At 46.8% G+C, this 570,243-nt stretch overlaps 10 protein-coding genes and 1 long non-coding RNA gene across 12 annotated transcripts in view; 2 read left to right on the top strand and 9 right to left on the bottom strand.

The window, feature by feature from the left end:
• Positions 1–30,292, bottom strand: part of PDE4B (phosphodiesterase 4B) — a 225,156-nt gene extending 194,864 nt beyond the window's left edge. Inside the window, exons 1-3 of the mRNA XM_036387461.2 lie at positions 30,046–30,292; positions 9,610–9,718; positions 7,748–7,998 (exon numbers count right to left, since the gene is read on the bottom strand). Of these exons, the coding sequence (XP_036243354.1) occupies positions 7,748–7,998; positions 9,610–9,651 (293 nt within the window). The 5' untranslated portion in view covers positions 9,652–9,718; positions 30,046–30,292. The remainder of the gene's footprint in view (positions 1–7,747; positions 7,999–9,609; positions 9,719–30,045) is intronic.
• An 11,252-nt stretch (positions 30,293–41,544) lies between these two features.
• Positions 41,545–72,115, bottom strand: LEPR (leptin receptor). Its single transcript, XM_036388340.1, is given in 20 exon segments — positions 41,545–43,080; positions 43,082–43,213; positions 44,258–44,333; positions 45,027–45,129; positions 45,505–45,600; positions 46,120–46,302; positions 47,025–47,241; positions 47,769–47,851; positions 47,933–48,092; positions 48,709–48,860; positions 50,416–50,615; positions 52,742–52,856; positions 54,593–54,889; positions 56,800–56,944; positions 57,797–57,942; positions 60,605–60,810; positions 65,127–65,244; positions 66,227–66,520; positions 68,567–68,625; positions 72,024–72,115. Coding segments are annotated over 19 exon segments (3,381 nt in total). The 5' UTR covers positions 68,607–68,625; positions 72,024–72,115; the 3' UTR covers positions 41,545–42,462.
• A 12,954-nt stretch (positions 72,116–85,069) lies between these two features.
• Positions 85,070–89,961, bottom strand: LEPROT (leptin receptor overlapping transcript). The gene is made up of 4 exons (XM_036388163.1): positions 89,919–89,961; positions 89,623–89,698; positions 88,656–88,842; positions 85,070–87,465 (listed from the first exon to the last, which is right to left on the bottom strand). Exons 1-4 carry the CDS (start codon positions 89,932–89,934, stop codon positions 87,349–87,351), a joined length of 396 nt encoding a protein of 131 aa, XP_036244056.1. The 5' UTR covers positions 89,935–89,961; the 3' UTR covers positions 85,070–87,348.
• Positions 89,962–91,074: 1,113 nt separating this feature from the next.
• On the bottom strand, positions 91,075–133,366 carry DNAJC6 (DnaJ heat shock protein family (Hsp40) member C6). The gene is given in 21 exon segments (XM_036387508.2): positions 91,075–93,302; positions 94,178–94,354; positions 95,383–95,528; positions 95,985–96,242; positions 97,955–98,089; positions 98,696–98,764; positions 99,529–99,681; positions 101,514–101,552; positions 101,555–101,992; positions 102,620–102,700; positions 102,798–102,991; positions 103,163–103,242; positions 103,788–103,905; positions 104,579–104,773; positions 105,900–106,033; positions 108,010–108,132; positions 111,557–111,705; positions 111,799–111,848; positions 112,594–112,744; positions 124,286–124,412; positions 133,257–133,366. Coding segments are annotated over 20 exon segments (2,805 nt in total). The 5' UTR covers positions 124,299–124,412; positions 133,257–133,366; the 3' UTR covers positions 91,075–93,200.
• A 1,862-nt stretch (positions 133,367–135,228) lies between these two features.
• Positions 135,229–149,637, bottom strand: AK4 (adenylate kinase 4). The gene is made up of 5 exons (XM_036387815.2): positions 148,383–149,637; positions 140,779–140,898; positions 139,428–139,600; positions 138,380–138,498; positions 135,229–137,659 (listed from the first exon to the last, which is right to left on the bottom strand). The coding sequence occupies exons 1-5, from the start codon at positions 148,525–148,527 to the stop codon at positions 137,545–137,547; spliced, it is 672 nt and encodes a 223-aa protein (XP_036243708.1). The 5' UTR covers positions 148,528–149,637; the 3' UTR covers positions 135,229–137,544.
• A 127-nt stretch (positions 149,638–149,764) lies between these two features.
• On the top strand, positions 149,765–153,050 carry LOC118689268 (uncharacterized). Its single transcript, XR_004980588.1, has 2 exons — positions 149,765–149,857; positions 150,306–153,050. It is a non-coding gene; the product is annotated as an uncharacterized LOC118689268 (long non-coding RNA).
• Positions 153,051–163,853: 10,803 nt separating this feature from the next.
• JAK1 (Janus kinase 1) lies at positions 163,854–217,731 on the top strand. The gene is made up of 25 exons (XM_036387674.2): positions 163,854–163,949; positions 189,324–189,400; positions 190,176–190,374; positions 191,573–191,696; positions 195,155–195,305; positions 196,325–196,488; positions 196,604–196,937; positions 197,666–197,839; positions 200,356–200,513; positions 202,089–202,212; positions 203,356–203,542; positions 205,016–205,122; positions 207,210–207,356; positions 209,115–209,202; positions 210,088–210,215; positions 210,613–210,748; positions 211,114–211,265; positions 211,885–212,035; positions 212,330–212,424; positions 212,557–212,749; positions 212,954–213,078; positions 213,466–213,638; positions 213,986–214,103; positions 214,409–214,519; positions 216,297–217,731. The coding sequence occupies exons 2-25, from the start codon at positions 189,395–189,397 to the stop codon at positions 216,396–216,398; spliced, it is 3,447 nt and encodes a 1,148-aa protein (XP_036243567.1). The 5' UTR covers positions 163,854–163,949; positions 189,324–189,394; the 3' UTR covers positions 216,399–217,731.
• Positions 217,732–217,879: 148 nt separating this feature from the next.
• On the bottom strand, positions 217,880–255,475 carry RAVER2 (ribonucleoprotein, PTB binding 2). Its single transcript, XM_036387675.2, has 12 exons — positions 254,042–255,475; positions 237,692–237,758; positions 236,063–236,532; positions 231,408–231,599; positions 230,182–230,308; positions 229,232–229,314; positions 226,588–226,692; positions 226,249–226,360; positions 224,857–225,068; positions 222,935–223,046; positions 222,459–222,607; positions 217,880–219,248 (listed from the first exon to the last, which is right to left on the bottom strand). The coding sequence occupies exons 1-12, from the start codon at positions 254,093–254,095 to the stop codon at positions 219,132–219,134; spliced, it is 1,800 nt and encodes a 599-aa protein (XP_036243568.1). The 5' UTR covers positions 254,096–255,475; the 3' UTR covers positions 217,880–219,131.
• Positions 255,476–255,760: 285 nt separating this feature from the next.
• Positions 255,761–347,988, bottom strand: CACHD1 (cache domain containing 1). The gene is given in 28 exon segments (XM_036387673.2): positions 255,761–258,226; positions 260,523–260,624; positions 261,405–261,482; positions 262,390–262,551; positions 263,162–263,313; positions 263,910–264,026; positions 264,182–264,268; positions 264,855–265,015; positions 266,209–266,325; positions 266,416–266,445; positions 266,447–266,516; positions 268,354–268,476; positions 271,059–271,169; positions 272,410–272,591; positions 273,664–273,806; positions 276,377–276,545; positions 277,338–277,455; positions 277,941–278,064; positions 278,560–278,709; positions 280,372–280,605; positions 281,613–281,762; positions 286,492–286,708; positions 289,127–289,271; positions 291,365–291,491; positions 297,814–297,920; positions 309,196–309,344; positions 317,563–317,625; positions 347,753–347,988. Coding segments are annotated over 28 exon segments (3,837 nt in total). The 5' UTR covers positions 347,963–347,988; the 3' UTR covers positions 255,761–257,987.
• Positions 347,989–395,737: 47,749 nt separating this feature from the next.
• ROR1 (receptor tyrosine kinase like orphan receptor 1) lies at positions 395,738–554,467 on the bottom strand. Its single transcript, XM_036388300.2, has 9 exons — positions 554,365–554,467; positions 447,992–448,063; positions 434,257–434,544; positions 432,801–432,831; positions 409,065–409,192; positions 407,723–408,040; positions 406,417–406,662; positions 401,626–401,837; positions 395,738–398,700 (listed from the first exon to the last, which is right to left on the bottom strand). The coding sequence occupies exons 1-9, from the start codon at positions 554,465–554,467 to the stop codon at positions 397,276–397,278; spliced, it is 2,823 nt and encodes a 940-aa protein (XP_036244193.1). The 3' UTR covers positions 395,738–397,275.
• A 15,001-nt stretch (positions 554,468–569,468) lies between these two features.
• PGM1 (phosphoglucomutase 1) overlaps positions 569,469–570,243 on the bottom strand; it is a 24,372-nt gene continuing 23,597 nt past the window's right edge. For both annotated transcript variants that reach the window (XM_036387830.2, XM_036387828.2), the window contains exon 11: positions 569,469–569,696. In XM_036387830.2, the coding sequence (XP_036243723.1) occupies positions 569,607–569,696 (90 nt within the window). In that variant the 3' untranslated portion in view covers positions 569,469–569,606. The remainder of the gene's footprint in view (positions 569,697–570,243) is intronic.

The raw sequence follows: 570,243 nt of genomic DNA, 5'->3' as shown, positions 1-570,243 counted from the left end.
TGTGCCTGATTTATTCCCAGAGAACCTGAAATGCCTTCTCTATATCCAGAGTGAGTAATCCCATATGTCAAGCAATCTGTATTAATTGTGATATATTTCCTCATTTCACAGCTATAGATTACAGAAGGTATTTGTAATATATTACCACCAAAATTCAACATATTCCTCACAGGCAGAGACCCTAGGGTGACTCCAGAGAAAGGAGAAGCTGATGGAAAAAATCTGAAAATGTTGTGTATCTTGATGAGAAAGGCGTTGTGTTACATACAGAGATGGAGCAGGGAAAATTCCTTCCTGGAAAGGCTTTTCCAGCCCAGCCAGGAGTGGAATTCCTGGCAGGATTTAAAAGCTGTGTGGATGTGGCACTTGGAGCATGGATGGATCTGATGACCTCAGAAGCTTTTCCAACCCAAACAATTCCCTGATTTTTTAATAAAACGACAAATACAAAAAAAAATCCCAAAATATTGCTCTGTCACTTCTTGGTGCTCCCAAATAATCCCCTGGATCTAGTCCAGACACCCACTTTGCCTGGCCATTTTTGCATCCTGCCATGGATTCCCATGGAAAAGAGCCCAAAAAAGGGACAAAAAAGGAAATTTTGCAGCACCCTCCTCTTCCTTGCCACAAAAGGACTGAAATCATCTTCACCAGCCCACAAATTTCTCTGCTATTGGTCCCACAATAGCTGAGGAACAGAAAATTCCACCTTCTATCCAAAGTTTTGTATTTCCCTCCTGCTTTCCCAGACTTTCAGCTGATTTACAGAAATAATCCCAGTTTCATTCCAGTTCTTCTATTTCTTTGTGTCTCCGATCATCTCCCCCTTCTCAGCTCCCTCAGATTAACCAGAATCGGGTTCATAAAGAGGATTTTTTTACAGCTATTTTTCCCCTAATTCCAGGGGAAATTCCCAACATTCCCTGCTCAACAGCTTCCAGCTTTGCCAGTGCCTCCCGTTCTGGAGCTGGGAAGGAGCAGGCTTTGCTGTGCAGTCAGAATTCCCAAGAAGCTCTGTCCATTATGGCTCAATTAAAGGAACCAATCCACAGCCAAAGCTCCTCGAGAGCAGCTCGGTGCCGCTGCCAGCAGAAACAGGGTCAGAGAGGGGCTGGCTGGGCCTGTCCCAGGAAAACAAAAATTCCATGATTTTTTCAGGGATAAAAGGTCTCCAGTGCTGGGTAAAAAGGCTCTGGAGCTGGGCTGAGGCAGCAGCACAGGACAATCCTTCATTCCCAATCCTCTGCTTCCTCCCAGGGACATTCCCAGGGTCTCCAGGCCCTCTGCTCCAAATATTCCAGCAGGGAATTGCCACAAAAAGGGAAATCTGGAAATATTCCAGGTGGAGGTACTGAAAACACATCAGGAAAGGTCCAAAGGCATTGCAGCCTCCCAGGGCCAGGTGGGCCAAGAGGAATTCGGGAAACTCAGGGAGCAACTTGGCCACAAGTGCTTAAAAATGGGATTTATTGGTGGATTTTGGGGAGTTTTGCTGGAAAACACAAAATCATGGAATCACAGAATCACTAAGTTTGGAAAAGACCTTTAGGATCAGCAAGTCCAACCCTCAGCCAGCACCACCCCCATGTCCTCAGGTGTTACAAACCAAAAACTGAACTAAACCAACCAAAAACTGACGGAAAATAACCAAAACTGACCTAAACCAACCAAAACTGACAGAAAATAACCAAAACTGAACTAAACCAACCAAAAACTGACAGAAAATAACCAAAACTGAATTAAACCAACCAAAAACTGAACTAAACCAACCAAAAACTGAACTAAACCAACCAAAAACTGAACTAAACCAGCCAAATCCTGAACTAAATTAACCAGTTTTTCAGTTAAAAAACTGAAGTAACCAGGGTTTTTTCAGTTAAAAAGCTGAAGAAAACCAACCAAACCTAAACAAAACCAATCAAAAACTGAACAGAACCAACCAAAAACTGAACTAAACCAATCCAAAACTGAATAAAGCAACCAAAAACTGAACTAAACCAACCAAAAAAATGGAACAAAACCAACCAAAAACTGAACTAAACCAACCAAAAACTGAACTAAACCAATCAAAAACTGAACTAAACCAATCAAAAACTGAACTAAACCAACCAAAAAAACGGAACAAAACCAACCAAATAAACAGAACAAAACCAACCAAAAACTGAGCTAAACCAATCCAAAACTGAATAAAGCAACCAAAAACTGAACTAAACCAACCAAAAAAATGGAGCAAAACCAACCAAAAACTGAACTAAACCATGAAAAACTGCACAGAAGGAACCAAATCCTGAAGAACGCCGATCTGATGATGGAACCATGGGAGGGTCTGGGTTGTCAGGGCCTGTAAAGCTCAGCTCAGGCAAAGCCCAGCCCAGGACCCTCCGGGATGGATGTCCTGGAGCAGCTGAGCCCAGCCGGCTGTGCAGGTGAAAACAAAGGGGGTTTGCTCTTTCCCTGGAGATGAGTTATCATTAGTCAGAAAATCCTGTCAACCTCCTGTCTGATTCAGCTTTTCCATCAACTCTATTTCCATAATTTTCATTTATTTTCTCTGCTAGCGAGGGTGAAGTTTGAAGAAAATATTTCAGAAGCTTCGTTGTCTTCTGCTGATTAACAGTGACTCATTCTTCCCCTTCCACACACACCCCAAGCTGTCTTTTTGCACTCAGGATTGAGGTGTATAATTAAAATTGAATCATTAAAAGCCTTTTTTTTGTGCGCTTCTGTTTTCAACCACTTTTATCTCCAGGCAAAACCCTGCAGCTCTGAACTTAGAGGCTCATCTTTGATAAAATTACTGGGATCACCTTGCAATTCACACAAAAAGGGATGGTATGTGGAGTATTTGGAGTAAAATTCAATGAATTCAATAAATGGAAAGGAATTAAAAGATTAGCTGGCAACAACAAAATAAAAGTTGTGGACAACAAGTGATTTTGAAATAACCATAATTTTAATTCCTGACCTATGATTAATTCATCTTAAAATTCCTCTGGGTATCTACACCTCATATTAATCATAGCTCTTTTATTTAGGCCTCCAAGAAAACATAAAAATACAGGTTTTTGAAGCTGCAAGAGCTTCAGAAACTGATGGCACCAGCCAAAATCTAAATATAGGCAGACAAAACACTTCTCTGGGTATTTTTAGCTGAGAAATAACAGCAGATTCAAGTCAGAGAGAGCAAAATCACCTTTTTTTTCCCAGGTTTTTTTTGGGATAGGTTGGCATTTGGAATGACACAGCAGCAGCGACCTTGGGATATTTGGCCTGCCCACGTTTTTTTTTGGCAGGAAGGATTTTTGGGGTTTGTATTTTGATAGAAGGTCTGCAGGATTTGGGGTGGGATGTCAGATGTGACCCCTCAAAGCCCTGAGTGCCACACGCGGCCATGGCTCGGGGTTGTGCCTCTGACTGAGCCTCAATCCCACATGGGAATAACAACCCCATCCCAACCACAGCAGGAATGTGGATATTCCCTGTGGGAACACCTCAGAACATGGGAATAACCCCATCCCAACCACAGCAGGAATGTGGGATATTCCCTATGGGAGCACCTCAGAACATTGGGATTAACTCCATCCCAACCAAGGATATATTCCCTAGAGAAACACTACAAAATATTGGGAATAACTCCATCCCAACCATGGATATTCCCTGTGGGAACACCTCAGAACATTGGGAATAACCCCATCCCAACCACACCAAGAATGTGGGATATTCCCTATGGGAACACCTCAGAACATTGGGAATAACCCCATCCCAACCATGGATATTCCCTGTGGGAACACCTCAGAACATTGGGATTTTTTCCCTCAGATTTTTTATTTTTCACCCCACATGGGAAGCCAGCTCATCTTTTTTTGTTTGTTTGTTTTTCCCTATTCCAAGTTTACAGCACATTCCCTCAGTTCTCATCTCCTGGAGTTTGAAATCCTCTAAGAAATAAAACTCCAGTTTCTCAGGGTATTATCACAAAGTCAGAAAAAGCATTGAAAAACCAAAGAAAATTTAAAAAAAAACCCCAAAACCACATTTCTTCAAAACATCATCTCCTTCTGAATTTCTGGGATTCATCCTATGGTTCCTGTTAAAGCTTCCCAAATATTTCATTTTATCCATGGGATATGGAAGGAGCATCAGCTTGCTTTCCCAGCCTGATTCCAGCTTTGTTATCCTTAATTCTCCATGCAAATCCCATCCCCTTTATCATCCTAACTTTCCTTATCTACCCCTCAATTAATCCCCATTTATCTGTCCCTCAATTAATTCCCATTTTATCAATCCCCCAATTAACTCCCATTTTATCAATCTCTCAGTTAATTCCCATTTTGTCAACCCCCCAAGTAACTCTCATGTTATCAATCCATCAATTAATTCCCATTTTATCAATCCATCAATTAATTCTCGTTTTATCAATCCAACAATTAATTCTCGTTTTATCAATCCATCAATTAATTCCCATTATATCAATCCAACAATTAATTCCCATTTTACCAATCCATCAATTAATCCCCATCTATCTATCCCCCAATTAATTCCCATTTAATCAATATCTCAGTTCATTCCCATTTTATCAATCTCCCACTAATTCTCAGCAGCCTCCCAGGGAGGACGAGCTGGCTCTGGCTGGAGCCAGAATTCCAAGGAAGGTTTGGAGTAATTCAGTGCCCAAAATTTATCCCGAATTTCGGGCTGATTTAGCTCTTGGCGCTGTTTTTAATTTGCTGCCCACCACCACCATCTGGAGAACAACGGGAGTACTACAGGAGTAGAGACTGAGTAAATTTATCTCAATTCCAGGCGGATGTGGGGAATAGGATCAATCCCTTCATATTTTCCTTACAGATTCTCATCTCTAGGCTCTACAATAAAATTATTCTTGAAGAAAAAGGCCATAAATGAGCGATAATAAGGCAGCAAATCTATATTTTAATGAAGTGTTTATTGCCATATCCCAAATATTTATCAGCCTCTCCAATCACTAAAAAAATGCATTCCAACATTAATACTAAACCAGATCAACTCCTCATGGAATTCTTAAAGCCTTGATTTCCTCACGCTTTGGGATTCACCATAAATCCCATTTTTGTTTCAACATCAAAATTTGCTGCACACCCCTTCAAAATATCCAAATATCCCCCGCACACCTGAGGGAAACGTGGAGAAATGGTGGGAATGAGCAGGCCAAATCTAGCCCAGGAGATGCTAAGGAGCAAAAAAAATTGGGAAAAGAACTCTTCTGGATGCTCCAAGTGTAGCTACAAATTTATTCTTCACACCCTCACCCTTCCCTCCTGCCTGGATTTCCTAACACAAAGCTGGAGTCAGAAAATATGGAGCAGGACTGGGGAAACATTTGAACAACTTGGATGAAAACAGAGGCAACAATTGTGGAGAAGAAGCTTGGAAGACTTCTCCACTCAGACTGTCACCTGAAGATCTCTATCCCACGTGTCTCCTGCCTTGCAGGACACAGAAAAGCTGTTTTATGGGAATATTTCCTTCCTTTTCCACAGAAAATGCTATTACACCACACCTGGTTTGGAATTACTGCTTGGGATCAGTCTCCCTTATTTTTGGCTGCCTCCAGAAACATCTCCCATGTTTTATCCACTGTTTTTTTCCTTCAAATCTTTGATTAATTTGGGGTTTGGATCACTAATAAGCATTGAGCTTGCAGCTCCGTTGGATTTCTATCCCAAATCCACAATATTCTCCAGCCTTAACATTCCGTGATCCCATGGCTGTGCTCCTGAGAAGGTGGCAGGCCCTGAGTCACTGGGAATTCTGTAGGAAGAACTGCCTGGAATGGGGTAGAGCTCAGGGCTAACCTGGTCCAGAACCCCTCAATGCCCAAAACTTCAATAAAAAATGGGAATGTTCAGCCCAGTTTTTACAGGATCAGCTAATGTAAGTGGATAGGGAGGTGAGGATTAGGACTGAAATAAAAAATGGGCATTTGAAACCCAGTTTTTATAGGCTCAGCGAGGTGAGGAAGATGCAGGAAGAGGAGCTGGGACCCAGCGCTGCATCCCAGTCACACCAGCAACTCCCAGTTCCTGTGTAGAACCGGGAATTTGCAGCGCTACAGAAACAGCATCAACCCGAGCAGGGCTGTCCGGGTTCCAGGGAAACCCATCCGCACGGATCCTGCTGAAGCGGGAGAGAGGAGCAGCGACGCCCTCTTGTGTTCCAAGCGATAAATCCAAAATTGTGTTCCATGACAAATCCCGGCAACTCCTCCCAAACCATGGACAGAGGCACATTCCAAGCTCAGAGCGAGTCCATCCTTCCGAGCCCACCCCATGTCAGGAATGCAAATCCCTGCCCCACAAAAGGAACATTCACACAATGCCCACTACAAAGGTGAGCCAACCCTTTTATTGCCAAAATTCCCAACCCATCTGAAATTAGGGAACTCGTTTGGTTGCATTTATCCCAGCAATTAATCACAAAACCTGGACAAAAGCTCTTGCAATTCCTCTATCTCAGCTATTCCAGGGCAGTTTAGAAATCCTATTTTCAGCAGGAAAACTCTTTCCAAAGGACTTTAACAAATGGATTTGGGATGTCCTCTAGAGCTGTTCAAATGGAAAGTGCTGAGCTTGACAGAAACCCAGACTCCAACTTGGAATAATGATGGGAGCATGGACCAGCAAACGGAGCCAAGAGAGGAAAGTTTAGAATCTAAAACAAATCCTAAACCCAGGTGCGAGCACAGAATTTCAGGTGCAGTTGCTGTAACCTCAATATTCCCATGAAAAGCACAACACACATCTTATCTTGCCATAAAATCCAGTTCCAGCACCGAACATCCAAGGCTTTGCCTTCCTCCTCTCCCTCTGGATTAATTCCCTTCTTTTGGCACTTCACCCCAGTTCCAGTTCTGGATCTCACCTCGGAGCAGCCCCCTTGTGATCAGCTCTCTGATGCTTTCTTGGGACTTACCTCGAGCCTATGGGATCCTCTCCAGCTGTACAAATGCAGAGAGTACTGAGCTTAGCAGAAACCCAGACTCCAGCTTAGGAACATGAACCAGCAAATGGAGCTGCGAATAGAGCATTTATAAACTAGAACCTAAAGCTGACTCTAAACCCAAAGTTGAGAGCACACAATTGAAGGTCACTCTGATGTCACCTCAATGTTCCTATGACAAGCAGGACACACATCCTTATTTTGCCATAAAATCCAGTTCCAGCATAGGAAAACTCTCCTCTCTCTCTGGACTGATTCCCTTGTTTTGGCACTTCACCCCAGTTCCAATTTTGGATCTCACCTCAGAGCAACCCCCTTGTAAGCAGCTCTCTGATGCTTTCTTGGGGATTTATCTCCAGCTTAACTTTAGATCCCAGTGGGGTTTTTCCAAGCCTTTTTCCTCACACAGGGATGGGAAACATCCAGAGAGTCAGAGCCTTTTCCTCAACCCTTTGTGGGAGAGTTTAGCACCATCCTGAACTCGTGTGGGTGCCAAGTTAGGAACACAAATCCTCTGGTTGAGACCAGAATCAGAGGTTTCAAGAGAGGTTTTTAACCAAGTGGAATTTTAAAAAACTATAAAAATAATCTGTTGTATAAACTTATATCTGTGATACAACAACTCATAGAGACTGATTAATCAGATTAATAGAAATAAGATAATTAGATGTGTGTTTATAACAAAAAAGAAGGGAAAAAGCCAATTTGGAACCAGAAAACAAACAAACATATCCATTAATTACCGCAAGCAGAATGAGATGAGCCTTACCAGTCGTGGTAGGTGGTGATGGCGATGCTGGGAGGCGGCAGCAGGGGCAGGGTGGTGGGCCTGCACACCATGTCGGGGCTCCTGATGTCCCTGTCGGGGGTCCTGGCCCGCTCCGTCTGCCGCTGGGCCAGCGGGGGCAGCTGCAGGTTCCCCGAGCAGCACCGGCGGCCCCGCCACAGGTCAATGCCCAGGGCATGGCTGGAAGTGCTGTAGGATTTGCTGAGCCCACATTCCAGGTAATCCAGGGAGCTCTGCAACAGAGAGGCCTCTGAAATCCCTCCATTCTGAGTTGCAGTGTGATTTCCTGTCTCACCTATCCCAACCCCTCAGGTGTGCCAACCTTTCCTTTCCCCTTTGCCCTCCTGCTAAGAGCTGCCCATCAATCTTAACATTCCAGCAGGCTCGTGGTGTGGTTGGCAGAAGTTCCAAAGATGCCCTCAGCTCCGGGCTCATTGGCCTGTCCCAGTGTCTTTATCCCTTGAGCCTTCCCCTCCTCACACCTGGTTGGTCCCCACCTGTCCCTTTGTCCCTTCCCCTGTCCCCAGGCTTAAAAGGACACGGGACCATGAGGCCGGGATTCTGTTGGGAGCTGTTACCACATTCAGAGTCTGTCATCCTGGAATAAACTCTGGATTAAAACTCTACCATAGAATCCTCTCCTTTCTCTTCACCGTTGCCTGAACCTTTTCCACCAGAGGTAAACTGAGTTCCTGCTGTGCCTGGATTTGTTCCCAGTGCCCAGCTGCAGCACCCAGCCGGCCAAAGGTGTCTCTGAGGTGAAACACCACAGCTGCTGCCTTTGGTCCAGCAGCAAGGGCCAGACAGGGCCAGGCACGTCCCACCTGAAATATTGGGATTAATATTCTATAATTCTGGAAACAGAGCATTTCCTCCACGAGGGTGAAGCGCATTTGATTCTCCAGCCAGAACTAGCCCACCACTCCAGAACTAAATTCTACAAACAAATTGTTTTCTCCATGAGGATAAACCACACTCAATTCTCCAACCAGAACTACCCCAGAACTCCAGAACTGAATTCTACAAAGGATTTCCTCCACGAGGGTAAAACACATTCAATTCTCCAGCCAGAACTATCCCAGGACATGAGAACTCCACAAGTCCAGAACTGAATTCTGCAAATGATTTCCTCCATGAGGGTAAACCACACTCAGTTCTCCAACCAGAACTATCCCACGACTCCAGAACTGAATTCTACAAAGGATTTCCTCCACAGGGATAAAACTCAATTCTCCAGCCAGAATTATCCCAGGAGATGGGAACTCCACAACTCCAGAACTGAATTCTACAAAGGATTTCCTCCACAGGGATAAAACTCAATTCCTCAGCCAGAACTATCCCAGGACATGATAACTCCACAGGTGCAGAACTAAATTCTGCAAATTATTTCCTCCACAAGGATAAACCACACTCAATTCTCCAGCCAGAACTATCCCACAACTCCACAACGAAATTTACAAACAAAGAATTTATTCCACGAGATATTTACACATTAAAAGGTGGGATCCAGAGCAAATATTCCATAAATCTCAGCAGCATTCCCTGCTCCCTGCCCACCCCACACTGCCCAAAGACCACCAGAGCAAAACCACCTGGATAAAACAACTCCAAATCTTTCCAGGGCTTGAGTTGTTCATTTTTAATGTGCAGCTTTTATTTTCTTCTTCCTATCTAAAAATCCTCCAATATTACCCATCAGCAATCAAAGTCAAACCAGTTTACATTTACCAAAGAAGACAAAATCAACTTTTTTAGCTCATTTTCACAATGAAAAAAAAAAAAAAGGAAAAGGAAAAGGAAAAGGAAAGAAAAATAAGGAAAAAAAACCTTCAGCAGGAGCTCACCTCATCTGCAGTCACTGTCATGACACTTCTGCTTTTCTTCATTATCAAGTTTCAAGTGCAGCCCAGGATAAAAAACTTCAGGCAAACAGAATTTCTTCAGAGGGGCAACCTGAAAGACAAAAATTGTTCTATTATTTTATTTATAAACACATGGAAATTATATATTTATATAATTAAATTTAAATATATGTATACAATTATATACATATAGTAATTATATATAATTATATATCGCTTATATATTTTAAAATTAATATCTATGAATATGTATGAGTTAATTAGAGGTAATCATATATAAAATATCTAATTATGTACACAGATTTATATATTATACAATTATGCCTATAAATTCTATACAGTTATATATAAATGGTAATATATGTATTAATTATATATTATACAATATATATTTATATCAATACACTATTATATATTAATTATTTAATTATATAATAAATTTCTATTAATTATATTAATTAACTATATGACAATCACTATATATATATATATATATATATATATATATATATATTTGTATATAAATTTTTACATATTTTTGAATACTAAACTGGGTTTGATAACAAATAAGCCACTAAATTCCCAGCTGGTTTATTCCTGACTGCCCATTTGGATAAAATTCTGGAATTTTTAAGGTTGGAGAAGATTTTTAGGCTCACCAAGTGCATTCCTGAAGCAGCCTCACTGCATCCCCAGTGATCCGTGTCCCCAGGTGCCACCCCCCTGTCAGCACTGCCTCCCTGCAGCTGTTTCCCACTCTTATCCCAAATTTTGCCCAGCTCCAGGGGCCCTTTTCCTGAGCACGAGGCTGCATCTCCTCAATCCTCGCTGATTTTCATGGAAAACCATCTCCAATCTGCTGAAAACCCTGCTGGGCACATTAAAAAACGAACAATTCAAGCCCTGGAAAGGTTTGGAGTTGTTTTATCCAGGTTTTTTTTGCTCTGGCAGTCTTTGGGCAGTGTGGGGTGGGCAGGGAGCAGGGAATGCTGCTGGGATTTATGGAGTATTTGCTCTGGATCCCACCTTTCTTATGTGTAAAAATCTCAGTGTTTCAGCAGCTCAGCACCTGCTGTGGTGATGCATTTTTTATTTCATCATTACCCTAAGCACCATCAGAATTCCCTAAGAATTCAACTCCAGTTCTCATTCTCTGGTGGGGTTAGGTTTAGGACTGGGATTAAGGTAGGATTTGCACAGCCCCCAGGGTGGGTTTAGGGTTAGGATTAGGGTTAGGGTTAAGGCAGGACCTGCACAGCCTCCAGGGTGCATTTAGGGTTACAGTTAGAACAGTTTGCACAGCCTTAGGATGGGTTTAGGATTAGGGTTAGGGTAAAGATTAAGGTTAGGGCATGACCTAACCTTGACTCCAGAGGGGGTTTAAAGTTAGGACTGGGGTAGGTTTGGTGTTAGTGTAAGGGCAGGACCTGCAGAACCCTCAGGGTGGGTGTAGGGTTAGGACTGGGGTTAGGGTAAAGATTAAGTTTAGGGCATGGCCTGTACAGCACCCAGGTTGGGGTTATACCCCAGAGAACTGGAAGGATTGTTAAAAACCCAAAATGTGGAGAAATCCCATCTCCACAAAGCTCAGCTGGCTCCTCATGCACAGTATGTCCAGGAGTGAGGGAACTCTGGGAATTGTGGAATGCCAGCTTGGAAGGGTCCCCCAGGATCTGCTGCTCCTGCTCCAGCCCTCGCTGGCTGCAGCCCTGGCTGCACAGGAGACCCAGCTCCCTCTGCTCCTGAACCTCTCCATGTTGGGAACCCTCTGCTTCCCAGGCCAAATTATCCCAAATGTCCCTTTTATCCACTGGGAAAAATTCCCTCCTTTGCACTTCGAGCAGCACAAAAGTTGTGCTCAAGCAGCAGAACCCAGTTTGAGATTAAGTGCAACGATTTTATCCATCTTCAACAATGAAGAGAATTTTAAAGCCCTGTTATTAAAAGGATTAAATGATAAATCCCCAGATATCAATGTTAAATATGGCCACAACATGCACCGATAGGGATAACATGGAATGACTGCTCACTGCCAGAAAAAAAAAAAATTCCCTTTGTATGTGGACAAAATTCATGGAAAAACCAAAAGGAAGCAGCAGAATGAAGCAGATTTGTGTTTACTCAACTCCAATTTGGGCTTAATAAAGTCCAGTTTGGGATGTTTGTCACTGCCCTGATCTGCAGGGACTGGAATCCCAGAATAAACTGGAGCTGCTTCCTGAAAATGTGGAATTTCACAAGGAAATAAATACAGAAACATCCACATAACAAAATAAAGAAACATCCACATAAATAAATATCCAGAGCAACTCCTGAGAATCAAGGAATCCTCAAGGCCAGAAAGGACCTTTAAGATCATCAATTCCAACCAGCACCACCTCCATATTCTCCACTAATCCTCAATCCACACATTCTTTGGGGAAAAAAAAAATCCAAAGCAATTGGAATTTATGAATATTTCTCAAACTTTGCTGAACTCCAGGACCAGGCTGGAGAGCAGGAAGTGGATGTGGAGGGATGGACCAGGCTGACTGGAAGATCATTTCTGTGAAAATCTGACCCCTCTCACACCACAACTTTTTAAATATTTATGGATTTGTCGAAGTTAATTTAAGCAGAGTATGGATAATGATAAAATCCAGCTTTTGCTCTGCGGGAATTGCAGTTCTGAGGCCCGAAGAAAACCCAACACTTCCTTTAGTCATGACTAAATTCCCATTAAAATCTGACTCATTCTTTCCTGTGCCTTCCCAGAAAAATCTGACACCTGGGATGAACATTTAAGGGGAGAATAAACCAGAGCAAAACACTCCAAAGAGGCTTCCTGGGAATTCTTTCCTCATGAACATTTTCTCATTGATGCAGACTTTTATTACAGTTCCAGTACCCAAATCCCCCAAAAAAGCTCTGTATCCTAGAACATCAATTGGGTCTGGGATCTGGGAATGCTGAACAGCAGCAAAGCTTTGCATTTGTTAATAAATGGTGAAGAAGAATCAGTGCTGCAGTTGGGTCTGATCCATTTTCCTGGAATATATCCCATGTGGAATATGAATTTTTCTTTTACATCAAGCTTCCACCTAAAGATTTTTGTGTTCTCTGTGGTTCAAAACTGGTGGGAAAACACTCCAGCAATTCCAGAGGGATCCAGCCAGGGGATGAATTAAAGGGTTCCCAAGAAGCAGCTGACAGTGAGGATAAAATCCCATGGATTTTCCTGATTTTCCTACACACTGGTTACAAAAGAGCTGCCCAGCTCATCCAGTGTGAAATCCACTATTTACAGCAATTCCTAAACACATCCTCACGTGCAGCTTTGGCAGGGTTTGGAATATGAGACCCACGTTCCATCCTGTGCTTCCCCACAGGTTTGGGCTTCTCCATGGGCAGGGTTAGAGCTCCAGGGGGATGTGAGGAGCAGAGGGACCCCCTCAGCCCCAAAGATCCCCCAGTCCCACAAACACAGCCAAGGCTGGCTCCCATTTATCCCATTTTCCCACTCCTTGCATGAACAGCAGTTTTGGGAAGCAGAGCTGTTAATCCAGCTCCTCTCAGCTTCCAAATCCAGCTCCTCCCACTCTTCATGGTGGCAGGACACAAACACAGAGTGAAACCCAAAGCAAATCCCAGTGAAATCCCAATAACAGCACATCCCACTGTCCCACACCTGCTTCTTCCTCACTTCCACCACAGCACCAGAGCAGGATTTTTCCTCCCAACAAAATGGGGATCCTGAAAACGCTCAGAGATAAACGCCAGGCACCTGAACTGTGAACTACTGCAGAAGCTTTTCTAAGGAGAGGGATGAAGGAGATCATCTGATCCCACAGGGAATTACATCAGTTGTGGTATGGGATTCAAACTGGATTCTCCTTCAAATCCATGAGCACTTCACAGGGAGAGGCACCAACTCAGACAGGGTGACAGCCACCAAAAAAAAGTGACAATCTCAGGTCTGGCTCTCCCAGGAGGAACAGATGGGCTCCTGCTTCACATAAAACCATGGAGTGCTGTAGGTTGGAAGGGAAATTTAAATTCATCCCATTCCACCCCATCACAGGCAGGGACATCTCCCACTGTCCCAGGCTGCTCCAACTTCCAGGGATCCAGGGGCAGCCACAGCTTCTGTGGGCAATGAGAAAGGAGGGAAAGGCTGGAACACTTCCAGATGGAGTCACTCCAACACCTCCCTGGGCAACTTATTCCAATGCCTCTGCACCCTTCCAGGCAAAATTCGTTCTCCAATTCCAAGCTGAACCTCCTGTGGGGGCCGTTCCCCCTCCTCCTGTCCCTGTCCCTGCTCCCTGGGAGCAGATCCCAAACCCCTCCTGGCAGGAGCTGTGCAGAGCCACAAGGGCCCCCTGAGCCTCCTTTGCTCCAGGCTCAGCCCCTGCCCGGCTCCCTCAGCCTCTGCTGGGGCTCCAGAACCTTCCCAGCTCCTCAGGTGCTCCAGCCCTCCTTGGACACATCCCTAAGAATCTCCCCTTTTTATTATTTATTTGCTGAGGAAAATGTTGTTCTTTTCTGTGACCTTTTCCCGTTTCTTATGAGCAGCAACAGCTCAAGTGCTCTGTGGAGCTTCTGGCAGCTCTGAGAAATTCCCTCCTCCTCAGCAAACCCAAGCTGTTCTCATTTCCAGCAAAAGCTGGGAAGATTTCACAGAGCTCTGCAAAACATAAGCAAGGGCATCTATTAGCACTAATGGCTGGAACTTGGGCAAAGTGATTCAGAAAAGAGGGATTTCATGGAATCATGGAATGGTTTGGGTTGGGAGGAACTTTAAACCTCATTCCAACTGCTGCCATGGGACACCTTCCTCTCTCCCAGGTGGCTCCAAGCCTGGCCTTGGACTCTGCCAGGGATCCAGGAGTAGCCCCAGCTGCTCTGGGAATTCCATGCCAGCCTCTCCCCACCCTCCCAGCCAGGAATTCCTTCTCAACATCCCACCTGCCCCTACCCCCTGGCAGCCATTCCCTGGGTCCTGTCCCTCCATCCCTGTCCAAAGTCCCTCTGCATCTCTCCTGCAGCCCCTCCAGGCCACACTGAGCTCACCCCAAAGCTTCTCCTCTCCAGGAGAACATTCCCAGCCTTTCCTCCCAGCTTCCAGAGCTGCTCCATCCCTGGGACCATCCTGGAGATGGAGGATACAATCCCATGGATCCGTGGCATGGAGCCTTATTTTCATACCCAGAGGTTAAAGAACAGCTGCCAGCTGATCCAGTGTGAAATCCACTATTTACAGAAATCCCTAAAACACATCCTCACGTGCAGGTTTGGGATTCCCAGCCTCTGGATTCCTTCCAACAGCTCCACATTCCTCCTCTGCTGGATTCCATGGGCTGGATTTTCCCTTAGAGCTGCCACAGCCTTCCTCATCTTCTGCCTTTACCATCCTCATCTTCAACACCTTTGCTACCTGAGACCACCAGCACCACCCAGCTCTGGAGAAGTGATTCCTCCACTTTGGCCTCTCCCAAGGCTCTGGAGAAGGGATTCTCCCAATTTGGCCTCTCCCAAGGCTCTGGAGAAGGGATTCTCCCACTTTGGCCTCTCCCAAGGCTCTGGAGAAGGGATTCTCCCACTTTGGCCTCTCCCAAGGCTCTGGAGAAGGGATTCTCCCACTTTGGCCTCTCCCAAGGCTCTGGAGAAGGGATTCTCCCACTTTGGCCTCTCCCAAGGTTCTGGAGAAGGAATTCCCCCACTTTGGCCTCTCCCAAGGTTCTGGAGAAGGGATTCCTCCACTTTGGCCTCTCCCAAGGTTCTAGAGAAGGGATTCCTCCACTTTGGCCTCTCCCAAGGCTCTGGAGAAGGAATTTTCCCACTTTGGCCTCTCCCAAGGCTCTGGAGAAGGAATTTTCCCACTCTGGCCTCTCCAAGGTTCTGGAGAAAGGATTTTCCCACTTTGGCCTCTCCCAAGGTTCTGGAGAAAGGATTTTCCCACTCTGGCCTCTCCCAAGGCTCTGGAGAAGGAATTTTCCCACTTTGGCCTCTCCCAAGGCTCTGGAGAAGGAATTTTCCCACTTTGGCCTCTCCCAAGGTTCTGGAGAAGGAATTTTCCCACTTTGGCCTCTCCCAAGGTTCTGGAGAAAGGATTTTCCCACTCTGGTCTCTCCCAAGGCTGCCCTCAGCTTTGTCCTAATTGCCAGGCTGACTTTAAAACCTGAATTTGTTGGTTTAAGCCATCAGGCATCAGAATAAAGTCACAAATTTATCCCCCGGAATAAATCCAATCAATTTTCTTACTATAAAAATGTTAAAGGCAGGAAGATCTTTGTAGGGGCTTGAGAAAATTCCAAGCAAGTTGGGCATGGCCAAAAAACCATCTTGAAATAATTTATTATTAAAACTGTGCCTCAGCTTTAATTAGGAGGCTTCTTCCAGGATATCAGCAAGATTGCAAGGACTCCTCTTCCTCTGGAGTCAGTCCAAGCATTAAAGCTGGGAATGCCCCTGTCAGTCTGTCCCAGAAATTCCAGGAATTCCTGGATTTCCTGCAGAGGGCACAACCAGGTTGTCATTTCTCTTCATTTCTTTCAGTTCCAATTTAAAAAAAAAATCCAGATTTTGCTGTCCTTAGGCCTGACATGCTCTGTGGAATTCCCATGAAATGCAATTTTCAAATTTTACCCTTTTTTTTTTGGTGACATTTTCCTGAATTTTCACAGATTTGTTTTCCTTGAATTTTCACCAGCCCATTTTTTAGAGGAAACTTCCAGACAAATATTCACAGCTTGAACAGAAAAAAAAATGTCTACTTTCCTGATTATGTCAGGGATTTTTAATCTTATCTTTCTAAAAAGCTCATCTCCTATTGTGCAAAAATGAAATGAAATTAACAATCAGCTCTGACAGCTCCAAAGGATTCAGTTCAAGTGTTCCCCACATCAGGACTTCCAAGGTAATTAAGGGAAAAATGAGGCAGACTATTAAAAGATGCAATTTCTCTCCTTCTTGTTCCTTGAGCAAATTATTTGCAGAGCCTCCCACTCCTCAGGGCAGCTCTCAGAGACCAGAACTATTGTTGTTATTATTATTATTATTATTATTATTATTATTATTATTATTATTATTATTATTATTATTATTATTATTATTATCCTTACCATTATCATAGTCACCATGATTATAATTTTTGTCCTTATCATGATTTTTTTTACTTTATCATTATCATTTATTTCTTTTATTATTATCACAATTATTATAATTTTGATCACTATCACTATTTATTAATATATTTATTATTATTTAACGTTATTATTGTTATTGTCTCAATTTTAAAATGCACCAAACTCCAGAAAATTCAGCCAGGCAGATTTCCCCCCTGCAGATTTTTAGGCTGATTTTTTTCTAGATTACACTTAATGTTCCCCCTGTGTTTTTATTGTCATCCCTAAGCTTTGCTGGGCCCCCCAGAAAATGGGAATGCTGTGGATCCATGGGGATTATTATGGGATAAACTCAGCAGAAATAAAGCAGCCCTTGCCTCCTCCTGTCCCTCATTTACTCCTTCCCTTCCTAAACTCTCCCACAGGTTGAGTTTTAGAACCTTTTCTCCAAAAGAAAAGATTTCAAATCCTCAGATCTCCTTCCCCAGGAGTTTTTCTGGGAAAAGCCAAATTGCCTGAAAAGAAGGAAATTTTCCCCTTATTTCTTTTGAATTTTATTTCAGAGCCAAGCAGCAAAGCCACACAATACCCCAAGAACACCAAAACAGAACCAAGGCTACAAAGAGAGCACCTCATCCTCCAGAAGTCTTGGAAAATAGAGAATATTCCAAACCTTGCCCCTTTTTCCTGTTAGAAAAACCACTAAGAACAATGGGGAAAGATGAAATCCAAAATTAGAGCAGCAACTTCATTTTTAGGCTTTTAAATCCATTTTTTCAGGGTTTTCCAAGCTCAAAGTCCCTTGGGAACTCCACAAGAACACCAGAATTCCACGAAGGAATTCCTGGCTGAATCTCCAGACAGCTCAACTCCAAAATTCCATGTCCACAAGGCCAAAAATTGCCCTAAAATTCACTTTTTTAGGCTTTTAAACTCCCTTTTTATGGGCTTTCCAGGCTCCCCCGTGGGAACACTGCAAGAACATCAGAATTCCATCACGGAATTCCAGGCTGAAACCTCAAAGTGCTTCAACCAAAACTCCATCTTTGCAGAGCCAAAAATTGCCCCAAACCCCCACTTTTTTTGGCTTTTAAATCCACTTTTTTTTTTTTTTTTTTTTAGGAGAACCCTGGAGAACCAAGGGAAAGCTGAGAGCTGTAAGGAAGGGGCTTGGAGTAAGCTGGAAAAATGAGCTTTAAGGTCTCTTCCAACCCAAACCATTCCAGGATTCCCACCCAGAAAATGGGAGGTGAGGATCTGGGCTCTCCAGGATGGAGCATCCTGGTTTTCTGTCCAAAAGGATCCAGCTTTCCTCACATCCCAGAGTGCCAAACACAGCCATGGAACAGCAGCTAAAGCCACTCCCAGGGCCTGAGGAGAAACACCTTGCACGGCCAATCAGAACAAACGCTTCCAATCAATTATCCAGCGTTCCTGACCACAGGCACACGCAGAACCCAAACAAAAAGGGAAAATGGGGATTTGTGCCACGGGAAATTCCTGCTGCTGTACTCTGGGTCCTTCCCAGGAAGAGGATTCTGGAGCAGAGAAATTGCGTTTTCCTCAATATTCATCCAAAACTGCCAAGCCTGGCACTGGGAATATTAAACAGGACATGACAGCACCGTGGTCAACTCCAAATCTGATTTATCCCAGGGTTTTTTCCATGTTAGCAATTTCCAGACTGAAATTTCTGTCTGCCCATCCAATAAAAAAAAAGGAAATTAAGGTTACAGAAAAAGCATTTGGCATTCTGGAAATGCTCCCATGTTTTCCACCAGCCACTTCCATATTTTATTTGAGATATTTGAAGTGGCATCTTGGACAGCACTAATTTATAACAGGAGATGAAAGGGGGAAAACCTGATTTAGAAGGACATTTCAGCTTTCTTACTCCAGGATTTTTTCCTCAGAGCCAAAGCAGATGTTCCTGTTTTTCCTTAGACTGTGGTTGTTTTCTTTCCTTCTGGATCTGATATTTTGCTTCTTGGGCAAATATTTGCATTATTTTTGATGCCAGGCAGAATGATCAGCATTTTTTTTAATGAAAAAGTGATTTAGCTCATTCTGCAATTTTCTCCCAAATGAAGAGCTCTGAAGTGAGGTGAAAGTGGCAATTCCAGCATTTTCACCCAACTTCTCCTGGTAATTTCTTTTCCAGTTATCAAAAACTCCTCTAATTACAAGGAGTGATCCTCTTGCTGAACATTTTGGGAAGTTTTTATCCAATTCCATCACTTCAAAGGCTGCAATTAACCCTGTTCCCTTTCCCTAACCCCTGCTCCCAAAATCCCAGCACTTCCCCCAAGAAATTCTCATTTCCCAGGGATCAGCTCCATGCCAGGGTCCTTGTGTGACACCATAAAAAAAAACAAACCAATCTGCCTCTCCTGGTTAAATAATTCCATGCTGAGGTTGCAGAGGGAATTGAAAAAGTGGAAATATTGGGATGTAGGAGGGTGCCAGGCTGTTCCAAGAGGAATCCCAACCTGGATCCATCCAGCCTCACCAGGAAAATCCCAGTTCTGGAGAGTGACTGTGACTGAAAATGGAAAAAGCTGCCAGAGGATGGAATTCCCTGGAATATTGGGAAGGAATTCCTGGCTGGGAGGGTGGGGAGGGGCAGGGATGGAATTCCCAGAGCAGCTGTGGCTGCCCCTGGATCCAAAACCAGCTTGGAGCAGTTTGGGGTAGTGGAGATTTGAGGATTTGAAATTTCCCTTCCAACCCAAACCAGTCCTGAATTCTGGGATTTTGGAGGCTGAGGCCTTGAGGCATAAAAGAACCATTTCCAGCTAATAGAGGAGATTTTTCCACCCAAACTTGAGGCTACTTGGGAAGAACAGTGTCCCAACACCCAAACACTTTCTCTTTGGGCAAGCAGTGCTGCAAATATAAAAATACAACACAAAAATTCTCCAAGTCACAGGAACGACCCAACTTCTCCACGGGGTTTTCCCATTTTTTTCTTAGGATGTGTTTGCCTGGGACAAAAAATGCAGATTAAGAGGATTCACAGCTCCCAAATCCTGAAATCCCCACCCAGCTCCCTGAATTCCCAAAGCAGCATCAGGAGAGGAGTTTTACAGCTCTCATTTTCAGGATTGCTGGAAAGCTAAAGGGCATTCTTGTATTCCTGGGGGAATAAACATTAGGGTTTAGCTGCTACATGGATTACTTGGGGAGAGTTTTCCCAAGGTTTCCAGGATCAGCAGACATGCAGAGAGACAAAAGGATGGGCTGAGCTGGTTTTCCTGCTCAGGGTTTGGAAGATCCTTGTCCATGGCCATTCCAGAGTTCCCTGGGAAGGGTGAGCAGGGAAAGGGAAGCTCCAGCTCTCCCTCCGTGGGCTCCCACATCCCTTCCCCCAGAGCTGAGTCACTCGGATCATAAATTCCAACCTCACTTCCCAGTTACTATAACAACTTCATGGATTTCTTCTCGTTATTAATTACACTCAGCCCTAATCTGCTGCTCCAGGATCAGGCACTCCAGGAGAGCTTCCCCTCTCCCTTCTCCCTTCCAAAGGTTTTTCATTCCCAGCTCGCTCCCACATTCAGGTGCTCTCCTCATGAATCTGCTTCCACTGAGATAAGGAAATGCTGATATTCCTCCCTTTGAAAACTCAGAATAGAAGGAAATGGGTTTCTTCCTCAAAACAAACAAGATGCCCAAAATAAAACTGCAAAATCTGGTCCCTCAGCTGTTTTCCTGCAGCAAATGTGGAGCAGGGAACAGCTTGGAATATAATCCAGCCAGCACGGAGGGAATGAGCCCTCTGGAAGCAAAGCTGGGAGCCAGAGCACAGGAGCAGCTGCAATCTGATTAACTGGGGCTGAATTCACATCCTCAGGGGCTGAACAGGAAACCTCTGCTGCTGGAAAAGGCAGGAGAAGGCAACAAACTCCAATCCCAAGGTCCTGAGGTGCTGGAGTGAGCACAACGAGCCCTTTGTATTCTCCTCTGGATCAGCTTTGGAGCTGAGGGGACGTCTCTACCCAAGAGAACTGAGATTCCCTTTCCCCTTCCCTTTCCCTTTCCCTGTCCCTTTCCCTTTCCCTTTCCCCTTCCCTTCCCTTCCCTTCCCTTCCCTTCCCTTCCCTTCCCTTCCCTTCCCTTCCCTTCCCTTTCCCTTTCCCCTTTCCCCTTTCCCCTTTCCCTTTCCCTCCTTCATGGGATGGGATGGGGAAAATGGAAATGTTTCCTCAGCCTGGAGAGCTGGGAGGGGAGCTGGGAAGGGGAGCAAGCAAAGAGGGCATTTCCTACTCCATTCCCACAGGGATCCAACAGCGCTGACCCCACAGAATCACAGAATTCCAGACTGGTTTGGCTTGGGAAGGACCCTAAATCCCATCCCATCCCAGCCCTGCCATGGCAGGGACACTTTCCACTGTCCCAGGCTGCTCCAAGCCCTGTCCAACCCAGCCTGGGACATTTCCAGGGTTCCAGAGGCAAAGATTCTCTGGAAAATCTCCTCTTTACCCTCAGTAAGGAATTTCTTCCCCCTCACCACATCCCTCCCACCTGAATTCCCTCGGCTTGGGAACAGCCTGTGCCTCCTCCCAAATGACTGCAGGTCTCTGATGGAAGTTTTGGCAGATCCCCTGAGAATTTGTAAATGAAAATTCCAATATCACTTGATCTGTTTATTTTTAGGAATGTGTCTCCTGCTGGCTGAAAGAAGAGTCCCACTTCAAATCCCAGCCCAAAGGCATGGAAACCCCTGGGTGCAGTGGAGAAGAGCACTCCCTGCAGCTGGAGTGGCTCAGGGATGAAGTGTGAGGGGCTCAGGGATGAAGCGTGAGGGGCTCAGGGATGAAGCGTGAGGGGCTCAGGGATGAAGCGTGAGGGGCTCAGGGATGAAGCATGAGGGGCTCAGGGATGAAGCGTGAGGGGCTCAGGGATGAAGCATTCCTGCTCTTTTCCCCACTGAATTCCCAGGTTCAGGCGTGGAACGCAGAACTGAACCCATCTGCAGAAGCATCAAAACACGGGAGCATTTCAAGCCCCCAGCCAGATGGAGAACACTCCTTTCCCTCCTCTGCAGGAAAAGGGAAGAGCATCCGAGCCCACAGAATTCCAACAGGGAAAGAAGCCCTCTCCAGATATTTTCTGCCTGAACAAATCCTGGAAATGATGGTTTGGTTCTATTTCCAGTGTGAAAACCCGCGCTGCTTTAGTCACCAAGTCACAGATAAACACAGGGGGAACATTTTTGTGCTGCCTTCAATTTTTTCCATCTCAAATGACAAATTTCCATTAATTCCATCCCTCTGATTAAAGGGCAGTTGTTACACACCTACAGATACCCTTTAAAAACCCACCAGTGCAACCACAATTCCCCAAAAAAATTAATGGAAGTGTGGGTCTGAAATCCAAACCAAAGCAGCTGCAGAGTTCCCAGCATCAATCCAGGCTTGCTCCCAAGGGCACAATATCAATAATAAAAACCAAAATAGCTTTGGTTTGCTGCAAAGTTAAAGAAAATCTGGTTTATCCAACTAAAATTGTAGGAATTGCTGTACTGGGAAGCAAATGGCCAGCACCAAACTGGTGTTGGATCCATGAGACAAAAAAAAGGAATAATTCAACAACTCTGATGAGTAAAATGGGAAAAGGAACAACCAGGAACAGCCAGGAATATTCCAACTTGATCACACAGTGAATTATGGGAAGGGAAAAGGGAATTTTGGGGGATTGGCTGCCATTCCATAAAGGGATTTGGGGAGATTTCTCCTGCTTGCTCCTGTTTATGAGCAAACACCCCAAAAATGCTGCCTCAATTTCTCCAGCAAAATCCACACCAAGAACACCTCAGGTCATGGAAAAAATCCAATATTTCATTCAGGAAAACTCACTGAAACTTCTTAAAAGTCAGGAAGAGTCTGCTCAGAGCTAAATCATTATTTTTTAATCACAAAGCTTCTCTGGTTTTCCACAAGTGTAAATAAATCCCTTATCCTGTGCTTAGGAAATTCTTCCTGAATTTTCCAACACAGTCCTGACTGGAGGAATTAATTGCAATTATTTCACATGACAGGAGTCTTGCACTAAATATTTTTATGCTGAGAGCAGGTGATTAAAAAAACAAGGAAAGATGACAAAAATGTGGTTTTCTACTTCCTTTCAGTGCCTGTGACTGGATTCTTTTTCCCTTTTTTAAATCTAACTAGATTTCTGGGAATACAGCTCCAGAAGGAAATGAAGAATGAGGTGAAATAAATGTTTATTTTTATAGTTCTTCTGCCTGACTTCATTTGAACACTGCCTTGTTCTTGCTTTTCTGGGAAAAAGGCATGGAAAACTTTCCATTTTTAATGGAATTGATTCATCAGTGACCCACAAGCTGGGAAAAACCCCACAATGTTCCTGTGGCTCCTGCAGGAATAAGGAAAATGGGAAAACCACGGCCCCAGTTCTCCCCCAGAACTGGACCCACACAAACAACACCTCAAACAATGGAAGCACAGGCAGAGATTTCATGGATTCCTCAGCAAAGTGCAGGGAAAGGGGCTTGGAATTGGAATTTTGGGATGAATTCCAGAAAGGAAATACAAAATTAAGAACTGAATGTAGAGGAAAGAAAGAAGGCAAAGAAAAAGCCACAGGAAACCAAGAGAGGAATATTGCCTTGTCCCAGCCTGGAAGGAACCAGTGGGAAAGGGCATCCCAACAATTCTTCTGGATGAACAGTACCAGTTATGGCAGGGGGAGACACTTCTCCTGCAATTCCAACTGGGAAAGAAGCCCTCTCCAGATATTTTCTGCTTTAAAATATCATGGAAATGACGGTTTGATTCTATTTCCAGTGTGAAAACCCACGGTGCTTTAGTCACCAAGTCACTGATAAACACAGGGAGCATCTTTTGCCGTGAGGAGCCTCTTTTGGAATTGTGTCCATGAATCCCATGGGATCCCTGGGATCAGCAGGATGCAGGAACCCCAGAGCTGCTGCTCCTGGAGAGGCCTCTCTCCAAGGATCATCTGGGACAGGCTCCCTGCTTTCCTCTGAGGATCCCAAAAGATCCACACAGAGCTCTCCAGGGGTCAGAGCAGCGCCTCTGGAAGGAGCAGGGCTGTGATTCCAAGCTCTCCAAGTGACATCCCACATTCCAAGCTCTCCAAGTGACATTCCATCCCTGCTCTGCTCTCCCTGCCCCGTCCCTCATCCCTGAGATCCTGGAGAAGGGGATGACAGCCTGGGACAGGCTCCCTGCTTTCCCCTCTGAGGATCCCAAAAGATCCACACAGAGCTTTTCCCAGCAGGAAGGAAGAGCAGCACGTCTGGAAGGAGCAGTGCTAGGAATCCAAGGTCTCCAAGTGACGTCCCACATTCCAAGCTCTCCACAGAACATTGCACACCCTGCTCTGCATTCCCTGCCCTGTGCCTCATCACCAAGATCCTGGAGCAGCCTCTCTCCAAGGATAACCTGGGACAAACCTCCTGCTCTTCCTGGGATCCCAAGAGATCCAGCAGGAAGTTTTCCAGCAGGAAGAGCAGCACCCCTGGAAGGAGCAGTGCTGGGAACCCAAGCCCTCCAAAGAACATGTCACATCTTGCTCTGTCCTGCCCGAGCTCACTTCTCCTGCAGCCCACAGGACAATGGGAACGCTGCGATGCTCCTTGGCTAACCAACAGGGAAAGCTGAGGGGAAAATCCCAACGGGGAATGCCAGAAGCACAGCAGGTTTTATAGGAAATCTGGTCTGAACTCCACTCATCTGCAATCCAAAGGGGTTTTGCCCACTTGGCTCCAGCCCCCAGAGCCCCCAGCAGCCATTCCCAGCTGTGACATGGAGAATGCTGTGCTGTTCCAGTGCCACTTTTCCAGTGTTCAATGGGATGTTTTTCCTTCCAGGCAGGAGCGGGTTTAGCCCCAGCCCCACAGGCCCTGGGAGGCTCCTGATCCGCATTCCTGAGCACGCTGGGCATCCGAGGATCTGCTGCTCCTTGAGCAGAGTCCCATCAGACAGAGCAGCCTGGCCCTGCAGGTTCCCCATGTCTCACACTGATTTTCTCCTCCAGAGCTCCTGTGCTGCTGGATCATTTTCTGCTCTCATTTGAGCTGCTGCTTTCAGAAACGGTGACTCCCGAGGGTTCCTCCTTTTGGATTCCTCTCCTCCCCAAGTTCCTGCTCCCACTATTTATAAGCACCCTTGCAAGTGTCCCTGCTGCAAGGAGCTCCTCTCCCGATTTATCCCCCACATTTCCCAGGAGCTCTGGCAATCCCAGATTTTCCGTGCTGTTTATTCCAGTGGGATCCTGGCTGTGCCTTCCTCGAGCGATTGCTGAATTACAAAAGCGTGAATGGGACAAAAATCAATGGCAAGAATTTATTTTTCCATCTGAGCACAGTCCTAATCCTTCCCCAAAGCTCAGGAGGGATTTATCCCTCGGTGCCCATCCTGCAGGCAGCAAATATTCAACCCAGATCCATGGGAGTGACTCAGAAGCTGAGCTTTGTTTAGCAGCAACAAGGTTAGAGAAGGTTCTCCTCCATCAGGGAAAATTTTTCCCTTTTTTTTCTTTACATTTCAGATTTTAGACACCAAAGCTGATTCCAGCACATCAGTGAGAAAACTCCAAGTCTCAGGTTCCTTCTAAGCTCCAGGCTGAGCCTTTCTTTCCCTTAGTTCCCAGAAGAAACACAATTCCTTGGATGTGCCAGAGGCACCTGAGCTCACAGAGGAGCCCAGGCAGAAACAAAACTGAAAACCTGGTGCTTATTTACTCAAGCAAAGGGGCAACTTCTTGTTTCCAGGTTCAGAACCACTGACATGAAAGCACAGCATCCAAAAGAATCCTGAGGAGCAAATCCTCTGGCAGCTCCACTCAGCTTCCCTGTGCCAAAAACACCCAGGGACTGTTGTCCCTACAGCAGGCAGAGATTCCCTGTGCATTTAGGAGAGCTCAGGGGAATTCTCTGGCTTACAAACCCCCCTGGCATCAGTTTATTCACTGTCCCCTCTGTGCTGTGCTTCCCTGCCTCTCTGGAGTCCCCAAGGCTGGATTGTTCCCTTGGATTTATTTTAGCTGACCTCTCTTTCCCCTCTTGTCTCTTCCCACACCTTCGCGTGCAGCACAGCGAGCTCTGCCCGTTGTTCCACAAGATCTGCCCTCAACAGTGAAAATGAAATCCTTTTATTGCCAACACTCCTTGTCCCACTTCCTGCAGGCTGGGAGGGCTGGGGTGAGGAAGGGAGCAGCACCTGGAGCAGAGTTTTGTGTGTTCACTGCGTCCCCTGGTCCTGAGCTGCTCCCCAACACCTCCTGCACGGGAGGCAAAGCCTGTGCCAGCCTCAGCAGCTGCTCCCACCAAATCTGCTGCCAAAATCAGGTCAGACGTGGGGTATTATCCCCCAGCAAATTAATTAGAGAGCAAACGAGGCTGAGTTAACTCTCCAACAGCTCAGTGGAACGTTCTCAGCAGCTGGCTGCAAAGGAATATTCCAAATATTCCTCAGAAATGCCACCTCAGTGTGCACCCATGGGAGCAGAGCCCACCTCTCCCACAGAACACGGAGCCACTGGGGAGGTTTCCACCCTGAGACAGGGCAGAGACACCTTACACCAGTTATAGAGGCCTTTTCCACAAATCAATTCCCTTCCAGGACACTCTGAAAAATGAGGGGACATCAGTGCCCTCAACTGCTCTGACATGGAGGATCCTGGGGTTTTTTGCTGCTTTTCTGTCACTAGAAATTCACCTCATTCATCCACTGAAGTACTGGCATCTCCTCACTTCTCCTGCAGCCCACAGGACAATGGCAATGCTGTGATATCCCCTGGGTAACCAACAGGGAAAGCTGGGGGGAAAATCTCAGTGGGGAATGCCAGAAGCACATCGGGTTTTAATGGGAAACTGGGTCTGAACTCCAGCTCATCTCCAATCCAAAGGGGTTTTGCCCACTTGGCTCCAGCCCCCGCAGTTACAAGACCATAATTCAGCATTTTTCCAGTGTTCAGGCCTGAAGTTTTATAATTTTGTTCTATAAAATATCTCACTCTATGCAATATCTTTGCTCCACATTGTCCCAGTTCCCAGCCTGTATTTTCAGCCGCACCAAGATTGTCCTTAATTTCTCCCAGGCCCTGGATCTGCCTCGGTTCCACTTCATTCCCATTGGTAAAAATATCCACAACCCTCTTTACTTCCAGAGAGGAGAGAAATTCAGGAAAGAAAATGGATGGAGGAAAGGAAAGAATCCCACAATCCACACACAAAACCCCACATGGTCAGACAGAAAAGGGAAAAACAAAGACCAAAAAAAAGGGAATTTTCTGGATTTTCCTCCCCTGAGTTCTTTATAAACAAAGTGTATCCTTAAGTGGCCAAACACGAGGAAAAGCCGAACTCAGGGTGCACAAAATGACATTTTTTAAGCACCTGAATAAGCACGGATTTAACCCAGCCTCATCCTCTAATCTATTTTCTCATCACTGCCAGCAGTGCCAGATGCTGCAGCAGAAAGTGCAGGAATTCCACTGGAGGCAGGCAGGGAATAATATGCTCTCCCAGGAAGTTCCCTCTTATCTCTCAGCTTGGTTTAAAATACAAAGGATAAACCGTTTTATCTTTTTCTTTATTGTTCTCAGAAATTGTCTTTTTCCATTTGCGAAGTTTCTCAGCCTCCTGGAGACCTCTGTGATGGGCAGGAATTATTTTGCCCTGTTTCGTGCTCCAAGAACACTCTGGCAAATGGACCCTTGGTCCAATTAGACATCTAATGAAAAATTAAGTTAAAAATTAAATTCAAAGGCTTGGATTCTTCAATTTTCCTGCATAACCAAGAGCAAAGTTCTTCATTTACTCTCTCTCTGGACCATTCATCAATCTCTTTCTAAGATTTTAACCTGAATAATGGATATATCCTTGAATTATTTGGGATGTGAAGGGCTCACAGATGGATGGAACACTCAGAGATGTAACGGGAAGCACAGCCAGGCTTTCCCTGCAGGTTTTAGCACAACAGGATGGTATCAATTTGTTCATTTTTTGTAAAAACAAGCTTGAAGCTGAGAGCTGGTTTCAGAATTAGAGAAATTCAGCTGGAATTCACCTACCCCAGCTCAAGCAGCCCCCTGCACCGCCTGAAACCAAAACACTGCAGCAGCAAGGAGCCCAGAGTGAAACGGACACATTCTTTTCATTCTCTAAACTGAGGGAAAAGGGGAAAGAAGACCCCACAGCCTGAGTAATAACATCAGGCTAAAATCCTTCTCCTTCAAAGCAGTAGTTCATATAAATACCCACTCACCTGTCCGCAACAGGCATCAAGTTTAAGGGAGTTTTTTCACCTCATTATTTGTCCTACACCTTCCCAGTGTTTTCTTTTTTGGGTTTTTTTTTTTTTTTCCCATCTGCCAAGGCTGTATTTATCCCACTGCTGTAATTATCCAATTTTATTTGCTGAGGGAACCACATAAAGACTGAAAATCTGAAAGACAGGCACTTAATTTAAAGGAATAAAGGTGTTCCCAAGCACTGTTTTGTCATTATTTTTCCCAAATGTTTAAAACTTCCCCCATTTCTCCAGGACAGCTCCACGTGGATCATTCCAAGGAAAGGATTTTTGGATAAAACAAACCATTCCAATTAAAAGCTGCCATTTTAGGCAGGATTTTCCAGCTCTACCCGTGGCTATCCATTTCAAATATGGAAATTCCAGGGATTTGGTTGGAATGACTCTTTAAAGGAGCCCTGTGTTCCCAGAGACGATTACTCAGCTAATCTGGGTTAAGCTTCCTGATGGATAAATCAGGATTTGAATGCTGAATAAGGAGAGGTTTCCATGTGACGTGGGAAGAGCTGGAAAGTAAATACACAAGTGGTGGAGAAAAAACCTGAATATGTTTTTTGGAAAAAAACAGCCAAATAGGCTCAGTACCGTCCTTTATTTCAGCTTCACATTAAGCCATTGCACTAAAACTTATTTCCTGGAATCTAAAATGTCCAAAAGCAAGAATAAAGTAGGATACAGCTGTACCTAGAGCACCTGAGCAGGCACAAGGAAACACTAAAATAGATGAGATGACAAGAGAAACAGAGAATTCCGATGAATAATCTGCTGGGAAAAGCACTTGTTGTGCTAACAAGATTTTACTCCAGATGATTTATAGATCACAGATTTGTTCAGAACCTTTTTAACCATCAGCTCCCTCTCTGGAGCTGATAATGAGGGACACTACAATTGAGCATCTCTCTCATAGTGGCCTAAAAAAGTTCCCTGTTCCACTGGATTTATGACCTGCAAATGCAATTATTCAACTTATTCACTGCTGCTTCTTATGGACATCAGGAGTCCAGAGGAAAAAAACAAAAGGCATTGCATGGATTCTGCTGGAAAGAGTCTCGCACAAGAGAGATCTACCGGGAATTCTCTCTTCAGTGGAGAATCTCTTGGGATGTTTCCTGTAGCAACAAATACTGAGCATCACACAAAACAACTCGGTGCCCTCGTGGCTCCATCCTAGCCCCAGAGATAACAGCAAACACCTTGCTCCTCAGCAGAATTGATTTATAACTCACCAACCTCCACCCGAGGAGGGCAAAAAGCTCCTCTTTGTGGAGCCACACCGAGGGAACAACTCCCAGATCCTCTCTGAACTCACAACTCCCACCAGGCTCCGAACTGGGAAAAGGAGGCTCAGGAAAAACAAACTGACTCAAAGCACATGGCAGGGAAATGATGCAGAGGAAATGTCTCCGGCAGAGGAGCATCGGCAGGGCTCATCCCACCCGGAGCGCCGAGGATCCAGGCTGCAGAGCGCTCTGGGATGGGGCTGGGCTGGGTGGGAAGGGGAGCCCGGCAGGGCAGCCCCAGCCCACGGCGCTTCCTGGGAAGGCGCAAATGCCGGGAATGCAGGGATTTGCTCTAGGGAACACCATGGCCAGCATCAAATGAGCGACTCCAACCGAAATTCGAGGCGGAAAGGACACAGGGAGAAATAGAAGGGAAATTAACATACACACAGAATGCCTAGAAGGTGCAGAGGGCGCAGAAATAAAGTAATTTAAAAAACCGATTAAAGTGTACATCCGCTCTCTGGCAAACCGCAACCCTCGTTTGTTAAGGGTTTTTTTCCTCTTAATGCCATGTGATTCCCCACCACAAAACTTAACCGGGGCCACGCGAACACCCCACAAGCGGCTCGGTCCCTGGGCTCCATCGGGCACGGAGCGGGACCCGCCGGGACCCCCTCACGGCAGGGCCGGGCCGGGCCGGGCCGGGCAGGGTCCCCTCACAGCCTGGGGCCGCCTCAGCCCCGGCCCCGGGCGGCGGCCGCGGCCCCACGGGCGGGCAGCGCTTACCTTCGGCGGCGGCTCCGGCGGCGGCTCCCCGCAGGTTCTCCTCCGGTTTCTCCTCCGGTTCTCCTCACGCTCTCCTCAGGCTCCCCTCACGCTCCCCTCAGGTTTCCGCCCTCAGCGCTCCATGGCCCCGGCGCTGGCGGCGGAGCGGCGGCCGCGCTTCCCCAGCGCTGCGGAGCGAGCGGGGCCGGCCCCGCGGGGAGCGCCGGCGGCTCGGCTCGGCTCGGCTCCTCGCCTGCCTTCCCTTCGCTCCCTGCTTCTCTCCTTCCCTTCCTTTCCCTCTCCTTCCCTTCCTTTCCCTCTCCTTCCCTTCCTTTCCCTCTCCTTCCCTTCCTTTGCCTTTCCGCCCCTTCCTTTCGCTCTCCCTCCCCGCCTGCTCCTCTCCGCTCTGCTCCTTCCTTCCCGTTCCCTCAGCGCTCGGCTCCGCTCTCCCCTCCCGGTTCCGTCCGTCCCGCCCCGCTCCGTCCGTCCCTCCCCCGCCGCAGCCCCGGCCCCGGGTCCTCCCCGGCCGGGTCTGGGCCAAGGCGAGCTCCGGGAGCGGCTCTGCAGCAAATCCAGCACAATTCCAGCCTGGAAAGGGCTGGGAACAACCTGGGCTAGTGCGTGGCGGCATCGCTCGCCCATGGCAGGGTGGGATGAGGGGAGCGCTGCGGTCCCTCCCAACCCAAACCAGTCTGGGATTCCGAGGAATCAAACACAAATTTATCGATATCATTGCATCCACAGGGGCAGAGCAGGAGAGAGGAAGCAGCTGGTGGTGGTTCGAGCAGTCTCCCTAGGGAATGCTGCCTGGAGCAGAGGATGCTCCACAGCCGGGGTAAGCAGCAGGTACAAACCCCGGGCACAGCCAGGCCGGGCTGGGCTGGGATTTTGGGCAGGAATTCTCCCCTGCCAGGGAGGTGAGGCCGTGGCAAACAAGAGCTGCTCACCTCGAAGGTTTAATGTCACATGTCACACCTGTGGGAGCTGCTGCCTGGTCACACCACCCCAGACACCCAGCAGATAAAGGGTAATTCTCTCTATATGGTTGTTCACTTCTGTTTCATCCCAAACATGAGATCTTGGGGTGTTTGGTGTTCTCATCAAAGGCCAAGTTTCTGGAGTAATAACATGAAGACTTGGCTCACGTGGTAAAAGAGGAATTTTCTGGTCTTCAAGGCCGAGGAGCAGCATTTAAAAGGCTTATAGAACCCACCCCAATTCCCCAAAACCTCAGAATCCAGCAGGGAAAAATAAAATCTATTCATTATAAAACCTTTTAAATGAAGAGCTAAACTGGTTATTTGTGGATAACACACAGCCCCTTGATTTCTTCCAGGGATTCGTGACTGCAGCCTCTGAAAAGTGAACAGAGGGCTGCTGTGTTGGGATTCCTGCCCAAGTCCCATCCCATGGCCCAATATCCCACAGGCCCACAGGCCAGACCACAGCAGATCTTGATAAACCACTCTTTATGCAATAAAAGAACAATATTGAATGAAAGTTTTGTGCCACGTAATCCTACAGAGGAGAAAAGATTGTCTGTCCAGCTCAGTAAAATTTAGAGTTATTAATTAATGGAGAGATTTCTGTAACATACAGGAGTTGCTTTTAAAATACAAAAGTAATTACCAATCAAATTTCAACATGCCAATACCTTTTACAGAAGTTGGGCTGCAGTGAGGAGAACCGAGGTGAATTTTTGTTCCTCTCTGCTGCCTTGGACACAGATCAAGGAATCTGGTCCAGAGTTTGGTGTGCAAAGGTGTTAAACTTGTTAAACTCCGTGAAACTCCACAGAGAAGTCACTTCTGCAATCCTCCCCTGGATTCTAGGTGTAAACCTTGGGGCTTAGGCTCAGGCAAATCTTTGGAATATTTAGGAGTTGTCTGTAAGGACTGAACAACACAAATTAGGGAAGAATTCCCAAATGGCTGAGAGAAACTCTGCTCTTCCAGACTACAAGGCCAGGGAAATTCAAACCCTGCTCTTGGTCATTCCCAGCCTCCAGGCAGCACATCCAAGCTTTTCAGCTCCCTGGCAACAGGAGAGAGCAGCAATCCTGATCCAGGCAGCGATTCAGAGGCACAGATGCAATTCCAGAGGCTGGGAACAGCAGCAGTGCTTCACCCCGCTGGGAAGGACGGGGCTGTTCCTGTCTGCAGCTGGCAGCAGCAGCTCCCAGGGCTCCTCCTCTCCCCCCTGGCATCCTGCTGGAAGCCTGGCTGCTGGGAGGGAGTGCTGAGAGCAGGAGGATGGAATGAAGGCGCTCCTCGGAGCTCCTGCTGGGATCCCATCGTGGGCTCGTGTTCCTCACATCTGCCTCTGCTGAGCCTGCCAAGCCAGCTCCAAGAAGTCATTCCTGAGATATTCCAGCGGCCCTGAGCACTCCTGATCCACACCAAAGTGAGTCCTGAGAGCTGCAGCACTCCCTGCCCTGCTGCAGTCACCAAGTGCCACTCACAGACACCAATTTTTCACTACTGAGAAGCTCTGACCATCCCAAAGGACTCCATATCCATAAATCCAGCTGAGATCCTGGCAGCCTTGGGAAAAGGTCACTTCCCAGTGACCAGCCCTGTGCATCACTGCCTCTGTCCTTCCCACAGCCTGAGCTCTCAGACACACAGCAGCTCTGAGATCAGGTTTGAGGCCATCTGTAAGGTCCTTTTCAACACAAACCCTTCTGTCATTCTGTGAAGTCCTGGAGATTTTGGGTTATCCAGCTTCTCTTCCAGACCAAACCTCCCGTTCCTGGCAGAGTCCTCAGGGAAGCTGCCCAAAGGCTCCTCCAGGAGCATCTCTGTGACAGCACCCAGGGCAGGAAGGAATTCTGCGGGCAGTCAGGAACTGGACAGCTCCCTCCGCAGGAGCAGCTGGGAGGGAGGCACCTCCTCTCTTCCCCATTTTAGCTGGGATCCCGCTGCCTTCCAGGCAGGAACTCCCAGGATCGTGCACAACGAGGCTGAGGCTGCTCCCTGAAGGGAAACATCCCTTTCTCCGTCTTCCTCCCCTGGCAAGGTCCCAAAACCAGGCAGGGGATGAACGTTTGTGGGTGAACTCTCGTGTTCCAGAGTTCTGCAGTGCCAGGACACAGGGAATGGCTTCCAGAGGGCAGGGCTGGATGGGACACTGGGAATTAGGAATTGTTCCTGGCAGGGTGGGCAGGCCCTGGCACAGGTGCCCAGAGCAGCTGGGGCTGCCCCTGGATCCCTGGCAGTGCCCAAGGCCAGGCTGGACAGGGCTTGGAGCACCTGGGACAGTGGAAAGTGTCCCTGCCCATGGCAGAGTTTGGAATTAAATGGGTTTAATGACCCTCCCAATCCAAACCATTCAATGGGTTTTTTTTAAATGCCAACACCACAGAGATTATGCACAGGGATCACTTTGGGCAGTAGCTCAGGAGGGTTTTTGGGACTCATTGTTGACACAGAGCTCTCACCAGTCCAGGTGATGCTTTTCCTCATTTCCCTGTGACCATTTCTGTCCCACTGTGGTGCAAGATTCTCACATTCCCAATCCTCCAGCCAAAAAGCTGCCTGGTGAGAGGAAGAGTATTCCTGATATTCCTGACCCCTTCCCTAGAGCTGGGCAGTGGAGGGATGGGCCAGCTTTGTTTCTGGAAACTAAAACTGTCTCAGGATCAAAGCTGAGGATGTGGATCCTGTGGGGATTTGTTTTCTCTACTAGAAAAAAAACCCTAAAGCAATGTTTGTGGGAGAGAGGCTGGGGGAAAAGTCCAACTTCCTAAAATAGGAAAACTGTTGCACTCATTTCATTTTTTCTCCTGAGGAGACTGAGAGGGGAAAAAAAATAAGCTGGCAGATGTCTGTGGTTGTGTTGAATGCACTCAGATCCTTGGGTGATAAATGTGGCAGGAGAGCTGGAACAGGGCAGGATAAATGGATTCGGTGAGGTCCTGTCAAAGGGAACATTTCCCATTAAAACAGGAAGGGAGCAGCAGGAAATGAGTTTGGAATGAGAGTGGCTGATATAAACAGAAGGGGGTCCTGGTTCCTGTGCCCTCCAGCACCCCCAAGGCAGCCTCAGAACCCCCACTGAGACCATTTTGGGGTATTTTATACAATTTTCTGGGTTTGTTCTGGACTTGGTGCCCTCCCCCCTCCAAATTCCCTCTTTTCAGGGAGGATCAGGAGATTCTTGGCACTGCCCACACCAAGCAAAGCCAGCCAGGGACTCCCCACAGGATTTTTTTCCCCTCTGTGCCCTCAGCTCATCAAACCCAAATGTCTTTGTCATCTTCCCTCCTCTTCCATAAAGACCTTGGTGCCAGGAAAAAGGATTCAGGTGAAATCTGAGGGAGGCTGTGGATTGTTGGACAATGGACAGGATGGAAACAGGGAAAGGAAACAAACACCCCAGATACTGCAAGAGATCCATGAATTAATTAATTAGCTGGGCAGAATTAATGAATGTTTGTGCTTTCTTCTCTGTCCTTCCAGCTGAAGGAGCTCATGGATATCAAATAAATGGGAATTAAATGGGATATAACAGATGCTGGGATCAGGCAATGGAATTTCCCCTCCCCATTTCACACCAGGAGTAGGAGAATTGTTGATTTTGATACAAGAGGGAGAGAGAAGCTGAGCAAGGAGGGAAGAAGTGCAGGGCAGACATTCCATCCCTCCTTTGCTTCCTGCAGCTTTACTGGGGATTTATTTGGGAGAAGTGTGTGGAGCAGAAGCTGTGCAGTGCAGGATGTGTTTCCTACCCTCCAATAAGCCCTTTGGGAGGTGTTGATGAGGTTTTTCACTCTCAGGAGTGGCTGAGGAGGCTGCTGTGGATTCCCAAATCCTGCATGGAAATGGATAAAGCAGCAATCCAGGCAGCTCCCTTCAGCAGGATGGCTTCCCTGAAAAAGACCAACCAGCTTTCCTAGGAAAAGGGCAGGAGCTTATGGAGCCACTGAAGCTTTTTATTACTTTGAAAATGCTGGGCAGTTTTTAAAGGCAGACACTTCTCTGGAGCAAGGCCAGGACTGGAATGGAACCACTGGAATTTCTCATCCATGAAGCAGCAGGCAGGTGAAGGAGATGGGAAGTGGGAAGGATTTGTCATAGTCCCAAAACAATGAGGGTAATTCCATGGATGATTTCTCCTGAAACAAACCTGGAAACTCAAATATTTTGGTTAAAGACAGCAGCAAGGAACATTGCAGCACTTCCTGGGATGTGAGGCTGAGATCTCACATTCCCAATTTTCTCTGTACCCTGGGCTTCAGGAGGGAGGATGGGCTTGAGTCCTTAGCCATGGGCATCATCCCTGACAGAGCTGGGAAGTTCTGGATGCTCTGGAAAAAAACCATGGAACAGAGCAGAAAAACCACCAGCAGGAAGCTGGATTAGGATTATGTTATGCCTGCTTTGGAAAAGCTGGATGATCCCACTGCCTCAGCTCTCCTGGCAGCCCCAAAGGTGCCACCAAGGGCTCAGGTGTTGGTGTAGCAGGAAGCACAGGAAAAGGTGGATTTTCCAAGCAAGGAACTGAGAAATGGAGAAGATTCTGTCACTTTTCTCCTGTGCTGCAGCTTCCCTGGATCAGCACAAGCTCCTCACTCCTCTTCCTCCCCCTCAGCACCAGGCTGGCAGACAGGGAGCTGACTCATCCCACCGAGTTCTTTGGGAGCATCCCAATCCCTGAGAGGGGCCAGGAGGAGCTGTGGGTTAGGGCTGAGAGGTGCTGGGGAATGTTCTCCTCTCTGCTGCCAGCCCTGAGCCCACAGCTTGTCCCCAGCCCAGTTTATCCAGCTGGAGGAGGATTTGTGTCTGGGTGTTGATGTATTCTGGGAAAAAATAGCCTCTGACAAGATTATTCATCCTGCAAAACAGCCAAGGCTGGAAGGTCCTTGGGTTTGAGGAAGGAAGGAGCTAACATTTGGTCTAAATAACCACAAGTTTATATGAACAGATATAAGAAATCCTGACTTTAAATTTCTCATGGAATAGGATCCTGGAATGGTTTGGGTTGGGAGGGAGCTCAGGGATTATCCAGTCCCCCTCCATGGGCAGGGACACTTCCACTATCCCAGGTTGCTCCAACCTGGCCTGGGATACTGCCAGGGACAGGAAATCTGTGCCAGGGCCTGCCCACCCTCCCAGGGACAGTCTGGGAAGTGCCCAGGGAAGGGATTTTCCTCACTGCAAAGAGCTCAGCTGATTCACATCAGCTGCCTAAAACCACACCAAAGCAGTGGCCATAAAGATTTTAGCCCCTAATCCTAGGACTGGATTGTTTTTTTTTTTTTGAGTGGGAGAAGGGACCTCAAATTGGCAGGAAAGGTTCCACTGTCTTTTTGCCTACCAAAAAAAAAAAAAAAAAAAAAAAACAACAAAAAAAAAAACCAAACCCCAAAAAACCCCAAAACCACACACAAAAAAACCCCAAACCCCAAAAAACCAAACAAAACAAACAAAACCAACCAAACAAACAAACAAACAGAGCAGATTTTTAAACCAACAAGAAACCTTTCTGTGTTTTAGCCTGGCAACCCTGGCTTGTGTTTCTGGGTGCTGTCACCACTGAAAGGGTCTGGGCAGGTGACACAAAGCAGGACTTGCAGGGAAATATCTTCAGATCTCCTGGATTTCCATCTGTGCAGATTTACCCTCCCTATTTCAGCCAGAGAGGCCACGGAGCTCTGAGGGGCTCAGGGCAATCTGTCCCAGCTCCAGACAGGGAATTGGGGAATTGGATTGGAGTCCTCACAGGGCTCCTGCTTCAACATCTATTTCACATCCAGCTGATGGGAAAAAGAGAAAAAGGCTCCCAGAGTCATAAAATCATAGAATCCTGGAACCATTAATCTTGGAAAAGTCCTCTGAGACCATCAAGTCCAATTGTTTCCCAGCACTGCCAAGGCCAGCACTGCCCCGTGTCCCCAAGTGCCACATCCACAGGGATTTTAAATCCCTCCAGGGATGGGACTCCACCCCTGCCCTGGGCAGCTGTGCCAGGGCTCAGGAACCTTTCCATGAAGAAATTTTCCATCATCTCCCAGCTGGACCTTCCCTGGGGTAACTTGAAGCCCTTTCCTCCTCCTGTCCCTGTTCCCTGGAGCAGAGCCCGACCCCCCCAGCTGTGCCCTCCTGGCAGGAGCTGTGCAGAGCCACAAGGGCCCCTGAGCCTCCTTTGCTCCAGGCTGAGCCCCTGCCCAGCTCCCTCAGCCTCTCCTGGGGCTCCAGACCCTCCCCAGCTCCATCCTCTGCTCCAGATCCTTCCCAGCCCCAAGACAAGCAGCAACCTAAACAATCTTTTCAAAATGCTCTCACCTGAAAACAAAAAGGAGCCCAACACCTTTCACTTCAGCTGGAGCTGTTGGAAGAAGTCTCTGTGGAACCATCCCTGCTCCAGCCAGAATTTGTCTCCAGGGAGTGTGGGATGGTTCAGGGGGCAGAAATGGGGAGCAGGGCTGAGCCCATCACTATCCCTGCTTCTCCCTGTGCTGAGGAGGGAGGTGGTCCTCTCCCAGCTGGGGTTCTCCTGATGATCCAGCTGGGGTTCTCCTGATGATCCAGCTGGAGTTCTCCTGATGATCCAGTTGAGTTCTGACCACCCAGCTGAGTTCTCCTGATGATCCAGCTGAGTTCTCCTGACCACCCAGCTGAGTTTTCCTGATGATCCATCTGGAGTTCTCCTGACCACCCAGCTGAGTTTTCCTGATGATCCAGCTGGAGTTTTCCTGATGATCCAGCTGGGGTTCTCCTGACCACCCAGCTGAGTTTTCCTGATGATCCAGCTGGAGTTCTCCTGGCCACCCAGCTGAGTTTTCCTGGCCACCCAGCTGAGTTTTCCTGATGATCCAGCTGGAGTTCTCCTGATGATCCAGCTGGAGTCTCCTGACCACCCAGCTGAGTTTTCCTGATGATCCATCTGGAGTTCTCCTGATGATCCATCTGGAGTTCTCCTGATGATCCAGCTGGAGTTCTCCTGATGATCCAGCTGGAGTTCTCCTGATGATCCAGCTGGGGTTCTCCTGATGATCCAGCTGGAGTTTTCCTGATGATCCAGCTGGAGTTCTCCTGACCACCCAGCTGAGTTTTCCTGATGATCCAACTGGAGTTCTCCTGGCCACCCAGCTGAGTTTTCCTGATGATCCAGCTGGAGTTCTCCTGATGATCCAGCTGGGGTTCTCCTGGCCACCCAGCTGAGTTTTCCTGATGATCCAGCTGGAGTTTTCCTGATGATCCAGCTGGAGTTCTCCTGACCACCCAGCTGAGTTTTCCTGATGATCCAGCTGGAGTTTTCCTGGCCACCCAGCTGGAGCAGAGGGATTCCAAGCTGTTCCTGCAAACAGCAGCTGGTCTCTGACAAGCTTCTGACATTAGGCAGGCACAAGATTAAATATTTCTTTCCCTGCCAGATCTTTAATCATCGTTGGAAGCTCGAGATGAGGCTCTGAGTGCTCCTTTGCAGCCTGAGCTGGGTCTCCTGCCCACCTGTGTGTCCTGGATGGATTTGGGGGGTCTGACAGAGCTGTTCCTTGCCTTTGCCATCCCATCCATTCACAGAATTATAAAATCCCCTTCACAGAATTCTAGAATCCCACAGTGGTTTGGATTTGGATGGAGATTAAAGCCTGTTCATTCCACCCAAGGCTTGGGACACCTTCCAGCAGCCCAGGTTGCTCCTTCTCCTTTGCCAAGTGCCAGATCCATATGGAAATTGCTTCCTTTGCTGGGAAAGCAGCAGCGGGCAGGTTTGTGTTTGTCACCAGTCCCTAACTCTCCTCTCGGATCTGAAGGTAGAAATGGCTGCTTCTGAACGAATTTTCAGGGATAGGAAATGAGCTTCATTTGCATCCCAAAAGGGCCCACCCAGGACGATGGGGAAAAGGGGGGCTGGGTGTAAAAAAGGTGATAAAAAAGGCCGGAGAGAGTCTTTAATTAGCTCAGAACTGCAGAGGTGGCACTGCCGTGACCTTCATCTCTCACAGAGCCCAGAGCTCGCTGCCCACGGCTTTTCCCCAGCATCCAACCCCCCGGAATGTCGCTCCCTCCATCCCCCTGCATCCCTCGGCTTTCCCTTCATCCCCTCCCAGCAGGACCCTGGGTTATTCCGGAGCCACCGGGGCTGTTCTGCAGCTTCCCGGCCCTGCTCTGCTGCTGACAGCTCTGGCACCAGCAGCTCCTGACGAGGAGTCATTCATTAACGAGACGCCCCACCGACAATTCCCGGTTTTTGTTTGGGATCATTAGCGAGCACAACGGCACCTGCCAAACCTCCCGCTTTTCCGGCCACAAGGATGCTGGGGCTTCCCAGTTTGGCTCTCCCTGAAAGGAATTTGGGGGGTTTTGGGTCCTTTTGGGGTGGCTGGGGCTGTGTGCCAGCGCTGCAGTGTCCTTGCCAACAGCAGGATCTGGGCACTGGGGCAGGTGCTGAAATCCTGGTGTTTTATTAGGAAAAACCTGGATGCACACCCCTTGCAGAAATTCCCACCAGGAACCTGCATTTTAATTCCCTTTTCTCCACCAAGGAACACAAAATCTGGAACATCCACGACAAAACCTTGGCCTGGGTAAGGATTTGAAGGATGTATTGATCCCTTCTGTGTTTTAAAATCAGGGAATCATGGAATGGCCTGGGTTGGAAAGGACCTTAAAGATCATGGAGCTCCAAATCCCTGGCACTGGAAGGTTTTGCTGCTTCGAACATCAATCCCAGATTAAAAAAAAAAAAAAAAGAGAGAGAGAGAAAAAGAAAGGGGAACTTAACTGTAGCTGCAAGTGACATAGAAAAGGGAAAACGACACATTTGATTCATTTTCTTACATAAAAGAGCTGCAGTCCTGAATGTTCTTCAAAATGAATCTGCAGGATCTTAATTTGTACTTCAGAAGCTGCACATGGCTCCTGTAATTGCTTGGTTCAAACTGAAAAGGCCTTTCCTGTTGAGTGTGAGGCCACGGCCAAAAAATCCCATTTCTCTGCAAAATGCCCAGATTCCCTGGGAATTGGCTGGGGTTGTTTGTGGCACAGGAACATTTCTGGAGAAGGAGCAACATTTTCCCTGGGAAGGAAACAGGAACTATACTGGGTCACTCCTGTGGCTGCTCTTGGGATGCTCCCAAATGCAACTCCAAAGGTTTTTCCTCCTGCCCCATGCCCAGGGGCAGGTGAATCCCTTTGGATCTGCCAGGCACTGAGCCAGGAGCGGAGGAGACCCCTCAGAGCAGAGCTGGAGGTGAAGATCACCCCTCGAAACCCATTTTTTCTGCAGCACAGCTCCTGGTGTGACCCTGTTCCCTACTTTCCCCCTGCTCCTGGTTCCTTTCCCAGCTGTCCTGCCAAGAACCAGAGCCTGGGAGGGGCAGCGAGCACAGATTCGCTGCTCCAGACATTTTCACATGGAACACAGCCCCTTCCAGCCCTCCCCAGGGTGACACCTGTGTCCCTTGCAGGGATGGCTCTGGAACGAGTGGGCAGCTTCTTGTGGCTCCAACAGAAACTGCCTTAACCTTCCAAAATCCCCAGGCACTGCACATTCCCATCTCCAGCTCAGCCAGGAATGAGCCAAGGAAATTTTTCTCCCGTGGCTGCAAACACAGCAATCCCCAGGGCCTGGGAAAGGCTCAGCTGTGAGAAACAACCTGACCTGAAGGTGAGGGGAAAAATAATGATGGAAAAGAACCCAGCTCCCAATCTTGCCCAGCTCCCAGCTTTCCCTCCCCGAGGCAGCTGCTGCCCGAGGGAGCGGCCGGAGCTGTAACCCGAGCCAGAGGCAGCAGATGGAGCATTCAGGATATGCAGATTTTGGCTTTCTGTGGGAGCACGGAGAGGTGAGGAGCAGGATCGAATGTCCCTTCCATCAGGGTGGAAATGCCACTTGCAGGAATTATTTATGGAGCTGTGGGGCAGGACCTGGATCTGCAGCATCCTCAGGAGCACTGGGATTGCAGGAACAGGACAGGAACAGCCCAGGAAGGATCCAACCCCTTGGTTCTACACTCAACACACCCCAAATCTTCTGTTTTTGCTGAAGCAGCTCAGATTTGCTGTATTTCCTGCAGGGTTTTTGCAGAGGAGATCCTTTGGTTTCCCTGAGGAGCACCAGCTGCTCTGACCATTAGGAAAATCATGGGGTGGCAGTGGGAGGATGGGCTGAGCTCCCAAAGGAGGGGAAACCTGGGAATCTGCCATTGAGGAGAGACCTCCTGCACATCTCCTAACTCCTGAATTTTCCATGTTCCCAGGAAAGCCTTCCCTGGTCCCTCAGCTGATCATTCCCATGGGTAAGCTCCCCCTGTTCATATGGAGTTACTGGGAAAGGTCTGGGCAGGCTCAAATCAACATCAGCTTTTGATTTCTGGAGAAAGATGACCTTCGAAACACAACCAAATAATTTTTCTGGACACTTCCATGAAAGGATCATTCCATTCTCCAGAGAAATGGGCTTTCCTGTCCCTTCCCACCAGCAGGAAGTGCATCCTAAATCCAGCATCCATCACAGCTTTAGCTGGAATGCCACAGGAGCCTGCAGGTTTATCTCCAACCACAGTGACAAGTCTTGGTTCCTAACACAAAACAGGTTTTAATTCCTCACCCCACACAAGAACATCAGATCTGTGTCACCTCCAGCATCAGAGTCCCACAAGAGCCAGGTCAACAGCTCAGACTGGGTTTAAATTCACCCTTGCTCTGGTTTTTAACATCGGTTTTGCCCTTTGGTTTTGTCTCTCTGAAGTTTGACAGAAATATATTCTTTGGAATACACAATAAATTCATCCTCCTTCACTCCTAAAAATAGTTCTCTGAAAAGGCAGGTGTAGAAAAATATTTATGAACTATGCAATAAAACAAGAAAAAAAATAGCTTTGGCTTGCAAATTGGTGTGGGTTTGTTTTCCTGCTTCTCCCAGAAAATGCAGACCTGATTTACTCCCACCCAAGGCTTCCTGGCAGGGCTGCAGAGGCAAAGTGACTTCTCCAAGGCCATACAGACAGGCTGGATCTCCCAAAATCAAAAATGCAGGGTCCTTGGATCCAATTCTTGTCTTTTCTCCCATGGAATCTTAGGAAAGAGCTTGGGAAGAGATGTCAGTGTAAAACTCAGCATTTGGAATCTTGTGTTCCACAATAAAATGTGGATACTTTACTTTAAATACATCATTTTATCCAATTAATGGAGACACAGGAATTTGGATTCTCTTCCTCTTCCTGCAGCACCCTGAGCCTTTCACTCCTTGATCCATTCCTTGCAACCACATCCAGGCTGACTCAATGTTACAGATCATCCCCAGGGAAATGGCAAATTCCAGCTTTTCTCTCTCAAAAGTATCCCAGGCCCTGGATCAGCTCTCTCACACTTGAGGGCTCCAGGTGAAGCCTAAAACCAGAACAAGCTGGATGAAGCAAGAGAGGGAACACAGAGGAGTGCATCAACACCTGGAAAAACTTTAGGAATATGGAATTTTGGGGTGATTCTGTCACTTTTTCTCCGTGGCCTCCTGCCCTTTGGCTGCAGCCATCCGGAACTGTGGAACATAGGGAACGGTGCCTTTAGGCTTGAGGCTGCTTTGGATAAACTCCTTGACACTGGCTGGGATGTGCTGGAGAAGCTCCTGCTCCGTGAGCAGGCCCGTGCTCTGGGGCTGCCACGTGCCCCTGGAGCTGTCTGTCAGGATGTCCCTGTGTCCTGTGTCCAGGGCTGGTATCCCAAGGTAGCACAGGCTGCGCTCGGGGAAAGCCTCGTCCAAAGGCTCCGAGAGCCCCTCGGAGGACAGCAGGGACAGGGCCCTGCTGGGCTGGCAGCCAGGCAGCACCAGCACTGCCCCGCTGCCAACCTCCCAGGCAGCCCTGCAGAAGGCCCCCAGCACTATGGAATGCTGCCCTAGCAAGCAGCTCCCCGGGCAGGATTTTGGCCGGCAGGGCCCGCCGGAGGGACAGCTGCTGATGACTGTGGCGTATCTGAGGTCCCCCTGGGCCAGGCCTTCTCCATCCTGGCAGCTCCTGCAGAAGCTGCTGCTCTGGAAGTGGCTGCTGGAGCATGCAGAGTCACGTTCCGAGTCCTGGGGGCTTGGAAACGTGGGGTCAATTCCTAGAAAAATCCCCTGGCTCTTCTTTTCCCAGGGTTTTGGTGAGGCTGATGTCCTCCAGCACCATCTCTGCCTCCAGGAGAAGTGGCTCACATGACATTGGCTCAGGGTGCTTGGCAAAGAGATGCTCCAGAGTCTCAGGCTGGAAGAAAAGAGGGATTTTAATGCTCATTTATTATGGAACAGCTTTATTTCACTCTCCAGGTTTTATGGATCACAGCATCCAACACCAAAGGTCGTTCCCAGGAGCCTGGAATTTTGCCACATTGAGTTCACACATTGTTTTTTTTAAGAATTCATAGCTGAAAATCCCCTATGACAAAATTTCCTTGACAGATTTACCATTGATACATCTGCTGAAGGAACTTTCCCTGCTAGGATTGATCAAATTCAGCCTTTCCATAGGATTTTTGGAGCATTCCCACCTGAGTAGCAGCTGCATGCTTGAACTGAGTGAAACTCCTCTATTTGGGAGAAATGCAGGATTTACTACTCCTAATAAATGCAGATGTAAATTATCCACCAGGATGAACTGACAGCAGCAAGAGAGCTCCAAAGGAAAATTCCCTTGTATTTCCTAATGAATTCAGGACAAAACAGATAAATCCAGTTTTTTGTGGATTAACAAATCATGTTTTACAGCAGGGAAGCTGCCAAAATAATGAGGAAAATGTCAAAATATTCAGAGTAGTGGGAAATCAGAGCAGAGAGTGAAACTCCTGGGCTCTACTCAGTCCAGACTCACTGTTGGCAACACCTGGGCCTTGAACTTGGGATTTTCCCACACAAATCCATCACCTTCCCACAGCAAAATGAACAGGGAGCTTTTAAACAATGAAAATAACATTTTATTCCTCATGCATGTGGTTTATCCCTACAGGAGATGTTTGTGTCCCTTCCCCTCTCCATGGACACCACAGCAAACACAGATTAAAGCCCTCCCAGCCAAGGCCAGGGCTGTTTTGGCAAAGGCCACCATCTGTCACCTATTAAAAAATCAGTTTATTATTTAACAGTTTATCATTAAAAGCAGATATTTCTCATGTCCAATGCATAATCCAGAGGCCTGGGGAATGGGAACCTCTGGATGGAGCCAGAGGGGTGAACAGGGCTGGATTTCCAGTGGAGACAGAGCTGGAGCAACAGCCCTGGGTGGAGGGAGCAGCAGCCCCAGGGAAATACAAACCTGCTGGAAATTAACTCCTTGTGCCCATGAGCAGTTCTTGGGGTTGGGAACATCCTCCCAGAGCAGCTTCTTCATCCTGAAATGCCAGGGAAATACTGGAGTTGGTGCTGTTCCCACTGTGCTGGGAAGGAATCTCTGCCATTTCACTTATCCACAGCACTGTGGCCATGAAATAACCATTGGAGAGATGAGAAATGCCCCAAATTTAACCTAAACCATCAAGAAGGGACATTCCAGGTGGCAGTTTGGGAAAATATAAAGGGTGCAGTCTGTGCTGAATGACCACAAGCCACGGGGCCTACAGGGGTACAGAAGAGCTGGGGACAAGGGGAGGGACAGGACTGGGGACAAGGGATGGAGGGACAGGACACAGGGAATGGCTGGAAGCTGGAAAAGGGGGATGTAGATGGATATTGGGAAGGAATTGCTCCCTGGGAGGGTGGGCAGGCCCTGGGATGGAATTGCCAGAGCAGCTGTGGCTGCCCCTGGATCCCTGGCAGTCTCCCAGGTTGGACACTGGGGCTTGGAGCACCCTGGGACAGTAGGAAGTGGCCCTGGGGTGGCCCTGGATGGGATTTAAGGTCCCTCCCAGCCCAAACCAGTTTGGGATTCTGTGACACCAGTTCAGCAGAGTGGCATCAGTGCAGCTGCAGCAGCTGGATTTTGGATAATAGGAACAAGCAGCTGGATTTTGGATAACAGGAACAAGCATCTGGATTTTGGATAACAGGAACAAGCAGCTGGATTTTGGATAACAGGAACAAGGTACCTCTGGTGTGAAACCAGCAATGCTCCCAGCAGCAGAACTGAGGTGGAGAAAACAATGGGCAGAACCACGTGGAGGGTGCCAGCATTCCCAGCTTCAAATCCCCCTGGAAATAAAGGAGTTCAGCTATTAATGCAGCAAAGTGATTTGTCTGGGAGCAAATAGTTGGCAACAGGGAAATAACAAACAGTAGAAACAACAGCTTAGATGGGGAAATAACCTTGAGCAACAGTTTTATTGCCCATGGACAAACCTTTCCCTTGGGAATAAACAGACAAAAAGGAATTATTTAAAGAGGAGTTTAATCCCTCACTCAGCTCAGCCCACAGAGGGTTTTCAGATTAAAGCTGTTCACTGTTTGTAGGTACACAACAGTGATTTTATTACTAGTTTGGGGGTTTTTTTCAGATAAGACAGAGATTTTACACTTAAAGTTCACTTTTACTTCATAAAAAACAGGGGGAAAGCCCCTGATGGTCACCTTGGGCAAACTGATCCGTGGCTCTGGCTTTGCCAACTCCTCCAGCAAACACAGGGTAGAGGCTGAACTGGTACTTCTCAATCAGGATAAAGTGATCTGCAAAGAGAAATCAGCCTTTGGAACCCACTGTCATCCAGTTTTTAAACAATTCCCCCCACAGAGGCTCTGGGCACAGATCAGAGCTCAGATCAGCCCAGAGAGGGCAATAATGGATCCATCTTTTACAGATCCCTACTTCAAAATCCCAAGATTCCAGCTATCATTCCAGCATTATTCTGCCATGGAATGAACACCTTATGGAGCTCCTGGGATAATTTCCAGGAGTAAAGTCAAAATGCAAAGGAAAATGCAGATATTCATTTGAATAATTAACTGGTGTGTTCAGTATTCCAGAACTAATTTTATTGTAGTGCCACAAAATGAACTCACTCCAGAGCTTAAGCTGATTATTAATGCAACAGGCAATCCTCTAATGAGCATCACAATTTGGTTTATTGCTCAATAAAAGTGATTAGAAACACAGAAGGGGAAAAAGGGCTCACAGCTCAGAAATTCCACATTTTTCTGTTCCACACCAATTAACAGCACAAATTGTATTTTCAAGCACACACTCACCATAAATGAAACATTTCCTGAGGTTTGGAGGAACTCGCAGCCATTTCACCTGCTCCTCTTTGTTCAGGTTCCTCCACTCAATCACAAAGGATTTTATCCCAGGGATTTGTGGGGAGAGACTCCAAACCACAACCACACAGGTGCTGTTCACCAGGTAAGCACTCAGGGACTGCACAGCATCCACTGGGGAAACAGGGAAAGCACCTGGGATCCACATCCCATAAACTGCTCAAGTGTCACTACTTTATCACTTTAATTGTCTTTTGTATAGTAAAGCCACATCAGCAGAGAGATTTTTTCTTCAAGCCACCAAAAATTTGTGTTACACTAAAGCAGTCCCAAGCACAAACAGATCAAGTTTCTTACGGACACCAAATATCCCAATTCTCACCTGCAATTCCCTAATTATCCTTAACCAAAAATTTAAAAATTCCCGAATTCTTGAGAATAGATTAAGCAGAGTGCAGCCAAATCCAGGAATTTCTGCTCAGGAAGTGGAGCAGGAATTGCTGCTCAGGAAGTCTGAGGGCTCTGTACCCTGGCAGCCCAAAACACGACCACGTTCCATTTTGGAGACAACAAAACATTCCCTAGCAGGAACATTGGGTGTTCCCAAAACAAAGGAGATGAAAGATCAGTTCTCCAGCAGGATTTTCTTTTTCTTTGATTAATTGCTTTATATTTTATTAGTGAAGACAGCCCAGTGACAACTTTTTTCCCAACCCAAAAATCACAGGATTTTCATGAAGGAAATCTGAGTTTCCAATAGCTCCGTCGGTGCTGAATTTATCCCCATAAAACATTCCTTATTCCAATAGAGGGAATTTTATCCCAAAGAAAGCTTTCCCCATGAGCATCACCAGGATTCCTGGCATTTCCCACATCCCCCTCACTGCTGCTCTTACCTGTGCTCATTTGCTGGGATAGAGTTAAATTAGAATTAATTGCAGAAATTCCAACTGAATTCATGGCTAAGATGGTGACGGTGTGGGTTGGCTCCATCCAAGGGAAAGTCCAGCTGGTGCCATGATCCACAAACTCCTCCCAGGGCGGGTTCCCTGGGGTCTGGTGCCTTATGATGTACCTGCTCACGCTGCACAACGAGTCATTCTGCATCAGGGGCTGCAGCAATTAATTCATGGGCATTAATTCCTGAATTCCATCCTGATTCCCAGAGCAAAGGTTGTTTGGGCAGCTCCAATTGTAACAAAAACAGGACCCAATAAAGATATTCTGGCTCCTGTCTTTTTATCCAAGGACTGGAGTCCTTTTAAAGGCTTCATTTCCCTCTCTTCCCAGCAAAGGGAAGTGAAGGACAAGGAGAGCCAAACTTTCAGATTCCCACAGCAATTCCCTGTTTTACACATTTTTCAGGGTTCAAACCCCAGAGCAGCACATGAGCAAACAGGAATGGGCACTGAGGAACTTTTTCCTGTCCTGCATTAACATTTTAAGGCAAAGAAGGCAAAACCATCTCCCATTGTACCCCAGAATTCCCACTAGGATTCACCTCTTGCCTCTAGGATGAGCCATTGTTGGGAGTCCAGAAAAAGGCAAATCCCAATTCCCACAAGCCTCATGTGCCTGTCAGACTCCCCTCCTGGCAATCCCACCTGGTTTTAGAATCACAGGGAAGCCAAAGCTCCCACCTTCCACAGGAGTGTAACATTCCTCTGCTTCCTCGCTGGATCCTCAGAAACCACCCTCCAGAATTCCGGGCCTTGCAAGGGAGCTGCAAAACAACAATTTGGGAGGGACGGTCACAGCTGAGTGTGGCAAGTGCCAGCCCTGAGGATGTCCCTGGAGCACAGACCTCTGATGTCCTGGACGAGGCTTTGGGCTGCTCTGCTCCAGTCGCTCCAGTAGCCGGATCCTTGCAGCTCCCTGCAGCGCACCTGCACCACGTACTGCACACAGAGCTGCTCCACCGGGACCACTGCCCAGCTGCCTGCAGGCTCTGGGACCTCATACAGCTGGGAGAGAGGGCAAAAGAGCCACAGTGAGCACAAAGGAGGTTTAGGCAGCTCTGTGATAGTGCTCACTGGGGTCCCAGGATGAGGGAAGAGACGAGGATCTGACTCCATGTTTCAGAAGGTTTGATTTATTATTTTATTATATGTATTATATTAAAACTATACTAAAAGAATAGAAGAAAGGATTTCATCAGAAGGCTAAGAATAGAAAAAGAAAGAATGATAACAAAGGCTTGTGGCTTGGACAGAGAGTCCGAGTCAGCTGGGCTGTGATTGGCCATTAATCAGAAACAACCACATGAGCCCAATCCCAGATCCACCTGTTGCATTCCACAGCAGCAGATAACCATTGCTTGCATTTTGTTCCTGAGGCCTCTCAGCTTCTCAGGAGGAAAAATCCTAAGGAAAGGATTTTTCATAAAAGATGCCTGTGACACAGCTCTAGGAGTCAAAATTCCTGAAAATGAATCCCGTGAGGAAGCGGGATTGTGAGGAAAATTCCTTTGTGGACACTGCAACTGCTTTTGCATTTTGTGATTTCCCCCATGGATAAAAAGCAGCTCCACACTCCAGCAGGGCAGTGAGCCCTGCTCCAGGCCAGAGGGAACAGACATACCTGCCATGGAATGTCCTCCCTGCTCTCTGGATTCCAGCGGATCTGGAATGCCAGATCCCTGCTGGCAAAGACAGGCTGGGCCCAGCTCACGTTCAGCAGCCCCGTGTTCCTGGTCACTTCTGCTCCCACGTTGGAAGGGGGCAGAGGCTTCACTGGAAAATGGAAAAATGAAACAATTACTGCAAAGTCTGCACTGGCACTTCCCAATAAATCAAACCATGGATGGCTTCTCCTTGTCCTGAGGGTGGTGGGTAACACAAAGCCTCTGCTGTTCCAGGGAAAGCAGCACTGGAAACACAGAATCCACGGGAATGTTTCCAGGTGTTTCATTTTCACCTAAAGCACAACAGATTCTCTTGTGCTGGCACTTGCCACCTGCCCTGGGATAAAGAGCAGAAGACAGAGCCTGGCAATAAAGGTTGAGGTTTGGGTTGGATATTTGGGAAAGTTTCTCCATGGGAAGGGTGGTCAGGCATGGGAGCAGCTGCCCAGGGCAGTGCTGGGCCCCCATCCCTGCAGGGATTTCAAAGCCCTGTGCATGTGGCACTTGGGGACAGGGGCAGAGGTGGCCTTGGCACCTGGGAATGGTTGGATTCCGTGCTCTCCAGGGGCTTTCCAACAATTCCATTATTCCATTATTTCAATGGGGTCACCCCTGCAGAAAACAGCAGCTCCTGTACAGGCGGGGGATAGACATTGTGCAGTGACTGATGGAAACATTTTTATTTTATTAATTGGAAATTCCCCCCAAATCCAGTTGCTCCAGAACAGGAATCTTCCAAAACCCTTGTTTGTTTATCAAGCCAAATTGAAATAAATTTACTTTGGATAATCAGATGTGAATGAGGAGAAAACAACAACAGAAAATAAATAATTTTTTCATTTTGGATGGTGCTGGAATGGGTTTGCTTTGCTTTACCACAATACAGAGCACCCTGCATCCAGGATGAAACATTCCATCCATTGTCAACACATAACAAATGTATTTTATAATTCTATAACTCGAATTTCTTTCATAACTATAAAACTCTTAATTAATTTCATAATTATATAAATGGAATTTATTTCATGTAGCACCTCTGGGGTCCAGCTGCCTTGTTTGCTCTCACCTACGTTCAAATTTGGTTCCAAAAAATACCCAGTGAATTCTCTGTCACAGAGCAGATAAGAAAAGGTGATTTGCACATTTTGGAGTTTTTAAAACATCCAAACACTGCTCCTGCCTCTTGTTTTTATCCAAATTTCAGTGCTCTGTGTGTCACAAAATGTTGCAGCAGCATGGAAGAGCAGGGACAGTCCCCATGATTTGAAATGGATTTATAACTGTGTAAATAATACACTGCACAAATAATAATAATAAATAAATACATAAATAAAGATAATAATAATAATAAACAACTGTGCAAACAATACTGGAGTATAAACTAATTAATTGAAGACAAATCAATCTGAGAAATTAAATAACCAAGACCTTAAAAATGAGCTTCATTTTGCAATATAACACTTGCATTTTCTGTAGAGGGAATAACAGGCAGAAGTGGATGTTTCATTAAAATCCTGGATGGAAATAACATTTAAACCAATTTTTCTTCAAGGTAATATCAAAACTCTCATGTTTTTATTGAAAACCTATGGAAAAATCCTTGCCCTACACCATTTAAAAATCCAGGGGCACAAGGGAAGAGAGATTCAAGGATCCTGACCTACCCACATCTGCTGGGATGACACAAACTGGGGAGGATTGCAGGGTTCCTAGGGAGTGTTTAAACTCTATCCACAGGGTATATCCAGATAACAGGAAAATGGGCTGGAACGTGCACTCGTAGGAATGGTTCCTCTGCAAAAGGCATTCCTTCACCTCTGAGTCTGGAGATGGGCTTGGAGAGTCAGAGCAATAAATCTGGCTCCTTAAAAGAGGGAAAAAAAACCACATTCAGTTGGTGCATTGCAAGTGTAAATCTGGAGGGAATTAAAAGGAATGGAGGCACTGCAAACTCCTGGGATTTTGAGGATTATTTGGATCTTGAACCTGAGTCCGCACTGAAGGGGATAAAAAAACATTTCAGTGTCACTTCTCAAAGCTTTGGCTCTGGAAAAAGCAGGACAAACAACAAAAGCAGCAGGTACAACAAGAGAGGGCAGCTCCAAATCCTCATCAATTGTGGGATTTGAGGGATTGGCAATGAACACAGCAAGGCAAATCTGCCAAGAACTGACTGCAGTCAGGAATGGCTTCCAAAATCCCAACTGGCAACCAGGGGGAAGCTGCCACAGAGACCCAGTGAGGTCTCCAGGACATGCAAATTCCACCAAAACATCAACTCTGGATTAAAAACCCCATGTCCAGTTATCACACCTGGCAACAGAAGAGAGGAGCCTTGGCTTTTGGACAAAATGGAACTGGATAAATTCTTGGAGTGGGAATTTTTCAGCTTTCTCCTCAGACTTGTGAGGAGAGGGGCTGGAGGGGGTGTGAGTTACTCAGAGGAACCACCAGAGTTACACTGGGTACAAGTTCCCTCTTTGTGTCCTCAGGATTAAAGCAGTGCCTGGTGCTTTGGAGGTTGGCATTGGAGCATTCCCTGCTCCCACAGGATCATCCCTCTGGAGCTGTTTCTCCTGGCAGCACTGCCTGCAGAGGAAGATGTAGGAACAACCCAAGCAAAACAAAACCCCACAGGCAGAGCATCACACACAGCACAGCAGTGCTGCACTCCAGCTCCTAAAGGGAGTAGCAGCAGGAATTTTATTGCATTTTCCTCTTTCAGGTCTCACTCTGAACAAATAACCACAAAAACTAGAACAAAAAGAAGGATCAGCAGCATCTGGGAAGGATTTGCAGGCAGTGGTAATGTCACTGTTTGATCTTGCAGGAACACGAACAAATCTCCACATTATCACCTCCTACTAGAAAATCTCATTTTTAGCTAAACCTGAGCAGTGAGGAAGTGGGAATAAAAGGCACCATGAGCAGCATGGGGTTTATTCCCAGCTCCCTGCCCAGCAGTGCACTCATTAGATCCATATTTGTCAAGGCAGAGTAAACAAAAGCTACCTCAGCACTCAGGCAGGCATTAATCCTGCCCCAAAAGCCTCCACTTGAACTTTCCAGCATTCCAGTTATTCCTGCAGTCCACAAACCCCTGGGAAATATTCACCTGGGCACCAGGATCATTCAGAGCTCCACCAGAGAAGACAGGCTGCCTTTCCAAAGGATTAGGCAGGGCTGATGGAAGCTGTTTGCCAAAATTCCTGCATCTCCAGCCCGGCAGAGTGGTAAAATTATGGGTTTTTTGCCTCAGGAAGAGCTGTCTGTCTGTCTGTCTGTCTGAGCGGTTCTAGGAAACCCTCAAGCTCAACACATCAGGGATGTAATAGGATGAGCTTTGAGGTCCCTCCCAACACAAACCAGTCTGGGATTCTGGGAATTGCTGCAGTCCCAGCTGCTGCCTTCACAAAGCACCATTCCCTTCACCAGCTAAGGTTTGGTTCTCCAAGCAAGACCTTTTCCCACCTTGGAATGAGTTTGTTTCATCCTCTATTTTTACCTGTGTGTACATAGAAAAAAAAACATTTAAAAAATTACAGAAGAATCAAAGACTGAGTGGAGACCTCAGGAGGTCTCAAGTCCCATCTCAGACTCAGAGCAGAGTTAAATCCAGATCAGATGGAGCTGTCAGGATCTGAGAGGCTCCAAGGACAGGGATTCTACAGCTCCACCAGGCCAGACATTCCCACTGGGAATGGGCTCTTCCCTTATTTCCTTACAACTTGTAGGTAGAAGCAACTGGAATAATTTTTTAACTGATCCAAGAAATCTTCTTGAAGAGAACTGGCTCCCAAACAGGTTGAAAAATGCTGAAAAACCCTAGAAATAAAATCTGTTCCATACTCAGCTATCTCTGGTTCCCTTCCTGCACACAGATAAAGAATCTGTTAATTCTATAATTACATTCCTCCAGAATTCTTTGACACTAAAATATTTTGAGCAATGCTTTCCAAACATAAAAAGAGAATTAAACTCCATCCATACCTGTGATATCTTAGCTGCAGACTCCCCAGGAGCAAGGTGGTTGGGTTTGCAGACCACCTGCAAGTCATTTTAGTCAGGTATCCATCAGTCTCACAGGAGATATTAAAATCCATGTCTAATTAAAAGACATAAAAGCTTAATTAATAAGACACAATGGTTGCTACAAAACAAAACTGTGAGGAATTTTTGATGTAATTTGAGATGGGACTTTTGAATTGGTTTTGATCATGTGGTTTATTTTTTTATCTTCCACATAAGTAAGAAAAGTGAGTTCAGCTCACATCTTTACAGCATAGTTTAAAAAGTCACAAAACTTTTAGTTACAAGACTTTTTAAGGAGTTGTTGACTAATAAAACACTACCAACAAAAATGTTTATGTTTTTGACTCAATCTTTAAATATTTTGTCTTATAGAGTCATGCTACAGTGTAAGCCTTCTTAGTCAATCATGTTATAACACACAAACTTACAGTACTGCACTCCAAATTTCTTGTTTACCTTTATAACTACTTTTATTTTTTCTATCTCTTAAACTCTAAAACTCTAAACTTTCCTGTACTTAGCATGTCTTTAAACTATAAATCCACATCCTCGCTTCTAACACTTCTGTTTCCAAAGCCTTAAATCAAATCTTGTGTTTCATTCTAAGCTTTAACCTTTTAACCTTTGTAACTACTTTTATTTTTTCTACATCTTAAACTCTAAAACTCTAAACTTTCCTTTATTCAACATGTCTTTACTTCACACTATAAATCCACAATCTTGCTTCTAACACTTAAGTTTAGAAGCTTTTTCCAAAGCCTCAAATCAAATCTTGTGTTTAATTCTGAGCTTTAACCTATAAAACTGAATTCTGAGAATTCCCTACATTTCAAATTCCAACACAAAACGAAACAAAAAAACCAAACCAAACCAAACAAAAAAACCCCAAAAAACAAAAACAAACCCAACCAAAAGACCTCAACAAAAAACCCCAAAAACAAAACAAAGCAAAAAAAAAAAAAAAAACCAAAACAAAACAAACACCAAAAAACAAACAGTCATTGTGATATTTTCTGAAAAATCCCTTGTACCAGGATTTCTTCTCCTGGGAAGCTGAGAAGCCTCAGCTTCTCCTGTGTTTGCTGCTCTGGAATGTGGTCTGGAGATTGTTTATCCAAACATGTGAATTGTTTTTACTTCATGACCAATCACCATCAGCTGTGTCAGACTCTGAGGAGTCAGTCATGAGTTTTTATTATTCATTCTTGTTAAGCTTTCTGTCTGTATCCTTCTCTTTCTTTAGTATAGTTTTAGTATAGCAGAATGGAATGGAATGGAGTGGAATGGGATGGGATGGGATGGGATGGGATGGGATGGGATGGGATGGAATGGGATGGGATGGAATGGAATGGAATGGGATGGGATGGAATGGAATGGAATGGGATGGAATGGGATGGGATGGAATGGAATGGAATGGAGTGGAGTGGAATGGAGTGGAGTGGAATGGAGTGGAATGGGATGGAATGGAATGGAATGGAGTGGAGTGGAATGGAGTGGAGTGGAATGGAGTGGAATAGAATAGAATAGAATAGAATAGAATAGAATAGAATAGAATAGAATAGAATAGAATAGAATAATAACTCAGCCTTCTGAGAACATGCAGTCAGATTCTCATCTCTCACCTCGTCCTGGGGACCCTCACAAACACCACAACAAAGAAACAAAAAACCCACAAAAACAAAACCACAAACAAACAAAAACAAACAAACAAAACACCCCCAAGGGCAAGAAAGGATTTTAAATGGAAATACTCCATCCTCACCACGACAACGGCCCAAGAGCAGAACGGGCAGTGCCCCCGAGCCTCACCTACGACATAGAGCTCGGCGTAGGCGCGGTGGCACTGGCGGCTCTGGTGGCAGCAGTACAGGGCGCTGTAGAGGAAGCTGCCCCGGGGCTGCGTGGCTCTCACGTTGGGCAGGGTCACTCGGCTGACGCGGCTGCTCAGCTCGGAGGTCTGGCTGGCCGGGACCGGCTCGGCCAGGTTCAGCCACCACACCAGCTCCCGGGCCGGCACGGGCTGAGAGCGGTTCCTGAACGCGCACAGAAAGGACAGGCTGGAGCCAGCGCGGGTCAGGGTCCTGGCAGGGAAGTACAGCACTGGAGCTGCGTGGAAAGGGGGAAAAAGGGGGAAAATCCATTGAGGGTCGAAACTGAACCAGAAAATGTAAAAGCATTTGTTGTTAGTAATAATAATAATAATAATAATAATAATAATAATAATAATAATAATAATAATAATAATAATAATAATAATAATAATAATAATAATAATAGTTATTGTTAATAACAATAATAATATAGTGTATATATTACGTACCATATAATAATATTATACCGTATTATATCATTGTTATATTATCTATTGTATTATATATTATGTATTCTTTTATTATTATTATTACTATTGACAATATGATATTATATATTTTGAGAAATAGTATATAATAATATATAATAATTATATCTTATTAATATATATAATAATATATAATAAAATATGTTATATTATTGTATAATAATATATAATATTATTACACTATTAAACATTATAACATTAAAATTATATTATAATAATCATAAAAGTAATATTAATATTAATATTAATATAAATAATAATTTTTATATTGTTATGATTGCTACAGATGCAGAAATGAGCCTTGGACTGCCTCCCTCCATACCTAAAGTTTCTAAATTCTGATTAAAATAATCTTAATATCCCCAGGTTACACAAAAGGAAAAAGGAGGGGGGGGAGGATCCATTGAAACTGAAAATGGAAAAAAATATTTCCAACAGAAAATATTATTATTATTATTGCTATTACTATTATTAATAATAATAATCATGGTTTTATTATTTTCATCATCATCAGGCTGTATTTCTAACTTTCCTACTTCTTAATCACTATGAACAGGAACAGAAATGGGCCTTGGTTTGTCTCCCTCCACACCTGATGTTTCTAAACTCTGATTTAAATAATCTTTAATATCCCAGGCTCATCTGAATGAAAAGAGCAGAAAATCCCCGGAGGGTGCAGTGCAAGCAACACACAGTAGCACAAGGGGAACAAAATAAAATTAATCCATCTTTCCAGGAGCTGCTGTTCCTCTTCCTCCTGAAGTCAGCAGGAGATTGAAGTCCTCAAAGCTGGTTTTACACTGCAATTAACAGCAAATTGTAGCAGTGGTCCAATGCAGGCTCAAATACACTGAATTTTCCAAGGATTGAAAGAAGTTTAAACTCAGTCTCCACCAGTCAGGGATTCAGGGAAGATACAGGTGGAGCTGGAATGGAGCTGTTTGCAAAGAACACCCCCAAACCAGCATTAAATCCTTTAAAGATCAGGTTTGCTTCCCCCACTGAGGAACCAGGCAGGGATTTTTAGGATTTCCCCCAAATTTCCCTTTTGCAGGCAGTAAAGCAACTTTAGGATCTGTTGTTTCAGGTTTTATTAGGAAAAAAGCTCTTTTTCCAAGGTTTAGTTCTTTCTTTGGTGCAGGTGCCAATATAAAGAGTTCAGAGAATTCCTGTGGCAGCACAGACCAAAATGTTCCCAGGGAATTCTGAGCAGAGCATGGAAAAATACAACAAAATAAGCAGAAAGTCAGTTTTGCACAGGGCTCAGCATTACAAACCAGGCTGGACTGTATAAAAAGCACATTTGATTGTGCTCCGGGCCTTCAGTTCAGCTACAAAACCAAAACCAGAAGTGAGAGAAAGCACCAGGAGAAAAATCCTGAACTGAGGGGAGGTTCAGGGCTGCCAGCTGGAACTGGAAATGGAAAAGCTCTGAGGAAAAGAGCTTAGTGTGGGTGTGGGCAGGTGCTGCTGAGGGAGTGCCAGCCCCACAGGTGCTGCTCTCCAGAATTCCTTGTGCCAGCCTGGCCCAGGGAGGGAGCTGAGCCTCAGGCAGGAAAGGCTCCCACAGGATTTCTCATCCCAACTCCATTTCCAACACAAAACCCGCAAAACCAGCAGGAAAATCAGCTTTATCCCAAGCCTGCAGGTGTCCTACCTCCCAAAGAGAGGTTGTAGGGTGAGCTCCAGTCACTCCAGAAGCCTGGAGCACGGAGATTCCTGCTCCTCACTTGCACTGAGGATGGAGAGTCCAGCAGGGCATTGTCCATGGCCATGGAGCTTTCCAGGACTACCTGAAGCATCTGTTGGATTGCCCAAATCCATTATTGTTGTAAAATGAAACAGGAAAACACAGAAGGAACATAAATAAATTGTATGGAGTCAGAATTCCCTGAATTCCCTTTCATGCCTTCTCTTTCAACTCAGTTTTTAAGAAGGATGGGAGCACTGAGCAAATCAATTTGCTCCTTAAAAGACAGGAGATAACATCCTCATATTCCACACAAGGATTTTCTATGTTTTTAGGTAGAAAGCTGGGTTAAAAATCTTTCTTCTTTAAATTTACTGTCAATTTGAGACTGCTGGAAGTTGTCTAACTGTGGAAAATGAGTTGTTTCATTATGGGTTGCTAATTTACAGCTGCTTGTTATTCCAGAGCCACTTGCATGATAGGAAGAGAAAAAAAAACTATTTATAATAAAATTTATAAATATTAAACACAGATGAGTTACAGAACATATAGAATGCTGACAGAAAATGGGCTTAGACTTCACAGAATCCAGGATTTCACCCAAGAAGAAAAATGGGAGTTTGCTTGTGAGAGCCAGCAGGAGATGGGGCTTCTCTCAGTGGGGAGAGATGTAAAATCCAGCTTCTCCAGGAACCAGCAGCCCAGCTTTTCCAGGAAACAGCAGCCAGCTAAGCCCAGCTTTTACAGGAAAAAGCAGCAAGTTAAGCCCAGCTTTTCCAGGAAAAAGCAGCCCCCCAGCTTCTCCAGGGAAAAGCAGTGAGCTAAGCCCAGCTTCAACAGGAAACAGCAGCGAGCTAAGCCCAGCTGCACCAGAACAGCCCCACTCCCAATCCAAGGCCCCGGGGAGCGGTGGGAATGCCGGGATTTGGGAATGCCCAGCCCCGAAGAGGGCACAGTGCCTCACCTGGCTGTCCCCCTGGCCCGGAGGAGCAGAGACCCTCACTTGGTGCTGCAGAGGGAAGGGCAGCGGGGCAGGGCTGGACCAGCAGAGCTTCACCTGGCCCCTCTCAGCCAGCTCCAGGTGCAGCTGCACGGGGGCCTCGGGCTTCACTGCACACAAATTCACCCACAAGTTAGCCCCAGCTTCACCCAGGGCTGCTGGGTTTTACTGAGTCACAATTCGGGCCTTAAACTCAGTTCTCTTAAACTCAGTTTCCAAGAGCTGCCCTACTGCTTGGCATTGTTGTGTAATATCCCTGGAAAAGTCACCCTGGTGCTGTTGCAGTCATCAAGAAATGCTGCTTGACCTCCCATTTCCCTTAAACCTGCAGGAATTCCTTCCCTCTGGCCACAACTTTTCCCAGTAGCCAAGCCCTGGCTGACCTGCCTTGCAGGGAAGAGGGAATGAGCAGGAGAGGGATGGGAATGCTGAGAAAATCAATTTGTTCCTTATAGTGCACACAGGGTTTTCCTAAACATTCCTATCCTTCCACAGGGATGATGGCTGTGAAAGGAGGAGTCCAGGAGAGTGAAAATGGAGAGTCTGGATATTCCCATGGGGATGAAGGGAGCTCTGGATGGGAAATCCCCAGGATTCCATTCCTTGGACACAGCCAAGGAGCCAAGGCCCTGCTTTTCCCTGGTACTGAGACCTTGGCTGGCCCTGTCCTCATTCCCAGCCAAGTTTTGCCCATGGAAGGGTAAAACCCTGCAGAAGCTGAAGGGAAAATATTCCCAAAAATCCTGGGCAGTGGGCAAATGCTCCCCTCAAATCCCATCTGCTCTGGAGCCCAGCTCTCCAAGGGTCCCATTTAACTGCATTACTGGGATGTCACTCAGGAATATCAAATATCTCCAATTATTTTCAGTATAAACCCACCAACCAGGTCAGATTTTATTTAGTTATTTATAACAAAATTCTCTTATTATTTTCAGTATAGATCTACCACACCAAGTCAGATTTTATTTAATTTCTACTTCTAGACCATCTCAAAGCAATTAACTTCAGGAAGGCCAGCAGGGAGTGACTGGGGAGAAAGCAAATAAAAGTCAGTGGCTATGCCATCACATTTCCCTCAGTCAGATCCCACAGATAATGATGGTTGTGATGCCACCTGCTCCACTATCAGCAAATAAAATCCACGTGGCACAAGCACTCGAGAGTTTTACATTCAAAATAGTTTTAATTAAGCTAAATCTTGGCAGAACATGTATTAATATTATGCATTTTAAAAACATGCTTCACTAAGCAGAGCTAACTCATTGTGTCATTTTTAAATACTGGCAGACTCCAGCCTGAATTTTTAATTTTTTCCTGCAGCATCATTTCAAACCAGCAGGATGAAAAATGCCACCTCTCATCTTCCAAACCAGCCCACCCAGAGATTTTAACTGGTTCTGTCTGCAGAGCACATCAGTTAGGAGGGAGTTCATAAAGTTCCTAAGTTTTTAAGTTAATAAGATGTTCATAAAACTTTAATTTTTTTCCCCTGCAGCTGACAGCTCCTGCCTTTATGAAATCTGCCCAAATCTGCAATAACTGGGCACGTTGGATAGCAACACATCTCAAATTCATCATGTCAGGAGAGTTTGAGCTTGATCAAACACACAGGAATGTTTTCCAGCTTGGGGTTGCATGGGTGAACAAAAAAACATCAGGATCAGAGAGCTGCTTGGGAAAATGGGTGGGATTTCTTGCTAAGCAACTTTGGGAACAGCTTTTTAAATTTAATTGAAGCCCTCAGCAACAAGCTCCACCACTGGGCCAGTGTTGTGCAGAGAGGTTCTGATTGGAAAGGAAAAAATGAGAAATAACCAATTTTTGAGTGCTTGGGCTGTGCTCAGTGTGGTTTGCACAGCAGCCCAGACAGGGATTAGGGAGCTTTTCCTGCCCTGTCTGTGCCCCTTTCCCAGCAGAGCCATCCTGCTGCTGTTGTGAAGCATGGACAGATGACTCTTCAACTAATTAAAGTTGAAAAGAGGGTACATTTATTACAGTGCTGAAAAGAGGGTGTATTTATTACAGTGCTGAAAAGAGGGTACATTTATTACAGCACTGGACACCTGGGGAGTAACCTCCCAAAGACATGTGTAAAAAGCCCCAAACTCCTACTCTCTATTTATCCAAAAAGGTTTTCCATATTCAGATGGTTTCCAGCATGGTTTCCAGGACGCCTGTTACATAAGCATTAACCTGCTCACTTTGTATTTTAATTAGCTGGATGTCCATTAGGGCTGTGCAATTGTCCTCCTTAATTGGCTTGGTGGGCTCTGAGATGGGTCAGAAGGGCCCACCATGGGTGGTGGGCTCTGAAATGGGTCAGAACCCAAAGAAATGGGTTCTGACCCAAAGAAATGGGTTCTGACCCATTTCAGAACAGTAAGTTCTGACTTACTTCCTTTGAAGAGGAAGTAAGGCCTCTTCCTCATGGCAAACTCTTCACCCATGTCAAGCTGGCAGGGCTCCTTGTCCTGCTGGTCCCAGTCCAAGCCTCCTCTCATTCTTAGTTGGATTTATGGCTCCTGCACTCTTTCAATACCTCATACATCACCTGTCATTCCCAAGCTTGTTTCAGTTATCCCACCCGGTATCAATTCATTTCCTTGTTAAGCTCCAATCCCAATGTATGCCCTTGGCTAACTACACTTGTAACCTGACCCTTGATTCATTTAAGCTCTCAGTTACAATCCATCATTGTCCCTCTCCCAGCCGCATTCCCAGCTTGACCCCTTGGCTCAGTGTTCCATGGCCAGGGGTTTCAGCCACGCTCACCGATGTCCATGGGCTGCAGGGCCATCAGGGGTGACCCCAGGGCGGTGCCACCTGCCACCATCTCCAGCCACAGCAGGTAGGTGTGGTTGAGGCTCGGGGTGGCCACCAGGCACTGGCAGCTGGCCTGGTCCCTGCAGTCACACGGAGCCACCCTCACTGTGCCCTGCAGAGAGCTCGTGGATGCAGCCCCCAGAGACAGCTCTGACCTGCAGGGGGAGAAAACAAACCAGGAAACAAAACCATTTTCTGTATCTCAATAAGTGTGGCCATCTGGATATAGTTTATTGATCAAAAAATTAAATTAATTAATGAAAAAAACTAACTTTGCTGCTTCTCCCTTTTTAAATGGTTTTCAAGTAATGAACACAGTTCCATTCAAGAATTCCTACATTTTCTTTAGGCACACCTGTTGTTTTACCTTGCCATGGCAGCTCCTTCCCATCCCAAAAGAGATGAATTTCTAATTCCCATTCACAGGGCACTGAAATAATGTCAAAACAATTTCATGTTCCCTCCAGCTCCTGCTACAATTGAGCATTACAGGGAATATTATACTCATGGAATGGTTTGGGTTGGGAGGGACCTTAAATCCCATCCCAGCCCCTGCCATGGACAGGGACCTTTTCCACAGCTGCTGCAAGCCCCATCCTTGGACATTTCCAGGGATCCAGGGGCAGCCACAGCTCCTCTGGGCAATCCATTCCAGGGCCTTCCCACCCTCCCAGGGAACAATTCCTTCCCAATATCCCATCTGAATCTTCAGAACCAGCAGTTCCCAAAGCATTCTTCATTCTCATCTTTACTCTTCATTCTCTTCCAGAAACCCACATTTATGGAATTCTGCAGGTATCCAGTGACTAAAGCCTCCCCAAGGTTGGGAATTCAATAGTGCAAATCATTTGTGGCCAAATTTCTCCCAGCAGCAAAGCCAAGACAAACCCTGACAGCTCAATCACCTTGGATTCTTTCCTGCTTTTCACGTTTCATCCTTACCCAAAAAAAAAAATAAAAAGCTCCTGTTTGGAGTTGTTCTGAAGTGATTTTGGAATTATTTCTGTCCAGTAAGGGTTTTGTTTTACTAATTCAGAGAAAGAAATGGAAATTCATGGAATAAGAGCCTTTCAGTACATTTTTCCAATGGTTTTATAGCTGGCATGAGTCACTGGAACACTTGGATTCAGGCAGGGCAGAGATCTCTGCATTGGAGGACAGGGAAGGACGAGATCTGCTGCTTTATTTTTTGGGTTTAGTCCATTTGTTATCTGCTCCATTTATCTGAGAACAGAGCACAGGGAACTGGCCATGATTCACCAATTCCATTTCCATATCCTGCCCTGCTTAGAGAGGAAAAGATCAAAAAACTGAGAAGAATTATGGAGGATGGGAAGAGCTCAGGCTGGGACTGCAGGGAGCCACTCCTGGATCACCCTGGCCCCACTCCCCCCATCCCTCACTGATCTTTCTGCATCTTGGGATCCTCTGAGGCTGGAAAACCATGGAATTTGGGCAGCCCTGCCCTCCCAGCTCCTGTGCTCTGCAGGAACAGCCCCAAGCAGGTCCATGTCAGGGTATGCTTTACATTTATTAATGCTCCAGACAGTCCATCCTGACATTCCTGCAAGAATTCTCACCAGGACCCTGCAGACTTCAGGACACAGGAATTATGCTGATGGTATCTGGCAGACATGGAGCTCTGAAATTACTTGGAATAATTCGGTTTTTCTAGATGTGGCTCCACTGTTTTCTCCTGAATTTCCTTTCAAAAACTTTGCAGAATTTGCTTTGAAGCTTCCCTGCCTTCTCCTGTAGCTCACAGATTTTATTGATCTCCAAAAGCCACAATCAATCCATGAAAACATTTTTTTTTTCCTTCAAACCACGTCTTTGATCTGATCTATCTGGAAAGTGGTTACCACCACACCAGCCCTTCATCATTCCTAATAATTATTTCAATTTTTAACCTTCCAAATGGACTTGTTTGCACCCCAAAAAAGCAGTTTAAAGGGAGAAAAATGCCAAAGACCTCCTCTCCTGACTTATTAACCCTCACAAGCTGAGGAGATTTGGGCTCCTCCACCTAAATCCTGTCACAGAGAGTTCTTTCAGCCAACACCTTGGAAAAGAAACATGCAGGAAGGTCTAAATGTTTTATATTTATATTCAACCCCCTTCAGAAGGTGATGCTTCTCCTGCTAAATTCACCTGTGGCCTCGTGGGGAACTTGGAGACTTTCAATGAGATGCTGCAAAATGTCCTGGCTGAATTTCAATCCTGTTCTTGCAATTGCAAAGAAAAAGTAAAACTCCTTCTAGGGCAAATTACCTGAATTTTCAGGAAAGGTCCATCCCAACCAGGTGGTTGTGAAATAGGGTCACCATTGTAACTCTGCTGTCACAATATTCCCATATCCTTTCCAAGCACTGCCTTGGCTGGGAAAGGATGGAGCAAAGCTGTCTGGGGCTTCCAGGATTTTCTCCATAAATTTTTCCCAATGTTTTTGAACAATGGTAGCTCTAGAAAAATCCTTATTTGAAGAAGCTGCCCCATTAAACTGCAGCAGATCTGAGGGCTGCTGAGCTCATCAGTCTCTAATGAGAGGTTGATTTTCTCTGGCTGGAGAGGCTCAATGCACAACTGATTGAATGATTTATCCTTAAAAAACATGGGGATTTAGGCCCAGAGCTGGAGGAGAGCCTCCCAGGTACTTCAAATAAGTCCAAATATGAATGCAGCCTCATGAGCTCAAAGGGCAAATGATAATCAGTGCTCAAAATTAAACCAAGGGGATCCCTGAGGCTGAAGATTCCAGCTCATGGAATTAACCCTGGGCTTTACAGCATTCCTGGCATCAGACAGCTGGAAAGATGTTTGGTAGACAATTAACCCATTAGTCTAATGAAGCTTTGGAATAACTTTTTCTCTTCTTTTCTGTTCTTTTGGAATAACCTTTTCAATGCCCCATCCTCTCCCTCACTTGAGCCTCTCACAGGGCACTGCCATGGGCACAACAGAACATTCCCATTCCTGCTATTTCCAAGCAGGAAAACTGTGGATGTGGTAAATAAGAGGAGACTTCTCTAATGCTGGGAAAAAAATAAAAAAAAAGAAGAAAAAAAAGAGAAAAAGCTGTGAGAGACCAAAGCTTTTCTGTTGTAGATTCTCCTGTATCATTATTTTTGTGCATTGCCCTGCGTGTGAGAATCCTGGCTGGATCTCCAGACTCCCAGGGAGAAACACATGCCAGGAATGCATATTTTTAAAACTGGGAATGTTTTCAAGGTATTTTGGCTCAGGAATAAAATGCTAAGGTATCAGAGAGCCAACAGGGAAAGCTGTCACCTTCCCAAAGGTTGAAATGCTTGTGCTTGCTGCTCCCCCAGAACACAGGGACCCTAAAAGGAAAATATTAATACGGAATGTGGGGAGGGAAATGAGTTCTCCAAGGCTTTGCTTTGCTTCTCATCTTTGCAGCAAAGAGGAATCAAACAGAGATCCTGCTGAGTCCACAGGGCCTGCTCTCCTAAATTGCATGGAGCTCACTGAATTCCCTTCCTAACACAAGGAACCTCTTCAGCCCAGCTGGGGCTCCAGGCTGGTGGCATCCCAAAACAATTCAATGTAGAGATTTCTGCACTGGGATCATTGCAAAGCTTCTCCTGTGCAGCTGAGCCTGGATGGAGCAGAGCAAAGGCAGAGCTGCTTCCCCCACAAACACCCATGGAATGGTATTTCAGGAGTCACAGTCATGAGGAGCACTGGAAATGGGAACCCACTTCAGCAAAAGGGGATTAAAATATTGTGTCAGCTGAACAACCATATTTATTCCTAAATAATACATTTGGGTTCTGCTCTGACTACAGTGATGATTTGTGCCAAATGAGATCTGGCTCTTCAGGAAGTCCTCCTCAATAAATTCAGCTAATTCAACTATTTCAGTTTATCCCATTTCATCAGGAAATGAAGTCGCTGTGTGTCTCTTCAAAGCTATCAATAATCCAGAAAAAAACAGGGTGGTTTCATGGTATCAAACAGATCTTTTTGCAACCAATGTGTACCAGACCTGCCCATCCTACAGGCAGGAGGATTCCATCTCTCAGCATTCCAGGGAATATTCACCACAGTGCCAATGAGATGACAGCAGCATTTGCCATTGGATCACATGTAAAGTACCACAGTTACCTCAAGAGAGATAATGTTATGGTTAAAAAAAACAACAAATAAATGCAGAACCAAGACATTGAAATTAAGAAATTCTAACAACAAAGATACTTTAAGAAGTCAATGCTGATTTCATTAACAGATTTTAAGAAACATGGGAAGGACAGGGAGAGGGGATTCTCCATCCCAACCGTTTTTCATTCAAATAATCACAAACTTTCCATCTTATCCAGGATTACTTTTAGACAGGACAAAGTAAAATCTGCAGAGCTAAAGCTCCCACCATGCTGGAAGCTGGAATGTTGATGTTTTAGGAGATGCTTTCAGTTTTCCAGAGGGATTTAACAGTAAATCCTGTACTTACCCAGAGTATAAAAGATTCACCTTCAGGTCAGCTCTCAGGTCCAGCTTCAAAAGCTGCAGGTTACAAACCAACAGGTCCAGCCTGCCTCTAATCCAACACTCCATGTTCCAGCTCCAGTCTGGACAAAAGAAAGGGACCACACATTTCTGAACTGCATTAAAACAAAATAAAAGACTTGGATGGAAGTCACTCACAAAGATATTCCTGAAAGTGAGGCTGCACCACAGATGGGAAAATATTAATGAATAATCTGAGTTGGGCACCTTAAACACTTCCAAGGCCCACAGTCCACGTGGTTCTGCACTGTCATGATTAAAGAAGGAATATTTTTTACCTAGATTTAGGGACAAGGCTGCAGGGTGAAGGAAATGAAGCTGATGGTGGTTGCTGTGTCCTGGGAAGTGGCACAGCCCCAGCTGGGGATCTGTGGAATGAAATTCTACCCAGTGAGGTCAAGGAGATTCCTGGCAGCAGGATGCCAGCTCCGTGTTCCTCAGAGACAGGAGGAGAAAAAATTCCTTGGGAAAAAAAATCCTAATCCATGTACAGACATTTACTGCACATTTATTATTTAAAGCCTCATAATTCATGTAGAAATGATGCCATTTGCTCTCCATCTCCCCTGCCTGCTGATGGAGTTTAAAGCCCACATCCACCAAAAATATTTAAAATATTCCTCACAGTGACTAAACTCCTTTGAAGATCTGGGTTTATGTCCTCTTATGCAGTGCTCCATATTTTATTCACAATTCCCCTGGAAAGACAGCCAACTTTTTTCTTCCCTTTTGAAACTGTGCTGTACAATTCCTCCATCTTCCACTACATTCTGAGGAAGGATTTTAGCCCCCTGAGAAAGAGTTTTATCCCCCTGAGGGAGGATTTCACCTCTCTGAGGAAGGATTTTACCACAGTGAGAAGGATTTTACCACCCTGAGTAAGGATTTTGCCACCCTCAGTAAGGATTTTATCACACTGTGTTGCCTGGCAAGGATAAAAGTGAATCCCCATTAATCCAACCCACCCCTCTCCTCCCAAATAACAAAAAACCCTAAATATTTTTAGAATAATTAACTCCTTATGCCCTTGAGTGCTAAACCCACCTATTTTCTGAGGAGCAGAGAGATTTAATTCTGAAGGAATAAACTTCCTTGCCTGCATGCTTGCTCTGTACAAAGAACAATCAATGCTGCTGGCACTCCAAAGGCAACACAGAAAATTTTCTTCGTTCATTAAATGCTTGATTTTGGGTGCTCCAAGCTCTCTCCTCAAACCAGACCAGGTCCCAGCTGAGAAAGGGCTCAAAAAGGTCTCGTTCAGCAGCACACAGGGCAGGGTGAAATTCCTGGCAGGAACTGGATGGACCATGCAATGGGCAGCTGCCATCTGAAGGAAGTCTGCAAATATAAAGGGGAAAGCATTGGAAATAAAAGGAAAAGTTCATATTTTTGAACAAGTAAAAGGGAGTGGTGGATGTGAAACAGAAATAGGTAAAAATCAGGTTGTTTCTGGGGGTTGTTCCCTGAGGTAAAGACAAAATGAATAAAAATATCCCTTCTAGGTAAAGACAAAACCACTAAAAACATCCTCTCTGAATGGTGTCACAGGTGACAGATTCCAGATTTTACCCTACCCTCACTGCACCTAAACTTCTGTTTTCTCAATCTCTTGAAAAAAGGCAAGGGCAAGATTGCAGGCAAAGCATCTCTTTGGGATAAATTGGCTTTTATTAACCAAAACTGCAGTGAATCCTGAACTGGGTGTGAGTCTCATCTCCCCATGCAGGGCTGGAACAGATCCCCTCCAGCTCTTTTACAACAGCTCCATTTCAATACAAATATAATCCTGTTGTAAATATGAAACATAGTCCCACTGTAACTGTGAAATAAAAAAGGACAATATTACTGTGGGTGCAACTGCACAACCCCAGGGCATTATCTGGGAAGTGAGAGGCAGGAAAATGATAATTTTTTTTCCCATAAGACTTAAAAAAAACCCACTCAGAGCACATTTGTTGATGTCATAGCTTGAATTGTGCTCACAATGGCTGAGAGAAGGATGGGCAGGGAAAACACTGTAAAACACTCTGAATTTAAAGATTAAAGCTCTGCTTGCAGCAGGGCATGGGTGCACTTTGCATTCTGGTCAGGAAGGGCAGAAATTTTAAGCAGTTCATTAAATAGAAATTAATTGATGCTCTATGCCTTGCCACAGCCAAAATAAGAAATGCCAGAATATCTCTGGCCCTGTTTGATTAATAGAAGTTCATAATTCTCTAGCACAGAGCACGAGTTAAATAATACCAAAATATTAAATGAGAGCTGTAAAAAAGCTGTTAAAGGCAGAAGATGCAGAGTGTTATTCTGCAGAGGGTTTTGCTTTCCCTCCATACAGATTTTGTGCTGCCAGGCTCCTGCAGGGCTCTGCTCTTCCCTGCTCCCCCACTGAACAGAGTTTGTGCCTCTGTAAACCCCAGCTTCATTAGCCTCCAGCAGGAGGAGTGGAGCAAACAAACTCTCAGGCCATAATCCATGATTCAAAAAGGACAAAAAAGTGACACGGAGCAGGACAGAGAAGCAGCACTGTCCCCAGCTCATCTCTTTTTCTGAGGAACTTCCCCCTCGTGTATCACAGATTGTCTCCAGGGATTAATTAAATCTTATAAAGTCAAAAATGCGCTCAGCCCCTTTCTCCAGAACCAGAAAAAATGAGGTTAAAATGACCCAGAGGAAGGCCTGACTTGCAGTGCTGTCCCCAGAGCAGCAGGGCCATCAGATGGTGACAAACTGCCCTGAAATTGCCAGGAAATCTCCCTGGAGCATCCAAGTTTTCCAGTTAAAGCTCCTCAATATGTTCAGATCACAAAAGGTGCTTAAAAGAATTTCAGCAATGCAATATTTGATACTGAGTGGATAATAGTACATAGAGAACAAGATAAAAAGGTGTTTATGTATATAAAAGGTACCTAAATCTAATGATTTTATTCATCTTTTTGATTCATATTTTGTAAAGATGACACAAATTTTCCAAGTAACTCCACTGGATTACAGGGTCTGCTTTCTCCAGCAGAAACCCTTTAAATAGTCCTTATTTTAATAAAAAAAATTAAAAAGGAAGGCAAATACCAGCTGTCCTTGCAGAGCAGATGCCAATATTGTCAGAGGCATTTCCCAGTTTATTAGTGCAGCATTTGGAGTGAGCTGAGCACCCTTTGGCAGCCCTGGGGTGCCCCTGGGAGCAGGGATGGCAGCATCCCCCAGGGGCAGAGGAGCTCTCCTTGCACTTCTGGGCAACAAAACAAACTCCCCACAAGCTGTTATCTCATCAACTCTGTCCAGGGCATTTATTTGGATGTGTCCTGACTCAACATGTATTTTTTAACAATGTTCCCTGATCTGAAAAGTTGTCCTCATCAGGGTTTTGGGATATTTTTAGTGACTCACCCATCAGCACAAACATGGTTGGGATGATTTGCCAACACATCTTGTTTTGTAGAGCTGACCTGAAAAACACACAGAAAATTAATGAAGGACTTATAATTATCAGTCTATTATTTAACTTCAGTGCATTTCAGTTCATTTGGTGCTCACACCTTTGTAAGCAGAATCATGGAAAACCACAATGGTTTGGAAAGGAACTTAAAAATCATCTCATTCCAACACTCTGGGATGGGGAGAGACACTTCTGTCTACACCAGGAAAGGAAGAACAGGCCAGAAAGGGAGAAAAAAATCAGAATTTTTCAAGTGCAGCAGACACCGAAGCACTCACTCATTCCAACAGTGAAGACTTCACTAAACCTCACAGCAACATTTCGTTATTGTTCCTTCACTTCAGATACTTTGTTCTTTTGTATTTTCATCCAACAGTTACATAAATTCTGCTAAAATCGAAATTTATTTTTATAGTTAAAGCTCCACAGAGGAGAGTTTGGCTGCTCTTGTAGTCAGGAGCTGAGTGCTGAGTAAAACCCACAGCTCAAGTCAGGCAGCAAATGGCAGGGTGAGAAATTCGAGTCAGGGAATCCCTCCAAAAGGTTCCATTCCTGGAATATTTCTCAGGACAGTTTCCTTGAGAACATCCCTGGAGCCAAAAGAGGCAGTGCCAAGGTTATGTAATGCACTTTGGGGCTGCATGTCCTGGAAAATAGATTTATTCCTACTTTCCATATCTACCTGAAGCACAGCCAGCTGCCCAGGGGTGTCACAATTCCCAGTCCCTGTCTCCTGCCTGCTCTCCCACAACTCCAGCGGAGCTGAATTTCTCCAGCACTGTGCTCTGCAGGATCAGCCACCCCCACCCACCTTCCTCCCCATCCACTGTGCTTTTTCAGCTCCATTTTCAGCTATGAAAGAGGGAATCTCAGACTTTTCCAGTTTCAGGGCACAGTTTGGCTCTCAGCACAGCTGGTAGGTGCCCACCCCACCTCTTCCTTTTCCATCAGTTTATTTCTGCTAGAGAGCCATGAGGGCCAGAGGAATTATGGAGCTATCAGGCCATTTCACAAAGATGCAGACAGGAATTATTTCCAAAGAACTGAAATTAGTTAGATTTTCCCTCATTTCAGAAGCAAAAAGTACCTTTTAAAAGAGTTTATTTGACATAAATATACATTATAAAAAGTACCTTTTAAAAGAGTTTATTTGACATAAATATACATTCTTCACACTATTAAATGATTTAATAAGAAACACGTTTCTTATTAATAATGATTAATAAGCCTGTGTTCCTCTTTCACAGATGCAACAAAAAATCCCTGCCCATCCTTCAACCACTTCCCAGCAGGAAACTGGCAGAGATCACTTCCAAGAAAACTGGACATCCATTTCCAAACGTACAAAGTTATCCAGAGGCCCTGGGTGTTAAGTTTCCCCCATGAAATACCCATTTACACTGAGAAGAAAATAAACACAGAGCCCCAGAACCCCATACGGAAGGAAAATTATAATTTCTATGTAGTTTAGTGAAGATAAAGGTTTTTTAATTTCCTGATGGAAGGGGGGAAAAAAATTAAGGGATAATTTCTTCGTGGAAAGGGTGGTCAGGATTGGAAGGGGCTGCCCAGGGAGGTTTGGAGTCGCCATCCCTGGAAGTGTCCAAGGAACTCCTGGAAGTGGCACTCGGGGCTGGGGACAAGGTTGGACTTGATGGTCTTGGAGGGCTTTTCCAGCCTTAATGATTTTGGGATTCTGACATAAACATGGCCAGACAGAGCAATCAGAGATTAAAAAATCTTCTGATGTCATCACCTATAATTGAATACTTGGAGGAGAAGGCAAAAGCACTTTTCAGGCCAGCCTGGGATCTCCTGTCACATCCACCTAGGCTGGCTTTACAGAGGTGCATTTCCAACAACATTCCTGACCAAAGCCAGGGCTGAACGTGATCAAAAAGCCCTGAAAGCTTCATGGCCACAGCACCAGCCCCTTCTCTGTTCAAAGTTCAGCCTTCCTTGTGTAAACTTTGGGTAAAAAGAGATAAATCCCAGGGCAGGATAAATGCATTGCTGGAGCAGACAGGATTCCCCAAAATCGTTTCCAGTGAGAACAGTGAACTTGCCAGAATTCCTAATTCCACTGTAAGAAAGAGTACAAGTTTTACAGGAACATTTACAGGGAACAGGAAGCTAAATAAAGAGAATTATTACAACTTGTAAGCTCTGTCCTGGAGAGAATAAATGAACACAGCCAGGACAAATTGGTTTATTTGAGGCTGGGGAAGTGTCCATACAAAAGGAAGGAATTTGGGTCCTTTTGAACAAATACATCTTGAATTATTCTGGAACCACTGAGTTTGCTGCTACTGGGTACAAGAAATTTTCTGATTTCTTATGTAAATGCTATATTCCTCTCCATATCAACCACAGAACAGCTCAGCACCAGGAATTGGGATTAAAACCAAAACACAACAGATAGGACAGGCAAGGAAGAGAGCAATGAAATAAGATCATTTTTATTTACAGGACAGGAGAGAAATCCTAGAATTCCCTGGCTTATCAGCATGGGAAACAGGTTCAGCACAACCTGAAATGAGCAGGACCCACAAACACCTGCACTGGGCATGGAAAACCATAGAAAACATCCCTGATTTTTGCAAGCTGGTTTTAAATTTTAAAAATCTCCAGAAAGCATAAAAATGTTTTAGCAATAATGTCTATGCACAGCATCTTCTCACCTGTTCTTTAAGGTGCCAAGGGCTTTCCAGTCCTGTCAGTCTGAGCATGGAATTCCATTTGCCATTGAGTACATTAAAAACCATTCTTAAAAGAGTTCTGAGAAAGCAGTGCACACAAAACAGAAATGAGTAGGACCCACACTGAATAATTTTGCTAATCTTAAAGCTTTAATAAAGGCAGCCCAAGCTGGGCAGAAGCTACAAATCCAACTCTGAACCTGCTGGTGGAGCCTCTCCCCCAAGACTGGACAGCAAAACGTCCCGAACTCCTCAGAGTTCCTCCAGACCGTGGAATTTCTCTTGTTTGTAGTGAAACCGCTCCTCATTCATGCTGTGGATCTGTCCTTCCTTACGAGCAGAGCTCCTGGGATTCCTTGGCACTTAAAGGTTATATTCCCTTACAGGCATGCTTGGAAGTTAAGGGCTCTCAGTGTGTTCATTATAAAATACATTTAGAAATGCTGTACCACTCATTAACTTTCCGAAGTTCTCCTCTATCACAGCTCCCGCAGCATCGGGGACTCACAGCTCACATTCACCCGGATTTATTTTTGATTTGTTTCCGACACTGAATCTCAGGGAATAGGAGGGAAAGGGCTGAAACCGCCTGGATCTGCGAGCGGGATGTGGAACCGGCTGCGGGCTGTGTTCAGGGGGATGGCTCAGGAAATTAGAGGGGGGGGGGCAAAAGCGGATAAAGAAGAGGATAAAAAGTAAATTCACCAACCTGTTTCTCCTTGCTCTCGGGGTTCCGACTGGCGGCTGAAGCGACGCTGGCACGGCGCTGCTCCGACGGCGAGCCCCGGACGGGCGCTTCCCTCAGCCCGGCTCCCCTCAGCCCGGCTCCCCTCAGCCCGGCTCCCCTCAGCCCGGCTCCCCTCAGCCCGGCTGCCCTCAGCCTCCCTCGGCTCCCCTCAGCTCCGGCCCCTCAGCCCGCCTCCCCTCAGCCTCCCCCGGCTCCCTTCAGACCCGATCCCTCCGTCCCCAGCCCGGTTCTCCTCAGCTTCCCCAGGTTCCCCTCAGCCCCGACCCTTCCGCCGCCCCGCCCCGGCCCAGCGCCCCGCCCGCCCCGGCCCCTCACACGGGATAGCGGGGAAGGAGCTGGGGAGGGTTTGAAACACCGGGACCCTCACACGGGATAGCGGGGAAGGAGCTGGGGAGGGTTTGAAACACCGGGACCCTCACACGGGATAGCGGGGAAGGAGCTGGGGAGGGTTTGAAACACCGGGACCCTCACACGGGATAACCGGGAAGGGTTTGGAGCACCGGCACCCTCACACGGGATAGCGGGGAAGGAGCTGGGAAGGGTTTGAAACACCGGGGCCCTCACACGGGATAGCGGGGAAGGAGCAGGGAAGGGTTGGAAACACCGGGACCCTCACACGGGATAACCGGGAAGGCGCAGGGAAGGGTCTGGATCCCCAGAAGATGCTGAGGGAGCTGGGCAGGGGCTGCAGAATCCCTGAGGGAGCTGGGCAGGGGCTGCAGAATCCCTGAGGAGCTGGGCAGGGGCTGCAGAATCCCTGAGGGAGCTGGGCAGGGGCTGCAGAATCCCTGAGGGAGCCGGGCAGGGGCTGCAGAATCCCTGAGGGAGCTGGGCAGGGGCTGCAGAATCCCTGAGGGAGCCGGGCAGGGGCTGCAGAATCCCTGAGGGAGCTGGGCAGGGGCTGCAGAATCCCTGAGGGAGCCGGGCAGGGGCTGCAGAATCCCTGAGGGAGCCGGGCAGGGGCTGCAGAATCCCTGAGGGAGCTGGGCAGGGGCTGCAGAATCCCTGAGGAGCCGGGCAGGGGCTCAGCCTGGAGCAAAGGAGGCTCAGGGGCCCTTGTGGCTCTGCACAGCCCCTGCCAGGAGGGCACAGCCGGGGGCGGTCGGGCTCTGCTCCCAGGTCGGATCAGAATCTCCTCTTTGGTGTAAAACCACCGATGCTGAGGAGGAGCAGGAAGGATAACAAGGCAGCAGGAAATAAAATTCCTACAGACACAGCAGGAGGGAGAACCTTGGAAGAGTTAAAGCCCATCTCGTTCCACCCTTGCCACTTTCCACTAGACCGGGTTGCCCCAGGCTCATCCAACCTGGTCTGGCACCTCTTAATGATGTTAATTAATTCAAATATCTCAAGACCTGGTTGTGCTATAATGCACATATCCATTATCTGCTGGCTCTAATTGGAGAGCAGTTGATATAAATTACCGTTAACTCCACAAGTAATGGACTAAATCACATTTTTGACCCTTTCACACTTCAGCGTTGGAGGAGTTGACAGATGTAAAGCAATACCACGTATTCAACAGGAGCTTGCAATTAAAAAAACAACACCCAAAAATTATTTCAAGCAAGGACTGAGCCCTGCTAGGAAAGATGGACCTTTAATTTTGCTTGTGCTCATCTTTTTGTAAAAGGCAGCAATAATTTAGAACCAGTGAACTAGAGACTGAAAACTCCCAGCCAGGCCCAGCTGAGGGTTTTACACAATGGTTTTTCTTCTCAGCAATATTATTTTAAAAGAAATGCAAACCCACTATCTCCGCTTCATGAGGTATAAAGAAAAATATTTTTGTTTCCCTTTTGCAAGCTCTTCTCAAGTAACCAGACTCAACTATCTTTTGGGTGGTGTAAACACTTCTCCCATGAGCAAACCCACTGATTGGCTTTAATTTATTTATTGACTTTCTGTAATTCACAACCCATTTCCTCAAAGCAGCATCAGCCAATTTCGCTCCTTATTAAAAGAAGCATCTCTAAATTGATAAATTCTATTTTTAAAATATTTCCTGATTCTAGTATGGCAGTTTGGGAAATCTGACTCAATACAACTCATGTCTGAGGTTAGGAAGCCACTGAAGCTTTCATATCCCAGACTTTCACAGCATAAGCAAAAGCTGTCAAAAGCTGCCACTAGAAAATCCTTTTATTTAGAATATCTTGAGACAAACATTTGACAGAGTTTTCTTTCACTTCCCCATGTGCCACTGCTGTTCAGCCAGCCAGGAAAAAAAAAAATCCCCTACAAAGCCTCCACTAGTGCAAATTTATGTATTTTTGAAGGTTTTTTCCCCCCTGTAACACCTAAACTAAAACTTGAGCTTAATCCTCTTGAGGAAGACGGAAGAGAGGTAATTCCTCCTTTCAGAGGTCTTTGACGCGTGTTCCATTGTGCTTTCACCCTGATCATCCTTTGTGTAAACTGCAATTCCAGTTTATTCTGTCTTTCTTTACAGACCAGCTTTCCTGGAGGCCCCTGAGGCTGAGCCCTGACACGAACTGGGAACCCAGTGGGATGGGGGAACAGGGACAGGACAGGAGGCTCAGGTTGGACCAGCAGGAATTTCCTCGTGGAAAGGAGATTTGTTTAGATAAATATCCATTTCAGAGGTTATGACATTTTAGAGGAGAAAGTATTTGGTTATAGTTTAAGAGTAGTTATAAGTTTTTTTGTTATAAGGTAATATATAATTTTTTAAAACTAACAGATAGTTGTTATAGAATTTCTTTTGGCTTTTTAATTCATTATTTTTATTTACTTTTATTGTATAGTGATATTTTTATTTAATAAAATATTTTAATATTATTTTAATAAATATGTTCTTTTAATATTATTTTAATAAACTAAAACTATTATTATTATTCATATATAAATATATATTATATATAATACATATATTTGTATGTTTTTATAATTTTAATGTTTAATATTAAACATTATCTTTATATAAATATACATTTTACATATAAATACATATATTTGTACATATGTTTTTACAATTCTTTATGTTTTTATAATTTAAAAATTTGTAGTTATTTTAAACAACTATATTATATTATAATTTTTATTATTTTATTTATATCGTTTTTATTTGTTTAAGGTATATTTTTATTTATAACTATAGAAATATAAGTGTATGATTTTTTTGTTGAATGTTTGTGTATTGTATTTTTAGATAAGGTCAGGCCTTGGCAGGGGCTGCCCAGGAAGGTTTGGAGTCCCCATCCCTGGGGGTGTCCCAGGAATTCCTGGGGACAAGGTGGGGATCAGGTCCTGCTGGCCTTGGAGGGCTTTTCCAACTTAAATGATTCCAGAATTCTACTACTTTATTTTATTATTATTATAAATTAATATTCTATTATTATTTGACATCTTGCTGCTCAAATGTTTTCATCCCTGTTGTTTCTCTTCATGTTTGAATTAGCTCAGCGAGTTTCCATTTTGCCAGTGCCATTTTGCCTCCAGGATTTTCAGTTTCTCTGTGCTTTATTCACCAGGATATGGAAATCCAGGATGTTCTCCAGCCTCAGCACAGCATCCCCTCTGCTCAGGGCCTCCTCTGTGGAACCAGAGCAACTTTTGGAGAGGCTTTTATTATAAATATAAACAAGGAAATGTTGGTTTTTTTCTCTCAGCCTCCACGTTTCACCTCAGATTTTCTCCCTCAAAGCATTATAAAAATACCAACGGGCCAGAAGCCTTTCAACGAGTTTCATGTTGAAAAACAACAAAACACCATAAAATACCAAGCCCCGAGTGGTTTTGCAAAGCACATGAGAAGATTTCAGTGACCTATGTGCATGTTTTGAATCTAAGTGTGAGCAAGACACACAGAACTGTTCTCCAACAGAACAAAACTTCAGCCTTGAGGGTTTATTTATTTTAAGAATGTGACATTAAAGCAATTCCTTCCACCAATTATGCTGGACACAGTCACAGAGCCTCTGTGTGGCAGATCATAATAATTCCCTGATCTCCTACAAATCAAAACCCCTAATCCCCTGCTCAGCTCTCCTGAGTCCATAACCTCCTGCCTGGTTTTCCATGCACATCGATCCTCTGAGGAGCAGCAGAGATGCCAGGCTGGGTTTGGGTTGGAAGGGACCTTAAATCCCATCCCATGGGCAGGGACACCTCCCCCTGTCCCAGGGTGTCCAGCCTGGCCTGGGACACTGCCAGGGATTGCCAACTTCTCTGGAAACTCTGTTCCAGGGCCTGCCCCCCTCACAGCCAGGAATTCCTTTGCAATATCCAATCCAAACCTACTTTCCTTTTGTGAAAAATGCGTATTTTATGATTGGCTTCTCGCAAATATTAAAATGAATGTTAAATGTGTTATGTCAGAAAGTAATGCTGTATTAATTTTTTTAAGTAGTGTGTTAAACATAGTTTTAGGTTATAACACAATGTTAAAATAGAAACTATGCTGTGTAGGATCCTTTTTTTAAAGAGAGGACTCACAGTGAGAGAGCAGCCACAGGACACCTGAATCCTTCACAGAAACAGAATTTATTGCCCCATGATCAGAAGAAATGAACTTCTTCCTGCCTCAAAGGCAATGTTAGGATTTGGAGGAAGCAGCTGACACTGCCCAGCCAGAATCCTGTGTTTGAATGGAATTTATGCATCATGGATGAGATGTATGAATATGCAACAGGCTGTTGTTTTTAAGGGTCAATCCTCTGTTAACATGGGTCCCTTTTCGGGCTTATTTTGCCCAGAAAAAGGTACCCAGACTGTCCATAACTCTTTGTTTTTATTGCCTCATATTGTCCTAATCCAAATTGTCCAAATTATTATTACTCTAATTATATTACTATCTTTTTAACCATTTTATTACTATTAAACTTTTAAAACTTTAAAAACAAGGGATTGGCGTTTTTCACACTTTCAAGGTGAAGCCATTCCCTCTTTTCCTGTCCCTCCATCCCTTGTCCAAACTTTTCATCGTTTAGGCAAAGAGCACCAGGAGTTTGCACAACAGCAAGCACAGGGAAGTTTCCAAAATGAAAAATACGAGCGCAGAACCTATATATTCACAAGACATGACTCTTCATTTATGCAAATCTGTAATTACTTTTTAATCAAAGCATGGTTTGAGAGGCAGAACTGACACTGGGCCAGGAGGGGCAGAGCCACAGCAGCTGCTCATGGAGAGGGAAGAAGGGAAAAAGGGAGGAAAACCAAGTGGCACCAAACACCCTTGGCTTCCCAAGGGAAGTTCAGCTGAACCTGTGGAACAGCTGATGAACAGATAATATTTCATAATATATTCTTTATTTTTCAATAGTTAAGCTCTGTTAGGAATAAGCTTTTGAGGGAGGCAGAAGGGAATGATCTACAAATCAAATTTCCATCCCTTTTTAAGCCTTCACATGGCTGCACAAGAGGTCCCAGGTAATTAGTGCTGTCACCATTAGTGCAGCTTATTTCCCAAGAGCCACGGTGTCATTTGGTAAAAAGAGGATCCTGAGTGCATTCAAGGGGGAAATTTGCAGCAAAATATACAAGTTTGGCCAAAAAAAGTGGTCCTTGAAGCAGCAGGCTGTGCAGTTTAACTTGCATTTTGACAGGCTGGATGTGTTTGATATGTCTATTTAATGGGCTTTTAAATAAAACCACTGTTACTATAGTAACATTTACATCAGAGGTTGTGCTCATGCTGCCTCTGAGGTACAGAAAACCAATCTGCTCTGCTCACCTTTGTGCTTCACGCCGATATTTTACATGGCAAAGCTGTTTGCTAATAAATAATTTCCTTTTTTCAGAGTATTTTCCTTCTCAGCTTGGAAATGAGGATACATTTGAGCTGGTTGGCTCTGCAGTGACTAAGCCCTGTGTGTGGGAACAGCACTGCTGGTGCCAGGGAGAACAAGGATTGCAGAAAAAGGGATCTGCAGCCTGGGGAAATCCATGCTGCATCCCTGGAAGGGTCCCAGGCCAGGCTGGACTCTTGGAACAACCTGGGGTAGTGGGAGGTGTCCCTGCCATGGGAATGAGATGGGCTTTAGGGTCCTTTCCAAGCCAAACCCTTCCAGGACTCTACAATTCCATCAAATAGGACAAATTTTGCTTTTCTTCTCCTCCTTGAGGTTTCCCTGGTCCAACTCTGCTTTCACTCAACAGCACCAGAACATTTACACAGCAAAACGTGACCCTCTTTAGGTGAGGAAATGAAAGCACCCAGGGTTCTCAATTCCCCTAAAAAGACTTTTCAGTCATGCATGTCCTTGACAGGAATTAGCAGCTGGAAAATAAAAAGGACAAGGGAAGAGTGAAGGACACCTCTCCAAGAGCTTGACTTGATTTTCCTTCTATTTTTCTTCCTGATGAGCATCATTTGCAATCAGCTTTTAGTGCAAACGTGCATGGATGGGACTGTGGAAGAACCCAAACAGTGCTGGCCATGTAAAGCCAGCTTGGCTGATGTCACAACCATGAAAAAACCAGGACTGGCTTTGACTCCAAAGCATTGTTTGGTCTGTTATCCCCAGAGCCCCTGCCAGGGTGACACACTCAGCTCCATCTCAGGCAGGAGAAAGCCAACACCACGACTTTCTCCCTCAGGGGGTGGTGCTGGGGATCTATTTCCAGCAGCACTTCAGAAAAGCTGGCACCAATCTGGGCTCTCAAGTGGGAGCTCACACAGAGACCAGGAATTCACAGCACAGAGCTGGCACAGAGAGAAATGCTGCAGAAAAGGGGAAGGTATTTTAAATAAATGCTTTCATTAAAAAAAAAATAAAATCTAGGCTTTTTATCAATTTAAGCATTTCTAAATCTGTCAAAAATTCAGTTTGTGATAGTCACAGGCTCAGAAAAAATATCAAATGGGTGGTTTAATCCAAATTGAGGCCACTTTTGTGGTTTTGGCTATGGAGAGAGGATTTTACTTAAATGTTTATATCTCAGTGATGAGTTTCATCCAACATGAAATAGAAACCCCATCTACTCATGCCCACAATATAAATGAATCATGGAAGGGTTGGAAGGGGCTATAAAGTTTTTTTTAAATGCCACTACTTTTTCATTAGAGCAGGAGAAGTTTGAAAATGGGTACAAGGATCCTCCCCCACCTTGTCCCACCATCCCAAAAGAGAAAAAAATATTCCTAAATAAGAGACAACCTCACACTTATTTCATCCCCAAAGGGAAAGAAAACATTGCTAAATAAGAGACAACCTCACACATCCTTCATCCCAAAAGGGAAAAAAACATTCCTAAATAAGAGACAACCTCACACAGCTTTCATGGCTCTTTTTTGCTGCATTATCCTCAAAAATCAGATTATTTCACCTAAACATCAAGGGAAGTGCTGGAATAGCGTCCAATTTTAGCTCCTACTAAGCACAAGTTTGGGCACTAATTTTTGGATAAATCCTTGGAAGATTTGGGTTTCAGTGTCCAAAATCTGGCAGCATTTCATCCCTGTTGAGCTGGAGTGCAGAATGGCTGGATCCATCTGCTGAGATGTTGATTTTCTGCTTATTTCTAGATAATAATAGGTGAGAAGGAATTGCATGAGGGGAAAAAAACACAGGGATATTGAGTGTGTGGTGGGAAAACAGGAAAAAACTGGGCTAGGAAGGGAAGATATGGGAAGAGGCAAGAACGAGAAGCAGATGGATCCTTCTGGGGTGGGAATGATGTCTCCAGATAGTGCTGGCACAGAGCAAGTGTGAGTGAAGGGATGATCCTAGAATTGTGACAGCAGAGAAAGGGTCAGGGACACAGAGTCCCACCAAAAAGGGGTGAAACCTCTGTGAGAGGCACTGGGAGGCTGTGCCCTCAGATTTATGGGATAGTGGGAACACTTGGATGCTGGATTCTGAGATTGTTCCCTCTTTATTTGGGAGAAAAATGGGAGCAGCACTGCCTGGGACAGCCATTGGCAGTTTTTGCTGCCTCTGGAGCAGGCTGGGAGCAGCTGGCCCAGGGAGAGGGGTGCTCTGTGTGCCTTTCCTCCCAGGAATTCCACATGGGAATGTTCCCTCAGGCAGCAGCACTGATGCCTTGTGCAGGCTGCCCTGGAGCAGAGGCTGGGCAGAGCTCCAGAGTAAAGCAGGGATTTATTCAAAGCATCTCCTCCATGGATGCACCTTGGGCAGCACCAGAGCCCAGCCAGGGCTGCACCCAAGATGAACCAAAATGGCCCCAAAATGCACGGCCGGGCACGGGCTCTGTCCCTGGGATCAGTTCTGCTCCATTTGCACCTTGCAGTTCATTGTCCCATCCCAGCTTTAGCCCCTGCAGTCCCACCCTGCTTGTTTTTCTCTCTCCAGCCCACGGGGTTTGTGCTCTGGGGCTGAGATTTGGATCATTTGTCCTTGGTGCCCAGCTGGAGCAGGAATTGTTTTGTCTCCCTGCTCTGTGCACAGAGCTCAGCATCCCCTGATGTGAAGCCCAGCCCCACACACTAAAGCAGCACAGAATGGGAAAATAGAAAAGCCAAACCTGAGGCATCAGCAGCAGCCTTTGCCAGGTGCTCCTGCAGGGGGAGGGAGAGGCCAAGGCACTGCTGGGGCTGGAGGAGTGGGGATGAGCAGGGCAGGGATCAGCTCCCCAAAAGGCAGAATTCCCAGGGAATCAGACAGGAATTCCACACCCACAGTGGTTCACACCACACCAGGCAAGAGCAGAACATTCAAATCCACAACCCACTCCAGCCTCCCCTCACACCCCAGGCCCTGTGCATTTAAAATGTCATTTTTGGACTTTGAGACACTCTACATCTCCAAACTTTCCCTTATTGATCAGGTATTTGTGGCAAAAGGCCTCCCTTGAAGGCTGCCAAACACAAATCTGATTTGATTATTCAGTGCAGACAGGTTTTCCCTTCAGAAAGGTCACATTTATTTAATTTATTTATTTAATTCCATCCTGGAGCTGGCTGCAGGATATCTGAGCACCCCTGAATCATCCCAGTTCAACATCAGCTCTTTCCCTCCACATCACCACTGCTATTTCTTTGTACATGGGTTAATAAGAGATAAAAATGACTATTAAACTTGATTAATAACGCTAATTTCAAAAGGTTTCATTTTGGGGCAGGAGTTTTGAGGTTTAAATGGGATCAAATCCTGCTGCCACACTCAGTCTCCAAATAAAAATACAGCCCTAAGGAATGACCTATTACTGCCATTTAAAAGTTAGCTACTATTCATTTAATGAGATTACTAAAAGTGCTACAGGAAATCAGGTGTTGACTGACCCTCAAAATGAGTTTATCTCATTACCTGCTCATTACAGAGCACAAAATATAATTACTGCAGGAACTTGGAGCACCTCACACAAAAATGAAGAGTTGTGGGCAATAAAAGCACTTCAATGCCAGACAGGTGGCAGAAACTTGGCTTTGCCCTTTGATTTACTTAAAATTCTGCAAAGAATCCAAAAGTTTGGGATCTATTTGGAAATGAGCTCCCCAAACTGACTTTATTTCTGTTTTAATTCTTCCCATCACTAAAGGAAAAGAGAGCAGTGCTGTCATTCACAGTGACTTCCATCACTTGTCAGAAGCATCACTGCCTCAACATGAAGATGAGACTAAAATTAAGTTAATTGGGCAATTTTTCACACCAAACCAAAGGCCACACTTTAAAAATATCTCACAGCCCACAAAGCTTGAGCAGCCATCTCAAACCATCACACAGTAAAACAAACACATTTCTTTTCCAAGATAGTAGCAGCGATGAAAGGTTTGTATTTCATAACAATTGTTCTGACATTAAAAACCTTCCAAAGATGACAAATCAACCCCTGTGAAAAGGCAGAGATACCTGTGATCATCCTCAGGTGTCCAAAGGGAGGTGAATAATCCCAATCCTAATTGAGGAGATTGGCTGCATCCTAATTAACTTTCCACATTCTCACTTCTGGGACTTCCAGATAAAGGCTGGGCATTTGCAAATTGTGTCTAAGGACTGGCTGGCTCTTAAGAGATCCATGAAAACTGATTTATTTTCTGCTGTAGATTTTAATTAAACAGCAAAATATTTGTTAGGAATGCAGTCTTTAAAGGAATGGAAAGGAAACCCAGCATACTCTGAACTGGTTAAATTAGTTTGTATAATCTGACTTCAAAGATAAAATTTATTTCTGTATGCAGGGGAAATATTCTGCATTTCTTAATCTGTTAAAATTGAACAGAGCAGAGTTTGCTTTTGGGATTTTTATACAGGAAATGGTTTTATCATCCTGGAGCTGCTCAAGACATCATTTATGTGGTGATAAAAACCTGCCACCCAGGGTGACACTCAGCTGTGTTCTAGGAACAAGGACAAGCTGGTAAATCCTCTCGCCGTGTTTGAGGCAGGGATTTGTGGATCCAACTCCCCATTCCTGCGAGGCACAGGCAGAAATGCCAGTCCCTCAGCCAAGGGACAGTGACTGCCCTGACCCAGCTGGGTCAGGCTTTCATCCCCCGATCCCAAATTCCCAGCAACTTCCCCAGGGACAGCTTGAGCAGCAGCCAGAAAGTGACAACTACTGCAGCCTTTGTTTCTGGGTGGTGGAAAGGGCTTTTTTCCCCTTTAAAGATGGAGAACTGGGAACAAAGGCTCCTGTTATACTGGAAATAGCAGAGCAGCAAAATCCCAACCCCAGATTAAACAGTCCCAACAGAGGGTAAGCAAAACATACAAATGTCACCCTCAATCCTCTTATTCCAAGTGCAGCTTTCAAAGGCACTTTAAACACCCTTCAACTCGTCCCCAAATGCCCAAAAAAACCAAAAACACCCAGGCAGCATCTGCCATTTATTGCCATGGACCAAGAAAAGGAAAGCAGCACAGTTAGGGCACTGGAAAATGAAGCTCCAAGCAGGGATAAATCAAAATTCAAATGTATTGATAACCTGAAATGCCCCCCTGGACCTACCAGAGACACCAACATTGCTGCTTGTACCTCAGAATTATTCTCCTTGTAAGGGTTTCAAGTAATACAAAACTCCAGCCTGAATATGATTTCTGCTTTGGTTTTTTAACTCCACAACAGTGAGCAATTCATTTTCTCAGCACTCCCAAGAAAATGTGCAACTGGAAATATGTAACACAGGCAGCTTCCACCAGGGAATTTCCACCAGTTTGGCTGGGGGCAAGCAAAGAGCTAAAAAATATTGGGGGTTCAGATCCCAACACCTGGGCTGAGTTGAAATTCCTCTTATAATCATTTCACAGAAGTCTTCCCTGAATGCAAAACTGCAGCAGGAAGGGCAATTATCATATATAATGTGTATTTATCATTAACATTATGTGCATTTATTATTAACATTATGTGCCATTTTGCACAGTTATGCTGACTACATCTAAATTGCTGTATTAAAGAAAGTCATGGGTTGAGTCTCATTTGGAAAACAAATCTTCCATCTGTTCCCCAGCAATTTCCTGAGGGAAAAGAGGGGTGTTTTTATAAAATAAGAAATTATTTTATAATTTTATATTTTAAAAAATATAAATTGTGTCCCCAGCAGAGGTGGGCAGGAGGAACTCCAAGTGTGGAATCTCCTGCACAGGCAGACCAGGGGTGGGAGAGGAAGCAGGCACCAAGCAGTCCACTGGAAAGATAAATATCCAGAATATTTGTTACAATCTAGAACTATTCTATAAAAAAATAATAATTCCATTAAAAAATAAATACTGGTCATGGGGAATAAACACCTGTAACCCATTTTTAATATAACTGAGAAACAGCTGAACCAAACCTCAAAATAAAGGGCAAAAGCAAAGCAATAAAACAAGATAAATACAGAACAGCCTTTTGAGAAAATGTCTCCAGCTGATCTTTAACATTTGATCCCAATTCAGCAGCCAATGCTTCCTCACCCATTTTATCAGATTCTCCCTGGAAAGCCCTGCAGTAGGAACTGGTCCTGTGTTTGCAGGGGCCACTTAAACAAATCAATGGCTCATTAGTACCTGGTGAGCATCCAGCTTAATGAGAGAGTCTGTCCATCCTTTACCAGAGCCCAAAACAATCCCTGCAGAGCAAACAGACAGGATCTGAAAAGTCCTGCTGTGTCAAGAATTGAGATCAGGGTTATAAAACTCATTTTCGAGCTTTCCACCATTTGCAGTTTGTCACCACAATTTGAAATGTGTTTTACCAGGACACTTTGTTTGGTATCACCCCGGTGTAACAAGTTTACACTCATTTTGTGGGATTAAAGGTTTTAGGAAGTTACCCAAGGTGTTAACAACTGCTCAGGAAGGTTACCAGCTTCTGAGAGGACTGAAGAACCCACAAAACCAGAGCCAGACTGGGACCAGCCCCCCTGTTCTGTTTTATTTTAACCCAACCCAGTGGATGTGACAGGGAGCAACTGAAGAAAAACAGCAGAACGGGGTGGGAGGGATAGGAAATCCACGTTACCCCACACAGACAACAGCCCAAATCCAGCAGCAGGTTCAAAAAGGGAGTCAGGACCAAGCCTGAAGCTGAAGGGACTCTGCCAAGGTGAGCAGCATTCCCAGCCCCCCCCTGTGCACAGAACCTGACCCACACTCACCTTCTCCAGAGCCTGCCCTCAGGGCACTGCTGGGAGCAGAAAGCTCCAGCTCTCCCAAACAGACCCCACAAACTCCTCCTCATGGTGGGGATTCAGCAACTCCATTTTCCCAGGCTCTGGGGAGATCAGAATTCCCCACTATAATATTTTCATCACTTTAATACCAGGAATTCCCTGGAAGACAAGGAGAGCTCTGATGCCCCCTGCATCCCCGCCCTGCTGGCAGAGAATGGATTTCATCCAGACTCCCTGGAAGAAAGGGAAAAGCTCAAGCCCTCCTTACATCCCATCTTTTTTATGGAATGCTTTAAAAACCTCCCAAATTCACCACATACACAAGAAAGAAATGATGATCCTTTACCTTCCCAACACATCCTACATTAATTCCACTTCCATGGCTCCTGGAATTGCCCATCCCACACCAGGAAAGCAGCACTGGACATGTTTTACCTTCCCCCTCACACCTGCCTGTTGTCACCTCTTGAAATCCAAAGACAGACAAATCTTTTAAGCATCAGATATGTTTATTAGACAATTCCAAAAGTCAGTTTTTAGTAGGCAACTTGGAAAGAAAAGTAGAATATATTTGAATGTCCGTGTTTTAATACTTGATGATGTTAGGAATATGGCAATCATAAAAAAGTGTTTACAAAAGGTACAAAAGCTGCATTCCCAGTGACAGAAACAGGATGAGCTGGAAAGGAAGCTTTGGGAAATGCAGCCACAGATTTCCAGCTGATCATGGAACACTGATCTTGCCATGGAGGTGCAGCCACAAAAATCAGGCTTGTGAGGAAATTAAGGCACTTTGGATACACAGTATTCACTTCCACACAGGAAAACCATTCCAGAGAAAGCACAATAAGTTCCCATGGGAGGGATGGGACAGGATTCCCAGTACAGACCATCAGAGCTCAGTGGGAGTGAAGCTCTGGAGAAAAAGCCCCACTGAAATATTATTTTTTACCATGTTTGATAACAAAGTAAATTTACTTTACAGAGATCCATGATTTCAGCACAATTTTAAACATTTCATGTAAAGTCCATGTGAAAACTGCATGAAATTCACATTAGGGATTAGTGCACGTAGCTACTTCCAAATAATAATACAAATAATAAAAACAATAATAAAAAAAGCATTGACCTTCTCCACTCACCACCCATGAGGTCCCCACCAACCACAGCCCAAAGGGGATACAGTACAATGGAGAAATTTGGCAAAAAGCAATTTAAAACAGCATTTTCTGGCCCTCCTGGTCCCTTTAGATTGTCCTTGTTCACTGCTCCTGTCACACACTACAGAACGATTTATTCTCAGGAAAAATTCAATCTCAGCTGCTTTTCTTCCCCAAAACTCCATCAGCAATTGAGTAGCTTTGTAGATTTCCATCTCAGCCTTTGGTACATAAATGGAGTAAAAGCTTTCCTGAACCCAGCCCCAGTCCAAGAGGAGTTCAATGGAATTGTTAGCAATGGCATTAGGAATTTACCATCAGGCACTGACTGGGTTTTATTTCACTGTTTCACTCCATTACTGAGTGAAAAATGCCACTGTACAGGGATAAAAGGCATCTTCTTTAAAATCACAGCAGGATTTAAACATGGAAATGATGTTTCATCTGAAGAATTTTGGTTTCTCACTAAAAGAAGTCATTTTCCCAGTTCCAACAGATCTCATCAAAAGCAGGAAGAAGACGCTCAGATAATTTGTTATTCCCAGGATTTTGGTAAAGTTTATCCTGCTATGTCTTGGATGGAGCATTAACATCCAGAAATAAACTGTCCTTTAATGTTAATTCCTCTTGCAGCAGTAATTAATTACTGACCATTCCCTCTACGCTTACACAACTAAAGTAATAAAACTAGATTTTCTTAAGTGTGATTATGTGAATGTTTACTAGGATAATGCTATTAAAAATATAGTGTTTTAATGCAATAAAAACCTTCTTCCAGACAAAAAAACAGGAGTTGAAGAAGGGTGTTTGAAAAGCAAGGAGGAAATAAGAAATTCTACCCAGCAGAACATTCCATTGCTTGCAATTCACACCCATAAAGACAGAGTTGAACACTAAACTGTGATTTTAAGTGTCCTGAGGGGAGTTTCTCCTTTTGTGAACCTTCACAGAAGTCATGTCAGCTTTAAGATGCATTAAAATATGTTATTCCTCAAATTTTTCAACTAAATAGGGACAGAAAATATCTTTATGGGGAGAAAATTATCTTTAAACAAACATAAGTGGAAGGGTTTTGATTTAACCAGGGTTATTTTCTTTTGCTTTCCTCAGGCAGTAAGAGTTGGCATCACTTATGTTTGGCTTTATTGTCATTAAGAAAAATTACAGTTTTTCTCAAATTGCAGTTAATGAGATGTAAATTAAATAATAACTGATGCTAATTAAAGCAGAAAGATCGATCAAGTTGAACAATCCCAATTAGGATAATCTTCATATTATTCTTTGATTATATGGTTAAAAACCCAACAGGAGTAGTGACCAATGGCTCAATGACACTTCAATAAACCAAAAATCAAGGCAAATACAGTAAAAAATTGGTAAAACTGCTTGTTTTTTGTAAACTTCTTCAATGATAAATTCATAATAATTCCCCATTTCAGTGACTACTTCAAGCCAACTGTCAGCACTGTCCCTTTGGCTGAAGTGCATTTAAAAAAGCAAATTATTACATGATAATGTAAAGCCACACACATTAGAATATCTATACATACACACAGAACAGGGGAAAAAGCTGTGAAATATTGAAAATTACCAGCACCACAGCGAGCTCCTACCACTGCTCCCAGCTGAAGTCATCTCCTCTGCCAAAGACAAGGAAAAAGCCTAAAATGGTCAGGAAAATGACTGCATTGCCAGCCAGCACCAGGCCACAGGCTCCCCATTTGATCTGAAATGCAAGAAATGGAACAGTCAAAGCAGTTCTTGGAAAAGATGCTCAGGACAGTTATTTCTAGGCATTAGATCAGCTAAAACACTAAAAAAATCAGAATACTACAGAAAGGTGCTAAAAGCAGAACAGGCAAACAATAAAGAACTCAATTTGTGTGACTAATTGTTCAATTAGCAGCCACTTGTATCACTAATAAACACTTCAGCCAAGCTACTGCTAGGATTTAGAAGAAAATGATGACTTGCCTTCCAAATCATTAAAACACACCTAAATCAGAGAGAAAGCTGGTGAAATTAGTGCTCTCCTTTCATTGCCAAGCAACAAAATCAAAATATCTCCTTTTAAAGAAGTCACAGGCAGGGAAAATGTGGATTTAAAAGTAAACAGCTTTTTTTTTTTTTATTCATGAGCTGCAGAAGTAATTTCCTTAAATAAGGAACATTTACTCTCAAAACACACGACTCAGAGTTCCCTCTCGTGGTTGTGCTGCTGCTGCCAGGTTCCCCTTCCAAAATAAAAATATCAGGGGAACTGGGCATTGCAAATCAATTCAGAGCAAGTACACAACATCTATAAATGTATTTATAAATGTATTTATTGTGTAAATAAATAAATTCAGAGCAAGTACACGTTTAAAGGAGTGAAAGGGAAACCAACAGGACTGGGAAAATCACTGGGACTGGGGGGATTCTTTGCCTTTCAGACAAATGTGACCAAAATCTCAGCACTGGAGAGCAGAAAGCAAAGAAAGAATTTAGGCAGAGTTTCCTCAGGTTTTGAGAGGCCAAACTTGGGAAATGCTCTGAGAGCCACAAGGGCAGCTCTGGAAGTTTGGCCTTTTGACTCCCAACACTCCCCAGGTTTGCAGCATCCTAAATGGAGAAAGCAGAAATTCCAAGAGAGAAATAAGGAAGTTGGAGCTAGAAGTGATGCAAAGGGTCATGAGACAGAGAGGCATGAGGTGCAGCAGGAGATGTTATCTTGTGCTGGGCCAAAACAAGGCTGGAGAGGCAAAAAACACCAGCTAAAACCTTCTCAGTCATGGGAGTTCTTTTTTCCAGATCAAAAAGGCAAATTTCAGTGGATTATTTTCACCTGGAGACAGCACAGTAATGAAATAAAAGCAGGATTGAAGATGATGCCCCCCAACAAGTGGGGTCTGAGAAGAAAAATTAGCAAGGACTTACTGCTTCCACCCGTGCAAGGATGATGGGAAATCCAAAGGCAGAGACAACAATTCCCGTGGTGAAGAAATAGGCCAGCTCCCTGCAGGCACTGCTGGCTGCATCGCTGTCATCACCCACCCTCTTGGCAATGAAGTGGGGAATGGGGCAGATGAAGTAAAAGATCAACACAAACAGGGGCCAGTACACTCTGGGGAGGGGGAGAAAACAAACGGGCCATCAGTTAAAAGAGATCCTTCAGTCAGAAAGCTGGTGCAAAACTCCTGATGCTGCTTTTTGGCTTGAAAAGTGGATTGATCAGAAGATTGCACCCCAAATGGGGCAATTCCACCTGGTTTTCCCTGCACTGATAGGGCAGCATGCAGCAAGGGTTAATTTATTTTACTTTTGCATTCAGTTTTGAAACATTGTGGTGATTCAGCTCTGACCACAGAGGGAGCAGGAAATGCACTGGAGCAGGACAGGAGCAGCATTCCCAAATTACAGGGATGAAGCAGGCACACCCTCACATCTCCTCTCCGTATCAGAGCTCTCAGGAGCCTCCTGCGAGTTTCTAAAGTGTTTTACAGACAGAGAATCACAGATTTACAGAACAGTCTGGGCTGGAAGGGAACCCAAAGCTCACCCAGCTCCAGCCCCTGCCATGGGTGGGGACATCCCAAATGGAAACCTGTGGGAGGAGGATTGTTCAAAGAAACAGGAAAATTAAGGCAAACGTTCGTGTGAGATTACAAAGCAGGGTGGTACCGCATTCCCTGAGGCAGCGAGGAGCTGTTTGCAGTGGTTTTATTTTAATGCAAATGCAAATACCGCCTTAGGAAGTGATGCTTAAACACAACAAAGCGCCACGTGCCAAGAGCCTGGGATCGGGGGGCTGCAGGAGGAGCCAAAGAGCCCCATTAAATAATAAACGCTTTAATTAATGGATTTTAACCAGGAGAAGCTTTGCGAAGGGCGCGGGCCCGCTCACCCGTAGTACTCCAGGGCGCAGCCCAGCATGAGGAACGTCAGCCCGATGGCTCCGCTGAAGGACAGGGCCACGAGAGCTGCAATGGCACAGGGCGGCCGGTGAGGCACCGGGCCGTGGGGCACCGGGCACCCCTCCTGGGACACCCGCAACCGCCTCACCGCGGGCCGGGCATCCCTCGGCGGGGCCCGGCTACCACCTCCCCCGGTGCCGGGCATCCCTCCCCGCCTCTCCCGGCCGCCCGCCCCCGCGTGAGGCGCTGCCCGGGGCGCGCTCCCTCATGAGGGAGCCCCCGGTACCTTTCACGCCCGCCATGTCCGGGCTCCGTTGGCACAGCGCGACTTCCGCCTTCTGGCCACGCCCCTTTACCGCGCGTCACGTGACCGAGCCTTTAAAAGGGCGGGCGGCAGGTGGGAGGGCCTTTCCCCGCCACGCCCGCGCTCGGGACAGGGGGCGGGGCGTCCTGAGGGGACGGCGGCCGGGTGGGGTTTAACGCACGTAAACCTCTCAAAAATGTGGGTTTGTTTTCATATGTAACCCCTGTATGAGGGTAAGAAATGTGTATGTGCGTGCGTTAAATTCGTATCTGTGCGTAAGAAAAGAATATTTGTGCGCAAATGTATATTTGTGTGGATTTGAATCCGTAAACACCGCTTTAAAGAGCCCCCCGCCCCTCAGGCGCTGCCGTTTTGTGGGTACTCCTGTAAACCTCTGTTTTCACCCCACAAAAACAGAGCCGACCCGTTTGCCTCAAACAGGGCCACCTCAGGACCTACATCATACACCCTTCTGCTAATCCACATGTAGAAAGGCACAGCTTTTTTTAAAGCTGTGGTTTTTAAGCCTTGGAATTTTTGAGACGACACTTTGGAGCTGCCATTTTTGACCCAAGAGAAGCCTTTTTACCCCAAAACAGCCTTATTGATTCAGCAATGGCCTTTTTGCCCCAAGAATGATCTTTTTGGCCCAAGAAGACCATTTTTTGCCCCAAAACCAACCTTTTTGACCCATTAACAGGGTTTTTGTCCCAAGAAAAGCCTTTTAGAGGGAGATTTTGCACAACCTTTTCAATAACCCTCCCCAGGGAGTTTTTTTTCAGACACCTCCCTCCTCAGCTCTTCTCTTTTTATGTACCTTGCTCCATATTTTCCCCCATTTTTCATTATTTTAGATTATTTTGAGCCAGAAGGCTTATTAAAACAGGCTTAATCCACCAAATGCTTCCAAAAAACTTGAAAAATTTGGCTTTGCTGGCTTGTTTGGCTGTGGGTCTCTGAAGGCAGGAGCCTGAGAACAGCAATGCCAAGTTGTTCCCAAATAATTTGGGAAAAGCACCTGGAATGCCCACCTGTGGATAATGACAGTGACAAAACCGACCCTGCCAGGGCTCACCACCCCTCACACAGGAGATGTAGGACTGGAACCTCATGGTCACAAGCACAAAAGATAGCTGAATTTGTTAATTTGAGCTTTTTAATGTATATACAAATGTTTTAGACCAGTCACAATTTCATCGAGTATATACCGTATTTACAAAAATTACAGTAATTTAGTCAAACAGTAAACCTGAACATTGATAACCTCTGTCACTACCAGATATGACAAGAATGGATTTTTTTCAGTTAACTATTTGGATATACATACGTCCTAATACTTTCATGCATCCATAAAAACATTAGGGATGGAAGTAATCAAAGCTTAAGTGGGGTAGAGGGTTGGATTTTTTTTTTTTTTTTGGTAAAGTTTAATGGTGGATTTGTATTTTTGTGAATGGATGACTATCCAGAGTTATGTGCCGTGACAAACTCGATACAAAGCTAATGAGGTTTTCATCATTAAAAAAAGTACGTTATAGTAATGAGATCCTTTTTATTATATAGGCATAGGTCACAATATCTACAAATGTGAATGAGAAACAATAAACCAACAAATCACAGGAACATGATTCACATTCCAGTTATCTCTTTAAATAAGACAAGCACATACTGGATCAAAACATTAATAAATAACATCCAGTTTGTTACTATTATCTTAAGGTCTTTTATATAAAAGGAGACCTATGTGTTGGTTTCACATTTTCAGTTAATGGCAGTAAATAATGGACCAGTACAACAAAAGGATGAGTTTTATACAGAAAGCCATGTACTTTGACACGCTGTCTTTGCAGTAATAGCTTTGCCACTTGAAAATGTAAGTGCAACAAGTAGTGGATTGTCTAGAAAAACCACCAGCCTTAAAGACTCACATCCGATGGCAACCTTTTCCTGAGGCAGTAAATACAGATTATTTCCTGCCCATCTACTGAGTATCCCTCAAACACGGATAGGTGTTGGTAAATAAACTGCTAGCTTTAGTTACTCTACAAAAGAACGCCAGAATTTGGGGTGAAGTTTGAATTTCAACTCGCTTTGGAACTAGGAAAGCTGCTTCAGCTTCAGCAACAGAGAGATTCCCTTGTGATGTCACTGCTTTGGTCCAATATAAACTTTTGAGCTAATCAATTTGCACTGGAGTGACCCCAGAGGTCAGACCCGGTCTGTGGATGTCTGTGCGACAGCTCGTACACCATGATCTGAAAAATGAAGTTGCAACAGGTTTCAGCCTGCCAAGAGCCTTGGCCAAGTGCTCTGGAGCTGATAAAGGCATAAAGGTGATACAAGTGGGCTGGGAAAAGTTCTGAATCCTCAGGAGGGGAAGTGCTACCTAGGAACCGGGAAGCTTCTAAACCTTTCCAGCAGGATTTTGAGTTGTTGGCATTTCTGTGATGGCTTCGAGCTGCTGATGAGAACCATGGGAAATGCAGCACGTGCTCATTCCTCACTTGGACCGGGTGGATTCACCCTCCCTTCCCCCCAAAACTGCTGCTTAACAAACCAGCAAGGGGCTGCTGAGCCAAGGACTCGTTGCTCGCTTTCCAAAGCATTTGGAGGAACTCTGCCTGCACATTTCACTGCAGGGCTGGGAGGTGAAGCACAGCATTCATTAATGCAAAAGCAGCTGCCACACTGACCCAGCCCAGGATTCAGCTTTGGCTCTCTTCAGCCACACTACACTAGATGAGCAATTAAGCAGCAAATGGTGACTGTTAGGAGTGTGCCTAAACCACAGCTGAGCACTTCAAGTGGATAATTCGATCCAAACCCAGGAAAAAAAATAACATACATCCAAGTTTGGGCCTCACCAGCAGTTGTTGAACTCAACTGAAGTGTTGCCATATCACACCTCACAAAAACAAGGTAGGAAATTCACCAGCTACACTTTGTTGGAAACAAACGAGTTCCACCTTTTCCCAGTACGTGTTCTCTCTTGTCCCACTGGAACCCAAAACAAAATAGAAAAGTTACCAGAAACTGTAACCCTGTGGCTCTGGTGGGGCGAGCCAGGTGGCCAGAGTTCCTCTGAGCTCAGGATTCTGGAGACAAGTGTTAGGAAACCTTTCTCATGTTCTTCATGATAAGTATTAGGCTCTTAGTTTTCTGAAACTTGTGAATTTCCAGCCAGAGTTTGGTTGATCTGTGACATTTGTGACAAGAGACTAAACAAGCACTAGCACGGGTCTGGAGTGGAGGCTGAGAAAGTACCTAATACAAAGGTTTTTGTCCTTGGTTTTCAAATTCTGACCAGGCATCGTTCAGCTCCATAAATATCATCTTTGCATATTGTTCATATGGCTGCCCAGTAGCCTGGAATAAAAACAGAGACAAAAGAGGGGTATCAGAGCTCCCAAACAAGCTGGCACGTGAGCAGATTCCAGGCAGTTCCAGGAATTTTCACTTTTTCCTTGACAAAAATCAGCTACTCTGGAGGGCTGCTTTCCTTAAGAATTTCTCAGCTTTGCTGCTCCTCAGAGCTGACAACCCCCAGAGCAATTCCCATGGGCATAGTAAATGTGACCTTCTAAATAATAAATATAACCTTGGCACTGGGAGAGGATTTTACCTGCATGGAAGGGGAAGAGCTCCACCCGACACGGTTCCTGGATGAAATCAGAATTCCTGCACATCCTCCCAAGCCTTGGGACTCCCATTCCCTGCCAAGGGGAAGCTTCCTCCTCCCCACGGGGTGTCCCAGGTGGAATTGTTGCTCCCTGGTCAGCAAGTGGCAGCAGCCAGGGCACGAGCCACGAGCTGGGCAGCCAAACATCCTGGTGGCTCCATTGCAGGAGTTTGATTTGGAACTGCTGCCCAGCAGCAGAATGGCTGAGAGTCCAAGTGAGGGTGACAAAAGCTCTGAATTTCTGCTGCTTGAAGCAGCAGGTTCCAGGCACAGCCTCGGGGCTGGCAGTGGTTTCACAAAACCCCTGACTGCTTTGGGCTGGGAGGGACCTTAAAGCCTAAATGGTTCCACAGGCAGGGACACCTTCTGCTATCCCAGGTTGCTCCAGCCTGGCCTTGAACCCTTCCAGGCATGAGTTTAGAGTTCTCAGATTCCAGAAACCAGCAGAAATCTTGGGCTCCCACTTTCCACGGAGCTGTTTGCAGCAATAAATCAGCGATCCCATCCAACCCTTAATGCTCAATTTTGGTTTCCCCCCGAGGTGGAAGCAGCCCAGCCTTACCTTGTCGGGGTGAACGACGAGCACAGCCCGCCTGTACACCTTCTTCACCTGCTCTGGGGTCACCAGGTCTGCCATACTCACAGGCTTCCACTTGGTCTCCCCTGCCCACAGCACCGTGTGCATGGTGGACAGCAGAGCCCTGATGTTCCTCTCCTTGCCTTCGATCCACTCCAGGACCTGCAGGAAGGAGTGTAAGTCTCTATTTATGCCTCACTTTAGATATTCCACCAGGACTAAGTTTCTTCATTTGAATAGCCGTGACCCTGAGGAGCATCTTAAATTTCTTTCCATGCTTTAGAAAACCTACAGAAAACCTTTCTCTAATTGTCATTAATTTTTATATCACTGTTTTAAAATGATCATTGATTTTATATCACTTGAAAGTTAAGACAGGCTTTGAGCAACATCCCTGCTAAAAACACTGACTTATTAATGCTTGATGGAATAGCCAAAATGAAGTGTTTAACTGTCTGGTTCTTTAGCAAGGTTAATTGCACACCTCAACTAAGCTCAGCTAAGCTAAAATGTAAATGTGAAAACCAAAGCATAAATAGATTTTACAGTTCCAGGCTGAGCTGCTCCAATGAAATAAAAAGGCATCAGAGCAAAGAGAATTATATTGGGAAGGCCAAATCAGCTGGGAGCTTCAGTGACTCGACAGCTTTTGTGGGGATAAAAATGGGAGCTGGGAAAACTCCTGCCCACTCCATGGCCTGACCTCTGTCCAGCTGTTGTGGCTGATGGTGGTGTTCAGTGTGGTTGCTGTCACTTCCCAAAGGTTAAAACCTTTCCACAAGGCTAAAACCAGGACATTTTGAGAAGATCATTCTGTTTTTCAGAACTTTGCTTGGCTTTTGCTGCAGCTTTTCCTCTCCTTCTGTAATTCCAATTTGTGGTCTTATATTTCACATAGAGAGCAGGACAGACTGAATTCCCTTCCCTTCCAAAAGAGACCTGCAGTTTGGCAATTTATCGAGGAGAGATGAGAGAATTCCAAAGCAGGCAGGATTAATGAGGCAGAGGATTAGTTCAATTAGCTGCGCCTGCTAATCAGGGCTGGAGCGCTGTGGAAGAGCAGCAGCCCAGTGACACTGAGCGAGCCATTGTTGGTGTGGTCTGGCTGAGGACAGAAATGTAACCTTGGAGTTTTAAATCTGTTGAGGACATTGAATGACTGGGAGGACATCACCAAGAATTTTGCTTACTTTTAGTTTTTCGGGGTCCATCTCCTTTGCCATTTCTTCTTTTCTCATCTCAGCTATTGTTTTGGGACCCTTCTTGTCCTTGTGAGCATTAAAGCCTTGACCGGATAATAAATCTTCAAAATCTGCAGACACTTTTGGCTTGGAATCTTGAAAATGGAGAAGATTTGAAGTTATTATCATAACATGGGTGCATTTAACCCTGGCTTTCTACAGAAGATACATCCTTTGGTTAATCACATTAACGATCTCCCAGTGCTAATGAACATGAAAGCTGTTATTTCATGTTACTTTTAAGTTGTTGCTATTATTATTATAGAATCCCAGAATTGTTTATGTTGGAAGGGACCTTGAAGTTTATCTAGTTCCAACCCCCTCCCATGGCAAGGACACCTTCCACTGTCCCAGGTTGCTCCAACCCCCATCCAGCCTGGCTTTGGACACTTCCAGGATTATTTTGGAAGCTCATTTGAATACAGGACTTCCCAAATAGCCCAGTTCAGCGTCCAGGACAGGATAAAGCACCAAATAATCCCTGTGACTGACTTGCTTAGCCCTAACCTGCAAACCAAGGGACACCCAAAGGTGAATCCCAAGGCTCTTACCAACATTAGCAGCTCCCTTTCCGCGCTCGCCCTGCGCGCCCGTGGCCGAGAAGCTCACGTTGTAGTTGGGTTTGTTCTGCGGGGAGGCGTGGGGCACGCTGGGCTGGCCCTTGGGCTGTGTCCCCTGCCAGCTGTACCCCGTGCCCTGCTGCCACCCGCTGCCCCCCATGGGCTGCGGCGGCGGCTTCTGCGGGGACGGTGGGAAGCCCCCGGCCATGCCCGTCGGCGTGGTCGGCTTGCTGGCGAACGAGGGCCCACCTGCAGACAGCAGCACAGGGACAGAGTCACGCTGGGAACCAAACCACAGCTGCCTTCTCTGGAATCGACGGGTCTGCTGGGGTCATGCATAAAACAAGGGGGGTTCATGCCATAAAACAAGGGGGAAAGGCTTTTCTAAGCAGTCAAGTTTTGTAGCCACGTGCAAATGCCCCAGATCGATTCCACAGCTTTTTCTCACAAAGCAGAATTGATCCACGCAAAGCCCCCCAGGCTTTCGCTTTCAGCTGTGCCACAAACGTTTGCAGCATGGCTTTAGCCCCGAGATTGCTCTGTGAGCTCTTCCTAGGACAGCACCTGGCTTTGAGGGGTTGAGGAATAGGAGGTGGCTTGGGGAAACAGGGAAAGCTGGAGGTAGCTGACAAGGAGCCGCAGCTCCGTGGGGATAGATGGTGGCAACACAGAGTGACAGAATGATTAAAGTTGGGAGGGACCTTAAAGCTCATCCAGTTCCATCCCACTTTGCATCAGGCCAGGCTGCTCAGAGCCCCATCCAGCCTGGCCTTGAGCACCTGCAGGGATGAGGGAGCTCTCTGGGCAGCCTGTGCCAGTGCCAGCACCAAGCTGGTGCTGTTGGAATGGTGTCTCCTCACGCTGTGCTGATTAAAACCATCCACAGAGATGTGTCCCAGCACCTCATTGCTTTAGGGGATGCTCCTCTGGCCCTGGTTGTGTTTGTGGGAGGAACCCAGTGTCAGTGTTTTATTATTTCACACTGACATCCACACTCTGCTCCCAGCTCAGAAATGTGTCATGGAAACTGGATGAAGTGCTTTCGATTTACTCACGACCAACAAAAATGTGCTCAAATATCCTGGGGATGCCAAGGCATTTGTTTTTAAACCCCACCACTCTCCTACAGAATGTGTGTTTTAAAAGGACCTCGGTGGCTCTGACATGGGGCTTGGCACGGTTTTTATTTTGCTCCTGCAGAGCAGCCTGAAATCCAGCAGAGGGAACTGGGAAACCGAATTCCAGAGCCGTGCTGGGACTGACGCAAAGGGGAAAACAAACATCACACCAAACCACAAGGGCTCCCAAAGAGCTGAGGGCAGCAACAAAGGCAAGGAAAATGTATTTACCACACTCAGACAATGCGGGCTTTAAGGGAAGCTTCAATAATTTATCAGAACTGCCTGTTAAACATTGGAATTGAGGGTTTGCTGATTTTCTTATTACATAAAACAAGGGGGAAAGGCTTTTCTAAGCAGTCAAGCTTTGTAGCCAGGTGCAAATACCCTATCTTTTTTATAATACTACAAATTAGAGGCAGATCAATCCCACAGCTTTTCTCACAAAGCAGGAAAACAAGTCAAGTCTAGAAGGAAGCAATTCCTCAAGAAGCCCAGCAGCTTTGCAGAGCCAAATTCTCCTCCCAGGCCTGTAGCAGCACTTGAACACAGAGCATCCTCAGCCAGAGCATGTTTGGACTTATCAGAGGCTGTGCTTTGCAATCCATGGAGCCTGCTGAGCTCCCTGCACGTTGCCAGCACATTTTTTGACCTAGGGATCAGGAAAAGCAGGGATTTGTGAGAGTTTACAGAGAGTCAGGCAGAAGGAAAGCCTGGCAGCAGCACTGGCATGCAGGTGGTTGTGGGGCTGAGAGGCCCCACACATACCAGGCTGCTCAGCTTATTTCTCTAAAAGAATGCTGGTAATTTATTATTTTCCTTTTTTTGATAGGGGATGCAAACCTGCTAAACTTGCTCCAAGACTTCCCAGATCAGCAAATGGATCCAGTGTTTGGGGTTTAGCCTGATGAGTGGGAGTGCTGTGGAGGGATCCTGTAGGACTGGTGGCAGCAGACTTACTTCCCATTCCTAAACCACCTTAAAAAGAAAAGAAAAAAAAAACACATAGAAAAAAGAACATTTTTCCTTCTGTTTGACATTTTTCCTCCTGTTTGATATGAGTGCAGCTCTTCCCCAGTGCTCAGCCACATATTAGAAGTCTGCTATTAAACTGAGTGTACCATTGTCGTGTTCCTCAGCAGCCTCAGACTTGTTGCACTCCCACTCCCAATTAGGAACAGCAGCAGGAATGTTCCCAGACTGTCTGTACTGCCAGAGGAATTGTGACATGTGCATATATTTTAAGATCTGGAAGCCTTCAGGAAGCAACTTTGGGAGACCATGCACACTCTCCCAAGATCAGAAAGAACCATGCAATCATTTAGTGGCATCCTGGGAATGCACAGCACTCCCCAGATTTTTCCCATGGCTCTTCATGGGATGAAACAACCTCTGGACACCATCACCTCACCAGTCCTGCTCTGGGCTCTTGAGGAAACAAACCCAGATTTTTTTTAATATGGAAATCTTTAGGGGGAACCTGTTCTTTGCAGTCACTGGCAGCATTTCCCCTCTGCCTCTCCCCTCTCAGAGCTCCCTAAAGGTATTTTTTTTGCTAACCACCATGAATTTTATGGCACATACCTGCTTTGTTGGGCCAGTCCCAACCACTGGAAACATCTGGCTGGATGGAAACCGTTGGAGTGCTTGAAGCTAAAGGGAATGACTGATATCAGTATCTCAAAGCAGTCCAGCAAAACCAGCACAGCCCAGTGCCCCCCAGGAGCCACTGGGAACCCACAAAGTCCTAGAACCTCACGTGGGAGGTTCTCCCCATGGCAGGGAGCAGGAACTGGATGGTCTTTAAGATCCCTTCCAGCCTTCCAGGGAGATACTCCCAAGGAGCATTTGTTAGATGATCAGGCACAAACAAATCCATGAGTGAACGTGTTTCAGACAGGCTAACACCTTACATTTTGGGGTGAGAAGGAGAAAATTAGGGAACTTTTAAATAAATAGAAGAAAATTCCTTCTCTTCAGTCAAATTCAGCTGTGAATTTGGTCAGGGTTACTATTGGAGCTGAAGAAAGCTGGTAAAAGCCTGCAACTAAAATCACCAAAGGATGTGTGTTTTCTCTAAATATGGCTGTGTTCAGTGCAATTAATGGTAGTTTGCTTCAAAGTCGACCTCATAATCACAGGAATATGAGGGCAGACATTCTTCATGGCCTCTTTTTTATTTATATAAATAGCCTATTAATTAAGTCTCAGACCTGATCAAAACTCATCCTACCACACTTCAGATGCTGAATATACTTTAAGTCCAGAGACAAAAAGCTCTTTCCTGTTTCGTGGGGTTTCTGTGGTTTGGAGTCATTTTATGGGAATCATCACTTTGTACTTAATGGTTCCATTTCTATTTCAAAGCAACATTTTGCATTCCTTTAAACACCCTGGAAGAGGCTCCCCTTTCTTACCCATGTGAAAGGGATCACTGTGCACAGTTGGTGAAGGGCTTCTTGTGGCTTGAAGGAAAGGATCCCCAGGGACAGCTGATGAGCCAAGGAAGGAGCCCAGGAGGTCTGGACCAGTTTGCTTGGGGCTGCTTCCAAAAGGATCAAAGGCAGTGGCTGTGAAAACATATTTGAGGAAACGAAATCATGAACTTGCAGCAAGAATGTGCTTGAGGGTAAGGGAATGCTGTTGGGAGAGGAAATCTGATACCTGCAGGTAACAAAGAGGAGACAGACTGGGACTGTGGGGGAGCAACTGGAGAGCATCAATATCCCAAATTCTGGGCACCTAAAGAGCCCCACAGCTTGGCCATGGCAACAAACTGAGCCCATCTCTCATTTCCTAAGAGAGGCTGAATTTAGAGCCAGCAAAGTGAGTGTTGAAGTACTCAGACACTTCAGGTGGAGTTTTAACTGCCAGGAGAGGGTGGCAGACAGTCTGGAGCTTGGCATTACTGCCCTGGTGCAATTCCTGCCATTCCTGCTTCCTCTTATGATAATTCCAGGCTGGCAGAGGTTATCCATGTGGGGGAAAAGGCACTTTTAGAAACAGCTTCAGAACATAATGGATATCTTTCCTACATCACTTATTACAAAACTCCAGTTCTTCCCAAACTCTGTTTTTGATCAGTTTGTTCAGTCATCTCTCTTCCTTGTAAAACCCCAACAAACTCAACCAAAAGGAAGTTGAGTTTGTTGGGGTTTTACATGGAAGACTTACCAAAAGACTCCTATGAAATTGCTCAGATTCTTGTCAACAAATTTAAGGTTAAAAGCATCCTGAAAGGTACAATCCCTAGAAGCTCTGCACTGTAGTAATGATGCTACTCATTACTTATGTTACTCAGTCACTACTCTTCACTCATTTCCCAAGCTCTTATCCTTGTTTTCTGACTTGGCACAATTGAGCTGTGTGATTCTGGCTCTGCAGAGCTCCTAAATCCCTAAATCTTTTCCTGATCTGTTGCTGCGCCTCTGTTGTGATGTGTCTGCAAAACCTGCCCCGAGTGAGAGCTCTCAGACCGAGCCTACAGCAAGAGAAACCTTCTACAGGTACAAGTGACCAATTTCTTCCACTGAAGCTTGGATTCTTCTCTCTCTCTGCACTTGCCCTGCTTCATCCTTCAAAAGATCCCTCTCCCTAATATCCATCCAACCACTCCTGCAGCCTGGTCTTGGAACAGACAGAAATTAATTCTCTATTTCCTAGTCCAGATCCCTCTCACAGCTCCAAACCCCCTAAGTAATAAGAGGAATTCAATTCATGGTGCTGTAGGTCCACCCAAACCCCCAGAGGAGTTTTTGTAAAACTCATGTGCACTACTGGACTCATAATGAGAGCAAAACTGAGGCTCTGCAGTGGTTGTTGGTGTGAGGAGCCTCCAAACCACTGGGCGTGCTCCAGTAGGGACTGGTTTGGTGAGGACCAGCCTGGAGCAGAGGAGCTGCTTAGGGCCTCTTGGGATCCCCTACATGAAAGGGAGGTAGCCAAGATCCCCCAGAGGGATCCTCCAAGCCCAAGTCCCCCCCTTTGGGGGGATGCAGTTCATTATATCATCAATTTCACCAAAACTTCTGCTCTTCATTACAGTCAATGCTGCTTTAATCTTCTGAAGGTAATGCCAACAAATAACGATTGTCATTAATATCAAACTGTTGGAAGTTTTTGCTCTGTTTCCTTGATACATGGATGTTTCAAGATGTTATCTTAACTTCCTCAAACACTTATTGCTGATATATTGGTGGTATAATGTGAATTTACTGATTTTTATGATAAGCATTTGTCTTGGTTTGAAAAGACAGGTATCTGCTAAGGAAAGCAGGAGCCTCCCCTAAAGTGGAAAATGCAAACACCCTCCCTTCGAATTGTTATAATTTTGATTTTCAAACCAAGACAGCATTATTTATGGAGTATTGCTATTATATTTTTCTAATAAAGCCACCATTACCTTCTCCTACCCTCGGGGATGGGGACGGGGATGCCGAGCTGCCGAGCGCCGCGGGGTCGACTGCACAGATCCAGGTGCCCCCACGTGGAAAACCTCCTCAGCAGCAGCAGCAGCAGCAGCAGCAGCTCCAGCAGCTCCAGCAGCTCCAGCAGGGCTCGGGGAGCTCGGCCCTCCGACCCCAAACAAATCATTCAGCAGGTCAGAGTTAGAGGGGGCAGCGCTGGGCTGCGAGGGAAAGCTCTTGCTCATGGGGCTGCCATCCAGGCCCAGCAGGTCCACGTCTTCAGGGGGAGGTGCTGCTGGAGGCTCCTGCTGCTTTTTGCTGTGTTTGGGTGTCCCGTGGGGCTTGTCACCGCTGGCATTACTGTGCTGACTGGAAAGGGACAAGAGTTCGTCATCTGACTGTTCGCTTTCCTCATGCACCAACGCTGCTCGATCCTCTGAGGTGGGGTGAGAGCTACTTTTGTCAGATTTCTGATCTAAATGATGATTGAAAATAAAATTAGGCAGCTGTTAGTTTGGTCATCACAAAGGTCCCGTAAAAATCAGCTTACAAGCAGAACAGAAGGCTGAGAATAGCACAGCAGCATTTGGCTAAAATAATTTTGCTTTTTAAAGTAAAAACTGGTGAATTTCTTCCCCTAAAGGGTTTTGCAGCCCTGGCACAGCTGGGGTCCCCATCCATGGGGGATGTGGCAGTTGGGGACGTGGTCAGTGGTGGCCTTGGCAGTGCTGAGGGATGGTTGGACTTGATGACCCTAAAGGCCTTTTCCAACATAAATGATCCCGTGATTCCTTTGCCAAAATGAACCTAAATTTTCTCATCAAGGCTTATTTATTTCAAGTTTTAGCATGAAGGAGGCCTTGGGTGAAGGTTCACCCTAGAAGTGTGTCAATAATGGTCCCACAGAGCACAATTTGAAGAGGAAGGAAAGGAATTGAGTAGGAAAGGAATTCCCACTCCATGGCAACACCAGGGTGTGCCCAGCTCTGTGATCTAATGCTACAGTGGGGTCCCTCAGCCTCACTCCAGCTCCAGCCAGGGGAACAGGAGTTGTTTGTGTTCTTTGGAGCAGATTTGACTCTGAAGACCAAGCCTTGCCTACCTTGCCAGCTGAGAGAGGAGAAGAATGCACTCTGCCCAACGTTCCTGATGTTATCCTGGGGGGAATCCGTGGCACCTCTGCCTGCAGCACAGAGCACCAGAGAGGTGGAATGAAACAAAACCCAGCTCAGCATGAAGAAATCAGTCATGGGAAGGCAATAAATCCATGCAGCCCTTACCTGCCAAAGCAAGAGTGTCCTGGTGCTCCTGGTGGGAGGAGAAGAGAATTGAGGGATTGATGTCTTTTGTTGTGAAGTTCTCCCATGGGGGAGTTAATTCAGTTTGTCTGTCTGCAGACTGTATTTCTATGTCCAGTATAACATGAAAGAGCTGAGGATATTTGTCTGGAGAGTCACAGGCATCCAGCTCAGGCCTAAAGGGGACAAGAGTGGTCCAGTTGAAAAGGGGAGAATATTTCTGGAAAGCTATAAAAAGGCTTTCAGTACATTCAGGCTTTTCATATTTCATCTGTGACTGTTCTCCCTCAGCCTTCATCAGGCTTTTATGCATCAGGTTTGATTAATGTTCAGCTTCAAACACTCACTTGGTGAATTTGAGAGTGGTTGTTCCCAGGGCTATGAATCCAGTGTGAAATTGAATTTGGAATATTTGTGTGTTGGTCATCTAAAAAAGAAAAAAAAAAACCAGAGAGAACCAGACTGAACAAGGGCTTAAATACAGGAGTTAGTTAATTCTACCCTAATCTTAACTGCTGCATAACTGAATTCATTCTGCTTGCTCTGCAGGCAATATTCCTTTCTCAATATTCCCAAATATTCCAAATATTTCTATCTGCCTTCAACGCTGCTGCTGCAGCCTCTGTACAGCAGAAAACCTTCAGGAACTGGCCTTCTTTCCCTGCTTCTCTTTATTTCTGGGATCTACTCATCAGTTTTGCAGTGAAATTAAGCTGTTCCTACTGAATACATTGGAGCAACAGGTTTGTGTCCAAAAAATATAAAACCATTTCACTTGGAGTAGAGGCCTCAGGGAAATGTCATCTACACAGCAGAGGGCACAAGAATGACTGGAGAGGAGGAAAATATTCACTGCCCACTCTGCAACTTGAATATTTAAGTCCATCCTCAAGGAAATAGTAAATGGGGAATAGATTCCATGTTTAGGCAGCTCTTAGCTCCCCACACAAGAGAAGAGAAAGCAGCTCCTACTTTGGCTTGGAGGCGTCCCCCGATGGTGGATCTCATGTGGTAGACAGAGACAACAACATCTCCATGGACAGTGGCTCCCAGTGGGATCAGCACCTTCCCTTCCTGCACGCGGTATTCTCTTGGAGGGGAACAGCAGGAAAGCCAGGGTCAGGCTCCCTCCCACCACATCAAAGGTCTCACCTCCCTCAGGCCAAGCAAGGAGGAGCATTCAATGCTCTGCTTGGTTAGAACAGAAATATTCCACAGGGGGAAGCAACAGAGCACTGGATGATCTCTAGGAAGGTATCCACTTCTTGCCAACCTCAGATCCTGATGTCTGAGCAGTTATCCCAATCCTGCAAACCCCAGATCCTGATGTCTGGGGTTATCCCATTCCTGCCAACCTTAGATCCTGATGTCTGTGATTATCCCATTCCTGCAAACCCCAGATCCTGACATCTGGGGTTATCCCACCCCTGCCAGGCTCAGATCCCAATGTCTGAGCAGTTATCCCATTCCTGCAAACCTCAGATCCTGATGTCTGTGCAGTTGTCCCACCCCTGCCAGGCTCAGATCCCAATGTCTGAGCAGTTATCCCACTCCTGCCAGGCTCAGATCCCGATGTCTGAGCAGTTATCCCATTCATGCCAACCTCAGACTCCCTCTGGCCATTTATTTCAACCCCAGGCACTAACTCTCAGTGAATATCTCCATTGATCAGCAGCCAGGCCATGACTGCAGCTCAGCTATCCCCAGCAAAGTGGAAGTGGCTGCATGCAGCTGCTGAGGGAGGCAGGGGCCCCAGGACTCACTTCATCCTCTCGTACTCCTGGGAGGTGGTGAGGATCCTGGTCTCTCCGCTCAGGATGTCGCAGAAGGGCCGGCAGCCGTTGCGCTGCTTGTTGAAGCAGGGGACGGGGCTGAGGGTGACTGACTTGATCGTGAGTGGTTTGCAGTGGGGGATGACAGGTTTGTCTGCTATTAGGTCACAAATGTACCCTATGTACCTGCAGGCAGAGAAAACCAGGGCTGAAACCTCCATTTCTTTCATTTCATGCTCAAAATCTGCCTCGAAATCCAGCAGCAGTGCCGTTCTTTTGGAGACTCAGGACTGGAGTTTCCATCCAGTGCTCCAACATCCCTGCAGCTGGCACAGAGCCTGCACTGGCAGTGCTGTTTCTGTGAGGGTGCAGCTGGCACAGAGCAGGATGCAGCTGGCACAGAGCCTGCACTGGCAGTGCTGTTTAGAGCCTGCACTGGCAGTGCTGTTTCTGCAGGGATGCAGCTGGCACAGAGCCTGCACTGGGCAGTGCTGTTTCTGTGAGATGCAGCTGGCACAGAGCCTGCACTGGCAGTGCTGTTCCTGTGAGGATGCAGCTGGGCACAGAGCCTGCACTGGCAGTGCTGTTTCTGCAGGATGCAGCTGGCACAGAGCCTGCACTGGCAGTGCTGTTCCTGTGAGGATGCAGCTGGCACAGAGCTGCACTGGCAGTGCGTTTTCTGCAGGGTGCAGCTGGCACAGAGCCTGCACTGGCAGTGCTGTTCCTGTGAGGATGCAGCTGGCACAGAGCCTGCACTGGCAGTGCTGTTTCTGTGAGGTGCAGCTGGCACAGAGCCTGCACTGGCAGTGCTGTTCCTGTGAGGTGCAGCTGGCACAGAGCCTGCACTGGCAGTGCTGTTTCTGCAGGTTGCAGCTGGCACAGGAGAGAGATTCCCTTGGGCCCTGTTAACCACAGGGTTCAGCATGGGGTGGTTGGGTTGGAAGGACCTTTAGCAGTGATTTAATCCCACACTCTCAGTGAGCAGAGACACCTCAAATAAAGGGATAATTCAGGCTGGGAGATCTGAAGGTCACCTGCTCTCTGCTCAGAGCAGGAGCAGCTTCACAGCTCCATCTCAGAACTTGGTTTTGTGCTGGGGGTGAGACCCCACTGGGGATCTCCAAGGAAAGAAATCCCAAATCCCAGAGCTGCTCTGGGCAAGCTCTTCCAGCACCTGCTCCCTGCTCATCTCTGAGGAACACTGGGATCTGGACACCTGGCTGAGCCTAGGGGCCAAAGCACACCTGCCAGGGCTTTGGGCAGCTTTGAGCAGCAGGGATGAAGCTCACAGTGCTGAGCCAGGGTACTGTACCTCCTGTGAGATGGCCACAGTACAATTCCAGGTCTCTTTGTGTTCAGCAGCTGCACAGCAGGGCCAGGATGAGAGAAGAGGTGACAGAAACAGAACATTGCACTGACCAGAACTGCTGAGGCTGCACGGCCGTCCTGGCAAGGAAAGGGGCAGAGAAGAAAAACTGTGAGTACCAGAAAGATCCTTTAAATTCCAGCTCTCCACTCCTCCTGAAACCACAACATATGATTTATCCAGAAAAACTAGGATTGAGACCACAAGATGATGAGCAATTTTGAGTTCTGTGTCATTTGTTCAACACCCAGGACTTCAGTGAACAAAGCTAAGATAAAATCCAGGCAGCAGCCAAAGCTGAGGGTGGTTTGCACTTGTTTGGAAAGCCCACAAGAACATTCTGGCTGCAAATGTTGGTGTTTCATGGCTGCTCCCCAGATGTAATTCTGTAATTATTTCAAACATAGGCCTGGAAGTGACCACAGGGGTCAGAGTGCACTCATCCTACAGTTGCAGGCAGTCCTCCAATAGAAATTTATCCTGGAAAAAGATAAACAAACAAAAAATCCAGCCCCAGGCTCCTTCACCCCAACACCTCCACAGCTCTGATTGCTCCTGATGGGGTTTTTTAAGGTGATTATGGGGGAAAGTTTGCTGAGTCACATTGATAGATCAAAAATGTAGGAAGAGCAGGAGAAAACCAATGCATTCTCAGTGCCCTGGGCTCCTGATATACACCCTGCACTATCCCTAATTGCTCCAAATCCCTTTAAACACTTCCAGGGATGAGGAATCCACAGCTCCTCAAGGTCTCACCACTCTCCCTCCTTGCAATTGGTTTTTCAGGCCCCCTTTAGGCATTCCAGCCATTTTCTGTAGGATTTTCTGTACTGGAGCTGATCCAGGCCCCAAGAACCTGCTGACATGAACAGGCTGTTTGCGTCTTTCCAAGTTTAGCCCCTGCCAGTTGTTTCTGGCAAGATCTCTCAGGTTCATATAAACCAAGTGGGTTTCTGCAGCCTTGTTAGAAAGTGTTGGAAAGGACTCCCTGTCCTTTATCACATTATCCTGATATCCATTGCTCAAAGGACAGGAAAGGAATTGGATTTTTGAGTTGGATTTCTAGGATTGGAGGCATCAAGTGCATCCTTCTCTGTTTGAAGGGAATTGACATCTCTGGCTGTGCTGTGAGAGGCAGAAATGCCAGGCTCACATGGGAGCTCTGTGCAGTTTGGGATCAGTCATTTCCTCCACTCCTCCCAGTTTGTGCTGATCAGGGCTGACAGCCTCCTGGTTTAATTTAGGCTCCAGGAGCAAAGCAGAACTCTGCTTTGGGGCATTGCTGTCAACGGGAAAGGTTGCATGGAGTAAATTAGGAGTGATCCAGGATCACACCACCCTCACACAGTGCAGCATTGCCCAGTGCTGAGTAATCCCTCTGGGGGCTTCCTTCAGCCAGGCCTGACCTCTCCTGATGGCAGGAGACTTCAACAGTCTCCATTTCACAGCTCCACAGAATCCCAGCTCTGTGGTTTCTGCCCAGTTTCCAGCCCCATTCAGTCCAAAGGCTGCATTTTCTCCTGTGACTACTTAGATTAAAGTGCAAATCACAGAATCACAGAATGGTCTGTGTTGGGAGGAACCTTAAAGCCCATCCAGTGCCACCCCTGCTATGGACAGGGACACCTTCCACTGCTCCAGGCTGCTCCAAGACCTGCCCAGCCTGGCCTTGGGCACTGCCAGGGATCCAGGGGCAGCCACAGCTGCTCTGGGCACCCTGGCCAAGTCACAGCAAGCTGGCAGCTCTTGGGTGAAACTCAAGCCTTTCTCCTCGAGAATGATTTTGACCTCTCTTGCTTTGCATTCCTGCTTCTCATTCAGTGATTCTCTTCCAGCTGAGCTTTGGGTGATGATGTCCTTTACTCTGGGTCATTCCCATCCCCTCCCATCCCATCCCATCCCATCCCATCCCATCCCATCCCATCCCCTCCCATCCCATCCCCTCCATCCCTCCTCTTCCAGGAGCTGTCCCCATGCTGTCCCCAGCCTGCAGGCACTCCAGGAGCAGTGGGAGCTGGCAGTGCCTGCTGTGGCTGGCTGCTGTGGGTGCACTCACCATGCAGTGGATGACACAGACGTTTTTGGGGTTCTGCTGCAGCCAGTTGTGCATGTTCTTGCAGACAGCGTAGAGGTTGTGCAGGCTGGGCGCCTGCCGCACGGGCCAGCTGCACTCAGACACCTGCAGGGATGGCAGCAGCACACAAACAGCTTTGTGGGAGCACTAAACCAGCCCTGCTCTGCTAATTCTCCCTGCCAAGACACCTACTTGTCCTTTACAACCCAGAGTTATGTGCTGGAATCCTACTCCACCTCTCCTGGCGCGTGACTCCGCCGTGCCTCCCATGGGTTATGAGGAGGCAGACAAAAAAGCTTTCTCCATGCAATGACATTGGGCTGATGTGTTGTTCCTGAGTGCACATTTTTCAAAATTTACATTTCACATCAGATTATCTGGAGGGGCTCTTTTAGAACGCTCCAGTCTCGCCTCAATTTCTAAAGCCTTTGTACAACGTGTCCCTAAAAACTGCTCTGATTTGCACAGGGCACTGAGCATCTGTTGTTCTGAGTCCTTCTCTGGCACAGGATCTCCAAGCCCTGTGTGACAGATATTAAACTGATGAAAGGGAAAGTTCTGTTCAAAAAAATAAATCCTATCTAAGTATGTTAATGTATGAGCCAGAAAAATGAATGGCTCCTTAGAGCTGAAACCCCACAAATCTTAAAGTGTGTCTGGTTCCTATTCCTCAGTGTGCTGCTTCTGGGTCAGTCCTTGCAGTGCCAAGCAGCACATCAACGTCAAATAGCCCTCAACAGACAACTCCCTTTCATCTGGTTCTAATTGAAATATCTCTTTTTTAAAAGGCATTTCTGGCCAGAAGAAATTTAAAGGAGGAATGTCCTAAGGCTTGTCCTCAGCTGAAGAATTGGTTCTCTCTCTCTCTCTCTCAGCTGACATTTGGCTGCTGCTCAATGGGAATGGGGAAGGAAGGAGATGATTTGCCCAGATGTTCTTAAACAGCCACATGATCCCCAGAACTGTTTCATCTCTCAGAGGAAGGAAATGCTCCAGGTTTTATAAAACTTGCACTGCAGGTTCTGTCTGACACCTGCACAACATCTTGGAGCAGAAACAGGCACCCAGATTCCAGCCAGAGCCCTGCCAGGCTGTGCTGTGTCCAGCAAGGATCCCAAAGGCTCCCATGGGATGCAGGGCCAGGCCAAGCTGGCAAATTCCATTTTTGTCTCACAGCAAGTAGGATATTTATCTGATTGCTTCTTAGATCTCTGAAAGTTTTGGCCTCCAGAATATCCAGATGTGGCTTTGTGTTGCAGAAGCCACTGAACAGATCAAGCAGTGCTCAAAGTCTGGAGAGCAGGGAGTGACCATTCCCTATTTACCCTCTCCACCTTCTCCTGTCTCCAGAGTTTCTTTCATTCCTTCTGTTGTACATCCTTGGTTTCCCCTGTTACAATTCCTGCAGTGACCCCTCCACTGACAGTCCTCAGAGCAGACCTCCCTGCCACGCATCTGGAAAAGCCATTATCACTTCTCTAGTAAATAATATACATTTCCCACCAGTCCATAATTACATATTTCCATTGCCTCTAATTACACATCTGCCTGATGGTTCACAATTAGGAAATTAAATGTGTGCTTGGTGTTTCTGTCAAACAGAACCTCACCAGCACTCAGCACAGACAACCCTGGGGAAAAGCCACTGGAATTCTCCAGCTCTGGGAATAAGCACTCAGCACTTGTTTGATTTTAGCAGCAGGGACCCACAAGGGCCTTTGAGGTTTGGGTTTGTTTCGTGCCAGATTTGAGTTCTGTGGTGTGAAACTGCTCTCCTCTCCTGCTGGGGACACAGAGGGGACAAGGGAGCACGGCCAGGTCTCTGCTCAGAGTCACACTCTGAGTGGGGCTGGAAGGGACCCTGAAGATCATCTTGTTCACACCCCGCTGCCTTCCACTATCCCAGGGTGCTCCCAGCTCTATCCTTGGACACTTCCAACTTTGGGCAAAGCCTTTCCCAGTGGCTCAGCACCCTCCCAGTGCCCTCTGCTCCTCGTCAGGCTGGGCAGCTGGGGCTTGCTGACCCACTCAGCCACAGCAAGGCAGGGAAATGGCCCAGCAGGACACGAATTCACCTCCCTCCTGTGCCACCACGCAGCACAGTGACCCACTTGGATCCTAGGAGCAGAAAGTTTTAAAGAAAGCAGGGACTGAAAAGCTTTTCCTGTCAAAGAACCAGTGTGTATCTCAGTGCAGCTCAGCTGACATCCTCATACCAGCAGAAATCTCACTGGGGTTTCACCTCCTTGAGAGCCCTTTAGTATTTCTGCAAGACGTACAAAGCTCAGCCTGGTAATTATTTCATGTTTTGTGTTGTTCACACTTCTTTCTAACAAAAAATACTTGGAATCAGAACTTCCCAGCCCATAAACTGAAACCACAATATTTTAATAAAAGATCATTTTATTTTCTTCCTGTGTGAGTCAAGGCAATGGTTCCAAAGCACCGAGCTGTCCTTTGAGAGTGGCATTAAAGTCACTTGTTAAAGTGTTGGGCAGGGTGGGAGAAAATTCCAGGGATTCAGGAATTATGGCCAGCTCACACAGCAATAGATCTTTAATGCTGGGCTTTCAGAAGTAGGTAAATTTTTCTCCACCCACAAACAGCATCAGTGGTGCACCAAAATCAATCAAGACTGAAGATTCTGAGCTCTTAATATCTCTTAATTAGTCTTCCCTGTTCATTTACTCATTTTTGAAGTCTGGTTACTGATGGTCACAGAGAAATTTGCTTTAAGTGTCAGTGAGTGGTTTCTGGTGATCAGAATTACTGAAGATAAATTTCAGCTACACCTCAAATTAAAACTAAATTAGCCTTAGGTTAGATTCATTTACCCTGACTGAGAGTTAAGCCTGACAAGTGCTGCTGCCTTTTGGGCTGAAGGCACCAAAAAGTTAGAAACTAAAAAAAAAACCAGAACACAACACCAAAACACAGCACTCCCTTGTGGGAGAGGGAAAGAACAGGAAGTTTTCAGAAAGATTAAATCTAATCTTGCATTTCAGCAGCAGCATTTCATAGAGATTTCCTCTAAAAGCCATAAATGAAGCAGAGCCTCGCAGTGCTCCCTGATGCTGCTCTGGTTTTAGAGAGGGAAACTGGGCCAGGCAGTGCAGGTGGCTTTTTAAAGTCACAAGAGCCAAAATGCCCCTCAGATCCCCTTTCCATCCTGACCTTTGCCTGCTTGATTAAAGCCCAACTGCAAGAAAATCATCTCCCTCCTTCTATTGGTAATTTCTTCCAAAAGCTTTTCATTTTATTCTTTCCCTGCAGCAGCTCCAACACTCTGTAGGAGTGGTTTATTCTCTGATTTATTCTTTATTTCTCTGCAGCCACTCCATGCAATGCCTTTCACTCTCCCAGCCTCCTCACATGAACATTATCCCTGAACTTTCCAGCTCCTTCATCCCTGTGCTCCCAGCTAAAACTCCCGAACCCACCTCTAACTCCTAAATCCCCTTCAATTGTGGGTCCAAGAGGAGCTGCTGCCCCTTTCCCTGGGGAATTTGCTCCCATGGAAGGCACTCACCCTGTTGTGGAACTTGGCACTGCGATAATATTTGGGTGACAAGTTGAACACCGTGTAGTGGTCGGGGTGCCTGGAGTCCAGGAACGTCCTGACATCCTCAATGTGGTTCCTGAACCCCAGCTCCACGCCCTCAGCAGGAAAAGACATCACTGCCAAAGCAAGGAGAGGCCAGCATCAGTGGGCTGGGTGGAATTCTGGGCTTTGGGATTCCGCTACAGGTTGTGTTTCTCCACAGTGCTTACCTATGATCCTTGAGGTAATGTAGGAAATATCCAGCTCTCCCTTGGTGTAACTAAGAGACAAAGCAGGGGACGGAATTTAGGCACTTCAGCAGCACGTTAGGAGTGTTTGCCCAGAAAAAAATCTACTTATCACACAAGGAAAAATCATCTTAAAATTAATTCTTGAGATGCAGACAGTGACCCAGCCTCCCCCTCTCCACAAGCAATTAACTGGATACAAAACCGGTAAGAAAGGTCCCTTTTCCCTTTTGTCATTAATTTTTAGTGCCAGTTTCCAAGAGAAATCTCCAGCAGTTTGCACTTTGCAGATCCCTCATACCCTCCGGGGTCTTGCATTAAATTTCCTTAATTTCCTGTAGCCCCCAATTCCATGGAGGGGGACAACACCAGGAGAGTCCTCAAAGCAAAGTCACCTCAGCCTCTCTTCCATGCCAAGGTGGATTTAGGGATGGGAACATCAGCAAGCACAGCAGAGAGAGGCATCAACACCAGTGACAAAATAAATATTCAAGTGGTGGTTCACTGGAAAGATCCCACAGGGAATCCTCCAGGAACCGGAGACCAGGGGCTCCACTTTCACTGGCATTTCCCAGATTTCAGGGTGCTGATGCTCACTATGAGCTCACATTGTTTTACTTGGGTTTTCCCCACTTCCTTGAGGCCAAACCCCAATTATGAGACAGAACCAAAGAAATTATTTGGGATTTTCCCCTTTCCTCACTCCCTGCGAGCTGTGCTGTGCTCACTCAGTGGGACCAGCAGCTCCTGGTTTTTCCTGCTTCAGGTGCACTGTACCTGGCCACAGACTGCATGACCTTGGAGGAGGTGTCCTTCAGGGTGTCCTTCAGGTTGTCCTTCAGGTTGCTGAAGAGCCTCCCTGCTCCTCCCTTCACCATGTCCAGCAGGCCTCCCCCGTAGCTGGACTCCATGTCTGGTGACGAGGCACCTTCAACACAGCAAAACCAAAAATTACAACACAAGAAAGCCAAAAGTTACAACATAACAAAGCCAAAAATTACAACAAAACCAAAGCCATCATCACTGGTTTGGAACAAGCCCCAACAACCCCTCTGCTCTGTCCACACCAAGCAGGTGCCCATGAGGTGCTGTGTGTCAGGCATGAGCAAAAGTGGTTTTCCTCCTCCAAGGGGTGAGGGATGGCTCCTTCTGCCAGCTGGGCTCAGATCTCCCAGCACTGCGTGCAGGCTGAGTGTTCAGTCTCAGCACAGGGAGGACAACAGGGTAAAAGATCTAAACTGGGGCTTGAACTGCGTGATCTGAGCACCAGCCAGGGGTGCCCAGGTGGCCAAGAGGCCATTGGCACCTGGGCTGTGGCAGAGTTGGGTGGCAGCAGGAGCAGGGAAGGGATTGTGCCCCTGTGCTGGGCTCTGGGGAGGGCACACCTCCAGGGCTGTGGCCAGTTTGGGGTCCCTCAGGACAAAACTGACCCTGAGGGGCTGGAGCGTGTCCAGGGAAGGGAAAAGGGCTGGGAGAGGGTCTGGAGCCCCAGGAGAGGCTGAGGGAGCTGGGCAGGGGCTGCAGAATCCCTGAGGGAGCCGGGCAGGGGCTGCAGAATCCCTGAGGGAGCCGGGCAGGGGCTGCAGAATCCCTGAGGGAGCCGGGCAGGGGCTCAGCCTGGAGCAGAGGAGGCTCAGGGGGCCCTTGTGGCTCTGCACAGCTCCTGCCAGGAGGGCACAGCCGGGGGGGTTGGGCTCTGCTCCAGGGAACAGGGACAGGAGCAGAGGGAACGGCCCCAGGCTGGGCCAGGGCAGCTCAGGGTGGGCACAGCAGGAATTCCCCCATGGAAAGGGGGCTCAGGCACTGGAACTGCCCAGGGAGGGTTGGAGTGCCCATCCCTGGAGGTGTCCAGGCCTTCCTGAGTGCCAGGGTGGGCATCAGGCACAGCTTGGACTCTGCTCTGGGAGGGCTTTTCCAACCTAATTCATTCTGGGATTCTGTGATCTTCAAATTTCCTTCCAACCAAAGCCATCCTATGGTTTGAAACTCCCTCACCTCCAACTCAACCCAACCCAGCTGATTTTCTTCTCACAAGCAAGAACCACCTCCTCAGGAGTGAGAAAAAGACTCTTCCCATCCCCTGGGACATCCCTCACAGGGGCCCCTTCAGGGCCACCCTCCCAGCTGACTGAAGGCTGTCCAACCCAAATTGTTCTATAATTCCATGATAAAATGATAATTTAACTGCAAAAGCACTCCCCACTGTCAGGCAGCCTCACCCATGGTGAGCCACCCATAAATCCTGAAACTGGAGATTCCGTTGGGAAGGTGATGCTGCTCTGATCCACAGCACCTGACCCAGGTCCTAGACTGGTAAAATTAGAGGCCACCTCTCCTCTACCCTCTGTTTTAGAACACAAGATGGCTCCTCGAGGCACAGGAACATTTCTTTTGCCAAACTTTCTGTGAGCATGATTTAAAAAAAAAAAAAAAAAAAAAAAAGGAAAAAAGGAAAAAATCAAAGAAGCTTGTTGGCTTCCAAGCATGGAATCTGTGTTTGATCTCCCCTCAAAAAGTTTGTTTTCATGTTATTCTGTGCTGGGAGAGCCAGGGCTGGAAGGAGGAGATGTTCAAAAGGGGCTTTTAGTTCTGCAGGTCAGCTTTTAAAGAAAAGCAAGGCAGAGAAGTGGTAGCTTGGAACAGGGAAAAGGGGACAAAGGATCAGAGGTTCAACAGCACTGGGCAAATTCTTACAGCTGGAAATGCTGTAGGAGAGCAACAGAAGGCTCTGAGAATGTGGAAAACTTAAAATCTTTAGAAATCAATCTGAAGAGAGAGATTGAGAGAAGAGAGAGAGGAGAAACAGAGAGAAGGAGACCTTCACTGTATTTCTAAGAGAAGCAGCAGGAATCGATTCCAGGTTTCCTGTGTCCCCTAAAGCAGAGAATCAGAAAAGATGGCTGAGGAAGAAATGGCTCCCACTGCCACAGGGCAGGGATGGATGGGATATTGGGGAGGAATTGTTCCCTGGGAGGGTGGGGAGAGCCTGGAATAGAATTCCCAGAGCAGCTGTGGCTGCCCCTAGATCCCTGCAGTGCCCAAGGCCAGGTTGGACCATCCTGTGTTCAGAATAAACCTCCAGCAGTCACCAATGCCAGAATCCCAGAATCCCAAAATCCCAGAATCCCAGAATCACTGAGTTGGAAGAGACCTTCAAGATCATTGAGTCCAACCCAGCCCCAACACCTCAACTAAACCCTGGCACCCAGTGCCACATCCAGGCTTTTTTTAAACACCATTCCAGAACTTTATCACCTTTCTGGAAAAAACTTTTTCCTAACATCCAACCTAAATTTCTCTTGGTGCAGCTCGAGGCTGTGTGCTCTGGCTGTGTCAGTGCTGCTGGAGAAAGAGCCCAGCCCCAGCTGAGCACAGGCACCTTTCAGGAGCTGTGCAGAGTGAGGAGGGCAGAGCAACAACCTCCTTCCAAAACTGAAACATGTCAGGTGGGAGCCTTCCTGCCATGGGCCACCCTCAGCAGTGAGAGTTCAGCTGAGGGAGCCCCTGCTGACAGCACCAGCCTGGTGTTGGACAGGATGGGAGCTGGAGGATGTGGAAATCTTAATTAAAGCACTTAAGTGCTGCTTTTACAGAGGATCAGGAGATGGATGTGCAGGAGAACTTCTCCTCCCAAGGCAGAGAGAGCTTTGGAAGAGAGCAGTGATCCAGGGGAGCTCAGAGGGATGTACTCACTACTGGAGCAGCTGAGGGTGGCAAAACCACCAATGTCTGGATTAGCCAGGCCAGAAAACTCAATCCTACCCAGGGAAAGGGAAAGAAACCACAAATCCAGAGGGGAAATACCCCCTCCTGCTGTCCCCTGCAGTGCCACGAGCAGTGTTCGTGCTTATTCTCAGCAACCAAACACTTTCAGACCAACCCTGCTTTCAGTGTGGGGGTTTGGAGGCAGAAATGGGAGAGTGGAACAGGTGTGGCCTGGAGTGATGGGGACATTTTGGCCCCTGCAGCCAGAGGTGCCCCAGAGTGACCAGCAGCAGAGGCTCACACCCTGCCACCAGCTGAGGGAGGTGCTCGCTGCTGGAATCCAGATTTGGAATCTTTCCCTGCAAAATCTGCACTGCTGGAGATCCTGTCTGCCTGGGGAGGTCCCTGAGCATCCCCCCCCCCAAGCACAGGGCCTGGATTCCAGCTCTCCTGAGAGCCCAGGGGGAGCCAGCCGACATTTAGCAGGCATTTCAGACTCTGTCAGTCTGGGGATTTGTGCTGATGAAGCAACTCTGAGCCTCGGAGAGGGGAGGTGCAAGGAAGATGCCTGGAAATTGAGGCTCAGCAGAGAAGTGCTGCCTTTCCCAGGTCACTTAGCAGGAGTGAACAGACCCTTTCTGCCTGGAAAGGGCAGACAAAAAGCAGACATGAAACCATAGGAAAGGAAGCAGGTTTCCTTCAGGCTGCCCAGATTTTGTGTAATAATATCTTCAGTGTCAAATGAGGGGGTTTATTTTTGCTCAGGGAGCTGCTGCCTGTGCTTTTGTTAGAGGTGGAGTGAGGAAGGATCTAAATATTCCCTGTTCCTCATAATGGAATCACAGAATGCTTTGGGATCTGAAAGACCATCTCATTCCACATAGAAAAGCATTAAAGCTTCATCTCCCACCTTCCCCCAAAAAATAGGTTTGGGAGTTTTAAATCCCCTCTGACTTCTCTTCCAGTGGTACCACAAGAGCCTGGCACTACAATGGGAAAAAATGTGTTTGTTCCTGTGTTTGTGTCCCAAATTCCCCAACTCTAGATGTTTTTTTCTGCTTGTTGCAGCCTTCTCCCTCCCCACAAGGTATTTTCTGGGGGAAAGAAAGGGGTTTTTGCTTGTTTTATCCCCTAAGATAAAGGTGGAGGCTGCCCTGTGCCTGGGCAGAAATGGCCCTTTTAAAGTTCCCTGCACTGAAAGGAGTCAAGCCACTGTTGTTGTGGCTTCAGCAACAAAGCCTGGATTGTTTTTAAGGAACACTCAGCAAAAAAAAAGCTGCTTTTTGTGCCTCTCCCCCCCAGCAGGCAGCAGAGCTCACGTTCCTCCCCCAGGCAGCTCTCCCAGCAAAGGCTGCCTCGTGTGGGACGTGCTTTCCCACCAGCCTGCAGGGAGCAAAGCCAGGCTGCTACAACTCCAGCATCACTCTGACATGGTTCCCACTCCTGGGAGGGTCTGCAGGGCAGGAGGAGCAGCCCTGGAGCAGAAATTCCTGCTACAGCTGGGTTGGAGCATCCCTTAAAGGGTTTCCCATGGCTGGAGGGGTGTTGGGTGCAGAGCAGAGACTCCACATCCCTGGGTACCCTCAGCATCCCAGCTCCTGCTGTTCCCCACAGTCCATCTTGCAGAGGATTGCAAAGAGGAATTTCACCTTCCCTGCCCAGGGAAGGGTGGCAGGAGCTCCTAAAAGCAAATCCCTGGGCAGTGGCTCCTCTGCACCCAGTGATAATCAATATCTGAGATATTATCAAAATCAATATCAGAGACCTGAGGGCTTCACCTGCCAGCTGGGCTTGGAACAACCTGGGGTGGTGGAATGTGGGCTTGGATTGAGATGGGCTTCGCAATCCCTCCCAACCCAAACCATCTGTGATTCTCTGGTTCTAACGGTGTTTTAAGGGCACAAAATCACATCTTGAAACCCAAACCTTCCCTCCAGCACATATCCTTCATCTGGACAGCTGAGCTTTACCACATTTCAGCCAAGACTAAACCATCAATGCTGTTATAGGCACTTGCATCCTGTCTTGGATCAGACACAGCCCAAGTGTCAGAATCACTGGCTGATGGTTTGGGACAGAAATCACCAGCAGCAGAGGCAACTAAAACAGTGATAAAGGGGCATTCACAGAGAAAACCTGAAGAAATTACTTGGGGAGTTCCTAAGACTCACACACACCCCAAACACTGATTATTTTTTACCTAATTTTTTGCTACCAGTCCCATCTGTCTCCTCCTCCACTGTCCCAGATTCCTGGTAGAGTTAGGTTCCCTATGAGGCTGAGCACACTTAAAGTGTTATTCCATAAAAATAAGCAGAAAAGCACGTGCAGAGCAGAAGAGGCTCTGCTCATTTGATAAAATGAGTGCTGAGACCCCCAAGCCCAGGTTTCACTCATCCTGACACTTCCACTGTCCCAGGCTGCTCCAAGCCCCATCCTGGGACACTGCCAGGGATCCAGGGGCAGCCACAGCTTCTCTGGGAACCCCTGTGCCAGGGCCTGCCCACCCTCCCAGCCAGGAATTCCTTCCCAATATCCATCCAACCCTTCCCTCTGGGATTTTCCAGATACTCCCTCTTCTCCTGTCACTCCAGGCCCTCATCTAAAGGGTAAAACCATGATTCTCTCCTAAGCAGACAATCATGAGGCACAGAAGCATCCCCAGCACTAAGATATCTTCAATAATTTATTCAGCTGAGCAGGGAGTTGTTGCTTATGAGGTTGTTTTTGGGGTTTTTTTACTGCAGATTTCCAGCAGTTCACTGGTACTGCCCCATCCAGGCCTTTGCCTGGAGGAGATGGCAAATGCCTCAGAACAGGGGAGGTTTAGGTTGGATATTGGGAAAATTTCTTCCCCAAAAGTCTTGTCCAGCCCTGGCAGGAGACATCCCTGGAAAGAGTTAAAAGACCATTTAAAAGTTGGTCTGAGAGGGCTTTTCCAACCTGAGCAGTTCCATAATTCTGTGTTTCTGTTGGACAACAAAGAGTCCCAACAAAGGACCTCCTGTGGGAAGCACTCGGAGCCTCTGGCAGCAAACTTTGGGGTAGGGAACTCAAGAACCTCTTTTTGTGCTTTGCTGGGATAAAACTCCAGAACTAACATTGCATGAGCCCAAGGCTTTTTATCCAAAGGTTTGTTTGAGGCTGCTTAAATGCAAACTTAGTGGAAAGAATTAAGGTTCTTCATGGAAAGAATTAAGCTTTGCTCTTTCTGCTTTTGCTTGAGAAATGGAAACTGAGGAGTGCAGCTTGCACCAAAAACATGGAGGATTTCCACAAAGAGGGGGCTTTACTCCGTGTTTTTTAGCAGAATAGTAATATTGAGAGAGGAGGGGGGGATTACCACCCAGTGCTTGCCAGATTTGTTTAATTTGTTAAAAATTTCCCCTCATGAAACTCATCTTCAGCAAGGCCCGACAGCGAGCCACCAGGCCGGAGCGTAAAATCTGTCTTTGGAATTGATGGACATTCTCTGTGCTTCTCCCCCCTGTCAAAACAACTGAGAAAAGACAAAACTCCTGCCAACACCCAATCGTTCAAGTGTCCAAAACACACCAAGCAAACAAAGGAGCCATTAAACAGAACCTCCCTGTTTGAAAAGTCAGCGAGGGGGGAACACAGGCCAACATTGTCAGGCCAGGCCTTTGTCCCCGTGCCAGTGACATGGAGATGTCTCTCTTCTGACTCAGAGACAAGGAATCACCAGAGCACAAGACATTATGTTTGCAAGTGTAAAACAGCTCAAGAAATCTCAAGTTCACCGCTTGCAGCTTCTTTCAGAGGCTTTTTCTTGGTGGTTACTCTGCCTGAGGAAGCACAGAGCACAAGCAAGTCCATGCCCCAACTCTTTAGAAGCTCTTTTCTATCTTATCTAGATCATAAACACCACAGAACAGCATAGAAAGGGTTTTTTTTCCTTTCATAACAACTATCCTTGCTGTTACTTTTGCATCTTATTTCCTAGAACCTCTTTTTTCAATGCTCAGCCAGCTGCTAAGAAAGCAGAATTGAATGCCACAGCAAAAACCCAAATAAATTGGCTTCTTCAAAATTCTGCCTGGTTCTCATCTTGAGAGCACTTGCAGCAACTTAAAAAGGAAGAGACAGAAGCAGCTCTGGGTAGATGCCTTTCTTGGAATCTGGTTTTATAACTCGTGGTGTTTTGTGCCCTGTGAGGTTCAGCCCAGGTCTCTCTTGGAACCTCCCCTTATCCATTTCCAAACCTCCATCTCAAGTTGGGGCATTTTCAGGAGGAATAACAGGAGCACAGAGGCCCCACTGGAGTTATGTGCTGTGATACTGCAGCATTCCACAGAATTTCCCAGCACACAGATCTCCCATCCCTGTGCTTGGGATGGTCCAGAGGAGCCCCAGAGCTGCTGCAGGGCTGGAGCCAGGCTGAGAGAGCTGGGGGTGCTCCCCTGGAGAGGAGAAGGATCCAGGGAGAGCTCAGAGCCCCTGGCAGGGCCTGAGGGGCTCCAGGAGAGCTGCAGAGGGACTGGGGACAAGGGATGGAGGGACAGGACACAGGGAACGGCTCCCACTGCCAGAGGGCAGGGATGGACGGGAGATTGGGAATGAATTCCTTCCTGGGAGGGTGGGCAGGCCCTGGCACAGGGTGCCCAGAGAAATTGGAAGTGTCCAAGGCCAGGTTGGATGGGGTTTGGAGCAGCCTGGGACAGTGGGAGGTGTCCCTGCCCATGGCAGGGGTGACACTGAATGAGCTTTAAGGTCCTTTCCATCCCAAACCATTTCAGGATTCTGTTCAGGACTCAGCTGACCCCTCTGTGCCAGCTCCCTGCCATCCATGAGGAGCTCCTGCCTTCCAGCAGCAACTCTGGGCTTCTGCTTCCTGGCTTTTGATTCTTTTCTCTTTTCACTCTGAGCAACACCAGTCCAAAAAAAAATATTAAGCCAATAATCAGAAGCACTTGGGAGCTGGAGCAAAGCTGCAGCCACTGATTATTTTCCTTGCAGAAGGTGTTTATGAGGCTGCAAATCTGCATTAGGAGAGGATGCTTGAAGATCTAATACTTTGCATTAGTCTAAGGAAATTAATAGAAAAACCAAACAGGAGCCCAGTTCCTCAGCTCATGGGAGCTGGTGACAGCAAACACAGCCCTGTTAGTGAAGCCAGCAGCAATTGCCCCAGAGCTGCCAGTGCTTTGCCTTCAGCACAAACCCTCAGCCATCCAACATGTGGAATTGCTCACTGGTGACCCACACACAAATATTCCACAGAGCAAAGGGCATTTCCCTGTGCCCAGGTGCAGAAGAAATCCAATATGAGGGGAAAGAAGAGAAAGCTTTGATTGTTCAGCTTTTTAACTTCACTGGAAATGGTCTTCAGCTGCAGCAGAGCTGGGGCAGCAGGAGCAGGGCAGTGCCTGTCCCAGTCCCCCTGTCCTGGGGCACTTTTGGGCCCCTCAGGACAAGGACATGGAGGGGCTGGAGCATGTCCAGGGAAGGGAATGGAGCTGGGGAAGGGTCTGGAGCCCCAGGAGAGGCTGAGGGAGCTGGGCAGGGGCTGCAGAATCCCTGAGGGAGCTGGGCAGGGGCTCAGCCTGGAGCAAAGGAGGCTCAGGGGGCCCTTGTGGCTCTGCACAGCTCCTGCCAGGAGGGCACAGCCAGGGGGGTCGGGCTCTGCTCCAGGGCACAGGGACAGGAGCAGAGGGAACGGCCCCAGGCTGGGCCAGGGAGGCTTGGATTGGATATTTAGGGGAAAATTTCTTCCCAGAATGGGTTTTTCCATCCCTGCAGGGATTTAAAAGCCCTGTGGATGTGGCACTTGGGGACATGGGCAGTGCTGGCCTCAGCATGGTTGGACTGGATGACCTGAGAGAAATTTTCCAGACCTGATGATCCCATGGTTGTCTGTTCAGCTCCCCACAAGACAGACAGACAAAACAGTGTCCCAGTGTCCCCCACCACTGGTGGCACTGGGCTCTCCCCCCAGACTGCTCCCTCCTCCACTGCAAACAGCAGCTGCTCTGCCCCACAGGAAACCATCACTGAAAATCAGGGGAAAAAAAAGAAAAAAGGACATAAGGAGCTTGGATGTGGCCAGGGCACCTCAAGGGTTTCACCTTCAGGGTCTGACACTGAATTCCACAGACCACAGGTCCCCCTGTCCCAGCAAAACCCAGCAGCACAGTCTTTTCCCTGAGATGGATTTTACCCCACCCTTCTCCTTCTGAGGAAGTCAGATCTCTTTTCCCACCTGAACTATTCTCAACCACTGCCCACCTTGGGAGTTTCAACTTTGGCATCATTGGGAGGAATCTGAAATATTTATAATACCAACATTTTCTCTACTAAAAAAAAAAAATGCACAGAAGTTGGTGGTGTTTTTCCCTTGTTCCTTTAAGCCAAAATCCCAAGCACCTCATTTTCCTGTCTGTGTCTTACACTGCTCCCTAATCCTTGTCCCCAATTATCCATCTGCAGCCTGTGTGAAAGATAAATCATGTCCCCCAGTTCAGGAGCAACTTCAATCACCAAATCACTCGGAATCACAAGCACACCTGAGGGGTGGATTTGGTTCTTTAAGCTGCTGTAATTTCATAGTTGGCAAAGAAAAATGGCTTTGCAGTGAGCTGGGAGAAATTAGGAATTTATCAGCCTGAAGTGCTCAGATGAACAAGAGAGATACAAGTGTGGAGTTTCGATTTGGAACAGAGCATCGCAAGCAACACAGAAAATTTTAAAGTTTTGTTTTGAAACAACCACCAAACAGCCCTTCTTAAATAAAGAGGTTATTGAAAAAATAACCTATAAATAGAATTCAAGGGCCACATTAAGACCTGAGGTTTTTTGCTGCTCAAGTGCCAGGTGTGTTGCTCAGAGCACCTGTAAAATTGAGGCAGGGAGAGGGAACTGAAAGGAGAAAACTCTGGCTGAGACAGATCCCTTAAAAATCAGCTCCCAAATCCCAGAGCCAGCCCTTGATCCAGCCCATGTGTTTGGGAAGAACATCCTGGAAACTGGTAGAGGCCATTAATACAATTTAATGCTCTGGGCTAGAATCAGAGGAGCTGCAGAGTGGAAATGGCTGAATATTGCAGAAAACCTGTAAATAAAGGCATTGTCTGGCTGCCCATGAGCAGGGCCTTTTTTGGTTTTTTGTTTGTTTGTTTGTTTGTTTGTTTTTGCTCAGCAAAACCAGAGAACCAAATTGAGCTGCACTCAAATGATAGCCCAGGATGAGGCTGGATAGGAGCCCCACACCTGCCTGGGAGCCACCACCACCTCCCACTGCCCCTCTGCTCCCTGGCCTGGCAGGAAATTCATCCAGGCAATGGCCTTGATGATAGACATTAACCTGCCTGCAGCATCTCACCATCCCAGCAGCTGCCAGGACCCAAATCACTGTAGCACAGCAGCCCACTGTGAGGAAGGAGCTGCTGGCACAGCCTGTGATTATGAGCAATTGCAGCAGAGATGTTGTAGCAGCAAATTCAGAGATGTTTCTGAAGTTTGGGAGCAAAGTAAGTTAGAGAAAAACAAACACCAGCCTTAAAGAAGACTTGGAAGCAAATTCAGATGGCAAAAGGGAAGAGGAAAACGTGACTGAAAGTGTTCAAGGAGGAGGGACAGGGCTGGAGCAACCTGGGACAGTGGGAGGTGTCCCTGCCCATGGCAGGGGTGGCGTTTTAAGGTCCCTTTAACCCAAACCATTCTGGGATTCTATGACTCTTGTTACATCAGAAAAAATGGGGGGAAAAAAGCCAAGGATAAGTCTCTCCCTGCCCAAGCCCAGCCATGGCGCATTAGGGGTTTTTTTTCCCTCAAAAAGAGGTTACCAGGTTAAAAAAAGAGGCTGTATCTGAAGTGCTTGTGGGGTGCCTCTGGCCCAACCCTGTCCTTCCTGGAACATGCAAGTGTTTTCCTTGGGAATTACAGTGATGGGCCAAGGAGTAAAGGGTTCAAACTGAAATAGGGGAAATTTGGGTCAGATTTACAGACAGAATTGCTCCCTGGGAGGGTGGGCAGGCCCTGGCACAGGGTTCCCAGAGCAGCTGTGGCTGTCCCTGGATCCCTGGCAGTGCCCAGGGCTGGGTTGGAGCACCCATGGCAGGGTTGGAATGGGATGAGATTTCAGGTCCTTCCGACCCAAACCATTCCATGACTCTGTGATTCCGTGCTGTAAGACTACCCTGGCATGGGTGGCCATGAACGTGGTCCCTCCCAAACACCCAGGGTGTTTCCCTGGCACCACTCTGAGCTCCACAAGTTCCTGCAAAGGCTGTGCCTGCTCCTGGAGGTGGGCACAGGTGAGGAACCAGAACCAGAGGGGTCCCTTCAAAGCATGGCCACTCTCCCCACTCCTGGTTAGCCAGGCAAATTTGAACCTTTCGAGGTGAAGAGCTCTCTATCCCATTACCGGCCATAAAGACCATCTGCTCCCTTACTCCCTGATTAAAAAAAATGGTGCACGCTGCACATCATCCATCAGAATTAATCCAACTCACTTTGATGAGTGCCTTTTAGCGGGGTGGGGGAGACGGGAAAAAAAACCAAAAAAACCTCAGGACAATTCTGGGCATCCAACCCGTGGTGGGGAGGGGGAAACATCCCGGAGCGCTCCATCCATTTTGCCTCCTGCTTCGCACGCTTCATCTCCGGGAGCGGGGGGCTCCGGAGCCCGCCCCGAGCAGCCCGCGGCGCTGCCGCCTCCATCCCGGCGCGCCCGGACAAAGGGCCGCTATTGTCCCCGCGGCCCCGGAGCCCTGCCGGGAGCGGCCCGGCGCCCGCCCCGCCGTACCTGAGCTGTCCATGGTGCTGCTGCCGTCGGCGCGGGGCTGCGGCTGCTGCTGCTGCTGCTGCTGCCGCCCGGGGCTCCGGCCGGGCCCCGCGCCGGCCCCGCCGCGCTCAGCGCCGCTGTCCACGAGCTGCAAGGATTCATAGCCGTCACTGCCGGGCTTTTTCCGGTAGCTCCCGAGCAGGCTCATGGGCGAGCCGGGCGGGCGAGCGGCTCCGGCGCCGCGGCCGGGAGGGAGGGAGGGAGGGAGGGAGGCAGGGAGGAGGGATGGAGGAGGGATGGAGGGACGGAGGGAGGGCACGGCGAGCGCTCCGGCCGCCCCGAGGGGAGGGGAAGGGCGGGCCCGCAGCGCGGCCGCCCCCCCGCAGCCGCCGGAAGCGGGCGGGGAGGACGCGGCAGCGGGAGCATCCCGGGGCTGCCAGCCCGGAGCGCTGCCTCCGCACCCATTCCTTCTGCCGGCCCTGCCTTCCGGCACGGAGCCCTCTCCTCCCGCCGCCCCAGGGCTGCCTGCGCGGCCGGGAGAGGCTGAGCGACACCGAGATGTCGGTGGCACGGCACGGGAAGGCGCGGTCCTGCCAAGGTCACCGCCTCGGGGGCTGGCACTGCCCGCTCTGCAGCCTGCGGGAGGACGGCTGGCGCAGCACTCCTGCACCGAGCCCCCAAAACCCTGAGGAGCATCCCTGGGCCGCTGGAACGCCCCGCTGGGCGTGGGCGGGCACCCAGCAGCTGATCCCGGTGGGAGGATGGAGCAGCATCCCAAACCTGGCTTGTGCCACCGCTGCTCTGGCTCCCGGCAGTGCCACCGACTGCTAAAGCCGTTTTTGTTGTTGTCACCCGTCTATTTTTAGCTGTTCCCATGAAAACAGACTCGGGACCAAGCAGAGCGTGGCCCTGAGCGAGTGATGAGCTGTGCCTTGCTCAGATGCAGTTCTCAGCCAGGCCTTGAACATCCTAATTTCATTTTGCATGGAACAGAGGAACCCAGGGATGCTCCAAAGGAAATGAGCACTATTAAACTCTTCTAAGTTGATTTCTTTGTAATTTAAGGAACACTAAAGGCAAAAGGAAGCCCTAACAAAGAGGCATGAGCATGCCTTTGATCTCTGGCTGAAAGGAAAGTTCTCTGCTCAAAAAATAGCCCAGCTTTGTTTCTAAAGCAAAGACGTCAATAAGCAAGGCCAGGCTGGACAGGGCTTGGAGCCACCTGGGGTGGAGGAAGGTGTCCCTGCCATGGCAAGGGGTGGGCCTGGATGAACTCTAGCTTCCTTCCCAGCCCAAATAATTCTGGGATTCTCTGATTCCAATCGTTTGTGTAGCAACACCCAAACCTTGAGGTATCACTGGCACCTGGCTGAAATTTCCCGGCTGAAATTTCCTCTGGGGCAGCAGACATCTGCTCCAGCCCTACCTTGTCATGTGCTGTTGTTTATGTAACCCCTGAGATTTCAAGGCACGGAGCAGACAAGGTACATCTGTGACCCAGAACTTCCCCAGAAAAACCCCGGCAGATTTACGAGCAGCAAACCAAAAATGAGCTGACCTGACATGAGCAGCTCCCTGCCAGCAGCAGGAACAGCTTGAACTCAAGGCTGGGGTTGTGGTTTCTACCCCCTCCATGCTTTGGTCTGTGTGGAGCAATTCGTGGATTGCAACACGGACCAGCAGGGATGGGCCCCTCCCTCTTGGCACCCACAAGCAGCAGGTTAATAAAATTAAAAATAAACACATTTTCTGAGCCATTTTGTGTATTCTGAGCAACCTGGGCTAGTGGGAGGTGTCCCTGCCCATGGCAGAGAGTTGGAACGAGGTGGTTTTGAAGGTTCTTTCCAACCCAAGCCATTCCAGGATTCCATGATCTTTGCTAGGAATCACATCTGTCAGCCTCTCCTGGTCAGTCTAGGATAAAACAATTCCTGTGCTCTGGGATAAAAATGAGAAATTTGTGGGGGTGGAAGTGAATTTTCATTTGGTTTACTCGTCCAGGTAAAGCCCAAACACATCAAAACAGGTGGAGGAGAAACCTGTCAAGACACAAACCCTGCAGAGCCTAAAACCCATCACTGTGGTGTCCACCTGCACCCATCAGCTCCAGAGGCTCAGCTTGGACAAAATTCCATATTCTCAATAATCCAGCAGCCACTCCCTCACTGCTGAGCAGCCAAAGTCTGTCTGCCTCAGCTTTTTGGTTTTTGGGAAAAAAAAAAAAAAATTCTCCTTCTTGTTGAATCTGTTGTTAATTCCTTTCCTTGTCACTGTATTGTCACTGTGTCACCTGTAATTCCTTGGTGGAGGAATTACCACCACAGCCTGGAAAAAGGGGGGTTCTGCAAAGCACAAAGGGACAGAGCAGCCACTCCAGGGGACCTTGGGGAAAGGGGGAGGAGGAAATGACCTCGAAGTCCCACCCTTGCTTGTGCAAACTCAAGGATTAGGGAATCCCGTGGGTTCAGGTGAAGCTGCACTCTCCCAGCAGGAAGTTTAGCTGGGAAGAACATATAAAATAATATTTTCCTCTCTCTCCCTTCTCCCTGTAAGTTGGACTAAAGCAGGTCCACGTGGTTTCTCTGGTTTTTGGAGAACTACAGCATAAAAACGCTATAACAACCAAAAAAACCCCAACCAAAATCAAATAACTTTGAATTGCATGTGACTTTCACAGCTGAAAAGGAAGGGAAGGAGCCCCTCAGAAATATTCATTTATTGAGCAGTGGCTGGTGACAGATCTGAGGGGCAAGGCTGGCAGGGGCCACGAGGGCTGGGGAGGTGCTAAGGAGGATTTTGTGTCGCTCAAGCCTCAAGGGATACAAACCCTCCCCGTTCCTGACCTTGGAAAAATTGATTTGCCAACCTCTGGCTGTTTTTCTCTGTCTGGGTTGCAGCCTCTCCTGGGTAAAGTCTCTCTTTGTAGCTGTAACCAAGCCCCCACTGTCCTGAGGTGCAATTCCATTTTCTGCCCCTCTCCTCCCATCTGCTGAGCAGCTCAGGTGAAATATTACACCCTGAATTCTCCAGGAGCACAATTCATCTGGGGAGTGCTGTTAGAATTGCAAATAGAGCTTGAAAATTAATTGAATACCTGGAGCAATACCTTTAAAACTCCCCGTACCAGACATTTGTTCTGGAGTTTCTCCCCTGGGAATGCTGAACTCCCCCTGCACAAAGGGGAGTTGTGGCCATGCCCAGGTGTGGAGCCACAAAATCACAGGATCATGGAATGGTTTGGGCTGGGAGGGCCCTCAGAGTTCACCTGCCAGAGCAGGGACATTCCCAGCAGTGAGTGCAGAACAGGGATCACCTTTCCTGCCCTCTCACCTGGGCTCATCCATGCCTTGGGCAGAGCCAGCAGCATCCATCCCTGTCTCAGGCTAGAACTGGGGCTGTGTATTCTCTCTGTCAGAGCTGGGGCAGTTATCTCTGTTCATGGGGCAGCTTTCTTTATCTCTCCCACAGCCAATCCTCCCTCCAGGAGATCTCTGCTGTTCATGGGCCATTCATTATTAATTATCTTCTGTCCATGGCCACTGAGTGTCCCTGCATGGCTGATCCAATTCCATCATCCCATGGGGAGATGCTCCGCCCAGGGGAGGAGCCAAGCATTCCTACCTGGGTACAATCTGAGCTTTGGGACAGCACAGCAGCCTCTGCCCCCTGCATTGCCAGAGGAGCAGCTTCTGCTGCCCTGCATTGCCAGAGGAGCAGCTTCCTGCTGCCCTGCATTCCCAGAGGAGCAGCTTTCCTCTCCCCTGCATTGCCAGAGGAGCAGCTTTCCTCTCCCCTGCATTGCCAGAGGGAGCCCAGGCCCATCTCCAGCAGCCCTGGAGCTGCAGAGGAAAACTCCCCCCTTGTGCAGGATCCCTGCTCCAGCAGAGCCACAGCTGGCACTGCAGGAGGGCTGAGCCCCCATGGGATGAGGCTGTGCCACCCCCTGACACACAGGGGACAGGGACTGCTCTCACTCTGGCAGTGGTTTGTTTTCTTTTTTTGTACTATTGTATTTGTATTTTTAATTTTCCTGGTAAAGAACTGTCATTCCTATTCCCATATCTTTGCCTGAGAGCCCCTTAATTTCAAAATTGTAATAACTCAGAGGGAAGGGGGTTTCCATTCTCCATTCCACAGGAGGCTCTTGCCCTCCTTAGCAAACACCTGTCTGCTCAAACCACGACATTCCCCCTGTGCTGCTCTGGGAAAGTGGCAGCAGAACAGCCCCAGGATGTGGCTCCAGAGCCAGGAATTCCATCTCCAAGCAGTTTCCAGACTTGTGCAGGGATAAACCAGTGGGGTTTGGCCTGGAGTTGGGGATGGCCACGTGGTTCCTCCCTGTGGATCAGGGAATGGTGTCCCTGCCTGCACAAGGAGCTGTCCCAGCCTGCCCTGCAGCGGTGGCTCCTCAGGCAGCAGAGCACATTCCCAGGGTGGGATGTGGTGCTCCAGGGAAAATCTGGGATGGTTTGTGGGGATCCAGGTGGAGAAAGGGGCATCAAAGGATCCAACCCCTTCTTAACCCCCTGGACGTTCAGGAATTCCAAAGTGGCTCTGCCTGTCTCGTTCATCTCTAACAAGAAGCAAAGGAGGTTCTGAGATGGTCTGGGCTGGGTTTAAATGTTAAACTCGATTTAACCTTCAGCAGAGGAAGCCTTGAGCCTTTGCTGCAGTGAAAGCCAGCCCAGTTCTCAGGGCCTGGCTGCAGCTGGAGTGCTCCTTCTGAGGATGGATGCTCTGGATGACACAGGATGTGACAAATTTTCAACTCTCAATATCTTTTTCCATCCTTTCCTCCCTGTGAGAGCACACCCATTAACTCCCCTGCTGTGTCAGCACATCTTTCATTCCTTGCCTTTCAGTCTCGTTAAAAAGCTGTCAGGGATGATCCACAATTTACTCATCCCAGCCCAGGACTTGGTTTTGGAGTGTTCAAGGCTTTGCCTGGCTCCTCAGGCACGCTGAGCTGCAGAGCTGCCTGCCAAGGGCTGCTGTAGCTGCTAAAAACATCCATGGTTCACAAAGGAAGAGGAGAAAGGGATGGGAAGTGGATCTATAAGAGGCCATTAAATAGGAAATGCTGGCTCAGAAAGTCTCCAGCCTGCAAAATGTTGGAAAATCAGAGGCTGCACAGCCATTCACCATCAGGTATTTTGGTAAAAATCAGATATTTTGCGGCCTAACTGCTGTTTGTTCATCATTTCCCATTCACTGTGAGGAAAGTGGTTAAATCCTGAGGAAAATCTGGGCACTGGGTGCTGTCTGTACTGGAAAATGGCTGGTGGGGAAAACAGGGAGGAAAATTATACAACCAAGTGTCGTGGTGGGGTTGCATCAGCTGCAGCTGCTGAGCTCAGGGTCAGGCCCCAGCAGCAGAGAACTCCATGGGAATGGTCAGGTTGTGGTCTCAGGTAGCTCTGAGCCCTCAGGGAAATCAGATTTTCCATGAAAACTGAGGGAAATGGCAGCTGGGGCTGTCATCCCTTCCCCAGGATGGACAGGGTGAGGGTTTCTGGGGGGGAATGAGGTGTTCTCACTCCAGGCCTCACTGGGATGGATTTTCCTGGGTGGATATTTAAGAGAGGCCCAGGGCAGGAAGGTACAGAAGGGTCTGGTAGCACAGGAAAGTTGGCCAGAAACAACACAGCCTCATTAATGTGGTTCTACCTTCTGCCAGAATTTTGGTTTTTACCTAAAACTAACAGGAAAAAATGATATTATTAAAGATTTGCTACTCTGACTGATATAAAATATTCCAAAATTGTATTTGCCTCAGCTTGTGGTGACTTACAGGTCCTGGCTGAGGCAGTTTGGGTTCAGGTTTACAAATGAGAATCATTTCCAAAGGGTTCCTCCAGCAGACCCCACAGGGCTGCTCGTGCTCTCTCCCACATCCTGGTTTTAATCCCTGTGTGCTCTGAGCTTTGGGATGTTGTTCAAGGCACAGACGCCCAGTTTGGTGTGGGAATGGATTTCAGCTGGCACAGGGTGCCCAGAGCAGCTGGGGCTGCCCCTGCATCCCTGGCAGTGCCCAAGGCCAGGCTGGAGCAGCCTGGGACAGGGGGAGGTGTCCCTGCCATGGCAGGGGTGGCACTGGGTGGACTTTGAGCCCTTCCAACCCAAACCATTCCAGAATTCCTTGGCTTTGGATGAAAATTCAGCCTGGGGACATCCTTGGGGACATCCCAGCCAGGGATCAGGCTGGGATTGTCCCTCTCCCTTCTCCTGGGGTCCATCTCCACCAGGACAGGTGACAAACCCCCCTTGAGCACTGGGTGGGTTCCTCAGGGTCGCCCTGCTGGGAATGCTCTCCTGGGGTGTCCCCAGGACCCAAATCCATGGAAACCCCCATGGGCACAGAGCTGGAGAGTGCTGACTCAGCTCTGAGCCATGTGGCTCTGAATAGTGCCCTGGGAGCCCTGTGGGGATCCAAAACCTTCCCAAAGCTGGCAGCGGGGAAGGGATGCAGGGAGGGAATGGGAGGAGAGCCTGGTGCACCCCACCCCTCACAGACATCAGGGAATCCTCTGCTGGATGACAGCAACCTGCTCTTCCTGCAAAGTTTTCCATGAAAACTCTCACTTGGAAAAGGAATTCAAATGGTTTTTAGGTTCATTTATTTTTTGCTTCCAGTCATGATCTGGGGAAGTGAATAAATTCAAATTTTCCTCCATGGCAAAAGTCCCATTTCAGAGGATTTGGAGCAAATCCTGCCCTGGTCTCAGTCTCCCTGCCTGATTTTGCCCTGCACCCCCAATTTCTCCATCTCTCCCTTTCCCAGCCTTAATTCAGGGATCTAAATTCCCATCCTTATTATTTCTGGCCGCTGAGGACAAGGAGTTATTCAAGAGAAAGAAATCCATATGTTGTTTGTGTCCATCACACAGGGCCTCATCCACTTTTGGGACTGTAAGAGCTCATAAAATACTGTTTGTATCTTGGTATAATAATATTTAAAATTGTAATAAAATACTAAACCCCTTGTAAAAACATTAACATCATAGAATTATTAGTGGGAACCATTAATTATTTATCATTTCATATAAATTATAAATTTATATTTTATATATAAATATATAACATAAGTATAATTTTATTTCCCTATTTATGGCACTTTAATTGGAGAGTTTCCCACGGCTGCTTTATGCACTCCTGAAGAAGCATCTATAATCCTATTTTTATGGGATTTACAGCATCTCTGCCTGCTACATCCACAGAATTCTGGGATTTCCAGGCCATGTTCCCAAAAATCTGGGAGCTGTGGGCAGCTCCAGTGGTTTTTAGTGGTTTCCTGGTCCCTGGAGCTCGGGCAGGGCTGGATCAATGGTTGGACTCGATGATCTCAGAGGGCTTTTCCCACCTGGATGATTTTGGGATTTTGGGAGAGGAGCAGCCATTCCTCTGAGTCAGGATGTTTGCCATGGATGAGTTGCATCCTTTGCCACATCCCTGTAGTGGTGCCAATCCCAATTCCCTTCCCAAGGGGAATTCCAGCCCCTGAGCAGAGCCGGGCGTGTGCCCGGGGGGGGTTGAGCCCCAAAATCCCAACTCCCACCCCAAAACCTGTCTGGCACCTCCCAGGCTCTGCCTGCCACAATCCATCACCTCCCTTCTCCCAGCAGCTTTTCCCAGCCACCTTTTCCCAGCGGAGCCGGAGGGATTGGAGCAAATCCTGCCCCAAACCTGCGGCCCCGGGCCGGGATTAGGCTGCGCCGGGGATTAGTTGGGTCAGCAATTCAGCGCTGCCGCCAAGAGCCGGGCTCAAGGACAAACCCGGTGCCTCCGTAAGGGCTGCAGCCTCTCCAAAATGCTGCATCCCTGGGCCGGGAGCGTTCCCGGGATGCAAACAAGGCGGCTGTGCCACGGCTGGCTAAATTTAGAGGCACCGGTGTTGCCGTCGCGCCGCCTGTGCCGCCGGAATCGCTCCGTACGCTGCCTTTAGGGGATTTATTTTATTTTTTTCTCTCTTCTCAGGGAAGGCTATGACTAAGAGAAATCCACGTTTGGAGGGATAGCAGAAGATGGAGGCCCTGGTCCAGCTGCGGAGGGAGAATAAAGTCGGGAGTTTGCAGACCTCAGGGTTCGCCCAAAACATTCCTCACCCTCCTCCTCCTCCTCCTCCTCCTCCTCTTTCTCCCTCTCCTCCTTCCTCCTCCTCTCCCTGGCAGTATCCAAAACAAGACTACGATAATGACAGGCACAAGCACAGCAGCCAGACGGGAACGATGGGCTGTTTTCCAGCCGTGGGGGGATAAACACCTACCTGGAGCCGTGGGGAGCCCCGGCACCGCCGTCCCCTCCCGGAGCGCCCGCCCGGGGCTGCCTCAGCAGCGCTGAAGCCGAGGCAGCGATGTCCGCATTTACTTACGGATTTCGGCTATTTTTTGGCCCGAAATAGGGATTTTTTTTTAAAGGCAATGCAGCCCTGTGTTTGCCTCGGCATAGCAGAGGGGGGGTTGAAGGTCAGCTTCCCTCTGGATTGGCAGGGAAAGGCCGGGATCAGCATTGGATGGCAGCGTTCGTGCGCTGCCATCGCCGCCGATGCCCCTCCTGCAGCAGGTCCGGCTCCGGCCGCAGAGAAGCCACACTTATTATTTTGAGCCGGAAAATCCCTTTCCCTCCATTCCGTACGCCCGCAGAGCTCCCAGGCAACCCTGAAAGCGCCAGCCCCGATTCTGGGGTGCCAGAGGAGGTGTCCGAGCTCCTGCGGGCACCGCGGGGCCGGCGCAGCCCGGGGGTGTCCGACACCCCATTCCCAGGTGCCCATCCCCAAATCCCAGCTCCTCGCCTTCCCTGCCCGGCCGGGCAGTTTCGGGCGCGATCCCTTCCCTGTGCCCTGTTACATAACCGGCCGCAAAGCGGGGAACCCTGCCCATCCCGGGGCGCCAGCTGCCTTCCCAATTACTCAGCACAAACGGGCCCTACACAGCACCCCCGATTTTCTGGCGCTCCCTCTCTCCGCTTTCCCCAGCCCCGGGGAGCTTTTCCTTACCTGGCTGCTCGGGCCCGTGCATGCTGCGGCCGCGGCGCTGCGGGAGCGGTGCCGAGCGTGTCCCGCACGCCGCTCCTGGCCCGGCTCCGGCGGCGGGGCCGCTCCCGGCCCGCCCGGGGCGCTGCTGCCGCCGCTGCTGCGAGCTGCGTGCCGCTCCCGGGTTATTTTTGGGATTACAGAGACTCAGGGAAGGATGGGGATGGAGGCAGACATATCACACCGTCTAAAATGTGGCCTGGAGTGGGATCTGGAGTCTGCGGCGCAAACCTCACCAGGGTTTTTTTTTGTTTGTTTTCACTGCGTGTTTTTTTATTTTTCTTTTTTTCCCGTTTTCATTGCTCTTTTTTCTTTCCTCTTTTCCCGTTTCTTTTTTTCTTCTTTTCCTCGTTTTTTTTTTCTTTTTTTTTTCTTTTTTTTTTCTTTTCCTGTGTGTTTTTTGGTGGTGTTTTTTTTTTGGTTTTTTGTGGTTTTTTTCCTTTTCCTTGCTTTTTTCCCTTGATTTTTTTTTTCTCTGGAGAATGTCAAATGCTGCTGGATGGGCTCAGCAGGGATGTCACTTGTCCAAGCTCTACAGCCCCGGGAACGGGGCTGATCCAGGCACACCTGGGGCAATGCCCCGGGCACCAGGCAGACAAACACTTCAGTGATGCTGTAAACAAATATTTGGAATCACGGAATCATTTGGGCAGGAAAAATCCTCTCAGATCATCAACCCCAGCCATGCCCAGCACTGCCAAGGCCACCACTGCCCCATGTCACATCCACAGGGATTTTAAGTCCCTCCAGGGATTGGGACTCATCCACCCGGGGCTGGACAACCCTTTCCGTGAAGAAATTTTCCCAAATGTCCAACCTGAGCCTCCCCTGGTGCAATCTGAGGCCGTTTCCTTTTGCTTTCCGTTCCAGCCGGGGCTGAGGTCAGGCCGTGGGGTGGGGACGTGTCCCCTGTGCCCTCCCGGCTCCCCGGTGGCACTCGGGGGAAGCCAAGCCTTTGATCCCAGCTGGATTCTGGCTCACATTCCTCTGCTTTTTGACCTCCCAGCTTTTGTTTTCAGACTGAGTTCATATTCCAGCTCACGTTGATATTTTTCCTCCTCGGATTTCTCTGCCCGCACGTCCCCGCTCCGCCTGCGGATTGTCACGACCCTGAATCGCGACATTCCCCCCACCTCCCCGGCAGCACATTCCCGGTTTATCACCTTGTTTTCCCACTCTCCGATCATTCCCGAGGCTCTGCTCACTCCAAACTGGGAGTGCCCCGAGCTGTTACTCGGGAATGACAGCAACAGGAGAACTGGTGGCACTGGGAGGAGGCTCTGCAGCTCCGGGAGCTCAATTCCCCATTCCCAGTTCCCAGTTCCCAATTCCCAGTTCCCAGTTTCCAATTCCCAATTCCCAGTTCCCAATTCCCCATTCCCAATTCCCAGTTCCCAGTTCCCAGTTCCCAGTTCCCAATTCCCAGTTCCCAATTCCCAATTCCCAGCACTCGTGATGGATTACCCGGGACACAGGACACAGCCAGAGCCTCCCTGTCCTAATGCTCCCCGGGATTTTCATTGGGGAGAAGTTTAAAAGGGAATTAAAACCACTTTATGTGCAAGGGGGTGGATTGAGATGGGCTTTGAGGACCCTCCCAAGCCAAACCAGGCTGGGATTCCGGAATTCTCGGATTCAGCGATTCTGGGATTGTGGGATTCTGGGATAAGAATGGGAGGGCTGGAGCAAACGGCTGCATCCAAACTGGATTTTTAACCAGTATTTTGGATTATATCAGATAAAGGACCCAAAGAGCTGTGTTGTGTCCAAACCCAAATCCTGAGGGAAATCAAATCCCACCTTCCTGCAGGGATGCTCTGATTCCTCTTCTTCCCCTCCCCTCCTCCCCCTCAGCTCCTACGGAGGAACTCCAGACCAACACTGCCCTGCTGCCTTGGCAAGGCATTGCCCACACCGACCGTGCCAGCACAGGGACCAGCAGGAGAAAATCTTTATTTACATCTCGAGAGAGAGCAGTAACACAGCTGCAGCGATTCACCGGGAAGAAACTCCGGGAAGAAAACTCCGGGAAGAAAACTCGGCGTGACATTCCAGGGGGGAGAGAGGCTCCTCCCTCCACACAGTATCGCGGGTCGGTACAAAATTGCTGTGGCTTTACAAAAGGCTTGGGGTTCACAGTAAAATACCCGAGGGGAGCACGGCAGGGGCACAGCCAGGGACGAATTCCCTGCTGGAATTTGGTCTCGGAAAATGCAACAGGTCCGGTAGAAAATTCCAGCCCAAGGGCCGGATGCATGCACAGCCACGGGATTTCCACACCAGTTATAGGGGCTGAAAGCCTGGAAAAGGCATCTGCAGACCTGTCCTGTGCTGGGCTGCATGGAATTCTCTCTTCAGGAGGAATTCTGCAGGAGGGAAGGACAGGACACAAGGACAGGACAAGGCAAAGCAGGGATCAGCCCCTCTGCCTGGCACTCAGCTGCTTTTATAAAAAAAACCAAACTAAAACCTCCCCCTCTCCTGCCCAAAGCTGTTCCAAAGAAAGCAGCAGACAGGTTTTGGCTGTGTCGGGATTTGTGTCTAAAACCAGCCCAGACCTTCATCCCAGGCTTGTGGGAAAATCCCAAATCTTTCTGAAACAGGTTTTCACTGCCAGCTGGAAGATTTGCAGCCTCCCAGCACCAGGGCATGGAAAGGCCTCCTGGGACAGCAGTGAGACCTGACAATCTCTTTGTTCCCACCTGGAAAATTCCCACCTGGAGCAGGGTGGGAGCCCTTTGGCCTCTCCCCAGGCAGGGGTGAGCAGGGGGGATGTGGGCAGGGATCCCACTCTGGCCCCACTGGGGAGAGCACCAGGATGAAGCAGATTTTAGGGGATCCTTGGTCAGCACGAGGATGCTCAGCAAATCTGGTCATTCCCCTTTCCCTGCTGTGGGCCACAGGGAAAGTAAAGGAAAAATAATCCCAGGGACATCCAGCAGCATAAAGGTGCTCTGATTAACCCCAGAGGTGCCAGGCTCCTGCCCTCCTGTGAGCCCCCCTGGCAGAAGCAGAATTCCCTGCAGATCCAGCAGCTCCGTGCACAATTCCCAAAAGGTGATGCTAAAATTCAGCACTGTTTGTTTGTTTGTTTGTTTGTTTTAAACTTTTACAAATACACATCTTGCTTTGATTTTCCTTTTTCCTTAAATATATAGTTTATAAAATAAGGCAACTCGAGGAGACCAGAACTGTCCCCACTGCTCGGGTACTGCCTCCTACAAAAAGAGGGTGACAGTACTTCCAGTTGAGAAAAGCCCAGCCCCACCACAACCCAAGGATGCTGGAAATCGTGGGAAAACACCTGGGCATGGCCCTGGCTGCATCCCAAGGAAGGAAAGATCTCTGGGGTTTCATGGGGAGGGAGTCACTTTGCTGGGGGACGCAGCAAGAGCAGCTGAAGGGACCCCCTGGCCAGGGGACCTCGGGGACAAAGGCAGCACAGAAGATGGAATGAGCTGATTCCTCCCCAGAACTGAAGCACACGTGGAGATAAATCTTTGGGAGAAACTCTTAGGACTTTGCTATCTTGGAGGATTGAAAGCTATAAACCAGGAAAGCACAAAGGAGTGCAACTCATCCCCAGCCCAGGTCCTGCTGAGTGTCACAGCATTCCATAAAAACCTGCACAGCAGCTTTTCCAGCAGGGAATTCCACTCTCCCCGTGGAAGGGGTACAAGGGAGAGTTTCACCTCCAAGCTTTTCCTCTTTCACATGTATTCATGCTGGAAATGTGAGCCCCACATCTCTCAGCTTTGTGGTACACACGTTTGCCATGGTGCTCCCAAAATTCCCACTGGGCTGAGTGTTGCTTTCTAGAGCTTTATTTCTCTGAGAAATACATTTAATAGAAAATAATTTATAGAAAACTACCACCCCAGCCAGAGAGTCCTCAGCAGTAAATGGTCCCGTGGAGCAGCAGGATGGCACGTGTGGGCTCAGCCAGGGATTGGGGCTGGAAAGGGATGGCAAGGACACCATGGCAAAGCTGTGTAAACCTGGAATGACCAATGCCCCTGTCAGCACCACCAAGCCAGGATGGACCACGGGCAGGAAAGCTCCATAGCCCCAAAAGAGGGAAAAACCTCTTATTCCAGCAGACTTGACCTTCCAAACAAAGATCTGATCCTGGCTGTAACTGGTACCCACCAAAGTCACCCAGCCATGAGCACCCAAGCCCAGCACAGCCCTGGCACTGCCCTGGGAACCAAATCCAGGATGGAATGAGATCCTGGTGCTTGGCACGGGCTGGTTAGTGCTCCTTCTCTGAGAGGATGGGTGGGATCCTGCTGGACAGCAGGCTGTACACGTAGGGCCAGATCTTGTTGGTCTCTGTGCCAGAGAAGGAGTGAAGGATGCCCCTGCTCCTGAAAAAAAGGTGAGAGAAGTCAGGAGAAGCCCATCCCAACCAAGGCAGCTTGGACAGGGCTTGGAGCACCCTGAGGCGTCCCTGCCCATGGCAGGGGATGGAATGGGATGGGCTTTAAGGTCCCTTCCAACCCAAACCATTTTGGGATTCTGCTTGGGATTCTGAAACTTTGCCCCCCCCTCCATGTACTTAAAAACACTCCTGGGCTTCTACTCCCTTTGAGCAGCAGATTTACCACCCTGCAGCAATCCATCATTCCCAAACTGGCCAGGGAACAGCAGCCCCACAATTCCAGGGAACAGCAGCCCCACAATTCCAGGGAACAGCAGTTCCACAGGGAACAGCAGCCCCACAAGGGGAACAAGCCCTGGAACGCCCCTGTTGTCCCAGCAGATCCATCTGAGCCAGTGCTGGGGTCTCTCCCTTCTCCTGCCCTCCTGCCAACCTCCCTGTGCTTCACCCAAACCCCTCAGTGCCCTGGATGGATTTTTCACGGCATGTCCCACCTGGACCTAGGCCAAAATCCCCCTCCCATGTGATGAGCCCAGCAGGACCAACCGGAGCTGGGAATTTCTCTGGATCACCCTCCTTCCTCCAAGGGAGGCTCAGGGCTTGGCCCAGAAATCTGCCAGGGCTCTTTGGGATGTGGGCAGGGCACAAAGAGCCTGGTGGGGGGTTCTGAGAGCCCTGCTGGGAGTTCTGCTCCTGCCCAACTCACTTGTAGAGCTCTATCACGGGCTTGGCAGCATCTTTGTACTTCCTGAGGCGAGCGGCCACGGCCTCGGGCCTGTCCTCATCGCGCTGCACCAGCGGCTCTCCCGTCAGGTCATCCACACCCTGAGGGACACAGAGCACACAGGGACATCACCCACCCATCGCTGAGGGGACACAGAGCAACAGGGACATCACCCACCCACCACTGAGGGGACACAGAGCAACAGGGACATCACCCACCCATCGCTGAGGGGACACAGAGCACACAGGGACATCACCCACCCATCACCCACCCTGCAGCTGCCCCAGGCCTCATCCTGGTCATGCCTCAGGTTTTGGCTTTTCTCTTTTTCAGACTCTGTGCTGCTTTAGTGTGCAGTTCTGAGCTTCACATCAGGGGATGCTGAGCTCTGTGCACAGAGCAGGGAGACAAAACAATTCCTGCTCCAGCTGGGCACCAAGGACAAATGATCCAAATCTCAGCCCCAGAGCACAAACCCCGTGGGCTGCAGAGAGAAAAACAAGCAGGGTGGGACTGCAGGGGCTAAAGCTGGAATGGGACAATGAACTGCAAGATGCAAATGGAGCAGAACTGATCCCAGGGACAGAGCCCGTGCCCGGCCGTGCATTTTGGGGCCATTTTGGTTCATCTTGGGTGCAGCCCTGGCTGGGCTCTGGTGCTGCCCAAGGTGGATCCATGGAGGAGATGCTTTGAATAAATCCCTGCTTTATTCTGGAGCTCTGCCCAGCCTCTGCTCCAGGGCAGCCTGCACTGTCTGCATAAATCCCGCTTTCCTCAGGAAAGTGGCAGAATTCCTCAGAACAATTCCTCAGAATGTTTAGCACAATCCCCCAGGAAAGTTTAGCACAATTTCTCAGAAGGTTTAGCACAATCCCTCAGAACATTTAGCGCAGTTCCTCACGGCTCTCAGCCCTTCTACCCAGGATCTCACCCCCAGAGCTCCTTCACACCCAGCTCCTGCAGAGAGAGGGCTCCTCTCACAGGTTTGCCCGCTGTGGGTGGCTGCAGGTGGCTCTCCTGGGGCTCTCACCTGGCTGTGGGGAGGGTTGAAGTCCATGTTGTAGACGCGGCCGCTGGCGGGGTGCACCCAGCGGGCGCTCAGCCGATCCTTCAGCGTCTCGAAGGGGATGTTCAGGCTGATCACCAGGTCCAGCTGGCAGATCCCATCCAGAGCCTGGGCCTGCCCCAGCGTCCGAGGGAAACCTGGGCGGGCACAGGGGCGGGAATGAGCGGCTGGAAAGCAGCGGGATGGAGCCAAAGCCATCCCTGAGGCAGCTCCGGAGCCGCGGGCCCGGCCCCGCTGCGGCACAGGCGGGGGAAAGGCAGACACCACCAGATGGCTCCGAGAAAAAATAGCTCCTGCAGCAGCCACAGCTCCCGAAATGTGACACCCGGGGCTCAGCTGGTGCCTGCACGGGGCTGGGGCAGGCAGGGGGACACAGGCAATGGCAGAACAGGGATTGGTGCTGCAATGAGAAGGGAAAATGTGAGAGTGCTGTGCACAGACTGGGGACAAACTGCTGGCTGATGTGGGGGACATCAAGGAGACTGCAGTGAAAGGCTCCTGTCCTCCTTGGGGCAGCCACTGAGCAGCTGGAGCAGAGAATTCCAGAATGCCAGATGGTTTGGATAGGAAGGGACTTTAAAGACCTGAAGAGAGCCCACAAGAAAGATGGAGAGAGATATTTTACAAAGGGCTGGAGGGACAGGACACAAGGAATGGTTCCCATTGCCAGAGGGCAGGGATGGATGGGATATTGGGAATTAGGAATTGTTCCCTGGTGAGCAGACCCTGGCACAGGTGCCCAGTGCAGCTGTGGCTGTCACATCTGTGGAGGTGTCCAAGGCCAGGTGGGAGCAGCCTGGGATAGTGGGAGGTGTTCCTGCCTGTGGAAGGTGCCCCTGCCCATGGCAAGGATGAACCTGGATGAGCTTTAAGGTCTCACCCAATCCAAACCACTCTGGGATTCTTTGATTCTCCTTCCAGCCATGGCCAGGGACCCCAGGCTGTGCCTGTTTGCCCTCAGCACCTCCCATCCCTTCACCTCAGGTGGCTTTTGGGCTGGGATTGCGGAGCTGCTGCACACACACACACACACGCACACGTGAAGGAGGGAAGAAGTTTTTCCTGGCCTGTCTCCAGCCCTGCCCTGCTCTGTGGAACACCCAGCTCCTCTCCCTGCCCTTCCCTTTCCCGGCCACGTGCCAAGGGCTCAGCTGGACACGCACGTGCCGAGGCCAGCGGGACACGTCCCTGCCAGCAGCTCAGCTCCTGCCTCTCCTCCCACCTCCCCCTCCTGGTTTTCCTCTCTCCTGGGGCTGCCAAACCATGGGGAACAAAGGAATGTCCCAAAGGGGCTGGGATTCCCCTCTGGACTCACCATCGAGCAGCCAGTGCTGCTCCCGCCGCTTCTCCAGCTCGGCCATCATCACACGGGTGATGACGTGGTCAGGCACCAGCAGCCCTCGCTCCAGGTACTGCTGGGCCAGGGCTCCAGCTTCTGCTCGAGACAAGAAAGGAAAAGAGATGAGAGAAAAAAAAAAAATCACGACATTTCCACTTCAAAAATATGACACCCCCTCAAATTCTGCCTGGGAGATTGTTGGCAGCATCGCTGTGCTGGTGGTGGAAAGGCCACACGGTCCTTTTGGGGTGGAGGAGTGGGAATTCCTGAGGTACCTGGGAGCAGGAGTGTGCTGGGCTCAGCCAAGCCAAGCTGGTGGAGAGAGAAGCCCTGGGTGTGCTCCTTTGGTTCGGGACATGGCTCCCATGTGGGCACACGTAAGGACTGCCCCAAACACCTGAGCCGCTTCCCATCCCCAGGGCTGAAAGATTTCACAGCCTCCACTTAGGACAAGCTCAGGTAAGAAAATTATTGCCAAGATCACATCCTTGAGAACATAATTGTGGTAACTGCAGGGTAAGTGCACATGCTCCTGCCTGGCTCTCCCTCAGCCTCAGCCTCAGCTGCTTCTGGAAGCTGGAGAGGGACTGGGGACGAGGGATGGAGGGACAGGACACAGGGAATGGCTCCCAGTGCCAGAGGGCAGGGATGGATGGGAGATTGGGAAAGAATTCCTGGATGGGAGGGTGGGCAGGCCCTGGGATAGAATTCCCAGATTTACTGTGGCTGCCCCTGGATCCCTAGCAGTGCCCAAGGCCAGGCTGGAGCACCTGGGACAGTGGGAGGTGTCCCTGTCCATGGCAGGGAGTTGAACTGGATGAACTTTAAGGTCCTTTCCAACTCAAACAATTCCATGATAGATGTTTGCCATTATTTTCTTTCATCCCCTCAGAAACACAAAGAAAACATTTGGAAAATGGAAATATTCTTTGTCCCTGTTTGTGACAAGCCCTGCACCTGCCCCAGGAGAGCTCCAGCCCCTTTCCCTTGGACCAGGACCCCACGGGCATCTCTTCTGTCTTCCCACAGCAGCTGAAATAGCATTTGTCACCAGAAATGAACAATCCCCTGATCTATTTTTTTCACCCTTTCTGGTGAGGACAGCACATTTCAGCCCTCTCCAAGTGTGAGTCCTCTCTAAAAATAACCCCAGGATCCTGCACTGGAGGCAGCTCCGGCTCTCCAGGCTGCAGCGAGGTGTCCACGTGGGCAGCACCTGCCCCTGCCTGGGGGTGAACTCAGCTGCAGGAGGGGTTTCTGCAAGATAAACAATTCTTGGAGAGAATTCATCTGTTCTAAGGGAAGAACCAGCCTGAGCAGGGGTCCAGTTTTGGGGCCATCAGTTTGGGAAGGACGTTGAGACACTGGAGCTCATCCAGAGGGGACAATGAGGCTGGAGAGGGGCTGGGAACACAAACCCTGTGAGGAGCCCCTGAGGGAGCTGGGGGTGCTCAGCCTGGAGAAAAGGAGACTCAGGGCTGCCCCCATCACTCTGCACAGCTCCTGAAAGGTGCCTGTGCTCAGCTGGGGCTGGGCTCTTTCTGCAGCAGCACTGACACAACCAGAGCACACAGCCTCGAGCTGCACCAAGGGAAATACAGGCTGGATAGCAGGAAAAAGCTTTTTCCAGAAAGGTGATAAAGTTCTGGAATGGCTGCCCAGGGAGGTGGTGGAGTTCCCATGCCTGGGTGTGTTTAACAAAGCCTGGATGTGGCACTGGGTGCCAGGGTTGAGTTGGGGTGTTGGGCTGGGCTCAATGGTCTTGAAGGTCTCTTCCAACCCAGTGATTCTGTGAATTCTATGAATCCTGTGAATTCTGTGACACACTCCCAGGTTTAACCCAGAATCCAAAGAATCTGCCTGGAAAACGCTCAGATTTTTCCCTGCTGTGTGTGTCCTTCTCCCAGCACCAGAAGGAAGGTCCAGCCTCCTTCTCCTTGGAGCAGGGCCAGAAGCGCAGGGTGCTGGAATCCAGCATCCCACCTGCCCGGGAGCAGGGCAGCGCTGACTCACGGGCTGAGTCACCGGGACCATCCCACTGCCTCCATGCCGGCAGGAATTCCAGCTGGCCCCGGGCAGAAAACACCTTTTCCCAATGACAGCTTCTTTGTCACCTCCCAGACGTCACCACGCTCCCGCCTGGGAAAGCCAAGGACGCGGGGATGGAAAAAGCAGCCTGCGGATTGTGCAAACAGCACGGAGCCCTGAGGGCAGCAGCAGCACTACAAAAACAGGATTTGGGGATTTTTTTATATTTATTGGCGTGGTCTGTGCAGCGCCAGAGGCTCAGAGGGAATGAGCTCGCTCCAGGAGGAGCCGGGAGCTGCTGGGCAGGGTGTGGCTGTCACCCGAGGGGGGATGGACAGCCAGGGGACCAGGGGGTGTCACACAAGGTCTGGCTGTCACCTGTCACAGACATCTTTTATGAAAAACCCTTTCCTTAGGATTTTTTTTCTCCTGAGAAGCTGAGAGGCCTCAGGAACAAAATGCAAACAATGTTTATCTGCTGCTGTGGAATGCAACAGGTGGGTCTGGGATTGGGCTCATGTGGTTGTTTCTGATTAATGGCCAATCACAGCCCAGCTGGCTCGGACTGTCTCAGTCAGTCACAAGCCTTTGTTATCATTCTTTCTTTTTCTATTCTTAGCCAGCCTTCTGATGAAATCCTTTCTTCCATTCTTTTAGTCTAGTTTTAGTATAATACATATCATAAAATAATAAATCAGGGCTTCTGAAACATGGAGTCAACATTCTCATCTCTTCCCTCATCCTGGGACCCCTGCGAACACCCCCACAGTCACCCAAGGAGGGATGGACACCCAGGGCACCAGGAGCTGCCGCCCCAGGTCTGGCTGTCACCCGAGGGGGGCTGGCCATGCCAGGAGCCTGGAGAGGCCACACCAGGTCTGGCTGTCACCTGAGGCCAGATGGCCACCCCAGGGAGCAGCTGTGGCTCAGCAGGGCTGCTGGAGCCAGGCCTGGAGCTGCAGGCCAGGAACAGCCCAGCAGGGCTGGGAAGGGAGTGTGGGAACACAGCAGAGCCCCACAGCCCCGGGGCTGCAGCTTTCCCACGGCCCAGGACAGATGGACAGCTCTCCACGGCTCCACCACGGACAATCCCTGCTGCTCCCCTGTCCCCTCCATGGGTGAAGCTCCAGGGGCTTCTCCCTCCTCCAGAGCACTGCCCCATCTCCTCTCTCCAAGCAGGAACAGCCCTGGATTTGCAGAAGGACCTGCAGGGCTCTCCAGACCCCCAGGACGTGCTGAGAGCATCACCCCGACCTCCCAGCCCTTGGCGTTCCTTCCAGGCAGTTTAGAGTCCAAACTGACCGTTTGCCATCCCCTTCCCAGCCCCCAGCCCATGGAAAAGCTCCATTCCAAAGGGGAGCAGGGTCTGGGGGTCCTTCCTGAGCAGGGAGGGAGCTCCTGGCCCCCCATGAGGAGCTGGGGCTCACCCTATAGCACCGAACCCCATTGCTGGGCTGGTCACAGGGGGTGCAGGCTTTACTCTGCACTTACTCCAGGGAGCAAAGGGCTTTTTAGTGTGCTGTGCTCAGAGCCAGCCTTCCAACTCCTGCTTTAATCCCATTAATCTGACGACTGTGGGTTTAAGCTGCCCTGAAACTCACGGGACTCCCAGCTCTCTGTGGCTCCCCCCGTGTGACCTTGATCTGTCCCCAGGGGACGTGTCCCAGCCCCAAGGGACAATTGATGATAATCACAGGTTATTTCTTTGGGATCTTTGAAAGAGAAGGGAGTTTAGGTTGTAGTGGTTTCAAATTTTTTTTTATTATTTTATTAATTATTTTTGAGATTTTGAAGTAATTTTTAAGAATTGGGGTTTTTTTAATGAATTATAAATATTGGAGAATTTTAGGAATTGATTTTTGGTTTAGTGTGGCTTTTTTGTAATTTTTAATTAATTTTTTGGGGCTATTTAGGTTTTTTTTAGGGGTTATTGGTTTATTTAGATGGGATTGTTTGTTTTTTAAGTTAGCTTTAGAGTAGTGAGTGTATTTGTGGTTTTTATTAAAACTTTATTTTTAGTTTTATTTTTTATTGAGATAATAAGGTCGGGTTTTTTTTAATTGTAATGGGATTTTTTATAATAAAGGATGCATAATCCCTGGGGGTTTTTTTTAGGTTTTTTAAATTGTAATTATAGATTTATTTTGTAGGTATAGAGCGGTATTTTTTATATTTGTAAGTTGTAAGGTATTTGTAAGGGATCTAGTATTTGTAAGGGACATGTTCCAGCCCCAGGGGATGTGTCCCAGCCCCAAGGCCACCCTGCAGCCACCCAGGGCCAGGCAGGACAGGCTGGAGGAGAAGCTGTTCCCAAACACAGCCCTGGGCAGCCTCCAGAGCCTGCAGCACAACCCTGGACTTTCTCCCTGTCCAAAACCTTTCCCAGGATTCTTTTCCCCAATATTTAGGCTACAGCACCCCAGCCTGGAGCTAACAGAGAGGAGGAGCCCTGGGGGTGAATGGGGCACCAATGCACCAGCACAGTCAAACCACAGCAGGTGTCACCCCAGTTTTGGGACCCTTTTCCTGACTCAGATGCTGCACCCACCCTGCCCTCAGCATCAGGAGGTGATTTTAGGGAGCAGGAGCTTTATCTGGCCCCAAATTCAGGCTTACAGGATGGACAGTGGGGTCTGAAAGGTGCCTGTGCTCAGCTGGGGCTGGGCTCCTTCTCCAGCAGCACTGACACAGCCAGAGCACACAGCCTCGAACTGCACCAAGGGAAATACAGGTTGGATATCAGGAAAAAGCTTTTTCCAGAAAGGTGATAAAGTTCTGGAATGGCTGCCCAGGGAGGTGGTGGAGTCCCCATGCCTGGGTGTGTTTAACAAAGCCTGGATGTGGCACTGGGTGCCAGGGTTGAGTTGGGGTGCTGGGGCTGGGCTGGACTCAATGATCTTTCAGGTCTCTCCCAACCCAGTCATTCTGTGAATTCTGTGTGAATTCTGTCTGGAGGGCAGCAGCCAGGACTGGGAGAGATCCCTGTGGTCAGAGCACTGCTCCCACACACAGGGATTCAGCAGGGACCTATGGAAAAGCAGAGCTGGCTGCATCCCTGGGCTCAGCTTTGGCCACCACCCAGGCCAGTGTGGCCAGCAAAGGCCACAATCTGTGGGCAAGGTGTGCAGAAGGGCTGTGGGGCCATGCACAGCCCACATCCCCCAGGGAATTTTGTTTTGTTCGTGCTTTGGTGGATGCTCACAGAGGAAATCTGTCACGAGGAGGGGACAGGAGCCACTTCTGGCTCCAAGAGAGCACCTGACAGGGAGCAGTGGGACAGACAGAAGACCCCACAAAGCCAGGACAAGCAATTCAGTTGTTTGGCAAATGAGCTGCAGAGTCCTGCTAAGACCCGGGGATGCTGCCAGCACCAGAGACAACCACCAGGGTTCCGGGGCAAATGATGGCCAGAAAAATGGCTCACCACCCTCCAGCACCCCTGCCTGGCACCAAAACACAGCCTGTCAGTTTTCCAAGGTGTTTCAAAGGCCTTTCCCTGGAGCAGAGCAGCCACTTGCTGACAGGCACTAATTAGGGGACACACGGCTGGGGGCGGATGTGCCTGGGGGCTGCTGGAGCAAAACTCAAAACCCTCCAGCAGCAGCCGTGCACTCAGCTGCTTCACCTGCCCCAAAAGTGAGTCTTTGTCCCCTGAGACCACCACCAGCAGCTCCAGCAGCAGCCTGGAATGCTCTCCATGCTGGGAACTCAGCCTTCCTCCAGCAGCAGGAGCCTCCTGTGCCCCCAAACCCTCAGCCGTGGCCACTTCATGCCTGGCAGTGGCCAGCAGGAAAATCCCTGGAGCACTGACACAGCAGGCCAAGATCCCTGTAAAAACACAGGATTCACAGTTGCCTTTGGGATGATGAGCCTGTAATGGGTCTGTTGGTTCTGCAGAGCCCCAGCTCCCCACAGCACAAAGCCGGTGACGCAGCTGATAAACTTGGGAAGAGGAGCTGCTTCCACCTCGTTTCCCCCGGAGCACAGTCATGTAACAGCTTGTCCAAAGCAAATAGCAGGAAAAAAAAACAAAAACAAAAACTAAAAAAAAAACTCACCAAATAACTGGAGCTCAGTGAGAGCTGTTACAGAGGCTGAGTCAAAGGTGGGACCCAAATGTCATGCCAGATGAACCAAACCACGGCTGGTTTCCTTCTGAGTAATTTTCCCTGCATTTCTCTGTGTTGTTTCCTTCTGAATGTACCCAAGACACCTTCAGCTAACTCTTAGTGCTTCTCAGTGTCCCCAGAGGAGCTCTGTGGCAAGAGCATGGGTTGAAAAGCGAATTTTGGGACAGTTGATGGTTCAGAGCTTGGCTGTGGCAGCTCCTGGGTAGGCACCGGCTGCCCCTCTCCACTTGCTGCACCTCTCCTTGCTTTCCAGCCCAGATTTCTGTCCTTCAGCCAAAGCCCTCATCGAAAATTTCCAAATTTTGAGCCTCCCTCTAAAGAAAACATTATTGTCCTATTTATTTACAAAAGGAAATCTGGGTATTTTTACATGAGTGACCAGCACAGAGCTGTGTGCAACGCCCTTGCCGGACCACGCACCTCTCCAAAACTTTATCCTACCTAATTTTCCTCTCTGTTTTTGCCATCCTTCTAAAATAGAAATCACTTCTAAATCCTCTCGGCTTGTTTTGCACCGAGGCCGTTTCACCGCTCCCCTGCCCGGTGAGTCAGCTTCCCCCCGGGCCGGTGTTTCACGCGTTAGCAGAGGACAGAAGGAAGTGTTGGGAAAAGAACCGCGCCGGGATTGCCCAATCCCGCCGAGATGGGGCTCGGCACGGCCGCTCCCGAGCCGAGCCTGGACCGGGAGCCGTTCACCGCCCGAGGGACACGGGCACAGCACATCCCGGCTCCCAGGGGTTTGGGTTGGGGTGTCTGACACGGGGTAGGCAGCACTGCCCAGGCGGAAAGCCGGGTGTGCGGGGGTGCCTGTGCGAGGTGGGTGCTGACACCATCTGCTGCCGCTCGCCGCTCCTGGGACCCGGCCAGGGCAGCCGGTGATATTCCCGGCAGGTTTTCCCTCCGGACAAACGCTCCTTCCCAATCCATCCGTGCCGCCGTGGGAATGCCGCAGCATCCCAGCCATCTGCCGCGCATCCCCGGGGCGGGATGGAGTTATTGATAACCACAGCACACGCCCCGAGCCCCGCACGGCGCCGGCCCATCGCCCTGGGTGCGCGGCCAGCTGGGGTCTCCACCGGCCTCTCCGGAGCCGCGACCACCCCGCACGGCGATGAGAGAACCACGGCACACCCACGGCAGCCGCGGCTTCCGATCCCGCTGTTCCCGAGCGGCTCCGTGAGCTCCGGCAGGAGGGAACGGGCGATGAATGAGCTCTGCCAAACGCACGGGAAGAAAACAACCTGTGGTGCACCCGCCGCGGACGCGGATCCCATCCATCCCCGTCTCCATCCCGCCCCCATCTCCATCCGCATCCCCACCCCGTCCCAGCGCTGCCCCGCCGGAGATGCGCGGGCAGGGACCCCTCGCTCCCGCTGCCGCTCCCGGTGCCGGTGCCGACGGGGCGGCCCCGCGGGCACTCACCGCCGCCGCCGCCGAGGCTCTCCCGCAGGAACTGCCCGCTGGAGAGGTGCTGGAGCCCGAAGCTGCGGGCGATCCTCTCGCACACCGTGCCCTTGCCCGAGCCGGGGGGGCCGAGCACCACGGCCCGCAGCAGCTTGGAGGCCATGGCCGGCTGCGGGCGCCGGAGCGCTGCGGGGCAGGACACGCGTCAGCCGCCCCGGCCGCGCTCCCCCCGCGCCGCCCGGACACATCAGCAGGGCGGGGGGACCCCGCGGCCGCTCCCCCCGCCCGCCCCCTCGGGCCGCGGCACCCTGGGATTTGTAGTCCCGGAGCCGCCCGCGCATCCCCCGGCCCGACGGGGCCCCCGCGGTTCCGCACGGCCCGGCCCGGCGCGTCCCGGTTCGGCGCGTCCCGGCCCGGTGTGCCCCGCTCCGGCACATCCCGGCTCGCCGCGTCCCGGCTCGCCCGAGCCGCGCCGCCCATGGAAGCGGCTCCCGGGGCACGTCCCGCACGCCCGGCACGGCCGAGCCCGCTGGGAGCCGAGGGGGAACCACGGGGGACCGCGACCACCGGGGCGGGCGCGGCGGCGGCGGGCGCAGCCTGCGGACGGGCGGAACACGGGGCCGTGGGCGTGCGGGATGGGGATGCACGGCTGGAAAGCACAGCCGGGGAGCAGGTACAACCTGTGGATGTACAGCTAAAAAACCACAGCCCGGGGAGGTACAACCTGTGGATGGCACACACGCACACACACAGAGCCTGGAGGTGGTGCACAGCCTGCCAGCAGCCTGGCAGCGCACAGCCCGCCGTGCCCAGGGGCTGCTCGGCGCTGGTGACACCGCGGGGAGTGTCTGTGTCACCCCCAGTGCGTGCGTCTGTGTCACTGTGGGTGTTCGTGTCACTCGCTCTGTGTGTGTGTGTGTGTGTGTGTGTGTGCGTGACTCCCTCTGCGTGTGTGGCTCCGCGGATGCCATTCCTTGTGCGCGCGTGTGTCACCCCGTCTGTGTGTGTGTGTCCCTTCCTCGGTGCAGAATGTCACTCCCTCTGTGTCTGTGTGTGTGTCACTGTGTGTGTGTCACTGTCTGTGTCACTTTGTGTGAGTGTGTCGTTGTCTGTGTCACTTTGTGTGTCTGCCACTATGCGTGTGTCACTCCGTGTGTGTCACTGTGTGTGTGTGTCACTACCCGCGGTGTCCCGGCGGGCGCAGCCCGGTGCCCACACCGTGTCCAGGCCGTGCCCACACCGTGCCCACACCGTGTCCATGCCCGGTGCGCGCCCCCGCAGGTGCCGCCGTGCCCGCGCTCGGGGGCGCGCGCGCCGCTCCCCGGCTCTTCCCCCCCCCCCCCCGCCCGCGCGCGCCCCCGCGCCGCCCCCGGAAGCGGGCGCGGGTCACGTGGGCGCGCGGCGCTGCCATAAACACGGCAAGATGGCGGCGCTCACGCCGCCCGCCCGCCCGTGCTGCGTCATGTCGCGCCCCGGCCCCGCCGCGCCCGCAGGTGGGTCCGGCCCGGCGCGGCCCCGGGCACCGCGGGGTGGGCGGCCGGCGGCGGGGGGCGCGGGGCCGGCGGCGCCGGGCGCGGCGCTGCCCCGTGGCGCACTCGCATTTTCGGGGGCTGCGCGGGCGGGGCCGCCGCCCCCCCCTGCCCCGGGCGGGTCCCGGCGCCGCTGAGGGGCGAGCGGGGCGGGGGGCGCTCCGCGGCATGGGGGCTCCCCGTCCTCTCCCGTCCCGTCCCATCCCGTCCCGTCCCGCGGCTGCTGCCCGGCTTTCTCCCTCCCCGCTCCAGGTAAGCTCGGGCAGCGCCCTGGCAGCGAAGTTGGGAGGGAGCGGCGGTGGCGGCCCGGGCCCCGCCGCCCCTCAGCGCCCCCGTGCCCGCCGCCGGCCGTGTCACCGCCCGCACGCCGCTGGATCCCCGTCACCAGGTGTTTGTTTTCTTCCCTCCTCAGGCTCGCCGGGATTCGTGCTCAAAGCGCGCCGGGGAAGATGGAGATGCGGTTTGTTCCCCTCAGGCACCTCACGAGCCCGCGCAGGGTGAGAGCAGCTCGCAGCGCTCGGAGATCCTCGGCCCGTGCGTAGGGGTGGGGAGGGACCAGCCCCGGGGCTGTGGGCAGGGAATGTCCCCAGCCCCATCGCTGGGATGCCGAAGGAATTTTGGTTCCTATGAAACAATTGCAAAAATATTACCAGCCCCAAAGGGGCAGGAGGTGGAACTGGAGTTTAAAAACCAACCAGGCCGACTTAAACGGGTTTCAAAGGTGAGAACTGGCAGCAAACACTGGAAACTGGAGGGTTTTTTTTAAAAAGTGTATGGAAATTTGCCTTAGCAATAATAAGAACAAAAATGTGTGCCGGACTCCAAAACTAATGTGGGGTTTGTTATAAAAAAGGTGATTTTTTCCAGATAAATGGAGAACCTGCTTGAGCTTTCTGCATCAGGTCTGTGTAGCTTTAGTCTGGCTGAAGCAAAGCAAAAATCTGTGTGTGTGTGTGAGATGTAAGACAGCAAGATGTATTTGAACTGGGAGAAGAGCTGGGTCCTCCAGAGAAAATGGCATCAGCCCTTGGAATATGGGTGTGACTCCAGGAGTTGCTGTTGCAGAGGGTGCTGGGGAGGAATTGTTCCCCCTCTCCCTTTAAAACCCCTGATAAGGAACTGCTGGAGCAGTAAAATCCTGATAGAGTGATCAAAGCATGCTTGAATTGCAAAGCAGCGATTCTTCTCTCATCACCTCAGCCTGTGAGATGTAGAATTCCCAATCCCACACTTAAGCCATGCTGAAATTAGTAGAATTCCTCGCCTGGAATACCAATGGTGGTGTGAGAACACCTGGGAGTGAGAGCCAAGGGCTCGTTGCTCATGCAGCTCCTTTCCTTTTCAAAACCCACCTTTGCACGGACAGAATCCATTAATATTTTTAGCAAGTTTTTGTTGTGCTTTCCTAGCAACAGCCAATTCCTTAATGATTAATCCCTAAACTGTGGCAAATCTGCAAATTTGGGGATGCATGCTGAAGTCATCTGTGCTGCCTGACGTCAGCATTGCATAATCTGTTGACTGTCCCCCTTTTATGTAATGTATGTTTGGAGTTTGTTTTAAAATGTGCAAATGTTTTTTTTTTCTTCCCTGCGTGCTGCTGCTCCGATATTCCACGTTTGCCTCTCCGTTGCCCTCTGGAGTTGCAAACTTGTAAGGCAGCGTTTTCATGGCTGGATCCAGCCCAGTGTTTTGTGTTTCTCTCTTAAAAACAGCCTCTGGGACATCTCAGCACCCTCTCTTTGCCAGGTGAGTTATTTAGAGTGTTAAAAAAAAAAAAAAAAACCAAACAATTTTTGGAGTTTCTGCTTCCTGCTGGTGGAAACATGGAAGCTTCTTGTGCTGCTCCATCAACATCATAAATGGACTTTTATTGGAAACTTAGTAACACATTAACTCTGGCAGCATGAAACCCTTGTGTTTTTTTAAACTCATTTCAGAACTGGATGTATCCAATTCCCTCAGGCAACGTGGGGGTGGTAGAAATAATTTTGTGATGTTTTCAGGAATGCCTGGTTTTAGGAAAGAAAAAAAAAAAGCCAAGAGAGGGTAAAGTTGTAGAAATACACAACAAAGTGGTGGGTGGAGGAATAGTTCCATGATCTTTTCAGCAGTACCTGTTTTTAAGGAAGTGAAAAAAAACAACGGGGGGGGGAGTAAATATAGGTTGATGGAAGCTTGCAATTTAACCAATTAGTGGGATTGTGCATTCCAAATGTTTTTATGTGGATTTGATGACCTGAAAATGCCAGCTCAGGCACCTGGAGGCTGCTCCCTGCAGTCCCTGTGGGCACAGCCGGCCCTGGGAGCTGCTCCTCTGGGAGGGCACGGCAGGATCAGCCGTGCTGCCTGTGCACACACACACACACACACACGTGCCAGGCTCCAGAGGAGCCCAGTGAGGCTGTGGGCTGGGCTGGGCAATCCAGGAATGGCTGGAAGAGCAGGCAGCAGGAGCCTGGCGGGCTCAGGGCACGGTGCCGGTGCCACCCTTGGGGCTGGTGCCGCCGTGGGGGCCGTGCCCGCCGTGATGCCGCTGTCCCAGAGTGGCTCCAGCAGCTCTCCTGGCTGCCTGCCACTGTCCCCACTGCTCCCTGACACCCAGCACTCGGCAGCATGAGCCAAGTGCTGCTGGCTGCCTGGATTTAAGGGGGAGGAAGGGCTGTCCCTTGGAGCAGGGGGGTTACTCTCTCTCCATTAAAGCCAGCGTGGGTGGATTTGCCCACAAGGAGCTGCTGCTTAAAACCACTCGGAAGCCGCCGTGGTCATTAAGATTTAACACTAATTATGTGGATGATTTCCTGGAGTGAACCTCAGCTGCAAAGCCACTTGTGTTAAGGCTCCTGAGGCTTTCACCTGTGGGGTGACCCGGGGTTTTTGGGACACTGAGGGAGGAGGACACCGAGGACTCGGCAGTGCCACGGAGGGGCCAATGACTGCCAGGCTGCCCTGGCTCAGTTATCACAGTGCTGATGCTGTCTCTTGTAAAGGTACAGTACTGTGATAACTGAAGGATGGCAGCCATCTGAGCTTCACGGCACCCTGGGGCCACCAAAGCCCCCACGCACGGCGTCCTGCTCCACTGGAGTGTGCTCGTTTCACCTGGAGCCCTTGGCATAAAGGTCTCGTTTGTTTCAATAAAATATTACACACTCTGCCTCGGTATTGGCTGGTTCCTCTGGGGAGGGCTTCCAGAAACGCTGTGCTGCTTTGGAAGTGGTCAGGAGTGGTTCCCAAAGCAGGGTCCTGTGCGGCCTGGTGGATATTAAATAACAGAGAGGCCCCTCGGTGGGGTTACTTGGTAACAGAACAAGTTATTCTGTAGCAATAGAGAAAATGAAGCCCTTTTAAGATACTTTTTAATATTTTTTGTTAGGATACAGCAGTCTTGCTGGTTACTGTAACTCAGAGGTCTCTAGGTGGAAATTGGTGGTGGGAATTGGGTTCTTCCCAGCCGTGAGTTACTGGTGGATCGGGGACAGCCCCTTGCAGGGTTTCCTCGGGGCTTCTCTGCTCTGTGAGTGGGAGACTGAATTTCCTGGGTCATTTTTGCAGCGGTGTCATCAAAATCCCTGGAAATGAGGTGTTTTTCAGGGAGCCAGTGCTGATCTTTGTGCCGTGTGAGTTAACTCTGCAGTGCTGGGACACGACAGCAGAGGGGCCCCGCGGGCCGGCTTGTGGTGGGACTGTGAAATCCCAAGATTTTTGCATAAAGTAACTGGAGAGCTGCAGAAATGTCCGTGCAGTGCCCGTTTCCCAGATTGCTGCCCTTCCCCGAGGAGCTGGTGGCATTCAGGATGCCGAGGCTGATGCAGCACTTTCCAGAGGTCACTGTTTGCTCTCCATCCTGACATTCGGCGTGGTCATTGACCCAGTGGTGTTTAGAAATTCTTCTTTCTGAGCTGGATCATTCTTGTCCAGCAGGGCTTTGCCCTGTGCTTCCCTGCTGCTCGGGGGAGAAGACAGGGATTAACCCCAAGATGATAAAAAGATGGTTTTTCATTTCCCTGCTGCTCACTGGAAGTTTTTGGGGCCAGCCTGGCGGGGTCAGGGCTGTGCAGCCACAATGGAACATTTTGCCAGCCTGTGTCACTTAAAGGGGGGAAATTCTTACTGGTGCTGGGACAGAGGCTCGAGGCTGCTTCTGGAGGAGGCCTCTGTCTCACCAGAAACTGCAAACAATAAAAAAGACATCCTGCTACCAAGAGTTTAAATTCTGAATTAAAATCTGAGCAGAGTCAACCCCCAGCTTCCACTTTCCAAAGGTTTCAGGCACCTCTTGATCAGGAATGTGCTTATCCCAAAAAGGAGCAGTGCTCATCATCTCTGTACTGGCTGTCCCACAGCAGCGCTGCTGTGCTGCTCCTTCCTGTGCCACCATCATTCCAGGAGGGACAGGAGAGAGGAGCACCTGGGGGATCCTGGCCATGGGAGCATCTGAAAGCTGCCCAGGGCTCTGTTTTTCCCCATTTCAGGATCCAGCAGGTGCTCAGGCAATGTGCAATCCCTCTCCTGGCAGAAAGGCAGGTGCATCCAGCCAGGTGCTCATGGTGCTGCCCCAGGGACAGCTCCAGGTGCTCCCTGATAGGAGCAGTCAGCCTGGTGACTCCCTGTAGAAACCATCAAGTTCTTTCCTGCCCACAGAAAGCAAGATGAGTGCTCAGAGGCAGATCCAAGGTTTGTTTTGGATCAGATCCAAGGAGTGCAGTTGCTCACCTGCCTAGCCATGGCTCAGGTTTGAGGTTAAAGACCAACCTGTGCCGTTTTTAGGGATGTGCAGCAGAGCTGTGTGTGGGACACTCCTGTGGGGCTGCTGAACAGGCACAGAGCCCGCCCCAGTGACTGGTGCCTCTCATTTCCTGTCACAACAAGCACAGCCTCAGCTCTGCCGTGGCACAGGAACTGAAGCACTGCCTGTGCCTCAGAGCAGCACCTCTCCAGCCACATTTACTGGAATTTATCTCCCTCTCTAGCACAGTGGGCAGAGAGCCCATCTCTTTTTCCTGTAGCTTCCTCCTGATATGGGAATGGCACAGGCTGGTGGGTTTGCTGCCCAGACATTGCTGCACATGAACAATGCAACTCTCAGGGTCTCTTTTGCCACTGGAGCACTTCCTCCTACCAACGTGTTGAAGCAAGACATAAACAACCTGCATCCAGTGGTGCAGAAACAAGGTCCATGCTCTCTCTCTCTGTGATTCCTGGGACTGATCCCAAGGCAGGGCAGTTCCTGGTGCTATGCCTCAGCTGCCATTCCAGATGGGTCTGTTCTCACCCAGCAGTTCTCAGGCTCTTGCATCAGGAATGTCCCTTTGCCTGTCTGGACTCTGCTGCCTTCCCACCCACGCTCCACGTGGGGAGAGGAGCACTTCTGCTCCTGGGATGTCTCCTCGGGGCTGTGAGGCTGCAGACTGGAATGGCTGCTCTGCTCCTGGCTCCCAGCCTCAGCTCAGCCTTTTAAGGGTGGGAGCTGCTACTCGGAGCAGTCTGGCCCTTCTGTCAGCAGCAGGATTAAAGGCATCCACTGTCTGCAGCCCTTGAAACCAGGTGAAGATGTTACCTTTCCCCAAAATGCCTTTTTTTTCCCCCCAAATGTACCTTCTGTTGCTGTTGGACTGAAATAAGAAGAATCCTTCCCAACAGAGCTTTAAGCACTCAGCCATTTCAAAGTCCAGCAGTGCCCTGTATGAGTCAGACTGTTTCAATTGCTGCTTATTTAGATCTTCTCCAGCTTAGTGCAGACACTTGAACTTGAACTCCAACCCAGACCTTCGTGATTAAACATCTTTACAAACCAAGCTGCCTACTTGCAATGTCCCCATGCAAATATTAGATGTACCAGAAAGCAACTTGAGTTTATGTCTGATTAAGGAAATCCTCAGTGTGAGCCTGGAGATGCTGGACAATGAGGAATGAACTCTGCTGAAGTCTCTCTGTACTGTCCTGTGTTCCCCTGGAACTGGGAAAAGCAGTGCCCAGGAGCAGTGTGTGAACAGAGGGTGACACAATCCCTTCTCCTTTCTCCAGAGGGTATTTCTGCCTGTATCTCACATTTTGGAAACAGCTGCTTGCTGAGTTGTTGGATTATATGTAAACCCTGCATTTTGTCATTAGCTTGATTCACCAATGGAAACTGTGACTTTATGTGATGGCTGATCAGGGACAAAAGTACTCAGCAGGAGCTGAGTGTTCCAGTGTGGTGCAGAGTCAGTTACTGCTGTAATTGCTGCATTTGGGCAGATGAGCAAGCCAAGATTGCAGAGTTTGGTACATAATTTGCTCTTCATAACATTTCACAGGAGCAGGAGAGGTGCACAGACCCACATGTGGATTAATATACTCTTTTACAAGGTCTTTAATTGATGCTGGGCAGATGTTCTAATTTTTCTGGGAATGGTGGAACCAGAGGAAAGACCCCTCTACTCTAAAGGGCTCTGGCTCCCAGCTGTGCTTCAGTTTATAGGTGAAATTAGAATTTAAATCTCCAGTTCCCCTTTGACTGCAAGAGGCTGAGAGCTGCACTTTGGGGTTTGTGATGGACAGGGATGTGCATCTGCCCCTGGAAAAAGCCTCTTTCAACCAGAGCAGAAAATGGAGAAAAATACGAGGCTGCTCAGGTTTTACCTTGGACCTCCTTAAGTCAGACACTGCAGCCTCACTCACAGCTCAGGACACAGCAGTCCCCAGCTCTGTGCCACACAGGGCCACCTTCAATTAAGGCAGATTTGCTCAGATTAGGTGCTGGACAGCGGTGCTAGGGGAGCCCAGAGCTGGGGCAGGAGGGCTGGAGAGGGCAGGGGGGCAGGGAGTTGTTGGTGCTCCCTCTGGCACCCCCTCTCCACGGTGAATGTCAGAGCCCTGTTGACTGCCCTCCCTTTGAATGAACTCCAGCAGCAGGCAGAGCACACTGAATAATTCAGCAGAGACGTGTGTTTAAACATTTGCACAAGCCTCAGATTCCTCCTGCCTAAAAATAAGACTGGCAGAGAGCAAATGATTCCTGCTGGAAGTGTTGGTGGATGGACAGTGGAGCTGTGGACCCCATGCCAGCAGCCAGGACCCATCCATGGGTCTCACCCCTGCTGCCTGCACCAGCCTGGGGCTGAGGATGGTGGGAAGTCCAAGGCCATGAGTCGAGGGCTGCACACACAAGGGCAGCACCAGCACAGGCAGGTTTGGTCTGGTGGTGGCAAAGAGCCCTGGAGAAAGGGCTGGTAGAGGAGCAGGGGGGGTCAGTGGGAATCAGTGGTTTAATTGGAACAGGGAGAGCTGTTTTACATGATGGGAGTCTCACCTCCTGCTTATTTTAAATACAGCATGATTTTATGATAACACACAAAAAGGTGTCAGTGTTGGAGCAGAATCTTCCAGAGGGAAGTGGATGAGGAGGAGTCAATCCCTCTCCCACGGAAGCACAGGCTGTGCTGGATGAGATGGACACAAATCACAACTTGAGAAGCTCCACGAGGATGTGCCTGGTTTGGTGTGTTCTGTGTGCTCACATTCCCAGAGTGATAAAAACGTCACATGGTTGGGCAAAATCTCCTCCCTGTGCAGAACATCCACATCTCCTGCATCCTGGTTTGAAATGGATCCAGGGCACTCTGGAAATGAAAATTTCCACAGGCTTATTGCTAATGAAGCCTAATTAATTTTGGATGTAAATGTGCCAAGCTTCTGCAGTTGTGTGCAACCCCATTAAAGGAAAACTCACGGCAGTTTTATCTGAAAATTATCAGAGGTACAGGGTTTGTTGAATTCCTTCTTAGACTGTGGACTTCTCCCTTCTTCACCTCTTGAACTCAGCTAAGTTAAAGTCACAGTCTTTTAAAACAGCTGCCTGAAATACAAGAGGAAATGAGGAAAACAGAGAGAGATGGGAGAAAATTCCTGCACTGCTCCTCACCTCCATAGCTTTCATAGACTGGAATGGTAACTTCAGCCATTTCCACCAGATTTTGTGTTGCAATCTGGATGTTCTCAGTAGGTTAGAAACCCATATTCACGTTCACTGTGACAACTCTCTTAGTGTGGACTGTGCCATTTAAAGGCCACCCAGGGTGACAGAGACCAGCCAGAACATCACATTTCTCTAAGATCCCTGACACTCTCTTTTTCCCCTTCCCACAGCAGCCACTTGGTCTTGCTGTCTCCATTCAACGAGCACAGCTGGACTGGGGCACTCAGCTCATCCTTAATGGGAAAATACTCCACTTTCCTCCAGATCTGGAGTTTGTTTGCTGTCCTGCCTAGATTTCTGAACTCTCTGGGCCATTATGAACAACACCCTTCCTAGAAACACAACCTTAATTCCCAATCTCTTTATGACAGAGGAAGGGGGAATATGGTAAACCCCACCTCAAAATGCTGCTTTTTAACCCAGAGTGAGGAATTGTCATTTCCAAAAGTGCACATGAGGAAAACAACAGTAACAGAGTGAGCTTTGGAATTTGTCCAGGCACTAAAGATTTTAGAAATACTACGTGTTCTGTGTCATGTGTGTCCCCCTGAATGGGACAGGGAACCTGGACAGTGCTGGGCACGACCTGAGAAATGCCTCAACCAGGTACACAAATTCTGAGGTGTGTGGACAGAGAGGGACATGATCAATATTGGATCATTTTGGTGACAAACGTGACATTTCCCATCTGAAAATATTTAATTATTGCTCAGGTTGAGGTCACTGCTGTGCTTTGTGCCTCCCCACCAGCACATTCCACTTCCAAACTTGCCCTTATAAAACCCAGCTGTTGCACACACAACTTTTTCTGGGATATATATATCTCTCCCAGAAAAAAAAAAAAAAAATATCCATATATATCCATAAATATCCCTGTGGATGTGGAGCCAGTCTATGAGAGCAGCACTGTCTAGCTCCAGTGGTGTGGCTGGCAGGCAGCCAGGCAGCAAGTGGGTACCTGTGAGCTGTGCCAGCAGCAAGCTCATCCTTCTGGAAAGGGCTGTGCTGGGAAGTGGATGAGATCAAGAAAATGCATTTGAGCTTCTGGGCACTATTGATTTGTCTTGATGTATTTTATTCATCTGCTTGAAGCACAATAGAAACGTGCTGGTGGAATGAGTTCAGGGGAGGGGGAGCCAGAAGCAGGGTTTGGAGCTGGCCACCATCACCATCTTCCTCCTCTGCAGCTGCTCCGAGCTCTACACAAACCCAGTTTCTGCTTCCCAGCAAGGCAGCAGAAGGGATATTTTTCAGCAGAGAAATCTGGGGGGGGAAATGAAAATAAAACTGTTGGTTTGGTTTGGTATAAGAACAATGAAGAACCAGAGAGATGGCAACGGGGAAAAACAGACAGTGAAGGCAAGCAGCGACACGAACACGCCTGCTGCAGGGCTGGGACACGGCAGCAGCACCTTCACACTCCCCAGCTGGGAGCAAAGCGAGTGAACCCATCCCCCCGGGCAGGAAAGTCGGGAATTGAGCTCCTGTTGCACCTCCCGCCCACGGCTCTGGCACTGGCTGCAGCCTGCCCAGGAAATCCCCCTGCAGCCCGGCCGGGGCACCGGGGAACCAGGGCACAACATCTCATCTCTGTTCTGCCGAGTGCCCCTGGACCACAGACGTGAAGTAGCTCTCCTTCCCCAAAATGAGATTATAGCTGTAAAAAGAAGGGTGGCACGCCATGTTTAGGAGTAGTTAATTACTCGGAAGCAATTCACACCTTCCCCGCGTCTCAAAATAAATGCTCTGGCTTGCTTTTCCAAGCAGAGCTCTCTGAAAACCGTGTCAGCAGCGGGGTTTCACGCATGTTCCGTGAGCACAGGAAGCTGAAGATAAATTCAGCAACAGATCAGATGTAAAGAACTTGTGCCCTTGGCTGTCTATTTATACACCCCACGGGCAGGCAGGGGCCCCCACGGGCTCTGAGGTGTTCTGTGGGGATGGGGTGCAGGGGTACCCACAAACCCAGCTGAAGGGGTGCTTTGGATTTTGGAGCATCCAGGGTTTGGTTGGGTGACCCCCTCCTCCCGCTCCTCCTGGCCCTGCATCCTGCCATGGGGAAAACCAAAAATATAATTCATAAAATGATTTTTAATTTCCACAGCGCTCTGCAGAAGCCTGTGAGGACACAGAGTTGTTCTCAGAACGCTTTCAAATCCTACTACAGGTTGGGGAATTTTACATCTCCTTTTACTCATCTCTGACTTCATTGCATCCTCCTGAATTTTGCTGATCCGAGTGAGGAGAACCAGGCCCCAGAGTTACTGCCAGGAACAAATCAATGACAATCTGGAACACTTAGAGATGTTAAATCACCTTTATATAAAAGTCCTGTCAATCCCAAACTGATGCCATCAGTGATTTAAAGCACTTTACCGTATGCCCCATAGTGTAGTTTGAAATACATTTTTAAAAAAAAGCTTTTAAAACATTTAAACTCTTTAAGGTGAAGTGGAAATATCCCATTTCAGAGGGAAAGGTGAAGCTTGAAATCAAACTGCAGAGTGGACAAGGAGGGGATAATCCATGCATCCATCCCTATCCCTCTTTAAAGAAGGATACAAGAGGAAATTTGTTGGCATTTAGCTTGATTTTTAAATCACAAATACCAAGACAGTCAGATCTCATCTTCTGTATTTTGCCTCTTATTTTTTTGGTGGAGAATATCAGTGCATCCTGGAATTTGCAAAATAAAGAAGGATGAAAGATCCAAGAGAATTCTTCAGATGTGTCACTGCACCCCAGTACATAGAGGGGAAAAAAAGGTTTGTTTTTCTTTATTTACTTTTCTGCAGCTCTTCGCCAGCCTATTCTCTTTCTAAGCAAGAAACAAAGCCACAATTACAGATGATTAATTCCTTAGAGAAAACTACTTTAAGAGTTTTAATACAAAATTGCATCCTTCCTATAGGCTGGAATGTTGTGGTAAACACAGACAATTTTGGGTATAGGCTGGAAATGCCCCCCCGTTATTAACATAGTTCTTGGAGGAATTTTTAAAAGTACATTGATTTCATCCCAGTTTCATGTCACAGAACAACCAGCAGTGTCCCAAAATCAAGGAAAAGAAGGAAAAGCTGACGTAGCAGACAGGACTGGGAGACTGAACACACAATTTCAGTGAAATCCAAGTGCCAGAGCAGCTCAGCCCCTGTTTTTTTTTTTTTTAAGTGAGGTGTCTGTGATTTTAATTCTGGCTGAAGGACGTGGCCTTTGGCAGCCTGGGTCATTCCTGGACATGATCCCGGGCTGTGGGCACGGATTTAGGTGGAGCAGAGGTAAAGCTGCTCTCCTCCACGAGCAGCCCCAGGCTAAGCCCCTTATGCAATCCTGGGTCACAGCCTTGGCTGGGCTGGGCAGCTCAGGGTTTAAGGACCTTTGCAGCATCAGTTGCTGTGCTGAGAAACAAGTCCTGCCTGTAAGGCATAAATAATGCAGATCTGGGGTGGTTTTCAGCATGAAAACCCACCAGGAAAAATGATTTTATCCTTATCGAGGCAAAGCCATGGGAAGGGCTGGTGAGAAGGAAAGAGAATTGGTGGAAGCAGCTCCTGCAGGTAAAATGTAGGGAAAAGGGAACAAGAAGAGGTCAGGCCTGGAACCATGGTACATCCATACATATCTTAGATGTTAGGTGTTGGAGCCCTGGATACTGAGAATTTCAGACTTTCTGTGCTGCCAGGCACTGACCCCCAAAAGAACACTGAGGCAGTGGAGAAAGCTTCCAAAATTAAATGACAGAACTGGGATTGTGGGGGTGGAGTTTGAACAGAAGTGTGTAACATCACATGGTGGCAAACTTAGAGTTTAAAGTTTTAGAATATAGTAATATATATAAGGCAAGAGGGGAGTTTTAGGGTGGTGGCTGGTCCTTCTTCTTCACCTTCTCCTTCATGAGTGTAGGTGGTATTTTCTCATTAGATAGAAAAATCCACATTGCAGAACATGAGTGGTTAGTTATTAGGTTAAAAGTAAAAATAATTTAAGTGTCATTTCTTTATTAGATAGTTTTTCCTTAAAAGACCTTATAAAGATAAATATGAGGCCATTTTGTAGCTTGACAGTGAATTGCTGTAGAATTCACAACTTATAAGACTACAATATAGAATTAATAAACATCTGAGCCTGAACATGAAACACCATCTCTATGCATTTCATCCAACCCTGACGAAAGCAGAAAAAGAAGATAAAAGTGCAATAGTTAAGGGAAAATCCTTCCCTAGGAGGGAGGTGAGGCTCTGGCACTGGTGCCCAGAGCAGCTGTGGCTGCCCCTGGATACCTGGCAGTGCCCAAAGCCAGGTTGGATGGGGCTTGGAGCAGCCTGGGACAGTGGGAAGTGGCAGGGTGTGAAATCAGATGATTTTTAATGTCCCTTCCAATCCAGACCCTTCCATGATTCCATGATTTGCACTGTTTAACCTCTCTTCTTCCAGCCTCAGGCTCTTTTCTAACCTTGAGATTACCAAAGTGATGGAAACAGGGTGAGGCTCCAGTGCTTTCCCACAGTGCATGGTTAATCCAGACCCAGTGGCCATGTGGCTGAGGAAAAAGGTTTACGTGGTGTAAAATCATCCAAATTCCACCCTGCTGGTTCCCTGATGGCTGTGGAAACAGGGCTGGCTGGATTCCTCTCGGCAGAGGGGAAGAATGGAATCAGTGATTATTTGTCCGGTTTGTAAGTTACAACCACCTGGACATGTGCACTCCCAGGCCAGCAGCACCTGCCTCCTGGCTGCTCCCAGGGCCATTTGCTGGAGAGAAGGGACAAAACTCGGGATTGCTGAGGCACAAGGCGGATGAGCTGGGACAGAGCAGCTGCAGAGGTGTATAAACACCTCAGAACAGCCAGGGGCCTTTCACACCTGGTGCTGCCACACGCCAGAAAGCCTTGATAAAATGGTGTCAGTGTGCTCAGTCTGAGTTACACGAGGGGAAATATTTATCAGAATGGGTTTTTTAATGACCTATTCATCTTTTAGGACAATTCCCCCAAAAGGCAGCAGCAGATTTACTCTTCTGTCAAGAAAATGCCAGATACGTGTGGTGTGTGGGAAGCAGGGGCGAGTGATTTCATTGAACTGAATCATTTTCTTACGCGTTTTACTTCCACTTGTGCCGTTTCCTGTGACTTTGACAAGAGTTTGAAACCGCAGTGAGAAAAACAGTTTCTTTTCTGTGCAGACGGGAGGATTGTGAGCATCTCCTCATTTCAGTGACTTGTTTACACTGCCTCGCTCACATCGGCGTGAGAATGGAAACGAGGTTGTGGGTTTGTAAAAGATGATCCAGACACACCTGACAGGAGCTTGTAGCCAGGTGAGGGTCGGGCTTTTCTGACACCAGCAATAGGACAAGAAGATGTGGTCTTAAACTGTGCCAGGGCTGGTTCAGGTTGGACACCAGGAGGAATTCCTCCATGGAAAGGGTGCTCAGGCCTCGGAAGGGGCTGCGCAAGGAGGTTCGGAGGTGTCCAGGGAAGGGCTGGAGGCGGCACTCAGCGCTCTGGGCTGGGTGACTGATTGGACTCGGTGACTTTGGAGGGCTTTTCCCAGCTCAATGATTCTGTGATTCCGTAATTCTCCAGCTCAAACAGCCCCTTGACAAACTCTGGGCATCTGCAGAGGTGACAGCCGCAGCCTCGGCGCTGGGGTGGGGAAGAACCCGCAGCTCCGGCGCTGTCCGAGCGGTAACCACAGAACGCTGGCACGGCTCGGGCTGGAAGGGGCCGTTCCCACACGGGCCGTACCCACACAGGGACCGCTCCCTCACAAAGGCTCTTCCCACACAGGGGCCGCTCCCACACACGGAGCGTTCCCGCCCCGGCCCGCTCCGCTCCGTCCCGCGGCGCCTCAGCCGGGCCCAGGCACCTCCCCGGGGCGGGCCCGGCCCGCGCATGCTCCGTGCGCCTCCGCCGTGCCGGGACCGCCGCCCTCCGCTCTCCGTCGCCGAGCGCCGCGGGCCGTCCCCGGGCTGAGCCGCTCCCGGCCCGGGCTGCCCGCACCGCACCGCACCGCACCGCCCGCCCGGCTCGGCTCGGCCCGCCTGCGCCGAGCACCCTGGGCCGCCCCGCAGGGCGCCGCCCCGCCACGGCAGCGGTGAGTGGGGCCGGCCGGGGCTGCCGCGGCCCCGGGCCGGCCTGGGGGGGACCGGGGAGGGCGAAGCGGGCGGCGGGCGCCTTTCCCGGGGAGCGGAGCGGGGGCGGCGTGGGCTTCTCCCGGCGGCCGCGTCACGGACTCAGCGCGGCGGGCGCGCCCGGGGTGCGGAGCGGCTGCGGGCCCTGAGCCCAGAGGGGCCGGTGCCCGTGAGGAACCGCCGCGTTCCCCCGGTCCCAGAGCGAGCGGAGCCTCCGCGTTCCCCCGGTCCCAGAGCGAGCCGATGGAGGTGCCCCCCGTGCCCCTCAGGCAGGGGTGCGGGGCTGTGCGGGCAGGGCTGTCAGAGCCGCATTTCGGGCCCGGGGGAACAGCAGTGAAACGGCTCCGGTTGTGGCCGCCGGTGGGTTTGGGGGAGTTAGAAGCCCCCGGAGCCCCGGGTGAACGCGGACCGTGAGCTCTCTGTGCCGGGGACATCCCTGCCTTCCACTGCCGGGCAGCTGATGGTGTCGGCTGTCGGTCTGGCAGCTGTTCTGTACACAGGGACACTTGGGGACATCTTCCACCCCTCTGTGCCCCTTCCCTCACGGGAGGTAGGTGCCAGCCGTGGCTGGGTATCCATCACCCCAAAGGACACGCAGGAATGAGGAGCAGGGACCCTGGCGAGTTGTGCCGATTGTGCACCTTCTGCAGATGCCTAAACCATAATTCTGCTCTGTGTGTGTGTGACAAAGTAATTGCTGTGCGGGATAATGGCTGCGAGTCGGAACTAAATCGATCTTTAAGGTCTCTTTAACCCAAGCCAATCTATGGTTCTATAACCGTGTTGAATTGGGGTTTTAAAAACCCATGTATGAGGAGAACCAGGACAAATCTGAAGCACATCAAGGCTGCTGCTAATAATGCAGATTGAGGGTAGAAAGACAGCTCAGCAGTGGCTCCGTGAGGCAGGAGAGGATGGATCCAGCTCTGTTTAAACAGACACTGTGCTGAGGAGGATGCACTGTCTGTTCCAAGGGATTAGCAATGGGAAGTAATAATTTGAGGCATGTCTAAAATGCTAAAGGCAAGAAAACTTCGGGATTTTTTTTTTTGTGATTCATTTATTTGGGAAGGCAGATAGAAATAACTCCAAGTCGTGTCAGTGTTTAAACTGAACTCCCATGAACCCAACTTTGCTTGGGGAAGATTCCTGCACTTTTATTCCCGAGCAGAGTGGATGTACTTGGGTGCTGCTTTATTCGGGTGCTGCAGCTCGCTATTAAGTTCAGTTTTGCCCTTATAAGGGGACTGGGAGGCATTTCCTCCTGGCACTTGTTTTTAAAACACACAGGAAATTGCACCTTGATCTGGGTCTGTGTTAGGTGATAGCAAGACAGGTGCTTGAAATGCGGGGCCAGCTCTGGCTGAGCCGACAAACCTGCCAGGCTTGCGATGTTCACGTTTGTCATCGCAGGCAGATGCTACAAACGTTTTTGTCAGTGCATTGTTGGTGATTCAGTTGTTAAATATGTTACTGATCTAAGTGTCACAGTGTCTGCAAGCTGTCCCAAGGCCTGGTGGCACAGTGTGTCTCTGCCCTTTGGGAAGGGTGATGTGAAAAGCTTGGAAAAAGCCACGGGGAGTGGGTTTAAACTTAGAATATATTACAGAATATAAACACAAAACAGCAACGATTTTTAAGCTTGTGAATTCCTGGAGGGCAGTGCACTGCACAGTTAGTTCAGATTTAATTGCAAAGTGGCCTTTTTTTTGAGAGGTAGCTTCTGTAAATGTTGAGCTGTTTCTGTCTGTTCAATTATTTTAGTTTAAAAAAAAATCAGGAATATTTAATGGAAAAACTTTGAAAAGCCAGCATGTATCAGCTGCAAAGCAAAAAGCTGAAGTGCACCCGAGCAGTCATTCAGGAGGTAAAATCAATATTCCCTTAAAACTCATTTTTCCCTCAGTCAAACAGAGTCTGCAATTTCAAGTTAGTTTTATTCTTTTGCCTGACCTCTTCGGGGCTGGAAGTAAGGCAGTGTTCTTATAAGTGGTATAAATTCAAGAAGTTTAGATGGACATTTCTGTCGTGGTGTAGTCTTGCAAATAAAGACAGAATTCAGAGAAATCAGCTTCCCTTTTTTTGTGTGGAGTGGAAAAAAAATCTATTTTCACAGGTAGCATCCTGCCAGCTTCACCCTTTTCCCCCTGCTCCCTGGATTTGGAGGTGAAACACCTTTTTCTTCAAGTGAACTTTCCTTGGCGCCTTCTGGTGCCTGATCTGGCTTGAGGAAGAGGCTCCAAATGAGGAAGGGAGCTCCAAAATCCAGCAGCCAGATGGGTAATCCTTGTGTTGGGTGTCCATTGCAGCCGACCGAGCTGCTCTGATTCCTTACAGACGAAGGTGTTTGCATTGTTTGGAGGGGCCAAAGCTTTCACACATAAAAGCAAACCCTCAGGACTGCTTTTAGCGAGGTGTGAAAAGGGTTGTTGGGAGGATTTCTGACCCGGGAAGGAGCTTGAGAAGCCAGATGGTGGAGAGAACACCGAGTTGGGGCTCGGTTCCTGGTTTGTCTGGTGTCCAACAGCAATTAAAAATGATCAAGTGTTTTCTTCTGGGTGAAAAACTGGCAATATTCACGTTGTTCTCTTTCAGCCTGGCTAACAGTTTGCAATTCAGGCATTATTCCTGTAAACACACTCAGAGTTGCTCCAGACCTTTGAAGCACTTAATATGCAATTAGATTTCAGGTATTGGTGATGGCAAACACTTGCTAAATTGATAGAAAATGGCTTTTACAGTTCAAGCACGTAATTCAGGCAGTTAATGCTGAGAGCCTGCTTATTTTTCATGGCCTGATGCAGCTCAGTTTTGCTGGCAGGGTGAGACAGAAATGCTTCAGCCTCATCAAGAAGGAAAGTGGAGCTTTAAAAAATCAGCATTTTGGGCTTTTGGCAGCTCAGTTGCCACTTCCATCTCTTGCTGTAGCTTCTGTGCAGGACTTGAAGTGACAGATGAAGGGGGGTTTTCTCTCATTTGATTTCTTTAGCAGCACTTGGAGGCTCCCATCCAGGATTCATTTCACATAGATCCTTCCAAAAAACTGAAACAGTGCAGAAAACTGCTGGAAGAAGTTGCTGATGGTTTACTTGGGCAAAATGGCTGCAAGTTTCTCGTGACTGAAAGCGGAGAGGAGGAAGTATAATTTAGTGGTTTTAATGTCCTGGCCTGTTGCAGACAGGTGGATTTTTAAGGAACATGCCCTGACCATTTTCTTCACGCTGAAGGGCTTTATAAAACTGCCAACAGTTTTGCTGGCTGGAATAATTATTGGTTGTTGGTTTTTTTTTTTTCTTTGAGCTAGTTATATAAATGTAACGTAAGTTGCATAACTGACAGAAAAACTGAGCTACAGGAAACTGGGAGAGCAGCCTCGACATGGAAAAGTAAAGTCTGGAGCAGTTACTCTGCAAATCAATAATGCCTTTTGCACAGTGGGGGAGGTTTGAGAGCAGTGATATTAACGTGGCTCTCTGCATGTGATGTGATCGTGATTATGCCTTGAAACTGCTGGCACATGAAATTATTCTGTTTAACTTAGTTTAGGTTTCCGTCTCCTCCCTCTGGGTTGTAAAAGGTAATTTAGGAAATAAAGGAAAAGAGCTGGAAGTTGAGGGAAAAGCAGAGGGTTTATGCATTATCCTGAACTGTGGAGAAAGGTAGTGGTGAAAGCCTGGTGGAAGGAAAAAAAAAGGAGGTTTTATATGAGGAGGAATCAAGCTGCAGAGTAAGGTGGAAATAAGCAGAGTAGGGAAACTGTGAAATTAAAATGGTTTGGTGTTGCTGTTGGTCCTGTTTGGATCTGGCTGCAGTTTTCTGGAAATAGCAAGAAGGAGCCTTTACAAGGGGATTGGCTTTGGGAAACTCAGCTGTCATAAATCCGTTTATCTGGTAGTTTTGCTTTTTGATAGATTTTACTGCTACTCCTTTGAAGCAGGTCTGCTGCATAAGGGAGGCTGTGCTAATAAAGGGAATTAATCCAGTGTTTAATGCAATATTCTCTGGATTTTGAAGCGTGTGGGATTTACTGTGAGTCAAGAGTTTGGCCCCAGTTCCCAAAAGCATAATTCTCATTGAACACAAAATCTGACAACTGCTCTTCCTCCTTCCACGAGAAAACTCCTAAAGGGAATTTGCACCTTCCTCCCATGTTTATAGATTGGATCTGAGAGGGGCTTTGGCTTGTTGAAGCCCCAGAATATGAATATAGTTCAAACTTGTAGCAGTTTTGGACTCCAAGTGCTGTTTAGGTTGTTCCTTGAGTGTTTCCTGTCTCTTCCAGCTATTCCAAGACTGAATGGAATTTGTCTTGCTCATCAGGGGGCCCAGCTGGAGTTTAGCAGGATATTGAATATTAAATTGTATTAGTGATACTCTTAATAATAACCCTTTAATGTGGTGCATATTCTCTCAAAGTGAGTTTGTTGGTCTTCAGATCTTGGAGACCACTTCATTTTCCTGGCTGGGAGCTGGCACTGAGCTCATATTGACTGATACCATTTGGAACAGGGAAAAATTGTTGTTCAGCTTAGGAAATCTGGGAAAAACCCTTGACACCTTGTTTGTCAGGAAAAGGACAGATCTAAACCTTCCACTTTTTTTTTAGATAAGGAAAATGGAGCAGACAGTGCTCATTCCATGAGTGGGACAGGAGGGAGGAGGGGACACACGATTTGTTTGTGCATGGACCTGGATTTTCAGGAAATCAATTTGGCAGAGGTGACTTTTATGTTCATTTTGAGCCACCAGCAGCACGGAGAGATACAATAAACAAAACAAGCCTCAAAACCCTTGGCACTTGGACAGTCTAAACGACTTCCTGGTGCTTGCCATCCATAAATACCTGGCTCTGCTCTCCTCTGGATTTCACTGAAGTGTGATAACAAATGCAAAGCGTGTTTTTATATTTGTGTGAGTTGTTCTGTTTGATTTTTATCTTTTCATGGAGATAAATTAGTTGTAAAGCATGGAGATAAATTAGTTGTAAAGCATCACATGTTTAAGGGAAAAAAAAAGTATTAAAGGTACCACCTTAAGTACTGCATTAGGCTCAGTCTTTTGTATTTAAATCTGTTTTGCATGGGTTGTTTTTTTTCTCCCCAGGATCTCAAACTCTCACCTCTTGCCTCAAGCTGGTGGCCTCCTGCACTGAAAAAAGGGGTGGCCACCCTTGGTGCTGAGGTTTTGAATTCAAAATCCAAGATCCAGCTGCAAGGTGGCATTTGCAGGTCACTTTGTGTGATGTTTTCTTGTGCACTCAGTGTTTCATGTTTACTGAGGATGCACAAGAAATAACCTTTCACTTCCTGGACACTTCTGTATTTCACTTTTCCTCAAAGTACAGCAAAGCAGGCACCAATAATTTTGAAATTGCTGAGGCTGAGAGTTTAAAAGTTCATAAAGCACCAGAGGTCAGGGAGCCTGAGCTGTGTGTATCTCACCTTTGTGTCAGCCTGTGTTGTCACCTTCCACAGCTCTGTCACTCTGTGCTACAGGAATTACCCTCCCTCTGAAAAAAAAAAAAAGGATTACAAATTCACTTTGCCTCTTGCCCTTTCCTGCTCTTGATTTGTATTGCATTTATATTAAATTATATATTTTTTCTTCTACCTTTCTTTCTCGTCCTTAATGCTGAAGGAAGAGAAAGGTGCATTTGACTTTAGAAATGAAGTAACAGCTGCAATTTCCAGACTCAGCCCTTGCTGCCTTCCAGTGTTGCTGGTGGAAAAGTCTCTTTGGGCTCTGCAGGTTGTAACGGGCACCAGGTGCTTCTGAAATGGAGTTTTAACCTTGGAACTTCTCTGTTAGAAACCTCAGGGCTTGGCTTAAGTGTCTTTTATTTGACTTAGGTGTTGATTTGTAGGAGTCTCTTAATAACTGCAGGCCCTAAAGACAAGGAATAGTCCAGAGCTCATTTGGACTCTGGTCAGAGACAAGGAACCTGTGTGATCCCCGATTTTTGGTGGGATCATAGCAATTCCTCGCCAGTTGTGCTCACTGTCCTGAGGGGAACTTCGGGGTTGTTTCTTGGTGATACAGAACAAACCCTGATGGATGCATCCCATGGAGATGCAAATCGCTGGCAGAGCTTTGTAGCTGGAATTCTCCCCTGGAGACCTTTGTTTTACCAAGTGGAAAAAATCAACTTGCCTTGTTCTATACCAACATGTGTTATGGGAGGAATTCATGGCCTTGAACAACTCTCTTGTAGTTGTGGGCTTGGTTAACAGAGGAGGGCCTGGGTTTGATTTGGATGTCAAATGAAAGGACAAGTAGGGATGGCTGGCTTAGAGCTGCATTTTAACCAGAGAACAGCTATCTTCTGCCAAGTTAAAAAAACCAACACCCCTGTGGGCTTTACAGCGCTTTCAGCTTCCTGCACATGTGACTGACAGCTCAGCCAGGCTCCAGATATACGACCAAGATACATCAGCAAACAGGCTTGGCTTAAAAAGGCACCGTTTAAATCCTGTTCAGCCCGTGCCAGCACAGCCTTAAACACCTCAAAGCTGAGGTGCTGATCAGATTAACTGGGCTGTGTGATCAGCTCTTCACCCGTGCTGGGGATTGACTGCGTGTTTACCTTGCACTTCAAGGGTGTGCTGCTGATGCCTCAGGTTTGGCTTTTCTATTTTCCCATTCTGTGCTGCTTTAGTGTGTGGGGCTGGGCTCACATCAGGGGATGCTGAGCTCTGTGCACAGAGCAGGGAGACAAAACAATTCCTGCTCCAGCTGGGCACCAAGGACAAATGATCCAAATCTCAGCCCCAGAGCACAAACCCCGTGGGCTGGAGAGAGAAAAACAAGCAGGGTGGGACTGCAGGGGCTAAAGCTGGAATGGGACAATGAACTGCAAGGTGCAAATGGAGCAGAACTGATCCCAGGGACAGAGCCCGTGCCCGGCCGTGCATTTTGGGGCCATTTTGGTTCATCTTGGGTGCAGCCCTGGCTGGGCTCTGGTGCTGCCCAAGGTGGATCCATGGAGAGATGCTTTGAATGAATCCCTGCTTTATTCTGGAGCTCTGCCCAGCCTCTGCTCCAGGGCAGCCTGCACAAGGCATCAGCAGCACCTCCAGGTTTAATCACTTTTAGGAGTTTGCTCTTGAATTAAGTGAGCACAAAACCCCAACATTTTCCTTGGCTCATGGTGTGTGTGGAGGCAGCAGAGCTGCTCTGAGGCATCCTTGGAGTTTCAGGAGGTTTCTCCTCAGTTCTGTGGAACTTGGGAAAATCCTGTGTGAGGAACAGCAAGCTGAGCTGAGGTGGAGCAGTTTAGCTCCATCAGGCACTGAATTGTTCACGGAATTGTTCTCCCCACACCTGCACCACAGCCTGGGCCTGCTACTGTGTCTGTGCCTCATTTAGCTTTCCTATAGAACCACCAACTCTCTCTCTATACATTAATTTTATGTGATTTTAAATTGTATATTTTAATTATATGTTTTAAATATAAAATTGTCGCTGTCGAGGCGGTCACGACATAAAGCAGAGACCACAAGCAGTCTCAGTTGGCAACACTTTGTTATTGAACATGGCTGATTTTTATACACTTCCTAATTGTTTATGCTTCTTCTATCTTTACTATTGGCCACAATAATTCAACATAATACTATTGGTGAGAAGTTATAGTGACTTAATTAACTTTCTAAAAATGCTTCATCCAGCTGCAAAGTTCTTCTATCTTTCTTCTCTCGGTCTCCTTGGTTGCAGCCTTGGAGAGAGCTCCTTATCAGTTTCTTCTGCTTCTCAGCTTCTTCTCGCTCCTTTAGCTAACAGGCCTGCTGTTAGCCCCTTCCACCTAAAATATTTTATATATTTATATTTTTTATATTTTAAATCTGAATTGTATATTAATTTTAGATAAATTCATCTAAATTAATATAAAATTCACATTAATTTCATATTTTATGTGACGTTAATTTTACGTAAATATTAATTTTATGTGATCAAGACAGAACCTGCCAGCCTATAAATCTGTATCCTGCCTCACCTTTACTCTTGACATGAGCCCTCCTTGATTTTATTTCATGCTTTGCTGAACAAACTTCTCAGGACTTGTTCAGGCCGCTGAATCCTTGTTACTCAGCAGCTTGATGAAGTTTAATTAGCAGTGAAATTGCTGTGCTTGTTTGTGTGCCCACTCTGCTGCTCCCCTCTGGCCCCTGGGCTCTGGAAAAGCTCAGCTTTGCACTCACAGTGCCTATCACTGCAATTACTGCATAAAAACTGGATTCCTCCAAGTTTTGTGGCCAGTTCAGCCTTGGAAGTACAGCTGAGATGCAAACCACTCTTCCTGGTAGTTCTGCTGATATTGCAAAGGTTTTTGTTCAAAGCACAACTTTTCCCAGAGAGAGATTTCCTGCCTGTTTCAGCTGAGCTTTTGGGAGCTCTTTAATGAGCAGCAGTTCTGCATTTAGGGCAGGCCAGCTGGCAGAAGTGCACATCATCACTCAGAAGGTCCCATCCCTGCTCTGCTGCCTGGCACAATTCCTTTCTCACCAATAAACGCTGATAACCACCACTGATAAAGCACTGACACCTTCACCAGGCTCTTTGTGCATCTGCTCACAGCCACAGCAATTTTAGAAATGCTTTAGGGGATGTTCTAATCACGAAGTTATCCTTTAATTTAAAAAAGATCTCTTCAGTATGGTTTAGAAGTTTTCTAAATTCGTGGAATTGAGCAGCTTTCCCAGGCTGTTTCAGGATATTTCTTTATTAAAACCTGCTGTTGCTCAGTTCCAGAGACAGGGAAAGTTGGGAGTGGGTAATTAGCAGGGAAAACTGACATCATGATCCCAATCTTCTGAACAAATACACACTTATGGTCCTGTAAAACTTCTCTGCGTGTCTGTACTCACTGGGAGGGCCCAGCCTGAAACAGAAATGTTTCATTTGTTAAGCCCCAGCCAAGGGCCTAAGGAGCAGCTCTGTGTGTTATATCTCTGTGGTAGCAGAGGTTAATATTTTAGGATTTAGTTTAGACTCTGACTCTTCAGGATGGGGTTTAGGCCAGGACTCTGCTCCATGAGCATCCCATTATAAAATGGGCCAAAATTGGGTAATTCCCTTTTCCCCCCGTCAGTCTCAGCCTCATCCAGAGTAATGGTGAGCTAGAAAATGGGGATAGGAGGGAAAAGTTCCTTTTTGGGTGGCTCAGAACTGTGCTGTGGAGTTGGCTCTGGTTGGAGTTTTCCTGCTGAGCCTCACAGCATTTTCTGCTTCCAGCTCAGGTTTCTTTTCCTGCTTTGATTTGCATTTGGTCCTGATTGTTTCCTGGAGCTGGGACCTAAAAATATAAACCAGGGTGGGTTTTTATCTGTGAACATGAGTAAGGGGGGGGTCAGAACAATTAATTATGCAATAGTGGTGTTATTTCCTCTTTCATTTTGTAGCTTGGTCTTGTTCTCAGTCAAAGGCTTGGTTTTAGGAAGAGAAAAATGGTGATGTGATCAGGATGTGCTTTTAATAAGAAAGAATGTCATCTTATGCTTAAGAAAAGAAATTCTTTGTACACCAGTCCTCTCTTTAAGAGGCTGGAACATCTTTCATGCAGCACTGTAGTAATAAAAGATTTTTAATACAATTGAGACCTCAGACATCCATTTTAAACTTAAAATTGGATTTATTGCCAGATGAAATGTGTGTGTTTCAGTCCTATTGATAACCAGCAAGGAATGGCTGTTGCTGGAATATCTGTAATTCTTCCCTTGCCCCATCTGTTTGTTACAGTAAACAGCAAAGAATTTGCAAGATTTTAAAACTGTGGCTTTGGCTTCTGTAATTCTCAATTAAGCTGCCATTGCTCCCAGCTGAAATGGCAGGGTGCCTTTTCCAGAGCTTTTATCAAAGGCATTTTTCACTTGGGGAAAGTGCCCCTGGAATGAGATGGGTCCTTCCCAACCCAAACCATTCCATGGTTCCAGGCCAAGCATGTGATGAGGACTGGCAGAGAGCAGAGCTTAAAGCAGCCTAAACGAAGCCCTTTGCCCTGATTTCACTGACTTCTGGTCACCATCCATTAGCTCTGGACTTCTTGAGACAAAAATAAGAAGTGGGATGGTATTTCTGGAGGGTTTAGCACTTAATAAATCAAGGCTTTGAATATAATGAAAATAAAAATGTACAGAGCGAGTGTTCTGCGTGGAATTAGTTTTCCTTGCTCTGATTGATGAGGAAATAGTGCCATGCAAATTTCTCTCTCTTGGCAATGGAATTCCCCTCATGCTATTTTGTAGAACAAGATTATGGTTTTTTCCTTTAAATACAGGTGAATTTGCCCCTGAGAATGTTTTCTGCATGTCTTGTTCCACTAAAATGTCAGATATTAATTGTACAGTGAGCACTGAAGGGGGACAAAAATAGACTGTGCACTGATGGATTTATTGAGTATTTTTCCTATAAGAATGAGGAAAATTACTCCTTTTTTTTTTCTATTTACATGGAAAGATGTGTCTGGAGTTGTGTGCAGAGATGCAGCAGGCAGTTTTTAATTGCAAATAATCTTTTATATAAAGATAACTACTGTGTCTGCACAAAAGTCACCTACATAAAAATAAACATTGGCTTTTTATTGCTGGTTAAATTCAATTTATGTGCATTCCCACTTGAGAAATGAACCAATTTGACTTTGTGACATAAATACCAAGGCAGAAATGGTTGCAGCCAGGTTGTGGCCCTGGTTGTGACACCCAGGGCAATATTTTGATTTGAAATTCAGGTATTTGCCCTCTGGGAGGTGCATATGGAAATTCTCAGATTGCTTAAGAAAAGCGCTGGGGGGTTGATACATCCAAGTTACTGCAGAAATTACAGATATTTTATTCTAAACTTAATTTCTGTGAGTTTTGTCTTAGTTTTTGTCTTAAGTCTGTGATTAACTTTTCAACACAGAGATCTGCTTCATGTCCCTAATATTTATTTAATGTGTACTAAAATATTCTCTTAGGTCTTTGAATTCTGAAGCTATTCAAGCATTTGGATTTTGATTTTTTTTTTCATGTGCTGATGCATTTTGAGCCAGCTTTCATGGGATAACAACGCTCTGGGAATTACAGTGGTTTTTGAACCTCCCAAAATCCAGAGGTTTCTGTCAATTATGGAAATGCCTGATGTGAGGTTGCTCATTTTTGTAAGGGACGAACCAAGAGCAAGAAGAAATTGAAGGTTTTGTTGTTCAGATTCCTTACATTTCAATTTCTGCGTTGTTTTTAAGGCCAGAAAAAGGAAGTTCTTTATGGAGAAGAGAATTTAGAGCTGAAAGCTTGGGCTGTGGTGTCCTCAGTTTGGTGCATGCACAGGGCACCTTCTGCTTTTATTTCTCCAGGATTTTTATTATTATAAATACTTTTCTAGATATATTTTTATTTTATTTTCTCCAGGATTCCACGTGCTTTGCAGGGGGATTTGCTTCCCACAGTGGAATTTGGAGGAAGTGCTGCCCACTGCAGTTAAATATTCATTGCCAGAATAGCTGCACTGTACTTGCAGCTTTGGGGCCAAGCAGGAAATGTCCAGATGCTTCACAAAAGTTCTTTTTCCATAGATTTTGGGTTGGAAATCCCAGCTTTGGGATTGTGACTGTAAACCAGCCAGTTTCACCACAGTGGATAAGAAAGGGGAGAGAAGTGGTTTGTGATTTAAAGTTCCTCAGACTTGTCTCTCTCATCTTTTTTTTTTTTTATTTCCCTTTTCCTCCATCTCTCCAAATTTCCTGGCTGAGGGATTCACAAATTTCCCTTGGAACTCTTCTTTTCCAGCTGTGTTCACTCCTCTCTTTTCTCATTTGTAGGAATATTAAAAAAAAAAATAAATCCAGAGGGGGTGTGAAGCTACACTCACAGCTCAGTTAAAATTAACCCCAAGTTTTTGCAGCAAATAATGAATTCTAAATTTACCCTTCCCCCTCCAAAAAAAGAAAAAAAAAAATTCAGAAAATTTCGTGTCTCATGGTGTGTGAGGCACAAAATGTTTTGTTAGTTCTGGTATCAAGTTCAAAAGGGGAAACACAAAACCCCAGTTCCTGTTTTTGTGACTTGACAGTTTGAGCTGGGACTTTGTTGCTGCTGGGTTTTGTTAGTTTGGACAAAGGCAAATGGCTTTTAAGAGTTTATAAGTGAATTAGTCTGGGCTTAACGTTTATCTATCCTCTCTTTTGTCTGAGTTAAGGTGACAGCTTCACCCAAATTAGTGATGTTCTGCTTTTTCTGGAAAAAAAAGAGCAGAAAATGCTATTTTTTAATGGCTGGTACAGAGAATGGGGAGAATGGGAGAAAAGATTAATAATTCATTCATAGGTACCTGATAGAGGAGTGCAAGTCTAATACTCAGCAGCTTCCAGAAGATAGGAAGATTTTTTCCTAAAGGTTTTAGGATTTTGCCTCTTGTATTTTTTTCCCTTGATGTCCAAAAAAGGCCACTCAGCCTCAAAACAAACTTGTTATTTTGGCATTGAGGGGAAGATGCAATGAAATCTTGAGGTAAATTCTGAGGGGTTTATGTGAGGATTAATTCCATGATTACAGCATTACCTCTCTGCTTTGCTGCCCCTGCCCCCTCTTCTTCCCTTTGCCACTTCTTTGTGATCTCTTTTAAGGCATGACTCATTTAATTTATTAAATTAAATTTAATTATTGGCTCAATATCACTGCAATTCTGGCAAAGACTTTGGTTCATACAATTCTTAAGCACATAAATAATTCTGGAGACCTACTTGTGTACATAAAATATACATGATCACATATTGCCACTTCTAGTGTCTGTATGTCACTGATAGCTGATTAGCTTAATTAATCTTGATTAAACTTTACATCTGTCATGAAGATTTTAAAAGGCTTTTCTGTTCTCTGTTTTCATGGTAAATGTACAGTCAAAGTATAAAAATTACCAACTTGGCTGTGTGGAAATTCCCTGTATGTGACCATCAGTTCCTGTAAATAAGACAGAGAGGGGTTTTTCTGATTTTTGTGGGGTTCAAACAATAAAGGGCAGAGATCCTGCATTCAAAAAGTCTGTGATGACAGCTTTGGGATTTCTGGGCATGGTCTGGAGGGCAGCTCAGTGTTTTAGAGAGCAACTCAGTAATTCAGTGTTCTAGAGAGCAACTCAGGAATTCAGTGTTCTAGAGAGCAACTCAGGAATTCAGTGTTCTAGAGAGCAACTCAGGAATTCAGTGTTTTAGAGAGCAACTCAGGAATTCAGTGTTTTAGAGAGCAACTCAGTAATTCAGTGTTCTAGAGGGCAACTCAGTAATTCAGTGTTTTAGAGGCAACTCAGGAATTCAGTGTTTTAGAGAGCAACTCAGTAATTCAGTGTTTTAGAGGCAACTCAGGAATTCAGTGTTTTAGAGGGCAACTCAGGAATTCAGTGTTTTAGAGGGCAACTCAGTAATTCAGTGTCTTATAGGGCAACTCAGTAATTCAGTGTTTTGGAGGGCAACTCAGGAATTCAGTGTTTTAGGGCAACTCAGTAATTCAGTGTTTTAGAGGGCAACTCAGGAATTCAGTGTTTTAGAGGGCAACTCAGGAATTCAGTGTTTTAGAGAGCAACTCAGGAATTCAATGTGTTAGAGAGCAACTCAGGAATTCAATGTGTTAGAGAGCAACTCAGGAATTCAGTGTTTTATAGTGCAACTCAGGAATTCAGTGTTTTATAGTGCAACTCAGGAATTCAATGTTTTAAAGAGCAACTCAGTAGCTCAGGGTGGCTGCAGTTAAGGGGGAGAGGGTCAGAAATTATTTTCTGAAGCCAAATGTTTGGGAGTTGCTGTTAAACTTCTGGAGATCGATTTTAGCGTGACAACCCCTAATTCTAGTCCTCTTTAATACTGGATTTCAGAAGCAGAAGCCCATGAATGATCTTTTCCAAAGTGATCCCTGAAGGCTGAAAGAAGGAGCAGCACATCCTGGTGAATTTTTCGTGGTGTTTCCATGGCCCCTTCTGTCCTGGAGCTCCTCAGAGTGGCCAGTGGAGTCCAGGGTGTGGAGCAGGAGCTGCTGGAGCCAGACTGGGACAGAGATAGGGCAGGAGGGATTTGGGGTCAGCCTTGGGATGAGTCACCCCTGTCTGAGTCGCTGCTAAAAGCCATTGAGCAAGAGTGGCACAGCTTAGCTATTTTTAATATTTGCTTACTCACATTTACTGTACTAAGCTCTTTACAGGAAAGGTAGTTAAGAGTTGTAGTAAGCTCTTAAAGCCACTTTCCATGGCAGCAGCTCCTTTAATTAATTAGGAGTGATGTCTTCAGTCCTGTTCTTTTCTGAGCTTTTAAGGTCTGGGCACAATTCTCATGCTTGATGTTTCCAGAAGTGCTGCAGTGTGGTGCTCACAGGATTGCCTCTGGACCTACAGGGGTTAATTGGACTTTAACACCAGCAGGAGCAGCTTGGTAGTACCTAGAGGTGTTTATTGACCTCACCAGGTGGGATTTTGTCTCCAGAGGGCCATGGTTGAATATGTGAATAAAACATTGCAAGGTTTTAGCCATGATGGAATAAACAAGTCCCAGCTTTGCTGTTGCACAGCCCCGTTGGCAATGCCCACCATCCTTGGGGTGCTGCTGGTGCCTTGTGCAGGCTGCCCCGGAGCAGAGGCTGGGCAGAGCTCCAGAATAAAGCAGGGATTTATTCAAAGCATCTCCTCCATGGATCCACCTTGGGCAGCACCAGAGCCCAGCCAGGGCTGCACCCAAGATGAACCAAAATGGCCCCAAAATGCACGGCCGGGCACGGGCTCTGTCCCTGGGATCAGTTCTGCTCCATTTGCACCTTGCAGTTCATTGTCCCATTCCAGCTTCAGCCCCTGCAGTCCCACCCTGCTTGTTTTTCTCTCTGCAGCCCACGGGGTTTGTGCTCTGGGGCTGAGATTTGGATCATTTGTCCTTGGTGCCCAGCTGGAGCAGGAATTGTTTTGTGTCCCTGCTCTGTGCACAGAGCTCAGCATCCCCTGATGTGAGCCCAGCCCCACACACTAAAGCAGCACAGAATGTGAAAACGGAAAAGCCAAACCTGAGGCATCACCACGGCCAGGCTCTTGCACTGCCCAAGGTGTGAGGCCTTTTAATAAATCCCTATTTTATCCTTCAGCCCTGCCCAGCCCCTGTTCCAGGCAGCCTCTCTGGGCATTGGTTGGATGGGGATGAACTGGGGCAGCTGGGATCACTCCTGTTATATCCCAATGCTTGTGTGGCTGAGATCCTGGGAGAGCAAAGCCCAAAGATCCCTCCAGCAGCAGGGAAATGCTCCTGCATCCAATGCTGCTTGTGGGAGAGGGAGGCAGAGCTGCAGCTGGGCAATGTCTGCTGCTTTGGGCTTCTGCAGAGCTGGAATAAAATCATAGCTGGATTGAAAAATTAACTGGCCCTTAACTTTCCTATGGAACTGCTCTTGGCCAAAGCAAGAAGTTGAGCTACCATCAGTTTTCATAATACTCAGACAGTGCTGGGAATGCAGATAGAGTTCACATTCTTCTCATAATTTTGGCTTTGAATTCTGAAACATAGAATATATGTTCAAAGTTGGGGTTTTTTTTTCAGTTTTTCTGCATGGTTTGAGACTCACAGGACAACGAATCTGGAGTTAGACCACCTGGAGTTATCAGGCAGCCACTGCAGCAATGGCACAAGCAAATGTTTTCTAAAAAGAGAGAAATGAGTGAATTGTAAATAAAAATGGGATGATTTAGCCCTTCCAGAAGTGTATAGAAGAGTTTGTTTGGATTGTTAACCTGGAACAGGTGTGAGGCTTTCTAGGGCAGGAAAGTTGTTGGTGCCAGGCTGGAATTGCTGTTGGGGTGAGATCTTTGCCAGATCTGTGCCAGGTGTGAAGTGTGGCAGAGTCTCTGATGTGTGTAAAGGCAAATTTGGGCATTCTGGGACCAAACCCTCAGTGACAGGAGGAGTGTGCAAGCTGCAGGACAAGGTTTCCAATCCATAACAGCAGAGGAAAGAGGAGAGGAAAGGAAAAAGGGAAGGAAAGGAAAAAGGGAAGGAAAGGAAAGGAAAAAGGGAAAGGAAAGGAAAAAGGGAAGGGAAAGGAAAAAGGGAAGGGAAAGGAAAGGAAAAAGGGAAGGGAAAGGAAAAAGGGAAGGGAAAGGAAAAAGGGAAGGGAAAGGAAAAAGGGAAGGGAAAGGAAAAAGGGAAGGGAAAGGAAAGGAAAAAGGGAAGGGAAAGGAAAGGAAAAAGGGAAGGGAAAGGAAAAAGGGAAGGGAAAGGAAAGGAAAAAGGGAAGGGAAAGGAAAAAGGGAAGGGAAGGGAAAGGAAAAAGGGAAGGGAAAGGAAAAAGGGAAGGGAAAGGAAAGGAAAAAGGGAAAGGAAAGGAAAGGAAAAAGGGGTTCCACTGCTCATCATTGTACTCTGAAGCCACACATATCTCACCACCTTTGAACTGCTGTTGACACAATTCTCAGGTGCAAACATGTAAAGTTGACTCCTATTTAGGCACTTGGTTAAAAACAGTGGGTGTGTTTGTGCAAGGGGTTGAATGAATGGAGGGTAAATATTTGGGTTGCTTGCCAGGGTGATGCTGGGCTGCAGCTCGTGGCTGGCAGGAGACTCACACCAGCCAGCTCTGAATTGTGGCAGAGCACTCTCAGCTCAATTGGCAGTGAAAGTTCATGGCTGAAAACCATTGGTAGGACTTTGGGTGGTTGCAAAAAGAGCCTGTAATGATGTGCAGGGTGTCTGGAAGCACTGAGGTTTGTTTGGGGTGGTGCTGGAGGACAGGACTGGATTTACAGGTTCCTTCCTGCTGCTGGTGGCAGAGCTGCTCTGCTCAAACACGGGATTGTCTTGGAGATAAAACTGATCCCAGACAAACAACAGGGTGTTCCTCTGGCTGAGGCAGAAAGCAGCTGTTAGATAAGACTTTAACTGCAGCAGCTGGCAGCTGGCTGTTCATATTCTGCAGGAGAATCCTTAGAAAACCTTGGGAAAAGTGTCCTTAGTGTCTCAGAGGAGCCAGAGTTCTGCTTTTGGCCGCTGAAGGGAGAACAAGCATCCTGGCCTTTGGCAGGGCTCAAGTTGTTTACTGAGACAACTTTCTAAAGGCTTTGTTTGGCTCTCACTGATTGGCTTCTTCTGTTTCAAGGGTTTTCTTCCAGTTTCCTTGTGTTTGATTTTTGGAGAAGAAAAGAGCCTTCAGCTGGGAGAAATTAAAGGTGGTTTTTTTCCCAATCTTTGGTGCAATTGGGATCACAGAAAATCAATTTAAGGGGAGATCTGAACCACATCATTTCTTTGTCATCTTTCCAGGTGGTATTTAGGGCTTAGCTCCTCTTTTTGAAGGTGGCAATATGAGAATTCAGAGTAGGCAACACGAGGATTCATTAAAGCCTGAAAATACAAAAGTAATTGCAGGCAGACCAAAGCATGTCCTGGGGGGGGGGTTCACTCACCCACATTTGAACCTGCAGTTTAAAGGGATGAGCTGAGATGCAGATGTAGGATCCCTTCTCAGTCCCAGGACTTGCAAACCTCATTTGGGTCCAGACAAGTCCATTAACTGTCCCACTTCCTTCCCCTGACCAAGGGGGAAAAATGTCTTTACAGCCAGCCGTGAGTACAGGTGTTCTCTGCTGATTAGTTTATCATAAAAAGAAATTGCTGTGTGTGTTTATGCCAACAGATGGGCAATAAATAACTGTATTTCCCACTTATATTAAAATCATGTCTCAGGGGCATTTGGCTTTTCCTTGGGTTGTCCATTTTTTAGCATGAAGTGTTTGAGCTGCTCACTCAGCACCCACTTTTCTAAACTGAAAACATTTTTTTCTATGTACACCAAGCCAGTGCAGCCCAATAACTCCACTTGGGAAGTTTTTGTGTTGGAAAAGTTGATATTGTCCACTTTCCATTGAGCCTGAGAAGATCTTGTGCACCTTTGTGACTAAATACAGATGGGGGCTACCAGCATTAGAGCAGGATTTTAACCTAATAAAAGAGGAGCACAGAGAGGGGTTTGGAAGAGGAAATTTCTCTTGATGTCAGTAGTAAATCCCAAGTTTATTATGGAATTTCATGGTTTTCAACTCTGTTATAGCAGGAATGTTTATTGGTTAGGGGATATTTTCGGTGGTTGGTGGTTTGCTCTTAACAGGTAAACAAAACTGGTGAAGTTCTGTTTGCTTTTGTTTGGGCCTCGTTTTAAATTGTGATCCCCTCGGAGTGAACTTTACAATATCTTCTCACCACATTTAAAAAAGAAAAAAAAAAACCAACCAAACAAAAAAAAATAAAAAGGCAAACCATCAAAAAAGTCTTACCAAGGTGCAAAGCCACCACAGGAAGCACATGACTGCCAGATCTGGGGGGTTCAGGGGCCCTGCCCTTCTCACAGGAGGTGTTGACCATGTAGTCAGAACCTCTTTAGGGCCTTTGGGAGGGACCTAAATGGCAGCAGGTGGGTGACATTTATTTTGAGATGCTGAGTGTAAAAGGTGCCACTGTTTCAGTTTGTTCTTCTGAGGGGAAAGCTGGGGCTGGTCCTTGCCCTCAGGAATTCCTGCTCCATGGGAGGAGCTGCGGTGCCCTCACAGCTTTGGGCAGCTCAGCTCCAGTGCAGGATGTGCTATCCTAAAGGAATTTTGTTCCTCGTCTGTCCTAAAGGAATTTTCTTCTCTGCTCAAAAGGAATTTTGCTGCCGAGAGCCCTCCCCTGTGGCTCGTTCCTTCTCTGAGGCCAGGTGACCTCATGAGTGGTGGCAGGGGTGGCAATGGGATGATCTGTAAGGTCCCTCCAACCCCAAATCGGTGTTTGTGTGGTGGGGCTGTTGCAGGGGGTGAGAGCTGAGCAGTTAGTGCTGCCCAGCGAAGAGAGAACCGGGCCGAGAGTCTCCATTTCGTGCTAAGACATGAAAGTGAAAAAGGTCAGGAAGAGCATCTGGAGCCGCTCTCCAGGAAGCGGCCGGGCAGGAGGGAAGTGACCCTGCGTGGTTTGTGAGCTGGGGTGGCCACGAGCCAGCAGGAGGGACCTGTGCAAGCTCTGTGGTCACCCAGTCCAGCCCCTTTGCACATTTCACACGCTCAGAAAGCAAAGCCTCAGAGAAACCTGTGGGGTTTGGAGGAACTGCTTCCACCTCTGTTAGGGTGGGATGGGGCAGAGCTGGGCTGGCACTGATATCCTGGGTCAGTCAGCAGCTCCTCTCATTGCTCCTCATGTGCAGAAAGGACGCCTTGAGAACGTTTCTCACCAGTCTTGGCTTTGCTGGACCTCAGCTGGTTGCTCGTTCTGGTTTGTTTCTTACAAGATCTGAGGCACCATTGGAAATCCGGGTGCTGTTGTAATAAATCTGTAATAAAATCTGTTGTAATAAATCTTTCTTTTTCCTTAAAAACTGGTGAAACGTGGGATTCCCTTGTTGAGGAGTACCTGTGGGTCATGGAGGTTGTTTTGCAGCAGTGGGCTACAAACAGTTCCTTTGGGATTGTGGGAAATGCACTAAGTAAAGAATTTCTAAAATTTAACAGAAAGTTGATACAGCTTTGGACATTTGTATATGAACACTGAGAGTTTTACATCTCTTGTGTCTCACTATCCCTCGAGACTGATAATGGAATAAAATCTTTTAAAACTCCTCTCCGTTACCCCATCTCTGTAAAAACTAAGAAAACCAACATGGAATTGTCTAAAGAATTACCCAGTGGACCAGGTGCCCGCATGGCACAGCTGGGACCTGGGGACCGTCCCTTCTCCACCTGCACACCTGTGGAATAAATGAATTCTGTTCAATGAATAAGGTGAGGTGGGATGGGCTCTGGCTTATTAAAACCTGGCTTTTAGGAGAACTTGGAGCTCTGAGAGCCTGGTGGTGCATAACGAGTCCCCAGAGGTTTCTTCATCCATCATTTCAGCTCGGTGGGGTCTCTGTGATCTTAAGGCTCAGGAGAACAGGATAAAGTGACCTCTCTGGCTCCTGCCTGGGTAAAGAGGGGAGGAATTTCCAGTTACAGACCTTCATGTGGAAGGTGTGAACAATGAAACTGCTTCACCTCCTTCCTGGTGGCTTTTGCTGCTTAGGAAAGCTGCTCCAGCCTGCCCTGGCCATGTCCTCACAGAGTTAGTTCACAAAATTCACAGAATGACCAGGTTGGAAGAGACCTCCAAGATCATCGAGTCCCGCCCAGCCCCAGCACCCCAACTCGACCCTGGCACCCAGTGCCACATCCAGGCTTTGTTAAACACACCCAGGGATGGGGACTCCACCACCTCCCTGGGCAGCCATTCCAGAACTTTATCACCTTTCTGGAAAAAACTTTTTTCTAATTTCTAGCTTGTATTTCCCTTGGTGCAGCTTGAGACTGTGTGCTCTGGCTGTGTCAGTGCTGCTGCAGAAAGAGCCCAGCCCCAGCTGAGCACAGGCACCTTTCAGGAGCTGTGAGAGTGATGGGGGCAGCCCTGAGCCTCCTTTTCTCCAGGCTGAGCACCCCCAGCTCCCTCAGGGATTCCTCACAGGGTTTGTGTTCCCAGCCCCTCTCCAGCCTCATTGTCCCGTCTGGATGAGCTCCAGTGCCTCAACATCCAGCTGTGTGATGATGTTGGCCTGCTCTGGTCTCCCAGTCAGCACAGACATGGCTCCTGTTGGGGTGGGTTTTCTTCCATTCCTCATTCTTTTCCATTCTTCCCATTCCATGGATCTGTACCCTGACTGCAGCGTGTTCTCCTCTCTTGGAGAAGGCAGAGCCATTCCCTGGATGCAGCTCTTGCTGAGTGTGTGCTGCTCTGGAGCTACTGCAGTGTGTGAGCAGGGCTGGTGTGCTGAGCCCTCCTCTCTGTGTGTGAGCAGGGCTGGTGTGTGTGACCCTCCCTGGTGTGTGTGAGCAGGGCTGGTGTGTGTGACCCTCCCTGCAGTGTGTGACCCTCCCTGCAGTGTCTGAGCAGGGCTGGTGTGCTGAGCCCTCCTCTCTGTGTGTGAGCAGGGCTGCTGTGTGTGACCCTCCTCGCTCTCAGTGCCTCATTCCCATTAAATTCAGCCCAGGGAAGTTTTAACTTTATCCGGAGCGCTGCCACATCCTGCTCCAGTGACCTGCTGGGGTCACTGGCACGTCAGCCCTCAGGAAGAAGCCCTGCAGAACCCTTTACACTTTCTCCTGTGAGAAGCCCCGGGGTGTTTGCCAGGCTGGTTCCTCTGGAAGCTTTTGCACGGGTCTGACTGAGGTGCCCCTCAGGAAAGGGCTGGAATCACGGGAAGAGGCCGCGCTTCCCGGAGCTCTGCTCTGCTGTGCTGGGAAGGGACCGTGGCTCTTCTCCAGAGAATTCCCATCCCATCTTCAGCCCCAAGCTGCCTGGGCACGGGGATCAGAGAGGAGAACATCAAGGAAGGAAAAGGATCATTAATGCCGTGTCCTAGGCAGGAATAAAAACAAATTGTCCGTGTAAATCGCTTTAACACTGGAATGCCCCTTCAGCCCCGTCAGCATCAGCCTGAGCAATAAAGCTGGTTTTACATAGTTGCGAGGAAAAACATATTAAAATTAAGTTAATTCTGTAATTAAAACTTAATTACAGAAAAATCAGGTTGCTGTTGGAAGGTTTCTGTGAAGGTTTCTTGAGGCTTTTTTTGCCTTCAAGGAAATTGATTCTGTTTTAGCAGGGAAGTGCTTGGGGTTGACTATACAAGGGTAGAATAATTGGTTGTAAACCCCAAGAATTGTATCATTGAAAGGTATTATACCAGAAATTGGGGATGAAAGAGAATTAGGCACGCATTTTTAAGCTGTAAAAACGTAGTTGAAGATGCCTCTGCTCATTGCAGACAGGTTGTGACCTTTAAAGATCACTTCCAACCCAACCAACCATGAAGAATTGGTGATTATAGCAGCCCAGTCTGTATCCAAAGGAAAACCAGGCTGGAAAGAGCAGGTAATACAGAAAAAAATAGGACTTGATGCTTGTGTGCTCCTGCATCTGTCGCAGGCACTGCAGGCAGAACAATAAAGGTGGGAAATGAACACCCAGCTCTCTGGGAGGGCTGAGAATCCTCTTCCCACACTGGTGACATGTTGTGAAGTTCAGAGAAGTGGCTGAAAATGCCTTGGAAAGGCACAGGAAAGGAGCAGGGTGAGTCCTCAGGGTGCAGCAGGGCATGGCTGGGTTTGGGCAGCACTCAGAACACACCAGGAGTTGCCCTCCTCTGCTTTTCAGAGCTGGAGAGCTGAAAATGGAAATATTTAATAGCTGTTAATCATAGGGTGATGCTAATGAAGCTGGCTGGTTTTCAGTTCTTGAGGACTCTGCTGCACATGGACCACTCCTGGTGAAAATTTCCATTCTGTGCCCTCCTGGCCCTGTTCTAAAACACAATTTTACAGTGTGGGTCAGTCATAGCACAGCATGGATTGCGCAGAAAAACCCAAGGGGAATTGTTAATTCTGCTTTGGAGTAAACAGCCTGGGATGAGATCACTCTGAATAAAAGCATAGAATAAACACAGTAATAAATAATTCAAACAAATAAAATGTACATTTGGTGAGAGAATCCTGTGGAAAACAAATGGCATGTGCTCATATATCTAAATTTTCAGTCTCTAAGATGTTAGGAAATGTGAAACTAGATTGGCTGAGATGGCAAAAAAGAGGAAGAACTTGCAAATGATGCCTCAAAGTGAGTTTTGGTTTGGTCACATTTTAGCTGGGATTTTCCTGTATTTGTATTTTAGGGACTTTTGCCCCTGCAATGGACCTTCCATCTTTGCATTTGGCTTCCAGGATCCTGGGTTATGGTGAAGTGTGGGCTTGGTGGAGCAGCATCCTTCTGGCTCAAGGAAGATTTGCAGAGTTTCAATTTAATTTCTGCATCTGCCTTTTCTTAGTCTAAAGGTGTTGTTTAACAGATACTGTTGTACATCTGGTTTTTTTTCCTTAAAAATGCTGGAGCTGCTGGGTTTCAAATGTAGCAAATCATAGCCAAAAACTCGAGTTTTTACCAAATATTATTCTCTCCCAAATGTCCTGATATTAATGGCCAAACTGATTAACAGCCCACCTTTAGACTTCCCTCCCCCTATTTCATAATTCTTTGTGATATCAGAGGTTTTTGAGGGCTCTGTTGTGTGTGAGGAAAAGAATTCCTCACCTGGCTTCCCTTGGCCAGCCATGGGTGGGTCAGGATTCTAAATAAGCAGGAAAAGCCTTTGCTGGGGGAGTGGGAGCTCAAGAAAAGCCATCCTGCATTCCCAAAAATATATTTTGGAGGGTGCATCAGAAAGAGCTGCTTCCACTGGGAGAAACAGGAATGAAGTGAAATTAAAATATGCCTGAAAAAAAGCAAATGCAGCAGGGACTGAGCACATCCCTTGGGGTAGAAAAGAGACAAAAAAATTACACAAATAACAATTTGTGGGGCTCTGAGGCAGTGGCAAAGGATAAAAATCACTTTTCAGAGAGGAAGCATTTGACTGTGTAGGTGTGGAGAAGGATGCTCAGACAGAGCAGGAATTTGTCTGGCTCTTAAGGAGCCTTTTTGGAAGGTGAAAATGCATTTTTGAAAGGTGAATCCCTGACAATGAGCAGGGAATGTCTGGGAAAGCCATTAGGAAATAATAAATCATGGGTTGGATGGTGGTTTGTTTGGTTCAAACCCAGAAGGTTTTGTAAATGAAGCAGCACTTTAAGGTTTTAGCATTCTGGGAATTGCTGTGACTAAAACCAAGAGTAGGAGCTTTTAACCAAAGCAAAGCTGCTCTGTTGAAAAACAAGAAGTTTGATTTATGAATCTGTAAAAGGCAGTGGTTTTAAATTCCCCCTCACATTTTAAAACATCTGGACAATCTTTTTAACATTAGGCCCACACAGACATTAAAATCTATTGAGCTTCAGTTCTATGTAATTTAAAAGGGAGTTTTAATGAGATTCAAGTTAATGTATTTCACCTTTTTCATTTCAATTTTATGGTGCTGTGTGGAAATAATATTAATGTAAAAATTATTTTATAAATATTATTTATTTTATAATAATATATTGATTCATATTAATATATTTCACCTTTTTCATTTCAATTTTATGGTGCTTTGCAGAAATAATATTAAATAATATTAATATTATTTATTTATAAATATTAATTATTTATAAATATTCTTTATTATATAAAGACTATTAATATAATATTAATTCCTATTAATAATATTAATATATTTTAACTTTTGCATTTCTATTTTATGGTGCTGTGTAGAAATAATATTAATATAAAATTATTTTTAGATCTTATTTATTATATAAAGAATATTAATATAATATTAATTCCTATTAATAATATTAATATATTTCAGCTTTTGCATTTCTATTTTATGGTGCTGTGCAGAAATAATTCCTGGCTTGTGTGCATATTGCATTCTCAATTTCTTGTTCCCCATATTATTGCCAAAGGAATGTGTCTGGAACCTTAAATTCAGCATTCAAGTGGCAGAGATGGCAGAAAAATGCAATTTAATGGGGAATGTGTGCCAGGCTCTTCAATATTTTTATTTTTTGATTCTGGGATGGGATCAGGTTTGCTGGGCTCTTCCCAAGCACCAGGGAAGTTGTGTGGCTCTGTCTGACTTCTCCCAGACTGAGCCTCAGGCTTTTAAAGCAATATTTGCTGAAGTCTGCTAGGTCAGATTAACTCACCCTGCTGGAGCAAAAATAATCAACACACATTTATTTGGAACACATTTTGGCAGGGATGGGGTGGAGGGAGAAAGGAGGGATGGAGGCTGGAAGAGGAGGAATCTTCAGCCTCAGGTGAGTGATGGGTGAGGGTTCCCAAAGCAGCAGCACTGTCAGGTTTAGTTTGGACACATTTGAAATGATAATCTGGGAGGGCGAGGAAAAACAGAGAGCAGGAGAGAATTGGAATTAATATCTGGTGAAATTGGAATTAATATCTAATGAAAAATGTGAGGAACGAAGGCATGGAGGAGGTGAAGCACAGAGGAAAATGTCCCTGTGGTGTCACAGCTGAGGCTTGTGAGGAGAACAATTCCAGACTGCAAACAGGGGGAAATCCAAGGAATAACCAAGGTTTTCCTGCTTGTTTGGTTGCATCTCAGGCAGTGCCCCCAAAGTGTCATAAGGGATCAGTGGATGTGCCCAAACTCCTGGGTGGTTCCTGGGGCTGGCTTGGCTGAGGCCAGATCCAGGTCTCAGTTATTATTATTATTATTATTATTATTATTATTATTATTATTATTATTATTATTATTATTATTATTATTATTATTATTATTATTATTATTATTATTATTATTATTATTATTATCTGTTCCCTAGGATTGCAGGTGGAATTTTTTCAGCCTGACCATTTCATTTGTGCCTCCAGCTGTACAAAGCCATCCCTGATAATGTTTATTTTTCCCTTTTTTTTTCAGTCAGAGAGAAGCTTCCCCTGGGGAGAGTGAAGACCCATTTCAGTTGTGTAGAGGATCCCACAGGCACATAAATGCAGGTGTGTTGGCTTTGGGGGTTCATTTTTTATTGGTTTTTTGGTGGGAGGATTAATTTCATAAACTATCAAGTTGGTGGTTTGGGCTTTCTAAAGCTTAGAAAAACATGGAACAAAGAAACCAAATAACTCAAATAACTTTCTGCTCTTTCTATTTAAGCACTGGGTGTAAAATGCAATTTTCTTTTGAGTCAGAGCTAACCTGTTGTGCATCCTTGGCAATCTAAAAGCTCTTGCATTAAATGTACTAGGTGCTACCCTTTCCTCCTGGAGAGACAGAGAAGTAGTAATACAAAATAAATGCCAATAAATCTTATAAAATACACCGTGACTCATAAACCATCAGCAGTTTCAAACACAAAGGGTGAGAGGGGAGAAAACAATGAGAAATCTTTTGCTGTTAAGGGGCTGTAAAAATAGAAGCTGACTTTTTAAAGAAGGAAACATCAAATGAGCTGTTTAAATCACTCGGGCTCAAGTGTTGTTTCCCAGCCAAGGAGGTGCTGAAGGATGTGAAAGTTATTTCTGCTTTGAGAAGAGAAACCTTGCAGGAAAGCTGTGGCACCACCAGAAGAGAAGGGAATGATAATGGAGCAGAGTTCCCAGAACCAGAATAATCACTGACATTTCTTTTTTCCCCTTTTCACCTGGCTGGTTTTGGATAAACCCCACCTGAGGGTTTGGAGGATGCTGGTGCCCAGCCAGCAGTGATGGGTTTGTGTCCTGATAATCCCAACTCCCCTCACGTTTCCCTTTGCTCTTTCCCCTGCACTCCCAGTATCTCAACGTAAAAGAAGATTGCAAAGCCATGGCTTTCTGTGCAAAAATGAGGAGCACCAAGAAAAATGAGCTCAACCTGGAAGCTCAGCACCAGGGGCTGGAAATCCTCTTCTACCTGCAGGACAAAGCCCCCCTCTGTTACTCCAGCGGCGAGTTCACCTCGGAGGAGCTGTGCATTGAGGCTGCCCAGAAGTGCTGTGAGTATTTGGGTTTATTTCAGCTCCCAGGGGCATGGCAGCAGCCAGAGTCAGGCATCCTCTGTGTGTCAGTCAGAGGAAGAGCCTCCCTATCCCAATAAATCCCCACAAAGCTGCTCTGACCTCGTGTGCATCCCTCACGTGTCAGGAGCTGTGCTGTGCTCTTCCCTCTGGGCTGGGGCTCAGCAGAACACCTGCAATTCCACAGGAAAAGTGGATTTCATCTCTGCTTGATCTCACAGCCCACTGGGCTTTTGTATTTACAGTTCTGAGGTTCTTTCCCCATGGAGCACCAAAGCTCACCCAGCTGCTGTGAGGTGTGAACAGGGGAACTGGGCAGGAATTTTCCTGCAGCTCTCAAATGTTTTCTTTGATTCTTGTAATCCCCTTCAGCTCATTTGCCTAATTGCTCCTCTTCCATGGGGATGGGTGAAATTATGGAAATCTGCAGGACAAACCTCACCAAATGAGTGCTGCTGTTGTTTTTTGAGAGGTTTGAGCACAGTGAGGGATGTTTAACAGTCACCTGTTTATGTTGGTGTGCAGGAGCTGCTCTCTGGGTGAACCCACAGATGGTGCAGCTGCTCCCAGAGCTGGGACAAGGAATTCCAACAGATCTGGGATGGAGGAAACATCCATCCCAAAGAGATCTGGGATGGAGGAAACATCCATCCCAAAGAGATCTGGGATGGAGGAAGTGCCAGAGTTAAAGCAGATCAGCCCATTGGTGTCACAGCCTGTTCGTAGCTGCAGCAGACCAAAGCTTTCTCTGGCTTCTTTCTCTGTGGAGCCACCAAAGCTTTCTGCTTGTTTGCCAAAACCTCCTTTCACCTCTGGGGGTTGAATTTATTAACAAAATAAAGCTGAGAACAAAGTTGGGGGTTTGGTAAAACTCCCTTTTCTGTGATCTGGACAAAATGAAGGTTTTAAGTGATTTCTTTGGAGCTCAGACCTTGGGCTTTGAGGAGATTTGAGGATCACTTTAAGAGCAGAAATATCTGTTTAATCCACCCCAAACCACGTAGGTTGAACCCAGGTGACAGCTCCACCTCAACCTTTCCTCCCCAATATTTGTTTCAGGCTGATCCCAGTATCAGTTTCTTTTCATGATCCAATATTTGCTTTATGCTCTTGTGTTTTGGGGCGTGGATATGCCCTGGAGCTTTGTGATTCATCCATTTGTGTATTTTTGTGCCAGCTGTGTCCCCTCTGTGCCACAACCTCTTTGCTCTGTATGATGAGAACAAAAAGCTCTGGTATGCACCAAACCAGGTCTTCAAGGTGGAGGAAAAATCATCCTTCAGGCTCCATTATCGCATGAGGTAAGGGGAACACCTGGAAAATGAGATTTATTCATTCCTGAGCTCCCTGAAGAAGCAGGGAGGCAACACCAAAAGCAGCAGCTGGGTTTGCACAGCTTAGAGGAGAGATGAGCAGCAGGAGCTTCAAGCATCTCCTGATTTCTTTGCATCTTTGGGGTTTGATCTTGAAAAAAAAAAGTTGGAAAAGCACGAGAAGTTGTTTTCACAAAACTGGGAGTGAGCAAGGTCAAAGTTAATTGGAAAATTGGCTCCAAACCACTGGGGTTTGTGTCAGTGCTTTTATGGATGAATTTCCATTTGAAGTGTTCCAGAGCACTGGATTAACTGTACATGATCATTCAGAAATGAATTTTTAAAAAAATTAATTTAAAAAATTAATTAACTAATTTTTGAATACAGCAGTGGATTAATGGTACGTGATCATTCAGAAATGAATTTTTAAAAAATTCATTTAAAAATTATTTTATGTTTTTAATACAGTGGTAGATTAACCGTACATGATCATTCAGAAATTAATTTTTTAAAAAAATTAATTTAAAAAATTAATTAATTTTTAAAATACAGTGGTGGATTAACTGTACATGATCATTCAGAAATGAATTTTTTAATTTTAAAATTTTTAATTAAAAAAATTTAGTTTAAAAAAAAATCTAATAGAGCAGTGGGTTAACTCTACATGATAATTCAGAAATGAATTTGTAAAAAAAAATTAATTTAAAACTTTAAATTTTTTTAAATTTATTTTTTAATAGACCAGTGGATTAACTGTACCTGACAATTCAGAAGTGGAATAATTTGTATTTTTGCTTCCATTGATAGGTTTTTGTCATGTCTTTTTAATGATATCTCTAAAATGAGCGACGTGACTGGGCTCAGATGTTTGTGGGGCTTTGGCTTTTCTTCCTCTGCTGAGAACTTTTTGTTTTCTGTGTGAATTTCTCCTCCTCTGCCCTAAATCAGTGCCAGATGCTGCTGCACTTTTGGTGATGTTTAAAAGGACTTCTCACAGAAACTCTCTGAGTTCCCTGTGGTTTTCTCACTTGCCTCAAGTTCTATTTATTGAATTTTTTTTAAAAATGAGAAACCCCAGGATTTTGTAATATCCTGGAGTCATTACTCAGAGAGGAGGAGAATTTAACTCTTCCATAGCTGGGTTTGGGTTTTGCTGTGGAAAAGGGATCCACTTCCTTTCTGGAGGGATTTTGGAAGCAGATTGTAGGATTCTGTGGGTTTGTGTAGGATTTTTGTGGATTTCTGTAGTATTTGTGTAGTGTTTATGTAGTATTTGTGTAATATTTTGTGGATCTCTGTAGTATTTTTGTAGTATTTTGTGGATTTCCATAGTATTTTTCTAGTATCTGTGTAGTATTTCTGTAGGATTTTGTGGGCCTCTGTAGTATTTTTTGGTAGTTTGTGGGTTCCTGTAGTATTTTTGTAGTATTTTGTGGATTTGTGTTTTCTTAGTAAAGAAAGTTTAAAATTTTTAATACCTAGGCTTTTAACATCTCCCCCTCTTGTTTGAATTATGAATACTGCATTGATAACATTTTAAATTATTTGTTGGATATATATTGGATTGAATTTTATGTTTTATTTACTTATTATTTTGTAAAAAAATTTATAATACTACCGATTTTTATCCGTATAAAGGAACTTCAACTTTATAACTTTTTATAAAATTATGTAAATTTTATATAACTATATATAGGTGGGTGAATTACAAGGGTTGCAATTTTTGTGTAATTTATATTTGTGTGGGTGGTTTTTTTTGTTTGTGGAGTGGTTAGTGGTTTTTTGTACTTGACAGAATTTTGTATTTTTTATTGAAATTTACTTAGATTTTGTATTTGTTAAAATACAAGTAAACTTCTGGTTTTTTGTAGGGATTGGAGGATTTTTTTTTTTAAGTTTCGGAAATGAAGAATGGATTTAGAGAATAAAATATTTATGATATTATAATAAATAATATAATATGTAATAAAATAATATGTAATATTATAATAAATAATGTAATATATACTAAAATATCATATAATATTATCATAATTCATACAATATATGATATGATATAATGTAGTATAATATAATGTAGTGTAATATAATGTAATATATAGAATATTATATACAATAATAAAATATTGATTAAATTTATTTTGTAAAATTGCATAGAGATATGTGAGATAATGGTGAATGATGATGGAAGATGCCCTGAGGGAGGGCTGGGTCCTGCTCCTGGAGCTCAGGGGCACAATTCCCTCCCCAGCTCATTGGGAATGGGGAAATTCGTGTCCTGTTCCTGTTGTGGAAGTGAAATCCCCAAAATCTCTCCCAGGAAGCCCTGGAGCTTTCCAAGGAAAAGATTCTCCTTGATTTACCCATCCCTCAAACAATGGGGCCCCAATTGTTTTTGTGGTGTTAATCAGAGCAGTTAATTAGGGAAAGGAGCAAAGTCTCCTCTCGGTCCCAAACAATGCACAAGACCTTGCCCATGATTATTTTCAGGAAATAACAGAAGAATTGCAGTTATTAGTTCTGACTCCTCTTCTGCAGGAGAACAGGGAAGCAAAGTCATTTCCTCTGGGTTTCAGAAGGGTTTGCTTTGCTCTGCTCTCCAGGCCTCAGCCCAGGGAGTCCTGGAGGCTCCTCTGGTTCTTGTCAGGAGTTTCTGGCTCAGTTTTGGGTTGGAGTTCCTGCCTAAGAAGAGCTCAACTAAAAACATTCATTTTATTTTGCTGAAGACTCTGCACTGAGGCTGGGCCACTCCAGCCTTGACCACTGCAGGTTTGGGGCTTTATAAATGTCAGTCCCCAAACTGGTTTGGACTGGGAGGGACCTTAAATCCCATCCCATCCCATCCCATCCCATCCCATCCCATCCCATCCCATCCCATCCCATTCCAGGGACACCTCCCACTGTCCCAGGCTGCTCCAGCCTGGCCTTGGGCACTGCCAGGCATCCAGGGGCAGCCACAGCTGCTCTGGGAATTCCATCCCAGCCAGGAATTCCCAATTCCCAATATCCCACCCATCCCTGCCCTCTGGCACTGGGAGCCATTCCCTGTGTCCTGTCCCTCCATCCCTGTCCCCAGTCCCTCTGCAGCTCTCCTGGAGCCCCTCCAGGCCCTGCCAGGGGCTCTGAGCTCTCCCTGGATCCTTCTCCTCTCCAGGTGAACATTCCTAAATCTGTCTTTCCTCACAGGAGAGGTGCTACATCTCTCTAAAAAAAAAAAAGAAAAAAAAAAAAAGGAAAAACCCCTAATAATCCATAATAATTGTAATTGTATATTTTCCTCCAGTTCCTCAGGCCAGGAATGTGCTGGAATGTTGGACTACTTAACCTTCAGGCAGAAGTTTGACCAGTTCTTACTTTGAACTGCTTTATTTTCCAAAACCCAGATTATCTTGTAGAAATGGAGGCTTTTCCCAATAGATTTTTCAAGTTTCTGGCTTTTCTGGCAGATATTATTTCACCAACTGGCACGGGACGAGCGAGAGCGAGCCCTCGGTGTGGAGACACTCCCCCAGGAGGGCCAAGGCCTATGACAAGAAGCTGGCCCCAGAGGGGACCCCCATCCTGGATGCCAATTCCCTGGAATACATGTTTGCACAGGTTGGAATTCTCTCTGATGCTGTATTCCCATAGATAAAATTTTGATGGGATTTTTGTCCCGTAAAAATGATGGGGTTCTGCTTTAAAAGCCTCTTTTTAAGCTCCTAAAATGCACATTATGTATCTTGTTAGTACAGGAAAGGGTTTGCTTTTTGCTGCTGCCTGGTGGAGAGGAGAGGATTTGCTGCAGGGAGGAGCAAATCCTCTCTCCCAGCCCAAAAAGGGGTTTCTTTTAATAGATATTTTCTTCTAAAGTGAGTTATTTGTGTTTCTAAACGCTCTCAGTCACCTTTAGTGGGACATTTGCCCAGAGCTGGGGCTGGAGAGGAGCAGCAGCAGAGGGAATCTGGCAGGGCTGGGTGCTTTTAATGAGGTTTTTTTTACTGGGTGGTGTTAAGGATTGATATACATTTACTGATAACCCCGTGGTGATAAAGATTGATAACCTCACTGCAGTTTTGCTCTCCTCTTGTGCCTTCCAAAGGATCTTTCAAACCAGGAGCTGTCAGATTTCACCAAAACAATGGGAAAATTCAGGTTGATGAAAGAGCAAATTGAATGCATGGAGGAAATCTGATTTACTGTTGATTCTGAGTAGAATTCCTGCAGGATTTTCACACTGGGAACCACAAGGAAAGAGAATTCCAGGGAAACATTAAAGCAACAAGACACAGAAATGTGCTCTTTGATAACCAAACACTTTCCAGGCTGTCCCAGAGCAAGGCTTGGCTTGGAGATGAATCCAGGAGAGGCTTTGGATGGGAAGGGCAGGGATAAAGCAGAGACACAAAGTTGGTTTTGTGGAGCAGAAAATAAATATTGAAGGTACTAAAAGGGGCCAGAGATGGTGATTTCTGTAGTTAATTTTTAAAAAGTGAATTTTTGATGGACTGGTGTATAAAAGAAGGGGAGGAGGTTCCAGCTTTTCCTTGCCCAAGGATCCTGGGATGAATTCCTGGCTCAGGGACAAACTCTGGGAAAGACCAACTGGGTAATTTGGGGTTTTTTGTTCTGTTAAGGGCCAGTATGACCTAGTGAAGGGCCTGGCACCCATCCGAGACCCCAAAAACGACCAGGAGGTCCATGAGATAGAGAATGAGTGTCTGGGCATGGCTGTCCTGGCCATCTCCCACGATGCCATCAAGAAAAACGTGAAGCTGCCAGAGCTTCCCAAGGACATCAGGTGAGCTGGGATCCATCCTCTGTCCCTGCTGGCTCTGCTGCTCTCCCAGGAGGAATTTCATTCAATTTAATTTAATTTAATTTAATTTGATTTAATCCCTTGCTTCTCCTCCCAGTTACAAGCATTATATCCCTGAGACTCTGAACAGGACCATCAGGCAGAGGAATTTCTTGACCAGGATTCGGATCAATAACGTTTTCAAGCATTTCCTCAAGGAGTTCAACAACAAAACCATCTGCAACAACAGCGTCTCCCCTCGGGACCTGAAGGTGAAATATTTATCCACCATGGAGGTCCTGACCAAATATTATGGGGCAGAGATCTTTGAGACCTCATTCCTGCTGATTTCTGCTGAGAATGAGGTGAATAAATTCAATTGTGGAGACAACGAGAAGTACGAAGTGATGGTGACAGGGAACAACGGCATCCAGTGGAGGCTCAAGCCAAGTGTGAGTAGCCTTGAGAAATGGGAATTCAAGGGGATTTTGGGACAGAGCAGCTGCTGAAAGGTGGCTGTGGGCTTCAGACACAGCTTTGTGTTGGAGGGGCTTTTATAGGATTACAGGATTATCCAGGTTGGAAGGAGCTCAGGGAGTTCCAGCCAAATCCCCTTTTGAGGCTTGGTTTGAAGAGCAGACCAGGCTCAGGACTTTCATCCAAGACTGGACACTGGACAGCCTCTGTGGGCAGCCCTTTTACCAGGAAAATGAAAGACCCTGGGAAAAACATCCCAGAATTAAATGGATTTATTCTATGTATTAGAATACATTGTATTCTATATACTATATTATTAATATAGAGTCTACATTAATATTATAATTAAAATTATAATTATAGTCTAATTAATAATTAATTTATATTATGCTATTCATTCATTTTTTAATTTATATAATACTTATATTCTATAATTCTAACTAATAAATAATGAATTGATGTTACTATCTAGAATGAATTTTTGGTTTAGAGTAACTGTATTGCAATACATTATCTTATGTATTTTACATTATTATTCTATAATTTAGATTAATTTTGTTAAGTATATATTAATTATTGTCTATAATTCTAACTAATAAATAATTAACTTATATTGCTATTCTAGGATGAATTCTTGGTTTAGAGCAAAACCACAGTGCTAAACATGTTTTAACCACAGCTTTTATCCCAAATACATTTGCAGCCTGTCCAGACAGAGAAAGAGAAGAAGAAAAAATCCGATGGCAAAACCAAAAAGGAGGAGGAGAAGCACAAACTCCGGGAGACGTGGAACAGCTTCTCCTACTTCCCTGAGATCACCCACATCGTCATCAAGGAGGCCACAGTCAGCATCAACAAGCAGGACAACAAGAGGATGGTGAGCATGGGCAGGAGGGGCTGAGAGGAGCATTTCAAACCCTCACTCGGGGTTTGTCCCTTCACCTCAGCTTGGGCTTCCCTGGAGCCTGGGCTTGAGTCCCTGCTGGGTCACTTCATTCCCTGCTGGGTCATTGAATTCCCCAGGAGATCATTTAATTAATTCCCTGCTGGATCATTTAATTCCCTGCTGGGTCACTTCATTCCCTGCTGGGTCACTTCATTCCCTGCTGGGTCATTGAATTCCCCAGTAGATCATTTAATTAATTCCATGCTGGATCATTTAATTAATTCCCTGCTGGATCATTTCATTCCCTGGTGGATCACTTAATTCCCTCGTGGATTTAATTCCCCAGTAGATCATTTAATTAATTCCCTGCTGGATCATTTAATTCCCTGCTGGGTCATTTAATTCCCTGGTGGATCATTGAATTCCCCAGTAGATCATTTAATTAATTCCCTGCTGGATCATTTAATTAATTCCCTGCTGGATCATTTCATTCCCTGGTGGATCACTTAATTCCCTCGTGGATTTAATTCCCCAGTAGATCATTTAATTAATTCCCTGCTGGATCATTTAATTCCCTGCTGGGTCATTTAATTCCCTGGTGGATCATTGAATTCCCCAGTAGATCATTTAATTAATTCCCTGCTGGATCATTTAATTAATTCCCTGCTGGATCATTTAATTCCCTGCTGGGTCATTTAATTCCCTGGTGGATCATTGAATTCCCCAGTAGATCATTTAATTAATTCCCTGCTGGATCATGTAATTAATTCCCTGCTGGATCGTTTAATTCCCTGCTGGATCATTTAGTTCCCCAGTAGATCATTTAATTAATTCCCTACTGGATCATTTAATTCCCTGGTGGATCACTTAATTCCCTGCTGGAACCTTTCCCTTCCATGGGGAGCCAGGCTGGGGTTGGGCACAAGGTGACAATTAAGGGACATATTGAGTGTAAATAACACCAAATATGCTGGCTTTGACACTGGGCACAGCAAAAAACCCATAAAGTGCAGCTGTGTCCACACTGGCACAGAATTTTCCTCACAAATCCCATGAGGAATTCCAGAATTTGTGACAGGGAGGGCAGGGAATGGCCACTAAATCCCAACATCCTGTAGCCAGAAGTGGCTGAAGGATATTCCTCATTAATCCCTGCATTTCAGGGGTGTTCCAGCATTCCAACACCAATATTTTATAATATAGTGCATTACTAATATACTGTATCAGTAATAGTGCCTTGTGCACTTCACTGTGTGCAGCCAATGATAAATGAGACCATCCAAGAAGTTTTTACAGACCAAAAAAAGAGGGGGAGATGTGGAAAATGAATTTTAAAGGATTTCAAAACCTGACAGAAAGCTCCCACAGTTTTGTACATCTGTGTGCAAACTATGAGATAAAGTGAGCTGATTAGGAATGCCATGGAATAAAGATGACATTGTTGAGAGAGATTGAACTAGAAACAAATTTCAACAAGTTTCAAAAGATGGCCTTGCAAAAAAACCCAGATATTTTAGAGAATTAGAGCTGTGAAAGATGCATTGTAGCAGGACAATGTGGGGAAAAAATATAGATCATTGGTATTAAATATAGGTAAAATATAGGTGATTTCTGTTCAATATAGGTAAAATATAGGTAAAAATATAGGTGATTGGTGTGAAATATAGATAAAAGTATAGGTAAAATGTTGGCAAAAATATAGGTGATTGGTGTTAAATACAGGTAAAAATACAGGTGATTGGTGTGAAATATAGATAAAAGTATAGGTAAAATGTGGGTAAAAATATATGTGATTGGTGTTAAAAATAGGTTAAAATATAGGTTAAAATATAGGTGATTGGTGTTAAATATAGGTAAATATTGGTAAAAATATACGTGATTGGTGTTAAATACAGGTAAAAATATAGGCAAAATATAGGTGATTGCTGTGAAATATAGGTAAAATATAGGTAAAAATATAGGTAAAAATATAGGTGATTGGTGTTAAATGTAGGTAAAAATATAGGTAAAAATGTAGGTGATTTGTGTGAAATATAGGTAAAAGTACAGGTAAAATATAGGTAATAATATTGGTGATTGGTGTTAGAAGTATTAGCAGCATTATGTGGCAAAAGTTAATTTAAAAGAACATTTATAAGGTGGCGTAACCAGGAAATGGATTCTGATAGAATGTTGTAGAGTTTTACATCTCTTATGTCTCACCCTTCAACGAGACTGATAATAAAATAAAATCTTTTAACATTTTTTTTTTAAATCCTTTTTTTATTGGGTGATTGCATCTTTATGTTGGTCTTATTGCATCTCATGTATGCTCTTCTCTTTGAGCCTTCCCGGCAGTGAAAATTCCAGGAATTTTAGGCTCTTTTCTGCTTTGCTGCCATTCGATTAGAGAACCTTCACTTCAGAGCAGGGGATGAGCTGGTCCTACCCGTCCCCAAGGTTTAGGGAGAAATCTTTGAGATGTTTTTGAGCCTCACAAGCTGTGCTGTGCTGTGCTGTGCTGGCAGGAGCTGCGGCTGGGCTCGCACGCCGAGGCGCTGTCCTTCACCTCGCTGGTCGACGGCTACTTCAGGCTGACCGCGGACGCCCACCACTACCTGTGCACGGACGTGGCTCCTCCCCTCATCCAGCACAACATCAGCAACGGCTGCCACGGCCCCATCTGGTCAGTCCCTCTGCATTTGGGGTTATGGGCCCACCTGGTCAGTCCCTCCTGCATTTTGGGGTTATGGGCCCACCTGGTCAGTCCCTGCTGCATTTTGGGTTATGGGCCCATCTGGACAGTCCCTCTGCATTTTGGGGTTATGGGCCCATCTGGTCAGTCCCTCTGCATTTGGGGTTATGGGCCCATCTGCTCAGTCCCTCTGCATTTGGGGTTATGGGCCCACCTGGTCAGTTCCTCTGCGTTTTGGGGTTTATGGGCCCATCTGCTCAGTCCTTCTGCATTTTGGGTTATGGGCCCATCTGGACAGTCCCTCTGCATTTTGGGGTTATGGGCCCATCTGCTCAGTCCTTCTGCATTTTGGGTTATGGGCCCATCTGCTCAGTCCCTCCTGCATTTTGGGCCCATCTCCTCAGTTCCTCCTTCATTTTGGGGTTATGGGCCCACCTGGTCAGTCCTTCTGCATTTGGGGTTATGGGCCCATCTGGTCAGTCCCTTGTGCATTTTGGGGTTATGGGCCCATCTGCTCAGTCCCTGCTGCATTTTGGGTTATGGACCCATCTGCTCAGTCCCTTGTGCATTTTGGGGTTATGGGCCCATCTGGTCAGTCCCTGCTGCATTTTGGGCCCATCTCCTCAGTTCCTCCTGCATTTTGGGGTTTATGGGCCCATCTGGTCAGTCCCTTGTGCATTTTGGGGTTTATGGGTCCATCTGCTCAGTTCCTCCTGCATTTTGGGCCCATCTGGTCAGTCCCTCCTGCATTTTGGGGTTTATGGACCCATCTGCTCAGTCCCTTGTGCATTTTGGGGTTTTTGGGCCCATCTGCTCAGTCCCTGCTGCATTTTCAGGGGTTTAATTTTGATAATTCCTCTCACAGTGAATGTGGGGTTTGGGTGGGTGGTGGTTACCAAAACTTCATTTTGTTAAAGGAAAAAAATCAGTGTTTTTCTCCTTACTCGTCTATAAACTCAGTATTTCTGCACTAAAGGAGTGTTCCAAGAGTTTTTTCCATGGACACATGGGAATATTTTAGGTAGAGAGTGGAAGTGTCTCTTCACAAAGAGACACTTGGATGAACAAAGCCTGGGGTTTTTAAGCACCTAAAGGAATTCCCTTCCCTCCACCCACCTTTGTGGCTTTCCCCTTTATTGAGAAAATTTTGATTCTTATTAATTATTTTATTTATTTTAATTTATTATTTTTATTTTGTTATAATTCCATTTATTGTTATTTATTTATTATTCCCTTTATTCCCTTTATTCCCTTTATTCCCTTTATTCCCTTTATTCCCTTTATGCACTTTATTCCCTTTATTCCCTTTATTTAAGCTGCAAACTGAGAAATCCAGGAGTTCATCTGCACAGTGCTGGATGCACAATTCACTTTATTAAATCCTTCCTCCCTTGCTCTGTGCAGCCCAGTGTGAGCCATGCACCCTTAAATCCCACTTTCACAACAATATAAATATTTCTAAGCTGCTGTTACCCCCCAAGCAGAGGTTTGCTCTCCTGTCCCACCCCAAAAGCAGATTTTTGGCTGCTGCCCTGCTGCTTTTCCTCACTCTCCAATCCCTTCCAGCACGGAATATGCCATCAACAAGCTGAGGCAGGAGGGCAACGAGGTGGGCATGTACGTGCTGAGGTGGAGCTGCACCAACTTCAACCACATCCTGATGACTGTCACCTGTCTGGAAGGCTCAGAGGTACAGGCAGCTGCCATCTGCTCCCTGCAGCCCCTGGGGATGGGCTTTGTCCTCAGGGCACTCGCCCTCAGCTCTGCGAAGGGAATTGGCTTTTTCTCCCCCAGCCCTTTGTGCTGTCTCTCCAAATGGGATTAATTAAATCCACAACAGCTCCATTCCTCCCAATCACACTGTGCAGGGATGTGATAAAAATGAAGCATTTCAAGCTCATCACACGGGGAATTTGTCACTTCACCTTGCCTTGAGCATGGTTCAGCTTCCCTGGAGCCTTTCTGGGCATGGCTTTAATTCCCTTGATGGATTTCATTCCCACAGCAGCCTCAGCTGGATGCCTGCAGCTGGCTTGGTGGTTTGGGAGGGTATTTATTGTGTTCACACAAGAATAATAATAAATAATGAATTAAATAATACGTAATAAACAAAGTAGTAAATAATGGATAACAAATAATAAATAATAACAAAATAAATCCTTCTCTTAGGAAAAAATGGTCATGGAATCAGTGGTGAGTCAGGAAGGGATATTTGATACTGGGTGTATCTCCTGTAGATATTTAAAAAAGAAAGATGATCAGCTCTCTCTTTTAACAGTAAAACAAGAAAGGAATTTTGTCTTGGAAAAGAGGAAAGGGGGAGGTGACCCAAAGCTGCAGAGGGGAGACCCTGAGAGCTCTTGGGATGGGGAAGTTCAGGAGTTCAGCCCTTGCCCAGTGGAACCTGGAGGATCTCAACACCAGCCTGGGATTGAGCAGTCTGGGGTGGGAGAGGGAGTTCTGCTATTTTTAAATTGGGATTTTGAAACCCTGCTCCAGATTCTGCAATTCTTGACCAAACAAAGAGAAAATTCCTCCAGAAGAGGCAGCACTTCTGCATAACCTCAGACTCTGCAAACAAACAACAAAAAGCCATAATTTGTGCTTTGATTGCATCTTTATGTTGTTGCTCTTTTCTTTGAGCCTTCCTGGGAGTGAAAATTGCAGGAATTTTGGGTTTTTTTCTGCTCTGTTAAAGTTTGATTAGAGGACCTTGACATAGGAGCAGGGGATGAGCTGCAGTGATGCCAAGGTTTTGGGAAGCTTTGATGGCTTTACAAACAATTCCTTCACTCCAGTGATCCCATTTCCTTTCTTTTCCCTCCACCCCCAGGTGGTGAATAACTCAGGCCCCTACAAGAACTTCCAGATCGAGGTGAAGAAAGGGGGGTACTTCCTCCATGGCTCCAACAAATCCTTTGCATCCCTGAAAGACCTCATGGATCACCTGAAGGGACAAATCCTGCGGACAGACAACATCAGCTTCACCCTCAAGAGGTGCTGCCAGCCCAGACCCAGAGGTAGCCTGGCCTGGCAGGGTTTTCTTGTTGCAAGGGAACAAACTCCAGACTCTTTTAATGTATTTTTAGTGCTGTATCCTGGTGTAAAGCTCTTAAAAAAAAAAAAAAAAAAGAGGTTTAAAGATTTTTCCTTCTCTGGGGAGGAGTTTTGTCAGATGCCATGGGCAAGTTTGAGGAGAGGAAAAGAGGGTTGGGATCTCCTGCTTTGCTCTCACTGTGAGCTGCTGTTTAATAACTCATCTGCACCAGGCAGCAGGGCAGGGTTTTGGTCCCAAAACTGATGTCCTGAAGAGCCTGGTGGCAGGAAATCATCTGTGAGGTGCCATCTGAGGGACAATGGGCTCGTTGTTGGGTGCTGCCAGCACTCTCTGGAGCTGTCTGCTATGAACTCTGAGGGCCTTGCAGCTGGGCTTGGTGTGAGAGGAAGCACAGTGGGGTGATTGTGCTGAGCTGATAATGGTTTCCTGTTAGAGCAGGGCAATAACTGAGCCACATCAATCACCTGCTGCTCTGAGCCTTTGGGAGAGCCCCTGAGCTGCTCTCACTGCACCAAGAGCGTGGGGCATGCTCTGGAGCAGGGGCACCTTGCACTTCTGATATTTTGGTTTCATTTTGATGGCTGGATTTGGGATAAAACGAAATAAAAAGGAGCAGGGAGTTGATTGCCCACTTCAGCTTCTCCCTGGCTTTAGTTGCAGCAGGATTCAGTGCGTGCTCCCTGCTCTGTCCCTTCCCTGGTGGGTTTTTCCTTCTTTTGGAATATTTCATCAGATATTCACAAAGAAGTGCAGGGGATGCAGGGCTGAAACAGGATGTGGTGATTCCTGGTGACTCCAGAATTCCAGAAGATGATTTAGCCCCAGTGCCAGGTTCTGCTCCCAGCAGGAGGAAGCCCAGATGCCCCCACACATCCCAATCCCAGTAAATAATACCAGGAGGGCAGAATTCATGTGAAGAGCCTGGATCTGCCCTGCAGCAGTGGGAAGTGGATTTTTGAGTCTGCTCCTTCTGCTCATTCCCCATTCCCCAGCTGAATTCCAGTGCCCTGGGAGCACTGCTGGTGCTTCCCAGAGTAGAGGGAGTTTGGAAGGAGGTGAAGAGGAAATGAGGCTCCCCCTTGCACACTGGAGAGGGGCTGGCCCTGCTGCAGGAGGGGATAGGGGATGTTTTGTTCCATTTTATCCCATGTACAGCACAGCTATTTTCTCTTTCAGTCTTTGTGCAGAAAAGTCTGTTCAGTTGTTCAAAATCACCCTGATCTGGCTGATAATAACTCTGTATTTAAAATACAAACATGAAACTGTGCTTTAATGATTTCTCTGTTGAATGAGGAGCAGAAATCAAGCCCAAGTTTATTTTTCCTTCCCCTTTTTTTGGGGGATTTTAATGCATTTCCATCCGTGCTGGTACTGGGAATGGGTAATGCAGTTTCTCTGGAAAGCTTTAAGGATATTTTCTGCCCCTGCCTTGCAGAAATCTCCAACCTGCTGGTGGCCACCAAGAAGGCCCAGGAGTGGCAGCCAGTGTATCCCATGGGGCAGCTGAGCTTCCACCGCATCCGCAAGGAGGAGATCGTGCAGGTGGGAGCCTGGGGGGACATGAGGGAGCCCCCAGAGCCTGGGGCTGTCATCTAAAGCTTGGAATTCAACCCAGGGTTTGATCTGAGACCTTGGGAAAGACTCCCAAACTGAGGGGCCAGGAGTGAGAATGTGGATTTATGAAATAAATGTGTATTTTTAAAGAAGGGACACGTTAAGCTAAGTGGAGGAAAGTTTAGAGTTTTAGAGTTTAAGAGATAGAAAAAATAAAAGCAGTTACAAAGGTGAACAAGGAGTTTAGAATGTAGGTTTGTGTGCCAGAACATGATTGGCTAAAAGAGCTTACACTGTAGCATGAGTCCATCAAACCAAATATGTAAGGATTGGGTCAAAAGCATAAATAAATATCCTTGTTGGCAGTGTTTTATTGGTTAATAAACCCTTAAAAGGATTGTGACTGGAGGCCTTGTGACCCTCTGAGCCGTGCAGTGAAGATGTGAGCCCAGCTCACCCTTCCTGCCTGTGCAGAAGATAAGAAAGATAAATCCCATCACCTGAAGGAGCTCAGAGGTGCCATCTCTAATTCATTCAAAACCCCCCAGGTGCTGAGGTGCCCTGGCAGCCAGGAGTGTGGCTGTCCCTGAGCCCTGCAGGGGACACCAAACCAGCCCTGCCACTCTGCCACTCCCAGCTCCCCCCAGCAAACTGCAGCTGGAGCTTTATTTATTGGCATTGATTTATTTGGGTTTAAGCCTCTGCTGGCAGAATCCTGCTGCTTGTATGGCTTTGTGTGGACAAAGAAGAGCTCAGGAGTGGTGCCTTTCACTGGAAATGAAATTGATATTTAGGTTTTCTAATGGAAAACAGGGGTTTTAAGGTCATTTCTTGGGAGTCTTAAGAGCTGGTTTGTTGTGGGTGTATTTTTTAAAGCCTGACTTATCAGAGAAACAGAGGTTTGAGACAATATTCTACAGTAAAAAAGGTGAAGTATTCAAAAGCTCTGAGCAGTCAGAATTCTGTGTCTAATCCTCCCCAAATTTTCAAATTTCCCCTTGCTTGTAGTTATTTATTCAGGTCACCTGAATGAACCTCAACAAACACACAGGGCCTTGAATACACTTAAATCAGATTTAACATTGCCAAAAGAGCTCTTAATTCATGCCCTTGGACTCTTCTGTGGAATAAAAAGGTATTGGGTGTTTTTTATTTGCATCATTGCAGACAGAGATTGGGTTTGGGCTGGTGTTTGCAGTCAGCATCCTGCAAAAATATCCCGAGGCAGGATGTTATTTTGGAGGAAATTGCTTCCCCAAACAAAGCCTTGCAGTGAAATATTACTTCCTCTGACTTTTGGAAACACATTAAAGATCACCTCAGCAGCACTTTGTGAATAAGAGCCCCAGCTGTTGTTTATTCTTCTGTTTAGTCTGGGAATGCTCAATCCCAGGGAACCTGTTGGGTGATGTGGAGGTCTAATATCCAAGGAATTCACATGGGGAGGATGCTCAGAGCCTGATGCCTCAGGTCTTGGCTTTTCTATTTTCCCATTCTGTGCTGCTTTAGTGTGTGGGGCTGGGCTCACATCAGGGGATGCTGAGCTCTGTGCACAGAGCAGGGACACAAAACAATTCCTGCTCCAGCTGGGCACCAAGGACAAATGATCCAAACCTCAGCCCCAGAGCACAAACCCCGTGGGCTGGAGAGAGAAAAACAAGCAGGGTGGGACTGCAGGGGCTAAAGCTGGAATGGGACAATGAACTGCAAGGTGCAAATGGAGCAGAACTGATCCCAGGGACAGAGCCCGTGCCCAGCCGTGCATTTTGGGGCCATTTTGGTTCATCTTGGGTGCAGCCCTGGCTGGGCTCTGGTGCTGCCCAAGGTGGATCCATGGAGGAGATGCTTTGAATAAATCCCTGCTTTATTCTGGAGCTCTGCCCAGCCTCTGCTCCAGCTCAGCCTGCACACGGCACTGAGCTCACTGAAGCAAAAGCAGCTCCCTGGCTTTGGGTTCTCCCAGGAGCAATTTCAGTCTGTAACCAGATCAGACAGAAAGAAGTGCAGATTCCAGTAAATATTTGTGTAAATCTTGTTTGCTCCCTGCCTGACAAACCCCTGCTGCTGTGTCTCAGGGAGAGCACCTGGGAAGAGGCACCAGGACCCAGATTTACTCAGGGATGCTCAGCCTCAAGGATGATGAGAACGAGGGGTATCAGAACGAGAGGGAGATCAGAGTCCTGCTCAAAGTCCTGGACCCCAGCCACAGAGACATCTCCTTGGCAAGTTTTTTCTTTTATCTATCTTTTCTTTAATATAAGAAATAAAATACTGATTAATTTTGTTTTATAAAATTATATAGAGATATGTAAGATAATGACATAAATGTTATTACTAGCATAAATGTTGTAAATATTATTAACATAACATATTACTAACATATAAATGTTACTACTAACATTTTAGTTACAAGTATAAAGAAATATCAGAGTAAAATAATATATGTTATTATATTAATAACATAATTATTAATAAAGAAGAATATAATAGTAATTAGGAATTAATTAGATAATACACATAATCGATAACACATGTGAAATTAGATAATTATCAAGTATTAAAGCACTGTATGTTATCTTAGAGTCTGCAATAGTTGATAAATTATAAATTTTAAATTAGTAGAGAATTGGAAAATTATATCTAAATAACAATTCTCTAAGTTCTTTTTAAAAACAAATTCAGTTATTATATTAATACAGTTAAATTATTAAGCTAAAGTGACATAAAGATTATTTTGATATAGAAAACACCTAGGTTTGTTGTCAGACACCTTGTCTAGATAGAACTAAAGCTCAGCTGCATGGATGACTTTTGGGAAAGTGCAGGGAATGGGGAAGGGCTGAAGGTGCAGCTCAGCCCTGGGCACATCCCTGCCCTGCTGCCCTGTGTGTGCCTGACCCCACAGGTGTTTGTGCTGCTGTTCCTGTGTGTGCCTGACCCCACAGGTGTTTGTGCTGCTGTTCCTGTGTGTGCCTGACCCCAAGGGTGTTTGTGCTGCTGTTCCTGTGTGTGCCTGACCCCAAGGGTGTTTGTGCTGCTGTTCCTGTGTGTGCCTGACCCCACAGGTGTTTGTGCTGCTGTTCCTGAGCCCAAGGGTGTTTGTGCTGCTGTTCCTGTGTTCCTGACCCCACAGGTGTTTGTGCTGCTGTTCCTGTGTGTGCCTGACCCCACAGGTGTTTGTGCTGCTGTTCCTGTGTGTGCCTGACCCCAAGGGTGTTTGTGCTGCTGTTCCTGAGCCCAGGGCTGTTTGTGCTGCTGTTCCTGTGTGTGCCTGAGCCCACAGGTGTTTGTGCTGCTGTTCCTGTGTGTGCCTGACCCCAGGGCTTTTTGTGCTGCTGTTCCTGTGTGTGCCTGACCCAGGGTGTTTGTGCTGCTGTTCCTGAGCCCAAGGGTGTTGGTGCTGCTGTTCCTGTGTGTGCCTGACCCAGGGTGTTTGTGCTGCTGTTCCTGAGCCAGGGCTATTTGTGCTGCTGTTCCTGTGTGTGCCTGACCCCAAGGGTGTTGGTGCTGCTGTTCCTGTGTGTGCCTGAGCCCAGGGCTGTTGGTGCTGCTGTTCCTGTGTGTGCCTGAGCCCACAGGTGTTTGTGCTGCTGTTCCTGTGTGTGCCTGAGCCCAGGGCTGTTGGTGCTGCTGTTCCTGTGTGTGCCTGAGCCCACAGGTGTTTGTGCTGCTGTTCCTGTGTGTGCCTGAGCCCAGGGTGTTTGTGCTGCTGTTCCTGAGCCCAGGGGTATTTGTGCTGCTGTTCCTGTGTGTGCCTGACCCCAAGGGTGTTTGTGCTGCTGTTCCTGTGTGTGCCTGACCCCAAGGGTGTTTGTGCTGCTGTTCTGTGTGTGCCTGACCCAGGGCTGTTTGTGCTGCTGTTCCTGTGTGTGCCTGAGCCCAGGGCTGTTTGTGCTGCTGTTCCCTGGTGTTCAGGGTGGGTTGGGCTCCAGGAGGCTGCTCAGGAGCAGCAGCTGGAGCTGTTTCTGCCCTTTCCCCAGGCGTTCTTTGAGACAGCCAGCATGATGAGACAGGTGTCCCACAAACACATCGTGCTCCTGCACGGCGTCTGCGTCCGCGACCTGGAGAGTGAGTGACAGACCTGCCAGGGACATGGGGACAGGGATGGCACCTGGGAGGGACACAGGGACAGGGACATGGCTGGCAGCTGCTGCCTCTGGAGCTTCCCAGAGTGGAGCTGGGACAGCAAAGCAGCTGGAAAGGCCTTTCTTTCTCCCAGGAAATTTCCCTTTCCAGCTCTGTGTTTGAGCCTTCCCTAAGGCTGGAGTGCCAGAGGCAGGGGCAGTGTGGATACACACCACCCCGTGAAATTTGCACAATTAAATTTATTACATTTATTACAAAAATACATTCATTTGTATGAAATAAATGTATATTTGTAATATTGATACATATAAAGCATGTACACATTTATATGTATACGTTTCTATGTGTACATTTTTATGTTTTTGCATGTAAAATATAAATATGCATATAAAAAACCTAAGTGCATACAATACACCTTTATGTGACTTCTTAAGCCAAGACAGTCTTAATGTTGTGGGGTGGGCACCAGAAGGAGAGCAAAGCTTTAGAAAATTAAAAGACAAACAGGTTAATGCCCCAGCCTGAGCTCTTCCAGACTCAGGAAAGGAATTTGAGTTACATGTGGGTGTTAAACAGGGCCATGCTGAAGGAATTTTGGTACCAGAGCACGGGGCAGCCTGGTGTTGATTTTTCAGAGCTGTTCTGTGCATTAAAATTCCACCTTTGGAATGCCTGGTTCCAGGTTTAATGTTCATTTGCCACACAAAACCCCTCAGCCTTTTAATCTGGACTCTGAGCATTGAAATAAACCTTAGGCAAGGCGAAATAAAAACATTTTCCAACCATCTGGGCTGGGAGGTGGGAACACAAATTCAGTGACTCCAAAAAATTCATTGCTGCACTGACTTTCTGCACCTGCCTCTGTAGATATCATGGTGGAAGAGTTTGTTGAATGTGGGCCTCTGGATCTGTTCATGCATAAGAAAAGTGAAGTTCTCACAACCCCATGGAAATTCAAAGTGGCCAAACAACTTGCAAGTGCCCTGAGCTACCTGGTAAGAGACACTGGGGCCTAGCTGGGAATACATTTCTCCATCAGGAAAAGTGCTGGAGTGGGAACACTCCCTGCTCCTCCTTTCCTTCTCTTCCTCCAGTTTCTTCCCAGGTGTAATTTTGGATTTCAGCTTGGAGCACTTTAGAGATCCCCTGTGGTGTGGATATCCTGGAGCACTTGCAGAGCTCCAATTTCTTCCCTGTTATAATTTTGGATTTCAGCTTGGAGCACTTTAGAGATCCCCTGTGGTGTGGATACCCTGGAGCACTTGCAGAGCTCCAATTTCTTCCCTGTTATAATTTTGGATTTCAGCTTGGAGCACTTTAGGGATCCCCTGTGGTGTGGATATCCTGGAGCACTCACATCTCTCTCACTGTTCTTTCCCTGCCTTTGTGTAGGAGGACAAGGATTTGGTGCATGGCAATGTGTGCACCAAGAACATCCTGCTGGCCAGAGAGGGCATTGATACCGAGTATGGGCCCTTCATAAAGCTGAGTGACCCAGGAATCCCCATCACGGTGCTCTCCAGGCAAGGTATGGCCAGAAATGCATTTATAGCAGCCAGAGCTGGCTCTGCAGTGGTGATCAGCTGCAATGAGTGATCAGCTTTCATACAAACACACTGCATTTGTGTGTAGCAGGAGTCATCTTCCATGGATCTGCACATACTCAGTGGCTGTTCAGAGCATTCATTTCTCTTACAAAATGTTGTGTCCAGTGAGATGAGACAGAAGGAATCTGTTTGTGGATGGCTCCAGGCACAAGCCTGTGAAATCCTTCTGAAAACAGGAATTTAAAAATCAAGAAACAGGACAAATTCTGCAGCTCCAGTTTATTTCAGACAAGAATAATTCCGTTTTCCACCCTGTGATATTCACCCCTGATGTGTTTCGCCCCAGAGCGCGTCGAGCGGATCCCCTGGATTGCACCTGAGTGTGTTGAAGATTCCAAGAACCTCAGCATTGCTGCAGACAAGTGGAGCTTTGGTACAACCCTGTGGGAAATCTGCTACAATGGAGAAACTCCACTGAAAGACAAGACCTTAGCAGAGGTAAAGCTGTTACACAAACTTGGCTCCATCCTCTTGGGCCCTTCAGTTTTCCCCCTTGTCCTGTCCCTCCAGGCCTTGTCCCCAGGTGCTCTCAGCTCTTCTGGAGCCCTTTAAGCCCTGGAAAGGGCTCTGAGTTCTCCCTGGAGCCTTCTCCTCTCCTGACTGGACAATCCCAGTTCTCCCAGGCTTTTCTAACCCCTGGAATGCTCATCCCAGCCTTGTCTCACCTGGCCTGGAGCTGGGACCTCCCAGGGCTGAGGAGCACCCAGGGTGTCCTTGGCAAACATTTCCTGGTGCATAAATAACTGGGAAAACCTGGCAGGAAATGATTCTTGAAAGTGAATTCAGCACCTTTTGAACACTTCATGGGTGTTAAGTGGTAGCTCCAGACTCAGCACAAGAGGAATTCCCTAAAGATCCAAGTTCCAGCTGAACAGGGGGATTTCCTTGGCAAAGCTCACACTGAAATAAGGATTTCATGGTCACATCCTCTGATGTAGAATCACAGAACTGCTCAGGTTAGAAAAGACCTCAGAGATCCTCGAGCCCAGGCAGTGCCCAGCTCAGAACTGGGGGCTGTGGAAGTTGAAATTGCTGGAATGTCTGTTTGCTCCCACAGAAGGAGAGGTTCTACGAGGGCCACTTTGTGCTGGCCACGCCGTCCTGCAAGGAGCTGGCAGACCTGATGAAGCAGTGCATGAACTACGACCCCCACCAGAGACCCTTCTTCAGGGCCATCATGAGGGACATCAACAAACTGGAGGAGCAGAGTAAGGCCTGGGACACTGAGGGAGGGATCATGGAATCCTGGGCTGGGAGGGACCTGGAGAGCATCTCCTTCCAACCTCCTGGGAGCTGAGCAGCTGCTCCAGGGTTGGAAACTCACCCAGAGAAATCCGGGTGTGGGTGTGGAAGCAGATCCAGACTGGCACAAAGGGATGGAGAACTCCCTGTCAGAAAGCAGCTGGGATCTAAGGAGGGAAAGATGGGAGAGGGAATACAGCAAGAATGCCTTGGAGTGTCAGACCAGGCAGGAGCCTGACCTGGGGTGTTTTCCCCCCCAGATCCTGATATTGTCTCAGAGAAGAAACCTGTCACCGAGGTGGATCCCACCCTCTTTGAGAAGAGGTTCCTGAAAAGGATCCGGGATTTGGGGGAGGTAAGAGCAATGTCACCCCCAGAACACAGCCAGTGCTCCTGGCTGTCCCCACAGCCACATGAACCCAAATCAGTGCCTGGCTGTCACTGTCTGAGCATTGTCCTCAAGGATGCTCCTTTCTCTCCCTCCCAGGGCCACTTTGGCAAGGTGGAGCTGTGCAGATATGACCCAGAAGGTGACAACACCGGGGAGCAGGTGGCAGTGAAATCCCTGAAGCCAGAGAGTGGAGGGAATCACATTGCTGACCTCAAGAAGGAAATTGAAATCCTGAGGAATCTTTATCACGACAACATTGTCAAATACAAGGGGATTTGCACAGAAGATGGTAAATCTTGCAGAAAATGAAAAAGTGTATGGGTTTTCCTTTAGAATTTATAAATGTCCTGCCTGGAGCAGGTTTTCCTGTGCATTGGCTCAGGGATGGATGATGGGAATGAGCCATGGGATGTTTAAAATGCTGCTGGTGCTCTGGGCTTGTACCAAAGCTGTTGAGAAGGGTCTGCAAACCAAACATGGCTCTGTTTTTTAGGAGGAAGTGGGATTAAACTCATCATGGAATTCCTTCCCTCTGGGAGCCTGAAGGAGTATCTCCCACGGAACAAGAACAAGATCAATCTCAAGCAGCTGCTCAGATATGCAGTTCAGATCTGCAAGGTGAGCTGGGCCCCGAGCCTGCAGCTCCATCAGCTGGGTGAGGGGGATGGAGAACATCACCAACAAACCCATTCTCCTTCTCTGTCCCCATGGATCAGAATCCGTGCTTTGGGTGCCAGTGGCACAAGGATCAGCTGGGGAATAATGAGGAGGTTCCAAGTTCCAAAGTTTGCTCTGAAAAGTTGTTCCTGTGGGAGAATTGGGAGGATCAGGAGGGAGGGCAGCACTTGGAATGTGCTGGCAAGAGGAAAGGTGCGAGGTGAAGTCTAAAGGGATGGAGATGAGAGTGCAGAGCACAGTCAGGAAGCAGTCGCTGGAGAAAAAGGGATTAAAGTATTGGAGGAATAAAGGAAAAGGAAATGAAAGGTTTCTTTTCTCCTCCCTCAGGGCATGGACTACCTGGGCTCCTGTCAGTATGTGCACCGTGACCTGGCAGCAAGGAATGTCCTCGTGGAGAGTGAGAACAGGGTGAAGATTGGGGACTTTGGGCTCACCAAGGCCATCGAGACAGACAAGGAATATTACACTGTCAAGGACGACCGCGACAGCCCCGTCTTCTGGTACGGCCTGGGGGACAGGGACCCCTCTGCTCCTGCACTCCCCAGGATTTTCCTGTTTTTATAAGAGGCTTTAGTAAAGATACACCATGAGAGCAAGGAAAAGGCACCTGGTGAACTGTTGTACTCACCTCTTGTGCTGCACTTCCTGCACTTAATATCCATTTCCCCACTATTTTGGGTTGGGTCTCCTTGGTTTCACTGTGCCTCACTGTGGAACACGCCTTATTTATTGCTTTTTAATTTATGTACAAGGGCTCCACAAATACAGCTGTGGCTTTTGAGCTGCTCAGGCTGTGTGTGGGCAGGGCTGGGTCCCCGGGTGTGACGCTGTCCCCTCGTGTCCCCAGGTACGCCCCGGAGTGTTTGCTGCAGAGCAAGTTCTACATCGCCTCCGACGTGTGGTCCTTTGGGGTGACACTCTACGAGCTCCTCACCTACTGCGACTCCGAGTGCAGCCCCATGGCCGTGAGTGGCTGGGACACAAATGCCTGCCAGAGCTGCTTCAGTCCCATCACTTCCAATAATTATTACTGGTTTGGGCAACAAGAGCTGCTTCAATCCCATAATTTAAAATAATTATTACTGGTTTGGGCAACAAGAGCAGCAATCAGAGAATCGCGGGCTCATTTGGGGCGGGAGGGACCTTAACGCTCATCTCGTTCCACCCCTTCCCTGGGGAGCACCTTGCTCCAGGATTATCCTGGGAAACACCTGGGGCTTGTCCTGGCACTGGGGTCAGGGACTCCCAGCTGACCTTGCTGTACCCACAGGAATTCCTGAAGATGATCGGCCCCACGCAGGGACAGATGACGGTGGCACGGCTCGTGAAGGTCCTGCAGGATGACAAGAGACTGCCACGGCCAGCCAGCTGTCCTGAGGAGGTGAGCGAGGGATGGGGATGGATGGGAGGGATGATGGATGGATGGATGGATGGATGGATGGATGGATGGATGGATGGATGGATGGATGATGGATGGATGGATGGATGATGGATGGATGGATGGATGATGGATGATGGATGGATGGATGGATGGATGATGGATGGATGGATGGATGGATGGATGATGGATGGATGGATGGATGGATGGATGGATGGATGGATGGATGATGGATGGATGATGGATGGATGGATGATGGATGGATGGATGGATGGATGATGGATGGATGGATGGATGGATGGATGGATGGATGGATGGATGACGGATGGATGGATGGATGGATGGATGGATGGATGGATGGATGATGGATGGATGATGGATGGATGATGGATGGATGGATGGATGGATGGATGGATGGATGGATGGATGGATGGATGGATGATGGATGGATGGATGGATGATGGATGGATGGATGATGGATGGATGGATGGATGGATGGATGGATGGATGGATGGATGGATGGATGGATGGATGGATGATGGATGGATAGATGGATGGATGATGGATGGATGGATGATGGATGGATGATGGATGGATGATGGATGATGGATGGATGATGGATGGATGATGGATGATGGATGGATGATGGATGGATGGATGGATGGATGATGGATGGATGGATGGATGGATGGATGGATGGATGATGGATGGATGATGGATGATGGATGGATGATGGATGGATGGATGGATGGATGATGGATGGATGGATGGATGGATGGATGGATGGATGGATGGATGGATGATGGATGGATGGATGATGGATGGATGATGGATGGATGGATGGATGGATGGATGGATGATGGATGGATGGATGATGGATGGATTGATGGATGGATGGATGGATGGATGGATGATGGATGGATGGATGATGGATGGATGGATGGATGGATGGATGATGGATGGATGGATGGATGGATGGATGGATGGATGGATGGATGGATGGATGATGGATGGATGGATGGATGGATGGATGGATGGATGGATGTTGGATGGATGGATGATGGATGGATGGATGGATGGATGGATGATGGATGGATGGATGGATGGATGGATGGATGGATGGATGATGGATGGATGGATGGATGATGGATGATGGATGGATGGATGGATGGATGATGGATGGATGGATGGATGGATGGATGGATGATGGATGGATGATGGATGGATGGATGATGGATGGATGGATGGATGATGGATGGATGGATGGATGGATGGATGGATGGATGGATGGATGGATGGATGGATGGATGGTGGATGGATGGAAGGAGGGATGGAGGAAGGAAGGTCTGTCCATCTGCCCCTGCTGGACACAGGTTCAGCCTCAGAGGGGTCACACTTCCCTGACCACTCAGGCAGGAAAACCTTCAGGAGTGCTGGGAAAAGGCACTGCCAAGGTTTCAAGCATTGTTTTAAGATGTTTTCTGATATTAACATTCCCAAGCCCATGGTGTCCCTTCAGAGGGGGCAGGGACTTGCTGTAGTACCGGCATCCATGAAAATTCCTTGGGAATCCTTCTGGTTTTGGCAATTCCTGGGGTGCAGCTCCCCAGGTGCAACTGCTGTGTTGGTTTAAACCTGAACTGCCCAAAGCCCCTGCTCAGGTCCCTGCTGGCCCTGCCCAGCAGCTGAGGTGTATCTGTTCATTCTGCTCCATTGTTTTTACTGGAAAACCCCAAGAAATGTTTCATGCCTTTAAAAATGTCCCTGGTTCTGTTGCCAGGTGGATCAGCTGATGAGGAAGTGCTGGATCTTCAAACACGACGAACGTACCACCTTCCACAACCTGATCCAAGGGTTTGAAACAATTATTAGTAAAATGTAAATAATTTTTTTAATCCTGTCAGGACTTTAAATGCCCAGCAACCTATCTATGCCCAAGGCTCTTACTTTTTGTTTTTTTCTTTACTCCTGTAATTTGTACTCTGGCTGGGCTGACGTGGTTATAAAGGATTCTTTTGCCAACGGATTGAAGAGTTGGATTAAAAGAATTTTAAAAGTTTGGGCAAAATGAGCTCCAGCTCCCTTTGCTGCTGTTGTTGCAGGGCAGTTTGATCCTGCTCTGATTCTGGCTGTGCCACAATTGGAATTGCCCTGCTGGATGATGTGAGCTGGGAAAGCCCACTGCATTTCTCAGCTCAAACCTCAGCCAGTGGCTCTAAAAGGGCTCAATTAATAATTATAAAATCAGCTGACAAAATATCCTTCACATGCACTTAAATCCTAATAACAAACAAAACATAAAAATTATATATTTTGGCATAAAAATATTTGGGGAAAGCGAAATTTTCAGCTCTTTATAAACCCACCAGGCCCCAGTCCTGAGCTCTTACAGGTATTTTAAAAAAAGTGTTCAAAAATACCACCCCAGCAGTGTGGAGGGGTGGGCAGGCACAGTTGTGCATTTCAGTGAGAAGCCCAATTTTGGGATAAATAATTTGCTTTTCCTAACTCCACTCCCACATTCTTCCCCCTGGAGCTCCCAGCCCAGGTGCACCCCTGGAGGGGGTGAATGTGCATCCCTGGAGCTGAGGGATGTGCAGGGAAGGAATTCCTGGAGCTGGGAAGGAACCCAGCCCATGCCCAGAACCTGGAGGGGATTATCCAGAAGGAAAAAGCCCTGGGCACCCAGGACTATCCAAAAGGAAAAAGCCCTGGGCACCCAGGATTATCCAAAAGGAAAAAGCCCTGGGCACCCAGGATTATCCAAAAGGAAAAAGCCCTGGGCACCCAGGATTATCCAAAAGGAAAAAGGCCTGGGCACCCAGGATTATCCAGAAGGAAAAAGGCCTGGGCACCCTGGGCTGTCCCAGGGACTGGGAACCCCTCCAACCATTTTTTAAAGAACATTTTGACTCAGCCCTTGAGTGGTTTAACTGGAACCTTCTGCTGCCATCTTGTTTCCTACCACACCTGGAGTTGGAAAATGCTCTGAAGAGATCCTCCAGTTTTGGCAATAACAGAAAGAGGTCTATATATATATATATATATATATATATATAAAAATATATATAAAAAATGGTAATTATGAGCTCCAAGGAGGTCAGATTTATTTTTACAGTGTTATTGTTTCTGTATTTCACTTAGGAAGCTGAATTTAATCTGTAAGCACTTTGTTACTCTTTATACAAACAAGTCTAATAAATTTTTTTTCTCCACGTGCCTCCCTTTTTAATCATAAGTTAAACAGAGGAAAGTTTTTAAAATTGAATTTCCATGGGAATGGTGTTCTTTTAAAACCTTTTCCTACCTTACCTGATTAAAGGAGTCCAGGGCTGTTTCCTCCCACAAAAAACCCACTTGAAGTAAGTACCAACAATTTATTTTCATTGAAAAGTGTAACAAGTTGAGAAAGTTGCATATACAAACAGTTGAAACAAAATATTACAAGTGAATTTATCAATACATACAGGCAGAATCCCAGAAAAGCTCCTGGCTCCTGTTTGTGGAGCAGTTCCAGCAGCTGAGGGAAGAGGGAAATTTGCTTGGGATTTTTTTAAGCTTTGAAAATGTGGATCCTGGTCACATCCCAAAGCTTGAAAGGCAAAAGTTTAAGACTTTTAATTTAAAAAAATCAGTATTGAAAAATGGCTTCAGTGTTCTCTAGCAAAGAAAAGGGAGAAGGAGGTGGCTCCTGGCCTCAGTGAACTCAATCCAGATGGATTTGCAGCAGGATTCCAAGGGACACAGCCTTGGAAGGAGGGCTGGCTCCTCATCTACTGTCACTGAGGGCAAAAGGAAGGATTGCTGATCTCCAGCTCCAAGGGCAGAAGAGAACAGCTCGAGGCAGAGCTGATAAGAAGCTAAAAATACAAAAAGTCTTTGAAAAAAAAAAAAAAAGGAAAATACACCCAAGTGGGAAACAATGTGGGGTGGCCCAGGAAGAGCTGTCCCATGCCTGTGGAAGGAGGATGCTGCCTCACACTGGGAATTAATTTCTCCATGGGAAAGCTGTAAAAACAAAGTTATTCCACTGTCCAAGGAGCAGCTCTCCAAATCCCAGGGAATATTCCCAGGACAGCATCTCCCTATGGACAGGCATTTATTGGGAACGTCACTGAGGCTCTGGGAATCCATTTGGTATCGCTCCATTCCAGGATTAAGAAGAAATATTAAAAATTGAAAGGCTGTAAATGCAGAGCTCTTAATCCTGGAAAAAGGAAAGTTGGAAAAAAAAACAACCCCACATTCTGAGTTAAAAAAATACAAAATAATTACTATCAAGACTTCCTCTTTGAACTTCCTCAGGCTGAGGACTGGAGAAAGGATCAGCTTTCTTTCCTCTGGGTTTTTATTGCTTTCAGCTGGAGCTGCCCCAGCTCCCCAAGTCCCCGTGCTCTGTCCCACAGGTGACAAAGCCAACGCTGTCCCCTCCTCTCCAAGCGAGAGCAGCCACCACCTCTGTCACCTTTGTCCTCGCGGTGCCGGGACAGAGCCGGCTGCTCTGGGGACACGGAGCCCGCCGAGCAGGAGCTCCCGGTGGGAAGTTAAGGCAGCAGTAACTGCAGGGGGTTCCCAGCTGCCTGCCCCGGCTGGGAGCCCTGGAGCCCGCCCCGTGTCAATACACGCGCTTCTTCTTCAGCGAGGACTCCGCCAAGCGCGCGGGGCCCGGCAGCTCCGCGGGGCCGGGCTCGGGGCAGGACACGAGGTACGAGGAGCTGCGCTTCGGGGCCACCTGAGGGCACAACACGGACAGCGGTCACGCCTGGCCTGCCGGCGGGTCAAGGGGCTCAGCTCCCATGGTTATTAGGGTCAGAGCCCAGGACATCCCTCGGGCTGCCCTGTCAGGGCGCTCAGAGACCTCAGCACAGAGCCCCAGGACCCTGTGCCCTTGATTGAGCCCTTGGAAAAAACAATTACCAACCTTGTATGAAGGATTGCAAGTCAAGAAAGACTTGTTAAGAGTAGAATGATAAAGTTAAGTAGAATGATAGTGAATTTATCACAGGGTGAAAAATAGATTTTTTTGGGGCTTTTAGAATGAGGGTTCAGGGGGAAGATGGAGGAATCTGGGCATGTCCAGCCTTTCTCCTTCTTCTTCCTGGCCTCCATCTCCTGCTGTGATGGTGGCACTTTTGGATTGGTTTAGAGCAGAAGCTCAGTGTCTAACACAGGTGATGGGTATTGGAAAGTAATTATAAATATTGTACAGGTAGTTTTTAGTATAAAAAGATAACAGCACCCCAGGGAAGGCAGAGTGCCTCTGTCTGTCCTGCTGGACAGACCTCAGCAGGGCAGGAGAAAGAAACAATCATTTTATAGATAAGAAACAATAAACAACCTTGAGACTGAGAACTGAAGAGCTTTGACTCCTTCTTCAACCACTGGGGTGGGAAAAGAAACTTTCTAATGCATCTCAGGGTCCCTCTGAGCAGCAGAGATCCCGAGATATCAGTTTTTAGTGATGTTCTAGTTTTACATTATAGTTTATGTTATAGTTTTTATGTTATAGTTGTGAGTTTTGTAGTATTTGATTTTAATAAACTAAAAATGGAGCTGTATTTTTTTCTTTATAAGATTTTTTTAAGGATTAACTAAGAAATGATACTTAAATTATTTTTAACCTAATAACTAACTACTTGTGGCTTGTAATGTGGACTTTTTTATCTAGTTACACAATACTATTTAAACTTATGAAGAAGGACTAGTTTCCATCCTAAAACTTTAGATTTATCCTGTGGTTTTTTTTTGATTTGCTTTCCAGGAAATTTTGAGCTGCTCTCTCAACTTCAGAGATCCTATCCCAGTACAAACCATCTGCAAGTCAGGCAAACACCCATTTAAATCCAGTGCCAACCTTCTCCTCCTCTCTTCCTACTTTATTTGCCTGCAAAACCCCAGCCTGGCTCTGCCCGTGGCTTTTGGGGCCCTGAGAGGAGCTGATCCGCAGGGCCTGGAGGGCTCTGCAGGCTCTGGAGCTGGCCCAGCCTCCTCTCACGGTCCCAGGAATTGTGTGGAGCGGGGATGCAGAGGGAAAGCTCCACCCGGGGGCAGCAGCAGCCAGGGAGAAGCGTCTGCAGGCGCTGCTGCTGCTCCTCCTCCTCCTCCTCCTCTCACCTGCTTTAGGGGATTTGCTGGAGGAGGCTGCAAGCCCGGCTGCGATCCCGGGGCTCCACTCAAAAAGGGAGGCACCACCTGCAGGCAGGTGCTGTAGTTTGGGAAAGATCCACCTGCAGATTCCTGAATCCAGAAGGGGATCCATGAAGCAGAAGGAAAAAAGGTTTAATAATTTTTTTTTTTCTGCTGTTGTGATGAGCTCTCAGCAGGTGAGGAAATACCTGAGTCACAAGAGGTGCAGTTCACAGCAGCTCGGGGGTGCAGCAATTCCTGGAGCAAAATGTGGGGTTTGGATGATGCTTTAATTTGTGTCATTCCTTTCAAAAGTGTCTTTCTCCTTGCTCACAAAAACCTCAGCTTGGGCAAGAAACAGCCCTTCAATGCTGGGAGATTCAGCCCTGGGAAATGCCATTAATGGTGTGCTGTTCCTGGTGGGAGCATTGTAATCCACTGCTGAGCATTCCAGGTGCTTTTGGGTGGTGGGATTTTAGAGAGGGGGATTTTGGGTGTGACTCTGGGGGTGCTGCCCTGCAGCAGTGCCCATGCAGTGCCTTCTGCAGCCCCTCATTCCTGTGCCAACACACAAAGCACGTGTCCAAAAGCTGATGGGAGCAACAGCCAGTGGAGACAGCAAGAAAATGAAATTATTTCTCACCTCAGAGGCTTCATTTTCCAAGCCATCCACTCTGGCCTGGGTAGAGTGATGTGCCTGAGCATAATGCTGGTACCACTGCTGGACAGCCTCCTACAGAGGAGCAGAAATCCTCTCCCATGCCTGCCTACAATTCCTACAGCCCAGAGCTCTCCAAGAAGCACCAAAACACCTTCAGCACCAGTGGTGAAGCTCAAATCAAACAGTTAAAATTATGGAAAGTGCTTAAAACACACAGGGGGCACCTCTGGCCCGGCAGAGAGGCAGGGACAACAATTCCTGTTATGGGAACACCTCCAGGGATGGGGCAGCCACAGCTTCTCTGTGCACCCCCACCCTGCCAGGAACAATTCCCAATTCCCAGTGTCCCATCCATCCCTGCCCTCTGGCACTGGGAGCCATTCCCTGGGTGCTGTCCCTCCAGGCCTTGTCCCAGGTTCCCTGCAGCTCTCCTGGAGCCCCTGCAGCAGCAGATCTGATCCAAGGGCTGTGTGGCCCCTGGCAAAGCTCTGTGCACTGACCCTGTCCCCCTCCCCTGTGGCCAGGCTGCCCTCTCTACTTCAGAGATCTCCCTTCCCGAGCCAAACCCCGAGTGCCAGGAGTTTGGGGCTCACAGCTGGGCCTGCCAGCAGCCCAGGGAGAGGCAGCTCTCAGCTCTGTCCTGTGCACTTACAGTTCTACAGACACTCAGGCTGCTTAATGCAAATATGGAGATGTTCCCTGCCAGTGTCCCATGGAACTGGCTCTGAGCACTGAACACTCTGCAGGGCCTGCAGCTCCTGGCCAGGCTCTGATCTCCACATCCCGTGCATGAGAGCAGCTGGCAAACATCCCCAGGCTGTGCAGCAACTGCAGCTCTCTGCCCTGGGCTCCAGCCAAAGTTCAGGGCTCAAAAACTTCTGGGGAAGGCAAAGAGAAAAACCCCCTGGTTTTGAAGGCAGACAAAAGCCAAGGCAGAGGTGCTGAGAAGTCATTTTTAGTGAGTGCCCACAGCTCAGGCTCTCAAGAAACAATTTTTTCAAGGGTTGTGGTTTCAGCAGGGAATGTTCTTTGTGCTAAATCTGCTCTGAACACTGAGATGATCAGATAAAGTGTCAGTGCAGAGGCTCAGGAAGAACACCCAGAGAAAACAAGGAGCAGCTCTGGGAGAAGCCCAGGCTGTGGGATTATTCCTACCTGTGGGTACTCCCCAGGCTGCTGGGAATAACTGAAATAATTTTCCATTGCATGTTGTGATGCAGTTCCCTGAGACACAGCAGCATCCACCACACTGTTTGGAAGGCTGCTCTGCTGTGGAGGACTGGAGGCTTTGCTGGCAATTGCTGCTGGGAACACAAAGAACAGAGCTGGGATCAACACCTGGCTTGTAAAAAACACACTCATTAGGTTCTATTCTAGGGTTAAAATTGAGATTTGTGCCCCAAATTCATCAGTGCTGCTAACAGTTGGAAGGCTTCTACAAGTCTGTGGGCCTCTGAAAACGCAGCCCTGTTTAAGCATCAGGGTGAATTACTCTGCACTTTTGAGACACACTACAAGATTCCCTTGAGGATAAATGCTGTGGGCACTGGATTTACCAGGCCAACAGGGTAAGTATCTGCCATGCTCTGGCTGTGGAAATCTGCAATGAAATCCGTGGAATGTGGGCTTACCTGGCAGACAGATACCAGGCAAAACACTTGCCAAGTTCAAGTAGGGGTTGGTGCTCAGCCGGATTTCTTTTGGGGGCTCCCCAAGCAGAGAAGTCTGTTTTTTCAAGGGAGTCTGAAAAATGGACAGGGCAGTTTGCATTAAATTCATATAAAATTGGTCAGAAAGAAGGTTCAGTGGCCTAGCAGGGTCTTGGGAAAAGCTTAGTCCTATGAAAGAAAAACAAAAACTTTTGAAATAAAATGAAACTTTTGAAGTCAATCCTTCACAAGTTCCATTTTGTTTCAGCAATCTGGACACATTGCCTCCACTTTTTTCTTCCCAATGGTTTTTGTAGGAATGTTTCTCTTCAGACTGCAAGTTCCTAAAGGATATTACAAAACAAACAAACAAAAGAAAAACTTTTATATGCAAGTGAAGGAATAATAATCACTCGAGCAATTCCAGATGCAGGGAGTGAACATGAAGTACATGGCCAAGACAAAATCAACTCTTTTCATTTGGAGACACAAGGAAATAAAGGCCAAATGTTAGGAAAAATCATTAATTAAGCCCATGTTTCCCCAAAACGTTGGAGTATTGATGTATATTAAAATTATTATTTATTATTTTTATAATGTAAATAATATATATTAAATATAATAATTATTATAAATTATATTTATATGTAAAAAAGGTAAGTTTTCTTAAGGGCAGAAAAAGAATTCTGGAAGAATGAGACCACTTACATCCCATTCCATCATCCTCTCACACCTCACCTCCAAGGGAATAAATAATATTTTTTAAAACTGTTAATTAAAAGTGGAAAATTTATACACACACACACAAGCACCTGGAAACCCACAGCCCCCCCAACCATCAGAACTGCTCCTGATGAATCACAAAATTCAACCCCAAGTTCAATGTTTGCCCTTTAGAAGAGACACTGCCCTGAGATAAATGTTAAATTCCATGATCCAGCCCTGTGAGGCAAACACATGGAGAGGAGCCCTGCAGCACTGAGGAGCTGCCTTTGTTCCTTCAGCTGGACCACCAGGGAGAGCATTGTTCTCTCCCCATCAGCACCACTGCTGAGACCTCCACGTGTGCCCAGGATGATCCTGGGATCAAGGGAATTGGACAGGGGGGACACAGGAGGGGTTAAAATAGAGGGAATTGTATGGGGGGGACACAGGAAGGGTTAAAATAGAGGGAATTGGACAGGGGGACACAGGAGGGGTTAAGAAAGAGGGAATTGTATAGGGGGGACACAGGAGGGGTTAAAATAGAGGGAATTGGACAGGGGGACACAGGAGGGGTTAAAATAGAGGGAATTGGACAGGGGGACACAGGAAGGGTTAAAATGAAGGGAATTGGACAGGGCAGACACAGGAGGGGTTAAAATAGAGGGAATTGGACAGGGGGGACACAGGAGGGGTTAAAATAGAGGGAATTGTACAGGGGGACACAGGAGGGGTTGAAATAAAGGAGGAGGAAAGGAAAGGAGGAGGAAAGGAAAGGAAAGGAAAGGAAAGGAAAGGAAAGGAAAGGAAAGGAAAGGAAAGGAAAGGAAAGGAAAGGAAAGGAAAGGAAAGGAAAGGAAAGGAAAGGAAAGGAAAGGAAAGGAAAGGAAAGGAAAGGAAAGGAAAGGAAAGGAAAGGAAAGGAAAGGAAAGGAAAGGAAAGGAAAGGAAAGGGGAAGAGAAGAAGGAAGAGGAGAGAGAGAGGAGAGAGAGAAGAGGAAGAGAAGAAGAAAGAGGAAGAGGAAGAGGAAGAGGAAGAGGAAGAGGAAGAGGAAGAGGAGAGGAGAGGAGAGGAGAGGAGAGGAGAGGAGAGGAGAGGAGAGGAGAGGAGAGGAGAGGAGAGGAGAGGAGAGGAGAGGAGAGGAGAGGAGAGCAGCAGTGTGTGTGTGTGTGTGTGTGTGTGTGCGTGCAGCGCGCCCTTACCCCCAGGCCGGAGTCGCAGCCCTTGCCGTGCCCCGCAGCTTTGGAGGGCGCGGCCCGCAGCGCCCCGGGCAGGGCCGGAGCGAAGGGCGGCGCTGGCGGCAGCGCCTCGGCTTTGTCTGCAGCGGCGCTGGGCCCGGGCAGAGCCTGTCCGACCATGGGCTGGCTTGGGAAGAACGGCAGCACGCCCATCCCTGCCGCCGCCGCTGCTGCTGCTGGAATGGGAGCTGCGTTAGATGCTGCAGCCAGCCAGAAATGGAGAAACTCTGCTGTTAGATGGGATTTATTACAGAGGGTTTGTTGGGGGGTTAATGAGGGTGGAGGAGAACAATTCCAGATCTCCTGCACTGCTTTTTGTTCCTTCCCCATCCCACAGGCAAACAACTCAATTTCAAGCTGATTCAATAAAACTCTGACTTTTCTAAACATTCCCTGTGATAACTTTCTCAGTGCTTCCTGGCATTTTCAAAGAAAACCTGGGAACAACATCCTGGAGGATGCTGGATGGGAGCACAGGGGGAAACCCCACCTCAGCTGGCAGTGGGAAGAATTCTTTTCACTGAAAAGCTGGAAAATGTTCTCCAAAATGAAAACCTGGGTATTTGGAGGAGCTTTCTGCCCTGCCCTGGATGCCTTTTCCTTGCTCCTGGTCACTGCCATGGCTCAGGGCAGGGCCAGGATTGCAGAACACAGGGAGCAGTGGGGGAAACAAGAGCAGAAAATCCTGCAATGGTTTGGGTTGGGAGGGACCTTAAGGATCATCCATTCCCATGGCAGGGACACCTCCCACTGTCCCAGGGTGTCCAGCCTGGCCTTGGGCACTGCAGGGATCCAGGGGCAGCCACAGCAAATCTGGGAATTCCATCCCAGCCCCTGCCCACCCTCCCAGCCAGGAATTCCTTGCCAACACCCATCTAAATCTACCCATTTTCAGCTTAAATCCATCCCCTGTCCCCAGTCCCTCTGCAGCTCTCCTGGAGCCCCTTCAGGCCCTGCCAGGGGCTCTGAGCTCTGCCTGGATCCTTCTCCTCTCCAGGGGAGCACCCCCAGTATCCAACTGATCCTTCCTCATAAATACTGAGGGCATCAGTGGCACAGAAATTTGCATTCCAAATTGACACCTGTCACAGACTGGCTGTTAAAACTCATTTCTTAATAAAATGAAGGCAAAGAGCAAATTTGTGGTGCCTCTTCAGCAACTCCCATTTACCTGCTTTGAAAAACCCCACAAAATGTCACCTCTAAATAAAAGCATATTCCAAGTGTACCAAAGAAGGAATAACTGAGCTAGCAGAGGGTTGAACAAGCTGCTTTTGTTACACAGGGAGAAGGTCAGGTGCACAATGTGAAGCTGGGCATTTCTAGTGATCTGGGATGAAATGAAATGTCATTTACACTTGAGAGCTTCTCCTCGTGCTGCCAGGCCTGAGCTCACTGCTGGCATCACCCCTATGCCCAGCACTGTCTGCAGCAGCATTGTTGGAGGCTCTCCCAGCAAACCTGGTTTCTAAAAGGAAGAAGAGAAAACTGTGTAAATCATTAAAATAATCTGCTCAGAGCTACTTTTTACAACTTCCACACTCTCAACCTCTTCAGCTCCGCTGAACTGTTCAAGGATCACAGAACCAAGAATGGGTTGGGTTGGAAGGGAACTTAAAGATCACCTGATGCTAGAAATGATTTCTTTTAGGAATTATGGGATGCTCAGAGGGAGGCAGAGCTCTGATGCCTTACACTGTTTGCCTGCATGTTCTCCATCTTCAGCAGCTGCTGCTGGGGCAGGGGCAGGTGAGCAGGGCTCTGCAGCAGCAGGCTGGACGTGCTCCCCAGGAGTGAGCTCTGAGAAAGGATCAAAACAAGGGTTAGCTGGCAGCCAGGCAGAAATGCTTGAAGAAATTAAAGATTTTGAGTTAAGGCAGCAAATGGAAATAATTTCCTCCACAGAACTGATTTTGCTTCAGAGAAATACCCAGCTATGTTTCCCCCCACAACACAACAATCCACATGAAATCCTACTCCAGAGGCATTAAAACCTGACAAATCACAGTGCCTGCACATTGGCAGGTCTATCAAATATTCACATTGCTCATTCAGAATATTCTGGATCAGTTTGCCACCACAACTGAGCCACTGAATTAACAACTTTGGGGCACCCTCTCCAGACTCTGCCACTGGCATAGTCAACATTATGAGCTCTGGCCAGCTCTGAGGCTTAAAATAAACTTTAAAAGACATCATGATTTATGCTACAGGCCTGGAAGTGCCTGGCAGCATCATCTGCCAGTGAAATGCAGGTTGTTCTATAGGGTGTTGTACAAAAATAAGCAGACAGGACACTGTGATCATGCCAAGTTCACCCTTTATTGTTTTTTATCACCAAACCCAGGGAATGAAGAGTGCAAAACATCTCCCAGATATTTCCAAGCCTTGGCTGTGTCTGGGTGGCAGGCTTAAATTCCTTAAAGAAAAAACCCTTTATGACTGAAATATGATCTTCTGGGCTCAGAAATGTGCTTTTCCAAACAAAGATGGGCCATATCTACATTAGTTATGCATCTATTTGAACTGTCTCAGTGATTTCCAGGAGAAATGATGCAGGGCTGGTTATTGTCACCAGTGCCAGGGGCTGCTCCTTCTGAACTTGGCTCCAGCAACAAAGCAAAGTGGTTCAATTGCAAAACTTTCAGAAATGAAAGAGTGGAAAAATCAGTTTGGTCAGAATCCTCAGGGGAAAGGCTCTGGGTTAATCAAGATTTAACAAATTGCTGGATGACTGAGGAAAACATCCCTGAGAAAGCTGAAAATGCATCATTTTGGAGCAGGACAATTTATAACTAAGAGAAATTAAGAGAAACAAGTTGAAAAGTAGGCTACCTCAAGCTGAAAAATTACCTTCAAATTCTCTCTGTTGAACCCTTTTTAAATAACTATTTTAAAATATTTATTCTCATTCTGTTACTTCACAAAGCCCTGAATATAAAAGAGAAACCTAAGACTTGCAGGGAGCTAAACCAGCGTGACTGGGGAGGGCTTTCAGTGACAACACTGAATTTCAAAATAAAGAAATAAACAGATCAACAAAACAGTGACCTGCTTCTCTGGCTTTAGAGGACACCCCAAAACAAAGCACCCAAGAAGAAAAAAATGTGCCTTAGAGAAGAAATTGGGATCATCAAATCCTTCTAAAATTCAGGTTTGGAGCTCATCGAATGACAGGAAGCTCCCAGGAAGAGGAGATGAGATTTTAAACCTCTGGGCAGAGAAAACACAAGAGTTGTTTGGCTGCAGCTCTCCCAAGCCAAAAACCACTGGAAAAGCCTTTGGATCATCATCAATCCCACTGTTAATTGTGGAAAACATCCCTGGCTCCAGCTGGGAGCACCAAACACTCCCAGTGCCTTCCAAAGGCTGAAGAGAGAGCAGCAGGAACTTAAACAGACCAATTGAAAAATGTCATTTCAGTTAAAAAAACCCCTAATAATTATGTATATTTTATATGGGGCAAAATTAAGCAGAATTTATTCAAAATTAATATATTCACCTACCAGTTTTTAGAGAAAAAATACAAGAGCTCAATATACATAACACAGGGAATATTCCTGCATTTTAGTTGGGTCATTTTAAAGATCTCTGTGTTTGTCAAAAGAACTGCAGAAATAATTGATGCTGAAGGGGATTTTATTTTTAAAATGGAAATTTCTGAAATATCAGAAATAATAAGGCCAAGGGTTGGACTCCAGTCCCTCGTAGGTATTTGTGTGAATCCCTACCATGAATATTAAATTCAATTTTTGGCTCCTGGCAGAGCTGGAGAAACCCCTGAGAGCAGCACAGCTCAAGGCAGAAATTCTGGCTGTGGGTGCATTTTCCCTCTCTCCATTTCTAGCACAAACCCATCCCAAAGATCCTTCCCATTTTCTCTCAGGAATTCTGGTGCCCATCTGGAATTCCAGGAGAACTTGGGGGGGTTTATCAGTAAGAAATAACACCTGCAAATCTCTGGTTTTTATGGCACATGCAGCACATTTGGAAGCTTGAAAATGAAGCTGAGGCTGCTGAACTCGTGGGTTTGAATCAGATAAATCATAAAGTGTGGATGAGCTGCTCCAAGAGAAAGGGATGTGCCAGGCTCCTTGAGACCTCATTCCAAGAGGGGTTTTTCTGCCGGTAATGACAAGTTTTGTCTACATTGGCAGGTTTGAAGTCCAAAATTTAGATAAAATAACTCAATTTTGGACAGTTAGCACTGCCTGCTCCCCCATCTCATAGCTTTCCTTAGAGCTCCAACAAGAACACTTGATTTTAGCTTTAATTCCTTAAAACTTTAGGATCTCTCCCCAAACACCTCTTTTGATGACAGTGGTTTTTTGTCACATACCTGATGAACTTTATTCAACTGCAAAAATGGTGGCCCAACTGCTGAATTTATGAGGTGAGGTAAACCTGCAGATGCTCCAAGAACTGTTTAAGAAACACAGCAAAAAATCGAGTATTTTACAAATTAGGCAAGTAAAAGTCTTTAGAATTATCCTGTATTTTTAATTTGCTTTCCAGAAAATGTTCAGGTGTACAAGGGTCACTGCAAGGCAACAAGGAACTCGTTTAGGTTGGGAAAGGTTATGAAACCTTTTGATGTAAAATTACCAGAATGTGAGAGCTCCTCCACACCTGAGAGTTTCACTCCTGAGCTGATTGCAGGCTCAGCTTTATCTGAAGTGCTTTAAATTCAGGTTTAGCTCAAGTGTTTCTGCCCTGAAGTGGTCACCTCACACCCCATTTCTGGGTTTCTTTGTAGCCACACTCTCAGCTCTCCCCCACTCGATGTCCCCATCACCTGTTCCTGTTCTGAGCACTTTCACCCTTTGAAATGTGATTAATTAGGGTTTATGTTTATTCACTTCCTAATTAGAGCACATAAATGTTTCTGGCTGATGCTGTAATAAATACTCTGCACAGCTGTGGCAGCAGCCAAAAGAATAAAGATTTACATTGGCAACAGGAGAAAGACTCAGGCTGCAAAACTCAGATCTTAAATCAGATTTAAGTTTAGCCAAGCCTTGCAGAAGACATTTCTTTCTAAACCCATTTCTAATATGAATATTCAGAGCCCACAGAGTTCACACAAGGGTATTTGCAGGAGCACTGAATTTTACCCACACACAAGAGCACCTCTTGCTTTTGCTTTCATAAAAGCTGAAATTACCTGCACAAACACACTGCAACAGTGTCTGCACAGAATTTTAAATATTATTTCTACTTAATTACTCTGCAAAAGCCTTGCAGCACTAAGAACAGGCTTTGATTCTGCATTATTTCAGAGCAGCTTACCAGGTTTAACAGCGTGGCCACGCAGCTGGGGCTGCAGCAGCATCTGCAGCATTGCTGGATTATTGAAACTTTTCATGATCTGCACTGGATTTGGCTCTGGAAGCAAGCCTTTCCTATTGTTCCTCATCTCCAATGAAGAGAGAAAAAGTGTTAGAAGCAACAAAACACAATGAATACATTTCAATCCCTCAAACTCCAATGGCAATGTACACATTTCATCTGACACAGAAAAAACCCCATTTCCTTCCCCGTTTCCTGCTTTTTTCCCCTCAAATGAAACACCTAACAAATGATTCCAACAAAATTTCAAGCACATTTCTTTTTTTCCTTTAACCCCAGAGTTATCAGTACAGGAGAATAAGAAATGTTGCCATGAGCACCATATCCTGTAGCAGACTTCTCCTGTCTCTTACAGAGAAGTGCCTGAGCAGGCTGGAGAGAGGGAACTCTGCTGCCTCTCCATGTAACACTGATCACATCCAATTCTCTAGGAAATAATGTGATAAGACATGTGGGTGTAAAGAGCTTTCTTCTACCTCGAGCATGAAATGAACCTATTTCTCCTGCCTTGAAATTTATCTTAAAGCTGACAAATTCTTGCCTCTCTGTTTGAAACCGAGTTTTAGCTCGTCCAATGACTCATTCCCAGTCACTTTTGTTTTGAGCTGGAATGATTTCTCTTACAGGAGATTACATTTAATAAATCCCAGAGCTATGTGGGTGCAACTTTGTGGGATTTTTATGGATATTTATTAATCTTTTTCCTGGCCATCTTTGCCTAGGAAGGAGCCTGAACTGGGCTGTTTATACAGAGCTCCAGAATGGTTTGGGTTGGTTAAAGCTCTTTACCATGGGCAGGGATCCAACAGCACTGACCCCACGGAATCACAGAATTCCAGAATGGTTTGGGTTGGTTAAAGCTCTTTACCATGGGCAGGGATCCAACAGTGCTGACCCCATTGAATTCCAGAATGGTTTGGGTTGGTTAAAGCTCTTTAACATGGGCAGGGATCCAACAGTGCTGACCCCATAGAATTCCAGACTGGTTTGGCTTGGGAAGGACCTTAAATCCCACCCCATCCCACCCCTGCCATGGCAGGGACACCTTCCACTGTCCCAGGTGCTCCAACCTGGCTCTAAAAAAGCCAAAACGCTCCCCAAGCCTGGCTCCTTCTCCCAGCTCAGGCGTGAGGAACTCATCCCACAGAGCTTTCCAGGGATCTCACCATCCTCTGGGCTGCTATCAGAGCTGCCAAGGTGCTCCTGCCCGGGGCCCCAGGGGCACAGAAGGACACCTGGAGCCTCCTGCCGTGGATGGTGGCCCCGTCCATGGCCCCCCGCACGCTCTCCGCCTGCTCCGCGCTCTCGTACTCCAGCACGGCAAAGTCCCCGCTGCCGCCGTCCTCGTCCTGGGCAAACTGCAAGGGAACAGCTCCAGAGCCAGGGAAAGGGGAAGAGCAGGAGGAAAGCAGCTCCAGAGCCAGGGAAAGGGGAATTCCAGCAAGGGAACAGCTCCAGAGCCAGGGAAAGGGGAATAACAGCAAGGGAACAGCTCCAGAGCCAGGGAAAGGGGAAGAGCAGGAGGAAAACAGCTCCAGAGCCAGGGAAAGGGGAATAACAGCAAGGGAACAGCTCCAGAGTCCATGGAAATGGGAATTCCAGCAAAGGAACAGCTCCAGAGCCCATGGAAATGGGAATAACAGGAGTAAACACAGCTCCAGAGCCAGGGAAAGGGGAATAACAGCAATAAAACAGCTCCAGAGCCAGGGAAAGGGGAATAACAGCAAGGGAACAGCTCCAGAGCCCAGGGAAATGGCAATTCCAGCAATAACAGCTCCCAGAGCCCATGGAAATGGGAATAACAGGAGGAAAACAGCTCCAGAGCCCATGGAAATGGGAATTCCAGGAGTAAAACAGCTCCAGAGCCAGGGAAAGGGGAATAACAGCAAGGGAACAGCTCCAGAGCCCAGGGAAATGGCAATTCCAGCAATAACAGCTCCCAGAGCCCATGGAAATGGGAATAACAGGAGTAAAAACAGCTCCAGGGCCAGGGAAATGGGAATTCCAGCAATGGAAAAGCTCCAGATCCCATGGAAATGGGAATTTGAGCAACAACAGCTCCCAGAGCCCATGGAAATGGGAATTCCAGCAGGAACAGCTCCCAGAGCCCATGGAAAATGGGAATTCCTGCAGTAACAGCTCCCAGAGCCCATGGAAAATGGGAATTCCCGCAGTAACAGCTCCCAGAGCCCATGGAAAATGGGAATTCCAGCAGTAACAGCTCCCAGAGCCCATGGAAAATGGGAATTCCAGCAGTAACAGCTCCCAGAGCCCATGGAAAATGGGAATTCCAGCAGTAACAGCTCCCAGAGCCCATGGAAAATGGGAATTCCAGCAGTAACAGCTCCCAGAGCCCATGGAAAATGGGAATTCCAGCAGGAACAGCTCCCAGCCCCCCATGGAAAATGGGAATTCCAGCAACAACAGCTCCCAGATCCCATGGAAAATGGGAATTCCAGCAGGAACAGCTCCCAGAGCCCATGGAAAATGGGAATTCCAGCAGCTGCCCTGCAGGACTGTACCTGTCCCTTGCAAGACCCTGCACAGCTGACAGAACCAAGGTCAGTATTTCCCCCCAAATCACGAGGTTCTTTCTATAAACACTGGAAATAAGTTGCATATCACATCTTCATCTCTTTGGCATTCCTGTTTAGAGACTCGTGGTTATCTCTTCACGTTATCTGCTCATCCCTTTCCTTATCTCTTCCATTCCCACCTCCACTTCCATCCCACCTCAGGCAGACCCTCAGCCATGGAATGCATCCATCACACATTTAAACAACAAAGCAGGAATGAGAAGCAAACTGTAAATACAGCTGGATGCTACAGCCAGTTTTGTTTTGCAGGATCATCATAAACTCGTTCTTCTTCATTTTTTTCAGCCTGCCATATTCAAAGTGCTGCTCATCAGGGTGCATGACAGCTGCTGAAACATGCAACAATGCAAATTCCAGCAGGATCTGGTGCCCTTTGGGAGCAGGGGAAGGCTGTGGTTGTGGGGAATGCCAAGAGAAGATGCCAGACTGATCAATCAAGCAGACTGGAAAAGGGCTTACGTGGCAAACACTGCCCTGGCCTTTGTGTGCAGACTTTGGGAGAGAATGAGCAGATTTAAATCAAACAAAAAAACAGGCTGAGAAGGGAGGGATGAAGCTTAGGCAAAAATATCCAGTCCCAGATGAATGGGAATGATAAACTGATACCAGCTCTGGTGTGGAAGTAACAAAACCTCCTCCAGATTGCACTGGATAAAAACAACCCCAGCCCCACAAACCCCCCTGACAACTGAAATATGAATGTCAAAAGAGGGTGGTCAGATCTTTACTGGCACTGTTACTGCCTGGCCTCTGGGCAGAGCTCTGGAGAACAGATATTTCACATATAAACACGTTTTATATTGATATTTTATTTTGATACCAGTTTAGGTGCACTGGCAAAGACCTGAGGTGCTGCTGATAAGAAGGGATTGAAGCTATGGAACAGTTGTATTTTAGTTTCAGCTACAATGAAACACAGTTCAAATCTCCCTTAACATGTCCCAAGTGCAGCCACCAACATTCCTGCAAAGGATTCAGGAACTTTCCAACTTCCCAAGTAAACAGGTACTGAAAAAAGCTCTTTATTCCTATCCAGATCAGGGTGGAGACCTTTCAGTGACAATTTAAAGTTGACAGAAGAAAAGAATGAGGTTTTCTGATCCATTCTGTTGAAAGAAAGGACAAAACACATTTTTCCTAATATCCACATGCAAGTATCTAGCTTCAGCTCCTCCTGACAGAACATTTCTGTTGTCAATAGAGGAGAAATCAAAATGATTTTTTTAAAAAAAGGTAACTTTGGAATAAGATGAAAAAACCTAAAGTTTATTTCATGAGTTCAGGTGACAATTTTGGGCAAAGGATTGTGATGAAATACTGCTTGAGCTCCCAGCAGAACTAAGGCATGGCAGCACCACAAGAGCTGCATTAAAGTTTTCCAGAAAAAAACCAACTTTTCTCAGTCATTCTCTACAGAAATTCCCCCCAAACTGAGGTTTCTGCTTCCCCATCCTCTCCCATTTTTTCTGTCTCTACCCACCCCATCACATCCCACCTCTTTGCTTTTTCCACCTTTTCTTGGGTCTTCCTCCTCCTCCTCCTTTCTTTATCCTCAATTTTCAGGCTGTCTCACTGATAAACCCCTAATTAATTAGCATCCATTCTCTTCCCTTTTTCACCTATTTAATCTGAACTGTTTGTTTTCCTACCTCCACCCTCCTGTATTTTATAGGAACTGACCTAATGCAGACACTCTCCTCACCCACACCAAGTATTACCCAAGATTTATTATGATTTAAAAAGGCCAAAAGTCAATTTTTGAGTGTTTCTAACTGCCCAGCAGAGCTCTGTCAGTGAATCCCATCTTTCCCCAAGAAGTCTGTTGTTCTTTGAAGCTCAGAATTTTTAAAGGATGGTGAAAATTTGTTGGGGGAGCTGATAACAGCCCCCAGATTATTTGACAGCTGGGAAAAAAAAAAAAAAAGCCTGAAGGAAAAGACTTAAAAGGATCAATCTGTTCAGCTAATTAAACAAAGATTGAGCAGGAGACTTGAGTCCAGCATTTAATACCTTCTTACAGGAGGAAAATAATGGGGGGCAGAAGCTCCTTAATTCAGGCATCAGCGAGGTGAGGCTGAAGCCAGACACATTGCCAGGCTCCAGACCAAAACAGGCAGGAATGGGCATTTCCTGGGAAGAGTTCATTCCACTTTATTCACCTCCTGCTGGGTCTGGATCAAGCCTAAGGACCTCCTCTGGCCAGGCAGAGCTTGCTGGGGCAGGGAAAGAGCCCTGAGGAGGGGAGGGCCCGCAGGTGTCAGGCTGCAGATCCTGAGGGACCTTCTGCTCCACCTGCTGGGAGCCTCCGGGTGCTCATCCCTCAGCATGACCCCTGAGCAGCCTTCCAAGAGACTAAAGGGACAAAACCAACACAAAACCAGCCCTGCCACTGCAGTCTGTGCGACTGCAAGGAAAGGTTTCCTTCCACTGCTTGTTCATGATGCTCTATCTGTGCAACTTTGATTTGTGGCCTCATCTCACAAGCCCCGGGGATGAGAAAGAAACCTCTGCACTAAAAAGGCAAGGATCCACCACTCCTGTGCTTCCCAGCTTTCCAAAAGATGTGGCACTTCTATCCCTGACAACAGCCAAGAACCCAAGCCTCCCTCAGTTAGGGAAAAACATGTTAAACACTGATATATTAATTATATGATGTATTTTGCAGCATCTGAACTGTTGCACTTGTGGTATTCATACACTCTGGCCTTCTTTGAGCAATAAAACCTTCAGCAATATTAACTTCAAAAGCTCTCAAAAACCAAACTATTTTCAGTAAATGATATAAAGGGGATGTCCTCCAAACATTTTGCTGGCATTTCACTGGAGTGCTATCCTGCAGAATTCCCAGAGAACATGGATCACATTGCACACCCAGAGCAGTTCAGCAGCACTGCTGGAGTGCTATCCTGCAGAATTCCCAGAATTCCCAGAGAACATGGATCACACTGCTCACCCAGAGCAGTTCAGCAGCACTGCTGGAGTGCTATCCTGCAGAATTCCCAGAGAACATGGATCACATTGCACACCCAGAGCAGTTCAGCAGCACTGCTCACACCACTGTGCAGATGGCACAACAGTTGATGGGAAAAATAATAGGAAAATAAAAATAAATAAGAAAAATAGGGAAAGAAATAGGAGAAACAAAAGTGGAAGACAGCAAGAGCCAAGTGAGGCAATGCTGCAGCCCCAGCCTTGGTTTTCCATAGGACAGAAAGCCACCCTACCTGGCAGAAGACAGGTTTGTACTTCAGGGAGAAAGCCTGGAGCAGCTCCTTGGAATCAGCGCAGTCTTTTTGCAGTTTATCCACACAAAGGCACTTGGAGTGAATGAGGTTTGTGGTCAGCTGGTTCACATCCATCCACTGTGCAAACAGAGTGCTCTCCTCCAGCTGCTTGCCCAGGAGCTCCAGCCTGGCCTTGGCAGCCGAGTCCTTCTTCATGTACTCCACGAAGCCGTAGCCCTTGGAGCGGCCGGTGAGCTCGCTGTACACCAGGAAACACCTCTCCACATTGCCATAGGCACGCACCAGCTCCTCAAACTCCTCGATGCCCAGGGAAAGGGGCAGGTTGGTGATGCACAGCAGAGCATCCGTGGGCTGCAGCTGCACTGAGATCTCCTTGCCACGCAGGGAGTGCTGGTGGAACCTCCTGATGGCGCTCTGGGCCTGCTCCCCGTTCAACAGCGTGACAAAGGCTGCAAGAGACGGCATGGGGACATCAGCCACCCCAGCTGCTCTGCAGCCACACCTCTCCCTCCCCTGAGCCACAGATTCACCCCAAAGGTCCAACAGATAAATGTATCTGTTACAGATAATACTGAAAATCTCAACTGAACATCAGGAGCAATTAACTCGGTGACTGCGCTGCGATGCTCACAACTTCATTAACTTGGAACCCGACCAATTCTGTATCTGGGGAACAAAATTAAATATTCTACCAGCAGACTTTCTTAACTAAATTAAATAGTCTACTAGCTGACCTCTCCCTCCCCTGAAAGCACAGATTCACCCCAAAGATCCAACAAATAAATGTATCTATTATAGATAATACCGAAAATCTCAATTGAACATCAGGAGCATTTTACTCAGAAAGTGACTGTGTTGTGATGCACACAACTTCACTACTTGGAACCCAACCAATTCTGTATCTGGGGAACAAAATTAAATATTCTACTAGCAGACTGTTCTTCACTAAATTAAATATTCTACTAGCAGACTGTTCTTCACTAAATTAAATATTCCACTGAAGTGGAATGCACACATCACAGATTCTATGGAATTTCTTTGATGACAACATCCACAAGCTCTCACTTTGGGGTTAACAGGTCTTTTTTTGGGCTTTGCAGTCCATAGGCATTTCACACAGTCCCAGGCTGGATGAGGGTGACAGGGACCCCCTGTTCCTCAAGCAGGGTCACCCAGATGGGTTCCCAGGATCCCAGGGGATGGAGACCTCTCTGGACAAGCTACAACAGTGCTGGGTGACCCTGACAGGGCAGAAGTGTCTCCTGATGTCAGCAAACCACAAATGCAGCTGGAGCTGGGCAGGTTTTCCTCTCAGGCACGTGTGGTTTGTCCCAAGAGAGGCCTCAGGGGCAGTTTCCCAAAGGAATTCAGCCAGCTGGGGTCAGCTTTGTCCCAAAGGGACATTCACTGAGGAATGCTCTTGAGAGAGACCAGAGGGGACCAAAAATCACATCAACACCAGAAAGTTTCCAGCTTTCACTGGCTTCACTAGAAGGTGACAAAAAAGGCACTGAGGGATGCCAGACAAGCTGTGACAGTCCATGACTTCACATACAGCACATGATGTTCCTCACAGAATTGAAATATATGCAAGTTTTAAGTTCTCACCTGTTCTTTTATTCCTGTCCACATAACAATACTTGATTTCATAATCTTTAAACAAGTCATGGATTTCCTGCAAGGGAAAAGTACAAATAACATCACATAAATAAGTCCCCAAACCAAGCAAGTGGATAAATTCATCCTCATTTCAAACAAAACCAAAAACTTTCCCAACAAACAGAAAATTTCACCATGGAAACACTATCAAATATTTGTTTTTGAAGGAGTTGGTTGCACATTGCTGCAGCAATGTTTTAATCTCCCATAAAAAACTGGCTTGCTGAATTTGATTAATTTGCTTTTCATTCTCTGGGGTGACATAAACACAAAAGAGCGTCCTGTAACTGTCTTTTGATAAAGACAAATAACATCACAGCTCATTAAATAGCAAAACCCTCTCCATTTCTCTGAAGTACAACTGGCATAGCTAAAATACCACATGGACAAGGAACACTGGCAGCATCACATCACCAAATTTACTGAGGGCACAGTGCTGCCCCAAAACCCAACAGTTGCTTTAGTTTCCTGCTCAAGTTCACTTTAATAGATTTTCACCCTTAATAATGGATATTCTTTCACCCAGCAGATAATTGTGGCCAGAGTACCCCCTGGAAAGTATCCTCTATCAATTACTGCACAGCTGCTCAACAGAGAATCAATCCCAAGAGTGCTATTTGCTCCCACTAATTAATGGGAAGAGAGGAGGGGTGGCTAAGAGCAAGTCTAAGAGGAGTTTGCTGCAGCTATTCCCAAAAAACCAAGGTGCACATCCCCCAAAATCCCCCAAAATTACTGTCAGTTCAGGGATGAGAAAGCAGAGTTGAGCACTCACCATCCCAAGGAAAAAGCAGGAGTAATAACCTGGACATTTACATGATTTTAGCTGGATAAATCCCATACACAGGAGTGCAAGATGATTTCTGCAAGCAAAATAATCAACCAGCTTTGTCTGAAAGTTTAATTGCAGCTGATTTCCAGCAGCTGAGTGTAGCTGCCAGTTTGGTAATACAATATATGGAGCCCAAAGGTTAATTGGGTTCTCTGGGAGGGGTATCAGGTGCACACCTTTTAGTCAGGAGAGCACCAATCTCTGGTTTCACTATTTAACAGCTGTCAAATACTGCATTAATAAAATATGGCAGCATTTCTGCAGCCAGCACACGTCCACGAATAAGGTGTGATAAGGATGGGGTTTCTGAAATGCAAGATACGCCCAAAATTCAAGCCAGGCAGGGGATTTGAGTGTGAGCACATCTCAAACAAGAATTACATGGTTCTTCCTCAGACATAAGAGACTGAGAAGAGACTTTCTGTACACTTTTGGCAGCTCTGTTGTGCTGTGCCACCGAAGACTCCAAAAAATTGTTTCTGTCCCACTCAGAAAAAGAGGGACATATTTGCCCTTTTGATTTCCTGTATTATTTTACAAGAGTACCACTGCAAGTTTTATATGATGATTGGGTAGCAGCAGGAAGTAGGATTTCAAACAGCTCTGAAACACTCTTTTGAAAGTCATCTGTGTATCAGATGATTCCACATGATTCCCCAGGAACTGCCTGAAACTTTGAGAGGAAAACAGCCCCTACTGCACAAGTCTTTGGGGCTAATTATGAGATCTCATATAAAAACTGATGAGAATGTAAGGGAGATTTAAAATAAAGCCTGATTTAAGCACAGAAATCCGGTAAAGGTTTTAACACCGACTCCCACAGGGGGCTGCAAACACCGCCAGGTTTGTGCAGAGGGTTCTTCCAGGAAGGTTCTGGTTCTTGTGCTCTCGTGGGCTCCTGGCAGGGCTGAGACCTTCACCTGTGGAGCTGGGCTTGGGCAGCGTTTCAGTGAAAGCATTCCTCACATAAACACCATTCGTGAGGATTTACAAAGATAAAACACACCCTGCCAACTGCAGGGAAATGTGTACTCCTTTCCATGAAACAGCTGTAAATATCTGTGTGCTACACTGAGATTTCTCTGCTTGCTAAGCCAGGCACTTCTCTAAACTTCACCTCCAACATCTCCCAGCACTCAGGTCTGGTGGAAAAGAAGGAACAGAGCTCCCATTGTGCTGCTGCTCCCAGTTTCACTCCCCACAGCTCAGGGCAGACGTGTCAGCAAAGCAATGGGAGCGACAGCTCTGACCCCAGTGCTCCAAGCAGCTCTGCAGGCCTGGCCAGGAGGGAATGTTTGCCCTGCAGGAGAAGGGATCAGCCAGGCCAGGAGGGAATGTTTGCCCTGCAGGAGAAGGGATCAGCCAGGCCAGGAGGGAATGTTTGCCCTGGAGGAGAAGGGATCAGCCAAGCCAGGTAGATCCTCTGCAGCTCTGCAGGCCTGGCCAGGAGGGAATGTTTGCCCTGCAGGAGAAGGGATCAGCCAGGCCAGGAGGGAATGTTTGCCCTGCAGGAGAAGGGATCAGCCAGGCCAGGTAGATCCTCTGCTGTGACCCCGTTCACTTGTGAGGAATGTAAGCACGGGGATGTTTCCCTGAGAACAGCAGTAACAAACAGCAGCTGCCTGCTCCCACTGCTGCTGCTCCTTCCTGCTGGGGTGTGTGGTTCTGATTGTAATTTGCTCCTAGCAGCCAGTTTTGTAGCCCCTCCTATTTTGTATTGTTATGGCATATTTTATTCTCAATGGGTTGCTCCTTCCCTCCTGTGTTGTTGGTTTTGTCCATCTCCCCAAACCTTTCCCTGTTCCTCCTGCCATTGAATGTCAATCCCTCCCCAAGCCTGCCCCTTTCTCTAGAAACTTCCCCATCAATTTTGTATCCTTCGAGGCCCCAGTGGTTTGCTGAAGTTGTTCTCCTGCCCTGTGATGCCCTCTTGGTTTAAACATTGTATTCCCCAGCTCCTGTTGTACCCCCAGTTTCTCCCAGTTGGTTACAGATTGAACCCACCCCTGACCTCCCTCGTTTATAAATTGATGTTTGCCTAGATTATGACAACAAAAATGTTAAGCAGTTCTATCTGGTCCCTTCCAACCCAAACCATTCCAGGACTTTGTGCTCCTGGAACAGAAATATAACGAATATATAGAAATAACAGAATATATATATAGATATATAGAAATATAACAAATATATAGAAAATAACAGAAATATAACGAATATATAGAAATAACAATATATAGATATAGATATATAGAAATATAACAAATATATAGAAAATAACAGAAATATAACGAATATATAGAAATAACAGAATATATATATAGATATATAAAAATATATAGAATATATAGAAAATAACAGAAATATAACGAATATATAGAAACAACAGAATATATATAGATATATAGAAATATAACGAATATATAGAAAATAACAGAAATATAACCAATATATAGAAATAACAGAATATATATAGATATAGATACATAGAAATATATAGAATATATAGAAAATAACAGAAATATAACCAATATATAGAAATAACAGAATATATATGTAGATATAGATATATAAAAATATATAGAATATATAGAAAATAACAGAAATATAAGCAATAAAGCATAGCCACTCCACAGCCCCTTAAAGCTTTAAGAGCAGATAATCTTGTCATCAATACAAATTAAAATTGTAATTAGGAAATAATTGGTCATACGATTATTTCTGCAAATTATTTTGATTATTTTCTGCAAATTAGCAGAAAAAGCAAAATCAAATCAAATAAAGGGAGTTTAAGAGAAATCACCCTTTATCCCTTCAAGAAGTGTATTATTTACTATTGTAAATGTGGTCATGAAATACTTCAGTTCTTGCCCTGTCCTCTCTTGGGTAGAAAAATTGGCAACCTGAGTTTTCAGCTCTTATCATCAATTTGAGATTTGTACCTTGAACTTTGTGTTTAGTACCTACATTGTTTGAAACACAAATTAGAAAGGGACTCACTCACAGGCACATTTATCAAATTAGGAAAGCTCAGTGGTTTATTTCTAATAAAAGCAGCTTGTCCTACCCAGAGTGTCACAGTGTAAGGGAAAAAAAATACCCAAGAAATTCTCAGTACTCACCTGGAACAATACATAAGATATATATAATAATGTATATAAAGCCTACAGTGCACCAAACTCGAGCACTGTTCTCTCTCTGGAAGTAAAACTCGATATGAAATGTAATAATTGTGCTTTTCTGGCACCAGAATATTCAACAATTCTAAGGGTGCCTGGCCAGATGTCTGCAGTGAGCTTCAGGGAAGTCTCCAATGTAAACACTCTCCAAGCCTGGTCTATAACTTGGCTCTCACCGAGCACCTGAAGGCCTGAACTTCACATGAATATCCTTGAAATGAGAATCAATTAAGGTTAAAGTAGTTACTTGGCTAAGCAAGAAGTTTTAAATCATCTCACAGCTGAAAAAGGCTTTGTTCCATTTGTGCAGGCAGGGTAGGGAAAAGAGAGCTTCTCAGAAAAAAGGCTTTCCATTTACAAAAGGATATAAAAGGCTGTTCATTTGATTCGGATTTTAGACTGCTAAATATCTGAGCTCATGACATGACACACGGATTTCACTGCAGATATTAAATAAATAATAAAAAGTAGTAAAAAAGAGAATATTGACACAGTTTAAATAATATGTTACTAAAGGGAAAACCCAGAGCTCTGCTGGAGAACAAGTGCAGCACTCAGCACCAACAAGAGGGTTAATAAAAAAACAAAAGGACTGATGCAAAGCGCAATTTTAACCATCTCCTGATCAGAAAGGCAGGAGGGCCTCATAACGTCATTAAATTGCTGGATAAATCCCCCTCAGAAGTCACATTTCAGGCAGACTGGGCTCACCACAGCTCTTCCTTCCCTCCCAGTTTCCAGGTGGTTTTCAGAGCTGAGGGCAGGAGGTTCTCAGAGCAGCAAGGCTGGAGGCTCAGGGCTGGGATGTGGCAGATGCTGAGCTGCCAGGAACAGCGAGCACTGAGGAGCGTCCCAAAGCTCCTGCCCTGCTCGTTCCCTCTTCGTTCCCACAATCCCAGACTAGGAAACCTGAAATGGATCATTCCAGGCCATAAACTGCTCTTGGGGCAAACCTTTGTGCTTGGGAATTGATTCTCACTTTTGTAAGATCAGTGAAGTAATGTAAGGAAATGTGAAGACAGGAAAACAACAATTTCTCAGTGGAATGAAAGACTTTTTCCTCTGATCTTCCAGAGATTTTTGGGAGTGTTGCTAAGAGGATCTTTATGGGCCTGGAAATGAATTCCATCATCCTGGGTATACTGGATGGTGTGAGAGCTAAATGAAAGAGGGAAAAAGACATAGAAAGAGGTAACTTGAGAGAGCAAGAGCTCCAAGCAAAAGAAAAGTAATAAAGAAAATTTTAAAATTCCATCTTAAGGCACGAGAGCTGCTCCCTCTCCACAATGTGCCTTTCATGTTCAGGCAGTGTGACAGAGGAGGAATGGGAACACAAAGGCCCTTCTGCTTAAAGCTCTGGCATCCAACAGATTGGAGAGAGCACTTCCTCAAATCATCACACCTCATTAGAGGCTTTCCATCCAACAGGGAAAATTATGGCTAATCCAGGGAGAAAGGGGGAAAATGGCACAGCCCCACCAGAAACAGCACCATGCTAAGTAGGGATTTGGCTTTTGATCAGCAACAGACAGCAGAGAAAAAACTGAATGGGTCCATGAGGTTCCAAAATACCAAATAAATCCCTGTCCCAGGTGGACTGTAGCAGGTTTGGATCAACACCTCAGTGTTTCGTTGTTCTCTGGATTCTGTCCCTCCCCAGGAGAACCACAGGGTGTTAAAATAAATTAACCAGCCCTACTTGCTGCATGTTCTACATTAAAGCAGAGCATCCCCTCCACCAGGTTTATTTTGTAGAGCTGCAACATGCTTGCAATTAGGGATAATCAACACAATCAACCCAAAAATGGTCGGGAGCAGTTGCATCTTCCATAGCATCTTCTCTTATCTGCAAAAATGGGAAGCAAAACTCCAACAGCCCTTGCTGGGCAGCTGATCCTGGCACAGAACACTGGAGATCTGGCTACAAATTAATTATTAATTATTACAATTAATATTAGTTTTATTAGTCTTATGTTAATTTTAGATATGTTTTATTTTTCTTCAAGAGTTAACTGTTCTTAACTCCCCAGCTTTACTTTTCCCCTGATTCTCCCCAGCACCAGAGCAGCAAAGAAGTGAAAAATTGGCTGTGTGGTGCTTCTTTGCTGGCTGGGGTAAAACCAATACAAACTCAAAACTTCCTGTTCAGTGAGGTACAACTTCACTTCCATTCTGGTCATCCTGAAGTTCCTGGCATCTCTTTAGCAGAAAAGGAGAGAGGGAGGTGGTGTTTCCTTCCCTCCCTCTGCTCAGAGCAGTCCTCCTCCTCCAGAGCACTGGGAACAGCTTTAGGATTGTTCCAAGGACCTTCTGGTTGCAATTCTTGCTCTTACAACATCCCAGGGGGCCGTGTTCCTTGCTGCTGGAGTGGATGATGGATCAGGGATGTGGCTCAGGGAGATGCACACACAACAAGGCAAGCCAAGGGACCCCTGATGCAGTGCCAAGCAGATCACGATGAAAGCCAGCGCTACAACCACGCTCACTTTAAAGCCTCCTGGCAAAGACTGCTCTGCAAGCATCAGCCTGGCCACAGCACCACATCAGAGGCTGCTGATGCCACAAGGACAGACCCACTGTGTGCTGCTCTTCAGAAGGGCTGGCACCGAGGGGCTGATCTCAGTGCAGGACATCCCACAGCACTGCCCTGCCCTAATGAAGCCATTAAGCGCCTGCTCCAAGAGCACAGGACACGCCCCAATATTTATATGACATGAAACATGAAATATCTCCTCTGGCACCAAGAACTGGAGCTGCAGGAGTGGGACCTGCCCAGGCTGCAGGGGGGAGCAGAGTGGATCCCTGCTCCAAGCAGGTATCCCAGTGAAGCTCCATGGAGACACAGGGAAGCCTCTCCTGATCCCCCAGTACGAATTCTGCCTCTAAGGCACAGTCACTGCTATGGGTATCAAAGACCTGAAGAGTTCCAGGGGTCAGCAACAGCCTGTGGCCATTTCTGGGTCATCATCACACCACACGTTGGTATTGTGCGGGAGGAACCCCATGAGGGTGAATTTGGGCACTACCTGGCAACTCTGAGGAGTTCAGCATTCACTGACTGCCAGCTGAACAGCAAATGGAGACTCTGCCTTCACGAGCGGGGAAGATGTAAATCCTTTCTCCATGGCTGTAGTGAGAGAACTGCCTGAAGAAACACTGATCCTGCAGGCATCTACTTGCAGGGTGAGCTCTGCTTGGTTTCTAAACCTGTTTCTGGTTCAGAAACCTCATGGCCAAGAGACATTTCTGCTGTGGCCCCGAGGGTAATTTATTTTTTTAAATTTAGTTTAACACAGGTGGGGCTCCAAAGGTAATTGAAGATTACAAGTACAGTAATAAAGTTAATATGTAGCTACAACTGGCAGAGGAATTATATTCGTTATGTAACTTCATATTAATAAAATTAGTTTTTTCCTACTTTTCTGACAATACTGAGTATCTCCACCAATCTCTCTCTCTATCAGCAAAACAGTAATTTTTCATTTCAAAACTATTTTGGTAAATCTTGGCCTCACTCTTCACTTAACAACAAATGGCAGCAAAGCCAACACCCCAACACTCAGAGATGAATAGTTACATTTATGAAAACCTATTTTGGGAGACTTGGCTGCATTTCAGTGATGTTCATCTCCCTCTTGACAGTGAATAAAACTGGCCAGGTCAGAAACAGTTTATCTGATTTTACTTGGCTCACCAATTAGTGCAAGGAGAAAACAGAAGACAAACCCGTGTTTACTACGGGTGTTAACTGGCAACAAGAAATGTGAAATTTCATAGTAATTTTGGAAGCATATCACAGCCAAATACACAGGTAGACTTAACATGCCTGACCACAAACACCCTTCTTTCCAAAACTGCTCCAGGACAGAAACTTCCTCTCTATAGCACAATTCTTCTGCCTTTGTTACCACCACCAGCAGCTCGTCAACGTTAAAAATAAAAATGACAGTTTGTAAAGTGCATTTTAGGATCTGTACACGGTGTTCAGGGCAACATTAGAACCTGACACATAGGAGAAAAAGGCATCTAAGCGCTGCTTTGAAGCCATCAAAACAAAAGGGCAAACTTCCAGAAGACTCCGTGGCTGCCAAAGTTGACCTTAATGTTGGTATTTCCCTGTAGCACACACCGGCTGAGCAAGCACCGCCAACCCTGAGAGGCGAATCCCCACACGGGAGCTCGTGCAGGGGGAGCAGGGGACACACCCGGAGTGTCACAGAGTGCTCCTGTCGGGCCATGCAGGGCGAGCATCTGGTGACACACCGGCAAAGCCTCTCTGTCAACACCGCCGCTTCGTGAAGAGACGAAGATTAGCAGCGCTGGCCAAGCCGCGAGTTTGCTACAGATCAGCTCATCGGGCTGCCATCAGCAGAGGTGCCTAAAGCACCCTAACAAAGCTGTCAGCTCTTAAACTTTTAACCTGCTAGAGCCGGGCCAGACACACCGAGAGAGAACAAAACAGCCAGAAGTGCAGCGGCCAGCTGGGCGCTGCGGCTCGGATTACTGCGAGCGCCCGGAGAGCCTCTCCGAAATGAATAGTCCCTTTTTGTGCCGGAGTTATGCAGAAATGGAGAGGCTGCACGTGCTGCTCTCAGCCGCAGGTAGTAAAACCACCTGTGCTTCAGAGAGGGGGGAGGCACACCGGGAGCAGAGCAGAACAAAAGGAGCTGTTACTTTCTTCTTTTTTTTTTTTTTTTTTTTTTTTTTTTTTAATACTCGTGCATCAAGTTGAGCGCTTGGAGCTGGTGAAGTGACTGTGCAGCTAAATCACCTCAGCATCTGACTCACAGCACTCGGTTGAAGAGTTCAGCGATCATCTCCTACCAACAGCAGCAATTTGAGCGGAATTTTCCTAAACCACCGTCAGACTGCGGAAAACCGCTTTCCCTCTCTACGTCTGGCTCACCTCACAATAATAATGAAAAAAAAAAAAGCCAGTCTGGAAGCTTTTTCGCCCAGATTTCGCACCGCAAGCGGCTGTGTGCTGCAGTGCCCTACCTGTGCGCACACAGGTGCCGCCTCTCCGGCGGCGCTCCCGTTACCCGCTCACCCCACACCGAGCCCCGCTCGCTCCCTCACACCCCGGCGCTCCCCGGGGAGTACTGCCCGGCAAGCCCGGCGTGGCCCCCGGTGAGGGCGTGGACGGGCGAGCCGGAGCCGCTCTCCGCAGGTAACAAAGCCGCCCCACGCAGCCGGCGCCGTGAGGGGCAGCTCCGGGGGGAGGCAGCGCCCCGCGACCGCCGAGCCCCGCGGGGGACCCGGGGCTGCCCCGCGCCTCCCTCCCGCTGCCGGCCCCCGCCTGAGGCGCGGGCGGGAGCGCGCCACGCCGCCGGGCGGCTGCGGGCAGCGCTGGCGGCCGTACCTGGCTGCTGCTCTCGGCCGGCAGGTTCCGCAGCAGGATCTTGCGGCGGTTGCCCAGCTCGCGGCGGGTGCTCGCCAGCCGCCTCGCCACCTCCTCGGCGCTCAGCGGCGGCGGCTCCGCGGGCAGCGCCGCGCCGCGCTCGGCTCCCGCCGCCATCTTGCAGCGCGCCGGGGACCGCGGGGGGAGCGCGGCGCTGGGGCCGCCCCCGCCCTGCCCCGCCCGGGGCAGCCTGAGGGAGCCCCCGGGCCCGGCCCCTCACGGCGGCCCGACCCCGGCCCGCCGAGCCCCGCAGCGACGCGGGGCAGCCCAGCGGGCTCGGGGCGGGCTCGGCGCTGCCCGTAACGGAGCTCCGGGGTGTGTGCGGGATGAACGGGACGCAGCGGCAATTTCACAGAACGGGTCCAAGAGCCCTGCTCAGACAGGGTCATCCCAGAGCACATGGCACAGGATTGTGTCCAGACGGGTCTGGAGTAGCCCCGCTGAGGAGACTCCTGAGCCTCTCTGGACAATCTGGCACCGTTCTTTCAGTGAAGAAATTCTGCCTCCTGTCCAGGGGAACTCCCTGATACCGGTTCCTGCCCGCTCCTCTGGTGCCATCGCTGGGCCCCGGGGCAGAAGCTGGGGGCTCTCTGACCCTCCCTGCACACAGGGACAGGCACAGGGACACCCAGGGACACCCAGGGACACCCAGGGCTGAGGCCCCTCTCAGCTGGGGCTCCTCTCCAGGCTGAGCAGCCCCAGCTCCCTCAGCCTTTCCTGGGCACCGAGATGCTCCAGGCCCTTGCTCAGCTCCAGGAGCTCCTGGCCCTGCTGTGCTGAGGAGCCAGAGCTGGACACAGCACCCAGAGGTGCCCCCAGGGCTGGGCACAGCACCCAGAGGTGCCCCCAGGGCTGGGCACAGGGGCAGGATCCCCCCTGACCTGCTGGATCTGTACCCAGGGAAGGTGGCAGTGATGGAGATTTGGGGAATGATTGCTGCTGGGTGAAGAAGAGGGACGGTGCTCTGGCCTTGGCTCCCATCAGGATGGATCCTGGGGCAATTCCCCTCACAAGAGAGCCCAGCTGTTCTCCAGGATCACCCCTGACCTGCTGGGAATGCTCCTCCTGAAGATCCTCCTGAAGGTCTCCTCAGGACACTCTGCTGGCTCAGGGACTGCTCATTGTCCACCAGCACCCTCAGGCCCTCCTCACCTCATCCCCACAGTATCCAATCTCCAGACAGATTTTTGGGAAGGATTTGAGTGCTCTGGAGAACAGCTGGGGCTCTCTGTGAGGGGAATTGCCCCAGGATCCATCCTGATGGAAGCCAAGGCCAGCAGCAATCATTCCCCAAGTCCCCATCACTGCCACCTTCCCTGGATCCAGATCCACTGGAGAGGCTGAAATACAGAACAGCAACAAAACAAGGCTGATCCCATGGAATCAGTTAGCCTGGGAAAGTGGAAAAGTTCGTTTAGTGGGAAATTCTGAAAAACAGAACAGCAACAAAATAAATCCCACAGAATCAGTTAGGCTGGGAAAGACCTCTGAGATCACTGAGTCCAACCTGTAATCCCAAGTGAACCCGAGAACTCCACTGGAGATGAGCAGGCACAGTGGGCCAGAGTGATCTTGTCCCAGTTTTATTCCTCACCAGGAATGTGACGTACTAATTAAAATCCATGCAAATGAGGAAAACAGCACCTGGCTGCTGTGCTGGTGACACCGGGGACAGGCACAGGGCTGTGACCTGCCATAAAAAGGAGCCCAGCATCACAACAGAAGGACAATATTTCATGGAATCACTGTAAAGTAAATGTCCCCTTCCATGAGTTCTCAGTCAGCACCCATTTAAAAAATAAAATAGGTTGTTCTTTTGGAAAATCCATGTTTCCTCTAGCATAATTCCTTGCAATGTCATTTACAGTAAATGACATTGTAAATTTAGCTCTTAACGTTGTCATCATTGCTATAAATGAGTGAGGAATAATTTAAATTTTTGTAGCCATTTTTAGACACGAGGCCAACCATAAAGAACAGGCAAAAGAGAATCCAGACCTGAAACATAATGAGTCTTAAAAAGGAAATTGGAAGAACACTTGAAGTTGAATTGGCTGTTTGTAACAATTCTTATCAAGAAAATCTAATTCTGATGGATAATTCTTGACTAGGTTCAAGGTGCCATTTTAATTATCAGTTACAGATTAAAAAATTCCACCAAATAAATTGGTTTAGAAATTGCCTTAGCCCAAACCAAAACAAGTTAAGAACACAAAAAGTATCTTGGACTTTCATTACTTCTAAAATGAATTTTAAAATGACAGTAATCAAAGGGAAATTTGGTTTATTATTTAAAAATTGACAGCTGACAAGCTTCTGTTCAAGGGCTTCCTTTTCCCTAATTTTTTCTTGAACAGGTAATGTTCCTCCTTTTTCAATATTTGCATTATTTTTAATAAAATCGTTGGAAATGAGAGGTGTGAAGGGTTCATAGATTATGGGATGTAAATAATTCTGGGATCATGAAAAAGGAACACTTTTCTCCTAGAAATACTGAAACATGAAATATCTCCTCAAAAATTATCACCAGATCAAGCAATTACAGCAGAAATTATGGATCTGCTCAAACATCATAAAATTTAGTTATGCTAATGAAGGAATTCAAGCAGAGTAATTAATTTTACCATTAATTTTCCACTTTGAAGGTGGACACTGCTTCACCTGCAACCAGTGCTCATTAATTCTACCTACAGCAATTGCCTCCTCAAAATTTGCCTTTTTTTTGGTCATTTTTGATGGGCTGCAGGTGTCCCTGAATTTAAGTCATTCAAATTTAAAGTGCATTGCTGAAAGAATTCAGAAATGAATAGTTTGGTATTAATGGCACAAACAAAATTCCTACAGTAAATAGTTCCAGAGAAACTTGAGAAAATAGGAATATATTCAGAGAATATATAAAATATCAGATAAAAAGACCTTTTTTTTTCTCTTGGTTATGGATAGATATTTAAAATCTTGTATTTTGTAGGTTAAAGTATTCATCTTCTCCCCCCAGTGTTCATGTCCAGGTGATACCAGCCTCCCACAAAAAGAGCTGTTCCAGGAGGAAGAGGATGCTGAGCCAAGGCATGCAGGTATTTCCTTAAGGAATTTCCTCCTGTTGATTAGAGGCTTCCATGAAATATTTCCATGAATTTGACTCCTTTTCTGGAGCTTCCAAACCAAACCTCTCCATGTTTATGCTTTGATCTAAACAGTTTCCCATTTTCTAAAATACTTTCATTAGGTTTTAATACTGCTGCAGAGGCAGAAAACATTGTTAAATTAAATCTATTATTAAAAAATAGAACAGTAACTTCAGTTGTGCTGCTGCACAACTGATAAATCACCTTGTAATAATTTAATTTAGTTCACTAAATTCCCTGCTAATTAAGAGTAATGTACTCAACCCCAGCGGTTCCATTTGTAGCTCTCCTAAAAAGATAAATTTCCCTGTGCTTCTGCAGCTCTGGATCATACCAGTCATATATATTTTGTATTTTTTATGGAATGAGTATTAATTAAAGTTGTAATTGTAAATTTAAACATTCTTTTGGAATTACAGGTGCAGTCAGGCAAAATCGTCCAGGCTGGGCTGGTGGAAGGAGTCCCTGCCCATGGCAGGGCTGGAATGAAATGGGATTTAAGGTCCCTCCCAGCCCAAACCAGTCCAGGATTCTGGGATTCTCTGGGATTCCACATCCAAAAGTACAAACAAACTCAGATCTGTGCACACCAAGTGACAGCCAAGACTGAGAACATCTCTTGGACACAAGCCCCTCTGATATTCCCAGGTATTTGAGCTCCTTAGGTAAGGGATGGCTGAATGCAAGAGAAATGAAACAATTCAGTGTTTCCTGCAGGGGGATGTGGGACCCTCCAGCTGCTGCACATTCCATCAGAAGAATGGATTTTACCATCACACCTCATGTCAACCACACAATCCGTGGCACTCCCTTTTGTCCCTGCTCTTCCTGCTCCAGCTGCTCCTTTTGTTTCATTCAGACACCGAGATTTTGGATCCAGAAGCTGCAGATTTCATTTCAACACCAATGATTCGTTTGGTGATGATCACCCAGATCACTCACAATGCACACTGCATCCAAAATACACCAGAGGTGCCAAAGGAGTTCCTGTATCCTACAAATTCCAGCTCTTCTGGCATTCTCAGTGCACCATTCCATGACATGCCCAAACTTGGGATGTTTCTTACTCCTGCTCTTCCACCCAGGCACAAAAACTCTCTGCTAAACATTTGCAGTGGGAGCTCTTGGATGTGGATTTGCTGCTCCTGAGTTGGGGAATGATGGATTCTCTCAGGATCAGCCTGCTGAGCAGCTTCTCCTTGCTTCCACTCTTTAACTCAGAGTCCTGCAAACAAACAGTGCAAAGGTGGGAGAGTTCAGAGCTGGAACTTCCAGAGTGAGTAACTCCTGCAAGGAAATCATCACTGGGCTCTGCTGTCATGGGCTATTTTGGGACCTGTGGTCTCTGCAGCAGAATTTCAAACCTTTGTTGCCCCGTGCATCATTAGCAGATCTGTGTGGTTGTGTTTACAGGCAGCAAAAAAAAAAGAGTAAATATTAAAATAAACACCAGAAAGCAAAGCCAAGTTCTTGAATAATAACTGAGAACAAAGGAAAATGAGATCAAACAAATAAAATTCTCAATAAATGGCCCAGATATTCACAGGGGAACCTCTGCAACACTTTCTCCTGAATCAATGTCCTGCTTTCAATCACCACTCTTCCCACACAGGCAGGCTTTATTTTTCCTCATTCAGCTTCAAATTTAGTCATTAGTTATTGGAACCAAGAGCATTTTGGCAATTTTAGTATTAAAAACCATCCAAATGTTGCTTGGATTCCTAGCAAAAGCAGGTCCAGCCCCACATTCTTACCAGGAGTATTTTTATTGGCCAGCCCATCAATGTGCCTCAAATGGGAATTCCAAATAAATCAGCCTCAGATTCCCTAAAAGCACCAATTTTCTAGGAACTGGAAACTGACAGTGACAATTCACAGGGAATTACAAAATCATTTACCACCACAAAACGGGGCAATCCTCATGCTGGGGGTGAAAGCATTCCATAGGGTGAATCCATACATCTCCATTCCTGCTCCTTGGATCTGGCTAATTATAAACCTGGAGGAAATTTGCTGAGATTAGCTGAGGAGCTGGGATGGACTGGGAGGGAGCAGGCATGGGACCAGCAATTTGTTTGGAGAAGATAAACCAGCCCATGATTTCTCTCTGCCAGCAGAGCCTGCAATTTCCAGCACCCCCACAATATTTTGTCCTTAAAAACCAGTTACACATGGAAAAAAATGTGTTCAATATGGAAAACTGGCCTGAAGGAGGTAACACAAGAGAAACATTCCCAAAAAATTTATGAGGCTTTCAAATGTTCTGCTGTTCAGTTATAAAAGGTTTCCATAGGAACTGTCACCCAACGTGCTGTGCCTGATTTCTCCATGTTCAGAGTGAAAAAATCCATCCCCTTCCTGTTTTCCAGGTTCCCTGGCTGAGGTTTTTTTGTCTTGTTTATGGAGATTTTCTTGGCTCAGCTGCAATAGAAATAAATGATTAAGGAGGTTTTTATTATTATTTTGCAGCAATTAGATCATGTTAATTACTCAACCTTTAATCCTGCATGCGATTTGCATGAATTATGCCAAGAGAATGGATATTGAGAGCAATTTTGTGGAAGTGTCAGAATGTTGGAGGAGTGAAAAGAAGGATATTAAACTCTCTGACTGCATTCCCAGTTTCCTGCTCCTGTGCCAGCCCATCTCGGGGTGTCTGCCCAATTTCATTACCTCGGTGCAGTGCAAGAGTTTTAAAATTGGAAAAATCCATCAGTGTTGGCCCAGCTGGGAATCCTTGGCAGTCTGATGGTTCAACTGGATTTAAGGAAAGACCACCAGTTTTGCCAGGACCTTGCCAACACCTCCCTGCACATTTTTTCCTGCAAAGTGCATTTTTTTCCTGTGCAAAGTGCTGACTTGTGGGGCTGTTCCCTTTCTCCATGGAGTTGTGCCAGAGCCAGGTGAAGCTGGGGTGGAGGGATTCCTCTGCCCCGTGCCCTTGGCCAGCAGGGTCCCTTCCCTGCTGCCACTGCTGCTGTCCCAGCAGAGGGCACTTGCTAGGGCACTGCTGACCTGGTGGATTTGCCAGTGCCAGCTCCAAAAACCTCCAACAAACCAGAGCAAACCAGGATTGCTCCTTCCTAAGGCACAAACAAGCCCAGGGATCATTTTTTCCACAGGATTTAGAAGAAGCCACTCTGAGCTGAAGAAAAGCTCCAGATCCAAGGTGTGTTCTGCCTCTGCCATCACATTCTCACCCCTCTGCTCACAGCAGGGCTGTTCCACAGGGGTGTCAGTGATCCCATGGGATCTTCTCCCGAGGAGGACCCAGCAGTGCTTCTGAGCAAGGGCTGGCACTCACCCCAGCTGTGCCTGGCACCTCACTAACGAGGCAGGGCTTGGAGAACTTCACTCTTGGACTGCAGTGTCCAAATTCCACTGCAGCCTTGGCTCCAGGAACGCCAGTCCTTCTGGGCCAAGGTCCTTCCGTGCTCAGCTCAGAGCACAAAGCACAAAATCATCACCTCTCATCAGCCCAAGGGCTGTCAGGCAGGAATATGAAATATTCCATGGCACTGATGTTCCTTTCTCCCTCTTAGGCTCCCTGGCAAAGAGGGGTTTGTACAGCAAAACAATCCAATGGTTCCCAAGTTAACTGCTGCAGGAATTAATATTCCAAACATCACTGACAGCCCAGAGCAGGCTCCTTTGAAAACCCCAGCCATAGCTGGGAATCTCTTTTACAAACAACTGAAATGGGCAGCCAAGAGCTGGGAACGCTGCAAATTCATCTTGGAACTCACCAACAGCCTTTTGGATTACCTGCACTCTCTTGGATCCAGGACTTTTGCATCCTAGTTTTTTCTCCTTTTCCATATTTGCTGCCAGCTTACTCCCATAGTTTTTCCTCTGACAAATCCACTTTCTGTGCTCTTGCCCATTTCTGGGTCACTTGACAGAAAAAAGCCTTTGAGAGATCTCCCTTTGCCCAGTTATAGTCACAAGTCCTGCTGCATGTGAACGTCTCCTGAATTCCCATCCATCCTCCCCTCCCTGCCCTTGCCAAGGGCAAGGATAAAGATAATATTTCATGGCTTAAGTGGCCTTATAAAATGTTCACGGGTAAACTGTACCAGGCTTTGCAAATCCCACTTTTTAGCCAGGGAATAGCATAGATAAATTAAAAAAAAAAAATCTTAATGCATTTTCAATCAATCAATATATTCTGCCCAAAGAAATGCTTCTCCATGATTCATTCCTTGGATATAGGAAAATCCATACACTTGGCAGATCTCAAACACTGCAAGCATCAAGTCAATTTAAAATTCATGAACACAAATTAAAGGCAATGCTCATTTTCACTTTAAAAGAACCTTTTTTTTGTGGTTGGGAGAATGAAAGAAAACCTACAGGAAATTACCACAACTAAGTTGGGAAAATTAAATAAGTGGAAAATGAATGGCCATAAAGTCTTATCAGGAAGGAGGATCCAGGGTTTAATTGCTGCTTTTATGATCTTGCTCCTCAGTCAATACAGTCAAACAATGCTGGGGAGGCAAGGCCATGGCAGAACTCAGGCAATAAAAGTGAAGAGCGCTCATGCAGCTCCTTGTAAAGCCCAATCCCATCCATTATTAGCAGTGCATCCCATTTATTCCTGCTGGGACAAGGTCAGTGCCAGCACTGCAAGCTGGCATTTGGCACACCTGGAAATCAGAGTTGTCCCTGTAATTATTTTTACCAGCAAGAGCTCAGGCTCTCCCCATCACTTCAAGTGAAGCAGGGCTGTGCAGACCCCTCAGATCAAGAACCATTCAAAAGGGGTTTGATTGTTGGACTTCCAAGAGCTGTTCCAAGAGGTTCTGGAAGCTCCTGTGTCCCTGGCAGAGCTGCAAGAGAACCCTGCAAGCACCTTCTGCTGGCAGGGAAGGTGAGGAACCACCAAAAAACATCTCCCCTCAAGTAATATTGTCGTTCAACCTGATGACTTTTTCCAATTATTGGCTGCTATTGATATTTCTGATACATTTTATCAAAAGTGATTTGTCCCACAGTATCCAAGCACCAACACGACTTTGGATTCCAAAATGGAAATGAATCCCAGCCTGGTTGATACCCAGGGCATCAGCTGAGAGCTCTGAGAGCACAAAGCAGAGGCTCAGTGGATTCCTGCACTGCCTGCTCAGCAAAACCCTCCACCAAATCCTGCACAAACACAGCACAACAGCAAATCCAGAGCCACTGAGGTTTCAGGAGAGGATCAGGAAATAAAACCCTTAAATTATTTGCTTTGGTGACTCTAAGCAGTGGCTGACCAGTTCCAGAAATGGTCATTTCCCAAATAATGACCAACCAGCTAAAAAAAGGCTTTACAACTTCCCTCAGTACTGTCATTTATATTTAAAGTTTAGATTTCTCAAGGCTGTTGGTAAAACTGGAGGAACTGGAGTGAATTTTCAGTCCTGTTCAGCCAGAGAAGGAAACTGAGGCAGAATCATTTCAGAATCTTCACAGCAGATCATTTCAGAATCTTCACAGATCTATACTTATATACAGTTTATTTCACTAGAGATTTTAATTTTATACATAGTATAAAGGGATATCCTGGTATCACACATAGAGTTATTTTACTGTACTGTTTAAGAACCAATTTTTTACATAATACAGTATTAAGTACCATATTAATTAAAACAAGTGATTTTTTTTAAAAAACCTACATATAAATGGATGTTTACCATATGCACAGTGCAAGAACGGCTTGATATCATTGTAATCACAAAATGTGAATCTAAAATACAACACTGTGATTGAAAACATATTGATAATTATGATGCCCTTTGTTGTAGACATTGATTAATCTTTCTTTGAATTACCAAGCAAGGTTAAAATTCCAGACAAACAGCAGCAGCTTCTCATTATGGTTTCAAGGTTTCTTCCACAGTAACCCAAGTTTTACAAAACACTGGTTTATCCCTACTTGTGGTCCAAGGAAACAGAAGAATGGCACAGATTCCGTTTGGGATTATCTGGTAACTAATGCTAAAGAAATTCTTTATTACTTCCACACAGGAATCCTTTAAGGATGAGCAAAGAGATAAAGATGGAGAAGTTTCTGGGCAGAATTCTCTGAATTTTAGTAACGGAGTACAGGATTTCTCCTCTGCAGATAGGAAGACAATACTGGAATAGAAATCAGGCTGTAATATTTACAGGAAACAAGTGTGGAAAAGAAAGCAATCCTAATGTAAACAGCGAGGCAGAGAGGGCTTCTTCATTTTCCCTTTGCAGAGTGGGGCACTGGCTGAAGGTCAGCTCCCAGGGAACAGCTGTTTTCCTGGGAAGAGCCCCTTCCCCAGCACAGAATGCACGTGGTACTTGTTGAGAATCCCTAACAGGTTTTCTCCCCTCCCTCCCCCCAAAGTTTCAAGTTCAATAAATAGTAGAAAAATAATCCTTTACTTAAAAATCTTGAGATGCATTGTCCTGGGTCCCGCAGAGCAACGTGGGCACGGGGAGGTCTCCACCTGCAGAGAAGCCAGCAGCCTTCCTGCTCTGCCTGGCACTTCTGGGCTCTCCAGCTGCACATTCCTGCTCTTCCAGTTAAGGAAACCAAATCATCTCTGGCTCTTTATGCTCTCTGTCTGCTCTTGGCTCAGCAAACAAACTCCAGCTGCTGGATAAACTCCCATCCCTGTTCCTGGAGGTCTAACACGCCTCCTGCTCCACTTTTCTCCGTGTTTTGGCAGGTCCATTCATCAAGCACGTTTGCAGGCCAGAGCCAACCTTCCATATGTAAAAATGCAAAGCTCTGATTCCCCATCAGTTTGGTGGGGAAGCCTGTGAGGTTGTCCTTGGGGAGCAGCACAGTCCCCATGGCCCTGGAGTGGCATCTGTGGTGTCCTCAGTGCACGGTGCCACAGCCTGCAGGGGGTGGCTGTGGTGTCCTCAGTGCCACAGCCTGCAGGTGGCAGCTCTGATGTCCTCAGTGCCACAGCCTGCAGGTGGTGGCTATGATGTCCCCAGTGGCACAGCCTGCAGGTGGTGGCTGTGGCAGCCTGCAGGTGGCAGCTGTGATGTCCTCAGTGCCACAGCCTGCAGGTGGCAGCTCTGATGTCCTCAGTGCCACAGCCTGCAGGTGGTGGCTGTGGCAGCCTGCAGGTGGCAGCTGTGATGTCCCCAGTGCCACAGCCTGCAGGTGGTGGCTATGATGTCCCCAGTGGCACAGCCTGCAGGTGGCAGCTGTGATGTCCTCAGTGGCACAGCCTGCAGGTGGCAGCTATGGTGTCCCCAGTGCCACAGCCTGCAGGTGGCAGCTGTGATGTCCTCAGTGGCACAGCCTGCAGGTGGCAGCTATGGTGTCCTCAGTGGCACAGCCTGCAGGTGGTGACTGTGATGTCCCCAGTGGCACAGCCTGCAGGTGGCAGCTGTGATGTCCTCAGTGGCACAGCCTGCAGGTGGCAGCTATGGTGTCCCCAGTGGCACAGCCTGCAGGTGGCAGCTGTGATGTCCCCAGTGGCACAGCCTGCAGGTGGCAGCTGTGATGTCCCCAGTGCCACAGCCTGCAGGTGGTGGCTGTGATGTCCCCAGTGGCACAGCCTGCAGGTGGTGACTGTGGTGTCCCCAGTGGCACAGCCTGCAGGTGGTGACTGTGGTGTCCCCAGTGGCACAGCCTGCAGGTGGTGACTGTGGTGTCCCCAGTGGCACAGCCTGCAGGTGGCAGCTATGGTGTCCCCAGTGGCACAGCCTGCAGGGGGTGGCCGTGCTGGCCTCAGCACTCGGCATCCACGGTGTGCACGGTGACAGCGGCCTGCAGGTGGTGGCTGTGGTGCAGGGTGGGGTGGTGCAGCCGGTAGTGGTGGAATTTGTGGCTCAGCAGCGCTGCTGTCTGCGGGGGCGTGTCCAGCTCCAGGTCCTCGTCGTGGGTCCCCACGTCCACGCCGGCAGAGAGGGGGTCGTTATTGCAGGGGGGGTTCTCGCTGTCCTCCTGGGGGCTCATGGTGCTGTAGCCTGGGAATGAACAGCAGCAGTGAGCACAGTTCTGGATGCTCACAACTCCCAGGGCTGGCTGGGCACCCTTCATGGAATCAACACGGGGTGCTTAGAGAGGGCACAAAACCGTTCTCTTACTAGAACAAACCCAACAGACTCATCCTCTCCCTGAACCCTCTAACAGATCCCTTTCCCTGCCACTCAGAATTCCCAGGGCTGGCTGGGCACCTTCATGGAATCACACAAAGGGTGCTTAGAGAGCGTGTAAAACAATTTTCTTAACACAACAAACCCCAACAAACTCATCCTCCCCTGTAAGTCCATACTGGATCCCTTTGCCTGAACCTTTGGTTCAAAGCTTTGGGGATTTGTGGTTTGTGCCACTCCAAACAGTAACAGCACCCACGTGTTCAACAGTTTGTAACAACAGAATTGCTGGCACTGATTTCAAACCAAAACATCAAAGATACCACCCCCAAAAAATCTGTTAAGGTATAACCTGGATTTATCCTAATCAGCTGTTACTACCCAGACCAGGCTGCAGGGCAAACAACTCCCCCTCAGCACCTCTAAATGCAAAACCAAATGAAATTTAAAAAGATCTTGCTTGAGTTGAAAATAAATCCTTCTCAAAAAAAAAAGGACTAAAGGCTGAGGAAGCTCTGGTGCTCCTGAGCATCTCACTCAGGTTTTCAGCTGGAGACACCTAAAAGGAGGGTGGTAAAAATAGCAGCTGAGCCCCTAAAGCTGCCTCCCATTTGCCACGCTCTGAGTCATGGCTTGGAGCTGGCACAGAGGAATTGGGGAAGAAGCCTGGGCAGCCCTTTGAAGAAGATGGAATTACAGAAACTAAAAATAGCAGTGCACATTCCAGATGGAGGTAGACAGCTCCCCTGCTAACCCAGGATGACTAAAAGATGGGAAGGATTTGCTGGGACTGCAAGAAAAGGAGCAAAGGGAGCATTAATCTGGCAAATCTGCCTCAGCACAGGTAATCTCATCCCAAATCCAGGGTAAGTCCTCCTAGAGCAAGATTGTCTAGGACACATCTGTTCATCCACCTTCCAAGGCTTTGGCCTTTGGGTTTCCTGTCCCAATTCCATTAGTGCAACCAGAGTCTTAGAGCTGGGCCAGGTCTGCTGGAAGGTCCCCAGCCTTGCAGAGCTGACAGCTTGCAGACTGCCTTGTCTCGCCCTCCTCCTCCTCATTTCCTAATAAATTAAGCCTCCTCATGGGTCAACAGCATTACACCCTCTAGCAGCTTTCCAGATTTAAGGAGATTTAGTCTCAGGGCAGGGGAGACACATCCCAACCCCCTGAGCCTAATGGTGCCCAGCTTAAAGGTGATGGAAGATCAGAGAATCCCAGAATGGTTTGGGTTGGAAGGGCCCTTAAAGATGAGCCCATTCCACCCCTGCCACGGCAGGGACACCTTCCACTATCCCAGGGTGCTCCAAACCCCATCCAGCCTGGCCTTGGACACTGCCAGGGATCCAGGGGCAGCCACAGCTGCTCTGGGCAGGACAATTCCTTCCTAACCTCTGATCTACTCCCACTCCCTTTCAGTGTGAAGCCATTTCCTTTGTCCTGTGCCTCCAGTTCCCTCAGGGGGAAGAACCTTCTCCTGATCTCCAGCCAACCCTCCCCTGGCACAGCTCCAGCCATTCCCTGGTCCTGTCCCTGTCACAGGGAGCAGGGCTGCCCCTCAGGAGGATGTTGAGGACCCCAGTGAGATCTCCCCCAGAACAAATCCAATCAGAACTGTCCAACAGCAAAGCCAGAAGGAGCAAAGCATTTACTCTGGCTTTCCTTCTGCAGGGAGCCAGCCTGCTGAGGGAGAAGAGCCCCCAATTATGCCAGAGCCAGTGTCCTGAGGGAAAAGAGCCCCCAGCCCTGCCAGAGCCAGTGTCCTGAGGGAAAAGAGCCCCCAATTATGCCAGAGCCAGTGTCCTGAGGGAAAAGAGCCCCCAGCCCTGCCAGAGCCAGTGTCTTGAGGGAGAGGAGCCCCCAATTATGCCAGAGCCAGTGTCCTGAGGGAGAGGAGCCCCCAATTATGCCAGAGCCAGTGTCCTGAGGGAGAAGAGCCCACATCCCTGCCAGAGACAGTGTCCTGAGGGAGAAGAGACCCCAGCCCTGCCAGAGCCACTGTCCTGAGGGAAAAGAGACCCCAGCCCTGCCAGAGCCGGTGTCCTGAGGGAGAAGAGACCCCAGCCCTGCAGAGCCAGTGTCCTGAGGGAGAGGAGCCCCCATTTATGCCAGAGCCAGTGTCCTGAGGGAGAGGAGCCCCCAGCCCTGCTGAGGGCCCAGCACTCACCGTGGTCGCTCTCGGTGCCCGAGCGGCCCCAGTAGCGGCGGCGGCGCTCGGGGCTGTGCGCGTGGCGCTCGATGACGGCGGCGATGAAGCGAGTGTTGCTGACTGCGACAGACACAAACAGCTCAGAGCACAGCAGCCTGCAGCCCTCTGCTGCACAGGGCACTGCCCAGCCACACAGCAGCAGAGAGCTGGGCTTCACAAGGGTCAACATCCAGCCAGGAGCCTTCAGCTGGGCTGTGCCAGGGCTGAGGGTCCCGTGGCCATAGTGTAAGGGCTCCAAAGGGAACAAAAAGGGACGTGGAGAGGCAGTACATGCAAGATATGCTTCAAATCTCGAGTATTGTTTTAGTGAGGGCCCAGTGCCAGGGATCCAGTTTGACCTGGAGCTTCCCTGGAGTTTGGGTGCACCAGCTCAACTTAGAGCACACCAGGATCATGCAAAGTGCCATTTTTATTGGATGGCAGAGAACTGCAGGCACCCCAAATCAATGCAAAAAGGATTTACTGTCATGTTTGCTGGCCATGCTTGCCAGACTTGGCTTCTGCTTTCTAAGGCCAAAAATGAGGAAGGGTTTTCCACACCCTGTGCTGTCACAGTGGCAATTTTTAAGGTGATCAGAGCTATTTCTGGAAGTGTTCATGACAGGGGGTTGTAAGGGGCAAAACTCCTCCACACTCAATGGAGAATTATCTGTTAAAAGTGAAAAATGTCATTTTTCAGCATGAGACTAAAGGTGCACTATATGTCTGAATTCAAAGATTGCTCTTTCATTTCCTACTGCTGATCAGCACAGGGCATCCTCACATATTCAAATCCAGGGTGTTAAAAAACAAATGGCTGATTGAATCTCACAGTTTTTCCCCAGTTTTTTTGGTACTTACTGATTCCTCTGTCTTCATGGCTGTCGTCATCCCTCTCATCCCTGTCGTTTTCCAGGTTGGACATACGCACTGACATTTCTACACAGAGTTACAAACAGAAAATACAGCTGGTGAGAGAAAGGTTCTGCACCATCTTACTGCCAACTGCCACCCCAGGAACAAGAGTGGAAACACTTTGTGTTACTGGTCTGAGCTGGGGGTGCTCTTCTTCCAATGTGGATGGGGCTGGGATAGCAGGAAATGCCTCATCCCACCTCCCCTGCAAGGGACTCCTTAAAGTTCTGATTTACAACAGAGCTGGGGGATGATCAAATATAGAGGTTATTAGCTCTGATCACACTTAAATTCCCAAAATGGTTTGGCTTGGAAAGGGCCTTAGAAGCCCATCTTTTTCCAGCCTCCCACTATCCCAGGCTGCTCCAAGCTCTGTCCAGCCTGGCCTGGAACACTTCCAGGGAGGTGTTCTCACCTCTGGATCTTTATCTTTATACCAGTATCCCTGCTCCCAGCACAATTTTGCCTCTCAGACTTCAGTCCTTTCATCTCTCTGTGCACAGACATTCCATGAACATCACATGGACCAGAACAAGGAAACACAAGTGAAAGAAGACACATGCCAAACCCAAGGCAAAAGGGGGTGAGAAGTGTGTCACTCCCAGCAGCTGCACAAAATAAACACATGATGGATCTGCTGGGCCGAGCTGCAGAAAGCTGGGATTAGTGTCTGAGCTCTGGCAAAGCTTAGCTTATCTCCCTTTGGGTCTGGGCAGGCTCCCTGGGCAGCAGCAGCAGCTCTGGCTGTACCCAGGAGAGGGCAGCAAGACACAGCCCCTGCGCCAGGCTCGCTCCCTGCAGCTCCAACCAGACTAAAACCAGGGAAACACTGCAACAACACCGGGGGGGGGCAGCTCTGGGACTGCTTTTCCTTTGAGTTTAGTCGTGCTGCTGGGTTTGTTTCCATCCCCAGCCCCTGAGTGGAGCTCACCCTGTGCTGCCAGCGGGGACATGTGCTGGTGGCTGCGGCGGTGGATCTGGTGCCGGTACGCGTACACGGCCAGCACCAGCACCATGATGCAGCCCATGATGCCTCCAGCCACGGGGCCCACGGGGGCACTCTTGATCATGTTCAGGGTGATCACCTCATCTCCTAAAGCAAAAGGGACAAAGCAGAGGGAGAACAACACCATGAATGCTTTGCAGGAAGGGTTAAACCAACATGGAACATGGAGAAGCTCTGCAAGGATTTCTGGGTGCCTGACTGTGCTCACTTGGAATAGGAAAAGGAACTCAGAGAGGTGCAGGAAGGGTTAAATCAACAATATGGAACATGGAGAAGAGAACAAACTCAGGTGCAGGAAGGGTTAAATCAACAATATAGAATATAGAGAAGCTCTGCAAGGATTTCTGGGTGCTTGACTGTGCTCACTTGGAATAGGAAAAGGAACTCAGAGAGGTGCAGGAAGGGTTAAATCAACAATATGGAACATGGAGAAGCTCTGCAAAGGTTTCTGGATACCTGACTGTGCTCATTTGGAATAGGAGAAGGAACTCAGAGAGAAGACAGGAATGCACAGTTACACTCAGCTCCACATCAGGATTTTCCAGAAGGGGATATTCACCATGTCTTTGCTGCCTGGTGCACTCTTTATGCTGATTTAGCACTGGCTTAGAGGTAAATGATATGTGCAGAACCTGCTGCATGTTCTGGGACACAAAGAGCTGAAGGCAGCAGCAGCAGCTCAGAAAGGCAGAGTTACCTATTGCTCCCAGGTCGTCCACATAGGGACTCTTGGCTCCCACGATGCCACCAAAGCATTCCTTCTGAGGGGCACAGTAGGACTTGTCCAGGTGGGTCTTCCCATCGCTGTCCACCATGCACCACTCGCAGTCCAGCACTCCAAAGCAATCCCTGCATGCCAACAACCAAGTAGGACGTGGTTACTTTCCAGCTTAACACCTCTCCTCTGCAAAGCTCAGTCTGGGTTAGAGCCACGAGACAGGGAGAGGCCAAGAGCATCTGTAGACCCTCAAGTATGTGAGTTTAGCCAGGAAAAATCCCATGGGAGTGCTCGAGTACCACAAGGGAAGTTACACAGGGAAGCTGCATTTCCAGCATCCCTTTTCCAACTCTGTCTGCTTTGGTATTTTCCTCCACCACTCAGCCTGAGCAAAGGGAGAATCCTACTTGTGACTCCTCCAATAAGACATTTCTCAGTGTGGTGAAGTCTGGCTGCAGTTCCAGCCTTTCTCTGCAGCATTTGGAAGAAAGAAGAAAAGATTTGGGCAGCCTGGTCAGAGCTTGGTGTGTTTTACCAATCTCAGGTCCCTGGAGGCTGCCCATAACGAGCAAAAATGAGCCCTCAGTGCCAGGAGTAGAACCTCATTCTGGCATCATGCTTTTTTCCCCCTCTATTTTTTTTTTCTTTGAAACATTTAAAGCAGAGCTATTGCCATTGGATTATTTCCACAAGAGAGTATTCCAAGGGGTGGGGAAGGCCACCTTACCCACTCTCTGTCCTCTGGTTGCACTGGGTGTTGATGCACTGGGGGAGTGCATCCTGCAGGCTGGGATCGATGGCTGTGAAAGTCATTGGCTCCTGGTGCACCTCACAGCTGGGATTCCTGCATGGCAGCAAAGAACAGAGCACTCAGAGCACAGTCCATTCAAATCATCTTCACCTCCTGCATGTCATCTGCTTCACTGTACTGAAAATCCTGCCTGTGGCATCTCAGCAGGACCAACAGGGAGTTCATTCCTGCAGTGTCCTGGCTCTCACCTGCTCTCAGCGTTGGTCAGGTTCCCAGTGCACTCGTTCACCTCCAGTGGGCACTCACAGGGACACTCACACTCGTTCTGTTCCATCCTGCAGGGCACAAAGCACAGGGAAAACCCATCAGACACCTCTGGGATTTCAACTCCATGGTGCTGCAGCTCTGGAGCAGCAGTTCCCATGGAAAAGGCTGTGCAGCGACTCTGCTCCTTCCCCAGGAACAGGGATTGCTCTGCCCTGCACCAGGACTGAGGGTGATCCACCCCTGGAACCCCAAAAGCAGGGAGTCCCTCACGTTTGGATGTAGGGATCCTTCCTGGCAGTGCCACAAACACCTCAGGATGGTGTGGGCAGAACCTCCTGGATCCCCTCAATGAAAACCCCCCAATCCGTGGAAAATCATGGCAATTTCTACACCATAGGAATTTCTATACCTCACTCACAGTAACTGCTCTTGAGCCACAGGATCTCAGTGTCTTTCAGCATTGCCCACCCAAACTCCCCTGGGTTAAACTCTCAGACAGCCTGGCAGAGATACCCTGCACCTCTCACAGGGGCACAGGCAGAGCACTCTTACTCTCCCTGATTTCACCCCGAATGAAGTGATGAACCGGCTGTGCTGTCTGAGCCTCAGAGCAGGGCTGAGGACAGCAGTGTCCCAGGCCAGGCAGCGTGTCACCTGTGGCAGTTGAGGCACAGCCTGTCCACCATGCTGCAGGCACAGAAGGCCAGCGAGTCGCACGTCTCGTTGACGATGCCCACGAAGGCGTTGGTGCCCGGGATCCTCGTCAGCCTGTACTTGGAGCAGTGACTGCCGTGCACCAGGTTGGTCAGGTCACCCTGGGCAAAAAACAAGGTGTCAGTGGTGTCAGATGTTCTTTTAGGGAGCTGAGGACTCTTCCCTTCCCCAGGGATCCTACAGAGCTGAGGGGACACGGATTCTGCCACAGCTTCCAGAACTGGCGGCTCCCCTCAGGAGCTTTGTGAGGGAGTGCCACCCTCACAACACAGAGGCTGATTAAGGAGTGGGTAAGTTTTGCCACCCCGATACTTCTGGGTGAAAAGGCTTTGCTGAAGGTAGAAGGGAATTGCCTTAGTTGTGAAAATGAGATGTGGCAGCAGAGGTGACATTTCACTCCTTCCCAGCACTCCTGACCCATCCCCACGGTGCAAGCTCTCAGTGACCTCCCCAAGGCTCTGATGGGAGCCACCACCACGTGCTGGAAACTTCCTGAGCCTTAGGAAAAGCCACCACAGCACTGCCCAGCTCCTGCAGATTCCTTCCTGATCCTTTCTACAAGTTTCTGCTCCGTCCTACACAATTTCCTTCCCAACATCACACTTCCCACTTGGCATTTCAAGTGTGGGGAAAATGTTTAAGCCAACCTGACATAAATCAATGTATTCTGACATGACTTGCAAATATTTTCCAATCTTCTCCCACAGTGTAGCAGCTTTGGAATCACTGTGGAGGGACTTTGGCAGGGTGGATCTGTGGCTCTGTGAGGGATGACAGCCCCTGGTTTAGACTCCTCATGAGGGGAAGCTCACACAGGATCCATGGAGAGCACAGAGTGTGCAGGACCCCAGAGATTTCGATCTCACAAATGACAGGCTGGGAATGCTCACCAGTAAATGGATTTATTTGGACACCTAAAGATAAGTTATTAGAGATCTGACAGGAGGATGTGACACTGGCCAGAGCTGGAGCCAGAGGTCAGCTCAGATCCAAAGCAACACATCCCAGCTATAGCTGGAAAATCCTCACCCAGCAGCAGCAAACTGCCCTTCTTCCCCTGGTGCTGGCTGAGACCCGCAGACAGAAGCCACACTTGGCCAGGGCTCACATCCATAACCCCTGCATGTCAGGGGACTCTGTTTGTGTCTGGAGAAGGGGAACAGAGGCCAATCCCCATGGAAGGCTGGCTCCCAGCCCCAGCTGCTGAGCCTGGCAGGGACTTGTGTTTCCACCAGGAGAAACCCAACCCAAGCAAAGGCACTCAAAAGCCAAATCAGAGAGAAACCACGCTCACCACTAAGCTGGTGTTGAATTTGTAGAAGCGCTGCACGGTCCTGTCGCTGAAGCTGTTGCAGAGGTTCTTCTTGACAAAGTTGGGGTGGTTCAGGATGTCGTTTGCTACCAGAGGCTCCTAAGGGGGAAAGGCAGCATTTGATGCCTTTGGAATCAGACCCAGACAGGAATGAGAGGTGTGGGCTAAGGCAAGGGAAAGCAGGCAGACCTTGTGAGTGATGTGCTGCTGCTCCACAGGGCGCGTGGCCCTTGGGGTCGATGAGGGTTGGATGTGCCACCAGGTACCCCCTGTCCTCCATGATGAAGCACCTGCCCCCAAAACACAGCAAGAGCCTCCTGTTAGACCTCCTCGGGCTTCAGGGCAACGGGGTGAAATAAAACATGGTCTTAAAGGGCTTTTAAAGGTTTCCATTTAACAGGGCCATGAAAGAAATTCCTGAAAAATGTCCTTAAAAATGTGTTGGGTATTTCCCCAAAGCTTTTCCATCTGTTACTGCTCCAGAGAGCCAGGGCCATCAAGGAGTTGAAAACAGAGCTGATTAAAACCAGAAAGGAAAAGCCATCAGTGCATTGTCTGATTGGGGGAGAGCCAGAAATGAACAGAGCCTAATGAACTTGGAAAGCTTTAATGGCTTATTAATTTACTATGTGGCTAATTAAAGAGAGATTTCACACTCTCCTTTAATGCCCTCCCCCTTCAGAATTCGATTTGAGTGGGGGATAAATCACTCCTGCTCCACTCCCAGCCCTCCCAAGCTTTCCTCTCCCTTTTCAGCTCTTCCCATGTTGGAGCTGTGTCCCAATCCAGAATCCAGGGAGTTCAATCCATCCCTTTTTCCCTTTTTCCCTCTCCCGTTTCCATGGCCACAGACGGCAGCGCTGGGGAAGGCACAGGACCGGGGTGGCACCGACATCAGGGGCTCGGTGGCCACGGAGGGGACAGGGAGAGGTTAAAACCCCACTTGATGTTCCCAAAAGCTCAGCAGGGTGGCAGCCACAGCCCTGGCACAGCGGGGACCCGGCTGGATCTGGGGCTGGAGCAGCTTTCAGTGGGATTCCCATGGCATGTGTCAGGTACCCACAGCAGCTCGGGGGGAACAGAGAGCAGGGGAAGCCTCTCTGCTCTTCAGGGGTACAAACTTGGAGTTTTTGGGGGGTTTCCATTAGAAATCCACACAGAGATGTGGTGTTTGCTCTTTTTCCTGACAGGAAAAGCTTAGGAGAGATAACACTACAAAACCCCAAACACCTGCGTTTACATCGAGACTGGAAACATTGGATCCAATTTCTGCATCAGAATGGTCTGAAAAATATCCTCCAAATTCCTCATTTGGGGAATGCAGGAACAGAAAAAAGCATCTGACCTTGCTGATCAGCAGCAGTTTTTTACTGGGAGGGAGTGATGCCAAACCAGAAATCCTGATTTGGTTTTTTTTATATGCCATAAAATATATAGAAAAATACCCAAACCAGAAAAGAACTGGGAGGACGACAGAAAACCACTTCCCTTCCCAAATTTAAGGTTTAAAAACAAACAAGGAACCAACAGCAATGCCCAAACCACATGATCACGTTACTCCGGATCCGAACCAGAATTTATCCCACTCCCACAGGATTTTTCAAAAAAGGAACAGTTAAGATACCCAGGGGTCTGACTGAAATTGGATACTCCAGATGAAATCAGACTTCTTCTGCCTAGGCTGTGCTATGGATTTCTGAGAAAAAAATCCCAAAGTTGTATTTGAAAAATTGGAGTTAAAATAACTGAGATCCTGTATCATTCTTACACGCTCACAGGAACTAAATAGGTTAAATTAAAACAAACAGGAGAACTGGGAAGTGTGTTCATTTAATAAGGAATGTTTTTTCTACCCAGAATTTCAAAGAAGTCTAAATATAACAAAAAAAATCAAATCAAATCTGTTATCTTCTGCTTTTGTAATCCTGCAGATTGTTTATTTAGCTGATGGCAGTTTGATCTGGAATAACAAAAACATCCACATAATCTTTATGAGAAGGACAAGCACAAGTTCTACTGGAAATCAGAGAACACACACTGAAAGTAACAGAATCCTTGGAGAAATTAAGTTGGAAATGTCCTCTGGGTCATCTGGTTAAAGAAAAGAAATATTTTATTTATTTTTACCTGATTTTGTTCCCCCCATCTTGGTTACAAACTGGCAGCAGGTCCATGAGGACTTTGTAGAAATATCTGAGGGTGAAGTCGATGCCCATCACGGCCACGGAGTGTCCTGAGGACATCTGAGCACTGCAGTGAGGGGAAAGGGGAAAAAATTATAAATAATCAAAAATAATCTTTATTCAGGGTAATAATAATAATAATTCCTATTTTAATTACCCCTTGTACAGCCAGCACAGGAGAAGCCCAGGAGTGAATCCCACCCCATACACGCCCCCACCACCTACAGACATTGAATCCTGAGCGACAGAAATTAGGATTAAAAATTCCCCATCCACACAAACAAAGAGAGGATGCAGCCCTTGTATTCTCCAATTCTCCAGCTGAAGGAGTTACCTGAACCCCCTCTGCTCAGCCCCCAGCAGGAGGAATGAATGTGAAGGTGCCAGACTTTGAGCTAAATCCCTGAAACTCCGGAGTGTGGGAGTGATTGTGAATGGCAGGCAGAAAATGAGAAGAAAATAACATTTCTTAGGGTAGGTTATGAAAAGGACCCTGTGATGTGGTGGTGGTGTGCAGCAGCCTGAGGCTGCATTTTGTCCTTCCTCCATTCCTAACACCCCAGTGCTCCCAGTAGCACTGAGAGGCCACAGCCAGACAGTTCCCTCTCCCCCCTGCAGGACACAAAAGGATCAGCTCAAGGGTGTGGGATTTGCACCCATGTGGACCTTACACCTCTGACTTGCTGCTCCTCAAAATTCACTTTTCTCCTTTATTCAGTCTCTGAAGAGAGGAATGAAAATATTTAGAAAAAGGAAAAAAATGAAGATGCTGCAAGGCCCAGCTGGGCTGCACAAACAGCTCTGGCCACCCCTGCTCCATGGAAACCCAGCTCTGTTTACTGGGCTGAGGTTTGTTTGCTTTTCAAAGAGGTGCAGTGGAGATGCAGTCAAATCTCATTTGTAGACAGATGAATACAGATTTTTAAAACCTGCATTTGATTTATTGTTCACATTTCCTGGAGGAGGAAGGGAAGGATGGCAGTGAAGCAGCACAGACACATTTCATGTGTGACAAGGCATCGAGCTCTGAAGTTCTGCTCTGTCCTAACAGACATAAAGCCATTAGGATGTTGTAAATATTTTAGCTTCATTTTCAAGCATTAAATCCTCCTGCTTTGCTGATGCCAACTGCATTAAACCACATCAGGCATAAATCTTCTCTTCCCAGCCTCCATAAAAAGGAATAAGATACACATAAAATGGGAATGAGAGGTGTCAGCTCTGGCTGCCCTGATGTGGGTATTTAAACCCTCCCAGCAGTCCCTAATGCCAAAATTCCTCTTAACTCCACAGATTCCTCCCCACCCCTCTGGATTTGGAGCTCAGGCCTCTTTGGGGATTATAACCACATGTGACTGTGAGCTTCAGAGGTCATATTTACCCAGGAATCACACTCACATCTGCCAAACTTTGTTTAACTGCTCTTTAATCATGTTCTAATAACCCACAGGAGCTTTAAGTTCTTAGAGCTGAGTAAACCATCCCTTGCTAGATAAAAATCAGAATTTTGATTAATTGCACTTCTCTCCTTACAGAAGTGTTTCCCCAAAGTAAATTCCTCTGTGAGAAGCACCACGCAGGGGCTGGGGCTGCAAATGCTCCTGCCAGAACACACAGGCAGAGGTGAGAAATCCCACCCAGAGCAGGGGAATCTCTGGCAGAGTGGAGGAGCCACGTCCTGATCCCTGCTGGCTTTGGGGTTCCTGGTTCCCAGTACAGCACTGGAATTCCCTTGGTACTGCTGGGCTCTTGGGGAGGGAGCTTGGGGGAGACTCCATGTAAAAAGCAGGGCAGGTAACTGCTGTTCTGGGAATTTTGGAGAGCTCAGGACAGCAAGGTTAGGTCCATGTTTTATAAACTGGGCTCCTTTAAACATCCTGCATCCCTAATCCTGGCCTCAGCCTGGGGCCTGGCCAGGAGGGAGCTGGAACAGCAACAGCCTGGTCCTCCAGGAAAAAGTCATTTCATAGAACCATGGACTATCCTGAGCTGGAAGGCACCCACAGGGATCATCCAGCCCAGCTCCTGGCCCTGCTGCTCCCACTCCAGTCTGCTCCCAGCAATCCTGGAAGGGCTCTTGGAGTTTCATAGGCTTTGGAAACCCAGAAGTGCTGGATTGAAGCAGCCCAGGAGAGGAGCTCCCCAGTTCCTGGAGTAAGGAAAGCTCTGTCCTTAACCCTCTTTGTGGCCTCCAGTCCCTTCCAAACACCTCCCTGCTCCTTAAAGCCCCCCAGGTGGAGGTGTGGGGGACTCCAGGAAATGGGGAGCTTGGCAGTCCTGATGGAGAAGGATTGAACTTCCAGCAGAGAGGGAACACTGCCCAAAGTGCCTCAGGAGAGCAATCCCTCTCCTCCTCCCAATTCTGGGACATCCCACCTCGTGTTCATCCAGGAGCACTTTCCCACCAGTCAATCCTTTTTTTTTTTAAATATGCTGTTATTACTCCTCTACCAGTAAAACCACAGAATTCACATATTCCTATAAATTGGATTTCTCCCAGTGTTTCAATGCCCCATTTTTTTTTCAGATGACATTTCACCAGCAGCACTTTAGGACCAGCTTTGGTTTTCAGTTCTGGAGCACACAGAGTCACCCAGCTCTGGTAATTCAGAGTCCTCCTGCCTGCCCCAAAGCCCCAGAGCCCCTCACCTGGAGGAATGCACAGTGTGGCTGATGGTCACCACGTATCCAGCCCCTCCCACGTCCAGGTAGGGCCCAGTAAAGGTGATTAGTCCTGGATTGGCCACTGCATGCAGGTACCTGAGGGAAGCCAAAAGAAATGCTCACAATCAGTGCCCAAGTCTGTAACTTCAAGACAGAATCCCCGACTTTCCCAAAATAACACCGAATTTTGGGCACTGTGAACAACAGGCACCAAATTATTGGTTTTTAATATTAAACAAGTACCTAAACACAACTGGGACTCCAAACTAACCCAGACTGGCTCAATAAATGGTCCCCCAGTAGATCCAGCTGCATTAAAAAAGCTCAGTTTACTTCTGCACAGAGCACATTTAATGTAATTTCAGACATTTCCCCCAGAACAATGCAGGACTTGGTGCCAGCAAAGTCTCAAACTCAACCCTGGCAAAATGATTATACTGCAAACTGAGGAGAAAAAAACAGAAGTGAGCCAAGAAAATTCAGAAATATCAGACAGTGAGTATAAATTACAACCTCTTAAAACTTCCATCGGCATAAAATCAGCCACAGTCATAGGACAGTTGGTAAAACTGTCATAGCAAAGTTGATAAAACTTTTGGCAACACTTTTCTGTAAGAAAAAGTGACCACTTTGCTTCTCCCTACCCAGAGCACCGACCCATGAGCAGCTTAACCCACTTCTGCTTTACTCCCAGTGTTTGACTTGCACCTCCTTCCCATACCACTACAAACCTCAGGGAAACGGGGCAGGAGAGCTGCCAGGAGCACTGCAGAGCCACAGGGTTGGGATCTGTGTCCTGCCCAGTGTGGCAGCACCTCCTTCCCGCAGATCCCAGCCTTTGGAGCACACCCAGAGCCTGCTCCCAGCTGGAATGTCCCCAGCTCTCTGCCCAAATCAGATGCTGCTGCATAATTAATCCCTCCTTGAAAGCAGTGAGGAAACCCACAGCAAACAAACAAAAAGGCTCGGATATGAACAACCAAAAAAGGGCCCGAGGAGCTCAAACACTCCTGAGTTAGCTAATCCCTGAAGGGGATGCTCATTTTCTGAATATTTATGTCCCCATCTGCCATAGCTGGGCTATGAAACACCAACTACCCCACCAAATAAAAAGGCCTGAAATTACAACCAATAAATGCTTGAACTACATTTAGGCTCTGAACTTTTTCCCCACACTGAAAACATTTTTAACTAAATTAAAAAAAAAATAAACAACAAAAAACAAACAACCCACAGGCTACGAAATCAACTCCAAAACCGAAATCAACTCGAAACATTTCCCTTCTTGCCCTGGGAGATGATTCAAAGCTTTGCTGAAGGGACCCTAAAAACTCACCATTGTCTCCTGGTGGGATCAAATGCTTTGTCCATGAGGGAGCCGGGGTAGATGCGCAGCACCCCATTGGGGGTTGCTATGTAACGCCTGACAATGTAACTGTTGAGACCACTGATCTCCATCTGGGTCATCCATTCATCCGTGCCGTGACTGGTTGCCATTACTTCATTCCTGACAGAGAACTGCAAAACAAAGGCAGAGCTGGCAGGGTTCCTGCAGCCCTTGCATGGCAAGATAATAAAAGCTTCCCCGAGAGCCACCGGGGATCATCTCGGCTCAATTACGTGGTTCAAGGCTTCTCACACCAGACATTCCAAGCAGATTATTAGAATGAAATACTGGTGGTGTTATCTCTGTGGCTTTTCTTAACTGGGAGTAAATATAAATATTGTGCTTCTCGCACAGAAAATAGAGATTTCTCAGTTGTATGCCTAGGAACAACAAGGTGCTTCTGCTAAGAACTTAGCGTGGTTTTAACTTTTCTAGTGTTTGTTTCAACAAAGTTCTGGCCCCCTCCTCTCTCCACTCTTAGATCAGTTGTTGGGATGGAATTCCAGGCTGGGAGGGTGAGGCTGTCCAGAGAAGTTGTGGCTGCCCCTGGATGCCTGGAAGTGTCCAAGGCCAGGTTGGGGTGATGCCTTTTTTGGGGCTTACCTAAAAACAGAGGCCAGACAAAATTAAGGGAATAAAAAGCAGTTCTATTTACTGAAGGGCCTTCAGGTACCTTTAGGGTAGACAAAGCCCCCAGGGGCTGCACACAAAATGGACCATGGGTCAGAAATTTTCACACTTTTATAAGTTTGGCCCATTTGCATATTGGGGATTAATCCTCCAATTACAGCTTCAGGTAATGAAGTCATTCACCCCAAGTTTGCTGCCCCCAACTCATTTTTGTTTCCATCTCTCAGGGCCTGAGGCAGTGAGGAGTCCCTGATTGCCAGGCCTGGAGAGGAATTGTTGAGTCTGCCCAAAATGGGACAGCAGCAGCTCACACTGAACATGGAGTTCTGAGCTGTGCACTAAAGAACTGCAGGATCACAAATACAGAAAAACAGAAAAGCCAAAATCCCAAGGCATCAGGAGCACCCTGGGCTAGTGGAAGGTGCATCCATAGCAGGGATGGGATGGGATGGATGGGATGGGATGGGATGGGATGGGATGGGATGGGATGGGATGGGATGGGCTCTGAGGTCCCTCCCAGTGTGAAGTGCTGGGGTTTGGGCATTGCAGAGCAGCCCCGGGGGCTGTGCCCACCTTGAGGCCGGGGTTGGCGATGAGGCGCGTGTTGTCGCTCAGGTAGGCCGTGTAGTGCTCCACCATCCGCTTGGTCTCGGGCTGGCTCAGGTGCTCGTAGGGGGAGGAGAAGCTGCCTGCAGACAGCATCACTGTGGGGCTCTCTGCAAACACCAAACACCAGGGATTTCAGTGTGATGAGCTGTGAGGGTGTCTGTACCACACAGGGAGGGTGCCTGTCCTGCTGTCCTTGCGGCAGGGATGACCCTGCTGCTCTCCCACACCTCAGCACACAAAGTGCCCAATGTGGAACAGGTTTTACTGTGACTTCTGAGAGCCAGAGAGGAGTTTGATAAGAGGATCCATGTTCACCCCTGAAAGAATTTTCTACTGAGGTTGTTGATATAGGAATCAAGAAAGGAGAATAAATAAGAAAAACCTGCAACTGCCTATTCCAATAAACATTTTGTCTCTCATGATCAATGAGTAAAGTGCAAACTTCTGAGTTTTGTAAGAATATATAAAAAGCATGCATCGCATAATAAAAACAGTTTGAACCCTTCTGAAAATGGAGTGTATTTGTATTGTCTCCATCTCAACTACAACACCCAGCTCCTGCAGGACACTCTGGACTGGGAGAGAGGGCAAACATCCATTTTTCCACCCAACCCAGAGCACTTCCCAGCAGAGTTTCATCCTAAGCTCAAGGTGAACATTAATTCCTCCCCTTCTTGCCTCAAAACACAGAAGTCACAGCATCAGCCCCCTCCTCTGATCTCCGTGTGTCATTTAATGCCTTTGTTCCCAAAGCCTCAATAATTTCTGAATTACTGCTTTCTGTGAGACTACAGAAGCTGTTTTCCCTTAAGAAAAGATGATGGGCTAAAGAAGAAATTCAGTATCCCTGTTTAGGTTAGATATCCCAGAGGAAAACGAAAATGAGCATTTTCAGTTCCAGAGAATGAACATCTGGAGAATCCCAAGTGCAGAAGAGGAGCTCCCCAATAAAAGTGCAGCTGTCTGGAGTGGTTTTCAGAACAAACTCAAAAGCAAACTTCCATCATGCAAAATCTGCAAAAGCAGATAGCTTTTCCTTTTTAAAAAAGAGAAATGATTATGATGATTCAGGGCTGAGGGTTGAGAAGATCTCTTCTGAGGATGTGACCCATGGAACCCAAATTCCCTGTGTGGAATGGGCTCCAGAGGAGAAGCTGCAGTGCAGTATGTGAAGTGTTCTGCTTTTAGTCACATTCCTCTCAAACACATCCCCACACATGTGCTGCAGCCCCCACTTCCAAACTTCTACTCCAGCTCTTCATCTGCTTCCCAGAGCAAATATTCTGATTTTGCTTTGCATGAAGTTTTCCCCCTTGACAGCTTAGTACTGCATTTTTGGGATCTTCTCCATTTATATATTTCTGGATATAAGATAATCAAGATTAGGCAGCACATTAAACAAAACAAAACAAAAAATCCCTGTGTTTTAAACAACTGGCAAAGCAATCTCCAGAGGTTTGTCAGGTCCCTCCTCTGGTCTGATCTCACTGAGCAATTCTGCAGGGCTCCAAGGAGCTAAGAAAAATCTCACAACTTTGCCACTAATTCACCTTCAAACCCTGCTACAAGCAGAAGTATTTCATTCAGAACTTCTTATAGTACAGATATGAGGGACCTCCCAAGCTATACCTGAATATGACAGCTTGCAGTGTAGGATGTTTATGTAAAACCCCTCTGTTCTTGGGATATTTCTGGGTTTTAAATTCTCCATCCTTCCCAGACACTGGAACTGCCATGGAGATTCTCCCTTTTTCCCAGCAATGTTTGAAATCAGTCAGGAAGAGCAGAACCACTTTAGCCTATCAAAACCTGAGGGTTTTGAAGCAGGTGAGGAGGGTCTGGGAACCATCAGAGCACTGAAGTTCTCCTTCTCCCCAGCAGGCTTAACCTCTGCCTCTGAAGGTATTCAATGCTTCTGGCAGTGGAAAACTCCCATGAATCCAGAGCAAAAGAGCAGCAGAGTCCTGCACAACTGGCTGGGACTTCATCCTACTCTGGTACTGCTCAGGGAGGTGCTTTAGAGCCAGGAGAGGACTTGGGTTAAGCTTGCTGAGACACCTCCACTGCTCCCACTGCACTGCCAGGGACCCTGCTGGACTCCCAGGGCATTTTTCCTCTACTCTGACCAGCAGCCCCACTCATTCATCCTGCAAGAAGTGAATTTGTTGGTTAAAACCTGGTGCTGATGGTAGCAAAGTTATGGATTCAATCCCTGGGTGGGCCCTTCCCTCCAGAGCTGGGCTCCATGACCCCTGTGGGACTCAGCTCAGGCTCTGCTGTGATCCTGGAAGAGCTCAGCACTGAGCAGGCCACTGTGACCAAGGAGAGCTGTGAGAAGGTAAAAGCTGATCAGAAAATCAGCCTTGGAAACAAAACCTTCTCAAGGCAAGAGTATTTCCCATGTATGGTGAGAAGAGCTTTACTTTGAGCTGCCACACTCTACAAAAACACACAGGAGGTGTCACTGTGCCAGGGTGGCCCAGGCTGGATACCAGCAGGAATTTCCCCATGGAAAGGGTGGTCAGGCATTTGAACTGCCCAGAGAGCTCTGGAGGTGGCACTCGGTGCTCTGGGCTGGGGACAAGCTGGGGACTGGGCACAGCTGGGACTGGCTCCTGGAGGTTTTCCCTAAGCTGGGTGTCCCTGAGGTGGCCAGGCCAGGCTGGCAGAGCCCTACCCAGGGTGGCCAGCTGCTTGAAGTGCAGGCAGGCGTTGGGCTGGCCCAGCAGGTCCAGCCTGTGGTAGAGCAGTTTGCTGCTGGGGACAGTGTTGAGGTTCTTCAGCTGCTTCACGGGGATTTCTGGCTGGATCACCACCACACACAGGATGAAGGATGTGTCCTGCACCTGCAAAACACCAGCCAGTCACCAAACAGAACCAAAGTGTGGGGGACGAACAGAATTTCTGTCTCAGAACCACTGAGTTCTACAAAATAAACTTTGCCACAGTTAACACAGAAAATAAAAATACTGCATTTTTTTTCCTGAAAACCAAACCAGACTTTCATTTTGTTGCTCGATTAGCCATAATTTCTAATTCTAACACTGTTTCATGGTCATGTTTTGTCACTAACAGAGGAAAGGCTGCAGGTTTCCAGTTGCTGGACACACACTGGTGTTACCTTTATGGAGAGTACAGACAAATTAACTCTCAAATGCAAGATTTTATTATTTCCACTCTTAATTGTGTGTTGCATGTCCAGATGTTTTACTGGTTTGGGTATTTTAAGGACTCTAAATTACACCAGAGCAGCAAACCTGGGAGTGTCCCAGCTGCTCTGCAAAGGGAGTTTGGTATTAAATGCATTGTTACAATCTTAGAAAATCAGCTCCAGACACCTTCCTGTGTCAATTTCTGTTAAACAATGACAGATTTAATCTCTTAAAACTGCTCAGCTTAATCCTTTAGGTTGGATTTAACTTAACACTGTGAAATGATCCACAAGTACCTTCTTGAGTTTGTTGGCACAAAGCAACCAATTCTTGCTGGCATCGGTGAATTCACCTGGATTATGTTTAACCTCAGATCCCATTTTAACCCCAAGGCTGAGATTAGTGACCAGACATTCCCAGACTGAAGGAAGGACAGCAGCAGAGCCATGAATTCCCTCTCTGCCATCCCACACTTGTTGTCCTCACCATTTTCCAGGCATAGCTGACATTGTAGGCTTCTTTCCCAATTTCCCTCAGCTTGTTGACGTGCCAGGACAGCGAGGAGTTCACAGGAACTGTGATGATCTGGCTGCCCAAGGGAATGCTGCCATGGCAGATAAAACATCCAGCAGTTTATTAAACACTGAGCAAAACTGTTAGGACTTCAGCAAAATCCTTCTATTGTGTGTTTATATAATTATCATAAGAATTGAAGGAATTAACTGTTATTTGTGCTTGGTGAAGGAAAGCCTGTGTGTGTGCTGCAAATGCACTTATGCACCCTCACATTCTGAGCTTAAAAATTCTCAGAATAGGCAAAGGATAAAGAAAAAACCCAGACCAAATAGTAGGAAATCTTCCTGACAGGGAAGAGAGAGATTAGAAGGAATATTCCCCAGATCAGCTGGGAAACACCACATAACAAACGACAACTGAAAAAGTTAAGAGGGAAAATCAAACCAGAATTGCTAATGGGGAAAAAAATCCATCCAAGAATCCAGATATTGTAGGAAAAGGAATTTTACCTTATATACTCTTAAACTCCTCTAGAAATACTGAAATACTCCCAGTGCTGCATCCATTCCTTACCTGAGGATGTTCTGGCGCACCAGCTCGAATTTGGGAATGTTCTCGTAGTGGATGATGTCTGTGTGCAGGGGGGGCTCAGACAGCAGGTAGGGCCTGGTCAGGGAGGGGTGCATCAGAGTGTACCCTAGAAAACAAACACACAGCCCCAAACGTGGAATGCATTACAAAACTGAGCCCAGGAGAGGTATTTTAGGGGGAAAAACAAATAGACAGTAATTACATAGAATTTTGGCAAGGATGGCAGTGACCAAACAATCTCGTCATCAAAGGGGCTGCAAATGAAAACCAGCTTGAAAAATTCAGCAATAAAATAAGCTGGATCAGAGGGAAAGAGCTGGACACACAAATCAACACCAGTTTTCCCTCTTTCCCAGAAAACCTTGGATGCCACAGGTGTAGGAAATCCCCACAGCAAGAGTTTCCAAGTCAGAACTCCAGGACAGAAGTTTCAAGTCATGAATCCACCTAAATCTCCAGCAACATTCAGGCAGAACTAACCAACAACACGCAATTAAACTTTGAATAAATATTATCATTCATTCCTCAGAAATGTGAGAAGTCAGAATTGGTGGCTCGCGAGCTCAGTGGGACTGGAGGAGATGGTCCAAGTCAAAATTACCTTTATTATCAATGAGGAAGGTGTAGGATCCCAAGGAGTCCTGGTAATAGGTGACATCTTCCAAGATATAGGCAAGGTTGACATCTACTCCAACAATTCCCAGCAGGAGGTTCCCGAAGTAACAGGGTTTACTGACAGTCATTATCAGGCCTTGGAGGGAGAGAAACACCACAAAACCATCAGAAATATCCTCTGGTTCATTATTTTGAGAGGAAACAGAGCATTTTGAGATGTGACACAGTTAAATATCAGAAATATCCTCTGGTTCATTATTTTGAGAGGAAACAGAGCCTTTTGAGATGTTACACAGTTAAATTTTGTATCTATTCCTTGCTGGAATATGGCCAGGGAAGCTCAGCAAGTTTTTCTGTTGTGTCTGGCTGTTGTCAGCAATTCTCTCTAATTAACCTGTGTTCCTGATAGTGACCTGAAGTATATTCACCAATTTATTAGAACACACACCACAATTGGTGTTTGAGGGATTGTCAGTCTCCAAGTGGATTCCTTATAGATATAAAATAAATTTGTGTGAACAGCCAACAGAGTATTCTCTTCCTTAAACATAATTTAATGCCATTAAAATAGGATGGAAGAAGAAGGAGGAAACGACTTTGTCCTTGTAAAGCAACAGTTGGGATGAGTTGTTTCTCATCTACTGCATAATCAGAATATTAAATCTCTGTTTAACTAAATTCCAGTATTGCCACTCTGGTTGGAATCATATCCATAATTACCCAACAGTTTGGGATTGATCTCATCCCTAAGGTGAGAACTCTGCAACACTTTCTTACTCCTTTCTTCTGAGCTTGGAAACTCAGCAGCTCGTCCCTCACCCCAATATAAAACTCATTTGCATGTACAAGCCTTTAAGTACACTCTGAAATCCCTGTAAGACAAACCCATCTATTGCATCATTCCCAATCCTTTGTTGCTCCTATTTTCCCTTGGATATGGCTTTGGGAGAGAGCAAGAACAGAGCTGAATCACTGAGGGAGGGAGGAAAAGCTCAGACTCAGATTTCCTCAGGAACAGCCTTAAATTCAGTTTGGGTCTCAGGACAGTCCAGCTGTGCTGAAGCCAAAGAAGGGCTGAGGGTGGCCAGCTTGGGACAATAATTAACAATAATTAACAATCTCTCCTTGTGCCATTCGCAAGGCTGCTTTTATCTTGCTCTTACACAGGACTGACATGGATGCCATTCCAATCTATTCCCTCCAGTACGAAGAATTTCTCTCCACAGATTAAATTATGGATTATTTGTTCCTGTGTACTCATACAGAGGAACAAATGTCACCACAAGAATCCAAACTAAATCTGCCAACTCCATGCCTTGTTAGCACTTTTTTCACAACTAAACCTTCTGCAGATGAAAATTCTGCAGACAACAAGGCTTGGAAACACACCTAGAACCAAAATCTTGTAGGATTGTGGAAGAGGTTTTACAGGGACTTCTGAGAGCCAGAGAGAAGTTTGATAAGAGGATCCATGTTCACCCCTGAAAGAATTTCCTACCAAGGTCGTTGACACAGAAACCAAGAAAGAGAGAAGGATAAACAAGAGAAACCTGCAGCTATTCCAATGAGCACTTTGTTCGTCTCATGACCAATGAGTAAAGTGTAAACTTCTGAGCTTTGTAAGAATGTATAAAAGCCTGCATGCCAGAATAAAAACAGTTTGAAGCCTTCTGAAAACAGAGTGTATTTGTATTGTCTCCATCTCAACTGGGACACAGGATTACACGTATCTGGGGACAGGAAAGCAAAGAGAACCTGATCTCTGATGGCTTCACCAGAAGCCAAGGCCAGCACTCACCGTCCCCCATCTCGTCCGAGAAGGGCAGGCTGAACACGGCCTCATCGATCATCCTGTTGGGCAGGTTGGTGTAGAACCTGCCCACGGTGGTCTCCAGGTTGCTGAGCTGGTTGAGGACCATCATGCTGCCCTTGGTGACGGGCAGGGCGCTGCGGTCGGGCACGCCGTACTTGGCCGAGTTCTGCTCAGCCAGGTCCCGCAGGAAGGCCAGCTCCTTCAGCCCTGTCACCCCCTCTGCAGGGACACAAAGCACTGCTCAAACAGGCTTCATTCCCATCCAGGCCCCTGCCCCAAAGGAATGATCCATACTCTGTGTTGCAGCACTGAAAATTCCACATTCTTATTTAAGTGCTTAAAGATTGGTTTGAGGAAAATTAATTACTAACACCAAATTTAAAGAGATTGCTTCTCTCCTGCTGTTGCACAGTGCAAAAGATTTGCCATGCTGTTCACATCCCCCCTTTAAACAAAGCCCTGGGAGCAAAGAGCAGTGTGCCCCATAAATCCACAGGACAGCTCTTTGTTCTCCACGGTGGCTCGCCCACAGGCAGGACCAGGAGCAATCCTCAGCCCTGGAGATAACAGCCTTTGTTCTGCAGCTGAATCACTCCAGTTTCACACTTCACTCCAGTCCCAGGCTCAACTCCTGCACACAAATCAAAGCCTTTTGCACGCCCCAGTCTCAAATGAACATTTAAATTTACAACCAAATCGTACATTGGGTTAAGCATTCACTTCCTTGGCTATTTTCAGTAATACAACAAACTGCCTTCGTGCTGAAAATGCTTTTTTGGAAAAGGAGTGGGTGATCTTCATGTTTCATTTCACTCTCAGGTTGGTTCCCAGGTTACCAAAGCTGGGTTATCATTTCAGACTTGGTTTGATCTCCCATTCACCCTCCCTGGCTGATGAAGTCACATTTAGTCCCAGCTTGCTGCCCCTGGAAGCCCCCAGGAAGGTTTGCAGTTGCAATAATTAACAAATTTAACTCAGTCTGGACAATCCAGGCCACAATATTTTGTATCCCTGCAGCTGCACTGGGATACACAAGGATAGAGTGGCACAGCTATAAACACCAAAGTAACAACATCTGGATGCAGCTTCTGGATTAAATGTGCCATAAATCCATGAACAAACTGTTCCCAGTAAGGCCTGGAATTACCCTGGGATGAGTTTAATAAACGAGCTGTGCTGTGCCAGGAGGGGAATTTTATGGCCTGGAAAACACAAGCATCTCTCACCATTCATGAGGGCATAAGTGAGGATCATCACTGAGTTATTGAGGAAGCTGTTCTCTTCGTTGATGACACGCAGAGTGGCTTTTTTATCCTCTTCTGAGGACTCTTTTGATGTGATCCCAGCCGAGAGATAAATGATCACCATGTCAGTATCTGAAACACAATTACAGACACAGCACAAAGTGCATCAGGATTTAACTCTTGTGCTGAGAGCCCTGAAATCTGCTCACAGCAGCTTCTCCCAGGGATCCACAGCCCCTCCAGGGGATGAACACACTGCAGCCACATGGATTCCAGCCTTTGGGGTTCAAGTTTCACTCTTGGCACTCACCAAACTTCTGTTTGGTTTGGTGCCTGTTGGCCACCCAGGAGCACTGGGCTTGCTCTCCTGAGCAAACCCCACAAGCACCCTCTGGCTTTGGAGTCATGGAATGGTTTGGGATGGAAAGGACCTTAAACCCCAACCAGTCCCACCTCCCACTGTCCCAGGTGCTCCAAGCCCTGTCCAGCCTGGCCTTGGGCACTGCAGGGATCCAGGGGCAGCCACAGCTGCTCTGGGCACCTGTGCCAGGGCCTGCCCACCCTGCCAGGAACAATTCCCAATGTCCCATCCATCCCTGCCCTCTGGCACTGGGAGCCATTCCCTGTGTGCTGTCCCTCCAGGCCTTGCTCCCAGTCCCTCTCCAGCTCTCCTCAGGCACTAAGGACTCCCTGGATCCTTTTCCTCTCCAGGTGAGGAGCTTGGCTGCCTCCAGGCAGGAGCACACAGATCCAGCACCTGGAGCAGCTGCTCCAATTCCATGGAAAAGGCTCCACAAGGTCAAAACCTGCACTTTTCATCTCCTGCCCCTCTGTTCTCCTTCCACCCTGCAATCCCAAGGCATGGAGCTGCACAGGACACCCTCCATGGAGCAGGGCAGAGAAGAAAGCTTGGGAATTCTGGGAATTCTCTGGAATGGGACCTGGCTCCTCACACTTTCCCTGGAACACGTTTTTCAGGCTGAGGATGTTCCTGGCCAGAGTCCTGCCCCAGAGCCTTTGAACACAATCCACAGCCCTGTGCTGACTCTCCAACCTGTTCCATCACATTTATCTCAGCACTGAGAGTGGTTTGTGTTTATAATGAACACACAGATCAAAATCATCCACAGGAAATCCAGAGCACTGGGCTGACGTGGTCACATCCCAACCTTCTTGTTTCACCTGGATTTTTGGTGGATTTGCTTTCACTTGCACATTTTGTCCTCATTGCTTGACCAGAATTTCAGCCAGAACCAGATTTTGACACAAACAGGAGGTGCTGTTAATTTGGGGGAATTTCTACCTTAGTTTTCTGTAAGGGCTAAAAGTAGGAATAAAAGCAAAGCCAGGTATAAAAGCAGCTTTGGGTGGAGTTTAAGGAAAATTGTTGCTGTGTTTCCTAGGCTACAGCAGAGATATTTTATCTGCAGCCAGGCATGGTGCTGCAGCCTAAATGGAGTAACAAGAGCCAGTCCTAGATCTGCATGAGGGACCAGAGCAAGCAGCTTTTGGAGCATTCTGTCACTCTTTGGGATGAGGATCTGCTGAGCAGGACTGCAGGAGGACCTGAAGCAGAAAATCCAGATGTGTTTAACAGCACAGATCTCCCACCTCACACCAGCAGTTCCCTTCTGGCTTTGCCAGTATGAATTTGGGATTGAGGCTGTATCTCAACAGCTTCCCTGACACACCCACACATTGTTCTCTGGGAACAGGATGTTAGAAAATTAACAGTGAAATGAAGGATTTTTATTTTTTTTTGTGGGGTTTGTTTTTCTTTTTAAAAAAGATGAAAAGATTATTTACAAGAAAATGAGACATGTTTTATAAACATCCTCTTCTCAAACCTATTGTGTCTCACCCCAGGAATTCTGAAATTCATCATAAACACGTTAGATCTTCACAATCTTCCACATGTAGAGAAAACCTAAATCCAAAGCATTTGCATTTTAACTTTCTGTGCTTGTGCCCCAAAATAGTTGTTTGATATGAAACCTAGTGACATATGAATATGCCAAAACTTCTAACCCTAATATCAAACAGTGCCAAACATAAAAACATGGAATCCTGGAATGGTTTGGGTTGGGAGGGACTTTAAAGCTCATCTCACCCCACCCCTGCCATGGGCAGGGACACCTCCTACCATCCCAGGGTGCTCCAAGCCCTGTCCAAGCTGGCCTTGGACACTTCCAGGAATGGAGAATAAGCAGGAGGATGCTCCAAGACTCCTCAGCTAATGTTCTTGGAATAAATCCTGATGGTAAATTCATCTTATCCCAGCCAGCTGCAGCAGCCCCGCATTGTTCATTTTGCATTTGCTGGGGTTGCTCCCCTGTCATCATTCTGCCAGAGGACGGCAAAATCCTGCCCTTGCCAGCCTTATCCTTTGTCCAGTCACACGAAATCTCCCTGTGCCAATGGCCTGAAGCTCAGGAATTGGCTGAACCTTTGGTAGCAAAAGCACCGTTCCATAAACCCAGGGAAAGTCACGTGGAATGGGGGGTATTTCCTCATTCTTTCCAAAGCACTTCAATTCCTGGACTTTTCCTCTCTCTCTGGCTCTGCACAGGCTCTGAGCTGGTGCCCTTTGGGACACTGAAAGCTCTGCTCTCACTGCAGCAGGCACGGGGCCAGGGGGTGGGAACTGAGTTACATAATCCAAGCATCCTGATGGAGATGGGCTGTTCCCTCCACCCTGCCCTGGCACTGCCAGGGTTACTCAAATCCAAGGAGCGCCCAGAGCACAGGATTTGCCTTCCAGAGCTTCCTGGCAAGCCAATCTGCCACTCAATTTCACATCCATCTTTTCATGTTTTTCACCACCGTCATCACTACAAAAAACACCCAGAAAAACCCCAGTCTTGGGAAGGGGAAGGATAAAGCTCATAATGAGTACACAGAGTTCAGCGGGGTTATTCTGAGATGAAGGAAAATTTAGCCAGGACAGCTTTGTGTTCCACAAAATATCACCCATAATCTGTATCCTCCAATGTCATTTCCCTGGGAAGCAAGGGGATCCACTTGCCCAGGATTCCAGTAAGGCACATCATCCATATGCAAATGTGCCAGCACTCATTAAATGAACCTGCAGAAGCTGCAATTTTCCTGGAAAGGCCCCCTGACCCCCCCATACAGACTGAGGAAATAACTCAGCTATCACAGAGATCAATCCTGCATTCTCCTCTTTCAGTTCAAAAGAAAGGCAAGGCAGCAAGAGAGAGTGAGAATGGACACATCCAAGAGCCCCTCACGTGGAGAATTGTCACAGACACATTTTATGAAAAAGCCTTTCCTTAGGATTTTTTCTCCTGAGAAGCTGAGAGGCCTCAGGAACAAAATGCAAACAATGGTTATCTGCTGCTGTGGAATGCAACAGGTGCATCTGGGATTGGCTCATGTGGTTGTTTCTGATTAATGGCCAATCACAGTCCAGCTGGCTCAGACTGTCTGGTGAGTCACAAGATTTTATCATCATTCCATTCCTGTTGCTTTCAAGCGTCCTGATGAAATCCTTTCTTCTATTCTTTTAGTGTAGTTTTAATATAATATATATCATAAAATAATAAATCAAGCCTTCTGAAACATGGAGTCAGATCCTCGTCTCTTCCCTCATCCTGGGACCCCTGTGAACACCATCACAGGGAATGGACACATCCCACAGCCCCTCATGGAGATGGACACATCCCACAGCCCCTCATGGAGATTGGACACATCCCACAGCCCCTCACTGGAGATTGGACACATCCCACAGCCCCTCATGGAGATAGACACATCCCACAGCCCCTCATGGCAGATGGACACATCCCACAGCCCCTCATGGAGATGGACACATCCCACAGCCCCTCATGGAGATTGGACACATCCCACAGCCCCTCAAGTGCAGATGGACACATCCCACAGCTCCTCATGGAGATGGACACATCCCACAGCCCCTCATGGAGATGGACACATCCCACAGCCCCTCACATGGAGATGGACACATCCCACAGCTCCTCATGGAGAAGGACACATCCCACAGCCCCTCATGGAGATTGGACACATCCCACAGCCCCTCATGGAGATTGGACACATCCCACAGCCCCTCACATGGAGATGGACACATCCCACAGCTCCTCATGGAGAAGGACACATCCCACAGCCCCTCATGGAGAATGGACACATCCCACAGCTCCTCATGGAGATTGGACACATCCCACAGCCCCTCATGGAGATGGACACATCCCACAGCCCCTCATGGAGATGGACACATCCCACAGCCCCTCACGTGGAGATTGGACACATCCCACAGCCCCTCATGGAGAATGGACACATCCCACAGCTCCTCATGGAGATTGGACACATCCCACAGCCCCTCATGGAGAATGGACACATCCCACAGCTCCTCATGGAGAATGGACACATCCCACAGCCCCTCATGGAGAATGGACACATCCAACCCCCCTCATGGAGATGGACACATCCACAGCCCCTCACATGGAGAATGGACACATCCCACAGCTCCTCATGGAGATTGGACACATCCCACAGCCCCCTCATGGAGACTGGACACATCCCACAGCCCTTCATGAGGAGATTGGACACATCCCACAGCCCCTCACGTGCAGATGGACACATCCCACAGCCCCTCACGTGGAGAATGGACACATCCCACAGCCCCTCATGGAGAAAGGACACATCCCACAGCCCCTCACATGGACTGCAGCCCAAGGAAACGCTCCTTAGAACAAAAATGGGGATGGAGCACGTTTCTGTTCCTATTGAACACACTCCACTCCCCTGGGCTCTGCCGAAGTGAGGATGTGAAATCAGCAAACGTGGCAAGGCCCTGGAATAGCCCGGCTTGCAGGAGAGGCTGGCTTACTTCCTTGGAGCCGGGTGCCGTTGTTGGTGTTCCGCAGGAGCTGGAAAGCCTTCTGGAAGCCCAGGGCGTGCTGCGTGGAGCTGTCGGACGCCTTGATGCTGCTGACAAAGGTGGACATCTTCCTCTTGGTCTCGCTGGTGGCAGGGGACAGGAAGGTCTTGTAGCACTGGTCCAGGGAGCACGTGCGCACCGCGTCCGCCACCGTCAGCACCGAGATCTGCCGGGAACAGACTCCATGGGGAAGGGGTTCCACAGGGAAGAGAGAGATTCCATGGGGAAGGGGTTCCATGGGGAGGAGAGAAGATTCCATGGGGAAGGGGTTCCATGGGGAAGGGGTTCCACGGGGAGGAGAGAAGATTCCACGGGGAAGGGGTTCCATGGGGAGGAGAGAAGATTCCACGGAGAAGGGGTTCCATGGGGAAGGGGTTCCATGGGGAGGAGAGAAGATTCCACGGGGAAGGGGTTCCATGGGGAGGAGAGAAGATTCCACAGGGAAGGGGTTCCATGGGGAAGGGGTTCCATGGGGAGGAGAGAGATTCCATGGGGAAGGGGTTCCATGGGGAGGAGAGAAGATTCCAAGGGAAAGGGGTTCCATGGGGAAGGGGTTCCATGGGAAAGAGAGAAGATTCCATGGGGAAGGGGTTACATGAGGAAGAGGTTCCCTGAGGAAGGGGCTCCATGGGGAAGAGGTTCCATGGGGAAGGGGTTCCATGGGGAAGGGGTTCCATGAGGAAGAGGTTCCATGAGGAAGGGGCTCCATAGGATCACCTCCCCTGGAGGTGGAGCAATGTGCTTGAACAGCTCAGGCCACAGTGTGCTCCAGCCAAACTGGTTTTTTTAGTTGTTCTTATCAGAAGCCTCTGGGGTTCTCAAGGTTACTAAGACATAAATTGTGGTACATTAAGAAAGAAGAGGCTGAGAAACAAAATGTCAAGACATTAGATAAAGGAGGGCCCTGAAGCACTGGACTGTAAGCAATCACATATCCTGAAAAGTGCATGCAGAGCATGTAGACAAGGTAGAGGCACCAATCAAGAAATGTGTGATTGTGTGTGCAGTAGTGTGAGAATGTATAAATAGAGCTTAAGTAAACAATGAAGGGGCTTCTGCTTAATGACATTGATTAGTTGTCCAGGAGTCCTGTTGTCCTGCATGGAGAACACAACACACACCTTTACATCATCTTTGCACACCCAGACACACAACACTGGAGAAGCCAACGGAGGAGATTCCATGGGTTTAAAACTGCATTGTTGGAAAAGAAATGCTGGAGGCATAAATCTGTCAGATTTCAAAAGGATTATGTGGAGTTCAAGGAAAAGAGATTTGGGTCTTTGTTTCTCAGCAGAGTCAGCTTCACTCTGCTCCCTCACAATGGTCAATGCACTGCTCCGGGCAGAGCCTGAGTGGGCCAGGGAGAGCTGACAGGGAATCAGCAGAGAGCATTTGCAGGAAAGCCTGGAGAGCCCAGAGAGAAGCTGAGTGCACAGAGAAATAAAAAAAAAATAAACAACCCCTCCAAGGACTGCTCCCAGCAAAGCTTTGCTGCTTTAATGTTTCAGTCAAAGCAAGGCGACTCTGACATCAGCTTTTCCTGTAAATAAGTTAATGCAAGTGTTACCTCTATGCCTTAATGACATCTAACACACCAGACTCATTAATTGAGTGACAAACTTCATTAGGAAGCATGACTGAGGCAAGACAGCCCCAGAATTAAGCAGTAATTAGATACCTGTGTAACAGGTTCTATAACCACTGAGCTACTGACCAAGGAATAGGTGCCTTAAATGTATCCTCTGTACTAACACAAACCCTTCTGACACTTGAATTTAAGTGCTATTAATCCTGCTGAACTGTAAGATTACTTTACCATATTAAATCTCTTTAAAAGCACCATGTTGCAAGTGGTTTTCCCATACTATTCATGAGAAGACTTAAGGTAAAGATTATCATCAGTTTTCTTCAGTTTGATTTAACTGAAACTCCTCCTGCTCACAAAAGAAAACCCAAGCAGAGAGACTGAGCAAGGTCTCACCAGCTAAAGAGTTATTAAAAAACTGCAGACTTTTTACAAAAGCACTTTATGAGTCCACAGTTGCTTGTACTGAAAAAAATTACAGGTAAAGTGACTTTCTCACTGTCAAATGAGTACCAGGGACAGAGCAAGAAATCAAACCCAGATTTCTTGGCCCTGTGCTGGTACCATAACTATCTGTGAATCTCCCAAACACTAATTATGCTTCAGCACACACCAGTACTGCAGGAGAATAAATAATTTCCACTTTCACAAGACAAAAAGAGAGGCTCAGAGGTGAAATGAGTTGCTCAAAGTAGTTTAGGATGTGAGAAAGAGTCATGTTTGGAGCATGGTTGATCACCACTGAAATATCTGCTGAGACGGAGGAGCCTTTAAAGATTGCTCAGGTACAAGATTTTGCCTTAGATCAGTGGGATTTCACTTTTTTTCCCAGCCTGCAGATCCCCAAATGTTTCCCCTGCAGCACAAAGAGTGAACTCAAGCTCTGTCACTCCTCAGAGGCAGCTCCCAGATCTGCTGGGGTCCATGACTGAAATCCCCACTTTGGGTGGGAGCTGAAAACCCAGGGGAAGCTGGGTTTGTCTGGAGAAATCTCACCTTGTCGTGCTCATCTATGGAGCTGAGGATCACCTGGGCAGCATCCTTGGCAATCTGGAGCTGTGTCTCTGTGACAGAGGCCCCGTGGTCCACAATGACCACAATGTGCTTGGACTGAGGGCGAACGGTGGAGACGTAGATGGGCCTGAGGAGGGACAAAACCCAAAGCACCATCATCAGGAGGGACAAAACCCAAAGCACCATCAGCAGCAGCACCCTGTCATCCCCACTGCAGTGCTCACAAGTGGAAACAGGCAGGAATTAGAACACCCAAGCAAACAAACAGGAAGAAACAATGAATTAGAACAGATTTTTTTTTCCCCTTATCAGAACTTGTACCAGGAAAGGCCAGCTGAGAATCTGAGCATGGAGAAATGCCCCTCAGTTTCTGAATTTTTTAACCTAAGCAGGTTCTTCTCCCTCTGTCACAGCAAGAGCTTTCAGGAATTAACCCTGCTGCTTACACAGCAGCAGCGTTTGGGATCACTGCAGCAGTTCACAGCAAGGTTTGAATGAAGCAAGAAATGCTCCAGGTAAATCCTGGCTGCTGGGAACTTCACCCACACCTGAACTGGGAGCAGCAGTGGGGATGTGCTGGGGCCATGGCAAGTCAAAACCTGTGCAGCTGCAGGGAGATGATCAGCCCAGGGTGTTTGGGCTGCTGTAAGAAGGCTTCTGGCCAAGGCAGGGTGCCCTGGGATGACTCTCACCCGGGTCATGCTGCACAAGCCCTTGCATCTGCCCAGTTTTACATCCCAAAGTGAGCTAACACCAGTGGGGACTCTCAGTGCTGCCACGTGTCTGTGCTAACACCAAAAATCTTGTTTTCAGATCCAGCTCAATATTGAGAGAGGTGTGAAAGAGTTCACAAGCTCTCACACCAAGGTTTCAACCTGGAATAAATTAGGAAGATCCTCAGCATGAAGGAAGGATTAAAATAAAATGGCAAGTTTCTCTTTCCTCTTTAGTCCAGACACAAAACTAGTTACAGTCAAGGGAGAATTTTGGGATCTAAATTTCGTTATATCAAAGGCAGACACAGAAATCTTATTAAAAGGAAAGGAAAGATTTGACACAAGGCACTGCAGTAAACAACTGGCACAAATCAGTTCTTAACTGTAAAACAGCCTGCAGCTCTACCCTGGATTAATACCTGCAACTGAAACAGGGCCTTTGATCTTCAAAGCACTGGAGCATTAACTAATTAATTCACTCAAACTACCCTCTGAAGTAAATATTAGCAAAAAGAGACCCCTTATTTAGCCATGGAGGAACTATGACCCAGACAAGTGATTTGGATAAAACCACTGATGGTTTTAGTGTCCAAGTTCTGAGCAGGACTGGGGCACCCCCAGCTCTCACCTCCTCAGCCCTCACCTTTCCAAGGCCCCAGAAAACTCAGTCAAGCTCAGAACTTTGTGCTTTGATGGCACACTGAAGATAACATCAGTAAACTTTTGATTGCTCAACCCTGACAGAAAACCAAACCTTCCTTGGTGTCCCCAAAAGGTTCCTGGATGTGCTGCTGCTTCTCCTGCACAGACTGATTAACTTGTACAATTAATTAATGTATGACCAGAGACATTAAAGCCACTGCACCTTCCCACCCTCGAGCCTGCATCAATCCCATGGTACTGACAGAAAAAGCAGAGAAAAATACTGGAGCTCAAATTCTTGGCTTAGAGAACAGAAATCCCTGTGCAGGAAACTCTGCCACCACTCTGCCACCTGATGCTTTATTTTTACTGTTTTATTTCAGTGGAAAGAAATTTTCACTGCTGCTTCCCTACTATCACGATGTGCCACCTGAACCTGGGGAAAAATGCTCCTACCTATGTGCCCTTCCCAGTCTCTCATCCTTCCCCTCCCTCCCAAAGTGATGCACCTGCCAAATCAGCAGAATGTCTGCTCACTGCTGTATTAACAGGGGTCAGATATGAGTCAAATATTAGTCAGATTTTGCCTGCAGGCTGACCTACAACTTCCAAGTCAGTGCTAGTGCTGTTTACAGCTGATTTAATTTGGGAGAGGTGAGGAACCTGTTTGGAATTTTAGTTTAGTTCCTCAGAAGTGAAAAGTGGTGCTTTAAAAAACTGCCCTAAGAAAACCCAAGGGGCTCCATCAGAAGTTACTCACGAATGTTGGCAGCTTGGCAAGGGACAACAGTGAATGAAATCAGGGCCTGAGGAACCCAGTGTGAGTGCTTTTCCCAGGAAACTGGAGGGAGGCAAACCCTACCTGCTGCGGTGCTCGTAGCTGCCCTTGCACCGGAACTTGTGGGCTGGGAACACGGTGAAAATCCCTTCTTCTGAGCTGAAATATTGCCACTTGATTCCTGGGTTAGACTTCAGGTTGTCAGCAAGGACTGCAGGGTGGAAAGGGAGAGAGAAGCAGAGTTACAAAGGCAGCCCAGACTCGGAACCTCCCTGGTGGAGTCTGGAGAACAACCAGGGCCCCACAGGAAACACAAACTGCTCTGCTTAGGATGGGGAAAACACACTGCTGAAACTGCACTGATCTGCAAACAGCTCAAGAAACTCAACACTGGATTGGACAGATTTTGTTTAATATGTGATGACAGTTCCTGAATCTCTGAAGCACCCCCAGGTCCTGGAAGGCAAGGCCAGAGTGAGGAAGGAAGAGATTAAGGCAATTATATATAATATATATATATATATACACCCTACATCTCCATGTAATAATAAACACCTTGTCAACATCCTTTCCACAAAGGAAAAAGCCTTCATGTCAAAAAATCCTGTTCTTTTTGGTGGAATAACTCCAAAATATTCAACAGGTTTGGTGCTCACAGCTTCATCTGTTCCCAGTGCCCATGGAATCTTTCCTTTCGTTGAAGGAAAGGAAAGATCCCATGGGCCTTGGGAAGGGAACAGATCCCATGGGCACTGAGAAGGGAACAGATCCCATGGACATTAGGAAGAACAGATCCTATGGGCATTGGGATTTCTGCCTCATGGTGCAGTAGTGGGAATGTCCCACAGACCTCCTCTGCTCTCCCTCCAGCCTGGATTGATGTTCATCCATGGAATCATCAATTTTGCCACATCACTGATCCCAGGCAGCTCTAAGTCCTTTAAAACAAAAGGGAAATGCTAACCAGGAGAGAGGGAATGGGACATGATTAGCATGGGAGGCACCACAGCAGGAACAGGATTATTTCCCACTCAGGGCTGAACACCTTCTCTGCTTGCAGCAGACTGAAAACAAAATCTGGATTTTTCAAATCTTAGGTTTTTACCGAGCAAATAAAGTGAATCACACCAGCTTAAAATGCATGAAAAAAAGAAAACATTTCTTTGCCATTTCTCCTTTCACGTTCTTTGATTGCAGAACTCAAAGAACTGGCAGAGGGGGGCTCTGATTTCCAGTGCTTCACCTTTTGCTCAGCATTTCCCTCCAGCATTCCCTCAGGACTGGCACTGAAAACGGGCCAGTTTCATCTCCTTCATTATCAAATATGCCAATATTTGGGTTGGAAAGGACTGCAGGGCACATTCAAGCCTTAGCCAGACACTCTACACCCAAATACCCACAGTGAGGGCAGCCTGAGCTGCACATCCTCCACACTTTAGCACTTACTCAAGTTTCCCAGACTGGCTGTGGCTGGATGTTCTCTCCACATCCAGCCCAGTGTAATTGCCCTGCAAAAACCACTGTCCTGGGCTTTCCCCACTCCTCTTTGCCACAGTATTTGACACTTCCCACAGTGCCTACAAATCCCGCTGGGATGCTGGGCTGGGACTGCTGAGCTCTGTGCAAAAATGCAGCTTCTCATGAGAACAATTCCCTGCCTTGGTGGACCAAGGGCTACCAGAGATTCCTCATTCCCCTCCAAAATCTATTTTTTCTCTGAGCTGCTGCTTCCTCCTGCAGGCAGAAGGGCCATGAGACTATAAAACATTTAAATCCTTCTTTTTATGCCCAGGATTTCATCGTTCTGGGGGTGAAGTTGTTTTGTATAAAGAGGTTGAATTTCTAGTGCTGAAGTTTTTGTTTTGAGTTACAGAACTTGAAAAATGTAATTTCAAAGTTGACATGTGAACACTCAGTTAAAGCCTGGATGAAACAACTTGTGCAGTCTCATTTTACCAACAACATTACAATAAAGGAGTTAGTTTATAATTTAAAGGCTTTGGCTTTTTTTAATCCTTGCTATATTAAAGATAAACTTCTCATTCCTGCAAGGCCATGAGCTGTATTTATTTCCCCACGAGAGTATGTGGATTTAAAAGTATTCATTTTCCCCATAAAACAATTGGTTTTGAAACTCAAGCTCTGCTGTTCTTCCTTTTCACACAGTTGTGCTCATGTTTCCTCCAGCAAGTGTTAGTTCAATAACACCCTCCCCAGGGACCACCAATTTTATCCAAACTCTGCTTTTTTCCCCCCTTTTTTTTCATTTTCCTATGACCACAGCAGACAATCTCCCTGCAGATAAGCCATGGCTGAAAAATCCAGACTTTTTCTCTTTAAACACATTCTTATTTCCCATCTACTCAAGCTGCAAGAATGCCCTGCAGATATTTCCTCAATTCTTGCTCCTTGCCAGGACACACAGTAGATGATTTTTTTTTTTAACCCAAATCTCACCCCAAACTTTCCACGTCCTTGGTGCCTGTAGTTTATCCCCACCTCCTCCTCCCAGGAAAACCAGCCCCTGGACAGGCTATTCCATCCAAATAAAAAGCTGATTCCTTAATTTTGGACACAGATTGGGAATAAAAGTGGCCAGGCTGCCCATAAGGTGGCATTGCCAGGTCACTCCAAAACTCTGTCCCCTCCACTTCCCCTGCAGCAAGATCTGACCCCAAATCCTGCTGCAGACTGGAAAAGTTGGGAAGTATTAAGATGACAGCGTTTGAAATGATGGTTCTCTCTAATTATAAATATCTCACAAGGCAAAAAGGACTTTTAGGAAGAAAGCCCTGTGTGATAGAGTTTATAAAACTTCAAAGGGAATGCGATATGATAACACTTAGCACTTCTAGATACCACTTTACATCTTCAAAGCACAGCCAAATCATTAACTAATTAATCTTCAAAGAACTGCACAAACAGTCAGGGGGAAAAAAAGGAACTACTGAACATAATTGCTCGTTCTAAAAGGGTTTCTTACAGCCCTCCTCTTTAGCACTGCATTTGCTGAGCTGCCCACCTCGCATCTCATCCCACAAAAACCAGGGAAGTTTCATTTCCAGCTCTCCTCTGACAAGTCCTTCCATTAAGAACCCTCCTGGTGAAGGAACAGCACAAAGAAATGTGTTTGTTGCACAAGTGAAGACATCCTCTGGCTCCCCAGGCAGACCTGATCCGGGATTTTCCAAGTCAAACCCAGTTCCAGCTCCTGTGTTGTCACCAGCAATAAAAGCTCTGCAGCTCAGCCACAATTAACATTCTGCTGGTGGCACGAGCCAGGACAGAGCCCTGCTCAATCCTCAGGACTCTGAAGGAAAAAGAAATTAAAAACCCTTTTATTTCAGGGAATGGGACCAGATTCCTCCATTAAAAGGATTTGGAAGGAGGGTTATTAACTCTTCTGCTCAAATAACCCCCAGCCATTTTAACTCAGTCAAAAATCAGTGTGAAATACAGCAATTTAAGGAACATTCCACATTCTGGACTCGATGATCCCTTCCAACTCCAGATATTTTATGACTCCACGATTTGAAATGATCAACACCTCGAATAAAACAGACAAAATTTACTGGGCAATTTTGTGCCACCTCTGCATATTTCTGGGGAGGAGCACTCTGCCAAAGCTGCATGACTTGGAACAGACATTTCAGCACTTTGAAGGATGAGAAGGAGAAAGATTTACTGGTTCCCTGTTTATTCAAAAGGCAAAAAAAAAACCTCCAAAGGAATCTGATAACATATTGCACTGGCTCTGGGGAAGATTTAATAAATAAAGGACTATTCAGGGTGGTGAGGACAGATCTCTTCATCTAACTGCCCAAAGCCTGTGTCTCCATCTGGAGAATAAAGACTTTCTCCTTATCTCTTTTGTAGTAATGGCTAAAAGTAATCCAGATGCAAAACTCCAACCGAGATAAAACAAAATCTTTTCAAGACATGAAACAGCATTTAAAAAGCCACCTAATAGCAAGAGAAAACAGTGGTAAAAGTGATATTTTTTAAAGCTAAGGAGACACATCTATTTCTTTCTCCCTCCCCTAAGATTAATGTTTGTTTTAACAAAAAAAAAAAATTCCAATAATAATGGAAAAAACAGATTTGGAAGTTTCATGAGCTCCATCACCCCTCTTAACACCCTGCCCAGGGTGGAATTTGGGGTTGCTGTCCCTGAGGGCTCTCCCAGGCTCTGTTCCTGTGGCTTTGTGGTGCAAATTCCGTTCCCTTCCAACACCTCCAACTTCAGCACTCCAATCCCACTTTTTACTCTGGGCCAAGATTAACATTTCCAGAGCTGAGCTCGAGGTCGAGCGGAGCAGAGCTGAAATTTATGTTTAGCCAGGAGCTTTTTATAGGCAGGATTATTTAAACTGCAGGACTCCTGTGGGAAAAGGGAGGATACTCATGGGAATTGTGTCTTTTATGTGGAGAATGAAATGAAAAACTCATTCAGGAAGACAACGATGAGAACACCCAGATGTACCCACAGTTTTTAAAGCATAAAAATAAATGAGGCAGAGGTAGAGCCTAAACCCAAAGTGCAACAAATATTCCTCCTCAGCTCTGCATGAGGATACCTACAAGAGAAGAGAGAAAATTATGGGATATGGGGAATTTTTTTTAAACACAACACGGACCAGGGATATTCCTTGGCCTCACCTACATAAAACCTCTCTCTTCACTAGGTGGGCACCCAGTACCAACTTTTGTTCCTCAAATTAACCATTCCCATCCCATTTTCCTGCCTCAATCCTCTCTTCCCGTCCCATTTCTCTCTCACAGACATTTCCTCCTGATCAAAACCTCCCCCCAAGGCTGATTCCGTACAAGGAGTGCCAGAGGAGAGTCTGCTGTCAATAAATCCCTGCTCTTGCTCTCCCTCAATTCCCCCTCCTCTGCTGCTGCCCTTTCCTGCCAATGCCACGTTCTGAAGGTTCTCCTTTCATCAGGAATCTTTCAAGCCAGAGGCAAGGGAAGAGGAGGCACTTGAGCCTCACTGCAGGGCCAGGACAGCAGGAACCTTGAACACTCACTCACTTTATTTCTCTGAGAATTCAAACCAGAAATTTAAATTATGTTTACAAGAAACTGCAATTTATTTGCTTTTCATCACTCAAAAATAAGGAATATTTCTCGAATACTTTTTTAACCTCCAACTTCTGCAGTAGCAAAAGATTTTTATTTAATTAAATTAAAAACCATGAAGTGATTCATTGTATGCTTTGCTCTTACAACAGTGACTCTAAACTTGCCTTCAAAAATCATTTTGATTAATTAACAACTGCATGTGATTTAAACATTATTTTAATGAGTCGTTTAAGTTTAGTTTTTTTAATAAAGAGATGAGTAAAACAAAGCCCAGCAAATCACAGCGAGTGAACAAAGAGTGCCTGGCTTTAGGATGGAAAACACCACACAAATCATGGCTTGTCAGGAAATCAGCCTGGCCAGCACCTGCATCCAAGATGTGGGATACCATGAATGGGATGCAAAACAACCTCTGGGGACTGCTCATTTTTATATTCTATTAGAAATCCAGAGAGCAGAGCTATAAGAAGAGAAACAGTAAAGGAGTTTATAAAAATTTGGGGTTCTTTCCCCCTGTTTGTTGCAAGATGGTGAGGGTGGAATGGCAGGGTTGCCACTTCATCAGTCAAGTTAATGAAATAAATCAGCATTTTATTCCAAAAGACCCCTGAAAATGAAATTAAAATAAAATAAATCCCAAGTCTGCATTATTCCCCCAAAAGAATGAACAAACAACACCTCCCCAAAATGAAATCCACAAAGTCTATTAATGTTCCCTAATTTACAACACTGAGCACCATAAAAAGTTGAAAAGTCAGATGGAACTGGGGCAAAGTCTGACTAAACCCAGCTGAAATCCCTGTATTAATCCACACTGATTAGGATGCAAAAAAAAGAAGAAAAAACCTTGCTGCAGCAGAGGCCCAAAAGCTGAATTTTTCAGGGATAAGTCGTGTGTATTTTGGTTCTAAGCATATTTCTAAGTCCTTAAACGTGTTGAGAAAATGCCCTGACAAGACAAAGACAGGAAATATTTTAAGATGCCCTCATATTTGGTCGTTTTTGCATATCACTGCAAAGGCAGCCTCAAATGGGCTGAACTCAGCTAAGAAGATCAGAGAAACTTCCCTGTGTGGCCCCTGCAGCAGCTGACCCTGCTGATGCCAAAGCAGACAGGCCTAGGAAGGAGAAAACCTTGGGGAAAAAAAAAGAAAAAGGAAGAAATAAAAAGTGCAGAAACCACAACAAAATTATCCACGGTAGGCTGGAATAAAATCTTCATGACATTTTTATAAAGTACTTAGACTAAGGGCATTACTTCAGGTATCAGCTTTCAATCATGAAATCTCAAATTAAGAGCAGTGTGACACTTGCAAGGAGAAATAAAAGCTTGTTGCTATGGCAATCAATGCAAATTCTCTGTGCCAAGGAAATGCTGGAGTCTAAGGGGAAAAAAGCCCTACAACAGAAGGAAATAAACCCCAAAGTGGAACTGAGCTGCTCACCAGAATTTAAGTCGCGTCCAGGATTGAAGGCTCTGCTGTTGACAGTGGTCGAGAGGCGATCGCAGCTGATGGTTCTGGAAACGTTGGTGTTGAAATTCCCATCGAATCTGGAAGGACAACAGCAGGATCAGCAATCAAACATGATTTATTGAGCCTACATTTACAACAGAAACGCAGCTTTTTAATGTTTCAGTATAAATATTAATTGTAAGAGATTGGTGCTGAAATTCCCATCGAATCTGGAAGGACAACAGCAGGATCAGCAATCAAACATGATTTATTGAGCCTACATTTACAACAGAAACGCAGCTTTTTAATGTTTCAGTATAAATATTAATTGTAAGAGATTGGTGCTGAAATTCCCATCGAATCTGGAAGGACAACAGCAGGATCAGCAATCAAACATTATTCATTAAACCTACATTTACATTGAAAACACAACTTTTTAATGTTTCAATGTAAATAATTATTGATAGTAACACAGAGTTGAAATTCCCATCAAATCTGGAAAGACAACAGGACCAACAATCAAACCTACATTTACGATGGAAACCCAGCTTTTTAATGTTTCAGTGTAAATATTTATAGTGACACAGAGCTGAAATTCCCATTAAATATGGAAGGACAACAACAAGAGGATCAGCAATCAAACATTATTCATTAAACCTACATTTACGATGGAAACTCAGCTTTTTCATGTTTCAGTATAAATAACTACTAACAGTAAGAGATTATTGTTGAAATTCCAATCAAATCTGGAAAAACAAGAAAAGGATGCATGAAAAGATGATTATGGAATTGAGGAAGGGTTGGAAAGAGCCTTAAAACTCATCCCGTTGCACCCCAAGGCTGTCCCAGGTGCTCCCAGCCCCGTCCAGCCTGGCCTTGGGCACTGCCAGGGACCCAGGGGCAGCCCCAGCTGCTCTGGGCACCTGTGCCAGGGCCTGCCCACCCTCCCAGCCAGGAATTCTTTCCCAGTTTCCCACCTAACCCTGCCCTCCTCTGCCTCAAAGCCGCCCTGCACATCCCTGTCCCCAGTCCCTTTGATCTCCTGCCTTGTCCTCACTCTCCGCAGCCAGGAAGAGGGACGGACGGACAGACGGACACCAAGGCCTCCTGTGTGTCCTGGTGCTCTGCCCCAGGCTGGAGATCAGCCTGGGGTGCTCTGGCAGACCCAGAGCAGCCAGACCTGGAGCTCTGCACGGTCTCAGCCCCTCTGCTGGAGCTCTTTGCTGATGTTATTGGCAGCCTCCTCCCAGAGAACTTCCCAACCTCTCTCTGTCGAGGAAAAGACATTTCCCAGGAATGCAGCTCTTGGATGGAGGCTGTGGCTTTTCTTATCACCCTCAAAATGGAACCACTTCAAAAAACTCGCAGCTCTTTCCAAGAGAGCAAAACTGCTGCTGATTTTTTGTTGGCTGAGGAATCTCCAGCCTAAGATTGATTGATAACGGATGGGTTCCACAAAAATCGTGTTTATCTTGGGGCAGACTCAAAAAACTGCACATTAAACATCTCCATCCTAAAGAAATATTTCCGAGCAAGGCTGAGGAACAACCCCACAGTGAAAAATAATGACTTTTCAGGATGTAAACGGACTGTCCCAGAGCTCCCATCCAAATCTATTAGTGATGGCAACAGGATGCCTTGTTAGCAACCAACATTATTCATTTATTGCATTAAAATGCTTCAACATGCTCCAAAAATCATCCAAGGCCTCAGCTCTTCTCAGGAAGCCACTGTCAGTCACCCACCAGGAAGATGAATTTGTGGATGCCTAAATAATCTGCAGCAGAGCTGAAGAAGGAAAGCAAAAACAATTCCTGCAGCCCAATCCCATCCCTCCTTCTTACAGCAAAAAGGAAATCCAGTTAATGAGGGGAAAAAAAATATAAATAAAAGATGAAAAATTGTTTTCAATCCCATAAATTAAAGACCAGACCTGCCAGCCTTGAGCAAGGGCTGCTCCAGACTGAGCTGGGTGGGATACCTGCCTCACATCTCCTTTCAGCTGCTGTTTGTTTAAAATTGACTTTTTGTCCCTTGCAATGGAGCGGTTTTGGCACAAGGACCTGGAGGAGAGAGCAGCTCCCACCACAGCTGAACATCCCAGGAACTGGCAGCACTGTGGCAAATCTACATTGCAATATTTGTCACCATTTTAATGCCACTGGAGAATTTTCCACGTGCTTCTAAGTTTCATTCAGAATGCATTATTAATATATTTGAGCATCTTCCCCGTTGAAGCCACAATTAAAACGAAAGCCCCAGCACTGCTAAGTGGCCTTTCCAACTGATGTTTGTATTCCTAGCTGTAAATACTGGTTTTACCTTTCCTACCATGTCCATACCTCTCACACTTTCCACTCAAGTTTCAAACTGTACAGATCTTCCCATCGTTCACTTTGGGAGAAGTTAAAACACTACAAATATTTGTATTTCAGTATTTGAAGACAAGCATTGACCAGCATCTTTTCTCTGCACAGAGCAGACAATTTTTACCAAAGTCTCCTAAAACTTTTACCAGTGCCTCCCTTATTTTTTACCAGTGTTTCCCTAAATTCTTACCTGTGTCTCCCCTTTTTATCAGTATCTCCTTAATTTTTACCTCTCTTAACTGTCTCCTTTAATTTTTACCTGTGTCTCCCCTAATTTTTACCAGTTTTCCTAAATTCTTACCTGTGTCTCCCTAAATTTTTGTCAGTGTCTCCCTTAATTTTTACCAGGGTCTTCCTACATTCTTACATGTAGCTCCCTTAATTTTTACCCTAAGTCTTCACCAGCATCTCCCTTATTTTTACCAGTACCTCCCTAAATTCTTACCTGTGTCTCCCTAAATTCTTATCACTATCTCCCTTCATTTTTACCAGTATCTTCCTAAACTCTTATCACTATCTCCCTTCATTTTTACCAGTATCTCCCTAAATCCTTAACACTATCTCCTTTAATTTTTAGCAATATCTCCCTTAATTTTCCACAGTGTCTCCCTAAATTCTTACCTGTGTCTCCATTAATTTTAACCTGAGTTTCCTTTAATTTTCACCTGTGTCTCCCTAAATTCTTACCACTATCTCCCTTCATTTTCACCAGTGTTTCCCTTCATTTTCACCAGTGTTTCCCTTGATATTCACCACTGTTTCCCACAATATTTACCAATGTCCCCCTTGAAATTCACCAGTGTCTCCCTTGATTTTCACCAGTGTTTCCCTTGATTTTCACCAGTGTTTCCCTTGATTTTCACCGGTGTCTCCCTTGATTTTCACTGATGTCCCCCTTGATTTTCACCGGTGCCTCCCTTGATTTTCACCGGTGTCTCCCTTGATTTTCACCGGTGCCTCCCTTGATTTTCACCGGTGTCTCCCTTGATTTTCACCAGTGTCTCCCACTTTTCCCAGAAGCACTACAAGGCCAATAAAAGCCTCTTGAGATTTCACCCAAAATATTCCAGATGACAACACTCAGCAAAACCCTCCAAAACCCTCATCCAAAACCCCCACACCAAAATGACCAAGCTGTAATTTTGAGCGGTTTTTTACCAGATTTAAAGCCAATAAAAGCCATTGGCTGAGATTCACTTCCAAGGCAGCCTCCTGCAGCCCATCCCCCTTTCTCCCTGTCCTGCTCCTGGATTCCCTCTAATGAAGAAGGGATGGAAGCTGCATCCCGAGGGAGCAAACAGAGCCGCCACTCCCACTTTGATCCGGTCCCCACGGAGCTCCGCGCTCCCTGCCTGCCTCCCCAGATCCTGCCCTGATTGACGCTGCCTCTGATGTGCAAACTGCTTTGAACTTCACACATGAAATTCCCATCGGGCCGCGCTCATTCCTATTCTCCTTCAACAGGATTTACGAGCGGGAGCCGGGCGAGCGGAGGAGATAAAATGAATCTGCAGGAGCTTTGAATCTGACATCAAAACGGAGCTCGAGTGAGCTCCAATTGGATTTTGCTCAGCCTGAATTTACAGTGTAAATCAACTTCTTTTGTGTGTTTGGAGTTTGGGGAAAAACGAGGGAGATGTGGATAAAAATGGCACTTGAGCAGCTGCTCAGGGCTTCGTATTGTTTTAGTACTCGTTTCTTGCTTTTCTCTCCGTTCATACAAATTCAAGCTGACATTAATATGCAAATGAAATTACATAAGTTCACTCAAAATTCAGGGTTTCCTTTGAAATTCCCAACTAGGCCTTGTTTGCTTGGTTGCAAGGCAAGATTTCAACTCATATTTTACATAAATACTTAAATATAGGGTTCCCACTGCATCTAAACAGAATGCTGGAAAACAATGTTTTTATGAATAAATTCAACACAAAAAAAAAAAAGAAAAAAAGAAAAAAGAAAAAGAAAAAAGAAAAAAGAAAAAAGAAAAAAGAAAAAAGAAAAAAGAAAAAAGAAAAAAGCTACTGATGGTTCAGTTACACAATTTCTTCTGGCAAGGCACCAAAGCTGTTCCCATTATTTCAAGTATTCTTGAAAAATCCAAGTATAGCCGCTCTCAGCTGTAAAGGGAACGTACTATTGGAAGGAGGATTCAACTCAGGAACACAAACTATTCCCAACCTCACTTTTTCACGAGGAATTTCTATTCCAAAGCCCTTTTTTTCATGAGGAATTTGGCCACATTAGAAGTAAAAGTAAGAGCCCAGCAGAGGAATTTCCTAAATACCTGCTGCACTTTATGGACAAATGCCAGGACTGTGCAGAGTCCCTACATCTCCTAGAACCCCCTGGGCTGTACTTCAGCCTGAAACTCTGTCAGAACAGCAAATACATCTTAAATTTCATTTACGGTGGCCCCCCCAGTCCTCCTCTGGAAGTGCAGCTCTTCAGGGACTGCAGCAACCCAAGGAACTGAACGGGATTCCCGTTATCTCCCACTTAACTGCTCCAGAGAGCAAAGATAAACACAGAAAGAGCTGTGATAAAATTGAACTGCAATAGCAAATATTTAACCATCTGTTAAAAAAAAAAAAAAAAGGCAAAAAAAACCAGACCCCTTCTGAAGGCAGTATCACAGCCAGGGAGTAAATGATTTTCAAATAGAGGTTTGTAAACTCCCTTATTCAAACAGCTCCATTCATGTTTGCAATGCACCGCTGCCAAGTAGGGTGTTTTACCAACAAATATTTCTCCATTCCAGCTCCTTCCACAAATTTGGATAAATGCATTCCCCAAGCTCTTATCAGCACAGTTAAATAAAGAGCAAAAGCAGATCTGCAGCTGCCTTGCAAGGCAGCCAGAGAGGGAGCATTAATGCACAGCAGAGGATCCTGGAGAGCTGGGGCAGCTTCCCATGAACAGCCAGCCCTGAAAGCCAGCTGTGGCCCCCAGGGCAGCAGGGGATGGTTCCAGCAGCACGCAGGAGCCATGGCCAACAAGGAGGGCAATGAGGGACACTGGGGCAGCTTCCTGGAGCTGCCACTGCTCACATCCCATGGAAAATGCAGCTCCCTTCTCTCCCAGAGCCAAGGGCACGACAAGCTGGGGCACATCAGAGTGATGGGTCTTAAAACTGGATCAAGATTAGTTCAGGGAAGACTTTTTGTGTCCCTTTAAAAGCATGACCTGGTTTTTGTTGGAAAAGCTGCAGGAAGAGCTGCATTTCCTCACAAATGCACCTGAATATAATCTTTTTTATTTTCTGGAAGGTGATGCTACTGCAGCCACTGCTGTGTTAGAAACCACTGGCAGGTGCTCTATGGGCCCTAACACAACCAACTTCCCTGGCAAACTGCAACTGTAGAAAGCCACTTCTGGAAGCCTCCCACAAGAAAGCATCAATCACAACTTCTCCAGAAAATGACATTTTGTGTAATGGGTAGAAGACAAATACTCAAACATTACCCACATATCCAACTTATTCTTGGAGTGGAAAGAGTTTGATTTCCTTTCATCTGCAAATATTCAATATAAACCACCTCTTTATCTGCCTGTTGCCATCCAGGCCAGCAACATCTCTACAAATGAAATTATTCCATCATCACTCCCAAGCCAGACCATGCAGACCTGCAGAGGTAGAACCCCCTAAAGCTTCCAGACCTGCTTCCCAAAACTCAATTCTTAAATCCCTATTTAGACACACCCCAGAAGTTCCCACTGCAGGTACTCTGGACTTTTGATAAATAAATTCTGTTTATCCTTTCCCTCCCTTCCTGCTGCTCCATCAGTGCATTCCAGACCCAAGATTCCCTCAATACCTGCTGAGGCCTTTCAGGAACGAAAACCAGGAGACTCCGACTTGTACACAAAGGCTTTTATCCTCTTCAGGAGAAAGACACTTTAATTAAAACATTGTCCGGTAAATCACCCCCCAGTTCCATTGTGATAGGGAATGTCTGGAGACAGCATTAAATCCACTCCTCATGGCTTGTGGAGCAGCCTGTGCTGGTGAGGGACACAAAGGCTCGTTTTTCCAGCAGGGATTTCCTCCAGGATTAGGAGATGCACCTCACTTGACATCCATTTTCCTTATCTGCCATCAGTTCACTGAGAGCCTGGAACACTTTATCCAGATTAACTCTGTCTGCTTGAGCAGCCTCTTCTCCCCCAGAGCCTGGGAAATGGTCCTGGTGCCCAGGTCTGACCCCAGGGACGCAAACACAGCCTGGCTGCTCGGGCAGGCACCAATTTCCACAGCAACCACGTGGGGAGAGCTTGGGAACCTCTGCTCCCTGCCTGCCCCTGAGCCATTCCCAGAGCCTGGTTAGGCAGAGCTGAAAATGCCAACGGAGACAATCTGCCTTGGGAGAAAGGATCAGCAAAAACCAAAGGGGAATGTGGGGGTTTTGAATGAATTAGAGATGGCACCTCTGAGCTCCTTCAGGTGATGGGATTTATCTTTCTTATCTTCTGCACAGGCAGGAAGGGTGAGCTGGGGCTCACATCTTCACTGCACGGCTCAGAGGGTCACAAGGCCTCCAGTCACAATCCTTTTAAGGGTTTATTAACCAATAGAACACTGCCAACAAGGATATTTATTTATGCTTTTGACCCAATCCTTACATATTTGGTTTGATGGACTCATGCTACAGTGTAAGCTCTTTTAGCACCCACAGTGCTACATTCTAAACTCTTTGTTTCCTTTGTAACTACTCTGATTTTTTCTGTACCTTAAACTCTAAAACTCTAAACTTTTTTTTTTTTTTTATTTAGCTTAACATGTCTCTGCTTTAAACTAGAAATCCACATTCTCGCTTCTGGCACCTCAGTTTGGGAGCCTTTCCCAAGGTCTCAGATCAAACCCTGGGTTTAATTCCAAGCTTTGCTTTACAGGCCCAAAGCTCTGAGAGTTCCCTGCATTTTGGATTCCGACAGGGGAACCAAGTCCTGCCCTGCTCACCCCTCCTTGGCAGTGCCTGCACACAGATTTAGGTGTGGGATTATTTCCCTGTGCCCAAGCACATTTAGAGGCTTTGGTAGAGCAGCTGAGTGTAATTTTATCAGGAAATGTTTGTTGAATTAAGGCCTTGCCAAAACCACTCGATAGCCACCAACTGTGCTGCCTCATCCAGTTGGGTTTGCAAATTCCAATTTATTTCTTTTCACCACTTTCCAGACCAAGGCAGTTCCATTGCACAACCCTGCCTTGGAGGAGGCACAAACACACAACTGCTGGTCTCACACCAGTGAAACCAGAATATTTGGGGTACAAACAGCAACCAAAAGCACAGTCAGGCTGGGAATTTCAATCCAGACTGGAATGGCACGGAAACTCACTTATTTGGGCTCTTCACTGCAAGAGCCAACACCATGTAATGGCAATAAAATAAATATTGCTTTCCCTGTCATACCTCACTACTCATTAAACAACCAATTTAAATGCCAGGTTTGTTTTCTAACCCAGATTGTGCTTTGTTAGGTCCTGTTTTCTATCATTTATTTATAGCCACCAGGTGTGGAAATCTCACAGTTTATTCCAAGCAACATGAAAAACCAATGCTTGGATTTTCAGAAGAAACACAAGCAAACTGATGGATCATTTTCTTAATGGTAAGAACAAACTGAAGCCAGCGATCTATTAAAAAAAATAAATTTAAAAATCCTTTCCCTACAGAGTAGTTCATCCTTCCCAAGTGAATTTTCCCCAGACCAATCCAAACTTGCAGCATTCCCATTGTCAATAAGTTGGACAATAAGAGGCTGAACACCATGTGACAAACAGCCTTAAACACTCCGGGGGAAATCTTCAAACCCACCTAAAAATACCCCAAAAATACCATGTAGATAATGCACTTCTGCCACTGCTCTTGCCCCAAATGTTTGCTCAATGAAGAGGCCACATGAGGAAACAGCCAGAAGAAGACACACAGAGTTCAGGAGCTGTAACACAAACATTTCACAACCCTCCAGAACGAAAACCACAGCCCTGAGGACTCAGACAAGGCCAAGGCACAATCTGAGGCAAAGGATCTCATGGGAAAAAAAAAAAATCACAGACGAATCTGGGGTCTTTTTCCATGTGACCTCTTCTGCAGCAGCAGTTAATAAATACTTTAACCAAAAAAATTTAATTGTTGTTGCTTTAACACCAACATTAAACATTTCAAACACCAAGCATAAGCTGTTATCAGCAGTAACACATCCAATTTAACTTCCTGCAAGTGCAGACCCAGCTAGTCCCCAAATTAAACATGCAAGAATTCAAAATATGATCACAATATCTAGGGGAATCAGCTTCTTCCCTGATATTTAACCAAAATGGGGAATCTCCCAGAACGGTGATGCCACAGGGAAGGAAAATGAAAGGAAGAGCAGCAGATGGGAGAGGCAGAAAGGGGAGAAAAACTGAAATGATGGCAGAAGCATTTAGACAAAATCAGGCAATGAGCAAAGCATTGTTCATTGGAGCTAAAACTTGGAAGTTTCAAACAGAAAATACATTTTTACATTCTATTTTTTTGTCTTGCAGATGATTTCCTATAGACAGCACTGGGCCCAGTGGTCAGATAAGCCTCAACCAGGCCTTGCCAAGGTCCAGAACATCCTGCAGCTGATAAACTCTTCTGGGGATTATTTAATTATTATCCAAGCAACTAAATGAGGAGAATCCCATTGTAGAGCATGAATGAGGAGCTGTGCAAACAATAAATTCACCCCTCTGCTTTGCCAGCTGTTTGTGTTTTAAACCTCTTATGGGCAGGATTCTTATGCAAGTTCACCACAGGTAAAGAAATTTCTGGAGGACTTCCAAGCTATGTAATTTTGGAGGACAAAGTGAAAAGGAATTCACTAAAGTTCCAGACTAAAAGCAGACTTCTCTTTTTAATGAAAAATGAGGCCACACTGACAAGGGGGTGATAAATCCCATTTCTCCTTCCCTTCAGCCCTTGCTTGGAAGGTGTTCCTGCTGCCTGGTGATTCCTGCATGGATTTTGTGATCAGAGGGCAGAAAGGTTTTCACCCTCAAAGAATTCCTGACCCTTTTGTCCACACTGCCAACGGCCTGGCTGTGGCAGCATTTTCCACAGGCGCCTTGTCCAGCAGGAACTGCACAGAGACTCCAAACCTGTGCCCTTGGAGTCACCTGATGACCCAAATTGCCTTCCTCCCTCTCAAATGTGCTTAAATCAGACTGAGATATAAACCATGAAAATCAGTCTGTAATCAAGGTTTGCATAAATGGAAAGTTACCCTTGTTATTTTCAAGCCCACATGGAGGTAAATGTTTAAAATGTTCAGGATTTCAAGAAAATTACTCCTCTTTAATTGGAAAAATCAGGGCTTCTATCACACATTTCTACAGCTAGAAAACCCAAAGAAATTTCTGCAAATATGCAGCACAACAGAAATTATTAAAGACAACCAAGTGCCTGGATTTAGCCTACTCAAAACTCCTGTACTTGAAACCAAACCAAACTGAACACGAACAAATGCAGTTTCCAAGCCATGGACTCGATTTCATGAAAGCTCTGCTACCAAACAGCAGCATGTCAGCCTGATTAAAGCGGAGCACAGTGCTGTTAGCATGTGATGGACTGACCAACTCGTGATTTTGGCTACTTCAAAGGACAGGAAAAGCTCCCATGACCAGCTTGAGGAGAGTTATTCAGGGCAAGCAGTGCAAGAACAGCGTCTTGGATCTAGACAGACTCTTTTTGTACAGAACACCATGAACGAACTTTCTTCCTTTTGTTGCTTCCAGCTGATTCCCAGCTCTTGTTTAAAGCCCACCATCAAACACTGGTGTGGCAGAAATGTAGAAGAAGATGAGGACAAGATGAGAGGCACCTTTGGAGTTTTGCCTTCTCTGTTGTTACCCAAAGTAGCAGAAAACTCAGGAGTAAGAGCCTGAATGAGGGATGTGGGACTCCAGGGGCTCTCCAAAATGCAGTTTATTGTACCCAAAATGCAGTTTATTGTATCCAAAATGCAGTTTATTGTATCCAAGGTGTCACAGCAGGCCAGGGTGGTGGGTGACAGAGCTGTGCCCACAGCTGTCAGCTCCAGACCCTTTGGTTTTGGTTACAATGGATTATAGACTTTTCTTTTGGTTACAATGCATTCTATACTTTTCTTTTGGTTACATTGCATTCTATACTTTTCTTTTGGTTACAATGCATTATAGACTTTTCTTTTGGCTACAATGCCTTATAGACTTTTCTTTTGGTTACAATGCATTCTATACTTTTCTTTTGGTTACAATGCATTCTATACTTTTCTTTTGGTTACAATGCCTTATGGACTTTTCTTTTGGTTACATTGCATTCTATACTTTTCTTTTGGTTACAGTGCATTCTATACTTTTCTTTTGGTTACAGTGCATTCTATACTTTTCTTTTGGTTACATTGCATTCTATACTTTTCTTTTGGTTACAATGCATTCCATACTTTTCTTTGCTGAGCATCTTCCTACAGTAGAACCAATCTATACTTTAACTATTACCTACAGCCTATCATAACTCCTGTAATTCCCATATTCATGTCACTGTTCTCCAATCACTAACAGTCAGTACATCACAGTTTAAGCTGGGAGTTGTTTTTCAGTTTTCTTGCAGTGGAAAATTCTGAGACCTTTTTTCTACTTGCAACATCAGCACAGGCTTGTTTTTACTGAGCAGAACGATAGCACAGGCAAACATCTTCTTGTTTGGGGTGGGTTTATCCTTTGCTCTAAGCCATACAAACCCCTTCTCACTAACACCCCCTTTGCCTCCTTGGTTAGCCAGTGAGGCTGGCTCAGCAATTCTTTTCTCCTATATCAAAACTTGCTTCCATCTCTATTCCTTCTTCACATTCTACATTCAAAAACCTTTCTGCCAAGCACACATTATCTGTGAGACTTTCTTGTCAAACTTTCATTCTTCCCGGCACTCGGGCTACTTTGCAAAGAAACTTTCATTTTCCAGATTAAAAGACAGCACGTGGAATTCCAGACTTTCATACTCACTCCATCATGGAAGGGGGGATGGTGCAGCAGTCCTGGATGGCAGTCAGGGGTGAGGTGAGGTGGGCAGTGTATGAGGCTTCCACCACCTGCTTGTTCCGATTCACAACGTCCAGGTAGCGGTTGAACTTCTCGCGGATTTTTTTTGCCAACTGGAAAAAAAAAATATATAAGGAAGTTTAAAATCAACCCAGTTTCTCTGTAGTACCCCATTCCTTAACAAGCAATTAGAACCTGTGTTAAAGACAATTGTTTTCTGATTTGCTCATTGTGTTTTTATTTTTGTGGCTTAAGCAAGAAGTCGAGTAATTAATATTGGCTGCAGCAAGGAGACCATATAAGAAAATAAAATACATTTACCATCCAGCAGTGGGTGCCTCAGCAGAGTCCTGCATGTGTGAAAAGTGTGATTTCCATTACACAAACCTCCCTTTCACTAAGAACTGACAGCTGGATGTGACACTGAGGTGCTTGCTCCAAGGCCTGACAGGGATGTGATGGAGAATAAACCAAGCCACAAGTGAATTTATTGAAGTTCTGTACATGGACACTTCAGGAAAGCCCAAATAATGGTACTAGAGATGCCTTCGCTGTACAGAACTCCTCCTGCTCCAGGAGCAAAGAGCCAACAGCAAATCTCCCACTGATGGGAGCAACCTCAGGATCCAAGGAACCCAAATAACCCCAAACATTGCCATGAGCTCCTCAGCAGCCTCTCCATCAGCTGGATCTGTGCAGAAGTGTTCCACCACCTCTTTCATGGAGATTTGGGCCAAATAAGCGCCCCAGCTTTTGCTTTTCAGCTGCAATCCCTGCTGCTTTCCTGGGAGGCTGAGCAACGCCTGGGTGGTTTCCTCATCGATCCAGAGCTCACTGTGCCTACTCACAATCCACAGCTTCAACCACAAACTGAAACGTCTCCAACTGATGTTATACCACAGCAGCACGAAAATAATGACAAAAGTCTTGCACCAGTGAAATTCCTCCCGAAGCCTTCTGTTGTCAGAGGGACTCCTTATAAATCAGGACAAGGTTTAGAGGTGACGCTGTGATTTGTAAGAGCCAATTTTGCTCCTTTCAGAAACTGAAAACTAACAGGTTGCGGCCCCTCCTATGCAATTCTCAGACCATTAAAAAATAGAGTGATTCACTTTGGAAATAGCAAATTGGGTACTTCAGCCCTTCTTCTTAAATCCTTTTGAAAAAATTAAAATAAAAGTAAAATTAATGATTTTTTTGCTGGCAAAGACTTCCAATCTGGTGTGATCTGAGGGCTGGTGGTGCCTGTGGCATCTCTGCCCTCTCCATGCCAGGCAGGTTCCAGGCACTGGGAAGGGCTGAGCCAGCTGGGACACATCCCAGGCTGCTGGAGTGACTGTGCTGTCACAGAGGAGCTCGTTTGTGTCCCTTCATTAGGCACTTCCCAAAGAGCCTGACTAACGACTGCCAGGGAAAAGGGGAAAGGAAAATCTGTGGCTGCTCCTGGAGCAAACGTGACAGTGAACACAGTTAGCAGGAGGCATCAGGTTTCACAGGGAACATTTACTGAGATTTTCACTCCTGGTCTTTCATCAAAGGCAGGAATTGATGAAACGGATCAGGATTTTTTTTTTTCTTTTTGCTCTGCATATTCTGCATCCCTTTCACACCAACCAATTACATATTTAATAATCAGCCAATCCCAAATGGAAGAACCACCTCTTAAGCAACAGACAGAGGTGTTGGATAATCAGAAATACTGTTTTGCATTTCTGCAAACTTCTCCAGAGCTAAATCACCTCCTCAATCCACAGCACTCCTCTCTCCTGCACACCCCAAGCCCTGCAGGAATGATTGAACAGTGCTGCTGCTGCTCTTGTGTGCTGGCAAACAGCCCTGGATTCTCCAGATCCCTGCACTAACAAATGTCTCTCCCAACTCTCACCAACAGGCCCTTTTGTCATGATTTACTTGGTTCTGGGAGGCAGGAGGCCTCCCTGATAACAGCCCTGCTCTGCCTGCCCGCTCCAGGGAACGCTGGAGACCGTGACAGGTCCCAAGGAGCACAGGTTTAATAGGACCCTGCTCAAATGACTTGCAGAATTACACCTAATTAGTTCTGTGCAATGATTTATTGCCAAGGCACCAGAGGACTGCTAATGGGCTCCTCCATGTTAGACATCCAGCACTGTTAAATTGTTCCCAGTTGTTAGGATAAAAAGCTGTTGGGGAGATCTTTCTCTGGTTTCCAGTAAACTTTCTTTGTGTCTGGCTGTACCCCTCAAATGTGCTCTTCAGAAGTGGATTCTCCTGGAATTGTTTAAAACCCACCATTAAACACAGGTGTGGGAGAAATGTAGAAGATGAGGACAAGGTAAGAGGCACCTTTGGAGTTTTGCCTTCTCTGTTTTTATCCCAAGTAGCAGAAAACTCAGGCTATTTTGCAAAGAAATTCTCATTTTCTTTACAGATTAAATGACAGCATGAGGAATTCCAGGATTTCATACTCACTCCATCATGGATGGGGGCATGGTGCAGCAGTCATACAGCACAAATTGGTTTTGTTCTCACACAAATACAAGCCAAGTTTCCTAAATCAAAGCATTTAGATTTGGTGTGTACAAAGTTCTCCTCTCAGGGTGGGCAAATGAAATGCCAAGGCAAACCAGGTACTCGAATCTGAGATTTCCCTCTTGGTTTCCCTACCTGAAATCAGGAAGAGGGGAGAGAGCTGAAGTTTGCTGAGCATCATTAGCAGTCGTAAAACCATCACAGGGCCCCAGAACAAAAGGCCTCTGGTTTGGAATCAGAGCTGCTCTCTGATAAATGAATGCTGTTCAAGCTGAGGGTTCGGTGTTGATGAGTTTTCACCTTCTAGGTTGAACGATAAAAGCGCCCCCCAGCCTTTGAATTTCACCCTGCTGTGCCGAGTCTAAAGATCTGACAAATCTGTTTTTCAGAAGATCCTGTACTTCAGAAGCTGACAAAAAGCAAATGCTTTGTTCCCAAACTGCGTCTCCCGTGAACAAAGCTCTGAATGGCTCAAAGTCACTCCGTTATTTCTCTGGAAGGGGATCCAGCGCCTCGGTCGGGGCGGGAGTCAAGTGCGTGTCAGCAGCGAGGGATCTGAAACCTCCCAGAGCTCCAGACACCATTCCCTGACCACATCTGACTTTGTCTAATCTAAAGAACTCTAAAAATATTGCCCTCTGATACCAAGACAATGCTCCCAACGATCCAGGCCACTTCAAAACCAGCAAACTCAAAGTCACCGAGGGCAAGACCATCCAAAAATAATTTTCCGTTGAAAATTTCTTCAAATGATTAAACTGTGATAAGAAACTGAGGGTAAAACACCAATGAAACGCTAGAAACAAATGGTTCTAATTAATCAAATTGAGAAGTATCACCCAGATGAAGCCTAACAAAACAAACCTTTCTTCCATAGCTGGGCTTCACTCCCTCCCAAACTTTATTTCCTTTGCAGAGTGATGCTCTCGGCTGCTGGAGCCTGTCACAGTCAAAGCTGCAGGCTTAAATCACCTTCTCCTCTTTCTAAATAAAAACCTGAAGTTTTTATCCAGCACATACCCTGCTTTTTTTAACCTGCCTGGAGCTGGAGAGCTGCTGGATGCTGATGGATGCCAGACCCACAAAACCTCCAAAGTAGAGAAAGAGAGATAACAAATAATGAAAGGACAGAAGACTGAACTATGAAACCATGCTTACATAACTGCTCAAGTATTTTTAAGGCAAAATGGAAAACTGTGCCCTCAATCAGACACAGGAAAGGGGCAGGGGTGTCCCACACCTGGGTGGGTACCAAGTGTGACAGACATTTCCTGCTCCCACAGAAATCCTCCAATTCACCCATTGTAATGGAGACTGAAATAAATCTGGATGCCTCGAGATTGACACAAAATATCATTATCCAACACAAAGTGCTCTTTGCCTCATCTGAAAAACAGCAGCAAGGGGAAGCCTCTGTGGGCATTTTTCAGATTTCTGTGCTTTCTCCTTGATTTTAATAAACAAAACAATGAGCAGAGAGTGCTCTCTGTGAACAATGCAGCCATTAGCCCTGTTTTCCCTGGATTTCCTCTGGCAGCTGACACGCAGCCAAAGCCCTTGGGTCTGCAGACAGGTTGGACTGTAACACCTGTTTCTATTATTGCAGCACCCCTGGGTAATGCACTTCAATTGTCACCATCTCCACTGACAACCTTTCATCACAACATCACTGAGCTCCTCTAATTTTCCCAGAGACATTTCCCTCATTTGCATCGTTCCCTCGAGCTTTTTCTTAAAGCTTCTTCCCCCTCAAAGCTCCACAGCTCTGAAGTCTTCCCTTTGCAGGGAGCTCTGAGGGAAAGCAGAGCTCCAAGGTGAGGTTTTATTTCTGGCTGCAGCTTGAAAGCCAAGGTATTTTTCATGTTTCCAAGCCTGTATATAAAATATGCATCAGTGGGATTGACAGGCAGGGATGCCAGGATGGACTCACAGACAGGGATTTAACACTGTCAAGCTCCCTGGAAAGCATTGCTTACACATGGAAGAGCTGAGTTAGAATTTTGAGGTTTAAATTTCCTCTGTAAACCAGAAAAATCTGGGAAAAAGCACCTCTCTCCAACACCTACCAGGCATTCATCCTGCTGCTGTATCACAACTGTGCATCCACAGGTTCCTAATCTAGGAAACTTTTGATGTTATGTATTTTTCATCTACGTGGCTCTTGAAGAAACCACTGGTTTTGTACCAGCCCTGAAGAGCCAGAGGTGAGCAGGGACATGGCTCAGGGCAGGGTCACAGAATCACCTCCAGCTTCATCCCACAGCTCTGTTTTAAAGGATTCTAACCCTTCATGGAATCCTGGAATGGTTTGGGTTGGGAGGGACCTTAAGGATCACCCTGCTCCACCCCAGCATGGGCAGGGACACCTTCCACTGTCCCAGCCTGCTCCAACCTGGCCTGGGACACAGCCAGGGACCCAGGGATCCACAGCTTCTGTGGCCTCCCCACCCTCACACAGAAGAATTTCTCCCTAAAATCCCATCTAAACCTCCCCTCCTTCCATGTAAGTCCATTCTCCCTTGTGGAAAGTCCCCATTCTTGCTCCTCTGGATGACACTGAAAATATATTTCATTATTGCAACCAGGATGCAGGAAACCGCTTTCCAATGTGCATTTTGTCACGGAAACCAGCACTCATTTGAGGTTTTCTACTGGCCAGTACCTTTGGCAAAGCTTTCCAAGACTTATTCCAAGGAAGATGTTAAACAGGATGCACAGCAAAACCTAGAGAGAGGTCACAATTCCTGAATCATTCTGGAAGTACATTAAACACACAATAATTGCCTTTTATTGTGAGGCTCACAATTCATTAATGTGTGTGAACACACCACTTCTCACAGCCAGGGAACGTGCTGTGCTCAACAGCTAAATGTAATTTTTTCAGCACATTTCAGATCTATTTCCTCCCCAAAGGCTTCTTTGCCCAGTCCAAAACCAACCAAACTAAAAATCCAACCCAATGGCAGCATGGTCTGAGCTTTTCAAGCCTTTTCTCCTCAAAGTTGGTCAATGTACTCCTGCCTGAGAGCATTTCACCCCGTCTCCTGTGTGGAGCCCAGATCCCCGCTCTCCACATCACGGAAAGCAGATGTCTGGCAGGACACTGAACACACACTGACTTCCCTGAAATCAGCTAATGTAGATTCTCCCCTCATAAAACTCCTCCTGTCCCACTTTATTTGCATCACTAACTCACAGCACTGCATTCTCTTATCATATGATGAGAGTTCTCTGATACTGAAATAACTCCCAGGGAAGGAATCCAAGTCAGTTTTGGCCATTGCCATCCCATTTTTAATGACCTGTTCAAAGCAGAAAAGGTTTTACCTGTCAGGTACAACAGTAATTGTGTAACTGCAGACCTTAAAAGTGTAACCAGTTCAATGCTGAGAGGTAAAACTGCTCCTTGTGTGGCACAAAGAAAGCCAAAGGTATTGAACAGTTAGGCCTGAAGGCCAACAGCTGGAATCTTTCACTTTTTCAATAAACTGAGAGTCATTATTTACATGGTTTGGTGCAAAAAACCCACCACCCCCACAACAATTCAGAGCTCTGCCAAAAAAAAGAAATCCCAGCTGACATAAAACTGTCATTAATTGCCTTTGGATAGCAGTTGCTACGAAACTGTTAATGAATGAGCAAAGCAGAAATGAGATTTCTCTGGCAGGGGATTTCATCTGCTTACATTTGTTTGCCTTTGCTCAAGATGATCCCATTCAATGTCCTACTCTTATAAAATTCAGGTTCTGTTGCTGGGGATTCGTTAGGGCTAAAAGATCTGGTTATTAATGAACCAGAAGTGCTCAATTATTCTTCCATCCACTTCACTGTAGAGCTTTTAAGCACAGCAATTACACTTTAGCAGAGCCCCGTTTTCTGCCCTGACAGCTCCAGATCCATCACCCCACCTCCAGTGTTTGGACAGCTCTTTAAATCCACTTGGGATGAACACAGACATCTGCTCTGGGAAACAAGGACTGTCTTTTCCTCAGTGGAGGATCCGTAGTCAGGACTTCAAAGAAGTTTTGATCCAGTTTCTTGGTTTCCCAAAAGCAGTTTTGCCTTTCAAAAGCCATCTGATACATCTGATCCAGCCCACATGGCCCTTCTGTGGTGCACAGACCACCCAGAAACACTCCTGGAAATGCTGCCCTACACAGCACAGAGCCACAGAGCCCATCCTGAGGGATGCTGGGATGGTTTGGGATTTCAATTTTTAAACCCAGGTGACAATTCCATTCCCGTGGCCCCTCTGCTTGCAAGCACCCACCTGGGCATGCCAAAACCTCCAAAAAGCTGGGGAAGGGTCTGGGGCTCCAGGAGAGGCTGAGGGAGCTGGGAAGGGGCTGGAGAATCCCTGAGGAGCTGGGCAGGGGCTGCAGAATCCCTGAGGGAGCTGGGCAGGGGCTGCAGAATCCCTGAGGGAGCTGGGCAGGGGCTGCAGAATCCCTGAGGGAGCTGGGCAGGGGCTGCAGAATCCCTGAGGGAGCTGGGCAGGGGCTGCAGAATCCCTGAGGGAGCCGGGCAGGGGCTGCAGAATCCCTGAGGGAGCTGGGCAGGGGCTGCAGAATCCCTGAGGGAGCTGGGCAGGGGCTCAGCCTGGAGCAAAGGAGGCTCAGGGGCCCTTGTGGCTCTGCACAGCTCCTGCCAGGAGGGCACAGCCGGGGGGGTCGGGCTCTGCTCCAGGGAACAGGGACAGGAGCAGAGGGAACGGCCCCAGGCTGGGCCAGGGCAGGTTTAGATTGGATATTTGGGAATATTTCTTCACAGAAAGGATTCTCCAGCCCTGGCACAGCTGCCCAGGAATGCCCATCCCTGGAGGGGTTTAAAATCCCTGTGGAGGTGGCAAATGGGGACACGAGGTGGCTTTGGCAGTGCCGGACTCAATAGTCTCAGAAGTCTTTTCCAACCTAAAAGTTCCTTACAATCCCATCTGAACCAGCTCTGCTCTGACTTTTTCTTCAGTACAAAAATGAAAGGCTGGAAATGTCACCATTTCCAGGAAGCACAACTTGGAGTGTGAATCATTCCTGTATTCCCGGAGCAGTGTGAGCCCACATGAACACGCCATGCACCTACCTGCTCTGGGAGCCACAACGGGGCTGCCTGCAGGGCTGAGCTGCAGCTCCCTCTTCCCCAGGGAAAGCCCCACTCCGAGGAGCTTTTGCTTTTCCTGAACATTAAAACTGGTTTGATAGGGGTCTAGGAAGGTCAGGTTACTCCTGTTCATTGTTCCATTTCTTTGACCAAAACCCATCACCTTTACCACAAACATAACTGGGACTTTAATTTCTGAAATAATAAAACATGACCGACTCGATCTGTTCGAAAACTGATCCAAAATTAATTTTAAAAATATACACATGTATTAAAATGCAAACTGCCCGTGTAGGATCTCAATGTTAAACTGAAGAGTTAAATGTTGAAATGTGCTCCTGTAAAACCCCACAAAATTACAAGCACCCCTCAACCCCACCTATGATGCACCAGGCTGTAGCTGTCCCATATTTCCACATCATAATTTGAATTTTTTGGGTTTACTTTGAATTTGAAATTCAAAAAGAGACACTTCCAACATGAAAGGCTGACAATTAATGGGAGCTTCTTCATGAGGGCCCTTCTGTTTCCAAGGGACAGCCCCACACCAAGCAATGGAAAAGCTCTGCAAAGTTCTCAAAAGCTTCATCAGCACATGCACCCTATCCCCATTCCCATCCTGTTCCTGGCTGTGATCTGAGCTTGGGAAGGGGCCACAAATGCAGACAGAAAGAATTCCCTGAGCTGACTCTGCCAGTGGAGGTGAAGGGGTTTTGGACTCACCTGCTGAACTTCACTTTCTCCATTTGATATTTTCTCCGTGTACACGAAGGAGTTGAATATCCTCTGCAAGAAAAACCAGAAAGGAAGTGTGAGAGGCTTTTCTGCCATAAATGTCCCAGGAAAGCAGCTCCAAGGGGTGGATGGGTGAGGAAATGGGGTCGGAGAAGGGCCTGGGGTCTCTCCCAGTGCCAGGGAATTATGTCTCCATGAGGGATCTGCATGCAGAGGCTGACTTTGGAAGGCAAAGACATAACAGGGTTTTTTCCACACATCTGTGTATTTACCAAACTGACCTAAGGTGCTAAAAATGACTCCACGTGCAAACTATGACCCTTCTTTTGCTAAACATTCAACCCAATATTACTACTTTTAAAAATGCTTGTTTCCAACTAAAACATGAGAGGCTGGGAGCCGAATTTAGACAAATTCAATATGTGGAAAAGAGACAAGTGAGACCCAAATTGAACACAACCAGATCAACCTCATTAATAGCAAAAAACAAGAGATTTATCAGAAGACAGAAGTGAGAGCTGTGTCCTGCTGTGGGAAGCTCAGTTCCCAGGGGGACAGGTGACATCCCTGCTTACAGACCCAGAGGAAAAAACACTCAACACCTTGTGTTATATTCTGCTTCCAGACTGAAAAACAGGACTGGAAACATTTGGGCTTACACCAGCAGCATTATTCAAAGGTTTGTCTGATCACCTGAGCTTCTCTTTCAAGATTTCTCACTGCCAAGGGCAGCTTTGCCCTTGGGGACAGTGGGGCCATCCCCACTGGAAAATGTACAATTGTACAATACCCCTAAAATATTCCTTTGCTCTCCTAACAGCAATCAGTGGTATCAATAGCTGTAATAGCAATAAATGGAGGTCATTTAGGCTGTAAAGACATTGCTCCAGGAGAGCTGGGGGTTCACAGAGGGGATGGATCCCAATTCTGTCAGTGCTGAGTCACACACGTGGCTACACCTGGCCAAGGACAGGGATTCCTAAACACCCTGGGTTGCATTATCAGCAACAACAACTGCAATTACTAAAAAGTTTCAGTTTCATCCAAATTCATCTCCCTGACAACTCTTGGAGTCCACAGCTCCAAGAGTTCTTTTGATGCAGGTTCAGCTGATTCCCTCCCAGCAGTTACAGGCAGCAAAACCAGCCTGGAAAATCCTTTGGTGTGCTCCCCATCATCACTTCCCCTTATCCCTCTCCCTCCTGAGGACTTGAGGAATTTCAAAAATGCGAACTCTTCATTCTGAAGAAGCATTTGGAAGGGCAGCAATAAATCTCCTTGGCTTACAAGGCTCAGAGAGCCAAGAAGGGAGGGCAGGGGAGGGGGTGGAAAAAAAAAAGGTTTCTACTCTTAAAAGCTGCCTGTACATTGAGACTTCATCGAGACCTTTGTTTAAAGCTCTGCTTGGGTACTTTAACTACAAACATGTTGGCTTTTTTCTTCCCTCCCTCGTGAGATGAAAAGATAACTTAAACATCAGAAGGAAATACATTAAAGCATGTCATTTTGATGCAAAATGTTTTAAATGAATTGAATTTTTCTGTCCACGCAGCGTTTAGTGCGCAGACATCAAAAGGAACGAGGAGGAAATCAACTGTCAGCCCCTGAGAATGGAGCTTTCTGTCCCTAACACAAAGCTGACCCTTCTTCCACCCTTTTCACATGTAGCTCATTTATGAACTTGCAAAATAATGCCAGGGAACATCGCCCATGGTTATGTAAGAGTCACAATGCCAGCAGGAATTTATTTGGCTTGGTTTTTAACCTATTTTGCTTGATTTTGAATTAGTTCATTTCTTTAAAATGGTCTGGTGTATTCTGTTGTTTTAATTAAAAGCACTGTGCATGGCTGAGAGGGGGGAGCAGGAATTCCTCAGTCAAACTAAACACACATAATGAGTAAACCAACAGTAAAAATCGAGGAAGGATTGAGAATCCAACCCCGAGGCTACACATGAACTGCTCAGCCCCTGCCTGGGTCCAGTCCCTACTCAGGATATCTTCTCCCTATTCAAGAATTCCTGGGCACAATTCCACTCTAGGGGGGGAAAAAAACATCTTTAAGCTAATTTCACTGACTTAAAAGTGCCCTAACTTTAACCAGAAAATCAGAGCTAAGTGGCAACCTCAAATGAAGTGGAGGGAACTTCACAGAGCAGAGAGAAAGTCAGCCCCACACACAACCTCAAGAAAACAGTCTAAATATTTAGGAGAACTTGCCCTGCAGTTTACACAGCCCATTAGCATCTGTACTTCATTCTCCCCAGCCCTCTTGTAGAATTGGCTCTGTGGAGCAGATGGCAGCAGGCTCAGCTCCCTCACAGAACAATCCCACACGTGTTTAATGAGATGCTGGCCCGGCGTTACTCGCCAGAACCCATCACCACTCGCCCTCCCAACATGGGAAGGCTGTGCTGGATCAGCATCTGGATCAGCACCCAGCCCTTCCTCTGGATCAGCATCTGGATCAGCACCCAGCCCTTCCTCTGGATCAGCATCTGGATCAGCACCCAGCCCTTCCTCTGGATCAGCATCTGGATCAGCACCCAGCCCTTCCTCTGGATCAGCATCTGGATCAGCATCCAGCCTTTGCTCTGGATCAGCACCCAGCCCTTCCCCAGCTCAGCACCCAGCCCTTCCTCTGGATCAGCATCCAGCCCTTCCCCTGGTTCAGCACCAACCCTTCCCCAGCTCAGCATCCGGCCTTTCCTCTGGATCAGGATCCATCCCTTGCCCTGGTTCAGCCTTCTCCCTTGAGCTGCTCCTCCCCCAGCCATGGAATATCTCCATCCCCACCATCACTCCCAAAATCCCAGCACACACATCCTCAAGCCCTCAAATGCCACCTTATTTTCCTTCATTTGCCTTTGTATGCACTAATTAACTGGGGAGAACCCCTTTATTTTTACATCCTGGTGGAATTATCCCAGCACTGTGACTGAAGCAATGTCTACCTTCCAATACTAAGAAAACAGTGTTGGAGAGTTTGATTTATCCTGACACCTTCCACAACAGCAAGAGGACAAGTGGAAACAGCCTTAAACTGAGACAGGAGATTAAAGCTGGATACTAGACAAGTTTTTCCATTGTTTTTGGGGTCAGGCATTGGGATAGGTTGCTCAGAGTGCTGCTGGAGTCCCCATCCCTGATGGGGATCTGGGAGATGTGGTTTAATGTTCCAGCAGGGATGGGGAAACAGCTGGACTTGATGATGTTAAAGGTCTCTTCCAACCCTGGTTATTCTCTAATTGTACCATTTCAAAACTTATTATAATCTTCCTAAAGGTTCTGTTGGGATTATTCAGACACTGGAGAGCCAGAGCACCTGCCTGGCTGTAGCTGCAGCTTTCTGCTCAGGTTTAGGCTCAGTGCTGCTGCCAGGGGCTGAGCACAAAGCCCTGAACCATCCCCAGGGCCTCTGGCAACACCCAAATCCTGGGCACATCACTCCTGCTCCTAACCCTCCCCAGCCCTCCTGCCTGGCCACACAAACACAAGCCCAGACTGAGAAAATCCTGGTATGTGCAGGGATCACACCAGGGATCCATGACAGCTCCTCAGGAAAACCGGGAGATGTGGCCCTGTGAGCCTGCAGGAGTCCTGGATGGGGCCCTGAGGAAGCTGAGGTTTGTTTTCCAAAGACAAATTCCCAAAGTATCCCACTCTTGCTTTCCCAAGCTCTTGAAATCCCTGGCTGGGTCAAAGTACCTGCAGCTTCCTAGGGAATTCTTCTGTGGTACCTCCATATATCCTTTGATGATTCCAGCTGCCTGGTTTTAACTTTGGACAGCAGGACAAGCATTTGATAAGAGAGAGAAATCAGGAAGGAATGAGGAATTCAGGAGCAGGGGGCTGGGACAGGGAAGATTTGGGCCACCAGCTCTAATGCCTGGCACAGGTGGGGTCTGACAGTGATGGATGGGGCCAGCACCCAAACCACAGCTCAGGTTTCCCACCAAGCCAGAGATAAGCTCGAGTTTACCTCTGTGGTGTCCCAAAAACTCCTTACTTGAGAGGCTTTTATTTATCTGAAACTGAAGGCAACTCAGTTTTAAATCTGGGAGAAGACTCTAAACCAAGAGCTGCATAAAAAGTAAAATGTTAACTGGCTCATTCCCTCAGGATGAAAATGCACTGCAGTGAGAAAAACACTTCCAAAAGCCCCAGCCTGACTGTCAGCACAGCATCAGAACAAACAGAAAAATCCACCACCCCCAAAGCTCCAAGGCCCCCGACCAAACACAGGCACCAACTGCTCTGCAGAGCACTCAACCATTTGCACATCACTTCACTTGCCAGACAAGACACGAACCCATCTCCCTGACAACAAAAATAACATTTTTTGAGACAAAGAGAATGAGGGAAAACAAACACAGGATTAGGAAAATAGCCACTGAGCTGTAAATACATTGAGGCCACTTCACCATCCATACAAGCCATTTAAAAAACAAAACAAAAACCAAAAAAAAAAACCCCCAAAAACCCAAAGCACCCACCTTTCTGCAGGTTTGGGGCATGGATTGCTGTTAGCTGTCATAGTTGGGTAAGGACTCAATGACAAAAATCAATAATATTAAATTAGTTACACAGAATAATAAAATGTAGGTGTGTAAAACACAGGCAGAATCAGCTCAGCAGGACTGTGATCCTTTGTAAACTTCAAGCAGCCCCTAAGCAGGGTCTGGTTCCTACATGAAAGGTTAATGTTTTAAAAAGTGGTGAGCCAACAAATATCCAACAAATCCTTTTCCTGGTGGAGCTCGCCCAGGGAGGTTCTTTTCAGGGAAACCTGTGCAGTTTATTTTTGCAGTGTCTGAAGCCATCTCGTGTTCTGTTTTGTTACCATTTTCTAAAACCAAGGAACATTAACTAGAGACTTCCCAAGAGATCAGGGACAGGCTCTGTGCTTTCCTCCAGGAATTTCCAGTGAGACATGGAAGAAGCTGAAGGGAACTGGAGGAAAACACAGGGAAAGGCACATCCAGAGGGATGGGAGCACCGAGGGCAGCAACCACAGATCTGAAAGGAATAGCCCAACACCGCCCCACAAATGCCCTTCTCCTCCTGTGGGTTTCAAAGAAACCCCATGTTTTCACTAATTTCAGAAGGGTTTTAACTAATTAATGCTCTTTCTCATTACATGATTTGTGGAGCAGCCACAGACACCTGAATCAGAGAGAAAAGTGATGCTGAGCTCAGCTCAGCCCCTGCCTTCACAGGCTCTTGGAAATTAGAACTTTCCTAATTCATTTTTCTAATTAATGTCTCTAATTCACTTTTCCAATCAATTGTGTTAATTAATCATGAGCAGTGTGAATTCCACTTTAGCCAGCATGTAGCTACCTTTTTCTCAAACTCATATCGTTGGAGTTGGATTGGAAAATTGCTGAAATTTGAAGTTTTGCTGAACTAACCCTGATGAGCTTCAATGAGGCTGAGAACTGGGCACCTAAAATGCAATTTTACATCCCTCCAAGGAAATGCTGCAGAAAGCAGAAGGTAAAGAAGAGTCGAAGAAAGACAATCAGCACGTGCTGTAAACTCCCTGTCTGGGAAAAATATAATAAAAATATACTAAAAATACCGAAAAATGTGGATTAATTAGCATGAGAACTGAGAAATCAATAACCAGCCGAGGGTGGAACACTAATTAATAAAGAGAATTATGTGAGTTAGAACCAATGAACATTGCAGGCTCATAACACACCCTCTGGGTGCACACATTCCCCAGTACTTGAAGTTTTAAGTGGGAAAACATCATCTCCCTTCCCATTTTTTCATGTCATGAAGATTGCTCACCAAGTCCCTATTTGGGACTTATCCCAAATTTTGAGTCTTATCCCTATAAGGCTCAAGGTCCCACCACCTTCCACCAGGAGCTCATCACATTTCTGCAGCACTGGAATGTACTCTGGGCAACACAGGAGAACTGGGATTCAGGTTTGATCTTAATCTGGATGGCCAAAAGCATCTCATCTATGTATTTATATATAAATATATACAGTCAACATTTCTGTATCAGCTGTGGGGGTAAAATCCCATGGGATCATTTCAGGCCTCAGAGGGGAGATGGGGAGTAGGCACAACACTGAAAAGGAGCAAAGGAGAGCACAATTCTGATGGATTTGTTTCCTTGGAAAACTCTGGGCATTTGCAAGGAAAGAAAACTCTGGAAAACTGAGTGAGTGCCAAAAAATGCAATCAGGAACCAGCAGGTTTTTGGGTTTTTTTTTTGTCTTCTTTTTCAAGGGAGCAGAGAAGAGGAAGGGAAAAAGGGTGAGAGGGGGAAATACCCCAAGAAAATAAGTTCCACATGTTCAAGAGATTATTCATTTAGCCAATGTAACTTGACTAAGGTTATTCTCCTGACAATGTGCATGGCAGAAAAAAAGAAAGTCATGCTACCCAACCCTTAAAATACAAAGCAGATGGGCTTCTCAGTGGCACTGGATTCCTTTTCCCTACACTTACTCCTCATTGCAGCCTCTAGGATGTAAAACTTAACTGATTTCAATGGGTTTTTTCAGATTGAGAACATTTTGACTAGTGAACTCTTTTCACCTTGCTGCATCTTGTTGCTCCTTTTCCTTTTAAAAGAACCTAAAATTGAGCATTTCAAAGGAGCAGAATTGACCAGAGCCTTCATTCTACTGGGAGAACTCTGGGTTTCAGTTTTCTGGTTTGCTCTCAAACTCATGTCAAAATGACTCAAAACTGGGAAGATGTTAAGCAGCAGCCCAAGACTTGTAAATAGCTGCAATCCTAGAGCCAGAGGGGTCTGATACCACTTTAAGTGTAATTACTGTGCTTGTCCAATTTGCTCATGAATTTCACGTACAGCAAGTCTGCAGAAAAAACACGGATCAATTGATGCAACATTCCAGGCAGGATTCTGCAATTTTACAGAAAAGTCAGGAAAAAATCCCAAAGCACAAAGGGACAGACACACCAAGAGAGGTGATTGTTCCCTCATCAGTTTTGCGTAATTAAGGATTTTGCTTGGAGAAATGCTGCAGCACAGGAACTTTAAAAAAACAATACCCAAGCAGACAACCTTAAATCCAGGGATTTAAAGATCATAAATCACAGGGCTGAACTTCTGTGCATGAAATGAATGGGCTGATGGCAACCTAATTACAGAAATGTTTGCTTTAAATGTCCAAGAGTATAATTTTTCAGGATCTCTCAGCAGGAAACCATCAGCATCCACAGGATAAATGTCCCAAAAGCCTTCCCTACAACCTCTCTGGAACAGGAGCTGTCTCCCAGTGCCTGCACTTGGAGAGACAGCCACGTTTAAAGTTTTAACACAAACTGCAGCCCACGTGCAGGTTCTTGCACTAGAACATCCACACTTCTGTCAAGAGATAAATAATAGTAGTAGTAACCTGAAAAAGACTGGCAGGACATAATTATCTCCCTGTGATAACTGAGTCAGTGTCTGCAATAAAAACTGCAAGGTTGCCTTCATTTACAGCATTAGTTGTATTAATAGGTACAGAAGTTTTAGGGTCACCTGCTTAAATACCTCATCTGCATCATTTTTATATAATATTTGTATATTACTTATATTTGATATAATCCCCACCCTTCCCTTCCTGAGCAGAAACGGGGGGGGGGGGGGTGCAAATCTGTGCAATTTCAAATTCTCAGGTTGAATCTCTCACTTGAAATTTAAAAGAACTTTAAAAAATAACTCAAGGTGATAAAGCACTTTGCATTAATTCTATCAATCACTCCATGGGTGTCAAGTTATTTTCAAACAAAAAATCCCATTCCAAAGTGACTCCAGACACACCAGGAGAGGTGTCCTGGCCAAGCAGGGCCCCAGCAGGTCTGGTGCCACCTCAGCTGCTCTGCAGCTCCCTGGGCACACGAGGCCAGCCCAGGGCTGTGACCCCACATTTAAAAGGGGGAGTCAGTCACCAAACACCTCCAGAAGCAGAGGAGAGGCCACTTGAGCTGCACTGATCTGACCTCAGGATCTGAAATCCCCTGGGAGGCTCTGTGGGCTCCAGGAAACACCGTTTTGCCACACTTCAGTGCTAATGAAAAGGGAATCACTCATCCACCAGCACTGGAAATGGGCTCTGTTCCCCTCTGCTCCCAGAACAGGGCAGGAATGAACTCAGACATTGAGCACACTGATGGATCTGACAGCTTGGCATTCCGTGAGCCAGAATTCCACCTGGAACCACCGATGCCTTTTTGGGGCTACCTAAAAACACAGGCCAGACAAAAGTAAGGGAATAAAGAGTGGTCAGATTTATTGAGGGGCCTTCAAGTTTGATCTTAATTTGGTGGCCAAAAGCATCTCAGTTAACATTTACATATCAGCTTTGGGAGGTGAAATCCCATGGGATCATTTCAGGCCTCAGAGGGGAGACAAGGAGTAGGCACAAGATGGAAAAGGAGCAAAGGAGAGCACAATTCTTATAAATTTGTTTCCTTGGAAAACTCAGGTACCGTTTTGGGCAGACAAAGCCCCTCAGGGGCTGCACCCAAAATGGACCATGGGTCAGAGGTTTTCACACTTTTATAAGTTTGGTCCATGTGCATACTGGGGGTTAATCTGCCAATTACAGCTTCAGGTAATGAAATAATTCACCCCAAGTCTGCACCCCTCAAATCCCTTTTGTTTACATTTCTCGGGGCCTTCAGGTACATCTTGGGCAGACAAAACCCCCCTGGGGCTGCATCCAAAATGGACCATGGGTCACAGGTTTTCAAATTTTTATAAGTTTGGTCCATGTGCATATTGGGGGTTAATTTCCCAATTACAGCTTCAGGTAATGAATTAATTTACCCCAAGTTTGCTGCCCCAACTCATTTTTGTTTCCATCTCTCAGGGCCCTGAGGCAGTGAGGAGTCCCTGATTGCCAGGCCTGGAGGGGAATAGCTGAGTCTGCCCAAAATGGGACAGCAGCAGCTCACACTGAACATGGAGTTTAGAGCTGTGCACTAAAGAACTGCAGGATCACAAATACAGAAAAACAGAAAAGCCAAAATCCCAAGGCATCACCACCAACACCCTACACACAATGACAGCACTGACAAACTGCATCCTGCAGCCCAAAAAACAACAGGCAGGTGCAAAATAGCAAATGATTCCTGGGTAAATAAAGCAAAGAGGGTAATCCCTGGAAGGAAGTGCTCAAGCACTTTCCCAAGGAGCTGAGCTGTCCCACAGCACCCAGAGGTCCCCACAGTCCCTGGGACTGTTCCCTCCCTCTTTTTTTTAGGGAGCTGTGGCCCAGCACAAATAAAAATTCCCAGTACCAAAACCTTGGGAATGCTCGCTGGGAGCTGCTGCTGAACTTCTCCCTCTGTTGAACTCATTATCTCGGGACACAGGAGGAGGCAGAGCAGCCCTCAGAAAACAAATGTAATCTCCTGGAAAGAGCACAGCCATTAGATGTTATCAGTGTGCAAAAAAAAAATTAAAGGTTGAGACTGGAGGAAGCTCATGAATTGAATTCTTACAGCACTTCAAAGCAATTTGTGCATGAATGCAAGCATTTATTCTTCTAATTAAAAAAGGGAAAAAGCAAGCAAAATAGCAAGACATCATTTACATGAAAGAGGGGCGAGTAAAAAAAAACCAAAAAAAAACAACCAACAACCAAAACTCAAACAAAACCTCCAGTGTTAATCAAGCACAGTGTGGATTCCAACCCAGAAAAAGGAGAGAAAGCTCCAGATTTAATGAGGGAAGGCGAGGATGAAGGAGAGGAGCAGAACTCGCCCCGGTGCTTTCTCAGCCATCCCACAGGAATTTCTACATCCAGCCCTTGGGAGCAGAAAACCATCAGATGCTGTGCAAAGCAGGGATTTGATTTTATTCCTGCCCCCTCGCTGTTTTCCAAACAAACCAAGGCTGGGGGCTCCGGGGTCCTGGCTCTGGGTCCCAGGGGATGGGATGGTCCCACCACAGCAGGGATGGAGAGGGGTTTTTGAAACATGATTTCTCCTAAATAAAGATAATGATCCCAGCCTCTAAAAATGAGCAGTGCTGAAATGATAAGGAATATATTTACCTTTCAAAAGGAAGCAGCAAGAAGCTACACTCAAGTCCAATTTAAACATCACAGTGTGCTCTTCTGAGGAGCTCTGATTAACAGCCCTGAATGATTCCTGTGCCTGAAACTAGCCTCAAATCAGCAGCTGAAATTTGTAAGAACTGCCCCCCAAAACATCTCCCTAAAGGCATCTCACCTATGCAAACATAACCCCTCAGTTCCTATGCAGGATTGTTTCAGTTTCCACTAAGCATCTCCTCCTTAGCCAGGGGAGTTGTTTTTTTGCAGTTATTTCAATGCCAGGGATGCTCTTTGCCTCCGGATTCCCACACATTCCAGCCACACATCCTTGCAGTCACTGCAGGAGGAGAGTTCTGCTGGGTTATCCCAGATGTCCCAGTGGGTACCCTCAGGTTTTCAAGGGAGAAATGCACTACACATGCAGCTTCAGCTCTGCTGGGAAGAGCTGCCCATTTGGGGCTTTTGATGAGGTCAGTGTTACTGATCAAAGATAGAGGAAAACATGGGAGAGAAAGCACAAAAATCACAATGCAAAAAAGCTGCAGAGCAAAGAGGAAAAAGAAGACAGCTTTCAGGATGTTTAGAAACAGCCCGGGCTCTTTTGGAACGTTGTTTTTTCCTCTGCTCCGAGTTGTTTTCACCTCCCCAGTGCAAACACATCCAGGAAGAGACTGGGCTGAGAACTGCACAATCCCAGCTGTGGAGGATGGAATTAATATCTCAAATTGATATCAGATTCATGTTCTGCAACCTAAATCACAGCAGATCTTGCCACAAACCTGTAAGCACAGTCCTGGGACCCTGCCCATGCACAGAGTCTTGGAATTCCTGGCCAACAGAGCACAACATCACGAGGACAGGGCAGCCAACAGAATGTGGGAGCAGATTTCTACTGGAGAAAAGGGATTTGAACTGCAGGGAAGCAGCTTTTCAGAAAAAAAGCAAGCCAGGAAGTTGACAGTGGCAGCATTAATTCCTTTCCTGATGTGATGTCATTGCCAGTTGGGTTGTACCTATTAAAAAGATCAAAAAGGCCTCAAGTGCACACACATTGTTAAAATTCAAGCAGTGACAGAGGCAATTATTATTTTTCATTCCCTCTATAAATATTATCACAAGCTGCTTTTTCACAAAACGTTTACTAACTACGAAGCAAATGCGCTGCTCCTGGTAAATGAACGCAAACCAATTTCTCTTTCAAAATAGGAGAGAATGATTTGACCTCTTTTTTAACCTCCAGTCATGTTTAACTTTGTCTAAATAAAATATTTTGGAATCTCTGGAGAAAAGGCTGCTCGTTTACTCCAAACAAATCTCTGCTGTGATTTCCTTCTATGAATTCTCTTATTTGAGAAGCACTTGTGCTGATCATGGGTAGTGTCATCTTCATGAAAGATAATCAAGAATCCCTAGGCAGATATTTGCACTGGAAATTAGATGTTTCATAATATTTCAACATTTCCTAACATCCATTCATATTTAATTCTTGAGGATGCTTCAATGCACATAAAATATGGATCAGTCCAAGCAGTTTTCCAATTAGAACTCGTTCTGAGCACGAGGCCAACAGGACTGAGTGGCAAACCTGAAATTGAATTAAGGATTTAAGGCTGGATAGAGACCACCTCCAGCTCAGCAACTAAAGAAATTCCCTTTCTGTTGCCTTTCTGTGCAATTATCTGTGTGTTGCACATCTGTCTGAACACGCAGGAACGACACCATAATCCACTTTGGGATCGGGATTAGCGAGTTCAGGCTCCAAGGAGAAATAAAGGCATTAACACTGCTTTGAATGGAGAATGGAAGTGGATTAATGCTACTCAGGGAATGAATATTCCTGTTGTCTCACAGTCACTCCTGCACTGGTAGCAGGATTTGACTGTCAGGAAGTGGAGGGGGGGAAAAAAAATACTTAATGAGCTGAAAAATTTTCATTATGCTGAGAGTGATAATTTATCTTCACAAATTAATGAATAAATTTTAACTTTAATAAATTGCTAACACCCAGGAATTAATCTAGGTCTCTGTCTCAGCATGGAATCTGTATTTTAACTTCCAGACTCCATGTGTGTTTTCACAACGCAGTTTTTGCATTGGGAACTGACAGACAGTGGAACAGCTCAAAACTCCTGTCTCACCTCCCCAGCTGGACTTTCATCCTGGCTTTTCACTCCTAGCAAAGACACAAACACAAGGCTACAAAATCAAAAGCATCAGGAGATAAAAAAGTTCAAAACATTCCGAAAAGTGATGTCCATCCTCAGACACAGAGGATGAAAATGAAGGGTGAGAATTCCGGAGTCGGAATGAATGGAAAGAATATTGAATTTCTTATGAAGAAAAAGTAAATTATGAAAATTCCCAGAGCCATGCAAGGCAAATCCTTTCTGCAGTGTGTCATAACACATTAAATTAGGGTTATAAATTAGGGGATGTGCTCCTGTTTCTCACTTGCAGATGAATGAAGTGGCAATAGGAAGCAGCTGCCTGTATCTTAGCATGCATAAGGGGTAAGAACTTAGGCAAAATTTAAAGTAAAAAGGACAATGTGGCCACTGCAACAATGTCACCAAATCCCAAGGAGCCACTGCCACCAGTTCCCAGCGTCTTTTCCACGTTTCCTGGCTCTGCAGCCCCTCATCCCCCCGTGCTCCCACTCTGATCCACAAAACGTTCCCAGTGTGGGCATTGTCTGTGCAGACATCAATTACCCACACAGAGAGGTCCCATGGTGTGTTTGGGTCTGCTCTGCTCCTCACGCTCACAGCTCCTGCAGGTGAGCCCTGCCTCAGCCGAAAACACGTGGGATGCCAACCCAGTCCTCCCAAACACCGAGTCAGGGATCAATAAATGAGAATTACTGGACTTCAGGACAGTTTAGGAGTGCACTCTGATTGACAAACACAGCAATCATTAATTGCTTATGTTAATTGGATTTTTTAAAATGTATTTGCATCCAATGTTCACCATTATTAACCACAAGCTACTATTTCCATAAAAGTGATTGGATCCTCTCATTTAAATAATCAAAAAAAGAGCAAGAGACTCCCACAATGAAGCTAAAAATGCATAAAGTGTAGAAGAAACTGGGGGAAAGAAGGTTCCTGAATTAATTTTGATGCGTTCCTTGTGGAGAGAGGGGATACAATGAGACAAGTGGTTTCTACAGTGTCAATGCCATTGTAAGTTAACAAGTTGCAAAATTAGTTTTGTTTTTAGAGTTTGGCATATCCAGATCAGGCACTAAAACTGCCCTGGAAGACAAAACCAAAACAAACCCACACAAAACAACAACACCCAACCTGCACAGTTATAATTAATCTATAATTAAAAGTTAATATTCAACTGCTGACAAAACCTAATGAAAACAGAGATATTGATTTAAAAAAACCCAAAGCTGCATTTAACACAACCCCCCCCTATTAATCAGCTGTTGTTCCACCTGTGCTGAAGATTCATTTTACATTAATTGTACACCCTTGAATTAACAAAAAAAAAGCTTTCTTTGATATTTGTGGAATCCCAGACTGGCTTGGGGTGGAAGAGACCTTGAAGCTCATCCAGTTCCCCCCCATGCCATGGGCAGGGACAGCTTCCACCAGAGCAGGCTGCTCCATTACTCAGGAGAGAAAACCCTCATCATTTCCCTTCGTTTGAAGCAAGAAGGTGAAATGCTCTGCATGGAAACTTCAAGAGAACAACACAACTTCAAGAGAATAACGCTTAGAAATAGCACTGGAACATTGAACTGGTCCTGAAATATTTCCAGGACCAACAGGGACATGGAGAGCACACGAGGTCCCCATCTCAGACTGTTCCCTACAACTTTCCCGCCCAGGAATTCAGAACTTCCTGGGAAAACCAAGGGAACCCACACAAAGTGACCAAAACCCACCAGGCACAGCTCTGTGACACCCCCAGGTGCTGCAGCAGGAGCAACCACCACCACCTGAGCCAGAAACTGCCCCCTCAGCAGTCCCAGCTCCTTCCACAACTCAGCTTCAGGGAATTCCTGAATCAGGATTTATCCCTCCAATCCAAACCAGCCCTGAGATTCAAACCATTTACCGAAAAAAAGAGTCCTCATGCTACAGCAAGGTTTGATCCCTGCATGAGCCACTCATTTCAGAGTTGAGCTTGATGATCCTTCCCAACTCAGAATAATCTGTGATTTTATTCCCTCTGTTTTAACTGTTTCTCCTCTTTGCCACGCCATGGACAATTGTTGCTCACCCCAGAGGTTACACAGATGTTAACAGCCACCAGAAGAGGCTGCTCAGATTTCAGTTTCTCCCCAAAAAGATGTGGACATTTCTACCTTCTTCTCCACAGGGACATTTTCAGCACACAGTGGCAGAGGAGGAGCCACAGCCATGGTGAGATGTGAGGAGCCCATGACCTGCAGCTCATCTGAGAGCAGAAGAGCTGGAAACAGCCTCCAACCTCTCGTTTTTGGGGGTAGAAATGTACTGAGCAAAGGAAAACCAGGACAAAAAAGACCAAATTGCCATTTCCTTGCCCAGACAAAAACAAATCCCAGCACCACATCTCACAGAACAAGAAGCTCTGCTCAGATTTTACAACTCCATAATTTATTACCACATTCGTTCCAGCAGATTTTTATTTTAAATATGAGCTCCCCCCAAAAAAGCCACATTTGGTTTTCAAAGATTCTTAATTTTCCTTTCTGTGGGGTATTACTGGATTTCCTTATCCTTGGAGAGTTTTATCTGGGATTACACACGTGTACCAAAACACAGCTGTTCCACTTCTTGGCTCCTTTATTTTTTTCCCAGAGAAAAACCTGCCTCTATCAGGCACCCAATTAGCTGCTCACTATCAAAAGGCTGCTTGGGCCTTTCATCTGCTTGAAAACTGGATTCAAGTGAGAGGGTGTCATGGAAACTGTGGCTGGGGTCATTTCCTGTTGCAGTTTTTCAGTCACCAAAAATAAAATAGCAATAACAATAATAGAAGGGTTTTTTACTGATTAAAAAAAAAAAAATTAGTGTTTGTTATCCCAGCTTGCAAAGCAGTAGCTGTGTGAAAAGGAAAATTATCTTATTTTTCATGAGAAATCTTCATCTGACAAAGCAGAAGCTGATTTCAATTCAGTGTTCAACACTCAAAAAACTGAAGATCACGTGCAGAACACAAAACTTGCAGCAAATATGCAGTGAAATTAATGAAGAATTTAAAATTAAAAGCCCAGCTCGCAGTTCTACCACAGAATGTTTGTTTCTCTAAGTATTTCACTGAGCAAGTGGGATAGAAAATTACAGATAATTATATAGGAGATTCTAGCTAATGAGCTAAGGACAGTGCTGAAAACTAAAACAGAAAAAAAAGAGAAAGTTCATGAACCAGGGAGCTTTCTGGCCTTAAGATAAGTCATAAACAGATGTAATTAAAATTAAAAAAAAAAAAAAAAAGAAGAAAACCTCAATCCATTGCCAGATTTTCTTCTATTTTGATGAAAAAAAGAGGGAGAGAAAAGAATACCATATATTTGCACACTTCCCAGATAATGGATTTCTTAAACACGGAGTTAAGCGAGGGGAAATAGGGAAATATGAATAAATTCCTCTTAGAGAGGAATCCTGGATCTGACTTCTGTGAGTGATCTTTGGTGAGAGGAGATTGAGGAATATCCATTTAGAGCACACCTAGGAAGGTCCTCACTTGGTTATACAGAAAACACCCCAAGTTCACTTGGCAGAAAGGCCCTGAGTGCTTCATCTCCAAAAATTTCTTCCAATAATTCAGCTGAAATTCTCCCTCGGCTCAACAACACCAATGCAGAACGTCTTGGCTGATCCTGAGACAGAAGTGCTTCCAAGCCCCACAGAAACAGAGCCCAGCCCTCTGCTTTTCACCCCGTTCCTGTTCCCCTGGCAGCATTTCCCAGCTGAATTCCCTTCCAGCCCCTGTGAGGGCACCTGGGTGCAGCCCAGCCCTGGGTTCCACCCTCAGCCACCCCACAACCAACAGCTCTGCCCTTGCAGGAGCTGCAGACGCTCAGCTCAAGGCAGACAGAACAACTTTGGCTCTCTCCACACCGTGGAATCTCCAGCATGGAAAACCAACAGCAAACGCGTGGATGAGACGGAGACAGGCAGCCCAAGGGAAGGAGCACGGGGAGGTTCACTGTGGTATCCATCCCCACACACCTGCCTGGAGCTGCCCAAGCAGCTCCTGGATCTTCCTCACCAGGATGTTTCCTTGGGAACACACACAAACAGCTCTTGCACGCCAACCTTCCCACCAGGGATGGCTCAGGGTGGACACCAGCAGGAATTTCTCCATGGAAAGGGTGCTCGGCCTCGGCAGGGGCTGCCCAGGGAGATTTGACTGATCACAGTGGACACCAGCAGGAATTTCTCCATGGAAAGGGTGCTCAGCCTCGGCAGGGGCTGCCCAGGGAGATTTGACTGATCACAGTGGACACCAGCAGGAATTTCTCCATGGAAAGGGTGCTCAGCCTCGGCAGGGGCTGCCCAGGGAGATTTGACTGATCACAGTGGACACCAGCAGGAATTTCTCCATGGAAAGGGCGCTCAGCCTCGGCAGGGGCTGCCCAGGGAGGTCTGGAGTCCCCATTCCTGGAGGTGGCACTCAGTGCCCTGGGCTGGGGACAAAGTGGGGATCGGGCACAGCTTGGACTCCACAGTCTTGGAGGGCTTTTCCAGCCTTAACAGTTCTGGGATCCGACCAAACTAGAAACCCCACTCCAATCACATCTAGCTAATTTCTAACTTAATTAAATACCTGCATTTTTTCTTGTGTATGTTCCCCCATCTCCACCATTTGGGGTTTTTTTTTTAATAATCTTCTCTCACTTCACCTTTACTCAGCAATTTCCAAACTGGAATAGATTTCCCAAAGTTTTTGCAGGAGCTGAAACTCTCTCTGCTTGTGACCCCACAAAGCACCACGTGAATTAGCAACAATAGACAATCAGGATCTTTTTCTTTATCAGACAATCCAGGAATTTTTTTGCTGAAGTTTCCCTCTTTTTGTTAATGGAAAGTTAAATATATATCCACTAAATTCTTGTTCTAATGAAGATTATTGCCAGGCCAAGCTGCACGCATCCATGACCTTGCAGCCTTATTTTTTGAGTATGAAAGGTAAGGTTAGAAAAAGCTTTTCTAAGACCCACAGACAGGAAACAAAACCTAGCTGAGAGATTAAACAGAAGATGAAAGACAACATCAAATCTCAGTTGACAAAAATAATAAATAACAAAAATTTTAAATAAATCAAACGCTGTTGTGGTACGTGGCCATTAGAGACAAACCTGAGAAATAAAGGGAGCGACAAAAGGTGTCCCAGTGTCCCCAGGTGTGGGGACACAGCCCGGGAAGGTCATTGGGAATGCACAGCCCCAGCTGGGGCAGGAGGAACCGCAGAGCCCCCAGCCCTCCCCCCCTGCCATCCTGCTCCCCATTATTCTCCACTCAAGCTGAAAGCCACAAGGGCTTTCCCTCGGCCCCGCCGTGTCAGGCAGACTTGGGAAGCTCGGCAGGAATTGCTGAGGGATCCAGGAAGGCACAAAAGGCTCCTGCCACAAAGGGCCCTTTCATCTGGGCCGTGTGGCCATTAAACACGTCCTGCTAATGTGCATGCGCTTTATAAAGTGATTATAAAGTGAGGGCTCAGTCACTAACTCAGCTGCACAATGAGATTTTTAAGTCTGTCACTGGAAAACTGGGATTTGAAATGAGGAGGTGGGAATGCTGCACAGCCCCTCTGAGTAACACTCAAGGCCTGGTAGCCCAGCTGAACATGGATTTTGTATGTTTTAAGGCTTTCATTTCTTTGTTTGGTGACACTCAGGCACCTCACACTGCCCAGGAAAGCATGGAAAAGAGGATTCAAGCCCTGACAGTGCCCCTGCACCAAACACGATGCTCTGAGGACACTGGAATCGCTGCTCTGGCAGGCTGGTAACAGAAAGTTAATAAATAAATAAATAATAGAAATAATAGATCAGATCTTGCTGTTACACCATGGATCAGGATGGATCAGGATGAACTGGTGAGCTGCCACCCCTGCTCCTACCCACACCAAAGCAGTGCACAGCCACTTCATCCTCTTTCTCCATCTTTTGCCTCCCTTTCCTTTTCCCACAGGGGCTCAGCCTCTCCTGAGATTCTGAAATAACTAAGACAGGTACAGATCCCTGACAGAGGATGTTATCTTCTGTCCACCCAAAGGAAAAAAATGTTTCTAAAAAAGTAATTAAAAAAGAATTTCTCTTTTTTTCTTTCTACATCATCAAAGCAAAGGCAGAAGTTGAGAATCCTCCCTGGCATGGGTGTGCCTGTGGGCCAGCTTTGCATTCTGGCCAGTGCAAACCACAGCCTTGCTATGGCAAGGTTTCCATATTTTAAATATATTTTTAGACTCAGGGCCCGATGCTGACACTGGCTCTAACTTCACTTCCGAGCCAGGATCCCAAAAAGAGTCCCAAACAGGCTGTGAATCTCTTTTCAGGATTAAAATTAAATGTCCTCTCCCAGGGGCAGCAGCAGCCGAACTCCAGTGCAGCTCCTCATGGGACGAGGAGGAAGAGCCGGCGGTGGCAGAACTGCTGGGGTTTGTCACACACACCAACATCAGGTGTGTGCTCCATCCATGCCCATCCCTGCAGGAACACAGGAACCAGAATGGTTTGGCTTGGAAGGGCCTTCAATCCCATCCCATCCCATCGCACCCTGCCATGGCAGGGACACCCTCCCCTGCCCAGGGTGTCCAGCCTGGCCTTGGGCACTGCCAGGGATCCAGGGGCAGCCCCAGCTGCTCTGGGCACCTGTGCCAGGGCCTCACAAGGAACAAATCTCTCCAAATACCCCAGCTAAACCTGCTCTCTCTCAGCTTCCAGCCATCCCTCCTTCTATCCCTCCACGCCCACATCAAAAACCCCTCACAGGTATCTTCCACCAAGCACAAAATTCCAGGGGATCTGGTGGCATCCTGTTATTTAATCCCTATTGGAATAATGATAATAATGCATATAAAAATGTATATAATACAGAATAAGTGTAATAATGTATATACAAATAATATGTTAACATTATTTATATCATTTATATACAAAATAATGTATATACAAATAACGTATATACAAATATATTAAAATTATATATAATTTATATACATAATGTATATAATACAATAATGTATATACAAATGATATATAGAAATTCTATTCATCGCTTATATACACAATAATGTATATACAAATAATGTATATATGAATAATATATTAAAATTTTATATATCATTTATATACATAATATATATACAAATAATAATTTATATACGGATAATATATAGAAACATTATATACATATATATACACATATATATACATATACATATATATACATATATACATACATATACATATATATACACATATACATATATATACACATATACACACATATACATATATATACACATATACATATATATACACATATACATATATATAAATATACATATATATATACACACATATATATAACACACATATATATATATACACATATATACACACACACATATATATATATATATATACACATACACATATATATATATAAAATAATGTATACAAAAAGAACATTGTTGGAGAGGTCCCTGCCACACCAGAGCTGCCACCAGGCCACCTCAGCTGTGCAGAGTGAGGCCAAGTGCCACGGGCAGGGAAGTGGCACTGGGAAGCAGGGGACAGGGAATGGCAAACAGGAATGGCAGAAATGGCAGCAAACAAGCAAAGCAGAGGCCAGGGAATGGGGAGTGACAGGGGAGGGCAGCAGAAACCCAGCCCTGCTGCTCCTGGCCCTGCAGTGCAGTTTGATGCACAAACTCCACAGAAGCCCCTGTGCTCACCAAGGAGCCACAGTTTGGGATGCAAGGCCCTGGACAAGAAGGGACAGTTTTTGTGTCACAGTTGGAGGAAGATGAGGGTCAATAAAACCAGGGAAGAGCCTGGAATGAAAGGGCAGTTTCTGTACCAAAGTTGCAGGAAGATGAGGGTCAATAAAACCAGGGAAGAGCCTGGAATGAGCCTGACCTACACAGTGTGCACCCGCACTGTACATCAAGAACATTCCAAAGAATTCCAAATGAACACCTTCCCTCAGTAAATATTTGAATCACTGTTATCCCTTTCCCTGCTTGTTTTTCCTCCTCTTCACCCTGACTTTTCAGGCTCTGAAGCCACCAGACAACACACACCCCAGGCAGGTCTGAGGTTTCCAAGGAGCCCTCCCAGAGCAACTCTGCATTCATTTCATCCCCACCCCACATCTTCCCTTCCCAAAACAGCTGCTGCACCTTTGCTCCTCCAGGAGAAATCCACCATTCCAAGCACTGAACACCATGGTGATGGATGTTGGGTTGCATTTATTTTTGGAGGCTGAGGTTCTATTCTTGGAAAGGTAGGAAAAAGCAGCATTTCAAAGTCTGAGGTTGCAATTACCAGAATATACTTTTTTTAAAAAAATGTATTTCTAGACTTTCAGCCAACCACTTGCTGAATAAATACATAAATAATGAAGGGGGAGGCAAAATTCTATTTCTGTGACATCACAGTGAATCGATATTTTAAAATTAATGAGATTGAATTTCACACCAAATAAAAATAAACAACTGGTCATTTCTATTTCTATTAAACAAGTTATCTCCTATCATGGCTGTGTTGGGGTTGCTTTAATTTTGGCTTTGCAGGCAGTAGTTCTAATGGAAATACAGCATCACCAGTATGTCAGTATTTAAAATTTCAGAAACCAAACACAACTTCTGGAATAAAATCCTGTGTTCCCAGTGGTGAACTCAGCACAGCAGAGGTTCCTCTCTGCCAAGAACAGCTGCATCATCAGTGAGCTGAATTTAACAACTTCAAGACCATCAAGCACATCCATCAAAGCAGCTACTGAAATGGTCTAGGGATTGTAAAATATAACAGCAGCAGAATTCAAAAGGAAGAGCCAGAATAGGATCCTTTATAATTATAGCTTCCTTTCAGTCAAAAATAAAAAATTAAAGAGAAGATTTCTTGTTTTCCCCAACTGCACTAATGAGAAGCTTGGCTACTTAGTGCCACTAGGTTTGGGTTTGCAACCTCCACCTCGGTGAAGCTCATCTGAAGCTAAAACCTCTCAGAAGTTCACAATTTCCATCCTCCTCCTGCAATGTATGTAAATATCATCTCTCTTCCATTTTTAAAATCAAAACCTCCTTCAAGGAAGACACAGGAGACTGTGTAGCCAGGAATAAGAATTTCTAATTTTAATCACAGAGATCAAAGCCTGAAATGCACAGTTTAAAGCCAGCAGCCTGACCACAGCTGCCTACTGTGACAAACAAGCATCCTCAGTGCTTATTCCTGCCTGCTCCAGAAAGTGCAGTTTTCCCTCTGAAATGCTGTGTGCAGCTGAACTCCACCAAAACAGAGCAAGGGAAGAAATCCCACAGCACACCTGGCAGTCCTGGCCAGCCACTGGCAAAAGGAATCAAAGACAATTCTGAAATTCATATTCCAGACAATTCCTTGGGCAAACAATGTGCCCAAGGAAGTCTAACTACCTACAGCTGTGGCTTATTTAAATTAAATATCCTTTCATTGTTAAAACTGCTAAGTGTATTAACCTCAAATTAAAAACATGTCTATGCTTATCCTTCTGTGCCTTCCATACCACACAAAAATCCTGTCTCCAAAATGTTGGTTTGGCCCCTCTGGAATACACTGTCCATGAGGGCTTGACCAGACTGTTGCCAACTGGAAATAGAGGATAGAGAAAAAAAATGGCCTTTTAAATTTTTATTTTTTTGCAGCTTCAGCTTCCAGTAATGAAATACAAACTGCAATTTAGGATCCACAGTGGAAGTGGCTTTTCCTCCTCCTTTCACACTCCTTGCAATGGGACATGCTGCTTCTTTCCTATTCTCCCATTAGTTCTTTATCAACAGTCAGAAATCCCACATGATCTCAATATTGGAGAAAAGAGGAAAACCAATCTGTTCATTGACTGACCACAAACAAGGCAATACAAATAACCTGATGTGATCTCCTTCTGTGCCCACCTCCCACCAGCAGCTGCCCCTGGGCTGGTTTGCAAAGGCAACCACCAAAAGCAAAATTTACTTTTTGGAGAATTTACTTCTGCCCCCACAAAATGCACAATTCCACAGCCACCCCAAGGTGGGGTATTGTTCATTGACGGGTATTCCCAAAAAGCTCTCCTGGCTTCCAGCACATCCAACACCTCAGCAGCCCAAAAAGCCTCACACCACTCATTTTTCTCTTGCAGTACAAGTTAACCATGACCACAATCCCAGTTCCCAGGTTTGTTTTGGGAAGCATCAGGAGCTGAGCCATCATCCCACACCGGAGCAATCCCACCTGACACTAATGATAGTTACTTCTGTTGAAGCTGTGAGCAGTCACCAAATTTTATCATTCTATTCTTTTCTTTTCTAGCCTTCTAATGAAATCCTTTCTTCTATTCTTTTAGTATAGTTTGAATATATCATTTTCTTTTAATGTAATATATATCATAAAATAATAAATCAACCTTCTAAAACATAAGAGTCAAAATTCTCTCTCTTCCCTCGTCCTAAAACCCCTGCAAACACCTCCCCAGGGTTTGTCTGATGTGAGTCCTGAGGTGAGACACAGCCCAAAGGGAAATGGTTCTAATTCTTCCTTTGCTGAAAGGGAGAGAAGCAGGGCCAGGGAGGTCACTGGGAGCCCCTCAGCCCTTTGCTGTGGTACCCCCACATCACCTCTGCCAAGCTGAACTTATCTCCACATGCACTTTGGTGTGAAATCCCCCAAAAACAGCACCAAAAACAATCCCACCTGGGTGAACACACCAAAAATTCAGCTTAAGGCGTTCCAGCTCCTAGAAACTTTTATGGCAACCTCCAGATGTGTCTATTTTGAAGGGTTCCTTTTCCCCTGGCCTCACTCCCACCTGTGACAAGCCAAAGTACAGCCAGAAATTCCTACAGCATCGCAGGGATATGTGCAAAAGAAGGTCAAAGCTGGACAGGGAGCACTGGCTAGACAGTTCTGCAGACATGCTGAAAGGAAAATCACAGTTTTTTATCCAAAAGGTGGAAGGGAGTTCATATCAGACAGTCCAAGTTGTGCAAATCTCTGAGCTCAGAGGCCAACAGCTCCACAAAAAGCTGTTTTCATCAGCTGCTCCTGACTGGGAAGCTGCTGAAGGGAGATGGAACAGTTTGCTTTTACTAATTCTTGTAATTGTGCAAATATACTTCTGCAAAATCTCTTGGGAGGCTCTCCATGGAGGCAGTTGATAAAGTGACTCCATTAACACTTTTCCTGGGATTGGAAATGAGCGCTCCTGATTTGTGGCACCAGGATTGTTTCAAAAGTCAGCTCAGATTCTCACTGCTAAAGCAGACACATAATTTCATCCAGATTTCTGCACAGGGTAAGAACACACAGAGCACAAGATTCAAGCAATAACTTGGCTTATGTTTTATATCAGAAAAGGAAAATTTCCACAACAGACATTGCATAAGCAGCAGTGTTTTTATGCTGTTTTCCATGGAAAAGAGAACACAAGGATATGTATCCTTTCAGATTTCACTAACACTGCATGGTACTGAACAACAACAAGCTACAGGAAAATGATGATTGAGGAGTGCAGGCTCTCCATATTTTTACACTTTATTCTGCATGAAACCTACAATACAAGAGCTATTAATCAAAACCTCAGCAAAATTTTTGACGTACAAAACAAAGATTGATGCATCAGGTAAGTCACTAAAATTGCAATTATTAAGTTATATTATTCATCTACAGAAAAAAAAATTAGAAAGAAAAAAAATTAGTATTTTCCTATTCAGATGCATCAAAATAAATCATTTCTGGGCCATGATCCAACCCTTATCCAGGAAGTGTTGCCATTTCCAGGCTCACAGAGACCCAAGCTCAGGTACCCCAGACCCCAGCCCCAGCTATGGAGCACCCCAACAATATGGAAATAAACAAAATTTGGGGCAATTCCTTAGAGCTGGGCACTTCCACACAGGAGAGCAATGAATGACAAGGCTCTGAGCATTTCTTGGCCAATTCCTCCCAAAAACCGACAAACAAAAAAAATCCGTTTACTCTTAATTCTCCCTTTTAATATATAGATATAAAAGAAAAACTGGAAAACACATGCACAAGAAAACTTTTTTTTTTTCCAATTCAAACACATCCTGCCTCTCTGAAAGAAGAGAATTTCTCTACGTTTTTTCCAACAAAAATTAGGCTATTTTCTCCCCAGTGCCTGCCTAGGCTATGACAGCAGAGCAGCTTCTCAGGCACCAACCACTCCAAAAACCAAGAGTGCATTTCCCTGCGCGCCTTCCTCGTGTTATCAGCCCTGGCACAGCCGAGCTCCCCAATCACCTCCCAGGAGATCTGAATTCCTGCTGTCCCCGGGATCCTCGGGCACAGCTCATTATCTGCCAGCCCACCTTGCTGCTCCACAGCCCAACTTTTATCTGGCGGGGCCAGCTGCATTCCCGGTGTTTGAAGTGGAATGTCAGCCCCGGCTGATGCCACAGCGCTGAGGATGCCCCGGCCCTTTGAAGAGGCGGCTCAAAGCCTGATTAAAAATTCAGATTTGGTCTGCCCTTCCACCAGGACCTTCTCGCTGCCTTTTGGAAATGGTTCATGGCAGGAAAAAAAAGGAATATGTGTGGAAAAGGATAAAAAAACTTGGGCTGCCAGAGAGGCTCGGATAAAGCTGCTGTAGCTGGACTCAAACTAAGGCATAATCATGGAAAACAGATGAGGTTTTCCTCCACTGGTTTCTGCTCCGTAATAATTGCTACAGCACACACTACTGCCAAATAATATCTAAATAACCCAAAAAGGTACAATCAAACACTTAACAGCCTTCCTTACTTATGGGTTGTTTTTTTTTTTTGGTATTTCAGCTTCACAAGATGAAAATAATAGGAAAAAAAAAATCAGCAGTTTTTTTGTGCTGAGGGTGCACAAGGTCCAGGTTTCAGAGCTGGAGGACGTGGGGTTTTACAGCACTTGCTGTGCAAGTGCCTCACACTCACCACAGATTTATTTATAAAGACCCATCAAAAGAAGTGGAGAAATGTGTGAAACCCCTGATTTCAGAGATGGAGGACCACGGTTCTGGTATTTATACTGGTCTGCAGGACAGCTCAAAATGGGATTTATCTCTTCTAAGTAGTAAATCCAATAGCCAGAATCCCATTAGAAAAAATAAATAATGCTGCATTCTGTCAACGCTCATTTTAAAAAGGACTGAAAAAATGGACAGTTCTGGTGACTCCAACTCTTTGCCATTACCCAAAAATCCTCAAAGAATGTGGATTTTTCAGCCCATATAAACCCTTGGACATGTCTCTGTCTCCGTGTTGTGCTTGTCTGAGCACAATCTGTTCTTCTTGAAAAACATATGGCCAGACAAGCTATTAGGGAGAGAAATAAATAAATAATACGCTTGCCAATCAACCAGGAGAAGCCTGTACTAAGCTGTTATTTTACACATCACTGCATCACCTGATGTATTAATATATTATTGTTTGCACAGTATTAATACTAAAAATAAACAGGAAAAAAGTGACCAGCAAACTGCTTTCTTTTGGGGTTTTTTTTTTTTCAGATTCAAAATGCATTTTTTTAATTCCAGTCCCCAAGATCAGTAGCAGACAATGAGAAAGGGCTGTGCTTCCTTCTCAGAGTAGGAGCTAAGGATTAAGATGGCAGAGCTGCCTTCACAAATATCCGAGGCCCTCTGGGCCTACAACTTTTGTTACTGTCTGGCTGGAAACATCAACATGCATTTTGAGAGTTATAGAGGCATTTAATGCTTTTCATCTTCAAAGCATTTCTTACTCCTTTCAACTCTGGCTGCAAGTATTATATCCCTGTTTTGGAGATGGAAACGTTACCTTGACCCACAATACCAAAAAATATTCCTCACCTCACCCAGAGCAGATTTAGAGGGTTAAACCTCACCAAAACCAAACCAACCGCTCACAAAAGTTCTGATTTATTCTTTACCTGCCTTCACCTCCCAGCTAAAGAATTTCAGTTGTTTCAACCAACAACCTACCCCTGTAATTTCAGCCAGGCCAGAGAAGCTGGGATCAGACAAGCCAGGTAACAGCGATGGTGAAACTCCACCCGCAGACCAGGTCATGCCACAACCACCAATTCAGTTATAATTTTAGTAAAAAAAGGCTCTTAACTTTTAATTAGTGCTGAGTGCCAGCTCTGCCCAGGAGAATACATTACAGGACTGCCACACAAGTAGTCATCGACCGAGCTGCAGCCCTTGGCAGGCCATGCCATGGGACACTGAGAGTTTGCTGAGGAATGACAAGAACACGGAGCTGGGAGTGCCCACTGCCTCCCAAGGATGCAGCCTGCTGCCAGCAGTGCTCCCTGGAATGGCAGGGATGCTGCCAACGTGCTCTGGCTGCCCAGAAACAAAGGAACACTCACAGGTGACTGTGGTACAGCACAACCCTTCTCCAGCACCCTCCGTCCTGCAGGAGGGAGAGGAAGGGAAGAGATTGTGGTGAGGATGTTTCTGCTTGATTTGGGAAATGACTTTGGGCAGAAACATAAACGGATCACCTCTGCTGCTCAGGGCAAAAACCTCTGTAAAAATGTGTATGTACACAGCACTCACACCCCAGCACGGGAAAGGGAAGACACAGAATATTAAGACACAGCAACATCATTAACTGGGGGTTTGGCAGAACTGCCAAACAGAGGGGGAACAATAATTAATCAGAGCAACAGAGAAAAATCAGACAACTGATGAACTTTCAATATTTAACCACTCGTGGAGAAAGAACACAGAGGCAGACACCCAGGAACCCACACACGCTGCAGAGCCCAGCACGTGTTCTCACTAAGGGCATCCCTGGCACGGTACAAACATGTATATTCTAATTGGAAATTTAAATAAGAAACTCTTAAGCTGCTGTTCAACACATCCAGCAAATGATGCAACTCACGAGTTGTCACCTACACTACATGATCCTCAGCTGCTCTAGGCAGTACCATTCAAGGAATAAATTTATAAATGAAACCAGAGCACTTGCATGGGCGAGGAAACAAAGCACTCCCCCAAGGTGACAGTCAGACACTGCCCTCATGCAAGGCTCTGGAAATAGAAAGCAGTGGTGTGAGTGCCAAAAATCAATGGTCACACTGGTGTGCCACCAGAATCCTCTCTCATCCTCAGTCTGTCTGTAGCTTCAACCTCTCTTCCAGCTGTACCCCACTCCTCTCAACAATGCCAAATGATGTGATTTTATGAGGAGCAGTCAGCCCTCACTGCTGCTGGAGCAGTGCCATGAAGCACAGGTACAAGGAGAAGGTGCCACAGGAAGGAGACACCGGACAGAGAAGGAGCTGGTTCACAGCACCGCCAGTGCTCCCGCAGAAATCTGATTTATTTCTTATCCCACAGCTTCCATTACTCCCTGCCCCTCCTCACAGGCATTTAAGGCTCACAAATTCCATCCTTCTCCTCTTACCTCTTCCACCTGCTCCTCTGGTGTCCGCTCTGGAGTCTCCACCTCATCTCATCCTGCCTTCCTGCACTTACGGAGGCTCTGTCCAGACCTTCCTCTTCTCCCAGACTCAAAACACACCCAACCAACCTCTCACCTTGGCTCTACTGAAGCATTCCCACCTGCTCCCGCACTCATTGGATGCTTCCTGCCCACCTCCAGCTCAGACCCTTCCTGCAAAGCCCCCTGGTGACACCACCACCTCCTGCCTGTGAGCAGGATGTGCAGATGTGGGAGCCACAGCAGGCAAGGACCAGAGCGTGGGGAGAGCACGCAAGGGAAGCACTGGATCCTGCCACTTCCTCCTCTCTGGTTTGTGAAGCAAATAAAACTAACAGCTGGATGTCAACCCTTCCTCCCTCCACCACAGCTTCCCCTCACCACTCCTGATTTGGGGCCTGCCACCCTCTAAACCAGGACAACACCCTTGGATTTGTATCCACTTAAAGCAGGGAAGTGTTCTCACTCTCCTGCCAAAGTCCCACACCTTTCTTTTCTGTTTTTTCTGCAAACACGACCTGTCTGCATCATCCCAACATCCCCACTGTGGCACCTGGCACCAGGTGCTCACCACCACTCACCAACAGCCCTGAACACGCAGAAATAATGGGGAATTCTGTGCCAGCTACACCCATCCCTGCCTGAGCAGGCTTTGGAAATTTCAGCCCTAAAACCAAGTGAGAAGCATGGGCAGCAGTGACACATGTCATAACATTTTTTATTCTACTGTAGGAGGTCAGCAAAAAAAGCTTCTAAAATCAGGGGAGGTTTGTTCCCACCGGTTTTTAATCTTAAACAGCTGTAACAATGTTCCAGGGGGGAGCAAAGGACAGGCTGGGCATTAGCGTGATGAGAGTTGAGACAGTCAAAATACGAAGCATATAAAAATAGAGCTGAGTATGAAAAGGGTTTCAGTTTAACTACCAGTTCCACCACATTAAATTACTCCAATTAATAGTAAACAGAATTTTAACATTATTTGCATCTCCGTGCACTGGCATCCAGATTGTTCCCGAGCTCGGATCATCGGTACAATTCTTGGAAAGAAAACCTGGCTCATCCTATGGTTAATTCTTGTAACAATGTATATTTCTGTGAGCTGCTTTTTCAAATACAACACGCGTTGAGGTGATCGTATTATAATTTTTTTAACGCCAGAAACGGATTTAGCAATGCAATTATACTGCCTTAATTTGCATTAACAGAGACTCCACCAAAGCAAAGGATTATGCTTCTATCTTTTGAGGGGAAATACACACATGCGTATGCACGGCAGAAGGGGAAAAAAAAGGACTTCCTTGAATTCAGTACATCAATAATGTACCTTGTTAAGTGAAGTCATTTAAATCCGCGTCTTCTCAGCATCAAGGACAAGAGACAGCTCAGTGTTTGCCCGGACAAAACGAGCCCTAGGAGGCCGCCCAGCACAATGATGGTCCAGAGGTGAGAGAATGCAGCCAGTTTAGAGAAGATAAAAGGCCATTTGGGTAGAGACCCCCGCTGATCCTATGAAAGTGTCTCCTTTTCAATCTGGGAGGCTTTTAAAACTGCATTTGCTACTGACCATACCTTCCCCTGAAAGCCGCCCGGGATCCGATTTCACTTTTCCCCCCTCCAGAGAGGGTCGGCAGCCGCCGGCTGTACCGCAGGTACCAGCTCTCCCTGCAAGTCCCACCGGCCTCCAGCAGAGCACCCGCAAACAGCACACAACTCCGGCAAGGAGAACAGCCTTCCCCCGAATGCAGCATCCCAACAAACTCCTCCGGCCGCACTCTGGGGCCGGCAGCCATCGCTTCCCCGACCGCCCCGCAGCTCCTGCCCGCGGGATGCTCGGCCGGGACCGGCTCAGCCCCGAGCCCCCCGCCCGGAGCTGCTCCGGGGCACGGCGGGCTCAGCCCCGAGCCCGGGCTCGGGCCCCTCCGCGGCTGCGGGAGGCGGTTTCGGCTGCTCCTATTGTGTAAATCGCAAATAAAACAAGAAACTGCCCGTGCCCCGCCGCTACGGCCGAGCTCGCCTTCGGGCGGGAGGCACTGCGGGGGAAGCGGGACCAGAGAGAACCGGGAATGAGGGAGCGGGGCCGGGGAGAGCCGGGGCTGGGGAGAGCCGGGGCTGAGGGAAACAGGGACGGGGCGAGCCGAGGCTGAGGGGAACGGGGACGGGGAGAGCCGGGACTGAGGGAAACGGGGACGGGGCGAGCCGAGGCTGAGGGGAACAGGGACGGGGCTGAGCCGGGGCTGAGGGGACGGGGAGCCGGGGCTGAGCGGAGCTGGGGCTGACGGGAACGGGGCTGAGGGAGCGGGGCCGGGGAGAGCCGGAGCTGAGGGGACCGGGGCCAGAGAAGCCGGGCAGCCCGCGCAGGGGGGAGGGAAAGTTTGAGAAGAAGAAAAGAACCGATGGAAGAAAGAAAGAAAGGAATGGAGAGAGAAAGGGCAAGGCAGGAATCGGGAAGAGCGTGTGGAGGAGGGAGGGAGGGAAGGAAGGAAGGAGGGAAAACCAGGCGAGGCGCGGGCCGGGCCGGGCCGTACCTGCATGGTGACGACCCTCAGCTCCTCGGTGGCGAGTTTCCTCATCTGGCTGGCCAGGACTTGCGCCTCGTCCAGGATGGAGAACTCCGCCTCGGCGGCGCCCAGCGCGCACAGCAGCGCCAGGCACAGGAGGCCGAGCGGCCCCCGGTCCCCCCGGGCAGGGGCAGCGGCGGCGGCGCGGGGCTGCAGCCGCCCGCCGCCCCGCGCCATGCTGGGGGAGCGCCGCGGGCAGCGCCGGCCGCGGGCAGCGCCTGCCCCGCTCAGGGGCCGCCCGCCATGCAGGGGACGGCGGCGGGCGCTGCCCCGCGCCCGGCTCCGCGCTCACGGCGCTCGGCGGGGCCCGCGCTCCGCGGCCCCGGCGCTGGAGAGAGACGGAGAGACGCAAACTGCGGCGCGGAGGAGGAGCGGGAGCGGCGGGGCCGAGCGGAGGCGCCGCGGGCAGGGGGAGGCGTCTGGGGCCGCCGCGCTGCGGGCGGGGGCCGGGCCGGGCCCCCCGCGCCAGCCCCGCCCCGGAGGCCGCCGTGCCCCCGGACCGGGCGGGGGACACGGAGCGGGGCGGCTTCCATCGGCCGGCAGCGCCTTCCGAACGGTCACCGCTCTGCCTCCTCGGATCTTTTAAAAATCTTTTAAAACTCTTTTAAAACTTTTTTTTCTTCCCCTTTTATTGCATTTATTTTGTTTTATCAGTGTTCGACGTCTCCTTTCGCAACCCCGAGCACGAAGCCATCCGTCCCCCGGCCACGGCGCCGCCCAGCGCGGCCTCGTGTCGGGCAGCGAGCCTTGAGGAAATGTTTGTAGTGCAACTGACATGGGCAATAAACAAATAAATGAATGCAAGGAACGGCGGCAAACACACAGCTGCACCCCCTGGAAGAGGGAAGAGCAGCACGGATAAAACGACGAGCCGAGATACCTGGAGAAACGTCCCCTTTGGGGCAGGAAATAAAGAATCATTGAATGGTTTGGGTTGAAGGACTTCAAAATCCAAGCCACCCTGCCATGGCAGGGACACCTTCCACTATCCCAGGCTGCTCCAGCCTGGCCTTGGGCACTGCCAGGGATCCAGGGGCAGCCCCAGCTTCTCTGGGCATCCTGTGCCAGGGTCTGCCCACCCTGCCAGGGAAGAATTTATTCCTGATTTCTAATCTACACCTAATCCCCTTCAGTTTAAAGACACTCCCCCCTTGTCCTATCACTATGCCCCTGTAAAAAGCTGTGTCGATGCCATGTGCACAAGCACACGACAAGCCCTGCATCCCGTAACCTGTAGCAGCACATCGAAATCTAGAATCACAGGATAAGTAAATTGGAAAAGACATCCAAGGTCATCAAATCCAACCATTTACCCAGCAGCATCAAGCCATGTCCCCAGGTGCCACCTCTGCTCCTGACCGTCAGGAACCAAGCTACATCAGGTTGTGTTAGAAAAACTCAAACAAGGAATAAATTTTGGACCTGAGGGACTGCCCAGCAATCAACAAGCCCAAGAAGCCAAACACCAGGCCCACAACAAGACACACACGCTCCAGATTTACTCTTCATTAATTAACAATAATTGTGCAGGTGTAGATAATGTTTAAATAAATCTGGGCTGTAGAGACACAAGGGCTTCAATAACCCACATCCGCAGTTACATTTTTAAGAGTCCTACCAGAGCCACTCGTGTCCTGTAGCAGTAAATTCCAGGAGCTAACAGTTCCTCCAAGCATTCATACAGTGTATTATTTACTATAATCATATCCCATTTCCTTGAAATGTGGTTTCTATCTGCTCTAATGGTTGATTTTCCTGACTTCTCCCAGGTGCTGGTGCCCACAGGAATTCCTCATCCCACTTTGTCAGGAATGGGAGCTGACAGCTGAAATTTGCTCCTCCCAGCAGCACCTGCTGCCATCTCTGAGGGACATCAGCAAAACTCTTTCATTTGAGTTTAATAAATGAAATATAATTCTTCCTATGCAAAAACTGCACCAGCTTATCCTTGGCTTTTGTTCATTTAGGTGATTTATGAGCCTAATAATATTTATATTTGTATTTATATTTAATGAATTTTTAGTCAATATTCCTGAGAATCCTGGTTTAGCCAAAGCAATCCAAACCCAAAGGATGTCTCTCAAAGCTGCCCTAATTGCTACCTTGTATTTCCATTGCTGAAGCAGCCTTTGCTACCTGAAAGTCAAGGATATTTTCTTTCCATCATGCTGAAGCTTCTGGACTTCTGCTGGAAAATCTTTCCTGAGTCCAAGTCAGAGGCAAAACTCAGCCAAATTCACACTTAGCAGTGGTCATTTTCGTATTACATTTTACTTTATTTTATTAGGTTCACCAGTGTAGGACACAAAGATTTAGCCAAGTGGTTTTTCAATATCCTAGCTAAACCACAGTTTAAAAATTTTTATTTCTAATGTAGCTGCATGTTTGAAAACTTCATATCTGAACTTTGTTACATAATACATTGTCAAATCAAGGTCGCAGCCAGAGCTCAGGCAGTAGCCAGATGCATTTGGAGCTCCAAGGATTTCCAAGTCATCCCATTCCTGCACCCCATCACAAGGTCAACACTACAAATAGACTTTTTTTTTTTAATAAACTAACCCCAGGAAATGAGTGAGGCAGTTGTCCTTGGACTTCCAAAGCCCCGGGATGCTGCTGGTGGCGAGGGAACCCACAGAACAGGTTTCACATTTTCCTGCACAACCAAAACTCATTGACTGCAGAGCCCTGGAGGCAGAGCCAGCTCCTGCTGGGGTTCCCAGTGCTTCCTGCCTGCTCTGCCTCCCCGCAGGAGCAACCCATGGGGAGCTGTTCCAGGATGTGGGAGCCAGACCCGACGCAGACCCCAGGGATCAGCAGCGGGGCGTTTCTGAACCAGCTGGGCTCGCGCTCACTCAGTGCCACGGGACAAAATGCTGAGGGAAAGAGAGGAAAAAAATCTCCCTTCAAAATGCCAAGGGGGAAAGAGATGAAGAAAGGACCCCAAAATTCAGATTCTGTGATCTTTGAATGTGAGTTAAAGCTACCAATTTAGATAGTCTGATGTTTGTCACCTTCTCAAACCTGTCTTTTGTGGATTAAATCTGTGTCCTCCTATCATAGAATCATGGAACTGTAAAGGTTGGAAAAACCTCTAAGTTCATCAAGCCCAGCCCCAGCTCCATGTTCACCATTAAACCACATCCTCCAGTGCCACATCCACACATTTTTTGGACACTTCCAGGCATGGTGGCTCCACCACTGCCCCGGCCAAGCCTCATCCATGAAGAAATTTCTCCTGCTACCTAATCTAACCTCCCCTGGTGCAACATGAAGCTGTTTCCTCCCATCCTGTTATTTTGCTTTGGAATAAACCCTGGAGAAGAGGAGGATCCCCCTAGCTTGGCTTGTGGCATCCCAAAATTGGAGTGTGTGCTGCTGCGGGCTGGAGAGGGAAAGGACCCAAAGGACGAAGAGCTGAAGGCTCTGCTCTGCTAAAAGCATCAAAAACTCAGACTGCAAAACTGGGGCCAGGCTTGAAAAACATCCCTTTTTCCTTTTAGAGAACATGGAAAGAGAGCTGGAGTGTCAGTGCTGGAGTGTTGGGAAGAGGAGGAACACGTGTCAGATATAAATCCCAGCCCTGTGGTGGGAGTAACCTCGCTCTGACAGCAGCACAGGCAGATGCCAAGCGGGTCAGTCAGGAAACAGAACAAGTGGGATGGCTCTGGAATAGCTGGAGCACGCAATGGCCCTGGAGAAAAACACTATTCCTGTAGGGAATGACTCAGTGGGGCTTATTAATGGTGTATCCCCTCTGCAGGGATCAGGATATTGCTGATATATCCTCTCCAGTTGCTCTGCAGACAAATATTTCATTTCTATTCTGAAATTTAACTGTAAATACAGAGCCACATGAATGCAGAGGTCTCCCCTCCCCAGGCTGCTGTGCTTCCTTCACTCCCTGGCACATCCCTGTAACCCTCCCAGCAAATTGGGAGCCCCACATGTTAAGAACATGTGGTCAGACCATTGGAAAATCCCCTTAAAAGGGGCACTTCTTTTATGATCCTGACCTTCAGGCCTGTGAGCAACACGATATACACTCCAGAAGGTTATTAGGTAGTTATAAGATGGTTTGGAATATTAAAATAGTTCAGAATAATAAAATAGTTTGGAAGCCTCACAGTTCCTGCCCAATTCTCCCCCTGTCCATAGCCTGTCCCTAACTGGTCGTGTGCAAACTGCACATCCAGAAACCCTCACAGGGATGGAGCAACTCCCAGGCCCTCACCAAGAAAGGAACTGAGGAATTCTTTGTGGCTCTCTGACCTCCAAGCAAAGGCTAAATTTACTCCTTTGGTATAAATCCAGAATAAAAATAGAGAAAATGAAAGTTTGCATGGGACTACTGCGTCTTGCTTTGCTGCAATTCTTGCCCTGCATTGTTTCCCAGTTCATGTGCTTTATTTTATTTTCTGATCTGACCCCTTTTCAATTTGCCTTAATTTGATTGTGGCCATCAGCACACGGGCCAAGTCTGAGGGCTTCATTTCCCCATGTTGATTTTCATGTTTAGTTTCCCATCCCTCTCATTATGCCTCTAAATATTTCCTCTGAAGTTACAGTTTTGTGTTAGTTTTGGCTGCAGCTCTTGCTTCCCCAGAAAGTTTGATCTTTGCTCACTCCTGAGAGTTACAAGTTGCATACTGGATTAAACCAAGGCTAGCAACTCTAATTCGTGGATTTAGGGTGGAATTCTTGGATTTAGGGTGGAATTTTTCAAGTAGCAATTGATTCATGCATCTGGAAACTGCTCCTCTAAACCTTGTTTTCTTCTGTGTGGATGACAAATTATGTTATACATCAGAACTAAGAGTTCCTTGAACATATTTCATTAATTGGGAAGGTGCCTGTATAACTGTTCTTAGGTCTGCACTCTCACAAAAACCCATTTTCACAAGTATCACGTGCTAGGACCTATAAGACTCAAAACTCTGATACCTTAGGTTTGGCTTTTCTATTTTCCCATTCTGTGCTGCTTTAGTGTGTGGGGCTGGGCTCACATCAGGGGATGCTGAGCTCTGTGCACAGAGCAGGGACACAAAACAATTCCTGCTCCAGCTGGGCACCAAGGACAAATGATCCAAATCTCAGCCCCAGAGCACAAACCCCGTGGGCTGGAGAGAGAAAAACAAGCAGGGTGGGACTGCAGGGGCTAAAGCTGGGATGGGACAATGAACTGCAAGGTGCAAATGGAGCAGAACTGATCCCAGGGACAGAGCCCGTGCCCGGCCGTGCATTTTGGGGCCATTTTGGTTCATCTTGGGTGCAGCCCTGGCTGGGCTCTGGTGCTGCCCAAGGTGGATCCATGGAGGAGATGCTTTGAATGAATCCCTGCTTTACTCTGGAGCTCTGCCCAGCCTCTGCTCCAGGGCAGCCTGCACAAGGCACCAACTCCAAGTTTTATCTCCTAGAGCAACATCTGCCCACTTAATCAGTCATTGCCCTGCAGATTACAACCAGCAATGAAAATGGAAAAAACGCCTTGGTCCCCTCCCTGTGCAGCAAGTCTGCCTGTGAGAGCATTCTTTCCACAGCACCATCATCACCAGATAATATATTTAATATATTTAATGAAAGCCATCACGTGTGTGGTGTGGGATTTCAAAGTGAGCATTGTGCCCAGCTGCACAGCTCAGGACTGGGAAAACCTGATGTGAGTAGCAGGGCTGCACCACAGAATCGCTGCTGTGGGCTCTGATTTTACACTGAATTTTGTCCTAAATATCCCAGGGATGATGGAAGGGAGAAAACAAACTCAGAGGCTTCAAACCCTCGGCATGGCAGGGCTGAAATGTTTAAGCAAGGGTTAAACACAGGCAGAGGCACAGGCCATGAGGAAGAGGGAGGCAGATGAAGGGCTTGGGGTGGATGCTAGAAGTTGATGGAAGGGCCTGAGGGTCGTGGTTTGCTGCCCCTGCAGGTCCCAGAGAGAGAAAAGTGGAAGACAAAGCCAAGAACTTTGGAGCTTTCTGGTATTCCTGTAAGAAATTTACAGGTATTTTCTTACCTGGCAGTTATTTGGGGTCTGGGCACAAGAACATCTCTTTGTCCTGGAAAAAAATCACTGTGTGTGGTTTAACCATGGTGTTAAAGCAAAAACCCATGATACAGGAAAAAGAATCACAGGATGGCACAATGATAGAATCCCACAACAGATCCCGTTTATCCCAGTGCGGGAAAGCTGCAGCCCTGCAGTTTGGGATTATTATAACCAGATGGCATTTTTTAACCTCTTGTCCAGCAGTCCTGGCAATTTCTAAGTCATGACCTTTCTATAATGCCATAATTACCTGGGAGAGAGCTTGTTTGGCTGTGAGCAGCTCACCTGGCACCCGTCAGAGTGTTCATCCTGTTCTTGCTGCACCACACCTGAGCTCTGGCCCTGCTTTCCTTTTTCCTTTCCCAGGCTGCAGGAAAGGCTGCTGCAGCCTCTTCCCCAGACTGTGATTCCAGCTCATCCCAGCTCCAGGCTGGGGAGCTTTCCTTAGCTCAGCCCACCTCCCGTGTCCATAAAATACCTGGGATAACCCTTTGAGCAGCACAGCCCCCAGTTTAGTGGGAATTCTGTTAGAAACAGACGAGGTTCACCAGGAATGACCCCTAAAAATTGTGAGGGAGAAGCAAACACCACAACCTGAAGGCATTCTTTGAGTCCCTCTGGTTCTGTCCTGAATCAAGACCACGTGCTTATTAAGCATTTTTTCATGGTTATGGGTGAAGAACAGGTCCATGCTGTGTAACAAAGGATACAAATTTTCAATTCCCACTTCTTGATGTCTTCATTGTTCCACGGTTTTTCTCATTCAGAGACACATCTTAGCTACTAATGGGTACTTATAAGAACTATAGACCTAAAAGCAGGTACTGGAAAGAGCAAACATGATTAGGAAGGTGCTGTCAGTGAGATTATTGCTCAAATCAAAACACTGCTTACTTGCACTTCTTTAATTTTAGGATAATTTGAAAAATGTTTCTAAAAATAGCATTAAATGCCTTCTCTTGTTTATTTTAAAAAACTTGTTTTCAATTTCAGTGTCATTTTGTACCCTGCACTGGACTAAGGGCACATTTCCCTCAGCTGCAGATGCTCAGGAACCACACATGAACTCTGATTATATATGAGCAAGAGTTTTCCAGAGACTCATAATTTGGCTAAATTTGGATTTTCACAGGTGTTTCAAAGGACACATTCTTGGCCAGTGGGGCAAAACTTAACCAATCTCAGCTTCTCTCTTTTCTCAACAAAACAGCTTTGGTTTTTTGTTGTCTATAACCTCAGCTGGAGAAATGGCTGAACCTTTCAGCACAAATATCTCGGAGCCTGAAGTGAAAAATAGCTCGGAGCTTTCCAGCACAAATAGGGGAAAAAGAAACACTACCCAGCCTGCAAACCTGGATCTTATCATTGGGAAATGGCAGGCAGCCTTGGGAACAGGCACTGCTACGGGCAAGATTTGTCATAATTCTGATACTCTAATCTCTTTATCTTCCTGCTGCATCTCTGCTTTTATCTTCGTGTTGATGCCATGGAATTCATGGCATCAGTATTATTTTTTTTTTCCCTTTTGCTTCATGCTGGAAATTGGAATGGCTTCATTTTTATGATTTGGGTAAAGGTGGTGTGCTGTCCTGGGCTCAGGGCTTGGGATGAGGGGTAATTATCCTTTCCCTGGCTGGGAGACCAGGTCCTGATGGAGCACGGAGCACTGAGAACCTTCTAAGGGCACGAGGGGACCAGGAGTGTCCCTGTCACCACCAGATGGGGTGGATGGAGGCATTTGTGGTGACAGGGAGGACGTGAGAGCCACCCATCTCTCCTGGCTCCTGGGAAACTGGATCTATCCCAGCTGTCCTGGCATGGGAATTCCTTGAGGTCCCTCATCTGAATGTCCCTGCCTTTGCTGAGCAGACACTTGAGTCACGATATTGCTGCTATAAATACGCCTGTCACCCCGAGCCTGGCTCCTGGGGACAGGGAATAACTCCTGCTAGACCTCCTGATATGGCTCGTGGAGCACTGGGGAAGGAGGCTGGCAGATCTTTGTCTCCCAGAGCACGCTCTCTAATTAGGCAGGGGAGGAGGCAGCGTTCCCTGGGAGCCATCCCCACGCACTTGGAATTCAAATCTCCCAGCTCCAGCACACAAACAAAGCTTGGGAAGAGCTGTCAGCAAGCAGGGAGAGCTGTGGTCTGACAGGTTCCACCAGCCTGGCGGGCTGAGGGATGAGCAGGCATGGAGGAGGTTGGTGAGGAGCATCCCGGGGCCTTCAGCACCACCTGGGTCTCTCTGTCCCCATCTCCTGCTGTCCTGGGAAGTCCTTCCTGAAGTTGTGGTCATGCCTCAGGTTTGGCTTTTCTATTTTCCCATTCTGTGCTGCTTTAGTGTGTGGGGCTGGGCTCACATCAGGGCATGCTGAGCTCTGTGCACAGAGCAGGGACACAAAACAATTCCTGCTCCAGCTGGGCACCAAGGACAAATGACCCAAATCTCAGCCCCAGAGCACAAACCCCGTGGGCTGGAGAGAGAAAAACAAGCAGGGTGGGACTGCAGGGGCTAAAGCTGGAATGGGACAATGAACTGCAAGGTGCAAATGGAGCAGAACTGATCCCAGGGACAGAGCCCGTGCCCGGCCGTGCATTTTGGGGCCATTTTGGTTCATCTTGGGTGCAGCCCTGGCTGGGCTCTGGTGCTGCCCAAGGTGGATCCATGGAGGAGATGCTTTGAATAAATCCCTGCTTTACTCTGGAGCTCTGTCCAGCCTGCACAAGGCATCAGGGGCAGGGTGGAGCTCCCATCACCATCATCCCAGGACACCCCTTTGCCCACTGGCTGCATCCCTCAGCAGCCAAATTTCCACACCTGGACACCGAGCTCTGCTTCCCTATCCAACATCACTTCAAATATAATCCCCAAAAGGGATTCTATGATTATATATTACTTTACTATAAGAGATTACATTATATTATATATTATTTTTGCTCAAGAAGGGCCAAAATCTGTTTTTTTTTCTTCACGTACACCCTGCTCTGTGCTGGCATCACAGCCTCCCCATCCTCCTCCTCCTCCTCTGCCCCAGCACATCTGGAATTCCTTTAGCAGCCAGGCTGCAACAGGATCCACACCAGAGCTGGGGAACACCTTGAGCTGGTTATGGCCTCTGAAATTAGGCAGCCAATAAGGAGAATTTTCTTTTACGACCTTTTTAGGCATAGCTAATGTGCACCTAAATAAATGCTTGAATGACACAATCTGTAGGTAGTTACCTTTTCAATACATCCAGCTCAAGGGTTTGGAATTTCACCACTCATTAGGACCTAGAATTAAAGAAAAGTAAAGAAAATGCATATTAACTCCAAAAAAGATACTGTTTTGAATATCTCTATCTTGCAAGATCTGAGTGTAAATGTAGGATTTGCCTTACTCTGGGGGATGCTATCAGAGTGAACCAGTTACAGGCTATAAAAAAGTACCCAAATTTTTTAAAAAATCAACAAATTTGTCCTTTTTTGTCATTATTTTTAAGACCACAGTGCTCTTTTGTTTTATGACAGCTTTTCCTGCATTTTTTGTATCCCTTCCCCTTAAACCCCCCCAAAAACTATCCCCTATAACACCACCACTCTGCTGTGACTGTATGGGACACCCACTTTTCTCAGCTGGAATTATTCCTGCAGATTTTTAGCCCTCTAAACTATCCTGTGGGCAGGACTGCAAATTCCATTGAATCAGGGCCACTTCTAAGGAAAATGATAAATTTAACTACCAGTAACAGCAAGATCTGCCAGTGGAAAGGTTGGAATGCACCTGAATCTGTGATTTTTGTCATGGTACAAGCTAAATAAGAGAGATTTTCAGAGATTTTCCAGTTTGATGGAAAATATGAGATAAGAACATGCTCACTTTAAACTTAACATTTTTTTGACTGATCAAATAAATAAATATCCCTGAACTGGGAAAAAAAAAAAATCCAGCCATAGGAGAAAGTGGTTTTTACATCTGTATTCAAACCATTATTGTAAATTCTAAATTGCTTGGCCTACCTGCTAATTAAGCAGCTCATTTACAGGCTGGTTAAATAAATCCAAGCATGGCTGTGTGGGGTGAACCCAGGGGATGCAGCCACTTCCCTGCTCCTAAAAGAGGAATTTCTCTGAAAAATCAGCCAATGTCCCTGTCAGCCTCGATGGCAGATGGCACCTCTGGCCACGCTGTTCCAAAATTATTCCTGATTATTTGGGTGCTGTTTGAGCACTGCAGCTTGTGAGGGAGGAGAGAAGAGCAGAGAGAAGCCCCAGTTATTTCATTAGAGTTTAAAGGAAAGATGCGAGAAATGGATTTGTAAGGGATTCTCAAAATCTGACAGCAAACTCAGTCTTGTACATCTTTATCCAAACTCTGAGATAAAGTTACTAACTTAAGAAAGCCATAGGATAGAGATGAAATTGTTAAGAGAGAGATTGAACTAGAAACAAGTTTCAAAAGACAGCTTTTAGACTAGAAAGACTACTCTAAAAATAATAAACTAACTAAAATGTCAAGTTTTGTTTCTCTACATGATCAATTTTTATAATTATAGGGGGAAAAAAGTATTTTAAAAGTTTTATTCTAATTCTTATCACTCCTCCTTTTAATCACTATTAATAAATTTTCCTTTTACCCTTTTAAAAATTTTAGCCTACTTTGCCTTTCTTCTAATCCTATCTCACAACAAAAAACAAATACTTTAGTAATTAACCACCACACTCTTAAATACATTCACCAAAAAATCTCAGAATGAATAAAATCTCAAATTGCCAAACCAAAACCACTACAACAGCCATACAAAAAGACTTGATATTTTAGAAAATTAAAACTATAAAAGATATATTCTAGCATGACCACATAAAGAAAAAATAGAAATAATGTTAAATAATAGTGTTAAATGATAGTGTTAAAAATAATGACAACATTGTGTAGCAAAAACCAATAAACTAAAATATATTTCTGAGGTATTGTAATGAGGAAATAGGTTGGGTTCTGATGGAATGGCCTTTGAGTTTTGCATCTCTTGTGTCTCACTATTCATCGAGACTGAAAATGGAATCAAATCTTTTAAAACACCTCTCAGTTGCCCCATCTCTGTAAAAGATAGGAAAACCAACAAAACATATACAGGAATAAACTGAAATTGTGTACCAGCTATAAAGTCTAAAATCTCAGAGCAGAGACCATAAAACTTTGCAGTTGGGATTTTTTCTTGCACTCCTCGAAATTTGCTGAAGAAATCCTTTGGAAGGCTGCAATGGGTGCTCTGGATTTTAAACAGGAAGCCAAAAAGTGAAATCTCCTCACCCCCATCCCTTCTCTGGAGCTTGGGATGGGAAATTCAGGTTTCATGACACTCACAAGGGCTGCTGAGAATGAATTTCACCAACTGGGAGGAAAGAACAAAAAGTTCTGGCTTTGAAGCTCAGAGCTGCTCTCTTAAGCAACATGGAGCTGCAAATCAGAGATTTCTTTTCTCTCCTAAATTGAGCCTCTGCCCATTTTTTTCACTTGATAATTGACATCATAATCAGAATGCAATTTGGTAAATATTTCCAGATTATTTCCCAGCAGCACAACACGTATAGTCTAGACTTAATTTAAAAAAACAGAAAAATCCCAGCTGCTTTTCTTTTTCCATCATCAAGATGGAAATTTATCAGTTTGGCTCTGCCTTCTGATTCTTATCACAGATTTCTGCTCCACCACCTAACAAACAGCTGGATGTGGTAAAGAAATAGAACTTTTTTTCCCAGTTATTAATCGTGGAGGTTGAAAAAAAAAAAAAAACAAGTGATGAAAATGCAAAGATCCTCCATGGCATTAAGGAGAAAACTGAGCCTTTCTAAGGAATCCTTAGTTAATAAGTGATGGAACTCATCTAAAGGTTTTCCATGTCTTTGTTGGAGCAAGGGGAAGTTGAAAGGAAAGTTGTACAAGGATAAGTTTGGACTAATGAGCTCAAAATCCACAGGGAGCCCTTTGGTGTATGGGTACCTTCAGCATTCCTGGATTCCCTGTGAATATTCCCAGATCCTGGGATCCTCAGCAGAGGGAGGAGGTGGAGCTGCTCCAGGAGCCAGGCTGGGAGAGCTGGGAATGCTCAGCTGGAGAAGGGAAGGATCCAGGGAGAGCTTCCAGTGGCTAAAGGGGCACCAGGAGAGCTGGAGGGGGACTGGGGACAAGGCCTGGAGGACAGGACCCAGGGAATGGCTGGAAGCTGAAATAAGGTAGATTGAGATGGGATGTTGAAAGGAATTCCTGGCTGGGAGGGTGGGGAGGGGCTGGGATGGAATTCCCAGGGCAGCTGTGCCCTGGCAGTGCCCAAGGCCAGGCTGGACATTGGGCTTTGGAGCAGCCTGGGACAGAGGGAGGCTGTCCCTGCCATGGATTTTTAAAGGTCCTTTCCAACCCAAAGCAGGCCCCAGCTGTGTGCAGCCTCAGATGTCCTGCAGCCATGGGAGGATCCATTAATCCAGGACAACATCCCACATCTGGAGCTCCGAGGGAAGATCTGCTGAGCGTGGCCACCACAGGTGCGGAGTGGCCTTGTGGCAACCATGAAACCCAGGGTGGCCGTGGGTTTGTGTCAATCCCCTCTTGAAAATCACCCGATTTCATGCTGTGAGCCACGAGCTGAGCAAGGCAGCGCTCTCCATCCCTTCCTGGGGGTGATTTTTATCCCAATCCAAACAGAAAGAAGGGATTGCTCCAGTGTGAGTCAGGAGGAGTGGGCAGCGTCCAGGGCCTGCCTCTGCCCTCCCTCAGCAAACAGCAAATTAATGTTCCTGCAGCGTGAGGAGCCGCGGGGACTTGCCCCAAAGCCTCCTGCAAATTGGCTGCTAATGATTCATCAAAGGAAGGAGCAATACGTGCGGTGGCTGATTCCTGATAGCTTATCAGTGAAACACCCGGGCACGGCAGAGTCTGTGTGTCTGCCCCCGTCAGCCCGATCGGGAACCACACGGGATTTGAAAAAGGGGAAAAGCAGAACGCTCTGTTTGCTCTCCTGGGTGGGTACAGCTCGTTGGAGTCGAGGGTTCTGCTTTTCTTTGATCATCTCATCACCAGTCCCCTCTCCGGTGTGCCAGCCCTCCCTGCTGCTGGCAGGGACAAGGCACAGACAAGATATCCAGCTCCATGGTCTGGAATTTCACCGCTCATTAGGACCTGCAGAAGTAAAGAAAAGTAAAGAAAATGTATATTAACCCCCCCTAAAAGAGACTTTTTGAATATCTCTGCAACTGAGAGATCTCAAGTCCATCTTTAGCTTGTCACAACTGTGCACCACTCCTAATTTATGCTGCACTGTAAATTTACAAGCCAGCCGTGTGTTTGTAGCTCAGACTTCAACCTTGTTTCTTTTTGCCCATAAAGATGGAGATTTTGCTGGTCGCACAGCCAGTCTGTGAAAATCTGTGTGTGCCAAACCAAGTTTTTTGCTACAGAGAATTTTAAGGTAAAGAGCAGAGGAGAAGAGGCAGTCCAACTTCATTAATGTCGGAGTTTGTATAATCCACTGAATGGGTAAAGGACTATATAATTGCTAGGTGCTATTACCAGTCCTGACTGAGTAATTCCTGCATTCCTTGCAGTGGCTTGCAGGGAAAATGCCCTCTTGGAGCAGCAGCAATGGAAAGGTCTCCCAGCAGAGCCTTTGGTGGCTCTCCAGTGGCAATGACAATGGGGATGGGGCACAGAAGCACAGCCTCAGATCCATCAGAGCAGTGCCACAGCTCACAGCCCACATTGCAGCTGGCTCTGCTCTGGGCCTGGGCCCATGAAGGCATTTATTCTTTCATTTTTCTTATCTATCATTCAGCAATTAGGCAAGTTGTGATTGCATTTCTCTTGTGGGAAGAGTGGCTGGCAAAACAGAACCTGGAGCCAAAGGTGCTCAGGCAGCAAAGTGAAAATATTTTCCTTAATTCTGAACAGAACCAATTATGCCAGGCAAAAAAGAAGTATTCAATGGGAGAAAAAAATTAGCTTGTGCAAAGTAAATCCATTTTAAATAACTGTGTGAAAAAGAATAGTTCAAAGTCCTTATTTCTCTCTTGAGGATTCCATGGGATAAAAAGTTTAGCTTGTGCAAAGTAAATATATTTTAAATAACTGGATGAAAAAGAATAGTTTAAATCCTTATCTCTGTCTTAAGGGTATTGCCACAGAGATATCAACTTTATTTTATGTTGGTCAAATTGTACCAGTGCAAGCTCATTAATATTCATATCTATCAAGAGTAGAACCAGGGTCTTCCTCCTTGCACATCACTGATCTCAAAAAAACCCTCAATTACATTAACTACTCCTAGGCACCTTTGCACCCAGTTTGAAATTATTCTAAATTAGATTAAATTACCCCAGAGTTGGGATTTGCTTCCATCAGCCCTGACTTATGAGTCAAATTACCTTGAACTTAGCAGTAGAACACTTTCTTTTTTTAATTTTTTGTGGATTTATTAGAATATCAGTGGTATAATTTGGCCAACATAAAATAAATTTGATACCTCTGTGGCAAATCCTTAAGATAGAGATAAGCACTTAAACTCATCTTTTTAATATAATTATTTAAAATATATTTACTTTGCACAAACTTAATTTTTTTCTTCCATAGAAGAACCTTTTTCACCCTTAAACGAGCAGGTTATCCTTAGTTTTATCCCAAAAGATTAAATTATGCAGCAAAGACATTTGAAAAAATTGAAGAAATGCATAGAAATGCTCAAAAGGGCCTTCAAAAATGTTTTTTTTTTTCCCTAGCCATTAAAGATGAGAAAATACAAACTGGCCCAAATATTTAAATAATTTTTGCTCTAATTGGGGAGACAGAGGTGTAGCCACACAATTAAACCCTGCCCTGACTTGCCCAGCAGCAACAATTCAGAAACTGAAAATGTGCTTTTTGGCACAGGAGTCAACCTTGGGTGCCCATGCAAACAGATGATTCACTTAAAAGGGATGCTTCCCAAACATGTGTCCCCAAAGTGGAGTGACATTCCCAAATCCAGCCCTTCTGGGCAGCTGGAGAGGATTTGGGAACAGGAATTTGTCCCTGTGGTGTGAGAGGGAAACTTCGTGTAACTGGGATGAGATGTGGGACTCCAGGCAGCTCCTCAAAATGCTGTTTATTGTATATAAAATGCAATATATTGTATCCAAAATGCAGTATATTGCATATACAAAATGCTGTATACACAAAATGCTGTATACTGTACACAAACTGCAGTATGTTGCATACAAAGTGCTGTTTATTGTACACAAAATGCAGCTTCTTGTACACAAAATGCAGCTTCTTGTAGAGAAGATTTTACAGCAGTCTCAGGTTGTGGGTAACAGAGCCATACCTAAAACTGCCAGCTACAGCTATAGACAAGCCTGAAGACACTTGAAATTTGGTAAAAATGCATTATATACTTTTCTTTGCTCAGCAAAGATAATATATATATATAATACATATATATATATGACAAATAGATATATATATATAATTATATATATAATGATGATTGATTAATACACAATGCACCAATCAATACCTTCACCATTACCTACAGCCTATCATAACTACTCTCATTACCATATTATGGTCAATACTATCCAATCACATGAGTTAGTGTGGTACAGTTGCAGCTTAAAGTTGTTTTTCAGTTTTCTTGCAGTGGAAAATCCTTGGACCTTTTTTCTGCTTGCCACATCAGCATGTTTGTTTGCCTGTGGTATCTTTCTGCATTTCCTAAGACCTATTTCTGCCTGATAAAAACATCTTTTTGTTTGTGGTCAACATATCCTTTGCTCTAGCCATAAAACCCCCTTCCAACTCGACTCAACCTTTGCTTTTTTAGTTGTCCAGCAAGACTGGCTCAGCACTTCTCAATTTGCACATCTATTATCCTTCTGTATCAAAACTTGCTTCCATCTCTATTCTGCTCCCAGGTTCTACCTTCAGGGAGCTTTCTGCCAAGCACAGATCTCTGCAAAAATTTCTTGTCAAGCTTCCATCCTTCCCAACAAACTGGGAGGATGGACAGCAGGATATCAGATCCCTCTGGGGCTGCTCTTGGAGCTGGAATAAGAAGAATTTGTAGGAGGAACAGACACAACAGGGCAGGTGGAAACATGCCAGGATGGGTCAAGGAGGATATTGTGTCTGAAGGAGCCAGGAATGCAATACAATATAGAGCTTGGCAAGGCAGGGAGAAATTGTTTGGATTGAAATAAAAGATAAAAAAGACCAAAAGAAGGAAGATAGGAAACTATTGTAGCCCATCTGGAGGAGATCAGGAAGCAGCCAGGAATATTGATGCAGATGGAAAAGGCTCCTGGTGGCAAAGCTCTGCTGCCTGGGACGTGCTGGGGAGGGCTGGGGTGGTGCACCAGGCACGGGGCTCTCCTGCCTGCTGCATTTCACCTATTCCTTCATTTCTGAAACTTTTTGAAATGCTTATGACTTACAGCCAACATTTCTCCTGCTTTCTGCAGCTCCAGAGGCCACCAGCCCAGAGGGCATCAGGCTCTTCTCCTCTTCATCTTCCTCATCCCTGCTCTGAGGCCACCTCAGTGACCCAGATCCAGCTTAAAACAACCCCTTCTGGGTTAAACTTTAAAAACAAAGTGATTTCAATCCTGCTGAACTCCCCAGGATGGCTCAAAGGAGGTGGAAAAGGGAAGGAGCAGCCGAGGGTGGAGGTGGTGGGGCCACATTTCTGTGGGGCTGTGGATGGAGCTCCTTTAATCCCACTGAAAACACCACATGGCCAGAGGGACCAGCACTTTTCAGAGGAGCAGGAGCCAGCAGGATTCCCCTCCCTGTTCCCTCCTGGACATCTGGAGGCAATATGGGAGGGGAGGTCAGCGGCCCCACACAGGGGGAAAAATTTCAAATAAAAATACTCAAATAAAACCCCAACATTTAAAGGGATGTAGCACAGAAGATGACATAATTTCATTAAAACTAAAATTGAAATGAAGGCTGCATTTGGAGCTTCAAAGGCCTGGCCCTGCTCTGTTTTGGGGAGGGAAAAAAGCCCCCCTGGGGTCACCTGCGTGCTGTGGTCAGGTTGGCCAGGGCTGCAGTGCTGCAGGTGCCAGAGGCTCCCACAGGTTCCTGGCTCCTCTGCTGGGACTGGGATGGACTGGATGGACTGGGGGGGTTCTGAGTCCTGGACAAACAGCTGTGGCACTGAGCTGGCCAAAGGCCACCATCTGGGCAGGAACTGGGTGGGGATGGCTGCCCTGGATCCCTGGGGGTGTCCAAGGCTGGGTTGGATGGGCTGGAAGCAGCCTGGGACAGTGGGAGGTGTCCCTGCCATGGCAGGGGTGGAATGGGATGGGGTTTCAGGTCCTTTCCAACCCAAACTTGCCCTGGCCCAGCCTGAGGCCATTCTCTCTCCTCCTGTCCAGAGCCCAACATGGTGACATTTTCAGTCTTCTTTAATTCTTTTACTGAGGAAAAAGTCAAAGCAGAGCTGGTTCAAGTGGGATCATAAAGAACTTCCAGGTTGGGAAAGGCCTTTAAGACCATTCCCAGCACTGCCAAGGCCACCTCGTGTCCCCAAGTGCCACATCCACAGGGATTTTAAACCCCTCCAGGGATGGGCATTCCTGAGCAGCTGTGCCAGGGCTGGAGAATCCTTTCTGTGAAGAAATATTCCCAAATATCCAATCTAAACCTGCCCTGGCCCAGCCTGGGGCCGTTCCCTCTGCTCCTGTCCCTGTTCCCTGGAGCAGAGCCCGACCCCCCCGGCTGTGCCCTCCTGGCAGGAGCTGTGCAGAGCCACAAGGGCCCCTGAGCCTCCTTTGCTCCAGGCTGAGCCCCTGCCCAGCTCCCTCAGGGATTCTGCAGCCCCTGCCCAGCTCCTCAGGGATTCTCCAGCCCCTGCCCAGCTCCCTCAGGGATTCTGCAGCCCCTGCCCAGCTCCCTCAGGGATTCTGCAGCCCCTGCCCAGCTCCCTCAGGGATTCTGCAGCCCCTGCCCAGCTCCCTCAGGGATTCTGCAGCCCCTGCCCAGCTCCCTCAGGGATTCTGCAGCCCCTGCCCAGGCTCCCTCAGGGATTCTGCAGCCCCTGCCCGGCTCCCTCATAGCAGCTCCTCCCCATCCCCTCCATGGATATGGCAAAACCCATCCTGCAGAGACACTGGAAACCAGCACCATCAAAAAAAGTGCCTGAGTCACCCTTGGGACATCTCCTGACCCAACCCTGAGGTAACAGTGAGAATTGTCACTTATAAATTCATCTATCCGACATTCAGACAAATTGGTTCCATTTTCAGATGGAAAAAACCCCACAAGCTTTAAATGATGGAAACAATCTGATTTAACCATGGGAAGGCAGCAAAGCTGCGGATGTGCTTCCCATCAGAATCGGCTCAGGCCCTCTCCAAAAAAACCCAGAAATTCCCAAAATTGAAAACACTCAGCTCTGAGTGGAGTGAGGTGAACAGATAAAAACAGGGAGAGCATCCAGAAGGAGACAGCCCAGGAAGGGAGAGGGGTTTGTGTTTGGGAACCAGGCTGGTGGTGCAGTAAGGCAGGAAAATCATAAAGAAAGGCTCCATAAAATCAAGCCTGGCAGAATTTTAGATACCAAAAGTTTAAACTTTCTATGCTAACAAACTTCAGCCTCAAAAAAATCACTACATTTATCTTAAAACTACAGAAAAAAACTTCTAAAATTAATTAATAACACTAAAATTATAAGTTTAATAAAAAGTTTAATAATAAGTTTAATTAAAATTGTGTAATATCACTAAATAGAAAACTTTTAAAGTTTTAGAATATAACAATATATATAAAACTAAGATAAAAGTTTTAAGAGAATAATTTATTTTCTTCTTTACTTTTTTCTTCATGAGTTTAAGTAGTATTTTGTAATTAAACAAAAAAGTCCACATTGCAGACTTTAAGTAATTAATTATTAAGTTAAAAGTAAAAATAATTTAAATATAATTTCTTAATTAAGTAGTTTAACCTTAGAAGTGCTACATAAATATATATATAAATATAAGTAACTATATATAAATAAAATATTATTATATAAATATAGATTTTAAATCTATAACATTTTATAACTTTTTAGTAAAATACTGTAAACCTCACAACTTATAAATAAAAGATAATAAATCTTACACCTATATAAACTGTTTTTACATCATTAGATAATTTTCATTTTTCTGTCTCTCACAAACAACTTTTCCTGCATGCACACACCAAGAGTTTGAGTGACCAATTAATATAAAATAACAACTTATTACTAACCAATAAAAGTAACTGGCAAGAAAGCTGCTAACTAATTAGAGTCACACATGAGGTCTGTAAAACTGTATAAAAGGAGTTATGTGAATGAAGAGTTGTGGAGTTTTGGGATTGTTTTGCTAGGGTCAGGATTAAATGCATGAGACGGTTCCAATAAAGAAGAGGCTTTTTTCCAGCCTTAAAGAAAATAGAGTTTGTGTGATTTATTCCCATAGGCTGGCACAAAATGGCCAAAATTTGGGCAAAACCATCTGGGACAAGCCTCGGGGACAGGGAGGTTTGGAATATTTATAATTTTGGAGAAAAGCAGGATGAGGTGGTGCTTACAAAAGGTGGGGCTTGGCCTTCCTGAGCCATGGGGGAACCGAACCTCAACTCCCGTGGTCCAGTCCTTCATTCTTGGGTTTCCAGGGTGCTGGCAATAATTAAATAATAAAGAAATAAATTTTAAAAATTTACACAGAAATAAAAAAATACTCAAATAAAATCATAATAACAAATAAAAAAATCATACCCACAAAAAAATCACGCATTAAATAATTATAAACAGAAATTAAATAAAACCATACAAATAATTTTTTTAAAAATCACACAGATAAAATTATACATACAAATACAATTATATCATACACCCAAAAAATCACAGAGATAAAAAAATTATACACAGAACTAAAGCAAAAACATACAAATAATAAAAAAATCACACAGATAAAATTATATATAGAAAAAAAAAAATTGTACACACAAAGTCACACACAGAAATAAAACCATGCAAATAATTAAAAAATCACATAGATAAAATTATACTTACAAATACACTAAAATCATAACCCAAAAAAATCACACTCAGAAATAAAAGAAATCATGCAAATAATAAAAAAATCACACAGATTAAATTATACGTACAAATAAAATAAAATCATACACACAGATAAAAAATTATATGTACAAATAAAATCATACACACCAAAAAACACAGATAACAAACTTATACACAGAAATAAAGTAAAATTATACAAATAATAATAAAAAAATCACACAGATAAAATTATACATACAATAAAAATCACACAGATAAAAACATTATACACAGAAATAAAGCAAAATGATACAAATAATAAAAATTCACACAGCTCCTGAGGAAGCTGGGAAGGGGCTCAGCTTGGAGAAAAGGGGGATTAGGGGGGACCTTGTGGCTCTGCACAGCTCCTGACAGGAGGGGACAGCTGAGAGCCTGAGCCTGGGCCTGAGCCTGGGCCTGAGCTGGGCCTGAGCCTGGGCCTGAGCCTGGGCCTGAGCTGGGCCTGAGCCTGGGCCTGAGCCTGGGCCTGAGCTGAGCCTGAGCTGGGCCTGAGCCTGGGCCTGAGCCTGGGCCTGAGCTGGGCCTGAGCCTGGGCCTGAGCCGGGCCTGAGCCGGGCCTGAGCTGAGCCTGAGCCTGGGCCTGAGCTCTGGTGCTGTCAGCCCTGGGCTGGCAGGATGGATCCAGCCCTGCAGTTGCTGCCTGGCCTCTGGAAAATCCCAAATCTGAGTCCCTCAGGCTCCCCTGCTTTACAAACTGCCTGTGGGACAAAACCAGGCTCCCCTCCAAGGCTGGGCTTTAGCAGTCCTGGCTCAAGCAGCGCTGCCAGAGCTCAGAGGGAGCATTGCCTGGTTAAGCAGAGATTAAACCTTGATGAGGAGCCTCTGCTCTTCTGTTCCCAGCAGCAGCAAGGCAAAAACTTCAATCAATGCTCACAAGGGTGACAGAAACCTCCGGGAGGTGCAAAGCTCCAGCATGGGTTTAGAAAGTGAAAATTTGGAGATTAAAAAAAAATAGCCATTAACGGCAACGAAATTTGCATTTCCATGCAAACCATCGCTTAACCCGATTTGCAAATGATCTGCACCCCCTCTGCTGGGCTGCTCCTGATGTGCAAACCCTCACCCAAAGGCAGATTTCCAGGAGAGCTTGGCCTGCCAAGCACCTGGAGCTGTGCCCCATCTGTGTCAGGGGTTGTTGTGCGCCCACACCACAGAACAAAGGATCAGGGAAATGAGAACAGATCCCTAAAATCAGAGGAAAGCTGGAAAGGGTTGGCTTTGCTGGGTACAAAACCTGCAAGATTAAAGGCAGTAAAAATCCCATAGGTTATTCTGCATAAACCCATTTTCTGCTGTTTTCCACGTCCACGAGGAATAAAAGTAGAAATCAGTTCAATTCCCAGCAAGAGGGATTTCTGTCAGATATTTAGGAAAAAAACAGGTAATTATGCTCAGGCTGTCAGATACTTCAGAGTCTCCCTCTAAAAGCCACCAGTGTGGGATGGAGAAAAACAGAATGGACATGGAAAAGAGAGCAGTTCTTTCAGGGCAGTGTTTCCCTAACAAAACCTTCCCATTTTAATTGAAATTCAAAGCCAAATTTTTAATTTTGCTTTTAAGATTACGAGTTAAAAATGGATAAAAATTAAATTAAAACCAGGTTTTGCTGAATTGCTTGTACTAGTGACCTAGTGGAAGTATAAAGTGGAATTTCCACTGGAAGATTTATTTATCAATTGCCTTTACCAAGTGAAGAAAAAAACCCTAAACCCCAAAAAATCCTGTAAATCTCACCCAAATTAAATTCCACTCTGCTCCCCACATCTCATTTACCCAAAGTGCTGTCCCTGGGGTGTCAGTGGCATCACCTGGTGTCACCACACAGGGACCCCACTGTCCCCACTCCACCCCAGACCCAGCATTTCCTCACTGCTGCCTTGTTCTTGGCTTTGCTCCAAATTATCCCAGCCACAACACCTTAAAAACAAACTCTCAACCTGTTTCTTCCCCATGTTTTGAATATTCATGCTTCCCCCCCCCTCCTTATTTAAATCCAATAACCTTTTGGGGCTTTTCCCCCCTGTATTTAAATCCCCCCTGTATTTACCTTTTGGCTTCCCCTCCCCATTTAAATCCAATTACATTACCTTTTGGGGTTTTTTCCCCCCAGTCCTCAAATATTAAATCTTCCAGACCACGTGGACGAGGGCCACATGTCCTGTCCCAAAGATGTGCTAAAGGAAGGAAAAGTGGCTCTGAGCCCATCCCAGGACCTCAGAATGGGCAGGAAAGGGACGTGGAGATCCTGGGAACAACCTGAGCTTGGCCAGGCAGAGCTTCCCAAACTCCAGCTCCTAGGAAAGAGCCCAGGCAGCACACTGGGAGGTTTTAGACCATTTTTTCACCCACTAAATGGTGATTATTTATCCAATTAGAGACACAGCAGTCAGAGCCGAGCTACAATTGTTGTATTTTAAACTGTTCTTGGAGAAATCACCCTCTGCACCCACAAAGGGTTTGGGAGCTCTTACTGACCCCTTTAATGACCCTGGTGTGACACTTTAATGGCACTTTGAGCTGGAATTTCAATCTCTAGCACAGATCATAACAACAGGAATATTTGGGAGCTCACACAGCAACACAGCCCTGGACATTTACAGCCTCCTGCCGCAAATGTCTCTGTTAGGGGAGGAGATGAAGCTCTGCTGGGCTGGGGAGCTCTGCTTGGCTGACAGATGTGCAGCTGAAGAGCTTTCCTGCTCCAGAGGAGTTCTGGTGTGCAGGGAAACACCACAGGATGATGGATCACAACTGTCAGGGATTGATGACAGAAATAATGGAGCTCACATTTGGGCCTGGGTGCATCTGCACAAAAGCTGTGAGGGGGAAACACACCCAGCTCCCTCTGAGGTTTGGGTGTGCTCAGGGAGAGGGGCTGGGACAGGGAACAGCCAGGGATCTGTGGGAACAGGATGGCTCCAGGAGATGGGAATGGAGACAGCTCCAGGGGATGGGAACAGGATGGCTCCAAGAGATGGGAACGGGGACGGCCCTGGGAGATGGGAACGGGAGATGGGAAGCAGGATGGCCCCAGCCCAGATCCCAGCTCTCAGGTGAGGCAGTGCCTGTGCAGAGATCAAACCAGCACCAGGGACTGAGCTGTGACCACCCAGACTCTGCTGGGGCAGGACAGCAGCACCTGGAAACACCAAGGGGGTTCAAATCACAGGATAAATGGAGTTAGAAGGGATCCACCAGGATCATCAATTCCTGCCCTGCACAGACATCCCAAATCCCACCCTGGGCATCCCTGGCAGCGCTGTCCAAGCTCTCCTGGAGCTGCTCTGGCAGCCTCGGGGCCAGGACCATTCCCTGGGGAGCCTGGGCAGTGCCAGCACCCTCTGGGGGAAGAACCTTGCCCAAAATCCAACCTGACCCTCCCCTGGCACAGCTCCAACCATTCCCTCCCCACTCCTGTCACTGGTCACACAGACCAGGCTGCTCCAAGCCCTGTCCAGCCTGGCTGGGGCACTTCCAGGGATCCAGGGGCAGCCACAGCTGCTCTGGGTGCCCTGTGCCAGGGCCTGCCCACCCTCCCAGCCAGGAATTTCTTCCTAGAAATACACCCAGACATGCTGGCCTGTAATATCCCATAATCCATTAATCCAAACCCGATGTATTACATGAGCAGCTACATGTGCATGCCTGTATAATTCAATTTTCATAATTTATAAATACAGCCCTTTGTTGTAGCAACTGCTCCTGCACATGTCATGGAAAAACATAAATCAACAAAATGATGGGATTGACTCCCATTCCAAGCTTTCCTGTTACCCCCTCACGAGGAGCTGAGCCCCACAGCAGCTCCCCAGGTGGCTTGGGAGGCCCTTTGGCCAGCAAGGTTCCACCAAAAAACCTCCAAGAACAGCCTAAAATTAAAGGACAATTCCCCCATGCCACCACTGCTCCAACCTGCTCAGAAGATGCCAAGCAGCCCCTTAAACCTCTGATTATTATTATTATCATTATTATTATTATTTCTTCCAGATGCTCCCCTTGTGCAGGGGCTGTCTGGATGCCTTTGATCCATTAAAATTCCAGCTCTGGCCATGGCTCAGGGCTGGATCTCTCCCTTTGCTGTTCCCTTCCCTGTCAACATCCATTATGGGAGAGCCCAGCACCCTCCTGGCCATGGGCACCACCTCCAGCAGCAGCAGGAGGATGAAAGAGCCGAGGGATGGGAAGGGCAGGAGATGGGGCAGAAGGGCAGAACATCGGGGAGGAGTTAAATTTTCATTCATCACATCTGGGGCCTGCTGACAACAGCTGGAATCCTGCCTGGTGCTCGGGGACAGCCTCCCAAGGCTGCCTTTGGAAATGGTGCTGGCAGAGATGGATCTGGAAAAGCCACCAGGACAGCAGCCAAGGGAGAAGGAGCAGGTTCTGGCTGATCCTGATGGATTCCTGCTGGATCCAGGCTTCACAAATGAGCTCCTGTGTCCCAGGTAATCCATCCTGCAGATCCATCACTGGCCTGGCCTTGGGCAGGGGGAGAGGAGCTGCTTCAGGGATAGAAGGAAGCTGCAGGACTCCCCAGGGGTTTTATCCTCAAACCACCCTCTCCCAGCATTTCCGGGCTTGGAGGGGAAGATTCTCCCGGATTCCTGGGATGATGGAACTACAAGGTGTCGGTACCCAATAATGGAGATAATTCAGCTGCAGCTCTTTCCCTGACACATCTGCCTTTGCTAATTCCAGTGCAATCCAATATAAAATATATCCTGCTGCACTGCTGGGCTGATGGAACAGCCTGGAGAAAGCTCCAGGAAGCCACAGGGCAGATGGATGCAGTGCTGGTTTCCCCAGAATTTCATTAATCCAAGAGAAAGCTAGGAGATGTACTGGATTTTAACATTTCCTTCAGATAGTCTCTAAAATGAAGCAGTGCTACAAAATGAGCAGTGACTCCTAGATTGCAGCTGGCTGCCATCCTCAAAATCTGCTTAAAGGCCTGGGAAGTGTCTTTCTGGGGAGGAATCAAAGGATGACAGGAGAATATTCCTCAACCTACTTAGATTCCACGGGGATTATAAATAATACAGACATTTTTGGTATCTCTGGGCTCAGAGAACTCACTGATAAAGGCAAATCACTTCTCTGACTGTGGCCAAGTAGATTTTCTCTGTCTGCCTTTTCCTATGGATATTCAGGAATGACCTTTAAGATTTCAGGCTGTGTTTCTGTGACCTAGAAAAATCAAGGTAGAGCAGAGGATTGACATATTTGCTCTCTGCAGCAGAACACTCTGGGTTGTTTCCTGCTAGGTTCTCCCAGAGTCATCCATAAATAAATATTTATTGAGAACTGCCTTTTTTTCTTCCCAAACTTCCCAGAAAAATTAAAAAAAAATTTTTTTTTTAAATCCCTCAGTCTCTATGGATGGTTTATTTGACCTCGGTGCAATGATCAGGATGTTATCAGCAGCTGTGAAAGGGGGGAAAAAACAGAATAGAAAAATCCAGCTCCTGTCCATGGATCTTCATCAGCCCATCAGGACAAGCCCAGGTGCTGGGGAAGCGGGGAGCAGCCTGCCCTGCCCTGCTTTGGGTTTCTCCTGCCGGGAACAAAGGATTTCTTGTTTGGCCAGACCTTCCGCTGAACCCTTCCTCCCCAGAGCAGCCCTGCTCCTCTCCTTTAACCCTTCCATCCCCCTGGTGCAGGCAGCCAGCCCTGCTGGGGGCAGGGAGGGGTTTGGGTTCTCACAAAACATCCCTGGTGGGTTTTCCAGACTCAGGAAAAAAGTTTATTCCGAGCTGAATGGAATTTTTAACCCCCTCAGGGGCTGATTTGGAGGCTGCAGGGATATCCCACAGTGTCCTGGGGGTCAGAGCAGGTTGGTTTCAGCATCTCCAGGGCTTGGAATTTCCACATCTCATTGAAAGAATCTTTGCCTTTTGCTTTTTTCCCCCCACTGGTGAAAATCCAGATGAATTCACAGACCTGAAATGCTGCCAGCCTGTGGGGGTTTTATTCTCCTCAGGATGAACCCAACCTGGGCATTTCCAGCTCTGATATTTCTGACTATTTACATTCCTCCAGCCTCCAAAATCAGCTCCTTGCCCTGGCTGGCAGCATTTCAGGTTGAAATTACAATGTTGGGGAGGCTGGGTAATGTCAGGGGCTGCTCCAGGACACAGGCCCCACTTCAGGCCATCCCACTAAATTAAAGTTTGTGGGATTTTAGTCAGAGCCCAAGCCAAGATCCTTAAGCTTCACAAAATGAACATGCCACTGTAACCTAAACCAATTGCTGGGGAAATCCCTCTGCCAGCAATGCTGGGTGCAGAAATCCCAGCAGCTCTGAAAGGGGCAAAAACAGAAGAACAGAAAAATACAGCTCCTGTCCAGGGGTCATCATCAGCCCAGCTGATTTTGGGCAGGTTGCACCTCTCCAGAGCAGTTTGTACTCCTCACCCACAGCCCCTCCTGCTCCCAAAATCCCACAAAATCCCCCTGGCAGGGGGTCCTGTGAGTCTGCCCTGCTGCTATTCCCAGCACAAAGCGTTTTCCCCTCCTGGGATGCAAGCAGAATATCCAGGAATTCTTGATCTGCTGGAAATGGGAATGCATGGGGTTCATTTCCTAAATTAGCTGAATTGAATGCAGAATTCCTGGCTGATTATATATTTACATATACAATATTTATATATTACATATTTTTATTTATTATATATATATATATATATATATATATATATATATAATTTACCCTGCTGCTATTCCCAGCACAAAGCGTTTTCCCCTCCTGGGATGCAAGCAGAATATCCAGGAATTCTTCATCTGCTGGAAATGGGAATGCATGGGGTTCATTTCCTAAATTAGCAGAATTAAATGCAGAATTCCTGGCTGATTAGAAGCACAGGAGGTGAGGAGAGGAGATCACCCTGCTGACAGCAAGGGGTGAGCAAGGCTTGGGAAGGAGACTCCCAGGGGAAAAGGCTCCATTTGATCCCCAGTGCAAAGGAGCAATGATAGATTTAGTGTGTGATTATTACAAATTAACCATAAATTGAGAGCCAGACAGTTTCCTGTTCACAGGGAGGAGATGGAATATTAAGCACTTCATGCAATTATGAGGAATTGTTTCCATTTGCCATAAATCATTCTCCAGCCCCCATTATCTGCCTGTAAAAAGCACAAGTGTCTTGGCTTCTCCACATTAATAACTTCCTTGGAAATTATTCTTGCGGGCTCTCTGAGTGATGGGCTAATCCTGTTATGAGATTTTAATGCCAAATTACATATTCAGCCTGGAATGATACTATTTAAACTCCTTCCCATAGAGTTTTTAATTTCAGACATTTTTTTCCCCTGATATCCCTCACACAGACAATGGCAGCAGGAATCCATGGACAAAGCTCCTGGAGCCTCCAGCTGCCCTCAGATATTCCTGATGTGTTTTGATATCTCTGGATCTGAACTCATCCCCAGGCACAGGAGGGACTTCACTAAAGGGTCAGTTCAGTATTTCTTTGGCAAAAAAAAACGCCAAAATATCCTTCATTTCCCAGGCACACAGATCCATTCAGGAACAGCCATTGATCAGAGAGGGAAGCTTGGGAAATTGATGATGAAATTTTGAATAGCTGCTCTTGGTAAAGGCTAAAAACAGAAAGCTAAAACTGCTAACCCTGAGCTGATCCAACTATTATGCCTAAGCTACCTTTACATTAGTTGCCATCACATTTTTTACTATTAACATATAAAATATATTAATATATATGTATATATAAACATATTTGACTATTAATCACAACAAACTTTGATTTACAAGTAAGAAAACCCACAGAAGTCAGTTTGCTTTACAGGAATATGCTGTATAATCAGTAATATCTAAGACACAGCTACAAAGAGATACTTCACTGCCAGAACTGATAATTTTAAATTAATTTTCTCATTTAGTTAAATTTTTTATATTAATTTAATTAATTTAAATTAAATATTATTTAATAAAATAAATCAGAGCCCCCAAAATTTAAATTTTTAAATGAATAATTAAAAATAAAACACAGCAAAGTGTACAAAATCAGGTGGAGATTTCTCTAAACGTGGCTCTATAATTAGTCTGAGGAGCTGGTTAAACCCAGTCCTGGTGTTAGCTGGGACAAGAGGAATGGCAGCTTCCCACACCCTGGATTTCTCTGATGCCAATCCAAAGCTCAGCTTCCACAGGAGATTTTAAATCTCCTCACCAGAGCCCAAATGCTCCCAGGCCTGCGAGGGGAGCAGGATAAACCCGGGGGGTCTGGGAGTGACAGCCAGGCAGGGAGCACCAGCAATGGGCAATTCAGGCTGCCATTAACCTGCACATCAAAATTTAAATTGTGCTTGTGCCTTCTGGGCCCCTGAGGTGGGGGATAAATGGATCAATCTTTGTGTGCCCACCCTGAGCTGGGCACGGGGTCTGGCTGTGAGAGGGAGGAGAGGCTTTGTGGGTAATTCCATAGGGAAGGAATGGTGGGAGCACAAATTCCACATCAGAGCATGATGTGCATGCCATGAACTCCTCTAATCTATCCTGAACCTGTCTTTAATGGGAAATATCGCTGGTTTTTGATTGGAGCATCCTGGGACAGGGGAAGGTGCTCTGCCATGGCAGGGTTGGCACTGGATGATTTTTGGATTCCCTTCCACCCAAACCATGCCAGGACCCTGTGACTGGATCCACTCCCACCCTTGGCTGTACTTCCAGGACAATTCCATCTCCAGTCCTCAACACCACATTAAATTTTATTTTAATGGAAAAGCCACCGGGACAACAGCAAAGGGAGAAGGAGCAGGTTCTGGTTAATCACATGAAATATCACTCAATTATTCATTCTGCATCTCCTCCAAACCTTGATCCCTCCTCACCCCGGCAAGCAGGAAAATTGGCCCCTGCTCCTTGCGGGAGTGTGGCTGTGATCCATCAGGGAGTTCCAGCCCAGGAATGACAAGGGGAAGAGCTCTCCCAAACCACCACAGGGTAATGACAGCCAGCTGTTGTGCTAATGAGAGCCCAATCAATAATTCATTTGATATTCCTGCTGCAATTAATCGCGGGAAGTTAGCACGGCTTTAATGTGGCACTAACACACATTTCCCGGCAGGAAAATTGTCACTGAGCAATTCCTGCTCCGTGGTTTCACCCCACAGCTGCCCTGGCTCTGCAGGCACAGGGAAACCATGGGAGCTGCAGCATCCAGCAGCGATGGGGAGGAGCTGCAAGCGTTTCAAAGGCGTCTGGGACACTCCTCTGCCCAGCCTGGGTCGGTTCCTCTCCCCAGGTTACTCAGGACTGTCCTGACTTCAGCACAAAATAGCTATAAAATATTTGCTGAGTTTCCTTTTTTCATTATCTCAGAGAAACGTGTGGTTGTTCAAATACTGCACCCAAAAACCCAACATTATCTCCACCCAGGGGCTGGTCAAATACAGATAAAAAGCCAAAGAAGTTGTAAAATTGCTCTGAGCTCACCCAGCTCACCATAAAACGGTGTTTTCATGGCCAGCAAGCTCTGCAGAGGAAAGTGCTTGTGCATTCTGTGCTCAGAGCTGCTCAACTGGACGGATTTAAAGGCTCAGGGCATCTCCTGCAGAAGGGACACACCTGAGGAAGGTATTTGGGGTGGGTGGGGGCTAAAATACTAATTCAGGGTGTCAGTAAATTGGTCCTGTCAGGAGAACGGGGAATCGTTCTCAGGAAAACAAAAATAGAGCATCAAACAGCTTCTCTGTCACGCCCCAAATTCTGGCGCTTTCCGAGATGCCCTGTGGAGCATCCAAGGAGAATTCCTGGTTATCCCAGAGCCATAGGAGATTCCAAACTGAGAGAGAGCCCCCCAGCCCAGGCTCCTCTCCAAGGCAAACCTTCCAACCTTTAGGGCTGCTCACACCAGCTGGCCTCAGGGTTTCAAATCACCGCTTATTTTATTTTTTATTTAAGTTTAAAAAAAGGAAAAAAAAAAAAAAGAGCCAGAGAAAGCACTTTGCCTCGGGCATCAATCTCATTAAGAATTGCTTCACACCTCTTTCTTATGCTCGGAGTCAAACGAAAGATTTGTTTGATTTCCTTGCTCTGCAAACAGCCCTCATAAAACTCGTGCCATTCTCTCACCTCCCTTTCAAGTGCCATCTCTTTGTCCTTGGATGCCCGCAATTATTAACATATTTTACAGTGTGCCCGAGATAAGAGAGCTCTCCCAGCCCGGTTCTCTCACCCTGGCGGAGGTTGCTGTACCTTTGATCACCCTCCCTGTCGGATGTGGAGCCGCGGGACACCTGTGGGAACAGGAGCAGGAGAAGGAACCCTGCAGCCACCCCTGGAATTTCAGCAGCACTTTGAAGCCACCTGAGCTGTGGCCGGGCTCTGGGAGAGGTCACCCTCAGAGCTGGGAGAACAGGGATGTGAAAAGGAGCAAATATCTCATGAAGGAGTGACACAGGCAGTGCAACCCCTGTGGTTACAGATACTCCCAGGTGGAAGCTGCTCCCAGGAGGAACAAACCTTTATTGCCTTGTTTCTCCAGGAACGAGGTCTCCTCTACTTCATTAACTCCTCTAAACATGTCTGTAATGGGAAATGTCCCCATGAACTCCTGTAAACTATCCCAAGCATGTCTTTAATGGGAAATGTCCCCATGAACTCCTCTGAACTATCCCAAACCTGTCAGTAATGGGAAATGTCCCCATGAACTCCTGTAAACTATCCCAAACCTGTCAGTAATGGGAAATGTCCCCATGAACTCCTCTATCTATCCTGAACCTGTCTGTAATGGGAAATGTCACCACTAGATCCACTAAACTATCCTAAACCTGTCTTTAATAGGAAATGTCACTGTCTTTTGATTTGGCTCCTTCTCAGGTGGTGCTACGCTCACCTGGTGGAAAGCCCAGGAGATTTCTTAGGGGGAGGTTTAAGCTTGGCTTAAACTGGATTTTAGGGAAAATTTCTTCCCCAAAAGGGCTGTCCAGCCCTGGCACGGCTGCCCAGGGCAGGGGTGGAGCCCCCATTGCTGGAGGGGTTTAAATCCCTGTGGATGTGGCACTTGGGGACACGCGGCAGTGCTGGCCTTGGCAGTGCTGATGGAGTCAATGATCCTAAAGGTCTTTTCCCACCTAAACAATTTTGTGATTCTGTCATTCCACAAACTGTTAAAAACAGAATCGAACCCTTTTGGTGGCTGACACGCCAAGAAGGAGCTCCTGAGATTGGGGAGCATCCATCCATCATCCATCCATCATCCATCCATCCATCCATCCATCCATCCATCCATCCATCCATCCATCCATCCATCCATCATCCATCCATCCATCCATCCATCCATCATCCATCCATCCATCCATCCATCCATCCATCCATCCATCATCCATCATCCATCCATCCATCCATCCATCCATCCATCCATCCATCCATCCATCCATCCATCCATCCATCCATCCATCCATCCATCCATCCCTCCATCCATCCATCATCCATCCATCCATCCATCCATCATCCATCCATCATCCATCCATCCATCCATCCATCCATCCATCCATCCATCCATCCATCCATCCATCCATCATCCATCATCCATCCATCCATCCATCCATCCATCATCCATCCATCCATCCATCCATCCATCCATCCATCCATCCATCCATCCATCCATCCATCCATCCATCCATCCATCCTGCCAGGAGCAGCAGTGTGTCCCAGGCAGGGTCACGGGGCCATCTAGAGGAGAGGGATGATGAGGAGGAAAGAGAAGGAGAACAAAGGAGTTGGATTTGGAGTTCTCTCATCCTGGGGCAGCCCTGGTGGCACCCGCAGCGCCTGGAGAGGCTCCAGCTCTCTCGGAATCCCAGAGGGAATCTGCAGCTGGGAGGTTTCTCCACAGGCAATGGGGATGTCCCTGGATGCCACCCCATGTGACACAGGTGTCCCCTCCCAGGGCTGGGAGCAGCTGTGCCGGGACAAAGGGCACAGATAAGGACTCACAAAGGAGTGTGGAATTTAAAGTTCAGTTCCGTGTCCCATCTCCCTGTGCGGGTGAAAACCCCGGAGCTGGATTTTCCCTGGAAAAGGCTCAGGGGCTGGTATCAGGGATAATTTCCACAGGAAGGATTAAAGGGCTCTCACCTGCCCGGGGCCGAGCGCACAGCCCAGCTGCCCTTGGGCATGGATTGCTCACATTCCCGACAGGATCTGCTCCTGGGGATCCCATCCAAGGTGTCCCACCAGGATCTGTTCCTGGGGATCCCATCCAAGGTGTCCCACTGGGATCTGCTCCTGGGGATCCCATCCAAGGTGTCCCACCAGGATCTGTTCCTGGGGATCCCATCCAAGGTGTCCCACCGGGATCTGCTCCTGGGGATCCCATCCAAGGTGTCCCACCAGGATCTGCTCCTGGAGATCCCATCCAAGGTGTCCCACTGGGATCTGCTCCTGGGGATCCCATCCAAGGTGTCCCACCAGGATCTGCTCCTGGGGATCCCATCCAAGGTGTCCTGCAGAGCCCTGACTGCTCAGCCCCGGCTCCTGCCGTCCGTTCCTTGTCCCAGGTGCTCAGGCACAGCTCATTCCTGCTCCTCGCCCACTCCAGGCTGTCACAGCCCGGCAGAGACAGAAAACACAAAATACAACAACAGCTCCTCCAGGCTTCCAAAGGTGAATGAGGGAATTTTCTCAGAAAAGTGAATTTGTTGGTAAATTCTGAGGCTCCTGCCTGGCTTCAGAGACATTTCCACAGCGTGATCCTCACTGGGTCTGTGCCTTCCCAAGAGGATCTCAGGCACACCCCACTGGTGGTTTGAAACCAGGAACATCAGCAGTGATGAAGGAAGCCAGGAAAAGGGAGAGACGACCACCCTAAACCAAGCCAAACAATAATTTTCATTTTAAATGCAGCCCCAAATTTGTCCTGACCCATGAAACTGCATCTGTGGGAACACACAGCTTCACATGTGCTATAAATATTTGTGTAACAAGTTGCAGAATTATGCAATAAAGCACATTTTTCATCTGTCTGACAGCTCTGCCTCAAATCTGCCCATTAATCTGACCCCTTTTCCCAAATTCCTCCTTTTTACCCTGTCCCAAACCAAGCTCCTTTCCAGAGCTCTGACACTTGAGGATGAAATCTCCCTCCCTGCCAGCATTATCAATATTAGCAATTCTGTCAGCAGCCCCCTTTTGGTGTTTTCTGGCTGCAGGGCTGTGCTTTTCTGTGTGAGCAGGGTTAAAATTTGGTTTTTGTTGGGTAATCCAGCCCAGATGCTCCAACCCAAACAAGGCCCAGCTCTATTGAGAAAAGGGGGATATTTTAAAATGGGGTTTCTGACTAATTTGCAGCCAGTTAGTGATGTCAGGGCCTTGAATGCCAGAATACCACAATGCTCCAAACCACTTAACTCCTGCTTTGTGTACTGAAGTGAAAAGGGAAAAGAAAGGTCTTAGGAAATTTATGTTTTTCACCTGTGGCTGAAAAGCTTCAGGTTATGAAACAGCAGCCCAGGGGGCTGGGGAGATCTCTGTAGGTTTAGGGTGGAAGGGACTTCAAAGATGATTCAGTTCCAACCTCCTCCTTAAGGCATTGACAGAATCATCTTCATTGTCACCTATTCTCTGACAAAACCAGGATTTTAAGGGAAAAAAGCAGTGGTGGGACAGAGGAACCAAGTGTGGGGTGCTCTCCATGAGCTCCTCCCCTCTCCTGGCCTGCCAGCCCCAAATCCTGCAGAGCATGAAGGGATTCCCTGGGCAGGAGTTTTCACTTTTCAGTCTTTTTAGCCCATTTCTTCCAGGAGATGACACAAGTGGCTGCAGCTCTGGGGTGGCTCTGTCCCAGTTATCCCAGTCCCAGCTCAGCCCTGTTGGGTTGGGATCTCCCTCCGAGCCATCCCACATTCCTGAGGATTGCTTGGATGTGGCAACAAAAAGGGGAGGATTTTCCTCTCACTGTGCTGAGGTTCAAGTTCTCCTCCAGGTCTGACCCTTGAGGGGAAATTCTGCTCTTTTAAAAATATTTTCTCCCCCTGATTCAGACATTGGATCATTTGGGACAAACCAACACGGTGCTGCTTGGGTTTACATTTTATCCATCAAAGAAGGGCTGGTTTGGGTCAGCTCCAGGAATATCAGGAGAATTCCCTTCTCAGGGGTCAAGGATGAACTTTGGGGAGCCATTCACAGAGCTCCCATGAAGAGATAAATATTTAAAATCAATGTGTAGCTGTTGTACTCCAACAGTTTCTCTACATAGATTTATATCTGTTATTTCTTCTCCTTTGGATTTTAAAAATTCAAAAGGAAATTATGGAAGTGTGTAAATCACCTCCTGGCTCATGTAAATCCCAATTATTCTCCCATTTAAATCACCTTTAATCATTCAAATCACAAAAGGAATCCTGATTCCTTTTGGTTATTAGGGAAAACCCAAGTTACCAAGCCCAGCCAAACCAAGATGTAGTGCCTGGGTTGGAGCAGGCCAATTCTCACTGCAGAAAAGATAATAAATTGTTGGCATTTACCCTTCTGAGTAGGTCAAAGAATAACCTGTGGCCACCAGGAGCATCCTGGGGAGCCGCACGTGGATTTAGAACAATTTTTCTATTTTCTGATTTTTCTTCCATAGCATCTGGTTCTGCCCATAATGTCCTGGAGGATTTTTCCCCCTGGGTGCCGCACATTAAAATCTACAAATGACAACATTAAAATACTGGGTTTGAGGCTGCCACCAGTGGGAAAAGACAATGAGACCATGGCAGATTGACAGTGGTGAAAGAAGGAGGGGAAATCATGTCCTGCACATTCCTGGGACACATCAATTGCTGTGGCACTGCTCTGCCTGGGCATGGGGCTTCTCCTGCCCTGTTCTCCTCATTTCCCAGCCCTGGCAGTGCTGCTTTTTCTGGAAAATGGGAGCAGCAAAAAAACCCACGGCTTGATGGATAAAATCCACTTAGCAGACACTCCTCTCAGGCCATCTTATATTTTATATATATTGATTTTCTGGTTTATATTTTTATATATATTTATATTTTATATATTTTGCATTATTTGTATTTTTATATTATTAATATTATTTATATTATTAATATCATTTATATTATTTATATTATATGTATTATTTGCATTAGTTATATTATTTGTAGTATTTATATTACATATTTGTATTATTCATATTATTTACATTATTTGTATTACTTATAGTCAAGCAATTTTAATTTTATAATTTTCAGCTGCTTCTGGAAATTCCAAATCCAGGTTGGACGGGGTTTGGAACAACCTGGGACAGTGGGAGGTGTCCCTGCCATGGCACCGGACGGGTTTAAGGTCCCTCCCAACCCAAACCATTCTGGAATTCAGGAGCCTGGGCTTTCAGAGGGTATTTTTTACGTCCTGCTTCCTGGAATATTAATTTTTCCAGCGGAGGGAAGCAGTTCCTGAAGGTTAATCAGATGTTTAATTAACACTTCCCAAGGGAAGCCCGGGAATGCTCGGGATGGAGCAGCCGCTCCCTCCCTCCCTGCTTCCCTCGGCAGCCACGAGATGGCAAAAGAGCTTTGAGCATGCGAGAAAACCCCGCAATTCTGGGGTTTTTCACCAAAATCCACCTCAAACTCCCCTGGCTGGGCTTCCCAAACTCAGGGAGGTGATCCGGGTGATTCTGGGATATCCCAGAGGGAAAGGGGAAAATCCAGCCTGGCCTTGGACACTGAGGGATCCAGGGCAGCCTCAGCTGCTCCGGGAATTCTGTGCCAGGGCCAGGAATTCCATCCCCAAATCCCATCCGACCCTTCCCTCTGGCTGTGGGAATCATTCCCCCCATCCCACCCCTCCAGGCCCTTCCGTGGGTTCAGGGGAATCTCTGAAATGTGCTTTTCTGCCCCATTTCTGTCCCTCCCCTCCAACCCAAATTCCCGGCCTGTGCTGACCCCGGACCCGTCCCGCTCCCACTCCCTCTCCCGTGATCCCAAACTCTCCTCAGGTGAGAATTCCCAGCACGTCCCCATTTCCCTGTGCTTCAGCCCCATTTCCGTGTGCTTCAGCCCCATTTCCCGTGTTCCAGCCCCATTTCCCTGTGCTTCACCCCATTTCCCGTGTTCCAGCCCCATTTCCCTGTGTCTCACCCCATTTCCCTGTGTTCCAGCCCCATTTCCCTGTGTCCCACCCCATTTCCGTGTCTCACCCCATTTCCCTGTGTCCCACCCATCTCCCTGTGTTCCAGCCCCATTTCCCTATGCTTCACCCCCATTTCCCTGCGTTTCACCCCCATTTCCCTGTGTTCCATCCCCATTCCCGGTCTCATCCCCATTTCCCCCTGTCTCACCCCCATTTCCCTGTGTCTCACCCCCATTTCCCTGCGTTTCACCCCCATTTCCCCGTGTTCCAGCCCCATTCCCCGTGTTCCAGCCCCATTCCCTGTTTCATCCCCATTTCCCCCTGTCTCACCCCCATTTCCCGTGTTTCACCCCCATTTCCCCATGTTCCAGCCCCATTTCCCCCTGTCTCACCCCCATTCCCCGTGTTCCAGCCCCATTCCCCGTGTTCCAGCCCCATTTCCCTGCCTTTCACCCCGATTCCCCTCACAAACCCTGAGGAAGGCCTGCAGCAAATTCTCCTCCCTCAGCACCAACTCCCCCTCCCCGAGGCCGGCACTAATTAAACCCTGAGCCGGTGCCGCTGTAATTAACGAAGAAGTGAAAACCCCACAGGAACCTGCATGTTTTACCCCAAACCCAGCTGGATTTCCAACCTCTGGAATTCCGAGCCCTCATTTCCCGAGTAAAGGCCTTTGAGTACAAACACTCGCCTCCTGCATGCCCCAAACGAAGATTTTGCCGCTCTGCTCTCCGCGGATTTTTGGCCTCTCCGCTCTCCCATCCCCTGCCAGGAGCTCTGAACATCCCGGCTCCGCTTTCGGGAGCTGTTTGCAAAAAATAACCCAAAAAATAACCCAAAACCCGCGGGGCAGCCCCGTGTCTGAGCCTGCAGCGGTGCCCGACCTGCCTCTGATCCCCCCGCGGTTCAAATGCGAGGAAAATCCCCCAAAAAGCTCCCAAATCCCGGGATCCGCCGCCGCCAGGTGGCTCCGAGAGGTTCCCGTTCCTCAACGGCCTCGCCTCTCCCTCCCCGAACCCAGAAATTGCAATTTCCTCTCGGATTCTTGGGAATTGAGTGTGGCGAAGAGAAAATAATCCCTTCTCCCCTCCCGGGAGGCAGGTCCAGGATTTTGGGCACAAAAAGGGACATCCCGGAGGATGCAGGGTGAAACAATTCCAAAGGGGAGCTGTGAAAGGACACCACAGCAAAGGAAAATGAACTCTGTGCTCTGGGGGCTGCTTGGGAGAGGGAAAATCACCCTGAATTTCAGCTCCGGGCTTGCTGTCCTTCAATGGAATGGTCCCTTAATTCCCAGTGGATGTTGGAAAGAAATGGGATGCGAAGGGAAAAGCGAATTTTTTAACAGTTCCAGACTGGCCACGTTAGAAAAAAAGGATGAGGGCAACTCCAGCCCCCTCTGAGACTCCAGGAGCATCCTGGCTTTGCAAATTCCTTGATTTTGCCCCACTTTTTAAGCCACAGGAGGATCCAGGAGTGAAATTCAAGAGCCTTTATCACCTGCTCAGCTGGAGGGAGGCGTTTCTGGCCACTGCAGAATTTCTTGGTTCACACAGGCTCTCGTGTAACTTCCACTAAAGATAACAACCAGTGAAGGTGACCTGAACCCCTGAATAACTTAAATATTACAATTATTAAGAGGTGGAAAGAGGCAGAAAGAAAAAGGTGCACAGAGCTGTCCAAGGGGAAGGACTTCCACAAGGACTCGCTCTGTCTGTTCATTACTGCTGTGAAAAGCACAAGCAAAGATTATTTTAATATTCTGCCCTTCCCTCCTCCTCCAAGGAAAATAAAATTCTGTTTAAAATCATTCATGAGGCCAAGCAGAGCTAAGGCAAGAATATTTTTGCCATGAGGTCAAGTTTTGTGAGATCCATTTGGTGTTTTTCCAGGAGCTTTTTTGCCTGGGTTTGGAAGCGACTGCACAAACATTGGAAATAAATGAAGAAAAGTTGCTGTTTCACCTTGATTCCTTTGTGGTTCATCCCATCCCACCTGGACCCTGCCTTGGGTTTGCTCCATTCCTGTGTTACCTTTTACTGAACCAAAAAAGAGGAAGCAGAGCCTGAGGTAAAGCCGTTCCCAGCTCCATGAGAGCCTGATGAGCTTAGCTGATTTTTTCCCCACATTCCAGTCCTTCCCCAGCTCTACCTGACCCTGCTGGGACTGGGGGATCAGCCATCAGAAAAACAAAAACAAAAAATAAAATAAAATTAAGGAGCCCTTCTTGGGAACTTCTTCAGGCTGGAAAACCCTGGGGAAGAGAAAGTTCCAGGGAGAACCTTAGAGCCCCTTCCAGTCTTTGAAAGGGAATTTAAAAAGGGGGGAGATGGCTTTACACAGGCAGGGAGTGACAGGGAAAGGGGGAATGGCTTTAAGCTGAAAGAGGTGGGATTGAGATGGGATTTGGGGAAGGAATTGTTCTCTGGGAGGGTGGGGAGGGCTGGGATGGAATTCCCAGAGCAGCTGTGGCTGCCCCTGGATCCCTGGCAGTGCCCAAGGCCAGGCTGGACACTGGAGCAGCCTGGGACAGTGGGAGGTGTCCCTGCCATGGCAGGGGTGGCACTGGGTGGGATTTGAGGTCACTCCCAACCCAAACCATTCCAGGATTCTGGGATTCTCCTTCCTGACAGGAGCCACACTGGATTATCTCATCCCACCTGGATCAGCCCCCTGGAGCTCAGACCTTCCTGAATCCCACCTGAGAACACTCCTGAGACAGCCCTGAATCCAGAACATTTCTTTAGCAGGGGGTTTTTATGGGAAGGAAGAAAATTAAAGATTTTCTCTTTGCTGGCCCCCACCACAAACCTGGCAAACTCCACAGGATTCATCCGCTCAGGGACAGCCTGGAGCTCTGCCCTGGCTCCTCCTCATCACTCTGCCTCCATAAAAATCCCGGGCTGGGGTGATATCTCAGGTTTGGCTTTTCTGTTTTCCCATTCTGTGCTGCTTTAGTGTGTGGGGCTGGGCTCACACCAGGGGATGCTGAGCTCTGTGCACAGAGCAGGGAGACAAAACAATTCCTGCTCCAGCTGGGCACCAAGGACAAATGATCCAAATCTCAGCCCCAGAGCACAAACCCCGTGGGCTGGAGAGAGAAAAACAAGCAGGGTGGGACTGCAGGGGCTAAAGCTGGGATGGGACAATGAACTGCAAGGTGCAAATGGAGCAGAACTGATCCCAGGGACAGAGCCCGTGCCCGGCCGTGCATTTTGGGGCCATTTTGGTTCATCTTGGGTGCAGCCCTGGCTGGGCTCTGGTGCTGCCCAAGGTGCATCCATGGAGGAGATGCTTTGAATGAATCCCTGCTTTATTCTGGAGCTCTGCCCAGCCTCTGCTCTGGGGCAGGGGGGGCAGATTGAAGTGAAAACAAAACATTTTGATCCAATTCTATTTTATACCTATCAAAGCCTTGAATGAGCCCTGGCTGAGCTCTGGAATCCCTGTGATCCCATTGCTGTCTCATCCTGCAGGAAGGCTCGAGGAAGGGAAGGCTCCAGTTCTGAACTAACGTGGTCTCCTGAGCTCCCTGATCACATTTTGGTCTCTTTGATATCCTCCCAACCTGCCTTGTCATCCCTGCCCTGTAAAGTGTCAAAAGCTGCTTTTGCCAGAGGCCTTTTGCTTTTAGCAAAATTGGAAGCTGTGTCCATGACAGAAAACAATTCCATCACAGACCTTCAATTTCCTTCCTTCCCACACTTGGAATTTGTGATGAAACCCTGGAAGTTATTCCTGAGCATCAAAACCACACGAGGCCAACCAGGCTTTGAGGACAAACTGGAGACATTTGGGGTTTGCAAACAGTCTGATTCTCTACCTGAGCAAAAATCCTGCACTGAAATCCCAATTCCACCAGTGGGAACTGGAATTTAACTCCAGCAGGGCCAGGTTTTTCTCCTCAATGTCCCAGCCACATCCCCTTTTCTGAGTCTGGAAATAGACTGGGTTAGGAATCCACTGCTCTTGGATTACCAGGGCTGAGAACTTCTTGTCCTTAAAAAAATCTGTCAGCAGGCCAAGGATGCCAAATTCCAGAGGGAGCCAAAGGCAGCTGAGCCAGGCCGAGGGATCTGACTCCATTTGCTCATTTGAAAGTTAATTTCAAGAATATTTCAGCAGTGATGCCACACACACCAAAAGAAATGCACCTTAAAAATGAGCCTGGGTTTTGTTTTCCTTTGAGAGAATTCCCTGCTTTCCCTGTGCTGGTTATTAATATTACAAATGACCTTGGAATATGTATGGCCTGAAATAAATGTCATTGATGAGGGAAAATGAAAATATCACTGGGCCCAACAATGACAAATCTGCTGCTCCTGCCAGGCCAAAAATTTGTTTCATTTAGGAGCAAGAGCTGCTGGCAGGGGCTGGGGAGGGAACTGCTTGCCAAATGTCTCCATGGGAAATGAAATAATTGGGAATATTCACTAGCAGGACAAAGAAAATCATTGCTCTCTTTGGCCCACAGACCCAAACCTCCTGGAGTTAGGCTGGGCTTTCTGAAATGGTGCCAGTGGGAGCAGAAATCCTGGTGGGATTTGTCCCCTGGCACAGCCAAGGGGACCTTTTGAGTGGCTGGAGATGGTGCAGTGAAGAGACACAGCCCTTCCCCATCCCAGGAAGTCCTGCAATGGAAAATGGGTCTTCCAAAGGATTTTATTTTTGAGAATTTCTCATTCAGATCCCACAGGCATGAATTATTCTGCTCAGTGGAGCTGAGTGTGTCACACAGGAGGGGCTCCCTCCTTTCCTCTCAGAGGATGCTACAAAATTCAGGGACTGCTTTCCCCCAGCACAAAAATAAAAGTCGCAGGAAACACCAACATAAAAAATATCCTCTGCAGGCCAAGGCAGAGTCACAGATCTCTTGGGTGAGCTACTGGACTTTCCCAGAAAATCATAAAATCCTGGGTTGGGAGGGACTTTAAATCCCACCCAGTGCCAGCCCTGCCATGGCAGGGACACCTCCCACTGTCCCAGCCTGGCCTTGGGCACTGCCAGGGATCCAGGGGCAGCCTCAGATTTTTTAGGAAAACCATTCCAGGCTTCCCCACCCTCCCAACACCACCAGACTCTGGACACTTTGTGCTGCTGGAACAGAAACCTGGGATCCCTCCCTGCTCCCTCCCCGTTCTGTGGTCGCCTGCTGAGCAGGGACAGTTCTGTCACCAGGCTCCCCTCCAGGACACCCCTTCAGCAGCTGATCCTGTGACACAGAACCTCTGGGGTCCCTCAGCCATCCTTGAAAACGCTTGGAGAAGGGGATTCCGTGCTGGGAATTCCTGGGAGGAGCATTCCCTGCTGGAGGAATCCAGGGCTGCCCAGGAAGGAATGGCAGAAATGGGCATGGGGGACTTTAGGGACTTCCCTTTGGGAAGAAAAGGGTTTTTCCCTCCATTCCTCCATTCCTCAGAAACACCTGAGCAGGAGGAGACTCTTGGGTGAGGGGTTTTGAACAGACAGAGCTTTCTTTTCTCTCTATTCCCTTAAAATCCAGCTGGTAATTTTGGGTTTGTGCTGGGACTGGGGGTGGAGAACCCAGCTGGGGTGTGAGGGAGAAAACTCCAGCACTTCCCAAATCCCTGTTTTACCTCAGCCCTGACCTCCAGGACCCTGGGTCTGGTTCCCCACTACAACTTTTGCTTCCCAAACTCAACTTCTTGTTCTTGTTCATTCCAATAAACCCAACATTCAAATGTACAGGTTCAGCAGAATTCTGTGAATTGTACAGGTTCAGCAGGTTTAGAATGGTTTGGGAAGTCTGAATAATTCTTAACATTGATTTATGAATAATTTAATGTGTTGATTTTGTTTCTGAAAATATTTTAAATAATTTTAAAATATTAGTATTTAATAATAAATTTGTTAATAATTTTAAAACCAGACACTGTTACCTTCTGGGTGCAGACTCTTTCCAACACACTGCAGAGCTATTTCCCTAAATTAAATTATGGGGTTTTTTCCCCCCTTTCTGCTCTGCCTGTTTGCTGTATTTTCTGCCAATGTGTTTGAAATCACCCCCTGGAGAAACCAGAACACCCAAGGCTCTACAGACCCTCAAAGCCCTGATTTAATTCTTAATTAGTACAATTACACAGCCCTGGTGTGCTGCACTGGCTGCTTTCTGCCCACAGTAATCACAGTGAGCTCTTCATTTGGACCTGGATCTTCTTGCTCCTTTAATTTCCCCCTCACCCTGTTCTGATTCCCAAGAAAAAGCCAGGAATGGCAGAAAACTCCACAATTTCTTTTACTCATCATTAAAATGAAGTTGTTTGGAAAAATCCTGCAGACCTGGAGGGGAGAGGATCATTTCACGTGGTGGGAATGAGGGCAGGAAGAAAGGCCAAGAGTGTTCAGAGAAACAAATCTGGACCTTTTTGTCCTAAAACCCTCCAAACCCCACAAAACCAGAGGACAGGAAAGAACAGAGACCACGTGGCAAATTAAAACACTTTATCCCCATCTTAAACCTCATCCCCATGCTCCTGATCAAGACTGACAATAGGAGAGGCCAGAAAAGTTGAAAGTGAAATTATCAGCTGCCTTAAAGCCCTTTCTGAAGTGCAGAGAGCTGGGGAGCAGCTGAGTCCCAGGAGATAATGGAGTGTAAATCCAGGGATCAAAGGAAGCCCTGGGTGTATCTGGGCCACGATGAGTCCTGGCCACAGCTCCAGCCCAGCCACTGCTGCATCCTCTGCTGTCCCTGGGCTCAGGAGGGAATGGGAATGGTTCCTGTGTGCACAGGGAATGGGAATGGGAATGGTTCCTGTGTGCACAGGGAATGGGAATGATTGAATGATTCGTGTGTGCACAGGAAATGGGAATGGTTCCTGTGTGCACAGGGAATGGAAATGATTCCTGTCTGTACAGGGAATGGGAATGGTTCCTGTGTGTACAGGGAATGGGAATGGTTCCTGTCTGCACAGGGAATGGGAATGATTCCTGTCTGTACAGGGAATGGGAATGGTTCCTGTCTGCACAGGGAATGGGAATGGTTCCTGTGTGCACAGGGAATGGGAATGGTTCCTGTCTGCAGAGGGAATGGGAACGATTGAATGATTCCTGTGTGCACAGGCAACAGGGATGATTCCTGTCTGCACAGGGAACACAGGGATGATTCCTGTCTGCACAGGGAACACAGGGATGATTCCTGTCTGCACAGGGAATGGGAATGATTCCTGTCTGCAGAGGGAACAGGGATGATTCCTGTGTGCACAGGGATGGGAATGATTGAATGATTCCTGTCTGTACAGGGAACACAGGGATGATTCCTGTCTGTACAGGGAATGGGAATGATTCCTGTCTGCACAGGGAACACAGGGATGATTCCTGTCTGCACAGGGAACACAGGGATGATTCCTGTCTGTACAGGGAACACAGGGATGATTCCTGTCTGCACAGGGAACAGCCCAGACCCTGCTCATCCCAGCTCAGCAATGTGGGTTTTTACAGCAATGTTGTGCAGCAATTGTTTTTACAGCAATGGTTTTTACACCCACAGCCACTACAGAAAACAAATCTCAATATTTTCCACCAGAGAAGACACAAATCTCCATCTGTTTCCTCACCTGGTCACAAGTGAAATATTGATTTTCTTCCTGCTTCTCAGAGCTGCTGAGGAAGTCAATCCATGGCTTCCCAAACTGATCCATGCTGTGAGGGGAAAACATCCAGCCCTCTGTGACTCCCAGATGGAGCAGCTTTGTCACCAGGCACCAAAGGGACCAGAGTTTGTTTGCTGGGCATATCTTGTATTTTTAAACAACTCAAACTTTCTACCTCTGGGTGTTTGCCTGGTTTCCCAGATAAATCCCAGTTTTTCTGTGCAGAATAAATCTCTCCTGGCAGGAGCTGTTAAAATGTCTCACTTTATCCAAGCCTTTTGGACATTTAATGGCTCTGCAGGCCCCTGTTGTATTTCAGCAAATGCCGATGACAAATTCCCTGATAAAACAAACAGAAACATGGAACAAATCCTACCTGGAAGGTGTCCCTGGGTCCTTATCCTGGATGGAGACACAGCAGCACCACCAGGGTTTGTTATTCCCAGGAATTCTTATTCCCATGGCTCTTTCCTACCCTGTTCTCCTCTGCTCTGGTTCTTCAGAAATTCCCAAATTCCTCCCTGAGGTTCCAGCTCAGCCTGGAGCAAAGGAGGCTCAGGGGGGCCCTTCTGGCTCTGCACAGCTCCTGCCAGGAGGGGTTTGGGATCTGCTCCCAGGAACAGGGACAGGGACAGGAGGAGAGGGAATGGCCGCAGGCTGGGCCAGGGCAGCTCAGGGTGGAGATTTTGGAATTTGCTTTACAGAAAGGGTGGTCAGACATGGGCACAGTGCTGCTGATGCCTTGTGCAGGCTGAGCTGGAGCAGAGGCTGGGCAGAGCTCCAGAATAAAGCAGGGATTCATTCAAAGGAATGGATCTCCCCAATGGATCCACCTTTGGCAACACCCAAGATGAACCAAAATGGCCCCAAAATGCACGGCCGGGCACGGGCTCTGTCCCTGGGATCAGTTCTGCTCCATTTGCACCTTGCAGTTCATTGTCCCATCCCAGCTTTAGCCCCTGCAGTCCCACCCTGCTTGTTTTTCTCTCTCCAGCCCACGGGGTTTGTGCTCTGGGGCTGAGATTTGGATCATTTGTCCTTGGTGCCCAGCTGGAGCAGGAATTGTTTTGTCTCCCTGCTCTGTGCACAGAGCTCAGCATCCCCTGATGTGAGCCCAGCCCCACACACTAAAGCAGCACAGAATGGGAAAATAGAAAAGCCAAACCTGAGGCATCAGTGGAGTCCCCATCTCTGCAGGGGTTTTAAATGCCTGTGGATGTGGCATTTGGGGACACGGGGCAGTGCTGCTGGGGCAGTGCAGGTGGAGCAGCTGGACTCGATGACCCCAGAGGACTTCACCCATCCCACCCACACCCTCCTCCCAGGGCTCTCTCCACCCCTTTGTGCTGGGGCTGCCCCCTCCCAGGGGCAGGAATTGGTGAGCACAGGCAGCCGAGCTCCCATTACAGGGTATTTTTTCCATGGATGGGATGTTCTGCCCATTCCCCAGTGGCTCCAACCACCTGGAGCCAGGGGCTGACCCACCCCAAAATCCAAATCCCAGACTCCAGCACTGCCCCTTCCATGGGGACCCCTCCCGTGGCTCTGCCTTGCACAGCTCTGGATGGACCCAGCACCCACTGAGGGGGATTGGGAATCCTCGTTGTCCCTGCTGCTCCAAAATGTGATTGGGGTTTTGATAAACTCTGGAGGTGCCCATAAAAACCCCACTGGATTGACACAGATATTCCCCAACAGATCCTGCTCCCAGCGCCACTCGTGGTTCATAAACCCACGTGTTCCTCATAAATCTAACAGAGGTTTCTGCTTTTAAATTCCATTAAAATAACCCAAATCTTCCACACAGCTGAAGGTTACAGTGCTGCAGAATCCTCCTTTGTGTCTCAAGGTCAAAATTAATTTACCAAGAGCTGCTGTTCCCTCTGCAGGAGCAGATAAACCACAGGGTTTAGGGTAAAACTCAGCAAATTAGGGCCCAGCACCAGCCCAACACCATTCCCAAATGTGTTGCACTGTTAAATGGGAAATAAAGGACACCACAGATGCTTCCAATAATTCCAGTTTTGAGTCAATTTTCCCTCCTTTGTCTTAAAGAGCTTTTGATGTGCAGCCCCAATATTGTGTCTCTCTCTGTTTTTAATAATTTTCTATTACCTCAGCAATATAAACTGTCCTGCAATGGGCTGAACTTTAATCTGGGGGAGATCAAACAGGCAGAAATACCATGGGCTGGAGAGTGACCAACTGCGGGGCAATATTCCCTCTCCTCCTATAAAAGATAGACCACATCAAGATAAAAAATTGCTGCTTGGATTGCACAGACATCACATCTTTGAGAGGCTCCAGGCCCATGGAAAGGGAATTTTCCCTTTTTTTCCATGGATGTTCTGCAGCAGAACCAGCTGCTCATTCCACCCCCTGACCACAGAACCATGAATTCATAAAGAAACACTGGTTAAAATATTGAAATACACAAGAAAGATGCTGTCAAATTTTTCTGCAAATGAAAAATTGACTCTTTTTTTTGTCTAGCGGTTTTGAAAAAATATTATTGTGCTGTTGTGCAAAAAATGTTCTTTAGAGCAACTCTATCCCAATGTTTCTTTTTGCTGGCTTAGGACTCTGCTTTATGGCCCCTGTGCTCACAGCAGAACCACCTGGGAGCTTGGGCTGCACCAGCAAATCCCTGAAATCCAGCGGGATTTGGGGAAGGAATTGTTCCCTGGGAGGGGCTGGGATGGAATTCCCAGAGCAGCTGTGGCTGCCCCTGGATCCCTGCAGTGCCCAAGGCCAGGCTGGACACCCTGGGACAGTGGGAGGTGTCCCTGCCATGGAATGGGGTGGGATTGAAGGTCCCTCCCAAGCCAAAGCCTCTCCTTTGCATCCCTGACCCCGTGTGGAGGAGGCAAAGCCAAAGCTCAGGCACCCCAAAGAGGCTGAATCCCACCCAAAAGCCAAATTCCTCCTGCTGAGTGTGCAGGAATGAGAGCCAATGGATGTGGGAGGTAAAGGCCACATTGCAGAGCCTTGGATCCAGCAGGGGTTTGTGCTTGGAGTGTTCTCCTGGCAGGCTGGAGCTGGGGGTGTTTCAGGGCTCTCCTGGTGAGCACAGACCACAGGACAAGGAAATGGGATCGAGGATTTCCAAACCTTCCTGGAAATCCTTGTTCCTACAAAGCAAGGCACAGATTCCCTCCTGACCTGATCCTTGAGTAAACACAAATCCTGGTGAGTTCTGAGCTTCCCAGCCCTCATTTCTGCACAGGCAGCTCTGGCCTTTTCCTCTCAACTCAGGGAATGCAGAATTCCAGCCCAGCCTCTCCTCTGTGGGAACAAAGGATCCAAATCCCCATTTCAGGCTCTGCCTCAGTGGTCTTTACATCAGCAAATATTTATTCTCTTTCACAGCAGCACAAGCAGCCTGGAGGGGGTGAGCTTGTCCAGACTGGAGGCTCAGTGAACGCCGTTTATCCAGAGTTTTATTCCCACTCCTCCAGAGCTCCTCCATCCAGCCAAGGCTGCTGCATTTCCAACAGCCCTGGCTCTGCTCTCTCCTTGAAGAAGGAAGGGATGATGGTTTAGCATCTGGAATATCCCCTCTCCTTTTGTTCGCCACAAAGCCAGCTTTCAACCCCTGTCTGCATTCCCACCTGAGGAGTGACTCCTCCATTTCTGGCAGCATTTCTTTTCCATAATGACCTCACCAGTTCCTGCCTCCCCGTGTCACCTCCCTGTGCATCAGGTGTGAGCCAGACTATGATTTCAGCCTCAGAATTCCCAGATTTCCCAGCTGAGAGGGAGGGAGGGCAGGGAGAGGTCCTCCCAAGGCTTTCCAGGTGTGCTGCTCAGAGCTGCTCCATACCCAAAAATACCCTGACCTCAAGGACCCAGCTTTGAAATAAAGGAGAAACCTCAAACTGAGCCTGAGCTGTTTGAACATAAAACCACAAAGTGTGTGAGGGATCATTTTATGATCCCACCGCTGCTCCTGAAGGATTTGGTTATTCCAAATTCCTGGTTAAAGCCAAGGATGCTTGGCTGATAGCAGCTCAGCTTCCCTGGAAACTGGGAGCCAGGGATCCTTCAGGATGGAGGAAATGCCGACGTGTTCGTGGTAAAACAATGTTTTAATAAACAGCAGCATAAAATAATCAGTGTTTAATATCATCTCTGGCATGTGAAATACAAAAATGCACATATCTCAATTATAAAATAGCCTTTGTTATTACATTTTTTTTTTCATGCTTGCCTAATTGAAATGCCCGTAATTAATAACTCAATCATCAAGTAATACAGTGATTAAACGCATGCAGTGAAAACAAAGAAAGATATTTGTATAAGGTAGTGGCTGAGTATCACCATAATATATTTCAGGAACATCTACATCAGGGTAAAAATCAAAAGAAACAGCCCCAAGATATAAAATGCAGAGATGTATTTTCACTTCTGCTGTACAAAAACATCATCACACTTTTGTGCAAAAAAAGATAAAAATAGTCCTTTTATACAACATTGTCAACTGAGCAAAAAGATTGGTTTTTGTGGACAATAAAAATATTATTCAGTACAAAAAAAGAGTCTGTGGAAAATGTACCGTACACAGCACGTGTGTAACTCATTAAAGTGGTTTCAAATGAAGAATCTCGATTGGTTCTACCTGAATGGGTTTTTTAATGACACAAATGGTGCATTTCTAAGTGGAAAATCAGCACTAATTCACATTATTAGACACAATTGCTATCGATGGATTTGCTGCCTGATGGAATGTGAGCCTCCCTTTTTCCAGGGTTACTGGAGTCAGAGTCACTGAAATGACACAATAAATATTCCTGGGAAAGCTGATTGTCATCTCTAAAATTGTGGTTTGGCGCTTTTCCATTACACAGTTGCATAGCAACAAAAGGATATAAAATTCCTGCTTGAGCGAATAGATCATGAAATGTTATCTTTGAAGAAGTTGATTCAGGTTCTGAAATTAAAGCCCTTTAATTTCATTTCCTTTAAGGCAATTCCTTAAGAGCTCCAGCTGTCCTCAGCAGCCAGCAGCAGATGAGGTTTGTAGACTGCAAGCTGATAACTCCAGCATTTGTGTTGTCACATAAATGACATTTTTTGGTACGAATCTGAGCTCAGACTCCCAACCAAACCAAAGACCAAAATCCCACCTGAAGTAACTGATTCAGCTCTCAGATCACACATTTGAAACACAATCCTCGACCGCAACATTTACAAATATTTTCCCTATTGGCACTGAAATTGCACACCCAGATCTCCGAATCTTTGCATCTCCTAAAAAAAGAGACAAATATTAAAATATGGTTTTCAGTATTACAAAAAAGTTCCCGTGATTCAAACCACGCTTCAAAAAGCTGTGAAAAAGCATCGGATAAAACGTTTTTATTTTAAAAAAACCCCTCAGATTCCCTCCGCCCCTCTTTGAGTTGTTGGTGGCACCTGGGGAATCGTGGCCAAGGCTGGGGATTCCCACCGTGAGGATCTGTCTGGCTGTGCCTGCCCATCCTGGCGAGCAGTGAAACTTCACAGAAGACACTTTGCTGCGACATCTGTCCAACAACCAGAAAAGGACCTCCAATAAAATATCTGAATAGGAAAAAAACCCCATCTCTCCTGCCCCCGCCGAGTCTGCGTCCGAAGGGTTCTCTGTACAAAGGCCTCGCGTATTTACAACTCCGCCGAGATCACCGAGTCGTTGGGTCCGTGCACGCTGGAGTCCCCCAGCAGGGAAGACTGCTTGGAGTCCATTTTGTAGGGTTTTTGAGTTTTGTTGCCAAACACCGTCATGCCCATGCCCGCCGGGTGGCTGGGGATGGCCATGTGGGACAGCAGGGGAATGTTGGCCTCCTGGTTGGAGCCCGACGAGGGCAGGCTGGTGACGTGGCCCGTGCTGGTGGAGCCGCTGGCGCTGCTGGGCGAGCGGCTCTTGGGAGGGGGGCAGTGCTGGATCACCCTGGGGGCGGCCTGCGGGGCGTAGTGGGGCGCGGGGAAGGCGGCGTAGCCCGGTGGGATGGGGAACCCGTTGATGGGGATGTAGCGCTGGTTCTGCGCCAGCGGCGGCCCCATGAACCCCGCCAGCTGGCCCTGGGGGATGCCCTGCGCCGGGAACATGTAGTTGGGGTACCGGGGGTTGCTGAGGTTGCTGACGGGGCTGGCGCTCAGAGAGGTGGTCTGGGTGGTGGCGTTGCCGCCCGAGGGGGTGGTGGAGCTGGTGTGGCTGGAGAGGCCCTCCCAGGAGCGCAGGCGCGCGTGGATCTCCTTGAAGCGCGGCCTGCGGGAGGGCAGGTCGTGCCAGCACTCCGTCATCAGGCTGTACATCCTGGGGGGACAGTCCTCGGAGCACGGCAGCAGCTGGCGCTTCCGGATCATCTCGATCACCTCCTGGTTGCTGAACCCGTAGTAGGGCTGGAGGCCAAAGCTGAATATTTCCCACAAAACCACCCCGAAGGACCAGATGTCGGAGTCGGAGGAGAACTTGCCGTACATGATGGCCTCGGGGGGCATCCAGCGGATGGGCAGCAGGGACTTGTTCTGCACCCTGTAGTAATCGGCCGAGTAGATCTCCCTGGAGAGCCCCAGGTCGGAGATCTTCACGTGGAGCTGCTCCCCGATCAGGATGTTGCGGGCGGCCAGGTCCTTGTGCACGAAGAAGTGCCCGGCCAGGTACTCCATGCCGGCGGCGATCTGCACGGCGATGTGCAGGAAGTCCCCGTGGTCCAGGCTGGACTTGACCGTGCCGTCCTCATCGCTGCTGCAGCCCACGTCCGAGTGGGGCGAGCGCATCACCAGGAACTCGTGCAGGTCGCCCTGGTTGGTGTACTCGAACAGGAGGCACACGGGCTGCTCCTGCGTCACGCAGCCCAGCAGGCACACGATGTTGGGGTGGTGCAGCTCGGCCATCAGCGACGCCTCCTGCTGGAATTCCGCCCACTGCTGAGGGTTGTTGAAGTCCTTGAGGGTCTTGATGGCCACCAGCTGGGCGTGGTCCATGCCCGGCAGGTAGAGGTGGCCCTTGTAGATCTTCCCAAAAGCGCACTCGCCCAGCTCCTCCATGAAGCGGACGGCGGAGAGGGGCAGCTCCTTGGCTTTGCTCTGTGAGAGAAACACCAAGAACAGGTCAGGACTGAAAATGGCCTTTTTAAAGGGAAATCTCTTGGTGCAGGATGTGTGGGAGCCAAGGAGGAGGACACAGGAGCAGTGATCCCCCTGGTGGCAGGCACAGCCCGAGGGGCATCGGGATCCAAATGGGATCACCAGGATCCAAATGGGATCACCAGGATCCAAATGGATCACCAGGATCCAAACGGGATCACCAGGATCCAAATGGATCACCAGGATCCAAATGGATCACCAGGATCTAAACCAGATCACCAGGATCCAAATGGGATCAGCATGCTCCCAAAGGTAACAAAAAGAATTCCCTTCCATCCTCTCCAACAAGAATTGGATCCAAATATACCCAGGAACCATCAGCATCTCAGCATTTGGCCTTGGGCATTCCTGTACTTGCAATTGAATGTGACTAATTTCAGGAACTGAGGCAATTCCCATGCTCTAAGAGGTCCATGCTGAAGTGTTTTCTGGGCCAGGGCCTGGAGTTTTAGCAGGAAAAAATGATTTTGTTTTAAAAACCATGTTCTTGTAGCCAATTTTCCCTTGACTTTGCTGTTAACCCTTCCAGATACAGCAGAGTCTGTGTCTGTTGCCACTTTTCTGTTCCATCCTGAAACGCTGACAGTGAGTTTCTCAAAGGAGAAAGGCAAACCTTTTAAACATTTATTGCCCTTTGGTGTGCAGATATTCACTCCTGGGCCATAAAGAACCTGCACTATTCCCAACTTCCACTTGTGCTTGTAACACCCAAACCCACTCATTTAGGGCCCTCAGTAAATCCACAGGTAGTAATTTAAGGTTAATGAGTTTGGGATCTAGGTTCTGTAAATTAGTGTAAACATTGGCGTTTGCATTCCTGAAATCATGCAAGGCCAGCTTTCCAGTGGCAATGTGGGAAAAAAACCTGACGTTTCAAATAATCATAGAAAAAAGCAGTTTTTGCATGAATTAATTCTAATTGTATTGATCACTTATGACTTTATACAAACACTGCATTAATAATCATAATAATGATGATAATAATAATAATAATAGTAAAGCCATTTAAGCAGGCAGCCCAGTAGACTGCACAGTGATGGCAGGAAATTAGCTATATTGTTGAGGAACAGATGGTTTATATTACCCAAATCCTTTAGGCTAAAACTTGTTTAGGTCTGGCATATTGTAAATTATATTTTAGTAATGAAAGTGAAATGACCTCTGTCTGACCTGAGCCTGGGTCCGTCTGTTTGAACCAACAGAGTGGAAAACTGGGGGAAGAAAATGAAGTCATAAAGTTTTGGCAGGAAGGGCTCATTTGGAGTGGAGCAGTTGTAAATCTGCTCAGCTTTTGTTTGACAAGTATTTGTCACACACGGGTGTCCAAAATGTAGGGAAGTGTAAAATACACAAGAGGCAGCAGGTCAGGGGAAAGGGAGAAGGAAACCCACCCCTTCCACCTCTTCTTCAGCTCCAGGACAAGATGTCCCTAATTTATTATATTTTTGAAGGCAATTAAAGTCCCTTAAAACTGGAGGAAATGCTAACATTCCTATTTATCCAAGCAAACAACTGCCTCAGTGGGAGCTCGAAGCTTAAATGTGTTTTCACCCAAAGCTGACATCAATTTTCAAAATAAGATTCCATTTCCTTTCCTTGAAAATATTGTTTGAAAGGCAATCAAAACACTGGAGACAAGGAGAGCTGGCTTTCCCAGTGGGAAAATCCTGAATTAGCATAAATAAATGAAAATACTCCTGCAGCACATGATTTGAAAATTGAAAGGAAAGAGAATGGTCAATATTTGCAAACATCTCCAGGAATTTCTGCTTTCCTGTGCTGTGAGTGCCAGCAGGAAAAGTGGGAATTGCATCCTCAAGAAAAGGATGCTGGCATTCCTATTATCTTCAGGCCTGAACCCCCAATTCCCAGCAGAACAAGGAGCAAGAGGCAACCCCAAATTTAACAAAATATTCCAGGAGGTTGAATGCAAGATGCAGTTTGGACACTGACTTTATTAAATGCTTTTTTACTGCTACCAACATTTTGAGCTAAAACCACTCCAAGCTGTACAGGAAAGCTGGAATTGGGAACTTCCAAGGAAAATGAGGATAAATTCACCAGGCCAGCGTGTGTGGGATTGAGATACAGGTTTTCACTCTAAAAGAAATTCCACCAAATTCCAAAGGATCAAAGCCCATCAAGTTCTTGAAGAACCATAAAATATCCCGAGCTGGAAGGGACTCCTGAGGATCAGGAGCCTTGGCATGGTGTGGGACACAGGGGAAATGCTCTTCCAGGGCATTCCTGTGCCTGTGGATGGCAGGAGGCACCTCCAGCCCTGCCCTGCCTGCACGTCCCACCAGGAGAAAGGAACACAAGGTTGGTCACACTTCCATCAAGATGATTTTTAAAATTCTTCCTGGATGTGGGGCTGCGCTGAAGCCAAACAGCAGCAGCAGGAGCTGTGCTGCAGGCAGAGCTTTGGGGCTGTTTTGGACATTTCTGCTTTTAGCTGAGGGAATGGGGAAGCCTGAAAACCCAAGGAACAAATCTTTCCCAAGGTGATTTGAGCTGAGTGAAAGGTGACAGATGAACTGAGCAGAGCCATGAAAAGCTCTCCTGAGGAAATGCTGAACCACATCTTTACCTGCATTACCCTCTCACTTAAATGAGGTGTTTTGGAGATGCTTCAGGAAGGACTTTCTTGCTTTATCCCACAAAAACTCCATTATTTCTCCAGAGACGCTGATACACAGGAATCCCCCCCTTGGTCCAGCACACGCTGCTGCTGCTGCTGCTGAGAAAACCCTCACAGAAATCACACAAATCCCAGGCTGGAAACCCCCTGAATGCCTCAGTGCTGGGTTGTTTGAAGCATTTCCCTCCCTGGCTGCAGGTGTGGGAGCAGAAACGAGGGTTCACCTTTGGTTTGTAGGCGTTGAGCATGGACATCTCCACGTTCTGCCCCCGGACGTGCTTGGGCTGCCTCTGCACCGGAGGGGACGAGGATTTCTGGTTGTTGCGACAGATGCAGATGAAGAAGAACAGCAAGGCTATGGCCAGGGGGATGGTGACACTTGGCACCAGGATGTACAGGATTTCCATTTTGTTCTTCTCCTTGGAATCCTTGTAATCTGGTTCAGAAAGGAAAAAAAAGAACCCAGAAGGAATGAAGCATCCCACGGAGTCAAACATATCCCTGGGTCAACTACAGTGTTAAAAATAATAAAACATCCTTTTAATCTTGCTGAAATCCACCTTGAATGCTGTTTTATTCAATTAATATTAAAAGGAGAAATTATTTTGTGGAGGAACAGTTCTGTGAGAACACACAGGAGCAGTCCCTGCCAGGTCAAACCTACTGATGGGCAGGAAAGACGTGGCCTTGGCTTGGGCTGAAATGAAGTCATGGCCTGACACAGACCCACAGAAAATGGAATTTCTAAAACATCTTATGGAAGAAGCTTGTGGGATGTGCCCCTTCCCCTGGCAGGGAGTTGGAGCTAAATGATTTTTAAGGTCCTTTCCAAGCATTCTGTGATTCCAGGAAAAGCTCTGGTGGGAATACAATCTCCTTATTTTGTGTCTTGGTTTGAGACAATTTAAAGGAGAACAGTCTGGATTAACTGTCTCCCTTTAAAGGTTCAACCAACCCCTTTCCACCAAAAAGGAATGGATGCAAGCAGATGGAGGTGAAAAAAGAACAGCTCAGTACAAGCAGAACCAGGCAAGCAGTGTGAGGTGTCAGGAGAGCAGGGATAAAAGGGAGGAATCCAGAAGAGCTGGGAAGGAGGATGGTGTAACACAGCCCAAAGGCTCCCTGCAACCCCTGCTCCCTCTCAGGGCTCTTCCCAGGGCATTTTGGAAATATTCTGGATCCCTCTTTGCCACTGCCCAGGACACCCAGCACTGCATCCCTGGGCTGGGAGATGTGGGAGAGGGGAGAGGCTTTGGGAGGAGCTCAGGCAGCCCCACGGGGGGACAGGGACAGATCCCAAATCCGAGAGCCCCAGGGACAGGAATACATCCCTCTCCTGAATACCCTGGGCACAGGGACAAGGACAGGGACAGATCCTCCATCCCAAGATCCTCAGGCACAGGGACAAGGACAGATCCCAAATCCCTAGAGCCCCAGGGACAGGGACAGATCCTCCATCCCAAGCACCCCAGGCACAGGGACAGATCCTCCATCCCAAGATCCTCAGGCACAGGGACAAGGACAGGGACAGATCCTCCATCCCAAGATCCTCAGGCACAGGGACAAGGACAGGGACAGATCCTCCATCCCAAGATCCTCAGGCACAGGGACAAGGACAGGGACAGATCCTCCATCCCAAGATCCCTGGGCACAGGGACAAGGACAGGGACAGATCCTCCATCCCAAGATCCCTGGGCACAGGGACAAGGACAGGGACAGATCCTCCATCCCAAGATCCCCGGGCACAGGGACAAGGACAGGGACAGATCCTCCATCCCAAGATCCTGGGCACAGGGACAAGGACAGGGACAGATCCCCCTCCCGAGTGCCCCAGGCAGGGCACACAGAGCCCTCCCTGCTCTGCCATTTCCCAGGAGCATTCCCAAGGCTTAGGGTGGAATTACACCTGGATTAACACGCTCACTCCAGGGGACTGGAGGATCCCTGGAGCCCTGGCTGTTTCCAAGGGACTTGGGAATGCCTGGGGCTGCCTTGGGGACCCTGGGAGAACAGGGAATGTTTTATTATCCCTGCAGGGTCACTCCAGTTTGTTTGTCTGTGTTTTCCAGGCTGGATTTGTACAAGTGCTTAGCGGCCCACACAGATCTCTTTTATGCACTTCATTAAACATGAACTTGATCTGAAGCTTGGGCTCGACTCAAATTGTGACAGAGGCAAAGTTCAAATGGTTCTGGATGTCACTTTGCATAACCCCTCTCCTCTTTCAGCTCACGCTGTCCTCTGCTCCCCCCACGTCCTCTCTGATCATTCCTTTCAGATTAAGTTGTGCCATCTGGTTTTTAATTGAGAGGAGAGGTAGCCCAAATATTCCTCCAGCCTTTGGGAAAGGAGACGGGACTAAAGCACCACCCCCATGGCGTTTTCCCTGTTCCCAGAGAGGCAGGGATTCAGACACTGCCCTTCCCAACCTTCTTAGGCTGGGCTTTGCTAAGCCTCATGCTCGAATTACCCCGTGTTTCACCTCTCCCTGCAATCAGGTTGACAAACTTTGATGAAACAAATCTCTCACAGCTTGTGAGATACAGTTGAAGAAAGGAAAAGAAAGCAGCAGCACGAGGCAGAGGGAGACCTGGGCACCAGTTCATCACCTGAGCTATTCCAGTCAAAGGCAATTATTATTCTTATTAAGTAGCAGCCCCCACCGTGAAGCCTCATTAGGTTAATGAGCTTCTTGGGAGCCACCCTAATTAAATCCATTTCCCATCTAGGCATGTCCTGGTGGGGCAGAATGCACAATGCTGATTAAAACAGGCCTGAAATGGCTCTTTCAGCCAGTGCAAAACCAGCAGAATGCAAGTCCCACACAGTATTCTGGTTTTAATATGCAGATTAGCACTTAACAATTCAATTACTGCTCACCTGATCCAGCCCTGCTTGTATTTAGAATAATAAAGCCACAGAACAACCATTTAAGTAAGGCAGCAGTGAGAGGTTTTGGCAATTAAAAACTTTGTCAGGAATTCTCCAGCCCATAGCCAGCCTATCTCAGTTATTATCAAGCAAAGCCTGAAAATCAGAGTTTGGCTCCAAAAGAGTCCTGGTATCCCAGATCAAAAGCCTGAGGCAGGCCTGGCACCTCAGAGCCCATCTAGAGGGGACTGGCACAGGAATCTTCAGGATAGCTTTTTGTTATTCCTGTTGCAATAACAGCAGAAGAGGTACAGGACTCAAAAAGTGTGGGGGAAATTACAGAAAAGCCATCAGAGATCAGCAAGTCCAACTCCTAAACCAGCACTGCCAACGCAGCTCAGGCCTTGTGTCAAAAATAGAGGTGGCATTGCCAGGTCCTCTTAAATGGATTTGAAATTTGTGTTTATAGAACTGCCCTGGCTGCATTTTGGGTTTGCAAAATGAACAAAAAAGGAGATTCAGCTCTCATTTGATTCTGCTTTTCAGAGAGCTGGGGGGAAGTGAATGGAAGACCAGAACAAATGGGTCCTAATTGTTTTATCTGCATGTAGAAATAACAATATTGATAACAGGCCAAGAAAAAAACCACAGCTATTTGCATGGACATGCCAGAAATCCACCCAGAGATGTTGTGGAAATTCAAAGTTTCACACCAAATTTGATGCTGCCTACAAGTTGTCACAGTAACATTTACCTTTCCCCTTGGAAACGAGATACCTTTGATGTTCCTGCTCCAGAGCCAGAACCAAATCACATTTTTTCTGGTTATGGTTATGAACATTCCTGCAGGGAGACATGTTCTGAGTCTGCTCCAAAGTCTTTTTCAATTAATGGAAAGATGGAATCGATGCCAAAATGGGATCTAAATCATGTTCTTACTGAAAGGGTAGATCAGGGGGAAGGCAGATAGTCTGGCCTCTATCATGTGCATCTCAAACCCTCTCCCTGTTTTTGGGCCCCCCACAAGAAGAAAGCCATGGAGGGGCTGGAGCGTGTCCAGGGAAGGGAAAAAGGCTGGGCAGGGGCTCAGCCTGGAGCAGAGGAGGCTCAGGGGGCCCTTGTGGCTCTGCACAGCCCCTGCCAGGAGGGCACAGCCGGGGGGGTTGGGCTCTGCTCCAGGGCACAGGGACAGGAGCAGAGGGAATGGCCCCAAGTTACACCAGAGGAGACTGAGATTGGGTATTTAGGAAAATTTCTTCACTGAAAGGGTTGTCCAGCCTGGCACAGCTGCCCAGAGCAGTGGTGGGGTCTTAAAATGGACTTTAAAAGGCATTTGAATGTGTGGATGTGGCACTTGGGGACATGGGGCAGTGGTGGCCTTGGCAGTGCTGGAGGTGGTTGGACTTGATGACCTTGGAGGGCTTTTCCAACCTAAACAATTCCATGTTTCTATGGTTTAATTTGGCCTAAGGAGTTGTATTGATTGGAACAACAACCTGGACAGTCAGGAACACCTGAGCTGGCAGTGCACAGCCATTCCCCAGGAAATTATTTTCATGCCACCACTTTGTCACTGCAGTGGCAGCAAGTGCTCAAAGGTGTCCTGGGAGCAGCGCCAGCCAGCCTTTCCTACAAACATTTTGTGCACCAAACTGATGCCTCAGGTTTGGCTTTTCTATTTTCACACTCTGTGCTGCTTTAGTGTGCGGGGCTGGGCTCACATCAGGGAATGCTGAGCTCTGTGCACAGAGCAGGGAGACAAAACAATTCCTGCTCCAGCTGGGCACCAAGGACAAATGATCCAAATCTCAGCCCCAGAGCACAAACCCCGTGGGCTGGAGAGAGAAAAACAAGCAGGGTGGGACTGCAGGGGCTAAAGCTGGAATGGGACAATGAACTGCAAGGTGCAAATGGAGCAGAACTGATCCCAGGGACAGAGCCCATGCCCGGCCGTGCATTTTGGGGCCATTTTGGTTCATCTTGGGTGTTGCCCAAGGTGGATCCATTGGAGAGATCCATTCCTTTGAATGAATCCCTGCTTTATTCTGGAGCTCTGCCCAGCCTCTGCTCCAGGGCAGCCTGCACAAGGCACCAAAACCCATCCCCTTTCCCCCAGCTCCAGCCCACACTGGGTCAGGCATTACCACAGGCTGGGACATCGCAGAGCTCTGACTTGAGGTTCTCATCCAGGGTGAAGCACCACGGGGCGTCCTTCTGGTTGCCAGGGTTCCTGCAGTAGGAGTGGCCCCCGTTGAGCTCGGGGTACCTGGCAGCAGTGAAGGTGTGGGTGTGGGGGTACTGCGAGTTCCAGGGCTGGCACTGCCGCCCCGAGCGCGTCACGCTCACCGTGCCCCGGTAATCCACGCCCGTGCTGTTGTAGCACCTGTGATCTGCAAAGACAACACAAGACAAAGCCACTCTTCGTTTGTGTCTGAAGGACAAACAAGGCAAGATGTATTCTATTTGCCATCTGGATGGCAGTTGTCTTCTGTTAAGTGGGCAGTTTGCCTTATCTCTTCCACAGCCACTCCTCCCTCTGGGGAGACACCTGCTGATAACAGCTATGAATGTCCCTGCATGGCTGATAAGAACTGCAGCATCCCACTGGGAGATGTGAGCCCAGAGGGAGGAGGCAAGCATTCCTGCCTGGGTATAATCTGGAGATTCTGGAACACCAGCCAAGCATTCCTGCCTGGATATAATCTGGAGATTCTGGAACACCAGCCCAGCATTCCTGCCTGTAGATAATCTGAGATTCTGGAACAGCAGCCAAGCATTCCTGCCTGGATATAATCTGGAGATTCTGGAACACCAGCCAAGCATTCCTGCCCGGATATAATCTGGAGATTCTGGAACACCAGCCCAGCATTCCTGCCTGGATATAATCTGGAGATTCTGGAACACCAGCCAAGCATTCCTACCTGGATATAATCTGGAGATTCTGGAACACCAGCCAAGCATTCCTGCCTGGATATAATCTGGAGATTCTGGAACACCAGCCAAGCATTCCTACCCGGATAAAATCTGGAGATTCTGGAACACCAGCACAGCTTCTGCACTGGATTTCCCAGAGGAACAACAGTTGCCTCTTGCCCTGGATCTTCAGAGGAAGACTCCACCCTTCTACAGGGAACCACCTCTGACACTCCAGGAGGACTGCAGCCACAATTCCAATGGGATTGCTACCAACACCCTGACCCACAGGGTGTCAGGTTGTGTTCTGACTCTGTCAGTGTTGTTTTAGTTTACTGCATTGTTTATTTTATCTTTTTATTTTCTTCTCTATTAGAGAACTGTTATTTCCTGCTCCCATATTTGTTGCCTGAGAGGCCCTTAACTTGAAATTTATAGCAATTTGGAGGAGGAAGGGGGTTCACATTCTCCATTTCAGGGGAGGCTCCTGCCTTCCTTAAGCCAGGCACCATGGCAAAGCAGGCACTCAGCACTCACTCTTGTTGATGGGGTCGGCCATGGGAATGCCGATGCGGATGCAGTTGACGGCCTCAGGGCTGTCGGGCTGGGGCAGATCTTCGCAGTTGGGCAGCTTGAGCCTCATCAGGATCATGGGGTTGGACCTGGCAAAGATGTACTCGGTCTGGCACAGCACGTTCTCCAGGATCTCACACTCATCCCGGCACAGGTCCCGCGGCTTGGGGACAGAGGAGGTCTCGTCGCAGTAGGGGAAGGCGTAGTGGCACAAGGAGGGGATGGCAAACTGGGAGCACTTGTCTGACAGGTGGCTGGAGGTGCCGATCATGGTGAAGGCAGCTGGAAAAAAACACAGGGGTTTGGCTTGGGAACCTTTTCCCTGGGCTTGGGAACCTTTTCCCTGAGAAAAACCCTCACTCCCCACTGCAGCTGTGCAGGTGATGAGCAGGAATGCACAGCACTAATTACACTGGAAGTTATTAACCATGCTGATTTCACTGACAAGGAAAATACATCAGGTTTTCATCATGGGATTAATGCTAAGCTCATTACCCAACCCCCCAAACATAATTATTCCTTTAAATATTCCTTTTTTCCTCCCAAATAACTTAGAATAATTTACAGATTCGTGTAATATTTGGAAGCCCAACAGGTAACCCCCTAATTCCTGCATCAGTTCCTTCATGAAGGTGACAATCCCAATGCAATCCCAAATAACTTTTCAAACAAAATGCTGGAAGATTATGAACTGGTGGCTTCACATTGCCTTCTTGGGGAAATGAAGCCTTTTTTTTGCAATGCTGACAGTGCTTGGAGACAAAAGGAAAAGAGAAATTTGGGATATTCTGACAGCAAGGAAAAAGAAATCTGAATATAGAGATGATTACCAGGCCTAGGATCAGACCAAGTTAATTTATATAAAAAATAGAGAATATCATGGTATCTATGATATCTATGAATTCAGCAACCCCATCAGCACATCCCACAAAAATAATGGCAACTGGTTCTCCCCTAAATCCAAAGGAATAATACTGCTTGCTGGATTATTTATGCAGCCCTTCCCAGCACCTAAATTATTCCAGCCATGTAAAATCAATTAAAGTTTGTCCCCCTTTGCTTTCAAAACCTGCTGGGGTAAAGCAGCACTGAGTCTCCCAGAAGCTATAAACACACAGCCCCTCGTCCTTGAAAAATCTTTTTTTTTCAGATGTTTTGGGGGGAGCTGAGGAGCAGAGACCCTCAGACGAGCTCACAGGCAGGAGGGAATAAAGCAAAGCAAAACAACATCACTGTTTATAAAAATCCAGCAGCTTTTTGGGAGCAGACAGCTGGGTAGGGAAGCAGCCAAGGTGTTTTTACCCACCTGTAATCTGATTTTCTATCTCCCCCTGCATGTGCAGGGACTCCATGTAGATGGTTCTGTTGCCAATGAAGCGGGCACAGGCGATGCCCCTGTAGGGCTGGCAAAACCCATCCTCCTCATACTCATCCCTGAAACAGCCAGAAACACAAAAAGGTGACTGCAAAATGTTGAAAACAATTAGGATTATTTCATTCTCTTCAACAAGATCTTGAGTATTTGTTTGTTTAAATAGACCCCTTTCATCTGCCTGGTAAAAAGTGGCATTTCAGCTTAGCCAAAATACACATTAATGTTGTATGAAATGAGTGCTTTTAAGGCTCTGCTCAGAAATACACCCAGCCTTGATTAGAAGAGAAATATAAACTGCCTGGAAAAATAGGATTGATGTTTATTTAAAGCAGCTAACACATAGTTTTCTATTTTTGAACCAAGCTTGTGCTTAATATTGATAAACACAGCAGGAAGAGTCATGCAGGCAGAATTTAAAGTGTATATAGAAAATCCAACCTCTGCCAGCACCGATACCCTGGAAATAGGAGATGTTTGCTCAGCCTTCTGCGTGTGGCAACATTTAGTGCTAAACCAGAACCAAAACTAAGACAGGAGTTCTACAGACGCATTTCTTTCATCTGGTGCTTTCTTTTAGGCAATATAGGAGACATTTAATCCAGAAATCCAGATGGGAAATTATTTGCCAATGCTCTTCAAACAAAGCAAAGAGAGGAAATTGCTGAAGACCCAGGCAGACACTGGGTATTTTGAATATTCAGCACTGAACAGTTTCAGTGGGGTGTTGAGGAGGGGTTTGAGTACATGAACCCTGAAATCCCAACTGCATGAACCAGCCCTTTCAATCCCTTCCTTTAGGATCCACTGGCAGATATTTTGCACTGAGATTTCTGGGATGAACTTTCTGGACAGACACCTCGGCTCTGCTTGAGCTCCCAGCAAAAAACGAGGAGCTTAATGAAAATTTGCTGATATTTTCTTTGTTATTCCTGCCCAGCCCAGCCATGGCTCTCAAAGTGGGATAAATGATAGTGGAATACCCCTAGGGATGATGACAGCCGGGTAGAGAACAGGTTACTCCCTTTGTGTGCGGAATTCTCCCTCCCCCAGATGCCAAAAACCCAACAGCGGAATCACACCACGCCTTAATAAGGGAAAAATCAGAGCTTTTTTTTTTTAATCAACTCTGCCATTAAGTTTAACAAAAGCCACTTTCATCCCGTCCTGAAGACCTTGGCTGTGGGAGCTTGGAAATGCAAATCCCGGGGGGCTCTTTGAAGCCGCCCGTTCTTTGTGCGCTGCGCGGGGGCAGCGGCCGCTCCGCTCCCGTCACCGCGGCCAGCGGCAGCTAATGGGATTAACGGGAACAAGCGCTGGGATCGCCTTCCAGGGCATCCCAAACACCCCCCGGGCTCCCCAGCAGCATCCCGGGATTCCCGCAGAGCTTCAGGGAGAAGCCAAACCCCGCGGATTAAGCGCAGTAATTTATGAGTGTGAAGGAGAGGGGTGGGAAAGAGGGATGGGAGAGATGGAAACGGGGGCTGGGAACACAAACCCTGAGAGGAACCCCTGAGGGAGCTGGGGGTGCTCAGCCTGGAGAAAAGGAGACTCAGGGCTGCCCCCATCACTCTGCACAGCTCCTGAAAGGTGCCTGTGCTCAGCTGGGGCTGGGCTCTTTCTCCAGCAGCACTGACACACCCAGAGCACACAGCCTCGAGCTGCACCAAGGGAAATACAGGTTGGATATCAGGAAAAAGATTTTCCAGAAAGGTGATAAAGTTCTGGAATGGCTGCCCAGGGAGGTGGTGCAGTCCCCATGCCTGGGTGTGTTTAACAAAGCCTGGATGTGGCACTGGGTGCCAGGGTTGAGTTGGGGTGTTGGGGCTGGGCTGGACTCGATGATCTTGGAGGTCTCTTCCAACCCAGTCACTCTGTGAATTCTGTGAAACCTCCTCCACAGCCACCTCAGCACTGGGAAATCGGTGGGAAAGAGTCCAGGTTCCCCTGCATGATGTTCCTGAGGTATTCCCAAGCACCTTGGAAGCTGGGTTGCAAAAGCACAACCTTTAACTGGCAATTAAACTCTTCATTACCAGCCCCAGGGAAGGCTGAGGTGCCTCGGGGATTCAGGTAACAAAGACACCTGAGCTGCAAGCAGGGATCCACAACCACAGCCTTGGTTCCTGCAGGGAGTCAGCTCTGGTGACAATATTTTTATTCTGTTGGGTCTTGAAGAGAAAAACTGAAACCTGAGCTCAAAAAACCCCAACAGCGACTGCAGGCTCTGGAGTTCAGTTCATCTTCTCATCATTAAATGCCCAGATAGGATATAACTAATTAGTTATAATCAACTATTAGTTTATTATTTTTTCTGGAATTATAGCATCATAAAATCCTTAAAGTTGGAAAAGTCCACTAAGATTCAGTTCGACCGTTCCCCAGCACTGCCAGGGCCACCACGGACCACGTCCCCAAGTGCCACATCCACAGGGATGGTAAATTCCTCCAGGGATGGGGAGGAATTGGGCACCCCTGTGCCCAAGTCTGACCACCTTTTCTGTAAAGGAAATTCCCAAATCTCCACCCTGAGCTCCCCTGGCCCAGCCTGGGGCCGTTCCCTCTCCTCCTGTCCCTGTTCCTGGGAGCAGATCCCAAACCCCTCCTGTCAGGAGCTGTGCAGAGCCACAAGGGCCCCCTGAGCCTCCTTTGCTCCAGGATAAATTTATCATGGAATTTCACTCAGGGACCGCACGAAGGCTCCCCCAACGATGGGCAGTGAGCAGGGACACCAGCTCACCTGTCTGGAAATGCCCCGTGGAACGGTATTTGGCAGAAAATCCCAGGAGGGGAAGATTAGAAGAGGAAGGGCCAGGATGGCACCAGCTCTGCCCTGGGGCTGCATCCAGGGAATTCCCACAGGGAAAACAGCGGATTAGAAGCTCCTGAGGAGCAGGAACTACTTGGGATTGTTTTGGAAATCAGCCCTGTAATGGGGCAGAAGGGTCAAACAAATGAAAGGAACAGGAGCATCAGGGTAGGACAGAGGGACCCCGAGACCCCGCGGTGCCCAGGACACAGAAAGGGCCGGGAGGTTCCCCCGTGGAGCAGCAGCTCCGAGCCACTGCTCCCCACAACAGAGCGGGTCTGGGGGCAGCCGCAGCTCTCCAAACCCTTTCCCACCGAACAGATGCTGCCGGGGTGATCACCCTGTGCTTCCCAGACATTCCACCCGAGCCCATCCAAACCCAGAGGAGCACGAGGGATCCTGCAGCTCGAACGCATTCCCCGCCTCCTGCTGCCCCCTGGCAGCGCTCTGCCTTTAAACACGGCTGCTTTCAGCTTTGGCTTTAAGCACAGACATCGGGCTTTGGCTTCAAACACACCTATCAGCTTTTGGCTTTAAACACAGCTGTTATCAGGTTTGGCTTTAAACACACCTATCAGGTTTTGGTTTTAAACACAGCAATCGGGTTTTGGTTTTGAACACAGCAATCACTTTTTGGCTTTGAACGCACCGATCACTTTTTGGCTTTAAACACACCTATCAGCTTTTGGCTCTAAACACACCTATCAGCTTTTGGCTTTAAACACACCTATCCCTTTTTGGTTTTAAACACAGCAATCGGGGTTTGGTTTTGAACACAGCAATCGGATTTTGGCTCTAAACACACCTATCACTTTTTGGTTTTAAACACAGCAATCGATTTTTAGCTTTAAACACACCTATCAGTTTTTGGTTTCAAACTCAGCGATCGGTTTTTGGTTTTAAATATACCTATCAGTTTTTGGTTTCAAACCCAGCAGGTTTTGGTTTTAAACACACCTATTTGTTTTTGGTTTTTAACACACCTATCAGTTTTTGGCTTTAGACACATCTACCAATCGGGTTTTGGCTTTAAACACAGTTATTATCGGTTTTTGGCTTTAAACACAATTATTATCAGTTTTTGGCTTTAAACAGGCTCTCGGTTTCTCGGCTGAGCCCGCATTCCTTTCCCACAGTCCGTGCTGGGCATCCCTCCCCTGCTCGCTGTGAGGAATCACCTCACCCCTGCTCCGATGTGTTTGTGCTTCTTGTTCCTGATCCCGTTCAAGGAAAGGTCCCTTTGGCTCCAGCAGCATGGAGATTAGGCCCGACCCAGCAATTAACGTGTTAACACAGCCGAGCTTCAATCCTCCTGATTAAGCCCCAACGAACTGGAAGTCAGGGCAAGCTGGAGGCGTTTCTGGCTGAGGATGGGCTCGAATCGCTTGCGCAGACTGGGGAGGGCAGGAACAATCCCATCCCCAGCACGGCCAGGATTTGGGCTCTGGGAGCTGCCCCAGACCTGACTCCTGCGCAGGCTTTGCTTCTTTTTTGCCAGGGATTAAATGCACAAGATGGAATTTCTTGCTGGGACTCAGATGTTTGTTAGTTCTTATCTCTGTCACAGTCTCACAAACCCTGAGTTCTGCAGCACTTCACTCTCACCAACTGAAAATGGAGCCCCATCTCTCTCTCTGCAAGGCCTTTTAAGGATAAACTGTCCAATTAAGAAATGACACCTGAATTATTTTTACTTTTAACCCAATAACCAACCAGCCGTGGCTGCAATGTGGACTTTTTTATCCAATTACACAAAACCACCCAAACCCATGGAGAAGAAGGTGAAGAAAAAGATGAAGAAGGTAAAGAAGAAAGTGAAGATGAAGGACCAGTCCCTGCCCCAAAACCTCCATCTTATATATAAATATATATATAATATATCGTATAATAATATATAATATATTACATTATTAATAATATATACAATATTATATATATTATATATTATATATAATATAATTATAATATATAACATATTATATATATTATTATAATATATATATAATATATATTATATTTATATTATATATAATAGATATATATTACTATATATACCTAGTATTCTACTAATATATAAAACTTTAAACTCTATTATTCTATTAATATATAAAATGTAAAACTCTCAGTTTAAATAAATAAGTAAATTTTGAATATAATGTTAAATTTTAAATGAAATAAATTTAATAAATATATAAAACTTAAACTCTAAGTTTCCCACCATGTTATCTCACACACTTCTATTCAAACTCCACACTCACAATCCCAGTTCAGTCATTTAATTTTGGAAGTTTTCTCCACAGCCTCAGGTCAATGCAGTGTTTTTCTCTTGGGGGCCAGTGCCTGGCAGCACAGAAAGTCTGAAATTCTCAGCACCCAGGCTCCAAGAGGTTCCTGTTCCTTGCCCTGCCTGCACCCCTGAGCCCATCTGAGCACGGGGTGAAGGACCAAGAGCTGGATTTTAATGACCAACAGGTGACACAGCACTGTTCAGATTCTTCCTGTTCAGATTCGGTTTCCACTCTGTTTTCTGTTTCACTCTGTCAGTATTTCCAGCCTGGGTGTTTATTCTGGAGCTGGCCCACTGCTTTTGGATCCTGCTGCACCTCCCCTGTGGCAGCAGCTCCGGCTCGCTGTGATAACAGCACCAAGGATGAATTCACACCGTGCTCAGGTGTCCCTGAGGATCTCATTGCTCAAACTCACAGAAACCCAAGCAGGAGCTTTGAAGGGTGTCCACAGCCAAAATCTCTTTAGGATCCCCCCCAGCCCAGCCCATTCTCTGTTTCCATCTCCTTATCTCAGCTGCTCCTGCTGTGAGGCTCCAGCGAATGCAGAGGCTGCTCCCCCTCCCAGAGCAGCTCCTTTCTGAAACGGGGCAGAATTTCTGCCTCTGCAGCTTTTTGGGCATCCCCATGCGGAGAAACACCAACAATCACATTGCAATATTGATTTTCTTGGTTCACACTGAGCCTGGAGGGGCTGCGTGGCACCACCTCCTCTGCAACTGGTTCCTGAACACAAACCAAAGTTCTCTGGAAAACTCCGCTTCCCAACATCCTGAATTTTCTTTGCCAGCCTTTTTCTAAGTTACCAGAAATTGCCCAGATTTAAACAACATTTCCAGCAAATGCCAACAACAAGTCCAGGGACTCAGTTCAGCAAAAGCTTTGTAGCCAGGCTTTAATGTGAGTTCATTTAGAAGAATTTCATATATTGATAGAAAAACTGAACCTGTGAGATCATGTTGTGTTTAATTTTACAATCCAGTATATTAAAAAAGCATATTCCAGAGATGCTGTAATTGTGTGGTCATTCCTACCACACCCCGTGGATTTCCTTTCCTTTCCTTTTTCCTTTCCTTTCTTGCCTTAAGAAGGATTTAAATGAGTACCCTGCAAGAAAGAATCATAAATACAGGACTAATTTGGGTATCTTGAGCAAAAGTGGCCAAAGGAGAGAACAGAGCAAGGCAAGACAAAGTCCCAAATGCTCTGAGTGTCCCCAAAGCCAGCATGAATTGAGGTGTACATGCAGAGAAAGTTGATTTATGAGAATTAACCAATCTGAAGAGCAAAAGCGAATCAATGTTGAATTATCTCCCAGATCTACCAAGTGGACATGGAGAAGTTTTGGCTCTGGGTGAAGACTGCAGACATTTTTTTCACTGACAAAGTGAAAGACATTTTGTCTTATCATTAATTACAAGGTGTAGTAATAAATTATTTTTATGGTTACGTACACCCCGTGCCCCCTCTCTGTATAAATTATTTGTACATTGTTAAATAATTTATATTTTGTTCCCTTCTTCTGTTCCAGCTTCACACAGGATGAAATTAAAGGGTTTTGACTTGGCAGATCTCCCTTAAAGCAAACAGATGAATAAAATTCCCTCATACTTTCCAAAGAGCAAAACCCAGCTCCTTGTGCCTCGCTTGGAAAATAGGAACACCTTGGCTCTGTTTCCCAGTAATATTTCAGCAAATTTCTGCATTTCACTTTGCAAAGAGAGAACTGCCCAGACCTCCACATCATTGTGTAATTTAGGGAAAAATTCTGGGGAATAAAAGCTGTTGCTGTTTGACACCCCTTGAAAGGCACAGGGCAGCCAGGACTGAAATGGGTCACTGGGAAAGCAGAGGCAGACAGTAAAAAATTCATTATGCTGTGCTTTGACATCATTATAGAGTCCCATAGCACCTCTGAATAATAATAATAATAATAATAATAATAATAATAATAATAATAATAATAATAATAATAATAATAATACAGCCTGGGATAGCAGAAGGTGTCCCTGCTTCTGGCAGAGGTTGGAATAAAATGATCTTTAATGTCCTCCTCAACCCAAACCATTCTAGGACTCTAAGATTAAAAAAAAATTAATAATTAAATAATTTAATAAATAAATAAATAAAATCTGCTGAAGGAATGGCTTTACTTAGTTGTTACCTCTCTGCTCAGGCTGATGGCTGCTTTGAACGATGCCTCCAATCCAGGTATGGATAAATAATCCAGAATTCCTGCGGGTTTGGGATGCTGGCTGAATGGATTTGCAGCGGGATGGCAGCAGGGAGCCCAGGCCAGCACTGAGGCCATGTTAGGGCCACAAATTAGAGCTAAGTATTGATCAAAACTCAATCAATCAGCCTGGAGGTTCAGCTGCAGGGATGTTTTTTCCTCCTAAATGTCCCTTTGCTGACACAGCTCCTGCAGGTGGGGTGGCGCAGCAGCTGCAGCTGCTTAGGGGAAAGCCTTGGGAGCAGGGCTTGGATGTTCCTGGCAGATTCCTGACACCATCACTCAGGATGAACTGCAAATCAGATCTGCAGAGTTCTGGCAATGGCAGAACTCCTGGCACTGGTGCTTTGTTTGACAGAGCCATCGTCAGGGCACCTTTGGAAGCTCAGCCCATCCAAGTTTTAAATGCAGAGGGGGGAAAAAAAGGTGAAATATTTTTGAGGAGCAGTCAAGAGGGATAAGACAACACCTGCTGAATGTTGCCTCCTCTCTCAGAGGAGAAAACCCCCAGAAAAACCCCCTCATCCTGCTGGATTCCCTCCTGGAGCCACGGGGGTCTCACCCACCCTCGCCCACCTCTCACCGGGCACGGAGCTCCAGCCTGGGCTGGGGCTGCCAGTCCTTCATCCCAAAAAGGATGGATCCCAACAAAATCCCATAAATCTGCAGCTGCCCTGCCCTGAGTGACCCCAGACCCTGTGGTTGAGGGACTGAGGGGCCTTGGGAGGGGATGGAAGGGGCTGGAGCCCATCCCATCCCATCCTCATCCATGTCCCACACACTGCTGGGAACTGGACACCAAGGCCAAGGGAAGAGAATTCCTTTAAGGCTCGGCCACATCCTTCAGGTTTTTGTCCAAATCCCTCCTAGCTGGGAGGGAATATTCAGAATTTAAGGCCCAATTATGCACATTTTTGTTAGACTTGAGAAGGTTGCCCAGCCCTAAATTCTGAAAATTCAGATTCTGGTGTTCTAGAAAGCAACATCCCAATCCTTCCTGGGTATCAGGACATTGCAAATGCAGCTTTGAACTCTTCAAACTGACAGAAAAGCCTGCAATATTGAACCCCACAAAACGAATTTCAGCCTATTTTATCTCTCCCTAACTCTTTCCTGCCTTCCCTTATTTTCTGGAGTCACAGCTCTATTTCTGCTCCTCCCTCCCCTCTCCTTCCTCCTAACATTTAATTTGTCTTCTGTGCCTCAAATAGTTCTTTCTTCTGGTGACCTAATATTTTAACCTTAAGCATGATGAGAAACAGACTTCACAAACCTGACACTTGAATTAAAAGTGAAACACATGCCTCAGCACAAGTTAATTAAAAATAATACCTATAATGTTAGCTTGTTTAAGCCATTATTTGACCAGAAATTTGCACCCATCAATAAATGGAGCCCACAACTGCTGCAAAAATAACAGCAAGCTCCAGGTTACCAAAATTAGCTGGTTTAATTCTCTTTTTATTTCACAGATAAAAAGATCTCCCTGATAGGAGAGGGCAGCCAGAGGGGGTCAGGCTGTGCTCCCAGAGAACAGGATGAGAGGAAACAACCTCAAGCTGTGCCAGGAGAGGTTTAGGATGGATATTGGGATTTTCTTTTTTCATGGAAAAGGTGATCAGGCATTGGGACTGGGAATGGTGGAGTCCCCATCCCTGCAGGGATTCAAAATCCCCGTGGATGTGGGGCAGTGCTGGGGGTGGCTGGACTCCATCTCCGAGGGCTTTTCCAAGCTAAGCAACCCCATGGCTCTGTGGAATTCCAGACTGCTTTAAGAAAATGGATTTTCCTCAAGAACCTTGCTGGGAGTCAGGCCTGGCTGGGATCACAGAGCTTTCCTCAGCAGTGGGGGATTGTTTGGTTTAGGAACATCACAAACTTGAGCTGGGGCTAAATCCAAACCCACTTTAAGCACTTGGGCTCACTGAATTGTTTGGTCAAGCCCCACAACTGTGAAAACATTGGAAGCTCACAAAAGCTGCAGCTCCATCATAAATCTGCCCCACAGATTCAGGCCCTGCCCCACAGATTCCTCATCTGGGAATGGCCAGAGCTCTACAGGGATCCCACACTGGGAATGGGCTCTGCAAAAGATCCCTTTGGAGATAAACTCCTCCTTAAGACAACAAACACCAGGGAAAATTGGCTCCAGTGGGAATGAGAGCTGTCCCTCTGTGCCCTCATGGAAATGGGATAAGGCACAGAGCAAAAAACCTGTTTGTTTTCCTTACAAACATTTTCCCTCTCTCCAGGGGCTGCTCAGACCTGAGTGAAGCAACCACACTCCAGGAGCCACCCTGGCACCAAACCTCTCACATTTCAGGAGGCTGGGATATTCAGAATTTAGGGCCCAATTATTCACATTTTAGTTAGCCTTGAGAAGGATGCCCAGCCTAAATCCTGAAAATCCTGCTTTGAGGAGAGAATTGTGAAAAAATGGCAGTTTTCTACTCCAAAATGGGACAAATCCCTCCCAAAACTTCGGTTTCTAGGAAAAAAAACCCAGCCAGTCACTGCCTCTTCCTCATGTTAGCCCAAAAACAGTGAATATGTTCCAACACACCTTCCTGGCTGTTTTCTGGCAGCAGCATTAAAAGAATTATTAAGTACATTCTAAACCTTTTTTTTTTCCTTTGGTTGGAAACATCTAATTTTTCAAGGCCAACCAGTTTGAAACTCCACAAGTTTAAATTATTTGTCTGAGTCTGTAGAAAACATCTAAAATGCTGTCCCTTCACAGCCTTTTTACAGCCAATAATTGGTATTCAAGGTGAAAAAAAAAAAACCCTTTTCATCCCCCACAACAAGCACATTTTAAAATTCATGTGCACAAATTTTTTCTGGACCAAAGTTTTAGGATATGGAATTTATTGATATTTCCCAACACATAAAACTATCCCAATTGCTTTATTTAGTTTTATTTTATTATTCCTGTGCGCCAGCAATTGAGAATAGGAATCCCCTGGAGGTTTGCATTAGGAGGAATTATGTTAATGTGCTACTGGGACATAATTTAATGGACACTTTTGGACAAATTTATGGACAATTTTGGACAAAGTTATGGACAATTTTTAAGGCATTTTACACCTGATTATTGGGGTGTTTTGATGCAAATTAAACCATGTCTGCCAGCCTTCCGACCTGTACCACCAACATTTCAGCTGCAAATCTGGAATTAATTGGTATTGATAAGCTCAAATGCATGATATGGCTGATATTAATGCATTCTCCCCATGGAAAAATATTATTGAAGATAACAGGCCTTGTTTCTAGAACCCTGTTTTAGCAACATCTGTTCTGGCACACTTGGCAGTTGCACTGGATCGAATTTTAAAGCTGGGTTTTATCTGGGAGTGGGTGAAATGCTCAGATCAATACTCACTCTTGTGGTGCTCTTGTAACATAAAACATGGATTTTGCAACTGCATAAAAACCTGGAGGATTAAGCCAAACATCATTAAAAGGCAGGCACACCCCCCATGCATGCATTTAGAGCTGGGAATCAAAGGAAACCCTGATATTCCTCCCCTGCTGCTCCTTTGATCCAGCCTAGGAACTTTATTTTGGCAGGACCACGATTGCCTGTTTTGTCTGCAATGCCAAGGATGGAGTAACAATCCATGTTATTCATGGAAAATACAGAGCTGAAGCCCAGAGTTCCTCAGGTTTATCCCCACAGAGCTGAGATTGGACCCCAAAACACTCCCCAGAGCATTCCCTCATGTTTATCATTGCTGGAATAATGTTTTCTCTCGTTATCTCTTGCTCCTTCCCAGTCCCCAAAAGATGGGAACAGCTCCTGGAAGGGCAAATCCTCATCTGATGCTCCTGGGCTAATTGGTCCCCGTTGGGGAGGAAAAACTGACACCACCAAATTTAAAATAAGTGCTGAAAAATTACCACAGGGAGCAAAAGCCAGACAAGGCCATTTCCAAAACTGTCAGAGCTGCCAACAGTGCAAAAGAGGCTTTGTGAGGCTTTCAAGTCCACGATGAAGAGTTTCTGCTGTAATTCACATTTGCTCCTCACAAGATGGAAATGATGGAAGCGTCACCAGAGTCAAAGGTGTTAAAAGAATGAAATTTATCAGTTAAATGCAATAAAATAGTTTCTGTTCCAAAAGTAGCTAAAGAAGACATGAGAGGGGAGCTGCTAAAGGAATTTAAACACAGGCAGGTTGAGGCAGTTTCCATCCCAGAGCTCTAGAAGAAACCTGTCCACGATCTCTGCAGGAGATCCTGGGCTGTCCATCCTGGGAAAACCCAAATCACTCCATGTCTGCTGGCCTTACAGCACCCAAACCAAGCCATGGAACGGCTGGAATGAAGCCCAAACAACTCAGGATTGAGATGGGGACAATTCCCAGAGGAGCTTGTGGAAAAGTGACCTCTGAGGGCCACCTTGGCAGAGTCAGGAGCTGGGCTGTAAAGGGAGGAGTGTTTGGACATTCAGGATCCTAAAGGGGCATCTGACCCCAGGCATGAGCATGTTCAGAAGTTAAAGATAGATAAATCAACTTTCCTTTCCCAAAGATGTGCCCCAGTTGATTGAAAATCCCCAGAACTGAGCCACACCCAAAGAGAGGAGTTCCACAGCAGTGGGGACTGCAATGGTTCTGATACCTCAGGGTTTGGCTTTTCTATTTTCCCATTCTGTGCTGCTTTAGTGTGTGGGGCTGGGCTCACACCAGGGGATGCTGAGCTCTGTGCACAGAGCAGGGAGACAAAACAATTCCTGCTCCAGCTGGGCACCAAGGACAAATGATCCAAATCTCAGCCCCAGAGCACAAACCCCGTGGGCTGGAGAGAGAAAAACAAGCAGGGTGGGACTGCAGGGGCTAAAGCTGCAATGGGACAATGAACTGCAAGGTGCAAATGGAGCAGAACTGATCCCAGGGACAGAGCCCGTGCCCGGCCGTGCATTTTGGGGCCATTTTGGTTCATCTTGGGTGCAGCCCTGGCTGGGCTCTGGTGCTGCCCAAGGTGGATCCATGGAGGAGATGCTTTGAATGAATCCCTGCTTTATTCTGGAGCTCTGTCCAGCCTGCACAAGGCATCAGTCCCTTCTCATTTTAAGTCCCCCGGATCCTTAAGCCAGCTGTGAACCTTGAAAGGGGACTGCCTTGCAAAGTGCTCTTGGTGCTAATTGCTGGGTAAAATAATGTGTCCATTCATCTGGAGCAGAATCAGGAGGGAGAGAAAATGTATTTGTTTAAAGTAAATTCACCCGCACAAGAAATTTGGCTGGGGAACCACGGCAGGGTAACATTTGTGATTCATTTTTGCTGAGCACTGATCTTGGCAGGCTCAGGCACCAACAACAGCATCCAAACACCAGCTCAGCTGATAAGTGCTTTCCTTCCTCACCCAGGTAACCACACATGTTTTCCTGTTAACAAGATCAATAAACTTGACACACTCAGAAATGGATGATTAACTCCTTTTACAGTATTTGAGGTGGCCCAGGGTTATTGCTTTGAACAGCCCGAGCTGGAATGTCAGGAGTGGTTTTAATTATCAGGATAAATAATGTAACACCTTATAATCTTCTCCCTTGCACTGCAGGACTTTGTGATGGAGCTGCACACACTGGGGGTGAGTAGTAACTACACAGAGGCTGGCTGAGCAGTGATGTTATCCTTGTAGGAAAACTCACTCCCAAGGTTTTACACCCTACTGAAGTCATGAAAGCCCTCTGGGTCACTACAGGTTTACTCCCACTTTTATTGTTTTTACTAGGCTGAGTAAACACTTGCCCTAACATTGGTTCTCCTGAAGGCTGCAGAAGCCTGGAGTAAAATCTTAAGTTGAGCTTGGGATGAGTTGAAATTGAAAAATAATGGGTTTAGATGGGATATTGGGAAGGAATTGTTCCCTGGGAGGGTGGGGAGGTCCTGGCACAGGGTGCCCAGAGCAGCTGTGGCTTGGGAGTGTCCAAGGCCAGGCTGGAGCACCCTGGGGTGGTGGAAGGTGTCCCTGCCATGGGATGAGCTCTGAGGTCCCTCCCAACCCAACCCATTCCATGATTGTGAGGGAGGGAAGCTCTGCAGCTGCCCAGCTCCCAGCTGGGACAGGGATCTCAGGGACCAGATGAGCTCCAGGACCCAGCTCTGGATGCTGATCCCAGCCTGGGATGTCCCAGCAGGCAAAGAGCAAAGGCTCTGAAGGGAGCAGAACCCCACAGTGTCCAGGGAAAGGAAAGATTTCCATACAGACAGAGAGGACTTTTCATGTGGCTGAAAGAACGCCCAGGACAGGAAACAAATCCATCCCACAGAGCCACAGATGCTGCCTCTCCCCCTGCCAGTGCCCTGGGCTTGCAAGGCTGTAATTGTAATTATTGTTATTATTATTATTCCTACATTTTGTTCTCCTGAATAATTCCTACCACAAGCAACCTGCAGAGCTTTCACTGCAATTTTTGAAATGTTTCATCTTCAGTCCTTTTCCAGCCCACTGGAAGCAAGGCTGGCAGATAAACCAAAAACCTGCTGGAAGCTGTGCCCAGAGCTGAGCTTTGGATGTGCTGAACCTCCAGCAGATCCCTCAGTGCTCCTCCTTTCCCTGGTCCCCATCAACACAAAACCAAAAGAGCAGGAGAGGATTTGTTAAGGAACGTCAGCAACAGCTGGGCACTGAGGTAAAAGTACAAAATGAGACAGGGATTGAGATTTGCCCACTGAGATTTTACTGCTGGCTTGTGTGAGAGGTTTTACTGTGACCACAGAAACATTATAGGCCTTTAAATAGGATTTCCCTCCTAATTAAAGGCCTTATGGCCCAGGGGAACCTCAGGGATGACCTCAGATATTAAAAGTGAGCTCTGAAATGTGTGAGAAGTTCTTTATTCCCCCCCTTCCACCCAGCCACTCCCAGGAAAGTTCTAGAGCAGCATTTGGCCGCCAGACACTGCAGGGATCGAGGCAAAACAAGGACTCTGAAAGCCACTTGTTCCACCTGAGAGATGTTCCATTTGCTCTTCCAGAAAATCCTAATTAAGTCACAATTTCATTTGTCAGTTTGCTGACTCAGTTACACTGCACTCATGACAACCAAACACCATTTTACACATTTTACACCCAGGTTATAGAATTATTTCCCTTCTTCCCTCCTCCTCCACCTACAGCCCTTCCCACTCTTCCCCAGGAGTAAAACATTGGGCAACAGAGGCACTGGGGACAAGAAAAACTCAAATTATCTGTTCTCCTGCAGCACTGAAGCCTTGGAATGACTCTGAACCCAGCACAGGCTGGTGGGGAGGGAAATCAAGGACCTTGATTTCAAATAATTTAACTTTTTGTTTATTTTATTTTTTAACTGCATAAGGTAGAGCAGCAAACACCCAAAACAGAAGAGAAAGCTCCCAAAGCCTGGGACTGAGGTGTATTTTCTACTGTAAAATACAATCTTTGTCCCCAAAACACCACCTCCCACCTCTGTTTTAGCAGCTCTGCAGTGACAGGACACTGAAGAAGGAGCTGGGTTGGGTTCACAAATCAGACAACAGATCAGTGATTTTCCTGTGCTGCCCCAAGCAGAACAAAAGTCAGGTTTAATCTCACACGAATTAGAGACTCCCTAAAACATCATTTTTTATCTGTCCTCTTTGACATTCAGGCCAAGTCCTTCCAAAGCCAGGCTCTGCTGAGCCAGGCCAGCATGGCAGAAATCCATTGTCACTGCAATATTGTCAGCTCTTTCCTCACAGCCCTCAGGCTCAAAGAAATCCCTCTAAGCCACTTAAAATGTCCTTCTGATTAGAGCTAAACGAGAATTTTTTGATTAAACCTGCCTTAAAGAGCAAAGCCCAGCTCCTGAGCACTGGAACGCTTCACCAAAACCCAGTGGTTTGGGCCCCAAGAGCTGCTGCAAGCTTTTAGCAGCTCCAGCAGGGATTTTGGGGTTGGCTTCAAAAGAGCTGTTACCTGGAATGACCACATGAAATATGGGAAAAGCAGATTATGCCTCTGCTCTGAAGCACTGCCAGCACCTCCCTGCTCTCTGCTGGCTTAGGGGCTCTGCAATTTTCATTTTCTGACACAAAGGCTTGATGGCCTCAGCTTGGTTTCAGCAAAAAGAAAATCAAAGTTTGCTTTTTATCAATAAACAATAAAATATTTGTTAAAATAATAAAAAATGACAATATTTATTAATAAATAATAAAAGCAAAGTTTGGAAGCTCAGAATGTTTAATCTAATCCAGTAGCTTTGTTTCCAAGCAGACTTAGGATCAGCCTTAATGTGGAGTTTAGGAACACAGATCCCCTGTCCTGGGAGGTGAATTCCAACCCAGACAAAAAGGGTGACACCCAGGAAAAAGGCATTAATGGTTGTTGTGTTTGAACCTTTTTTGTTATGATTAAATGTGTGAGATGTAGTTTTTGTTTGGACTTAGATGTTTATTAGGTTTTATTTATATTACAGTTTTATAAACTCTGAGTTTTATAGTATTGTACATTCATAAACTAAAAAATGAAGTTGTATTTCTTTTTTTAGAAGGCTTTTTAAGGATAAACTGCTTAATTAAGAAATGATACTTAAATTATTTTTAACTTAATAACTAATTACTTGTTGTTTGTAATGTGGACTTTTTATTTAATTATAAAATATTACTTAAACTTACAAAGAAGAAGGATTAGCTTCTATTCTAAAAGCTTTCATTTTGTTTTATATACATTACTGTATTTTAAAACTTTAAGTTTTCTACCATGTGATATTATACACTTCTATTTAAACAACACACTTTCAATTTTAGTTTTATTATTTAATTTTGGGAGCTTCCTTTAGAGTTTTAGGCTAAATGCAGTGTTAGTGTTTGTCAGTACAGAAAGTCTAAAATTCTCAGTAACCAGGGTTCCAACAAATGGGAACAATATTTGCAGGTTGGGCTTTTTGGTTTAACTCACAAGACTGGGTTTGTTATTGGTCAGACCCAGACTGCCAACTGGGCTCAATGATATTTATTATTTTTTACAAGAGTTGAAGAATATCTCCATGAACACACAACAGCCTGGAGGAAATGATCAGCAGAAATAATGCAACTTTCCAGCCTTTCCTGATTTTTTTTTTTTGCCTTTCTGTTGTCAAAAACTTCAAAATGATCCTCATTTTGCCCTTTTTAAATAAATCAGGAAAACAGGCAGAGAGTCTATAACTCAGGGTCAAATTATGTCATCACAGGATTTCTTTAGTGCTGTGGAAAGGCTGATAACTGAGATATCCAATTAGAGAAAGGAAAGTTTATCCATATCTGTACTTCACTTATCAGTCCCCTTGGAATCATAGATTTATAAAGGTTGGGAAAAATCATTGAGTCCAATAAAAAACCAGGACCCTGGGAGGGATTTGAGAATTTCCTGGATCCAGGGTTAAAAAAGGCAGTAAGGTCTTAATGTATATATATATAGAAATATGAATATAAATAAAGTCTGATATGTAAATAAAGGCAATAAAGATGGAATGACAGCACAAATGCCTCTTTCAGTGTTATCCTCACTCTCAACTCCCCCAGTCCCCAGGATCTGGCCACAAATCCCACATGCCAGGCCAGGGAATCCTTTCCTGATGGAAATGGAAACCCCAAACGCTCAAACCCAGACTGGAGCATTCCACAAGGGCCACCCCCACCCCAAACATTTCTCCCCATCAGAGCTGCCCTGGTGAGCCCGCACAGAGGGAGCACCAAACATCAATGGCACATTGGCTGCCCCTTGTGCTCCCCATGCCCCAGCCCTAATGCACTTCACTCCCTGCCTAAAAAAAAAATATTGACACCTCTGTAATTAATTTGTTTTCAGATAACACAGCTCTGTCTGCTGGGCCTTTCCCCGTGCCACATGTGGGCAGGAGGGGAGGGTTTTGTTTGCACTGCCCACAGATAAGGGAGCACTCCAGCTGGCATCTGCAGAAATGCTTATCAGACACCTTTTAAAAGCCAAAAGCACTTTCTAAGGTCAGTCTTTCACCAAACTCCAGGCCAATTTCTTTTCTGTATGTTTGCCACAGCCTAACAAAACACAATTTAAAGCTTTTCCTGGCAAAGAACTTGGCTGTTAGCAGCACTGCCCACATGAACATCAGCAGGTGATGCAGGGCCACAGCAGTCAGGAGGAGGTGGGTTTTGGGATGGAATTCCTGCCTGGGAGGGTGGGGAGAGGCTGGGATGGAATTCCCAGAGCAGCTGGGGCTGCCCCTGGATCCCTGGCAGTGCCCAAGGCCAGGCTGGACACCCCGGGGCAGTGGGAGGTGTCCCTGCCATGGCAGGGGTGGCACTGGGTGGGATTTGAGGTCCTCTCCAGCCCAGCCCATTCTGTGATCCCATTCCCTTTCCTGTCCCGTTTCCCTTGCCACTCCTGCAATAGTTTGGGCTGCTCCCCCACACCAGGTGCCCAGGTGCCCTCCAGCTGCAGCAGCTCCAGTTCAGGCCCCTCTAACACACCTTAAACCTGACTTCGGCTCAGCTTCCCACGTGTCTGGGAGATAAGGGGAGGTGGAGAGGCAAAGGAGCCTGGGATTCCCAGATAAGGTGTATATTTAGCTACCTAAGTACCCTGAGGTGATAAAACACCCTGGAATAGGCCCTGTAGCCTATATTCACTCAGCCTGTAGCCTAATTCACTTCATACAGGACCTGACTGTGGCTTCCCAAATTCTGTGTTACATTTACCCAGAGGTTTTCAGTTCTTTTTGCTCACTCAGGAAAACCCAAGAGCACAAATCCCAATAAAATCCCAAAAGCCTGAGCACCCTCAGCAGCCACTCCATTGTCCCCAGTGCCAGAGCAGAACAATCCAGGGGAAAGATGAGACAGTGGTGGTGCCTTGTGCAGGCTGCCCCGGAGCAGAGGCTGGGCAGAGCTCCAGAATAAAGCAGGGATTTATTCAAAGCATCTCCTCCATGGATCCACCTTGGGCAGCACCAGAGCCCAGCCAGGGCTGCACCCAAGATGAACCAAAATGGCCCCAAAATGCACGGCCGGGCACGGGCTCTGTCCCTGGGATCAGTTCTGCTCCATTTGCACCTTGCAGTTCATTGTCCCATTCCAGCTTTAGCCCCTGCAGTCCCACCCTGCTTGTTTTTCTCTCTCCAGCCCACAGGGTTTGTGCTCTGGGGCTGAGATTTGGCTCATTTGTCCTTGGTGCCCAGCTGGAGCAGGAATTGTTTTGTGTCCCTGCTCTGTGCACCGAGCTCAGCATCCCCTGATGTGAGCCCAGCCCCACACACTAAAGCAGCACAGAGTCTGAAGATATAAAAGCCAAACCTGAGGCATCAGTGGCATGAGAGAGATAAGTGTGCAGCAGATCAAAGAGCCCATGGAGAGGACAAGGGCAGCTCTCCCTGGGAACGTTCCCCCTGCAGCCCTGGCAGATAACCTGCCTGAGCCCCTGGCAAACTGAGGGGGGATTATTTGCCCTGGGATGAAGTCATGCAGCAGGATGAACATGGTTTGTGTCAGCATCAGCCCCTCAGGCTCCAGCCTCGCCCCACGTGGGGCTTGTTTCCCCCCCCAGATATATTTATGTTGGCCTCTGCATGGAATATCCCACCTCAGGGCTGTGTCTCACATCCCACAGGGCTCTAGGAACGAGCTGCTGCACCAGCACACAGTGGGACTGTAAAAGATCCCACAGAAAAGCACCTGGGAATTGTGTCCAGCCCTCATTCAAAATTTCCATCACTGAACAGCAGGAGGGAGTTTCTGTGCCAGCCACAAAATGTGGGACAGGCTGGAATTCCAGGATTCCAGGAGCCAAACCTGGCACCAGAGTGCAGGGACATCACTCCCAGGATGCTGCTGGAGCAGTGAATCTGTTCTGGCCTCTGGATTGGCATTTCTTCTTCTCTAAATTTTACCTTCTGTGGCCAAAAGAGGAGAGTCTCTGTGTTCCTCTTTGAAATCCACAATCACACACACACAGTTGGCCAAGCCTCACCTGGAAGCTGGCCAGTGCTTACACATTTTCTTGTTGCTGGCACACAGAGCAACTGTACAAAAAGATCTGTTTTACTAAAAAACCCAGATGTGTTTAGCTGAAAGTTAAAAAAAGAAAAAGAAAAAAAGAAAAAAAAAATCATCTCAATGACTGAAAAAGATGGGAAAATCCAAGGGGGGGGGGTTGTGGTTTCTCAAGCCTTGCAAGCTATTTATTTCTGGGAATCACAAACCCCATTTCATTTTATGAATCAGATGCTCCTTAAAGTTACAGCCCTCTTGTCTCCTCTTTTCCCCTCTCCTCATTCCCAGTGGTTAAATAAAGAACAAACAATGCCATATTTAGGGTATTTATATATAGAAGAGGCTCCATGAAGAACAAAAGGACTGTTCCAGAGGAATATTGGCAGCAGCATGTACACATTCCACTTGGGAATATATCCCTGCTGTACACATCCAGGTTAAACCTCTTCAGAACATGCTCACTACACAATAAATAATAAATACAGAGCATTTTCCTGCACTCTTCCCACTGGATTCCACTCCAGCAGGGTTTTTCCAGCTGCTTTTTACACCAGCCCATGCAAACTGGCATTTTCCTTTTCTTCCTCACTGCAGCTCTTGTGGAAGTTCTTGCCCCAGATTTCAGGTGATTTGTGCCCAAGATTTCTCCTGCAGTGTCAAAGTTTGGGCTAAGCACGAAGCCAAGGCTCAGGGGAAGGGGAACAATGGAGAATGAGAGAAGAAGAACAGAAAGATTGGGCACAGAACATTTCCCAGGCCACAGGATCTCTGTTGTGACATTAAATCCTCTCCTCCCAGGACTCTGCTGTGCTCTGACCTTGTTCTGGTTCTGATCCCTGAGGTGAAAACACATTTCTGTGTCCTTCAGGGACCAGCCTTGCCGTGCATGATGAATAAAAGTGACTTTCAAAGGGATATGCAGCACAGGAACTTCAAAAATAATGTTAACAATCTGGGGTTTGGGGGAAATTTTGAGAAGCAATGGGTACAGCGCAAATTCCTGGTTTAGAGGAAGGTGTCCATGGCAGGGGGGGGGAATCAGGGGATCTCTGGGGTCCCTTCCAAACCAAACCCTCCTGGGATTCTGGGACAAATTTGTGTGCACGACACACAGACACAGAGCAATGCACAAATACACCGGTGAACCACCAAAATGCTGCCTTTGATCTCCCTAAAAATAAACTAAAAACATTAAATCAACCCAATTTGCCTTTGAATTCGGAAGTTCATGGCTGAAAGAAGGAGATACATCAGCTGAGGGTGGTGCATCCAGCTTTTCCAGCCACGGCTCCCTGACCTCTCTGCCCCTCCCAGGCTGCTCTGGAGGTGCCCTTGACTCCATCCATGGAAGTTCTTCCAGAAGTTCTTCCCATCCACACCGTGGAAAGGATTCCAGCAGCTGGAGAGCCTGAGCTGCCTCCTGGGGACACATCCAGCTGTGGGACATGGACATCCACAGCACCCCCACATCCCCTGAGCTGCCTGGAGCTGGCCCTGCAGCTGTAGCACCCAAAGATACAATAATACAATATATTATATTAAAATTATTATTATTTTAAATATATATAATATAATATAATATAATATAATATAATATAATATAATATAATATAATATTCATTTATATTATATACATTTATATTATATTTTAAAATACTATTTTAAAATTTATATTAAAATAATGTATATATATTATATTTCTATATTGTATCCATACATTATATATTTATATAATGAAAATTAAATATATTGCATTTTATATTTCTGTATTATATCTAAATAACATTATATATTTATATAAACTTTGCTATAGTTTATATTGTTTTTATAATTTAAAATGTGTATATTATATTTTATATTAAATATTTTATATTCTTTTTATAATTTTATTACTTTTTATATTATATATTATATTTTACTCTAAATAATTTTATATTATATTCTATAATATTTTAAATAATATTTATATATTATATTATATTTTATTCTAAACATTTTATATATTTATATTATATTTTTATTATTATATAATATAAATAATTATTTCTTTCTAAAGCACAATTAGGGCTTGTTGGGCTTTTTTTTTTTTTAACGAAAGAAGCTTCTCCCAGCTGAGTCAGAGCAGCAGAGCAGCACCATGGAATGTGATCCCAGGGGTTTCACCTCCTGTCCAGCAGGGCAGAGTTGAAGGAAGGATGCTCAGGGCAGGCAGTGCTGCCCACCCAGCAGCACTTTGCTTCAGACTGATTTCCAAATCAGACTTTTGGCCATTTCTCTTAGGGAAAGCAGCAAAAATAACCCACAAGAATTATTGTGTTATCTGTCCCTTTCACAGAAATCATCATCTGGCGCTCCCACTCACACTTGGCCCATCTGTCTTTCTATAAATTACGGAGGGAAAAGGGCTGAGTGGGTGGATATTTTTAAGAACAGGATCCTCAAATGAAATCTGGAAATGAAGAGCACCTTGCACTCATGGGTGACTGATAAGGACATGGCAACAGCAGGCCCAGGAATTTGCATCAGGTTCTTTCCTGATTTTATGGCCCAGCTTCCAGACTGTTCCCAAGGAAAGCGTTTCCCCAGAGGGAGGATGATGAGGGAGGACAGCCAGGTACTTCATCTCACCCTGCAGCTTGACAACTGCCACAGATGGGCTTGGTTTGCACGGAAAAAAGAGCAGAAAAATGAATTTCATAGCTACAAGTGAATTTTTCAACTTGTACAGGGAGAAGGTGACACGAGGGTCACACAGTCCAGTCCCCAGGACATTCTTTTCCATGCAAGGAGCAGCAAACACAAAGAACCAGAATTCGAGGTAATTTCCCTCCTGCATTTCACAAAATGCAACTGAAGTGTGATTAAATTTCTTTTTTGGTTACAAAATCAACTATTAAAGCGAACATCTCCCTTTCTTTTCACCTTTCCACATCCTTTGTGTGTATTTTAGCTGGTTAAGTTGTGGGGTTTTTTTTGGAAGGGGAGCAAAAAAACCACCAAACCCCTTGCCAGAAAGAAAAAATGGGAAAAAAGATTCCCAAATGTATCTTGTTTTAAAAAGTGAGGCAATCCTGAGTGGCCCAGACAGTGAAATTCCAGCCCAGCTCTCTGTGCTCACACTGCTCTCTGTGGGCTCTGACCACCAAGGAGATGTTGTTTAACCCCACAAACTTCAGAAACCCCAAACTAGGTGGGAGCAGCACAAAATCCCCATTTTCTCACCTCATTCATTTATTCTCCAAACTGCTGGAGAGCCCATCAGCCCCCAAATCCCAGAGCAGCAGGAGACGTTCCCTCCCCAGAACCCCAGAGAATCACCAAACAGGGCTGAACCCCCTGAAACCCCAGCAAAGAGCTCCCCTTCCAAAGCAAACCCCAGGATTCCACAGCAGCACCTTCACAAGGGGAGATAAAACCACATTTTAGGCTGTTCCATTAGAGGGCATCCTACAACATCCTTTTGTGGTCAGAGGCTTCTCCTCATTCATATCCTCTGCAATGATTCGTGGAAGTTCTTCCATAAGAGCCAGGAACATTCACCTCCCCAGGTTTTTCATCCCTTGTAATTGCATTCATTGCATTAATGGATGAATTTTCTGCTTCAGTTGGGTCTGTGTTTCCCTTCCCTCACCAGGAGAGGTGGATTTTCAATATTTTTCCACAATGTGAGATGTGAATAAGCACCACAAAACTGATCCCAAACCTCAGGACAACCAGAGATCACACTTGAGAACAGCCAGGCACCGGAAAGGTGAGCTGGTTTGATCAGCTATTTTGAAATTAGAGTTAGAAGTGAATATTCTCAAAAACTGCCCCAGACAGAAGCTCCACTGCCAAAATACAACGTGGGGAGTGCTCAGAGCCTGCAGCAGGAGCCAAACCTGGGCTCCAGGACACAGGGAGCTCTGGTACAAACAGCCACTGCTCCCACCCACCTACTCAATCTTTAAAAAAAATCTTCAAAAAATCTTTTCAGGCAGTTTATTAATACAGGTACAGAGAGACAGACACAGTTTACGACCCTTAAAATCAGCAAGAAGCCCCTGGGCAGTAAAATCTGCTTGTAGTGATAAATATTTCCCTGACTGGGCTGTGACATGGATGAAGTACCTGTAGGTGCACTGGAATCACTCCACAGACTGAAGGCACCAGAGGATCCAAAGGTAATAATATTGCAAATTAAGAAGTCTGGGGTAAGAAACAGGAGTTGACACGATAACATGAAAACATCACTGCGAGACAGATAACTCAGTTACAATAAATTACCATCCCATCTGACTTAAAAAGCAGAATGGAAAAGTGCTCCTGTCACACCACATGACAAATGAACTTCTGACTGCTGAAATGCAAGATTAATGAAGGCACAGAAGAGACATGAAAGGACTTACGAGGATCCTGGGCTCGCTGTTGGCGGGGGACCTGGAAAAGTGACAGAAGAAAAACAGCAGGATGAGTTACGGTGAGGTAGCAAGCAGGAAGCTTTTGAAAACCTTTTAAAAAGATAAAAGCACCAGTCTGTGGTGCTGGCTGTGGTTTATGGAGTTGAACAGAGGAGTGGCAGCCCCTCAGCACCAAAGACAAGGCTGTATTGCCTGCAGAACATGACACAAGGACAAAAAACAGGTGAGCAGCTCACCCTCCTCTTGAAACTGCCTTAGGAGAACACCTAATGATTAATTTCTTATCAGAAATCAGAAAACATGGGAGATTTATGAAAAAAAGAAGATGAAACTCATCACATCCATCATTCCCTGTGTGTTATTTGTCCAGTTCCAAAGAGGATTAACCAGGACTGTGTGCAAATATCTTCATCTCAGTGAATTATTTCCCCTTGACCGTGGAGGAGGAGGGGGAGAAGACACACAAAACCTGTTTCTTGTTTGGAATTTTCTGAGTGGTAAGACCAGCTTTGAAGGCAGTTATCTCAATATAAACTTGGGGCAATGAGTGCTTATTTTCCCTGACAGGTATATATGGGTCTCATCTCAGGCCCTCAGCCTGCAGTGCCAGCTGAAGTTTCTCACTCACCAGACACAGAGGTCGCTCACAATAAAGGAGTTTTTCTCCTCTGGTCTGAATCTACCCAGGTACCCCATTAATGGGGGCTCAGCCTGGAGCAAAGGAGGCTCGGGGGCCCTTGTGGCTCTGCACAGCTCCTGACAGGAGGGCACAGCCAGAGGGGGTCGGGCTCTGCTCCAGGGACAGGACAGGAGGAAACAGCTTCAAGCTGTTCCAAGGGAGGTTTGGATTGGATATTGGGAAAATTTCTCCTCCAAAAAATGTTGGGACAGTCTGCTCAAGGCAGTCACCATCCCTACAACTGAAGCTGTGGCACTTTGGACACGGTTTAATGGTGAACATGGTTTAGCAGTGTGCTGGGTGCTGGTTGGACTGGATGACCTTGGAGGTCCTTTCCAACCTGAACATTCCACAATTCTATGAAAATACAGCTGTTCCTACACTCCCATGGATCCAATTATTTAGGAAACCTGTGGATGGGGGTTAAAAGGGCAGGGATCCCAGCCCTGCAGGACAGACAGCATGGTCAAAGTCTCTCTCAGGGGTGTCCCATGGCTCCTCAGCTCCCCAGGACCATTTCTCCAGCTCCACCCAAGGCACTGTTTCTGCCCTACCATCCTAACACCTTCTCTGGGAAGCCCATTTTGAGTCAGCTCATGGATTCCTGGGCTCTCTGCATAACCTAAGTTCAATAAGTTTGACAACAATTCCACAAGCCTCAACAATTCCACGCCGCTGCTGCACCGCACCAGCGCGCTGCCTTCCCCCGGCCGAACCCTTTCTCCTAAAGCAGGAGCTGGGTCAGTTTCTGAGGAGCAGGCTCACCAAACTTGACGAAGAGCACGCCGGTGGTGGACACGGTCCTCCTGCCGTTGGTGGCCACGCACTGGAAGTAGCCGGTGTCGGTGGTGTCCAGGTTGCGGATGCGCAGGCGGGAGCCGTAGGGGGTGGCTCGGAAGGAGATCCTGCGCGGCTCCTGCACCACGGGCGCGTCGTTCTTCAGCCACCTCACCGTGGGAGGGGGGTTCCCTGACACCTTGCAGTGCAGCTCTGCCGTCTGGCCCAGCGTGGTGGTGATGTTGTTCATGGGCTCATCCAGCGTCAGGAAATAATCTGGGGTTGGGGAGAAAAGAAGGGGGATGAAGGGCTCCAGAGCAGGGATGGCATTGTGGAGAAAGCTCCTGCTTGTCTTTGGAAGTGAGACAAAGGAGGATTTTTCCTCCTGAGAAGCTGAGAGGCCTCAGGAACAAAATGCAAACAATGGTTATCTGCTGCTGTGGAATGCAACAGGTGGCATCTGGGATTGGTCTCATGTGGTTGTTTCTAATTAATGGCCAATCACAGCCCAGCTGACTTGGACTCTCTGTCCTAGACAGAAGCTTTTGTTATCATTCCTTCTTTTTCTATTCTTACGTAGCCTTCTGATGAAATCCTTTCTTCTATTCTTTTAGTCTAGTTTTAATATAATATATATCATAAAATAATAACCCAGCCTTCTGAAACATGGAGTCAGATCCTCATCTCTTCCCTCATCCTCAGACCCCTGTGAACACTGTCACAGTGGATAGCAGGGTTCCCTCTGCTGTTTCAACATCTCCTATTTGGCTTCATTTAGCACAGAAAAAAAAAACCACTGCTGCTTTTTTTCTTTTCTTTTTCCTAACCAAAACACAGGAAAAACATCTCAGCACTCCAGTTGTTCATTTTGATGCTGACCTGCCTCTGCTCATGCCAGAATCCACCAAATGTAGGAACATGTGAAAGGAACCATTCAGAAGTGCAAATCCTGTGACCCAGAGAAGCTGGGGCTGTCCCTGGATCCCTGGCAGTGTCCAAGGCCAGGCTGGACAGGGTTTGGAGCAGCCTGGGACAGTGGAAGGTGTCCCTGCCATGGCAGGGCTGGCACTGGATGAGATTTAAGAACCCAAACCATTCCAGGATTCTGTGATCCTATCTCCAAGCCATTCTGAGTGACTCGCAGGCAGAGCAGAGTGTTATCTATAATTTTGTAAGCACCAGCTGCAGAGACGAGGAATAAGGATAATATCTGGGAAAGGAGACTTTATTCTCACTCAGTATTTCCATGGCTAAGAGTACTGAAGATTACCTCCACTCTGAAATAGGGCTCATGACTGAAAAATCAAATGACATTAAAATTATGAAGATGAATCTCTCCTAATCCATTCCTGAGCACTGCCTTCTGTCCAGGGCTATTTCACTGGGCATCCCTCAGGAAGAGGCCCATTCCTCATTCACTGTATTCACCACTTCATTCAATCCTTTAAAGGCAGGGAGGGAGATGGCTTGGGGATGGGGAATGGAATCCTCAGGCTCTCCTCTCCATGTCAGAGGTTCAAAACTAACGGTGGCCACCATCAACTGCTGGCTGTCCCATCAGCAGGGTGGCCAAGGAATGGGAAATCCTGACTGTATCTGGCTCCTGAACTCTCAGAGCCAGACCAGGAGGTCAAGAAAAGCCAAAATCAGTCAGTGAACTTGGAATCCCAGAATTATTTGGATTGGAAGGGACCTTGGAGTTCATCCATTTCCACCCCCTGCCACAGGCAGGGACACCTTCCACTGTCCCAGGTTGCTCCAAGCCCTGTCCAACCTGGCCTTGGACGTTTCCATCCCCAAACTGGTGCCATGCTGCTTTGTGCTCCATCACTCTCAAGTCCACCTGCAGTTCACTCCAGCAAGAAACCTTCCTGAAAGTGTGAAAAAACCCTCCAGCACGTTCCAAACCAGCTCAGCCACCCAGCCTGCCTAAGTAAGCCACTTCCCTAATTATTCCTGTAATCTTGGCTTGCCCAGCTCCTCCCTTCATTATGGTTTGTGGAGAGCAGTATCTCTTGCCTTTGTTTTTAATCTGTTTAGCACACAACTTACTCTGTGTTTGCACAGCACTTTGAACAAAGCCTCCCTGTCCTCACCTGGTCCTAGGAGCCATTTGGGACAAACATTTGGCACCCAGGCCCTGTCCACAGATAATTTTTTTCCACGTGTATTTTTTCAATTAAGTTCTAATGTGCAGGTGTGAAACTGTGCTTCTCTCAGGGAGCAAGGGACAGGATGAGAGGGGATGGCCTCAAGTTGCACCCAGAGAGGTTTAGATTGGGAATCAGGGGAAAAAATGTCCTGGGAAGAGCTGTAAAGTGTTTAAATAAGGTGCCCAGGACAGTGGTAGAGTCACCATCCCTGGAAACATTCAAAAAACATGTGGAGTGGCACTTGGGGATGTGGCTTAGTGGTGAACATGGTGCTGGTTGGACTTGGTGATCTTAAAGGGCTTTTCCAACCTGAACATTCCATGATTCTATGAAAATACAGCTGTTCTGGCACCCTCACGGATCCAATTATTTAGGGAACCTGTGGATGGGTTAAAAGGGCAGGGATCCCAACCCTGCAGGACGGACAGCAGGGTCCAAAGTCCCTCAGGGGTGTCCCATGGCTCCTCAGCTCCCCAGGACCATTTCTCCAAGCTCCATCCCAAGGCATGTTTCTGCCCTGCCATCCTGACACCTTCTCTGGGAAGCAGAGCTCCAGCCAGCTCTTGGATTCCTGGGCTCTCTGCACAATCTGGGTTTAATAAGGCCCCACTAATGGCCTGGGACCAGAGAACCACAGTTAATTACCCAATGTAGCATTTCTGAACCACAGCCATTTCTTTAATTCCTGATAATGCTCCTTCAGCCATCTCCAGCCCAACAGGGAGGGAAACAGCCCTGGATGGGCTGCCTGACAAACAGCACAGTGAACAGGATGGTTTGAAGGTCCTGAGGAATACAGGAGAGGCAAATAAAGGACTGAGGATGTAGGGAACGTTTCCAAAGGCTGGAAAAGGATTTTGAGGTATCAATAGAAATCGTAAGTCAGTGAAAAAGTGTGGCTGCAACTTCTCTCTAGTACCAACACAAGTGGCCTCAGGAGCTGCTGACTCCTCTGGTTGTTCTCAACCTTCCTCCAGGAGCTACTGCAGAAAAACTAAAACAAATTAATCTCCTAAATTCACCCTAGATTAGTCCTCAAATCTGTACATTTAGCATCTGAATCATAAACCAGATCAAGCAGCTCACCTGAGATGAGATTTAAACAGGGCAGGTTTCAAGCCATTGGGAGATCTGGGAAATGTTTCTCACAGATAAAGCAGCTTTGGAATTGAAGATGAACTCCCCAAAAACCTTGGATTGCTGCTGAGGCACACAGAATTATGAGCATCCCTTCCCTGGCACGCACCAAACTCCTCCATTGCTGCCCTTGCCTGGTGTGGAGGGGTTGGAGAGAAGCCCAGTTGTATTTTTATTGTCTCTCACCTTCCAAAACCCATCAAAAGGAGAAATTCTTCCCTGTGACAGGGGTGAGGCCCTGGCATGGTTTTCCCAAAGAAGCTGTGGCTGCCCCTGCATCCCTGGAAGTGTCCAAGGCCAGGTTGGAGCAGCCTGGGACAGTGAGAGGTGTCCCATGGCAGGGGTGGAATGGGATGGGATTTAAGGTCCCTTCCAATCCAAACCATCTCACCATAATTCATCTGCCCCTCTCCTACCATCCAGGAGCCCTCCAGATGGAGTTGACTCTCTCTGACCTAAAGAACAGTTTCTTAGAAGAAAGGATGGGTTTTGTGTACTGGGAATGATCCAGTCTGGTGGCACTGGCCTTTGGAAAGTCTGAGTTTAATCCTGGCTCGGAGCAGCCTGGAGTGAATCAGCTCAGTTGTGATTTTTAGAAGAGCCAAAGGGAAGTAGACACCCAAAGCCAATCAAAGCTCACATGGGATTTGTGCAACTAAGGCCTTTTAAAAACAGCCTTAAACCTTTTGGCTTGATGTCTCCAGCCATAAAGTGAGGATAATAATCCCTCTTACATCATGGGGAGGCTGCTATGTACATTAATGAGATAATGCTCATAAAGCACTTTGAAGGTGAAAAGTGCTATGCTGGGATAAGCACTGTTATTATATTTTAAGTTAAATCTCAGGGTTTCGAGCACACAACAAAAGCCTGTCCATATTTTAGAGTAGCACTCTATAGAAACATTTGGGAAACGTTTTAATTTACAGAAGTACGGGAGAATAGCCTGAAAGAGTTCTAAATAAAATTTAGCCCACCTATAATTTAATAATAGCCAAACTGATTTTTTTTTAATTTGTAAAAACAATTTACTGCTGGGCCTAGACCCCGAATGCCAAGTTTCAGCCCACAGAGAGGGTTTTTTTTAATGGCTGAGTTATAAACCCTTGAAAAATGCTGACAGCCCCTTTACTAGAGCAGCACTAGCGGGTGCCCTATAATGAACTTTTAAATGACTTGAGATAATATCTGGAAAGCCAAGCCTGAAATATATTTCTGGGTTTGAGCCATTGCCAAGGCAAACACAACACATCATAAGTCATCCTCATGATTCTGAGCGCGTAAATTGGAGACACTGCATATAAAACCCAAATATTAGGTATCCTTCATGGCCAAACTTTGTGCTGGTTTGATGTTACAGAGCAGCAACAGCTGTGCAAGGACGAAATGTAGAGCGTTGCGTGTCTCCAAAGAAGAAAAGTGTCTGTATTTCCACAGCTCTGCCTTGACATTGTTAAATAGGAGCCTGCCCAGTCCTAATAAATCCTCCACTATTCTACTACTTTTAAGTGGAACCCAGGTGGCTTTCAAAATAAAAGCTCGTCCTGGCCGGCCAAGGAATGTTAATCTGCTCTGTGACCACATGGTTACTCTATCTTAAATTACCAAAGACACAGCTTAGAGCAGTAACACCCTCTTGGCTTGCAGGAGGATTTTGCTGGCCACAGGGAGACCTTTCCCCCCAGCACCGTGTGTGCTGCATGTTTCTGATTTCACAAGGTGTTTAAAGCACGACGGGATGCAGGATTGGACCCTGGAAGGGTCATTTTATGAGAAGAGTTGTTGTTTCATTTATCCTTCTCTTTCTGCCCTTCTGATCTTTTGGAATATTCAAAGAAAAGCTAAAATTAAAGTCTCTGCTCAAGCTTAAGCCAGCTTTAATCCAGGTGCACAAGACAGGCTGGTGAGCCAAGTTCCTTCCACTGCAGATGGGGAACAACACAGTTCTCTGCAAACATCTCCAGACCTTTCCTCAGGCAGCTGTGGGGACACCTTTTCCAGCTGCTGGCCTGGAGAAGTTGCTTAATTCTGGATTTGAAGATTCAAACCTGCACTGCAGCACAGAAAGCAGAACCTGTCCTGGCTGGAGTAAGGCACTGGGACACCAACATTCCAGTGCTTATTGCATTTATGGAATCCTGGAATGGTCTGGGCTGGGAGGGACCTCAGCCCTCAGCTCATTCCAAACCCTGCCATGGGCAGGGACCATTCCACTAGAGCAGGCTGATCAAGCCCCATCCAACCTGGGTGTGTTTAACAAAGCCTGGATGTGGCACTGGGTGCCAGGGTTTAGCTGAGGTGCTGGGGCTGGGTTGGACTCAATGATCTTTAAGGTCTCTTCCAACCCAGTCATTCTGTGATTCTGTGAACCTGGCCTTGAATTATGTTTGTGAACTGAAAGGTTTGGCAGATCCCTGGTTCTTTGTCACTGCACACACTGGAAAAATGCCCAAAAGTGTCTCAGGGAAAGCTGCATTTTCATTCATTCAGAGCCCTGGATCATCCATGAATCCATTGTGGTGCCACACCTGGATGTGCTCCACACCCCCAAACATCGGCACCGCCACCAAGCTCACTCCACTGAGAATCTTCCATGAGGAATAATTGTCTTTGGAGAAGGTCAAACACAGAGTCCACCAAGAGTGAAGATGCTGGAGAGGCTTGCTGGCTGCTCCATGCAAAGGAAGGAAGCAGCAGGATGTCTGATGGAAGCATGGCCACACACATCCCTTGGAAAAAGGATTCCCCGTGGATTGCTGAATCTGCCCATCACTCACAGAGGAAGACAACTCCCCGTGGGTCTGATCACCAGACCTTGTTATTTACAGGGTGAAAGGAAAACTCCCACTTGGAATTTCACTTATTTTAAATGAATAAACAAGAGGAATGACAGTGGGAGGGAAGAGATGCTGCACTCAAGTCATGATCTGGCAACTCTTGGAGAGTATCAGGGTTAAAGAAATCCAGATAATCACATGGAAATATCCAATGTCTTGGAACAAAGGAAACCTTCTGCTGCCTCAGCTTGCCCAGCTTTACCTCCAGTGGGTTTCCCAGAGATGTGCAGGAGTCAGTTTGGGATGCACATGGAAGCTCTGTCCTGGACTTTCCCTTCCCAGACTCCATCCAGAGGGTTCAGCGCCAGCCAGGATAACTCCCTGACCTCAACCAGGCAGGGCACAGCTTGAGGCCTGATGGCTTTTCAGATCTCCATGTGTGACTGTCACTGGGATTCTCAGATTTAATTTTGATATTCTGATAGTTGGCAGCTCAGAGACGGCGCTGGGCTCGTGGAGGGAAGCCAGACTTCCAAAAAATTATCTGGAACCTGAATCCCACTGCTTTTGGGTGGGAACTGGGCAACTCCCTGCCCTCCATGAACTCTTGGATGCATTTGAGAGTTGCTTCTGCCCCTCCTTTCATCAGACAGCTCTGAGCTTTAAGGACAGATGTCTCAGAGGTCACTTTGAGGGGAAATGAAGCTTTTCTTTACTCAGGAACCAGTTTTATAGCCCAAGTAGGAAACCTCTAAACTTTATCACCAAAAAAAAAGTGATTTGGAATAGGTAAACAAATGTCCACATCCAGCTATAAAGCCAACTACTGAAAACCATCAAGGGATTTTGTTGTCACTTTAGAAGCTGCTCTGCAGTAAAGAGCCACAAAGAAAAACCCAAGCATTAAAGGGAGGGTGTATGGAAAGGTATGTGCCTCAAGATTAATGCTGTGGAGTCAAAGAAAAGCTGTTATTTCTGACATTTTGACATAGCATCACTTTAGGATCTGGTTCTTATTACCCCTTTCTGTGCCTTTTAAAGGTCTATTTTTTTTTTCAACCAAAAATGTCAGGAAATTTGGAACAGAAACGTACAATAAAACACGTCCCTTGACCCTCTGATCTATCAATCTTTCAAATAAACAAAGATAGCTGGATGAGCCAGGAAAAGGTTATTATATATAGTTACCTTATGTATAATGGTCAATATTCACTGTGCACACTCGGATTATACAAAGAATTTGATGTAAGTGCAGCTTTTTGTGGAAGATTTTTGCCATGAAAGCCCAAAGTTACTCAGGGCGGTTTCATTTTCAGCCTGTGTTCTGTGACCTTCGAATTTCACACCCTGTATTATTTATAAATGAGACATTCAAGAAACACAAATTCTCAAATAAAAACGTGCACTCCGTCAGTGGAAAAGCAAACAAAAGGAGCTAATGTACTGTGGCTAAAAAAATTTTCAAACAAAGTAGCAGTAATTTACTGCCCTGCTACTAACGGGACCCCACAAATCGAATCAGAACCCTGAGCCCCACCAGGGGAGCTTGATTTACCCCATATCCCCCAGATAATAAAGGAAAATAGAAAGGTAAATTGTGCATGAATGTGAAAGCTGTAATTCTTCCCCTTTCAGCACAGGGATCAAATTCGCATCCAGTGATTTCAAAGGAGAATCTGGAATCTCTGAAGGACTGGGGCCAAAGGCAGGAGGCCTCGACCCACCTGGTTTTCCCCACGTTCGGGTGTGTTTATGTTGTTTGGGATGCAGTTTGCCTAAGAGTCCAATCCTCCCTGGGAGATCACTGAGATTTTCCCTCACAGTACTCCCAGGCAGGTCCCTTCCCTGCCAAGGTGGCTGGGTTTGTCAGTGAAGGTGAGCCAAAGGCTGCACCCCTATGTCCTGCAGACCTTCCTGTCTGCATTTCCCTGCTGCTGTGCTGGAGCTGTTGTCCAGCCCTTCCAGGGAATGTTCTGCCCCCACCAGGATCTCCAGGAAGCTCAGGACATGCAGTCCCAAACACTGCACCTCTCCCACGCCTTTTTTGGACCCTCCAATCTCATTTTGGGCTGTGCATCCCCAGATCACTGATATCAAGTGATCCTTGATATGCCTTTGAATGTTCAGGATAAATCCCAGCTGAATCTTCTGCCAAGCTCTCCAGGGAATGTTTGTTCCAGGCACTGGGAAGGGCTGTGCCCACAGAGGCTGTGGGGAGCTCAGAGTCTGGGCTTGGCATGGTGGATGTCTGGAAATGGAAATGGTTCCCAAGCTCCAAGGCTTTATACTTGTTTGCCAGAGCTGATAGGCCATGAGAGGAAAAGGGAAACAGGCAAAAAACTCACAGCAATGGTTTTCTTTGGAAGGACCAGGACCAAGGAAGAGATCCTGGGAGGAGGAGGAGGAACCAACAGAAGAAATGAGCCCCATCTCAAGCACAGGCAGGACACATCCCTGTGCCTCTGAAGGAGGCTGCAGGTGGGCATGGGGCACTGGGGGGACCCATTCCAGGGCAGAATGAACAGCCACTCTCTTATCAGCCCTGCAGAATGAACGGCCACTGAAGCTGAACCCTACTCACAGTCACAATAATATTCCAAATAATATATTTGTCTCTTTCCTGGCAAGGGCTCCAATATTATCTTTGCCTAAGGATGAAGAGATCCCAAACAATTCCTCCAGTGTAACAGATGTAAATAGGCTCCCATTCCAATTCAGGCCTATTGCTTTGTAAATAAACTGACACGGGATGGAAGGAAGAAGGAAAAGCCTCTCCTTCCATGATCTGTTTTGTGGGATAGGAGCAGCTGAATGCAGGGCTCTTCACCTTTCTAAAGAAGGAAAAGAAGATGGGAAACTGGGAGCTTTCCAAGACAAAGAGCTGGAGCAGCCCTGGTGGTGAGAGGGGACAGAAGGGAAGGAGAAATCCAAGGAGAAATCCCAGTGCCACATCCTGGGGCTGTGCAGGAGCACATGGATGAGGCTTTTCCAGCCTCTTGAATCACAGTCCCATGGGAGATCTCCCACCTGGGGCTGCTCCAGGCTCTCCACACCAAAGGGAATCTCAAGAAACCTGCAAGTGAAAAGCTCCATGTGCTGCCACCAGCCCCCTGGAATGGGGCTTGTCCTACCACCACAGCCCCCTTTTTCCCCCCAAACTTCACTTATTTCTCCTTATAGAATTAAATATTTATAGGAACATATTTTCATTTCTCTTTCTCCCTCGTGGCATTCCCTCTGCACACCATGGTTTACTAGCGGGGAAAGAGAGAGAAATGCTCATAGCTAAATCTCCCCTGTTTTAAAAGTGATTATTTTTTTATTTTTTATGCCCAGTTTGTTTGTTTTTTTAAGGTTTTGGTGAGAAACCACCTCCTCCCTCCCATCAATCGTTGCTTTCAACAGCTCTTCACGGGTGGCTGCGTCTCTTTTAAATTAATTTCCTGCTAAAAAGAATAAACAGGCAACTGTTTAATGCTGTCGATTTAGCTTATTTAATAGAAATTGAAACCTGAATAGGGCTCAGTTGTAAGATAATCACTGCAGAACTCACCCAGCGAGGGAAAGCACCAAATTAAGTCATTATTTCAAAATGCAGAATATTATTATCAAGCTGTTCCTCCTTCCCCAACATGAAGCACATGCTGGAGGAGGAGATGCTCATTTCCAAAAGGCAGCAGGTAGAGTTGGAGCCACTTAGAGTAGGCAGGGATTTAATTGGGAAATCTGCTTGGAAACCACTTTCATGTGGTGAACTTAACAGGCTTTAAAATGAGTTTTACTGTGACGCTGGAGTACTGCAACCTCCTGGAAAACAAGTAGATTTTGACTCCCTGTCTTGGTTGGAAATGCAAGATGTGGCTGGGGCTGTGTGTTCTATCCCCATCTGTAGAGGTGAGGCGGTTATCTCTGTTCATGGGGCAGTTTTCTTTATCTCTCCACAGCCAATCGTCCCTCCAGGAGATATCAGGCTGTTAATGGGCCATTAATTATTCATTATCTTCTGTTCATGGCCGGTGAGTGTCCCTGCATGGCTGATCGAATTCCATCATCCCATGGGGAGATGCTCGCCCAGGGGAGGAGCCAAGCATTCCTACCTGGGTACAATCTGAGCTTTGGGACACTGTCACGGTTTGACGCTGGCGCAATGCCAGTGCCCCCATGAAAATATATGCTCCCTGGTGTCTGCTGTGAGATGTGACCAGGAACAAGCAAAGCAGGCCCCCACTTAGAAATAAAGAAAACTTTATTAACTAAACTACAACTCTAAGTAACAAGAAATACACAGGGAAAATGAAAACATCCCAAAAACATTTCCTCCTCCCCCCACCAGATTTCCAATACATCCATTCCCCAAATCACCAACTCTCGGTCCTTCACCACCCTTTAGGTAATCAATCCTCAGCTCATCAAGAGGAGAGGAGTCCTTGTACCATGGGCTTCCCCAGGAAACACCATTGAGACCTTGTGTGTTTCCGTGTCACTCGTGGCACTGCCTGGAGAACATCTGCCATCGTGACCTCTCCCTTCATGCCCAGTGCTCTCACCACTGAACACGGACCAGAGCTGCTCCTAGGGTCGTCCTTTTAAGGATGCTTCGTCCCGTTCCAAAAAGAGCACAGTCTCACCTTGGGGACACCTGTCCCCCCCAGATTTCACCCCCTGGGGCCGAGGGGCACCAACACTGAACCCTCTTGGCTCTGAGCCATTGCCTCCCCCTGCATGCAGTCCCTGTGTCACAAGGAACATGGTTCTGTCCATGGCTATAACAAGAAGAGTCCAGCTAAGGCCACTCCATCATCTCTTCCCACCTAAGATTCTTCTCTACTCTTCCGACATCTCTCACTTGCACCAACCTCCATCACACTTGCCCATTTCCCATTTCATCTCTATCTCTCTTCTAGGAAAGGTTAATGTTCTGTAAAGTTTTCATTGTCCAAAAAGGGGTTAAAAACTTGGGCTCTGCCTGCCCAGAGCTCCCACAATGGCTGGATACCCCTGTGTTCTCAGAGGCGTATCCAATGTCTCCAGTGGCCACACCAGGTGCCAATATTAAAATCTGGACACCTACTGGTGACCACAGCATATCCCAGAAAACTTACTTCCTCTCAAACCAGGACAGACACCACAGCAGCCTTTGCCCACTGCATTCCCAGAGGAGCAGCTTTCCTCTCCCCTGCATTCCCAGAGGAGCAGCTTTCCTCTCCCCTGCATTCCCAGAGGAGCAGCTTTCCTCTCCCCTGCATTGCCAGAGGAGCAGCTTTCCTCTCCCCTGCATTCCCAGAGGAGCAGCTTTCCTCTCCCCTGCATTCCCAGAGGAGCAGCTTTCCTCTCCCCTGCATTGCCAGAGGGAGCCCAGGCCCATCCACACCACCCCTGGAGCTGCAGAGGAAAACTCCCCCCTTGTGCAGGATCCCTGCTCCAGCAGAACCACAGCTGGCACTGCAGGAGGGCTGAGCCCCCATGGGATGGGGCTGTGCCACCCCCCTGACACACAGCGTGTGAGGTTGAATTCTGACCCTGTCAGTGGCTTTTTTCGCTTGTTTGTACTATTGCATTTGTATTTTAACTTTCCTAATAAAATAAAATGTTATTCCTATTCCCCTATCTTTGCCTGAGAGCCCCTTAATTTCAAAACTATAACAATTCTGGAGGGAGGGCGTTTCCATTCTCCATTTCAGGGGAGGCTCCTGCCTTCCTTAGCAGACACCTGTCTTTTCAAACCAAGACACTCCTTGAGATGCAAAACAAACGGGAGCCGAGCCTCATTTTCCCCTCGGAGGTTTCCAGTGCCCAGCTCAGCGTGTGCTGCCCAGGGCTTGGCTTGGTCCAAGCTGCAGTTTCAGGGCTTTGAGGGGAGCAGCAGCAGCTCCCACATGAAAGCCCAGGTGAGACAAGACAAAACCTGCGTGCCTCTGCTGGCAGAAGCCGCCCCTCTGACGAAGCTTTTCGGGCATAAATGCTTTGTTTTAATCCCGTATGTAAATCCGAGTTGAGGTGTGGCAGCTGCCAGCGCTGTAAATGCTAATGAGCCGCAGCAAAGGGCCGGTAATCCCCCAGGAATGCGGGACTCAGCCCAAACCCTGCTAATTGCCACATTCCAGGTGGATTAGAAGCCGGGAAGTTCATTTTACCTGTTCCTGACAGTATCTGCAGCTCAGGCAACAGGTGCCATGGTGGTAACTGAGAGATGGTTCAATCACACAGTCCTTGGACTCTCCAAAGTCGAAGTTTTGTCTTCTCTGGCATTTCCAAACTTTTAAGTTTTATTTTCCAGGCCACTTAATTATTTCCTGCTTTCTGAAAAACCAAAGAAAGCTGCCAAACAGGGAAGAAACGTGGAAAGAGAGGAGGTTTAGATGGGATATCAGGAATAAATCCTTCCCTGGGAGGGTGGGGAAGCCTGGCACAGGTGCCCCAGAGCAGCTGTGGCTGCCCCAGGATCCCTGGAAGTGCCCAAGGCCAGGCTGGATGGAACTTGGAGCAGCCTGGGGCAGTGGGAGGTGTCCCTGGGGTGGCACTGGATGGGCTTTAAGGTCCCTCCCAACCCAAAGCACTCTGTGATTCCATGCTCCTGCCTGGGACAAGCAGCAGCTTCACTTCTGCCCAGCTCTGGGATGTTCCCTGAGCACAGCCCAGCCAGCACGTGGGTGAATCCCTACAGTGGGATAGGAACTCCATTCTGTCAACTCCTTCCCTCAGCAAAATTTGCTGGGATTTGGGAATTCTCTGCTGGATGACCACAAGCTTTCCTCCCTTTCCCACCAGCAAGCACCAGACCTTTGACTTTCATCTTCCCCACTGTGTCCTGGATCACCACAAAGTCCTGCTCCTTCCCTGCTGGGAAGGCAGATGTGAAAGGATCAACCCAGAGTACCCAGAATCACATATTCTCCTCATCCTTAAGCACAGAAAACATATTTATGCATAAACATCAAACATTATCAACACATGTTCAAAAAAACAGTAACAAAACAGACAAAAACAGTTGGGAAAACCATCTGGGGCAGAATTCCACTGTGGGAAATTTCCATCTCAGCAGTAAATGGCTGGCAAATGAAAAGTGGTTGACAAATTGCACAGTGAGGGTAGCTAAGAGCATCCTCAAAGATGCACAGGTTTGACTCAGGAGCTGCAGCTACTGCCTTGCAATGAGGGAACCTCAGCAATTTGCCTTAAATTACCAGTGCTTAATTTACAAAATTAAGAGAATGATAAACCTCTCATTTTTTTACAATATATAACCCTTGGATAGCTCCAAATTACACCTAATTACCACCTGCAAATGTATTTTGTATTATTAAAGCCGCAAAATTTCGGAATAAAACACGAGAGCAAACTATATAGAGCAAACTCAGTGCCTGATGCTTGTGAATTTTGAGTTCAAATCCCAAGATCCACCAGAAAAAAATGTGTGACAGAACATCTTGAAATATTTTTGCCCTGTGGAACATTTTCTTGGTACAAGAAACGAACACAGCAATCTCCAGAAATCCCAGAACCACATGGAATTAAATGTCAAAGGATCCCGAGGCAAATGAGGTTTATCTTGGATACCCCCTTATCCCCTTCGTTTGCTGATTTGGTCAAGTCAAGAAAAATGGAGATTTTTAAATCTGAATTCAGGTGATTTAGGGTTTTTTTCTGCCTGCTTACCTTTATCTAATTCACTTGAGATGTTCCATGAGGACGTGGGCATGAAATCAGCAACAAGCGAGGAATTCACTCCTGGAAGGGGAAAAGAGAAAAACCACGAGATGCTGTTAATATATAGATCCTATATCATCAGGAATCAAGTTGCTGTCATAGGAATAAAATGATTTGATGCTCTGTGCTGGCAGGCTGAGCCATCTGGGCAGCAGGAGCAGCCAAGGGGGAAAAGGCAGCGGGCCAGGGCTGGAGTTTGTTTGGCAATGCTGATCCCTGCAAGGCCTCCTGCTAATTAAACAGTTACAGGTTCCAGAATAAAGCAGGGATTCATTCAAAGCATCTCCTCCATGGATCCACCTTGGGCAGCACCAGAGCCCAGCCAGGGCTGCACCCAAGATGAACCAAAATGGCCCCAAAATGCACGGCCGGGCACGGGCTCTGTCCCTGGGATCAGTTCTGCTCCATTTGCACCTTGCAGTTCATTGTCCCATTGCAGCTTTAGCCCCTGCAGTCCCACCCTGCTTGTTTTTCTCTCTCCAGCCCACGGGGTTTGTGCTCTGGGGCTGAGATTTGGATCATTTGTCCTTGGTGCCCAGCTGGAGCAGGAATTGTTTTGTGTCCCTGCTCTGTGCACAGAGCTCAGCATCCCCTGATGTGAATCGCAGAATTACACACTAAAGCAGCACAGAGTCTGAAAATGGAAAAGCCAAAACCTGAGGTATCACAGCCAATCTTTGGGATGGTCTTGACCCACCCTAAAATCTCCCCAGAGGCTTTAGAGAGGCAGAATGACTCTGCAGTGGTAGAGCCGAGGGAAACACGGTGCTGAGAGGCTGCTGAAGGTGTTATCTATGGTGTTATCTATTAATATTTCCAATTAATTGAATCCTGCAAACTCATGTGCATGAGAAGGGATGTGGTTTATACACTGAAGTTAGCAGGGCTGGAAGGATTGATCTGAAGCCCAGCAGCACCTGCTCATTGCCAGGAGAATTCCTTCCTCTTCAGGAAAAAGCTGCATGGAGATTTAAGTCTGTACTTTATATTTTAAACAGCAAATCACAGGGAGGGTGGTGTTAAGCCAGCATGTCCTGCCTCAGCTCTAGAGCAAGTAGAACATTTCCTGTATCCAAACTTCATCCAGGATTTAGTGTCTCCCTCTAAGGGCAGGTCCACCTGCAGCCTGTGAGGCTGCTCAGGCATCAGGGAAGGCTTTTGGGGTCATCCCCCAGGGAGAAACAGATTTGATATGAGCTTTAGAGAGTGATGGTGGGAGGGTGGGAAGAAGGGGTGTGTACACACATTCCAGGGCATGGGAAAGCAGAGCACCTCCCAATTCCCTGTGTCCAGCCAGCCCTGAGACACCTGACCAGGAGAAGGAGGAGAGTGGTGTTGGACAGCACTGAGTGTGGGATGGGGAAGGTGAAATCAAACCAAGCAGTGCTCAGGGTGCCAATCATGGAAAATTCATGAAAATGAGCATCCCACAGCCCAATCCTGCACCCTGGATGGGTGCTGGGTTGTGGGAATCCATAAAAACCAGAGGGTTTTGGGAAGGTGGTAAAAAAGACAGGCCTCAGATGCAGCAGGAATTGTGAAGTGCTGAATCAATTAAGTCAGGCCCGTTTTGGGAATCGCCAATGACGAACTGAGTCCACTTTTCCATTTACTGAGAAGAAGCTGTGACATCACTTCTCCAAGAACCTTAACACCTGAAGCTCGTGCAGGTGATCTCAGAGGCGCCCAGGGAAGGCAGAGTTGGGATCTGAGTTAGAGAACAGGAATGCTCTGAAGTGCATTCATTTTGCTTTGACACCATCCTTTAGCTGATTCCGAGATTTCACTCATAAAACATGGCATGCAAGGATATGCAATGATGTTCTGCCTTTATTTGATGTGTTGGCAACTCTTCTGTTTCATTAAAAAATCACAAGGAATTGTAAACACCAGGTCACACAAACCCACGGAGCCCTTTGGTTCAGACACAGCCCCGTGCCCTCTTCATAAATAAAGCCTGGCTTAAAAGCTCACCTGGCAGCTCTGCTTATCCAGTGCTCTGCCAAGTATTCCCAGTGTAAACATGGGGTTTGAAGGCATTACAACTCCCCCAGGAGCACAGCCTGGCCTGTGCAGGTCCCCAGGGCAGAGCCTCCTGTTGGGGACAGCCCTGGGCAGTAGCACAGCCAGCGGTGGCACCCGATGGCACCAGCTGAGATTTTGGCCCACTGGGCCCATCCCTTCTCATTCTCTGCTTTTAATTAACAGCTGAGCTTGTCTAACCCACACAACCCTTCATTAACCCACATTTTTGGGACCACATGGCTTAAATTTGCAGGGTTTAAGGACAAAAGAGCAGATCCAGCGCCAGTATTGCTGTCATGGGGGGTAGGTGACAAATAACCAGTGACCAGACACTGCCCAGGGGCTGGGGGGTGTCAGGCTGTGCCTGAGGTTGGGATGCTTGGCTCCCTGTCCCTCCTCACCCTTCCAGCTCTCCTGGCCAAGAAATGGGACAGCCCCTGTGGGAAAACCCCTCCAAGAGTGGGATCTGAGGTGGCATCACTGGGACCCAAGCGGTTCCTCCCTGTGTCCACAGGCCCAGCTCAAACCCACAGACAATGCTTTCCTCAGTCACACACTCGTGTTTGGCACTCCACAATGGATTTCTGTGGCTACTCTGGCTCACCTGGAAATATTTCAGTGTGAAGAGCCCACAAAACAACTGAATTCTGCCAACAGGTACCACACACTAACCAAAATTAAACAGAAAGTACTACCAACACTGTGACCACATGCAGCATTTGTTATTTAAAACTCCAGAACTGACAACACAATGACCACATGCAGTATTTTGGTTTCTAAAACTCCAGAGTGTTCATATTGATGTTTTCTTAACCAGGCTTTGAAAACATGACCGTGAATCTCACAGAGCAGACACCCCTCAGCTCAGCTGCAGGAGAAACCACATTAGATAACCAAAGTTTCCTGTTTGTGGGAGTTCTGCAGGCTGGTGACTGGTGATTTTCTGATATTCCTCAATTAAAGTTCCAAAGAAGAGCAAAGCATCACTGTGCCCATAATAAGCACTTTATTTGATTGAAGGGAACTCACAGAGCAGCTACACCATGTAGGAACAAACCACCCCAATGCAGGAGAGGAAAACATCCCAGAAAAAAGGTGCAGGAGACATCCCTGAATTCCATTTCTACCTGTGATGACTCAGGATTGCTGGGCACGAAAGTGAGAGTGGTGCCACCTCCCCTTGGAAAGGCTCTGGGATAGCTCCAGGTGAGTTCCAGCCAGCCCTGGGAAGGGATGAGTCAGGGATTTGCTCACAGCATTTGGGGCACTGGCACAGACTTGCCCATTGGCTGTCACCCCCTCAAAACAGGGGGGAAAAAATCTGCCTAATATCAGATCACAGAACCACAGGATGACTGAGGCTGGAAAAGCCCTCCAAGGTCATCAATTCCAAGTCCCCACCTTGTCACCAGCCCTTGCTCCTTGGACACCTCCAGGGATGGGGACTCCAGCCCCTGCCAGGGCCTGACCCTTTCCATGAGGAAACTCCTCGGGGTGTCCAACCTGGCCCTTCCCTGGCACAGTCTGAGGCCGTTTCTTCTTGTCCTGTCAATATTGCAACTGAATTTTGAATTCAGTTAATTAAAAACTCATTCTTACTTCTTAAAATTCCCTAATGCCCATCTTCACCCTGAACAATTAGATTTGTTTGGAAGAAGAGTCAGCCTGAGAAATGTGATCAGCAAACAGAGCCATTATCCTGTTAAGGTTTTATCCATGGAATAATTCCAGATGAATGATGACTCTTCTTAACACTGGCAAGATAATTATCTGTTCCAACCTATGAAGAAACATTGGGTTTAAGTTAATGAGAAGTCACAACAGGCTGTGAAAAGCCAAGTAAAGTGTATTCAAACACACTTCCCACAGAGGAGTTGGCCAAGATCTGATTGTATCACCCTATTGCACAAGTGTGGAGTGAATTTCACACGTCAGGCCTTGTAAAGCCTTTGTGATTAAATAAACGTCAGTTAGGTTTACAAAAAGCTGTACCTGCATATGTAAGATGAGACAATAAGTCAAAGAAAGAAGATAACTGAGATGACATCAAGCCCAGAAATAATTGAAAACTTGAATGGGGAATCTGAAATCTGTTGTGCAGAAAAAAGGAGAGAGCAAAGTAAGTCTAGAAATGAGGATATCCTGCTTGCCAGACTCCAGGGCACCAGGAATGGATGGATGCTAAGAGGAGAAATGGACACATCCAGTGGAAGCATGGCCTCGATGGACCTTCTTGTGGGGCAGAGATGGAAATCCCACCCTTTTTAAGGTGCAAAATAAGTCCTGTTAAAACATGCAAACAAAACATTCAAAGTGTCTTCCTCGTGGACATCCTTTGTATTCTCTAACCTGATATACCAAATTGATACAATTATTTCTAGAATCAGGAGTCATTTCTTTTTTCTGATAGAAAAATGAATGTGATTGCAAGTCAGGTCTCACTGCAGGATACCCACAACAGCAAAAAGAACAAGGAGGTGTTTGGAGAAGAAGTCAGAATAATATTCAGAATTCATGTTTAACATAAGAAAAAGTTTTCCATTTGCAAGCCTCTCTCGCTGAGCAGAAATCCTTCCCCAAGTGAGCTTTGTTATCCAGTGAAGGAATTTGCCTAAGGAAGTGATAAAAGCCCAATTTCCCGAGACATTAAAAACAAGATTGGGCAAGACAGGACTGCAGACACACACGGGGAGTTATCCCACGCTGGCAGCAGGGTCAGGCCAGGACAACTTCACAGGGGATTGAGGCACAGGGGATTGAGGCACAGCTCTTTTGGCCCAAATCACCCATGAACGTTTTATAGCTGCAGATGCACCAGAAACATCAATCCCCCCCTTAAAGGGGGGAATAAAATCTCCAGCAAACAAACTCCTCAGCTCTCCCACTTGGATAGAACTCCAGGAAAACAAGAATGGCAGATAAAGCTATACAGACTCAGAGAAAAGCTAATTATCCTAAGTGCTCGGTATTTTTTTGCTTTTCTGCACATTCCAGACCAACACTTCATCTTTCCCTCTGTCTGGTTCCTACCTGACTGATCCCTTCCAGGATCTTCCCACAGATCTGCCTCCTGGCTGTTTTTCCTCTCAGTTCTATCTCCCTCATCTTCCTTTTCTGCCTTTTGCATTCTCTGCTCCCCTGATCCTTTGTGAGCTCCCCACACGTTTCCATCTGATCTCCCAGATATTCCATTTTGCAATCAGCCACTTTCCAGCCTCTTCACAGCCCACCCCGGAGCTGCTGAAGGAAATTTAGACAGACTGCAATGGGTACAACCCATTATTTACTAATTTTCTTGTCTGTTTAAAAGCTGGCACCATCCTGAAATTTCTATCATATTTCTCAAATTTTGCTTATACCTTTAACCTGTAGAAGGATTTTCAGGACATCGGTTCCTCTCTGTCTGCATTAGAATTCTCCCGTTTCCAAAGGAGGTGAGAATTTTGAATACTTCAATCAGTTGAATGAAGGGAAAGTGCAAGAAGATGGGGAATTGTTGAGCATTTCTGCTCTTTGGGTAAGGCAGGCGTCTCTCAAGGAGAATCTGCTGCCTTTAATAGTCTGTGATAGCACAGATACTAATCCTCATCCCACAGGACAAAGCTTCCATGGATTATTTAAAAAAACCAGTCCATGTTAAAATATACTCCTGCAAGATGCCTCCACCTTCCATGCTCAGATGAAGCTGCTATTTTGAATATTTTAGACGACAAGAGCCTACAATTACACACAATAAAATCTGCCCCAGAGCAGACCTGATAAAGCTGTCCCTGGTGAGGAGGTGGAATGCTGCACGATGGCATTTCCCCACTTAGCTGTGCTCCTTGAATCCCCTGATTCCATGGCTGAGACAGCAAAGGGAAAGCTGGTTCTGCCAGAACCTCGCCTGGGCAGACCCAGAGGGTAGGAGTTTACCAGATCACAGAATCCCAGACTCCCAGAGCTTGGAAAAGACCTGGAGCATCCTCTGAGTGCCCCATGGCCCACCTTGTCCCCAGCCCAGAGCTCTGAGTGCCACCGCCAGGAATTCCTGGGACACCTGCAGGGATGGGCACTGCAACCCTCCCTGGGCAGCCCCTGCCAGTGCTGACCACCTTTTCCCCTTCCCATGGGGAAATTCTTTCCAATATCCAACTCGAGCCTCCCCTGGCACAGCCTGAGGCCGTTCCCCGTCCTGTCCCTGTCCCTTCCTGCCAGGAGTTGTGCAGAGCCTGAAGGACCCTCCTTTTCTCCAGGCTGAGCCTCCTTTTCTCCAGGCTGAGCCCCCTTTTCTCCAGGCTGAGCCCCCCTCAGGTCCCTCAGCTGCTCCTCACAGGGTTGAAATCATTCCTCCAGAGTTCCAAACTGTCATCACCACGTCCAAAATGCATTTCCTGCTGGTGAAGGACCCTCTGGAGCTCCCCAGGCTGCTCCATGCAGAGATGAATTTGTGGGGTGCCAACAGCCTTCAAATGGTTAATTTTGTTCCAGCTCTTAAAATGTGAAACTCCTGCACATCTACTTGTTCTTTATCTGCAGTGTTATCATTATTGATAGCCCTGGGCAGGTTAATAATTGGCATTAGATAGGGAAATTTTCAACACCAGTGAACAATTCAGGCTCTGTGGATTTCAAATCCACGAGACATTCATTTCCAGCTTCAAAAGGGAGACGTGCAGAGGGATGATTTCATTTAGTGCAGGACTGGAAATTGTTAGGAACTTCATTTACATCCCACCCCTTCCATCGATCAGAGCACCTCAGCACTGCTGCTGGCACTGTCATCAGCAGGACCTCTCTGCCTGGGAGTCCTTCTAAACCCTCCAGCTCACCGGGGCTGGAGATAAAGGCAAGGATTAACCCGTTTAGGAGGAATCCCAGTGCCCTGTTTATGGTTTCAGGGCAGGGAGCCAAAGTGCTTTGTGCACCTGAGCCCTCTGCCTTCCCTCTTCCTGCAGATCTGCTCGCTCCCATGAGGACACGCCAGCCTTTGGCCCAGAGGGGGGCAGTCACTGGGGCTTCCAATAAAACCCACCCCAAAAGGCTAATGGGGAGATGAAAACTCCTTCTCAAAAACGCGATTCTTGAATCTCAAAGTCATCAGAAAATTATTTGATTGCTATGTCTGAGTCTCTGCAAACTCTTCAAATACCTTCAGATGTTCTGGCAGCAGCCTGGTGCCTTCCTCAAATCAGTATTTTTAGCAGCTTGATCTTTGGCTGAGGTCATATCAGTTAAAAATTGTTTTCTTCCGCGGGATGGGAGCCATCTCTTGGAAGAAGAGGTTTTTAAGAGGCCCGTTTTATATGCTAATACCTTAATCCTAAATTTCTAATTAGTGCCCTACAATTCCTTTGATTGCAGCTATTAATTACAGATTATCATTAATGTTGGATGGATTTAGAAGTCACTGTGGAATCTGGGTGCACTTTACATTACTCCAAATTGGGTCGTTAACAGTTCCACTTAAGAAGAGCAAAACACTGCGCCCTGGAGCAAGCCACAGCTTTAATGACAGGGAGTGAAGAAAAGAAATGGCCACTTGGCCGAGGGCCAGCATTTCCCAGCTCACAGTGGAGCCTTTGTGCCTCTGAGCTGCAGAAATGTGGCCAGGATGGCTCTTCAGGGCACTTCAGGCAGACCTGGAGCACCAACATTGCTGGGATGGCACCGCGCAGGTGGAGCCAGAGCCATCCTGCACTGCACCGACTCACAGAATTTTCACAGGGGTTTTCTAGGAGTTATTAAAATAATAATAATATCCCCTGAAATATGAGGGATGTGGAAGGAAGATGTTGAAGGAACACCGTGTTTTCCTGCCCATAAAAAAGAGGTTTTAATGGATATGGATCCAGTTGGAGTTGTAACGCTGGAAGAGGGCACAGCAGAGCTGCTAGTTAGGCGAATTTACAAAGACGTGGAATTTGCATATTAAATGCAAATTTAATCTCTCCGAACCTACCTGGATTTTTTTTTCCATGCCCTGATCTTTTCTGGGCATCTCAGACTGGCAGAGAGAACAGAAAGTGGAAATGGGAAGCACCCAAAGAAAACTGCAAGAGAAGGAAGCAAAAAGCTGACAAAGGCAGGAAGAAATGACTGGATAGGGCTTGTCCAGAGGTGGATGTGACAAGAAACAGAGGAGTCACAAAAACCCACCAGAATGTCACAAGGGAATGGAGAAGGAGAAGGATGTCCTGGGGCCCTGTTAAGTGAAGATTCTTCAGTGCCAGGAGTGGTGGGGAAGAGTCCAGGGAGGGATGGAAGGAGCACTGGGAGGCAACACCTTGGCACAGCAACAGCTGGGCTGTCCCAGATGAAGAACGATTCCCTCCCAAAAGTTCTGGAGCCTGAAAAGGGCTGAGATCCCTCCAGAGCCTCCCTTGCAAAGCCTGCTGTGATCAATGAGTAACGCAACGGTTGACTCTCATAATTAAAAAGGCAAATATCATGTGTATGTGGAGAACTTTTATATACTTTATATATATGGGAGAAGTTTTATAGATGTATTGTTATGTTTCCCCCCCTTGTGTTGTTATCAGGGGGTGGCCTGGGTTTGGGACATTTGGGAGGGTCAGCTCATCACTGTGGCAGCAGCTGACCTCCAATCAAGATGTCAGGAAGGGATCTCCACCACTGCAGAGCAAAGAAGGAGTTGATGGACAAAACTTTGGGAAGGGCTAAAGGGTTAAAAGGTGAAACCTCCATTGTGTGGGTGAGCACATGGTGGGAAAAATCCTCTGCTCCCAGCACTGTAATATTTTCTCTATTCAGTTTTCTGTTGTGTTTTTGATAAGGGTTTAAAAATCCTTTAAATTTTCTGAAAGTGAGTATGGTTTCTCACACCTGTGCATCCTTGTGACTCCAAGTGGTCCACAGCCCACATTTACTTGTGGAATTTGCTCTCCTGAAGGCACCAATGCCATGCACAAGCACCCTGGGGGCCTCTCCTGGCACAGGTTCCCGTGTATTTCCCTCCCCACCAGCAGAACGTGCTGGGGACGAGGATGAAGAGGCTGGACAGGGCTGCACCTGCTGGCTTGTCCCTGGCTTCCATCAGTGCCACTGCACTAAATCCACCCACAAAGGCTCGAAAGAAGGCAGAGGCAGCCAAGCCCAGGGAGGGCAAACAAGAAATCATTTACATCCCCCATAAATCGCAGCACGCCGTAACTCCTCGCGCCTCAGCGCTTGGGGGCCGCAGCCGACTGCAGAGGATGAGGAGACCAGCAAGCCACAATTAAACCCTTATAACCTGGGCAGAAAATTACAGCAGAAGGCTGCCACGTGCAAATCCACGATGACTTTTTCGAGCCCGATAATTATTTTTGTTGCGGCGACGAAAAACGGGGCCCGTGTCAGCTGATGAATTAATGGAGGGCCTGAAACAATTACTGCTTAAATCCACAGCAGCCTCCCCAGTGTAAACACGCTGCCTTTTCTTGCAGATCCTCGTGGTACGGGGCAGACGTTGCCCCATGACTTATTGGCTGCCCATGATGGAGCAGTAAATGCTGCCTGTTTGATGGCTGCAGCTCCTGCCTCAGGTTTTACATGGCTCGATGGTGATTAATGCACAAACTGCCAACTGCAGCCAGAGGCTGAAAGACAAGGCCACACTGTGAAACATATGCTAATAGAGCACAATTTATATAAAAAGGGGGGAATGTAAATATTTAACTGATGCCAGAGCTGGATGCTTCGGCCAAGCTGGGACTGAGCTACATTGATTGTTCAGGAGAGCTTACACCCTAAAACCCACACAGGCCTGATCTCAGACAGGCTTGGAAGGTGGATTTAGAACTTCATTTCTTCTGCTAAAAGGCTGTTTTCTTAAATTTTGCTTCGAGTGGAGCAGATGCCACTTGTAAGAGCTGCTCTGTGGAGAGCTGGGCCCAGCTCAGGGCTCCCTGGGAGCTTGACCCACATCCCCCAGAGACAACGGCAAACCAAGGCCCTCCAGCTAATTAGCGTTTATTAGCAGCCTCCGGAGAGGGCAGGGGCTCTGGGAGGTGAAGATTGAACTCCCTGCTCATGGCTCTGGGTTGGGTTTCAATCACAGCACAGGCTGTCCTTGTCCTGCCCCGTGTCCTGCCCTCATGGCACTCCTGATCCAGGCTGTCCTCACACAGCCAACAAAAGCAATTATGCAGGTAATTAGTCTGCACAAAAGGTTTACATCAATGCTCCAGAGGTTTCTTTTTAATCCCTTCATTGATGGAAGGAGTGAATTGATTTAGCCACAGTTACAACTTATTTACTGTAAGAAGGTTTCCTAAATCCAAGGTTCAGTGGGACCTTCTGGATTCAGGTACTCACTAACATCAAGAAAAATTAAATCCAAACTTAACCAAATTTATTTTCACTGCTGCTTTTGGGGGGGGTCTTGAGCCTCATCAGTGGCTGAAGCATCCTGCACTGCATTCCCCCTGATTTCCAAGGATATTCCAGGGAATCCCATCCCATCCTGGGCACGCAGAGCTCAGCACTGCCAGCCTCATGCTGGCAGCCTAACAACAGCCACCAAATCCAAAAGTTTGACCAAATCAATCTCCTGAATCCTCACATTAGGCACCAATCCTTCTGCATTCCCAAAGCTCAGCCAGGGCTGTTTTTGTGGGTGCAAAAGAGCCACTTGTAAAAAACACAATTAAGACGTCGCGGAGCCTTCACCTTAATTGCACCCAGCAGCACGAACGTCTGTGGGCTCCGTGACCCCGAAGTGGCTCTGCCACAAAAACCCAGCCCACGGTTTCCAAAAGTTAACAGCCTGTACAATGGAGAATCAACAGGAGCAGGGCAGAGCCGGCTTGCTCAGCCCTGACTGCTCCAGCAGGCGCGGAAGCCTCACGGAAGGATAAACCACTGATGATTTTTTTATTAGCTCCACAAACAAGGAGCTCAGCATTTGGTGTGGTGCTACTGCAGAGCCACGGGGATTAGGTTTCAAAGCCGTGGCAACTGCCATGCTTTAAGGAACTCGTTAGGCTGGAAATGGATATGGGCTCCCTCTGGAAGGCAAGGCAATCCAAATAAACACACAGCACAGCAGCACGTCCAGATGAACTTCCAGGGGACCCCCTGTTCCTTCCCCAGGAGCAAAGCCCACAGCAGTGCCAGGGTTTAGGAAATTCAAGGGGATCCCCTGTTCCTTCCCCAGGAGCAAAGCCCACAGCAGTGCCAGGGTTTAGGAAATTCAAGGGGATCTCCCTGAGGAGAAAATCCCAGAGCAGTTCCAGGGTTATGAAGTTCCAGGGGACCCCTTGTTCCTTCCCCAGGAGAAAATCCCAGAGCAATGCCAAGGTTTAGGAAATTCCCTGTTCCTTCCCCAGGAGCAAAGCCCAGAGCAGGGCCAGGGATTTCCCACTCTTGCTCCCCAGGAAAAGGAGAGCAGCAATCCCAGGCTCATCAGGAGATCAGAGCCAGTGGCTGCCAAAGCCCGGCCTAGGGATGGTGCTGGGCTCAAATGCTCACACACTCATTCCAGGGCTCCATTTCACTGCTGCTTCATTGCCATCCCTCAGCTCTGGGAGCATCCAGGAGGATTTTGTATGGACTATTTACAGGGCAAGGGAAACACAGCTTCTCCTTGGAGGCTCCGGGGCAAACATGACACCGGGAACTGGAGATGGTGGAATTCTCCCTCATTTCGTAGGGAATATTTACAGCCTGCTCCTCCAGCCTTTCTCCACTCATCTGTAACGAGTTCCCAAAGCACTCCTTGTGGTCAAGACAGATTTTTGTGCTGTTTGGCTTTTCAAGTTTCCCAAAGTTCATTCCCAGGTCCTTTCCCCACGCTGCCAGGAGCTTCAGCCTCTGCTTTGCCCCACTCCCCATCGTGTGCAAGACTCCATTTTCCCAAAACAGAAAACCTTGATGGATAAAGGATGGAGACAGACCTTTCCCAAGTGCAATTCTGATCTTTTGAGGGAGGATTTTTGGGAGGATTCCAGCCTGAGAGATACAGAGCGCTGATTGAACAAAGTCTAAACACTCCATCAGTGATAGGAGAAATATGTTGGAAATATGCATTTTTTATTCTGGCAATTCCCTTATCATGCTCAGGATTCTGGTCAAATATCACAATCTAACACCTGTTTAATTTAAATTAAAGTGCTGAAGTAACCAAACTCCTTCCCCTGTGGCATTAAAAGACTAAAATCTTTCCACTGTTTAACACATGGATGTTCGAGGAATATTTGAACCTTATCCAGATTTTACTGAGATACTCAGAAAATCCAGCATCAGTTAATGATTTTGGATGCTCTTTCAGGTTTGTGCATGTCTTTAATCCTCCTGAAGCACAGCACTGCCAAGCTGTGTATTTTCTCACCCAAATTCCCAAATTAATTACCTCTGACAGGGGGTTTGTGTGCTGCTGTTACCCATAGTGTTTATAGAAGGCCAGGGACAGCAGATTAGAGCATTACAATAATCTTTTAAAAAACTAGCTATTAAAGACTCGGGGGGGGGGGGGGGCATGAGAGATGAGATTTAAACTGAAAGAGGGCAGGTTTAGATTAAAAATGAGGGAGAAATTGTCACCTGTGAGGGTGGTGAGGCCCTGGCATGGTTTTCCCAGAGCAGCTGTGGCTGCCCTTGGATCCCTGGAAGTGCCCAAGGCCAGGCTGGAGCACCCTGGGATAGTGGAAGTGGAATAGCAAAAACATCAGAGAATCCCAAACAGATTTGGATTGGAAGAAGCTTTGAAGTTCATCCTGTTCCACCCTCTTCCATGGGCAGGGAACTTTCCACTACCCCAGGCTGCTCCAAGCCCCAGTGTCCAACCTGGCCTTGGACACTTCCAGGGATGAGGAGCCCACAACCGGTCAGAAATATTCTCAATTTGTGCCAAAGGCAGGGTGCAAAATACCTGCAGTAGGAGCCATATTCACAAAAAGATGTGCTCAAACCAGGACTGGGATCTACAGGGAGGAATATCTTGGGTAAAGGGATGAAATTATTCCTGCCATATCCAGGGCCACTGGGATGGTGTAAAGGCAGACAAACTGCAAATCTCAGTCATGCAAAAGTGCCTTTTTTCACCATGTTTCCCAGCACACTGGCTCTTGTTTGGGAAGCCTGGGCTGGGCCTGCTGAAGGTGGGAATTCTTGGGAGATGTGGTTCCCTCCAAACCACGAGCAAATCGTGCCCTGTGATTTTGGTTTCCTGGCATTACTGCCTTGGAGCTTTGGGAGCATTTGATCCCTACCCAAACACACTCCCACAGACACAGTGCTCACAAAGCTGAGCAGAGCCAGCTTTGGGGCTGGGATACAGAGTCTGGGATGCTGTCACATCCCAAACTTCTCACCATTGTTCACTGAGAAGCATTTCCTGTGCCCAGAAGCTCTGACTGGCACAAAGTGCCTTTTTATTATGTGACTGATGCAGAGACTGTGCAGATTTTTGCTATCACGGCTTTGCTGCTGCTTCTTCAAGCTAAAATTAATTAGGAAAAAAAAGGAGTTATTGCACCAGCTTTGTCCAGATCTACCTGAGCCCTCCAAAGACATGGAGTTTTAGTCACCTGCAGTGCCATATCTAAAGCAATAAATGTAATTGTTATTTATTGTCAGCAACGAGCAGAACCTCTGTTATACCCTCCCAGGATGGAATTATTTATTAAACATATTTGGGCACTTCTATACTAATGCAAAGCTGAGCACAGGGGTGTAAGAGGAGCAATTTTTGCAGTGGGGTGTGTGAATCCAAGAGACCAATCTGGAAATAAGTGACATGAGCTGACAGAGCTGCTGTGAGCAAATCTAGTCCCCTGTGACCCCTGGACATTGCCCTTCCCAGTTTTACCTTCCAAGAAAGAACCCAAACTCCTCTGAACACTTTACTGTGTTTAAACAGACTTTGAGAAATGGAATCAGAGATATCCTGCCCACTCTGTATCAGCCCAAAGATAAGCTCCTACTCCCAGGAATGGGAGGGGATGGAAGTGGGGAATGGGAAGAGGCACCTGGCAATTTTCCAGCCTCCTTCTGCCCCTTGCAAGGCTCTCCCTGTGTATCTGAAGCTCTTTAATTGTGGCAGAGGAAAAGGAACTCTCTCTACTCATTGCATTTCCACACTGTGGAGCACAAACAGCAGCACCTCAAACACGCTGCTGGCTCCTCAGAACAAAAAGCTGGGTTTTTTCCTAGCCCAACCTCCAGACAGGAGCACGGTGACCACCTGGGGGCAGGGCCACCTCTCCGGCTCTGGGTGCAGAGCCACCAGCTCTGCCCCTGGAGCTCCTGCCCAGATCCTTGCGCTGCTTCCCAGTTCTGGGAGGGTTGAGGGAGCTCTGACCAACAGGCACGGGTCCAGGAGTGCCACCAGCTTTCAGATTTGGCTCCCTGAGTGCCACTATCCCTGAGTGCCACTATCCCTGAGTGCCACTATCCCTGGCTTTGTGCCAGGCCCAGAGAGTCTGCTGTCAGCTCCAGTGGATAAACACCGAGCTGCAGACGCAGCAGTCCTGGCCACCTCGGCTTGTATTTATGGAAGGCAGTGCAGGTGGGTTTACATTTCAAATAAATAAATAGAAAAATACTTCAGAAGCCTTGGAAGTCAGCAGAGAGCAGCGTGGTGGGACTGGCTTCTCTTGTGCTGGGGTCAGAAGAAAGCCCCAGCGGTCCCCAGTGTCACTGGGATGGGAAAGAGCCAGGCTGGAGAGGGGCCAGGAGATTCCCTGCCCTGAGGGATTAAACTTGGAGCAAACCCAACAGACAGTGGGAGAAAAGAGGAATTTTCCCAGGGACATGTTTGATTCAAGCAGCGATTTCTCCTCAGCAATTAACTCTTAACAACAAATTAACGTTCGTGTGTCCCCTGCCCTGACTGCAGCCCCGTGGAAGGGAGGGGCTGGTGGCACTGGGATCAAACAGACACCCAGGAATGGGCTGGAATTGAGACTGGTTCAACTGTCCCTGGTGATGCTGCTGCCCTTATCGTGTGAAGACAAACAGGAGTCCAGGAGAGCAGTGTGGTTTTTCAAGAGGCACTTGGGCTCGCTGCTGCTGCTGCCATTGAAGCCTCCAGGAAAGCTGCCACTGGGTTAGGAAATGCTGAGCACTTCTGAGAGCTGCACAAGTACCTTACAAAGCCATTAGCTCAAACTGCTCTAAAGCTACAAGCAAGGAAAATAAAGGCAGCAAAGTAAAAGCAAAGAAAGGCACAGAAATGTTTGAAAGCCCTTCCAAGCCGTCACAGGCTGACAGCCTGCAGCCCCTTTCATCTGCTGCAGGCCACTTCAGCAGGCTCCAGGATTTAATTAAGTGGAATGTTTATTTACACAGCTCAGGAGAGGGGCTCGGCAGCCACCAGAGCCACCTCACTGAGCTTTATGGACTGAAAGAGGTGGGACTTGGGCAGCCTGGGACATAAAATAAGGCCAGGATTGATGGAATTCTGTGTGATCTGGGCTGGTGATGTGGGCAGGAAGCACAGCTTTGACTGACTCTTGGTTGGGAATCTTCTGGGACATCAAGAACCTCCTGCTGTGGCCTAAGAGGCACAAAAGGACCAGAGAGCAAAACCCTGAAGCACCCACAGAGCCAGGGCATGAGGCAGAGGGGCTGGTCCTGATCCCACTGCGGAGCTTGGGGAAATGGGATGGGAGGGGATGGGATGGGAGGGGATGGGATGGGATGGGATGGGATGGGATGGGATGGAATGGGATGGGATGGGATGGGATGGAATGGAATGGAATGGAATGGAATGGGATGGAATGGAATGGAATGGGATGGGATGGGATGGGATGGGATGGAATTAAACAGAATGGGATGGGATGGGATGGGATGGGATGGGATGGGATGGGATGGGATGGGATGGGATGGGAAGGGATGGGATGGAATGGAATGGAATGGAATGGAATGGAATGGAATGGGATGGGATGGGATGGAATTAAACAGAATGGGATGGGATGGGATGGGATGGGATGGGATGGGATGGGATGGGATGGAATTAAACAGAATGCAATGCAATGCAATGCAATGGAATTAAACGGAATGGAACAGAATGGAATGGAATTAAACTAAATGGAATGGAATGGAATGGAATGGAATGGAATGGAATGGAATGGAATGGAATGGAATGGGATAGGATGGGATAGGATGGAATGGAATGGAACAGAATGGAATGGATTAAACTAAATGGAATGGAATGGAATGGAATGGAATGGAATGGAATGGAATGGAATGGAATGGGATAGGATGGGATAGGATGGGATAGGATGGAATGGAACAGAATGGAATGGAATTAAACTAAATGGAATGGAATGGAATGGAATGGAATGGAATGGAATGGAATTAAATGACGTGACATGACGTGACATGAAATGAAATTAAATTAAATTAAATTAAATCCAAGGTCACAGAGTCTGCTGGTGTCACCTTGCTAACCTGCAGAGATTACCTGTGAGCTCCTCCTACAAGCAGCTCAGCCCCAGCAAAGGCTCCAGCCCATGCAAACACGGAGCAGAATTGCTCAACTGCAGGATTTGCTTTGGCACGGGGCGAGGACGCCGTGGCACCGCTCGTGTGTACTCAGCAGTTTCAGAATCCCAGGATTTCTCCTGGAGATCTAATAAGAGCAGTTTCTGGCTGGTTACAAAGCAGACAAATGAGGAAAATGAAGGCTTTTGTTTTCATTGGGCTGTCAGTTCCCATTTAGCAGCGGGGCTCGGGTTCCCTTGCGCAGGGTGCTCTGCTCCATCCTGGTTCTTATGTGAAAAATGACACAAGGTGCTGGGATTCCAGCAGCAGCCCAGCCCCTGAGGACCCTACACACACAAACATTTGTATTCCTCCAGAGGTGCCCTGGAAGGCCAGGAAGGAAGGAGCTCTCCCTTCACACAGCTCAGACCTGCAGCTGCCAGAGCCCACACAGAGCTGCTGGAGCTCCCCAGCACCTGAGCAGCCCAAATTCCTTTATCCCTTTACAGATTCTGCTTTCACTGCCTCAGACTGAGGGAGCTGTGACTCCAAGGGCTGTTCTTCACTAAACCTGGCTTTAAGGAAGGACCCTAAGCATGGTTATACCCAGGCTAAGGGGAGGCCCAAGGTTTGTTCAAAAAGGAGCAGAATTGGTGCTTTACTTCACTGAGTGACTCCTTCACTCAGCTCAGACAGGAGAAAAATCTGCCATGACTGCAGAAATATCTGGCATTCTTTGCTGTCCAGAACACAGAAAAGAAAGGATGGATTTCAGGAAATCATTTTAAACCCAGGGAGCTGCTGTACAAGAACAATTATTGTTGTACAAGAGCAATTCTTGGCTATTTCCTCGTGCTCATCTTCACCCTAAATGAGGAAATTCCTGAAGTAAAGGCAGACACTGGAGCAAAGCTTTTCTGTCTCTTTTCCATGCCCTGCTGGAGCAGAGTCAGCTGGTAGCACAGAGAGGGGGATCTGTAATGAAGAATGCTTTAAGTGCAGGCTCTGGAAAACCCTACACAGACATTTTTTTGTTGAAAAAGGTCAGGGGAAAAAAAAATGAGAAAGCTAATCCTTGAAAAATAATCTTCCAAATAAACAGAGCAGCCTATGGAGAAGGGATCAGCACAGAGTTTGGAGGGAACACCAGAGATAGACTGAGAATGATCCTTTCTTTAACAGCATGTGACCTTCCACCTTAATTCTTTCTTTATTAATCATTGACTTTCTGTCTTTGAGAGTGATAAAAATGGCAAATACCCCCAGAAATAAAGGAAAACGGAGATGAGACCCAGAGCAAAGTTGTAATTTTAGCAGAATATCTGCCCATCATCTGTGTTGAGGAGCTGTGACCCTGGTTTTGTGTCAGCAGCTCTCACCTTAAAATATCCTCCCACAGCCCCACAATCTCCTGATGTCTGATTGCACAACCCCTTACTAACACAAGCTTTTGGGAATATGTATTTTAAATCCTGGGAAGGCAAATCAGGGTTTCCATCTTGCTTTGCTATTGCACGTTTCCACCCACTCAGAAACACGGTGAGAGATACAAAGAATCAGCATAAAAATGGGAACTGCAGGTAAGTCACACGAAGAGAGGGGGGAAAACCCAACAAAAACAGGTCCAAAATTGGAGTGATAACTGCAGAGCTAAACAAAAAAAAAAAACAAAAAACCAAAGATTTAGTTGAAGACGAGAAGAGAAAAAAACCAACCTGCAAACCAGATTATGCAACTTTTGTGCCAAACGCCTCATTTTGGAATGAGATCAGCCCTGACTGCTGAAAACCCTGCACGGTCCAAGCCCCCAGTGAGCTCCAGAGATATCTGGCCCCCTGATTCCCCAGCAAGGATGATTTATAGGCTCACTCTGGAATTGCCCCCTTGGAGCAGGGCCCATTTTGAACCCCTTGCTAACGAGCTGATTGGGGGCTGGAATTCTCCTAACGCCGGCTGGCAGAGCTTGGAAGTGAAAATCTTTAAAAGTGTTCAATTTTTAAAAGATTTACTGGGAACATAATAGCAAATATGGTTGGAATCAGGAGCCAAAGGAGTTTTTTTTTTTTTGTTTCAGCCTGGAGAGAGCAAGTAGTCTGTTGTTCCTTACATCTGGAACAGTAGTAATCTATTCCTTAAGCCTGAGCAATCAAATTACTCTAATTTTCTGTTGTCTTGGCTTGAATAAATATTTTCAAGACAAGTTATGTTAAAAATATGCACACGCTGACTGCACAGTGAAATGTGCTTAACATCTGTGCTGCAGTTTAGTGGGGCAAGATGGAAAGGTATCCCAATGGAAAGGGACTGCAGAAAAATCACTCCCTTTCCACTGGAATTAATAACCTACTAAAGAATAACTGCTGGACAAAATAGGGGAATTTAAATGAATGATAGAGAAATAGATGTATGAATAGAATATATAGAATTAGGGAGAAAATATATATAGGAATAGGGGGGAAATTAAGGGAAAATTAGACTAAAAGGGAGGCTGGAATTGCTGTGGCAGCTGCACAGGAATAAATCTCAGAGGGGTGGTGGGCTGAAAATAAGAATTTTCCATCATTTCATGGGAGCCAGCTCTGGTTGGGCTGATTGGGCAACTGGGGAAAAAAGAAGTGAGAAAAATTTTAGGGGTTTTCTGCCTCTGGAATCCCCTCACAGCACCTGCAGGTCTCACTCCCCTCGCGAGGAAGGGATTTGGGTTTTTAGGGAAAAAACTGGAAAATTGGGAGTTTCTCATTGCACTACCCAGAACTGAAAACTTCTGAGATGTTGAGTTAAAAAACAAGGGGCAATAATTATAATTCTTATTCAATGACAATTAATTCTGGCCACAAGTAGCAGGGAAATGCTCCCAACTTTTGGGAAAGCACAGGCTGCAAGGCTCCCACCCTGAGCACCTCCAAGGGCAGGGGATGAGGGGGAAAAAACGGTGTCAGATTTGGGATCAAAGCCCCATGTGCTTCTCATTTTCCCCCTCTGCATCAGGGATGGGCTGACAGGCGTTTCCTAAACTGCCACAGCACTTCCAGGCTGCACCAGGTCACTAAAAGAGAAGTTATTTTTCATTTCCAAGGCCCCACTTACATTCCAACGGAAGGAACAAAATGAAGGCACTCAACTCTTTTTCACTAAAGCAGTTTTTTCCCCTCCCATCACTTTTCCCTGCACTGTTAGGACACTGGGAATAGATCTGGGATGAAGATCTTTTCCAAAGAATTGTCTTCTGCCATTTTTCATTGGAAGGAGTCAAGACTTGGAATGGTTTTCCCCTAATGGGCAATGCCTGGTGGAGCGGGGAGCTCTGGGTTGGAATGCAGATGTGCACATCTGTAGGTATTTATTCCTGCTGTGCAGGTTTAAGAAAATAAAGAGTTGATGGCCTCCCTTCAACTGAAACTCTTCAAAGTGGTTTAAAATCTTGGCATTTGGAAAGCCTTTGCCCTCTCCTGCTCTCCCATTTAGATGTTTGAGCTTCCACCACAATTCCAGCTCCTTCCTACCAACACAAATATGGGTTTGCTGTCAGCTTCTGGAGCAGCATTCCAGCAGAACACCAGGAAACCCCAAATCCCCCTGGAGCAGGGACCCTTCCCATTGATGCCTTTGCTGCTGCTCAGATCCACACTCCCAGAGCAGAGGGAGGGAAGGGGATGAGGAAAGCCAAGGGCTGCAGAGTTCTCCCTGTGCTTTGAAGAGAGAATTATGTCTGTTGAGATAGAGAGTAATTGATGTTGAAAATGCACCAATAAATTAATATCACAGCAAAGCTGAATGCCAGGATTTATGGGGATGCAATGCAGGCCCTTTGGTAAACAGATCTGAAGTGCAGACGAGCGGGGAGGATAAGAAATACGGGAGCTTGGGTGGCTTCCAACTCAGCAGATTAATGTCAATATTTCAGAAAAGCCCCAGAGAAAAGGGGGGAAAAATAATATTCAGGCATCTGAAACAAAATATGGTACCAGGGCTGGAGGATTATCCAAAGAGCAAAGGTTCACCCTGCTGCTTTTGATGTGTTTGTGGAAGTGCCTCTCTTTGGGAAGAGTGGGACCAGAAGTGCTCACCTCTGGCATCTTCCAAGGCTGGAGAGGCCATCCCAAAGATTATTGCCTGAAATCGAGTTGTGCTGAGGTAAGAGCACTGAACCCAATCTCACCAGTTTGGGCACGACTGGGGTGAGTTTTGATGAAAGCCAAAGCGGGCTCTTCATTAGAAGCAGCTCCCACATCCCGGTTTTGCAGTGGCTGTCCTGTGGATTCCTGCATTTATCCCAGGTCCCTTCAGTTCCTGGCTGCTCCAGATTGTCTTCAACTTGTCACCCTGGAGTATTTTATTTAATACACAGTTTCATACCTTGTTCCACAATGTGTGGAAATGATTAAAAAATTCTATGTGAACCTATTCAGACAATATTTAAACTCCACTTAAAAACCTTCTGAATTTCTCAAATATTTCATTTCTCCTTTCTTGAGCGTTTCTGCTCTTTGAAACACACCACAGCTTTGAAAGAAGCTGCCCATCATTTTATTTTTCTAGCTTTATTTTGCCAATATCTTTGTTTAGTTGGGGCTGAGCTGAGCTAATTCTCTGTAACTGATCTGGGTATCATTTAACTCCTGTGGGTGTAAACTTTCCCCCTTAAGACAATTTTAAAATTATATTTCTAATCCTCTTATCTCTCCCCTGCATCATCCATCTTGCTTGTAGGTTTTCTGGAGAGAATGATTTAATGATGAATGAATTCTTTCCATTTGGATTTGTTTATTTCTAGGAGAGATAAGTTATCTTCCTCTCCATGAGAGACAGCAATTAAAATATTTCTAATTATAAATTTGAGACTGGTGCAATTCCAAGGACTTCACTGATTGTTGGCTGGAGTGGCAGAAATAGAACTGATGGAATCATATTGGAGAATTGATGAGCCTGTGAATTTGAACATCTTGATGAAGGGATAGGAGCAGGGAAAGTAAGAGAAATGCAGAATTTGTGGAATAAATCCCAGAGGGCCTGTGGAGAATTACTAAGGATGAGCAAAGCAGTATGTGAGGGGCCCCACATCAAGCTTCTCCCACTTTTTTCCCATTTTAAGAATTGTGGTTTTATTTGGAGCCTCTTTTTAGTGCAAGAAAGGTTTCTGCTCTGTGCTCCTGCATGGGGCTCCTGCCTTGGCATCCGGCAGGAAATCCCAATTTTCCACCCTCACCCTGTGCTCACAGGGAACCAACACCCCACCAGCAGCACTGGCTACCAAAAGCTTTGGAACAGAGTGGGAATCTTCTTCCCAGCCCACACCAAGGGAAAGCATTTCACTGGATGTGAAAAGTTCAGTTTTTCTGAGCTGTTTTTCAGCTGAGGACGCTGTTTTTGCTGGTGCCATCATCCCACGAATTCACTGGCCACGTTCTGATCGTCCCTCCCTGAAAAGCTTGGGAAGGAGTGGCTGGAGCAGGGGCTGTCCACCAAAAGGGTTCCAAGTTTCCGAGCTGGCTTCACTTGAAAAGGAGGAGAAGCACGGCTGCCCTGGCATTTGGGATTTATTTGGGATTTACTGCAACGCCACTTCTGACCGTCCTCTGGAAAAATAACTCCAGGATGTTTTGTCTGCTTTTGCTGATACACCTTGAGGAAAGTTTGAGCCCTTTCAAGGTGGTGATGTATTAATTACATGGTGAAAACTTTTAGTTATTCATGGTTTATTTCTCAAAAAAAAAAAAAAAAAAAAAGGAAAAAAGCAGTATTTGTGTTGTTAATGGAAAAGGAATTTAAACAGGAACTTCTGAGACAAACTGTCTGAAGTTCTCCTATAATCAATATTTTTTTACATAAACAAGAACCTAGAAATAACTCATATTTATAAATATGAAGCATTTTGGAAGAGAGACATGGACTGTGTATGTCATGGATTTTCAATTGACATGGTCCATTTACCTAACAAATACACTGTAAGATGCTCCTAAAACAGATAAATATGAACAGGCATTCACAATAGTTCTTCCCTTCAAGCTCAGGAGCTTGGGATCATTCGGTGTCCTTGGCATTTTGGGCTGGGTTTTTGTGGTTCTAGTCCCTTTTTGATATGGACCCTCTTACAGCTGAGTATTTAAGCACAAACTTAAGCCTCAACTCAACTAAACTTAACTTTCCTAAAGTTACTTAAAATCTCTGCTGGACTGGGCTGGAACACCTTCAGAAAAAAAATGGCTTTGAGGGTTTTTATTAAAGTTTTACTGTGTGCACAACACATAAAGTGTGTTCCATGTGTGACTCTGCTCAATTAACATTCCTGCTGGGATTCCCTGAGAAGTTCAGCAATGTGGGATTCTTCAAAGGACTGCCTTCAACCTTTGACCCTCCAGAGGATTTCTAAGGAGTTACAGGGATGGACACACTTAAACCATTCCAAGTTGCTCCTTCCACAGTGAAATGTGTTTTGTTGATCTGGGTGTCCCTCAGAGCTTGCTTTTGGGGAGAAACAGCATCAAAAAGGACTTTGGTGATGGAAAAAAGGTCCTGGGAAGGTTCTTTATGGTGGGTGCCTTCCAGTGGAGGAGAGAAAGGAGAAGTCTGGAAGATCTTGTGCTTCATCTGTGCCTCAGGGAAGTTATTCCATCCCTGGAAGTGTCCAAGGTCAGGGCTTGGAGCACCCTGGGATAGTGGAAGGTGTCCCTGAACATGGCAGGGGTGGGATGGGATGATGTTTAAGGTCCCTCCCACCCAAACCATTCCATGATTCCATGATCCTACTCTCACTGGGGTTTCTGTGGCACACAGAGCATTCCCAGTGGTTGCCAAACCCTTCCCCATGGGCCTTTTTTCCATCACCCGACTCCTCCTGGGGAGTTAGGAACTGTGGACACTCCACAGCACAGAATTATCCTGTGCCAAAAAACAAGAATGAGCTTCTCCTGTTCACCTGGAGCGTTGGGTGTCGTAGACATCTTTTGTGAAAATCCTTTCTTAGGATTTTTTCCCTTCTGAGAAGCTGAAACCTCAGGAACAAAATGTAAACATTGATTATCTGCTGCTCTAGAATGCAACAGGTCCATCTGTGATTGGTCTCCTGTGGATGTTTAGATTTAGAGACCAGTCACAGCAGAGCTGGCTCTCTCTCTCTGTCTGAGCCAGCTGCCTTTGTTATCATTCTTTTCTATTCTATTCTTAGCTTAGCCAGCCTTCTGAGATGAAGCTTTTCCTTCTATTCTTTTCTAGTATAGTTATAATGTAATATATATATATATATAATAAAATAAGAAATCAAGCCCTCTGAAACATGGAGTCAACATTCTGGTCTCTTCCCTCATCCAAGAACCCCTGTGAACACTGTCACAGTTGGGTTGTCCCATCCAAGGACTTCACTGATCCTTGGCTGGGGTGGCAGAAATAGAACTGATGGAATCATACTGGAAAACTGATGAGCCTGTGAATTATTTGAACACCTTGACAAAGGGATAGGAGCAGGAAAAGTAAGAGAAATGCAGAATTTGTGGAGTAAATCCCAGAGGTGCCATCCAGAGACCTGCTTTTCCAGAGGCAACTTAAATCATGAACAACCTTCTCCTTTTCCCTGCAGCATCAGAAAAAGCCCAAATTCTCGGAATAAAACACATGGACAGGCCCTGCAGCTGTCAGCACGGGCTGGCTCTGAGGTGTGACATTTTCCTTGCTGTCACCTGTGCTGTGTGCCACATTTCCCAACAGCTCCAAGCGCTCCTTCCCAGGGCATTTACAGAGTGAGGGGGCTTTGGAGCCTTTGCCACCCTTCCTGCTGGGATCTTGGTGGCACGCTCCAGCCAGCCGGTCCCTCTCTGTCACCGGTGTCCTTCCCTCTTTGTGTGATCCCTTCTGGAAAGTTCCCAGTGTCCCTTGGTGACTGCTGTGACTTCAGCAGGGCTGGGATATGAATTACATTTTATTAAATGTCACGCTAAAGTGCTCAGGCACTGATGCACAGCCTATTAGTAGCTTTAAGATTTCAGTGTTTTGGTGGGAAGGCTTCAAAACTGAAGTATGTTTTCTTTGGCCAAAGCTGCCCCATTAGATGCAGTTTCTCCTGACATTTTCAGAATTGTTTTATGGCTGTTTCCATGGAGGTCGAGAAGGAAATGACTGTTCCAGGAATGCTTCGATAGCATCCAGGGCAACACAAAAGGCTGAGTTATGGAGCTGCACTCTGGCCAGGCTGATGGTGTGATGATTAACAAGTTGTGCTGCCACCAGGGCCTGAGCTGGGAATGCTGCTGGGAATACCCTCCCTAAGCCCAGCTCCAGTGATTGATCCAGCATCTTCCACTTCATACATTTCCCTGCATGCCCAATTATCAGATTTTCTTCCTCTCTGTTCCATCAGTCCCAGTCATTATTTGCATTGTTTCCCTACCAGCTGCCAGACATCCAGAGATCAAACGATGAACCACCCCCCCTCCTTTTTTTATTTTATTTTAAAGAAAGTGACTCTGCTTAAGACTTCCCTAAGAATGGGGATTGTAAATTTATTACCTTCACTTGCTCTGAGGAAGCTGTTAAAGGCATCAGGAAGCAGCCAGATAACCAAGGCCATAAAATACTTTAGAAATTAATGAATGAAAGATGGGCTGAAGCCACAAAGTGTGGGTCTGGTTCTGGTTTTTGAACTTGTGCAGAGTTCACAGATGCTCATGGGCACGGCTTTTATTCCAGAGAGTAAAGCACCAGTCCTCAAGCTTAGAGCAGAATCAAACTTTTCCCAAAGCTCAGAGTTATCCCAAATCCTCGGGTTTTGTTCTGATACGTGGCTGCAATGATTCAGAAATGCTGTGAGCTGGGAACTGCTACAGCTGCCTTATGTCAAGCATTTCCTGAGACAAGGCTGGAGAAAATATCCCTGGTGCTGCTGCCACCAGAACTGAGAGAATGGGATTGATCCCTGCCTGAAAGCACCCAGGATCTGAATGGATAAACCACAGGAAGGGGAATGGATGGATGGATGGATGGATGGATGGATGGATGGATGGATGGATGGATGGATGGATGGATGGATGATGGATGGATGGATGGATGGATGGATGGATGGATGGATGGATGATGGATGGATGGATGGATGGATGGATGGATGGATGGATGGATGGATGGATGGATGATGGATGGATGGATGGATGGATGGATGGATGGATGGATGGATGGATGGATGGATGGATGGATGATGGACGGATGGATGATGGATGGATGGATGGATGGATGGATGGATGGATGGATGGATGGATGGATGGATGGATGATGGATGGATGGATGGATGGATGGATGGATGGATGGATGGATGGATGGATGGATGGATGGATGGATGGAGGGAGCAGTGGTCAGGCAAAATGTTGGATTTAAAAGCAGTGCCCACCCTTTAGTCCTCCTGAGCTGAGCCCTCCAAGAGCACCTTTCCCAAAAACCACCACATCTTTCCCAAAACATTCCCAAGAATTGGAAATCTTACCCAAGTTCTGCTGAATTCAGAGAATTCTTTACTGATTTCACAGAATTAGAGAATCCCAGACTGATTTGGGTTGGGAGAGACCCTAAAAGCCCACCCAGTGCCACCCCATCATGGGCAGGGACACCTCCCACAGTGCCAGGTGCTCCAGCCTGGCCCTGGGCACTGCAGGGATCCGGGGGCAGCCACAGCTGCTCCTTGTTGGAGCCCTGGGTGCTGAGAATTTCAGACTTTCTGTGCTGACAGGCACTGACCCCCAAGAGAACACTGCATTTGATCTAAAGCCGTAGAGAAAACTTCCAAAATTAAAGAATAGAACGAAGATTATGAGTGTGTATTTTAAATAGAAGTGTGTAATATCACATGGTAAAACACTTAGAGTTTAAGGTTTTAAAAGAAAATAATATATATAAAGCAAGATAGAAATTTTAAGAAACTAGTCCTTCTTCTTGACCTTCTTCTTCATGAATTTAAGTAGTATTATATAATTAAATTAAAAATCCACATTACAAACCATGAGTAATTAGTTATTAATATAAATAATATAAAAAATAATATATTCATATAAATAATATAAAATAAAAATAATTTGTGTCATTTCTTAATTAAACAGTTTATCCTTAATAAACCTCATGGAGAGATACAACTCCATTTCTAATTTATTAGTGTAAAATACTGTAGAACTCACAGTTTATAAGAATATAATATAAATAAAAACTAATAAACAACTAAGTCCAAACAAAAAACCATCTCACACATTTAATCCCAACCCTAACAAAAAAAAAAATTAAAACTCCACACACCTCAGGACAACAGTTTAACAAGATTCCTTGAAATTGAAATCCATATTTTTTAAACTGGATCCTCTATTGACACCTTTTGTTTGGGCAGGGAGAAACAAAGTCTTTGTGTCTCTCCCTGTCTCATCATGCAGAAAGAGAAATTCCCCAGAGGAAAGGATGGGGATGAGGGAGCTCAGGGCCATCCCACACCCAGATGTGTCAATCCATCATTCCCATCATCCCTACATTCCACCTCCTCAAGGTGCATTCTCTCCTAAAAAATGAAAATTTCCTTTTTCAGAATAAAACTTTTTTTTTTTCTTTTCCACACCAGACTCAGGATCCATTTTTTTTTTCCCTGCAGTTCCTGTCTCCAAGCTCTGCTGGCTAACTGGGAATTGTCCACTCCAGAGGCTCCAGTTTCCCTCAGCACAGCCCACGGGACCAGCAGAGACGGCCAAGGACCACCCAGAGCTCAACGAGGCAACTCAAACAGCTTCCACATACACAAAATAATGCTCCAGAACTACTTGATGTATTTTTAGCCTCTTTTAAGGCACTTCAGCAGCTGGGAACAAGGTGGGAAGCCAGAACCGTGGGCCAAGATCCAAAATCCATTGAAGCTACTGGGGCTTTTCCATGGATCAGGATTGCTCCAGCTCCCAGCTCCTCCACTAAACTGGTTTGGGGATTGTATTCATCTTCCTTCACATTTCATATGTGAGCTTTAAAGAACTGCATCCTAGGAAATGAAGATTTCTTCCCAGAAAAACCTGTGTAATAATAAATCTTCTTAAATGTGCAGAGCAGAGGATGGAGATGAGAAGAATTATTTTATACTTTATAGTGCTTGGAGCTATAATGTTATTTATAGCATTATTTGAACTGAGATTGTCCCAGAGAGGGAAAAGGACAGCTCAGCTCCAGCTTTAGATAAAAAGTCAGGCTTTCCAAGCACTGAGACTTTTAAAAATAAAATTAAATACCAGGCTCCAGTCTGGCCCTCTCCACTCTTTACGAATAATTACAGAAATAAAGGACTTGTTATTAAATCACTGATAGAAACCTGGGGAAAAACTGTAAAAGCAAAAATAATTCTGATTAAACTAAAAATGCCATTTTTAATGAAGCTTGGATTGGGCTGCAATATGGGAGTGTTGAGTAAGAGGGTTAAAGGGGATATTGGGAAGGAGCTGGGATGGAATTCCCAGAGGAGCTGTGGCCATCCCTGGCAGTGCCCAAGGCCAGGCTGGACAGGGCTTGGGGCACCCTGGGACAGTGGAAGGTGTCCCTGGATGGGCTCTAAATCCCCTCCACCCCAAACCAGTTTGGGATTTACACAGAGCTCATGCAGTGCACAATGGGCTTTCTGTGGTTACTCAGATTTGTTTAATTGATGCAGGGCATCCTTAGGAATCCCACTCTCACAGTGACTGCTCATCATTCCAGGTTTGCACAGAGCCCCAGCATTAACCCCACCTGCAGAAAAAGCACCTTTTTCTTATTGGCCAACAATCACTAAAATTTGTGAGGCAATCCATCCCCACCCTAAAAGAGCTTTCCAGGCTGCCCACACCAGCAGCACAATAATTCATATTTAGGGGGAAAAAATTCTCCTGAACCGAGGAGAATGCTTATTTTTCCATCTGAATAAAAAAAAAATAAAATTCCTGTGAGACTGAATCAAGTGAAATGGTTTAGCAAAAGCTGTTAGAAGAAACCACCTCCTTGAGGTGACTCCTTTCTGTGACAGAAGCCATTCTCACCCTCCAACAATGAGATTTTTGGCAGCACACCCTCTGGAATAACTGTCCATTCTCCTGACAGCCTTCTTCCTGGACTTTCTTCCCTCAAATCCCATGAATGAAGGATTACCAGGATTTATGTGGCTATTTAATACCTCCAGGAAAGAAAAAGCACACAGTACAGGAAGAGAAACAACAGGTATGGAATGGATCTATCATAATTTCAGTTCACTCGCCAATAAATTTACCCTGACACTGACTGATAAATATTGGGACTATTTGAACTTGTTTCCTGGATTGTGAAAATTATCCTGCAGCTGCTTCCTCTGGCTGCTCCAAAATGCTGCATTTTAGGAGAATGGATACAGTGCTGAGGGGGTCAAGGCAACAAGAGGGACAAATCAGAACAATTGGTAACAATTCACCCCTTTTGCATCACAAAAAGTTTTCCTTTGGGTTTTGAGAAGTCAGGATTAAATGCCACTTGTCTTGCTGGATGTTCATACTTCTGGGTAGTTTTTTAAAATATGTTTTTAATATATAAATATTAAATAAATCTATTTTAATATATTATTGTATATATTAATATAGACACAATATATGTTAATGTACACAATAATATTGTATACACAATAATAATACGGTATACACAATATTAACATATACACAGTAATAGGATAATAATATATTTTTATTATAGTCTATATTATGATATTAATAATATCATATGTTATTATAGATTATATATATTATAAAATAATATATTTTTATAATAAATTGGGAAGAAGAGAAGAGAAGAGAAGAGAAGAGAAGAGAAGAGAAGAGAAGAGAAGAGAAGAGAAGAGAAGAGAAGAGAAGAGAAGAGAAGAGGAGAACTTGGATGCAGCTGAGGAAAGCACATGGAGAGGATGGAGCAGGGCAAAGCAGGCTGAAAAAATAATTTTTGCCCTACTGCAGTGTCCCAGCCCTATTTAACCCCTTCTGGGTTGGCTCTGTATCCCCAAGGAGCAGAAGGGATTCCTGAGGAAATTCCTGCCTGCTGATCTAAATGTGTGGATGAAGGAGACAAATCCTCCTTGTGCTGTGGCAGAACTGTGAGCTCAGCCCTGACCACCACCCCAGAGTGTCCACAGTGGCACAAAGTGGTTTTTAAAGGCTCCAGATGTGAAAAGGGCTCTCCATTCGAGGCTGCAGAGGATGCCATAAGGAATCACTCCCTAGGAGAGCCAGCTCATGGCTCGCTCTGGGTTCTGCCTCTCACTGCTCATGCTGGACAACTCCTGGGGGAGGGAAGGGTTAAACCTGGCCAGAAGGGAAGAGCCGAGAGCTCTGGTGATGCCCTGGCTCCAGCTGAAACCCAGCAAGGGCTGGGGGATGTGGCTGCAAGGGAGGCCACCCTGCTGTCCTTATCCCCGCTGGTGCCAAGGACTTCCTGCAGAGCAGGAGCACAGCTGGGTTTTGGGGCATTTTTTGGTTCCTCCAAACCCCATTAATTCCAATGTTGCCTGTCTGTAGCCAGGATATTTTCTGAAAAATCCCTTTGCCTGAGAAGCTGAGAGGCCTCAAAAATTAAATGCAAACAATGGTTATCTGCTGCTGTGGGATGCAACATGTGGGTCTGTGATTGGCTCATGTGGTTGTTTCTAATTAATGGCCAATCACAGCCCAGCTGGCTCAGACTGTCTGGTCAATCACAAGATTTTTTTATCATTCCACTCTTTTTCTATTGCTTGCAAGCCTCTTGATGAAATCCTTTTCTTCTATTCTTTTAGTATAGTTTTGATATATAATTTACTTTTAATATAATATATATCACAAAATAATAAACCAGCCTTCTGAAACATGGAGTGAGATTCTCATCTCTTCCCTCGTCCTGGGACCCCTGTGAGCACCACCACACCTGTCAGCCTGTGCAGAGCAGGAGGAGCACAAACCTCCACGTGCCAGCTTTTCTGTTCCTATTATTTATTATCTATAAATATATTATTTAGAAATATATATATTATATATATGTCCGTGTATTAGATATAATATATCATATGTTATATATATAATATATATAATATAATAGAGAATATATAATATACTATATATATAATGTATGATATATGATATATGATATATGATATATTATATATTATATATGATATATTATATATTATATATTATATATGATATATGATATATGATATATTATATATTATATATTATATTATATTATATATATTTATGGATATTAATAGTAATTAAATACTATGAATATATTAATTATTGTTTATATTTATAGGTTTTTACAGGTAAAGAGATGCTTAAGCACTAGTTGTGTTTAACAGCAAAGGGAAGAATGCTGGAAAATGTCCCTCTGGGTGCCATCTGTGCCTGGAGATGGAAAGAGAGATGTGCTGACCCAACCCTGGGATCAAAGCAGGCAGGAGGGAGGCTGGGCTCATTTCCCCACAATGGACACGCTGTTCCAGAGGGAGCTGGGGAGGGAAGGAGCCCCTGGCACATCCCCTGAGCGCTGCCCTGGGGGAGCTGCTGACGTTTGATGTCCCACTTGGAGCAAGGCTTCAAGCCAGCCTTTGATCTGCAGGTCAGGGGCTCTGCAGCCCCCTCTGCACAGGGCTTTGGATGCTCCACACTTGGACTCCAAGGTCTCTGAAGATTGGTTTGTGCTGCCTAAAGAGCTCATCTGCTTTTGAATGGTTCTTCTGGCTGAAGCCACTCCACCTTTGTAGCCATGATATTTTCTGAAAAAGCCTTTCCTTAGGATTTTTCCTCCTGAGAAGCTGAGAGGCCTCAGGAACAAAATGCAAACAATGGTTATCTGCTGCTGTGGAATGCAACAGGTGGGTCTGGGATTGGGCTCATGTGGTTGTTTCTGATTAATGGCCAACCACAGTCCAGCTGGCTCGGACTCTCTGTCTGTGACACAAACCTTCGTTATCATTCTTTCTTTTTCTATTCTTAGCCAGCCTTCTGATGAAATCCTTTCTTCTATTCTTTTAGTCTAGTTTTAATATAATATATATCATAAAATAATAAATCAGCCTTCTGAACCATGGAGTCAGATCCTCATCTCTTCCCTCTTCCTTGGACCCCTGTGAACACCATCACACACCTTCAGGTGGCAATGTGTGATTTTTGAACCTAAAACCAACAAATCCGTGCCTGGCACAGGCATTGTGTTGATTCTTCACTGCTGGGGAGTAAGAGGTTAAATCCCTCTCCATTTTAACTGACCCCAACACTCCTAGTTAACATTAGAAAAAGGAATGGGCATGCTGTGCTCTAATAAATTTTTCCTTGGCTCCCTTTTCTTTGAGTCTTGGGGAGGGGGAAGAGAGAGAGAGAGACAGATTAACTATTTGGGCTGAGTGCTTTTTAAATTGGCAAAAAGCTTCCAAAATGCATGAGCCTGCTGTGCTGACAGTCCCAGCGAGGCAGGTCAGACCCTCGGGCTCTCTGAGGCTCACATCAGCCCATCTGCGCCTCCAAGGATGTCAGAATCTCATTTAACACCTTATAAAAAGCCCCCGAATGGTGACATGGTCAGACCTGGCCAGAAGAATGCTTTTCAGTTTGTTTAATCAACAATTGCTGGTTAACCTGGCAACAAGCATGGAGTGAAATCATGTTGAAACTTCAATGAACCAGCCTGAGTGTCTCACTTTCCCCTCTTCTGTTGGGAAATCAGCAACATTTCCATCCACTCCTGCCTCTTCCCTATGCGAAATTATTCCCTCCTGCACTCTGAAAAGTTTATTTCATGTTGCTGCAACTAAACCAAACACAGAATTCCCACCACCCACTTTTATGGTTAATAATTGAGGCCACCAAATCCTGCAATGAGGGTTTTTCATTCCTGACACTTGCTCTGTGTTTTCCATTTCTCAGTTTCACCCTTGGACTACATTAAACCAGCTCCTCTCTCCCCTTGGCTTTTTCCTTTCCTGTCCAACACCACCCACTTCAAGGGAATCAGCACTTCCCACAGAGCTGAGCTTGGAGGGGAGAAATCTCAAATGACACCCTGTGGTAACCATTAGCAAAGGCTGAATCATAATACATAATACTTGCAATTATATATATAACATTATATATACATAATACTTACAATTATATATATAATAATATATATACATAATACTTGCAATTATATATATAATATTATATATATAATATATATTATATACATACAATTATATCTATAACATAGCATATACATAATATATATAATATTATATATACATAATACTTACAATTATAGATATTATATTATATATAAAATATATAATTACATATAATACATAATAATTACAAATATACTTTGAGGTAACACATCCCTGTACATCCCTTCGTGCTCTCCAAGTCCTTGGAGTGCTGGAAAACTGTGTGGTCTTGAGGCCTAGGGACAGGTGTTGGTTTAGGGGGTTTATTTTATTCATTTCTTGAATTCAAGGGAGTTTCTCAAAGTTTACAGATTGATTTGGGAAGTATTTTAAGTGATTTTAAGGAAAAAGAGGAAAAATGTGTGATTTTTGCAGCAAATTTCAGGATATTTTACATGCAGAATCAGGGAATAGCCTAGGTTAGAAGGGATCCACAAGGATCATTGAGTCCAACTTCAGGCCCTGCACAGAGACCCCAAAAATCCCACCCTGGGCATCCCTGGAGCTGCTCTGGCAGCCTCAGGGCTGTGCCCATTCCCTGGGGATCCAGGCAGTGCCAAGGAAGCCCAGGGAATCCACCCTGACCCTCTCCTGGCACAGCTCCAGCCACTCCTTGTGTTTGTTTATTGTTTATATCTATCACTTTATTTATAGTGCAGTAGCACCCCAAAGCATGATAGGAATCTATTAGCTCATGTTTATTTATAGTTCATATGTCTCACTTTTGAGCATGTCTGAAGGCATTATTAGTAAGACTGCAGTATAATCTCCTTCTTCCTTCCTTCCTTCCTCCCTCCAGAATTTAGCTTGGAAATTCTGGTGTTCTTCTCTGCTGACCACCTACCTGCTAATCCAATTCCCAAATCAAGGCCTGGCACCTGACCAAAAGACAGCAGAACTACAGGATGTGAAAATGTAAAATGTTTCAGGAGGGGAAAAATATTAAAAGGTTGGAATCCAAACCTCTGCTGCTCAAGGGGCCAGAAGGATTCCTACAGAACTCCCAGGACCAGAGGAGGCTCCATCACAATGAGAAGCAAACACAAAGGATGTGCTGAACCCACCCTGTCCTAAGCCAGGAATTCAGAGAGTTTAAAACCCACCGGGGCAGGAGAAACCTTCATTCCTGGCTTCCCAAATCCCAGTGGCCAAGAGCACAAAAAGCTCTTTCACCTGCTTGTTTCTCAACAGGGTCTAATCAAGAGGGGCTGCTGAGTGGCACAGGCTTGCTGAGAGAATGGCAGGGGGACAGGAGAGGTGCCTGAATTATAACATTTAATGACTTTGAAACCTGAGAGTTACCTACAAAATAAAGTCATGGCTGGGAACAATGGTATTCCAGGAGCTCCTCAGCAAATGACTGAATGCATTGTTGAAATCCACGGGACATTTTATTATAAAAACGTGCTGGTGGTGTTCAGTAATGCAGAAAAGTCTCCTCAGTGGAGTGGTATTGTCGAAATATTTATCTTTCACTATTTTTTGTATTTTAATTCTAATGCTGTGTTTAGCTGGCAAATGAGATTTGAGGTTTTTGAGTACAATAATCTGGTGTATTCACCTCAGAGCTTTTCTTTTACAGCTTCCTGAGTTAGCTGGAGCTCTCCCTTTGCAGGATCTGTGAGGGATGGATGGAAAACAAATGCAGAGACCTCTGGAGTTAACAGCCACCTCAGCCACCCTGTCTTTATCAGGACTGTGCATTTTGGGCTATGCCAAGTGTTAATAAAAACAAATGCACACCTCCAGGCTCTCTTTAAATGCAGAGTTTAAGAGCAAAAGTAAACTGCAGCCACTTATGTTGTCTGGGGGGCTCTGAGATAACCAGAATGAACCTGGCAGGTCTTAGAAGTAAAACTGCCTAAACCTAATTCAACAAAGTGAAATTACTGCTTTAAAAGTCTGAGGTGAAATGAATTCTAAAGTGAAATGACTGCTTTAAAAGTCTCTACATCCTTGAGGGTCTCAGCATCCCCATGCTGAGGCTCCAGGGTTCATTTCCCTACAAGTCCTAAAGCTCCTCCAGCCCCGGATCACGTTACGGGGTTGTGTGGTGGAGCTTGGACCCTGCCAAGAAAATGTCTTCAGCTTTGCTTTTACAAATGTGGCAATGATCAACCCCAAGCATGATGGGGAGCTTGCCTGTGTTTAAAGCAATTTAACATGTTGCAACAACGTGGTGCTCGGCCCTGCTCCGTGGAGCCATCCCGGGATCCTGGAAACACCAAACCTGATCCACAGCAGCAACCTTCACCCCGTGAGTCATCTCCCCGAGGTGAAGATAATGGATGGAAAGGAAAAACTGAGAGGCTGCTTGCAAAACTTGGCTCCAGCAGTGCAATTCAGCACTTGGGCTTTGCTCTGCAGCCATGCCCAGCCTCAGCTGGACTCCAGATCCTCCCATGCTTTCAGAGATGGCTGCAGGACACCAAAAAGTGACTGTGCTGTTGGTAAATTCTGCCAGAGCGATTTCCTCTTTCCAAACATCTCCCTGCAGAAACCAGGTAGAGCCATAAAGATTCCAGAAGATTCCATGGGTTGGGGTTGAGGATTTGGGTTCAGCTGCCCAAACACTTCCACTCCAAGCACTCCTGCAGAGCAGAAGGATGAACATATTCCCCAAAATCCCCTTCCCAGGCAGCACTGTGTGTGAGGGGAGCTCTGACAGCGTTAGAGCAGAGATGTGATCAGCTGGGCTCCATTTGCATCACAGAATTCCAGAATGCTTTGGGTTGGAATCTCCTTCCACAGGCAGGGACACCTTCCACCATCCCAGGAATTATCTGACTACAATTCACTCCTGCCTTTTTTACATATCCAGGACACATTAAAACCACATAAATGTACTTTACAAGAGCCAGCAGTGCAATACAATAGCAAAGATAACAACCGGAGAATAATTTGTAGATCAGCGACCACAAGAGCTCTACAAATAACAGCTGCTGTATTTACATGTTAACAGATTGGATATTCCCTGATGATCCAGATAAACAGCTCCACATCTCTGGGAAACAAACAGGCACGTGAGATGCAAAGCAAACAAAACCACAAAAGACCAAAGGATGCCAAAGGGAGCTCTGAAGGCATTCCCAGGGCTGCCAGAACAGGTATTCCACAGGGAACTCCAGCTTAGAGCTCACAAGGATCCTCGTGGATCCCTTCTAACTCAGGATATTCCCTGATTCTGCATGTAAAATATCCTGAAATTCGCTGCAAAAAACCACATTTTTCTTCTTTTTCCTTAAAATCACTTAAAAGACTTCCCAAATCTGTCTGGAAGCTCTGAGAAACTCCTTTGAATGAAATGTCCCAAATGCCCCCAATGTCCCAAATCACCTGGGACATTTCAGGGACAGCAGAGGCCTCTCCCTCATATTCCACAATATTGTAAGAAGAGCACAGCAGTAAATTATTCTCAATGGGAAAGTCATTTTCCTTGTTTCCACACATGCTGGTCCACAGAAAACATTTCCCATTACTCAGTCCATGTTTTTAAAGCTGTGGATTCCAAACCTTGTTGCTACTTCCTTAGACCCTCTCCACCAAACTTTTATGTGGACCATGAGAACAACGGGATTCCTGAATTCCTGATTCCTCACAGCCTCCCTCTGTACCACAGGCAGGGTTTGCTGATGAGTTGTTAAAAATTATCCATTTTAAAATGCAGGTAAAGGTTCCTGTCAGTCCTGACAGTGGTTTCAGGCTCTAGAAGATGAAGCCAGAGTTGCACCAGGGACAGCTGCTCCTGGTGGCACCACAGGCTACAAATATTCGTGTGTCCTGAGGAACCACAAACCACTTGAACACTTTGATTCTGGATTGGAAAACCTATCAAAGCATGGCCAGACACCTGGACAGGGCTGGGAGGGGTTTTGCACAGCAAAATGGATAATTTTTAACAACTTCTTCAACCCTGTGCTTGGAGGTGTGAATTCAGCTGGTGTGTGACACAAACTTTACTGAAATCAGTTTAAAAAGTGAGCAGCCCTCCAAGAAACAACCTTTAAACTACAACTGTAGGTATATTTAAATCATTTAAACTCCATTTAATGTTTGAAGTAAATCAAAATAGAGAGGGAAGATGTCACTGCAGCATTAACAGGATGTGTGTATGAGATGCTCATCACCTTGGTTTATCTGAGCTTCAAGCACAGACTAAATGTCACTACAAAAGCCATCAAGATTTGTAGGTAAAGCACCAGCACTGTTTTATTTTCTCCATCTTGATTCTGCAAATAGATTTTTCTCAAGGAGTTCAACATCTCTGTAGATATAAAAGCCCTTTTTGAGGGGAGGAAAAACATAAAAGCACAGCCTGAGAGCTATCAAAGTTGAAGCTGAGCTTTCACTGTGGGGATCTGACCTATTCCCTCAGTAACAGACCTAATCAATCTCAGTATCTCCCACCACAGACCCATCAGGGCAGGGCCTTATCTCTGCATCAGGCAAGAAGAAAGGCAGAGGCTGCTATCAGGAAATGCTTTCCCTCTCCCTGATCCATGAGCTGTGCATAGCTGGAATACCAGCACTGATAATAAGTTGGACACTCTGAGCCCCATGTACACTTAATCACTCATTTCCTTCCCTGCCTAAGAATAATGCTGGGATTTACCCGTGCTTCCTGCAGCCACTGGCACACAGCCAGGCAGTGCCACTGCTGCAGGAGCTCAGAGGATGGGGAAGGCTGTGGAACTGGTGGGAACATTAGTGCACAGCTGATGGACATGATGCCTCAGGTTTGGCTTTTCTATTTTCCCATTCTGTGCTGCTTTAGTGTGTGGGGCTGGGCTCACATCAGGGGATGCTGAGCTCTGTGCACAGAGCAGGGACACAAAACAATTCCTGCTCCAGCTGGGCACCAAGGACAAATGATCCAAATCTCAGCCCCAGAGCACAAACCCCGTGGGCTGGAGAGAGAAAAACAAGCAGGGTGGGACTGCAGGGGCTAAAGCTGGAATGGGACAATGAACTGCAAGGTGCAAATGGAGCAGAACTGATCCCAGGGACAGAGCCCGTGCCCGGCCGTGCATTTTGGGGCCATTTTGGTTCATCTTGGGTGCAGGCCTGGCTGGGCTCTGGTGCTGCCCAAGGTGGATCCATGGAGGAGATGCTTGGAATGAATCCCTGCTTTATTCTGGAGCTCTGCCCAGCCTCTGCTCCAGGGCAGCCTGCACAAGGCATCAGAGACAAAACTTCCTGGGATTTTGGAGCTGGGGAGGCTCAGGGAACTCTGCATGCCCAGGGCTGATCTGCAGAGCCAGCCAAGGCCAAGGCTCTGCTCATCCAAGTCATGCAGGGCCTCATTCTCAGTCCCATCTGAATCCTTGCAGAGCTTGGATAATCAGAGGAAAAGCCCATTTTCACCTCCAGCCTGGCTGGGAGGCCTCACCCCTCTCTCCAGAGGGGATTTTGCTGGGAACAGGGATGTCAGGGTCATGTCTTGGTGCCCAGGCTGGCCCTGGCTGTCCTGCTCTCTCCCAGTCAGAGGTGCACATCTGGCCAGCTGCTGTGCCAGACAGATGTGAGGTGCTGGAAGGACTCACCCTGATAAATATCATATCTGCTGGGGATATGATATTAAATATAAAATCATCATTTCCCCACAGCTCCAGAGTGGAGCTGACCCACAATCAAGGATTTGCAGTGCCCAGAAGCATCCCAGCTTTGAGGTTTTCCCCCAAATGTACAAAATGTTTTTTTTCTACCATCATTTAGTCGTTACCAGTTTCTCAAATGCAAAGGGACAGGCAGATATTTGTCACCTGGAGGACACTTGTCACTTCTCACCCATTTTCTGCTGGCAGTTCCTCTCTCTCTGAGTGCAGACACTGGGCTGTGGCAGCCCAGGGCCATCAATCACCATCCCAAAGCCCTGCTGACAATGCCCCTTCCACGGTGTCCCAGGGAGCAGAGTGGGAGGGAAGCACTCCACACCTCTAACAGCAACATTTTATTTACAAAATTGACACTTTCATGGTCTATCTCAGAAAAAACCAAACCCTAACCTCACCACCCTGAGTTTCGTGCATGCAGCCCTCAGGAACACCATGTCCCATTCCATCATGTCCAGGGAGGGGGGACATCTCTGCTGGTCCAGTTTCCATTCAGAATTCAGGAACTGATCTGAATAAACCAAGAGCACTGAGCACTTTGGGTGCTTTATTGCCTTTACTACTGTGTGCACCTGCACAAGCCCAGCACTGCACTCCCTCAAGGCCCAAGACTCAGATTTATACACTCTTAGCACATCTTAAAAATTAAGGAAATGATGCTTTTCTTTTTTTTTTTTCCTCAGAAAGATTGATTTCTAAAAATCCTCAAGACCTGTTCACTGTCATTCCTGTTATTTAGGCAAGAAAGGAGGTACAAGAGTGGTCTGTGCTTAAAACAACAGACTTTTACCACCTCTGTATGCAGAAAATACTGACAAAACTGTATTTAGCCATTTTGTGCCCAAGATACAAATTCTGGGCTGCTCCCCTGCCTGGCTTCTGCTGGCCCCAACTCACAGGAGATGCATTTCCACTTGCTGGCTCTCTGAAAACCTCGGGAAAGGGAATTTGAATTGGGTCTGGCCACGTGCAAATGAAGTTGGGGCCATTTTCAAATTCGTTCCGCCGTTTTCAGAAAGAACATTTGCAATTTGCTTGCAAGCACCACGAGGGTGTCTGAAATCTCGCTTTTAAATTACAGAGCCGTGAATTTCTGAAGCACAAACAGCACAACAACTGCTCTTTCCCTTGCTTTCCTAACCTTTTCTGTGGAGTGACAGGAAAAGTTGGCTTTTCCCCCTGGAGACTTTACACAAGTGTCAGCCCCAGTCGGTGCAGTTTTACAAGACTATAAAGTTAGCAGCCCCTAACTCCCAATTAGCAGTTCCCTATATAAAGGAAAACCACTTCCATACCATTGTATTCCCAATAACCTCAGGCTGACTGTATCTTTTGCCTCACCAGCTTCCAAAGCATTTTCCTTAGAAAAGGGAAATTAGAAGGATTAACGCTCCTAATCACCAGTGATGAGATGGAGCTTCATAAATCTGCCATATTAAAAACAAAAAAGAAAAAAAAAAAAAAAAGGAAAACATTTCAATGTTTAGAACATGCAGTTAAAGAATTTGACACCGAACAACTCAGGGCATTTTCAGCTCATCTCCAAAATATTTGCACAACTTTTCTGTCTTTGTTGCTGTCACTTCGGATCAGTCTGTACCTGAGGATGGCTGCTGGAGCCCTGGCCACTGTCTGAACACATTAACAGACAATTCCTGAGCTTGCAGCTTAATGGAGGGTACAAAAAAGGAATGAAGGGTCCAAAAAAGGAATGAAGGGTCATTAGCAGGTTTGCAGAGGCACCAGAGAGGCCCAGGAAAAGCGAGACCCTTCCCCAGGTCCCCAGGGTTTGCATGGGGAATGATAGGAGTCCCTGTGGCCAGCATTTAATCCCAAAGGCCATTTGTCCTCAGCAGCTGAGTTGGAATTGGGGCCCAGGGAGGCTGGAGCAGCTCCAGCTTTGCAGTTTTTACAGCCTGGGCCAGGTGAGAGCGCTCTGAAGTCAGCCCTGCCAGGAGGTCAGGGGAGGTGACTTCCCGTGGCTCATTCCCACTGTCACTTTCAATGATTTCTGCCTTCTCCTCAGCATTTCATTATAAAACCACAGAATCAGGAAATGCTAAGGTTGGAAAAGCCCTCCAAGATCACCCAGTCCAAGCCACCGCGGTGCCCACCTTGTCCCCAGCCTGGAGCACTCAGTGCCACCTCCAGGAACTCCTTGGGCAGCTCCAGGGATGGGCACTCCAACCCTCCCTGGGCAGTTCCAGTGCCTGAGCCCCCTTTCCATGGGGAAATTGTCCTAAAGATCCAATCTAAACCTGCCCTGGCCCAGCCTGGGGCCGTTCCCTCTGCTCCTGTCCCTGTGCCCTGGAGCAGAGCCTGACCTGGGGCTGTCCCCTCCTGGCAGGGGCTGTGCAGAGCCACAAGGGCCCCTGAGCCTCCTCTGCTCCAGGACAAAGGTGCACAGGTTAGACAGGAAGCAGGCTGGACTGGCAGACAGGTCCCTGAGCAATGTGACACTTTCGTTGTCACTTGCTCATCCTCCATCATCCTCCCACAGCAGCACCAAGGGTTGGTTTTGGCCCAGTCCCTGGCACAGGCACAGCTCACAGCCACGGGTTTGGGATTTGTGCTCCTGTGAGGAAATGTCCACTATTTCAGGACATATCTGGATGACACACACTGTCATGTGGTGATGATACTATTTTCTCTTGCTTGTTCTTCGTGTAATTAGAAACCTCTTGTTATTTTAATGTTCTTTACATAAGATCTAGATTCACTTGAGTAAATCTAGCACTTCAGATTTACTTCAGATATACTCAGATTTGAGTAAATCTGAGCACACTTTATAATTACTTTTCTAGAGAGGAAGCATGACAAAAAAAAATTGAAAGATTTAGAATACACACACATAGTTCTGACTGATTGAATCCCCAATCAAAACCAGGAAATAAAGAAGTGATTTTGGAGCAGATAATAAATGAATAACATGACTAGACTATCATATGAGGAATCCTGAAGTTGCCTTACAGATGTCATCTACATGTTTAAAACTAAACAGAAAGAGGAGCTACCACAAATCTCCTCAAGCTTCTTCATGCAGCCTCAAGCTGCACCAAGGGAAATACAGGTTGGATATCAGGAAAAAGATTTTCCAGAAAGGTGATAAAGTTCTGGAATGGCTGCCCAGGGAGGTGGTGGGGTCCCCATCCCTGGGTGTGTTTAACAAAGCCTGGATGTGGCATTGGGTGCCAGGGTTTAGTTGGGGTGCTGGGCTGGGCTCGATGGTCTTGAAGGTCTCTTCCAACCCAGTCATTCTGTGAATTCTACAGAGCTACATATTTATATTTATCTCTATCTATCTATCTATCTATCTATCTATCTATCTATCTATCTATCTATCTATCTATCCATCCATCTATCTATCTATCCATCTATCTATCTATCTATCTATCTATTTATCTCTCTCTCTCTCTCTCTCTCCATATATATATATATATATACACACACACACTCCTAGCACAGTGTTATCCCTATCCTATGGATCTCTTCCAGGAGAAAAGCTTTTTCAGCTGAAAGAATCTCCAGAAATGCCTTTCAGTGAGCCCTGTAGCTCTGGCAGGGAATATCAGCTTCCAGAGAGCTGCAGGGCTGCCATCCCACGCAGCTTTCAACAGCAGCAGCCTCCCAAACCCTTCCAGGGCAGGGAAAGGGATCCATGCAGCTCCCTGTGCCTCCCAAACCCTTCCAGGGCAGGGAAAGGGATCCATGCAGCTCCCTGTGCCTCCCAAACCCTTCCAGGGCACAGAAAGGGATCCATGCAGCTCCCTGTGCCTCCCAAACCCTTCCAGGACAAGGAAAGGGATCCATGCAGCTCCCTGTGCCTCCCAAACCCTTCCAGAACACAGAAAGGGATCCATGCAGCTCCCTGTGCCTCCCAAACCCTTCCAGGACAAGGAAAGGGATCCATGCAGCTCCCTGTGCCTCCCAAACCCTTCCAGGACAAGGAAAGGGATCCATGCAGCTCCTCTGTGCCTCCCAAACCCTTCCAGGGCACAGAAAGGGATCCATGCAGCTCCTCTGTGCCTCCCAAACCCTTCCAGGGCAGGGAAAGGGATCCATGCAGCTCCCTGTGCCTCCCAAACCCTTCCAGGGCAGGGAAAGGGATCCATGCAGCTCCCTGTGCCTCCCAAACCCTTCCAGGGCACAGAAAGGGATCCATGCAGCTCCCTGTGCCTCCCAAACCCTTCCAGGACAAGGAAAGGGATCCATGCAGCTCCCTGTGCCTCCCAAACCCTTCCAGGGCAGGGAAAGGGATCCATGCAGCTCCCTGTGCCTCCCAAACCCTTCCAGGGCACAGAAAGGGATCCATGCAGCTCCTCTGTGCCTCCCAAACCCTTCCAGGACAAGGAAAGGGATCCATGCAGCTCCCTGTGCCTCCCAAACCCTTCCAAGGCATGGAAAGGGATCCATGCAGCTCCCTGTGCCTCCCAAACCCTTCCAGGGCATGGAAAGGGATCCATGCAGCTCCCTGTGCCTCCCAAACCCTTCCAGGACAAGGAAAGGGATCCATGCAGCTCCCTGTGCCTCCCAAACCCTTCCAGGGCAGGGAAAGGGATCCATGCAGCTCCCTGTGCCTCCCAAACCCTTCCAGGACAAGGAAAGGGATCCATGCAGCTCCCTGTGCCTCCCTGGGCTGGCTGTGCCAGCAGCCCATGTCACCAGGCTGTGACATCAGCTGGCCCTGTGTGTCACACAGATGCCTGGGACACCCAGCTGTATGTGCACCCCAAAGTACAATTCCCTGCCTCTGACTTTCAAACAACAAACAAGTAGGAATACAACACATCCAACAAAATATTGTAAAATAATTATTATTAAAATAAAATATTTCACCCAAAAGCAAGACAGAAGTCAGTTGTTTTACCTACAAACCCGTCCTAGTTGTAAATTTATTTTTTTTACAAGTTAAAACCAGCCAGACTGGTTTAAAAAGCCAGACTGCAAACCTGTATCACTTATTTACAAAAATAACCCTAAAATACATCATTTTTTTTTTCTCATAAATTCACATTTGGAATTTTCTCAAGATGGAAACACACTCATTTAAATGGTCCTATTTTGTAAAAATAAAGTTGGATTATTTATCCTTAAGTGTGGGGATTTATCCTACCCTTTCTCTCCACTTGGACTGCTCTGGTTTTGCCAGGTTCCCTTTTTCCACACATCTTTCAGCACTAGAAGGAGTTTCCTAAGCAGGAGTGAGCCCAGCCCAGTTGATCCCTGAGGATTCCCAGGTTTTTGCCCCAGAGGGTGACTCCAGGTGCCTTCCCCCTGCACACAGAGTGTCCAGCAGAGGAAATCCTGGAGACAGGGGGGTAGGAATGGGAATGGGAATTACAGAGTGACAGCTCTGCCCCTCCTGCCCCACACTGACCTGCCCAGGTGGGCAGAGCTGCCTGAGCTCTGCTGGGAGCCTAGTTTGGGAGCACATCCCAATTTCCCAATTTCCCTGCAGCCAACCTCCTTCCTCACTTGGCCAGCACCCCACAGGCCCCACCCAGCCCTGGAAAGGCCTTCCCAAGTTTAACAAACTCTGCTGCTTCTCCTTGGCAAACCCTGCCCCAGCTGAGGAACTCCCAAGTACTGACTCAGCCTCCAGAAGGAAAAGTCACCTTGGTTTAGTTCTGGCCTCACAAATCCAGTGGAAAATGGGATTTGGCCACCTGGGAAGTCTGTGTGAGCTGGAGGAAAGATAAGGAGTCAAGTGGGGGAAATAAAATGAGTTTAATTGAAAGGGAGGTTTGGGAAAGGCTGAAGTAAGGATTTATTGCCAGGATTACATTCCCAGGAAGGGGAGATGGGTCGGGGGGGGAATATTTGGGAGAGGTTCCCCACTCTGTGCTGTGTGAGCTCTGTTCTCCTGCCCTTCCAGGCAGGACAGGAGCAGCCAGGGCTGGAGTCCCCATCCCTGGAGGTGCCCAAGAACACCTGGAGGTGGCACTCAGTGCTCTGGGCTGGGGACAAGGCGGGCACCAGGCACACCTGGACTCGAAGATCTTGGAGGCCTTTTCCAACTTTAAATAATTCTGGGATTCTGTGCTCACATTTCCACAGCCACTTGTTCTCTCCAAATAATTCAGGCCCACAGGTGACCACACAAGCTGATGAAAATCAGTTCCTTTGCTGCTTTTTAGACCTAAAATTTCCCCTGATCTACTGCTCTTGCTCATGCTTTAGGCTTCCAGGATCCTCCATCCTAAACCTCTTTTCCACTGCAGCAACACTGTCCTTGGACCTGGGACAAGGTTTGACTGGGGAGAAGGAGGGAAGGGGGGAAAAAAGTAAAGATATTTCAGTCCCTTCTGAGAGTTATGAGATTAAATTTGTGCCAGCTTCAAGCACAAATGAAGAGTGTGAAGGGTCAGGAAAAGTTCACAAATTTTTTTTCATAGATATAAAACAGAATTAACTTCAAAATTTTACTATGATTTCTGCTCCAAAAAAAAAAAAAGGCTTCTGGGAATATCTGGATCAGCCTGATAAAAAGCTACAGCACAGTTCCCATGGTTCCTGAGATTCTTTCAGAGCAGAACCTGCAGGGCTTGTTAACAAAACCTCTTTTAGAAGAAGGGGGGCACTGCCATGAGTGCAGCTCCAAGCAGCACGGGTTTTTCCTAGGAATGAACACTGGGTTGAAAGAAAAGTATTGATAATTTTTAGGATTCTTTGAAATGAAGATTAAACATAAATCTCCAATAAACAGTAGAACCATCAACCTCCAGGAAATAATGACTGCACGTAAAAGCTGAAAAACATTCCAAGGAAAAATCAACGGGAGATATCTATAAAAACACACTGCAGTTCACTCTGATTTAAGAAAATCATTATGATTTAAGAAAAAAAACAAGTATCTTTGGCTATATGAACAAATATTAAGAAATTGAACAATGAGAAATAACACAGAGAATGTTTCCATGCCCAATTTAAAGCAATAAAGCTTCTCTTCCTCCAGTATCTGTGGGTGAGATCAACCACGAGCATTATCTGAAACAAAACCAAGCCAAACTCTCAAATTTGGAGTTTCTTTGACCTGGATATGCAACCCAAGCAGACCAGGTACAGGGATTTCAATTCTGCCTGCAGAGAAAGTCGTTCAGGGTGGGTTTATTAAACCAGGAGGGAAGAAGCAGCTCAGGGGCCAGCACACCAATTTCAAAAGCTTTTGTCTCTCCCAGAAGTTTAGTCGGGACTGGCATGAGAAATGACCTTTCTCAAAGGCAAAACTTTGAAAAACGTTTTCGTTTTGCTTAATAGAGGAGCAAAGCTGGGGAGGAAGGAATTTTTTGGGAGTCTAGACAGGACTCCAAACAAACTTCAAAGAGCAGCCCACTCCCAGAGCAGCTCATCCAGGCAAGCAGATGGGCTGAGAGGGGGGAAAAGCCCTGCAAGCCCTCCCAGACATCCTGGCTGCTGCTCCGAGGAGGTGCAGCCCCGGGACACAGCAGATAATATCCTGCTACTCAAGGCTTACAAAAATAACTCCAAGTTATTAATTAATTCCCAGCTGAAGGCAGCACGGGCAAGGAACAGAGCCCACGTCTCTCACCGTTTGTGCTGGTTTTATTAAACAAAGCTACAAAAAGCCTCTTTGGGATGTGGCAGGCAGTCTCTGAAGGGCACTCCAAGATTTCCTGCTCCTGTCCATGGGACACACAAGCCTGAGCAGGATCCAGCCTGGCCCCTCACTCCTGCAGGAGACCCTCCAAGCCCAGCATTTGAACAAGAGCAGCATTATCACTCCTTTACAGCTTGGGAGGGGGAAGCTGATTTACAGCCACCCATAAATCTGGGCTGGTGCAAAATAATCAACCCACATCTCTTGGTTTGGTTTGAACAGGATTTTTTTTCTTTTTTTCTTTTTTTTTTTAAAGCAAAAACACATGTTGATTGATGGCACTTTTTTTTTTTTTGCAGGTTCATGTTGATCTTAATGAATTGTTTATGTAAAAACAAAAGCTTCATACCATTGTGAATCCTTTTTAGATGGCTTCAGGGGAAGAGTCATTATTTCTACTGAAATGACCTTTCATTTCAAATTGTTGAATACAATTGAAAAGTTAAAACAGTCAGAACCCAGCAAGATGGTTTGGTTTGCTCTAATAAAATGCTCTGAGTCAAAGTGAATCTTTTTTTCCAGTGTTTTAACAATTATTTTTACATTTTCCATTGGTTCCACGCTCAAAGCTTTACATCTCAAAAAAAGCTGCCAGCTGCCAGCTCTCAGCTGTGTGCTTTGCTCAAAGAACAAGATGAGGGATCCAAGTCGAGATCCAAACCTCCAACTCCACGAGTGATTTGTTATTGTAGCTGATCCCAGCACAGCATCCTTCAGCTGAGCCACAGCAGGGAGCAAACAGGGATGGAGGGAAAGGGAACGGCCTGGAGAGTCAGGGAATTACAGGATGGTTTAGAAAGGACCTTAAAGCTCATCCATTCCACCCCTGCCATGGCAGGGACACCTCCCACTGTTCCAGGTGCTCCAGCCCCAGTGTCCAGCCTGGCCTTGGGCACTGCCAGGGATCCAGGGGCAGCCACAGCTGCTCTGGGAATTCCATCCCAGCCCCTCCCCACCCTCCCAGCCAGGAATTCCTTCCCAATTTCCCATTCTCTTCCATTGCCCCCTGTCCTGGCACACTCTGCCCATATAAAAATGCCCCGTGCTGGGGTTGGCTGGGGACAGAAACTTCAGCACCCGAGGAGCACTTGGATCCATCAGATGGTTTTGTGTGGTGACACCTGAGCCACATCCACCAAAGGATCCCTGGGCTTTCTCCTTGTGCTCACTCTGGAGCATGTCCAGGGAAGGGAAAAGGGCTGGGAAGGGTCTGGAGAACCAGGAGAGGCTGAGGGAGCTGGGCAGGGGCTGGAGAATCCCTGAGGGAGCCGGGCAGGGGCTGCAGAATCCCTGAGGGAGCTGGGCAGGGGCTGCAGAATCCCTGAGGGAGCCGGGCAGGGGCTGCAGAATCCCTGAGGGAGCTGGGCAGGGGCTGCAGAATCCCTGAGGGAGCTGGGCAGGGGCTGCAGAATCCCTGAGGGAGCCGGGCAGGGGCTGCAGAATCCCTGAGGGAGCCGGGCAGGGGCTGCAGAATCCCTGAGGGAGCCGGGCAGGGGCTGCAGAATCCCTGAGGGAGCTGGGCAGGGGCTGCAGAATCCCTGAGGAGCTGGGCAGGGGCTGCAGAATCCCTGAGGAGCTGGGCAGGGGCTGCAGAATCCCTGAGGAGCTGGGCAGGGGCTGCAGAATCCCTGAGGGAGCTGGGCAGGGGCTGCAGAATCCCTGAGGGAGCTGGGCAGGGGCTGCAGAATCCCTGAGGGAGCTGGGCAGGGGCTGCAGAATCCCTGAGGGAGCTGGGCAGGGGCTCAGCCTGGAGCAGAGGAGGCTCAGGGGCCCTTGTGGCTCTGCACAGCCCCTGCCAGGAGGGCACAGCCGGGGGGGTCGGGCTCTGCTCCAGGGCACAGGGACAGGAGCAGAGGGAACGGCCCCAGGCTGGGCAGGTTTAGATTGGATATTTGGGAATATTTCTCCATGGAAAGGACTGTCCAGCCCTGGCACAGCTGCCCAGGGCAGTGGTGGAGTCACATCCCTGTAGGGATTTAAAAGCCCTGTGGATGTGGCACTTGGGGCCACAGTTTAATGTTCACCATGGTGGTGCTGCTGGTTCATGGCTGGACTTGATGATCTTAAAGGTCTTTTCCAGCCTTAACAATTCTGTGATGACATTTACTATTATTATTTTACTTAAATATAAATATATTAATTTAAAGTAAAGTGAGGAAAGAGGAGAGGGATTGAAGGAATGCAGAGAGCAGCTCCAGGACCAACCCTCACCCCAAACCCCACAGGGTCATGGGCACGATCAGAGGCTGCAGATCCAAGAGAGCTTCTGGAAATGTCCCCAGGGCAGTTCCCTAAGGCACCCTGGGCATTCCCAGCCCTCAGAGGCTCCTGAGAGCAGCAGGATTTGGGGGATTTGGCACAGGGGAAAGCCTGGCTTTAACACCCCAGCAAAATCCTCCCTGCTTCCTTTGGTGAACGTGGCATTCATCTGGGATTTCTTTCTATTTAGTCTGGGCAGGAAAATGATACAAACCAGACCTGGCAACCTCTGATCTAGGGGGGGTTATACCTCCTTGGAAAAGGGGCAGCTGCAATGTCCTTGTGATGCCACATCCCTTCCCACCTGCACAACCCTGGATTTACCTGCACTTTCCAAAGAAATCACAGGGAATTCCAGGCTTTATTTGCCTTTTAAATTAGAGACTGGACAAATCATTTTCTCCTGTGCCAGACATTATTTTTATTCGAAGGAATATCCAGTATTTCATTTTGTTTTGCTAATAACTCAACTGCCAAGGCTCTGCAGTGGCTGAAGACCTGCACACTCATGGTGTTTATTTGCATCACAAATAAAAGCACCTTCTAGTGGTGGAATCCCGTTAAAAATAAACAGTCTGGGAAAACTTGGCTTTTCAAACTGTCTTGTACATTTGGTTCATTATTGTCCTTCCCCAGCTCTTATCCAAACATTGCTGACAGTTTGTTTATGGAGAGCTCTGCAGAGCTCTGCCTACCCTCACAGTGCTGGGGACAGAACCTCGGAGAAGCTCTCACTGTGCCCTGACCTTACAAATAACACCAAAATTAAAAATAAATAAGTAAAACAAACTCACAAGAGTAAACTGTTTCATTTGGGGACAACGCTGGAAACCATTCTCTGGTGACTCACTGGCAAATAATCAGAATTTCTACCTGAAATGCTACATGCGGCATCTTTTAATTTGACATTATACCACCAAATATATCAGGAAATATAAAATTGACCCTTAAAACCTTCTGTTTGTGGGATTTTTAGGTAGAACTCATGATTTCTTCTGCTGAAGTGCCATGAAAGCAGCAATATAAATGTTGATGTACTCAGTGAAGCACTGAAGTCCCATGTTTTTATGTTCTATATAACAGTCTATATATATTTGTATAACAACATACACATGTTGTTTTCTAGACAGCTAAACTCCTTTTTTTTTAATGAAGTTTGGTTCTGGGAAACTGTTCAGTCCATTTTTATCCAGGATAGATTAAAAGCACAAGTTGCAGCAGCTCAGCTTTGTTAAGCACTGCTCCATTAACATGCTCAGTTTTCCCCAGGAAGGCTGGAAGATGAAAGGGAGCTCCATTTCCAGGCCTTTTCCCAAAGGAAAAGCTCAGTGCCACGTGGAGCTGGTTCAGGAAAATATGGAATGAAGAGAAGCCCAGAGTCACTTGAGATGTGTCATCACATCTGGGATTCACTGAAAGCTCTGCAATCAACAGCCACCTCCTAAAATCCCAAAATCCCGTGGCAGCCTCTCCAAGGTGTTATTCCTCAGGGGAAGCTCACCTGGACACTTCCCTTAACAACACTTTTAAACACAGGTGTAAACACTGAGGGAAATCCTCACCTTGTTGGACTCCCTCAAGAATTCCTACAGAGCATAGCATGGAAGCATGATTATTAAATATAATAAGTAAAGCCAGCTTTTTAAAGGCAATTTAGGGGCTTTTTAAGAGCTCCACATGAAATGGAGGCTTTGAAATGAGAGCAGAATTTATAGCTCAGCACCATGATAACGAGCACACGCCAGGACCTGGAAATTCTGTCCTGAATCCACAATAAATACAGTGCTAGAGCACTGCTGCAGGACCCCAAGGAAATGCAGCAGCCAGAGAATTCCAGAGCTAAAACTGTGCCATGAATTGCCCAGGAATGTGCTTTACCTTTGCTTCCTGCCTGTCACCCAGCACTGACCTTGCCTTCATCCCTGTGACAGCAAATCTCTCCCTGCATCCCTGTGAGGATGCAGCACAGGGCATCACCTGAAAACCCTGGAACTGCAGAGCTGATGCTGCAGCTGCAGTTGATTCTGCTGGAATTCATTCCTGTGAACAAGCTATGAAAAAATCCAGGTCCACTTTCCAGTCTGCAGTGGTTTTGTTGAGCTCAAACAAGCTCAACCTTTCTTACACCTTTCAATTTGAAAACGTGGTGAAGTGGATGTGACTCCAAACCTGCTCGTGGGGAAGAATGCTGGAAAAGAAACAGGTAAAGAAATGTTTCTGCCTTGTTGGACATGCATCAGCTGTGCCCTTGCATTATTTGGATCCAGTCAAAAAGCTCCTGAGGGTCAGCTGGGCTTCAAGGAAGTTTTACTGCATCTTCTGTATGGAAAAATTGTGACAAGGGAAAAAAGGGTGAGCTGGCTCTCCAGAGAGAGGAGCCAGGGGTTATTCCTGTTGCTGGGCTGTTGCTGGGCTGTTGCTGGGCTGTTCCCTCTCAGTGTGAGGCAGACAGGCTCCGGCAGTGACCTGTGACTCCTTGGAGTCAGCAGGAACAGCCCCGGCCTGGGGAATCCCCCCGGCCCAGCTGCACCAGCAGGGATCTCCTCCCAGCTTGTATTTAGCCAGAGGACATCCAAAATTCTGGCCTGCCAGCCTGCTCTAGGGATTTTTCTAAGGACAATTAGCCTGTCACACCAATGAGTATTTGGGGAGTCTCAAATCCAGCACCTCTCTGGCTGTTTGGGGCTGGCAGGAGCCCCAAATCCTGATGAAATGCTTGCTGAAAAGCAGGAATGACACGTGGCTCCATGAAGGAGAGGACAGCAGCCTCCTGTCCACATTAGCTCACAGGAGCCCCAAATCCTGGTGAAATGCTTGCTGAAAAGCAGGAATGCCACATGGCTCCATGAAGGAGAGGACAGCAGCCTCCTGTCCACATTAGCCAAAATCCATGCAGTGAGGTAAACCTGGAAAACCTTTCCTGAAAATAACCCAATTTTTTGTGCTCCCCATGCACAGCTTGCTTTTTCCCAGCATTTTCCATTCCCAACTTTCCTTTTTTCTGACCATAAACAACAAATGTGCAAGTCCAGGGTTAACAATTACTCTGGGAGCAGTGGGACTTCTCTTCCAGGATGCATTTGGAAGCACATGAAGGATCCTCACCAACTGCTCTGCTAAATTTAGTAGCACCACGACAATTTATGTTCACCACCAGCTTCCATGTCAAATGTTGTCCCAGTCTTGCAGATTTTTCCCATCTTCGTCTGAAATTTTCTTTTCACAAGGTGCCAAACAAAGCAATGTTTCCTCTGTTGCTAACACAGGAAGCATTGTTATCCAACAAGCCAAAGAAGCTGACTGCACTTAATGTTTTTTGGCTGAAGCACACCGAGTTTAATTGCTGAAATACCCTTAAAATTTGATAAAAAGGAAAAATAACATTCTGTATTGCTAGAGGAATTTCAAAGCATAAAAAAAGGGCTGTAAAATAACATTAGAGGCTCAATTTCAGAAGTGTCTTTCAAAAAATGTAACCCCAAATGTCAACTCTGGTGAGCCCTGCCATTAATCAGCTTATGCCACTGCTTTCCATCAGTTGTAAGATCTAATACTCTGAGGAGGGACAGAGAGGGCACCTCTCCCTCAGAGACAGGGAAATCACTGCCTGGAGAAAATGCTGTGTTTTCTTAAGACATTAAAGAGCTCCTCCAACGCTGCAGCTGGCAGAATGGAAAGGAAGCAGCAGGACAATTTTGGTAAATAGAAGCTGGAGAGCATCTGTGCCATGAAATGCCACCTCACTGGTCATTTACAGCCTGAAATGTGTCTGAGCACCCCCCAGCAGAGCCACCTTCCCCAAATGCCTCCTGAGTCTCAGTTATGAAAGGTATGAAATAAATAAATAAAGCCCAGCCCACATCTGGAATAAATATCAATCAACAAGCTTAAAAAAAAAAAAAAAACCCAAAAAAAAACTTATTCAAGAGGCATTTGTATCAAGCTTTTAAATTCTCACTTGGTAGGAGAGGAACACACAGAGTGAAGCAATGCAATAAAAATGTCTGGGCCCAGATATGGGATTTAAGGGTTAAGGGTACAACCTGTTGATTGCTTTCCCTCACCTAAAACAGATGGATTTGCACTTCAGGGCAAACCTGCAGAGGAAGCTGTGCCCAGAGCGGGTGTGGAATTCTTGGAAAGGTCACTGCAAGGCAGAATGTGCCTAAACATGGCCTGCAGACCCTGCTGCTCCAGGGAGCAAAGATTTCTCAGCTCCACAGCCCTGCTGAAATCACAGCCTGGGCCAGAAATGAAAAATTATTCATTTACCAGCAAAGGACTGGGCAGTCACTGGTTTACAAGCATAAAAATCAGCCAAATACTCTTATTTTACCATTGGATTCCAACATATTTTCATTGAATGATAATGAAGGAAAGGGTATCTAAAAGTGTAAGCAGAGCAAGAATTATCAATATGCAAAGGCCCAGACTGTTCAGTGCTCCAAAGTTCTCCTTTCCTCCCAAATGAGCTCCTTCCAAGTGCAGAATTCCCATTAATTCTCTCCAAAAATGTATTGGGAAGAACAGGAAGGAACAAGAAAGAATAAAGCATAAAAGTGGAGTTAAAAACCTCCAGAAAACAAAGCTGGATGCAGCTACCAGACAAATATGAGGAGGTTTGAACACCCTCCTTTCTCACATCAGAAGTTGGGATATTACAAATATGGGGATTTTATAGGGTATAGATCTGGGGGTTTTAGAGCAGAAATTATTCAGGTTTCTAATTAAAAGGACACCACTCCTTCTTCCTTGAGAAGCAGGGGCATGAGCAGTTTCTGTGGTGAATGTTTTGGTGAATTTGACAGATTTGTGGATGAAAAAGCCAAACCAAGCAGGTGTGACAGAAAAGAAACTGTGTCATTATTGCATGGGAGCTCTGATGGGAATGAACCAGCCACGAAAGATAAACTTACAAAAACCACACAAAGAAATACATTTTCCCTGTGTAGTCACCAAAAGGTCTCTTGGAAGTGAGTAATATTTATCCTCAAACAAAAAAAAACCCATTTCAATGGAAGTATATGAAAGCTAATTTATCCAAGCCTGCTAAATTCAGCACTTAAATTCACATCTCACGTTCCTGTGTGCTGCTCTCCACGCTGGATGATGTGGTGACAGACATGGAGGAGTGAAATCAGAGCACTGTCTCTTGAAAATTGCCCCAAAAAAGTGATTTCTCACCAGATGGGACCTGTACCAACCCTGAAGTGTTCCAGCCCTCTCCCAGTTGAGTGCTTTTCCCCTTGCCCAGTGTGACACAGCTAAAATCCACCAGCTCAGCACTTCCACAGTGATCCTTATCCAAAGGGGTTTTATCTCTACTCTGACATGAAATTAAAAGCTACATTAATAACACCACCTATCAAGATGATTTTTTTAAAAAAATAGAAATGTACTTAGGGCTGTTTAATGTTGGCTCTGGCCAAGCCTTAAAGCAGAACTCATGTCTGGAAGTTTTATCTGAGAATTCCTGCCCCAGCATTAAAAGCCTGAGCTAAACATTCTGAAGACCATCTCCACATTTCACCATTTTCTACATCTTGAAGTAGAACTTTTGATGTTTAACCCTTTCCCAAAAGCAAATTACCCTCCTTGATTCCTCTTCAACTGGGCTCTTGTCCTTCAGGACCCCATTGGCACAAATCTTTTCCCCAAGAGCATTTAATGCCCAAGATAAAGAGGGGAAAGCTTGGTTTTCCAGCCTAGTTGTCCCTTTCCCAGGAGGATTGTAGGACTGTGCTTCACTGAGGGAATCAGAGACCCAAGGCACGGTGGGAGTGCGTTCCCAAAAAGAATGAGTGCACTGTTTATTCCAAAGCTCCAAAATTAATCATTTCTAGCGTTACTTTATCTAAATCTGTGCTCAAGGAATCTGCTATTTATCATGCTATGATCTCACTGCTGCCAGTTTCATCACAAGAGACTTTGCTGAAGTTTATTTCTCCACAGAAATAGTAATATTTTTTAAAAAAAACGGGATCGAGGATAGGGCAGTAATGAAAATGTTGTCTACAGCAAGATTAGCTGGCAAGTTCCATTTTTGAGGTCAGCAGTATCACTGTTACACATGAATTTATATCCTTCAGTGATTTGTTGGATTGGAGTGTTTGTCTACCTCTCCTCTTGGAAGTTGGACAATCATTACAAGCTGGATTTGGAGACAACCTCGTGGGTTTTATGTCATATATTTCTCCAAAGTTAAATTGTCTGATTTTTTTTTTTTTTTTCCTAGCTGGAAAAATGAGAGAAGCGCAAAAATCTTTGTACTTAACCCTTCACTTTGACAGGGATGTGCAGCCCAGAGCTCACTTAATGCAAAGCCCCTATTTATAATTACCCTAAAATTCAGCCATTCCCTAATTGTGGAGGACAAATCCCCCAGTGATTAAGAGCAGAGGAGGAAAACGAGGCGTCAGTTTGAGGTTTTCTCCCTGGATGTGCTCATTTAGTCATCTTTTCCTGCTCCTTATTTTTCATGGCAAGCTCGGAATTTTCACCTGGGGTCCATCAAAGCCGTGCTCAGTTTTGTGTGTACAAAGGGAGAGGGAAGATGATGAGGTTCCTGTGCCTCCTGCTCCGGAGGCAGCTTTGGGGTGGTCTGTTTAGATCCAAGAAATTTCTTAAAGGAGCAACAGCAGCACCAGGACCGGCTCCTCCCGGCTGGCTCGGGAGGCAAAAGCTGGAGTGGAATGGATGAATTCCTGCCCAGGGCAAGGCTGAGCTTAGGCAGCACCCCTGGAAGCTTTTGCAGGCTGCTCTGGAGCTTTCCCAGGCCGTGTTTCACCTGGGGTGAACACAGGGCTGCAGTCTCCGGCCTTGTCAATCCAGAGCCTTTAACGAGCGAGGAGCTCGGGCTGGGCAAGGAGGAAAAACGCACATTTCCATCACTCCTTATAAAAGAGCAAGAAAATGTCAAACATGGAGGTAAAAGTCATATTTCACAAGGGCTCAGGCCCAAAGTCACTCTCCCCCTGCACCTGCAGGGTGAGGAACATGTGCTGGACTGCTCTGTGCTGGCTCAGTGCTCAACATTTGAACTGGACCCGCTCCAGCTTCTGAATAAATATCTCTTTGCGGGGAGAGGGAATTGCATTCCTTCCTCCAAACACAGTTTTTCTTCTCTGAAATTCTGAAAGAAACGTGTACTTGTGAACCATTAGGAACTGAAATCCTTTCTACCTCCAGCCTGGGCAAAGAGCCCTCCCTGCTCCTTGGGCACCACATCCGTGAGCCCAGGTGGGAGGGCTGCACTCAGAACAGGGTTCCTGGGTTTGTCCTGGGGTTCCTGGGTTTGTCCTGGGGTTCCTGGGCTTTTTCCTGGGCTTTTCTTCCTAAAGAACGCTGGTTTCCAACAGGGCCACTTTTGGGAATGATATGAGGGGAATTCAGAGGGATATAAAAGCCCTCTTGGGATCAAGAGTTGTGGATTCCCCCATCCCCGGAAGCATCCAAGGCCAGGTTGGACAGGGCTTGGAGCAGCCTGGGATGGTGGGAGGTGGCCCTGCATGGGTTTTAAGGTCCAACCCAAACCATTCCAGGATTCTGTGATTTTACCCCAATATCAGGATCAGTTGGCTCCACACAGCAGCAACAGCAGATGCTGGGAAAAGGGAGCTGGGAAAGCTGCCTGGGGAGAACCAGCTGCTGCTGGAAGTGCCCTCAGATGGTTCCCCTGTCACATCAGATGTGCCCAAAAACTCTGTACAGGTGGTGGTAGAATTAACATTGGGAATAATAAGAGCAACTTCAAATTCTACAAAAACTCTTTACCATCCACATTTTAGGTGTATTGTATAAAGAACCCAAGAATTACCATGTTTGAGAACAAAGAGAGCTCTGGAGAAGCATAATGAAGGAAGCTGAACAGAGCAGAAGAAAGGAACAGATGTCAGATTATCCTTAAAGTTACCAGTTTATTTTCCCACTGATTTGAATATCTAAAATATACATTTTTTGCCAAGGCAAACAGGTGATTAAAATACATGAAAAATCCCAGTGAGCAAAGGGCCACACTTGCATTTGCCTGACATTTGTCAGCCATTCCCCAAGTGTCAGCACACGCAGGGCAGAGCAACAATAATATTAATTTTACCAAGGCTGACTGTTTAATTGCAATTAACTGTGGCCTCACAAAAGGCAAGCTGCACTCTGGAGTGCACATAAGCCTCATTTATCCTGCAAGGACAGCGAGATGAAGCTGGCATGAAATATTAAGATCACAATTGCTGTTGGCAAACCTTCTGACGGGAAGCTGCTGACTCGGATGAGCAGGGATTACACAAAGGAGCAACGAGGGAAAACACGGCCGTGAATCAGCCCACAGAATGTCCTTTCACTGAGCTGCACAGGGAGCGGGTGGGCTGCTGGCAGCAGGGATGGACAGGATGCTGTGGATGGCTGGAATGTGCCAGGATAACCTCTGGAAGGGGAAAGGCTGCAGGATGGCTCAGCACAGCCTCCTTTATTGCAGGCACTGCTGATGAACTGAACGGGTGCCATCCTCGAGCTAATTACGGGTCTTGCCCAAACTTCTCCTGCTGGAAAGCTATCCCAGTGCCTCACAGCTCTTCCACTTGGAAAACATCAACTCCAAGCTACTGATGGCCAGTTTAGACAAATTTAACTTTGCATCAGCATTACTGCGTGCCTGGGTTGTGCTCCCTGCCTTCCTGGGGTTCCTGAGGATAAACGCCGTGCTCACAGAGCAGGAGCATTCCCTTGGCCTGACTGAACAAGCCCAACCTGCAGCCTCACCAAGGAGCCTGGCCACATCCGTGGTGGTCTCCAGAATCATAAAGCACAGCTGTGCAGAGAATTCCAGAGGTCTTTCCAGAACCTTTTACTTCCCTTGCTCCACTGGTTTAATATCAGTTCCCTGCTACACCCCAGACATCATTTTCCTGCTCATCTGCCTGCCCACAGGGATGATTCCCAGTTTCCCTTCCTTTTTCCCATTTCTCTTCCTTTTCCCCATTTCTCTTCCTTTTCCCCATTTCCCTTCCTTTTTCCCATTTCCCTTCCTTTTTGCCATGTTCTCCATGAGTGCCAAAATGGAAAAAGCACAGAGGACAGAATGTTACCTTAGAGAAATCCAGCAAACGTTCCAAGGGGCAAAAAGCAGGCAAAGGAAAAGTTGTACTTAGGAACTGTGAGGAATAAAAAGCTTCTTTCAGAGGGCCAGAACTGAGACTGGACCAGTAATTTCCATCAAGAATCACCAACTTCCATGGTGGGCACAAGTGGGAATTAGAGTTTGGTTATGAGGAGAGAAAAATCAGGATGGGGACAAGAAGAGCATGAAAGGGGGAGAGGGATCCCATTGCTAAAGGAGAAGGTGTGGGATGGGCTGGGCAGGGCACAAGGGCCACACATGAAGAAAAGCAGCGAGGATCATAATATTGGCCCTGGGAAAGAACTCTGCAGCCTTGGGAAGTCTGTCCATCCCAAAAACGAGCAAATACATTCCATGTGAGGAGTTTCCCAACTCCTGCTCTGGCTGAAGAGCCAGCAAAGTCCCTGGGAAGATGTGAGCATCCCTGTGGTATGAGCTGCTCCAAGAAATATTGCAAGGACGTGTCTGAGTGTTTTGCTAACAGTGCAGCTGTTGTGCAATGTGTTTATCCAACAACTGCGAACAATCAGGAGCTCTTGGAATAGGAGTTTACAGAGGTTTGCAAAGGTAGTGGTTTGTTTGCCCTGGATCCTTGGGGTTTTTTGGTTTTGGGGTTGGTTTTGTTTTGCTCTCCCCATTCAGGTGCAATTTCTTGATCTAATGACAGGTGGTGACAAGCAGTGCTGCCAACACACCTTCCAAGTGAGGATGCATCTTCTCTATCACATTTTAAAGGACTAAATTCCATTACATGGAATTTGATGACGTGATTAGGGCCTAATTTCTATTCCTGGCGTGCTGCAGTAAAGTTAATTTCCCTGAAATTTGTCCTGACTGTTGTGGGAAGCAGGTTTTCCCCACGTTGTAGGTGACTGAATTTATTCTCTGTTGTAGGAAAGATGCATTTAACACCCTCCTGGAGATTTGCTATGGAAAACTAATCAGAAATCCCCAAAAACAAACAGCAACAACTGCACAAAGGAAGGGAAAAAAACCCCAGGTGATTGAACTGCTACCAAAGCAAGGATTTAATCAACAGAATTAATTTGTTTGAAAAGGAAAAAAGTCCTTGGATTTTAGAAACGCTGACCAGAAATTCTTTCAGAGAGTGAGTTTCCACTGGAGAATGCCAAAGCTGCACAATCCAAACATCACCTGGAGAGGGTTCAGCACTGCCAGACCCTCTCACTGCAGACCCTCCCTGCTGACACCAACCCCAGCAACAGCACTGGGGGGAACTGGGATTTGGGGGAACTGGGATTTGGGATAGCTGGGACTTGGGGTAACTGAGGTTTGGGATAGCTGGGATTTGGGGTAACTGAGGTTTGGGGTAACTGGGATTTATGATAACTGGGATTTGGGGTAACTGGGACTTGGGAAAACTGGGATTTGGGGTAACTGGGACTTGGGGTAATTGGGATTTGGGGTAACTGAGGAGGTTTGGGATAACTGGCACTTGAAGTAACTGGGATTTGGGGTAACTGGGACTTGGGGTAACTGGGATTTGGGATACCTGGGATTTGGGGTAACTGCGATTTGGAATAACCGAGATTTGGGATAGCTGGGATTTGGAGTAACTGGGATTTGGGATAGCTGGGATTTGGAGTAACTGGGATTTGGAGTAACTGGGATTTGGCCCTTCTGTTCCTCAGAGGCTGCAGTTTTCAGCTGGCCCCTGCAGAGCTGGCTGCAGGGTGCTGGGAGCAGGGCTGGAGCTGCTGCACAGGCAGAGCCTGCAGCCCTGGCTCAGGCAGACACTTTGGAGCCGTGGCTCTGACATTCCCGCTTTCCTGGCTCGCCTTCAGCCCACCTGGCAGATTAAAGGGCAGCCCAGAGCTGGGAGCCTCATTCCCAGGACTGTGAGTGTCAGAGGGAGCCCCAGCTCCACACGCCCTGAGTGAGGGCCCTGCTCCCTTTACAGGGAATTTCACAGGGTTTGGCTTCCCCTGCAACCCCCAACAACCCCACAGCTCTGCAGGGCTCGAGCCCTCCCTCAGTGGAAATCATGGTTCCCTGCACAACTCACTTTGAATCCTTTAAAAACACAAATAACTTAATCCATGGGGGAGAGCAGGAGGCGGCAGTTCCCACTTTTGGGGATTACAGAGATTCCCTGCTTGCGTTGGTGCCCCTGCAGATTTCATGGAGCTGCTCCCAGCGATGCCCTTAGGAGCTGGAGCAGAGGCTAGCTGGAGTTAAGAGGAATAAAGAGGATATTTATTGAAGTGCCTTCAAAGGCCACACCCTGGCAGCACAGGAGCCACAGTCCTGGCTCTGCCTGGATGGCTCCAAGGTGGAAGCAAAAGAGGATTTGGCCACAAGATCTCACATTTTTATAAGTTCTGCTCCATTTGCACCTTGCAGTTCATTGTCCCATTCCAGCTTTAGCCCCTGCAGTCCCACCCTGCTTGTTTTTCTCTCTCCAGCCCACGGGGTTTGTGCTCCTGGGCTGAGATTTGGATCATTTGTCCTTGGTGCCCAGCTGGAGCAGGAATTGTTTTGTGTCCCTGCTCTGTGCACAGAGCTCAGCATCCCCTGATGTGAGCCCAGCCCCACACACTAAAGCAGCACAGAATGGGAAAATAGAAAAGCCAAAACCTGAGGCATCAGCAGGATGTGGATGCAGCACTGCCTGTGCTGCTGCCCTGCTGAAGCCCTGCCCAAGGGGTCTTGGGAGCAATGCTGTGCTGCCCTGGGAGCAACAATTCCCACAGGAGCTCCCAGAAGTGGAAAAAGATCCAGGAGAGAAAACAGCAGATGGAGTTGTACAACCAACACAGGTTTGTATGAAACAAAGAATGAAATTAAGAAACAAAACAAAACTTAAAACAAGAAAGTAGCCCTGAAGCAGCTTTAAAACTTCATCCCCCAAAGCTTTCAGATCAGCCCTGAGGTCTCCTCTCGAGATGGATGCTCTGTTAAAGCAGTTTAACTGGAGCCCTACAGCTCCATCAAGAGATCTCACCCTGATTTTGTTTTCAATTATCAGCCAGAGCCCTGTGCACATCCTTTGAAGCCAGTGGATGCTGATGGGCTTTAACAAGATTCCCTTCAACAGGACAGGACCCATCAACTGTCCCTTGGAATACTGAAAGAAAAACACAGGCGTTCCTGTGGCCCCAGGAAGAGGAAATACCACACTGATTAAAACTTGAACCACACTCCAGGACAGACCTGAGCCTCCTCCTGCCCTCCCCTCCCCGGTTCTTCCAGTCTGGTGCACAGGAAAATGGGAACACATCATGTGCAGCCCAGCTCAGGATCTGCACGTGTAATTCAACAACCTCTAATGAGAGCCAGGGAGAGCTGGGCAGGAGCAGGGCTGGCCCAGAGGAGTGGGCTGAGGGTAGGGCATCTACAGAAATCACAATTCTCCATTTCATGTCAGAAAAAACCACCTTAATTATAACATTAAAACATCACCATGTGCTTAAAACATCACCCAGAGGCCCAAGACACTGTTTCTGATCCCTAGGAGCTCTTCCAAAAAGCCCTTCTCAAAGTCCTTTCTCTTCAGTAGTGAGATTTCATCCTGCTCCCGCTCTCCCTTCCCTTTCCCTACCCAGGCTTCATTTCTTGCAGCAAGGCTGAAACACACCCTTGAGCACTTCAGAGCTCCACACCCTGGCTTATATTAAAAGAGAGAAACTACTTTAAAAGAATCCCAGCTCACTGTTTCCAAAGATCTTCCCTCCTGACTGGGAGCTGCTAGGGATTGGTCCAAGCTGGGAGAGCCAGGCACTGCCTCAGCCCCCAGGCTGGGAGCCCTGACCTGCTGGGAAAGCCACAGAGAGACAGGGAGCCTCCTCTGGAGCTGAGCCAGACCTGCTTCTCCGGCTGCAGAACGCCTGTGGAGCAGCAGGAGAGGCTTTGGAGCAGGAGGAGAAGCTTTGGGACAGGAGGAGAAGCTTTGGGACAGGAGAAGCTTTGGGAGAGGAGGAGAAGCTTTGGAGCAGGAGGAGAAGCTTTGGAGGAGGAGGAGAAGCTTTGGGAGAGGAGGAGAAGCTTTGGGACAGGAGAGGCTTTGGGACAGGAGGAGAAGCTTTGGAGCAGGAGGAGAAGCTTTGGGACAGGAGAAGCTTTGGGAGAGGAGGAGAAGCTTTGGGACAGGAGGAGAGCTTTGGAGCAGGAGGAGAAGCTTTGGAGCAGGAGGAGAAGCTTTGGGACAGGAGGAGAAGCTTTGGGACAGGAGAGAAGCTTTGGAGAGGAGGAGAAGCTTTGGAGGAGAAGGAGAATCCTTGGATCAGCAGGAGAAGGGGTCATGTGAGGGCTCTGCCTCCTGTGTCCTCTGCAGACACTCCCAGATCCCAAATGCACCGTGGTGTGCAGGGAAAGTGTTAAATAAAGAATTCTCTTAATGCTTAAATCTCAATGAAACCACAGCAGCTTTTTTTTTTTTTTTTTTGCCTTCCCCAAGATCAGGCCCACCAATGCTTGCTTTCTTTAGGAGCCAAACAACATTCTTGGAGAGCAGCTCAATATCTCCAGAGGTGATATGAGCTCACCACCCTCTATCTTATTAGAAACATTTGAAAGAGGGCAAGTGCTTTCAAAGCCATAAACTTGGGATTCCATACATGTTCCAAAGCTGCAGTGAACACACATTCCTGACTCACACTGGTTTTAATTTGCAGTCCCTTGAAAGCACAAATGCAAAAGTCTAAATACTGAGTCAACTTAACTAACAATAACAAACCATTGAAAAAGTTGTCCCTTTGCAACTTCTTAAAATAAACTGGAAATAGGAATCACTCAAATGCCAAAGACATCGCCGTGGGTGGATGTCCAGTGCAAAGGCAGCCAGAGCTCCCAGGAAAATGCAATTCCCTGCTCCACTGTGGATAATTTATGGTCACAAAGCTGACAGAGCACTGGAAATAAAAAGCACCAATTCTCCCTGCTAAAAATCCCAGGACACAATGAGAACAGAGGAAGAAAACCACATGAGGGCTGAAGAGAAAGGAGGAACTGCCACATCCTTTGTAGTCCCGAGGAGATAAATCCATACCTGGAAGCAGGGGGTGGGCAGGCACAGCCCAGTTGTGCCTGAGATGGAATTTCTGGCCACTGGCAGGGTGCCCTTGGCTCTCCAGCAAGTCTTTAATTAAAGATATTGATATTATCTCCAACCACATTGTCCCAGTGATCCCTAAGGAGATCACAGCAGCAGCTTTGGAAGGAGCAGAGCTTCCAAATGCACCTGAAATACACCAAAATCCTGCTCCAAGGTGCATGGGATAAATGCATTCCCTGCTGCAGAAATCCCTGTGCTTGCAAATGCCTCATTAAATACATCTGTCCTTTGGGGAAATCCTCAGGGAGCAGGGACTGCTGTGGAACATGAGCTTTGGGAATTGGGGAAGTGCAGATTTAAATCATAACTGGGCAGGAAATGCTTTCCTTCCCTTGTAGAATCTGCAAAAATGGAAATACTTCCAAGTAGTTTTCAGTGCTTTGTTAAAATTCATAATCAAAATTACACACTTGAAAAGGAAAAATGGCCAAAAAACCACTTTAAAATGTATCATTTCCTACAAAACTTTGCTTTTTAATGAAGAAGTAGATGTTTTCCCTGAATGTAATGCTTCAGGCAAGTTTATGTGCCAGGCATGAGGAATGTACAGTAGTTCACCAGCTCAGCTTGCTGCTCTGCATTCAGAGAAAGCACCTTTTGTCAGCAGCTGGGGAAGAGCTGAATAAAGAGCACAGAATAAGTGACATTTAATCACTGGGGAGCTGCCTTTCCTCCCTGATCCATTGTCAGGAGAAAAAGCTGCATTATGGAAAGCTGATTAGGGACAATATGGACTCCAAGTGGAACATGGGGCACGTCCAGAAGGTTTGCTCCAGGCTACCAAGGGGTCAGGAAATATTATTAACCTCAAGTCTTGGCACCTCTCAAATGGATTTTAGCTCAGAGACTGAAAGTGCTCAACCTGTGAGCATCCAAAAGTGAATCCTCACCTCTGGAAGTGTCCAAGGCCAGGTTGGACAGGGCTTGGAGCAGCCTGAGACACTGGAAGGTGTCCCTGGGTGGAACTGGATGAGTTTAAGGTCCCTTCCAACCCAAACTATTCAGGGATTGAGCCTCAGTTGCTCTGTGATTTTATTCATCAGAATCTTTAAAGACATTGAATATATAAGATATGCAAACCACAGCTCTTTAATAATAAACTTTCCAAATGCTGCTCATCAGTTTAGCTTGGTTTAATGCAGGAAAAAAGTAGTGGAACTATAAATAAGGTGTCAAAATTAATAACGCCATGCAATTATGCCTTGCATCCATATATATGTATATAAAATATATTATATTAAGTATAATGACCTCCCACTGGCCAGCAAACATCAGAGGCAAGAACAACAAGAACAACTTCCATGCAGGCATTAAAATCCTGAGTTCTCTAACAAGTTGGAACAAGGATCAAACATGCCATGACCTTCCACAGGTACAAGTCTTGTGCCTCTCTGAGTACCCAGGGACTTACAAAAATATCCCAAAAATCCTGGAAGAGGAGGCAATAAATTCTGTCAAGTGAATCTTTATTAAATCTTGAGTGCTACCCTTGGAAGCAAAATGAAGTAATTTCCAATTATTGCCTCTGAAATGATGAAATTCTGGTGCTTAGATGGAATTAGTGTGGAAAAAAGAAGCCAAGTGTTTGTTGTTTTTTTTTTTCCAGTAGGAAAAGCAAAAGCATGGCCCAGGTGTTCCTGCAATAGTAACACCTGAGGCTGTGTGGGGGTCAGAGGAGGTGATGGGGTCAGACCAGGGCACAGGAGAGCTCAGGATGCCCCAGGGAATGCTGAAGGTGACCCAGCACAGGGGGCAGCTGGGGAGGTTCAGGACTCCATGGAAAAAGCAAATCCACAGCACAGGGAGTGAGACTTGGGTGCTTCTGCAGAGACAGGGGCTCAACCACTTGTGGCTATTCCAGAAGCCAGGAGGGAGCTCTGAACTCAGGGAAATGCAGCCTTTCATTCACAAAACAGACCCAAGGCAAAAAAACAGCGGAGCAGAACAAACAAAAACCCACAAAGCTGAGAAAACCTCGGGAAAACCCCTGTGAGGAAGCAGCAGAAAGGAGGAAAACCTGGCCAGGCTCTGGACACAAAATGAGTGCCAAGGCGAGTGAGGAGGGGCTGGCTCCCTGTCAGGAGCCGCTCCTGCCCATACTCTGATCCCCAAAACGATGAGGAACTCATTGCCTGTAACTCATCCCTCTGGACTGAGCTCCAGGCACAGCTGGGATCAAAGGCTCTGCTATCTGCAGCAAAGGAAGTTTCCCTGATGGTTCCCATCTCCACTCTTCAATCAAAACGAGGAAAAGCTTTGGCAGGGCAGAAATAAAATCAAATCCTCCTAAAGCACTGTGCCCTTCAAGTTCTTCTTTTGTTGGGTTTCTCAGCACCCCACCCTTTACATTTTTCTGTGATATCCCAGTTTCTGTGGTTTAGCCATGGGATAAGTCTCCCAAACCTATGGATTAGCAGGCACTGGGATACAGGAATAAAGACCTGGTTTTCCCTTTGAAGTGAGTGACTAAAGGCTGCCAGCTTGGAAAGAGGAAAAATACCTTGGCCTCGTGTGCCAACACAGCTCCTGTGGATCCCTTCCCATGAGGAACTCTGCAGGCAGAGTAACTTATATTTTAATCTTTTATATATATGTAAATATATACCACATGTACATACTAATTGATCCTTGTATAAATGGACACCCAGGCCACACCTGCCCTGTATGACACCCCCACATTGCAGCTCTTCCCTGAGCACCCCAAAAGAAGATAATGTTATTATTATTATTATTATTTCCAGGAATAAATAGATTTTAAGGGATTTAATTTTTGTTTCAAAGTTTCAATAGAGTTAGAGGAAGTTACTCTGAAACAAGACACAAAAAAAATCCATGTGAATTTTCCAGGCATTAATACGACTTTCCACACTTCCCAACCAAGAGCTCAAGTTTTTTTGTTTTTTGGGGTTTTTTTGTTGTTGTTTTTTTTTTTTTTTTTTTTTTATTTTGCAGCAAGACATTTTTAGGAGCCAAGTTCTGAAGGAGCAGCACAGGAATGGTGTCTCCATGAAAGCACAGCACAGCAGAGGCACAGGCAGCGCAAGGAAGGACAGGAGCTCTTTTCCCTGGTTTTGCCCAGCGTGCAGCCACATTTCCACTGGATATTCTCATTTCTGCCACAACCTGCACGTGTCTTTGGCACAGGATTCCAGTCTGGGAGTTCCTCTGGGAACTTTGCAGGGGAGAAAGAGAATAGCAGGGAAATCACTTGATAAATGGAGTGTCACTGATCAAAACCCTCTGCAGTTCAATGCCAGCCTCATGCTGACCCAACAGACTTTGGGTCAAGCTCAGCTTGCAAGCCCACACTTAATTCCAGTGCTGGAAGTTGGAGTGCCTGCATTTTTCAATAGGAAAATACCAAATTTCTGATGTTTGCTGGCATCTCTGTTTGGCTCAGGCTGGGAGAGCTGGGAATGTTCACCTGGAGAAGGATCCAGGGGGAGCTCAGAGCCCCTGGCAGGGCCTGAGGGGCTCCAGGAGAGCTGCAGAGGGACTGGGGACAGGGATGGAGGGACAGGACACAGGGAATGGCTGGAAGTGAAAGAAGGCAGATTGAGGTGGGATTTGGGAAGGAATTCCTGGCTGGGATGGAATTCCCAGATTTGCTGTGGCTGCCCTGGATCCCTGGCAGTGTCCCAGGCCAGGCTGTGGTTTGGAGCAGCCTGGGACAGGGGAAGGTCTCTGCCATGGCAGGGTGGCATTGGATGACCTTTAGAGCCCCTCCCAACCAAAACCATTCCATGATTCTGTGATTTCCAGTCCCATGACAGATTTAAAATGTATAAACTATCAAAGCTGAGACCAGAACAAGCAAGGAAAACACATTTCTTTCCAAATAGAAAAAGCATGGAGCAAATCCTGGAATGCCATTGCCACAAGAAGCAAAATCTGGACATTTGCTTGAGCTCTGGAGTATCAGCAGGTCCCAGGGCTGCAGTTTAAGCCCATTTTTGCTGGGCCTGGGCTGGAGTTTAAGGGCAGGCAGGGTGACAGGGCTCAGCTCTCTCTGGGCACTCAGGTGCATCCTTACAGCACATTTCACTCCAGTGCTGCAGCCACAAACAAAGCCATGAATCATTAACTGGCTGAGAAATTAAAACCACCTCTCTCTTGAGCAGGACACTGCTTTCTGTGCCTATTTTTTCATTATTTCTGCAACAGATGGAAATAAAAAGTAACACAAAGCCCACTGCTGCCTCAGCACAACACTGAAAACAGGGAAAATTGCCAGAATATTCTGTGTGTGGTACAGAAATAGAGGAGCCAGGTGCTGATTACTGGAGGCCATAAAGATTCACTAATTAACACCTACAGCAAATGTGGCCCTATCAAAGCAAGCACTGGCAAAAACAAGAATTACAAGAAGAAAATCAATTTAAATCAATTACCATTGTTCACATACAAAGGAGCCAGTGACTGAGTCACATTCCTAGAAATCATGCTGCTCATCCCATGGGGAAAAACCATTCCCCCCAGCCACGAGCCCAGCAGTCACACAATTATTACTATTTTATTATCACAATGCTGAATTATCACAATTATTACTCATTTATTATAATGTTCATTTAAAAATTATTAAGAAAATAATTAATTTAAAACATTTTTCATTTTAATTTTCACCATTTTTAGCATATTGCTCATTTATTATATTTGTTGCTCATTTATTATAATCTTCAATTAAAGCATTAAGATTTTTAGCCTACGGTTTGCAAATGAATCCTTAAAATTTTCAACTTAAAAATTCCTGAGATCAAATGGAAATTTGAATCTTCCTACTTGCACTGCTGTCACAGAAGCAGCAAATAAAGAAAGGCTTTGACAGGATAGAAGTTTGCCAACAGTTTCATGCACAGATTTAATAATATGGGAATCACCTCTCAAGCTCAACAACCTCCATGTGACCACACGGGAGCTAAAAAGTAGAAGAAAACCAAAAATATTTCCCACATTTAGGCAGGAGAGAAAAATCTGCTCCCCACTCGCCCCACCTGCACAGTGCAGAGGCCAATGCGAGATGGTTAAAGCAAAATGGAAGAGAAATAATAAAAATATGAATGTAATCAATAATAAAATAATGTAAATAATATATTTAAATAATTTAATAGAAATAAACTAAATAGAGAATAAATAATATAAATAAATAACATAAATAAACCCAGGGAATGGCTGGAGATGTTCAGCCCAACGTGAGTGGAGCAGATCTGCAAATCCATTACGGCATAACCCCCAAAAAATCCTGTATTTAACTAAAAGATGTTCTAAAAATCCTGTATTTAACTAAAAGATGTTCTAAAAATCTGTATTTAACTAAAATATGGCCAAAATATCTGCTAAAAGTAAACCCAGCCTGGGCTGGACTTCAAGGGACTCACCTGCTGTCCAGACATTTTCCATTAGGAAGCAACTAAAATCCAGGATAACCGCCCAGTGGAAGTTGAATCAGTTGATATTTTCTGGGTTTTTCTGAGCCCTCAAGAATCCCCTCTGCATTTTCACCTTTGAGGAAGGAACTACTGAAAACTAAATACCAAACAGAGCTGTTTGAAAGCTTAAAAATGAGAACAAGCTGCCGGGCAGAAAGTAAATAATTTAGAATAGATTCAAACAATTAGGATTAAGCAGCTTGGTTTTGATTCTTTTTGTAAAAAGGACTGTTTGATTATTCTGGGCTGTGTTTTGGAAACCATTTCTACCTTGTTTTTCTTGGGAAAACAATTTATGCTACAAAAAAAGGCATCGAGCGATGAAAAGCATTTGTTTCTTTCTAGTTCTTAAGTAAAACCAGCAATGTTGAGCAGGTCAGATATAATAAATACAGCTATTTCAAGGCAAAAGAAAAATGCTTTCCTGGCCTAACGTTGAGTGACAGGAGAAAATTTTTCCCAGCTTGAAACTCCCCTTTATTAAAAGTGCTCAATTTGATTTAATTGGATATATATGGATATGTTATATTGGGCTGCTTTGTTGCGTTTTTCAAATTAATCCTCCACCACTGAAGCAACATTTTCAAGTGAGTGGATGTTCTGGACACCTTTAGAAGTTCTGCTCTGTGGCAGCCCCAGCCTCTGTAGCCCATATTTTTGAATTTTGGGTCCTTGGATTACGCCAGCAGGAAGGCGATGGGCCTTGAATGGAGCTTTTTGTTCAGCCCTTTAATCGCTTCCAGCACTTGCCCCAGCCCACAAGATCCACACCAAATTTAGTCAGACATCCAGGCCAGACGTGAGGGATTCCTCTGCAGATCCACTCAATTCCACCAGTTGGACAATTTGGTTTCTTGAGGGGGAGGAGGGGACGGTGAGGCAGCTTAAAAGTTAATAATTATGGCTACAAACCTCCCCAGGTCCTGGGAAATTCCTATTTTAATTAAAAAAAAATAAGAATCGTCCATCCTTAGCTGTTTCCAACCCTATATCCTGGGAATGCAGGCTGCTAGGAGATAGATACAGAAATACAGATATTTTTCAGTCCAGTTTGCCATGTAACAACCCTGGAGCTCAAATCCTCTGTGTTTCCTGATGAAGACACTAAAATATTTCAGACAGCTTGAAGCAATTCCTCTCCTCCCAAAGCAACTCCTCTCCTCGCCATTTGTCTCAGATTTGTTACTCAAACTTCCCAGAAGGAGCTGGTAGGCAATTTGTACTCTTGCATTAAATTATTGTGGTTTAAAGCCACTCAGTTTGATCTTGTCACACTGATCATGTCCCACACACAAAGGGAATTCTTTCCGTGCCCCAAAATGATCAGGGAAGGGCAGAGGGGGTGCTGGGAGATCCCCTGGCCTTGCCTCGTGCTGAAGGTGAGACCCCACTGTTTCCAACCCTATATCCTGGGAATGCAGGCTGCTAGGAGAGAGACACACAAATACAGATATTTTTGAGTCCAGTTTGCCATGTAACAACTCCAGAGCTCAAATCTTCTGGATGATTCTTATTTTTTTTTAATTAAAATAGAAAAATTCCCAGGACTTGGGGAGGTTTGTCTGGAGGCACAGCACGGATGGATGCTCCAGGCAGGAATCTCCTGACGGGCTTTGCCTTCCCCACTCTGCAGAAGGATGGAGATTTTGGAAGACAAACCCCACTCTGCAGAGGGATGGAGATTTTGGAAGACAAACCCCACTCTGCTGAGGGATGGAGATTTTGGAAGACAAACCCCACTCTGCAGAGGGATGGAGATTTTGGAAGACAAACCCCACTCTGCAGAGGGATGGAGATTTTGGAAGACAAACCCCATCCTGAGGGATGGAGATTTTGGAAGTCAAACCCCACTCTGAGGGCTGGGCAGTGCCTCGTGGGAGGATGTGGAGAGGTTTGGGTTGGAGCTGCTGAGAACCACACCAGATTCCAGCCCCAAATTCCAGCCCCACGCTCCTCATTTGGAAGCAATTGCCCCCTGCAATCCATCAGGAGGGGCCACAGCAGATAGCTTTGTGAAGTGGAAAAAAACGAGTTCTTAATTTATATATGACAATTAAACCAAAATGGATTGATTTCTTCTTTTTTTCCTTTTTTTTTTTTTTTTTTGGAAGACTTTAAAATGAACTGTATTCAGAAGATCTGCCAAGGCTCCCTTCCCTAATTAAACACATAACTGGGATTAAAAACCTTTTTAATGCAGCTGCTGAGAGCCTGTGGAATTGTGGAGATGTATGTTTGTGGGAAACATTGTGTTCCTTCTTGGATTCTTCAGCTTTCAGAAAAGACAGCATGTGAAAACTTTCCATAAATACAAACTGGGGTTTCCAATTAAACTACTGTCACTTCTATGGAATAAGCGAGAAGCCAAATGAAAGCTTAGACAAATATTTTTAAAGTTAAAGTAACCAGCCTCAAATGAAATACACGACTGCTCACTGCAGCCATACCTTTAGTAACTCAGGCAACACTTTTTTTAAATAAGTAATAAAATATTCCTGATTTAGACACGACATTGCCACCAAGAGATTGCAAAACACCAAGGGTGTGGGTAATAAAAGAGATAAATCTGAACTTTAGAAGGAAATTCCTTCTCTAGCTCAGAGTTCAGACCAAGATATGGATATTTCTCATCAAAAGCTCCTTTTTGCCCTCCAGTTTAGGGGTTTATTTGTCACTGTTGATTATTAGAGAAGAGACAGGGCAAGAGTTTGATCCTGAACTCCCTCCATCCTACTGGAAGTGCACAATATGATAGAAATAATAGAATAATATTCTATTACTAATATAAATTAAAACAATAGAAATACTAATAATAGAAATTAAAAGAATAGAATATTTCACATTGCTTGCCCAAGGATCTGAAGTGTTTCCTGTGCAGCATTTCTTGGTTTATTGCTCTCAGATTGGCTCTGCAAGAACACAGCTCTGCAGGTATTACACGCTCAAAGCTCTCCAGCTTGGAAAAACAGAACAACTGAGAAATATCAAAGGCCTAATCCTGTGGAAACAGCTCTGTCTTTGAAAAATCCAAGTGTTTCCAGCCCTCAAGTAGCCAATTTAGGGTACATTTGTAAGGCCCCGCTGGGGTCAGGCTGACTCACACTTACATCACCTCGTTCCCAGCATCCCCAGCCAGGCTCTGTCAAACATCTCTGGAATCCAGCCCGAGCCGGGGAATGCCTTGTGCACAAAATCCTTCCGACCTGCTTGGGATCGTTTTAAATTAATGGATGGGGCAGCCAGCGGCTCCTGCAGTCCCCAGTGAAGCCATTTCCCCCTTTCACCCCAACTCTGTCACAATAGGTTCATTGTAGGATCTCTTACATTAAAACCTAAAGTTAATAACCTGGTTCCAGCTCCAGGAGTTCAGTGCCTGTGTCCCAAGTGGGGTGTCCTGGCCATCCATCACCTGAGCCGAGGGACACTCTGGGGGTCTCCACTTCCACCCAATCCACAGGGAAGAGCAGGTCTTTAGCAGGGAATCGCCTTTGGCATTCCCTGATGTGGATCCGGGTGTCTGCCACTGTCCCAGAGGTAGACAGAGGGGTTTTCACCTCTTTTCCAAGCAGCTGGAGGCCCCTTTGTGCTGCTCACACCTCTGGGAAGGACCGAGGCACTAAGGGGAAATGGGCTCTTCATTCCCATTAACACCTCCTGCCTTTGTCATGGAAGCACCTGGGGATTCACAAAGCCACAGAACAGAGGTGCCTGTGAGCTCCAGGGGCCTTTGGAGACCTCACCTGCTCCCCGGATCACAGCTAAGGAATTAAAATGACATTATGGCTTTTCTGATTTCAGCACGAAATTCCCCAAACTGGCTCCCAGCTCATCTCCTGTGCACAACTCCCTGCTGGGAGAGATCCTTCCCATCTTCCCTTTGATGCCTTGTGCAGGCTGAGCTGGAGCAGAGGCTGGGCAGAGCTCCAGAATAAAGCAGGGATTCATTCAAAGCATCTCCTCCATGGATCCACCTTGGGCAGCACCAGAGCCCAGCCAGGGCCTGCACCCAAGATGAACCAAAATGGCCCCAAAATGCACGGCCGGGCACGGGCTCTGTTCCTGGGATCAGTTCTGCTGCATTTGCACCTTGCAGTTCATTGTCCCATCCCAGCTTTAGCCCCTGCAGTCCCACCCTGCTTGTTTTTCTCTCTCCAGCCCACGGGGTTTGTGCTCTGGGGCTGAGATTTGGATCATTTGTCCTTGGTGCCCAGCTGGAGCAGGAATTGTTTTGTCTCCCTGCTCTGTGCACAGAGCTCAGCATCCCCTGATGTGAGCCCAGCCCCACACACTAAAGCAGCACAGAATGGGAAAATAGAAAAGCCAAACCTGAGATATCACCACACTTGACACCCTGTGAAGCTTTTATCAAAGCAGATTCCCTCTGGGATTCTCACAGTCCCAAATGGATGTAGCAAAGGCTACTGGAATTCCCTGGTGCACGAGCTGCTGTAGCCATTCTGCAAAGCTCAATATTTGTTTTACAGACATCTCCCGAGGTGAAAAATGGCTCTACTTCATTGTTAAAAGACAATGTCGCAGGCAGTTAATCTCCACCATTTATTTTATATCATCCAAACCAAAATATTGACACATCTGGACAAACTCAGTGCAAAGAAAGAGCACATTCCCAAAGCATTCATGAACACAAGCAGCAGATCATAAATTGTAACTATCCAGAACTGACCCCAATTAAGGGCTCTGCCCAGGGAGGAGGCAGGCAGCCACTCAGGCTGGCTTCATTCAGCATGTCCATAGAAATTCAAAAGGTTAAATTAGAAATATCATCAGCTTGTTGGATTGGCCTCTCCTGAGTCCCAGAGTTAAGACAGTCTAAGCTACAATAAACCCCCCCAGGGTAGGTCAAATATTCATTCAATTGTTGTGCCCAAGAGACTCCCAGAAACTCAGGAAAAAGCATTTAACTGTTTCACTCAGACTGAGCTCAGGATTGCACATTCCTAAGAGGCTCCTGCTGGGATTCAGTGGCAGGGAAATTCAGGATGAGTCCATCCAGGAGCTCAGCTGGGGTTTTATTCCATCCACTCTGCTGCTCATGGTGAAAAGGTGAGTTCTGCCAATCCTTCCTGAAGGGAATTTGTGCTGCAAGGCCCAGAACTTCCAGCTGTGCACTGGGAGTCATATGAGATTATTAACTCTAGTTTTAAACCCAGAAATACTTAAGAGACAATGAAAAAAAAATCCAACAATAAAATGCAGAAATATTTTTAAAGAATCCTCCACCACCTCCACATTTTTCTCTCCTTTACCTTAAATAAATCCTGCCAAGTTGATGACTGTGAGATTCCTGGCTCTGAGAGCAGGATCAGGGCAGGAAGTGATCACCCAGTTCAAGACAATGAACATCATCACTATTTCAAAACAGCACAGAGAAGGAAAAAGAAATTTCGAGACAGAAACTTCCAGCTGAGCTGGGATGTCTCCTGCATGGCAAAGACAAGCACACAAGTAACACAACATTTGAGTTTATCCTCTCTGCACCTCTAAATGACATTAATGGGATCCATGACCTTGACATTTCCATTGCAGTGCTCTTTTAAAAGCCAACACAAAAGCAGGGATTCCTTTAGTTTATCTTTATTTTTAGGAAAATACTTTGCCATCAGTAATAAGATCTCACCACTGTCTGACCTCAAAGGAAACCTAACAATGATTTCTGCACCATTGTGCAAATGATTAAAAAAATCAGCAGCATTCCTTCCCATCATGTGTTATTTTCCAATAAAGAGGTGCTTTCCTGGCATCAAAAACCCCTCAATATTTAACATTCCCTTTAAAATATCTCCAGCAAGTCACTCAACCTGAACATAAAGGCTGGGCATTAACTGACTTTAGCCATCTCCCTTTCTCTGTAAATAAATGAAAGGAAACAACCTCTGAGTGAGGAAAACCCCATGCAGCTGAATTACAAATTCAGATTTTGGGACTGCAGGCTCACACAAAGCTGCGTGTGTTACACAGCCCTTATCTGTAATTAATATCAGCTCTGGATTGGGTTATGCTTATTGACACAAACAGCCTCCAAGCAAACCTGAGGTAATGGTTAATAATTAAATACAAGCATCTGGAACAACAAATTGATAGAACAAAATCACATCATTATACATTGAAAACTCCATCTGAATAATGTAAGGAAAAATTCTCTGTCTGAAAACATCAAATTAATTTATGCTAAGAAAGAGAGGCATGTCCAAATCATTCTGTGGGTTTCATCATTCTTGAATTTACCTAACTGAAAAAAATTAGGAAAAGCACAGGTAGTAACCATACTACCAAATTCAGAACTATTGGTAGCAATGTTAGGGTAAAAGGTTCTAAACAATGTTATTCCTTTAATTGGAAGTATAATTTTAAAATGCTGTCTTTCAAAACTTCCAGATTATTTTTTCCCATTGACACAACTTCAGCAAAAGCCACAGCGTGTGACATTTAATATCATTTAATTTAATATCTTTATCTACAAATTCATATATAGTCTTGCAGGGAACTACAGCTTTTCTATCCCTTAGAAATTCCCAGGCCAGCTTTGGAAAAAGCACTGGGAGACTCCCTGAAGAGGCACATGGTTGGATTTTTATGGAAAGCCATTTGAATTCCATGTGCTCCTGACAGAACAGATCAGCTCAGCGAGCTCCTGGGAATGAATGGAGTTATGAACCAAGTAACAAACAACCACTGTCCCAGGAGCTTCACAGATCTTATCACTGGGAGATCATGCTTGGAATGTGGCTTACCCTCCTTTTGCTGCCTCTGTCACTCCTTAGGATGGTTCAGGTCAGACTCAGGTGTTTATTATTATTATTTCTTACCTATGTTGCAGTCTCACAGCAATGAGTTCTGCAGTTCTTCACTAACAAGGCACAACATGACCAACTGTCTTTTGTTACAAAGCTTTTGAAGGCTAAACTATCCAATTAAGAAAAGACACTTAAATTATTTTCACTGTTAACCCAATAACTGATCACTTGCAGCCTGCAGTGTGGACTTTTCCATCCACTTACAAAACACCACCCAAAGTCATGGAGAAGAAGGTGAAGGAGAACAACCAGCTTCCACCCTAAAACCTCCATCCTGCCCCATATATATTGCTATATTCTAAAACCCCAAGCTCTAAGTTTGAACCCAGAGCTCCAAGAGTGGCTCATCCCAGCCGGGCAGGGAGCACAGAGCAGCCCCTCCTGGCTCCCTGCAAGGGTTAAAGCCCAGGCAGAGCTGCCCAGGCCAGCAGGGCTTTGGCCCAGGCACTCACTTGGATAAAATCAGATTTATTCTCAGCAGTTACTGGAGCCACTTGCAGCTTTCAGGCAGCAAATAAAGGAAAGCAAATCCATAGGCTGCTGGAGTGAGACTAATGATGATCTATGCCTGACACTGCAAGTGCCAGAACTGGGCTGCTTGGGGAATCCTGCCCTGTGCCTGAGTCTGGCACTGCCCTGCACCAGGAGCCTCCAGTTGCTGTAGCTGCTGCTCATAATCATTTCTTTTGTTGCCCAGATTTTGTTGTTTGGCCAAGTCCTTGCTCAGCTTCTGCTGGGGAGAGAAGAGGCCAACACTCAGCCACCATTCAGAGGTCGTGTGGGCTTCAATTTCTGTGTGCAACAGGCTTTAGAAACTGCAAGCTCATCAGGCAGGCCCTTGGATTTATTGCTCTGACACCAGCACTGCAGTCAGGCAATGAAATGAGCAGAAGAAAAGAACAGATTCCAGGGCTATGACATTTTGCCCAACTTCCCTGACACAAGCACAGCAAAGAAAAAAAAAATCTCAGTGCTGATGTTCATGTTCTTGTTGGGTGAATATCCACTGCTTTCTTCTGGAAAATGAACAGCAGAGGAAAACGCTGTGGTGAGCAGATATTACAACACAAACTCTGCTGCACAATTCAGAGGATCACTTCAGTGAGCAGGCAGAGAAATGAGTCTGCAGATGAGAGATTTCCCACTCCAAAGAGTGGGAAAAGCCACAGTTATCCTGCAGATATGGTCTCCAACAGCACAGCCAACAAAAAATGAGCAGGACAAACACAGAGAAGAGAATCCTTATCTTTCTGCTGCCCACCTCAATCATATCACTTGTGTTTTTTCTTGATCAAATTGCAATTACTTAAAAATATTTAATTCATTCTAAAAGCAGCTTACCCTAACACCCCAAAAACTCAGCACTGAGCAGTTCATCCAGCAGATTTTGGGAGAGGATGTGTGAAATCTCAGAGCTGCTGGATTGCTGGGTACTGTGCACATTCGGTGGCATCCAGATCTCCTCTCCCATGGACTTACAGCTGTGCAGTGTGTGGATACCAGTCCAGATTCCACGTGTTTCAAACAGATTTAGAAGGTAAAATGCCATGTAAGCCAGCAAAAAGAAAGCAGCTTCTTATTTGCTCTTTTTAACAGCAACTCGAAGGAATTGCAGTTTTTACAAAAAGCAGCTGTGGGGAAACAGAACAAAGTGCAGAATTTCTCAGAAAAAACCCCAAAGGTTTCCACTCTGGGGGTGTCTTATCAGAGAACAGGCTGACCTGGAAGGAACCCATCAGGATCAGAGTCCAGCTCCTGTCCCTGCCCTGGACACTCCAAGAATGCCACCCTGAGCCTGTCCATCCCCTGAGCAGAGAGCACAGCAAATAACAGCACAGAGGAATCACAACTAGGAATCACAAGTCTGCATTCAAGCATTTCCCAAATTAAACATGTATAATTTTAAAAAAAGGAGGAAAGGGAATAAGCCCAGAGGAATAATGGCCTCTCTGCAGAGGCCACTGGGATCTGTGCTGCAGTCCCTGGGATGAGGGGTGACCTGCTCACTGGGACACCAGTACAAGGAGCACTCGCACCGTGCCAGACTCGGGGAGGCTGCTGGCTTTTTGTTCTTGTCGTTCCTTTTCAACCATAACCCAGAGAGCTGGGTTCAAAAGCTGCCACCTCCAACCCCATGCCCCGTTCCTGCACTGTCCCTTCCCCATTCCCCCAAACAGGGAAGGCAGAGCGCCCTCAGCACCGTCCCGCGGCCATCGCTGATCAGCAGCGGCCACGGGCAGAAGTGCCGCTCCAAGTGCTCTAATTACAAGACAAAAAGCCCACCAGCAGCAGAACCACCACGTTACAGGCACACTCTGCTCCCTCCCGGAGCAGCCCCAACAATGGGCCCATTGTTCTGCAGCCTCATCTCTGCCCAGGCCCACCCACATCTTCCCCACTCCAGGGAGAACTCGGAATCTTCCAGCTCAATAGACAGCCAGGCAGAGGAGAAAGCATCTTTTACAAGGCTTGTTCATTTTTCTTGGATAAGAGCAAGAGCTCAGCCTTTGCCTCCAAGCCAAAGCCCTGAAAGGAAGAGAATGAGTTTGAAGTTTTGAGGATGGACAAGCCCCCGACGCTCAGAAATTCTGTATCGCACAAGATTGATTTCCTCCAAGTACAAGAGGCCTCGGGTGAAAACGATCCTTCACAGCCCCGTGGCCCGGAGCCAGCAGGAGGCTGAGGCACAAAGGAGGCATCGTGCTTGCCTCGAGATGTCAGGAGCTTTTGATAAATTCAGATTCATTCTGGTAAATGAAAAATTCCTGGGATCTTTCCTTCATGTTAACATGAGCAGTCATATTTCAAATTTATATAAATTACACTAAAAACAGTTTTTAAAAAAATGAGTCAGTCCTTCCTTCTTTTTTTTTTTTAAGTTTAAAATGTTCTATTTCTTTTTACCAGGCCTGCTAAAGGAAAACTAAATGCAACCAGCCCTAAAAGTGCAGGAGAGGAAAACAACAGAAATAATGTGCCATACCAGATAAAGTCCAAACAAGCTCTGTCCAAAATCCAAGTACACAGCACCAAATATCTGCTGTAAGCAGGGAACAGAGCAGACCTAGAAAGTTTTAAGCCTTTCCAGGATTCACCTACAGACCAAAAGAGGTTGTGGAAATAAGATTTGCCAGATGTCCCAATATAAATCAGGATTTTTAATATTCCTCCTGACGTCCCATTAACCTCACCAAGGTTTCCTCACATGCCATGTGGCAAAGTTGTCATAAAACTCAGACACACGTGGGCAGAGGAGGACAAGGGAGAAGCTGAATTCAGCTCCCTCAGCTTCCCATGCCTGAAGAGAGGCAGGAGAACAAGGAGCCAAAGAAAACCAGGTTGGATGTAAAATGAAGAAAGAAATGGTGAATTGAGCCCAGATGGGTGAGGTAGCACAGATCCTGCAGGTTGCTCCAGGAGAAAAGCTCAGGACTCTGAGCTTGTCTAGAGGGGAAAGGAAAAAAAAAAAAGGATATTTTTTTATCATGCTCACTTCAAGATAAATTTTCTGTAGCCTAAAATAAGCCCTCCTGTTGAAATGCATTGAAATCAATGTTCTGATAGTGTCATGTGGAAGGGACACAGGCTTGTCCTGGATGTAAGGTCACTGCTCTCCAAGAAATTCCCTTCTCCTTACACTAAAAACAATATTCCCCACCCTCTAATCAGTGAGCACTTAGCCCTCAGAAGAAAGCTTTTTCTTTTCTTTCTTTTTTTTTTTCTTTTTAAATGAGAATATTTACAACAGGTAATAGGGAAATTTAATCAGCCCTTGGAAAGCATTTAGGCATAAAGAGGTGCTCAGAGTGAGTGCTCTCCCCACTGCCCAGCAGAAATGGGATATTTCTGCAGAGCTGAAAGGCAGAGAGTTTATCATGTCCACTGAACACCTGCCTCCACTTAACCCTTTGGGGACTTTCTGCTTCAGCTGCTTTTTTCAATGGGGTGAGTAGATCAACAAGGCTCTAAATTCTTCAGAAACTGTCTTCCCCCTGCCTCTTTTCAACAATATCTTACCAGACAGTCTTTCAACACAGGGTCTCCATCCTTGTGGTTTTCCAAAAGACTCCAGCTGAGGGATCACAGAAAGTCAGGACAAGGCAGTTTTGTTCCTGCCAAGTATTTGAGCTCAGATCCCCCCGTTCATTGTGTCAATCACTTGGCTGGGCTGGGTCAAGAGTTATTCCCAGCTCCAGATGCTATCCAGGTTTTTGCAGTCTCTGCTCCTGAGCCTCCATGCTCCACACACTGCTCTGTATCCAGGCACAAATGTGCAAAATTCTTGCAATATACAGTTATGCAAGTGTATTACCAATATTCATACAATTCATCCTCATCTCTGGGTGTATGTAAAATTTACAGCAGATTTCTTTGGGTACTTATGTTTTTAAAAAAAGTTCAAAAGCAATGAGTTTACTGAGAAAAAAAAAATAGGGGAAACACCACAAAGGAAAATGAGCGTGGGGCTCCATTAATATGAAAGTCAAATATTTTGTGTTTTATTGGGAGGTTCATGTAAAATACTTGAACTAAATGAACAGCAGCAGCAAGAAGCTGACAGCAGAAATCAGGTCCTCTGCCTTTGCTGTTTGCACAGAGCACCACCACAAGACCAGAGGTGCTTTAAAGAGAGATAAAAATGACATTCACCCCACTCCAAACTTCCCTTCTCAAGAAAAGTCGAGATAAGGTTATCTCAGCACACAAGTGTAAGCGTGCCCTATTTATTTACACACTTTATTCTGAAACATACTGAATGCTCTTAGTTGCAAGCAGCAAAGCTCCTTTCCCCCAGCCTTGTTTAAATAAAACTGGTATTGTTACAGATTATTTTAATTTTTTAAGCCTAAATGCAGGGTAGTTGGAATTGGAAGGATATTTGTCTTGTGGAGCTCAGTGCTACAGAAATCTGCCATCAAAAGTACAATAGAAAACAGAGTTTGGTGGGAAGTTCAGCTGCTTCACTACCCTGCTTTGAATAGAGCAGAAAACTTCCATTAATTCCCTGCTGTTCCAGCCAGGGCAGGTCAATTCCCCCAGCACCAGCCTGGAGACTCTTCCAGCAGGGCTGGGATTAACCCTGTTGGTGCTGCTCCAGTCCCCAGGCAGCAGTGCCAGCAAGCAGTGTGGCTTTCCAAAACTAAAATCTATTTTATTCTAAAATCTGGCCTGATCTGCAGCTTCTCAGGCCTGAGATCTGGCCATGATCAGTGCAGTTACAGGGACAGTGTGGGAATTTTGTCATAAAAACACAACCTGGATTTCCACTCTGTGTTGGCAGAGTGGCAGCAGCTGAAAGCTCCTTGGAAAAATTCATTGCAGAAAAGGCATGTAAAGCACAAAGTGCTCAGAACAGGGACAGTTAACCCAAAATACATGAAAAAAACTGCTTCAACCACACCCCATGGGAGATTATTTGATAAACACCAACTCAGGTCTAACATAACATTTTTTGCCATGTCAGATTTAAAAGCTGAATCACAAACCTGGCATTTTAACAACAGTATCAGGGCAAGTACCTGCTGAAAGCACTGCAAAAAAATATGTTGCTGTTAATTCAAAAGGCAATAACTAAGCAAGTGAAAGAGGATTTCCTAACAAGAGTTTGAAGCCACCCTGGAAGGGAGTGGAGTTGAGCTCCTTGTTCCTTGCAGAGTTTGGAGTAAGGGGAGAGCAGGAGGAAGAAGGAGGAGACAAAATGATTCCTTCATCGCAGTGCCCAGGCTGGAACAGCTCTGCTCATTGCTGAGTTCAAGGTGCCAGCCCACACAGAGTTATTTCACCTGTGCAGGGATCCATCTCCAGCTGTGCCAGGGGAATAGCACTTTTTGCCTGCCTAAGGAGAAACATAACAAGGAAAATTATGGCAATGTCATGAGGTTTTGGGCTATTTGCAGTGATGAGAACTGTGAGGGCCAGAAAATCGGACAAAATGGAGGTTTAGTCAAAAATCAGTATGGAAACCACTCCACAGTGCTTTGAAGTTCAGCTCAGCAGCAATATTGAATAAAATGGATGGATACTAAACCAAGTTCATCCCTCCTTGTGGTGTCAGCAACCAAATACCTGCACAGAGAGAGACCTGCCCCTGAGCAATGCTCCCTTTCTGGGCTGGGACTCTGAACAAGCCCTCATTTGGCTCATTTGAGTGGAATGATGGCAGCCCAGTGCTCAGAGATGCAGAGCTTTTGGCATCCCAAGTGCCAGCCAGGGTTCTGTCTAGAACCTCAGGACAATCTGAAATGAGTCTGCTGTGCCCAGCTAAAATCCCTTCTCTCCTCAGTGAGGATGACACTCCAAGCACATGTTTAATATCCAAATGTGTCTTTCCAATGGAAAAAAAACACATTTAGAAATGCTTAACTGGCTGTGGGAAAGAATTCATGTTCAGGAGAGGATCCAAAAGGGTGGCCACAAATGTGCCCTGTGGATTTTGGGCAAGGCAGAAAGAAGAAGGGTCCAGGCTGTCTCCTTTTCTGTGCAGCTGCCCCGTGCTGTGCAAGGACTGAAAAATCTCTTCCCACTTACCACAGAAAGAAGTAGGAAAGTGTCAGCGGTGCCAAAGCTCAGAGGATGACAAAGAAACCAACAAAACCCAACAAAACCGAAAGAAAAAAAAAAATCAGTTGCTATTTTCCCAAACAATTCTAGGAACACAAATATGGTTTTATAGATTTAAGTAATTTTTTTCTTAATGGAAACAAAAAATAAAAGAGAGCTGTAATACCAAAAAGTTATATAAGCTCCAACAAAAGCTGGTTATTAAGAGGAAAGCTTGAACTACCTAAGGACCAGAATTTTTTGCCAAGAAGCCAAGTGGCAGGCGGCTGCCACATGCCAGCAGGAGGAATTCATGGATCCAGGAGGAACTTGCTCCATTGTTTAAGCAACTGATTTGCTAAGAAATGGGCACTGGAAAAGCCAAAGGGCCTGAAACTTCCCTCCAGTGGTGGCTGCATCCAGGCCCAGGCATCCCACCCACTCTTACTCGATTAACTACAGATGGCAGGGAAATGAGGGAGGAAAAACACAATATGCCACAGCTCTTTCCCACAGAGACTGAGCAATGTCAGGGGATCACACTGTGTTATTTAAATCTGGGAGACTAAAAATACAGCTCTTTATTGCTCTGGAATGTGAAGCCCAAGAGCAGTTCCACAATCTGAGGTAACAAAGCTAAGGATGTCCCACAGTTCCTCCCTGTGCCCTGGGTTTTGGTGTGCATTATGTTACTGCAGACCTTTTCCCCTCAGTAAAACAAACAAACAAACAGGCAAGCACATGCTACTAATTTTATTTACATTACACATTATCGACCAAATCTATATTTGGGGTTCTTCCCAGACCACCAAGGCTCTCGTTACAGGGACTTTGCACTGAGCAGAGAAACAAAAAAACCCAGAAAAATCTTGTCATTTCAGAATGGAATAGATGCAGGTTAAGAATATGTTTATGAAAATCCAGGGGTGGGAAAGACACATCCTCATCTCCAAAGCAGAATGTCTATTATCCATAGATTAAAAAATACCCATGCAGCAGACTCAGATCATTATAGTGACAGCAAATTTGGTCCTATCACTCATCCCCCCCTCCAGCTGAGGAAACCTGGAAATCAGCAGCGACATTAAAGCTGACAGGGATCCCAGAAACAGCAGAGACATCTTCAGTCAGCCAAGGCTGCTCCAGGGCGAGCTCAAAGGCTCCCATTGACTTCCCAAGGGCTGGACCAACCTGTGCAGGCAGCCCAGTGCCAGGCAGGCCGTGCTGCCAGGAATGTAATCCCCGCCAGCTCTGGCCTGTCCAACTTAAACATCTCCAGCACTGCAGCATCAATACCCTCCCTTGCAGGATTATTCACTCCCAGGGATTTTACTCATAGGAAACTCTGGAATTTAGCTGAGGTTTCCTTGTCTGCATTGGTTCCCTCCTATTTACAGTCATGGCTTGCTCTAAATAACACCCCTGTCCCTGCTGGTAGCACAAAGATGTGCACAAAGCATCATCCCCTTCACTGCACCAGGCCTTCATTACCCCAAAATAAAAACACAGAATTGATTCTGAACGTCTTCCTCCAGGGCTTCAGGCCAGTTTGTTGAAATCTTTTCTTGGATATTAGAGGTGTGCTCCCAGGGCAGTGCAGTGCCAGCCCCTGACCTTGCTGCTCCTGTGTCTCCTCCTCTTCACGTTCCTTTCAGCAGAAATCAGGTCTGGGGGATGTTTTTAGGAACAAATATCTATTTATTGCTGCCTAAATCCCTTTTCCTTCCTTTGTGACAGAACCACAGAGAAGGGAAAACAGCAGGTTGTTGCAGGCAGAGGTTGGAAAAGGTGACCCCAGGTTCCCTGGGGCAGCATTACAAGGATTCCACAATTGATAAAATTCAGGCATTCTGCATCCTGGAAAACAGCAGGATTCTGGCACAACTAACTGACACCATTACACAGGACACAAACCTCCTTACCTAAAGTCTGATTAATAAATATTAAAAGGCTGAGTTTGATCTCTCCAGAACAGCAGCAGACTTCATAAACAGGGTGATGTCAGATGGAGATTACTGGGGCAAAAAAAACCCCAAAACTGCAATGGAAAGAAGAAAAGCTAAACACAGCCTCGGACTCCTGAGATTACAGGTCAGCCCATTTGAATAAAAAACTGAGTATTAAAAAAGGGGTGGGCTGTATGTGTCTCCATGTATTTTGGGGGAAAGGAGGAAGGAGAAAGGGGAAAGCAACACTCGTTATTTGAGCAGGGCATGCCTTTTTTCTTGGCAATCTCTGCCTTCTCTTTTCAACAGACACATCCTTTGGGGCCTGAATTGTGAGTTAGACACATGTCCAGAGAGAAACAGGCCTCTGTTTTCTGTAGAACAACAGACTACTTATTTTTCAGTACAGACAACCCCTCCTATCTGGTATTTAACTTAGATGTAAACTAGTCCCAGCAGAGCTACTCCTCTTAATGGCTCACACAACCCTGCAAAACAGACTTTTTTCTGCTCTTGGACTGGACTCATCCCTGATGCATTAACTCAAAACGACAGTGAACCCAAGTCCACTCAGTTTTGTGGGCTGGTGTGGAGTGATGAGGCTTCTTGGCAGACTTGAACTTCTTGGGAAGGCAGAAGTGAATCAAAGCCTATGACACAGATAGAGCAGAAACATGAGAGAGATTCTGACATGCTCAATCCTTTCAGAATGCTTGATGTTCTGCTGTTCTCCAGTGACTCATGTGATTAATAAAGTAGATACATTTGTCATCTCCTTGGACAGAACTAGAGATGTACTTTGCTAGGGGCAAAAACAAATAGGCTTTGAGAGAAACACCACAGGTGAGTGAATACCACCCACAGCAGCAGGGACGTGCACTGCAGGAACTCCCTTTTTAATGGGAATTCCCAGGAGCAAGGGCAGCAGGAGGCCTCAGGATCGTGGAACACAGTTTAGGTCTGAATCATGTTCGTTTCCTGTGAATGTTCATATCACAAAACATTTTATACTCCAGGAGAAAAAACTAAGCTATGATACCATTATTGCTTTAATTAAGGAGTATATTTGTTAAGGTCACAATAAACAGGTGAAGTATTGACAAAGACTAAATGGAAGCTTTGGTTTCTCCAGGATCCCTTTAGAGTCACCAAGGCATCCAGGGTGAAAGAGATGGGGCCATGCCCCTCCCAAACTGTGTCCTAACAGATGTAAATCTAATTTCTTGTTAAAACACAGCCCTCACAGCCTCCCAGGACTATGAAAGGCTTTACTCTCCTCACCCTGGCAAGTTTTCTCTCTCATATCTAAATTAAGCCCATTCTGCTTTAAATTAAGTCAAATATCTTTTGTCTTAGCAATCACTCCCATTGGGAATAAGCTGTTTTCTTCTTCCTTGAAACAGCTTATGTAATAACAACTCACAGTGTATCCTGTTTTTTTCTTTTTTCTCCATTTTGGTGATGCAATCAATATACTTTTTTTCCCTTTTTTCTCTGTTTTGGTGATCTAATCACTATCCTTTTTTTTTCCTTTTTGGTGATGCAATCAATACCTTTTTTTTTTCCTTTTTCCTCCTTTTTGGTGATGTAATCACTATCCTTTTTTTCCTTTCTGGTGATGCAATCAATACCCTTTTTTTTTCCTTTTTCCTCCTTTTTGGTGATGTAATCACTATCCTTTTTTACCTTTCTGGTGATGCAATCAATACCCTTTTTTTTCCGTTTTCCTCCGTTTTGGTGATGTAAACAATATCCTCTTTTACCTTTCTGGTGATGCAATCAATATCCTTTTTTGCCTTTTTGGTGAATAATCAATATCCTTTTTTTTTTTTTTCCATTTTCCTCCTTTTTGGTCAAAGCTCATCCATCCTTACCAGCGAGGTTTTGATTCCCCCTGGCCGTTCTCCAGCTGTCCCTGCCTTTTCTCCAGACCCACTTCCCAAAGGCAGTTTTCCTGCTGCTGGGGTCTGTCCCATGCTGAGCAGAGGGACAGAGCCTTTCTGTGTCCTGCTGCTTGTGCTGCTGCCTGCCCAGCCAAACACAACGTTTGCCTTCCCCTCACACTGCAGCTCTGCTGCCTTGGCTCCCTTCCCCTTCAGCACAGCTCCCAAATCCCTTCCAAAGAGCTGCAACCCAACCAGCTCCTGCTCTGTCATTTACACAGGTGGCTTCTCCTTCAGGACTTCTACACATTGCACTTGGTCCATCTTCGTATTTCTTCTATTTCTCCAGTTTAGCAATGTAATAGATACATATATTATAATACTGGCTTTTTGCAAATGTTAAAATGGATTTTATATGTGTGATGTTAAAGTGACTTTGTTATAAAGATACAGTTTTTATTTCTGCTGTTAATTAAGCTTAGACATAGTAGTGCAATAGCTGATATCAGTGTGCTTGTGTTAAAATGCCTGTTTGGATGGGATAACACCCAGTGCACACAGGATGACACCTGGACAGAGCTGCCAACATTCAGCACTCACCCTCTGTAGGCAGTGCAGACCAAGGCCCAAAAAGTGGAAGTGATAAGGAGAAGGAGCCAAAACCACAGCCAGGAAACACACATGCTCTAAAAAGGCAGGCCAAGGAGGGGGCATGTAAAATAGTTGATGGAAAATGTAAGCTAGTTTATGGATATGCATGAGGGTCTATGAATATGCAGCAGGCTGATGTAATTAAAAGGTATTTAAGGAGTATCCCCGAAGGTGACAGGGTGCGCTGTAATCTTTGCTTTACTTTGTCTCCTGCTGTCCTTTATTAAACAGTTTACATTTTCACAGGACAGTGAACATGATTTCACAGCAAGATCATTTTGATCCCATCCCTCCCACCCAGTGTCCTCCAGCACCACTGCTGCTCCCATTCCCACTTTGCTCCACAAGAACCAGGCCCGAGGCTTTCCTGGTTTGGTTATTTAGAGGTTCTCTGTTTTCCCTGCATGGAAACCTCTCCAGTGCTGCCTTTTCAGAGTTTCACTCAGCCGTGTCTGTCCCTGCCATCACAATTTACAGCAGCTCCAGACACATCACCGTGTCCCCCACAGGGCCTGACAAGCTGCTCTCAGGGGAAAGGAGGCGGCTGGGACAGGATTTGGGCCTGACAAAACCATTTCAGCTCGCTATTTATCTCCTTGTTATCTCCCAGCTGCTTGCAAATACTTTATCTGCTGTTAAGCAGATTGATGTTGAAATCCTCACACTCGTTTTTTTGCTTCCTTCCCAATTTTTTAGGGTCTCTCACTCCTCGGCCTGACCCGGGCTGAGCAACTTCCTCAGAGCTTGAGGAGCTGACAGGAGAAATCCTAAAGCATCTCATTTATCCAAGCATTCCCTAAGAGTTTTTTCTCATTCTAGACTGAGATTGCAGCGCTGATGTCTCTGCATTCCTGGTGTCTGCTGGGTTTTTCAGGGCAGGGTCAAAAGCAGTGCAGAAATAAAAAAAAAGAGCATTAAAGATTTCAGCCTTTGGTTTCACTCTCCAGAACATTTCCTGTGCTCTGAGTCACAAGTCAGCATTTTCTCCTGGCTGTCTCTTCTCCTGCTCCTCTCATTATCACTTGGGGTTTCAATCCCGTTCTGTGCCTCAGCTTTCCTGACTTTGTTGCTGTGTTTATCCTAAACTTTTATGCTGGTCTCTCTTTAAAATACTTTCCTCTCCTATCCAGGGCCTCTCTCTCTCTTTTATTCACAGCCAGAATTCCCAAATCAAAAGTATAATAATGTTCTCCATAAGTAACTACAGAGTCCCTGCAATACTTTGTCTCTTCAGATTTGCTTCCCATAAGAGATGAACTTTAGTCTAACAAATCACATTTTTATCATATTATCATATTGGGGATGATATAAAAATATCATCTTATCACATGATATTTTTATATCATCCCTATTTCCTAAAAACTTTCAACTCCATCATTCAAAATTGTTCATTAAAATACTTCCCAAAGCCACAATAGCAAATTTATGAGCATTTTGTTATTTTATAATTGAGAAAAGGGCATTTCAACCCCACACTGGGCAATTTCAAGAAATGCCACAAAATGCATTTATTTGATCAAGGTGAGAAGTTTTGAATAATTACCACCTCTAAAGCAAACTGATAATTATTTCTTCCTGCCAACATCCCACTCCCCTCCCCAAATCCACCAAGCTGGGCACTGGGAAGGGCAGGAGGCTTTTGCAGGACTGGGCAGGACCTGGGCAGGAGGCAGTGGCTGAGAATTTGGGCTCAGGAATAAGGATTTATGTACGTGAGATGGCTCCATATGGCACACCTAGATAGGTCCCACACTACTTTCAAATAAAGAAATCAATAAAAACGCTTTGATCTTGGAATTTCAGTAAAAGAGACATGTGGAAGAGCAGATCTCCAGCTTTTACTCCCAGACTTGCTATAGGGTTTTTTTTTTTGGGAGCTCATACAAGATTTAACTTGTACTCCTCTACAAAAGGAAGAAAAAATACATAACTCAAAGCAAAAAAAATCACAATTGTTTGTAAACAGTTCTGAGCATCCTTGATCAAAACTGCTGCTAAAAAAATCAGTAACTTCTGGATACTATCACCAGAGAAATAAAAACTGAGTGCTCAGTATTTCTTTTCGATGGAACATTGAGAAGATTTGCTTTTTTCTGATGCCTGCCAAGCTGCAATAAGAACCATATTTTCTGCATGAAATTTAACACCCAGAAGAAACTGTAAAGGACCAGAGGGTGTCCTGTCCCTCTACACTTATTACTGCTGTGAGCTCCATGAGCATATGGAAAGAACACTCTCTGGGTTGCCTGGAGATGATGTAAATACAGATAAGTGCATTCATCTGTTTAAAAATGAGTAAAAAGAAAAGAAAACCTCCAGATCTTATTAAATAAGTTATCACAAAAATATGAAAGTACATCTTTGCAGCGCATCAGTCCAGGCACATCATTTTTCACATGTTTTATATGTTTTGGGTTTATGTGCCTTTTCCTTTAGCTGCACTTCATGTTTCTCAGGACTTGGGGAAAAAAGCAACCTAATATTTCTGACACACAAAATTTATTTGGGTACTTCCCATTCTGATCCAACACATATCAATGGCCTAAGCTACATTTTATCAGCCTCAAGAAAACCATTCAAGAAACAACACCAAAGGATGACAGGTGGTCAAAACCTGCTTTTTATCCTTTTTCTGCTTTCCATCATCCAGCTCTTCCCACTCCAGCTCCCCCTAATCCAGGCAAAGTGAGTGCAAATATTGACTCTAATATAGAAATTGTGCACATTTCTGCACGAGCAGCTCCTCTTCCATCCCTGGATCCCTGAGAAAAAGCAGCTGCAGCAGCCCAGAGCAGGGGAAATCCAAACAGATTCCACTCAAGTACTGCTTTATGGGAGATTTAGGAGAGACCACAATAATCCTAAATCTGATCCCCTGCATGACACATGCCACAATTCCCTATATCCAGTGGTTCTGCACACATCCCAGTGCTGCTGTGAGCACGCTGTTCCCCAAGGCAGGCCTGATTTAAAGGCTCCCAAGTGATGAAGAGCCTCCCACATCACTTAAACGTTTGTTTTCCACAAATAGCTCCTTTCAAAGTGGAAAACTCACAGAAGAAAATGAAGTTGGCTCCGTTGAGTTCAAGCTGGAGATTTAAGAGTTTGTCCCCACTGCAAACCAGACTGAAATGAAGAATTGCAGGAGCAAAGCTGGGAAGCAGGAATGGGGCACCAGAAGGTCCATGTGGGGAAAGGGCCTTGCCTGGAGCATCATCAGCTACGGAGAGCCTGTGCCAGACCCAAAATACCCAAAATAAATGATGTGTCTTCACAGCCAACCAGCCTGATTCATCTCTGCTGACTGAAGTGGGGGTATTTAAAACAAACTCTGAACAAAAACGCCTTTTTTGTTTACAAGACTTTGCCTTCCAAGTGGTTGTCTCAGAAGATGGCGTCTTCCAGCCAGCTCAGGCCTGTGGATGCTGTGAGGGATCCTTTGGGAATGCACCTGGGTGGCTCCAGGACTTACAGCTGTGTCACTGTCACCATCAGAGCCCCAGTCCTTCCACAGGGGCTGTGCCATGGATCCCAAGGAAGGTAACTGCACAGGGAATGGGTTTGTACCCAAAGAGCCAATTCCTGAATTAGCCCTCAGCCTTCATTCCAAGCTGCTTTAGTGCAAAACTGCACAGCAAGATTAAATCTGCAGCAAAACCAGGATTAGTCCAGCCCAAGAGGAGGTAAGGAAGGACAAAGCTGTTCCCATCCCAGAGATCATCCTGTCAGCCCCTTTTCCCTGATCTCCCTGCCTGCCTTTCTGAAATTCAATCAAAAATTCTATTTTGTTATAGCCCAGTCTTAAAAGTTTGGATGAAACCAAAAGAAACCTCCACTGGGCTGTAGCCTGTTAATGATACCGTGCTCTCCTCTGGCTCCCTGCCAGAGAGTGAACAGTGCCAACATTTGCAGACTTCCAACAGGAAATTAAATAACTGCCTTGTTGGAAATATAAACCCATTTACAGTGGTCAGGCTTGCATTTTCCAAAACAACGATGCAGTTTGTGCACGTAAAGCTCGAGGAAAATGTGTCAGAAGATTCAGCCAAGCGAATATGAAACAAAGCCTTATGGAAAGGTGTTTCACACAGGTCTCCAAATTAGAGCTTTGTCAGGTGTATTTCCTGCCCTGAGGCTTCTGGAGGAACAATTCTGGGCCCTTCAGTGAGTGCTGCACACACACATCCCCCCGTGGCTGAAGATTAACAGGGCTCCTGCTTCTGCCATCATTTTCTATATTCTTCCATTTACTCCTCAAGAATTGTTTTGGGCAGCATACATAAAGTGCTGCTGTAGGCTTGGGAGAGCCTGGGTTTGATTTTTAACCTGTTTGGTGACTTTTGGTCAAATCTCTGCTCCAGGCCACCCTTCCTCCTCCCACAGAATCATGGAATCCTGGACTGGTTTGGGCTGGGAGGAGCCTTCAAGCTCATCTTGTTTCAACCATGACACCTCCCACTGTCCCAGCTGCTCCAGCCCCAATATCCAGCCAGGCCTGGGGCACTGCCAGGGATGCAGGGGCAGCCCCAGCTGCTCTGGGCACCCTGTGCCAGGGTCTGCCCACCCTCCCAGCCAGGAATTTATTCCTGATATCCACACCAAACCTCCTGTCTTTCAGTTTGAAGCCGTTCCCGCTTGCCCTGTCACTGAATGTCCTTGAAAAAAAGTCCCTCTCCATCTTTTTTTAATATATCTTGAAAGGAGAGGCAAACTCCTATTTCAGCCACCGGAGTTTCACCACTGCCATCACCACCACTGAGATCTACACTGTGCAAGTTCCAGAGAAAGGAGTTTCCAGCTCCTTCCCAGCAGTTTGAACAGCCTGGACTGTGCCATAAACCTTGTCCAGGCCCCACAGGTGCAACACACAATAAATATTATATTCTGGAAGCAGTATTGATTAGCAAATTTGACTCTCATCTTCACTGCTCTTCATCATCCAACTGCTGAAACTTTTTCCTCTGCTACCTCCCCCCCTCATCTCCCTGCTGCTGACATTTAGTCAGAAATCACGCAGAGACACAATCCAGGAGAGAAAGAGGCAGGCAGAATATTCAATATCTATATTCAATAACAGGAATATTCAGCAGGAACAGCAGCAGTAGAATTTCCACACTTAAAGGATTAGAAAACCATCCTTTTCACATTTTTGCCAGGACTAAGATAGTGATGGCTGTCGTGCTGTTCTCTATATTATTGCTTTGTTGTTCTTCAGTATGAATCCTTTGCACCCCCCATGAGTGCAAACCAGCTCCACCTTTTCACGAATGAAACCTTGCCCACATTGACTGTAAATAGTCTGAAGCTGCAGGTACAGAATGCCCCCCTCCCCCCCACAGTGCCACCTTGTATTTTTGCACAGTAGGGCCTTTCATTCAAGGGTCTGAACTTGCATTACACAGGTGGGTAAACATGATTATCCAGCTTCACTTGGATCGTTGCAAGTCCATGGCAAATGTGCAGCAGAGTCATTCCCTGAAGGGCAGATTTCCCTGGAGCCAGCATTCAGCCCTCTGGAGTAAAGACAACTTGCAAAAGAAAGAGTTTGTGGGATCAACCCACTAAGAAAGCTCCTCTCACTAATCAAAGTCATATGGAAAGAACTGCTTGAAAAAAAATCCCATTTCCTTAAGAAACTCTTCTAAAATGGATGGAAGAGTCACAAGAAGAGATTAGCTATGTTTGGATTTTCGAGCCTCACCTTGAGTTTCATGTGTGTGTACATAAAACTGAGAGTTGTGCATGCATTTAATGCCAGTGAAATAGAAAGACACCTCTACATCACTGCTTTTTTTTTTGCTCCTTCTCCTTCTGCTTTTCCACCACACAGGCTGGGTTGAGGCCCTTGGAAAACATGACCAGTGACAGCACTGCCCTGGCATGCAGTGATTTGCATCTTTCAGATTCCCATTCTGCAGAAGTCATTGGGCTTGGAGCAGGAAAACAGGCCAGGAAAAAGCAGCACACTTGCAAGTGGCAGGAAAAGCAGCAGGGGCAGAGCCCTAAAAAGCCTCAGTGAGCCCTTGGGTGCCCCAGCACAGCACTAAGCAGCAGTCAGGTCTCACTTTCAAGGCTCAGGGGGTGTAAATGAAAAACAACCCCGACTCTCAGTCTCTTAGGCGCTGCTCCAGGAAGGCGCTCAGGCGGGATCTAACTTTAAACACAGAGCTGGGCCCGCTTAAATCTCTGCACTGTTTACAGTCCCAGCCTAGGGGTAAGTGCTCTGCTGGACTGGGGCCTTGAGCAGGGATTGTTATTGAACACTTTCTTTGAGTTATCCTGCCAGTTCCTGGTGCCTCAGCAAACTTCATCTCTTTCCCATCCGCTGCATCCCCTGTTGTTCCTTGAACAAACACAGATGTCCCCAGTTTGAGCACTGAGATTCTGCCACCACAGCCACCTAGGAACCAGCAGATCCTACATGCAAAGGGGACTTTTCTGCTGTTTTCAAAAATTTCCTCGAGACAAGAGTAAATTAGCACCATTCACTGGCAACAGAAGAAAAAAGGCAAAGTGGGGCAAAGGGAGCTGATAGGAAAGGGGAAATCAACAAGACAACAACCTCCATCCCTTCACAGTAAGAAAGCCCATCCCAGTATAAGAGAGATGTGTTGTCTCAGAGGGGAGCAAAGAGAAAAGTTTTTGATAGAAACCACAACATCACCTACCACTCTAAAGTTATCACAGAAAACAAATCAACCCGTTTCAATAAATCAATAACCTCTTAAACAAAAAGAAATTAAATACTCTCAAGAAATTAATAAGTAAACAGCTCCAGAGGAGGTAAGAGCTGGAGGTGTTTTCCCTCCCCACAGCCACTGCCTGGGGAGGAAGATCAGCAGGAGGAGTTCTCACTCCTCGCTGTGGCTGATGAAACACCAGACCCTGGCACAGGATTTGCCTGCTGGAAGCACCAGAGAACGTGCAGCAGTGCCCTTTTCCAGCCTTGCCCAGAGCAGCCTCCCTCCAGCCTCTCCTTGCTGCCATTGTCACAGCCCCCAGCCTCGGGGACAGCCCAGGGACACCCCAGGCACGAGGCAGCACCACGGCAGAGGCACAGAGAAGCACCAGCAGCTCTTGGGCCTCCTCCCCATCTCTGCACCACAAACTCACCAACAGACAGCAGAGGAAGGATTGCAGCAATCAAAGGGAACAACTTTTTTCAAAGCAGAGCTGAAGAAACTGCTTGAACAGACCTCAGAACAGTCAGCAGGGGATCCCTTTGGAAAAACAAGACTCCCAAGGACCGTGAAGAAGAAAAACCACACTGGAGAGCAGAGATCAGAAAAGAGGAAAGAAACAGCATGAGGAGGAAGGAGTATCATGTGCTCTGCTAACTGCACCTCTTAATTAAAAGAACACAAGTGTGGCTCAGTGAAACAATGTGCCTGCACATCCCTGCTCCAGCACACATTTATAAAAGGGATGTATTCCTGCTCTTCCAAATGCTGAAGGGTTTCCATTCATCTGGCTGCAGCATGTTACAGAACTGCATTACAGCAAGTTAATCTCTAGAAAGGCTGGGCTGTTATTCATCTATTGAAACATAAGTAAGATATTATTGGTTTGGAAGCTGTCAAGACATTCTCTGTGTGCTGCAACAGGAGTCAGAACCAGACATTATTCAGCCCCTACCCAAGGCTTCCATTGGACACTGGAAAAATCAAAGACCAGAAATCCTTTGGGGTGTTGACATTATTTCCTAAACAAAATCATCACCAGTGTAGCTCCCCTTCACATAAAACTAATTTTATTTGAGATATAAAGCTTCTAATATAAACAAAGTTTCTGAAAGAAAAAACTGGTCAATCATTGCAGCTGCCATGGCAAATAATATTGCAGATTTTTAATTTGTAAAAGCCCTACAGGGTCTGGGCATGTGAACATCTGTAACCCTGCTCCCCAGTACCTTCTCCCCTGAAAATTAAAGTGGATTTTTTGGATTTTTTTTAATAACCCGAGTCAGTAAAAAATGGAAAAGAAGAAGAAAGCATTAAAAACTGCATTGTTATTGGTGTGCCTGTGTTGTATTAGCCCAGACATGTCTGTGCTTGGAAACAAATTGATTGCATCTCTTGGTAAATCAGCCCCTCTGTGGAGAATGCACCAATCTCTCCCCAGATTAAAGAAGAAGCATCTGCTTAGAAACACAAACCAACTGAGGAGCTGGCACTGCTGCAGGACTTCATGGCTTGTGTTTCTCTGCTCTTCATCATGTGCATGTAAGGGCTGAACTACCCCACATCTCTAACACCACATCAGGGGCTTCAGGTAAACCTTTAACTGCTCCATCTGTACAAAAAATGCATTTAAACTGATTTTTTTAAAAATAAAATGCATGCAAAGTATGTGATGGAGCATTTATCATGGACTCTCTAACAATTCATTACCAGCAATGGGTACAGGATGCATTTATTCTGAATTTACTGGAGTGTAAGGAGGAACAGGTTTGGTCAAAATATCCTCCTGTGGCTTTAAAGATGCAATTAAGCAAAGCAGATTCCCAAAATGAAAGAGATGTTAATAGAAAACATGGCAGCAGTTACTGGCTGACACAAGAATCCACTGAAACCCAAAGAGCCCCCAGGACCTTGACTTGCCCATAGGAATGATCCAGCAGAGCAGCTCAGAGGCACAGTCCAGAGTGGGCCCTGCTCCTCCCCAGGGATGGGAGTGGAAAAGCACCGTGGGATGAGCCCTCAAACCCCCCAGCATTTCTGAGCCAGCCTTTTACCAGAGGCACAGCAAATCCCAAAGTTCAGTGCACAACGTTTGCCCTCCAAAGCTCCACCAGCTCAGTGCCACAGAGGGCAAGTTTGTCATTAAAACACAAGAAAATAACCAAAATAACCAAAAAACCCCACCCTAGCAAGCAGGCAGTAAAAGTGAACTTCCAAATATTTACTGCAGAGGTGATCCTCCTGCATCTTCAGACACCCCAGGATCCAGAAATGAGCTGGGAGCTCCAGAAATAACTTGGATTAAAACTGGCCCAGGGCAGAAGGTGTTGGTGCAGGCCAGAAAGGGCTGCCAGACCCTCCCCTGCCAGGTGCACCCCTTTTCCAGCACATTTTCACCTGGGCTGGTGTCCAAAATAAACCACCCAAGTCCCAAATCCCAAACATCAAAGATGAATGAGCACAAAGTATCTGAAATGTTTCCTAGTTTGGCTCAAACTGGGAAATTCTGCACAACTCAGAAAGGATCAAGCTCTGTGCAACAGGAAGGAGACACTTGAAGCTGCCTCCCCTTTCACTTCATCTGAACAAATGTTTGATAAATTCAGGCAAAACGGAAAAATCCTGAAGATTATAAAATCCTTTCTCTACATATACAAAAATCACTCATTTCATAACTCTGTGCAGTGATGAAAAAGTAATAAAAGCCAAAAAAGCCACGTAAGAGACTGAAATAGGAGTTGCTTCCAGTCAAAATTTAAAAGCACAGCATTAAACATTTCCTTTTTTATCTTTATATTCCTCCAAAATGTGAAAAGTTCTTGCTCAGAGAACTATTGCTCTCCTTTAAATGCACAAGAAATTATTAAATATAGGTTCCAAGAACAAATACTGTCTCAAGTTGCAGCAGCTTTCACCAAGTACTGCAAATGTTTTCCTGACACACAAATGGAGTTAAAATTTGGAAATTATTTCGAGTTCCACGTTGAGTCTGAGAAATATTCCCCACAGAAACAGTGTATTTTCATTAGGATTTAACTGATTTACTAGTAGCCAAATGAGATACCTTTTGTGCACATTTTTGGAGGAAGAATTGGGATATTATCATTAGGGTTGCTAGAGAGCCTGAGAACATATATGGAACAAAAAGTGCAACCATTTGCATTTGGCTGCTCATTTGAACCCCGTGAATATTTTTGGACAATATTTTGTTTGGAGAAATCCAATCCCCCCCCTGAGCAGCAGCGTTTTTCCTGTCTGCAGAGCCTGGTTTGTCCTTCCCTGGGCCAGCCCTGGAAGAGCAGCCCCTGTGTGCTCCCAGAGCTGAAGTGCACTCATCTTTGACCCCTGCAAGGAGCCAGCCCTCATCACACCCACATCAAACCATCCCTGCTCCCCTGGCCTTTGGGGCAGGAAGCAGAGGGAGCACTGCATCCTGCCCCAGGGCTCCAGCCAAGGATTCCAGCTTCACACCTTCTGCACAGGGCATTCCCCAGCTCTGGGAAGGGGCAAGGCACAACCCCAGGACAAAAACCATCCCAGTGGGCACAACCCCACAGGATAAAAACCGTCCCAGTGGGCAAAACCCCACAGGAGAGAAACCCACAGGACAAAAACCATCCCAGTGGACAAAAACCCCACAGGACAAAACCATCCCAGTGGGCAAAAACCCACAGGACAAAACCATCCCAGTGGGCAAAACCCCACAGGAGAGAAACCCACAGGACAAAACCATCCCAGTGGGCAAAAACCCCACAGGAGAAAAACCCACAGGACAAAACCATCCCAGTGGGCAAAAACCCCACAGGACAAAACCATCCCAGTGGGCACAACCCCACAGGACAAAACCATCCCAGTGGGCAAAACCCCACAGGACAAAACCATCCCAGTGGGCAAAACCCCACAGGACAAAACCATCCCAGTGGGCAAAACCCCACAGGAGAGAAACCCACAGGACAAAAACCATCCCAGTGGGCAAAAACCCACAGGACAAAACCATCCCAGTGGGCAAAACCCCACAGGACAAAAACCATCCCAGTGGGCAAAAACCCACAGGACAAAACCATTCCAGTGGACAAAAACCATCCCAGTGGACAAAAACCATCCCAGTGGACAAAACCCCAACAGGATAAGAACCACCCCAGTGGACAAAAACCCAGAGGACAAAAAGCATCCCAGTTTAGGATGGTCCATTTGGATACCAGAGATGCTGGGAACACTCAGGAGTTGCAGCAGTACAAAATATTTCTCCCATTTCTTTAAGCACCACGTGTACTTTGAGTCCAACAATGTCCCTGAGAGGAACTGCAGTATCTCTGAGGATAAAATATTCTCATTCTGTGTTTGAATTGTGTCTGGAAACAAACCAGCAAAAGCATTTTCTAAGGGGAAAAAAAAGTGGATTTCAGTCTAAAAATAAGGAAAATCTATCCAAACAAATTTTCAGCGTACTTTGTTTGTGTACTGGTGACAAGTACCATCATTAGCAGGACTGAGTTCATTCTCTGGAGCTCTTTTAAGGCAATAATATCCCACACCAGGGGTGGGCACATCGTGACTTTCACGTGGAAAGTCTGCCTTCCTTTACACAGGAAATACTTCAGCTGGCTGAAAGCAACTGCCCACTAAAGCTACTGAAAGATTCATTACATGCATCCTATAAGGATGCTGGCAGAAAATCTGTCAGGCTCTGCTGCTCAGATTGACTGTCTTAATCAGCACTGCTGAGTGACTCAGCCATAACCAAGGTCTTTAGGATCTTGTAGGATCTTTAGGACAGCAAAGCAAGTAGAGATCAAAAACTATTTCCCTGCTGCACCTCAGTCATCTTCAGTGTAATCCCCAACATCTCTGGTGTCAGTAATTCCCAGTAAGAACAGAGCAACAAACAGCAGGATAAAATCAAGCCTTGATACCTGATGAAATGAAAGCTAAATTAGCACAATAATCCTTCAAGAACATAAGTGCCTCCTCAAGGAGCCTGACACCAGCTTACACAGGAAGGGCAGAAAAAAGCCTATAAAATTCACTTCAGTGGGTTAATGCAACAAAAGCTGAAGAAAGTTGAGCCTCCCATCACCACACATCCATCCCTTGCAACATTTCAAATGATTTTACAGTTCTCCTGACAGCTTTGTACATAGACACCCCTCAGAAATTACATGGAATATACACACACCTAATCCCCCTTGCACTGCTGAGACAGAATTCTTGCCCTCAGGCCTTGTCAGTTATTACAATTAGTCCAGGTGAAGTTACCCTTGATAATCTCAGGAGATAAAAACTGGCAGCAGGAATGGGATAACAGAACATCCGACAATTACAGGCTTTGGGGAGGGGATTTCTGTAGAGCTGACAACAAAATAAACACCACCTGATGTACAGACCTGTGCAGGAGCCTGAACTCTGATTTTCCCCAAAGCAGAGGCAGTGCCAGCATTGCTGTCCCTGCTGTGACCCTGCTGGATGGGCTGTGGTGCCTGAGGCCACAGCTTCACTCATTTACTGACACAGAAAACTCCAGTTAAGACTTTGCTGCTGCATTCTGTCAAAACTTTCTGGAAAAGGGGATTGCTTTAGAGCTAACCATGGATTTTTAAAGTTGGCTGTACCAGAGATACTCCACAAAAAATAGGAGCCCAAAGAATTCACCCAGGCTTCAGAATGACCTTGGATGAGAGAACTGAGCAGGACTGAGTCTCCTCTCCTGGATGAGGGAACCAAACACAACCCATAAACTCAACAGAGCAACCTCAAATGTTCAGATTCCCAAAAATCCATGTAAAGGTGCCCTGCTTACAGCAGTCACTTCACCATGAGATATTGTTACCCTACAAAGGCCTCATGGCAAGGAAAAGCTGTCAGTTTGCAGGTGGTCTCTCCTTTATTGCATGAATTCCCTGAAAATTCACTGTCCTGCTATCAACCCTGAGACCACCTTTTTCTCTTTCCCCCAGTACCAACTCTCAGCTTTTGAAGTTTTCAAGACAGATCAAAGAACCTCCCCAGAACCATTAGGACCTACAGAAATGTTGAAAGCAGAGCCACAAGTGTGATCAGTGCCAAATGTGGCTCCCCAGTGAAACCAGTTCAGGAAGGAAGGAATGGCCCAGTTCACCCAATGCCCAACCTAATTTGTCTCACTCTGAACAGCTCAACCAACAAAATATTGATATTGACATTCCCTGGAGGTTTGCAGCCTGAAATGAGAGGGGTTGGGCACACGGCTCCTCATATCAGGACCATATTTGCTGCTGGAAAAAGTAAAAGACAACAGATTTTAAGAGAAAATTGTGTAAGTTCTGCACATAAAATACTCTCAAGTTTGTGAACATTTTACTGCTGCTCAGGGGTCAGAAATACTCATTAGGATTTAAAGAAAGATCAATCACAAACAGAACGCAAGAACATAAATCACATCCTACAAACAGGCTCTCAAAAGGAGAAGGGCAAATCAGATACCATCCCTCCCTATGGAACACAAGAAAATCAGGTCAGTATTTTCTTTTAATCCCTGATGAAATATAATTTTGCTAATAAGATTCTCCTACAGTGAGAGGATGCCTTTACAGCTTCTTCCCTTGTCTGGGCCTCTTTTTTGGAGAATTTGTGTAGCAGAGGGGAGTGAAAGGAGCAAAAAACCCTTTAAGGGTTTTTACCAGGGTGTCCCAAGGCCTTCCTAAAGCTTTGCTGTACTAAGAATGCAGTTTATACACAGGTAAAATGCTGCTGTTCTTAATATATTGAAAAACACTTTTTTTTTTTTTCAACACAGAGCAACAAATCCTGCACAGAAAAGATAATGACAACATCCAGCTTATGGGAATGACCCAGAACTTGGGAGAAAAGGGGTTTGGAGCTCCAGTGGTGCTCCACTGCTGCATCCACTAGAATGCACTCTGTTATCCCACAGCAGGTTTCAATTATTCATCTCTTAATCAACTTCAGATTGACTTCTTTAAAAGGATGCAATTTTAACAATAAATCTCATGGACAGTGTTAATTAAAAGCTAAATCTTGCCCTGAGCTGGACGCCCAAGGTCTATGAGAATGTTCACAGCCCATTTATTTAAAGTCCAGCATTGTGTCAGTTATTGAATTACAGTAAATTAAAAACACAGTGACAGAGCAATAGCTGAAATAAGCGAGGCTTGTTGCATCTCACTTACAAAGGTTGCCAGACTTGGGCTCTGTCAGGCTGCCAAGAAAAGTGAATGTAAAAGTCAGGGGCCCTCAGTTCAGAAACATCCTCTGGTGAGCATGAAGTGTTTCAGCCTCAGAGATGCCAGCAGGCAGAAGCAAAGGTCCACCACGAGCCCTTCCCTGGCCTCCTGAAAGCATTTCATGATATAAATCCATCTTCCTGACAATCAGCTGGGAATGAAACGTCCTCTTGTCACTGTAGGTGAAACTCACTGAAAGCAGAGCTCAACGTGGTGCTCTCTCCACTCAGCACGTTCTGGAGAAAAAGAGATGTCTCCATCGTGCTCCAGATCGTCATGAAATTCACAGAGAGATAATGTGTTTTATAAAGAAAAATCCAAACATATGGAATGAATAATTAGCATCTACAAAAAAGAATTAAAAATGAAAAGGCGCGGAACGCTTGTTACTTATAAAGCACATCAAGTACTTCAGAGTAAACAAAACAATTATAAAGACACTTCCTTTCATTGGCAGCCAAGTTCATTTTGGAGAAGAGATGCTCACCCATGATAACTGACCCCTTACAGGAAAAACTGGGAGAGGCAAGAGCTGTTGTAAATACAGTGCAGACTGCACAGGGCTCAGACACACATGAACTCCCAGAGGTGCCACAGGTGAGATATTCCCTGTACAACCAGGATCATTCCTCTCCAGGAGGAGAAAGGTTGGCAGAGGCTCTGCAAAGAGGACCTCACCTGAGGAAAACCAGGTCTAGTCTTAGTTCTAACACTGATTTTATTTTTTTATTGTCTGCCCAAGCTTGTGTCTTCCTGAGACCTCTGTGTGCTCACAGTCACACTGATCTTTGAGGACAGAATGACTGGAGCTGAATGCAGAGAGAGAACAAACTACACCTTAAATGTTCCACAGGAGCAGATGGCAACATGGTAAGAGGTAGAGGCCCTCAAGAATGTTGAAATTAAGGCCACCCAGATCCCGATCCCTCCTTGTCCAGCACATGTTCCTGCTGTGCAGGAGCAGCCATGGTGTTCTGTATGGACCAGCCACAGCATGGACAGCCTCAGGCAGCTCATTACATTGACACCCTCCATCCTTTAAAGCTCAGCTTAGCATCTTCAGGAGGGACTGAGCCGCCAGACCAGCTTTGCAGAGGAGCATCCACACTGTGGCTGTGGAAGAGCACATCCTTCCCGAGGCAGCCTCAAGTTCCCAGGGTAGGAAAAGCACCCCCTGCTCCATTGCAAGTCTCTGGAGGGAATGTGTGAGGAGGTTACAAAGCATTTTTCCCTGGCTTATCTCTGATCTCTCCATTTCCCATGGCCTGCTGCTGCTCCAGCTCCCAGCTCCACCACTCCAGCTCCTTCCTGGATCTGCCTGGAGCAGATGTTCAGGGCTGTGCAGCAGACAGACAGAGCATCTGGGAACGGGACAGGGGGACAGCCCGGGGAGGGAAGGAGCAGAAGGTCACAGGAAGCCCTTGTGCTGTATCAGTTTCAGCATTTGACCTGAGCAGCTTGAAAGAAAGCTTTTAATAAAATGCAGGCTTCCCCCAGAGCCTGCAGGAACTTTTCTCAAGAACTCACCCAGTTATGAAACCTTCCCAGTGCATATTGGGATGGCAAAGTCCTAACTTAAAGCTAGTCCCAAATATCTGTGAGTGAGTGAAAGCACATCTCTGCACAGCCCAGAGCATCAGCAAGGCTTGCAGAGACCATGGAACATCTGCACAAAGTCCCCAGCACTTCTGCTCCAGCTCCTGGGGGCAGTGGCTGCCTGTACACACAGGGACTTGCCTTGTTTGTTATTTTTTAGCTTTCTGTGACACAAAAAGCAGACAGATTTTCTCTGCCTTCAACATTCCCAGGGCATGATAAATACACCCAGGATTCCTGTCTCCAATGTGACATCATAGAATCACAGAATCCTGAGCTGGAAGGGACCCCAAAGGTTCATCCAGTCCAACTGCTGGCCCTGCACAGACACCCCAACAATCCCACCCTGTCCCTGAGAGCGTTGTCCAAATGCTCCTGGGGCTCTGGCAGCCTTGGGGCTGTGCCCATTCCCTGGGGAGCCTTTGTGGTGCCTAAACACCCTCTGGGGGAAGAGCCTTTTTCCTGATACCCAGCCCAAACCTCCCCTGACAGCCTCAGCCATTTCCCAGAGCCACTGGTAACAAGAGCAAAGAGATCAGAAAATCTCAGCTGGGCTAAGCCAGGGTGGGTTAAGCCAGGCCTGGACCAGCACCCCCAAATTGGCACGTCCCAGCCAAGAGGGACACAGCAGCCAGCCCCCACCAGCACCATGACCCAGGACATGTCCTGCAGGACCATTCTGTGCTGTCCTTTACCCTCTCTGATCAGCCAGACCCCACTCAGCTCTCCAGAGGGGTTTGTTCCAACAGGATATCAAGCCCAAAAACCCCTGTGGAACTTGGTGAAGCAGCAAAGCAGCCTCGACCTGAGCTTTCTCCTGCTCCTGCCCGGGGTGTGAGCTCCATGGAGTGAACCAGCAGAGAAAGGGAGAAGAGAAAAGAGAAAAGCAGAGAAAGCTCTGCACACACAGCCCTGGCCCCACAGCCCATTTATCCCTGGCAGTCCCTCCCCCATGCCCTCTGCTCCTCTTGGTGACCACTCTGCACCATCATATCCTCAGGAATCCTACCTGACAATCATCCTCCAAATCTGTGTCCATCCCACCAACAGGAACCATGGGATTCTTTCCACAAGCCCTTCCTTTCATCTCCTGCCCTGCAGATTTACTTGGAACCAGTGGCACTGCAGTGTCTCCACTTCAGGAGGAGATCCTGGAAAGCAATCTCCCTCACACTGGGATGCTGGCATGGAACAGGCTGAGGTTATTGCTTTCCTCACTAAAGGGTTCCTTTCTCAAGCTACTTCTTTTCCCCAAGCTGCCTGACTTTGGCAGAGCACCATTTTCAATATTGCACTGCACTAGAGTCCAAATATAGGCAAGTTCTTTTCTTTTACATTATATTCCCTGGCAGACTTCAAAGAACTTCACTATTAAATCATAGCAATATTTAGAGCTTTATCATCACACCACACACTAGTATAACATAGGTATATATTTAAGCTGAAATGATTAAGTTTTTCCACCTTGGCAAACTTCACAGTGTAGCCCCCCATGGCTATCCTGTCGTTCCAGCCCAATTCAATGACATTAAACGTGTCCAAGCCTCTCACATGCCACGCTCCCAGCAAGGACAGCAGTGACTCTGCTTGTAAACAGACAGGAAAAAAAAATCAACCAAAAATCTGTAACTTCCTCTGCAGCACCTGACCAAATGAAACTTTACAGCAAATGTAGAATTTCAGGAATTGTAAAGCACTTCATCATAAAGGATGTGAAACCACAGAAGCATCCTCAACTAACAGCAGCATTTTGTTGTTATTTACAAAGAATCATTGACAACTGCTCTCATTTACTCATTTCACTGCTGTTCCATTTATAAATGTGCAGATTCGTTGACTTTCAATATCTCCTTGATTCCAATGAAAAAGAAACAAAGAGAAGCCCTGCGAAGTCCCTTCATTATTCAACCGTTTGGGGCTGGGGCAAACCCGGAATTTCTTTGAGCTCAGCTTTGGGGAGCTGATTTCCAGACACAGCACGGGGTTTGCTCGTTTTTAAAAGCAGGAACCTGGATCAAAGACAGCACCTTAACAGCAAAAGAACCGGATTTGCTGCTCGTTTAAGTACCTGGATACGGGGGAGCGTGTCAAAATGCAGGCTGGGTGCGAGAGCTGCACCTCGGCCCGGCCGGTGTGAGACTCCCCAGCTGTGCCAGCAGCAGCAGCAGCAGCGCCCAGCTCCGGGACACCCACCCAAGGGAGAGCACAGCCGGGCAGCAGAAAACACCTCGGACAAACAACTCCTGCCTCTGGAGACACAACGCTGCGCACAGCAACAGCCAGCTTGCAGTGGAGCAGCACTGAGGGGTTCTCTGGATTTTTGTTTCCGGGGCTTGCCGAAGGAAAGGTTTACGCTTTTTCTTTTGTCTGAGTTAACTTTCTACATGCTTCTGGCTTGCAAGACAATCGCTGTGTGTAAAGCAGCTGCATTTAGTTAGAGATTTTTTAAAAGAGTTTTCAGCTCTGAGGTGCTCTTTGGAGTCCCAGCAGACTGCTGGATTTCTACATCTGTTTCTAAAGAGCAGGATCCAGTGTCACACCTCAGGGAAACCCTTTTCTCCCCCTCTCTTTGCCTACTTAAATCCATACACAAGCTTTAAAATACTCCCCTGCCTAACTCTCATTTGCAACACTTTAAATCCCGGCGAGGACGTAATTAACACAGCAGTTTCAGTAGAAGTTAATTATGGAAACAAAGAAACGATGTCCTGAAGATAATTTGCTGCTACTTCAAGCCACTTTTGTCAAGAAATACAAGGCTACAACCTCAAACAGTGACATCTACCCTCATCCTCTTAGAGGCTTAAGGCAACAAAAGCATTTTGTTTGTTTTTAAACTCATTCCTGGATAGGCTGAAGCAGCAGCCTGTGACCCAGGGATGAAACAATTAACCACAGGGACTAATCAAGAGCTGTGGAACTTTATCTCACAACTTTCAAGGAAATCAGCAGCACCCCTACAATCTAAAACACAATCTCGAGATCTGTGGGTTTACTCCAAGCTTTTAAAATGTTTTTCTATTACTCACACTTCTTTCATTGTGACTCCTCACAAAGTTCCACGATCTGGAAGAACAATAATCGAGCTGAACCGGGAATATCCAGAGCCTCATGCTGCAGGAAACATCCAAGCTGGAGAGGTGCTGTTCCTTAAATTGACATTAACTTTGTGGTTTTATTTGGAACGCTCGGGCCAGCCCCTGGGCACCCTAAAGGCAGTGAATGAACAAAGCTTCTGGGGTTGCTTTTTGCTCCCTACGAGGAAAGGTCATGGACAAAAAGGCAGCAGCAGGAGACAGGGGTCCTCATTCTCTTTCTGAACATGTCAGGGTTAAAGGGTAGGGACTGAAGATTCCATCTGGGCTGGGTTTCTGATAGAGCAAATTCTATTTACCCACCCACTACAGTCACCTTAAAGAAAGCTGTAAAACATTTTAGAACAGGCTTTTATCTTTGTTTGGTTTTTTTAATTGGTGTTGGATGTTCAGGTTCCCTTATTCTTCCACAAAACCTAGTATGTGGTTGAACATGTAATAGATGTCTATCTATAAAAAAGAAATAAATCACTTGATCTGCCCATGAATCCACACTGTAAGCATTTGCCAAAGATATTATTCAAAATACAGGAAATACTTCACTGTGGAAAGTAACTGTCCATAATCACAGATCACAGTCCAGGCTGGAAGGGAACTGGAAGCATCACCTGGTCCAGCCTCGTGTGGGAAAGGGAGCCTGGCTGGGATTATCCACTCTCACCTTGGAAACCTCCAGCCACGAGGATTCCACCACATCCCTGGGGTGGTAATTCCAGTGAATTATTGTTCTCACTATAAAAAACCACTTTCTTATATTGAGCTGAAACCCTTCTTGGTGTAACTTGTACTACATGAGTTGTACTGTAATGGCTACATTAAGATATAATGACAATATTAATATATTCACATGTTAATTTTTATAATTACATAATTAATATATTCACATAAAGGTGAATTCAATCTCTGATAGGTACTTCCCAGCAGAATGCACAGAAAATAAGAAATTGTCTGTTTCAGACCCAATGTGATCAGTTGCTTTATGTTAGTGGGGTTTTATTTTTCCCTTCCAGGCTCTTTGAAACATGAAAAAAAAAAAACCAAAAACTTGTATTGCCCTAAAGCTTTGAAACTATCTGAAAAACCAGGGGGGAAATAGCTTTTTTTGCCCCTTTAAAAAATACAGCTATTTGTTAAGCACAGCCAGCACTCCCTGGAGACACTAGAAAACGACTTTTGAAAATTTTCCCATTGAGATGTCATGAAGAATTCCCACCCCGAGCTAGAACTCATTCAGCCATTGAATGTGCACCACGAGGCTCCCGGGACATGGGGAAGTCATTCCAAGAGATCCACTCCCTCTCACAGTGCCGGGAACAGCATCCTCGGGGACAGCGGCACGAACCCAGGCTCGGGGACACGACAAGAGAGTTTTATCTGTTAGCTACGAGCACATTTTTAAAGGCAGTTATCCCACAGTATTTACAATTTTGGCTTTTCCCATCAACTTTCTCTCTTTAGCATTCACTTTTTTTCACTTCTTTAACTATTAAATGCAGGCATATTATCAAGCAGCACTTCTCCGAGGTGGGTTGTGATTGAAGTACCCACCACAAACCACTCTGGAGGAGCCGGAGCTCACGTACGTCCAACTCTCACTGAAATTCTCATGCAGGCGTCCAAAAACACTGCTCACTTTTTACTGACTTGGCTTGAAGGAATCAGGCTTTTTCCAATTCCAGCTATCCCAGATCCAAGGTCCCTTTATGCCTGGGCTACGCTATGTTTTACACATAAATCCCTCGCAAAAAGGCTGGAGTCAGGACCTTGATAGAGCAGAAGGATCGCGGGATAAATATCACTCTCTAAAAGCAAAGCGGAGACGCTTTTTTTGGTTGCAAATAAATAAACAGATAAATAAACAGATAAATAAATAAACATTTTTGAGGAGTACAAAGCGGGTGGGACGGCGAAACAGGCACTGAGAGCGGATCCGAGGGCCGAGTCCCCAGTGCGGTAACACACCTCGGGCACCATCAATCACGGACCGCAAAGCGGGACCGCCTGGCAATGCTTACGCTGGGAACGCTCACCGGCCCCAACACTTGGAAAGAGCTTTTTTACGAAGCAATTAAACACGGACCGAGCATAAAACCCCGCGCTGGTTAACGGGAGGCGGCGCGGGGCTCCCCTCGGTGCCGGCCCGGCTGCTCTCCCTCATCCCGGCCGGGACCGCCGCCCGCCCTGTCCTGTCCCCCTTACCTTGCGTGGCGTCCCCGGGCTCGGCGCGGCTCCCCGCTCGCAGCAGCAGCAGCAGCGGCAGCAGCAGCGGGAGGCTCCCGTCCGCGCCGCCCGGCTGCTGCATTCCTGAGCCGGCGCTGCTCCCGCATCCACCGCGGGGCCGCCGCTCCTCCGTCCCGCGCTGTGCCGGCGGGCGGGCGGGCGGAGAAGGCGGCGCGGGCGGGGAGGGAGCGGGGCCGGGCCCGCCGCCCTCAGCCCGGCCCGCTGTCAGCGCTGCCCGGCCCCGCAGCGCCCCCGCGCGGCCGCCCGCGCCGCGCGCCGCCGCCATTTTGTCCGCCCTCAGAGCCGCCCCTCAGAGCTGTGAGGGCGGCGGTGCAGGGATGTCGCGTTCCCTTCCTTAGGGTCGGTCCCTGCGGGACTGTCGCGTTCCCTTCTGATGGACAGACCCTGCAGGATGGTCGCGCTCCCTTCCCCAGGGACAGTCCCTGCGGGGATGTCGCGTTCCCTTCCTTAGGGTCGGTCCCTGCGGGACTGTCGCGTTCCCTTCTGAGGGACAGACCCTGCAGGATGGTCGCGCTCCCTTCCCCAGGGACAGTCCCTGCGGGGATGTCGCGTTCCCTTCTGAGGGACAGACTCTGCAGGATGGTCATGTTCCCTTCTGAGGGACAGTTCCTGCGGAATTGTCGCGTTCCCTTCCCCAGGGTCGGTCCCTGCGGGATGGTCGCGTTTGCAGGGGAACCCTTTCCACAGAATCACCTGCAGGATTATTGATTGTGTCCAGCCTGTGGGCAGACAGAATCACAGAATCGAGCTGGAAGGGAGCACTGCGGGTGATGTGGTCCAGCCTGCCTTCTCCACCACCCTGGAGCCCATGGCATGGGGTTGTGTCCAGAAGGTTCTGGAATGTCTCTAGTGAGGGACACTCCACTCTCTTCTCTGGATGTTCCATTCCAGTGCGTGGTCATCCACACTGGAAGGGTTTCCATCCCTTCTCAAAGGTCTGCCGTAACCGCAGTCTGTGGGATTGCTGCACTCTGAGGGGCACACTTTCACAGAATCACACGAGTGTTGAAGTTGGAAAAGACCTCCAAGACTATCAAGTCCAACCTGTGATCCATCCCCACCTTGTCAACCAGCCCAGACCTCAAATATGCTTTCCCCTCTCTCTGGTGACTGGAAACCAAGATTTTGGGCAGGAGGGTTGGAGTTCCCTCCTGCCAATGGGGGATAACATTTTTGCTGGAGTTGGAGGTCATTGCCAAAGCTGGTTGAAGCTCCTAGGAGTGATAACTACTTTCCATCCAGGAGAATGATCACATTTCTGGGATGCTTAGATTAGGTTTAGGGTTTCAAAAGTCAGCAACTGTTTAATAAAAAGCTCATAAGTAGAGTGAAAACAAGGACAAGATTAAAGGAATTTCCTCCTCGCTTCCTGCTAGATCAGATCCCTTAGGCTTTTCTTCTGCCATATGAATCTTGTATTTCTTGTCAGACACTAACAGAGTTTCAAGAGGAGGAAGAAACCCAGATAAACATCTGGCAGCGTGTTAGGGAAGGAGATTGAGGTCTGGAACCTCCTTCTTCTCACAGATACTAACACGCACATGTACCTCCTCTCACCAGCCAGGAAAAGGACAAGAGATTATCCAGTTTCTCAGGAAAACTGGCCAATAAACAAACAGGGATGAAATGGACGAGGTGAGCTAAGGTTGATGTGTTTTAGGATCTGGTGTGACACATGGAAGGGACTTTCAGCTGCTGGCACCTGAGTGGAGTTTCTGCTGCTTTAGGTCCTTGAAGTTCCACACCCAATCCAGATGAACAAGGCAGGCCCAGCTCCAGCCAAGACCATCAGGCTGGTTCATGATGGCAGGTCTGAGATCAGGCTGAGAAAAACAACAGCTCCAGGGCCATTCCTCAGGGACCATTCATCAGGGACCATTCCTCAGGGACCATTCATCAGGGACCATTCCTCAGGGGCCATTCCAGCAACATGGGACATTCTGGACACTGGGGCTGCTGACAGGTCCATAGGAATGAGACAGGTCTGAGGGGGAGCAGAGAATGAGCCAGGTCTGAGGGGGAGCAGGGAATGAGACAGGTCTGAGGAGGAGCAGGGAATGAGACAGGTCTGAGGGGGAACAGAGAATGAGACAGGTCTGAGGGAACAGAGAATGAGATAGGTCTGAGGTGAAGCTGGGAATGAGCCAGGTCTGAGGGGGAACAGGGAATGAGCCAGGTCTGAGGTCAGTCCGTGCATGAGGAGGGTCCATAGCCCCACCCAGGGATGTTGCAGGGACAGACTCTGAGAGGGCCAGGGCTGAGCTTAAGAGAACCCCAGCAAGGTGGAGTGGGACTCATTAAGAGCTCTGAGTGCCCTCAGGAGCCTGACACTTGTCCTGGAGGCAGGGAATGGCAGGAATAGCAGAGCTGTGCCAGCAGGAAGGCCAGGCCATGCAGCTGGGATTGCAGTGCTGCCCACCAGCCCAGGCTTGCCTGCCCTGACCCCCTGAGCTGACATTTCAGGTTACTTCTGACTGATCTAACAGCGAGCTGCCCGCCAGAAAACCCCTCCTGTGTTTCCTTGTGTTCCCCCAGGCCAGTCCATTCCATGCAGCCTCTGGTGAGAGGGAATGGGAGCTGTGTTCCCCTGGATCAGCAGCTGGGTCTGATTCCCCACAGCTGCCAGAGCGTTGGATCCAGCAAAGGTGAGGGGGACCCTTCTGCAGGGTCTCCACTGAGCCGCTGCTCTTGGCAGCAACTGCTGCTGCACCTCTTCAGCTGCGAGACAGGAGTGTTTCCTTCATCCCTCTGAAGTAAGATGTCCACGAGATCCAGATTCCTCTGAGCTGGGCACATGGGTAACCCACTAAAGACACAAAAAAAGTTGTGGCAGATGCAGAAACTAAATGCAGATTCTCCAAGTTCTCTTTTAGCTTCGAAGTTTTAGCTCCATGCAGCGTGAGAGGATAAATCATTTATAATTAAAAAACAAACCACTTATTTTTAGCTGCAAATCTACCAAAGTGCATGCAATTAGCAGATATAAATCATTTCCTGGCTCGCAGGCTGCTCAGCACAGCACATAAATGAAAGTTAAAACATACGTTTGGGGAATACGTGGTACATCTGCTCTCAATCTGCAGCATTTGGAAATCAATACAAATATTCTCCCTGCTTTAACATGCTGCAGTCTGTCATCCCACAGTGGAAGGGCTAAAAATATATGAAACAAAGGAACTGGAGTGGACACAGCCCTAAAGACCCCAAAATGGATAGCAGGGAGAGTCCACAGTGATCTGATGGCAAAAAGAATTCCAGGTAGGGGTGAGCACTGGCCTGGGAGGACAAATTGGAGTTTCTCCTCCGTGGTCTCAGGATGCTTGGGTGATGAAGTGCACACATAAAGCTTCAGAAGGTGACTCTGGGGGGAAGAATCAACCATTTGATACATGGCCACATATTTTAAAATAACAACAGGCTTGTAGTCAATATCTTTGTGGAATTAGTTCCCGCAGGGAAAATGTATTATCCACAAAACTTTCTTATTCTTCTTCTTTTTTTCTTTTTTTTTTTAATGAAAAGATAGCAAAGAAGCTGTCTGGGAATGATTTGTAAGTACAATAAACCTCACAAGAGGACGATAAGCAAAGCATTGTAAGAGAATCGTGTCAGAAGTACAGCAAAATAAAAGAGAAACATTACACATTTGTAGTTACTGACAATGTGTGTTCTTAAGTATCATGTCACATTAGAAAAGAATCCTTGTTTTCCTTTCCAGCTTTCACTAATACTCCTATTAATCTATACCAGATTTTTTGATTCCACCATTTGAGGCCATATCAATCATCCTTTTCCCCCTTGAAATTCAACTGGAATTACACCAGCGTGTTCAGGCTTCCAGAGTGGAAGCTGGAAGTGAGGGCACAACTTCCCTAGATTCCCAGAATCTGTGCATCCATGGAAAGACCCAGTGTAAATCTGATTTCACCATGGATTTTTAAATTATAAGGTGGAAAAAAACAGTTTCTGTTACATTTAAAGGTGGAAGATTTAGACATAACTTATACACTGAGTTCTTTAGGAAAGGAATTCTGCCTAATTCAGGTGAAATCATTGTCCACTTAGTGCCAGCTTTATTTTCCAGTGGAGTTTCAGGAGCAAGTACAGCATAAATAACATGTTTCTTTAAAAGGGATGGAGAGATGGGAATAAATAGTTTTCTATTTGTTCTTTCTTTTTCTATTTTATTCTGTTCTTCTGTCCTGAAGGCAGCAGGCCAGGCCAGTGAGGAGGAAGTGCATTTGTGCCAGTCTTTGCAACAGCTCCATCTCCTCAGGTGGGATTTTTCCTTTGCTGTGAGAGGAAAATAAAGGCTCAGCAGCCACAGGGAATGTGGCAGGGGACAGGGGTGGCCCTGGGGATGGGCACAGGGAGCACTGTGGGGTCAGGGACAGGGGTGGCCCTGGGGTATGGCACAGGGAGCATCAGGAGCTGCAGGTCAGCCCTGTTCAGATCATTTTGTTCAGTCTGTGGTCTGGGAGCACTTTGAGAATTGGCAGAAATTACAGAAAAGATGAAAGGAAAAGCCTTGAAATAGACCACAATTCTTTCATGTGTGGATTACACTGGAATTTTTTATATATAAATAAATATACATATATTTATATCTCAGGAGGACTCTGTTCTTTACATCTCTGAATTCCATACCTCCATAACATGAAGTGTCACCCTTCTGGGAAAAAGAGGGTGACAACAGGACAGAAACACCAGCAACTATTTAATAACACATGCAAATATTGGCACACTTATTACACATTAGTTTTGTTGTTGTTGTGACTTTATTTTTTGAACTGGCACCCCAGCCTTTCATGGCAGCTGACATCCATTGTGCTGGGCACTTTGGAATTGTTCATTTAAGGACACGGTGCAGTCAGTGGGTGAAGTGTGTGACAGCAACAATTCCAAACACTCACCCAGGCTGGGAATTCACACCTCAGGTGCTGAGCTTTGTAATTATCCTTAAAGGAAACTACAATTATTTGGTGTCATTCTCATTAGCTCCAGAAGGGAGCCAGGAAAAGAAGGACATGGATTTACAGCTCAGTTTGGACATGACCAAGTTGTCCTTTTGCAAAACACCTCAGGTAGTTTCAGGTGAAATTGCTCCATAGCTTCCCAGTTCCTCACACAGAATTTGTTTGCTTCTTCCAAAAGGAATAAACCAAAATCTGATTCAGAGAGAAGGTTATTAGGGCAGTAGTTTGGAAAACTGAACCAATATTACACCCAACAGTCATAATCCATCACTTCCCACCACTTGCAGGGAGCCCCAGCCCTTCCTGCCAGGGCATCTTCAGGATGAATGAGGAGATTTCATCACCTTCCTAAACATCCTCATCTTCGTGGCCAGGCACGTGAGGCAGTAAAACACTTCAATGGTAAGAGGAAGGAGAACACCACAATTTTTGCAGGAGAAAAAGAGATTCCAGGGCTGGTGGTTTGACAGGTTAATAGGAAGGCCCCTAGTCAGCCTTTACAATTTATTTACTTTCAAGTCTACTCAGGGATTTGGCATCTTAAACAGGTTTTTACTCCAACAACATTTCAATTTACCTTTAAGACTTCCAATTAAGACAAACACAGGGGATCCAGGGCTGGAATTTGCATGGAAGTTAGCAGGGGGTTGGCAAAGCCCTGATAGCAGGGTTTAGGTATCAGCTTTATAGACCTGTATTGTCCTATCTAACGTCTCGTATTTTCCACTCATTTTGCATGTAAAACTTTTATTGCTATCAGCGTGAGTTTAGCACAGAGCTAACCCAGAGCTGTGCCCCAACCTGAGCTGAGGTACCCCATTCACTTAGGACAATCTGGCTGCACTAAATCTTTGTGGTGAATGTTTGGTTTAGCTCCCCCATAAACCCCGTCTGCTGGATTTATATATTTTGGCTCCTTTTCTTTGGACTCTGGTGGCTGCATTTGCGATGGGTTTAAGTGACTGCGATCCCAGTGGCAGCAGCAGCAGAGCTGCAGCACAGTGGGGATTTCTCCTTGTGTAAATACAGAGTTTTGTCTGGCAGGATGCTGAGGGCACCGACCTGCTGGGGTTTCAGTGAGATCCTGGAGGGCTCAGCACCTCCAGGGAGAAATTCCAGCCCCAAGAGTGTCTGTGCTCCCTCTCTATGGCCCTTTGTCCCAGCACACAATGCAGCTGCTTATCTCCTTGTGAATCACAAACACTAAAATGTTTATTTTCCTGTCTTATGAAAGCTCACTTCTATCTGCAACAAGGAATTATGTCAATTATGAGGATGATGAAGACATCTCCTTCCTCTAAAGCTCTGTGAAATTTAGCTTTCTCTCATGGGGGTTTTAAATAAAGTAGTATTTCAATAATGGCTTCAGTGGGATTCTTTAATTCTTTTCCTCTATTTAGAGTTGATTATTTTTTTAAATCCATTTCAATTCCAGTGAAAATGGCTCTGATCTGATAAAGGGGATGAAGTCACTGCACAGGCTTACTATTTTATTTCCATCAGGTTTGAAAGTTTTGTTCCCTGCAGTGTTTTGGAGCCCAGGAGTATTCATCTGTTTAGTAAAAGGAAAGTTCTATGGAACAACATTTGGTCACTGTTGTCTGAATTTCATTATTCTGTTCTCCAGACTAGCAGAGGGGAAAAGTGCAAGTTAGCTGGGTCACAGTCTGAAATGTGAGAGCAGTCAACTTTTTCTGAAGTTTATGGGAATGAAAGGAAATTTAATACTGTTCAAAAGAAAGATTTAAAGTTGCATCATGTGAAAACAATTGGAGAAGTTTAATCCCGAGGTCTTGGGTTATTTGGTAACTTACATGACCATTTGTCAGCCTGCAAAAGATGAAGTTGGCTTTGCCTCTGTTAACAGTTGGCCTCTGTTTTGGGGTGGTTTTGCAGTGCCAAAGGAACAAACAGGAGTTTATAGTGGCTTTGCAGAGCACTGCTCCTTCCATTCTTGTGCAGCCTTCAGCTCCTGTGTTCTGCTGGGCTCCTCGGGCTCTCCCCCTGCTTGGGGAACACGTGCTCCAAACCTTCCATGGGCCAGGGGCTGCAGGGCCTGACAGCTCCCCAGGCTCTCAAAAGCTCCATCCATATCCATCATTTAACCTTTACCTCGCAGCCATTTCATTGCATGTGCAAGAAAAGCCACGGGACCCTGGCATGTACCTGAACACTTCGTGTTTTGTAATGTTTCCAGTGTGTCATTGATGCTAAAGGATGTTGATTGAAACATTCTTTACATTTGGAGCAGTTTCTGTGGAGCAAATTGAAGTGAAAAATCTACAGAGCTTTGAATGCTTAAAAACTAGAGAACTTTTTTGTAGTGAAAAATCTACAGAGCTTTGAATACATAAAAATTAGAGAACTTTTTCCAGAACATCCCAGCACAAATTCTATCAAATAACTCTTAGCAAAGTCTCTTGCTGTTAAGAAAATTCTCAGGAAATGTAGCCTGAGCCTCCCTGTATCATCATCTCCATCCTCCCTGGATTTGGCATCAGTGCCTTCTGTGTTTGGCCACCACTCTACAGAGACTTAAAATAATGGGAATCATTAGTAAAGGGGAAAAAATGGTGTCAAAAGAAAGACAACTTGGTTTTGAAGGACATTTTAAATATTGTTTTGAGGGAGTTCAGTCCCACAGGAGCAACTTTTAAGAAGATCTTTGGGGTGTGCACGGGGTCGTGGCCATGCCTTGCAACTGGACAAGCTGAGGTTTAATCATTAAACTCAGGATGGAGCCTCTCTTCCTGTATTTCCCAATGCAATTAATTTATAAATTGTCTTTACCAGCTCTGAAAATAGGGGTTAACGTGGTTTCTTTTTCACCTGATCATTCAGTAACTCCTCAGACATCTGTGCTGGAGCTTGTGAAGTCTTGTGTTCCCCCAGAGAACTGCAGAAAAGAAATGAAATCTAGAGGGGAAAAATACTGTGTATGGAGAGGTGGTTGTGTGGAAAAGGGTGAAGGAGGCCAAAAAGGAGGAAAAGCCAGAAACAAAGAAGGGAAAAAGGAAAGGAGAAGAAACTTGTGAATGTAAGATGAAAATCCAGTTTGTGAGGGATTAGTGCACAGTGACAGGAACCTGTTGCACTTCCCTGGATGTAAAACCCAATTCCTGGGAAAGCCCAGAGGTATTTGCTGTTTACATCAGCCCAGCTGGCCTGGCAGAAGTCATCAGGAGGAGCTGAGGTGGGTTCTGTACCTCCTTCTACACACAATAAACTTCACACACATACATGAGGACATGCAGTTTCTTGGTGGCTTTTCAGTGCCTCTATCTGCAATTGAGAAATGAAGCTCAGCTGCTTTTTATAAGACATCTACAGCAGTCACTTGAAAGCAGAACATACAAGAGCTGCTTAAAAATTGCCTGAGATTCCCTTGATAGAGAGCTCACCAGTGCAGCCAGGGAGCTGAAACCACAAATGTCTAATTTCACTTTTGCTGCTGGTTAATTTGAATTGATCTATCCCATCTCTCTCTTTTTAATTTTTTTTTTTTTAATTTGAGAAAGCAACAAAATAAAATGTCTTGCCTTGCTCATTCTGCCATAAATATTGTCAACAGTGAATGCCTGAAATGCTTCCAGGAGCTGCCCTGTCTCACCTGCTGCTGGGAGTGAGACCCTAATTAACAGTCCTGCACATGTTGCACGGTTTTGCTTGGCAATAAATGAAAAAACAAATTGCTTCATTTTGCATTCAATTTCTCTATTCTCCGTACAACCTAAATATTCAACTTTCACAATAGCAACAATTTCATCAGGAGGTCACTGAAAGCTAAAAGCCACTAAGTGTGGGGGGAGCTCAGGTACTACTGAAAAAGGCACTGAACTGGGCCAAATGCATTTTAGCATTCCAATAAAGGCCCATTTAGCTATTTAAATCACACCTACACACTAATTAACTTCTCCAGCCTGAGCTGCACATTACTGAGGCTGTCATTTGCTTTGGAAAAGGCTGGGCTTCAGCTGAAAGCTGCAGGTATCTGAAACTAGGCAGGACCTCATTTAAACTCATTTTTATGTATTTTTTCCACTGTCATCCAAGTGGTCAAACTCTCAAACAGCTTCTTGCAAAGGGAGGAACACCTCTAAACTGCTGCTGAGTCAAATTAAACTCCAGCACTGTTTAAAAATCCCATTATTTCCTTTTGTAGGAGCTGAGCAGCTGATTAATGCTCTCATAAAGCATCTTCTTTGGAGCTGGCTGTAAATACAGAGTATTACAACACTTTTCTCTTCAGACTGGCACAGGATGGATTTGTAGTGTCTGTCTCTGGTTCTTTACCCTCTTTGCAGAAAGGTGACCCTGGAGGAGAAGGCAAAGCCCCCAGTGCTGCTGCCAGGAACAGCCATCCCAGTGCTCCCTGCTGGAGCTGGGGATCCCTGAGGGCCTCCCAGTGCTCCCTGAGGGCCTCCCAGTGCTCCCTGAGGGCCTCCCAGTGCTCCCTGAGGGCCTCCCAGTGCTCCCTGAGGGCCTCCCAGTGCTCCCTGCCGGAGCTGGGGATCCCTGAGGGCCTCCCAGTGCTCCCTGCTGGAGCTGGGGATCCCTGAGGGCCTCCCAGTGCTCCCTGCTGGAGCTGGGGATTCCTGAGGGTCTCCCAGTGCTCCCTGAGGGCCTCCCAGTGCTCCCTGCTGGAGCTGGGGATTCCTGAGGGCCTCCCAGTGCTCCCTGCTGGAGCTGGGGATCCCTGAGGGTCTCCCAGTGCTCCCTGCCGGAGCTGGGGATTCCTGAGGGTCTCCCAGTGCTCCCTGCCGGAGCTGGGGATTCCTGAGGGCCTCCCAGCCCCACCACAGGAGGCTCATGGCACACTGGAGGGACACTCAGGACTGGGAGTTCTGTGCCAGAACAACACAAGCACCCTGCTTGTGACCTTCCTCAATGCTCCCCTTGCCTGCAGCTCCCCCCTCTCCCAGGAGGGCTGGGAGAACATGGCTCAGATGATTCAAAGCTTTGCACACTCAAAGGCCTTGCTTGGCCTTTCATTCCTTCCAAAACTCACCTTTCCCCCTTCCTTTGTGCTCTGGATACAAGGAGGGACTGGAAATAGCACAGGAGGGACTGTGGGGATTCCCCAACATGGGAGCTGCATCTGAGAGTCACCCAGGGCACCCAAACGGGCACCTGGAGGGAGCAGGGCATGGAAGGTCCTTGCAGGTGCCTTTCAAGGAGCAGGGGAGGGAGCTGGATCCATCTGAGTTCATCCAAAGTCCTTCTGAGCCATGTCACGATATCAAATGTAGCCATGAAGTGCAGCCAAACTCTCCCAGTGTTCAGCTCATCCTGGCTGCTTCTAGAAAGGTCAAAATCATGGCAAATTAACTGTGCCACAGGCAGGATTTTTCACCAGCCTTTGTCTTGCTGTGATAAAAAGGACCTTAAAGCTCATGCAGTTCCATCAGCAGGGACACCTCCCACTGTCCCAGGTGCTCCAAGCCCTGTCCAGCCTGGCCTTGGGCACTGCAGGGATCCAGGGGCAGCCCCAGCTGCTCTGGGCACCTGTGCCAGGGCCTGCCCACCCTGCCAGGAACAATTCCCAATATGCCATCTGTCCCTCTGGAAGCCATTCCCTGTGTCCTGTCCCTCCAGGCCTTGTCCCCAGTCCCTCTCAGCTCTCCTGGAGCCCCTTCAGGCCCTGGCAGGGGCTCTCAGGTTTCCCTGGACCCTTCTCCTCTCCAGGTGAACCCCTCAGCTCTCTCAGAGCAGCCCGGGAAGCATCTGATCCCCCTCATCTCTCAGATCCATCCCAACAGCTGTGGCCTTGGCTGCTCTCACAGGCTGTCACACGAGGAGCCTGGATGCATTTCAGACCTGGACTGCTGCTCCTCACCAGGATTCCTCATGCTAATTAAAACTTCATTTGTTGCCTGCAATCAAGCTGTACGTGTGGAGCTGATCATTGGGCCCAGAGGAGAGAGGGAGTTCACAGAGCTGGAGTGCACTGGGGTGCTGGGGGCAGCACTGACCTGTGAAGCCTTTTTCCAAAAAGGGGAATAGGGCTCTTATCCCTGTGATTCTGGCTCATAATCACAGCCTGTGAAAACAAAGGCACTAAAACCAAATCCTTCTCTGTTTTATCCCTCCTACTCTGCCTATATTCCACCCCACTACCACATCCTGATCCTGTCCCATTCTTACCACTCCTCCCTGACCTGGTCCTTCACCTGCATTCTTTGGCCCCAGCCTGGCCCTGCTGTTTTCTGGTCCCAGTTCAGCATTTCTGGGATCTTCCCAGAGCCTCCCACAGCTGGGAATGTGAGGGGATACCAAGGGAAGGGATGAGACAAGCTCTTCTGGTCCCACATCCCTGGTGAGTGTCTGAAAACTGAGGGAACAAATGGCATTTGGTTTCATTTAGTAATTGTTTTAGTTCATCTGCTGCCACTTTCTCCACTTGAGCCTGGGCACAGCTGTCAGTGCTGTGATGGGAACATGACAAAGAACACATTATTGTCAGTAGTACCTGGAAGTTTTGCCCAAAACTCTACATGCTGAAGATCTGGGGATCAGATTTTGGATTTATCACATGGAACTAGCCCCATCAATAACAGCACTTGCAGTGTTTTCCTGAACTGTTTTAGGTAGTGCCAAACCTGTGGTTTGTGGCAGTATTTCTGCATGGGAGCCCATCCTTAGGGACCAGCTGGGCAGCCTGTGCACTCACCAAGGCTGCAGAAACACAGGAATTGGGGCTGAATCCCAGGATTATTGATCAAGCCACAACAGAGTGAGGTGTGGCAAGACCCTGCCTTGGCTGGAGGTGGCCCAGAGACTCTTTACCAATGCTGCCATCTAGAGAGAGACACTCCATCTCCAGAGTGGAAAATCCTCCAGAAAACCAGGATTTCAGGGCTTTTGTACCTCAAGAACAGGGGTTCAACCATCCCCCTTGTGCTGGGAGTCACCCTGGACACTGGGGGATCACCCTGGACACTGAGGGACCACCCTGGACACTGGGGGAACCACCCTGGACACTGGGGGATCACCCTGGACACTGGGGGAACCACCCTGGACACTGGGGGAACCACCCTGGACACTGAGGGATCACCCTGGACACTGAGGGATCACCCTGGACACTGAGGGACCACCCTGGACACTGAGGGATCACCCTGGACACTGGGGGAACCACCCTGGACACTGAGGGACCACCCTGGACACTGAGGGAACCACCCTGGACACTGAGGGAACCACCCTGGACACTGGGGGATCACCCTGGACACTGAGGGAACCACCCTGGACACTGGGGGATCACCCTGGACACTGGGGGACCACCCTGGACACTGGGGGATCACCCTGGACACTGAGGGAACCACCCTGGACACTGGGGATCACCCTGGACACTGAGGGAACCACCCTGGACACTGGGGGATCACCCTGGACACTGGGGGACCACCCTGGACACTAAGGGACCACCCTGGACACTGGGGATCACCCTGGACACTGAGGGAACCACCCTGGACACTGGGGGATCACCCTGGACACTGGGGGACCACCCTGGACACTAAGGGACCACCCTGGACACTAAGGGACCACCCTGGACACTGGGGGATCACCCTGGACACTGGGGGGGTCACCCTGGACACTGAGGGAACCACCCTGGACACTGGGGATCACCCTGGACACTGAGGAACCACCCTGGACACTGAGGGACCACCCTGGACACTAAGGGACCACCCTGGACACTGGGGGACCACCCTGGACACTGCGAACCACCCTGGACACTGGGGGGGTCACCCTGGACACTGAGGAACCACCCTGGACACGGGGGGGGTCACCCTGGACACTGGGGGAACCACCCTGGACACTGGTTCCTGCCAGCTCCTGGCCATGGCACCTCTGCTCGAGCAGCCAGGCTGGGACAGGGAATTGCTGAGCACAGTTTGGGGCAGGGCTGAGCTCTGCTCTGGGCTGGGCTCTGCTCTTCCCAGGAAGTTCTTGGGATGTGTTTGCATCTCTGTGCAGTGCAAACTGTGCCCAGAAATGAGATCCTGCCTTAGGTAAAGGTTACAGCTGAGACATCTGGATCCCATCGGGCTCCTCTGGGCCAGGAGTCCTGAGCTCTGGCCTGGAGAGAGGCAGAGAAAGAGCAGGAGTCATTTTTCATGCAAATCTCCATCTGTGCAGGGGCTGAGTCTCTGCAAACCCCTCCGTGGCCACGGCTTTGGCAAAGGCAGCCCAGCAATGCTGCACAGACTGACCCTGCTCCCCTGCTCCTGCTCTGTCCCTCACCTGGAAGGGCTCCCCCAGGATGCAGCCCAGGGGTAAAAGTGGATTTCCTGAGAAAATCAGGACTAAATGAACCTCAGGAGTCTCCCATACCTGGAGCTGCCCCAGCCATCCTGAGCCACAGCCACTTTCCCTGCATGTGCTGTGCACTCAGGGTGTGCTGGCACTGGGGCAGCTGCCAAGAGCTGCGTCCTGCTCAGCGACCCAGCAGGCAAACCCAGCCAGGCCTCCCCAGAGGGATCTCTGGCCAGCAGCCACAGAACCACACAATCATTTAGGCTGGAAAAGCCCCCTCAGTCCAACTGTTCCCCAGCACTGCAAATCCCACCACTAAACCACGTCCCCAAGTGCCACATCCACGTGGCTTTGAAACCCCTCCAGGGATGGGGAATCACCACTGCCCTGGGCAGCCCTTTTGGGGAGGAAACTTCCCCAAATCTCCCACCTAAACCTCCCATGGTGCAGCTTCCTCTTGCTGAGTGGCAGGAATCAGAGAGGAGCTAATCCCCACCTGGTTCCAGACCCTGGCAGGGAGCTGTAGGAACGTTTCCCATGGCACAAAGCTCCAAATCCCATCAGCCTGAGAGGCAAGGGCTGCACAGGCACAAATTGTCACAGGGGGAACAGTCTGGGCTCTGCTTTGCAGCTCCTGTAGGGGTGGTGGGAAGGAGCAGCTGGAGGAACTGAGCCCAGATAAAGCCATGAGAGCACAGGAGACTTTGCCTCTCATTCTGAAGGTGCTGAAAGAAGCTGGGAGCCCCAGGAGAGGAGAGCTGTGTGTCACCAGCCAGCTGTTAGCACCAGGATGGGCAGAGAGCAGCTTTTAGCACAGTGTGACTGGAAAACACTCCCAGTTCCATTAGGAGGAACCCAGGACTGACCTGCTTTAACAAGAAGCCAACCATAAACTCCGGGGTCACTTGTTCACACAATGCTTGAAAGGCAAATTAGAGCAGCCAAATTGTTTTCCCCCACTAATCCCAGCCTCCTGGTTTAGTGCTCTGCAGCCAGCCAGGGAAACCTCTGAAACAATCCTGCCAAGGACTGGGCAGCATGGTGTGGAAAACACAGTTCTCCCAGCCTCAGGCCTTTCCTGGGTCCTACCTTGGCTTTTAGATTTATTTGCACCTGGTTTTTGAGTTTTTTTTATCCACCCCACAGCAGAGCAGCTCCCCCAGAGAGATGTCAGTGACCCCTCACCTGTGCACAGGTGAGATAAGAAGCCTTTTGTCAGCACATCCAGACTCCCTTGGAAGCGGTGCTGGCAGGTTGGGATGAGGATGGGATGTTCCACAGTCCTGGGTAATAGAGCTGCTCCCCCAGGCCTGTCCAGGGACCAGCCTAAGTTTCAGCCCTGGGCAGAAGGTGAGATGGGACACAGGGATTGCAGGATTTGGGTGACAAAGGCAAGCAAACCAAGAGGGGACAGGACCTGAACTCATCCCACTAATGTGAGTACTTCCAGGAAAAGGGCAGGAAGGTGCAGCTGCACAGCCCTAACATCAAACCAAGCTACAGCTGTCTCCAAAGTGACCCTCTCTGTGCCCTTGGATAAGATATTGCACATTAATGCCTGCAAATCTGATTATTCCAAGGCTCTTACTGTCCCCATTCAACCAAACAAGCTCATCCAAACTGGGATAAAGTATTTGTGCTCCTTTCCCAGGAAAGTTTCCAAGACACTAAGAAAAGTGCATGAATTACTGAAGAATTCAGTGTCTCTGTTATTTCTAGAGCCTTTTGTTTAAGGAAAAGCCAGGAGCCCACATGCTGCCCCAAAAGTTGTGTAAGGAGCAGCACACCCAACCTCCAGCAGTGCTGGGGACAAAGAGAGGCAGCAAAGGGGACAAGGGGTGCTGAGGGCTGGGGTTTATTGGCTATCCTTAGCAGCAAAACAGTGTTCTTAAATACAGGGATCAAATCAATATTCCTCTTTTAGTGACAATTTGCCAGGGGAGGGGCTGGGCTGCCTGCCCAGTGCTCACTGCAGCTCTATGTGATGACGGTGGGCCCCGAGCGGCCGGTCCGCTCGTGGAGCTGCGAAAGTTTCAGTGCAATGGAAATGAGAGGTGCCAGCATCACCTGCAGGGAGGAAAGAGAGGCCTCAGAACTGCAGAGCTGCACGTGCAGCCTTCCCACACTGCATCCCTCAGCACCCAGGCCGGGCTGGGACAGCCAAAGCTCAGCTCTCCTGACCAGAGGCTGCTTTGGGCTCACAATCCCAGCTCTGGGACAGGGATGCAGTGCCCAGAGACAATCCCAATCCCCGGTGGTGCTGCTGCCATCCCCTCCCTGTGCTGTATCCCAAACTCCACATCAGCACAGGACAGGTAAATCCTGAGTTCCCTCCCACCTCAGAATGGGGGATTTTCAGTCTTTTTGTCAATTATGGCACAGTAAGTTAGGCACAAAGAGCCCACAGAGTGTTTGCTGGGGAATACAGAATCAGAGAATATCCTGAGTTGGAAGGATCCCCAAGGATCATGGAGTCCAACTGCTGGCCCTGCACAGACACCCCAACAATCCCACCCTGTCCCTGGGAGTGTTGTCCAAACGCTCCTGGGGCTCTGGCAGCCTTGGGGCTGTGCCCATTCCCTGGGGAGCCAACCACCCATCCATCTTATGGGTG

The sequence above is a fragment of the Molothrus ater genome, chromosome 9 (genome assembly GCF_012460135.2).
Source record: "Molothrus ater isolate BHLD 08-10-18 breed brown headed cowbird chromosome 9, BPBGC_Mater_1.1, whole genome shotgun sequence".
NCBI classification, from domain to species: domain Eukaryota; kingdom Metazoa; phylum Chordata; class Aves; order Passeriformes; family Icteridae; genus Molothrus; species Molothrus ater.
This window is presented reverse-complemented; position numbering and strand designations above follow the sequence as displayed.

Bases quoted from the DNA above. Each gene is read 5' to 3' on its own strand.
- LEPROT (XM_036388163.1), bottom strand. The intron at 88,843-89,622 runs GTGAGCGGGCCC...CCCCCTCCCCAG, and splicing joins TGCGCCCTGGAGTACTACGG to AGTGTACTGGCCCCTGTTTG. The intron at 87,466-88,655 runs GTAAGTCCTTGC...CTTGCATTTCAG, and splicing joins TCCTTGCACGGGTGGAAGCA to ATCAAATGGGGAGCCTGTGG.
- AK4 (XM_036387815.2), bottom strand. From the start codon at position 148,527: ATGGCCTCCAAGCTGCTGCGGGCCGTGGTGCTCGGCCCCCCCGGCTCG. The intron at 139,601-140,778 runs GTGAGTCCAGAG...GTGCCCGCCCAG, and splicing joins GCAGCACTGGCTGCTCGATG to GTTTCCCTCGGACGCTGGGG. The intron at 137,660-138,379 runs GTGAGTTGGGCA...CCTTTTTTTCAG, and splicing joins CCCGTGATAGAGCTCTACAA to GAGCAGGGGCATCCTTCACT.
- JAK1 (XM_036387674.2), top strand. The intron at 207,357-209,114 runs GCAAGTTTTTTC...CCCTTTCCCCAG, and splicing joins GCCACAGAGACATCTCCTTG to GCGTTCTTTGAGACAGCCAG. The intron at 213,639-213,985 runs GTACGGCCTGGG...TCGTGTCCCCAG, and splicing joins CGCGACAGCCCCGTCTTCTG to GTACGCCCCGGAGTGTTTGC.
- RAVER2 (XM_036387675.2), bottom strand. From the start codon at position 254,095: ATGGAAAAGGAGAAAAAACTAGGATGCAAAAGTCCTGGATCCAAGAGA. The intron at 231,600-236,062 runs GTAGGGTGGCTT...GTTCCCTTGCAG, and splicing joins ACAAACCTGTCTTCTGCCAG to TTTGCCCAGGACGAGGACGG. The intron at 226,693-229,231 runs GTATGTGACAAA...ATCCTTTCTCAG, and splicing joins AGTTGAATAAAGTTCATCAG to AGCTCACTCCTGGGGAGCAC.
- ROR1 (XM_036388300.2), bottom strand. From the start codon at position 554,467: ATGCAGCAGCCGGGCGGCGCGGACGGGAGCCTCCCGCTGCTGCTGCCG. The intron at 432,832-434,256 runs GTGAGCCTGCTC...TCACTTTTCCAG, and splicing joins CGTGCTCTTCGTCAAGTTTG to GTCCCCCGCCAACAGCGAGC. The intron at 409,193-432,800 runs GTAAGTCCTTTC...TGGCTGTTTCAG, and splicing joins ACAGCGAGCCCAGGATCCTC to GGATGAGTATGAGGAGGATG.